This window comes from Camelus bactrianus, chromosome 33 (assembly GCF_048773025.1).
Source record: "Camelus bactrianus isolate YW-2024 breed Bactrian camel chromosome 33, ASM4877302v1, whole genome shotgun sequence".
NCBI classification, from domain to species: domain Eukaryota; kingdom Metazoa; phylum Chordata; class Mammalia; order Artiodactyla; family Camelidae; genus Camelus; species Camelus bactrianus.
In genome coordinates, this window is record NC_133571.1 from 7,318,647 (window position 1) to 7,895,362 (window position 576,716).

Below are 576,716 nucleotides of genomic sequence, written 5' to 3' on the forward strand. Positions count from 1 at the left end.
CCTAACACAAAGGAGGAAAAGGGTTTTTGTTTTGTTTCGTTTTTGTTTGGGTTATTTGTTAACTAGGAATAGATTTTTTAAAAGTCTCTCAATCTCTGGGCGATTTCAGAGTTGTGAACGCAGCTGTGTGCCATGGAAGGTTATCAGACACCCTCTGTCAGCAAGACAGGGTGAGCTGGAAGGCAGGCTGGGGTTGCCCGCACTTTTCCTGGCTTCCTTGAAGTTCTTAAACATCCTAAGAGTTCACAGCAGTATTTGTCAATGAGTCTCACTTCTTTGCAGTGGGGCTAAGCCTTGGTGCTCTGCTCAAGGCTGTAGCCTGGAAGAGCCCGCTCCCTGGGAAGGCAGGAGGAGGAAAGGCCAGGGCAGGAACCCGGATGGCGATCAGGTGAGAACGTTTGCTTTCACGGTCACGGCTGAGCAGCTGTGGGGGCTGCTCTTGAAAGTAGCCATTGTCCGTAGCTGGGTGCCCTTTGATGGGTCACCAAACTTTCCTGTCCTGGTTTTCTCTTATATTAAAGTTGGCCACAATGTACTCATATCAAATCATCCGTTGTAAACCTTAAACTTACACTATGTCAATATATCTCAATAAAGTTGGGAAAAGATAAAGGCACTGAAGACTACATATTTCAGAAGAATTTCTAAGATAAGATGACAGGATTTCCCTGTGAGAGAAGACAGATAGGATAATAAACATTCCACAATTCCATAGAGATGATCCTTTCTTTGTTCCTCCTTCCCTGACAATGGGAAATCACAAAGCCTTTCACCTCACACCCAAGGTTATTGTACAAGCACAGACTTCAAGGAAATGCATAAAGATAAGATAAAAGTCCCTAGGAAGGAGGTAAGAGTGTATCCCACTGCTCAGAGCTCTTCCACACCCTTGTTCCTCGCATTTCTCTCTGCCTTGAATTCCTTGGCTCTCCTGCTACCGTGTCTGTCTCTGGAGTATTTCCATTATTTGTCCTGATTTAGGTATGGGAAAGCAGTTTTTCTCTTGGTTCAGCTGGGACTGGGTTGGAATTTGGAGGGGGGCAGAGAACTGAAGGAAAAGAAAGCAAACATGAGAGCAGAGAAATGGATAGGTTTACAAAACCCAGATTTTTTTTTTTTTTTAATCCTAATCTCCCAAGGTAGAGCCTGGTTAGATTGGCCTGGTTTGTGGAGTTTATCCAGATCCAGTTCTTTTTCCTGGCCTCCGCACTGTCTGGCCTGATAGGGTGGAGGCTAGACTGAGCTCCTCGGATTTCTGGTCCAACGTTACTTTGGAACAAATTATCTCTGGGGAAAACTCAGGAAGAATTTTTGGTTCCTTCTGGAGCTGGCTTTTGCGTCTGCTCTCTGGGATCAGTCCTCTGATTGTTAGCTCCAGCCTGGGGCTCAACTGACTATCCTTCACACAGCCCCCAGACTTTTCCAGCCCAGCTTTGTTTCTCTACCTTCTTAAATAGAAAAGCATTTCGCAGGGGAGGGTATAGCTCAGTGGTAGAGTGTGTGCCTAGCATGCATAAGGTCCTGGGTTTAACCCCCAGTGCCTCCATTAAACAAATATAAAAGAAAATAAATACCTAATTACCTCCTCCTACCAAAAAAATTTCCCTCCCTAATTTGCAAGGATTCTGCCCCTAATCTTCAGGTATTTGAACTCAGCACTGGCATTTCAGTTCACCTTGATGGCTCTGGCCCTTAGAAATCCTTCTTTTGCTCTAATCCCTTCCTTTCTGCTTGGTTTGTCTCAAGTGGGTAGTTAGGATGCATTCGGATGCGGTTTAGCACAATTTCTTCATTTTATTCTAAATCAATATCTGAGCTTATCTCATGTAGTTTGGGTGGCCACTGTTCCCTAGAGCTTTGTCCCCCTCAGATGATGAGAAGCAGACCCCTTCTCTATTCCTGCTTGAACATGCACAACCTCTTCTGGACAATTCAATTTCCTATTTGAGGATGGCCTTCAGTTTTCAGCTCAGTTGCCAAGCAGAGAGAATGACATATTCTGAGCCCAAACACTTTGCGATTGTTACCATTTCTACCAATTTCTACCAGATTCTTTAAGACTCTTAAAAACTCAAAAATTAACCCCCCAACCTCCAATATTTTGTCCTGCATTCAATTTGCAATGACATCGGAGACAGCCAGCAGTGCCATACATGGTCTCAAAGCTACCAAAAACTTTCTTCACCGTCTTGGGCGGTATGACAACACTCCATTTTTGTTTCCTTTATATGGCCAAGGAGAACTCCCTCAGTGTTCCTGCAGGTAATTCACAGATCAGCGAACTCATCTTTCACGGACCTCCCTGCTTCGTGGGAGCGCCTTTTCTTGTTCTGATCCTTTAGTTGTACCATTTAAAAACAAGCACGCACACACACACACACACACACACACACACACACACACACACACACACACACACACATACAGTCTTGCTCACCAGCAAGGAAAGAAGGATGTTTTACTCCAGTTCCCAGTTTTTCTACCTCCAAGCTTCATATCTGCAAAGGTTTAAAACCCCCAAACAAACAGTTCTGGAGCCCTCACTATAGTTTTTACACCAAACAACTGAGTTTCTAGAGGGTGGACTACAAGGAGGTCAAGCACTTAAGCTCTGGAGGCTGGCTATTGAACTTGAATGCTAGCTTTGCTGTTTACTAGCTAGTTAACTATTGGCAAGTAACTCATCCACTTTGTCCCTTAGTTTCCCCATCTGGAATATGGGGAGAAATAGTACCAACTACTTTTATGGCTATTGTGACAGTTAATTAATACCTTTAAAGCACAGAGTAGGGGTCCTGGTACATTGTAAGTCCTCGGGAAATTTCAGCCACCGTTATTATTACCACTGTACAGATCTCCTGAATAGATACAATTTTAAAAAGCAATGGCGGGTGTAATGGTCTTAGCAGTAGGATTGGAGCTAAAATGTAGAGGTTATTTAATGGTAACTCCAATGCTCCAATGAACTTAATGGACTGTGAAAAGGGATTCTTACTTGAAGTGCTGAGTGTGATTCTGTTGCAGGGTACAGGAACCGCCCAACATCCCCGCCACCTTTTGTATTTGTGTTAGCATTCACCTGTCCAGGAAAGTACCCGCCAAAGTTATTTCTGTTTATGACTAGTTTTCCAATTCAACAAGCTCACTTTGAATTCAGATTCCATCTAACGTGGGGTTGGCCTAGTCTATGCTTAGTGTCAACTGGGCATGCATGTTGTGGACTATATCATCATCCAGGACCCTGATTAAAATGTGGATGTGAGAGATTCCAAGAATATCTGTTGCAAAAGACCTAATAACCAGTCTTATGGGATAGATCAGGTGGCACCCTCTTCCAAAACATATCCTAAAACATCCGTCATCAGAGCTAAAACTCAGATGAGAAGTTTCACTTTGCTTAGCATGAGTAGATGCTAAAGCAGTAGCATTAATAACACTGCTGAGCATGTTCCAATACAAATGTACCAACCAAAAGGTGAAAGACAGGCACTTATCAGCGCAGAATCGGTGTGATTTCTCATTATAACAGTGACTGTAAATATGCAAACGTATATGGAGTCAGGCTTCCCAATGGAAAAGAACAAATATGCATGTGAGAATTTCTTTGAATCATTTACCCATCACTTCCTTCTCCACTTTTCCCCTTCAAAAACACACGCTCTTTCCCAGAGCATCCGCACAGAACTTTTGGTTACAAAGGTTATAGCTTTTTCTCCCTCCGAAACCACCTTATCCACCACTGTCCCAAGGAAGGGTATTCAACTGATCTAAAAGGACTTTTTTTTTCTTTCGATTTTTATTTCTCTTTTTTCTTCTTTCCTTCCTTTTAATACACCTATGGATTTTAGGGTGAAAATATTCAATCTTTCACCATTAAGTATCATATTAGCTGTAGGTAACTCTAAATATTGGAGGTTTTCTAAATTTCTTCCTGTTGTTGACTTGTAATTTGATTACATTTAGGTCAGAGAACATAGTTTGTATGATTTTAATCATTTTTAACCTATTGCAACTTGCCTTAGACCCTCGCAAATGGTCTCTACTAGAGAATGCTCCCTGTGTGTTTGAAAAAAACATGTATTCTGCTGTTTGAGAGCAGAGAGGTCTCCATGTATCAGTAAGACCAAGTGAACAGTTGGTGATTCTGTTCTTGTCTTCTGTCTACTAATTTTTTGTCTACTTGCTCTATCAATTACTTTGAAAAGAGTATTGAAATCTCCAACTACAATTGTTGAATTGCCTATCTCTTCTTTTGATTCTGTCAGTTTTTGCTTCATGTATTTTGAGGTTGTCTTAATGTGTTACACATTTTTAACTGTTAAATCTTCTTGGTGTATTGAGCCTTTTACCATTACAAAATGTCCCTCTTGGTCTGAGAAATATTTCTCTGAATTACATAGATACATACCTATGCAGTCCAGCTACCATATAGTTTCTGTTTGCATTGTGTACATTTTTCCATATTTTATTTTTCCTTTGGAGCTTTTGAATCTACAGCGTGTCACAAAGACACATAGACAAAGAAAATGTTATTCATTTTTTTCTTTAATTTTCAAGATTTTCTCTGTGTAGGTGTGGATATCTTTGTGTTCATCTTACTTAGGATTATTTGAGCTTCTTGGATCTATAACTATATTTTGTCATCAAATTTGAGTTTTTGGCCACTATTTCTTCAGATAGATTTTTCTGTATTTTCTATCTTTCCTCTCTTTCTGGGATTCCTATTATATGTTTGATGCTATCCCAAAGGTCTTTAAGACTCTGTTCCACTGTTGAGTCCACTTAGTAATTAAAAAAAAATTTTTTTAGTGTGGTATTTTTCAACTTTAGCATCTCATTTTTAAAAATAGTTTTTGTTTTTCCATTGGTATCCTTTGTTTGCTGAATAATTGTCATAATATTTTTCTTTAATTATTTGAACTTATTTGTAATAGTTTCTTTGAAGTCTTTTTGTGATAAATCCAACATCTGGGCTCACTAAGAGTTCCTATTGATTACTTTTTTCTCCCATGTGTGGGTCACACTTTCCTGTTTCTTTGTGTATCTCATATTTTTTTGTAGAAAATTGCACATTTTAGCTAGTATGTGGTAGCAAATATGGATTTTGAGGGATTTTTATTTACTTATTTATTTTTGGCAGCTCTCCTGGACTTGAGTTGCAGATTTTGTCTAACCCACAGTCTGCAGCTTTTGATATATCTGCTGAAATTCTAAGTGCAATTCTTATTCCTTCAGCCTAACCTCTTAGGGTTTACTTTTGTATCTGCATGGCCTAGAGATTTGGACAAAATTTGTTTTTAAACACCCCAAGCCTATAAGAGTTCCACACTCGGTTGATCCATTTATGTGATGATTGGGTAGCACATTCAAAGCTTGGCCAGTTGTCAAGTGTCCCTTGGCTTTTTTTTTTTTTTCTTTTCTGTTTGATGTTCTTTTTTTTTTATTTTTTTTTATTGAGTTATAGTCAGTTTACAATGTTGTGTCAATTTCCACTGTAGAGCACAATTTTTCAGTCATAAATGAACATACATATATTCATTGTCACATTCTTTTTCACCATGAGCTACCACAAGATCTTGTATATGTTTCCCTCTGCTGTACAGTATAAACTTGTTTACCTATTCTATATATACCTGTCAGTATCTACAAATTTCGAACTCCCAGTCTATTCCTTCCCACCCTCCTCCCTCCTGGCAACCACAAGTTTGTATTCTATGTCTATGAGTCTGTTTCTGTTTTATATTTAAGTTCATTTGTCTTCTTCCTTTTTTTTATTTTTCAGATTCCACACATGAGTGATCTCATATGGTATTTTTCTTTCTCTTTCTGGCTTACTTCACTTAGAATGACATCCTCCAGGAGCATCCATGTTGCTGCAAATGATGTTATGTTGTCATTTTTATGGCTGAATAGTATTCCATTGTATAAATATACCACATCTTCTTTATCCAGTCATCTGTTGATGGACATTTAGGCTGTTTCCATGTCTTGGCTATTGTAAATAATGCTGCTATGAATGTAGGGGTGCAGGTATCTTTTTGAAGTAGGGTTCCTTCTGGATATATGCCCAGGAGCGGGATTCCTGGGTCATATGGTAAGTCTACTTGTAGTCTTTTGAGGAATCTCCATACTGTTTTCCACAGCAGCTGCACCAAACTGCATTCCCACCAGCAGTGTAGGAGGGTTCTCTCTTCTCCACAGCCTCTCCAGCATTTGTCATTTGTCCTTTGGCTTTTGCTTTCTACTGAGTTCTCTTGGATCTCCTTGGTGTGTATGTAAAATTCCCCAGTCATCCAGGGATGTGTGAAGAATTTATTTAGCATATATGTGATGAGTAGCTTTTCAGCGATGTCACATTCAAATGCAGAAAGAAGTAGAAACCATAGAGATGGAAGGCATTGACAGAATTATAAAGAAGTATGTTTGGGAGAATAGAAGTTGTAAAAAATTACCTGTCAGATATAACTGGAAAGGGGGCTACCATGAGGTCACTTAATCAAATGGAATTGAGATGGTTTGTGTATGTCTCTTAAAAGATAAGCTTAGCTTATCATATTAGGACCTAGGGGTCCTACACCTAAAGTTCAAGTTTTTAATGTGGTATAAGTTGCCCTTTAAGATCTGGCCTGGTGTCTTCTTATCAGCCTCATTATTCACTTCCCATTCATTTTCATTTCTCCTTGCATCCCACACATCATTTCATATGCCTCAGCTATTTCCCACCACACATCTCTACTTGTCCAATCATGTAAGACCCAGAGAAAATGTTATAAATTTGTGATGCAATTTCTGATTTCTGAAAGCCAACTATACTCCTCCCTTGTGCATTACAAACAAGAGAAAAGGAAAAGATGTTCAATAAATGATGGAGGAGTTTTGGCTAGCTCTGGTACGGCTTATATCCCCATCTCCCTTCACACAGCAAAATAAATATTTGATAGACCAAAGATGACTTATTTTTCCTTTGAGGGGCAATTTAATGTGTTTTTTTTTTTAATTTTTAAAACTTTTATACAATGTTTAAATGTTACTTTCCATTTACAGTTGTTCCAAGATATTGGCTATATTCCCCATTTTGTACAATACTTCCTTGAGCTTACCTTATACTCAACAGTCTGTACCTCCCACACCCCTACTTATAATGCCCCCACGATGGTAACCACTAGTTTGTTCTCTATATATGTGAGTCAGCATCACTAGTTTGTTCCAGTTTTTAGATTCCACACATAAATGAGATCATACAGTATTTGTTTTTCACTGTCTAATTTATGCCCTCCAAGTCCATCCATGTTGCTGCAAATGGCAAAATTTTTTTCATTTTTTTATGGCTGAGTTGTATTCCTGTTTGTGTGTGTGTGTGTGTGTGTGTACTTTATCCATTCATCTGTTGATGGATATCTGGGTGGCTTCCATATCTTGGCTAGTGTAAATAATGCTGCTATGAACATTGGGGTGCATGTATCTTTCTGAATTAGTGTTTTCGTTTTTTCAGATAGATACCTAGGAGTGGAATGGCTGAATCATATGGTAGTTCTATTTTTAGTTTTTTGAGAAACCTCCGTACTGTTCTCTACAGTGGCTGCACCAACTTACATTCCTAACAACAGTGTACAAGGATCCCCTTTTCTCCATATCCTTGCTGACATTTTTATTTGTGTTCTTTTTGAGAATAGCCATTCTGACAGATGTGAGGTGATATCTCTTTGTGGTTTTGATTTGCATTTCCCTGGTGATTAACCTTGTTGAGCTTCTTTTTGTGTGCCTGTTGGCCATCTGCATTTCCTCTTTGGAAAAATGTTTATTTAGTTTTTCTGCCAGTGTTTTAATCCGGCTGTTTGTTTTTGTTTTTGTTTGTTTTTTTGATGTTGAGTTGTATGAGTTGTTTATATATGTTGGATATTAATCCCTTGTCAGTCACAGCATTTGCAAATATTTTCTCCCATTCAGTAACTTAACTTTTCATGTTGTAGATGGTTTCCTTTGCTGTGTAAAAGCCTTGAAGTTTAATTAGGTCCCAATTGTTTATTTTTGCATTTATTTCTTTTACTTTAGTAGATGGACCCCCAAAATATTGCTGCAACATATGTCAAAGTGTGTTCTGCCTATGTTTTTTTCTAGAAGTTTTACAGTATCCAATCTTACATTTAGGTCTTTGATCCATTTTTGATTTATTTTTGTATATGGTGCTAGAGAATGTTCTAATTTCAGTCTTTTACAGGTACCTGTCCAGTTTTCCCAGCACCACTTATTGAATAGACTGTCTTTTCCCCATTGTATATTCTTGACTCCTTTGTCATAGATTAATTGACCACAGATGTATGGGTGTATTTCTGGACTCTCTATCATGTTCTGCTGACCCATGTGTCTGTTTTGTGCCAGTACCATACTGTTTTGATTACTGTAGCTTTGTAGTATAGTCTGAAGTCAGGGAACATGATTCCTTCAGTTCTTTTCTTATTTCTCAAGATTGTTTTGGCTATTCGAGGTCTTTTGTGTTTCCACACAAACTTTAAAATTATGTGTTCTAGTTCTGTGAAAAATACCACAAGTATTTTGATAGGGATTGCATTGAATCTGTAGATTGCCTTTGGTAGTATGGTCATTTTAACAACATTGATCTTCCAATCCAAGAACAAAGAACATCTTTCCATCTGTTTGTGTCATGTTCAATTTCTTTCATCAGTGTCTTATAGTTTCCCAAGTACAGGTCTTTTGCCTCCTTATGTAGGTATATTCCTAAATATTTTATTCTTTTTGATGCAGTGGTAAATAGGATTGTTTCCTTAATTTCTTTTTATTATATTTCATTGTTAGTATATATAAATGCAACAGATTTCTGTATATTGATTTTATATCCTGTAACTGTCAGATTCATTGACGAGCTCTTGTAGTTTTCTGATGTCATCTTCAGGATTTTCTATGTGTAGTACCATGTCATCTGCAAACAGTGAGAGTTTACTTCTTTTCCAGTTTGGATTCCTTTTATTTCATTTTCTTCTCTGATTGCTGTGGCTAGGACTTTCCAAACTATGATGAATAATGTGGTGAGAGAGGGTATCCTTGTATTGTTCCTGACCTTACAGGAAATTCTTTCAGCTTTCCACTGTTGAGTATGATGTTAGCTGTGGCCTTGTCAAATGTGGCCTTTATTATATTGAGGTATGTTCCTTCTTTGCCCACTTTCTGGAGAGTTTTTATTATAAATGGATGTTGACTTTTTTCAAAAGATTTTTTTTGCATGTACTGAGTTGGTCATATAGCTTTTATTCTTCAATCTGTTAAGGTGGTGTATCACATTGATTGGTTTATGAATATTGAGTGATCCTTGCATCCCTGGGATAAATCCTACTTGATCATGGTGTATGATCCTTTCAATGTATTGTTGAATTGGGTTTGCTAGTATTTTGCTGAGAATTTTTGCATGTATGTTCATTAGTGATATAGACCTGTAATTTTCATTTTTTGTGATATCTTTGTCTGGTTTTAGTATCAGGGTGATGCTGGTCTCACAGAATGAGTTTAGATGTGCTCCTTCTTCTGAAATTTTTTGGAATAGTTTCAGAAGGATAGGTGTTAAGATCAGGAGCAAGATAAGCATGCCCATTCTTGCCACTTTTATTCAACATAGTATTAGAAGTCCTAGCCATAGCAATCAGACAATAAAATGAAGTAAAAGGAATCCAAATTAGAAAGAAAGATGTAGAACTGTTACTGTTTGCAGATGACGTGATGTTATACATAGAAAATCTTAAAGATACCACCAAAAAACTAGCAGAACTCATCAATCAATCTGGTAAAGTTGCAGGATGCAAAATTGATATACAGAAATCTATTGCGTTTCTGTGCACTAACATAAACTGTCAGAATAAGAAATTAGGAAAACCATTCCATTCACAATCTTATCAAAAAAAGAATATAATACCTAGGAATAAATCTAACTAAGGAGGTAAAAGACTTAACACAAGAAAACTGTAAGACACTGATGAAAGAAATTGAAAATAACACAAACAAATGGAAAAATACACTATGCTCATGGATTGGAAAAATTAATATTGTTAAAATGACCATAATACACAAGACAAACTATAGAATCAATGCAATCTCTATCAAAATATCAATGGCATTTTTCACAGGACTGTTAACAAATAATTCTAACAATTCTAACAAATAATTTTGTATGGAAAAGACTCCAAATAGCCAAACCATCTTAAGAAAGAACAAAACAGGAGGTATCATGCTCCCTGACCTCCAACTATACTGCAAATCTATGGTAATCAGAAGAGTATGGTACTGGCACAAAATAGACACATAGATCAATGGAACAGAATAGAGAGCCCAGAAATGAACCTACACTTATATGGGCAGTTAATCTATGACAAAAGAGGCAAGAATATACAATGGGGAAAAGACAGCCTAGTGGTGTTGGGAAAACTGGACAGCTACATGTAAAAGAATCAAACAGGACTACTTTCTCATTCCATATGCAAAAATAAACTCCAAATGAATTAAGGACATAGCTGAAGACTTGAAACCATAAAACTTCTAGAAGAAAGCATTGGCAGTATGCTTTTTGACATCAATTTTAGCAATACTTTTTTGGATATGTTTTTTCAGGCAAGGGAAACAAGAGCAAAAATAAGCAAATAGGTCTACATCAAACTAAGACGCTTTTGCACATCCACCATCCACAGTTAGGTTGCACAAAAATCTAACAGCCTGTGAGTAAACAGGAGGTCTGGTCCTTATGAGATCGGTCATATGTGGAATCTAAAAAAACAAAACAGAACAAAACAAAAGATAAATACAAAACAGAAATAGACTCATAGACATAGAATACAAACTTGTGGTTGCCAAGGGGGCAGAGGGGTAGGAAGGGACAGACTGGGATTTCAAAATGTAGAATAGATAAACAAGATTATACTGTATAGCACAGGGAAATATATACAAGATCTTGTGGTAGCTCACAGGGAAAAAAAATGTGACAATGAATATACATATGTTCATGTATAACTGAAAAATTGTGCTCTACACTGGAATTTGACACAATGTTGTAAAATGACTATAACTCAATAAAAAATGTTTAAAAAAATAAAAAGAAAGCTCTGGGTTCTCTCTTTAAAGGAAGCCATGTTGTGGTGAGGAAATTGCTATGTATGCTTTCATCTGCAAATAACAGGAAAACCACCTACAGTTGCTGGAAATACAGAGGTTCATTTTTCTCACTTATCAAGAAGTTAAAGGTTGGTCCTGGTTCTCTGATTCAGAGACATCAGGGTTGATGCATCCATGATTCTCTTGACTTTTCTCTCATGGTTAGAAGATGGCACTGCAGATCCAGCCATCAATTCTGCATTCAAGAGAGAAAGAATGGGGTAGAGGGAAAAAGGCAACACTATTCTCATCTGTTTTATTTTATTTTATTTTTCAGGAAAGCAGAATCTTTCTCCGAATCCCCTCTCTCTTGATCAGCAGGCTCCAGTTTTGTCCCATGGCCCAGACCTGGGTCCTTTGGCCATCTCTAGATGCAAGGAAAAATGGAAAAGCAAGTATTCTGCTTTTTCAGGTTGCGTAGTGGAAGGTATAAATGGACATGAGGTTTGGGGATGGCTCTTTTAGGAGCCATTTAACATGATCTTCCACAACCCCACATTCTTTCCTACTGAGTAGGAAGCGAGGCAGAGTTAATTTCTCAAGCGCAATATGCTGGCACTTGTGCCATGGCAGTTTATTACATAAACGTGATGTCCAGACACAGCAGACAGGAGCCACTGTACTCCACGAGGTCACAGAAAAGAAAGAGCACAGCATATTGTGCTCCAGAAATGGGGGGAAAAAGTGGCCAGAGGACAGTGAGTGTTGAAAGAGTTAAGAGTGAAAGGGGGAAGAGTCACAGAGACGTTGACACAGAGCAGCATGCAGAAGACAGCAGCCTGAGGACCCACGTCGGGAGCAGAAAGGGAAGAAATGCAGATGCTGTAGCCAGGGCATCACATTTGAGAACATGCAGAAGAGCATCCTCTGTGCAATGCCTACACCTGGTTGGAAGAGATTAAGGAAGTCTGAGGGTGGAGTCAAGTTGATACTGTGTATCACTGTCATTTTGATCTTACCATACACCTGGACTGGTGTGGGAAACCAATCTGATGTATCATTAAAGCTGTACTTGACAAATACAGTTCTTTTATAATTTTGAAGAAAAAGATACTTTGACATAAGTAAGAATCATCTGGTAGTTGAGAGATCACTTAAGAGTAAAAACATAGAAGCCAGAGCAATGGAGATAAATTCTCCACTCAATTCTATGTTTCAATTCCCTAAATTTCAATTCTTTTTATGCTATTAATTAAATTAATTTTCTTCATGGGCCCAGATCATTGCAAATCATACCTGTGTGTGTATACATACAACAAAGCTTTCTTTCTTGTTCTCTTTTATTTTACTAATTTATCAATCCAAAAACTACTTACAGAGCACCCATTCTTTCCTTCTACACCTTTCCTACTTCCCGCCCTGCAAACCTTAAGGGAGTCATGATGGGAATTACAGGTGGCGGTTTGGGTTGAGAAGATACAACAGAAAACATATCCAGTCTGGATTGATACGCAGAAACTTCTCTTCTCCCCTCCTCCCTCCAAGAACCCCGTCTCAGGTCCAGGAAGCAGATCTCAGTAATAAGTCAGAAGGATTAATTACATGTCTAGCTCTACCCCTGCCATGCTGGGTAGATCACAAGACTTCTCTCTGTTTCATTGCCTTTTTTTTAACTAAGACAAAACTAGTATTATTCTTTTCTTTTTCCTTCTCCTTTCATCTCTCTTGTCTGACTACCTAACATATTTGTTACACAGATAAATGAGATATTGCCGGTCACATTTCTCTGGGAAAAAGCAAAACCAAACTATACATGAAAATCTTTTCCCTTCAATTGAGCTTTTATGCCTACCACCAATGGGTCCGCTTGGAAGCAAGGATGTGCAACTGTCTTGAGAGTATCAGAGAACTCCGTCATCTGCGTTCTCAGGCTGCCTTTTCTATAGATAGATGGTAACTGAATGCATATTTGCTTTCTTCACTGTCTTCACTGATACCTCAGTCTAAGGCACGTCTATGTATGACATCACATTGTTCTCTGTAATTTTCCTTTTTACTATCATTGCATTCATTTGCATAACCTATGTTTGTAGAGTACTTACACTGCACCCAACACTCATTGTTCTAAGCTTTGGGATACAAGAGTGAATGGGACAAAATTCTATGTGCTCTTAAATCTTGAATCCCTTGGAGAAACACACAATAAACCACACACACACACACACATACACACATACACAATGTCAGGGGGTGATAAAAACTAAAAAGAAAATAAAGCAGGACAAGAGAAAGAGATGGGGAGGCTGTGATGCTTTCATGGGTTAATAGTTTAGTTTAGCAGTCAGGGAGGTCCTCTCTGAAAAAGTTACCATTTGAACAGAGACATGCATGAGTGAAGAAAGAGCCATTGTAATATCCAGGTGAACAACATTCTAGGCAGAGGGACACAAATGCCAAGGTCCCAAAGTGGAACGTACAGGGCAAATGCAAGGAATAGCAAGAAGAGTAAGGGGGAAGGTGAGCAGAGAGGCAGACAAGCATCGGGTGTAGGAAGCCTTGTATGTCATGGCAAAGAATTTACTCTAGGTGTATGGGAAGCCATTGAAGGGATATGAACAAGGAAATGACATGATCCGACCTATGTTTCAAAAAGTTCCCTCTGGCTGCTGTGGGGGAGAATAGAACAAAAGGGTAGAACCAAAAAGGTGAGTTTGGAATCTCAACAGATGATAGAAAATGATGTCTCGAACTAAAATGGTACTGACGAAGGTGGTGAGAGACTGTAAAATTGTGAGGTAACTTGAAAATAAATCCAATGAGATTTTTTGGTCAGTTGAATGAGGGCTATGAAAGAAAGAAAAATTATGGCCAGTTCCAAGATTTTTGTACTCATGAACTGAATGAATAGGGGTTCCATTTAATAAAAGAGTGAACACTCGGGGAGAAGCAGAATTGTGGAGAGTGGAGAAAGGAACTCAGAGTTCAGTTCAGGATGTGTTTAGTTTGAGATGCTATTAGAAATATGAGAGGGGATGTCGAGTAGGCAGATAGATACAGAAGTGTCAAATTCAGAAAAATGGTTGGGCTGCAGATATGAATTTAGGAGTCATATCATGAAATTGGAAATCAATTGAAGAAAAGGAGGGTGTGATCAACTGTATCAAATGCTTCTGAGAAGCTAAGAAAGATTGACTGAGAACTGTCCATTGGATTTAGCCATATGAAGATCAGCAGTGACCTTGACCAGATGGACATTGCTGATCTTGACCAGATCAGTACATTATCGGGATCAAAATCCTTAGAGTTTTGACTAGACAATTATTATATAAAGATCTGTTACATCAATCTCTGCAGCCAAATTGTAAATTTCATGGAAGTAAGGATGCTGTCTCTTTTAGTCACTATTTTATCTCTGTTGTTTGGCCCAGTGCCTGGTGCCTCGTAAACCCTCTGCAAATATTTGTGGAATATTCCATTCTGTTCAGATTATTTCAAAAGAATTTATTGTCAGCAATTCTCTTGAGGTTGTACAGTGTTTGGGGACTTAGCAGCGGTTACAACGGATTGGAAAGGGTCATTTACAAAGTTGTTAAAGGACCAGTCTTTTCTTTTGATAAATATTGACTTTCTAAGTTTACAGTGGTGAATGTGTCTCAAGACTGCATGGTAAGCAGGAAATGCCTGATATTTGGTAACCTGAGGTTTAAAAATACATGCATGTTTTAACTACTAGTTGGTGTATAAAGTAAAAAATTAACTTTGAGAGAAGTCATGAGAAAGAAACAGAATTTCTCCTATGGTTATTATCTTGCAGGAGGAAAGGAACACCCTGCAGTGTTCAGAGGGCTGGACTTCTATCTTTGAGCACATTTTCAGCACTGATTTAGGACAGGTAAGAGCTAAGATTTCCCATTTGTTCATATTAGCTCAGATTATCCCTTTTCCTAAATTCCCAGAAGCAAACTAAATACCATGAAAAACTCAGCAATTTTTTTCTCAGCTCCCCGAGGAACATTCAGTAAATTACTGCTTTAGTGCCTGAAACAGCTCCTTCTATCCCCAAAGCTTTAATGCGGATCCCCATTTGCTCTGAGTTTATGGATTTGGTAGTCTGGCTCAACGAGTCACTACATAGACACAGAAAGCTGGATGTTTCCCCATGACCAGGTGGAATAATAATTAAAATCAGGGCAACCAGATTCAAAGATGATTGAAATACACCCAGGAGGAACTAGAGACCATTTGGAAAGGCTACAAGACTCCCGTCATATAAAATCTACTTTTGACAATGATGGTGGATAAAAATGAGCCTCTTGAAAAAAAAGCATTTTGGAGGAAAACAGAAAGGAAATCGCAATTTCCCAGAATTTCACGTGCTATTAATATACAGTGTGTATTGGTATTAATATACCAAGCAAATGACCAGACCTAGGGAAACGTTAGGGGAAGGGAGAACTCAGTCAGTGAGTGATTGAAGTCTGTAACACATTCAAACTGCGAAATACAGCAATAGCGCTGAACTCCTCCCACTCTTAATTACCACTGAAACTGAAAACGCACTGCAGACTACCGTGTGGTGTGTTGTTCGACTTCCTCTTGCCCTTTGACCAGAAAAGAAAGAGGAGACTCACAGGGTCAGGGCCAAAGGTAGAGAAAGGCTCACTGCTTATTGCTATGATGTTTTTGGACCCACAAGCCTGGTAGCTTTCTCCCTTAAGTACTGAATCTGAAAAATAGTTCTATTTTACATGTTCTGGAGGACAGAATTAATTCTGGCTCTAAGTGCCTGTGAGTATAAGCTTTAGTTATTTAGAGCAGACTAAACCTAGAGGAATATGGGTCCCATTGAAAGCCTATGGCTGAAAGTCATATTCTCAGCCTGCTTCTAACACTGGTGATTCATTAGTTCAGTCCACACGGATCACTGAGCACCTACTATGTGCTACTCTCAGTGCCAAGCCTGAGGTTTTAAACGTACAAATGATAAGCAGAAACAAACGTGTAAACCTATTACGGCAATGGAGTATTAAAGGGCTCCTCCATAAGGAAGGAGGGAGTGGTCGGTCTTGGTGGGCACATACTTGTGAGGCTTCAGAGAGGACTGTTAGGTGGAATCTCAAATGGTAACAGGTGAGCAGCTGTGGAAGGAGGGGGAGGCTGAGCGCAAGGTGCCAGTGGATGGAGGCAGAAAATAGCCTGATGAATTGAGGGACGAAATCAAAAAAGCAGAGAGAGAATTGGAGAGAGTTCCAAGGGCCAGGAGGTAGGGGATGAGGGGGAGAGAAGGGAGAGCAAGACAAAAAATAGCAGGTGGTACTTACTACTGGTAAGCAAGAAGATGTGTCCTCCTCCTTGAAACTTGAACAGACTTTGTGCTTAAGATGGGGATATATTGCCACGTTAAAGTTAGTCAGTCTGCTTCCTGGGAGTCATAAGCCAAAGTTACATTTATACTATCTTGAGACTGTAAAACTAATTCTTTCCCCTTCACGTGTTCTGGCACTGGTTGGGGTTCTTAATTGGTTGAGGTGACCCAACTTCAAGGCATCTGAGCACACGGTGGTCCTGCTGACTTTCAACACTAACCACAGAGTATGTGGGGGTGCCTTTGGGGATCACCTTGCTGCCCCTATTATGCTGCAATGATGCTCTTTCTTTTTATAGTCAGAGTGAATCACCATTCTACGCTTGAACTGTCTTTTCTGTGTGCCAAGAAATGAACAGGTAAGAGTTGCATTTTCCAATTCTTTGGAATCTTTACTGTGTCCCTTGACTGAAGCCTTTCCGCCTTGGATTCTAAACCCAAGGGCCATGGCTCGTTCCAGGAAGGTGGGCAATGAAATGTACCAGTGTAGTGTAACTAGCGTTTTTGTGTCTCAGGGAAGAGTCCATCTGAAAACCAGTCTTGAAAACCTTCTTTAGTCAGCAAGTCACAGGGAGTTCCCCACAAAGCCATGTGTGTGAGCTGGGGGAGAACTGATCTCCTAGCCCCAAAGGCAAGGCAGTGTCCTCTTTCACACCAAGACCACTCACAGCGGAGAATCCCACCCTTGGGGAGCAGTGCCGGGATCTGATGTTAGAACAGCCAAGTGTCAGGGCTTTAAGCTCTCCATCACTTAAACGTTATACAAATGTTCAACTGAAAGTTTTTAGTTCTCTAAATCTTCATTCCATTTGGAAGTTCAAGGTAGGGATTCAACTTTATTCTTTTCCCAAATGACTAACCAGTTGTCCAAAAAACACAATTCTTTTCACCACTTTGTTACATAATCGAAACTCATTTATATCTACTTCTGTACTCCATATTTTGTTTTATTCATCGCCTGTCTATTCCTACAGCAGTGTATCAGAAGTAAATACTGCAGTTTGAATAACTGGCAAAGTCCTCCCCAATATCCTTCCATATTAGGGTCTTCCTGGCTCTTTTGGCATATTTTTAATTCTCTCAAGTTTTAAAATTGTTTTGCCAGGTTCCAAAAGAATGACATTAAAATTTTATTGGGCTATAATAAATTTATATGCTGGTTTTAGGAGAAACGGACGTCTTTACAACATATATCTTTCAAGCCAAGAATACGAGATGCCTCCTTGTTTATGTAGATCTTCTTCCTCATTGGACACTGATTCTTAGTGATAGCAACTAGTTTATTCTCAAGAGGGGTTTTTTTTGTTTTTTTTTAATTACTAATCTTGCTGTGAGAAGCAAGTTCAACAGAATGAAGTCATTTCCTGCTGGGTCACCAAGTACTCTTGACAGTTAGCATAAACTCATTCATGTATTGTTGAAAACAGTGTTGTGATGATTAACTATCCAAGATTCCAGGTTGGAGTTTTTGGGGTTTTTTTGAACTGAATATAGGCGGATGGCCAGTTGAAAAAAAACTGCTTGGAAAATTCAAGACATTCAGAAACCACCAATGTATATTTTTGTTATTTGCCTGTGAAGAATTTCTTTTGTTGAAAGATTGTGTCATTATTCCAGAGCAGGAATGGAGGCTATAATGTTAACTTGGCCACAAATTTGTGGCACCTCTGAGAATTGTTTGCGTAAATGCGCTGGCTCAAAGCCGCATCTACTGGTTCAAAACCTATTCCAATATTGACAAGACAATAAAGAAGAACAGTGCATGCCAAGTTATTTATCAAAGCTTGCCAGAGAAGTCACCATGCCTGCTTTCCTTTTCTGTTGCGTATTCAATACCTAACACAGTGCATTGTGTATAATTGGTGCTTAACTATCTGTTGCAGGAATGAGTGGAGTCTTCAGCAAGGGTTATATGCATGCTTTTAAAGGTAAAAATTTGAAGGGTGTAATTTGCTTCCAGCCTGGCTGACTACCGTGCCCTCTGCTTCCAGGTAGCTCAGACTGCTGACATCTCCTGCCTTTGCCTCCCTGATAACCTTCTCACAGCCTGCTTTTGACACTTGGTCAGCAACTCCCAGTCAACCTTCCAGTCCAGTGCTGGGTGTTCCCAAGAAGCTGGCTTCTGTTTTCCTTCCCATCAGCCTTCTGTCACCAAAGGTCCTTTGTGCCTCCTACCCAGCCAAGTCCCAATACCTTTAACAGCCAGTAACATTTTGCTGCTGGCACCAGAATCAGAGAGTACCACATTATAATTTGAGTGTTGGGATGATACCTTCATGAAAGATTTTTGCCTGGTCTCCATGTCTTGAGGAGTAGGCTAGTGGGCTAGAATGAGTCACTCATAGCCAGAATGAGGCAATGAAAATACTTGAGTTTACGAGTAAGAATGATGTTAAGTCAAAGAGAACACACAGTGAAAGAGAAGCGTGTCTACACAAGTAATCAAAGCCAGGAGAGTCTGTGACTGGCGTTAGGAGCAGGAAAAGTATGTCAAGGGATGGGAGACTAGAGCATATTGAAGGATCTATTCAAGAGAGCTGCAGTCCGAGCTGAGTTTTCCCATACTCTCAGAGACACATGGCACGGGCAGTCTGAATTTATTTAAATTTATTAAAGGATGAAGAAAATATATAAAAGAATGATTGTTAAAGAGGCTATTACATCTAAGTGAGAATTATTAAAAGGCTAGGAGAGTCACAGGGGGAACAGAAAGGCCAGGAATAGATTCCAAAATCATTTCAGAAACAGAGTCAGTGGGAATGAATGGCTATATGGCCAAAAGTTATGAATTCTTGAAGTACTAGTTGAAGTAGGGAGAAAGTGCAAACAGAAAAAATTCAAATGTAAGAATATGGCCCATAAAGATCAATAGACTTTGTAAAAATTCAGAAGGTGCCATCACAACTTCACGGGTCCTTTTAAAATTGGCTATTTAAAATGCATTATCATTTCTGTTTATGAAAATTCTGTAAGACTGACATCCTTTAAAATTATTTCCATTTTAACAATACTGAGAGTGTGACTTACCCAGGTTTACATAGCAGCTTGGAGACACATCTGTAAGGAGAATTTCGGGCTTTTAATCTCCATGGCCTGCTATTGGACCCCTCGCAGTCCCAGGCCAACTCAGACTTACACACACACACACACACACACACACACACACAATCTCCTAAATTTTTAACATGATTTCTGAGACTAAAATTAAAGTGATTTCTCTATTATCAATACTTCTAGATATAAGTAGATAGATAAATAAATGTATAAATAAATATTGTTCAGTGTTTCTGGAACAAGGGAGGCGGCCCCATTTTTACACCTTTTTCAGGAAGTCTAGAGTGACAAGTAAGATCACTGGTACCTCCCTCTCCCCACCTCCTTCTCCCTCCCTTTACCCTTTTCTTCCTTCCTTCTTCCTTTCAGTTTTTTTTTTTTCTAGCAAACATTTGTGGAGTGCTAATGAGTGCCAGCTCATGCTGGACTCTGAGAGATATGGAAATAAAAAGACTGAGTCCCCTAACCTCCGGGGCAGTGGGGGTCAAGCTTGCAAGAGCTGTCTCAGAGAACATTTGAGGGTGCTTGAGGGGAATTTGAGTGCTGAAAAGCCTGCTCTCAGATACTGGGGTGAAAAAGGGTAAAGGTTTTTCCCAATCCTGGCAGGAGCCGCCTGAGATGGGGGAGGGAGGGAAGGGGACGTGCCTTCCCATGGGACACAAGGTCACAGTCATATGAGTACAACAGAGGGTTGTGTGACACAGATAGGCGGCCACTCTGTCCCACCCCCTCCCCAGCACACAGGGGCTGTGAACTTGGAAGAGTCAAGTGGCATTCTTTGGCAGAACAGCTAGGGAGAAAATCTTTCTTTTGGTTGTGGAAAGAGCTGGAACTTTTAGCGAAGCTACATAGATTTCAGTTTTTGCCTCTACCAATTACCAGCTGAGCAATCTTGAGTAAATAATTGCTGTGAGCCCTGGCTTCTCCATCTGTGAACATCCCAGGAGATAACGATGAATGATCCTGTTTCCTGAATTATGTGAATTACTTTTTAATCCTTACAACAGCCCTATGAAATAATTACGCTGATGAGTCCCATAATACAGATGAGGAAACTGAGGCTTAGGGAGGTTGTGCATATTTTCAAAATTTACATACCCAGTAAATGGCAGAGCTGGAATTTGAACTTATGTCGTGACTTAAAATGCTATGTCTCTAACCATTTACGTTCTTCTGCCTCTCTTCCAAAGATCTGTATGAGGAACTAAGTGAAATCAAGTTTTACTGAAATGTTGGTAATTAACTTGACTATGAAATGCCTAACTATTCTGATACTTACAATCTTAGTTTTAGTTAGAGAATAGATTTAAGCCTATGTATTTATACTATTTTTTCAAGCATAATTCCCTTTCTAATTAAAATTTTCCCTTAATTTTCACATTTTTATTTTTTAGTTTGTTTTGTCACATAATTGCCTTTTAAAAAAATTCATTATTTTTACATAATTGCTTCTTTTGTTTTTAATTGAAGTATAGTTTACAATGTTGTGTCAGTTTACATAACTGCTTTTTGAGGAAGGAAAAATCTTTTGAACATTGTAAAAATGGTTAAATAATTAGCATACTCTTATCAGGGTAGTATATACCTTTATTAACTGTGATCAGCCATAAATGGTCATTCTTTTCTTGACTCAGCAGTGACACGGGAAAGGATCGGGTGACTGGGAGCTGGGAACCTGGGTTCTAATCCAAGGTCTGAGTTCACTGGCCTGTGTTTATTTTAGGCCAGCCGCTCTTTTTGGGCTGCTATTGCTTCACATTAAAACAAAGATACTAGATGAGATGACTCGAAAAGTCCTTGTAGCATGAACAGACTGTGATTCCTTGTAATTTTAAAAGAGGATGTAGTTCAGAAGAGCAAAATTAAAATCAATTTCTGTTTTAAGACTCTTGACAGTAATATACGAAGTGGCTCTCAGCAAGTGATAGACGAGAAACAGAAACTGAATTTAAGAAATTTGACTTGATAATTTCTAAGTTCTTTCCAGCTTTGAAATTCTATCATCCAAATCATACTAAGTGACCTCAGAGTACTTTGTAATATTTCAAAGGACTTTCAATTCATTTATCCTTTCTGATTCTCATAGGGACAGTATGGAGTAGTGAGGGGCCTTCTGGGCCAAGCTCTGTCCACTACACCACAGCATTCTCCTGACTCAATAAATATCAACTGTTAAAGAAGACTGCTTAATTCAAACTATATTTTATTCTAGTCAGCTAGATGAGTAATCCCCAGTGATGAACTCCTTTTTTTTGAAAGTCCAAAGTCCTTAGTTCATCAGTTTTTGAGTCATTTGTCAGGTCAACAAGGTTAGGACAGACAATATTTGCAACTTTCCCCAAATTCAAAATCAGAAAAGCTGCAGAGTGAGTTTTGCTTTTTCTTTTCAACTTAAAAAACTCAAGTAGTGGGGAAGGATATAGCTCAAGGAGTGGAGTGCATGCTTAGCGTGAACGAGGTCTTGGGTTCAATCCCCAGTACCTCCTCTAAAAGTAAATAAATAAACCTAATTACCTGCCCCCCCCAAAAAAAAGATTAAAAAAAAGTCAAGTGAATAATATACTAAACTATCTTATCCTAAAAACCATGAGCCTATGAAGATATTTAGCATCTGTGTCTGAGCAGCTTGTCTTTCAATTACAGATACCTGTATGAAACATTTGGTTGTGTTTGTAGAAAAGATTAATTAAGCATGTTTCCACTCTTTCAAAATATTAATATATTCATTATTGTTGAAGTAGCTTGTTACTTTTTATGGCAGTTTTACACACACATAATAAGAAAAAAATTTTATCCACACAGAGGAGTATACAGTGACTATAATCTCCATACCATGTGGTCCAGGCTGCTCTTCAGAAATAAGCTCTGTTAACAGCTACTGTTGCTCCATTATGTCGCAGTTGCCATTTTAATTTAAAATTATATGCTTACAGCTCTATTTCTCAATTTTTCAGCTTTAGAAAGTATCTCCTGACTTCCGCCTAGGAAAGATGAGCAATTTCTTGTGTTTATATATCCTCCAATTTCTTGTGTTTACAGATCCTCGCAAGTTCTTGTGTTTATAGATCCTCACAATTTCTTGTGTTTATAGATCCTCACAATTTCTTGTGTTTATAGATCCTCGCAACTTCCCTGTATCCTTCCACCACCTAATTTGTGTTAGTTATATTATTTATAATATAGTTATGTTATAGTTCTAATTTTTCTAACAATTATATTTTAAATTAGTCTTAGTAACTTTAAATAATATACCTAAATTTCTACTTCTGGATTTCTTTATTAAGACAAACTTAAAAAAAAAGATAGGTTTTCTTTTAAGTATTTGCATTTCTTTTTTTTATGATTTCTTTGTTTTGGGGATACTTAGATTTATTCATTCTTTTTTTTTTTTTTTTTTAATTTAAATGGAGGTACTGGGAATTGAGCATAGAACTTCGTGCATGCTCAGCACGCACTCTACCACTGAGCTATACCCTCCTCTGCTAAGATAGACTTTTTTAAAAATTGAAATATAGTCAGTTACAATGTATCAATTTCTGGTGCACAGCACAATGTCCCAGTCATACATATACATATATATTTGTTTTCATATTCTTTTTCATTAAAGGTTATTATAAGATACTAAATATAGTTCCCTGTACTATATAGAATAAATTTTTTTAAAATCTATTTTTATATATAGTGTAAGATAGACTTTTGACTTCCAGTTATATGAGTGTCCATCTGTCAATACACCTCTCATGTATAGATATATCTGTATCTATATATCTATACGTGCATGATCAAGGTTTAATATATTTACATTTTTCTCTGTAATTATAACTAAAAGTCTTCTGAAGAGTAAAAGAGCCAGTCCGTATAAAGCATTCAGCATGGTGCCAGGAACTTAGGTCCTCTAAAACTACCAGCTCTTATTATCGACTGAGTAGTTGGATGATCCTCCTTTGAGAAGGAAATGTAAACTTATTTATGAAACATTTGCAGCTTAAATGAGATTCTTCTAAGCTGGAAGAACAAATAGATCCTCCCTCCCTCCTTCCTTTACTCCTTTTCTTGATTTCTTCACTTCCTCTGGCTCCTACTCAGAAAGCATTGCTTCTTGTTTTCTTTCATGGGCTGCGATTTGTTAGATTGTTTCTTTGAGGTTTGTTTGTTTTGTCTTGTTTTATTTTGTGTAGGAAGTAAGCTTTTGAATTCTTGAATGTCTAAAAATAGGCAACTGGCTACCTGGCTGTAACAAGTTCCCCTTAGAAGTGCCAGGTCCAGACTGGTTCAAGATTGAACTCCGCAGGGAATGAGATTTATTCCAAGGTTTATTAAATTTCTGGTTGTCACTCCCCCTCCTACTTCTGCTTAGGTCTTTTGCCCCGAAACAGTGGACCAAAGGGCAAAGATCTTAATCATGCAAGACTGGGACTCAAGACCTGGAACTCAGGAATACTTCCAATTTAGTGTTCATTCCCCAAACTAAGGCAGAACGGTGCCCTGTTTCAACAGGAAGTAGTCAGAACAGTCATCACCCCACTCCCTCAAAGATTTGGTGAAAATTGAAACAGGAGGGGGGACTGAAACAGAGCTCCAAAAAAAAAAAAAAAAAAAAAGGAAAAGAAACAGAGTTCTCCTGCTGAGTTTATGATTAACTTCTCCATACAAAACTTTATTCTCTTTCTTGTCATGCCCTGTTCCTCTCATGATTGAAGAGTATCAAAAAAAAGGTGGTGGGGGGGAATGAAACCAAGTAGGACCCTGAGGGGCCCTCCCTGATACATAAGCCTCTCTGTGTCCCCGTTTCTTATTTGTAGAAAAAGGCGTTCGTCTCCTAGGCCTTCCCCAAGTTCCAAAGAGCAGACTCAAGCGGTTACTAATTAGACACGTGAGGATGCAGAAACAAAAGAAAAGCAGTCAAGCAAGAGATGTACTGACAGCTTAAACAGTTCAGCAATAAAACAGTCACAGGGCTCCTCATGTCTCCTCAAGGGGTACACACAACAATCTGATGCTTTAAGTTGTTCTGCAGAAAAGAAGTCAGCCCCCCACCACCCCCCCGCTAACCTGGTGGAGGATGGTGACGGCAAGCTGACCACAAGCACAGACTCCTGACTGGTTGGAACCAGAAGGTTGATGATTCAGATTCCTCGGGAAACATCACTCTGTTACCGCAGCACCAACTAATCAGAAGAACGCCCGTGAGCCGACCACACTTCCTGTGACCTCCACGTCCCCCCCGCCCCATCTCTAATGTTGCTTTTAAAACCTCTTGCCTGAAAGCCGTCAGGGAGTTTCGGTCTTCCAAGCAAGACCTGCCAGTTCCCCTTGCTTGGTGCCCTGCAATACATGCTGTAAAATGGTCTTTTTTAGCCCTCACATTTGATGGACAGTTTGGCCAGCTTTCGAAGTCTAAGTTTCATTTTATCCCCTTAGAACTTTGAAGACATTTTGCCAATAGAATGCAAGATTCACAAGGGTAGGATTTTGGTCTGTTTGATTCTCTGACATATTCCAAGGACCTAAAATAGTGTCTAGCACACAGTATACACTCAATAAACATATTTGTTTCATTAGTGACTTGTCTTCTGATACTAGTATCGCTGAAAAGAAGTTGCATGATAGTCAGATTGTCATTCTTTTTAACTACTCCCCTCTTTGAAAGCTTTTAGGGTTTTCTTTCTGTTCTTCAGAGTTCTAAAATTTCACCAAGGTGTCTAGATGTGCTTTTGTTTGCTTGTTTTTCCTGCTCTGTAATTGATGGGCTTTGTTAATCCAAAAACTCTTTAGTGTAGATTTATTTCATTATTTTCTTGACTATTTCTTTTTCTCCATAGTCCCTCTACCATCTAGAATCACATTTAGAAAAATATTAGATTTCGTAGTACTAAATTCCACGTGTCTTAATTTTTTTCTCGTATTCTTTGTTATTTTACTTCCTATCTCCCAGGTAACCAACTTGATCTTTTTGTATGGCTATATTATTATTTAGCAATTCCACTGAAATTTTTATCTGTAGTTTCCAAGAACTCTTTCAGGTTCTCTGACTGTTACTTTTCATCACAAACTGTAATTGTCCTATGCATGCAATAGATTATAAATTCCTCTGATGACGCTAATTAGCATTTTATTGCTTTTATTGGAATTGTTTTAAATATTAATTTTCTTAAGTGGCTAATGTAGGTGTTAGCAATATGATTGATATGTGTGTAGGTGTAGATTAGGTTTTGAAAAATTCTCTTTAACTGCTTGGATTATCTTTTTTCCTTCAGCCTCCGTTATTTGTTTTTCCAAGGCTTTCCTTTAACATTGTTTTTTCTTACAAGTTTGATGTTCCCTGTTGTCCATTTATAGGAGTGAACGAAACAAACACCTTAATTTAGTGTAGGTAGCTTGTGGGTTTCCTTTTTAATTGTTTAGACTTGTTTTTCCAAGAAGCTTCTTCTCTTGAATAGAATGACAGCAGTTTTAGTGTTAGTAGGTGGGGTCTGTGGACAGGAAGGCTTCTCTGTAGGGTTTCCTGTGGGCAGAGAGCAGGCAAGCAGGCCGGGGAACCAGAGGTTTCCAGATGGAGCGGGGGAGGTGCATTTTAAGTCTGATTTAAGTACAGTGAACTCTGAGTTTGTTGTCAAAATCCAGAATTCCTTCATTGTCATGATCTTGTATACCTGAGGCCACAAAATCCTCACCAGGAACCCTCTCTGGCTGAGAGCTTGCTTTCTAGAGGGCAGTGGGGCTGGCTTTTAGCTTGAGGGCAGAAGTCTCAGCTGCCAGGCTCTGTTTGCCCAGGTCAGAGGAAAGGGGCCCGGCTGTCCCTAGGCACTGAGCCTGGGTTTTTAATGAGGCCACTTAGGATTGTCCCACGCCCATCGCTGTATTGTTGACTGTGAGCTCCCCTCTGGGGCCCCCTTAGGAAAACACATGCTCATTTCTTGTGCCCTGGCCTGCAGTGTCTGATACACTTTCTCTCAGTCCACCCATCTGTCTTCTGCCTTTCAGAAATTTCTCAGAACTTCTGGTCTGCTGATGGCACACTTTCTTGTTTCCTATTCCAGTTATTATCTCCTCTTTAAAGAATTTTTTTCTGTCACCCCGATGGCCATATGGGAGGTCGCAGAGGTAAATGCATGTGCTTCCTCTACCATTGTGTGTGTGTGTGTGTGTGTGTGTGTGTGTGTGTGTGTATTAATATGCATTTGAAAAGCAAATACAATAGCACATCTAGTTAATTCTTTTGAGGAAGATGGAGTCCAGTAAATTAACAGACTACGATCTCTGAATTCCTTCGTTGGTTCAAATGTTTTGCTCAGTGTATGCTTATTAAAAACCTTAATGTGGAACAACATGTCAGAAATTACAGTTATAAAGTCTGAAAATTAAAAAAAAAATAAAGTGGTATTTTAGAATTATTTTACAGAATTCTTTGTACACCAAAATGAGTATTTGGCCATTGTTGCTTTTCCAGTCCCCTCACCTCTGGCTTTAGACTTGAGTACCCCACCTCCACCGTAAGTCTGAAGCACTGCTTGCCAAGGCATTGTTTTAAGGACATTTCTGTAATAAGTGCTGTTCAACTCTTCTGTCCTCTGGCTTATCCACGTTATTTGGATTCTCCTGATTCAGATTGCTATCCTCAGAAATTTCTTAAGTGTTTGGGTTTCTTAAGGTTAGGACAAAATATTAAGACTAAGACAATCAAAAAACTCTTTATTAGAAAAAGCAGAATCCATATCTGAACAGAGCAATGTGCTTAACAGTAATAAATCTGGCAAACCTAGGCTCTACCATGCACTAACCCTGTACCCCGGGCAAATGATTTAAACTTTCTAAGCGCCACTTTTCTGAACTTGAAAATGACCATAATAAAAGTACTTACCTCAGAAGTTTTGGGAATTAAGATAATATACATAAATCCCTTAGCACAGTCCCTGACTTATTAGATGCCTACAATCATTATTAACATCCACAAATAATTCACATCTCTGTTACAGGGCAGTTCTGGAATAAACATCCAATTTCTTCTTGTTAAGATATTGCTAAAATGTAAGGAAACATTTCTTACTTTCCTGTTCCATCTTTAGGCATTTTTTTGGTAGCAAAATAAATATAACATAAAATTTACCATTTCAGTCATTTTTGAGTGTACAGTTCAGTAGCCATTGCCACCATCCATCTCCAGAACTCTTTTTATCTTTAAAAATGGAAGCTCTGTACCTATTAAATAATCATTCCTCATTTCCCATTCCCTTCATCCCTTGGCAACCAGCGTTCTGCATTCTGTCTCTATGACTTTGACTACTCCAGACACTGCAAATAAGTAGAATCATACAATATTTGTCCTTTTGGGACTAGCTTATTTCACTTAGTATAATGTCCTCAAGTTTCAGTGTAGCATGTGTTAGAATTTCATTCCTTTTAAAGACTGAATAATATTCCATTATTTGTATACACATTTTGTTTACCTGTTCGTCTGTCGATGGACACAGGTTGCTTTTTGGCTGTTGTGAGTAATGATGCTATGAACACGGGTGTACAAATCTCTTTTCAAATCTCTGCTGTCATTCCTCTTGGGTATAAACCCAGAAGTGAAAGCGTTGGGTCATATGGCCCCTGACTTTTTAATTCTTACTCTTCTCCTTTGGGGTACCATGCCAGTTTGCATTCCTGTATTGGAGGAGTTTATCAGTCAGTCACATACCAGATTTCTTTTCTTCTCTGTTTCATAGATAAAAATGCTGGTACCTCTTTTCAAAGAGGGGAGATGGGGTCCTTCTCCTCAGCTGGCACAGAGTCAACCTGTGCTGTTTCACCAGGATGACTCACCTGGCAGATCCACTCACCGGTTCCACAGGCTCCTCCGAGGACCAGGAGTCATTCTGAAGCCCTGTTCATTTATTTTTTCAGTTTTCAGTTTTATTAGGTAGAACTGTTACAATTTGACTGCACATATACAACATATTGCATGTAAATACGTATACAGAATATACTGCACATATCTTTTAAAATTTACATATATGTACTGTTCATTGTTACTGAGAATGTTTAGAGCTTTAGCTTTTTAAACTTACATAGTTATCAAAGGGATAAAGCCAACCACAAAATAAGAATTAATTCAAAAACATGCATACATCCCACTATTAACAGCAACATTCTTTATAATTGCCAAGATATGGGAGCATCCTAAGTGCACATCAACAGATGAATGGATAAAGAAGAGGCAGCATATATACGTAATGGACTTCAACTCAGCCATTTGTGGCCCTGAACCACTGTTTATTTGAGAGGGGAGCATCCTTTCAGCAAGCCACCAGAAACACTTCCACAAGGACTACCCTCAACTACTCTAGGAGTAAGGAAGTAACTAGGAGGCCTTCTACCTCTCCCTGAAAACTCACTGCCATTTAACAGTGCTTTCAACGGTATCCGGGTACCGGAAATGCACCAGATGTGTGCTAGGCAACAGGGGTGCAAGGGTTCGTGAGGGTTGGCCTCTCTGTTTAGCGGGGAGCTTGTAAGTCTTCCTCCATATCCCCTCAGAATAGAGTATAACCAGACTGTCTCACCCAAGGATGTTAAAAAATTTGTCAAAGAGTATTTTCATGTGCTTTGACAATGGTGGATCTTGGTATAGCAGGTTCTGTAATTGGACATGTTATAGCCCCTGTAAGGAAAAGAACACAAAGTTACAGATTCAAAATGAGATATAACGTTTTAGAAAGGATCAGAGCAAATGAAGGGGGCTCTCCTGAAACATAAAAACATAAGCTTTATTAACTTCACAGTAAGTCTGCTTCTGGATTTGAGTTATATTAAGAAGATCCTTTATCCTCGCCGTCTCTCCTTTAATAGTCCTACAATGTGCCTAAAGTTTCTGCCATGATTCTCATTCCACAGTTAAGAAATGAAAGAGTTTAGTGATATTGGAAATGTTTGGGTACCAGATAACACTTAAGCCTATCAGGCTTGGAGGATAAACAAGGTTTTTGTTTTTTTAAATGTTCATTGCAGAAAATTTGGAAAGGCACAAAGAGAAAAACAGATTCATCTATTAATTTTTCTACTGCCCAAGGATAATCATTCCCATCATTTTGGTATCTTCCCAGTCTATTTTATATTTCCTCAAATTTGTAACCTGCTCTTAAATTGATGATGATGATGATGATGATGGTGATGATGTTGCACAACAATACTCAGTAACATTTCCAAGTCATGCATTTCATCAATATATACTTAAACATTTAAAGAAATTTTTTCTTAAGAAAAGGAAAAATAAGACTTCCAAACACTATTGTTGAACTGATCCTCAAAGCTAGACAGATGGCTAGTACCAAAAAAAAAAAAAAGGCAGCTGCTGCCACCTAGAGGAAAATGCTAAAAAAGTACTGAAATGAGATTTTAAGATGATGTTTATTAAGCTGAGATTTCAAGGGGGCCAATTCTGTTGCTGTTTTTCTTCCTTTTGCCAATTTGGCTTTTCTCTCCTTTTAAAAAATTATTTATTTGAATAGGCAATAGCTTTACTAGCTTAACATTTTAAGTAACGAAATGGTGGACAGTGAAAAGTAGGTATTTTCCCATTCCCGCTGGCCTGACCATAGTTCCCGTCCATAGAAGTAGTCACTGTTGGCAATTCTTTGTGTATCGTTCTAGAAATTGTACATACATAAGATTCAGTGTCTGTGCATGTGAACATATGGATTCATATATTTAGTCCACTCCCCAAAGTAGTAGTGTATTGAACTCACTTCTCTCCACTTTGTTTCATTTTCATTATCTGGTTATTCATGTCAGCATATATTGTTTAGCTTTTTTTAGAGCTTGCATTGTTCTCCATTTGACCATGATCTCTTTCACCAGCCTTCAGCTGACAGATATTTAAATTGTCTCTGTTTTTCCTATTTCTTGTCTGGTGATGTAGTGAGGTTCTTTGTACATAAATCCTTGTACATGTGTCAAAAATATGTATAGGTTATAATCCTGGAAAGGAAATTATTGAGGCTTTTGATTTCTTATCCAGCTCTCTCTCCCCTTCCCTTCCTCCCCTTTTCCCAATATAATTATATCAGAATGTCTAGTTAAGTCGAAAGTCAGTGTTTACATAACTGACTGTCAAGTATTATTCACCACTGAACCAAGTAGTGTATTTCAATCATATCTTCTTGCTTAACCTTCTGCTTTTCCTGGCATTAACACTTGCTAATCACCCCTGGCCAAATTGCTTAGTTTTCTACATCCCATCACTATATTTTGACTTGGCAGACTTTTAGTAATAATTTTTGCCCAAGTTCTCAAACACATTAAATAATCTATCAGTTCTGTTTTTCTCCTTAAATGTCTCCCTTCCACACTTGCACAGGCCTCTGTTCTAGGGATGGTTGCTTGCCAGGTGCGATAAACATCTATCATCTGAGGACTTCCCCTCTGCCACTCTCCTGGGTGCATCCTCTGTTTTTTTCTGGTTCTAATGTCCTCCTCTGTCTTGTTTACTCCACATTGTGTTGTATTACTCTCTTTGGTAGTTTCCTCCTAAATGATGCAAGGTAGGCAGATTATTCAAGACTTGCATGTCTGAAAATGTCTGAAATGCCTTCTTTTCCCCTTACTTTTGGTGGGAGTTTGGCTGGATATAAAGTTTTCAGTTATGAGAAGTTTTATCTCAGAATTTTGAGGGTGTTGCCCTATTGTCTTCTAATAGTCTGTGTTGCTGTTTTAAAGGCTGAAGCCAGGCAGATTGCTGATCCAGGTACAAGGGGTAGCCTGTTTTTTCATTCAGGAAGCTTTTAGGATCTTTATTCCGGTGTTCTGAAATTTTAGCATGATGTGCCTTAGAGAGTGTGGCAGGGCCAAAAAGTATGCCTGCCTTCTACTGTGCAGAGGGCTTGTGAGAAAGCCCTTGCCTGGCCCTGTGGGACATCCCCCAGCCCCCTTGCCTCCAGGAAGAACCTTGTGATCCAGTTCTCTCCAACAGAAGGAATGTGGGTAGAAAGGATCACATGGTGGTGAGATCAGAGGAACTGACTGAGGTCAGGGAGGAGAGAAACACGGATACACCTCACTCTTGGCTGACCATTATGGAGCAAGTGTGGGGAGGGGGACCCAATGTCGCTTCTTACTTCCACTCAGCCTCCAGTTTCAGCCCCACTCCCCACTCCTGCCCCTGCGCGGTGCTTGGCGACCCTGTGCTGTCCTCTCTGGGAGAAATCACTCGATTATTTCTTTCACAACCTTTTCTCCAGGCTCCTATGTTTGCAATTTTCTCTACTCTGATAAGTAAATTGGCTCTCATTCATTCATTTTTTCCACCTTCTAAAAATTCATCAAAATTCTTTCCTGCTGTTCTCTTTGTCTTGATGAGTTACATCATTTTCTCTCCTTTAACTATAGCTTTGGTGCTGTTTGGGTGGATCCACAAGTGTTATTAGTTTCCTAGGGCTGCTAAGCCAATTACCATGAAATTGGTGACTAAAAACAACAAAAATATATTCTCTCACATTTCTGGAGGCCAGAAATCTGAAAATGGTTTCACTGGACTGAAATCAAGGTGAGTGAGGGAGGGCAGGGCCGCGTTGCCCTGTAGACTCTGGGGGAGAATCTGCCCCTGGCTCGTCCAGCTTTTGGTGGCTGCAAGCATTCCCTGGCTCATGGCTGCGTCACTCTGATCTGCACCCCTGCAGTCACACTGCGTTCCCTTGTGTCTGTGACACATCTCCCTATATCTCTCTCCAGTGAAGACGCTTGTTGTTGCATTTAGGGCCCACTCAGACAATTTAGGGTAATCCCTTTATTCCATGGGGCTTAACTTAATCACATCTGCAAAGTCTTTGTCATTTACAGTAACATTCATAGGTTCTGGGGATTAGGATGGGGACATATCTTTGGGAGCCATTATTTATCCTACCACAGGGAGGGAAGATAAAAGCATATGATCAGTCTATTGTTTTTAATGGAGATCCTTTCCATGTTTTCTTCTAGTACTTTTATTTCTATTTTGGGGGGCATGGGGGGAGGTAATTAGCTTTCTTTCTTTCTTTCTTTCTTTCTTTCTTTCTTTCTTTCTTTCTTTCTTTCTGTACTGGGGATCAAACCCAGGATGCCATGCATGCTGAGCTTGCACTCTGCCACTGAGCTATATACCCTCCCCACCCTCTTCTAGTACTTTTAGATTTTCTTTTATACATTTAGATCTTTGATCCAGTTGGAATTTGTTTCAAAATGGAGCGGCTCTATTATCCCAAACAGTAATTATTAAATGTTTATTCTTTCCGTTTTAGAGAGAAAACAAAGGTAGCTCACTCTTAAGAGGAATAAAAAATTAAAACGCTAACATTTATTTTACTGGAATCAGTTCAAGAGCATAAAAAAAAGAAAGCTAAAAAATAGATATAATTTTGGAGAAATTACCTCTGCTCACTTTGGATTCTGGAGAATGTGAGTGACGTGCGCCCACCCCCTAGGCATGGAGAACAGAAAGCCCCCTTCTGCAGTATCATTCCTCAGCTGATGGGAACACCCCAGCCTCAGGCAGCAGGATGGAATATTACAGGCATTAGCATTACTCCTACAGACTAACAGTGGGAGAATGGTGTGGGGCGGGGATGGATGTCCTCAGCTTCCTTCTGGCTTTTCAGCTTCACAAAGAACAACACACTTTGAGGCCTGCAAAGCCTGTCACTGCAGAGCATGTAGCTGGTGGTAAGAAGACAGAGCAAGCCTGGTCCCCAGTCAGACTTCCCAGGGACCACAGGCCTGGCTGTGCCCCCACCTAACCTGAACAAGTACAAAATATTCAAGCTTCACCCCATTTCAGACACACCCTGGGGCAAATAGCCCGTTGCCTCCTCTGGGCTTTCTGTGCAGGCTGCGAAGAAAGATTTTTCGATCTTGGCCTTCTTTTCACTTATTTAAGGACAATTTAGAGTAGACCAGGAATAATTGTTTTCTTGTTAAGCACTATAATTTAGCTCCTTTCTGGACTTTGTGTGTGTGAGTCACTTTTTGCGGCCGTGCCAGGAGATGCAAATAAAAGAATATTATTTCTGAAAACTTGAGATTTCAAGCTGAGTCTTTCATTTCTATTGGCTTGTTAGTTTTTGTCTTCATTGTGACATTCATTTCATTGAAGAATGACAGAATCTGAATCATGTTTTTGTTACAAGTGCTAATGCAACAAGCTCCTTCTCAGCTTCACATTATGTCTTTTGTATATGGGTCATTAGCTGTTGGCTTTCTTCTTCTCCACGTCCTCTTTCTCACTTACACATCTATTTCTGGGGTCCTAGATCTGTCTCTATGGGTGATATAAATTTTTGTGTGCGTTTTACATATATATATTTCTTTTACTTTTCTTACCTCTCAGTAACCCTCTTTATCAAAGTTTGACTATTTTATACTTGTCCAACACCTGATCTTCCTCCTTGTAATAGTACAAAAACTCCATCTAATTCTGTATCTTTCTTTTCAATGTGCTCAGTGAGTGAAGAAAGGAGGTAGTGAGTTGGAAGGGAGAATGAGCTGTGGACAAAGAAAGAAGAAAAGAAGAGGGAGGTATATAATAAGAGCTGGTGGCTCTTAAAGAAGATCTTGGGAAGAAATTTGAACCCAATATCAGAAAGCACATTTAATTTTGAACTGTATGGAATGCCTGGCACATGAACAAATGTCAGAACAGTAATAAAAAGTTAGGACCAGCAGGAATAAAAAGTTTCCTCACATCTCCTATTTTTAACCTTGGCTTTTTGTGAAAATCTTAGCAGAAAGCACAATTGCCTGGTTTACAAACTACTTATCTGTTTGTAAAAGTTGTTAAGGTGGGAGCAGAGATTTTAGAATCAAAAAGACTTGGTTTTAATTTTCAGCTTTGGTATGTGATCTTGGTCAAATTACGTAAAAGCTTTAGCTTTTTCGTAGTAACTTCATCTCCGGAGTGATAAAGGAGAAAATGTATGTAAAAACCTTAGTGCAGTGCTTGGCACTTTAACTGACCCAGAATGTCGATTAATTCATCTTGCAAATATTTATAATATGTTTGCTGTGTCTGCCGGGTCCTAAGGATGCTGTGGGGAATGGAACAGATAAGATCCCTGCCCTTACAGAGCTTACACTCTAGTGGAAAAGGCAGATAATAAACATGTAAGCAAATAAATAAAATGATTTATTTATTTATGTGGCCGGGAGCAGCAGAGAGGACCTATGTTAGCTGAGGAAGTCACAGAGGCTTCACCACAGCCTGAAAGATGAGAATGAGCCAGTGGACCCAAGTGTCGTTTCAGGCAGAAGACTCTGGATCCCTGGCTTAGAGACTGGGCTCCACTCGCTGTCAGAGGCCATCAGGGCAAGGTCCCCCCTAGCCTTCTTGTGGCCTTTCTATAGCCCTGCTCTGAGAATAGGCTTTGACTGGGCCTATGACTTTCCATCCTCATCGAGCTCCTTATCCAACTGAAATTCAGTGGTCAAACATTATAACCATCTCCTTAAACATACTCTAAACTGCCTGGTCCATCTCGTGGAACTTTACTCTCTTGGCGCAACCTAACCTTGTTAAATCCAGCTGTCCACCCTCCACTGCATCTGCACCCACTGAGTGTAGCCAAAGAGCAGCGTGCAACCTCATTGACTCATCTCATTTCACATTCCTGGAGGTCCTTGTGCAGCCTAGCCAATCATATGAGATTTCCTGGGACCTTCTCTTCTCCACTCTTGATGAAGAGAGGGGATGGCGCATATGATCCCTGCCCTCCCTCACCAGGCGGATAAGAGAGGGGCAGCCCTGGGAGTCCCAGCTCACTGAGTCCTGGGCCCCTTCCTGCCACTCTCTCTCCACCAACACCATGTCATCCCACTCCCCAAAGCCCAGCTCCCTTCTCTCTAGAAATGTATCCTTATTCAGTTAAACCCACAAATCCTGTTCAAAGAATCAAGGGGGCAGGTGACTCTTGGTAACTGACAGGAGCTTACATCAGAGGAGTAGCGGTACATAAGGTCATTTTAAATCAGTTGTCGCATTAATCTTGGGGTAATCATCAACTTCTGTCTCTGAGGTTTGCTATGATGATGATGCGTGGCGACCGTCTTAGACGTGGTAGAGTATTAGCGCATCCATGAACTCTAATCCAATATTTGTAATTCAGTCAATTTTATGAACATCACAATGGTCAAATTTTTCAGAAATTTTATGAGTCTGGTTATTAATTCGTCAATTAATTAGAATCGCAAGCCTTCTTTTTACACGTCTTTTGCTTTCTCTGCCTCTAGTGCATGCGTGTTCACCATAAAACCACACCCTTACGGCTTTAATTAGAATATAAAGGCTAGTTTTATAATTTTAAAATAACTATTAATCTTTTACTTCTAATCCAAAGAGTATCACAAATCCACCTCCATCCCATCTTGGTTCCTAAAGTTCAAAGTTTTGCACACTTGCAAAAACAAACCCTTGGTGTTCAAATTAAAATCAGACCGGTTTTCTTCCCATTTCACGTTGCTTTTCTCTGCTGTATAATCTATGAGTTCATCGTGGGGTTCATCACCTCCCCTCACTCCAGGTGACTAGAGACACAGCCCTGGCTGCTTGCCGAATGGGCTCTCAGGGGCTGGAATCCACAGTGGATTCCCAATTCAAATCCCCTCTTTGTGAGATTTCACAATCTGTCTAAGACTGTTTCCTTCCTACTCTGGCTCCATCTACTGGACAAAAATGACCGAAGCTGCCTACGTTTCTCCATTATGGCTTTGTTCACAATCTTCATATTAAGCAGAACTCTAATACATCTTCCCTTAACATTGTACGTGAATTTGACTCTGTCAAGTTCTATTCCTGGACAGAAGGAGTTTAAGTGGTTTTTGATCATACCTGCTGGACACATTTTCTTCCTTGGAGGAAAGTTGCAGTGTTCTTAAGAGCAACTAATGACTTTGGTTAGTGGGGGCTTATGGAAGCTAGAATCTTCCATTCATTTTCACTGATCCTCAGGTACTGCTTTCAATGTGCAAAAGTTCCCTTTCTGGAAGATCTTCCATTGATCATTGTCACCTCTACTAGAACCACAGGGACTGACCTGGGTCTTGGGTTCTGAGGGAACATGTTGCTTATACAGATTTCCAGTCACTTCGCCCTCCTTATCTCAGGGAAATCTGGTCTACCAGGTTATCTACGTATTTCTAACACCACTTGGAACCGCATTTCTGGCTGTTTCACTTTACTTGTACTCTCAAGTCCAAGGATAAATATCTTTAGTTCATTAATTCTTTCAACTAATATTTATTGAATATCTACTATGGTCAAAACATTGATTTACTTAAACTCAACTATTTACTATACTCTTATTGGGAGTGTATTAAAGTTGCTACCCTCCTGAAGAGTATATTCTAGGAGGTGGGGGGAGGGTGAGCATGAAGGCAGACAATATAAGTAAGTAAACATAAAGACTGTCAGATGACCAGTAAGTGCTATAAAAAACAATAAAGCAAGGGAAGGAGATGAGGGGTGAGGGGTAGGCGGTTGTTATTTTATGATTTGCCAAGGCCTCACTAAAAATATAACATTTGAAAAGACACCCAAAGAAAGTGAGGGAGTGAGGCATGTGGTTTTCAGGGGGAAAAGCATTTCAGATAGAAGAAACAGCAAGTATAAGGCCCTGAGGTAGAAAGCCTGAAACAGGAAATAAGATCAGATGGGAGCAGATCGTGGGGGATCTTGTAAGCCATTGTAAAGCTCTTACTTCTGCATGGAATGAAATGGGAAGCCATCTGAGTATTTTGAGCAGAGGTATGACATGATCTGACTTAAATTTTTAATAAAATTGGTGTTGAAAAGAAACTACAAGGATAGCAAATGCAGAAGCAGAGGAATAAGCTACGGGGATATTGCCACAGTCCAGGCAAGAAGTGATGGTGGCTCGCTACCAGGGAGGTAGCAGCTGAAGCATAAGAAGTAGGCTAATTTTAACAGATCCTAAGGATAGAGCTGACAAATTTGCTGACGGATTGATTACATGGGGGATGGAAGAGTGATGGCTGTGAGGTTTTTAGCCTAAGAAAACCAGAGGAGAGAGTTTCCATTAGTTGAGTCAGAGAAGACAATGGGAAGAGAACATTTTTCTCGTGGAGGATGATTCAGAAATCAGTTATCTCATTTAGCATATGTTAATTTGAGAGCCCTTTTAGACAGTCAAGTAAAGATGTCAGGTAGGTAGTTGGAAAATCAGATTTGGAATTCAGGCTACTGGCCTGAGCTGAAGATACAAATGTATACTTCAGCAGCATATAGGTGTAGAGATGTATTTTTACAGCCAAGAGTCTCCATAAGATCCCCCAGCAGAAGGAGGGCAAATAAAAAGTTTGAGGACTGATCCCAAGGGTGCTCCAATATTTAGAGTTGGGGACATGAGGACAAACCAGTAAAGAAGACTGAGAGGGAGTAGAACCAAGAAATGTATCTTTAACAGCCACATGTAAATCAATGAACTTAAAACACCCCCTCACAGCACACACAAAAATAAACTCAAAATGGTTTAAAAACTTAAGAATAAGACATGACACCATAAAACTCCTAAAAGAGAACATAGGTAAACATTCTCTGACATAAATCATAGCAATGTCTTCTTAGGTCAGTCTCCCAAGGCAAAAGAAATAAAAGAAAAAATGAACAAATGGAACCTAATCAAAGATAAGTTTTTGCTCAGCAAAGGAAACCAGAAACAAACAAAAAGATAACCTACAGAATGGGAGAAAATATTTGCCAATGATGCAACCGACAAGGGCTTAATTTCCAAAATATATAAACAGCTCATACAGCTCAATATCAAACAAACAAACAAACAAACAACCCAATCAAAAAATGGGCAGAAAGATCTAAATAGACATTTCTTCAAAGAAGACATGCAGATGGCCAACAGGCACATGAAAAGATGCTCAACATTGCTAATTATCAGGGGAATGCAAATTGAAACCATAGTGAGACATCACCTCATTCCTGACAGAATAACCATCATCAAAACATCTGTAAGTAATAAATGCTGGAGAGGGTGTGGAGAAAAAGGAATCTTCCTACATTGTTGGTGGGAATGTAGTTTGGTGCAGCCACTATGGAAAACAGTATGGAGGTTCCTTAAAGAACTAAAAACAGACTTACCATGTGATCCAGCAATCCTACTCCTGGGCATGTATCTGGAGAGAACTCTAATTTGAAGAGACACATGCACCTCAATGTTCATAGCAGCACTATTTACAATACTCAAGACATGGAAGCAACTTAAATGTCCATTGACAGATGATTGCATAAAGAAGATGTGACACACAAACACACACACACACACACACACACACAATGGAATACTACTCTACCATAAAGAAGAATGAAATAATGCCATTTGCAGAAACATGGATGGACCTAGAGATTATCATACTAAGTGAAGTAAGTCAGAGAAAGAATATTATATGATATCACTTATATGTGAAATCTAAAAAATGATACAAATGAGCTATTTACAAAATAGAAACAGACTCACAGACATAGAAAACAAACTTATGGTTACCAAAGGGGAAGGGGGTGAATAAATTAGGAGTTTGGGAGTAACAGACACAAACTACTGCAGATAAAGTGGATAAGGAATAAGGATTTACTGTACAGCACAGGGAACTATATTCAATAACTTGTAACAACCTATAATGGAAAAGAATCTGAAAAAGAATATATAAGTATAGCTGAATCACTTTGCTATACACCAGCTAATACAACACTGTAAATCGACTATACGTCAATTAAAAAAAAAATGTGTCCTTAAAGATGAGGGGAAGAAGCATTTGTAGAGGGAAAGAATAGTTGGCATGACAAATGCCACTGATGGATCAAAAAGAGGACTGAAAATTGACCATGACATTCACCATGTGGAAATCATTGATGACCTTGACTCAGGCGATCTCAGGGAAGTGATGAAGTGGAAGGCTGACTTTAATGGTTTAAAAACAGAATGGGAGGAGACAAATGGAACATAGAATACACATAACTCTCCTGAGGAGTTTTTCTGTAAAGAGGGACAGAGAAATAAAACAGTAGCTGGAAAGGGATGTGTTTTTAAACCAAATCCATAGAGGTATTTTACATACAATAAAATGCTTAAAATTTAAGTATATTTTTCTGTGAGTTTTGACAAATGTCTACAAACTAGTAACCACCATGGCAATCAGCGTACAGGACACTTGCTTCATCCTAGAAAGCATCCTCACACTTCTTGCTATCAGCACTTCCTCATCCTCAAACCCAGGCAACCACTGATCGCGTTTCCATTACTATAGATTCTGCCAGTTCTGGACTTAATATCATGGCATCATACGATATGAAATTGTTACTGAAGGCAGGTTCGTGTACCTGCCACACCATGAAGTCAAAAAAACATTGAAATTTGGAGCAGAGAAAGGTTTATTGCAGATCCGAGCAAGGAGGACAGGGTGGCTCATGTCCAAGAAAATCCCAAACTCCCTGAAGGGTTTCAGCAAAACATATTTAAAGGCCAGTTAAAGGACGGGGCTGTTGCAGGGTGCGTGATCAGCTCAGGCACAATTCTCTGGTTGATGTTGCGGTAACCAGGTCAACACCATCAACCTCCAGGTGCCAGAAGGTCTGGAGGCTACACGCTTTCGATCATCAAGTAGTTCATTTCTTCCCTTTGGTGGTGGCTTTTAGCATCAGAAAAACCCAGAACATATACATGAGATACTATTATCTGGGTACTTCAGAGAGGAGCTACAGCAGAGGATATGGGTGGGGGTGTCCTGATCCTGGAAGGCCTCACAGGTCCTGCTTGGTTACACAATCTTTTGAATCTTGAGACTCATCCTTACTGCTGTGTTTATTAGCAGATTATTCCTTTTTTATTGCTGACTTATATTCTATGGTTGGACATACATGATTTGGTTATCTACTTGCTGATGGGACACTGAAGTTGTTTATAAATTATATAAATATATGTATTTATAATGTATATATGAGTATAGTAGACACAGAGGCAAATAAAAGATTTTTAACCATGTGTGGTGATGGATGTTAACTAATTTAGTGATAATTTTGCAAAATATCTGGTAGCGAGCCTCTGACAGCGAGTGGAGCCCAGTCCTTAAGCCAACTATAGAATCATGTTATATACCTGAATGTTAATTTCTTCACATTTTTGTAATACAAAGATATTTTATTGAATTCTGCATGACCACTTTAAGATGATTTGTGAACATGTAAACATTTATGTATACTATATCATTATATGTAAGTAATATACACCATTTATATGTGGATAATCCATTATATCATTTATGTATAAATAATTTTTATATAATTATATTTACATGTATTATATATATTTAATTTTGTCTGGATTAACTTGGTCTTTTTATGTGAGGAAAATCTTTTCTAAACTACCACTTAGATGTCAAGGAATATAATGTTAGCACACACAAAATAATTAGTATTTATTTATACTCTGTGGTAATAGATAATAGATACTATGATGAAAATGAATTAAAATCTGATTGCATACAAGAAATGTTTTTGCTTTTCTTTCATCCAAATATATCAGGCCATTCTCCTTTCTTTTGTGTACAAAGGCTCATGTTGACTGAGCAAGCCAAAGTAGAAGAACTACTCGAATGAGTTAAAGGAAAACCAAGTGCATTGAATCTCTGGATTATATAGCCATGGAAGGGATATGAGATCTTTAAGTGAGAAAAGTAGATTGAGTTCTTGACTCACCACTTGTAAACTATGTGTCCTTGGGCAAGATACTCAAACATTCCCCTGAATTCCAGTTTTTCATTGTAAAATAAAAGCAGTAACAGCGATAATGTAATAGGGAAGAACACATCTGACTCCATGTTAGATCTGTTCCTTTAGCTCTGTTTAACCCTGTGCTCTGTTTCCTGTGCTTAGTCATGCCGGTTCTGCACCTTTTGTGAAAGAATTTTTCCTAGAGCCAGAGACAGACAGGGGAGCCTAAGGCCCTGACCTTTCAGGGTATAACAGTTTTCCATTCATATAGAGATAAAGAGTTGCAGAACAGAGAATAACATTTGTCTTGTTGGAGGTTTACGGAAATATCATGACATGACCTATGTGGACAGCTGCAAGAACAAAGGACTCCTACACCAAGAAGTTTGCAACAACCAGCAACATCCACTCCCCTTTTCTATAAAAGGAGCCTGAATTCTGACTCGGGGAAGATGGATCTCCAGGCCATTAGTCTGCCATCTTCTCGGTCTGCTGGCTTTCCAGATGAAGTCATTATTCTTTGCCCCAACACCTCCTCTCCTGATTTATCGACCTGTTGGGCAGCAAGCAGAATGAGTATGGGCTTGGTAACAATAACATGCACAAGTTAGGTGCCAAGCTGGTCCTGCATGTTCATCACCTTCTTTAGTCTTCACATCAACCTTCTGAGGTGGGAACTGTTATTTTCAACCTACAGATGATGAACCTGAGGCTTGAGAAATTAGGTAATTTGTCCAAGATCTCACAGTAAAGAAGGGATGAGGTAAGGATTCAGTCTGACTCCAGAGCCCACAATGTGAACTATTACACTATATACCTTACCACAGTAATATAATGTGATAATCAGAGTAGCTAATGTAAGTGATAATGCTTAAATTGCTTTACACATGTTATTTTCACCTCATTAGAGCGGGTATCGTTAATCAAGAGAGGGCCTCAAGATATAAAGAAATGAACATTGAGATTGTTGGTCCTGGGTCCTGGAATTCGAGTCCTGAGAGCTCCATAGATTAGCTGAGTGATTGTAGCAAGTCACCTTCAATTTTATTAATCTATAAAAATGATTAAGTATCATTTAGATCCTTCTAGCTAAAAGATTATGTCATTTTGCTGTTTTATTGACCTTCTGGATGTAGCCATCTCTCCTCTGCTGGCTCGATGGTTTCCTGCAGGAGACTTCGTTGCATTCTCCTTCCTTGTTCCCACCTCCTGAATGCCTTGAGTTCATATACAAGATTATGAAAAAGCACTGCATGCTTAGAAATACCTGTGAACAATTGAATGACACATCTTTTTTCCTTTTGAAAGTTTTGCTTATTCTGTTTTGTCTTGAGGTGATGTATTTACACTGTCCAAAAGTCAAAATGAGTCGTACACTGAGGAGTCTTGTTCCCTGCCCTGCCCCATCTACTGTATTTTCCTTTGCCCCCATTTATTTCTTCCTTAGACTCCTTCTAAAGGATCATCTATGCAAGTTCAAGCAATAGGAATATAAATATTTTTATCTTTTCCCCTTTCTTAACACACAAAAAATGGTGCATTATATTCCCTGTTATAAAATTTGCCTCTTTCATTTAACAATATACTTTGCAAATTACCTTGTAACTGGGCCAAACCCTATGGGGCTTTCTCGGGACAGACTCCTCCCCATGTCCTCTGCTGTGGCTCCTCTCTGAAATACCTAGATAATAGCATCTCCTGAGTTGTTTTTCAGATGCTAAAACTCCCACCAAATGGAGGAATTTAACTACCTGATGATCATGAGCCCTTAGACCTACTGGCACCTAAGGACTAATAATGTTGACCACTAATAATGTCAACCAACCAGAGAATTGTGTATGAGCTGATTACCATACCCTGCAAGCCCCCTCCCTCATCTGGCCTCTAAAAATGCTTTGCTGAAACCCTTCACAGAGTTCAGGGCTTTAGGGCACAAGCCACCCATTCTCCTCGTATTGGCACCTTTATAATAAATGCTGCACTTTCCTTCACCACAACTGTGTCAGGAGATTGGCTTTCCTGCACAGGGGCCAGCAGACCCAAGTTTGATTCGGTAACCTTACACCAGTCCACACAAAGAACTTCCTTCACCTTATTATTTTTTTTCCAGCTGTGCATTATTCAGTTGTGGGGCAATGCCATAGTTTGTTTAACTAATCTTCTAACGAAGGACACTTGAAGAGCATTTCTAATGTTTTGCTATCACAGACGATGCCGCAAGTGAGTAACGTGGTACACAAATCACTTCATATTACACACGGCTGTGTCTGTGGGACAGATTCCCACAAGAGAGATTCCTGGGTTTAAGAGTAAATGAATTTATAATTTTTATAACTATTATAGTTTTAAGACTATTACAGTTACATAACTAAGTTGTATAGAGGTTGGATCATATACACCAACTAGGACTATATCGGAGTGCCTGCTTCCAGTCATGCTTCACCAGTTATGCTGTCAAATGCTGGATTTTTAAGTAATCTGATAAGGAAAATGGGAATATGGAGTGATTTTCATTTGCATGAATATGTAGCTTTTGGAAAAAGAGTTGGGAAGTTGAAATATCCATCAAAATTCAAGGTAAGTTTTGGTACAAGTGGATTCCTCAAAGCAGACCCCAAGTCTGAAGCTTTGCAGCAGACTGATACACAACAACTCACTCTGGAACAAAACAAAAGTATTTTTCTGTAACTCAAAGACTTATGTTAAGCAAGTTCAAGGAAGTTTGGCAATTGCTCTGTAGTTACTCAATCTTAATCCAGAAAGAGCAAATGCTGCATTCCTGGAAACTGGCCTTGAGCTCCCTCTCAGCCCTGTTAACTGAATTTTATTTATAGTTGGGTTCTAGTTGTGCCCACATATTAATAACCCCAAATTAATAACTGCGTATTAATAAACTCCAAAGGCAAAATGATACACAGACAATGTCTTCAACAGATATTGTAGAGCAAAAATGGTACAAACAAGATGGAAACTGGAGGAAATCCCTTCTGATATTGAGTCAGTCTCTCTCTTTCTCTCTCTCTCACATACACACACACACACACACACACACACACACACACACCAGCAGAAGCATTTCTTTCAGAATTAAAGAAATGGAACACTGTTGGTGGGAATGTAAATTGGTGCAGCCACTATGGAGAACAGTATGGAGATTCCTTTAAAAATTAAACATTGATTTACCACATGATCCAGCAATCCCATTTCTGGGCATATACCCTGGAGAAAAATATAATTCAAAAAGACACATGCACCCCAATGTTCATAGCAGCTCTATTTACAATTGCCAAGACATGTAAACAAACCAAATGTCCATCAACAGATGACTGGATAAAGAAGCTGTGATATATATATATCTCTCAAGTTGTACATTTGAAATATATATATGAATATATGTATATGGTTGTGATATGTAAGTGTGACACACACACACACATACACGCACAATGGAATACTACTCTGCCATAAAGAAGAATGAAATAATGCCATTTGCAGAAACACGGATGGACCTGGAGATCATCATTCGAAGTGAAGCAAGCCAGAAAGAGAAAGAAAAATGCTGTATGACATTACTTATATGTGAAATCTGAAAAAAGGGACGCAAATGAACTTACCTACGAAATAGAAACAGACTCAGAGACATAGAGAACAAACTTATGGTTACCAGAGGGTAAAGAGGGTAGGAAGAGATAAATTGGGAATTCGAAAATTGCACCTCTTGGGGAGTGATGGCAATGTTAACTCTCTTGATTGTGGTGGTGGTTTCAGTGGTGTAGACATCTATCAAAATTCATCAAATTGTACATTTGAAATATGTGTAGTTTTCTGTAGAGGAATCATACCACAATAAAGGTGTTAGAAAAAACAAAGAAATGGAAATGTGTAGATTCTGTTCTAGTTTTCCTCTCAGCTCCAAGGGTGAATAAATCCACTTTTTGTAAGGATGTAATATAAAATATGTCATGTTTCTATTATGTGTGTATGTTATAAAAACTACTATATTGAAGGCCATCTAGTATCATTTCCTTTGGTAACACTTCACATTTAATTTAAATATAAACTGTGCCTCAGTTTATTCATCAATAGAATGGCAGTAATGCTGATAGCCACCTCATAGGGTTTTTGTGAAGATTTAAAAAGCCCAAAAATGTAAAGTGAGTGCTTGGCCCAGAGTAAGCATTCAATAAATGTTAGCTATTATCATATGTATTCCTTTGTTAGTAAGAAATTTCATGGAACTACCGAGTCTTTGGACATGGTATCCATGGAAGGCACACATTACTTCCATATATTCAGGAAAGTCTTCAAGCCTTAATTAATGCACAGTGGTCAAAATCAGCACAGAAAGTATGAGTGGTGGTGGAAAAGAGTCCTCTAATGGTTAGTGTTAATGCTAAGCTTGTTTGATATTTAAACCCAAGTGTGGGAGGCAAAATAATGGTGCACACACACGTCCATGCCCTAGTCCTTGGACCCTATGAAAATGTTCACTTGCAGGGCAACAGAATTTTTGCAGATGTTATGAGGAGTAGGAACCTTGAGAATGATTATCCTGTATTATCCAGATGGGCCTAAATAAATCGCATGAGTTCTTAAAAGTGAGGACTTTTCCTGTTGTGGTCAAAGAGAGAGATGTTGATGGAAAAAGCGTCAGAGAGATGTGAATGAGGACTCACCAGCAGACCAGTTGTTGTGGGCTCTGAAAAGGAAAGTGGGCCAAGGAATGCAGGTGGCCCCTAAAACCAGGAAAAGGCAAGGAAGCAGGTTTTCTACTTAAGCATCCAGAAGGGAATGAGGGCCTGCCCACTCCTTGATTTTAGCTCAATTTGGATCCATCCTATACAGCCGTGAGGTAATCAATTTGTTACAGCAGCAAAATGAACTGATAAACTGTTGACTGAAGAAAACCACGCAATATGAGAGCTGTGAGTTTCAGTGTTATTGGGGGACCTAATGAGGACTACAGTTGGGGAGACGGCCTCTCAGGTAGCTCTGAGGAGCTGCTCTGGAGAGGCTGGGGGTGAGGAGCTCAGGAGATCCGTGATTTTGGAGAAGGGGGATGTGCAATCAAGCACATCTTGGTACAAGTTTACTGTTAGTCATGAGGAACAGACACCTCAGTTAATGATTTTAGTGCTTTTCTAAGTATGGGAAAACACAAGAATCTGGGTTCATGAAACTTCTAAAAATATCTAACCATCTAAGGGGTCTGTTCTGTCAATTTTCCTGGAGCATGGAGAGCCTGATCCCCAATCTTCACCCTGAATTCTTTCCAGGGTGTGTTGCAGATCAGTGAGTGCAGTGGCTAATAACTCAATTTCTGTAGAGCTGGGTGGTGAGCGACATTCCTTAGCTGGCAACACCAACGTAGCAACCTTTTGCAAGGACATAGAACTTAAGTCCATTTATTACATGCTTTGTACTAAAAGAATTCAAATGAAACATCATGAACCTACAAATCATATGAAAACTATACATTCCACCGGCTTGAACCATAGATGAATTAGGCACACAAAATGCTGCTTTGCTGTGCTGCAGCATTCTAGATGGCTTAGCTCAGGCCTGAGGATGAAGAAGGCTTCTGAGGTTTCAACAAGAGCATCAAATCATTGGTCCTTCAGGACAACGCTGAATCTGTCTCTTCTGGGAGACTCCCACCTAGAGGTATAAGGGCACTGGGTGATTTTATGATGTTTGGTGAAACTGGATCTTTTGGAAATTCTTTGGGCAAGAAATAGTTCGGCCCAAATTTCAGAAATTTTCAAGTATAGCATACATCACATTACTAAAATTGTAGCGTGGAAGGAATTCCAACAACTTTATCTGATAAAACTAAATGAAAATAGGTGGATATTTTGCAGTTCACCATTTTTTTTTATTAATAGACTTTATTTATTTTAGAGCAGTGTCAGGTTCACAGCAGAACTGAGCATATCTACAGAGAGTTGCACACAGTCCTCCCCACCCACACATATATACTCCCCTACCCTCAACATCCCCCATCAGTGCGGCGTATTTGGTACAATCGATGAACCAACATGGGCACATTATTATCAACCAAAGTCCATAGCTTACAGTAGGGCTCACTCTTGATGTTGTACATTCTATGGGTTTTGACAAATACATCATGACATGTAGCCACCACTATAGTATCCTACAGAATACTTTCATTGCCCTAAAAATCCCTTGTGCTCCATGTATTCATTCCTTCTGCCCTCCCTCTCCCCAAGCCCCTGGAAACCACAATCTTTTTATTGTTTCTGTAGCTCTGCCTTTTCCAGAATGTCATTTGGTTGGAAATGTACAGTTTGTAGCCTTTTCAGACTGGCTTCTTTCATTTAGTAGTATGTCTTTTAAGTTTCTTCCATGTCTTTCATGGCTTGATAGCTCATTTCTTTCTTTTTTTTTTCACTGCCCATGTAGTTTTAACTTACATATGTGTACTCTTCATTGTTTCTAAGAACGTTTAGAGATTTAGCTTTTTAAACATACATAGTTATCAAAGGACTATAACCACCACAAAATAAGAATTAATTCAAAAAGATATATACACCCTGCTATTGCAGTTGCCAAGACATGGAAGCATCCCAAGTGCATATCAATAGTTGAATAGATAATGAAGATGTAGCATATATATATGTAATGGAATACAACTCACCCGTAAGAAAGAAGGGTATTTTGCCATTTGTAGCCCTTCATTCACTTCAAAAACCAGAATTTTATAACTGGCATAAACATTTCCATTACATCAAAAACATCAAAATACCTAGAAATAAACTTAACCAAGGAGGTTATTTATACTCTGAAAACTGAAATGACACAAAGAAATGGAAAGATTTCTTGTACTCTTGGATTGAAAGAATAAACACTATCAAAATGGCCATACTACCCAAAGCAATCCACAGATCCAATTCAATCTTCATCAGAGTACTCACAACATTCCACGACGGAACTAGAACAAACAATTCCAAAATTTATAAGGCACCACAAACACAAAAAAGACCTAAAAAAGATTGCTTTGGCTGTTTGGGGTCTCTTGTAGTTCACTTTTTTCAATAGCAATCATAGAAATAAAGACGGACTAAAGTATGTTACTGACTTGCAGTGCAATATGGTCCAGAAAAAATACACTAATGTTGAAATATCAGAATTTTATAAATATCTCAGGGGCAATTAAGTTATATGTAAATCCATCTGGAAAGTTTCTGTCTTCTGAAGTACTTATATTGTAGAACCAAGATAAGTAAATAACTCTTATTCTAACTTATTTCAATGGCACTGTGGTCTCCATGACATCTTTTTTTTTGAGATTTACTGATACTTTATGACCCAGTACGTTGTCAATTTTATGTGTTCTCTTTGAATTTGTTGGAAAATTGGATTAGTCAACAAAGTACAGTTGACTGCCCATGTCAGATTTACTATATTCTTACTGAATGTTTGATCTATTAGTTACTAAGAGAGGCATGTTAAAAAAATCTCACAATATGTTGCATATTTGCTCATTCCCATGAAGCTCTGTCTTATATAATAGTGTATACATATATAATCACATATATAGGCTATGTTGTTAGATACTTGTAAGTTTAGAATCATAAGATATTGCAGGCTAATTTAAATGTTTAGCATTATAGAGTGGCCTCATTTATCCTTTATAATGTATTTTTCCCCTGAAAGTCTATTTAATCAAATAGCGACACAGCAAATCAACTTTCTTTGCATTGTATTTGCATATGATTTCTTTTTCTGTCCTTTTTGTCTTTAACCTTTTTGTCTTTATAATTTTGATGTGTCTCTTCTAAATGTGGTGAAGTCAGAATTTTTCCTTCCTATATGAAAGTCTGCCTTCTCATAGGTCAATTTAACTCATTTACTTGTGATATACTAGGACTTATTTTCAAGATTTCATTGTATCCTTTTAAAATACATGCTTTTTAAACGCATTCTTCCCTCCTTTTATTTTTTCTTTGGGAGCTTACATGGCGTATTTGTCAGGATAGAGGCTAAACTATAATAATAACAAGGAAACTTTAAAGTAAGTAACTTAAAGTGCATAAATGGTAGCTTCTCAGCACTAATGAATTTATCTACAAAACAGAAACAGACTCACAGACATAGTAAATAATCTTATGGTTACCGAGGTGGGGAAAAGGGATGGGAAGGGATAAATTGGGAGTTGGAGAAGTGCAAATACTAACTACTATATATAAAATAGTTAAAAAACAAGTTTCTTCTGTACAGCATGAGGAAATATATTCAATATCTTGTAGTAGCCTATAATGAAAAAGAATATGAAAATGAACATATGTATGTATATATATGACGTAAACATTATGCTGTATAGCAGAAGTCGACATGTTGTAAGTGACTATACTTCATTTAAAAAAATTAATATGCAGATCAAGAAGACTGTAATAAAGATGGAAAATAAAAACAAAACAGTATCTGTGAATTGCACGAAAGTGCAATATAAATGAATGAATGAATGAATGAATGAATAAGCAAATGCTAACTCCTCACTCATGGAACATTTCAGAAGTGGGCCAGGATGGGGATGGGGTGAGGGGAGACCACAATAACACAGGTAGGCAACTCTGCTACATGAGGTCCTTTAGGAATTGGCCCTGCCATTGTGCTCTCTGAATTCTTAACTTTCCTTTATTTTTGCATCTCACGTGACCACTCTGGTTGTTGTCATTTTCTAGCCAGTGGGAGAGGAAAACAGAGAAGGCTTCCTTATAAAAAGATTATCTGGTTGCACACATCACTCCCACTTGTGTACAACCAGCCAAAACTGTAATAGGGACACGCCCAGCTGAAAAAGAAGCTGAGAAATGTGGCCTCTGGCTGCCAAGTCATGTGCTTAGCTAAGATCCAGGGTACTCTGTTACTAAAAAGAAGGAAGGGAAAAAGGATTCTGCCAATAACACTTTGATCTTATTACTTCTCTCCTGATTTATATGATATATTGGTCCAGCAGTATAGTTCTATCTTGCTTTTATCTTTATTCTCTGATAAGATCAATAATAATGTTATAATCAAGTGTTATTTAGAGTTATCCACACAGTTGCCAGTTTTTTTGCTTATCATCTCTTCTTGGTTTTAGTCCTTCCTTTTGGGCTCCATTTCAGTATTCTCGAAGAATGCTGTTAATTGTCCGCTGTTGCAGAACAAACTGCTCTAAAGTATAATGAAGTGAAACAACATTTATTGTCTCACAGCTTCTGGCTGTCAGAATTTGGTGCGGCTTTGTTAGGCCCTCTGCTTCGGGGTCGCTCCCAGGCTGTGATCAAGGTGTCACTTGGGGTTGTGGTCCTCTCAAGGCTCAACTGAGGGAGTATCTGTTTCTCACCTCCCTCAAATGGTGGTTGAGAGGGTTCAGTTCTTTGTGAGTGGACATCTGGACTAAGCTCTTGGTTGCCTGCTGACTGTTTGCCCAAAGCCACCCTCTGTTCCTTCCCCTGTGAGCCTCTCCAACATGCCCGCTTCTTCATCAAAGCACGTCAGCCAGGAGGGCAATAGAGGAGGAAAGCTGGCAAGACAGAAATCCCAGCCTTTTATAACCTAATCGTAGAAGTGACATCCCATCACTTTTGCTGTATTTGTTAGAAGTAAATTGCTAGGTCCAGCCCACACTCAAGAGGAGGGGATTACACCAAGGCATGAATTCCAACAGGTGGCGATTATTGGAGGCCATATCAGAAGCTGCCTACCACAAATGTTCTCCTTAAAAGTTCTTTTAGTGAGAGTCTGAGGGCAATAGTGCTATCAATTCTTGTCCGTTTAAAAATGTCTTTATTTCAGCCTCATCTATCTCCTCTGAGACTTCGAATAGAAGTATGTCAGACCACTCAGTATTGTAACACGGGTCAGTGATGCCTGGTACGTTTTTCCCCCTAGCCTTTCTTATCTTTGGATGTCATTTTGGAAAGTTTCTATTGCTATGTCTTCAGGCTAGCCGATCTTTGCTTCTGCAATACTACTGATTTCTAACCTTTGTACATTTAGACATTTCAAAATATGCTTCCAAATGGCTCATCATCAAAGGGTAAACAGCGTGGAAACTTGAAAATCTTTAAACTCAACGATAAAGAAAATATTTTGTCTCACGCTCTGGATGCAGCCAAACATACAATTTAGGAAGATTTAAACACTTAGAGAAATTTAAATACTTCTTTTAAGAAACAAAATTGAAAATTAAATAGATAAACGAGTTTATACTGTATAGCACAGGGAACTATATCTGATATGTTGTAGTAGCTTACGGTGAAAAAGAATATGAAAACGAATATATGTACATTCATGTATGACTGAAGAATTGTGCCATACACCAGAAATTGACACGTTGTAAACTGACTATACTTTATTAAAGAAAAGAAAAATTAATGAGCTAAATATCAAAATCAGGAAGTTAGAAAAAGAACAAATAAGTAAATCTAAAGAACTTAGAATGAAGAAAATTACAAAGATGAATGAATAAATAAATTAGAAAACAAAGATACAACAAAAGATCAACGTCCAAAGCTGTTAATTTGAAAAGATGAATAAAGTAAAGTTTTGAAAAGATTATTCAGAGAAAAAAGGGAGAAGACTCAGAAAATAGATATGAAATATAAAAATAATATAGCTATAGATATATCAGAAATTTTTTAAAAAGATAAGTAAATACTAGGAAGATTTTTATGCCAATAAGTATTGCAAATTAGGTAACATACACAATTTGCTAGGAAATTATAACTTTCTAAACCAGCTTTTGGTTTTGGGGGGTGGTAATTAGATCTATCTATTTATTTATTTTAACGGAGGTACTGGGGATGGAACCCAGGACCTCCTGCATGCTAAGCACGCACTACCACTGAGCATACCCTCCCCCCTAAACCAGCTTTTGAATAGAGAACATGAATAAACTTGCAAGTGTGACAGATAAGTAAAGGGAGGTAATCAAGCATTTATCCCACTTTTCCTATACAGCTCTATTTCAGGATATCTGAAGAGGAAATGAGTGCCAGTCTGTCTTTATAGAAGTAGCCTAGGTAATCAAAGAAGAATGATTGGTAGAATTGGAACACCAGCATTTTGCATCCCCAAGTGAACTGTCCTCAGGGTCACAAAAAAGACAACCAACAATTAACATTCAAGGGATGTGTTTAGAAGTATCTAAAAAGTAAACTTAACAAAGAAATGGGACCCGAAAAAAGAGCAAGCCAGTTGCTGTTCTTATTTGCACATAATGATTTAATTGTAAGCAATGACAGAGGAATTTATAGTGTGTAAGGTTCACAAAAGTTGTGTGTGTCAGAGAATGGTTCTTGCAAAGACTGACCTGAGTCCTGGAGGCTGGCTACAAGTTAGCCAGGCGCAGGCAGAGGAGTACACAACATAATGCAGGGGAGAAAGGTAAGAGGCAGGACCAATGGGAGGTGGAAAAGGGCTTGATCAGCATTGAGGGTCCAGCTGAGCACGTTGTTTTATTCTACTACTGGTGATAGAGTATACTTTCAATGGTGATGGAACATTCAAGAATTTCACTGAAAAAGTGAAAATAATGGAAACCTCATTTAAAATGGAGTTGGGGAGCCCTGAATGGGGAGCTCTCACACATCACCACTCATTGCCCTTTGCAGATCCCAGCAGGAAGAAGCATACGTTGAGCTCCCTAACAGGAAGCAGCTTAGTTTACACACCCCAGTAAGAGGAAAGATTTTCTCCTCTCCCAGCAACAGCCCAGCCAATGAGAAACCACTACACTCAGCCAATGAGAAGCTGCCACTACAATGAAATCTCATTCTCCTCTAATGAACTTTTGCTCTAAACAACCCCTCTTAACTTACTCCTCTTCTCTGTAAAAGCAAGCCCCTTTTCTTTGTTCTCTGACCTTGCCTGTGTTTGCCATAGCTTTCTTGAATTGCAATTTCTGTAAAGTTTCTGAATAAACTCACTTTGCTGGTTATTTTATCTCTAAATTTGACAACAGTAATATGATCAGATCAATATTTTAATAAGATTAGCCTACTGGCAGTATGGAGGATACGTTAGAGCAAGATAAGCTTGCAGGCAGGAAAACCAATAAAGACAAATACAGCAATTTATTTAAATATCAGTTATACCTTTAAATTTAGGAAACTCACCAATATCATCAGCCTTATTAATGAATCACCTGGGGGTGGAGTGAGTAATTTCTTGGAGTGAAATATGCTTAGATTTAATTTCATACTCCTTTTTAAAAATTTAGAGAATGATAATTTCTGACCTTATTCCTAAATTCTACAGGTTGTGTAGAATCTTAGCACCTACTACCGAATATAGAGTTGAAAACCATATGTAATATAAATATATATTTACAATATAACATATATAATATAATATATAATATAATATAATATAATAATAAAGTTTTATGAAAAACATGTGTAAATATATAATAAAAATAATAAAGTGGTCATTTCTTGTGCTTATGCCCTGGACTTGGGACCAGGAATTCAAATTTTGGATTTACAACTCAACAGCAGTATAATTCTAAGTCACAACCACTGTGTACCTCGGTGTCTTCACTGTAAAATAAAAGGGCACCGATTATTTTGTTCACTGCTCTCTCTCCAGCACTAGCATAGTGATTTGCACACTGCTAACATCAATAAATGTTTATTCATTAAAGGCATATTTACTCTACAGAGTTGCTGTGCTAGTGAAATGAGATAAAAATCGTGAACATTGCCAGAACAAATAATCCCAAAATTTATATGGGACCACAAAAGACCCAGAATTGCCAAAACAATCCTGAGGAAAAATGACAAAGGTAGAGGCATAACCGTTCCAGACTTCAGAGAATACTACAAAGTTACAGTAATTAAAATAGCATGGTATTGGCATAAAAACCGACATATAGATCAATGGAGCAGAAGAGAGAGTCCAGAAATAAACCTACACACCTACTTCATTTAATCTATGACAAAGGAGGCAAGAATATACAATGCAGAGAAGACAGTCTTTTCAACAAGTGGTGGCTGGGAAAACAGGACACCTACATGTAAATCAGTGAAGTTAGAACACTTCCTCACAACATACACAAAAATAAACATGAAATGGCTTAAAGACTTAAATATAAAACATGGTACCATAAAATCCCTAGAACAGAACATAAGCAAAACATTTTCTGATATAAATCGTAGCAGTATATTCTTAGATCAGTCTCCCCAGGCAAAGGAAATCAAAGTAAAAATAAACAAATAGAAGCTAATCAAACTTAAAAGCTTTTGCTCTGCAAAGGAAACAATCAAAATGAAAAGATAACCTACTGAATGGGAGAAAATATTTCCAAATGATGCAACTGACAAAATATACAAACAGCTCATATAATTCAATATCAAAAAAAAAAAAAAAACAACAAAAAACAAAAACAAAACCCAGTTAAAGAACGAGCAGAATACTTAAATAGACATTTCTCCAAAGAAGACATACGGAGGGCCAAAAAGCACATAAAAAGATGTTCAACATTGCTAATAGTCAGAGAAATGCAAATCAAAACCACAGTGAGATAACAGCTCACTCCTAACAGAATAGCTATCATCAAAAAGCCTACAAATAATAAATGCTGGAGAGGGTGTGGAGAAAAGGGGACCCTCCTACACTGTTGGTGGGAGTGTAAATTGGAGCAGCCACTATGGAAAACAGTATGGAGGTTCCTTAAAAAACTAAAAATAGAGTTACCATGTGATTCTGCAATCCCACTCCTAGGCACATATCTGGAACACCCTTATTCAAAAATATACATGGACCCCAATGTTCATAGCAGCATTATTTACAATAGTCAAGACATGGAAGCCACCCAAGTGCCCATTAACAGACAACTGGTTTAAGAAGATGTGGTATATATATATACATTGGAATATTACTCAATCATAAAAAAGAAGAAAATAATGCCATTTGCAGCAAGATGGATGGACATAGAGATGATCATATTTAGTGATGTAGATCAGACAGAGAAAGATAAATACTGTGTATCACTTATATATAGAATCTAAAAAGTAATACCAATGAATCTATATGCAAAACAGAAACAGACTCACAGACATAGAAAACAAACTTATGGTTATCAAAGGGGAAAGGGGGAGGGAGCTAAATTAAGAGTATGGGATTGACAGATCCAAACTGCCATACATAAAATAGATAAGCAACAAGGATTTACTGTATAGCACAGGGAACTGTATCAAATATCTTATAATTACCCATAATAGAAAATAGTCTGAAAAATATATATAACTGAATCATTTTGCTGTACACCTGAAACTAACACAATATTGTAAACCAACTAACTATACTTCAATTTTAAAAAATTGTGAAAGCTCCTAATACAGTTTTTAACAAAGATACTATGAAATGGCTGCTTTGTGCCAGGCACCATGCCAGGTGCTGCGAATATGCAGATGAATAAGACAGCGTTCCCACTCTTGAGAGCATCAGGAGTGGGAGCTACACAAGTACTTGTAATAGAGCATGTGGTACCTTGAAGCTCCGTAGGTGCTCAATAAACATTGAATCTGAATTTTTACAACACTTTACAGTTTACAAAGTACTTTCATGAACATTATCCTATTCGAAACGATGGGTACCGAATGTTTTACAAGAATAAACAAAGGTCTTAGGCATTCCACAGAGGGAGGAGTAGGCATGACGTCATGGGAAAGATAGAATTTGAGATGGATTTCAGAATACAGGTGGATTTTGACAGAAGTGTAAGATGGAAGAGTGGGAGTTTTATAAGACAGAAGAATACTTAAGCAAAAGCTTGTCACAGTTACTTCATATTGCTTTTTTACCCGTGTTCATAAATTATATGTTTATAAATTCCTTCTGGAATACTGCTGAATACTGATATCTGTAATTTTTGGAATCTACCCTAACTGGCCTTTGAAAATCTGGAGAACATTTTCCCCCCATCTTTAATCTTCATGAATTCTGATGATGACTAATGGAAATTACATGAGAGTATTCATTTATTCACACTTACTGAAACCCTGATATGCTCAAGGCCCTGTCCCTGGCAGTGTGGGGGCTACTAAGGTGAACTGTGTATACAACCACCCCACGAGTCGGAAAGCTGTAAGTGCCAGAACAGAGCTGAAGCTAGATTTGCACTAGGAGGGCCAAGAGGAGAGCAATCATCTGCAGGTCCACCCCCCTTCCCCCACCCTCTGCCCCCACCTCTTCCTACAAGTTATTCATCTGACTTTGGAGATTTGATTTTTTTTTTCTTTTAAATTAACTGTTCTTTTACAACCTCCTCTTTCAGATTACTTGCAGGGTTTGTTGTGACCTTTCCAACTTGAACACTTTTCTCTTTATGGGAAGATTGAGGCAATTTCAGAGCCAAATGACTACCATCTGTCTACCCTTAGGTTCAATACCTACCATACACTGCCCTGAGGGAGTTGACTCAGGTCTCTATTGTTCTGAATATTCTTTAAAGTAGCTTTTATCATGTTAGCATATTGCAATCAGCCACTTAACTTTAGCCTTTAAAGAATAACCTTAGGCAGGAAGGCCCAAGAAGAGTTACGGTTCTTTGTGACGCACTATACTTTGTCTAACCCTCAGGATGGCCCTGAAGGATGGAACATTTTATCCCTGTAGAAGTGTTACGGAAATTCTGAGCCTCTACGAGAGTAATTTATCCAAGGCCTCAGAGCTCAAAAGTGGTAGACCTTGGATTTTAGCATCGCTGTTTATGACCTCAAAGCCCACGCTTTTCCCACCACAACATATTAACCACGATAAAGTGTACTTTTAAATTCATCTTTCTGATTTTGTAAAAGTCTTTAAGAAAAATCTTGGTTCATCAAAGTTCAGGCTTACGGATTTCAGGTACTCACTCAACGAGCATTTATTTGCCATGCAAAGACTAGAATCATTCCTGCTTTTTCTAGGATCCCTTGTTTATTCATTACTGTGATCATTTATAACTTTATAGTCACAGTTATTCTTCTGTATATTGGCATTCTGAAATTTCTTAAGTTTCCTACTGTCCTTGTTTGACAATGGCTAGAATTCCCTTTCATCAAAGATGACAATCACCTACGTAGTTTTTTTTTTTCTTTTTCCTAATGGGCAGGAGGAGGAGGGAAGTGCAGAACAAAAGTAAGTGGTTTCACTGTGTCTTCCCGTCAGACGTTCAGCTCTCTTTTATATATTTATTTATTTGTTTTCAGCTATCTTAAGATTTATTATTCCTGCATGGCAATCCCAGACGCAAACAAAGCACCAAGGTTAACACAAGACCTGGTCAGTAGTTAAAACGAAGCGCAGAGCCCCGCCCCTAGAAAGCCCCGCCCCCAAGGCGGGGAGCCGGCGGGGAGTGGGCGGGTCGGGGCGGGTCGGGGCGGGGCGGGGCCACACGCCGGGCGCTCCGGGTTTATAGGTCACCCGGAAAGCGAGCGGGCTCTCAGCGGCGCTCGGAGCAGGCCCTCGCCGGGATCCCTTCACGCGCCCCTTGCCGCGTTCCCAGGCGTCAGGCTCCCGTGCAGCGTCCGCCGGCCCGCCCTCGCCGAGCCTCCCTCTCGCAGCGGCCTGCGTCGCCTCCCGTAGTTACTTACCCGACAGGCTATGGCCGCCCGGCTCCTGCGCGCCGCCTCCGCCGCCCTCGGCGACGCGGCCGGCCGGTGGGTGCTCCTCGCCGGGCCCCGCGCGGCAGCCGGCGGCCTCCGGGAGAGCCGGGTGCCGGGCCGGGGCGCCGAGCCGGGCCTGGGCAGCGGCGCGGCGGCGACGCGGACCCTGAGCGTGTCGGCGCGCGCTCGGAGCAGGTAAGGCGTGGGCGGGTGGGCCCCTCGGTGGGGCGGCCGGGGTCCCTCAGCGCGCGCTCTCGTGCGGGCGGCTCTGGCTTGGCACTGCCCGCCTCACGCCCCGCCTTCGCCGTGGACCCCGCTGGGCGCTTGGAGCGGTCGCTGTCCCCCTCCGTAACGCGACGAAGTTGCCTTTCAGACCCACCGACGCCTGTCGGGGAACGGGCACCGGGACCCCCGCTCTCCCGTCCCAGCGCGTCCTGTGCCCTCGGGAAAGCCGGGCGCTCCGCTGCCGCTGCTTCTCCGCGTGATTTGGCGCGGGTCTAACCTTTGCTCTGCCCGAAACCCGGGGTGACCTTCGTAAGATGCGCCCGGTTCATGTCCCTGCCGGCAGTTTCATATCGGGCCTTCCTCCTGCTCTGTTAGGACGTTCTGTCCCCAGGTCTTTGTCCACTTAGGTTTACTGATTTATTTTTTAAACAGAGGTACTGGGAATGGAACCCAGGACCTTGTGCATGCTGAGCATGCACTTACCACTGGGCTATACTTTCTTCTCCCCGCACTTTGTCCATTTAGAATCCACCCGCTCTGTCCCCCGAACTTCCCAGCGTGCTCTCTTCTGCTTGGCGTCGGACTGGCAAGGCAAGCTTTTGAGCTGGGCTTTGCCACTTATTGTCCAATTTGCCATGTTTGTAAGTGAAGGATAGCAATCGTGTCAGTCTCACAGGGTTATTTGAAAAACAAATAAGAAAAAACAGGTACTGCAGGTAGTCTTGTGAGTGGCTGATAGCGAGGGCTCAGATGCCACCTGTTAGCATCAGCAGCTTCCTAGGCCCGCGGTGTGGAGTGTTTTGCAATAAATGTTGAAAGAGGTGTGAAAAAATTTCCCCGAAATCTGTTGCAGTTTTATATTCTTGAGCATGTTTGTTTTTCAAAGACATAATCCCCTTAGATATAATAGAGATATAGTTGACTCATAATTTAAGAGCACGGCAGCGCGGTGGAGCCTTACTGTTCTCTGACCTCTTGCTGTCGTGTAGCAGGAACTGCAGGGAGAGAGTGTTGGATTTATTTTCTTATTTGATTTCTTTTTGGGGGAGAGGGAGATGGGGGGGTAATTATGTTTATTTAATTTTAGAGGCGATACTGGGGATTGAACTCAGGACCTGAGCATACACTCCACCACTTGAGCAATACTCTCTCCTCTTACCTGGTTTCTTCTTGATGAGGTTTCTGAGAATAGGAATGCTCATCTTCTCCCCCTTAATCCCATAAATGGAGTAGGTGCTCAATAAATTTTTGTTGCATGAACTGTGAGGGAGATAGTGGGGAATGCAAGCCGGGTTTATTTTACTCCCGTTTTCTCTACGCTTTTCCTGTCTTTGACCTCCCTCTACTTGGATGCCTTGTTTTCTTCACTGGATGCTTTCTTGAAAAATTGGGTATAAATTGGGATAGATACTGAGAATCTTTGTGCAACTGCTATTTAAAGGAACATGAAAGCTCTTGTAAATGGGAATTATCTGCCCCAAATTTAGTGTTTGATGTAATATAGCAAGTTGTCTTAAAGGGCAGCACATCTGTTCCCTCATAAACCTGCTCTCCTTGTCATGGGTACAGTTTCTGTTGATGGCCTGTGCTTCCTGTCACAGACTTTGGAGCTACAACGAGATTTTCCAGCTCTTATTAATCTGAGACTTAATGCTGTCCAGTATGGTCACCACTGACCACAGGTAGCCGTTTAAGTTTAAGATAATTAAAGTTAAGTAAAATTAAAGCATCGGTTTCCCAGTCCCATGGGCCACATTTCAAGTACAGGATCCCCTTATGTGGCTAGTGGCTGCTGTCTGGGACATCACAGCCACAGAACATCTCAGTTATTGTGTAAAGTTCAGTAAAGTCAGACAGAGCCGTCTGGAAGCTGTAGTTCTGACTTTGAAGTTTGTTTAGATAAGCTTTCAGTAATTGAGAGTCGAAAAACTCCTTTGACTCCAAAATACCCTGACAGTGCTTTATATTTGGTAGTGATTTAGGTGGCAAAGGACTTTCACATACATTATTTCTTGACTCTGAAGACAATCCTAGGTGGGGTAGATAAATGAGAAGAGGAATTTTATATTAAGTAGCAGACAACTCTAGAACTAGAAGTCATGTGGTTTTTGTCTTCTAAACAGTGTAATAGTTGATAATTCTTTAGCCTGTAGGGTCATGTGTGAGAGTTAAGGTGTCTGTGGAAGTGGGTAGCCAAGACGGGGCCCTTTTCTTGGACCAGTTGCCCAGGGCCACCCCACACAGTGAGAGGGTGGGCACCAGCAGCTATCACTCCTCTCGCCATTAGAAGTCTGTTAAGAGCTTTACCAGGGCAGCCCCTGACAGCTTTGTCAAAAGAGCTGCTGGGGCTGAGCAGAATACAAGACAGTGCATAGTGGGTAACAACTGAAGAAAATAGTTGTGGTGCTGGCTGATTGATTGAAGGTGATAGAGGATTTGGAAGGATCATATTTATTTCCCAGTGCATGAAATCCTGTCCTTCTTGGGAGCAGCTAAAAGCTTTTTGTCAGTTCTTAGAACTGGGGAAGAAAAATCTACAAAACTCAACAACACCAATTAAAAATTTTTTTCTCTTCTTTTTAAAAAACTTTTTTTCTTTTACCAACACCAGTTGTTAATAGTGAATGGATTGAGTTACCTGGGTAAAGTACATGTGTATAATGCTTTAGGGAACAAAAGGTTTCTGCAAACTTTCTCTCCTTTAATTCTCTCAGCAGCTTGGTCAGGTCACTGTTTTCCCCATTGTACCCATATGTGTACCTGGGGTCATTTAACATTTGCATGTGTCAGAACCAGGGCTAGAATCTAAATCTTCTCTTTTTTTTTTTTTTTTAAAGTTTTTTTGGTAGGGGGGAGGTGATTAGATTTTTTAATGGAGGTACTGGGGATTGAACCCAGGACCTCATGCATGCTAGCATGTGCTCCACCACTGAGCTATACCCCCCAACATCTTCTGACTCTTAAGTCGTATATTCCGTACTTTCTCAGCTGCAAAATTACTTTTTCTCTCTCATTTCCGTTTCCTCTTCTGTAAACCTGTTACTGCTCTTAGTCTGCAGTTTTTTCTGGGGCTGTGCACCTGTAATGTGTAGCAGCCGCTCAGGCTCCTTAGTAACAAAAGGACTGGGGCTTTAAATAAGTTATTTGTTGAGCCCTACTCTGTGTTAGGAGTTTTGCGTAGGTTGTCAGAACTATAGATACATGTTACCCTGATTTAACAGAAGAGGAGTCTAATGTAAGGGTTGGAATTCCTTTGCCAGAGCCTAGCTGTCGAGTGTTCCAGAAGAGTAACAGCCCCCACACCTCCGGCCTTCAGTGGTGTGTCTAGCCACGGGGTTCCTTCCTCCTGTTGTACTTGTAGCGTTAGCTACCAGACGTTTTTTGATGTCAAATCTCTAGATTTCTGCGGCGCTCAGACCTGTATTTCCATCTGGCCTCTGGACATTTGCACTTGTTTTTTATCATTAAATTAAACAGGTCTAAACTTGAACTCATTTCCAGTCTTCCCCAAAGCTCCTTCTCCTCCTTCACTAACCCTGGGTTAAACTGTACTCTCTAATTGCCCGAGCTGGAAATTTCTACGTTATTTCTTCCACCTTGTAGAGCTGGTCACCAAAACTTTTAAATTCTGCCTCCTGCATGTCTCTTGAATCAGTGTCTCCTACATCCTTGCTTAGTTTATGCCCTTTTAACAACCTCCAACATGGTCTCCCCGTCTCCAGAGTATCTTCATTTCTAGCTGTTCTTCCCTGCAAAAATGTTAGTTGCCTCTTTGAAAATCATGAGTAATGTTTGGGAATACTTGCTTTAAAAGCATTTTTTGCTGTGAAAAATAGTTGGAGAGCACAGGCTGTTTTGAGGGACATTCTCTCCACCCCCCCATCTTTCTCACACACACACACACTTCTGATCAAAATTTTTAATTAATAGAATCCCTTTTTTCAGCATTGAATTATCAGGGAGAACATTATCTGATAGGGGCTTCAGCTGCCATGTTTGTGAAATGAGATGATTGGACTTGATAATTTGCAAGATATTTATGGCTCTGAAATTACGTAATTTCAGGTTTTACATACATGAAGCATAGTTTTCTTTGATTACCATCTATTGGCAGTAGTGACAATTGCAAATAATTCTTTTAGGCTGAAGTATATCTTTTCAATTGTGAGGTAAACATGAAAATGATCAGTAGTGGAGGATAAGGAATCTAGTTGAAAATATGATTTCTTTTGCCAGAGTTTGGACTGATGTTTGTGAGAAGGGTGGGAAATTTAAGCTAGTCAGCTGACTGATAACTAGTAACTAACTGATAGGTTCCCTGTAATGAAACACGTAAGGAGGCATTATATTTATCTTCCCACAGATTCAAACAACAGCAACAAAAAAAACCCTTTTGTAGTCCCTTTGTTTTTGAGTACACAGCATGGACCAAGATAAGATGTTCAAATACTCAGAAAACCATCAGACTGCTGCCTCTCAGTGACCATACTCATCAGACACTTGCATAACAGGTGCCTTATCAGTGTAGCAGAATGATTTCTTTTTAAAGTTCTCCACAACCGGGGTCTAGTCTTTTAGGGACACATTCATAGAGATGCACCACAGGTGACCTTGATAGGGATGAGTGTTAATGATTGCTAAACATGTTCATATAACCGCGACCTGATGGTGACCACTGGGGCAGCACATACCACAGGTGGCCTTGATGGGACGTACTTACTATTTCCTCTGAGGTGCCAGAGCTCCCCTCCTGATAGGTGTGCAGATAGATAGGCCTCTGATTTGTGGTGTCTCCTTCTCCAGTAAATTTTGGAAAGAAAGGAAAACACTATGGAAGAGGATATTTGTGTGCATAGACACACACACAACATAGTTCTCTGACTTTACCGGTTCTTTTTTTAATTTAATTTTTTTTTTTATTGAATTATAGTCAGTTTACAATGTTGTGTCAATTTCCAGTGTAGAGCACAACTTTTCAGTTATACATGAACATACATATATTCATTGTCGCATTCTTTTTCACTGTGAGCTACCACCAGATCTTGTATATATTTCCCTGTGCTATACAGTATAATCTTGTTTATCTATTCTGCATATGCCTGTCAGTATCTACAAATTTCGAACTCCCAGTCTGTCCCTCCCCACTCCCTTCCCCGACCAGCAACCACAAGTTTGTATTCTATGTCTATGAGTCTGTTTCTATTTTGTATTTATGTTCTTTTTTTTTTTTTAGATTCTACATCTGAGAGATCTCATATGGTATTTTTCTTTTTCTTTCTGGCTTACTTCACTTAGAATGACATTCTCCAGGGATATCCATGTTGCTGCAAATGGTGTTGTCTTTTTTTTTTTTTTTTATGTTGTCATTTTTTAATGGCAGTATTCCATTGTGTAAATATACCACATCGTCTGTATCCAGTCATCTGTCGATGGACGTTTAGGCTGTTTCCATGTCTTGGCTATTGTAAATAGTGCTGCTATGAACATTGGTGTGCAGGTGTCTTTTTGAAGTAGGGTTCCTTCTGGATATATGCCCAGGAGCGGGATTACTGGTGACTCTACCAGTTCTTAAAACAATTAAAGTACGTTTTGAAATTACTGAAAATAATAAAGGACTGCTTCCTTTTCCAGCTCAGAAGATAAAGTAACAGTCCACTTTATAAACCGCGACGGTGAAACATTAACAACCAAAGGAAAAGTTGGTGACTCTCTACTGGATGTTGTGGTTGAAAATAATCTGGATATTGATGGTTTTGGTGAGTTTGGAACATTCCTTAAAACTTATAAGTGGAACTATCAAATAAATACGTTTCAACTTTTTTTTTTGAAGAATTTTAACCCATATAGCTTGCTAAGTAAAATATTAAAATTAGGATGTGTTAGTGTTATAGTCTCACTTACAGAGAGTAAGAGTGATACTATGTTTCTATCCTTGGAACATTTAATTAGCTGTGTGCCCAAAATTCCCTTGCCTCATTACTTTATTGATTATGTTTGTGTTGCAAAGCTGGGAGTAGCAGGTGGAGTTGAAAGATAACAGGTTAGTGATAATAAATGTCTTATCACAGTGGAGTAGTTAAATAGTTTTAACTTAAGCCTTTTTTTAAAAAAATTTTTATTTTGAAATAATCTTAGACTTACAGAAAAGTTACTAAAATACTGTAGAGAGTTCCTGAAAATCTTCACTCAGTTTCCCCTACTTGTAACAGTTTTTATAACTATAGTACAATAATTAAAACCCAGAAATTAACATTGATTCAACGACTTAAAAACTACAGATTTATAGAATTTTTCTAGCTTTCCTGCTCGTGTCTCTGTTTTGGGATTCAATCCAGGATCCCGCATTGCAGATAGTTACCATATCTTCTTAGTCTCCTTCAGTCTGTGACATTTCCTCAGTCCAGTTTTTCATGGCTTCGATACTTTTGAAAAGTGCTGATAAGTTATTCTGTAAAATGTTCCTCAGTTTGAGTTTGACTGGTTGGTGTTGTTTTTTTTTTTTTTCAGTTTTTGCATATGCGTTTTTTTGTTTTAAGGGAATTTTATTTTGCTTACTACTTTTATTTCATTTTTATTAAGTTATAGTTGACATACTGTATTAGTTTCAGGTGTACAACATAATGGTTTGATATTTCTGTATATTGCAAAGTGATCACCGTGGTAATCACCACGGTTAGCACCATGGTTAGCAGCCATCACCATAAGTAGTCTTAAATGTCATCTCACCTTCGTACCAGGGTAGTTAGTCTACCTCTTACTAGAGAAGGAAGTGTTTTGTTTAGGAAGTTTTCTCTTCTAGGCTTCTCACCATATTCCTTAATCACTCACACAAAGCCTATCTTAGAGCCCAGAGGTACTTTGTATATCAGTTGCCAGTTTTGCTCAAGCACTCTCTCTGTCTAGAATGGTGATTCTCAAAGATGGTTCCATCAGTGTCACTTGGGAAATGCACACTCTCAGGCCCCGTTCCAGACCTACTGAATCCGGAAGTCTGGAGTAGGGCCCAGAAATGTGTGTTTTAACAAGCCTCCATGCTATTTCGATGCCCGTTGGAGTCTGAGAACCACTGGTCTGCAGTGAGGTCCACGGAGCGTAGCTGTCTGTGCTTCTTCCAAGGCGCGGTTCACGGTGCACTTTGAAGGACTGTTTGAGGTCAGAACTATGTCTCCTCCTCCGTTTTCCTATGATATAATAAATATTCTTCTCTATGTTAATGCTCATCTCAGTTTTCCTTTTTAAAGAGAAAATCCCTCTCCTCTGTTAGATTGTGAGATTTTGGAAGGCTCTTATCACTCAGGTAACCTCACAGAGCAGACTTTGTCCAGAGCTGGCGCTCAGTAATATTTGCTGAATTTCTGAATCTAATGTCAGTTTCAGGGATAACTAACACAGCTGCCATCTGAGTGCAGGCTTCATCCCAGCATATGTTACCTGTTACTGTAACAACTCTAAGAGGTAGATTTTTTTTCTTTTAACTTCTATTTTATAGATGAAGAAACTAAGGTCGGAGAAGTTAATGTTCCTTTGGTCATACATATAGCAAATGAGAAGGTTAACATTAAAACCTAAGTCTCACTCCTCAGCCTCTGCTTTTTCCTTTATGCTATATTCTCTAAGAAGCGTCTTTCCTTTGTGGACGCTTGTTACAGAAATTAGGTGATGAAATAGTCAATACAGTTTTAGTTTAAGAGTTTTTTTAGTCTAACGTAGTGCTCACCTGAGTGATAACCCAGAGAGTTTCAGAATCTCTGAAGAATTTTAAAATGAAGATACTTTTAAAAATTCAGACATCTGTGTTACGTCCTTGATGGTTCAGGGAGTGAGGGAAGTTGTGCAGGTATCCTTTTAAGAAGCTCCATGTGATTCAGATCCATGCTGTGTTAAGAATGACTAGGGAAAAGAACCCATTGATAATTTATATATAATGTGTATTCTGTAAAATTTATATGTAATTGATCTCCCTCATGAGTTCATATTCATAAAGCAACACTTTTAACTAAGCTTCGTTTCTCTGAGTTACTCTCTCACAGATGAAAAGTAATACATTGCACAGTAGTTGAGAATAGACTCTGGAATCAGACAAATTATGGTTCATAACCCAGCATTGAGGGTTATGAGGCCTGGAGCCAGTGACTTTGCCTCTGTATGCCTCAATTTTCTCTTCTATAAAATAGGACAGTAATAGTTCTAACCTCATAAGGTTGTTAAAGATTAAACGGGGTATTGGAAGTGAAGTGCTTAGCACAATGGCCGTGCTGGGAAGAACAGTAGGATTTGTGGCATTTTAACTTGGCCTACTCTCCTCCTCCTCCCCCCAGTTCAGCAGCAGCCTTGAAAACCAGCAGCCTTGTGGCCACTGGAGGGACAGACTGGGTTAGAGTTCCTCGGGAAGTCGCATCTCCAGAATGTCATCACTTGTCTTGCAGCTTCCCAGAAAAGCTGCATTCCAGGGAGTTGTTAGTGGATCCGCCTCAGAGGTTGCTCTGTCTGGAGGCTCTACCCCCAGGACTTGTGTCTGAAATAATTACCTGCAGTTGTTTAACACTGTGCTGCCTGAGGCTGTGACACTGCTTGGGGCAAACAAGAGCCTGGCCAAAGATCTGGGGAACGAGGTGTCCCTAGTGTGCTTTGAAATACTTCGGGACCTTGAAGGCCATGCACACGTGTAGGACTGTGCTTGTACCCTGAAAAGACCTGACAGGGCCGGGTCTCTCATCTCTGTCTGACTTTGAGGTCTCATGCAGGTGAAGGCCAAGACTGCTTGAGCATGAAGGTGTGCCTAATCACACACTGAGTTCCTCTGCAAGCAGTAGAAGACTTATGGTTCAGAGTACTGAAGGAAACCTCTGTCCTTTCATCTCACTGACCACTAAGCTCACTGAGCAGAGACATTGGTGGCCACACACTGCAGGGAATACAGACTTAAGAGAATCAGTCTGGGAAAGTCACTAGAGAAATAACAGCAACCAAAAGCCAGTAACGACAAACCCAGGGGAGAGGGTGGTGATCCTGATTTCCAGAGTTGCCATACTGTATTACTCAAAATGTCCACTTTGCAATAAAAAAATTCAAGACACCCAGAGAAACAGGAAAGTATGGCCCATACTCAGGAAAAAAAAAAAGCAGTCAATAGAAACTGTCTCCAGGGAGGCCCAGGTGTTAGACTTACTGGACAAAGATGTTAAGTCAGCTATTGCAAAAGTCGCGAGAACTGGAGGAGAGTAGGTGGAGATGTTCTTTGGCCTCTGTGCATCAGTGCAGTGGACTCTGTCACCACTCTGAGTGACGACACATGAAAAAAATACTGAACGTTGTTCCTGCCCTTGTGAAGGCTGATCTTGGTGTTCTGGGAAGGCCAGCATGGAGGCTGTGATCTGCTTGACCTGGTTCTATAGTTTTCTCCACAGATTCAATCTCAGTTTTAGGAAAAGACACGTATAGTAGGCTCTTCACTGCAGAGATGCTGGTAATATCAAACGTTTGAAAAGCCAATGCCCGTCAATGGAGGACTGATAGAGTCGTACAATGCGGTTCTGTATGGCTGTGTTAAAAAAAAAAAAAAAAGGAAAAAAGTATCTGGAAGGCATCTTAAAAACAACCATCAGTGGTTACCTGTTGGTAGGAGGTGGGCAGGAGGGAGACCTCCGTTATAAAACTTTCCATCCTTTTTGATTTTTGAACAATGTGAAGGCATTACCCATTTGTAAATGTATTTAAGAAAAAAATTGAAGGAGACAACCTGCATGTCTAACAAATAGGAATTGTTTATCTGTGATGCGTTTTTAAGTTGCAGTATGCATCCCTTACAAAAATCATGTTCACAATGGATTTGTAATAACTTAAGTGGATACCTATAAGTGAAGAACACAGTGTATTTACTTTTAGTTCCTTTCAATTTTTTAGAAAGAATTGAAAAAATATTAGATGTTTGATTTTGATTGTTTCTTCTTGATCTGATTGTGAGTTTTTCATCTTTGTGTTGCTTTTCTCTATATTTTAACTTTGTATAGTGACTTACAACCTTAATACCCTGTGACTTTGAGTAAGTTACTGACCTTCCCTGTGCTTTCATTATCCTCAGATGAAGATAATAATAGTACTTACCTCACTGAGCTTTTATAGGAGTTAAATTACATCTTCAGAACAGTGTCTGACACTAGGAAGCGCTTTAAGTATTTGCATTAGTCTGTTTTATTGTATAAAAATAATTTGCACAGTGATACCACTTTGCACCCATTAGGATGGCTATTGTCCAAAAAAATGGAAAATCACAGATGTTGGCAAGGAGGAGGAGAAACTGGAGCCCTGGGTCATTGCTGCTGGGAATGTAAAATGGTGCAGCTGCTGTGGACACCAGTAAGGCGGTTCCTCCAGAAGTTAAATGTAGATTTGCCATGTGATCCAGCAGTTCCTCTCCTGGGTTTTTACCCAAAGAACTGAAAGCAGGGACTCGGGCAGATACTTGTGTACCCGTGTTCACAGCAGCATTGTCCATAGTAGCCAGAAGGGAGACACAACTCAAGTGTCTATCAGTAGTTGAATGGAAAAGCCCAATAGAGTGTACACACACAATGGAATTTTATTTAGCCATAAAGAGGAATGAAATTCTGACACGTGCTGCGATGTGGATGAATGCTGGAAATGTTATGAAAGTGAAATACACCAAAGGACAGACACTGTTTGCTTCCAGTTACGTGAGGTTCCTAGAAGAGGCAAATTCATAGAAACGGAGAGTAGAAAAGAAGTTACCAGGGATTGGAAGGAGGGAAGAATGGGGAGTTAGTGTTTAAGGGGTACACGGTGTCTGTTTGGGATGATAAATTTCCGGAAATAGATAGTGGTGATGGTTACACAACATTATGAATGTACTTAATGCCACTGAATTGTACACTTAAAAATAGCTGAAGTAGTAGGTTTTATATTATGTATATTTTACTACAATAAAAAGATTAGGATAAAACTATAAATATGGAAAGTAGCATTGTTATCTGATTAAAAATCAGCACATTTATTATAGAAAATTTTGGAAAATTTAAAAAGCATGTAACATAAAAATCATCCATTCTAGTCTGCATAACCACTAATAACATTTCTGTGCTTTTTAAAGCCTATATTGTGGTTACATTTTATGCAAACATGAATTACATTAAATAAGGGCAATATAAAAATGTCAAAGTTTATTATGTACAACTTTTGAAATTGTGTGAAGCTATGCACAGTTTTAAAATGTGAGGAGATTCGCTTAGTTTTAAAGCTGACGGTTGTGAATTATGAACTGTGTTTGCACTAACGCCATATAGTGGAGTTGCTTTAGCTGATAAATAGATTAATATTCCCTGATCTTTGACAGGAGCAGGTGAACCATGTTGTTTGTGTGCATTGAAACTTGTGATTCCTACGCTGCTGAAAAAATTTACATCTTAATATCCCACAACAGCGTCAAATAAACTTTTAAGTGATGGTGTAGTGCTGAAATGCAGCCCCAGGTCAGTCACTTTGGAGTGCAGGTTATAGATGACATAGCCCTCTGCAGGGAGTTACACAGCCACCCCGACCCTCGGTGCTGTTAATTCAGGAGTGGCTAGTGTTCAGGCACAAGCGCTTAGAAAATACAGTTTTAAAAAAGAGGAATATTTTTAAGTTCACAAAAGTTTCTTGGGCAAAGGTGTTAAAAACTAAGACTGGTGACATGGTTGGAGGCGCAGCGCTGAGGAGTGGTCTTCAGTCCGCAGGGGCTGACGCTTGGCTGTGCCGGGCTGCTGGGCACGTGAATGTGATCCACGCCTCGGCCCTGCCCCCGTTTGCATTTATTTCTATGAGAAGGTGTTTCAACTTGAGCTCTGCCCAAGCCTGAAGCTGGAGAGTGCCTTTTATTCTCCCTCCTTGCCTGTTCTCTACCTCGTTCCATCAGCAGCCTCGGTTGGTTAGCGTGTCTCCGGTGTGTCCTAGTGTCTCCGTCCTGCAGTCACTACCTGGGGCTGCCGCACTACTGTGTGCCTGGCCCTGCCCTGCTCTGCTGCTGCTCTTGAGCCCAGCAGCTGGGTGACTCTTGATTAAAAACCACGGATAAACTTCCCCTTTCATTTGGAATAAAATCTGCATTCCTTACCGAGCCTGAAAGGCTCTGCATTATCTGGCCCCATCTGCCCCTCCCCTCCCCCCATCGTTCATTGTTCTTTCTCGCACTTTGGCCCCACTGGCGTTTTATCAAGAGCTGAACTCATCCAGAGTTTCTGGCTTTGAGACTTTGTACACACTTTGCATTTTTTTCTGCCAGGGACACTTCCCTCGCTCCATCCTGACAATCTTGCGCGTGATGCTTGTCATCCGTGTCGTCTCGGTGTGCGTTCCTTCCTTAGCAGGGCTTTTCCCGACCACCCAGCCCAAACTAGGATTCCTGTCATTGCCCTGAACCTGTTACTCTCTGTCACAGCATCCTGTTCGTTCCTTTCAATGCGTTCGTCAGTCTTACTAATGGTAGATTTCTTTGTTTACTTGTGCATCTTTCTCCCAAGGCCTTGTGATGAAGAATGAAACCATTCTTGTTTTATTCCTCATTGTGTGTGAAGTAAAGGAATGAATGGATAAATGAATAAAAAGGGACAGTTTTAAATTTTGGAGGCAACAAATGTATAAACATTCCTATTTCCAGCTTTTAGAATTAATATGGATCATTTGGATGATCTTTAGGGTGTATTATAGTATTCTGTCGCTAGGGGGCAGTTACACCTCTCTAATCCAGTTTACCTAACATCTCAGGCTTACTTTGTTTTTTTCCCTAAACACTACCTATTCTCTTCATGTGGTTGTTCTGAGGGCAGTTACTTATGTTGGGTGATCCTGATAATGGTTGTAAAATCTCTATTTATTCCTGTCATGTTTATTGACTCCCTACTAATACAATGAATATCTCACTCTGCTGGATCAAGCTTTACTCTAGAAAATTACCTTTTATATTTGTATGTAGTTTCTTATTTTTAATATATAATATTCCCACACAGCTGTGGTCTGGAGTTTTGTTTGGGAAAGGGGTTAGGCAGTCTGTCTTGTAAGCATCATTATAGACCTACAGATTATCTTAGTATAAGTTACACGCATGTGCATGCGTGCACACGCATGGAACAGTTTCTTCCTGATGGAAAACTCTCAAATTATGTGGCAAGAAAGGAGCAATAGTCTGCAGAAGGCTTACTTTCTCTGGAAATTAATTAATTAATACTTTCTAAGCATTTGTGCAAAAGCTTAGTATTAGTCTTGCTTATGAAAAAATACCTCAGTCCAGAAGAGTTTTTTTCATCAACCTTGAAATAAGCCAGTAACCTTGCCTTCCTTATTCTTAATGTAATTTTAAAGTATACAAATTTGAAATCTTGCAGATTAACAGGATTAAGGTTCTTAATCTAGCAAAATCAGAAGTACAGTAAAACCAAAACTTATCAAGAATCCCATAATTTCAAGGTGGCAGGCTGTGTGAATTATAAATTTTATATTCGTTTCATTACCTTTCACAATTGTAAACAAATACCTGTCAGCCTTTGTCAGTATCGTGTGAGCCGTGCTGTTTAGAGACGTCTGATGTCTATGTGATTTGTTGACTGTAGTGCAGGTATTTTAAACTGTGGTTATAATTTAATATCATTTTAAAAGCCTATAACAGTTTCAGCCAAGCATTCATTAAGTGCTAATGCTGAAAAATACATCTGAAACTGAGTAATTTTGGAAGAGACGTTAAATGTGACAATGCTACAAAGAAAGCCAAAAACCTGTCATAAGTTGTATTACTATTAATTTAGGAGAAAGAACACTGAATTATTAGTCAGAATGCCAGCAAAATTAGGGCAGCACTAAACTGTACGTACCTGTAAGTTCATGCAATTGTGTAACTAGGCAAGGATGAAGGGGGAAATGCTGGCACTGGGGGCTAGTATCAGTGTGGCTGTAATGTTTCCCCAGGTCGGTCAGGTTGTCATCTGTGCTCAGGTTTGGCATATTTTTGATTATTTGACAGGTAAATAATCTTATAACTACAAATAAAGGTAATAATAATGTCAAAAGTTTTAACTTCAAATGTTTGTCCTACCTAAGTATATGTTACAACAAAAATATGTTTATAGATTTATGAGCTATAGGAACCCATCTTCCTACTTTACATTTTGTCTCATTGAGAAAATAACTCCTGAATTAAGAGATTTCAACAATTTTTAAAATCTTTGAGAGTGCATTCCTGTGTGTATGTGCACATATACACAGATACACATATGTATACATGTATACACATTTGCCCCATTCATTTACTCTTTCATAACCAACCACTTATAAAAACACTGAAAGCTGTTAGTGGTCAGTGTTGCTTTGGGGCTGTGTATAAGCATAAGTCATATAACTTCTGCATTTTCAATCCCCATCTCCTACTAGCAGATATAATCTGCTATTATATCAGTGTACCCATATTTTGATTAGCTATCAGTTTTGGATCAAAGGTCCTGTATTGTTGTTGCTTTTGTGTCCTTTTTCCTTTTTTTAAGTTGCCTCCCCCTGCTTGTGTTGTGTCGCTGTGTATGTGATAAGCCTAAAGACCAGCAAACACTCCTCATTTTGGGGATAGGTTTTGTTCACCAAATCCATTTTCTGGTCAGCCACTTGTCATTTGGAATTTGTTTCACCAAGGAATACTTGGTGGCTAAATTTTCAGCTCTACCACAGAATCTATTTCTTCAAAACTTAATCACCATTTATAGCCTGATTTCTATGGAAAATGCATTGCAGCTTCTCCCTTCTGGTACCAGATCAAGAACTCCTTAACTCCTGGGCCACCCTGCTGCCCACACACACACCCCACATGCACTGTAGGGTGTGACTCCAGAGGCAGGGCAGGCACAGGGAAATTTGTTTTGAGTGATGAACCTGTTCAGTATCCTGATTGTGGTGGTGGTTATGCAGACCTGCACATGTGTTAGGATTCATAGACTTGTATATCAAAAGGACCAAAGTCAGATAGATGCTTTATAATTGGGGGCTTCCTCTAACTACAAGACCAGGAAACTAATAAGTTGGAGGAAATAGCCATCATGAAATCATGAGAGGAGAGGAAAAAACAGAAAAGGAGTCACTTTTTCTTAAAGCTTTCTTTTTCAGTTTTAGACTCTTTTAAAATCTTTTTTCCTCCTAAATACTTTTCCAGAGACATGTCTTCACTATGTTCTAAAATTCTTCTCTTTTGTATAGACCATACAGTTTAAACGTAAAACAATGCAAAACAAAACAAAACAACAACCTCCCCAAATTGATCAGATTGTCTTCTTATTTTGGAGTTTTGCATGATTGTTTCTTTTTGCAAGTGCTCCCCATAGGATCTTGTAAATCTTTGCTGCAGACTTTTTTCTGTAATGATACTTGTACCACAGTATGACCATATGCTTCTGTGGTTCAGTGATAGCCCTCTTATACAGGCTGAGTTGATGTTATTCTGAGTCTGAAAGTCTCTATTATATGTGAGTTTCTTCATAGTACAAAGAATAAGAAAAGCATACCTGTTGACAACCTGTGGCAGAAAAAGTTTGAAAGGAACTGTTAAAAAACAAGGGATCGTGGTTGTGGTGCATTTATGTAAAGAATAAATATGAGACTAGAATGTATAGGAGGAATTTGCATGTAGGAACCAAAAGTTAATTTTCTGTACATATTCAACATTTGTCAAATGTTTATTAGGATGCTCTCTTCAGCTCTGAGCTTGGCAACTTAAGCAAGATGTGGAAACAGTTGGCAAGGTTCCTGGGAGGAGGAATGGAAAGTATTAGAGACTGACAATAAAGCCTGTAAGGGAGGTTAAAAGAATTGAAATTTCCCAGGGAAGAGAGAGTGTAAGCACGTGAGGGACTGGAACACTGATGCTAACTCTTCATTTAGACTGACCAGGTGGTACAAAAAGGGATGTCCTGAATTTTCTGGAGGGCTTTATTGGCATGTGAACTTTTCTCTTCACTCCAAGACGATTGAGGCCATATCGCACCCATCTCTTCTTCCCGGGGCTTTTCTGACATCGCTCTTTTCTGGTTCTCGCTCTGCCATTCAGGACATTTGTATTTTGACTCCTTTCCTAGGAGGAGGGGGTCTCTCCTTGGCTCTCAGCTTCGTATCCTTTTCCCCTCTTTTCCCCTCCCCGTTGGTGAAATCTCATGGCTTATTGCTTCTGTCTTGTTCATCTCAAATCCATCCTTTACACAAGGCCACCAGCAAGATCCATCCAGAATAAGCCTGCCATGTCACCTTCCTACTCAGTTCTTTAGCAGCTGCCTGTAACTTCAGCAGCGCCCACTGTCTCTCCAGGGGCTGGATCTGGGCGAGGAGGGGTAGTGTGACGGTGCTCATAACCTCCCGCCAGTGTCGTCTCTGCCAACCCACCCACAGTGGGTGTGTGAGTTACCTGCCCAGTGTGTCAGGAAACAGGGAATATGGTTTTAGGACAGCTTCAGGCTCCTGAGGAGAGACCCTCCATGCCTGATCCACTTTCTGCCTCTGTGGCTCCCAGGAGCCTCATGCTGCCCTGGACTGAGTTTTGTTTTTCTTGCTTCTTCTGTTACACATGGCCTGTAGTTCGTAGGATGTGTTCTTTCAATAACAAAAATCCGAAGGAAAGTATAAGCTTTTTAAATTGGGAAGATTGCTGGAATATTTTATAAGGAGGTTTTACTTACATTTTAAGACAAAAGAAGCTGGATTTCCTGAATATTGTCCCACAGGACCTCCAGAGGGATTTGCCGTTTTAGTCTTGAGTGTGTCTGGATTGGGTATTGATGAGATAAAAATAGAGAACAAGGTTAGGACGTATTTACTGAATACTGGTGAACAAATCCATTAAGAACTCTAATGCTTCTTTGTGGAATCATAAAATATTAGGGCCAATAGGCCCACAGGGAGCATCTGTCTCAACCTCTGCTCTCACTGTGCAGATGAGAAGAAAACAGGCCCTGGACGCGGCAGCCAGTGTGGTGGATCCATCTGAGCCCCAATGCCTGGTCTCAGGGTTGCACTACACCAGCTCTCCTTCTGCTGCAGGGATTTTCAAACTGTCTGTCTATCTGTCTGTCTGTCTGTCTATCTGCCTATCTATTTATCTGTCTATCGACCAGTTGATCTATTGATCTATCTTTTTTTAAAGCAGAGGAAGCCCACTTCCTTTTAAGTAAGATATATCCATTTACCTTTTTGTGTGAAATGCTTCAAATTTACACAAAAATAGAAAAGTAAGCTGCTTGTTCAAATAACTAGTTGGTACGGGTATATATTTCTATATTATGTAAATGTACCATATATGCATTATATGTTTATATACTTAATATTCAAGTAAGGTGACTTAAGACTATTGAGTGGCAGAAATTAGTTGTCTTCAACGTCGGGAAACTTAGCTGAGGTCACGACTCATCTCTAACTAGTTGTATGACCTTAGTATATTCTTTTAACTTCTTAGGTTTAATTCTTTTTAAAAAATTATTTTTTATTTTTTAAATTAACTTTTATTTTTTATATTTATTTTTTGGGGGAGGTAATTAGGCTTATTTATTTTTACTTTTTAATGGAGGTACTGGGGATTGAACCCAGGACCTTGTGCATGCTAGGTATATGCTCTACCACTGAGCTATACCCTCCCCTCTCTTAGGTTTAATTCTTACTCTCATGTTTAAAAAAAGTTGAATTACTCTGAAGTTTTATTATACCTCCCAGATAATAATAATTACCAACACTTAAATAGTGCTTACTATCTACCAGTCACAGTCATAAGTAAGTTTGTTAAGTACACCCTGGTAGGTAGTTCTTGCAACTATCATATGAGGTTGTCTAGTTACTGTTGAAGAAACTGAGGCATGGAGGGTAAAGTAGCCCAAAGGAGGTGCCATAGGTAAAGGGTAGAGCTGGGATTGAAGCAGGAAACCTTGCTCCAGAGTCCGTGCTTATGACCCCTGTATGTCACTCTGTGGTCCCACTCGTTCATCCTGTTACTGATTTGAATGAGACTTAATAAAAATGAATGTATAAGGAAGCTTCTTTTTTCTTTCTTAATCTTTTTAGAATAGTAAAATACGAATAATAAATGTTTAAGAAAGAGCAACTCTTGTTAAAATGATAAATTCATTCAGAGGGAAATTAAGAAGGTTATTGTCAATATTGACTGTAGTTCTGTTACATATTTTAAGTGGTATTTATTGACCAAGAGAATCTAAATCAAACTGAAGTTATTCCTAGGACTCTCTCATCTCTACAATTGTATAATGGCTTTAAAAATTATTAAAAAACAAACCAGAATAACTTCTTTTGATAGAATATAATCAGAACATGATTCTGGATGATTCTGTTGTGTCAGATTTTCTTCTGGATGCCATATTTTAAGAAAAGCTCAACCAGACTGAGGGAAGGGATTTAGAACTGTGTTATTAAAGAGGTATGCCCAGCCTGGAGAAGGAAGAACATTCTCAAATATATACAAATTTATTGTTTAGAAAGACTCACTAAATAAACAGTCAAACTCATAGAAACAGAGTAGAGAGTGGTTGCTGGCGGATTAGGGAGGTTGGGGCAATAGGGAGGGTTGTAAAAGGGCACAGAATTTCAGCTATAAGATGATTAAGGTCTGAGGGTCTAATGTAAATCATGGGGACTATAGTTGATAGCACTGTATTGCTAAGAGAATGGAATGTAAATGTTCTCACCAAAAATACCTACATACCTACATACATACATACATACATAAATGTATGCATGTTACATGTGTTAATTAGAAAAGTATCAAATCATCATGAAGGGTGCTTTAAATATCTTACAATTTTATATGTCAGTCATACCTCTAAAAAGCTGGAAAGAAAAAAAGGATTTGACTCCATGGGATAGAGTAGGTAGACTGTTACAGAGGAACAGACTTGAACTCAGTAGAAGCTGCACGTGAACTTAACCTCTGGGAAGGGGTGTTGCAGAACAGAGTAAGGTGTAGTTTGGTTGGACTAGATGACTTTTCAGTTCCCTCTTCACAGTACCCAGCATGTGACATGCGCTCAATAAGTTAATGGTTCAACTGATGACTTTTATTTTTTTTAAATTTTTTTGTTTTGTTTTGTTTTTTAACATTTTTTTTATTGAGTTCTGGTCATTTTATAATGTTGTGTCAAATTCCAGTGTAGAGCACAATTTTTCAGTTATACATGAACGTATATATATTCATTGTCAAATTTTTTTTCGCTGTGAGCTACCATAAGATCTTGTATATAGTTCCCTGTGCTATACAGTATAATCTTGTTTATCTATTCTACATTTTGAAATCACAGTCTGTCCTTTCCTACCCTCTGCCCCCTTGGCAACCACAAGTTTGTATTCTGTGTCTATGAGTCTGTTTCTGTTTTGTATTTGTACTTTTTTTTTTTTTTTCAGATTTCACATATGACTGATCTCATATGGTATTTTTCTTTCTCTTTCTGGCTTACTTCACTTAGAATGACATTCTCCAGGAACATCCATGTTGCTGCAATTGGCGTTATGTTGTCGGTTTTTGTGGCTGAATAGTATTCCATTGTATAAATATACCACTTCTTCTTTATCCAGTCTTCTGTTGATGGACATTTAAGCTGTTTCCATGTCTTGGCTATTGTAAATAGTGCTGCTATGAACACTGGTGTGCAGGTGTCATTTTGAAGTAAGTTTCCTTCTGGATATATGCCCAGGAGTGGGATTCCTGGTTCATATGGTAAGTCTATTCCTAGTCTTCTGAGGAATCTCCATACTGTTTTTCACAGTGGCTGCACCAAGCTGCATTCCCACCAGCAGTGTAGGAGGGTTCCCTTTTCTCCACAGCCTCTCCAGCATTTGTCATTTGTGGACTTTTGAATGATGGCCATTCTGACTGGTGTGAGATGATACCTCATTGTAGTTTTGATTTGCATTTCTTTGATAATTAATGATACTGAGCATTTTTTCATGTGCCCATTGATCATTTGTATGCCTTCCTTGGAGAATTGCTTGTTTAGGTCTTTTGCCCATTTTTGGATTGGGTTGTTTGTTTCTTTCTTATTAAGTTGTATGAGCTGCTTATATTTTCTAGAGATCAAGCCTTTATCGATTTCATTTGCAAAAATCTTCTCCCATTCCGTAGGTTGTCTTTTTGTTTTACTTACGGTTTCCTTTGCTGTGCAGAAGCTTGTAAGTTTCATTAGTTTCCATTTGTTTATTCTTTCTTTTATTTCTATTGCTTGGGTATAGACTGTTCTAGAAGAACATTTTTGAGATGTATGTTAGATAATGTTTTGCCTATATTTTCTTCTAGGAGGTTTGTTGTATCTTATCTTATGTTTAAGTCTTTGATCCATTTTGAGTTTATTTTTGTGTGTGATGTAAGGGAGTGTTCTAGCTTCATTGATTTATACGCTGCTGTCCAGTTTTCCCAACACCATTTGCTGAAGAGACTGTCTTTATTCCGTTGTATATTCTTGCCTCCTTTGTCGAAGATTAGTTGACCAGAAGTTTGTGGGTTCATTTCTGGGCTCTCTATTCTGTTCCATTGGTCCATATGTCTGTTTTTGTACCAATACCATGCTGTTTTGATTACTGTAGCTCTATAGTATTGTCTGAAGTCTGGGAGAGTTATTCCTCCAGCCTCTTTCTTTTTCTTCAGTAATGTTTCGGCAATTCTAGGTCTTTTGTGGTTCCATATAAATTTTATTATGATTTGTTCTAATTTTGTGAAATATGTCCTGGGTAATTTGATAGGGATTGCATTAAATCTGTAGATTGCCTTGGGCAGTATGACCATTTTAACAATATTGATTTTTCCAATCCAGGAGCATGGGATATCTTTCCATTTTTTAAAGTCTTCTTTAATTTCCTTCATCAGTTTTATAGTTCTCTGTGTATAAGTCTTTCACCTCCTTGGTTAGATTTATTCCTAGGTATTTTATTACTTTGGGTGCTATTTTAAAGGGGATTGTTTCTTTACTTTCTTTTTCTGTTAATTCATCATTAGTGTAAAGAAATGCAACTGATTTTTGAACGTTAATCTTGTAACCTGCTACCTTGCTGAATTCTTGGATTATTTCTAGTAGTTTTTGTGTGGACACCTTTTAGGGTTTTCTATATATATGTATATATATATAAAAATATGTCATCTGCATATAGTGACACTTTTACCTCTTCTTTTCCAGTTTGGATCCCTTTTATTTCTCTCTCTTGCCTGATTGCTGTGGCTAGGACTTACAAGACTGTTGAATAGGAGTGGTGATAGTGGGCATCCTTGTCTTGTCCCAGATTTTAGTGGGAAGCTTTTGAGTTTTTCACCATTGAGTACTATGCTGGCTGTAGGTTTATCATATATAGCTTTTATTATGTTGAGATATGGTCCCTCTGTACCCACTTTGGTGAGAGTTTTTATCATAAATGGGTGTTGAATTTTATCAAATGCTTTTTCTGCATCTATTGAGATGATCATGTGGTTTTTGCCCTTTCTCTTGTTGATGTGATACATTACATTAATTGATTCGCTTATGTTGAAGCACCCTTGTGTCCCTGGGATGAACCCTACTTGATCATGATGTATAATCTTTTTTATGTGCTGTTGGATTCATTTGCTAATATTTTGGTAAGGATTTTTGCATCTGTGTTCATCAGTGATGTTGGTCTGTAATTCTCTTTTTTGGTGGTGTCTTTACCTGGTTTTGGTATCAGGGTGATGGTGGCTTCATAGAATGAATTTGGGAGTATTCCCTCCTTTTCAATCTTCTGGAAGAGTTTGAGAAGGACAATTATTCTTTGTATGTTTGGTAGAATTACCTGGTGAAGCCATCTGGTCCTGGACTTTTATTTGTAGGGAGGTTTTTTATTGCTAATTCGATTTCATTTCTAGTGATCGGTTTGTTCAAGTGGTCAGTTTCTTCTTGGTTCAGTCTTGGTGGACTGTATGTTTCCAGAAACTTGCCCATCTCCTCTAGGTTATCCATTTTGGTTCCATATAGTTTTTCATAATATTCTCATATGATATTCTGTATTTCAATGTTATTTGTTGTAATTTCTCCATTTTCCTTTCTTATTTTGCTTATTTGTGCTCTTTTTTATTCTTCGTAAGTTTGGCCAGAGGTTTGTTGATTTTATGTACTCTTTCAAAAAACCAGCATTTGGTCTGATTAATTTTTCTATTTTTTTTTTAATCTCTATATTATTTATTTCCTCCCTGATCTTTATTATTTCTTTTCTTCTTTTGACTTTTGGACTTTTTGCTCTTCTTTTTCTAGCTCTTTTAGCTGGTGGGTTAGATTGTTTATTTGAGATTGTTACTCTGAACTGATGACATTTAGAAATGTGGAGCAGGAGAAATATTCTTCTCTCTTTATTTTAAACCAGTGTGACTCTTAAAGTGACTTATTTGATTCTGTCCTGATTACAAGGAGAGGTTGAGAAGAAATATTTAACTTTATTTAGATGTTTGGTTGCTTTCTAATTCCTCTTATATATCATGAGGCTTCATAGATCGTATTGAGTTCTCCAGGAGAAGATAAGTAACTAGCATAGCTGCTGTATAAATTATTACTGTATATGTTTTAAATGCATTCATTTTTATGTGTATGCATGTCTCAGTTTATTAACTTGTAAGCTCTTTGATAGTAGGCTTTATTATTTTTGTGTCTCCCCTCACAGCACCTAGCCCACAATCTTTTTACAATAATATTTAAAGTGATTTCAAACTGTGTGTATGTGTGTGTGTGTGTGTCCTTAATTCTCATTATTATTCAGAAAGAGTTCTGTCATTTATGTATGCTAATGTTGACTTTTAAATTTAGAAATTATGTAACGTAATTGAAACCGGCCTTGCATTGTGTCCGCTGTGGAGGGGAATGTGCTTAGTGTTTCGCTTTTGCAGGTGCGTGTGAGGGAACCTTAGCTTGCTCGACCTGTCACCTCATCTTTGAACAGCACATATTTGAGAAGTTAGAAGCAATCAGTGATGAGGAGAATGACATGCTTGATCTGGCATATGGACTAACAGACAGGTAAGATTTTAGGGCCACTTTGCCGTAATAATAATCTGGGAGGATAAAAGTTGTCTGAGTTCAGGTCTATCTGTGACCAGGACCATGTGGATAATAGTGTTATCCCAGTGTGGATGGATAGTAGTTACAAGTTTTAAATATCAAATATGTGACATTTCTCTATGTATTCTACAGTTTAACTCGTATGCAACTTTCCTTTTAACAAAAGTTGAAAAAAATTAATTGAAAGTAGTAGAAGTATAAGTTTTAGATCCTAATAATCTACTTTAGTCTATTTTTATCCCAAGAATCAATATTTATCACAGTTTAATGAGTTAGGTTTAAATTGAATGTTTTTTATGGTATTCTTGGAAGACAGATTTGATAATTGAAAGGAATTATAATGGAAAGTTTTACCTACTTGGAAGAACAGAATTTTCAAAAACAAACAGGTAATAGTACTTATGTTAGAATGAATAGCTCTATTTCTGCATGTACGTTAGAGTAAATTAATCAGAGGTTATTCTTATTAATTAATAGGTAGTCTTAAAAGTGGTAAGATTGATAGTAGCAAGTGGTATCAAGTGATAACTTATTTTTTTTAAAACTTATCTAGTCCTTTGGTTGGCGTTAGGGAAGATAGCTAGTTGATTTACTGTCTCAAGGGATAAGATAATTCGAGCTTACTTAATTAAGGTTATCTTTGGTGTTTAACTGTAATTTGATGACCTTAATGAAAAATAATTTTTTAAATTAAAAATACTAGTAATAATAATAGCTTTATTTCATGTGTATTATGGGACCACAATTTTGTTAGAACCTGAACATAAACTATCTCATCTAAGCGTCACAAAAGTTGTAAGATCCTTGGTATTTATTGTGTCTGTCATCTGCCTGTCTCCCCTTACATCTTCAGGTGTCACATTCTCTATCAACACTTCCTTTTTCTCTAAATGATTATGCACAGAATACACTCAATGGTTGTGTTAATTTGGTTCTGAGAATTGTTTCTCTCTTAATGGAAGGGGTAAATCACAGCTAACTGTTTGCCCTTTTATTCAGATGAAATTTTTAGATGCATGTAACAGATAATATTCTAAGTGGAAAGAAAGAAAAATGAGAAGGAAGGGAGAGATACATTTAGGAAAGATACTTGAATGTGAGAAGATAGAAAAGACCTATTGTAAATGTAGACTAGCCAAGAATTTTGATAATAAAATTCAGAATCTTAGAATGAGACAGTGGAAAGCAGGAAATAGCTTTTATGGTGTTTTATAGCTGGTGTTCTTAAGGAGAGACAATTTTAATAGAAATGCTTTGTGCAGAAAGAGTATGATGCTTTTCACAGGTAGGATTTAGAAAACACTGACATACTTGGGAGTGGACATAATTTTGTTCAAAAATAGTAACTGCATGTAAACTTCTATTTCTAGGGTACCTTATACTTCCAGAGAAAGAAACAAGAAAACTCAGTCTTTAGTTCATAGGTTTATTTTATTTTATCTATTTATTTAATTTTTTAAAGTTTTAAACTTTTTTTATTGAGTTATAGTCATTTTACAATGTTGTGTCAAATTCCAGTGCAGAGCACAATTTTTCAGTTATACATGAACATATGTATATTCATTGTCACATTTTTTTTCGCTGTGAGCTACCACAAGATCTTGTATATATTTCCCTGTGCTATACATTATAATCTTGTTCATAGGTTTATTTTAAAATTATGTGCTGTGTATTAAGTGTCTTTTAATTTTTGAGATAGAAGAGCATCCTTTTAATATTTGCTGTAGGGTGTCCTTAACCTTGACTGTTGGTGGCCTGATGATACGCGGGCTCATCTGGCACTTACCGTGCTGGTTACTTGTCTCCTTTTCCCATTAGGGCAAGGGCTATGTCATATTTCCTCATAGTATCTCCAGTGTCTGACTTACAGAGGGTGTCACCAGCTCTTTTTGGAGTGAATGGTTAATAGATTCAGGAACTATCTGTGAGTCTACTTTTGATGGCTGTCATTGCTTCCTGCCATCAGAGTTTCCATGGGTAATCTTCACAGAGGCCTCAGTTTTCACATCTGTGAAATAAGGATACTAATAGCACCTACTTCCTAGGGTGGTTGTGTCGAGTCAGTGAATAAATACACGTGAAGCTCCTTGAATAGTGCCTGGTGAAGAAAGCATTTACTAAATGGCTGTAGTTGGCCTTCCAACTATAGTATCAGTTTAAATGCTGGGTACTTGCTATGTGCCTAGGAACTTAACAAAGTTGACTTCTAACATGCAGGGTTAGGCAGTGTTATCACCATTTTATAGAACAAGACAGTTCTCAGAGACTCACTCAAGGCCACACAGCTGGAAAATGACAGAGCCTTGGTTTAAATTGTTACACTGGATCCCAAAGCCCTTTTTTTTTTTTTTTTTTTTTTCACTGTTTTAAGCTGCTTCTCTGCATTGAAAACCAAACCTTAGAAGTAAAGTTAACACAACACCTAGTGTATTTCTTCCGTCAGGTATGTGCGGCAGTGGTGACTGGAGAAAATGTCTTCAGGGTTTGCACAGGTGTGAGATTTTGTGAACTAGTAGTGAAATCAAGGAAGACTTGCTGTCCCCTCAAGATGTGAGACCCTTTCTACACCTGTAGATCTTCAGGCTGGAGGCCTTCCATGCGGAAGGCGGGCCGTGAAACAGCCACGGCACCACTGCCTCATCTGGGTCACAAAACCAGCAAGGACTCCCAGTGCCCCACCTCCCTGTGTCCCCACACACTTGTGGTTCCTCGGTTACTACCCTGACTAGTCTGCCCTGTGTCATTGCTAGCTGTTTCCAGCCCACTTCCCTTACTAAATCAGAAGTCCCCTGAAGACTAGCATTGCCTTTGTGTGAACTCCAGGACATGCCCTAGGGCTCACCACAGCCCTAATGAATTCATCTGAACTGGCTTGCCTCGTTTTCCCTCTTGCAGACAGAGCTTAATGCATAATTGAGTGTTGTCAAGGCTGTTTCTGGTTCAACGAATAGGAATTACTGGAGGAAGAGGGTGTTTTCTGTCAGCAGTCAGTATTCCCCTCACTCAGAAACCTCCCCGCAGCCCCTCGTCGCTCACCAGTTAGAACCGGGACCCCTTCTCTGCGTTCAGAGCTGTCGCGGCCGGGCCGCCTTCCCAGCGCGTCACGCTCCTGTCCTCGTCCGGCCTGCACAGCACCCGGCTGCACACCCGTGCTGCCTCACATGTGCCTTGGATCCCTGCTACCTTTGCCTCAGATGCCTTTCTCCCTTGTCTTTTATTAAATGTTAAATCCTACCTGTCCTTCAAAGCCCTTTCTAAACTCTGTTTCCCCTGGCCAGAGTAAGTGCTTCCTCCTCAGCCCTTCTAGCTTCCTCTCTCTGCCATTTGTCACAATCTCACACATTAATTATCTGCAAATATGTCTCAGCTCTTCTATTTGACTGAAAGTTCACTCCTTAGTACTGATGTTAGCGACTGATCCTCGCCGCAGGCCTGTGAGGAACCCGCTTGTTATCCACCCTTGGGACGAGATTAGGAAACGGATGTTTGACAGGCTTGAGAAAGTTGCCTGGGAACACACCATGTTCAGTGCTGAGTTCTGGACCCCTGGTCTGTTTGCCTCTGGCCCCCATGCTGCCTCCTTGTAGCATTCCCGGTGCCCAGCGTGTAAGAGGTGTTCAGTAAGGATTGGAATGAGTTGCTGTTCTTTGCCTAGGCACTGATGTGTGGTACTGTGCCTTTGAATGCTCAGTAAGTGCTTGAAGAATATGTTGATGAAACTGAGACCTGCAGATCACAGTCCATCAAATTTAAAGCAATTTGATTATAATATTAATACAGTATTTTTACGTGCCACTCAGAAAAAGCACTGCTGATTAAAATATGGTGCAGTTATCACTTAAAATTTTATGCATATTGGAAGAGCTATTTATATTTAGAGCTATTAAGACATAGATTTGTACATCACTGTTAAAAGAAGAAAATATAAATAAAATTAGTCATAATTCTGAAAAAAAAGAAAAGAAAATGAAATTATATTTATTTTTACAATGAGTTATTTGCTTTCCTAATACCAAATTTATGCTGTGTTTCTGCACTCTTAATTTTTGTTTTGTAATCTTCTCGGACTTATTTTGACTGGTAATGAAATTCAACACTTGTAGTGTTAACATACTTCCTATAACTCAGCTGAAGGGACACCTATATAAATATTGTAGCCAAGCTTGCAGCTCTGATGTGACTGCCACCTCACAGTGGCAGTCATTCTAAGATGCATTTATTTTCAGAGATGCCAAAAATGTTGGAAAAATAAATGCATCTGGTAATTGATGGACTTATGTCTGTATGTTTATTCCACGTTTCTTATTTTAAAGGCTTTAGAAAGTCTAACTTTCCTTTATAGTCTGTGTGGTTTTAATTATCTGGGAATTGACCATTCTCTAGGTGTTGCTAAAACCTCAGTTCTCTCTCCACTGTGTCTTGCCTTCTCATTATTTCATTGCCTGTTGGTCCTGTCATCAAAGAGCAGAAGTTCTGATAAAACCATTAGTAGGTGATAGAAACTAAAGATTAAAATGAAGCTTTGGCACATCTCACTTTTCATTTTTCACAGTTATGTTCTGTTACCCTCTAGATGAAAGGGTTAGGTATGTCTTTTTCGACTAAATGGAAATATAAAAGGTAAATAAATCCCTAATTGCTTAGGGGTAAGAAAATGTCCTACTAACTTCATTGTTTTGTGAATAATATATACTTAACACTAAATCCTATCTCCTCCCTTTTTTATGAAGATCCCGGTTGGGCTGCCAGATCTGTTTGACAAAGTCCATGGACAACATGACTGTTAGAGTGCCGGAGGCCGTGGCCGATGCCAGAGAGTCCATTGATATGGGCAAGAACTCCTCCACGCTAGAATAAGTAGGACTATTTTCACAAAATTTTACCTATTTTTATAATTATTATTTCTTAATGTAATTAAGTGAGAACATGGGTGAATGAGTTTATTATTATGACTAGATGTACTGCTTTAATTCACTGTGGGTAACTGTTGGATTTTGTAGTTCTGAAAGTAAGCGGTCTTTATTTTGAATAAATTATAAAAGCAAATCAAATATTAGAAAGTAGTTAATATGATAAAACCTTACATATTTTACCTGTGTTTGGTCAGCAGTGTTAGCAAATGTTTTCACATAAATCTTATACCTATTTACTTATAACATAGGTTAAAAAAATTTTATTATCTCTATTAAATGTGGTGGAGGCAGAGATCTGAAACCGTCTGTCTAGGGCCACACAACAAATTAGAAGACCTGTTCTAGAGCCGTATCTTGTTACTGCAAGTTACGTGTTCAAATTGAAACTGGAGAAATTAGGAATACCCTCCTTATAGCAGTACTTAACTGTGACTGTGTATGGACAGTTTAATCATTCAGTAAGCTACATAATTTCAGAGACGGTTAAGACCTTATAAATAAATATTTAAAATTTTGATTCAGTGAAAAGTCCAAGGCTGAACACAGGTGATAGAGCACTGTCAAAGAAATTTGGTTTACTTCTGGCCCCAACTGGAGGAGTAAACTAAAACTGAGGTGTATTTTTTTTTATCCCAATCAGAATGGTCTGTCTTTGTAACCTTTTAGAAATAATACTGATTTATAAATCTCTGCCTGTAACCGAAGGGACATCTTACAGCTTAGGTTTTCTCTGTCCTGAGCTGCTGCACTGCACAGCCTGGGGTGCTGTCCCCTTGGCAAGGACAGAGCCACAGTGTGCGGTGAGCACAGCGGGGCAGGGCCCAGGGTTGGGGGAGGGCTGGAGCGCCGCGGATCCATGAGCACGGCAAACCTTTGTACTTTATCTTCACTGTGAATAAACTGTTCAGTGATAATAAAGGGGTACAAAGTATGCTCTTGGAAGTGTAATAAAATATCAAGTAGTTTGGACTATTGGTGGGGAAGGGCAGAGCTAATTAGTAAAAAGTGAATTATAAGGCGCTCGTTAGCCTCAGGTGCACCTGTGCAGCTTGAATGTTTACACAAATATTTGTCAAGGATGGTATTTGACCTACAATATTTTGTCATGTCCATTGAGGATACAGAGATGAACAAGATTAGGAGCTCACCTTTTATTAGGAAAAGATAAAATACATGTATGCTTCAACTGAACTAAATGCCAAGTAGGATACTTTTATTAAACTAATTATCATGTAAAAGTGATGAAGGAAGAACTCAGGGCGTCGTCTGATGTTCGTCTGACACTCAATAACTATCGAGTGCTTTCCATGTGGAGCGCAGTCTACTTTTAAAGCACTTCAAAACAATGTGTTCTCTTAATTAGACTCCATATCCCCTTGTATTCTTGCGTGGATTTCCTAAATTCTCCTTTCCAGAGCACTTAAATGATGACATTCAGCCCAAGCCCTCTGAAATTTAGTCTAATTATGTCAGATTTTAAGAGAGAGCTTCATATTAATGAAATTTAATTGTATTACTTAAATAAAACCTACAAAACTTATTAATTAATGATACATCCTATAATTGATTTATATAAATGTTATTTTTTCAGTTTGAAAAAAATCCTTTCATATTTAGTGAGTGTGTATTCGAGATAACAGCATTAGTTATCTCTTGCTGCAAAACACATTACCCCCAAACTTAGTGGCTTGAAACAATGTTTCATTGTCTCAGTTTCTGTGGGTCAGGAACTCAGAGTGCAGAGCAGGGATGCTCATCTCTGCTTCACGATGCCTCTGGTCTGAGCTAGAAGACTTAAAAGGCCAGGTGCTGGCATAATCTGAAGACTTGGGATTCCCTCATGTGTCTGGTAAATTGATGCTGGCGTCAGCTGAGGGTCCAGCAGTGGCTGTTGACTGAAACACCCACATATGGCCCTTCGGGTGTCCTGGGCTTCCTCACAGCATAGGGTTGGGTTCTGAGAAGCCAGTGCCCTGAGAGAGACAGCATGTCAGCATGCCAGGCAGAAGCTGTGTCTTTTTAATGACCTTGTCATTTAAGTCACACAGTGTCACTTCTGCCTGGTTTTTTGGTTTTGTTTTGGTTTTTTTTTTTTTTTTTTCATTAGAACTGAGACACTGGTCTGGCTCATCATTTGAAGGGAGAGATGTCAAAGAATTTGCAGACATGTTTTAAAGCCATCACAGTAACCATTATTTTCAGATTAACTTACTGGCACGTTATTGCCTGTGAAAATTGGCCTTTTAACTAACAGTGTTCTAAACTTTTTAAGAAGGACTAGATTTTACTCTTGTGCTTTGAAAGATTCTCATGTCTTTATTATGATGGTTCATTTGTTTTATTCCGTAACTCTGAACAGTTTTCTTCTTGATAGTTGATTTCAATTAGAGGGAAGAGAGGCAGGCTTCCTCTCAATGCTGTGTAATTTCAGTTTACATTTCTCTGTCATTCTGCCACCAAGAAAGGCATCTCCCCTTGGCATAGTGCTCTAAATAATCTTTGGTTATGTGCTGATATGTAATATCGTATTTGGTCTTCACAGGTGAAACCAACCTGTAATTATGTAAGTAATTCAGAACTGCTGAATTCACTTTTACAATGAACCATTCTAAAAATTTTCAAGATCTTTTAAAAGTAACTATTTAAATATATGGTGATCCATGTGGTTTTTATAATGGTCATTCAGCATTTATTAGAACAATTACATTTCACTTGGAAAAATGTTTTCTAAGGGAAACTTAGTTCATCATGTGTTTTTGCATCTTTTCTTTTTCTTCCTTTTTACGACTACCTGAAATTTTGTGGTAAATCACATTTTAGATCACAATTTCTTAGATGGCTTTCATATTTATAGGCTAACATCATTCTATAAGTAAAAAATAGAAATAATTGTATGTACATTTCTAAAAATAGTCTGAAACTTTAGTCTTAAAGTATAAACCATTCAAGGACATCACAACATTACATATGAACTCTGTTTCCTATTTGAGAAATATTTAAGAACAGAAGCATGATCTTGGTTAAGCAACAACAGGACTCCTTTAGTATGTCAACATGTCACATGATACCAGGTTAATTTTATCAGATTATTGTCTATTTAAAAGTTTCTAGCAACTGATAAATTAGAAAACAAGCTGGCAGGAGGAAGGCATGATCACTTGCAGACACAAATAAATGTGGCAATAATAGAACAGAAACAGGACGTTGAAAGATAATTTAAATCGACCAGAAGCAACTTAAGAGAAATTTATGGGAAAGATCTCTACAGTGAGAGGCACTCCTTCTGCAAAAACTGTTAGTAATAAATCGCCTAATCAATGTCTTATTCCTCTTTCCTTTTGACTTCCATTTGCTTATCTTAGTATCTCGATGTGTTGTTTGTCATGTAACTTTTAGGCTTGATTTGGTAGTGATTTATATAATTAAGCAGAGCCACTGTGCCTCTCTGGCTCCCGTTGCCTGCCAGCCACTGCTGAAGCCGTTAAATCCCCGGCTTGACGGCACAGTCTTTGTTGCTCCCTCATCTTTGTCCTGGCCTGCCTCTCAGACTGTCCTTCACAGCAGCTCCTGCGTGTGGCACTTAACTACATTTTTCTCCTGATAGATTAAGCTTTTAGGAGGAAGGACTGGGTTGTGTTCACCTTTGTAACTGCAGTTTCTATTGTAGTAGTCAGCCCACAGTAGGCGTAAAATACATTGTTGAATTAATCAAAACTTGGTCTGATAAGGAATATGCTTCTAGCATTTTGCTCTTTGGCAAAAGAGCAGTAGCAGTCACCTGTTCCTGATGAGATTAGTGAGCTCAAGACAGGCCTGTATTCTGTGCCTGCATCCCAACTCCGGCTTTTATTTTTAACTGAAGTGCAGTCAGTTACAGTGTGTCAGTCTCTGGTGTTCAGCACAATGTCCCAGTGATGCATATACACACATAGATTCGTTTTCATACTTTTTTTCCATTAAAGGTTATCACAAGGTACCGAACATAGTTCCCTGTGCTGTACAGCTCCACCTTAACAGGAGTCAGGATACAGAGGGGTGTTTCCTTGGGAGATCAGATAATCTTCACTATATTTAAAAGGATTGTGTTCAACTTATGTTTTTATTTTTTTAATGTTTTATTGAAGTATAATTGGTGTACAATATTATGTAATTTATAGATGTACAGTACAGTAATTCAAAATTTTAAAGGTTATACTCCATTCATAGTTATAAAATATTGCTCATATCCCTTGTGTTGTGTAATATATCCCTGTAGCTTATTTTATACATAATAGTTTGTACCTCTTAATTCCCTGCTGCTATACGGTCCCTTCCCCCTTCTCTCTCCCCACCAGTAATCACTAGTTTGTTCTCTGTATCTGTGAGTTTCTTTTTTGTTATATTCACTAGTTTGCAGTATTTTTTAGAGTCCACACATAAGTGTTATCATAACAGTATTTGTCTTTCACTGACTTATTTCACTTAATACCTTCCAAGTCTATCTGTGTTGTTGCAAATGGCAAAATTTGGCATAAATCATAGCAATATTTTTTTGATGTTTCATAAAGCAAAGGAAATAAAAGCAAAAATAAACAAATGGGACTTAATTAAACTTAAAAGTTTTTGCACAGCAAAGGAAACCATTGACAAAATAAGACAACCTGAATGGGAGAAAATTGCAAATGATATGACCATTAAGGGGTCAGTATCCAACATATATAAATAGCTCATATAATTCAACATCAGGGAACCAAACAGTCCAATTAAGAATGAGCAGAAGACCTGAATAGACATTTTTCCAAAGAGGACATGCAGATGGCCAGTGGGCAATGAAAAGATGCTCAAACATGCTAATCATCAGGGAAATGTCAAAACCATGAAGAGAGATCACCTCATACTTGTCACAATGTCTGTCATCAGAAAGAACACAAATAACGAATGTCGGCGAGGAGGTGGAGAAAAGGGAACCCTTGTAAACTGGTGCAGCCACTGTGTAAAACTATTTGAAGATTCCTCAAAAAACGAGAAAAGGGAACTCTCTTACACTGGTGGTGTGAATGCAGAACCAGAAAACAGTATGGAGATTCCTCAAAATCCTGAAAATAAAACTCCTATATGACCCAGTAATTCCACTCCTGGGTATATATCCAAAGACCAGAAACATAAATTTGAAAAGATAACACACCCCAATGTTCATAGCAGCATTACTTAAAATAGCCAAGATACAGAAGCAACCTAAGTGTCCATTGAAAGATGAATGGATAAAGATGTGTATATAAACAATGAAATACTACTCAGTCATAAGAGAGAATGGAGTTTTGTCACCTTTTTTTTTAAACTTACCTTAGCTGAAAAAGTTTTTGAATGAGCTGAATGCAGGTGCTTCTGCTAGCCTTAGATCTTGTAGGTCATTGATTCTTGACATCTGAGTGCTGAAGACCGATAAGTGGTACATGAGCTCCATCCCCTTGAATCACGTGACACTATTAGGACCACACTTGCTAACGGGTGCTGCTTCACCTTGGACGTGTCTAGCATCCTGTGTTTCTGACAGCCCTCAACAAGTTCCCATCAGCACTAGCTTCCCATTGGTCCTGAAGACGACTCTTCAGGGCAGTGGAAAGGGGATGGGGAGTTCACAGAATCGTTTCCCAAAGTAAGTCAAAGACAGGTATTGAGAAACACTCTTAGTAGTTTTGTTTTAATGTTCTTCTTTAATTGACTCTTCGTTTTGTAACTGAAGTCTGAAGTCTGAGAGAGCCTTCAAGAGACAGCAAAGTAAGCTCTCTCCCATAATGGGGGAAAAGTCTGGGATTTATCATTTGAAGACTTGGGTACTGTTGAAAAAATTATCTGAAACTTGGAAATAAAGCAAAAAGATTACTGAAGCTCTCTTCAGAATAGGGCTTAGAGGATTGTCTGACGGGGCCACCTAGGGATCATCTGAAATTTAGGGCAGGGGAGTGGGCAGACTGTGTCCTGTGGGTCAAATCAAGCCCAGCACCTGTTTCATGTAAATGACGTCTTAGGGCAACACAGCCATGCTCGTTACTTACTGCTTCTGGCTGCTTTCCCACTGCAGCAGCAGGGCAGAGTAGTTGTGACGGGGATCAAATGGCCTGTTACGCCTGAAGTACTTGCTCTCTGGTCCTGTACAGAAAAGGCTTGCTCAGCCCCGCTCCAGCAGAGGTGACTCTGACTTGGTACTTACTGTTGCTCAGGACCCAGCCCCTCTAGAGTTAGATGTTGAATAACTTGGAAAAGATGCATACGTTGCCAAGGATTTGGTAGAAAATATAACTCCAAGAGTTAAAGTTTCCTTGCCTTGTAAGGCATGATCCAGTTTTGTATCTGTTTCTGCAGTCGTACTACAGCATTCTTTGCCTCTTCTGTGTGTGTGTGTGTTTGTGTGTCAGTTTCTCATGTCTTTCTTTGAACCAGCTTTGTCATTCTGCTGGTCCCCTGGCTAATGAGTTAAATTGTCAACACGTGCTCACTATATATTTGCATGAGAGTGCTTGCTTTATAATTTATGGAAAATTACACAGTGACTGAGGCCTGGCTGGGCCTCCTTGTCAGGGTTCCATGATGAGATAGTCGCTTAACTCTGCTGAGGCTCTGGTTGCATATCTGGTGAGTGGAGATAATTTTACCATACCTCAGCCAAACTCCTCTCTCATCCATAGAGTAATAGCCACTGGACAGAGTTTAGTAATTATTTAAATTAAAAGATGACGTGTATGAACACTTTTGTTAACTGCAAACCACTATGTGATTGTTGGTGGCTGCTTGTTGACAAGGTTTAAATCTTAGGTATGAAAGCATAGGTAGAATTCCTGTTACGTATGAATTACAAACTGAGATTTGGGGGGGGTAGTCAGGTTTATTTATTTATTCATTTTTAATGGAGCTAATGGGGATTGAACCCATGACCTTAGCAGGCTGAGCAGGCAGTCTACCACTGAGCTATACCCTCCCACCTCAGAATAGTTATTTTTAAAAGCAAATGTGTAAAGAGATTAATCTTAAGCCTAACTACCCATCTGATGAATGCACTGAAAATGGAAATGTTTTATTATATTTTCTGAAAATGGAAATGCTTTATTCTATTTTATGTTAGAGATGTTCTGTTGATAACCACATATATTCAGTCCTTAAGAAGTAGTTACAAGCTGAAATTTTCTAAGCTGTAATAACTACAAAAGGAAGCAAATAAAAGAAGACAGCTGTGTTACATGGACTGGCAATCACCCTGCCTTTTTAATTGAAAGAAAGAATAAGGAGCAACTTCCAGTAAGGGTAAAAGAAGAGAAGGACCTGTTGCTGAAAATGGAAGCATACAACTTGTTTACTTTTTAGAGCAACATGAGTTCTTTCAAACCACACAGTTCCTTGTAATACTCAGATACAAACTGCTGTGTGGATAATAGCTTACTCCCCACCCACTAAATTCAGACATACATAGAGTTTTAATACAGTTTTTCAATCAAGTTCAAAATTTTTTTACACATTTCTTGACAGCCCAATTGATTTTTTAAAGTATGATCACTGGATGGAGCTTGCATGATAGATAAGCCATTCCTTGATAATAAGCTGAAGCACGTTGGGGAAAGTTTTGTGCTTCCGCTGTGAGAGTAACGTAGTGGGCTGCGGCTGGCTGCTCAGTTGTGAGCCGAAGGGGGTCCCGTACAACCACGTGACCCCGCCAGTCCGATTCTCATGGATACAGTAATTTCAAGTTGACGAGATCAGATTTGAAGACCACAGCTCCACAACTCCTGTGATTTTTTTTTTTTTTTTAAAGTTCAGTCCCTTTTACTCATTGTTCTATTCCAAATTCCTCCAAGGGAGTATCTGGCACATATAGGTGGTCAGTAAATATTGGCTGAATTTATTGAATGATGCTATTTTGAAAAGACCTACATCCTTTGCCCACCAGTGTGCTCTGAAAGATGTCTGGGGTAAAATAACAGAGGCTTGAGAGGAGAAAATCTCCAGTTAGTCTTTGGATTAAATGAGTATGATTATGTTAAATGAGTCCACTGAAGCAAACAAAAGAAAAGCAAAAAGTTTACATACCATTAACAGCTTTGGAGGTTAAAGTCTTGGGTTATATCTCTTATCAGGATGATGAGGAGTCAAACTTGCAAGTGTTTTAAAATCTTTATTTCTTTTGCCAGATAGTTGAACTCCTAGAGGGACACAATGATTGTTTCTTTTAAGAACGGTGCCAGAATCTACTAAGCTGAAAGTGAAGTGTTCATATACCCAGCAGGGGAGTGGGCATACTTTGACCTGACACCCTGTGCCTGGCCATCACACCCTTAAGGGTATGGAGGCTTCTTTTATTGGGAGGATGAAGAGAGCGTAGCATCAGGAAGCTGACTTCTGTGGCTTTTTCTTTCTCCACCACGGACTAAAACATTCCTCTAACCATTGCACCAGCTCTCAGCCAGCCTGGCGGTTACGTTTGTGTGTGATCCTGTGCAGTCTTGGAACTCTTCCACAGCCCCAGTGAGAACCCATCTTGTGTGGGTGAGAGCCTTGTCTTGATGTGGTTAACATGCATACCTCAAAGTACCCATCATCAAGCCCAGAGTTCATGCCGAGCAGTGGGATAGTAGAACATCACACGACATTAGATTGTGAAACCACCTGTTGGCACTCACGCTCCATTATTGCACAACTTTTTTATGCCACAAGTCCAATTTTGTGGACTGACTATAGCCTTCCAAACCAAAAGTTGTTTGGAGAGAGAGCAAAAGAAAAACTAAACAGGAAATAAGAAACCAGCAGTCATCACCTAATGCAACTGTGCAGAAAAATATTTAAGTGTTTTCAAAATGTTTGTAGATATCAAAGAGCCAAACCATCTGGGTGAAGCATTCCCATACTCTCTATTTTTTTGCAGGAGCATTCATTTTGAGCTGGAAAAAGCTCACCACTGCCCAAGTTAACATACTTTGCACTCAACACCTCATCCCAAACTCCCAAGCATGTTAAATTCTAATTAATAATAAAACTTAGAAGTGCATGGCTATTCTATTAATGCTTTTCTTTTAAACGTGTGACCATGAAGCTTGAGAAGGAGAGGAATCCCTCCTTGTCCCACTCACACTTCTTGCCAAGATACTAATTCCATTCTAGCTCTTTCCCCTAACCCACCCCCCCATTCCCCCTCCACCCCACTCCTTCCACCCCTCCCCCTCCCCCCTCCATGTCTTCTTTTTTTTTAAACTCCGCTCCTTCAAGCCTTCTGATCTGATTCTTTGGGGTCACTCTGCCTACCCCCACTCCTCACCTGACCTTGTCTCTTTCCTCCCCTTTGCGTGGTACCTGTTATGTCCCCCTTCACCATCCATGTCTAACCTAGTACCAGCCCCAAGTAGTTGGCAGGAGGGAGCAATTGATACTTTCACAGGGGGGTGAAGGGGTAATTAGGTTTACGTTTTTACTTATTTATTTCAATGGAGGTACTGGGGATTGAACCCAGGACCCCATGAATGCTAGGCATGCACTCAGCCACTGAGCTCTACCTTCCCTGCAGGACTTGTTAGTCTTAAAAGAAATTTTCAGTTTGATCACCCGATAAACCCAGACTGCAGGTGAGGGGCTATGATTTTGACGAAGGTGGAGACACCTAAGAATGTCTAGGCTCAGTTTCTGAAGACGCAGAAGTCACCCAAGCAGGGACCAGCACTTGGGGCCATGGCCATCCACAGGGGGAGGACAGGAGGGTGGCAGCAGCTGCGATGTCCCTCCAGCCACTTGGTGCCAGTAGGAGGGCAGGCCAGTATTTGCAGATTTTTTTTTTCCTAAGAGCAGGTGGGGCCCATATTTTTATGTGAAATCTCTTGACTGTTGTATGTTTGCAAGGATCTAAGTTGTGTTAGGGTTAGCTTTTGTTTTTAATATTATGTGAGATGAATAAAACAGCCATAAGCAGATAAAGTGGGCTGCCACCCTACAGCCTCTGGTCTAGAGAACCCCCTGAGAAGCGGGTCAGTTGAATCCTAGTTACTAGGACTTCCGTTATACTCAGAAGGCTCTGAAATGTCAACACGGGTCTCTTAGTCAATCTGATTTTCAAGGAGCCTCAAAATTAATTCACTTGCTACAGGTTCTCTAGTCCTAGGAGGCTGAAGCAAGCCTGTAGGTTGACCACGGACTGCAGTGGATCACCTGGCCTCTCTAGGCAATTCTGCCTGATTCTAAGATGCCCTCTAGGCCACAGGGGTTTCTGAACAGTCCTTATCCTCTCCTGTCTCCATGTGGAAAGGGCCAGGTGTGTCATCCAAGATCCCACCAAGTCTTGTTTTAATAGGCCTAAGAAAACTTGAACAAGCCTGGAGTAAAACTATGCTCTATTAGGATAATCGGTCTGAAAATTAACTGTCATTCCACCATCCACAAGTGAAGTCTGTGCTCCTGCAAACAGCATGTAAGAGACTCTGAGTCTCCTATCTTAGGCTCTAGAAACACAAAACCCTGTTGGTTCCCTGGATACATCATACAGTTTCATAATTCTGCATTTAGACTGATCCCTGGAGCACCCTCCTGCCCTTCTCGGCTTGGCGAACCCTTGATCCTCTTCTAGACGTCTCGGGAAGTCTTCTCTGAATTCCCCCTTTCTGGGTCGCCCACAATATGCTCTCATCTGAGCATCTCCCATGTTAGACTGTACTGAGATGGGCTGTTGTGGGTATCTTCCACTGAGCTGCATCCTGCCTGTGGTGCTGCCCAGAGCACAGTGCTTGACGCACACCGGTCAGTCAGTAGATGCTTGTGCTAAAATGTTGGAGAGCAGAGGGTGGGTGCCTTCCTGCTACGGGGACAAGCCATGTGAGCACTAAACACAAACCCCCAAACCAAAAGGGCTAAATATCCCAAGCCAGACAAGAAGTCAAAGTGTGAATAAAGAGGTACCAGTAACAGTATTGGACCCTGGTTTGGGCATGTTTTTTGGCTTGCCTTTGAAATGTGTTACATAGTTACGGTTAAGGTGTTTTTTCCCTGTCTTTCTCATATTTTGGAAGGGCAGAGATGTCTGATCTAATAAGGTGTGTGACCTTGGAAGAGGAAGGAAGGGAGGGAGAAAGGAAGATCATATCCATTTATTCATTTAGCAAATATTTACTGAGCGTCTATGAGGTGCTGGAAATTCAACAAGGATAAAAACCAAACCAAACCAAACCCCACAAATTCCTGTCCTCACAGCTTACTTCCCAGGGTGAGGGTGAGGATAGAAATAAAAATATAGGATATTTCTTATGATGATAACTGCTTTGGAGAATAACAGAGCAGAGAGAAAGGCATTGAGGTGGGGAGAGTGAGGAGCTGCGTTTTAAGTGATGTGGTCTCGGGTGGACGGGGAGCCCGGGGGTGGGGCAGCAGTGGCTGGAGGTGGGGGCCAGGACGGGGGTTAAAAGGTCAGTGAGTGAAGGGCTTTCAGATGGAGCCACCCCCACCCCCACCCACCCAGGAGGCCACAGCAGGGACTCACCTTTATTCCTGGGGGATGGAAGCCACTGGAGGGCTTCAGTTTAGGGAAAAGCAGATGTGATGCTCTGACTGATGTATGCCCGCCTTTCTGTGCTGGGCGTTCACATACGTTACCCCATTGAATCTTGTAAAGGACCCCGCAAGGTGTGTGGCATCAACATCATTTTTGCAGGTGAGAACTTGTATGACTTTTTCCAAAGTCACACATGCAGGAAGTGGGGGAGCCAGGGAGGCTTAACCTCTGTACGAGCCCTGGCTTCGTCTTCCTTAAGACGGGAATGACACCTGTCAACCCTACGCAGTTACTGTGAAAATCAAACACCACTATATATAAAGGGCCCAGCAAAGTGCTTCAGGAACACAACACATGTCAATTAGTTTCCTTCTTTGTCCCAAGGTCACACTCACAATTAAGAACAAGGTCAACAGCAGCTAGGAGGCCTCCACAATCAGCCTAAATTGGACACATCCATGTGCTTCTGAGATCTTAGTTTCCTTGTCTCTCCTTTCCCCCTCCTGTCTCGGGGTTCAGTTCCCTTGTCTTCCTAAGGTGATTTCCAGTTAGAAAGCTCTTTATTGGTTCTCCATTGTCTTGGGGGAGTATTACACCCTCTTGACCACCAGTGGAGGCTGGTGCAGGCAGTGGGAGCTCCATCCGCCCCCACGGATTGTTTGGGAGATGTGACGATAGGATGGGCAGGTTAAATGCCAACGTCGTGGTCAAGTTTGATTGGGTCAGCGGTCTTGCCAGAGGGCTGTGCCTGAATGCCCCAAGGAGGATCTTAGAGTTTCTGAAAATGAATGCAAAATACAAAATGTCACTGCTCCTCAAGCGGTGCTGGAGTGATTCTGCCTCTTGTATGTCATCCTTATTACTTTATAATTACCTTCTGACCTTTACTGACTCTGACAGTTGTGAGTCTTTAAAAAAAGATGCAAGAATATTGCCATTATGCAGTTGCCTGGAAACAGGGCCCAAAATACATCTGGCTTTAATAGAAGAGCTAAAATGAGTTTTCAGTTTTTGGCTTTGTCTCTCTTTTCTCTCTTCTCTCCTCCCCTCAACCCCATCCCCCCCCCCTTTTTTATTGTATCAACCATGAATTGCAAGAGAATTTCAAACTAATCCTTTCTGAACTGTCTGAAGCCAAGATGCTTAATGTGGAGAGCGTTTTTCCATCCTGAGAAGCTGTAACAACACTAACTGGGAATTAGGAAACCCAAAGCCGGGGTCACTTACGCCCAGCATGTGTAGAATCTGGATTGTCAAGTCACTCGCCACTCTCTCTGAGGAGGCTTTGGCCAGCTGTCCTTGAGAAAGCCAGAAGGACGAGATGTCAGTTGTCTCTCCATCAAGGCATGTCCTAGTACAGTTTGCCAAAGGGCTACAAACATCATTTTCTGACCCATAAAAATGTCTCTTCACCACTCCAACCCCTCTTCCAGGATTCATCCTCTCTCCCATCTACCCTTTTTATGACGGCAATAGCCAGTCAGTCCATAGCTCGTGCCCATTGCAAACACAAGAACTCACAACCTAAGAAAAAGAGAAGAAGAAAGAGTGGAAACAAGAAACAGAATATATTCCATTGCTACTGTGCCCGCTGTTTGGTGTCTGCCTATGGGAATACACTGGTCTGCAAAGGTCACACACAGCCTTGCTAGGTCATGAGGGCCCGAGGTCTGCAGGCCGGGCCAGCGTGCCAAGCCCTGCTTCTCCTGTGACACATGGGGAGGTTCAGGGACACGGACTTCTGCAAGGGGAGGGACGAGGATGCCTTTAGTTAAGAACTGGTCTCTAATTAGCTCCTATTGCCCAACATCACTCCCAGGCTGTTTCCAAACCTTCCTGGTCATAACCACTGGAGGGCTTGTTTAAAGGACTCATTTGAAGCTTCACTTCTGAAGATTCTGATGCACCAGGGTGATTCTTATCAGGCAAGTTTGGGAAACACAGGGGTCAACAGGGTGGCGTCTAGGCACCTTGGAGCGGCAGACAAGGCCTTCTGTGAACTGGCTGCAGAGTCTACCATCTCTTGTGCACACTTGTGGCTCCAGCCATCCCACCCACGTGTACCACCCCGTGCCACAGCACCTGCCCGCACTTACTACGGTTTACCTGCCGCTACCCCATGTTCTGCTTTCTTTAGTTCACCTCTCCCTCATGCTCCTCGTTTTGAATCAAGAGACTTGACTGGTTTCATATACCTGTGTGCTCCATCCCACACTTCTGCAAGAGGACCTGGCACCTGGTGGGCACTCGACAACTCCGTCCGTTAACCTCTGTTTGCAACACTAGACTGTGAGCTCCTGGGAGCCAGGCCTTCATCTCTGCTACCCTAGCACCTCGTTCAGTGCCAGTCGCTCGAATGTTAATTGAATGGATCATTGAGAAACCTGACTTTATAACCAGGCGTGGGTCCACTCAGGACTCTTAGTGGAGGAGGGGTGAAGCAAATGTAACTTTTAAGGGGGAGAAAGGAGCCAAGTGGTGGGAAACCATGGAAACCTGAAGAAAGGTAGAGAAAAGAGAGACACAGAGGACAGTGGCTCAGAGCCCGGGCTTTGGAATGCGATATGTGTGGTTTACAGACCTTGCCCCACCGCCTCCTGGATTTGTGCCCTCAGGCAAGTTGCCTAACTTCTTGGAGCTTCACCGTCTCATGTACAAAGTGGGGGTAATCACTTCTGTTTGTTGAGCACTATGTGCTGAGCGCTTTGCATCTATTCACTTGCATGAGCCAAACAACATCCAGTAAGAAGAATATTACTCCCATATACCCATCACCCAGCTTCAGCAAGTATCAGCTCTCAGTGACTGCTGTCCAGCTGTGACCTCAGCCCCTCCAACTCCCACCCTCCATCCTTCTGTCAACTGAAATAAAAGCACATAGTGTGAGAGCTGTGAGTTTCAGTGTTGTTGGGGGACTTACTGAGGACCACAGCTGGGGAGACAGCCTCTCAGATAGCTCTGAGAGGCTGCTCCGGAGAGGCTAGGGGTGAGGAGGTCAGGAGAAGGGGTATGTGCAATCAAGCACATCTTGGTACAAGTTTACTGTTAGTCACAAGGAACAGATACCTCAGTGTTTTTAATGCTTTTCTAAGTATGGGAAGATGCAAGAATCCGGGTCCATGAAATTTCTCCTGAAAATACCCGACTATCTGAGGGCCTGTTCTGCCAGATTTCCCAGAGCACGGAGAGCCTGATCCCTAATCTTCACCCCGAATTCTTTGCAGGGTGTGTTGCAGGTCAGTGAGTGCAGTGGCTAATGACTCAATTCCTGTAGAGCTGGGTGGTGAGCGACTTTCCTTAGCTGACACCCCTCCCGCCCACCCTCACACCCTAGTTATTTCCAAGCTGGCCCCAGAAAGAATATCGATATGTTTCATACTGCTTTGATAGCTTCACCACGCCAGGAGTTACTCTAATCTAAGTAAACACACTCAGTTCTGGATAGGAAACACAGTTGGACGGCTTGCCTGTTCTTGCCATTCTTGTCTTTCAGCTTCTGAACCTCCCTTCTCAGCCCACTGATGAGCCGATATGGCTCAGGCTGCAGGTGGCCCTGGAGTTCGAGAATGAATGAGGCTTAGCGCCCCGCTTGCCCAGGGAGAAGGTGGCTGATGGAGAGCACAATGGGAAACGATCTCTCTGGGCTCAGCTGTATGAAGATGGCAGATGACTGGTCCAGGCCACAGCCAAGCCAGGCTGTCCCTGTATAATAGGCCTCCAGTCCCGAAACCCCAGCCAGGTGGCACACTGCCACCATTGCTAGGAAGACACTAGGGTTCTCTTCTGGGGATGGTTCCGAGGCCACCGAGGCCTCATTAGAACCAGTGTCCTTCAACAGCAATGAGATTTAGCAGCTGGACCAGCAGAACAGCAAAAAGAAAAGGTGCTTTTGACTAAATTGTCACTTGGTCCTATCACATCAGGCTGTCATTTTGGCCAATTTTTTAAAGTTCTTCGTGCCCCAAATCTGAAAATTCTAAAATCCCTGAGCTCTTTGGTGAGCAGAAAACTGTCCTGAGTATTTTTTCTTCTTTCAGACCTAGATGTCTCTGCCATTTTGAGACCAATGTGCTGTTTAAAATTTCCTCCTCTTCTGTTTCTCCCAGCGCTTACTTTGCTACTTAAGCAATTAGCTCTAAGTTGACTGGTTCACCACTGCTCCAGAAGGAAAAAAAACCAAGTAATCCTTGTGTAAAAGGACATATGATCAAGCTGCCACCTCCTAATTCTCTCTAAAGGTTAATATCATCAGTTCCTCTCGAATGAGACTCCAACCTGATGAGACTCCAACCTGATGGAATCCCCTAATGTATTCTCTGTGATCTAAGGTGAGCCTGGAGCCAGAGAGAGAACTTTGTATATTTACTTATTTTTGGTAGTGCTACCAATATTCCTACTGCAATGTAATTTCTGAGGGAGGCAGTATTATGTGATCAGATAACAACCACCCCAAGTCCTTCCACTGGGGCAGAGCTCCTCTTTCCTCCTAATAATGAGCTGGAGATTGTCAGCGGTGGGGAGGCAAGTATCACACTGCTTTCTATTTGTTGCAGGAAAATTTTGATGTCAGCCGCTGGCTTGCAGGGGAAACTGGTAGGTCTCTGGGAGGAAAGCCTGCTTATCTGGGCTCTGCCTAAGGGCTAGCAGAGGTGTCTACACCTCCATGTCTGCAATTCAAAGCACAGCAAACAAGTAGGTGATGCGGGCCTCACTGGGGGGATTACTGAAATTCCTGTTCCGAGACGTCATTTAATCAACCTGCAGAAGGGCTGCCTCCACCGTCTCTGGTCCTCGTTCTCTGCGTGGTGTCTGTGAGCCCACTTTCAATTGCTATTTCAGGAAAACCTAAGACAAAAAGGTGGCTCTACTGACTCCCTCCAGCACCTGATGCCTGAAAGCTCGACTCACCCTGACCCACATCTTGTCTGGACACTGTTTTCTCTACCGCGTTAAGAAGCATGGCTACATTCACTGACGTGTGACAGTAGCTGCCTTACCAGACAAGACCACAAACCTCAGTGACAATACAAACAGGCTTATTTCTCATTTACAGGGGTTCCAGTGTGGGTCTGGCTGCCCCCTCTATCCCGAAGCAGGGCCATCTGGAACACAGGGGCCCAAGGTCTCTGCGGCAAGGGAAGAGAAAGATGAGGAAGGTGCCTGGCTCACAGCCCATTGGCCAGAATTAGCCACGTGACCCCAACCCAACTTGCAGGGAGGCTGGGAAATGTAGGCTGGGGAATGTGAGATACCTGGTGGGCACTGATTTTCTCTGTCACATTCGCTGCCATGATTCCATGATTTTCTGTATTTTCCAGCAAGTCGCTGACAAAAATGTTGAATAAATCAAAGTCAGTACAAAAGCCCGGCATGAAGTGCCTTCCTTCGCATGTTTTGGCTCAGTGAGAGCCATTCTTCACACTCCAAATATTCAGCTCCCCTGTGGGGTTCAGGGTAGGCTCTGTGTCCCGGCAGGGGGACTTTCAGGGAACTCCAGGGCCCTAGTCCTAAAGGAATGTTACTCTGCACAAGGCTTACGCCAAGAAGGATGCTTTTCCTTTGCAAGAAACCAAGATCATTCCTAGAAGGAAGAGACTAGGAAAGTAAGTTCAAACAGTTCTCTTTTGGGTGGCTGAAGCTCATACGCTCAAACTCCTCTGTTGGAGTAGGATTCCAAGTCCCAGCTGGAAGGTGATGCGTTTTGTCATCCTGTTGCTCAGTTCCTAATGAACACAAAGAAGGCAGTAGCTAGAGAAAAATGTTGCAGGCAGCAAAGGAACTACTGAACAATAAAATAGAATCCTTGTTCAACTTTTACCCTGGCAGATCCAGAGACCGTGAGATGGAGACTAGCCGCATGATAAGAGTACAGACAGGGAAAAATTGAGCACAGGTCAGAAGTCAACAGTCTTCTGCAGCTTGGGAAACACATAGAGATGGGTGAACCTTCAACAGGGTGCATCAGCTTTGCGTGGGTGGTAAGCGAGAAGTCGAGTGAGAGAAACACACTCCAAGGGCACACTGGAATCTTAAGAGAGGACGGTGAGGGGCAGGTAGGATTTTCTTATTTATTAATTTGTCAGAAGAGAACTTAAATCGAAGAAGGAAAGACAAATGAGGGGGAGAAAGAATGGAAAGAAGGAAGAGCGAGAAAGGAAGAAAGACTTCCTTAACTGATAGTTCGCAGCCTTCCAAACCTAAGTAGGACTATAAGATGGCTGGGTGCACACGCATAGTTACTCGCTGGGAAAGCAAGTTGGGATCCAATGCTACAGACGTCATATCATGTGCCGTAGAGATGAAGAGATTTTCTGGAGTGCTGTGGTTGGACTTTTATCACTGGAAGGGGGGACCAAATCCAAGGTGCCATGATGAGGGGGCTTCTTTTTCCTTCAAGGAGTTTTCAGTCTATGACCTAGGTGTCACCAGAAGCCCTTCTGGCTCCTAACATCTAGGTAATATCTTCCCATAACATATTAACATAACACAATAACATCAGTTTTACTGCTTGTGGAGGCCCACTGCCAAATTTCTATCAATTCTTTGGGACTAAGAAGTCCCACAGCCCTACGCTCTTGGCTTCACACAGGCTGCTTTGGCCTTTACCATGTTGATCAAACCATGAAACTTCACCCTTTCAACAGTTTTCAAACACATACATGCACCCCACACAGCATTTATGAGCATATATTTATCACTTTGTGACTTTACTGAAGTTAGAACACAGCAGTTAACATTTAAAAAATCCCTTTTAGGATAAATTGGGAGTTCAAGATTTGCAGATGCTGACTGGTACATATAAAATAGATAAACAACTTTATACTGTATAGCACAGGGAGCTATATTTGATATCTTGTAGTAGCTTACAGTGAAAAAGAATATGAAAACAAATATATGTATATTCATGTATGATGGAAACATTGTGCTATACACCAGAAATTGATGCAACATTATAAACTGACTATACTTCAATTAAAAAAAAAGGCCAAAACAAATCCCTTTTATGGAGATGTTTACCAATTTTGTCAGTGGAAGACTCAATAGTGTTAAAATGCTGACTCTCCCTAAATTGATCTGTGGATTCAACACATTGCCAGTTAGATTCCAGGAGGCTTTTATGTAGAAATTGACAAGTTGATTCTAACATGTGTATAGAAATACAGAGGACTTAGAATAGCCAAAACAATGTGAAGAGGAAAAGTTTGAGAACTTACGTTACCTAGTTTAAGACGTATTATAAATCTGTAGTAATCAAAATGATGTGATATTAGATAGATACATACAGATCAATGGAGCAGAATAGAGGGTTCAGAGATAGACTCACACATATATGTTCAATTGACTTTGACAAAGTTACAAAAGCAATTCAGTGGAAGAATGATAGCTCTTCAACAAATGGTGCTGGAGAGATAGATGTCCATAAGCAAAAATATGATCTGTGATCCATTTGGAGCAAGTATGGATCACAGATCTAAATGTATGACCTAGAAATATAAAACTGCTAGAAGAAAAGATAGGAAAATATCTTTGTCACCTTGAGTTAGGCAAAGATTTTTTAGCTATGACACCAAAAGCATGATCCAGAAAAGAAAAAGAATGGATCCATTGGACTTCATTAAAATTAAGAACGTCTGCTTCAAAAGACACTTTTAATAGAATGAAAGGTCAAGCCACAGACTGGAAGAAAACATTTGCAAATCACATACCTGATAAAGGATTTGTATCCAAAACACAAATAACTCTCAAAACTCAGTAAAACAACTCAATAAGAAAAATGGGGTCATAATTTTAATGGACATTTCATAAAGGAAGATATGTGGATGGAAAATAAGCACATGGAGTGATGCTCAACATCGTTTGCCATCAGAGAAATGTGAATTACAATCACAGTGAGATACGACTACACATCTTTAGAATGTTTAAAATTAAAAAAGACTGATGACGCTAAGCATTGCTGAGGATGTAGAGGAACTGAAATTATCATACACTGCTGGTACAACCACTTTGGAAAACAATTTCTTAAGAAGTTAAACATAAATCTAAAATATGATCCAGCCATTTCCCTCCTGGTAGAATGAAAACATGTTTATGCAAAAACTTGGATGGGAATGTTCAGAGCAGCCTTATCTGTCATAGCCCTGGACTGGAAACAATCCAAAGGCCCACTAACAGGTGAATGGATAAACAAAGTTTGATATATCCATATAATAGAGTACTTCTTAGAAATAAAAGAGAATAAACTATTGATATACATGAAAATATCAATGAATCTTAAAATATTACACTGAGTTAAAAACACTAGACTGTAAAAGAGTACATACTGTATGATTTCATTTATATAAAGTTCTACAAAATGCAAGTTAATCTATAAAGACTGAAAGAAGATCATTGGTTACTGGGGTGGGCAGGGGGATGGGGCATGGGGGAACTCTAGGTGTGATGGATGTGTTCACTGTCTTGATCGTGGTGATGGTTTCAAGTTATCAAATTGTATACTTTAAATGTGTACAGTTTACATCAATTACACTGCAATAAAGCTGTTGTTAAAAAAAATGTAAACATTCCTGTTCTCCAAAGTCCTATGTCAGGCTTCCCTGCCATGAGGAGTTCCTCTCCTGGCCCTTTCCCACATCATCCTTTGACCCTCTCTGCTTCCTTCATCTTTCCTCCCTGCCCACCGTCTCATGCTTCAACAACAAATTTCTTTCCTCATCTTATGTTGAACAATGTACCTCGTCCCTCTGCACTCTGTGAACTTTTGACTCTAGCTCAAACCTTGACCCTTACTGTCCATCTCATGGTGGTTCAGTCCCCAAGTTCCAGAGCCAAAGTGGATTCAGAAGCCCTGCTCTCTCCTTCTAGCCCAGAGCTTCAGCAAGTTACTCACCTCTTCTCGGCCCAAGTCTCCTAATCTATAAAATGGCTGTGAAACCAACAGTATTCTTTCAAGATTTGCTGTGAGGGTCAAATGAGTTAATAAATACAGCACATTGAGAATGTGCTGGCATGTCACCATTTAATACATGTTAACTGTTGTTATTTCTTCTAGGACTTAAAAGCATTTGTTTAAGATTAGATCACTCTTTCTTAAGGAGTTTGATTAAAAATGGGCAGAGGAGCTGAACAGACATTCTTCCAAAGAAGCCATACAGATGGCCAATAGGTACCAGAAAAGGTGCTCAACATCACTAATCCTCAGGGAAATGCAAATCAAAAAGGTGCTCAGCATCACTGATCAGATCAGGAAAAGCACAATGAGCTATCACCTCACACCTGTTAGAATGGCTATTATCAAAAAGACAAGAAATGACAAGTGTTGGCGAGGATGTGGAGAGGGAAGCCTCATACACGTTGGTGGGAATGTAAATTGGTGCATCTACTCTGGGAAGCAGTGTGGAGATTTCTCAAAAAAAAAAAAAAATAGAACTACCATATTATCCAGAATTTCCACTTCTGGGCATTTATTTGAAAACAAAAACAAAAACAAAAACACTAACTCAAAAAGATGAATGCACCCCTCATATTTGTTGCAGGATTATTACAATAGCCAAGCTATTGGAAACAACCTGTGTGTCCATCAGTGGGCGAGTGGTTAAAGACTGTTGTATATATACACAATGGAATGCTATTTAGCCATAAAAAGAATAACATCTTGCCATTTGTGGTAACATGGATGGACCTTGAGGGCATTCTGCTAAGAGAAATAATTCAGACAGAGAAAGACAAATACCATACGATCTCACTTATATGTGGAATTTTAAAACAAACAAACAAAACCCCAAGCTGACAGATACAGAGAACAGATTGGTAGTTGCCAGAGGGAGGGGATGGGAAGTAGAGAAATGTGTGAATGGAGTCAAAGGAACAAACAGACTCCTAGCTATAAAATAAATAAGTCACGGGAATGTAATGTACAGCATAGTGACTACAGGTAATAATACTGGAATGCGCATTTCAAAGTTGCTGAGAGAGTAAATCTTAAAATTTCTCTTAAAAATTTTTTGTAACTATGTCTAGGGATGGATGTTAACCAGACTTGTTGGGGTAATCATTCTGCAGTGTATACAGATGTCAAATCAGTATGTTATACACACCTGAAACTGATAGGTTATATGCCAATTATACCTCAAAAAAATTTTTTTAATTAAAAAAGAGGAATTATGACAATAGAAAAAGAGTTAAGTAAAATATGGCAATGGAATATTATAAGAATGTGAAAAATGGTTCCTCTTACAAATCTATAATTTGGGGGAAATGCTTGTTAAATGAAAATAAAGCAAGCTTCATCGTCATGTACACAGTGTCATCTCAATCATGCTCAAAAGCCCAAATGAAAATTATGCACAAGGTAAAGAATGGAGGGAATTATATCAAACAATTGAGTGTTATTGTTCATAATGGAAAAAAATTTTTTTTTCCACAGAATCCTCTAATTACTAGTGCATACCTCTGCAGGGGCTCTGAGGCCAGTCTGCTCTTTTATTAACGACCTCTTATTTAGCCAAGCCCTTGCAGGAAGCAGCACAGTGCAACCCAGGGTGGAGGGACATGTTGGAAAGGGAGGGGAGAGGATAAAAGCAGAGATGTGTGAAAGAGGAAGAGGACACTCTAGGGAAGGTGGGAAATGCCAAGGGGATGTTTGCTTTCCCATTGCACCTGGAGCCGGACGGGTTCACTCGCATGCCCACCCTCCCGTGGGCACGGCCAGCGAGCCTATGGCTGAAGATCACTCTAGCACCATCCTCTGCGGCGACCCCTAATGTGGAGAGCTGGTGATGCCACGGTGGCCATGCACATGTTTCTCTTTGGCTCCGGGTCTTGCCTGTCAGAAATGACACATTCATGTTGATAACTACAGAGACCAGGATTTAATTATTCATTTTCTGCACAAATCGTTTCCTGGTTTTCCATCCCCAGCAGAAAGTCAGCTTTGGTCACGCTGACAGAATTCTGAGCCTTGTGTATGCTTTAGTTATATGTATTTAGTTGCAGGGAGAAGACAACATTTTTCTTTTGTCCTTTCCTAATCTTCTCTTAATTTTGATTTCTGTGGGGAGTAGTCTGTTTTCCTGATCACATGAGCCTGTGAGGTGAGGCAAGGCAAGGAGTTATCTCAGGTCTTGGGCGCTGGTTGGTCAGCCAAGACTTTGTGGCCTGGAGCAGTTGGTAATTTTAGCTGGACATCTCTCTTCCTCATACTGATTAGGCCCCCAGCACTGTGGACGGAGCCCATAGGCCACAGGGACATGAGTTTTTCCAGGGACTCTGGGTGTCAGACTTTCGTTTGCTACCTGCGCCTCCAAGCTGGGGAACTGGAGACAGTCCTAATGCCTGTGGACCCCTTTTTACTTTTTCTCAAGAAATCAAGAAAATGGATCTACTATAATACAGTGGCAGAGCAGGAAGTGGGGCCTTATTCCTCAAGTGAGCCAAATGATGAAAAAACATTTGGACCATTTCCATGGGGCAGCCTGGCTGTAAACCATCCAAAGAACCCTGGCGGCCAGACTGCCATGTGCCTACCTTGTCTGTCCAGGGGAGGCTTGGGGCCAGCTAGAGGGAGAAGGTCCAGGCTAGGAGAGAGTGTTCCTGGTCACCATTCTGCTACCACACCAAGGAGAATTCAGCACCGAGGGCAATCTGCAGCTACAGGTTTTTAAAACAAAATTACTTTAATTTTCATGTAAGTTAATTATTATTACTATTAAGACATGAAATTACTATTAAAACACAAAAGCTCATTCATTGTTGAGTTAGAAAATACAGAAATAAAGATGAAATCATTACCCTTAATATTTTGATGTATTTTAAAAAATAATATTTCATTGTCATTTTTTACATCACATACAAGGTATACAATTTTTGTTTCCTGCCTTTATTACTTTATATAACATGACTATTTTGCTGTAGTGTTGAGGATACTTTGCAGTCATCTATTTTTTTTTTAACTGATCTTTTTTTGTTTTTTGGGGGAGGTAATTAGGTTTACTTACTTATTTATTTTTAAATAGAGGGCCTGGGGATTGAACCCAGGACCTTGTACATGCTAAGTATGCACTCTGCAACTGAGCCATATCCTCCCTCTGCAATTATCTGTCTTAATGTTTGCTTAATATTCTTTCCTACTATAGCTTCTTTAGCCGTTCTTTGATGGGTGGATATTTAGAGTATTTCCTATTTTTTCAGTGTTATAACCAGTACAGCAATAAACACCTTTGTTGATAAAACTTTTTTTATATTTCAGATTATTTGCCTAGTATAGAGCACCCAAAGAGGAGTCTATGAGTAAAGATAATAAAAATGGCTACCGTTTATTAAGCACTTACTCTATACCAGGCACTTTTTTCTTTTTGCATTCTCTTTTATTGAAGTATAGCCAGTTCACAATGTTGTGTCAATTCTGGTGTACAGCACAATGCTTCAGTCACACATATAAATACATATATTCATTTTCATATTCTTTTTCATTACAACATATTGAGCATAGTTCCTTGTGCTGTACAGTAACAAGTGCTTTATATTCATTATATGATTTAATTATCATAATCCCAATAGATTTATATTATTATTTATATTTTACAGATACAGGAAGGCTCAGACAGTCACGCAGATATTAAGTGGCAAAATTGGGATTAAAATGCTGTTGGGTCTAACTGTGAAATACATCTGTGATGGTTAATTTTATGTGTCAAATGGGCTGGGCCAGAGTGCTCAGATATTTGGTCAAACATGATTCTGGATGTTTCTGTGAAGGTATTTTTGTATGGGATTTAAACTTATTTATTATATTTATTTATTTATTTATTTAAACATTATTTTCATTGAGTTATAGTCATTTTACGATGTTGTGTCAAATTCCAGTGTAGAGCACAATTTTTCAGTTATACATGAACATATATATATATATTCATTGCCACATTTTCTTTCACTGTGAGCTACCACAAGATCTTGTATATATTTCCCTGTGCTATACAGTATAATTTTGTTTGTCTATTCTACATATGCCTGTCAGTATCTACAAATTTTGAACTCCCAGTCTATCCCTTCCCACCACCCTCCCCCTTGGCAACCACAAGTTTGTATTCTATGTCTATGAGTCTGTTTCTGTTTTGTGTTTATGTTATTTTTGGTTTTTTAGATTCCACATATGAGCAATCTCATATGGTATTTTTTTCTTTCTCTTTCTGGCTTACTTTACTTAGAATGACATTCTCTAGGAACATCCATGTTGCTGCAAATGGCATTATGTTGTCAGTTTTTGTGGCTGAATAGTATTCCATCATATAAGTATACCACAGCTTCTTTATCCAGTCATCTGTTGATGGACATTTAGGCTGTTTCCATGTCTTGGCTATTGTAACTAGTGCTGCTATGAACATTGGGGTGCAGGTGTCTTTCTGAAGTAGGGTTCCTTCTGGACATATGCCCAGGAGCGGGATTCCTGGGTCATATGGTAAGTCTATTCCTAGTCTATTGAGGAATCTCCATACTGTTTTCCACAGTGGCTGCACCAAACTGCATTCCCACCAGCAGTGTAGGAGGGTTCCCTTTTCTCCGCAGCCTCTCCAGCATTTGTCACTTGTGAACTTTTGAATGATGGCCATTCTGAATGGTGTGAGGTGATACCTCATTGTAGTTTTGATTTGCATTTCTCTGATAATTAGTGATATTAAATTTGAATTGGAGGACTTGAGTAAAGCAAGAATGCCCTTCATGATGTAGGTGGCCCTCACCCAATCAGTTGAAGGGAGTGGGGGAGACTGACCCTCCACCAAGCAAGAGGGAATTTTGCAGTGGATGAGTTTAGACTTGAACTGCAACCCCTGGCTTTTTCCTGGGCCTCCAACTTAATGACCTTTGAGCTTGAACTACAGCATTGACTCTCTTCTGTGTCTCCAGTCTGTGTCTCTAGCTCACCCTGTAGATTTTGGACTGTCAGTCCCCATAACTGCATGAGCCAAGTCCTTAAAATACATCTCTTTCTCTCTATATATACACATTGTATCAATTGTGTTTCTCTGGAAAATCCTGACTAATAGAACTTTCTCTCACTAGGATATTTTCAAAGTTTTTGATAGCTATTTTCAAATTGCTTCTCAAAAGGCTTAACAATGAATATCGCTCCCAGCAGTGGGTGAGCGGACATTCAGCAGAGAGGAGAAAGGCACCGTGTCCGCCTCACCCACATCATTCAGCATTCGGCTTTCAAAAATCCTATTTATATTCTCTGTGGAAAAGGACATTTCAGTGTTGCTTGAATTTACATTTCTTTTTCTAACTAAAGAAGTTGAGCGTTTCTTTACCTTTTTTTTTTAGCAGATAAATATGCACATATACTTCTTTCTATCTTTCTTTTTTAAGAATTGAGTTTTTTACATTTACGTTTCTGGAATATGTGTCAGTGCGTAAGGCAGGATGAGGAACTGACCTGATTTCTCCCCAAATGGCTCATAGACGGCCCAGTATCCTTTATGGTCTAAACCCCTGGGCTGTGGTTTCCTCATCTACCAAATGAGAGTGTTGGATTAGAAGTGATTCTCAACTCTTACCACACATTAGAATCACCTGGGGTACTTTTTAAAAACATAGTTGCTTGGGTTTCCCTCCATAGTTTTTGGTTCAGTTGGTATGGAGTGGGAACTGGGATTTTTTTTTTTTTTCTCTCTCTCTTTCTCGGGTCTTTTACATTTTAATGTGCCCCCAGGCTTGGGAATGACTGAGATACCTGACCACTGAGATCATTCCACCTGTTTACTCCAAACTTGAGGAGAAACCATTGGTGACAGCTGTGAGCCACGATTCTCCAGGTTAAAACCCCCACCCAGCTGTGTGGCTGGGGGGCCGTGGGTCAGGGGATTCCCTTCCCCTCTTCCCTGCTCCTTGGGGCACCTCCTGAAGCTTCCTGGTCCATGAGGATGCCAGCCCAGCTCTGCTCCCCATGAGGACTTCAAAGTGGAGAACTCAGTGATTCTCTGCCAGACTTGGATCTCTACAGAAACTTTGCCAACAAGAAATCTAGTAGCAGAGCAAGGCGGTGCATGTGTCCTGTAAGGAAAACCCAGCTCTGGCTGACTTTGCTGGCTGACTGTTGGCCTGCTGCCTGTCTTTACCCAACCTCGTAATCCACGCATTGTCCCTGGTCCTGCATTCCTGCCAACCACCACACTTCACTCAGCTCAACTGGGACACCATCTTGGAAAGTTGTTCTCAAGCCTGGCTGCATGTTAAATCCCCTGGGGTGCTTTTAAAAATGCTGATGGCTTGGTCCTACCCTCAGCGATTCTCAATTCATGAGTCTGGATGGGATAAAAATATCGTATCATTATCCTATTTCCCCAGGTGACTATGTGTGGTCAGATTTGTGATCCATTGCCTGGTAGATGATGGTTGGATTCAAGCTGCATTTAGAGAGAGAAATACTGTTACAAAAGAAAATCCTAGTCAAATTAATTTTTTTTTTCAGAGAGGTGGGCAACCAAAGGGAAAAGAAAATGAAATTGATGGCCCAGTATGGGAAACCACATTCAATGGCCAGGACTATTTTAATGTGAACTCAAGCAGGAAGCACAGTGGGGTGTGAACTTCATTATAGCTCCAAAGACACTGGCAGGATGGAGGAAGGAGAGCCTGGACAAGCTCGCAAGGCAACCAGGGGGCCAAGGGCTTGGAAAACCCAGAAAGAATCCCGGCTAGGATTGGAACTCAGGGAGGCACAGTGGAGGGAGAGGCTGGAGGCAAGTCAATGACCCAGTCGGTGTTTGGGCACTTGTGGATCAGGTTACAACACCCAGAGTGAGTCAGAGAAGAGCATGGTGTGGTGGCTCCATCTGTGGGAGAAGTGGAGTTGAGAACAGGGGCTGCTGCAAGAGCCTTCATTCCTGGGGAACTTACTCTTCTGTTCCTCTTCTGGAACGTAAGTGCTTTGAGGGCAGACGCACAGATGTTGTCAGCCCCTCTATCTCAGCACAAACCACAAAAACTGGTGCATAAAAATAGGTTCTCTGGTGCTGGTCTGTTTTAGCGCATCCTAAGTCTGCTGACTGCAAGGCTCCCATCCCCTCCTGACAGTGAGGAACATCTGCTCTGCTCTGGGATCCAGCCGGCAGGTCCAGGCTGCCAGGTAGAGCCTGTTGACCGATATCTACATGTCGGTCTGGGAGCAGGGTCTGCAAGTGGGGAGTGGCAGGATGATTTCTGCCAGGTTCCCACTACCCCTAATCCTTGGGGTGGGCAGACCGCCCACCTCACTCCTCACTTCCCCCAGCCCCTTACCGTCTGCCAGTGACGGAGGACCCTGAAGAGAGTTCCTGAAAAGGAAATGCCTGGGGCTACCTGTTTTGACTTTCTGGGGAAAGAGTCAGTAAGTCTTCAAAAGGGGCGGGTTTTTCCTCCAAACACACATGAAAAGCTTTCCCAGCGCCTGGGTAACAGTTGGCAGTTTAGCCAAACACTTTCAAGGACTGCTTTTCCGACTTGGAAGAGGATGTCCTCAACTTTAGAAAAGCTGGAATGAGCTATTGCCAAGGCAACCAATAGAACCCATAATATTTGGCCTCACCCACTTCCAGCAGCCTCCAGTCAGCTGGAGGGGTCAGCGGCAGGAGGGAGCAAGCCCTTCTAAGTGGCTGATCCCTGCTTCCCTCCAGCCCCTTCCCTGATTCTCTTCAGGTAAATGCAGTTTATTACATCTGACAGCAGACTCTGCAGCAGTGGTATACACAGGCCATGTCATCTTTCATCTCACAGTCTGAGGCTGCTCCCTTATTCAATCCACGTCCTGATTCAGAGAAATGGAGTTTTAAAACAGGCTTTCAGGGAAGTTCAGAGAAATCAATCTTTCCCGTCGGCTTTTCCTGGATTAAGGCAACAGCCTCTTAAAACCTGCCTCTCTGCTTCCATTTTCACTCTCCTACAGGCCAGGCTCTTCACAGCTCAGCCAGAGTAATCCTTTAAACGATAATCATGTCATGTCACTCCCCGGCTTAATTTCCATTAGTGGGTTGAAAAATCTTGATCAGAATAAAATCCAAGCTCCTTCTGAGGGAGGCCCAGGGCCCAATGACACTGGGCATCACTGGCCCCCAGCCCTGGCCCGCAGTCCCTCACCTCACTCCCTCAGACTAGCCCACTCCTGCATTCTTCTCTGTTCCCAGTTACTTCATGAACAAAATCCAGCGTTAATAGATATGCTCAAGTCTGTAAGATGGGGCTAAAATCTGGTCTTACTATTAGATCATCAGGTCCTGGAAAAGATGGCAAAAATATGGGGGGAGAAAATGGGAGGCTTGGGGGAGAGACTCTAGAAACTGTTTACACAAAAGATGAGAGTGGAGTTCACGAAGTAATATTATTCTAAGATTTATTCATTACATGTGAAATGCTATAATGTTATGTGATAAGAATTCCTAGAACAACCACTTAAATATATATACATAAAAGAAAGAACTAGAGATAAAAAACCAAGGGGAAATAAAATGGAATACTAAAAATTATTATATCACTAAATCACTATATTCATTAAAAAAAAAAAGACAAAAGAGGAAAAAGCAAAAGATGGGAAAGAGAAAAACAAAAAGCAAGATGGTAGTTACAAACTGAACCATGTTGATAACTACAATAAATGTATAGTTTCCTAGTGCTGCTGTAATGAATTACCACAAATTAGGTGATTTACAGCAACAGAAATTTTTGTTTCTGTGGAATCTAAAGAAAAAAAAAAAGAAGACACTAATAAACTTATCTACAAAACAGAAACAGACTCACAGATATAGTAAACAAACTTATGGTTACTGGGGGGAAAAGGGGTGTGAAGGGATAAACTGGGAGTTCAGGATTTGCAAATATTAACTACTATATATAAAATAGATGAAAAAAACCTATTTCTTCTGTAGAGCACAGGGAGCTATATTTAATATCTTGGAGTAACCTATAATGAAAACGAATACAAAAATGAATATATGCTTATGTATATGTATGCCTGAAACAGTATACTGTACACTGGAAATTGACACATTGTAACTGACTATACTTCAATTAAAAAAAAAAACAAGACAGAAATCTATTCTCTTACAGTTCAGGTGGCCAGAGATACAAAATCAAGGGGCCAGGCAACATTGGTGTCTTGCAGGGCTTCTGAGGGAGAATCTGCTCCCTGCCTCTCCCCTCGCTTCTGGGGATTGCTAGCAATCCTTTGTTTCTTGTCTTGTACCTACATCGCTACATCATGTGTCTTTGTCTTCACATGGCCTTCGTCTCTCTGTGTCCTGTTCTTTTCTTATAAGGACACTAGTCATTGGATTTAGGCTCTCTCCTAATTCAGAATGACCTTGGCAAATTACCATCCCCAAAGACCCAATTTCCGGATGATGTCACATTCTGAGGTTCTGGGTAGACACAAATTTGGGGGTGACACTATAATATTACAAATAGTGAGTCATTGAATATTAATAAATTAAATACTCTGATTAAAAGGCAGAGATTATCTAGATTTTTTAAAAAGCAAGACTCTACTAGTATATGCTGTTTATAAGAGATGTATTTTTTCCCAGCTTTATTGAAATATAATTGACATACAGCGCTGCATGAGCATAAGATGTGTAGCAAAATGATCTGGCCTACAGATACTGTGAAATGATTGCAACAAAAAATTTAGTTAACATTCATCATCTCATACAGATCCAAAAAAAACAAAAAACAAAAACAAAATAGAGAGTGAGAAAGATTTTTTTTGCTTGTGATGAGAACTCAGAATTTACTCTCAACAATTTTCAAATATACCAGACAGCAGTGTTAACAGTAGTTATCATGGTGTACATTACATTCCCAGTACTTATTTACCTCATAACTGGAAGTTTGTGCCTTTCGACAACCTTCATTGAATTTCAGGCCCTACCCGCCGCACCCACACTCTGCTAACAACAAATCTGAGCTCTTTTTCTATGAGTCTGGTTTCCCTTTCTCTCTCTTTTTCTTTTTCTACTTATAAGTGAGATCATATATTTGTCTTTTTCTCGCTGACTTATTTCACTTAGCATAAGGCCCTTAGGGGCCAACCATGTTGTCAAAAATGGCAAAATTTCCTTCCTTTTTTATGGCGGAATAATATTCCATTGTATAGAAAACCACAACTTCTTTATCCATTCATCCATTAATAGACAACTTAGGTTGCTTCCATGTTTTAGCTGCTGTAGATAATCCTGCTATGAACATGCGGGTACAGATATCTCCCCAACACAGTGGGGTATTTTTTAGTATTTTTTTTAAATTGAGGTAGAGTTGATGTACAATAATTATAAGTTTCAGGTGTACAATATAATAATAATTCATAAATTTTAAGTATTATATTCCATTTATAGTTATTATAAAAAATTGGCTATATTCCCTGTGCTGTGCTAAACATCCCTGCAGCTTATTGATTTTATATGTAGTACTTTGTGTCTCCTAATCTCCTGGCCCTATTTTGTCCCTCCCCCTTTGTCTCCCCCCTGGCAACCACTAGTTTGTTTTCTTTATTTGTGAGTCTGTTTCCTTTTTGTTGTATTCAATTGTTTGCTTTATTTTTTGGATTCTACATGTAAGTGATGTCACACAATATGTCTTTCGCTGTCTGACTCATTTCACTTAGCATAATACCCTCTAAGTCTATCCATGTTGTTGCAAGTGGCAAAATTTCATTTTTTTTGTCTGAGTAGTATTCCTACACACACACACACACACACACACACACACACACACACACCCCTTTATTCATCATCTGTTGGTCAACACTTAAGTTGCTTCCGTATCTTTGCTATTGTAAATAATGCTGCTGTGAACATTGGGGTGCATGTATCTTTTCAAATTACAGTTTTCATTTTTTTCAGATAATTACCCAGAAGTGGAGTTGCTCAATCATATGGTAGTTCTATTTTTAGTTTTTTGAGAAACCTCCCTACTGTTTTCCACAGTGACTGCACCAATTTGCATTTCCACTGACAGTATACAAGGGTTCCACATCCTCTCCAGTGTTTGTTACTTGTGGTCTTTTTCTTAAGAGGCATTCTGAGAGGTGTGAGGTGATATCTCACTGTGGTTTTAATTGCATTTCTCTGGTGATTAACGAAGCTGAGCATCTTTTCATGCATGTTTTGATTATCTGTATGACCTTTTTGGGAAAAATGTTTATTCAGGTCTTCTGCCCATTTTTTAATCAGGTTATTATTTTTTGTTGCTTTGATTTTCTTCAGATATAGTCCCAAAAGTAGAATTGTTGGATCATATGGTAATTCTATTTTTAGAAAAACCTTCATACTGTTTTTTCCTTAGTGGCTGCACCAATTTACAATCTCACTAACAGTGTACAAGGGTTCCCTTTAGATATAAACTTTAAACAAAAGACAGATAGGTTAAAAGTAAGAGAGTGGAAAAAATGTCTACAGTGAAAATTGGTGTGACTATAATAATTAAAAAAAGCAGACTTCAAAATAAGGAATATACCTAGAGATAAAAAGGGACATTCCATAATGATAAAAGGGTCATCAAGAAGACATAAAAATACTAAAAGGGTATGCATCTACCAAAATAATACAAAAATAGATGAAATTGGAGAAAATAGACAAGACCATAATTATACTTCACGATTTCTTAGCAAATTATAGAAGTACATTTGAAAAATCAGTAATTATATGGACAACTTGAAAACCAGTATCAATCAACTTGTCCTAAGTGTCATTGACAGAACACTACACTCAACAACAGAAAAATACAAATTATTTTCAAGTGCACATGAAACATTTACCAAAATAAACCACTAAAGAAGTCTCTTGTTAATATGAATTTTGTGATGACTAATAAGATTTAACAGTTATTCATAATACCTTTGACTGTATTCTCTGGAAAATTATATTTTTGTGTCCTTTTCCAAGATTTTTTACTGGGCTCAAACTGCAGTAGCTTTTTGACTTTGAGCACATCACTTTGTCTGTCTGAACCTTCTTTTTATGTAATTTTTGATCATTCATTCATTCCTGCATCTGGCTAATAATCATTGAGTATCAATATTTGTCAAGCACTGTCTAGAAACACAACAGTGAGGAAAATGTAAAATTCTTTTTCTCCTGGAGCTGACATTCTGATAAGAGGAATAACTATCTGACAATGTGATGTCATATATATATAACATATATGAAGGCAGTTTTACACTATAGAGCAAAAACATGAGTGGTTATAATTGTTATTATTTTGCATTTTCAACAAGGGTGTGATTAGTAGGACACTAAAATGTTCTCTATGTCTCTACATAGCAAACCCCATGTCCCTGCCTTGGACTTTATATGACCGATTTCTTTGGGCTCAATAATTTTATCTAAGAAGAATGACAAAGAAAATTCAGTAAACTTCCTAGTTTACCAAGTGAACCAGCCACCTAACAAAGAACAGACGGTCCTAAGTATTGGTCAAGGTTAATTTTTGTGTCATGAGAAGGGACAAAAAAGGGCAAGAGCATGGGGAACTCCCAGAGAGGACCAAGCTGAGAACTGAAGTTAACACCAAGCTCCCATCCTGGGAACTGAACGGAGAAGAGAAAAAGAAACAGGCATCTTTTTTTTTTTTTTTTTTTTAAATTGAAGTATATAGTCAGTTACAATGTGTCAGTTTCTGGTGTGCAGCATAATGTCCCCATCTTACATACCCATATGTGTATTTGTTTTCATATTCTTTTTCATTGAAGGTTATTGCAAGATATTGAATATAGTTCCCTGTGCTATACAGAAAAAAACTTTTTAAAAATCCATTTTTATATACAGCAGTTAGTATTTGCAAATCTTGAACTCCTAAATTTATCCCTTCCCATCGCCTTTTCCCCCAGTAACCATAAGACTGTTTACTATGTCTGGGAGTCTGTTTCTGTTTTGTAGATGAATTCATTAGTGTCGTCTTTTTTCTATTTTTAGATTCCACATATAAGCGATATCATTCCAGGTGGAGACAGGCATCTTTATCCTCCAAAACCAAAGCCTCCACTGAAGTCTCCAATGAGACTGCAAGCTTGAAGAGGGTGGGGAACAAGATGGAAGCAGGGATATCACTGTATTCCCAATACCGGCCACAGTGCCTGGCATAGAGTCACTCAATAAATACCTGAGGCATGAGGTAAAACCTCCATTCCAGGTATTATATTTCAGATTTAGCAGAAATCCCTATGAGGGGACATGAGACAGGATTTTTTTTTTTTTTTTAAATCAGACTAAAGAAAACTGCTTATCTGAACCACATAATCAGTCTTTCTGGAAAATCACAGAATCTACAAACTATCTTTAAAAGGTCATTCTTTTTCAGGGTCAAGCATTTGAAAAGGAAATAAATTCCCAGAGACCCAGTCACATCAGAGATAGAATTGAGTTTAAGGAAGGATGTCAGAGGGTTATATAGTTTTGTTTTTTGTTGTTAGTTTAATTCATTTAGGTTCCACTCACCATTATAAATACATGCATCAAGAGCACTCAGTAAGAGAGAACTCAAGTTTTTGTTTTCCTCGCTTTACTGAGAAAAGTTGCTATTCAAAAGTTGCCAGCACTCAGTAAGAGAGAACTCAAGTTTTTGTTTTCCTCACTTTACTGAGAAAAGTTGCTATTCAAAAGTTGCCAGCTGCTTCTCTGTATCGGTAGAGATAAGTCATCTTGGAAAGGACAACTTGAACACTCCCTCCACCCTTTTTTTTTTTTTTTTTTTTTTGAGGTTTTTTGAGGTTGATGAAGCATTTCATTTTATTTTATTAATTTGTTTTAATTGAAGTACATTTCATTTAAAAAGTTCTTTTCAGGTGCACAGCAAAATGTTTCAGTTATATTGAACACTCCCTTTATTCAGTTACAAATTGTAACGAATAAAGGGCAAACTTTTCTTGTTTAGTTGACGAAGGCTATCCCTGAAGGATCTCTAGGGAGTGAGCGGACAAATTTGCATCAGAGCCAACGAGCCCTCTGGGAGGAAACAATTTGAAAGTCTCACCCTCCTCTTTTTCACATAACAGCTTTATTGAGATCTACTTCACATATCATAGCCTTCATGCTCTTAAAGTATAAAACTCAGTGGCCTTTTGTATATTTACAGAGTTGTGTGATGACCACCATCATCTCCTTTTAGATTATTTTCAGCACCCCACAAAGAAGCTCCTGCCCTCTGGCAGTCACTCCTCACTCGCCCGGTCCCAGCACCAGGCAGCCACTAATCTATTGTCTGTCTCTATAGACTTTGCCTATTCCAAACATTTCATATAAACAGAATCACACAAAATATGGCCTTTTGTTTTGTAGTTTTTTCATTTAGTATGTTTTTAAAGTTCATCCATGTTGTAGCAGTATTTCATTTCTTTTTGTTTTTTTGCTTTTTTTTTTTAAACATTTTATTGAGTTATAGTCAATATATACAAGATCTTGTGGTAGCTCACAGTGAAAAAAAATGTGACAATGAATATACACATGTTCATGTATAACTGAAAAATTGTGCTCTACACTGGAATTTGACACAACGTTGTAAAATGACTATAACTCATTTCTTTTTTTAAAACAATAATTTCTTTGCTTTTATTCATAGTTTTATCAACTGAAGATAATAGAAACTAAGTTTCCTAATCAACATTGTTTTATTTTGCCTTTTAAGTAAATTTAAAAAATTGTGGTGAAATATACAGAACATGCAGTTTTTAACCATTTTAACCATTTTAAGTTCAGTGGCATTAAGAACGCTCACATTATAACACAAACCATCACCACTGTCCACTTCCAGAACTTGTTCATGATCCCATGCTGAAACTCTGTACCCACTTACTGTATTTAACTATTCTGGGTACTTCGTATAAGTGGGATCATACACTATCTGTCCTTTTGTGTTTGCCTTATTTAATTTAGCGTAATGCCTTCAAGATTCATCCATGTTGCAGCATAGATCAGAATTTCCTTCCTTTTTAAGGCTAGATAAACTTGCCTTCCATAAATATACCATATTCTGTTTATCCATTCATCCATTGGTGGGCATTTGGATTGCCTCCACCTTTTGGCTATTGTGAACAGTGTTGTTATGAACATTGGTGAACACTGGTGTATGAGTATCTGTTTGAGTCCCTGCTTTCTGTTCTTTTGGGTATTTATCTACAAGTGGAATTGCTGGATCATATGGCAATTTTATGCTTTTTTTTTTTTTTTGAAGAACAACCATACTGTTTTCCACAACTTCTATATATACCATTTTACATTTTCACTAGCAATGCACCAGGGTTCCAGTTCCTCCATGTCCTAACCAACACTTGTTATTTCCTGATTTTTTGATATATAGCCATCCAAATGGGTATGAAGTGGTATCTTATTGTAATTTTGATTTGCATTCACCCAGTGACTATTGATGTTGAGTGTATTTTCATGTGTTTATCAGCCATTTGTATATCTTCTTTGGAAAAATGTCTGTTTAAGTCCTTTGCCCATTTTTGAATGAGTTGGATTTTTTTTGTTGTTGAATTGTAGAATTTCTTTATATATTCTGGATAGTAATCCCTTATCAGAAATATGATTTGCAAATATTTTCTCACATTCTGCGTTTCCTTTTTGCTTTGTTGATAGTGTCCTTTGATGCACAAAAGTTTTTGATTTTGATAAAATCCAGTTTGTTAATTTTTTCTTTGGTTACATACGCCTTTGGTGTCATATCCAGGAAATCATTGCCAAATCCAATGTCATGAAGATTTTCCTCTGTTTTCTTCTAGGGGTTTTATAATTTTAGCTCTTACTTTTGGTCTTTGATCTATTTTGAATTAATTTTTATATATGGTATTAGGCACTGGTCTGTTGGAGAAGAAAATGTTTTCCTCTACCCTTCTAGGTTTTCAGCTCATCTAATCAGATTGACCTAAGGGATTAATAGGAGGGGGAAAAAAACTAATTGTGCATGTATGGGGGTCCCACAAGGACAATGAGATGCAAAGAAAGTTGGGCAGTTGACTTACACACTCCTCTGAGCAAAGGAATGGGGTAGGGGCCTGGGGCTTCACTGGGGGGGAGGGTCATTCACAGGATGATAAGATGAACAGATGTGTAGGAGTCAGGTGTTTGTTCTGCCATGCAGATATTTCATTCAGCTAAAAAGTTGCTTATCTTTATGGGCCAGGCTCCCATCTAAATTCTTTAAGGTAATTAAGAGAGGGGTAAAAGTTTTTCTTGCATCTGCTGGGTCTTGATTGCCTTCAGCTCAAAATAGTCTATGTGCCAAAGTGACATTTGGGGGAGGCTCATTCTGAACCCCTTCAGGTCTAACTTTATTATTTTGAGTATGGATATCCAGTTTTTTCCATTGCTATTTGTTGAAAGGCTGTCCTTTTTTCATTTCATGATCTTGGCACTCCTGTTAAAAATAATTTGACCATATATGTGAGGGTTTATTTCTGGGCTCTTAGTTCTATTCCATTGGTCTATATGTCTTTTCTTATATCAGTGCCACACTGTTTTGTTTACTATAGCTTTGTAGTAAAATTTGAAATCAGGAAGTGTGAGTCCTTCAACTTTGTTCTTCTTTTTCAAGATTATTTTGGCTCTTTGAGGTCCCCTGAGATTCCATACAAGTTTTAGGATGCAGTTTTCTATTTCCACACACACACACACACACACACACACACACACACAAAAGTAATTTAACTAGGGATTGCACTGAATTGTAGGTCACTTTGGATTGTGTTGACTCTTAATATTAAGACTTTAAATCTGTGAACATGAGATATCTTTTCAATTATTTAAGTCTTCTATAATTTCTTTCAGCAATATTTTGTAGTTTTCAGTATTTGAGTTTTTCACTTCTTTGGTTGTGTGAATTCTTCAGTATTTTCTTCTTTTTAATGTTATTGTAAATTGGATTTTTCCTAATTTTCTTTCCAGATTGTTCATTATTCATGGATAGAACTATGATTGACCTTTGAGTGTTGATTTTTTATCTTGTAACTTTGTTGAATTTGTTTATTAGTAACAACAGGTTTTTTTTGTGTGTGTGGAATCTTTAGGGTTTTATACATATAAGGTCATGTCATCTGCGAAAAGATAATTTTATTCTTCTTTTTCAATATGGATATCTTTTATTTCTCTTTCTTGTGTAATTTCTCTACCTAGAACTTCCAAAACTCTGATAAATAGATCTGGGGGAAACAGGCATCCTTTTCTCATTCCTGATCTTAGAGGGAAAACTTTCAATCTTTCATTATTATATTGAAGGTGTTTCCTTCTATTCCTAGTTTGCTGAGTGTTTAATCATAAAAATATGTTGAATTTTGTCAAATGCTTTTGCTGTATGATTGAGATGATCATGTGATTTCCCCCTTTAAATCTGTTAATGTAGTGTATTATAATCAATTGATTTTTGTATGTTGTAACTATCCTTGCATTTCAGGAATAAATCCCATTTGTCATGGTGTATAATCCTTTTAGTATGCTGTTGAATTCAGTTTGCTAGTATTTTCTTTTTTTTTCTTTTTTTTGAGGATCTTTGCATCAATATTGATAGAGATATTGGTCTATAGTTTTCTTTTATTGTAATATCTTTATCTGGCTTGGTATCAGGGCAATGATGGCCTCATTGAATGAGTAAGGGCGTATTCTCTTCTCTTCAATTTTTGGTAAAAACCTGAAATGGATTGGTGTTAATTCTTGTTCAAGTGTTTGGTAGAGTTCACTAGTGAAGCAATCTGGCCCAGGCTTTTCTGTGTTGAGATATTTTTGATATTAATTAAATTTCCTTACTAGTTATAAGTTTATTAGATTTTTCTATTTCTTCATAATTCAGCATAGAGCACAGCCAGGTGTGTTTATTCTTTGCTATTTGTTGAGTGGATGAATAAACAAAGATGTTGTATGTTAGGGATGGAGGCAGGCTAAAGGGCTAAGTCTGGAGGCTGAGGCACTGCCTACAGAAGGAGAAACAGTAATAATAATGATAATGGTGACCATTTATCGAGTCTTTACTCGTGTTGTGTTATACACATTGCATGCATTAATTCATTTAATCCTCATGAAGAGCTGTGAGGTGGATGTTATATTTCCCTGCTGAGGAAACTGAAGCTCAGAAAGGGCACCTAGCTTGCCCATGGTTACACAGCCAGCAAGACACAAGGACTTGCAGACAGCGTTTCCAGCCTCTTGTAGTAGGAAGGTGCAAGCAACGGATTTTTCCTTCTATCACAGCTGTGCTCAGGGTCAGTCACTGCCTTAGGCACTGTGTACTGAAGTTCAAAGCATAAAAAACCTGACTGTCCTTGAAAGTGTAAAAGATGGGAAGGATCTGGTGGCTGATCGAGGAACAAGATATGACCATGAGGCAGCAGTAGCACACAGTCTTTATTTGGCTGATGCTTTAACACATTTGCATGTAGGGGAGCTCCCTTACGATAGGAGACCCTCCAGGCTACAGTGTGGGGACCTCCACTCAGACAAGGAGAAGAGAAAGGGGACTTCCAGGGGAGAGGGGGTCAGAGAAGGGGTTTACATGTCTAGGTGATGTCACTCAAGTGGAGCCTCTGGGTCAGAGAACTTGGAAGGGTGTTGACGGCTTGGGGTCTTTTTAGCCACAGGGTCCATCTTATCTGTGGCTAGTTAATGTTGGGCAAGTGTCATAGGTTATGCAAAGCAGACAGGCTCTAAATCTGGTTATTTGGGGTTGAGGATTAACAGACACCCTCACTATATATAAAATAGATAAACAACAAAGACCTACTGTACAGCACAAGGAAGTATATTCAATTTCTTATAAATAACATTCAATGGGAAAGACTATGAAAAGAAAAAAAATATATGTATGTATATGTATAACTGAATCACTTTGCTGTACACCTGGAACTAACCCTATATATCAACTACAGTTCAGTTAAAAAAAAAAAAAGAATCTACATATTTGGGCTATGTTTAAGACAATTGGAAGGGTACAAATTTGAGTTCGGTGTTATCAGGATTTTGAGTTAATGGGTCCTAGCCTTCTTTGCAGATGTAAACAACCCAGGAACCAATATACAAAGGCCATGTTTTGGCTCATTAGTATAACCCTCAGGGAGTTCTTAAGCCCTAAGAGAGAATCAGACCAACATTACAGGCCCCTAGAAGCCCATCCAGAGCTGCAGCAGCCCTGTTACACAGGGCGCTTCAGGAAAGGAAATGATTCACTTAAGATGACCACTAAACATGTAGAAATTAAATAAACATTCTAAATAGAAATGTCAATAAATTTAAGCAACAAATTTTAATCAGAGCCCCCTGAATAAAAAGTAAATAAACAAATAATGATATTACTTAGAAGACTTTTTTTTTTTCCCTCTCAGTGCATTTGCTTGATGAGACTTTAGAAAGTCCAGGCGCCTCTCTAGAGTTGACCAGCGCCATGTATGTGCAAAAGTGGGCCTGAGCTTGGGGAGCATCGGAGGGGACTCATAATCATAGCAGCTGACAGTCACTCACCCTTACTCTGTGCCAGACTCTGCTTTTCAGAGTGTGGTCTGTGGATCAGTGCTGATCCATGATCTGTTTGTTAATGGTCTATGACAATGAGTCTAGAAGTGGAGAATAAGCACTTAGATCTAACATTGCTCCAGCTTCCAAGCATTGTTCTAGCATTTCATCTTCCTTGCATTTTATAAAAGCACCCGCCCAAGTCTGAAAAAAGAAACAACCAGAAACAAAAACAGGTTGTTTACATCAGATAGTTTGAGAAGCACTGTTTTGCAACATTGTTATTTCTGAAGGACTGATGAGGAAACAGGCTCAGAGGGATGAACTATTGCCCCAGTTTATACACTTGGCAAGAAGGTGCTGGGATTTGAATTCAGGTGAATGAACTTCTGGTCTGCGGTCTCGAGGACCATGCTGTGAGCCCTGAGATGCTGTACCTCCCCCCATCGCGATCATGTGGCTGCAGCGACTCTGAGCGGAGTCCTTCCATTTAATGGCTCCAAAGCCCTTTCTAGAACTTGAGCTGAACTGTCACCAGGCAGGAGGTAGGCAGGGAGCTGCTGGTGGGGTCTGGCCACTGGGGTTGGGAAGGCGAGGGCAGAGGTATTTGGGTTATTCATCACTTGAGGCCAGGAAGCCAGGGGTTCCAGCCGCAGAAACGAGGGCTTCAGCACTTTGCACTAATTACTGCGGTTTCACAGCTGTGATCAATTCACATTTCCTCACTTTCTGCTCAAGCCTGGTCTACAGGGACCGATGTGAAGAGGTGTAAAAATAAGTTCTGTTTCCAGCCAGATTAATGACGGGCTCTGCCAAGGCCGCCGTGCGCCTGCCTGGCCTGCAAGATGGATTGGCTCAGGCCCCCCCAGGGCCAGCTGCAGGAAGGCCACGCTGGCCGGCACAGGGCTGCCTGAGGGGGCACAACTGAAGCCAAGAGGCGGCCACCCTGTCCAGAGCCTGGTTGTGACTTGGTCTGCAGCCCCCACTTGAAGGCCCTTCCTCCCTTTCCCCACCCACCCAGCTCAGTGATGTGCTGGGAAGATGCAAATGAGACAAGTCTGTAAAACACCCAGGACAGGAAGCAGGAGGTTGGTGATGCCCAGCCAAGGTAGCTGTTACTATTGTTAGTGGTATTATTAGCGCTGCTTACTTTTATTACTAATTTTTGTAAACACCTCTCTCCTCCTACTAAACGTTGAGCTCTTTGGGAGTGGGGACTGTTCCTAATTTCCTTTTATCCCTGGGACCTCGCCTGGTGCCGGGCACACCATAGATGCTCTGTAAATGCTTGTTGACTGAATACACCAGTTGATTAAATCAACTCCAGTTCCCATTATTTCCTCCTCCTAACGCCTTCATTTCACTTGTTGCTGGCTTTCTTCCCCCATCATATCCATGTCCTATAAATAACTCACTCATCCCCAGGCGGGCTTGCCCCACTATTCCTGGGAACCTGGCCTCCAGTCCCTTTGTTAAGCAAAACAGCTTTCAGTCAGGGATGCCCCTACCCTTTCTGTTCATTCACATGCATCGATTCAGTCCATCGTGAGTGTGTTTGGATCAGGCACTGAGTTAACAGCTGGAGGACACAGTCCCTGCCTTCATGTTGTGTTCTGATTTGGGTGAGCACACAGCAGGGCCCCGATCCCAGGCTTGAGGGGCTGGGGAAGAGGTCCCAGAGCGGGGAGGGTGGCTTGGCGGAGGGGCTGTGGGATGAACTGGAGGAGGGGAGAGGGGGGCTGGGGAGGTGAGCAGGAGCCAGACAACAAAGGCCTTGTGAGTCCCAGCAGGAAATTCAAACTTTATCCTGGAACCGGTGAGGAAAGTCGGGTGGGGTGGGGGCGACACACTCGAGAAAGAGTCTGGAGGCTGACTCTACTGGATTTGCAGGGTAGACAGCTCACATTCACTGCAGAGTGGGGGATGGGCTGGAAGAGAGAAAGTCTGGGGGACAGAGATAGAGGTTAGATTTTGGTAGATTGGGTTTGCTTCTACGAACAGCCTGAAAATCCAGCACCCTCTTGGTTGCCACAGCCAGAATCCTGACAGGCTTTTTTTTTTTTTTTTAACTGAACAAACAGCTGCACAAACTCTGATCTAATCCACAAACTACTTAAATAAATTATGTGTGTCAATACTCCAAAGGCAGGCAATATGACACAATGTATTTCATAAGGTGGTGAGTGAGGGGGCTGTGGGCGTCACCCACTGCATGTGTGTGTGTGTGTGTGTGTGTGTGTGTGTGTGTGTGTGTTGGGGCAGAGCCCAAGTCAGTGTGCAGTCCTTGCATGAATGATTTTCAAGCTGCTCACTGAATTATGAAGTCCAGAAATGACACTTCTGAGAAACAGCTATGGAGATTGGCTCACTCCGCCTCAAGTCAAGAAGTCGCAGGTGGTGGGGCAGAGGGGAGGCCGGGGGCTACTTACAGCCTCCTGTGTGTAAAGAGACAGATTTGCCGGTGACAGAGGTAAACCAGGTTTCCTATTCCTGCTGACAACAGGGGATCAATACACTTAAAATTCAATTGTTGGAATGAAATATTTTGGCTGAAACAAAGTTTTCCTGGGAATTTGTGAGGTCTCCTTTTGGGGTGTCCTGGAGGAGAGGACAGGGAGTGGCTTCCTGAGAGCAGGAGTCCCTGCCCCTGCTGGGAAGGCAACTCAGAGCCTGAAAGTGGCCAGAACGATCCAGGTTGTCCTGCAACAACCAGAATGGTCCAGAATGACCCAGAGCTTGCAGGGAAGCCGCTGCCATGGCCAGACAAAGGATAGGGGCGGATGGGGGGGTGACACCTCGAGACAAAGGTTTGGGTCATCCCAGAATGGGCTGAAGTGCACTGAGCACCAGCTGCGTGCCGGGCACCAGCTGAGGTATCTGCCCTGCCTGGTTTTACTGATGCCTCCGAGCAACGTCTTGTGATCAAACTACGAATAACCCCAGTTTACAGAGGAGCAAACTGAGGCTGAGATAAGCTAAGTAGCTATTCTATGTCCCCAGGGTAAGTCCGTTCTGGGGTTCTGTAGCCTTCAGCCTCAGTCTGCTTCTTCCTTCTGGGGAAACACGTGGATGGGGGAAGGGGACAGGGCGGACTGGACTCTCTCCAGCAGCAGCTCTGGGACAAGATGGCCTAGATGTCAGGGGCCGTCCTGGCTCCTGTCCTGGTTCCCGAGCCACTATCCAGCACCCATCTAATGAATTTCCTTTGGGCTGATGTTAGCCAGGATTCTGTCCCTTGTAGCCGGTGAGCGCTGGCTGACAAAATTGCAGGTTGGCCAGCAGAAGCACCCGGGTTTGGATCCAGGCGACCTGACTCCGAAGCCTCTTGATGGCTCCAGACTGTGCCGGGGGCAGAGCTGCCTCTGTGCTCCCCTCATGTGGAAGGAAGAGACCCTGCAAGAGCCCAGGAGAGTCACTGGGAGTTGCCCAAGAGCCACGGCTGCTCTGCCCATCAGTGCGTATTGACAGCTAAGATTCCAAGTTTCCAAGTTACGTGCTCGCCTTCCCGCTTACATCTTCGGAGTGTTTATATCTTATGAGTGAAGCACAGGGGTGGTGACCTCGGTCCCATCTCCTAATGGCTATGCCCCTGCTCAGGCCAAGAGTTCAGCCCTTAGAGTGGTCCCTGGAAGCCACAGCCAGAGCCCACCTTACCCTCAGCACTTTGCTGGGACTTGCCTTCCCCACAGAGTCCATTGGCTTCTTTGCTCCCTCCCTCTGGCTCCTAAGCTGTGGTGTGATGCCATGCACGGTCAGCAGCTTCCTGCCTGCCCTCTTTCCTGGAAGGAAGGCTTAGTTCCGAGGTGAAGGAACGTGGTGTTTCAGGAAGCCCGTGGGAGACAGAGAGTGGTTGGGGCTGCACTTGAACTTGCCTGTGAGATGTTGGTCTCACTCTGCTGCCTCCATGCAATGGTTTTCCACTTGTGTCAGCGTCTCTGGTTCCCCTAAAGATTGTCCTGCCCAGTTGGCCAGATCTGCTCACAGGCAAGCCGATTTGGTCAGGAAAATGCCAGTTTGATCATTTTCTAGCCTGGTGTGTTTCCTTTGCCCAACCTGAGTTTCTTCCGTCTGGCTCTGAATTTTTTCCTATTTTTCCTGGCTTGTTGCACGGCTCACTGGCCCATCTCTTGGGCATGAGGCTTCCTCGAGTCCAGCATACTGTGTCCTGGGAAGCCAGCAGGGAGGCCTGAGGTAGAAAATGGGACTTTTTAAAAAAAAAAACAAAACCATTTACTTCAAGAGCAAGCAGGCTCTTGAATTTGTGATTCAGCGAACTCATCCAGCAATGTGGAAGAGATTAGCTCTCCATTACTCCAAACTTGAAAAGCAAAATAAATACTAATGGACCGAAGCAATCAGTTCATTAATCTTACGATGCCGTTTCTTTTCTTTGATACCCTGTATAATTGATTACATTCTATTTACTTTTATTTCATTTTTGAATAAGTGATATATGCACATGGTTTACGAATCTGTAAGTATAAAAACTTTGTGTAGTGATAAATTTCCCTCCCAACTTTGTTCCTCATCTGCCCTGCCCCACACAGTCACAAATTTTAATGTTTTAAAATGACTAAAGTCTATCTTTCAGACTTATGTTTGTTCTCTCTTAGGCTTAGTTTTAACTTAATTTTATCTGACAGATTTAAAAAAGACTCTGTTTTCTCACATTATCTGCTGAGATGATCAGTGCTTTGAAAATAAAGAAAGTTACATAACAGAGAGCCTGCAATCTTTGAAATACTTGTCTCGGGTGTTTTTACAAAGCAGAGTCTCCACTGATTTCAGATGACCTGATAGGAAGTTTTGTGTCTCGAAATCCCAGAAAGATGCATTGAGTGTCCACTTGAATCTTAAGGAACACAGATCAATGGCCGATACCATGGAAAAGTTATCCGCAGTGGCGCTCACATGGTAGAAGCCCTAAGGAGAATCTCTGGCCAGTCATGCCCTTTGTCCACTCAGGGTTTCAAACTGTCAGCAGCAGCATGTGACCAGAGAGATGTCAGGGGCGACTGTCTCCTTGGGAAATGCCTTCAGTTGGGATCAACAAATATGTCCTTCGCATCATCACTTACCACGTGCTGCCCAGGTCAGTGAAGGGCAGAAAATGGCTGAAAGGTAGTTCGAAAGTTGGATGTTTTGGCTGGAAGTGGGTGTGGAGAGGAGGAGAGAGAAAGAGAGAGGATGGGAGAGAGAAAGAACAGCAGGAAGCAGAGACTTTCCACGCTGGCAACACAGGAGAAGCAGCTAGGGAACCTTGAAAAGCTCTCGGTCCCCAAGTCTCACATCCTAGAATCCTGATTTAGGTGATTTGGAGTGGAGTCCAGGTATGACTATGTTTTTAGAGCTTCTCTAGATGATTCTACTGGGTCGCCAGATGACAAGCCACTATGCTGAGGTCATCAGAGTCCAAAATATTTACCTTGAGTGGCACCGACATACAAAGGCAGGTTATTCCAACTTGTGTGGTGTGGGTTTCATAGACATCAACTTGCTTTGCTACCAGAGAGTAAAGTGAACAGTAAAAATGCTTTTTCCCCTCATGGATCTAGATAAAGTCATCTGCTATTTATTTGACTTTGAGTGTGTACCCCAGAGCCAAGGACAAAACTAAAAGACGCAGCACAGGACTCAGCTCCCTTGCAGTTTGGCATAACGTGGATAGTCTGAACCTTCATGGTTTGGTGTCTTGCTCTTCTCCTCTGGGTTTCCCTCCCTGCCCTTCTCTGTAAGATGGTCGTTACCTTCTTTTCTTCCTACCTGTAAAGAAATCTGTTCGGAGCTCCCTGCACCTCAGGGAGAACCTTCCAAACTGGTCCCTGCTCTTGGAGAATCAGCGTGCATGGCTCCGAGAAGATGAATAAAGGGTGTAACTTTATTTCATCCAGTGTTTCCCAAGCTTATTTGACTTCAGATCACTGTTTTGTGTTCATGGGAGAGAAATGAGATGCTCCAAAGACCGAAGCTCACATCTTTTTTTTTTTTTTCTTTGAAGTGCAGTCAGTTACAATGTGTCAATTTCTGATGTACAGCACAATGTCCCAGACATGCATATACATACATATGTTTGTTTTAATATCCTTTTCCATTAAAGGTTATTACAAGATATTGAATATAGTTTCCTGTGCTATACAGACGAAACTTTTTAAAATCTGTTTTTATGTATATATTGGCTAACATTTGCAAATCTCCAACTCCCAAATTTATCCTTTCCCACCCGCTTTCCCCCAGTAATCATAAGATTGTTTACTATGTCTGTGAGTCTGTTTCTGTTTTGTAGATGAGTTCATTAGTGCCCTCTTCTTTTCTTTTTTTCAGATTGCACATATGAGTGATATCATATGGTATTTTTCTTTTTCTTTCTGGCTTACTTCACTTAGAGTGATGATATATAGGTCCATCCATGTTGCTGCAAATGGCATTATTTTTATTCTTTTTTATGGCTAAGTAGTATTCCATTGTATAAATATACTACAGCTTCTTTAGCCAGTCACGTCGATGGACATTTATGTCACTTCCATGTCTTGGCGATTGTATACGATGCTGCTATGAACTTTGGGGTCCAAGCTTACATTCTGAATGAAGCACTTACTAGCGTGTTAGCTGGTTTCTAAGATGGCCCTCAAGGACTGTCACTTGTGATGTTTATGCCCCTGTCTGGTCCCCTTCTATGTTGAATCAGGGCTGACCTGTGTGGCCAGTGTAACACTGTATAAGTGATGGTGCATGATTTTCAAAGTTAGCTAACAAAGGCAGTTGTGGCTTCTGCCTTGTCTTCTGGGTTCACTCACTCTGGGGGAAGGCAGCCACCGGGATGTGAGGGCACTCAAGCAGCTCTGGGATGAGGTCGGTCTACATGGGAGGGGAAGTGAGGACTCCCATCAACGGCCAGATCTTCCCTGATTGATGTCTTGACTGCAACCTCATGAGAGATTCTGAGCCAGAAGTGCCATCTAAGCTGCTCACATATTCCTGACTCACAAAGATTGTGAGAGATGGTAAATGTCTATTGTTGTTCTAAGCCATGATGTTTCGGAATAATTTGTTATTCAGCGATAGATAACCAACATAATGAGAGATTTTACCTTTGGGTCTCAGTTTCCTCACCTGTAAAGTGGGTACTACAGTACCTTTCTCATGAAGTTATTGTGCCAAATTTTAAAGGAGAAAATACCATTCACTGGTGGGGACCCTCCAAAGTTTAATAGGTATTTCCTCCTGTTAGGTGGCAGAAAACTGACGTGGGGTGAGTGGACGGGGCTTGGAGAGTTCCACACCAGTTTCTAGGCATTAAAGACCTTATTGTCCACATGAGTCCCACAACCATTCCAACTCACTGGGAACTGTGGCAGATTGGGGTTTGTGGGTAAGAATAGTGAGAATGAAGAGAAAAAATGCCAGGTTAGAGTTCTGGATCCAGGGACCCACACATGGACCACCACCTGGCCTCCACCCATCTTCTGAACTCCAGGCCTGGAAAGCCAACCACCAATTGGACAGCTCCATAACCAATTCATCGCAGGCTCTTCTAAACTTTCTCCTCCTCTGGTGTTTCCTATTTCGGTGAATTAATGAGCCGTTAACCACCCAGTCCCTGAGCCAGAAACTCGAGGGTTACCCTGTACCCAGCTCTAAACCTCAGTCACCCACCATGTCCTGTACATTCTCATGTTAAATATCTCTTCTTAGTCGGTCCCTCTTTTCTATCCCCACTGCTCCTGCCTTGGTTCTGAGGATCCTCCTCTCTTTCCTAAGCTACCAGGAGCTTCCCCAGAGTTTCTCTGCATACACTCCCCTAATGAGCTTTGGAAAATGCAAATCTCTCCGGGCTAAAATTCCTCAATGACTCCTGATCCCATAAGACTGAGTCATAGATCCATACCATTGCACACAGGGACCTGGCGATGGGCCCCTGCCGCCTTCTGTGGCTTCACCTTTGACCTGCACCCAGCTCACATCCTTCAATTCAGCCATGATGAACTCCACGCTATTCTACTGTGAGGTTTCATGCCTGCCCAGGGCCCTTCTCCCACCATCCTCCCTGCCTAGGAAGTTCTTTCTTACTCACTGTTCCACCCACCCTACAAACACCCCCTCAAAAGCACCTTGAAGTCTTCAAAGAAAGTCTTGAAAGGTCTTTTAAGATGCAGTGCAAGCACCAGAGGCTTGTCGAAGCCTTTCCCGACCACCCCCCGTCCTCTCTGGGTTGGATGAGTGTCTCCATGGTGGGTGTTCCCCATTTCAGCAGTAACTGGCTGAGTGGGGGCGGGTGTAGGGGGATGGAGTTTGAGTCTGTTAGGCAATGGTATGAAAAATTTGCTCAGCGGAAACCGTCAGTGGGAGGGAGGGTGATCCAGGATTAACTCTATTTTGGATTTGGCACCAGTACTTTGGCCCCCGGCCTACGTGAAACTAGAGGGAGCCTGGAGGGGGTGAGGCCGCTGGCTGGGAGAACTCTGTCTGTGAGACAGCAAAGGCTGACAGACACCCGCTCTGGCCCCTCCAACCCTCCATGCTCTGGCTTTGGGGTTTGTGGAAATTTCAATGTGAATGTGGGAGAAGGGAGTATGGAGGCAGCAGAGAGAAAAGGAGGAAGAAGACAGATTCTTGAGCAATGCAACCAGCGGCTGGGAGCAGGCAGCCCTCAGAGGGGAGTGCAGGGACAGGACTCTGGGTGGGAAAGGGGTGGGAGAGCATCACCCCATTTAAAGACCCTTTTCCAGGCTACTGGACATTCAGGTTTGCCCCTCCTTGCACCACCGGTCAGAATCCTATGTCCAGGTTGCCTTGAAAAAGCAAAGGTGTGCCTGGAGCACATTCACCTCCTGACTCCAGTCACTTATCCGAGACACTCTGACCACAGAGGCCCCTTTCTCCACAGCGGACACACTTATCTTGCAAACGAGAGAAAATTGGACATCAGAAAAGGAACCTGCCGCGTGTGCTCTCTGCTGGCTTGGAGAGGGTCCAGCGCAGGCATTGGCTGGGAGGCCCTGGCTCCGTTCTGCTGGGATGCGCTCGTGCGCTGATGGAGGTGCCTGCCCGAACACCGTGGTTTTATTTAACCAATTCAAAAAGAAGTTAACTTCTCCCGAAGAGTTTCATGTAATTGGAAACATGCATCCTGGCAAGGAGGGATGGAGAAATTCTTGGTACGGCTCCAGCCTAAAGGGCAATCTATCAACGGCAGGGTCCTGACAACGGCTGGTGCACTGCAGCCTGGCGGGTCTGCAGGGAGATGCAGCCTAGTCTCAGCCCGCCCGGAGGCAGCGCGGGAGCAGGGCTGCAGCTCCTCACAGAAAGGCAGAAGAGAGAGCTCCATAAAGGAAAAAGGGAGGATGGAAAATATGGAATTGTTTTCCCTACAGTGATGGCAAACTTTTCCAACGAGAAATGTGGCTCAGACTGGTGACAGGTCAATATCATGCTGTGGTACGTGGGTGACAAGGATGTTTGTTGTCCATATCATGTGGCATAGGAGAAAGCAGTGGGGTTCTCTGCTACTTGTTAATGAGTCTCTCTAAGCCTACTTCCTCAGAGATAATTGAGGCACTGGTGCTGTCCCTGGGTTAAAAAAATGACTTAACACAACATGCCTAGTGCAATTACTGGCATTCCAGAGTAATGATAACCTTGCAAGTTGATGACTTGACTCCCTCCCACTAGTTGTAAGATCTCATCAGCCAGCTAATGGGGGGAGAGGAGACACCACTGGACCAAGCCGGAAGGTCCCTGGGCCACGTTGGTGCCCTGGGGCTCTGCGCTGCTCACACACTTTCCAGGCCTCTGGGCTCCCTCCTGAGGGCTCTGTGATGCTTCTGCTGGGCTGGGCTCTCTGCTGCTCCTGGCCTCACTCTCAGGGCTCCGGCTCAGCCTCCCCCGGATCCTGACGGCCACACCTCTGTTCTCTGTGCTTCTCACCTGACACTAACCAGGCTGCTCTGACCTCCCAAAGCTGCAGGGGTCTTCACTCACCCCTTCTCCAGCTGCTCCCTTCCCCCAATTTCAAGAAGTTTCCAGGAACCATTATAGGGACCAACTTCCTAAGGAAATAGAAAGTTCTCCTGAGGCAGCCTGCCCTTTCCGGCCTGACGACATTCCTGGATTGGAGAGAAAGAGTGAAGTCCTAATCTTTGGGATGCCCAGGCCTGGGTTTGAATTCTGCTCACTTATGGGCCAGCTGTGTGACTTTGGGCAAGTCATGTCTCTGGACTTTGGTTTCTTCAATTGTAAAATAAGAGTGAAAACAACCTCATGGTGATAGTGCGAAGATTTAATTAGGATCCAGCACTGGGGAGATGTTCAGTAAGTGTACTCCAGGAAGCCTGGGTGAACAGCAGCATGGCGGGTGGGAGTGGGGTCCTCATGGCAACACGCGGTCCAGGATGAGCTGTGGGAGAGGATGGAGAGGTGTGCCGTGCTCTGAGCCTGTCTCCCCTCCAGCTTCTTCCCAGGCCCTGCTCTGGCCATGGCACCTGTGTGGATGGAGGGACAGGGGCCTCTGCAGCTGCCACAGCCTTTCCCTCTCTGAGCTGGAGCCAGGCTGGCTGTTTCCTCAGAGCCCTGGCGCTCCTGCCCACGTGGCAGCGACCTCCCGGGTAACAGCAGATCCTCCAGCCCCGGCAGCCCACCATGAAAGGGGCTGTGACGGGGCTTTTATCACTTGGCTGAGGCCCTGGGGCTGTGGTGCCCCTGGTGTCTAAGTTAGATATTGGGACCCTGGTTCTGACACAGGGACACAAAGCTTGGAAACCAGGCCCGGGAAAACCAGCAGTCAGATAAAGTTGAGATGCAGGGATTGGGTCCAGAAGAACGTGAACTAAGAGAAAGGGGAAAGGGCCCGTGTGTATAAGGCCCCCTTGCTCCTGGCACTGCACGAGCATTTTATACATATTTGCATCTCATTTATGTTTCTACACCAATTCTATAAAGTAAGCACTCTCACCAGTCCCATTTTAAAGATGAAGTTAAGGCTGAGAACTTACGTGACTTGCTCAAGGTCACCCAACTCTAATTCCTAGGGTCAAGATTTGAATCTAGGTCCTTCACAGCTTAAGCACGAACCCACTAGGCCATATGGGGTGTCAATTCTCTCAATAGCCTTGCAACGTGTGGGCATCACCCTCTTCTTACTCTTGTGAGAACTAAGACCCAGACTTACCCAGGGATTCCCAGCAGGACTTTGAAGCCAGGTCCGGCTCATGCCGGAGCCTGAGTGAGAGCAGTACCCTCATCCTTCTCCCGGGTTCCCTCAGGACAGGGCACGCACAAGTGGAATTTTGTGGTCCCTGATTACTGAAGACTTTGAATCATTTTCAATAATACTGACCACTTCTGTCCACTTAGTAAAATAAATTTAACATCAAGAGGAAGCCTAGAATTTATGAGGGATTTGTTTAATCTGGTACCTTATTACAAGAGCCATTTCAACTCACTGAAAGTATGTAAAGTATTTTGCATTTAAGCAAATAAAAGTCTTATGAGTCCACTGATAATTATGCAACCTCAAATTTATGGTTCCTAGGTTTCATTAGATGAAATGTGAAGTATAACAACAAACTTGTAAGATTATGACACATTGAAAGAGGAATGTGAAATGTTTATTAAAGCAACAGGCATTGTTGAAAGCGCTTGGGGAATCTTAATACTTGAGGATGAGAATGAAGAATTTTGAGCAAACACCAGCATTACTTTCTCCTCTGTTGCCATATTCATTAACATCTGTCACAAAAGGTCAAGAGACCCAGACAATTTGCATAAAAATATAATTAACAACCAGAAGAAGGTGAGTCGGGGAACCAGGCCCAGGGGAGGTACGAAATACCTTTAGAACGTCCAGAAGTCTCCCTCTTCATTTGTGTGGGCCAGGAGCTCAGAGTCAGTCTGGGGCTATTTCTCAGGTCAACGTTAGAATATGCCTCTATGAAGGCCCTGAAAAGGTGAGTTTTCACCAATGTCCCCCTCTGAAGGTGGTGGTGAATGAAGTCTTTTACAAATCCATATGTTGCCATCACTGTGACCCCTCATCTCAAAAATCATACAATTTTGGACCTTTTCTTCAGCGAATATTATCTTTTAATAGGTACATTTTAGTGAAACTGGGGCCCACCTAGACTAGTCTTTGGAAGGCAGGTGATGGGATTACTTGGAGCAGCGCCCCTTAGCTCTTCAAGTCACTCCTGCTGTTTGAGTTTTCCCCACTGAGGTCCATCTGGCAGGGCCCAGAGATCAGCCCCACCACTCACTCCCCATCCTTGAGCTGTGCCCTGTCCAAGTGCCTGCCCTGCACGATCAGAACCCATGATTGTGTTTTATGCCACTAAGTTTGGGTGGTTTGTTAAGGAGCCACAGATAACCAGAACACGGTAAAGTCTCCTCAGTTTTCAATGCAACAGCTAATTCAAGATTTTAAGACAACAGTCATGCAACCCTGCCGCTCAATGCAGCTGCCCAATCTGTCCCCTAGGACGCCAGTGTGAGCCTTCAGCTTGGAGAAATTATAAATGGTGGGCAGTCGATGACAAATGGGACTGCAAGAGAACCAGCAGGGAATGCAGACAGGTCTTGCAGAGAGGTGGCAGGCCCAGTGGGGTACCCAGAATTACAACAGGTTTTTAAAGAGTGATGTTAAATAAATGAGGGCTCTCACTGGGAGGCTGGAGAACACTGACCATTCTGCAATACACTGGGTCTCAGGCATCAGATACTTAGGCCCTCAGGAATCCATGCCAGCAAACCACTAATAGCTGTTTTTTACTCCACAAATACCAAATATTTGTTCCCTGCAGGGAACTTCAGTCTGGAGGGTCTCATTTGTGTCTCCTTTGCCAGGGAGTAGCCAACTGCTCAGTTTTCCCAGGTTTAGTTGTGCAAAAGCGCTGTGTTGGACAAGATAGGGACCAGTGTCCTAAGGACACTGAGTCATTGCAGTAGAATCTGTGTCAACAAAGCTGCATGGACTCAGGGAGGCATTTGTCACACATTCCTGCCTGGGCAGGCCTGGTTCATCTTATGGTTAGCTTGTTTCCAGTCACCCTTAGGATTGTGAAATCCGTTTACAGAAGATCGCACATCAGCTACAGTTAACAAAGTGTGAGGGCCATTCCTAAAGAGCTAAGTCTTGGAACAAGGAGAGAGCTGCTCATTCAGCCTCTTTTGTTTTATAGGCTGAGAGATCCAGACCCACGGTGGAGAAGGAGCTGCCCCAAGGCCGCACAGCCAGTTGCTGAGCAATTGGCCCCGGAGCTTAGCTGGCCCGACTTTTGTTGTGCAGCCAGCTCATTCTTCTGTGCCTTCACCAGCTTGATGTGTGACTTCATCTTAAAGGTCTTCAGAGAAGACTTTGTAGCCTTCTTCAAGATTTCAATAACATGTGAAGATAGCAGAGTTTTCTAAGAAGCCTGATTTTTTCTAAACCACTCTTTCATATTTCACTATCTGTACAGGACTGTTGTGGAAATATTTTATGTTGCCTTCCCAGCTCTGACGGCCACTGCTGATGCGGTGGGCTTATGTGGCTATATTTGTTCCATAAGACCTAGCTTTCTACTCCCCTCCAATTCATAACTTATTGGACCCAGGAGAGCTAGTCCATCAACTGGGCGGAAACCAATGCTTCTCTCCCTCAAAACTTGTTGCTTGAGTTGGAAACCATGGATTGGTAGTAAGGAGCATCTGATTGGAAAGGCCATACAGAATAATAGCCATTATTTTCTGCCACATGCCAACTGCAGGGCAAGCAGTAAGATCTGCAGACGTGCACTGAAAAGTGATGGTGGCAAAGGGGGATGGAAACCCGCAGAAAGAAGTGGAGGCAGGGATCTTGGGGGCCAGCGGGGGTGAAGGAGAGCACAGTTGTCTGGGGCCCTGGGGCTCCCAGTGCCAATTCTGTACCCAGGGGTCCAGATGGCCCCACTCTGCTTGACCCAGCTCTTTCTCACAGCCAGCTGACCCATCCCACATTGTACCTTCCCTGAGTAGGCTCACAACCTAACAGTGGAGATAAATTATGTAATTGAATACCTGTAGATCCTAATTTGGCAAGTCTGGAAAGGAACTGAATGGTGTATTTTAAGACTCCTCTTCCCAATTCTGAAGACCAGCCAAGATCAAAAACGTTGCCCTCTACACAGTGGAATACTACTCACCCATAAAAAAGAACGAAATAACACCATTTGCAGCAACATGGATGTCCCTGGAGAATGTCATTCTAAGTGAAGCAAGCCAGAAAGAGAAAGAAAAATACCATATGATATCACTTCTATGTGGAATCTAAAAAACTGACACAAATGAACTTATTTACAAAACAGAAAAAGACTCAGACATAAAGAACAAACTTATGGTTAGCAGGGTGGGAAGGGAGTGGGAAGGGATAAATTAGGAGTTCTGGATTTGCAGCTACTAACTACTATATATAAAATAGATAACAAGTTTCTACCATATAGCACATGGAACTTTATTCAATATCCTGTAATAAGCTATAATGAAAAAGAATATGAAAAGGAATATATGTATGTATATGTATGACCAAAATATTATGCTGTATACCAGAAATGGACACAACATTATAAACCAACTAAACTTCAATTAAAACAGCAATAACAGATGTTAATACACATCCCACAGCCCCCCCTCAATTGCCCTGAGGAACAAAGTCCTGGCCTCTTGTAAGCCCAACTTCGATACACTTACCTCTCCACCAGTCCTGCCTCAGAATTTATGGTTTTGAAACTCAGATACTATCACTGAAAAAACTTTCCCCTTTCAGAGAGAGACTGTCTCTGACACCCAGCAGCATGGAGTCCCCTCAGGAGTGTCCTCTGGGGGAGTCTCTATCCCTTGCCACCAGCTGCATGTGCCCCTCCCCCTCCCCTCCTCCCACCATTAAGTGTGGTTTCTCCCCCTGCCCCAACCCCTCCCCCTCCCATTTACAACTGAGCCTTTCTGTGCCCCAGGACCACCTCTGTTAGTTAACAAGAGTTTTTCTTGAGAAGCTGGGGCAAAACAGAAGACATTCTAGCCTAAAGGGGGAAGAAGTAATGATCTGATTTTTCACACTCTGGACTTTCCTTGTGTCCTAAAGGGCTTGTGTTTCCTTGTGTTTCTCAGGGGCTACCCCAGGTCCTCCCCTGCCGCTTGCCCTGTGTTTCCTGCATCAAGCTGATTCCCAAAGAAGTTCCACCCACTCCTTCTGGAATCCTTGTTCTTTCCCACAGGGAGGACCCCACTCCCCACCTCTCCACATGTCTCCCCCCATCTGAGTCATTTAGGCTGGAAGAGCATCCTGCTGTCACAGGACAGAGGAGTCTGTTGACAGGACTGTGCCTGGCAGTGGGGCAGGGGAGACTGGTGTTCCTGGATGCATCCCTCACGTCTAATTTTTTTTGAAGCTGCAGGCTCACTTTTATTTTTTTTGAGCCTCATAGTTAATGAAAACACCTGTCTTTTCAGGGAAGCTGTTTAGTACCATCTTAAGCCAAAATGAGAAAGAACATATTTCCTTAATTAGCAAGACACCTTCTAATTCCTCAGAGCCCTGAGCACCTGTTAGGGTGTGAAAGCATTCAGCATGTGGCTTCTGTCCTAGCCCCAGGTGGCTCCTTTAACAACACAGAAGCTATCGTATCCTCTCGGGTTGCTCTGTGACACCGGGAGGGTGTCCCACTCACACTTTTTAAAAAAAATTTTTTTTGGGGGGTTAATTAGGTTTATTTATTCATTTATTTATTTTTAATGGGGATTGAACTCAGGACAGCATGCATGCTAAGCACGCACTCTACCACTGAGCTAAAGCTGCCCCTGCCCCCGCTCTCACTTCTGATTCCTGGGTTATCCCACCTTTCCAAACGTGCTTCTTGCAGCAGCTTCCCTCCATCCTGCCTCTGTTCTAGCTGTCCCTGCTACCTTGGATACTCTTGCTCTTGTAACTTTCTACCATGCGGACTCCTGTCTCTTCTCCTGGACAGAACTAAGCGTTTTATTTCCCATACAGAACCCTGCTAGGTCACTTAGTAAAAGAAAATTCTAATGTGTGATCTAGCACCGCCCCATGGAGCATTCCCTGCTGTTCCCCCTCCTCCATGAGTTTCCCCTCTGCTCCCGTAGACTCCACAACCACCTCCATGGTGCACGGATTAGAGGCAAGTTCAAGGGCTTGATGATGGAGGGGCCATGCCTTAGCAGAAGCTTAGAGCGGAAAGAATGGCAATGATACTGGGGAGACCACAGCATGATTCTAGGTGGCCCAGAGGAGCACATGGGAAGGGATAGAGCGACGGAGAGGCAGAGGAAGATGGATGGCATCAGAGCAGAGGGGGAGGGGCCGCAGCCTGGGAAGGAGAATGCTGTCCTCTAGGGACAGAGCTGGGCTCTGACACAGGGACACCTTGGAGGGAAGGGAAGATCTGAAGAGGGTGCCACGTGGGTGTCTTTGGTTCTATAGATCCGTGAGTTGCAAATGTTTTTGAACCGGCACTCATAACAAGAAAAACACTTTACAACCCAGCAAACACACATCAAACTCTCCCTTAAAACAATTTTCACAAAACGTGCTTATGAAGCATGGATATGTTCCTTTCTAATCTGCTCCACTCCACGTGACTCCAACTGCACTCCATCCCATTGTCTTCCATTAAAAAACTGCTGACTAGGCTCTCTGAGTTGATCGTACAACCCACTAACACGCCACAAGTCACCATTCGTGTGTGTGTACCTATGGTCTATTCCAGTATTTTTTGTTTTTCTGAAACAGGCAAAGGCACAGAAAAATAAAAGACTGTACTCTTCATCTAGACTCACCAGCTGTTAACCTTCCACTACATTAGCGCACAGTGTGTCAATGTAACACACAGATATATGTGCACATATGCACATCGTCAATTGCCATTAATCCTAGTAGTCGTGGTCTACAACGTGGCAGTGAAGCCTGAATTAGCAAATGCTGAATAATTGTTTCTAAGGGAAATAAACAGTTCGGTTCCTGTGAGCCTCTGGGCACATCTTTATTACCCTTGTTTTAGGCATGTTGCTGTGTAAAGATACCATATTTACTCAGTGTAGTTGATTTATTGACACTGAACTCACAGCCAACAGCACTGTAATTTATGCCTGAACACAGCTTATCTAACCCATGTATTTCTCTGTAAAGCACATCACAGCCTTGCTGCACTCGGGAGCACCGGACAGCACTTCAGCTCTAAGCTTGAGGCCATTTTAAAAAGCAAAATCTACCCCCACCCCCCAAAAAAGGTGAAAACCGTGGCACTAAACAGCCCTTGAGGGGGACACTTGTTTACAGCCTGAAACACGTGTGACAAGGAGGCAGAACATCGCCTTGTTCAGGAACGTGTGCACTGGGTGATCCCAGTCCTCCCCTGCCCTGCACACAGCTGTAGGTGGCCACAAAGTCACCGTAAGAATCGATTTTGAGCTTAAAAATAAATTTTAGCAAGTAGGCAAATTTGCAAGTATGGAATCTGTGAATAATGAGGATGGACTGTATATATGTTTGAAAGTTGTCGACATGATATCGCTTTACCCTTGAATGCACTTTTTCAGAGTAAGGACACCCCCGCACAGAACTCCCCTACCATTTAACCACCCAGGAAAACTAACCTTCACCCAGTAATACCATCTAATAGTCCAACTTTGCCAAGGTTCCTCAAGAATTTTAAGAGCAATTTTTGGGAGGACCAGGATCCAATCAAGGTTCATCCACACGTGGCATTTAGTTCTGTCTCTTTAGTCTCCTTTAATCTGAAACAATCTCCTACCTTTTTTTTTTTTTTTTTAATGACATTGACACTTTTGCAGAGTCCAAGCCAATTATCTCTTGGGAATGTTCCACATTCTAGATTTGTCTGATTGCTTCCTCGTGATGTGAGCTGGTGAAACCTTTTTGCAGGATTACCACCGAGGGGATTTGGGTATTTCTTTTGCTTCCCAGAAGAGGGCTCATGACGTCAGCTTCTCCCTCCACTGATGAGGCTGACTTGGATTCCTTGGTGAAGGTGATGACCCATGATTTGGAAAGCACAGCTCTAGGTAAGGTAAGTAGCCCTGTCCGCTGCCAGAGAGGGGAGACAGAGGGCCCGGGGAGGGGAGACAGGGTGGGGGTTACTGCTGGGGTGAATGGGACAGGGAGGCCTGGGGCTGAGTCCCAGCTCTGAAGAGCCACAGCCTCTCCCTGAGGGCAGAGCCCTGCACTGTCAGGGAGACTTTCGCTTGCCAAGATCGTGAAGAAACAGTGTCTGTGCCTGGGGGCTGAGTTTTAATTTCCAGCGAAATTGAGACAAAGTTCCTTTAGGCTGGATATAATTTATTTTTAAGCTTTGGGCTTGAAGTTGGAGCATGCTAAATACTTAGGAAATTGTTATGGATAGTAACAAAAGACAGAATAGCTGACACTTGACATAGTGTTTTTCCTATGCCAGGGTCACTGGATGATTTAATATTTAATATGATTGTGGTCAAACCAAGTCTGGAGCGGAGCAAGCTTGAAGCATTTCTAGCACCGCGGCCAAGTGGCCGGGAGCCCAAAGTGATATAACCGTGGTTTACTCACCAGCCTTGAGAGTCACCTCTGGGGCTGGTTGAACTCTGCTTGGTATTTCCCAGCAGTGATCTGTAATGCATTTGGGAAGCCTGTTTGAATCATCCAATTAGATCATGTTTTCCAAGGGGCCTGGATGCAGGAATGTGGCCCACGGCTCTGGCAGAGTTGAGCAGAGCCCCCTTCCCTCTACAAGGCGGCATCCACTCTCATTTGAATGTGGTTCATTTTGAAATCTCACAACAGCCCCATGCAGAATCTGGGGGCCGATGTTACTACTCCAGTTTGCAGATGAGGAAACTGAGGATCACAGAGGTTAAGTGACTTGGGAAAAGTCACAAAAATCCTTGAATGGCTGCCATGAACCCAGGCCTTAACTTCCTACTGTGTTTCTGGGTGTTGAGCAGGAGTGAGAGGTCATTACCTGCTTGGGAGATCCCCTCCGCGAGCTGGCGTCAGCCTGTGGTCTGTGCTGGACTCCAGCAGGCCTTGTCTGGTCAGGGAGGGGGGCTGTGTGATCCGGTCAGAGGGCATCCACTAACGGTCTCTAACGACTTTCCACAGGGTCAGGAGGGCTCGCTCCAGGGGTCCCAGGAAGTTATTTAACCTTCCTCAGGATAAGTCTTCTCATCTGGGAAATGTGGCTTAAGACTGGACCTAGCTCTGGGCTCTATTATTGATGAAGATTGAGTCATTAAATGTAGAGTGCTTGCAAGATATCGAATATAGTTTCCTGTGCCATACAGAAGAAATTTGTTGTTTATCTGTTTTATATATACTACTTAATATTTGCAGATCCTGAACTCCCAATTCATCCCTTCCCACCTCCATTCCCCCTAGTAATCATAAGATTGTTTACTATGTCTGTGAGTCTGTTTCTGTTTTGTAGTTAAGTTCATTAGTGTCGTCTTTCTTTTTTTGATCTCTTATAATGAAAAAGATGAAAATGAATATATGTATGTATATGTATGACTGAAACATTATGCTGTGCACCAGAAATTGACACATTGTAACTGATTATACTTCAATAAATGAAAGGACAGAGCTTACATCTTTATTGAGCACTCTATTGTTGTGAATCATTATTGTGTAATGTGTTTAGTAAACACTCAGTAAGTAGCCATCGTGGAGGTGCTGGGACATTTTCACGAACCGTGGTTGTTATTTGAGGATGGTGTCATTGAACAGTCCTTGGAGAGGTTGAACACGCTTCCCCAAGGATAGAAGCCCGCGATTGGTACTTGTACATCTGTGATATGCTCCATGAGATAGTTTTCCATCTTGGCATCAATGTGCATTGAGGTAAGTGCTGGACAGACAGTGGTAAGAGACTTATCCCTTGCCTTCAGGGCACCTGCAATCTAGCTGGGGTGACAGGTGGGGAAGGAGTGCAAAATCCCATGCATAAAAGCTAAAAATCATCCATCTGTCCTTTTCACATTTCTATTTCCCATTTCATTCTACAAAAGATTTGCAGAAAACACACACCATGATAAAAACAAGCAGACACCTGCACAGAGGATTAGGAGGGTGTAGGAAGCCAAAAAGTTGAGAATGGGAATAGGGAACTCAAACTCCAAATATGTTGGAAGGACGTAACTGGTTGCTGCTATGGTTGTGCCATCAATTTGTCTCCCAGTTATTTTTACGGTTATCTTCACTGAAGTGGAGACAATCTACCATGTGTTCAGGGGAATGAAATCTTTTTCTTGTTCTCAGTTCAAAAAGGACTTGATCCCATGAGACCTCCCCCAGTTTCCGGGAAAGGCAGCAGCCTGGTGCTTCCAAATGCTGGCTTCTAAATCAGACAGGCCAGAGGTCAAGTCCATCACTCAACAACTGTGTGACCTTGGGCAGGTGACTGAGTCTCTCTGAGCCTTACTTCCCTCATCTGTAAAATGGGATAAGCATGGTGTTCATCCTCAAAGGGCTGCAAGATGGATTAAATAAGATGGTGTGCATCGGGTTTAACAAGGTTCAGGACATGAGAGTAGCAGTAGCTACTACTGAAGTCTGGTGAATGGGGTGGGTGTTGGCATTCACTTAGCTTCTGTGCGCAGAGACCCTGGGGAGAGTCAATGCCGAGGGCCTGTGCCCAGGACGGGGCCTGCTAGCCCTGGATGAGGAGCCTCACAGTCTCCCCTGCAGACTGGCAAGCTGCTTTCCCCATCTTCCAAGGTCTAGGCAAGGGGGAGGTCTTGGCCAAACTGCTTGGACCGCATGGCCCCAGCTGGAAAGCAGAGATGTAGCAAGCTGCAGAGACTCACCTGATGTCCCAGTGGCCATCCCTTTGCACTGACAGATGATTAATTGCATAGGAGAGCAAGTCTGCCTCCCTCTCCTTGGCTGAGATTCCTCCCTATCCCTCAGGCCCCTTAGAGCAGACAGTAACTCATCTTAAACCTGCGGTCTGCCCGGGCCTGATTTGCATCACAAAGTCTGTATGCTCCAGATATGAGTTGAACACATCTCTCCTTAGAGGTGTGGTCAGGGGAGGCAGGGGCAAGCAGGAGGCAGTGCGCTGCTTCTGTCTGAGAGCAAGAGCCCATGAATTGGAGGTGAGAGTGTATATTTGTGTGTGAGGGAGGCTAGGGTTAGAGTAGAACCATTTCATTTTGTTTTCACTTTGAGAATCATACAAATCGTCTCTGGAATCCTCTGACAGCTGGTGGACTTTGATTCAGCAAGCGAAGAATTATATCCTCCAGTTGTGAGTAAAATTACAAATATCTTCAAGATGTTTAGTGCTCTGGGAAAGGGTAGCCAACTCCTGTTGGCTCTGTGGGCTGCTTCCTGTCCACGGCAGAACACAGCCCCTCTCTCTTTTAAAAGGGAAGATGGGGAGCAGGGAGAAGATGTGGGAAGAAGGCACCCACAATGGGGAGACCAGAGAAGAGTACGATTTAGGGACACATTCTGAGCCATATATGGGGAGACAGGAAGGGGAAGGCAGAGTGAAGCACCATCGTCCCCTCTCAGGTTCTGCAGGTGAAATCTACAAAATTCGAGTCTGGGGAGCGGCTGTGTGCCCACCAGCACTCAGTAGCGTGGACCCTACTTGACAAAGCCGCCTTCATCTCAGCAGCAAATACTTACCAAGTCCCTCCATGTGGGAAACAGAGAGCCTAGAATTTGTAGAGCAAGACAATAGAGGATCCCCAAGGATCATTTATTTGACAAAGATTCATTTAAAGAAGGACGCAACGATATATGTTAATACTGAACAATGCTTTCAATTTCTGTTATTTGAAAAACCAATGCAGTCAAGGCACGTGGCACCCAAGCCCGCAGAGCACCCCTTTGCACCGCTGCTGAGGACTCACCATGTTATTTCTGGGCTATCTGCGGTCTGACTGTTGAGGGCTAGTGTCCCCTTCCAGCCCAGGAACAACACGCGGGCAAAGACTGGATTTGGTTTGTCTGGCATTACAGTGGCCTCGCCTCTCTTCAAGGCTTTTCCAGCCTTGGTGACTAGTAGCGTTTAGTACAGTTTGCCAAAGGAGTGAGCTGAAGATAACTGGTCTCTGTTGATGCGGTCAAGCGAAAGCAAAGATGAAGTACAAGTGAGCAGTTCCCAGACATTGTGACTGACTTTGTGGCCCCACCCAGCTGGATTCTACCTCTGGCCTCTTGGCATCCTTTTGGGCAGAGACAAGAGGGGGTCATGAACACACATTTGATGATGATGTCGATCCAGCAAGTGTTTACTGAACGAGACCACGGGCCCGACACTGTGCTGGGCTGTTGGGGCAGGGAGAGGAGAAGCATATTAAAACGAACGCTCCCTGTTCTCGGACGGTGAGCTTGGAAGCTGGGTCTAGCAGCCCGATAAGTGCCTGGTGTGTATTTGATCCTCACAGCAGTTTTGAAGTCCATTTGTTCAGTATTTTCAAAAAGCTCTGATCCTCTTGGTTCAACCAAGTGTATTGGAAAAGGGGTTGAAGGCAAAACGTTGCGTTTGGAAAGTCAAGCAAAGGGAAATGCGGGGGACGGTGCCTTCAGGTCCTCCATGTTTCAATATTCTCCTCCATAAGGAGGTAGAAACTGACTTTTATTAACAGAACAAATATAAACAAAGATGCCAGTCCTGTACACGCTAGCCTTCTGCCCTCTCGGGGAGCAGAGTGAAGACGAGTCAGTTTTATTTTGGGTTAAGCTCACTACTTTTCTGTCACCTTAGTGTTTAACAGCACCTCATGTGTGAGCTGTGTTTTTCCCCTGGGGGCCTTTATGCCAGCGACACTGCTGGTTTTATTTTTGATGAGAAAGGCGGTACATTGGATAATAGTTCTAATTCTCCATTCCCTGGTCATAGGATTAGACACCCACACTCACTGCCCCGCAGCTGCTTGGCCTCTGGCTGCGGGCAGCTCCTCCCTCCCCATCCATGTTGAGCTTGGCCACCTGACGGGACACAGCAAAGGCTTGAAATGCATTTGTGTCCTTTGCCTTGGTCTTGTTTCCTTACCTGAAAATCAGGTACCAATTCATTTCTGAGGAATAAAGTGATGTTTGCAAGTAACCTACCACAGTGCCTGCCCCGTAACTCTTGGGAAGATGCAGTTTTTATCATTATTTTTGTTATTTGTAGGCCTGGGTTCATTCAGAGAGCAGCATCTGGCATGGTTTTTTCCTCAAAACCTTTGCCACCAGCCCTGGGGAACACCCAGCCCTGGGACCCCTGGGTGATGCCTGATCTGTTGGAAGCCTCTTCCCACGATGAGCCCCTTTCCTGGTCTGTTCTTGGAATTCTCAGCTCTTCTGACCTGCTTGCTTCAAGTCTTGAGCAAGGCTTTACACTTGAAAAAAAAAAAAAAATAAAAGGTGTATCGGTGTGGTTTTGAATGGAATGTCTTGTAATGTCTCTTAAGACCAACTGGTCTATCGTATCATTTAAGACAACTGCTGTTTTAATGATTTTCTGTCTGAATGGCATGTCCATTCATTTAAGTGGAGGTGTTAAAATCCCCTGTTATTATTATATTATTGTCAATTCTTCCTTTATGTCTGTTAGTATTTGCTTTTATATTTATTTAGATGCTACTGTTTTGGGTGCATATGTTGAGGGATGTAATACTTTTTTTTCTTGTATTGATCCCTTCTTTGTCTTTTGTTATAACCTTTGTTTTAAAGTTTATTTTGTCTGATAGGAATACTGCTTTCCCTGCTTTCTTGTTTCTGTTAGCATGAAATACCTTTTCCATCCTCTCCCTTTCAGTCTGTGTGTGTCTGTAGCTTTGAAGTGAGTCTCTTTTAGGAAGCATAGTGATGACTCGTTTTTTTTTTTTTATCCAAACAGCCACCCTTGTCTTTTGATCAAGAGCATTTAGTTCATTGAAATTATTGATAGAGATGAACCTGTTGCCATTTCATTGTTTGTTTCCCAGTTGGTTTTGTAGTTCTCCTATGTTCATTTCTTCTTTCTGTTCCTTTCCTTGTGGTTTGATGATTTCCCTTAGCAGAATGTTTGTGTTCCTTTCTTCCTAGTTTTTATGTTTTATTGTAGATTTTTTGTTTTGTGGTTACCATGGGTTTCATATATGTTGACTTATAATTATATCTACTTGTTTTAAACAAGATAGTCATTTAAGTTCAAACATACGCTAAATGAGCTACATTTTTAACTGCCCTCCCCCACATTTGTTTTTGATGTTATAGTTTACATCTTCATGCTTATCTTTTATCTGTTTATTATAGTTATAGTTGCTTTTGCCATTTTTTGTCTTTAAACTATGTACTGGCTCATTTAAGCAGTTGATCCTCAGTCCTTACTACGTATTTGCCTTTCTTAGTGGGCTTTTCCTTTTCCTGTAGATTCTCATTTCTTTTCTAAATTTTTAATATACTTTTCCACCAACCCCTCCCCAAAACCCCCACAAAAACCAACCAACACACTTATGTGACTGCAGATAATTTCTTTTGTCAGGACACAGACCTTATTTCCCCCCAAAGTTAACATACTAAGTTCAGGAATTAGATCTAAAAGTAAAGGATGCTGCTGCTGCTAATATTGTCATTAGCCTGTGCAGTTTGATAATTGGCTTTTTCACTGTTGAGATTATGTGGGTGCCTCCATTTCTGCTTCTGAGAGGCCCAGGCAGTTGGGGACCCCTGACAGGGAACTCCTGCTCATCAGTGTCTTTGAGAAAACCTATGCAGAGGGCATTTTTTTTTTCTTCAAAGCACAGTTCTCCTTTTTAGAAGGAGCAAAAAAGGCAGGCAGAGAATCTCTTTATAAAGTAATCTGTTTATTTTGATGGGAATGATCTGTTTCCAAACTTGGGACACTTGGAAAACACTCTCATTACATTCTCACTGAGCCAGCAGCTTAGGAGTCCTCAGACCCAGAAGTGTTGACCTGGGCCGGCCCTGTTATAGCTCATCACCAAGCCACCTGCTCCCGAATCTGCCCCCCCCACCAGCTGTGCAGCCCCGGGAGATGCCGTCTCTCCTGGGCTCAGCCTGATGGCACAGGGGTCTTTGTTATCCTCCAAGCATCAGTCTAAGAAAGTCAGCGGTCTTGTTTTTCATCTCCTGAGTTTATGTAGGAGTGGAAAAACTTCAGACAAAATATTCAAATCTAGGTTCTATCCTGGCCCCGAGATGGGTCCTCCTGGCTTACGGGGGCATGTGACCTGCCTGAATAAGTAACCTTAGACTAAGGTTGGAGGCAGGAAGAATGGTCCTCAACTGGCTACAGTATCACTAAACAACGAGTCCAGCAAACAGAGGGATGGTAAGGGAACTGGTGTGATCCTCCAGGCTTCAAAACAGGAGGGGTCTCTGTTCTCTGTGCGAGTCTGAGGAGGAGATTTGGGAGGTGGGGGCAGGTAGCAGAGATAAGAAGCCAGCAGCTGGGTGTCATGTTACAAAGTTGAAAGGAAGTAGAGAAACCACGAACAGGCAGAAGAAAGATCAGAGAAAGCTATTATTATGCAACATGCCCATTGCAGACAGACAGGCGGCCCCTGCCCTTCATCTTTCTTAACCTCAGATTCTGAGAAAGCCTTTGTTACAGCCTGGTCAGTCACACACAGGCACATGCTGGGGTGATGTCAAGGTCTCTGCCAACCCCACTCTGGACAAGAGGGTATCTAAACTTGGGAAACCCCTGAGACCTTCTCAGGTTAGCCCCATCCTAGTTGTCAGTTTCCCAGTCTTAGCTTCCTTCTGTTGCCCCCAACTCCAAACCAAACCCCTCTGAGGGCAGTGGGAAAGCGGAGCTGCCTCCAGCATGGCAAACAGCAACATGTTTGGGGCCCCAATTTGCCCACATACTTGGCAGGCATTCATGCTGACTTGAGCTGAGGGAAGTGAAAAACTCACTCATCAAAGACTTGTTTTTTCCACATGACACCAGCCCAACCACTGGTTGATCTAGTGTGACAGGGCGCGGAGAGCTGCCTTGACTGAAATCAGCTCCTCTGACTTTGTCCGTCACCTGTGGCCTGTGTTGGACGCCAGGTCGGGGATAGGTAGAGCCTTAGGTCAGAGCATCCCTCAGACCCAGCCCGGCTGAGAAGGGCTCTGTTTGCTTGTCCCCCTCTTACAGCTCCAATTGCTGCTCTGTCCGCTGCCACAGCTCTGAGTTCGTGTGTGGCATCAGCAGGTGTCCCTGTTGGAAGGCGCATGGAGGGGAGGGCATTTTCTTAGAGTTATTTAGCTGAGACACAATAACTTAGTAAGGCTTGGATGGGTCCTCATGTACACGCCTTGTGTCTGCTTTATTATGGAAGAAGTATTATCATGCCTATTTTAAGAAAGGGTGAAAAAAAGAGGCTGGAGTCAGAGTGAGGTTCTGAAGGTACCCACCACATAGGGTATTGTGAACATTAAATGAAATAAAACAATGCACTGATCACCAGTGCACAGAGGCAACAGTAAGTGCCCAGTGGTTGTTTACTGCTCCCCTTCTTCTCTGCAGCCTAATTTTCCCAAGTTGTTTTAAAGTCCTCAAGGACAGAAACAATCTATCCTTTTTTACCTTGTATCCTAGGGTCTAGAATAGTACCTGGCAATAAAAATTACACTGTCTGACTAGCATTTATATCATTTGTAACACTTCTATCTCCTTCTGGCCATATTCTTTCCCTTTTCTCAATTTTCTTTTAACTCCTTGTGATTCAGTTTCTTGCTTGGATTAGCTCATCTCCGGCTTTCCTCCCCCTCTATTCATCTGCTGTGCCTTCAAACAGTAAGCTTCTCTGTGTTCATGTATTTTGAAGATTCTCTGCTTCTTAGTCATCTCATTCTTGGGGCAAAGATAGAATGTTTCTTTTCCTTCTGAAAATTTTAGGCAGTAATAATCACCATCCCTGTGACCTGGGAAAGATGGGGTATTTCTTTAAAATATCTATTTTACTTGCTCAAAGTAATGGGCCTGCCTCACAAGTATAGGTTTTTAGCTAATTTATTCACTCCTCACAGCAGATCAAGAGGCTGTGAGGAGTTCTAAATTGAATTCCAAGTTGCTGTAATCTAAAAATCAAACCTAGATAAAACAACTATCATTTAAATCTCAACATCTCCCAAACCTGCATCTCACGTTGTCATATATTATCAAACTCCAGAAAACATTTACTTTGCCTTAACAAATTAAAATAGGTTAGAGAAGCACTTTGAACTATCTACCTACGTACGTACGTGCTCTCTGGCACTGCACAATGAGCACACATGCTGTACAAATTAAATAACAATATATATCTAATACCATCCTGTGTATATTTTTTGGAGGATTTGGAAGCAAAACTTTCCAAATCACACCCCAGAGCCTTCTGCCAATTCTATCACACACCTGACATCATGCAAAACGGAAGCTTAAGGAGTTTACTTAAAACAAAACAAAACAAAACAAAACAAAACAAAACAAAACAAAACATGAAGGACTTATACCCATAAGTGGCTCAGAGATAAGAGAGATTCATGATTGGTGTAGAAAACCCAGAACTCAAGAGTACTCTTCCTTTAAGCAGGAAAGTTAGCTTATGAGATATCCTCATAACCAGAACAGATGATTTTTTTAAAAAGTCAACATTTTACCCAACTTTATGGTTCAATTTTTTTTCTTTGTATTGAAATAAACACTTTCCAAAGACTTCCTCTCAAGTGATTAAAACATGACCAGGGATGAAAAGATCAGTTAAACATTTACTACCATAAGTTGGACTAAGATACATAATAGTCTCAGTTACCTTTCAACAGACAAAATATGCTACTGGTTCAAGGATACATTAGACGCTTTCAATTCAATATCACACCATGAAAAGCAGAAAAATACAATGTGAGATAGTTTATTCAATCCAATGGTTTCACAGTAGATTGAGATTCTTCTTTAAAAGCAAACAAATACATTATTTGTTTAACATTAAGGAGAAATCAACATCAGTATATGTGTACATTGCCCAAATTTAATCAGTGACATTTCTGACAGTGGGTTGTAGGCCTTTACTGCTCAAAGCAAATCAGTTTTTTTTTCTGGACTAAGGTAGTATATATATTTTTGAATCTCTTTGAAATGGTGCTTAGACTCACACAGAGTGAACTCCGTGAACTTTGAGGGGGCAAAAATGCAGCAGTCACAAGAAACCAGTAATACTGCTTAAGTTTACATGACCTTAGAAATACTGATGTCTTGTAGAATCTGGATCCAGACATCCTGGGATGCCTGGATGTGTCTGGAATCAAGTGGACACTCTGGTCAGAATGGTTCAAATTTAGATAAGAAAATCTTATACAATCAAACCGAGTTTTTTTGGTTTTTTTTTTTTTTTTTTTTGCTATAAGAATGTAGACTATATGTGCATCTGATTCTAGGAGAACCGTGAGAATGTAATACCTAAGAAAATGAAGACTTTGTGTCTAAAGCATGACTTGTTTGGTAAATGATAAGATTAGAAAAATATCTTTTTCTGGAAAGACTGACCATGGCCTATGACGAAAAGTTCAAAGTTCCAATTCATCATTAATTACATTTTATGAAATCCTCAATGTTAAGCAGAAATTGAGTTCATTAGCTAAAACAATTGCACAAAGGGCAGTATTACTCTGGAGGGATTGTTAACTTTTGAAAAATGGTGTTTCATTTAATACATTGCATGGACTTCATACATATCTATTATCAGTGCCTTGAAAAATCAAACAACTTTAAAATTTAGCAGCGGTTTCTGCAAATACAAAAATACACATTTCTTACATAACATATGTAGTAAAATTTGTCAAGATATATTATACAAACTCAAAAGCATCTTAGATAAAGCATCAGTCTGATATATTATAGATTGACAAGAGTGTAATAAAATGACATGTAGTCTGTCTTCAAATCATACAATATAATACTTTACAGCAATATTAAGTATTCACATTAAGTATGTAAGGAGTATCTAAGGGAACACAGAGTAGAAATGGTTATTAAAGAACTCGAGTGTCTATTCTTTTCTCTGCTTCAAACTGGGCGTATGATTTTTCTCTCGCCACTACAAAAGAAAAAAAAATGGCTAGAACTATTATTTTGTTAAGTAGAGAAGCAGTTTGCTTCTGGAAAAGACACTCCAAGCCATAGAGCTTCATTCACATATTGCAGTTCTGACAGTAGTGTGCCCGCAGGGTGAGGGGAATCCCTGCTGCTCTCATATATCGTATCACGTGAGATGCATATGGACACTTAGATTAGTCTAAATATAGGAGTGGTTGGTGATAAGGTAAAATCTACTTCACATCTGTGACTGAGATGGCCAGTGTCATAAAGGAGCTCTTTGGACAGAATTCTAAAGGTTTATTATACTGCTAAGGACAAAAAGGGCCATGTCCCCAAGAGGTAGGTAGCACCTATGGCTAATACTGAAAGGACTTCTAGCTTACAGAAAAAATATTTTTTTTTTACAATGAAAAAATGCAATCGTTAGGACAACAGGGAAAGCATATTTGGCATGAAAGTTTCTGGGTGGCTAAGAAAAGTGATTTGGAATGCAAGTTTGTGGGAGAAAGGGCCATCGGAATTTGAATTAAAGAGGTCAAATGGGTTCTAAGCAATTTCTAATAAGTAAGTGTTTAAAATGAAGGAAGGTGCGCAGCCATTCCTGCTTGTCCCTTCGTACTGTCTGGCAAGGCCTAATAATCCATGGAGGTAATCCAGGAGAGGTGTAACCTTTGAGAGAGAGGGGCTGGCAGGTTGTAAAGAGTCACAGAACAGAAGAGCCACCACAGTGGCTGTCGGGCCTTCTTTCAGACAGTCCTCGACGCTGGATTTTCTGACCTCCAGAAGTTTTTACATCTTTTTGTCCCAAGATGATTCACAGTGTATACCCCACTGGAATAAACCAATGGGGTATACACCACCGTGTATGCCCCGCTGGAATAAACCAATGGGGTATACACCACCGTGTATGCCCCGCTGGAATAAACCAATGGGGTATACACCACCGTGTATGCCCCGCTGGAATAAACCAGTGGGGTACGTACGGTGGTGCATACCCCACTGGAATAAACCAGTGGGGTACGCACGGTGGTGCGTACCCCACTGGAATAAACCAGTGGGGTACGCACGATGGTGCGTACCCCACTGGAATAAACCAGTGGGGTATACACCGTGAATCATTTTGGGACAAAATGATGTAAAAACTTCTGGAGGTGAGAAAATCCAGCGTCAAGGAGTATCTGAAAGAAGGCCAGACAGCCACTGTGGTGGCTCTTCTGTTTTGTGACTCTTTACAACCTGCCAGCTCTCAAAACTGCTCTCTCGGCTGTTAAATGGCCATCAGAAAAGGGAGGATTTATCAGCAATTTTTTTTCTGGCTGATTAATCCAAGAGGCAAGGCTGCAGAAAAACATTTCAGCAAAGAGGAGTCCTGCTTTGATCACCTGTTGGCAACAGTGACCGTGTAACAAAGGAAGGACTGTTGCAGACTCTTCCTCCTCACTAAGAACAGCCAATGCTGCCAGGAGGGCACCTCCTAGGAGGAAAAAGTACATTTCTGGAGAATGTTCCTGGCTCAGGCACCTCTGGAAAGAACACTGAAATGAGCACCCATTTCCTTCTTTCTCCCCACAGCTGTGTCCGGGGGCCTCTGCAGAGCAGTGAAACGCTCATGGAAAAACGAACTGACCAACAAAAACTATGATGTCATGGTACTCGTGGCTCGAATCCCTCGAGTTTCTTCCACACTAGCTGCCTTAATGGGCTGGTACCTGGAATGATTCTGTGAGGACACGTGATTGACTATGAGATGTCTCAGAACTGGCCACTCGCTTGGTTTCGGGGAAAAGTCTGACGTGATTTCCTTCTTAATGCTTTGATTGGTGGCATTTTTCTTGCTACTTATTACAAACATTTCATGGAATGTGGATGGTTTCTTTGCAGACTTCCCCCTCTGTCCACAGTTTTCATTCTTCACTTTTGATATCCTGGCCTTCTTAGCATCATCAAAGGCATGTTTCCTCTAGAGAAGATGATGCTTCTTTAGCCCTCTGCTGGGATCTCTTAAAATGCATGACAGGATCAATCCATGCTCCAAAAAGGAAAAGCCTCCCAGTTAGATGATAAAATCTTTTAGCCTTGACTTTTTGCCAAATAGTCTCAACAAAGAGGATTCTTTTGTTGTTCTAAGTATCAGCAGAGATAACCCCGATGCTACCTGTCTCGGTTATTCTATACACAGGGGTCATAGTAATTATTATCTTTATGTTATTAGTAGCCCGGTTTCTGTCCTTGCAGATATTAGATTCTGATTGTGGTTAAATGTCTTTGGTTACATGCGTGTCCTCAGCATCAGAAACCACTGTTGGCCCTGAGTCTGGGCTGGACACGTCATCCACTGGCAAAGAGCTGGGTGAGAATCCTTCTAGAGGCAGAGTACCAGGAGAGCACTGCCCATCCTTCTCTCCTTCCTCAGGCGACTTCATACAAAGCTCAAGTCCGTCTTCCGCCAGGCTGGATGGAGAGCTACCATCCTTCTCTGAGTCCTGGCTGGGGTAAGAACTACAGGACTGGGCTGTTTGCACAGCTCCAAGCCCTTCGGCTGCCCTTTGGGGAATGTCTGTCTGTCTCTCTTGCAGTGCGCTGGCTTCTGGAATGCCAGGAGTGCGTGGACGTGGCTCCGTGGGTCCTTTTAGAGAACCTGTTTTATTGTTTTCTGGTCTTGGTGCCTTTGCCTTCTTTTTGAGAGACCAATTTTTCAAACTGGCTATACCATTTCTCAACCATGTGCTGGGGTGAAGACTTACAGAACGCATTTGTGAATGCCCCTCTAGGCTGTCCTTTTTTGTATGAGCCTGGTGGCTGCTGGCCTGCCCTGATGAGGGACCGGGAATTCCAGAAATGAGGCTGGAACTGCTAAAGTCAGAAGAAAGCTCTTCCTGTTTTCCTTGAGCTTGAAAAGTGCAATCTATTGGAGAGGATGTTTCAGTGGGTGTAAACACCGATTGTTCAGAAATCTGAGAAAATGCGCTGTCTTGGGAGCTTACTGGCGAGCCAGATGGGGACGTGTCCGGGGAGGACAAGCTGGAACAGCTACTCCTCGGGCAAATGTTTAATCTTGGAGGGAAGACCTTCTCAGTGTTCTGGTTTGCGGCACCACTCTTGCCAACCTCGATCCCCATGACCAAGCTCTGATTGATAAGCTTTTGCCCCTCCATCTGCAAAGACTTGTGCTGCTTGAGATAATCCTCCTCTCTGTGCAAGAGACTGGTGTCACAGCTCGTGTTGTGCTGCTTCTTTTTTGAATAAAGTCCCCTGAGATAGGTCAGTTTGCAGCGTCGGTCATCAGTGCTGGGCTCTGAGCAGCGCCGCTGCCTCCTTGAGCCCTTGAGGGGCTCTGCTGTGCATGGTGGGGAGTACCCAGCCGTGTCCACAGTGAAGGGCTGGTTCCTGGGACGATCATGTGAAGACAGGTGGCTGTGAGAAATGGTCACTGGCTTGGATTTAGGAAAAAGCTTTACATGATTTCCTTCACTATCACACCAGCTTTTCTTCTTATCATTTTTATCAGTGGCATTTTTCTTGACATCAGTGTCTGTGACTAAACTTGTTTTAAAACCTGTCTTACCCTCTTCCTGGAGGGGTGGATTCTGACTCAGATGGTTCTCATCTTTTTTCAGGAGAATCGCATCACAGCTCGACTTGCGTATCCTTTTCGGATAAAACGCCCTGAGAAAGGAAAGCTTTGAGCCCAGGTAGCCGATGCTGGGCTCCGAGCAGCGCCGCTGTTGCCTTGGGGTTTTTGGAGCATCTTCCATAGCTGCGGACAGGTGGCTGGGGGTGCTCATGCCAGAGGGGGCACTGGCCTGGTCCTGCAGCGAGGCCTTTCTGTACACTGCCGCCACGGTCACCGGCTCGGGCTCACCGGGCTGTTCCACCTGAACGTCCTCATCTTCAGGATGGTCTAAGTCAAAGTCACTCAGGGTTAAAATGCTTTCCACCTCAGGCTGCTCGAGGTCATAGTCACTGAGGGTTAACATGGAGTCCATGCTTCTGCTGCCCAGACTGAGTTTCTTTACCAAGTCACTGCACGGAGCATCGACTTCTTCGTTCAGCTCATTTTCCAGGCTGTCATAGGAGGAGTCATTCAGCTGGAAGAAAGAGTTATCTGTCGAAAAAAATCAAACCATGATTAACATTTGCACTTGCCTCAAATACACGCTGCCTTAAAAAAAAAAACAAAAAAACTAAACAACTATGCTGTTCAGTTTAATTCTGTTTTCATGCAGATTTTTTAAATTCCTACTCTCAAGAAAGAAAGCATAATCTTTCTAGTTGTTAGTGCAGAAACTAAAAGTAAATTCTTGGGGTATACTAGATTTACCTCAGTCCCTGAAGAAATAGCCTTTCTTTAAGTAAGATTTCCTCAAAGCAATGAAGACATGTCATAATACCAGGTAATGGTAAAAAAATATGAAGAAATTAATGCAGATACACTCAGGTTCTGAATAAGACTGTCTTTTAAATGGATTAGCTGGTGGATACACCTAATTAACTCTATTAGTCTCAGAGAAACCATTTACCAACCTTATCAATTTCCCTTTGACAAAGTTCTTTAATATCTATTACTTTGTTTATTCTTTACAGCAATCATACCAGTTAGATGTTATGGTTTCCCACAATTACAGGAGAAGATACTAATGTTATGGTGGCACAGAATAATTGTTCAAAGATAACCAAGAATTGGTGGTACAGGCATTCATATTTTGGAAGGCTGAATGTCTTCAAGCCCCACACACCCTGCCCCGCCCCATGAAGCTAGCTGTTTTCTCAAGTGTTTTGCAGGGTGCTGGATTTCTGAGAGGTGTCAGGGACCTCGGAGAGGAAGATGAGGAGGAACCAGACCAGGCCTGCTTCTGGGTCTCCTACTCCAGTTTCAACCACAGCAGTTCTGTTATATTGTAAGATATTGTAACAATATGTTGTAACAATATTGTTATATTGTAAGTCTGTTAATTGTTCTATTGTATATCCTTGTAAGGTTTTATTTAAAAAAAAAAAAGTTAAAATTCTGCCACTAACAACTTCTTGGAGTTTGGGAACCTTGTCTTATACACTAGATAACCCGACCACAGTGTTAACACAGCCTGACCTACGAGCAGGCCTTCTAAGGAAGGGGCAGAAGCCCTCAGCCCCTGACTCAGGTGAGAGGCCCCTTCACCCGAGTTGCTCTGGGCTGCAGGGTAACCGGTGCCCTCGCTGACCTTCACATGTGTGTCTATTTCTCACACACAAAAACAACCCCATTATTCACAATACCTGAGACTTTCTCTTTCGTATCACATGTCACTGAAACCTCTTCCAAAAGGGAAGTGATTTCTTCTCCAAATATTATACAGCAATTTTCAATCAGAAATTGTATAAGCAGAGAAACCTGCACAAAAAAGGAACAAAAATGAAGGGCTACTTTTCACATAGTGCACCTATAAATCACACTTCATATACGAATCCTGGTTCAAACCCCCCCCCCCCAAAAAAGCGAAAGAATCCTGAGAAAATTTCAAAGTTCATGTCTGCTTGGAAACTAAACAGAACCATTTCCCCTAAAAAAACAAGAGTAGTTTGAGTATAGAAATCAATTTTAACCAGTGGCTTAAAGTTATTATTTGTGGCCTTGGTTTAATGCTAACATTTTGATACTAATGTTCCTGTCTTTAAAATTAGGGTAATTTAAATATTCTCTGTACAGGGCATTTGGGATGAAGAAATATACTTTCTTATTAAAATTCATGAAGCATCGTTAGATAAAGACTTATAAAATATGTTTCTTATGTAAAAGGCAGGTGTCATAAGTGTGGGAGGTGGGCATCCTCTGTGGATTTACTGTGAAGGAGAGAGACGGCTGGAGAGAAAAGCGTACATGTTCCCTGACCAGCCTCTTCCTATGCATTTCCCTCCCTGAGGAGACAGAACTGGAGATGCTTGGAGAAGAGCTCACTGGGGAGCGCTGTGCCTCCACTGAGATATACTGGAACCTTTCCATAGTCTTCTTGCCCCAGTAGCTGAGGCAAAGGAGCAGGCAGAACTTTGGGAGGAAGAGGAATCAGTGCCCCATCCTTGTACTAACCACCAGGTACTGCAGGAGTGTGATTTCAAGTACGTACTGAGTGAGCGAGGTACCATCCCCACCTCCATTGTGTTAGATGAGGAAACTGTGGATCAGTGTAACTAATTCTGCCCTAGACTGTACATCTGGCAAGTGGGGAGGGTTGAGATTTCCACCTGCGCCTGTTCAATTTCAAAGTCTTTTGTTTCTTTTTAAAATCTTATCAACTGCTCTTCCCCCTCTATGGTTTCAGTCAGTCACAGCTGTTTTGCCTCCTTAAAGGGAAAACAGAAGTAACCCAATTACTATCACTTTCTTTGCTTAAGAAATCACCTTTCTGCAGTCTACCAGGAGAGGACGGAACAGTCGATTAACTCAGACTTATAAGAAGATGTACTTAAGGACATGTCTTTCAGAATTAATACCCCAAACTTTAGGTTCAAAACGGGGACTCAGTCCCCCAGGGCAGAAAAATGAAAAACTTCATTACCTTGTTTGTAAATTCACTTTCTAGTTCGGGGCTGGAGGAAGCAGGAGGCCAAAGGATGCTTGGAGCGATGCACACTGCTAAGTTAAATGAATTCATCTGATTCGATGACGCGTGTTTTTCAATCTTGTGCAATAACCCAAAAAGATACTTTAGCAGAACAACATTCGCTCTTGGGAGCCGGTCTAATAGCCTAAAGACAGACAAAGGTGCTCTTTAAGCAAGACATTTCATGGAAAACTTGTAGACAGGGCAACCTTTCTTCGCTTTTCATGGGGAACCACGCGAAGCAGAAACACAGTTCAGGTATGCAGGAGTGTCAGCTCATACAGTACGTGCAAAGCGAGGACTGTCTTACAGAGGGGAGAGAGTAAGACTCAGGGGGATTATTCATTTATTTTGTATATTCTGTCTCTGGGTGAGAACCTTTCAAGCCTCAGCCACAAAGACACCCAGTTCCATCCTGAGAGCTTACACTCTGCTCTACCAGCTTCTAAGGTCAATTCTGTCCCATGTCTCTTTATCTCAGTGGTCCCACTTTCACACGTCAGTCAAACTTATAACAGTATATTTCCTACTGTTCCTATTTTGTACTTGATAAGAGATTTTTAAATTATCATTCACCATCATTTACTACCATCCAGGAAATATATATATATATATATATATATATATATATACACACACACACACATATATATATATATATGTATATACATATATACATATATATGTGTATATACATATATACATATATATGTGTGTGTGTGTACATATATATATATTCATGGTTGTTGCTTTTTTCCAACAAGAACCTGTAACTGAGACGGGAGGGAAGGGGGCAGGATACAGCCATGAAAGGAATGACACAGCAGTTAGCACCAAGGTGGAGGAAAAGTCAACTCCTGATGGACCTTGAGGACCAGGATGGATGGAGAGCTGACCTCCAGCGGACCCTGAGCTCCCTCACACACACTGTAATGTACTAGCACCGCAAACGGCACACCCACAGGTGCCATGACAGCTCTGAGGCTGATCATGAAAGTCAAGGAGAAGGCAGTGGCCCAATTCCTGGGGATCCCCGCCCCTTCCTCAAAGCAGTTGGAGTAATCCTCTCACTTGTTAACGTATAAAAACTCGCAACACCGCGCCTCGTGGACTCTCTTGCTCCCTCACCTTCCCAGATGCCTGGCACTCTGTCTATGGACTGTGTGTCTACTTCTCCTTTAAACTAAACACCCAACCCTGCTCCCCTCTGCCCTTCTCCTGCATTCTGAGATGGCCTGCACTCTGTCTACAGAGTGTACATCTCTCTAAACAAATCTACTTTTACTCAACTAGGGCTCGCTCTTGAATTCTTTCCTGCGTGAAGCCAACAACCCTCACTTGGCGGGGCGCATCCCAGGGACTCAAGTGAGACCTGGGACACAGCCCTCCTCTCGTGCCCCGTTTTCCTGTATCACAACCTGGGGAAGAAAATCAGGTAATCTGACTCTTGTTGCATAAATACCAGAGAGGTGCTTCTTCAGCACCACAGACTGACAATGAGTATGGTTTTCTAGGGACAAATTATGACAGATTACAATGGGCCAAAAGATTACTGAATGTATTCAGTGGAGATTAAGGCCTTGCCTAGTGTGCTCTTTTGGGGTGTCAGATTCTGAGGGGGCCCTGAGCCTTTGAGTTATTTTACACCTCTGTAAACTATAGAATATTGACAGCAATACACATAATACTTGTCCATAGACCTGAAAATTCTCTCTGGTGAAGAGACACGTGATTTACTTGCACTGCCTCATGCCCCAGCAGAAAAAGCCAGTTTTGGTTTTTATATCTATTTATAAGTTCATTTCAGCATTTCTGATTCAACTATTATAACTTGTGGTAGTTAACCATCTTCTCTGAACCGGCGGCAGTAACGTCTTAGTACTTCTCTTTATTAATTCATGTTTTAAATAAAATTTCTTTTATGTGTGCATATTTATATGAGAGCCATAATTCTGGCCTTTTAAAAATCATCCTTTAATAGCTTCTAGAATATAAAGTTTTAGACAATGAGCAACAACATACAGAATCTCAGGTTCCCTGTCTCTGAACGGTTCCCACCAAGCTGTCACGAAAGCAGAGACAGCATTTTGTTCATGGCTCTGAGTCTGGTGTCTTCAACACTTACACCATCAGTAGCTGCGTGTAGATAATGATTTACATTTGAAAGTTGCTCAAGATAACACAGCACTAAACAAGCGTTTGCAATTAAATGATACTGGGATTCTTGGGTTTCACAGAAATGCAAGCATTGCTTTTCATTAATGGACACTTCTCTCCTATTCTCTTATGATGTGGGATTTTATACTCAGGAATGGGGGTGCTGGGTTCTGCCGGCCACTTCCCTTTCCATGAGGACAGACAATGCAATCTCTGTGATCAGGCTGAGGCTTTGCAACTCCCTTTTCCCTTGACACTTTTCAATTAATTGACTGTCTCTCTGGACTGTCCTTACGTCCCCTCCTCCACATACCCCTGTCACGGCACTGACTGTGCCGCACTGGAATTCTAGGTTTTATCTGTCTATTTCTACTAGACTGTGAGCTCCTTGAGGGGAAGGAATTTTCTGTATGAATTCGGCTCCTAAATGAAGTGTATAAGGAATCATCTGGTTAGTTATATATTTACCAAAATTAAGGTCATAAATTGTAGATTGGGTCTACAGTAGTAGCTATTAGTCTGATGGGTTTCAGTGCCTATCAGATTAGAATATACAGAAGGTGTACAATGGTTGAGTATTCCATATTAATAAGATTAGGAAAAAAACCAATAATAACAACAACAGTTGCTAGCATAAGTCTATTTTTAAACTGGCCCCTATGGATATGACTTTGATAGTTATTATTACATTAACAGACAAGCTTATAAAATAAGTTTTTTTAAAAAGTATTTTTGAGAAATGACCAAATTGGAATAATTACCTTTGAACTGCATTTATTTTTTCCTCATCACTTCCTTTGTCCATTACACAGACCCAATGATTATAGAGATCTGATGATAATAAGCTTCCCGGAATGTGCCGTAGAAAATCCTTACATAGAGGGAAAAAAAATTTAAATTGTTATTCTAATAATTTGTATTGGAGAAATTAGAAAGAAGACACTTTATTGGAAAGTTCAGTCCTCCCTTCTTTGGAACACACAGAGCTCTGCGCCAGCCCTCCAGTGATGTGCACACCGAGAAAAATATGCTTTGATTTTTTTTCTAACAAAAAACCAGAGGGAAATTGGGGTCTGGAGTACAGTGGGAAAGATAAAGGACAACCTGTTTGGGCTGAAACCTCCTGTTTGTATACATCTTAGCAAACTAGTATAACATGGCAGGGTCTGGCAAACCATCCTAATCTTTTTTTTTTCTCTCTCTCTCTCAAATCACTAGTTAAAAGGAATGCACGAAGGTATCTGTGAGATTCATAATGTGGTAGTCAGTCATCCAGTCATTCTACACATATTTACTCATCTGTGCCAGGCACTGTTTGAGGTGCCAGGAACAGGGTAGTAAATAACACAAAGTCCCTGGTAATTTAGAACTTTAGATTCCAGCGGCATTGGTGACTAATTCCATCCAGAGGTGTCTGGAGTGTCTCCCTGTATTCTTCATAGGAGGGGAAATGGCATTCCAGGCTATGGCTGGCTCTGGGAGCCTGGGGCAGCACCCTCATCCCTAATGTATATTAAATAACATGTCCCTGGTACATTATGCTTCTCGGCCTTCGAGACTCCTGCTGAGAGCACTTGTGGGGCTGGGTGTGGGTGAAACCAGACTATGACACAAGTAGGATCTGACCAAGGGGGGTTGTTGTTTGACATTTGTTTATAAAAAAGCTTAAAAGTAAACACACTTTGGTCCTGGTCCTATGTTCCTTTCCTTTCTAGGCCAACACTCTCTGTTGCTTTTGGCACGGTCCTAACAAGCCAAGCTTGCGAAGTCTGATCTCCACCTTAGGAAACTTCAGGCAGAGAAAACCCAATTCTATGTCTAAGTGCTGGACCCATGGCTGACCACCCTCTTGCAAGTTCCTGCTTACAACACGGAGACAGGTGTGCAATGGAGTAATTTTAATTCTTGCTGGAAAATCAAATAGCAGCCTTACATATGTGCCTTACCAAAGGCGACACACAACTTGTGACAGAAAACATGTCGTGTTTCTGTGACTAACATGGAAGCCTTGGGCCTCGGTGCTGCAGTCAGCTGATTAGGTGAGCATGTCTCCCACGAGCCTACGAGCTCCTTCAGGGCAGGACCAGACCAGACCCTTGCCTTTCACTGCATACACTCAACGCCAAGCACAGTCGCAGACGTAGCAGGGGTCATTACTGAAATGTTGCTGTATGTCCTATGGCCAAATATTAGTGAGGGACAAGGGAAGGCCAGCTAACTATAGCTGAGGCTCTCAAATAATTTAAAAGCCTCTTCGTGGTCATGTTACCTATTATCAGACAATTTTTTGGAGTGGTTAGTAAGCAGGAAAGTGACTGATTTAAAGTCTTTCTCTGTTCTATTGTATTTTCCAGGAGAGATGTACCTGGATACTCGTGATTCAGATGTGTCATCACAAAAGTTACCTTTTTTGGGGGGGAAAGCTATCGAATTTTCATAATTCCTAACTAATTTTAGTGCTGCACCTACTTGACAAGTCAGATTCAGAAGAGCCGAAATCAGTTATTTCAAAGTGGGGCAGTGACAATAGCTCTCTTTTTAAACCTCAGTGGAAAACATATTTATGATCTGTCTTGAAGAAAAACATCATTAAATCTTAAAACCTACACTTGAAAGATAAGTCGTAACATCGCAATGAACCCTCCACAGCTGGAATAACAAGTTACGAAATAACAACCATCACAGCTGAGAAGGATGTGAAAGCTGGTTCTGAATTACAATTGCCAGCACCCAGTGCTCGACTCAAAGTCTCCTCCCCTCCAAAGGCAGAGCCCCGGCCATCAGCAGAGCTCCCAGATTAATCTGAGATGAGATTCCTACAGGATTAAAAAACGAACTTTTCCTCAAAGGTCTGATGGGTCAAAGTTATGCTTTCTCAAGCAATTTTATTCCAATTATAGTTCAGAGTGAAGCTTATATTTAAGCAAAACCAGCCTAAGTGAAAAATTAAGGGAAAACTTAAGTACCACTCCCAAATAGTCTCAAAAACAAGAAACAAAACTAAAGCTCAATAACTTTTGGCAAAAAGTATTTCCTTTCCTGCAACCACTTGGAAAAAAATTGAGAGTAAAGCACAGTTCCATGATCACAAAGCTTTAATTAGTTGGAACCCATCTAACCAGACTTTCCAATCATTTGAATTATTTTTTGCCCTTTGCTTATTCTTGTACAATTACTTTCTCTGCAATGTGAAATGCAGCTTAACTCTTTTACATCCAAACTTCTTTGTTAACAGCCTCAACAATTTAGTTCAAAATTTTGAGGAGTATGGTGCTGTGAAGAATAGCAGAATTAGGAAAATCTTCTAAAACATAGCCTTTAACTTCTTAAATTAAGAGATGGGAGAAAGCCTAATTATATGATAAAAAAAAAAAAGCAAAGAAAAATCCACCATGCATACACATCCCTGACATGGGTCTCGCTCAGCTAGCGCACCACACATATCTCTACTGAGCTCCACGACTGAAAGGCAAGTGCAAACCCTGTGTAAAACAGACAAGATGCTCCCCGCTTCCGCTCTCCAGCTCTTCTGAGTGATACTTTATTGTCAAAGTCTGTGGCAGGGATTGTTTTAAGAGCAGACATGGCCCTTTTACCGAGAGACATCTGACTGTTCCTAAATTCATAAAGCACGGTTCTGTAAGCAATTGCCTGGGAGTAGGGACACGTAAGAGCCTTCTTCACCAAGTTTTCCGGAATTTGGGTTTTATGCTCCAGGCCCTGGGATGCAGGCTGGGGCCCTGTCCCTACCCCTGGCGCGGGCGCACACCAAGCCTGCTGAGAGACGGCAGCCTGACACTGGGCTGCAGAAGCCATTGCTGTGGTCAAGAGTGCTGCTGAAAGCTCGTTTTGACTTTAGGTTTTGCAAAGACGTGAGGCATTTTCAAGAATGTGGGGAGGAAAACACTTTAGAAGAAGTCTAACTCAACTATGGATGTGAGTTAAGTGACCATGGGGCTGGGTTCCAGGTTTTTTTTTTTCCCCATAAGTAAACCTATTTGCCATAGACATCTTTGCCACAAGAATTTCTGCTACAAATACTTTTACCACATAGCTAATTGGCTGTGAGACTCTAACTATGATGCTTCTTCGCAGATGGGGATAGCGTTATAATGAGGGACCCCAGCTGTCTTCCCCCAGAGCTCCACTGTGGGGGGGGCGAAGGGCGTGCGTTCCCCACCTTTAAGACAGAGGCTATCACGAAAGCCGATTCATAGTCTAGGTATACTTCAACTCCGGAATTCAGTTTCTCTCTCAGCTCTCTGCAGGATTTCATGTTGGCCGACTGTCTGAAGATCCCTCTTGTGAGGGGTCCTTTCTTATTAAGGAAGAAAAGCATATCCTACGGGGAAACAAAGGAAACAAAAATCAAAATGGCACTTGACGCAGAAGGAGCCGGAGAACACACCGCTGCCCTCCCCGGCTGCCAGGGGCCGGGGCTGCCTGGCGGGAGGCACTGAAGGGCTGGGGCTGGACAGGCTGCCAGAGGATTAAAGTCACTTTGTGTGTGTGTGTGTGTGTGTATGTGTGTGTGTGTGTCTCTAAATCTATTTTCTCCCATTTGTTCTTGCTACATTTCAACACTTGCTTTCATGTGACTGTCCTTTTTCAGCGATCCAATAGTCACTTCAAGGTACCTGTTACCTCGTCTCCCTCCTGTCTCACTATTCTTTGCCCACTGTTCTCTAACACGAAATCTTGTCCCCAGACATGGAAATGTTCTTGCCTAACTCATCCTCCACTTGCTTGTCTTGCTTTTCATGCGACTTTACACTTCATCCTACTTCCTGTATTGACTTCTTTTAAAATCAGCCTCCAAAATCATCGCCTCCAGGAAGCTTTCTCTGTCCCATTCCATTCCAATCAGTCTTTCATTTTGCTTCCTTTCCAGCTGCACATCCTATGCTTGCAGAGGAGGAACAAGTGGGTGTCGGAGACATGCAACCCACAGGACCTGAGACCTAGTTACAGCTCAGGCTTGCTGTGTGTGACTTTCAGTAAACTTGAGGGGTTTTTTTGGGGGTGGGGAGTGGGGCTTTAATTTGTAAAGTAGGAATGATGGAGATGGTGATGGTGATGATGACGATGGTGACAACTACCCTCTAAATCTGTTGTGAAAGACAAGCGATAAAGTGACTAGACTAGCGTCTGGTGCTCACAGACACACAGCAGAGCATGAAGTGCCAGGCATCCGGGACGGTGCCTGAAGGGTACTGGACACTCAAAAAATGCTGCTTGACAGGGTTCATTTACTACCTTCACTGAAGACCATACACACTCAGTGGCTTTCACCTGATCTGTTGTACATAAAAAGGTAACTAAATGCCAGAGGATGTATCTTCATGCCTAAACACTTAGAATACTAATAAAAAGTATCAGGTTTAGTTCCTGCTGCTAAGGTGACTAAAAGAGTCATGTTCTGAACAACACAGGGTTCAAGAAAGGATGTGAGAGGAACGTGGGGATAAAGTGCGATCTCTGTTCACGGAGCAGACAGACTCTAGTTGATCTGAGCAGGTTCACGCTGCTCCTTCCTGCCGCCAGCAGACGAGACCATCTCTCCCCATCACATCTGCCTTATGATGCTGCAATAGTTTAGTCAAGATTTGTATTCTTTGAAGTAATAGTAAAGGTTCTTAGCCAAAGCCATGAGTGTCCACAAATTTTCCATTTGGGGTATATTTTCCCTCCGGAGCTCACCTTTCCTGTTAAGTGTTACAGACCAAAACAAGACTTACCAAGATAGGTTTGGGTAGATTGTCGTTCTCACAGATTTCTGGCAAAGACACTCCGAAGAGCAGTCCCGGCATCGGAGTCGTTGGTGACACGGGCTGGTTGTCCAGGTGGGTGCTCGAGCCCCGCCAGAAGGCCCAGTTAATGATAGATCTTCTTCTTTTAAACGTCTTCTGACCTGAATCAAGGAAGAAGTGAGATTATTAGCAAAACTAATTTAATTCACTTAATCTTATTTCTATAGTTTCCATTTTATAGTATGCTCAGCACCACGGCTCAGCAATTTATAAGGTAAGGAAACATTAAACGCTTGGGTTATTCTCCCCCCCCCAATTTTGGGGACGTCACTGATCTATGTGCTTGAATTCTGGTACCAAATTTCCAAAGGTGAAAGAAGGGCTCCCCCTTTACTGAACTTACAGCACAAAGCATTTCATACCAACACACAGGCCATTTTAAAGAGGAGACTAAGTGAACAAAAAAGCTGAAGATCAAATTAGACCACAACTCAATAATGAGAAAAAGAAAGGAAGAAGGAGGAGGAAAAGGAGAGAGAAGGAGAGGGGAAAGGGGAGAAGGAAGAGGAGGAGGAGGAGGAAAAGGGGAGGGAGGAGACCTGGGGGAAGGGGAGGAGGCGTCGCTATGAAGGTGCTCTCTGAGAACAAGAACGCTCTGCTACCTGATGCCCCACTCTGCTGTCGAGCACAGAGGCAGGAAGCTAATGCTCTGCGTTCCACCCTTTCTCTCCAACTGCAGACTTTTCATGTATCTTTTTGGTTTCTGACTTTAAAAAGTATGTTTAAGGCAGCATGGATGGATGAAAACATGAGTGAGACTCGCCCTTGCCACGGTAAAGTTTATAACCTTACGGGGGGACAAGACTGGTGATGGGTGGGTGGGGGGGAGCAAATATATTAATAAATAAAACGTCCTAAGGGAGGAACAAGGCACCAGAGGCGTTCAGAAGAACCATGAAGCACATCTGCGTCCCCGTCAGGAGAGAGGGAGCGGTCCTGCAGGCACCTGCATTGGATGGGAATTTTGAATCAACACGATTTCAACAGGTAGAGGATCCAGCATCATCCCTCATGTCTAGTAAGTAATCAATAAATCATTCTCGAACAGTAATTGAACTGAGCAGACATTTAGGTGGAAAAAGACAGCAGAAAGAAAAGAGGCAGGAGAAAGGTCAGCAGTGAATCACGGTTTTGTGAGATCATAGTTCTAAAACAGTTCTGATGTCATCGGCATCTAATTTTAAGACAAAAAATGGATGGATCTGCACAGGACCTGATACCTAAAAAGACAGCTCTTTAGGGTCCTTTTTGACCTTTCTGCCACCTACACCCCCTGGCCTAAACAAATACACACAGGTAACAGCTATAAACTCCAGGCAACACTTAAAGATACAAGAGCCGACCTGAAGACGCTAAAGAGTGACCAAAGGAAGGCACAGAGTGGAGGTAACAGTTTTACACCTGGGAAGAAGGGAATGGCGTGGCGCTGGGTGAGTTTCCCCTTTTTACAGCTTCTTCCATGAGCACAGGCCCCAGGGTGGCAGGGGTGACTAAAATTTGGAGAGAAACCTGTTCTCTTGCTGGTTTGAAAAAACTAGAGAGAATGGAGATGGAGGTGACCACAGCAGCTGGAGGGTGAAGGGGGAACCCCAGGAAGGAGCAGACAGACTAGTGGGAGCCCCAACCCAAATAATGGGCATGAATTCTGCCCAAGCCTCTGGCTGACCCCCGAAGCCTGCGTTGCGTGGGGCAGATGCGAAACAGCTCTTGAGGGGAATGGGCCCCCAGGTGGCGCCCACATAGAGTCTGACTACATTTTTCACCAGGGACAGTGCATGAAACTGGTCATCACGCTCTGGGCTGTGAGGCCCTGACAGCCAACCATGCTGCCAGAGATGGTGCTTTACCCCTCAGCTCTCTCTGACCACGGGGCACGAAGGGGACGATCTCAGGGGCCGGGGCACCGAGGAGATGATTCCGGGGGGGGACACCTAGGAGAACATTCGGGGGGGGACACGAAGGAGATGATTCCGGGGGTGGGGGGGGGCATGGTCGGCAGTGCCCGGTGCTCATTTCAATCAAGTGTTTCATACTGTTTATTTCCTCAGCATAACCAACATAAACCAAATACTGAAAAAGCCACGTCATGGGAAGATAATCAAATAGGAAACATTTTACTGAACAGCATCTAGACCATCATCCACCCATGGCTTCCTCAGGATACAGGAAGTGCATCATAAATGCTCATACACCCAGGTGTAGAGGTCTTTGTTTCAGGAGTCAGGAGCCCAGCTAGACTCCCGCTTCAGACATTTATTTGTGCAAGTTACTTATCCTGCTTCTTCATTTTAAAATGAGAACACCACCTACAGCTCACAGCCTCACTGAATTAAGTAGGATAATGTTTGAAAAGTGTTACTTTGCCTGGGGCATAGGCCCACAGCAGCCTTGAACAGAGCTGCCAAGACACTAATCTCCTCCCCAGAAAGAGGACCTCCTCCCCACATCCATTCTCCACTTGTTTAACAGCCTTCGGGAAGTGTGCGGACAGGAAGGAATACCAGATTCTGGTTAACTAAAGCACTTTCTTCCTGTCCTGACATCCCCAACTCGCACCATCTTAAAGAACAGGAAAGGAAGCTGAACCCATTCTTAAATACAGGACAGGGTTCCTGGGTGCCAGCAATGCTAATCTGTGCAAATGTTTGTTGAGTATGTATGTTTACAAATGATGAGTAGTTGTACTCAGTCCAGTTTCCTCACATTTAATCTGGTTTCATTATTTCTAAAACTATCGGATTTATTTGATTTTTTTTTTAGCTTTCATACACTTCTTAGGAAGAATGCTCTATCATAAAGTTATATGCCCAGCTATCCTATGAGTGCAGACAGAGGATAAAGCAGAAATTGAGTCCTGAACTTTATTATAAATACTTTCAGCTGCAGCCATGTCTTTTACTACGTACAACACTCAATTTTAGAGCTCACGTTCCCTCTGGGACTGAGAGAAAAAAAATCTCATTAAAGTTTACTTTCTTGCAGAGCTTTAATGCACAGCTCTTACTTTCCAAATGTCAAAGACTGATGAAAAGACATGCAATTGCTATAAAAACTGTAAGGGAGATGTAAATGCAGGGCCGGTGGGATTCAGGAAAGCCTAGCATCCCAGACAGCCCCGACAAGGTCCAAGCTGGCGTTTCTCCATGCTTCAGTTAGGGAGCTGAATATTAAAAAGTATAATTCTCAGAAGTCTGTCCTCATAGATTGTTAAAGAATAATCACAACAAAAAACCCTTTAATGAGAGATTTTAGCAAGATGGTGACATAGGAAGATCCTGAACTCACCTCCTCCCACGCACACACCATATCTACAGCTACCTATGCGACAGTTTTCTCTGGAAGAAAACCTAAAAACTGGCAGAGAGACTGTCACATTGGGCAAATGAGAGGGAAGTGGCTAGAAAAGGCTGAGACAATCTCACCATAAACCCCACCCCTGGTGCAACAACCTACAGTTGTGAGGGAACTTAAAATCTCCTCAAAACCCGGACCTTCTCCAGAAGGAGTGAAAGGTTTGTACCCCACATAGGTCACCCCAACTTTTAAGGTCTGGCACCTGAGAGACAAGCCCCTAAAACATCTCGCTTTGAAGGCCAAGAGAGCTCACGCTCAGGAGATCTGTGGTCCGTGGTGGACTGGGGAACAGTTCTTAGAGCACTTGTGTGCACGCTACCCACCCCAGGGCTCAGGGCAGAAGCAGTTCTTTCCAAATCACTGACTTTATGTTAAAGAGACATTTCCTAATTTTAAGGCACTGGTCTGAGGGGCAGGGCCGCTGGGATACCCCCCGGAATATACAATGGAAAAAGGACAGTCTCTTCAAAAGTGATGTGGGTTCATTTCTGGGCTCTCTATTCTGTTCCACTGATCCAGATGTCTGTTCTTGTACCAATACCATGCTGTTTTGATTACTGTAGCTCTGGAGTATTGTCTGAAGTCTGGGAGGGTTATTCCTCCAGCCTCCTTCTTTTTCTTCAGTAATGCTTTGACAATTCTAGGTCTTTTGTGATTCTGTATAAATTTTATTATGATTTGTTCTAGTGGAAAAATTGGACAGCAGTAAGTGAAAAATGAAGCTGGACCACACCATAACACAAAAATTAATTGAAAATGGATCAGATGTGACTATAAGACCTGCAATCATAAAACTCCTAGAAGGAAACATGGGGGTAAATTACTTGACACTGGTCTTAGCAATAAGTTTTTTTTTTTTTTGCATTTGACACCAAAAATGAAAAGCAGCAAAAGAAAAAAATGAAGGAGTACATCAAACTAAAAAGCTTCTGCACAGCAAAGGAACCCATCAACAAAATGAAAAATCAACCTACTTCAGTAAGTTGACGGGAGAAAGTATTTGCAAATCACATATCTGATAAGGGGTTAACGTCTAAAATGTATAAAGAACTCATATAACTCAATAGCAAAAACAAAACAAAACAAAACAAAACAAAAAACCAATTAAAAATAGGCAGAGGATTTGAAGTGACTTTTTCCAAGAAACATATAAAGATGGCAACCAGGCACATGAAAAGATGCTCAACATCACTAATTCTCAGGGAAATGCAAATCAAAACCACAATGAGATAGAAACTCACACCTGTTAGAATGGCTATTATCAGCAGGACACAAATGACAAGTGTTGGTGAGGATGTGGAGAAAGGGGACCCTCACGCACTGTTGGTGGGAATGCAACTTGGGGCAGCCGCTATGGGAAACAGCATGGGGGCTTCTCCAAAAAGTAAAAATAGTGCAGCCATATGACACAGCAATTCCACTGCTGGGTATTTATCAAAAGAAAACAAAAACACTACTTTGACATTTAATGACATTTAGTGATCAAGTAATGTCAAGCTACTTTCACACTTTTCTCACCGTCTAAAGTCAAAACAAGAAGCAAGATCTCCATTCCCATAAAAAAAACTGCAGCAGTTGTATTTTCTGAGCTCAAACTACACGTCTAGCAGTATTTACCTGCCTCAATGTAAGTGCAAAGGATATTTCTACATTTGAAAATCCTTTAACCTGTGCAAAGAGGAATTTCATGTTTCAAAAGCCTTTCACTTCTACCTAACTTTCAAGTGGAAGTGATTACTATGCAATGAAACGACATGCCAAAAGGCAAATATCAAAAGAAGAATCTAACAAAATTCTACAAATGTCTCTGAAGAGAGAAACATGCTCCATTAAAATTGTACACTTGTAGCATGGTATCTCAGTATTTGGCAGTACCTACTTGTGTGAAAAGGTATTTTCAAAGATGATGAAATACATAAAACCTAATTATGTATCAGAACACTTTCCAATCAATGGTGACAATTGGAATACTAACTTTGCACTTCAATTAAGCGAAATGTTATTCCCCCCAAACAATCCAATTCCTCTCATTAGTAGATCTGTACTACACAAAATTGTACTCTATTACCATGTGTCGAATGTCCTCGATAAAAAAATTTGTTAAAATTTGCTTTTCCTCTTGTTATTTAAGTACCTGTGTAATACCGTCAATTCTGTCTCTTGATCTGCGAATTTTACTATCTGGCCCTTTACAGAAAAAGTCTATTGAGCCCTGGTCTAAGTCAGTGGTTTCCAAAGCAGTTGTTCATCAAAATCTTGGGTATTAAAAAAATACAAAACTGGTTCGCTTGTTAAATTTTCAGTTTCACAGGTAGGTTGCCACCATGGGTCTGTAGTCACTCCATTCCCTTAGCGTGAATCATCTTACAGCTGCAACCAATATCATCCTAACTTCCAACAGAGAGAAACAGAGGACTAACACACAGAGGATGCCTACAGTCTAATTAAGCAAGCTGTTGACAAAGTTGGGTAAAACTCTTAGGATTCTTGACCCCTGATTGTTTTGGTCAAGTCAGTTAAAATAAATTTATTTTACTGACAAGGGACCCAGAGAAATCATTTTGAACAACATGGGTATAAAGATAGAAGAGTAAAACACCATTTTCCTCAGCTTAGTTATAAAGGCGACATTCCCTTTGTGTCTTCAATGAGTACCAGCAACAGACCTGTCAATAAAATAATTCATTCAACAAATATTTATTGAGTTCAATTTATATATGCAGACACTGTTTCAGGTGCTGAAAACATAGCAGTGAACAAAACAGACTCAACTCTTTGCCTTCATGGAGCTCATGTTTCAGGGGATGGAAAACTGTAATATCTCCATAACACCCCAAAGATGTGAGTAAACAGCCTTAGAGTTCAAAAACTCACTTTAACTCTGTGGGAGAGAGAAGGACTGGTGCAAATGCAGGGTCAGTTTTTATCGCTGGTGTTGGCAGGATGAAGGAGTCCTGACCAGTGATTTCAATAAAGTATAAAGTTTGAGGCTAGGTCATCAACCGAAAGAGACAGGGCTGGACATGCATGTGTGTGGAGATGAGCATAAAACAGTGGCCACTGTCCATGGGGTATCCCAGTTTGTTCAGGTTTACAGAAGCAGCTCCAAACATTCAGCATCAATTTTCGGCTTTCCCCCCGCCCCCAACTCACACTTTTTGATATGATACATATGCTTTTATTTCTATACAATCTTACTTTCAGACTGAGGGTTTAAAGCTCAAACACGGGTTAGGGTAATTAATGATGGTCCTCCTATGTTGAACACCACTTTTTATCACTCTGGAGTCTTTATTATGGGGAGGGTAACAGATGGCTATGTTCCCAGGGAATTCAGATTAGCTTAGCAGGCTAAGGAGAGATTTCTGTGGAAGTTACCTTCATCTTCACATAATTATCAGTACCAGGATCCAGGTAGGGCACCAGTGTCTCCTGACACCCATCATTGACGGCCTTCTTTTAATAATGTGATCATTTAGGGGGAACACACAATGCAATGCATTACAGTACAAAGAAGGCATTGAAGCACCTGCCGCACTGCCTGGTGCCTTTGACTCTGCAGTGGGCATAAGGTTAAAGGGGGAAGGACAGTGAAGAAAGAAAGAACAGACTGTACCACAACCAGCCGCTGATTACCCATCAGTCACTCCTACCACTGATTTATTAACCCATCTTCTAAAGCTCCATCTTTCCTTTCAAAACACAGAAAACTCAAAAGAAAAAAAATACCTCATCTGGCTGGAAGTTTGGGTCTTTGCCTGTATAAAGGCAAAGAACTTTGAAAACTTTGTTTTCAGGAATGAAAAGTTTTGCTAAAAAAAGGCTCTCATGAAAGAGGGAGAAAACTCACCACCCAGTTGTTGGGCCACAGCCACCTGGCTGGGCTTCAAGATGAAGTGGCACTGCATCTCTTGGGGCAGCTGTTCCATGAAGAAGGGCTCTTGGAGGTTGGAAGTTGTGGGGGAGTCCTTTGACTCCTGCATCAGGAATGCCATGTCTCGGAGGTGACTCATTGTAATCCCGTAGGGGAATTCATGTCCTACACAGAGAAAAATCTAAATGTAGACTTCAGGCTGACTGGCACTGTGTCAGTATGAGCATGTGTGCTACAGACTGGAATGTCCTGCAATTTGCTCCTGGGACTTTTGGTATAAAGAATCCTTTTGTTGACTGAGCGATCGCCATGCACACTCTTACAGTTGGAGACCACTGTGTAATGCAGGTGGCCCCACCAAAGTAGTTTTTTTTGGGGGTGGGTAGAGAGGAGAAACAAAGGGAAAAAAGTCTTTAAAGAATATCTTGTTTGGGAATGCACAGCTTAGTTTGTGAGTTGCATCATGTTGACTTTTCCTATGATCACATCTGAGAATACCGAAAGGCATTCTAGTTTCTCCTTTGACACTTCCTACCTCTGTAAATCTTCAGCAAATCCCTGACCTCTCTCAGCCTTAAATCCATGATTTAAAATATTTATCCTACCCATCACACACTATTATAAGGATCAAATAAGTAAAATTCAGTGGTTAATAGTATTTAAATACAAAGGGCAAATAACTATATATTTCAAAGATCACTATTATTACTATTATTCAGTACAAGATATCTGCCTGAAAGAAGACATTTTATACTCTTTATTAGTTATACACAATTGAGTTACTCAAGGGTTGGCTTGTCTGACTTACGCTTCCCTCCCACCACGCCACTCTGAGGCCGTTATTCACAGGCAATAGTTAGAAGGAAGACTGCAGGGTATGAGAGACACAAAAACAAGATTCAAAGAGGAATTTCCAAACTAGAAAAACTAAACCCTGGACACCTGACTGCAATATCAGTTTTTGCTCTTTAGTACGCTGAGTAATTTCATTTTCTCAATTCTTAAGTACCATTGTGCTGTAGATTTGTTTACTTTTTAAGTACAGAGAGTAAGGTCTCTTCCATTCCAGACTTATCACTGAATCTAATTCAGTGAACTTTTCCTTTTCATCTGGCATAGGCATACAGTGTCAATGTTTCATTGATATTAAGTACTATAGCAACTTTCAGGGACTAAGGCAGAAAAATAAAAAAGACTTCTATGACAGCAATAAAACAAAATTGATTTACCAAAATAGCCAGTAGCTAATCCACAACTGAAATTTGCAAGGTGCAGTAAAATATATAATGGAGAATTGCTGCTAAGTAACAACCATGTCCCATATCCTATGGTTTTTTTGTTTTTTTTTTTTTTTAAAGTGAGAGTTAGAAATGAAGCTTCATGTTGTTTTAAGCCTGAAAGTTACTATCTACATAATTTTAATTAAATTAATGTATTTTATTAAAACAACTATTTTAAGTACTTATTTGACTTTTCATCACAGCTTTAATTGTTGCTCATTGACTTTTACACAAATGACAACATTAAGAAATAAACAGGAAATGCAGGGAATTTTGTCCTCAGCTATGTGCATGATGGCTTGCTTTAAAGCTTGAGAATATACATTTCATAGAAAAGTTTGGATTTAGATTATTCAGATCACTTGAAACCTGAATTACACTGTAGTGATCTCACAGGTAAATGAAAGGATTACATGAGATAACTCATGTGATATGCTTTGCATAATTCTAGGCAGATAGCAAGCATTTAAAAATTATTATCAGAAATTGTCATATCATCAATGTCATCATCTCAAGATTTGCTCCAGATGCCGTCCCTTATTTTAATTGCCCTATTTCCATTAACTATACTGAAGGACTTCACTGATCAAGAAATTTTTTTTACCTAAGTGATTTAAATAAGGTGAGATGTGACCTATTTACCAGTAATTCCTCAAAACAGATGCTGGGAAATTTGGCTGGAGAAACAGCAAAGTAGTTAGTTGGTAAGGTAGTACTTATTGCTAAATAAGTCAATAAAGATTTTTAGGAATCTAAATGGTTTAATTTCATTTTCTTTTTTGATGCCTAGCAAAGATCTGGGTACAGGGCAGGTGTTAAATACTCACTGATAGGTTAAGAGGCATTACTGGATCATAGAAGGTTTTCTATAGAGGCAAATGGTAGGAAAAGGAAAGGAGATTCAAGAACTAAATATGAAAAATAAATATACAGGGAAAACGGAATTCCAGCACATCTTGCTTTCTCTTAGAAAGAAAGTTTTAAAAGGTTTGACAAAACAGTTCTGTTTGCAAAGTGAAAAAAAAAAAAAAGGAAAATTAACATTTCGCTTCCCCTCTACACCACTAGTTGCTTGAATGAAGAGCTATCATTTATCTGCACATAGGACATACTTGATATATGTATTTATTAAATGAATATTACACGGGATTTATTATTTAATAGTATTTAAATTTAGGACCATATGACCAATTCTCTGAGACATTTACAACTATAATTAAAACACAATCCATCTTATATTTTCACAGAAACTTACCAATAAGTTGGTATGGTGCCTCCTCTCTGCCCGAATACACCCATAAGCGGTATTCTCTCTCAGAGCCCTTGGAGATAAAAGAATTAACAATCATTCTCTCACATTTGGTAACTGAACAAAGACATATATTTTGGCAAATCTATGTTTTGCAAAAACATAGGGCCAATATAAATACTTTCATGGTTCATGGGGGTGATATGGTTTTTGAAGGTGGCAATGCTGATTCCTACAACCCATCTCTCCTCTAGCCCCTAACAGAGGATTCAGAAATCTTGCCCTTTTCCCCTAGTGATGACGAGGGATCCATGAACTTCAGTGGAATCAGGCTCTCAGTATTATAAATAGGGTAGCCCACAGAATGTGAAATCACATACATGCCCTTTTGTAAAGCAAAAAGACAAAAAAACAAACAAACAAAAAAACCCCCAAACCCTTCCTGGTTTACTAAAAGATCAATCTATCTTACTTAGAGTCCTGACTTCTGTTAGGTCTCTGCACTATTAGCAAATACTAGAATTAATCTCCAATGTGCCCCTGCAAAGACAACCTTGTTACCCAGAAAACCACAACACTGCTGTGTCTGTGATGAAAAAGTAAAATCTCAAAGGCTGATTATTAACTCAGCTGCTTCTGAGTGGAAAGAAAAGACTGACCAAGGGGCTTTGAGGAGACAGGTAGTTGGCACAGTGTACACTGGCTTTATTTTGGGCAAGTCCAGTCCTGGGGACAGAAAGGACAAGAATTCTGTCTAGAGAATAGGCCCAGTTATGGGAAACAATGAAACCGTTCACTGGCAGAATTACAACCCAGTAATACTAAAAATCCCATTTGAAAGAAATAATACCAAATTATACAGACTTTGCTGTATCCTCTAGAAGAGGATAAAGCAAAAATGTTTAAAATGAAGCCAGAACAGAATGGCAATATTTAATATTCTTGCCTTCATCTTCTGATTAAAAATCATGACCCTGACCTTATAATGAAGGGAACTGGCTAGGAGATTATCCTGCCAAGTCTCCTCCCCTACTTTGTCACTTCCTTTTCTATTCTCTAGTCAAACATTTTTATTGCAAACAGGAAGAGCAATCTAGTAAAAATCCTTTCTTTTCATGTAGTGTACCGTACACATTAATAATTCCTTAGAGCAGTATAACCAGAGAGACTCAATTCCTAATTATACACTGAATAGAAATACTTCTGGTGTGATGAGACTGATCACTTATCCAAAAGAAAAGCATAAATAAGAAAATGAATCATGTCATTAATTAACCTCCCTTCCTTCCCCTCAAACTACTCACTCTCTTCCAATGTATAACTCTATAGGCTTAGAAATCAATGCAGAGGGGTCTGCTTTACTCAGCGCATATATACTTAATTGTATCTTAAATATATTACTAAGTTGAATTAAAATAAATCAGATATCTTATTCTAAATTTTGGTTCTTTCTTAAGGGCTTAATGATAGCAATGTGTACAAGCAAATCAAAATACTTAAGACTATGACATATCTTAAATACATGTCATGTCACATCATAGTAACACCATGTCTTCATATTTATAGAGAATCTCATGCAAGAAATGGTATTGTCCAAGTGTTTCCTTTAGCATCCATCCTTTTGAAAGGCATTCCCTTTAATACGAGGACCCACTGTGTGGTGTTGATACACCGGTAAGGAGGAGATGGGACTCTCCAATGCTCTTTCCCTACCTCATCCACAAACATTCCAATCTTCTCCGCTAATAAAATTTTTAAAAACTCACCATTGAACATGAAAAGCAATAAGTGGAAGCTAAAAGCTGAACAGGGAAAGTGTGGTGTGCATACTAAAGATCTTTAAATCCATGATCTAATTCAAAGCTTATTTTTTAATTTACCAGTTCATCAGAGGTATCATCCTTCTCATCCTCTGAACCTGTAGCCAGTGAATGTGGTTTCTAGCTATATATTCTTTTTTTTTATTAAAAGTATTTATTCTTAGCATAGGGAACATAATTTTAAGATTGCATATATTTGTTTTACAAAGAATATTTATATCCAAGACTGTGAAAGTGGAATCAAAAGTGCAGAAAGGATCAAAAGAAAAAAAAAGGTGATAAAGAGAATTCAGAAACAACTTAGTTCCATTTAAGTTGCAGTGGGTTTTAAAATAAGGCAGTGATAAGTCCACAAAAACTTTCTGGGAGGAGAACAAAACTTCCATATCCTTGCAAAGATTAAGGCAGTCAAAGGAGTCTGAAGAACATCTGGATCAATGACCAAGTGTGCCTGCTTTCCTGGATTTACATTGTATTTCAGTGTAGAAACACAACCAGTGTTGGTGATAAAGTTACATTAGATACTCCATGATAACTCTGGTGGGAGGAAAGTCTCTGTTTTGTAAAATACAGATGGAGTCAGAAGACTCAGGAAAAATTTTGGTCAATAAGTGGTGAAGACTCTAGAAAAAAATCATTCACCCAAGATAAAGAAGAAAACCAGGATTCTGTCATCCTAAGGAGGTCATCAGTCTGCTGCTGCTCAGGCGGTAAATAAAAGAGAGATGAAACTGCATCCAAACACCTAATTTTGAGCTCTGTTGAGGCATTCTTTGCTTGATATCCCATTCTCATGAGCAAGCGTTCAAAGCGAGTTCCTGTTTTCTGTAAAACCTGTTTTCCTTCAACATTGGATCCCAGAATTCCAATCGTGTCCACTGCTACACCAGTCATGGTGGGGTCCTGACTTTATATCATTTCAAAGACTTTTTCCACAAAAAAGGATAATGTTCACAGACCTGTTGAGGGCTATCTATCCATGATAGCCAGGTTTCCAAAAAAGTTCACTAATCCTGGCAAATAGAAGCTAGTGAAAGGGTCTGTATCGGCCCCCACAATTATGTTAGAAATCTGATCAATTACTCCTTCCTGAGCAAGGTACTGTCGTCCATGATGAGTACATGCCAGTGATGTCACCATCTCTATACAGGTGGCTCTGACCAGCACATCCTCACCAGTCAGTTCCTTAAGGAGCTGGGTTACCAAGCCACTAGTGGTACAGTTGTTTAAAGATTCTGGGGACACAGAAGAAATCTCCACAATTAGCTCATACACCCTGTATCGAACAATGTCATTTGTTTTCATTACACTTTTCAAATCATCCAGCAGATTACTTTCAAAGAAAGCCTCCAGGCCAGCTCTGGTCAGTGACATTCTTGACAGGGATTTAATGGCCACTTTAGCTACAGATAGAGTCTCTCCACCAATACAACAAACGATTTGTTTTAGCAATTCAGCATTATTTAGAATCTCAGTAACAGCATCAGAATTTTCAACAATTCTTCCAACCTGGGACAGAGTAAGGAGTTTTACAGAATCACTGGGATGAGTCAGTCCCCTCTGCAGGTCACTCCTGAAGTTCCGGGCCACGTGAACTGGCTCCAAAGCTTGGAGCAACCTCTCCAGGATGGATACACACAAAGCAGTCTGTTCCCAGGGGTTCTCGCTGAGCAGGCGGAAAAGCGGGCCTAGGCGCAGTTCCGCCGCTTGCTCGCGGAGCTCGCTGAGCGGCACCGACTGCAGCGCTGGCTGCAGAGCGCGAAGCTCCTCCAGCGGCGCTTCCAGCCGCGAGACCTCCCTCAGCAGCGGCAGCGCCTGCGCTGCCATCATGTCCCCTCCCGCCGGGGCTCGCCTGTCTGCCCGCCCTGCTCGCGGCTCCCGGCGCGCTTCTGTGAGCATCGCGAGTAGCTATATATTCTTTATGTAAAAATCCTAGAGTAAATCCTTCAGAATTCAGCATCCTAAGACTGAATTGAATTTTGGGATAATAAAGAGAATAATAGATACCAAAGAAGAACTAAGAGAGGAAACAGGGAAAGAATAGTCATACAATGACAAGAGGGGAATGGGGAAGGAGGTTGAAATTTTCTTATTAAGAATCTTATACAAAAAAAAAAATCCCCTAACTGTACAAGAATAGAGCATATAAAACACCATATAAAAAATAAACTCAAAATGGATTAAGACCTAAATGTGAGACCAGATACCATAAACTCCTAGAAGAGAACATAGGCAGAACACTCTTTGACATAAATCACAGCAATATTTTTTTGATCCATCTCCTAAAATGAAGGAAATAAAAGCAAAAATGAACAAATGGGACCAATTAAATTTAAAAGCTTTTGTGCAGTAAAGGAAAACATTGAGAAAACAAAAAATCAACCTACAGAATAGGAGAAGATATTTGCAAATGATATGATTGACAAGGGGTTAAATCAAAATATGTAAACAGCTCATACAACATAGTATCAAAAAAACAAAAACAAAAATAAAAACAAACAGTCCAATCCAACAATGGGCAGAAGACCTGAAAAGACATATTTCCAAAGAAGACATACAGATGGCTAGCTAATAGGCAGATGTAAAGATGTTCAGCATTACTAATTATTAGAGAAATGCAAATAAAAACAATAATGAGAAATTACCTAATACTTGTCAGAATGGCTATGATCAAAAAGTCAACATTGTGAAATGACTATAACTCAATAAAAAATATTTTTAAAAAAAGTCTATGAATAACAAATGTTCTTGAGGTGTGGAGGAAAGGGAATACTTGCACACTGTTGGTGGGGATGTAAATTAGTGCAGCCACTGTGGAAAACAGTTTAGCGGTTCCTCAAAAAACTAATATGATCCAGCAGTTCCACTCCTGGGATATATAGATATCCAAAGAAAACAAAAACACTAATTTTAAAAGATACATGCACCCCAATGTTCATAGCAGCATTACTTATGGTAGAAAGGTATTGAAGCAATCCAAGTGTCTATCAACAGATAAAATGAATAGAGTACGTGGGGGGTGTGTGTGTGTGTGTGTGAATAATGAGATATTATTCAGCCATAAAATAAGAATGAAAGCTTTGCTATTTGCGACAACATGGATAGACCTGGGGGATATTATGCCTATGAAATAAGTCAGAGAGAGAAAGACAAAACTGTACAATATCACTTATATGTGGAAATTTAGAAAATAAAACAAACATATGGGTCTAACAAAATAGAAACACAGGTACAGAGACAAACTAATGTTGCTAATGAGGAGATGGGCAGGGAGAAGGGCAAGACAGGTGAAGGCAATCAAGAGGTGCAAATACTGGGCATAAAATGAGCAAGACACATGGGTGCAGCGTACAGCACAGGGAGTGCGGCCAGTATTTTATAGTAACACCAAATGGGATATAATCCGCAAAAACATCAAATCATCATATTTTATACCTGAAACTAATATAATGTTGTAAGTCAACTATAGCTCAATTTACAACAAACAAAACCCTCAAAAAGAATAAAAAAAATCTACTGTCCCTATTTTCTACATTTTTGGGGACAAAACAGGACTTTAGTATCTCTAGTAATCAGCTGTCTTATGATGGAAGGGATAATATTTACATGAATCTAAAGTATCAAAGTTTGTTTTTAATTAAGAATGTCTAGCAGAGTAACTTACAGTTATCCCTAGCATTGGTAGGGCCGCGTTGATAACGTCATTTGTAGTATCTGTATTTGTTACTGTTACAGTTTTAGACTGTAGGAAAAAAAAAACAAATAAAAAACACAGCTATAAATACAGAATTTTAAAACAGGTGCACAAATAATTATCATCAAATGGTTATCTACAGGCAAATCTTAATTTAAAGTGTTTAAAGAGTAGAGCACATGGCCTAAGTAGAACACAAACCCTTGATTATAATTTATTTTCATTCTATTATATATGATGCCTTTTAATACAGCATCTCTTTCTCTTAAAATAAAGAATATGTGGCTCACAGAATATAAGACCTTAAGCCAGACAGAAAAAGGATAAAATATTTCAGAGAGATTACATGAATCACCCTCCCAACCAAAAGAAAAAAAAATCAGTGAGGCTGATCATCCAGCCCATGACTATTTCCATAATGCAGCATGTTAGTAAAGAAGGGACTGAGCTGGATTAATTCCTATTTCTTCTTGTGTACCATTTTCAGTGTGGGTTTTTATTTCTTTGCATGGTAAAAAGTCAGTTTACGTAAAATCAGAATTAGAACTGGTTACAAAAGACATTTCACATTTAGACTTAAAAAGCCCCACTGTTTATTGAGCACTTTCTCTATGTCAGGCACTGCGGCTACCGGGATCTTCATTTCTGAAATCTGGAGCGGCCTTAAAATCAATGAGTCTAGCGAAGAGACTGAACATTTCAGAAAGCTCAGTCCTGTTACCAGCTTTGCCATTAAACAGGGTATCTGTAACAGCTCTGTGCTAAACCACAGTGAGAAATGACTATTTAAAAATCCAGTTCACAACAAAGAGAATAAGATTCTGAAATATCTATAGAGTTCACTGAATTCCAAGGCATTATTTAAATATAAGACAATGCTATGCTATAAAAAATAAGTATTTACTATAGGTAGGTTCTACATGTTACAATGATCAGATAAATCAGCAATTAGGGCTGTGTCCCCGACAGGGCTTAAATGGCACAGATAAGGCAGCATAAATGGAAACAAAATGATGTATAAATATGAAGCTAAGTGAAAGCCACTAATAACTCATCACTCATCCCTCTGTTATAGAGCATTTCTTCTCTATGAGCCAATTACTTGACATGACAAATTGCTTAAATTTGTTAACTGATTTCAAATTGTGTTCCTTGCAGCTCCACGGTTGGTGCAGAAGTGTCTCAGAACCCAGCAGGGAGGGCTCAGTGTTCATCTTGTACCAGAATGTCAGAGATGTTTTTGCAAACTTGAGATAGACTCTCATGAAAGGCTTCTGCTTTTTTACTTTAAAGTCTGAACAACCTCTCCATTTCATATAAAGAAACACTCAATATAAAATATTTTGTAAAGTGAAGCATCTATCCTGTAATACTAATAATCACCCGCAATCTATCTGGTTTCTAAGATGATGATTTTTCTTAATATTAGAGACATCTGCTCAAAACAGTAATTATAGGATGTGTATTTTTCCCTGCATGCCTCTCTGGTAGACAAAACAAATGAATTTTAGCAGACAAGTTTTCTTTGGCTAGTACACAAAATAAAGAGACAAAACTGAAAATGTGGCTGTTTTTCCCATATTAGCAGAAGTCACTAGCAGGTGGCACATAACTGAAGGCCAAGGATAAAGAACACTCTCGTACATGTACTCCTGTTTGGGGGAATCACTCTTTCTGGCAGCAGGGCTCCCCGAAAGGAGACTATTGCCATGAAACAACTTCAGAGAGCAAAGGACAGTGTGTTGCATCATTGTGGACTTCACCAGGGTCTAGTGATAGAACAGAGCACCCAACCCGACCACAAACAATATGATATAAAAATAAAGCTAAGTGAGGTCCACTAGTAACTCAACCACTCAAATTTTTATGGTGTGAGACTGCAGAGACCTTCTGTAGCAAAGTAAGGGGGAGAAAAATCACCACAATTTTCCTGCTGGCTTTCGTTCAGTAGTTATGGCAGCTGGTTACATTCAGGATTTTCATGGAAAAATACCTTGAAAAAATTTTTTAAACACTTGCAGTGTATGGAAAGTGTGTACTTGAGAAAGAACTGGTTTTAGAAGAGAAGGTGAAAGAAGAGAAAAATTTGAGTATTTCCCTCAAGCAGTGACATCTGGCACTCGTTATCAGACCTTTGCATAACTTTTGCCCAAAATGTATCTGTTTTGTACTACATATTTGTCCACACACAAAACTACCCTGTGTGATCTGGAGCTCCTGTGATGTGTGACAATCCACAGTATTACAGAAATATTCATGTTTCCGTTTTGCTCACATCATGGCACATTGATATAACATCATGGCACTTTGCTGTATTTCAGTCATCACATTCCACATAATGACTAGGGCTAAATAGACTTTTTTCTTGACCAATATGATAATAACTGTGAGGAAGAAACATGCTGATCCATAAAAATACCATCTCTCCCAGCTCATCCATTTATTAATAACCCGAGGGATTCAATCCCTAAAAACTCAAAGAATGGAGAACTTTCCAAAACCACTCTCTCCTTATCTCTGACAAGTTGGAAAAAAGTTGCATAATACTAATAGGAAATATCTCCTTATGGAAATGGCTTTACTACAAGCCTCTGCAGCGGCTTTTGGAAGGACCCAGAGAAGCACGGATGCCAGAGGAAGGCAAGAGACACCTGACAGGCAATATCCTTTCCAAGTGTCAATGTTCAACACTGTAGTTAACAAGGATTTCTCTTGTTTCATTTTCTCTAGGGTTGCTTTTCACTTATACAAAGATATACATACACCCAGGAAAATGCACTTCCCCACATTATATTTCTAAATGCCTACCTTCCATAGAATGCACACAGTCTGTCTGTCTTTCTGTCTACCTGCCTGTCTCTCTTTTCATCCATGGCATTCTGCCTTATGTAGGGACCTGGAACTTAATTTTTTCTGGCTTAGAAACACTTACATAGGCACAATTCCCAATGTCCTTGGCGATGACTTTGAGCGGAATGCTCTTCGGGTAGTCCTTTTCTTTCTCTAGATTGATGTATCTAATCAAATGCAACAACAACCCAAAACAACACTGAGTCAGATGGATTTTGCTAACAGCTTATTTTTAAATCAATCTATTTTTGCTAATATTTTTCAATATAATTATATGCTATTTTTTAAAAGACAGGTGGAAAGACTCAGCAAAGTCAGATTACATTATGGGTTGGAAGATCACTTTAAAAATTCTCAGGACATTAGGCATGGGCACAAAAAAGAACAGAGAAGATCCATTCCAAGCGAGGCTTGAGAAGCAGAGTCAGGTTAAGGCACCTCTGGGTGATGTTTTATCGTCAAAGCCTCCCTGCCTTCCCTGGACAGGCCCAGAACCTGGCTCATCGGCGCAGGAGCATTTATAACACTTTATTAGACCAAACCAAAGCAGTGGCCTTTCCCTTCTCACTGAGCTCTCCAGGGGAGTGTGCATCTTGGTTATCTCCAGTGCTTGGAAAGGGGGAGCAGGGAGGAAGGGGGAAGGTCCACGGGAATCAGAGATGGACCTAAATTGACCATTTTAGTCTGTATGCTCAGAGGTAGGGGTAATAATTGAATTCTGAGGTGCTCAGCAGAAAACCCTCCATGTGTGGAAACTTAATACATGCTTTGAGGAAACTGTTAGCTGCAAGTGACAGGTTGGAGACAAAGAAAGAGATGGGAGAGATTACTAACTAAATTCTGTCTAATATGATCCAGACCTCAATGTTCTCCTTCCTAGAAAGTAAGAAATACATGTAATGAGAGAACATTAATTGCAGCACATAGCTTGGCATACAGTCTAAACCTCAGATTATTCTGAGGACAAATGAACAATTTCCACTAAGAGGAAGGGGAATAGTTTGGGGCACATCCCTGCAGAGAAGAATTTAATCATTTAACTACACCTGAAAGATTAAAAATAAGTATACTGAAAAAATACCTCTGAAAGAGATAGAACCATCTGCCCGTTTGTTCTGGGGAACTGCAATGAAAGAAAATGGGAGAGAACAATTAAACCGTGTAGAATACTTATCCTAACAAATTAAGAGCATCAATCCAGACAAAATATCAACAGCCCATTGTTGCTGATGGGGGTGCACGGTACTGCTGCAACCCTGGGCAAACCTGTGCTCTGGAGAACCCAGAAGTGAAAATCCCTGTTAGGAAAAACTACACAGTCAGGTTTTAGTTTCTTGGAAGGATCCAAGAAAGATCAACTTTCTTTCTTTATGGCTCTCTTACAAGTAATATCCTTATAGTGGAGAAAGTACTTGATTTGGAATTCCAACACCTGGCTTCAAAAATATATGCAAGACATATTTTCATGGGCGAATCACTTATTATCTCTAAGCTTTGGTTTCCACATCTGTAAAACTGGGCTAATTATCTCAAGAGTGTTTTTGTAGCTTTAAGTGCCATGCAAACAGAAAATATGCTTAATTTGAGATTAAAGAGATTAAGGAGAAATTTGGCATACTGATGGCAATATCTTGGCTCAGAAACCAGTTTGTTGTCAGGAAAGGAAACATTTATTTCTCTATACATATGGCAGAACTATAATTCAGTTATTTAGTTCATAGAAAATTTATTCTTAATTACTGTAATCCTCTGATTAAGATCAACTTATTTACAACTAAATTACTACTGATTAATAATTTTTCTGGAGTCACTGCTGCATTTAATTCTTAAAGTTAAAAATAATTTAAAGTTTATTTCTACATAGTCTTGTTACTCAGTAGCTTTTAAAATCATATTTCTAATCTTCGAGAAGTTGGAAACCTCAGTTACTTTCTTGCTCCAGGAAAATACACTTAACAGATAGTTGTAACTGGTTTCTAACTCTGTTGTTTAACAATTTTCTCCATGAGCAATCTCCCAGGATTGGTCATCAGAAAGTTCATTACATCTCTTTGCCACTGACCAATTTTCATCTTTCATAGTCCCTTACAATCTTTGACGCCTTCTCCTTTCCTGAACAGGAGATTTTCTAGGTTCATTTATGTCAAATACTGCATTTATTTGGCAAAAAAATCTATGTTGAAAAAATTAGGTAAGTTTTTCTTTAGACTTGTACCTTTTTCAAAGCAATTAAATAAAACTGTCCCTTTAAACAATCAGTATTGTAAACTTTTAACTTGTTATTGATATATAAGATACACAGAGAGAACTTGTACAATGCTTAATTGTACAGCTTGAAGAATTTTCACAAATTGAACACACCCCGTTTGACAGGCTCCCAGATTAAGAAACAGAAAACCACCTTGGAAGATTTCTTTGTGTTCCTTTTCAGGCACTAGTTCCTACTATCCTGACTTCTAATAAAACACAATAGTTTTGTTTATTTGGGCACTTTATATAAATATAACCATATAGCATGCAATATTTTATACCTGACTTCTTTTATTTAACATTGTGTTTGTGAGACTTATCCATTTTACTGCACGTGGTTTTAGCTCATTCATCCTCAGTGCTGCTTCGTGTTCCATTGTTTGAATACATAGCATACTTTACTTTAAAATAAACAAATTATGAACAAACAAATTAATTCACTCAGATTACTTTGGTAATCTTCTTGCATTTTCCCCTAGCTCTTGCTCTAAGCAAGAATTCAGGGCTTCTCCTTCCCTAGTAATTCCTAATCTCAGGCATTTTTGTAGAACTAAAAACAGAAGTACTCCCAAATCAAGGTTATTTCAGTGTTTCATAAACACCTAAGATAAGAGCCAGGAGAGAAGCCAGCAGTGTATCTTAGAGAAAGAAAAAGGGGAAGATAGTTTGGGAAGATCCCCTCAAATTTGGGAGGTGATTAAGAGTTAGCTGGAAACCACATGTCATTCAGTTGAGATACCTAAGGAAACAGAAGACCCTAGAGGAAATGGTTATAAGGAGCAGGTGCAGAGGCTTCTTCCTAAGCACCAAGGCATTAAAAAAATCTTTGTTTTCTCTATTCCTCAGATTGGACAATTTCTATCAATGTACCTTCAAATTGACTGACTCATTTCTCTTTCATTTCCATTCTGCAACTAAGGCCACAGGGGGGATTTTTTTTTTTTAAATTTAAGATATTACAGCTTTAGATCTAGATTATTCATTTGGATTTTACAAATATTTCCTATTTCTCTGCTTCAATTTCCCATCTTTTCATTCATTTTAATTGGCTTCTCCCTTTACCCACTGAGCATAGTCATAAGAGCTGCTTGAAAGTTCTTTTATGGTAATTCCAACATATGAGTTATCTGAGGACTGGCTTTTATTATCTTTTCCTTTCTAGGTTTTTCCTACGTTAAGAAATTTTAGATTGCATTCTGGACATTAGGAATGCTTTGTTTTGGAGACTCTGAGCTATGTTATATTTGCTAAATACTGTTGATGCTTTTGTTTTAACAGACAACTAACTTTATTAGACTCAAGCTGAAAACTTTATCTCACCTGTGTTGAGCAGCACCTTGGTTCGATTTTTTTAGCCTTAGCTCCAGACTGCTTTAAGTCTGTTCCATGCATGTGCGGTTCAGCCTTCAGCCAGAGGCTGGGGCACAGTCTAAACAAAAATTCTGGAGCTTCTCTTCTCTGATACTCCCCTTTCTGAGATTTCCTCCTTCACGTTCCTATGGTGGTGGCTGACCCAGACTCTGTACTTCGGTTTGAGCCCAGAAAGACTGTGGCTTTTTGTCGGTTTGGTTTTCCTGCACCACCATGTGACTGCAGCCTGCCCTCAAGCTAATGCCTTAAAAACAGGAAACTCACCCAGAGTTGCTGCCTCATTCCAAGGTTCATTTCTTCTCCAAAATGTGCCAATTTTTGCTCACTTTTCAGGACCCTTAGGTGGTTTGTTGCTGTTTGTATTTTGCTTAGAGTTTACAACTGTTATCTGTAGAGTGGTCAGTCTGTTGAGACCTCACTCTGCCAAACCAGAGTCTGAACTCTTCAACACTACTTTTTTTTTAAACAAAAGTAATCTTTTAATTTGGAAATAATTTAAAATTTTCAGAAACACTGCAAAGATAGTACAGAAAGTCTCTGTATACCTCATGCCTAGCTTTCGTTTCCTCTACAGGAATCCTGACTGTTCAGATTTCACCATTTTCCCATTAATGTCCTTTTTCTGTTCTAGGATCCACTCCAGGATACCACATTGCATTTAGTTACCATGTCTCCTTAGTGACTGTTTCTATGTCTTTTCCTGTTTTTGTTGTTGTTGACCTTGACAGTTTTGAGGCTTACTGGTTAGGTAACCCTACAGAATATCCCTCAATTTAAGCTTCTCTGATTCAGCTCTCATGATTAGACTGAGGTTTTGGGGAGAGATGCTACAGGAGTGAATTGCTCTTCAAGGGGCAGATATTCACACAACATCACTAGTAATGTTAACTTAACCATTTGGTTAAACTGCTGTACTTTTCCAGGAATTATAATGTATTGTATAACTTGTTTCTACATTTTCCATTCTTCTTAAGAAAAGTTTCATGAAAAAACTCCTTGATTAAAGATGCCATGTAGTCCCAGCCCTCACTTGAAATCGCTTCCTTTCAGCTGTAAACTCCAAGGAGATTAAACAATAGGAAATGATAATATCTAGAGAAATCTGTCATGGAAAAGAAGATATGCTGAGAATGATAAAAACACATGCTTTCTTCCAAATAAGTTCTTAAAATCTTTTGGTGGGCCAGTTGTGCATAACAGAATTTCATGGCATGCTCTTCCTTTATCAAACAATTAATAGCTTAAAAATTTTTAGTTCTCTAGCTTTAAGATAATGTCTGAGGGGTTTGATGGTAGTGAGGAGAGAAGCAGCAGAAAGGAAAACATTGTGTGCATGAGATGAAAACCAGCTCTTTCAAGCTTTCAACATTACACTGCACTTGAGGATGCAGTTGTTCAAAATCACAAGTTAGAGTCCTGGTCGGCTCACCTTGATGTGAAAAGTGCCAACTTAGCATGTTCAGAATGAGAGCACAAAGATTCTCTGTTCATACATTCTCTGACTCCATCCCCACCAAGGAGTGAGTCTTAGGAAACTGACTTTCACTCCTTGTATCATGTATTTGCTTTTGATTGTCACATCTCTATAGGCGCTAAATCAGAACATGATTTACAATTCAGGAACCACATTATTTCATGACACTAAATTCATTTCTATAGTTAATTTTTTTTTTTTTTAGAAAATTTGGGAGTATAAACCAGTTATTCAAACTTAATTGGAGTATTTTATGAAATTTTTTTCAGTAAAGGTCTGCTTCAGTGGTTTGAAAAGCCAAGTTGAAAGCTCAATATATAAAGCAATACCTGACCACGAGGGAAGGGATGTTGGAGAGGGGGTCCTAGAGCTCTGACACCCCCTTCCTCTTCCACAGTGCTTGAGATGTTTCGGTAGCCCCTTTAGAAATCACCACTCAAACCAAGATAATGATTCCAAGAGTTCTCAGTATTTACCAATGTATTTCACATATTTTAATAAAAAGCTCTTTGGGAAAAAATATAAGGCATACGGGAGCCTTCAGTAGGGTGTGTCAAAAGATGAGTCACTGGCTTCAGAACAGATCAATCAGAAGAAAATATTTCCTTTAAAAACTCAGAAGAACAAAACTGGAACAAAATTTGATTACTTTTTTTTCCTCCACCCTGGACATTCCATAGCTGACGGGATTTCACAGCAGCCGGCCCATGGACCGGCCACGGCACTCACCTGAAAGAGACCGCAAAGTTGATGGTGGGCCAGCCCAGGATAAAGGATTCCATGGCGCTGGTGCTGCCTTCTTCCACTTCATCCATGTGGCTTGCTACCCACATGTCACTTAATTTTATTGTTTTTTTAATCTTAAGATTGTTGTTGTATCTAGAAAGATAAAAACCAGACAGGGACTTCTTGTAATTTGGCTTGTTAAATTTTATGACAACTTCTGCACTTGTGATAAGAGGACAGTTCTCACTAATCACGGGCAAAGAATGTCTTATTCGCTGTTTTTATCTTCGGTGCCTACCACGGTAAATGGTAACATGGTTGGCTACCTTGGCCCAAAAGGGCCTTTGAGACGTTTGGTGTATTAGTCCTAATGTCTGCATTTATGACAGCAAATAGTCATACACTTGTGACTTTATTCTTCTATATTGAGCATTGCATTTGGATCAAACCCCCTAATTTTAAACTTGCTGCTGTTACAAAAAATTAATTCATTTACTATTTACAACTTGCTTACTTCCAAAAATATTTTAGTGGTTGAACAAAAGAGTTAAAAAAATTATTCAAAAAATGTTTATAAAATTTTCACCCTTAAGAGCAATAGATACACTAAAAAATATAACCTGGAATTAATTACAGAAATTTATAATGCATTTCCAACTGGGCAGCTATATGATTTTCTAGTCTTTAGAAACAAAGATTATTTTAAATTTCCTTTCTTAAGATTTTGTCCATACCATTTCCCCATATATTTTTACTAAAATTGAAAAACTGTAGCCTAAAAATAGACTCTAAATTAAACTAAAAGAAAAAAATACCAAGAAGTTGTTGATACAATTAATATTTATCCCTGGAGACCCAGAAGTTGATCTTCTTTAAGATGGCAATGAAATTGCTTTCGGACAATTTCTACCTAATCCTCCTTAGAACCTTGGTATTGAAACCGTTATATCTCTTGGCATAGTTCACAGATTTAATGCTCGTAATGAACCCGAGACTTAAATGGAAGGCATTGGGAAGGATAAAAAGAACATTCTGGAAACCTGGGTACTTCCTATCATTCAGAGCCATTTGTGGAAACACCAGAAGCTAAAGCAAAATCCCAGATACTTCACAGGAAAGTAACCCTAAAACTCCTCATGGAATATTTAAAAGCTAAAATTCTTCAGCAGGATTTATAAAATGAAAGGGGATTTTGCAGGAACTATATACACGAAGGACAGTCTAGATTCAAAGCCTCATCTACGCTTCCTGTAGGGCACACCACTTAAGTGTAACAGTAAAGTGCTTTGTGGCACAATGGCTTCATTCTACATGAGTGGACTCTCGGTTTCTTACAGCCCTCCTACTGGTTTTCAAAGGGACTTGTCTTGTTGGTATTGGCTAGGGTGCCCAATATATGGTTCAAACTGCTCACTCCCCAGGTAAGATCTGCAAGCCCATGAGATCCCCGTCCTCTTCTGTGTCCCCTCCAAGGGGTGGAGGCCCCAACCTGATTGCTTCTCCTCCCTTTCTACCTGACTCCTTGCAGATCTTTCTTTGCAGCCTTGGTTGTAGAAAAGTCTTTCTGCCAGTCTCCAGCTTTTTAGTGAGAATTGCTTCACATGTAGCTGTACTTTTGACATGTTCCCAGGGGTAGATGAGCTCACGGTCCTCCTACTCCACTGTCTGGATCTCCTCCCCACCCATGTCTTATCTATGACACTGCGTAACTTAAGTGTGAGGATGTGGATAGTAGAAAAGAGTGTTTACTATTCTTTAGTGACTAAAAATCTCTTTGATGAGATTGGATTTGCTAAATGACTCTTACCTTTTATGATGTTTCATAAACAATGAGAATGGGGGATGGAGCAAGTTGCAACCACTGTTTTCTAGGCTGGATGTTAACTGCATTGGCATTTAGTGTTGTGTGAAAAGTGAATTCTTTTGGTTAACTCTACAGTATATTCCAAATATGTCGGTATCCTTCATGTAACTGCCATTTCCCCAGTTAAGGCCCTCACTATCTCTTATCAGGTCTAGGCCAATAACCTCCTGTCAAGTCTCCCTGCTTCTACTCTTGCCAACCCTCTAATCCATTATCTGTCATAGCCAGAACAATATTTTAAAACTATGAACTAATTAAAACCCTTTGGAATAAAATCCAAACTCCCATCATAGCCTTTGTGGTACCCGGGCCCCAAGATGGTCCCCAATGACACCTGTTTCCTGATATTCATACCCTTGTGTAGTTCCCTCCCAACTGCACCAAGGGTGGTCTCTGTGGCCAGCAGCAGACGCTGGAAATGATGGTACGCCACTGCCGAAACAGGTTATAAGGCTGCAGCTTCTGTTTTGGGGGGTCTTTCCCTTATGTACTCTCTGCCTCACCTTCTTGGATCTTTCACTTTGAGGAGACCTACCTGGAGAAGACCTACAGCCCTGGGCCAACAGCCGCTGAGGACCCGAGGCCTGCCAGCCCCCACGAGTGAGACGGGAAGGGGATTCTCTAGCTCCATTTAAGCTCTGACCTGACTATAACCACAGTCAACAGTTTGACTGCAACCTCATGAGAGCCTTTGAGCCAGAACCACCAGCTAAGCCACGCTCAGATTCTTGACTCAGAGAAAATGTACAAAGACATTCATACTCATTAGCTGTTGTGTTTTGGGATAATTTGTTATATGATAATAGACAATTAAAACAGCCCCCAAAGGTCCTGATAAGCTGATCCTTGCCTATTTCCCCTGCTTATCATGCTCCAGTGACAGGCTTTCTTTTAACTCTTCCAAAGGGCAAAGCTTTCCCCACCACCTTTGTACTTGCTGTCTCCTCTGCCCATCTTCCTAATATCTTAATGGTTGGTTGCTTTTTATCCTTCACTGATTTTTTTTTCCCTTGACTAAACCTACCTAACATATATCCCAGATTTCACTTCAACTAGCACCCTATTTTCTTCTCAACACTAAGTACAATTTGTAATGTCTGCCCCCACACATTAGAATGAAAGTATCAAGGAAGCAGAGACTGAGAGAGACTCTTCTGACCCCAAGAAATCACTTCGGATACTGGGCAGCTGATTCCTCCTGCCATGCAGACCTGCAGAGCTGTGGACTAGGCCTCCAGTAAATGGGATACTGGCCAGTCGGCTCTCACTGCTCTGTGTTATTGCAGCAAATTGTGCTGGACCTGAACCCAGGCTACCACACTGACACTACACACTCAGTCCAGAGTGCTGGGCGACTGGAAGTAGGCAGAGTGAATGTTTCACAAGCCAGTTGGACAGCATCTTGATTATGGAGTAACAGTGACAGGTGTAATGTAAAATGGTTGGCCAATCAGGCTGAGTTCTACATCATGTGTTCGAAGCACAGTATTCGTTTCCACCTCTGCACAACGACTCAGAGAAAGGAGTCCTTGTTGATGTGTAAGAATTTAGAGGCCCACAGTGTATAAAAGGAAAGGGAAAGGACATTCGGGCAATCGAGGCTTACCTCAGTGTCTTGGGAGAAAATGTCTGGAGTCCAAACTGTTAACGCTTAGGATTCTAAAAAGTGTTTAAAAGAATAAACTGCTAAAAGTAACAATGAAGACAATGTCTACACATAAAAATACAAAAGCAGGGATCATGTCCATCACAGTCTTCTTTGCATCCCATATTTATAGAGAACATGGCACAGAGTGGGGTCTAAATGAACACCTGTTGAATGAATAAATAATTGAAACACTCTGTTCAAAACCAAACCAAACCAAACGTAAAACTCACTTCAGATATTAGTTATGGTAACAGAGTCCAGACAGTCTCATAGTAAGCAAAGAACAGAAAGGTTGCCTTTGTCAGTGGAAATGCAATTTTATAACAATAACCAGGGGAGAGTGTATAGAGTATACTCACTTGACTTTGGCCACAACAAACATGTCATTGAAAAGAAAAAGATGCCGCTCCTGCCTGTGCAGGCCTCTTCTGATGTCTACCCGTTCGTCAATTAGCAGGGTCCTACTGGAGCACATGGATAACAGAAATGTACATGTGTCCACGGTAGCAGACGGGCCTTCCCTGCAGCAGATCAAACGCCACAGATCTTTGGTCAGGTGATCAAATATAGACTTTCTACAAAATTTCTACAAAAACCACAGCTTTCTACTAGTCTTTTTATGACCTGTGTTTTCATTTTTCTTGGGTAAACACCTCATGGTAAAATTGTTGGGGCACAAAGTAGGTGTATGTTTAATCTTATAAAAAACTACCAGATAATTTTCTAAAGTGGTTGTATCAATTTACATATTCAACAAGGCTGCTGGAGAATTTTAGTTGCTTCCCAACCTTGCAAACTTCTTTTTGCTGTGGTTAGCAGAGACCAAAGGTTAATTAAGTTATTTTAAAAATGTTCTGCATTTAAAAGCAATCCCAAAGGATTTTAATACATAACAACTCATTTCCCACCTTACAATAATAGTTTTAAATAAGTAGATTTGATGGCAGTGTCTGGGGAGAATCCACAATGAAGTTAAAATCTTTTTTTTTCCAGTGTGGATTTATCAATGTACATGTTTTACAGTCTGTCATTTTTAAAGATCTACATATAATAAGCATGGCAAGAGATGCCTCATGATTTTAGCAATCTAAGTATTGATCAAAAAAAAAAAAAAAACAAAAAACAAAAACTCCTACACTTAGCACTCCACAGTAAAAATAGACATCTCAGCTCTCGCATAATTTTAAAAGAAAAACATCTTTTACAGAAGGAAACAAAAACACAAATAACCTTTGTATTTTTTAAAATGACAATCTTTTTTTTAACATTTTTTATTGATTTATAATCATTTTACAATGTTGTGTCAAATTCCAGTGTTCAGCACAATTTTTCAGTCATACATGGACATATACACACTCATTTAAAATGACAATCTTAATCAGCGTTTCCTACTTAAAAATGTATTTCTCAATCATGTGACTCTTAAGTGTTTATTTTTATTGAGTGCAATGCAGATATATGTGTTTTATTTTAGTCTCTTGGATATGGAAATAGGGAGGAGGGTAAGAGTACAACCTTCTATTTAGCCTCTCAATACAGCCTGATTACGATTTACAACTTATACTTAAGAGCGCTCTGAAACAAGCTAACAAGTACAAGGGGAGTCTAAGAGTCAGCCTGCTGCCTGCTTCTTATGTATTAACATTCCATCTTCAAATACATTTGTGAAGCCATTTCTGAAAGGCAAAAAGCTGTTTTAGGACCTTAATCATTTTTCACTAAAACTAGATGACAGCCTTCATGAAGCTGGGCCACACTACTATCCCGATATTTATCCCTGAAGCTCACTGTAACAGTGAGTACACAGTCAGGTACAGTTTTAGAGGCAGTGTTGCTTCATCTTAAATCACGAAAGAAAATAAACTAAAATTCAGAATGCTTCCTGGAAATGTCTGCGTTTATAAGGGGGAATCAACTAATGGCTACTGATGGCTGGGTAGTACCAGGCCCCAGTACTAGGTAGGGTCCTGATAACCTCAAAGCCTAACATGTGGTCCCTGCTCATTACAAACACCATCTATTTCACAAAAAATTTCTCTCAGTTGAATTCTTGATCAACATCTCTTACATACCTAACACTTACATCCTACCTTGAACCTCTTAAAAGTATTCTCACTTAAAATACACTGAGTGTGTGATCACCATATAATAAATTAGTTGTTCGTAATAGTGATCAGTGTTGCCTTTGCTGGGTGGCTGCCATGTGCCAGGCACTGGAGATAGATGTGGTTTCTAGCCTCAGGGAGTTAGCAATGTGACAAGGGAATCAGACCAGTAAACATCATGATACACCAGAGAGGTAAGTGACATAAAAGAAATGCAGGGCACTGTGGGCACAGAGAAAAGCCAAAATAGGAGGCCCTCTCTGAGACTCAATTGGTTAGGAAAGTTTCTTGGAGGAACCAAAGTCTTAAATGATGGAAGGACAACGAAGGCCGAAAGGGCATTCTATGGAAAAATAAGAGCGTGTCAAAGACAGGAGGGTGTGCATCAGTAACCCTGGGAAGTTAACAGATGCTGGAGTGACAAAGGTCTGAAGAGGAGGAGCAGCAGACGAGGAATGGGCTGTGTATTACAGGTGTTTTCCCCACCACCTTCAGACTCCATCTGAAAGCACTGCAGGATTTTAAGCAGGACACTGTGGTTTACAATATGTTGAAGAGAATAAATGAGGGCAAGCTTAGAGGAAGGGAGACCTTTAGGAATTTGTTGCAGTAATCTCAGGAAAGAAATGTCATGGACCTGAGTTGGCAGTGAGAAAAGGATAGAGGATATAGGAAAAAAAAACATATTCAAGAGATATTAAAAATATAGATCCTTAAAATTTGCAAACTGACTAGTTGGGGGTGGGGTAAATGGAGATCGACTTGGCTGAGAAAAGGAATACAATAGACTTACTGCCCAGTCTTTATTTATTTACTTATTTTTAATTTATTTTTCATCCAACAAATGCCTTCTGAGCATCTGTGTGTGTTGGCTAGGCACCATGTTAAACAAGTTAGACTTACCCTCTACTCTTACGCAACTGCTGAGTCTGATTCTGCCACAAAGCACCTACCTGACATCACGTCACTGTTGCTCAGCTCACTCTGTAACAGAGGCTGAGAACCACAGCCCACAGTCATGTTTTATTTGGCCTACATTCTGATTGCCTGGTTCACCACATTCCCTCACTTGCAAATTCTTTACTCTGTATTCTACACCTCCCAGGGACCTGATTTGTGGGAACAAGCGGGATTCTCAGTCCTCCTGACCTGTCTCAATTTTAGGCAGAGTCTACGCACCTGGGCCTCTGAGGTAGGGTCTTCTCATAGTCCTGCCCTTCCTCAATCCCCATGGCAGCCTAATTCTGCCTTGAATTCGTGATAGCTCTTTGGGGAAAAAAAAAAGTTTCTAGCTTCTCCCTCAATGGCAGCAGACCTCTGATTTGTATTGGTGCAGAATCCTGAGACCAAGAGGTTTTTCTGCCTTTCCCACATGGGTAGATGGTCCAGAAGCAGTGGATATTTGCCTGTGTCCTACAGGCGAAGGAGAAACCCAACTCCAACAGGCAGGTAGGCCTTGCTTCTGCCCCTTCCCAGGGAGCAACGGGACTCCACCTGAGCCCTGAGGGTGAGAGGGTTTGCTGTCTCTCCCTTGGTGGTTTAAGGCTTCTGCTTAGTACAAAAAAAGGTCCTTAGGAAGAAGGCAGTGTTTCATGCCTATTTCCCAGAGGCAACCAATCAATGTTTGCATACCTGTGACACTAAGGTGGGCTCTTTTCTGCCTCCTGACTACCTCGACTCTTTCTTGTGCAAAAACTAGTGGCGGCCCATGAAAGAGCCTACCGGTGAATGTTCACTCCCTTCGTCTCCTGGGGCTTTCAGTTACTTTAAATTGATACTTTAGAACACACTTGGCCTTTAAGAAATGCATTAAACTTTTTGTGGATTTCTTCTTACCCACTTTGACGATGGTCAACATCTTCATCTTATGCTATTTCAAAAATGAAGTAATTTGTGAGTCCTATCTCTTTTTAGAGGGTCTTGTCACTCTTTGGAATTTAGTTCACTTGGTTGTCTTACAAACTCAGCTCACTAAAGGGTACAAGAAAAGTTACACTTTTGAAGATTATGTGGCTTTTACTCATTGTTATAATGGCAATGATGGTCTCTTGAGGATTTATTTTATTAAAGAAAGCAGCAGTTATTAGTCATGTAGTGTTTTTCAACCTTTGGTCCTTGAAGATGTAAATTAAATCTTCCTTCTTTGTATTAAGTCCTTTACAGTTCTAAATTTCTAAGATTCTGAGATTATCAAAGATGGGAAATAAATATAAATTTAGGCTGGAGCTATAAGAGAAAAGAATAAAAAACTAAATTTGGCTGTGAGGTAGTCACTGGCCTTTGAGAGAGACAGACAAGACAAAATTAAGTTACAATGTGTGGTGAGAGAGATATAACAGCCTAAGTGAAAAAACATGAGAATTTAGTGTGAGGAATCAGGGGAGCCTGGAAAAGGAAGACAGGAAAATCTGCCCAGGAGGCATATCACAAACCATAAACTTAACTAAGCCTTGACGTAGTTCTCCAAGTGAAGAAGCAGAAAGGGAGTATATTTAAGACAAAGAGAGGTAAATAAACCATAGAAGTGTTTAGGGATGACGATGTGGCAGGGGGTTGGGGGAGTGACAGGGGATGGCAATGAAGTGCATAAACTTTGGCACAAATAGACCTAGGTTTGAAACCCGGTCAGCACTTCCTTAAGACAATAGTCTGAAGGCTCTCAATAACAGTAACAATTATTCCTCTGCTTCCTTTACATGTCCTTTTTCTGGGTTCTGAAGGAAAGCCAATCATGGAATTCTAAAGCTCCCTTGATAAATCTCTCAAGCTGTACAAGGGAAGGGAGTAACTAGCCTAAAACAGTTAAGAATGACTTAGGGCAGCCTGCTGACCCCATGGAGAGGGGTGAGGAAAAGTGAATAAACATCACCAATGAGGCAGTGCTTTCCCAGTGCCGAAATTAAAGATAAAACTGAGTCATAACTGCAGTGAGCAAATTAGGCTATAGTTGGAATGAAGAAGTTAAATGGATGTACCAATCTCCAAGTACAAAAATAAATTACTTTGACCCTGTGAAAGCTCACTAGGATGTGGAGAGACTTAATATAATCTTCTACAGTTTCCTCTCAGAATCATACCATAGGAAAAAGAGCATACTACACCAGGAACAAATGTATCTGATCATTTTGAAAGCACATGAAAAGTTGTTTGAAAAAGAATAAAGTGATATGTGGGTCTGCGGAAGTCTTTTGCTCAACAAAGCAATGAATTCCGCTTGGTAAAAATTTACCAATTTTGCCACCATACAAAGCAGCTGTTATCTCTTTCCTTTGAATCTGAATTTTACAACTTTGGAAAATGTTCCCTGCGCGGAAAGAAGGGCTCCTGTAGGATGCTCACCATCTTCGTGTATTAAATTTCTACTTTGTGTTCTGCTCATCACATACCTTGAATCATCTATCAGTTTCTCAATTAAAACCTCAGAACACATTGTCCAGAACTGTAGGAATAGGCCTTATGCACAGCCAACTAGCATGTAATGCAAGGCAGCACAATGACTAGTGTTTGGCACAGGTGTTTTTTTCTAACATAACATGTCAGTATAGTTCATTGCAATTTTGAAACGGTCTTAAAAGATTTTTTTAAATTCCTTTAAAATTCAAAAGGAATTTTAAATTCTCTGTACCAAGAAATTGTACCTAGGTACAAAAGGTTTATAGAATTCCAAAAGGAAAGTCTAGTGACATCTCTTTTAAATTGACTTTTCCTTTAAATTGTGTCAAAAGGTTACAGAACTATCTTAGAGACTCATCATGAAAGGGGCCTTTGTGAGGTCATTCAGCTCATTTCAGGGATGGTATCTGCCAGGTTCACAATCTATTGCAGGTAGAAGCAGTGTTTCACTGTGCTGTGAAAGCAGGTCTGAACATAATCCTCAGTAAACCATTTGAGAGTATAAATGTACTCCTTGCATTTCAAAGTATGGTTAAGTTATCATCCACTTTAGACTAATTAGATGTTAGATGCTAGACAAAGAAACAGTAAATGGAATAATGAAGAATCTGTAGAACACAATGTGGGACAGCCTGAGTAGGACAACGTTAGCCAGTGTGTGTGTAGCCACGCACAAGAGGACTGAACTGGCCAGGAGGAAGAAGTCAGTTAGCAAATGGCTGCTTTCCTCCTTCCCCAATGCCTTCTGCTGTGGTCCTCTCATCCAAGCATCCTTACCCCAAACCAGCCAATTTGATAACCCTGACTCACAGCTCTGGCACATATGAGTCCCCTGGAGTCTGCTCATCTCAAGTGGCCAAGCAAACCAGGTCAATCCTCCATGTCTCAGGCCCTAACTTCCCAGAATTATTCCAGGCACACTTTCAACTTCTGCCTAGGGAGACCTTAAGAATTGTCAGGGTCTACCGAGAATAAATTTCAAATATTCTGAACTAATCTCACTTCAGGTGTGACCTAGAAATATAACTGTTTTGCTAAAATGAATTTTAATGTTAGAGTCGAGCTGGCTTCCAGACTGCATCTTTCATCTTTTTAAATTTTGCATCTACCATGGTCCTGAAAGTGTCTCTATTCCAGGATAATTGTACTTCAATGCTGCTGCTACTATGACTACTACTAATAGCCTTCAGACTGGCACTTTATTCCAGCACTGATTACGTGCTAGAAGCTACATTAAGAGCTTTACATACAGAAGAGCCATTCAGTTTTTCTTACAGCCTTATAAAGTAGGTTTTATTACTACCCCTGGCTTAAAAACATGCCCAAGATCACACAATCACAGTACTGGGATTCAAAACTGGCCATTTGGCTCCAGAATCCATTATCTTAGACATTGTATCATCCTCCTTGTCTTTATGCAATGCAAAGAACATTCCATCAAAATCAGAGACCTGGGTTTTCATTCCCCTCTCTAATGCTATAACCAACTGTGTGACCCAGGGCAAGTCATCCTCGAGTCATGACTCAGCTTCCACTACATACTGAGCCAGGCTCGAAGTGTTTCCAGTCATACGATGCTGTGATGATAAAGTAGTGGATTTTCCTTAACAAACTTGACTTTGCCGGAGAATTCAAGAGATTTAAACCTTGCAAATGAAATATACCCAAGGGAAGGAAAAAGGCAACTAATAATAACTATGTAAATTTCTAAGCATTTTCACTTATTTTCTCATTTCATATTCTATGACGCAAGCATTAGATTCATATTTTACAGAGGAAAACATTGAGACTCAGAGATTAGGTAATTTACCTAAAGTGACACAGAAAATCAGGATGGAGAGCCAGCATTTGGACGCAGCCGAAGCCCAAGCCCTTTCTGCTGTGCCACAGTGCTTCCTTGGCACTGCCTTTCCTCGCAGCAGCAGAAAGCAGAGGTGAAAGGTAATATATGTAAAGTACTTATTACGATGTCTTGCAAACAGCACACACACAATAAATGAGTTTGGATGGTGAGGATGGATAGGTGAATACCAAAGTCAAAGTGCTAACAGACTGTAATGTAAAACCAAACTGGTACATTTTGGTGTAACTTTTACAAGGTGGGCTGAATACCATATCAAAACAGGTGACTTTCTGGAAGAAAAGTTTGTGTGACTTGAGTTTATCCCTACGTACACAACGAAGTACAACAAGAACGCCAATATATGTGGCATTTCCAGACCAATACATGCGTTCCTGTGGTATTTTGCTGCATGAAATAACTTCTTAACAGAAACTCAGAATCATTTTGTTAAAACGAATCTACATTTTTCCCTAGGCAGAATTTCACAAATAACACCAACAAACAAGGAAAGTCTCTTGTGTATTGGCTACTCAAAGGAGGGCAGAAAAGTCAAAAACTACTGTGCTAACTTACTAAATTCCTATTTTAATTTGGAAATGGAGTCACTTGCTCATTCACTAATTCATCCAACAAATAATGATTGAATACCAGGTACCTACAAGCCACTAATTACTAAGTAACACCTTAACTAGGGGACAAAAGTAGAAATAGTAATGTTCTACCACAAAGCCAAAATCAAATACGGGTTTAATTCAAGAAATAGAAAATGCTATGATGACTCTATTTATTTCAAGAAATATGCAATGCTAATAAGTAAAACACTTCAATTTCTTTGCGCTCTGTCCCCACACTGTATACAAATCTTTTACAGGTTAGTTCCCATGATATTACCTGTAAACAGACAGTAAAGTTTCTTTTTATTTTATTTTTAATTTTTTTGTTATTCAGTGTTTATTAAGTAGATTCAGTCTTATATATGATATACAGATTCAAAAGAAAAAGGATTCCACATACTTATGAAATCAGTGCATTTAGCAAGTAATACCATAGAGATAACAGCTCGATTAACAGCTCATTGGTCTTTTTGTTAAGTGAGGGGAGAGGGAGTTGGCCTGTGCTAGTCATTCCACAAACAAAACAGAATTTAGTTGCATCACATAGAGAAGACACATTCTAAGAATTAAAATATTAAGCCACATTTACTGGAAAAACTCACTATATAGAACACAAATAATTTTTATAGAGCATTGAGGAGGAAGTCCTCATCTGCTTAGAAGAGCCACGTTAAGTTGCATAGGTGCATATCTGTAAAAATATAATTTAGAGGTGAAGCCATTGATTAAGTAATAAAGAGTCACCTTTAAAAGTTGGTGCCATCCTGTTTGCCTTAAGTGCCATATGCTTACTGTCTGGAGCCCCCTGCCCCTCCTCAGAAGTGATGCCTCATGAACGAGCTGCCTCCAGGGGGCCCTGGAAAGTCTTAAAGGCTCATCTCAGGTTAGGGGATTTGCACTCTTCCCAAACATGTCTTAAATTATGCCAGAGGATTGGCAACCTCTTGGGTTGTCCTTACATCCTAGGTGGCTGGACCCTGAAGGTCCCATGAGTCAATGTGACCTTCCCACTCCCAGGCTGCTGGGAAAGAGCGCCCTCCAGCCCCAGCTCTGCAGCCAAGTCCTGCTTTCACTTTTCACGAGTCCATGCAGTCACCCACTTGTGGCCCACAGGAAGTCTCCGTTCTGAGCCTTGCTCCCAAATGGACCACATGACAGAGGCGTGTGGGCCATCTGCTGCACGCAGATTTTTCTGAACTTATCAAAGTGCTTTTCAGCAAATCTGAGTTCTGTGTGGTGTAGATTTTTTGTTTTTGTTTTTAGGTGGAAACAGGTAAAAAGTGAGAGGTTTGGTTTTGTGGCTTTGCTAAGCAGAAGAGCTTAGTGAGGTGCACCTTCCTCCTCAAGGGCGAGTCTTGCAGGACACACAGGGACCGGGGCATCTGTACATGAAAAACAGTACATTTTCACTAAGTCCAAAATTAGGAGCAAAAATACAAAGGTTCACACTGGTCTTAGGTAGATACAGGCAAAAAAGGACTGAGCTGTTTAGCTCATAACAGAAACAAAGTTACTAAAGCACCACTAAATTATATAAAAATCAGACCATGGTCGGATTGAAACTGGTATTCTGGTGAAATACTTTACTATCTTGTAAAAAGTTTTACAAAAAATTACAAGTTAAAAGTTTCAACCCTCTGAGTTCAAAGCAGTATTCTGAAAATGAACTGGTAGTTAATCCTGTAACCACCCCTGGAGTTGTAAGTGGCCCTTGGGTATAGGGATGGCTGGGTTCCACCTGTTTGCAATCCTCTAAAACCCTTCTAGCCCCCTGCCTGCCCTCCTCCCCCTCCACACTGTCCTTGGGTATAAACTGTCTGAGTGGTGACGGTAAGATGAATCTTAGATGGGGTCACCCTTACTGGTCTACCAGATGATCCACCACTACTAAGACCAGGGTCCCATTTCTCCTCTGTTCCGACCCTTCTCGTGGGATTCACCCCCTGTGAAGACTTGGGAATTGCTGTATTCTTCTCTTGCATTACCTTTTAAACCTAGGATCCCACATGATTAATTTGTGCCCTGAGGCCCTCCATAAGAACTTTAAATGGCTGTGGGGCAGGGCTCTGGACACTCCCTTTGGGAGAAGGCAGTCCCCTAGGGCAACCAGGGATGGCAGCAAGCTAGGTTCAGCAGAACCAGCTCTTTGGTGCTCTCCAAGTCAGGAGAAGAGGGACAGGGTTGAATCTGCATCTCTTAAAACAAAAGCAAAACTGAACAACTTCCCTGACCAAACTAGGTAATGGAATCCTGTTTCCACACCGTGACTTGCTCCTGATTCTGCCACCACCAGGGCTTCACATGCAGCTTCACTAGGAAGAAGCCCCCCTCCCCAAGGGGTGGGGCTGACGGGATGGGATCCACCCTCCTGGAGAGGCTCTGGGAGCCCCCGTGGACCTTCACCACTAGCATTCACTTCCTTTCTCTTGGAAACACACCGAACCTACACCCTTACCGCGGTGCTAAGGCCGGGTGAAGGTGGTCACTTAGGACAAGCTTGACTCAGAAAAACGCGACTTCAAACTGTAGCTTATGGTGATCTTCAGGTCTAATCCCTTGTGGGGGTGGGTGGCAGGAGCCCCTTCCCCAGTCTTTCTTACTACTGTCTGTTAGAAAAGCAAACCGTTTGTGCCTGGCCTGGGTACTGCCTCCAGGAGGAGAAATGACTTGTTAAGCATTTGGTATCCAGAATTCTAAGGCGATGATTGTCTCTGCCAGCTTTCAACATTAAGATTTTCACAAAGTGCCTGGGGTAACACTTTGCAAAAGATCTATTGATTACTTTGTAGTATTGTTCACACACAAAAATAAACATTTACACAAATTCAAACATCTGGGAGTAGTACTGATCAGGTGGGGGCCGGACACGTGGACGGCAGGGGTGGGGAGAGGCCTCGGGCATTGGAGCTTGTGCTGTGCTAAGGGTGGGTCTTGGGGTCCTGGCCCCGGCTGGAGGCCTGGGGACTGGTCAGATGGAAGGCAGAGGTGGTGTGGCGGGGTGGGGTGGGTCTTTGAGAGAGAAAAGACCACCCTCCACCTCTAGTGCCTGGAAGCAAGCAGGGGGCAGGGCACCCCACCCTTCAGAGCTTCTGGATCCGAGGCGGTGAGGCGTCCACCCTGGAGGCCACCTCCTCCCCGCCCCTCCTGAGGGCGGTCTGCCTCAGTGCCAGGAGGCAGCTGGCCGCAGAAAAGCTGGCTTGGGAAGAGGTGCCTGCTTTGCGGTCAAGTGGCTCTCAAGCTAAGGGCCGCCTGGCTCCCCTGGGACCTCTCTGCTCTGAGGGAGGACAGGCAACAGAGGGCGTCTGCCAGCTCTGGGCAGGGGCGGGCAGCAGAGGGCTGCTGTCATGGCTACGGAGCGTTGCATGGAGAGGCCCCGTGGGCCTTGTGAGGTCTGGGCAAGTCCCTGGTTTTAGCAGCACTGGTAGGTATTGCACTGAGCAAGAGGAAGTGCCCACTGGGGGGGGGAGGAAACCAGGCCAGCCTTTCCTTTTTGCCCTTTTTCACACTCCAGGGTTTATGGGTTTCTTCCAGGACTGGCCCCTTCAGAAGGGCTGGTCCTAGGAGAACCCCCGTGGCTTCTCCACTTCTGCTAACGATCCCTTTACTCCAACCACAGTGGGAGGGGACCAGGAGCTGCAGTCCACTGGGAGCTCACAGCTGCCTTTCCTGCTCCATGCTTGCCTGACAGCCAGGGCTCACCCTGGAAGAAACGGGCCCTTCCCGGCAGGTGTCCGAGGGGCCTGGACATGGCTCCCTGGGGACAAGGCAAGGGCAAGGGCCCTGCTGACCGGCTGCCATCTCCCAGCACTCTGTCCTGTCAAACGCCGAGGCCAGGGGAGGGCAAGTTGCTGCTCACGAGGGCCAAGGTCCTCTCTGGGCTCCAGCTCCTGGCCTCCCACCTGGACTTACCTCCCAGGAGACACACAGTGTGAGGGAGCTGGGAGACAGCCGCTCACAACAGGCTCAGGACACATCCTGGAGAAAGCCCACACTGGAGTGTGAGGTGGAATACAGGTGACCATGTGACTGGGGCGTCTGGAATGGGGGTGGGGGAGCCATTTGTCTTTGCTCTGCAGTGGGTGTGGGTGAGGCCCTCCTGCCTGGCAGTGCTGGGCATTCAGAGGGACAGCCAGCCCGGTGCCCCCCCAGCCCCCCGCCCTGCCGGCCCCCAGCCCGTGCCAGTGTAGTGAACGGAATGTTAGGTCACAGGGACACATCCTTCTGATCAGACACAGACTGGCAATGTATACAAACACAAAAGAATCCATCTTCAGAAAAATAAATTACTAAGGGGAGAGGAAGAAAGGGTCCACTTTGTTTTTCTCTATAAATATTCAATTCTGCTCACCTAAGACTTGAAAGGTAATTATCTGGGGGTGGGATTCTAACATCAGGGTCCACGAAGATGATTCTAAATAGAGCTGCGGCCCCAACACCTTGTTGGGGGAGCCCCAGCCCTTCCAAAGCTGCCCCGTTGGCCTCTTCCAAGCAGGTCAGAGTCCCATGTGGTGAGACTCCAAAAAACAGTGTCCTTGTGCCCAGAGTCTCAGGCGCTTGGAGTGTGGCTAGAAACAGCTCTTCTGGATCCACTTCTTTCAAAACACAAAAGGTACCAACTGGTGAGGCGGGAAGCCGGTCCGGGGCTGGGAGGGCCTCCTTCCCTAGGGTAGTGCACTCCAGGTGCCGCAGGGTCAGTTCTGCTGTAAAATGAGGTTTTCCAGTTCATCTGCCGAGCTCAGCAGAAAGGCAGCAGACTCCCGGTAGCCAGCGATGAGCTGCCGCACAGCACTGATCTCCGTGGGGCTGAGCTGGGCGGTGGGCATGGCCCGGCTGGTGCTGTTGCTGGAAGGTGGGCATGGGCGTGGTGGAGGTGGTGGAGGCCCCGCCTTTCATGCTGAGGTCTGTGGGCCCGTTACTGTGATTTCCCGTTTGGAGGGAGGCAGGTTGCTGCCCAAGGCCCCATAACTGCAGTAACTGTAGTTGAGGCCACCGTTCATGTAGACAGGGTCCTGGGAGTAGGAGGAGGCTGCCAGTGAGTAGGTGGAGTGGATGATGGCTGCGGAGTCCCAGGAGTGCTGCTTGTCCAGGGCTATGGGCTAGTCCTAAAAGGACTGGTAGATCTCCAGGTGCAACCTTTTGGCTGCTTTTCTTGTCTCGCTGTCACAGGCAGCTGCCAGGATGTTTTCTGCCATGGCCGAGGTCAGGTGGGGTGGGGTGGGGTGGGTCTGGTCATCTCCATGTCGTTCTTCTTCATGCGCTGGCAGGAGTTGAGGTACGTGCGGATGCGCTGGCGGGCCCGCTCCTGGAACTCAGGGAACTGCCGGCTGCATGACTCGATGATGGCCTGGATCTTCTCCTTGAGCTGCTTGGAGATGGGAACCATGCAGTCCAAGTTCTCGTCCACGAAGAGACGCACGAACATACTGAAGGCCTTGAGGCACTCTGGGCCCATGCCTTCAGAGTCATTCATTTTGTCATTGTCCTCATGGTCATCGTGGTCATCATCGTCATCTGAGGTGGGGGCCCGGCCCACTGTCAGGTCCTCAGGGCAGCCACTGACTTCGGTTTTGATGGAGTCGTAGCTCCCCGAGCTGTACGGTGGGGACTCGGGGGCCGTCTTCACCCCGGACTTGACGCGGCTCGGCAGTCCATCGGCACCCACATGGACTCCCGCGCCCACAGTATTCTTTTAAGAAAGGATTCTTCTGTAGTTTGCGGGGGTGGTTCTCCGCCCAAAGTGTATCAGAATTAACTACGAAGAGTTTTTAAACAAATATGCAGATGTCTGGGTCTCACTGCAGAGAATGGACTTAGAAAAGTTTGGAAACCTCCAGACTAGATGTCCTTTAAGGTCTTCTCCAATCCTACTAGATTACGCTACTTACAAATACTTGTGCACCTTCAACACCCAAGATACCTTTTTTTTTGTACAAATATTAACCACCCGATACTACATAGAGTAAAAGCATTATTCCTGTAGGTGAAAGTCCTGTTCTCTGGCACTATGTACTCATCTTACTGACCTAGAGAAACTCATAGGAAATAAGCTGAAGACTGAGACATATACAATTTCAACTTAAAACCTTTTCCTGTGGTTATTTTGACACAAAACCCATCATATTTCACTATCTGTGAGGCAGGAATTTGGGGAACCAGCTCCAATGTGAGCACCGATTATTGCAGAGGTGATGGGGAGGCTGGAGTGGGGGGGATCATGGTTGCAATTTTGTCATATTGGTTCTCTTAACTCAAAACCACCCCACTAAGTCACATGTTGGCTTCTTCCCTAACCCGGCACTTCACCTCTCTTAGTCACTTTCAACTCTGTTAGGCCCAATGTCCCTTTGTTATGTATGTGTCTACGCTTATCCATTCATTTCAATTCCTCCTTTTCTTTCCTGAGACAAAATTCACAGCTACTTAACAGAATTTCAAAAGTGTCTGAATATATGTACGTGCATGTGTAACCGAAGCTCTGTGCTGTACACCAGAAAATGACACAACATTGTAAACTGACTATACCTCAATTTAAAAAAATACGAACAGGTGTCAATAAAATAGCCTAACAGTAACATAAAGGAAAATGCAAGGAATTAATTATGTATATCATTATGTTTATGTTTCACATAAAGAATAGGCCTTATTAAATTACCTCAGAACAGAAGTCCTACTTTCAGTTAGTTAACAGAGAATCCTGGTCTTGATTAAAAACAAACCTCACACATTTAGCAAAACAATGCAGCACATGCCGAATGTGAGGCACAGAGCTCCGCACTTACTTGGTACTCAGCCGTTTCTGCAGGGCTTTATCCAGGATGAGAGATGGGGCACTCCTTCTCCTTTCTGCTAGTGTTTTCATTTTCTGTTGAGGGGGGAAAAAATCACAATGAAGACCACGTGACTATAAAGCAAGTAAATGCCAGTTTTCAATACCAGTTCGCAATCTTACCATGGACATAAAATAATAACATCTAAACCAGGAGAGCTAAGTGCCAAAAAGCGGTACAAGCATTAAGTCTTTTTCAGGGAGCTTAAATGTTGACCAGCATATTTGGGAAAGAGCATCCCGACCATTAGCATCAACTGCGGCCTCACGGCTTACGGCCCTACGCCGAGGACAGGACCAGACTGTCTCATTTCCTCTCCGGAATCTCATCGGAGTGATTCTGCTAGCTCTGCTTCACAGGCAGGGTGGGCCCCAAAGTGGGCTTCAAGGGAAAACAGAATTCAAAGAGATCAAGAAAAGGGAGAAAGGACGTAGTTAAAGCCAAAGATGGAGACTAGATTCATACACACTTAATAGACTTTTAAATTTAAATGTTTACACATTTGCGAATCTATTCTTCCAAATAGATATTTACCTGTAACTTAAAAAAAGTAACGCTTTTTTCTTTTCTAAGTGGTATATAAATATAGGATTAATTGGATAATTCAGATACCCTGTGCTTCAGAGGACCTAAAATTTGTGATAAATGCGGTTTTATTCAACTTGAATTATCCAGATAATTACTCCCTAAATTTTTAATGTTACATATCTAACACCTCTAGACAGAGTCTGAGGGCCTGCCACTGGAGTTGGATGTATAAAATTTACAATATAGTCACAAACAGCTGTGAGTGAAGTTCAGGCTGGGTCACGGAAGCTTTCTTCCTGTTCCACCCTCTCTCCTTATCCTGGTGAGGTCTCACCCACCCACCACCTGAGGGCCTAGGCCAGCCATGCCTGGGACTGGATACTGCTCTTAAAACACACACACACACACACACAAGACCAACTGGCTCAGTAGTAGGATCTCCTTACATGATTTATAAGGGAACTGCTTCTTACCTAGTAAAATAAAACCTAGATCCTAAGGAAGAGAGGAAGAACCATCCAGTGAGAAGGGGATACTGGACTTCCTCGGCCCATTTCGTTGCCTCCAGATTTACCGTGCCCCGGGGATCTCACACAAGTTACTGTTGTCACCAGTGCCATGGTCTCAGTGTTACTCTTTCCCCCATTTGTCTTTTGGCTCATGTGTAGAAACTAAATGCCCAAACCTTCTTCGTACAGCTCAGATAGCAACTGAAACAATTATATAAAACATTAATAACAGGCAGGAAACATACGGGTGAGAAATGCAGAACACCATACTCAATCAGGACTTATTAACCATGAATTCGTTTCAGGGCAGGTTAGATTGTGTAATTTTTTTTTTTTTTTTACATGATACATATTTGGTGCCTCCCTTCTGAAGGGAAAGCCCGCAGTTTTTGTCAGATTCCCAGGAGAATCTGTAATCCCTTTCAAGCCCAGTGATCCTGATAAACTGTTTTATATATTACAGCTTATAAGCCCCACTGCACTGCTTCCATTAGTCACATCTCTAGGGAATGTACCACTCAGGGATCTGATACCCTGTGGCCACTCTGGGTGCAGAGGTTGCAGGATCCAGGGAAATATGGGAGACTAGTATTTGTACTGCAAGGTCCAGCAGCCTGTCTCCACATAAAGGGTCTCAACTTTGGAAGATCAGGTTGATTTTACTAAAAAAGGTGGCAGTTCGTTCATATGCAGATTTTCTGCAGGATTCTGTTCCACCTTCAGGTCTGGGTTTGATTCCTGCTCCTTATCCTGACTCCCTTTACTCAGGATCTATTTACCAGGCTTTGAACTTTGAAATGTGCCCAATCCTTTAAGCTTGCCCTGGGCCTCCTGCCCACTGTCTGTTCTAATCATGAGGGTCTGCCTAGCTACCTGAGCACGGGCCACAATCCCGGGCCTATCTCAGTAGTCTTAACTTCTGCTGCTCTAACCCTCTGACACTGTCAGCAGATCCAAGCTCCTAAACTAGGTCTTCATCAATATGTGATTTCTAATTCTGAGCTCCTTGACTTTCAGGTTTATAAAGATTTTGGAAAAGGTTCAAAAGATTACCATCAAAATGATTTCAAATGAGAGAAGTTAAAATGACCTGAAATTCTTCACTTAGAAACAGTAATCATATACAAATTAATGCAGAGTTATAATACAGAGGATAGAAAGCATCTTTCAAAGAAAATAAGGCAAAAAGAAATGTGGCCAAACTGTAGACTGAGAATCCAGGTTGATCTTGGGTAGTGGCTCTCAGAGAAGTTCACAAAAGCTGTGAACAAAATTATGCACATTAACTTCAAGGGCTTCAGAAACCCCTAACATGGATTCTTCAGGGATCTGTGGATCCCAAGAATTGAAACCTTCTGCTATAAGGAAAACTTTCTGAGAGTAATGGTTGTTAAGCATGAGAATAGATAAATCAAAGAAGGGTGGCAAATTTTCTTCTGTAAAGATGCTTTTAAGACAGGCGTTTCCATGGAGACCTAGTGCAGAGGACCATTTGTGTATATATACACACAGGGATTAGACGGTTTTCTTAGGTATAAAATTGTCAGATGTGTGAGGAGTCAAATGTGGAGTATGCCTACCTCATCTAGTGGACTCACACTCAAGAGAATGCCATCAAACTACGGGGAGAATATTGTTCTTATTTAAGGTCCTATTGTTGGTAGAGACGTACTCTACTGCCATGTTACCAATGAGATGAGCAAATCAAGGCAATCCAGACACTTCCCTGGGCCCCCCGCTCCTTATCTAGAAATTGAGAAAATTTGGACCACATAGTCCCTCAGGTTCCTTCTGCTTCTGACATCATCATGTCACGTGCCCACCAAATGCAAGAAAATAAACATTATGTACATCATGAATTTAAAAGACACAGGATTCAGTTCTCCTGCAAGTAATAAAAGAGTCTTAACAGCTGCCAATATGACAAGGACTTTATAAGTAGATTTAGGTATTAATTCATTCAAAATATGCATCTCTTTCTTTTGCTCAAAAGTGTAGCAAAACAAAGAGCCATTGGTGACTTCAGAAAAAATTTTCACTTTTCTATCTATCTAAGAATCTGTTCCTCTGCACTGAATACTGGGATTTTCTTTTTGTTTATAACAACTGTGTGAAACACAATACACAGAGCCTGAAGGAGACTACTGATTCCCTTATAAATGTATAATAGTACAAACTTGTCAGGACAGGTTGAGGCTGTGCTTACACCCAGCACTAACAAGTTTCCCAGTTGTTCAGAGACGAGGAAAACTATGACTCTGTGCCTCACAGGACACAGAAGATAGATTGAAAACAGGGTATGTGTTCTTTGTAAGCTCAAAAGTCACAAGCCTGAGTGTGGCTTTTCAGAATGCCCAAGTGCTTGATGCTTCTACTGAGATGACCTCATAAAGATTAGATGACATTCTGAAACTAAGTATATTTAAAAAGGTAACCTTTTTTTTCTAAATTGATAAACTACACATTAGGCAAAAAAAAAAAATCAACTGCATTAATTTTTTGGAAATGATTTTCTTGATATTGTACCACTTACCTGGGCTTAAGCAGCCCCCCCCAAAACTAAAGAAGATCCTTACATGAGCTAAAAAAGCAAACAAATATGAAGCAGATTTACTTACCTTTCTGCTCACAAATGGGAAAGATAGCAGGAGCTTGGAAGAAGTTGTAATAGGGAATAAATAGTGATTAAATTTTAAAAACTGACATCTTTGTACTAATAGCCATTTGTTAGGAAAGTGCAGCACAAATTCTAGAGAGAAGTTGGATCTTCGGTTTTCTAAGCTGTCTCCTCTGTGGCTATATGCAGTATTAAAGGCAAGAGTAAATGAATAGAGGCCATAACTGAAGATGTGAACCAAAGGACTAGAATTCATTTTTCTTTTATGTTTCACTAATAACATAAATCTGTAGCAACATTACCAGCTAATCTGCAAGGTGCTTTCTGTGTCAACTCTTCTTTAATCGGTTGAATGAATTAAATGTTGAATTCCCTGTGTTCCTGGCTTGCCTCACTGATACGCCTCAGTTACAGCATTTCATATTGTATCAGTCATCTTTCTGCTCCTTTCTGGAGGGCAGAGATTATATCCTCTTTTCAAACTTTCTCCTGTCCTTCAACAATTACTTACTGAAACTCACTCTGTAGCAGGCCTATTTTTGCATCCCTAAAGCCTAGTACAATGCCTGGTACAAACAATATGCTCAATAAATGAAGGTTTTATGTGAGTTTTAAAATTCACTCATTCTCCACATCTATACCACTGTCTCCAAACACATATACGCAGAAACACAAATAAACCTATAAGGGAATCTCCTGGTACGCGGTCGCTAAAAAAATGTAAATGCCTGCTATGAAGCTGGACGGCAAGAGTCACCCTTATTCTCTGCAAACAGCCTCTTTTGACACAGTGCTGACATTTACATGACCAGTGAGCTGCACAGTAAACACCTGTCTGATGCTAAAATTTAACTACTTGCCAACAAATGGCGCTGGGACAACTGGGTATCCACATGCAAAAGAATGAAGCTGGACTCCTGTCTCATGCCATCTACAAAAATTAACTCAAAATGGATCCAAGACCCAAAAGTAATAGCCAAAACTATAAAAAATTTAGAAGAAAACATAGACATAAGTATGTGTGACCATGGATTAGGCAATGGTTTCTTAGCTATGACACCAAAAACACAAACAACAAAAGAAAAACAGATAAATTGGACATCATCAAGATGAAGACTCCTTTGCTTCAAAGGACACTATTAAGAAAGTGGAAAGAAAGCCCACAGAATGGGAGGACATTTTTGCAAGTCATGTATCTGACATGGGATTTATATCTAGAATACTTAAAAAATGGTTACAATTCAATAATGACAAATAAATCAGTTTTAAAATAGGCAAATAGACAGTTCTTCCAAGGAGGTATACAAATGGCCAGTAAGGACATGAAAAGGTACTCACCATCACTAGCCATCAGGGACACGTAAATCTAAACTATGAAATACCAGTTTGTACTACACATCAGGATGGGCAAACAAAAAAGACAAATAACCAGTGCTGGGGTGAGGATGTGGATAAACTGAACTCTTACTCACTGGCCGGTGGGGATGTAAAATGGTGCTGTCACTTTGGAAAACAGTTTGGAAGTTCTGCAAATGGCTAAACACAGAGTGACCATATGGTCTCACAACTTCTCTTAGGTACGTAACCAAGAAAAATGAAAACTTACATCCACAAAGAAACATGCACGTGAAGTTTACAGCAGCATTATTCTTAATGGTCAAAAAGTGGAAACAACCCCAATGTCCATCGACTGATGAATGTATAAACAAAATGTGGTACATCCATAAAATAGAGTATTATTTGCCAATAAAAGAAAAGAAGTAATGTACGTGTAACAATATGGATGAATCTTGAAAACATTATTGCTAATTAAAATAAATCAGACTCAAAGGACAACATACTATATGATGCCATTTAAATAAAAGATCCAGAACGGACAAATCTGTAGAAACTTAAAGTAGATGAGTGCTTGCCTGGGGCTTGGCGAGGATCAGGGAATTGGGATGTTACGGCTAAGGGGACAGCAGAGTTTCTTCTGTGGTAATGAAAATGTTCTAAAATTGCCTGTAGTGATGGGTGCACGATTCTATGAATACACAAAAAGCCACTGAATTAGATACTTGAAGTGGATAAATTGTATGACATGGAAATTATATTGCAACAAAGCTGTTAAGATGAAAAAACAAAAACAACAACAAAAAACTAACTACCGAGCTACTGATACACTGGGCTCCATCCCAGCAAACTGGTTCATAGCCAGAAGCTGTAATTTTCCTTATTCATCTAACAGTCATCTGAAGTATAATACATGAAAATGGAAATTACTTATTTGCTTTCTGTCCAACATGTTTTTGTACAAAATGTTTGAGTGGCTCCCCGAGAGCTCAGAAAGATGCCCATCTGCCTCCACGCCTCCCTACTCCTCCAGGGCCGCACTCAGCATTTCCAGCTGCAAATTCTTAACAGCTGTGCATTAAATCAATGAACTGATGCAACCTATATCTGTGAGTTTAAGGTGGTAACACAGGTGTGCCTATGGACGTTGTAAACAGGTAACTGAAGAACAAAGTTTTGTTTTGTTTTCAACAACTTGGAAAACACTGTTTACATAAAAAACCTGTATGTAGTCTCTCACTTTATGTGGACCAGGAGATACAATACTATTTTTAGAAGCTCTAAATCTCTCTGAATCTGGTCATTCTTAATTTTCACAGAGACTTAAAGGGGGAAAAGCCTATCAAAAGAGAGAAACAGGATGAAAGTTAAGTCAGATGAACTGCAGTTTTTCATACTTTGTTTTGTTCCAGTGACTTTATGAAGGAAAAAAATTCAAGCCTTTCAGTTGAATTTAAGTCAGATGTGCTGAAGTCACTTTCAAACATTTAAAATTAGTACAGCATTGAAATAAGGGCTTCGAGGAAAGCTTTTAAGAGCTCTAAAGTTTCAAGGATATAAAAAAAAGCTTAATCAAATTTACAAATTATCTTAACTCAAATCTATTAATACTTTGTAGCTAATCTGTACAATTTGTTGAACAATAAACTATTTCTTTCTTGACTATTAGTTTCTCGACTTCCCTATGTGCCTACATTTATTTTGAAGACACACCTCAAAGACAGTGGCCCTACAAGGGCACAAGAAAATTATTTCTACCCCTGCCCCTTGCTGCCAGGCCCTGTTGTCACAACAAGGCTCTGAGCACCAGGCGAGCTGAGGCTCCCATCGCTGTCTGTCTGGACTGTGACGGGTATGATTTTCTATTCACTCATAATCATCCCATCCAGAATCAGTCTGAGCATTTAATTAAAACGTCATCACAGCACAGACTACTGCAAATGGTTATATTTTCTTTTCTGAGGTTAAGGAACAAATGTTTTTACTCTTGGCTATCTTTCCTCTTTCTTTGTTATTTATTTATTTTTTAATTGGGTTATAGTCAGTTTACAATGTTGTGTCAGATTTAGATATGCTGGAACCTAGAAAATGCCCATTAATAGGTGAATGGATAAGCAAACTGTGGTTTATCCACATGATGGAATACTACTCAGCAATGAAATGAGCTACTGATTCACATAAAAACATGGAAGGATCTCAAGATAATTGAAGAAGTTAGACCAAAAAGAGAATACATAGTATAATTCCATTTAGATAAGATTCTTAAAAATGCAAATTAACCTATAGTGATAGGAAGCAGACCAGTGGCTGCCTAGGAATGAGGAGGGAACAAAGGGACTAGAAAAGGGCACGAGGAAACTTGGGGAATGTACGATCATTGTCCTGGTCATGGTCTCATAGCTGTATACACATGTCAAAACTTACTGATTTATACACTTTAAATATGTGCAGTTTATTGTATGCCAGTTATACCCCCAGAAGCTCTTAAAAAATGTTTAGTTTCTCAGTTGTACCAGCCACATTTCAAGTGCTCAACAGCCACATGGAGCTCGTGGCTATCAAATTGGACACTGCAGATAAAGAGCAGTCCTGTCACCCCAGAAAGCTCTAGTCAACCGTGATGCTCAATGACCGGGGTCGGCAAACTGTGTACCAGGAGTTCACTGCAGGTTTTTCTAAATAAAGTTTTATTGGAAAACAGCTATGCTCATTCATTTACACATTGTCTATGGCTGCTTTAGCACTACAATGGCATAGAGGGCAGCTGCAATGGAGACGTTATGGTCTACAAACCTGAATTATTCAGTACCTGGCCCTCTCAGAAAAGGATTGCTGACCCTGCCCTAAGTCACAAAGTCTGAATACAGGGGCGTATCTGTCCCTGTTCGCTGCTGTACACAATCCAGCTAATATTTAATGAATACGTTAAATGCAGCATCCTAGGCACTGAGGAGGCTGCCTTGAACACTATAACGTCCCTCTTCTCGTGGTTTTCACAATTTGGTGAGCGGTTCAGGTAACACAACAAACAAATAAATAAGAACATATCAGGCAAGAATGAATGCTAAGATGAAAATAAAACAGAAGGCATAGAGCATGACTGAGGAGCAACTCCTACTTAGGCAGTCAGGACGGGTCTCGGGGAGGACGCAAGATCTGAACAATACGGAAGTGTCCACACGGCAAAGACCTGTGGCAGAAGCCCAGGGCACAGCAACACCAAGGCCTCGGGACACAATGAATCTGATGACGTGATGTGTGAAAAAGAAGGCCCATGTGGCTGGAGCATCCACAAACAAGGCAGAGAAGGCAGGTGAGGTGGGTGAAGTAAAGGGGGGCCAAGAAGAGGAGTCTGAATTTTATCCTAAATATGACAGAAAGCCACTACAAGATTTTAAGCAGGTGAGCAACAGCATCAATTTACATTTTTTAAAGATCACTCTGGTGCTTCTAAATGGAGACTGGGTCAGGGAAGAGCAAGAAAAAAGGTGTCAGGCAAGTTAAGGGCTTTCTGCAAAGGTACAAGAGAGATGGTGGTGGTTTGGACTACAGTGACAACAGTGGAGATGAAGTGGAGAAATTCAAGACATGTTTTGATGTGATAGTCAGCTGGCCTTTCTGATGGTTGCTATAGAGTGAGGAAATGCCAGGAGCTGAAAATGAATCCTAGATTTTTGGCTTGAACCACTGGGGCATAGTACTATGAATTACAGCAGATGTGCACGTTAAGTACAAACAATAAGAGCTAACACCTATTGAGTGCTTATTATATGTCAATATTCACTCAGTTTCACATTCGATTTTTCCCCAAAATCTTGAGGCGTTAGGTACTATTGTTATTTTCATTTTACACATAGGAAACTGAAAGGTTCAGTAGGTCAGTAGGCTAGGACAGATACAATGTAGAATTGAACCTAGGTCATCACACTCCAAATTTCATCACAGTGTACAAAGCCGCGTCCTTGGCAACCACATTCAAGGCACTGGTAACACCACTGAATTCACAGACTCTCAGGATGACTAGCTTGAAAGACCCTACTGCTTTACTGCTTAGCGTGTTCCTTTAAGGCCTATTATTTAAGAGCATCTTATTTTCATAGAGTAAAAGATGTATTTGTCCACTGTGTATACTTTTCAAAGCACTTGCTCCAGCATTATCTCTTTGATTCCCATTTTACAGATGAGGAAACAAACATGTTAAGTGATTTTTCTCAAGATTACTGAGACAGTGATAGAGCTAGAACTAAAAGCCAAGTGAACTCATCCCATGCAGTGGTCTGGCCAATAAACCTATCTTTAAAAATTCTGACCATTCAGTAAGAAATACATTTTACATCCCTACCCAAAATACATATACATATGTGAAACAGAGAAAAAGAAGTTACACAAAACAGTCTTTACCCTTACTACCCTGCTAATATTTTCTTTTCTATTTCATTTTTAAATGTTGATTATAACTGGTGATTTAAACAACATTGATCCAAGTCCTAGTAATTAACACTACAACCACATAGTAGACTTTTTAGAAATAAATCCCATGACTTAGTCAGACAACCAAGCACTAGAATGGTGGGGTGAAATCTAAAAAAGATCAGTCTGTTTAGTATTTGGGATACATGAAGATTGTGGTCCATGAGTGTAAATGGCAGTGTTCTCTGAGCTATGCTTTTGTAAATAATCTTTTATTAGTATTACTTCCTATTGCTCTGGGGGTCTGAAATCAAATAGACATGCCTACTAATATTTGAACAGGCAGAGACGCACTTTTCTGGAAAAAAAATGTTAAAAGCAAAATGAAACAGTTCTTCAACCTTACTCCTGCTCTATAGGCAGTAAAATGCTGTCAAAAGACCAGACTGGCAACATCCATTTACTTTTTTTTTAAAAAGGAAAAGACTGGATTGGTAATGAGACAACCCATTATGTTTTATAATGAAGGACAGCATTTTAGGACAATGGCTTAAGATGCAAAGCAACCTATCATTTATTGGACAAGTACTATTGATACATGAGCAAGCTCCTCTAATGCGTTCTCCCCTCACCAGTACGCCTAATTACCATTAGTAAAAAAGGAAGAGATCTGTTTACGAATAGAAATATTTGATTTTTCCCAATTCCTTAAGTTTACAAGAATAAAAATGCTTTAAAATGCTAATTACTGAACATTCAAGTACCTTCCCAAATATAGCTCTAACCTAGTGAGTCCCTCCTCCCCTCCATCCCTGCATCTCTGAAGCGGACAAGCAAGAAGGACAAACCTCAGCCTCAACACATCAAAGGCTGAGCCTGCACTACAGCGATACCGAGTTCACCGACACCTAGATGACTTGCTGACATGGTGATGGTCCTTGGGAGCTCACACACACTTCTGAACTCGGCGCAAGGACGCACGGATCTCACCGCTCTGCCACTGACCTGGAGCCCACCTGGATCCTGGTCAGAGGAATCATGAAAGGCTCTAAGATTCTGACATCAGGGAGCCTCCACGGTCCCTTAGGGCTCCAAAGATATAAATACAATGCCTCAAGACATTTCTTAAGGAAGAGTTAGGTTATCCCTTGAATCCCAGTTTGGTTCCACAGAAGCTGGAAGGGTACCACCAGGACACAGAGTAAAAATGACCAAATAGCAGAAGGTCTTGGGGGAGGGGAGGAGCGAGAGCAGGCAAGGCTAGAAACACCCAAATCAATCACTCGGAGAGAAAGCCAAGCGGCAGAGGCCACCGCTCGTGGCCACGTGCACTTGCGGAGGGAACGGTTCCAAGGAAACCTGACCCGATCGGAATGGACACGCCGCACGGCGGCTGTGTTGATCGGCATGGTACGCTGCAAGTTGTGGCCCGCATCCCTCCTCCCAGCTTTCACAGGGACCAAGCGCGCTGTCCGCACGCTCACACTACACCCGGCCCCTCCCCAGCCCGGCCGAGCCCCGGAGCCGGGACCGAGCGCAGGGCCAAGGCCCTTCACCGCGGACCTCACGACCCCCCGCTGCAGCCCACCGGCCCCACCCAGCACGGTCCCAGGCTCCTCCGTGGCGCTGACCGTTAGCATCCCCAGCACACCTAGGAGGCTGCCCACCGCCTCGAAGACCCTGAGTCCTTCCCGGAGCGCAGTGCGGGGCGCGGACCCCCTCCCCGACCCCCTCAAATCCCGCGGAGCGGCCGCGCCGCGGGGTCCAGGTTGGGCCCCGCGGGCGCCGCAGCGCGGCCGCCTACCTTACTACGCGCGGTAGCCGCGCCCGGCCAGACGCGGCCGGCCTGAACGACATCGGAGCTGACCCGGTCAAGAAGCGGTGAGTGCCCGGGGGACTTCGGGCGGGGCGCCGAGATCCGGCGCCAGGAGGTGACGGGGAAAGGCATTGCCCGGCTCCCGGCCCTCACCCCCGCCGGGGGCGGGAGCGGGGCCGCCGGGGTCGCGGTGGATGGGCTGCCGCGGGGTCCTGTGTGGAGCGAGTATAAGACTAGACGCGAAGGGGCCAGGAGGTGCTGGGGGCGCCGCCGGGCGTGAGGGCGGGTAAGGCGGGAATGGCCTGGAACAAACGGTTCCGAACGCGAGCTTGGAACGTTGGAGGCGGCGGGCGCAGAGGGCTCGCGCCGGGAATGGGGCCGCCGCCGCGGCGGCGGCGGCGGCGGCGGCGGCGGCGGCGGGCGCGGGGTTCTGCTCTGGGTCCTTACCTTAGTGCTGCAGCCGCCCGCGATCAGAGACACTCCTGTCAGGGAAGAGGAACGCCCCGGCTGCCCCCTTAGTGTCTCCTGTTGGGGGGACATCGCTTCCATGAAGAAGACTTTCAGCAAGTTCCAGTCCAAGGGGAGGCTACGCAGTCCTGTCCGCGGGAGGGCTGCCGGATAGCCGAGGAAGCGCAGCGCCGAGGCGGCCGCAGCGATCAGGAGGTGCGCGGAGCTCCGGGTGCGGGCCGCGCACCTCCGATCGGGGCCATGCACCGCAGCCCGCCTTCCTCAGCGCGGCTGCAGGCGATTGCGGCGGCGGCCGGACGGCCGAGGCGGCCGCAGCGCTCAGGAGGCGCGCGGAGCTCCGGGTGCGGGCCGCGCACCTCCGATCGGGGCCATGCACCGCAGCCCGCCTTCCTCAGCGCGGCTGCAGGCGATTGCGGCGGCGGCCGGACGGCCGAGGCGGCCGCAGCGCTCAGGAGGCGCGCGGAGCTCCGGGTGCGGGCCGCGCACCTCCGATCGGGGCCATGCACCGCAGCCCGCCTTCCTCAGCGCGGCTGCAGGCGATTGCGGCGGCGGCCGGACGGCCGAGGACGCGCAGCGCCAAGGCGGCCGCCGCGCTCAGGAGGCGCGCGGAGCTCCGGGTGCGGGCCGCGCACCTCCGATCGGGGCCATGCACCGCAGCCCGCCTTCCTCAGCGCGGCTGCAGGCGATTGCAGCGGCGGCCGTACGGCCGAGGACGCGCAGCGCCGAGGCAGCCGCCGCGCTCAGGAGGCTCGCGGAGCTCAGGGTGCGGGCTGCGCACCTCCCGTCGGGGCCATGCACCGCAGCCCGCCTTCCGCAGCGCGGCTGCAGGCGATTGCGGCGGCGGCCGCCCCGCCTCGGGTCCGCCCCTCCGAGCCGGGCGCCCCGCGCCGGGCCCGCCCCCGGCCGCCCTCCTCCGGCCGCGGCCCTCCCCGCGGCGGCCCGGCCTGCCGCGTGCCTTTCCAGATATAAATTAGGACACCGGCCACCGACTGATCTTCTCAGTCTGCGATGCCAAGTGGGTCCAGTCCGAAGGGACTCACCGGCCGGTGTCACTAACCGGGCCTCTAGCGCGCGGGTGCGCGTCTCTCCCGCCGCCCAGCCCACTCGCGCCCGACCCCATCCCTTCCCGCGCTGCGCCCGCGGGAAAGGCGCCGCGGCAGCCCGTGCATCGGCGCGGCCGTGGCGACCTCAGACCGAACGGAGGAGCGCAGGTGATGCCTGTCAGGCTTTCTCCGTGCCGCAGAGGGGTCCCCCGCCACCCGCCCCGCCCGGGAGGCCCGGGACGGAGTCGCGCGTCGCAGAGGGGTTTGGAAGCACCGGCTGACCTCCTGTGCAGTCCCGCACGTTAGCCTCCCCGGGGGACCCGCGCCGGCTTCTGCAGCCGCAGGGTCGGGCAGCAGCCCCTGCGCAATTTGCACCGGCGGTTTCCGCTGTCTGCGGGCTGCAGAGACCTGGGCATTCCAAACGTGCAAGCGCGATTAAGGAAAACGCAGGCAGAGAGAGGACTCCGAAATTTGGCTTTGCTGTTGAGAAGGCTACAATATGTGGAAGTGTTTATCAGATATGTGCGCTGACAGCATAACTTCCTGTCAGCTCAAATAGTGGCAAATTTTTTAAAGGCCAAAGAATAATCAGAGGGAGGGGATTTGGAGCGGACCCGGGCTGAGTTGAGCGTTGCTGCACTTTGCAGGACTGGCTGACTGGTGCAGATGGTTCGGTAGGTGGCATTCTTCCCTTGGAGTCAAGACTACAGAAAGGGCGGATTAGTGATGAAGGACGCCACTCTATGATACTGGCTTGTTGAAGGGGTTTGTTTGTTTTTCTGATAAGAAAAAACAGATCGAGGTTCCTGCCGGGTTGGACTGTTATCAGGACAGGTTGTGGAAGAACAAGGTTCTGGCCCTCCTGTTCCAAACAGGAGTTGCTGTCCAAAACACACCCACACGTACACACACCCACCCACCACCACCACACCAAACCCCGGAATTGTTTATTGTGGAAGTAATGGGGGGAAAATGTTCCAGCCCGTTTTAAGCCTTGTCCATATCATGTGGTTTAAAGTAGGCTTACACAGGCTTTATAAATCATGCACGCACACACATATAATTATATGTCATGCTAATAGATATGTATGTGCATATATGTGTGTATGTGTGTATGTATGTGTATATCTATATATACACACATATATACAGACAGTTTTTCAGGGTGATTCTCTTTCTGCTGCTTAGACCGGTGTCCTGAGATAAGACTTTGCACCCATCCTAGAGTTTATCATGAATTTCACACTTCATACTGCAGAGGGCTTTTCCAGTTCCTTTCATTGTTGAAATTGTGCTATGATGATTCCTACCATGAATGTATGATTTCAGTTTTTTTTTACTCTGCTTCATTTTTAAATTTCAATAATTCTTAATCTCCTTTTAATATTTCATGTGATTTACTTACTCCATTTAAATTTTATTATTGTTGTCTTCCAGAGGGCAGGAACCTTTGTTGTTGTTCCTCCCGAGTGCCTTAGAGCAGTGTCTGGCACAACAAATATTTGTTTAATTAAATGAATGAATGAGACACAAAAAAGATATGAGATAGATCCAGAACGGCCCAGCTAGAGTTGGTAATTTCACTCGTACTATCAGGTATTTCTTTTTGAGATAAATACCTCATGCTCCCAATTGAAGTGTTATTTATACTGCATGTATGGAAAACTCACATTTACTTCTTAATTTGTAAGTGCTTTTATTTCAAAATTTGTTAGTTTTGATTTGCATAGAATGGTATCTGTTGTGAATAATACTATAAAAACTGTTGACATCATAGGCATATGTCCTTTAGATTCAATCAGATCTGGTTCAAATTTGGCTCTATCACATTTTGGCTGTGTGACCTCAGAAAGCTGCTTAGCTTCTCTGTGCCTCATTTTCACATTTAACGTGAGTAGAATGATGCCCACATCTCTGGTGATAGTCAAAGTTAAATGAGATAATGTATGTAAGGTATATCTAACACACAGCAGGCCCTCAATAGATGCCAGTACCCTTTCTACCACTTTCCCTAAAAAATAACCATATTTTTACCATGGAATCCTTCATAGTATGGCCCCTACCTCTTTTTTCAGCCTAAGCTCCTAACATCCTCCATTTTTTCCCTCCTCCTTTCCCGAATTCCTGTGTCTTCCAGTTCATGAGCTCCCACTCTTAGAGCTGGGATTCTGTTCTTTAAGGAAGTAGCCTCTTTTGAGATTCCAACCAAGGATAAGAAAGCAAGCCCCACGTCTGACCTTGATAATTGAGTAAAGTCAAATCTCTCCTACGTCAAGAGTTAACTTTGTGGAAACATGGATTAGGTAGTCAAATGCTGTGCTAAGCATTTTACGCACTATTAAAATATTCAAAACAACTCTAATGGCTTGTAGTTTTATGCCCACTATGCAAAGGCCTTGTACTCAGAGATACTAAGCTATTTGTCAGAAATTATATGGCTACTGAGTCCAAGAGCCAGGATCAAACCCAGGACACCATAGCCTATGTCCTTAACCCCTGCACTTGATGGTATTGTCTTATTTTAGTTCCTTATGAGTGCATAAATTGTGCTGCATCCATTTCATGTGAGATAAAACTTGTTATGATCCCTTCTGCTCTGTCCACATAAGCTTGCTTGCTGGTCAGAGGCTCAGCTTAATCATTTTAAAAAAATGTATTTTACAAAGCAACTTGATATTTTAATAAGAAACAGCAAAAAGGACGAGGAATGTCTGTTTTCCATCGAAGTTTAGGTTGCTCTGTTGAGCCAGACCTAATTAATTAACTAATTATCATTTATTGTCTACCACATGCCTCATGCTCGTGCCCATTCTTCAAGGGTAAGCGCAATGTTTGACACTTCTCTCCCCAACAAGTCACTTTGGGTTTTTAAAAACTTCTTCCTCTTTGTTTTTTTTTTTAGGCATTTCAATTGACTGCATTTTTTTTTTTTTTTTTAGCTCTGCCTACATGTTTATGTTATAATCCTCTCCAGAGATCTCTGGAAACTTGCTCTTTTAATTATACTCCTATTTCCCTGCTAGATCTGCTGCACAGTTGATTACTGTCTGTGCTGATGTGGCAGAGTTATTAGGGAGCTCAGTCTGTGAGTAGATTCGGTGAGCTGTGCAAGATTGCTCAGCTAATAAGTGGTGGAACAGCACTCTAGTCCAGTTGTTACTCTCAAAACTGTGTGACTTAAATTCTTTCCCTTAAATCCTATTTGAATTATCAATGAAAATCACCTGTTGCATATTTGTAGTATACAATAACAGAAAACGGTACTGGTAATTAAAGAGACATATGGCTTATTTTTTTTAATAGTGCTTGTGTCAAATAAGAAGTTAGAGATAAACATTCTGAAAGAAGTTTTACTTTAAAACATAGTTTCCAAAGCATGTCATATGCAACACTAGTTTCTTAAGATGCTTTTAGAAAAAGAAGGGTTCCACAGTCGAGGGTTCCATGGGAAATACTGCTGATGTCCTAGTGTACATTATGAAATGTGTATATTAAATCTTTGAAATATTCTGCAGTTAAAAAAAAAACCCTCCTTAATCTCTGATTAACCTTTTCTTCTGCCTCTATATAGTTAACATGTTAATATAGTTTTATAAGAACATTACTGGGTATGTAATAAGACAAGAAAAGGATATAAGAGGTAGGTAGGAAGGAAGGAAGGAAGGAAGACATAAAACTTTCTTTTTTGGCAAATGGCATGATCATCTATGTGGAACATCGAAAGAATCAATGAAATAACCCCTTGACCTAATAGGTGACATAGCAAGGTTATAGGATACCAGGTTAATATAAAAAAATCAATGGCTTTCCTATATACCAGTAATGACCAAGTGAAATTTGAAATTAAATACACAATAACATTTACATTAGCACCCCCAAATGAAATACTTAGGCATAAATCTAGCAAAAGTTCCACTTGCAGAATGGAATTTAAGATGAATTTTGCCCTATATTCCTAAATATTAATAGTGGAGAGTTTGATAAAAGTTAACTTGTTAGAATGTTTAATAAGAATAATTACAAGAAGGAAAGTTACATTTGGAAACTAAAGGAAAGGGGAAAAGAGAATGACCATTTCACGAATGCCTACTTTGGGCTTGGCACTGAACGGAGTCCTTTATATATTATCTCAGTCTTTACAATAAAGCTATCAAAGAGGCACTGTTTTTCTTCCTGTTTTAAAAAATGAGGAGTCTGAGGTCCTACAACATACAGTCACTTGCTAGGATTGTGTGAGCCAGGAACATAACCCAGCTAGTATGACTTCAAAGTCTTTTATATTCATTTAATTCTCGTAATATTTTTGTGGATGATTTTTCCCCCTCAGATAAGAAAACTAAAGTATAAAAGCAGAAATAATTTTCCCAACACATGGTAGGGCTGGGATTTAATTCAGGCCTATATGATTGCATCAATCATGGGCTTTTCAATGTACCAACCTTTAATATTGTGGGTGTGTGTGTGTGTGCGCGTGTACGTACACGCATGCTTAGGTTTAATAATTAACTTGATTTGTTCTGTCCATTCTTCTCACCTATTCACCTTGTCTTGACATGCGATACAGAGAAATATAGCATTATTGATTCCTAAGACTTTCACTTAATCCAGTTTTATGATCTAGTAGACATACCGTAGGCAATTCTCATTCAAGATCAGAACTGAACTTTATGGCAGCAGAGCTTATGGTTCTAGATGTGCTTCAGAAACCAAAGAAGCGGGGGAAGCGCAGACAGTGGTGAGATTCTTGCAATAGAACTAAACACTGTTGTTCTACTTAATCCCATTATAATTTTTCCTATGGAAAACAAAGCAAACCTAATAAGCTCTGGTTTCACTGCCTGTTGAGATACTTCTTATTCTTTGTTCTGTTGTGTTTTTGAGGAAAAAAATGTATTTATTTAATATTTAGAATGGAAGGTTTCTAGTTACTGTAAGGTGGCCAGATCGGGAGGCATTTTACAGTATGATTCTATGAAGAAATAGCCAAATGCTCGTATTTGTGAATTAGAAAACAGAAAACTTTGGAGGAGCGATTACTTTGCAGTGGGTTATGTGGAAATAAGAATATTTGATATGTGTACAGTAGTATGTAGTACAGACAGGTTGCTTCAGGGATGAGCAAATCAATGACTATAGGTTTTATTTTTTAAATGAGACCAATACATCAGCTACTAATACTATATGCTCTGATTTTATTTTACTGTGTTATGAACCCACATTCTAAGGTAATGGGCCATGGAAAGAAACTCTCACCATGCTTTGAACTGTGTCTTTAGTTTCTTGGCAGGAATGGTATATGCTGTAAGAATTATAGAGTCATAGACGAAAAAATATCATGGGTGCACCTTTGAAATTTTAGAAACACAAGACATTTTTTTTTAAAGTTCTTCAAGTAAGATAGTAAATTTTAGATTATCCAGTAGTGGATCCAAAGTGTAGAGAATCCCAAACCACAGAGAATGTGTTCATTTTGCTTGCTAATGCTAGTGGAGGTTTTTTGTTTGTTTGTTTGCTATTGTTGTTCATTGTGCCATATTTAAATTAAAGTTAAAATTGATCCAATTTCCTAGAATAGTAAATGTTGACTATTTGTTGATTCAGGGAGGCAACTGCTCTAGGATTATAGCTTTGCAAATAGATCTGTCTTTGGGTAAGGAACACTTAAATAGCAATGAACCTTGAATCTGTTGGCTTCATTCCTCTCATAGCTAGGTTGGAATTACAAAACCATTTTATGAAGTGGCCATTTGAAGAGAGATTTTATAGTTGAAGTATGAATCCTAAAAACTGTTTTATTCCAAAACAATCAAGAAGAAAAACTGCAGTGTTTGTTGAATAATGTAAATAGCTACACAAGTCGTATTTATTGTCATCTTCAGTTTAGCACAGATGTGAATTTCCTGAACCTGAGCTCTAGGGTGGGTGCCTCAGGTTAATTCTGCAGTCTCTCGACTCTCTAATCTTGTGGCAGTTACTGGCCATGTTCCTGAGATGAGAGGATGGAGCGGGTGGTGAGGGGGGAGAGAAATGACCCATCCATTCGTCTTTCCCAAACCACACCAAAAGGCCTTACAAAACCAGAGTGTATGCAAATAACAGTGAAACAATAGGAAATCACTCTCCTGTAAATTACACTTGAGGAGACTTTTCTATGTGAGCTGATCATTAAGGTATGGAAGGTTGTCTCCACAGGTCCAGTGATAAAATACACTGATGTTAAATTACTGAGTGACACCATAGCTCAAAGAACAGAAAAGGAAGAGGAGAATGATGAGAAAAGAAAATACTTATGTCGACATACAGAAATGCTTTGGCAATCATCGAGTGATGGAAAGAAATAAAGTATACATGTATGTTTAATGGGGTTTTTAGCAAATTGAATTTTGCAGAAATGTGCTTAAGCACGTAGCATTGCTTAAGGGCTAGCCCCATCAGGTCAAGGCGATCAGACAGCCTTTTGTTTGCACACTGTATGTGGCAGGAAGAGGAGAGAAATACACATTCATTTTCCAAGGAACATACAATGTCTGCATTACAGCAGTAATACATCTTCTTTTAAGTCTTTTGCTTAGGAAGACACATTAGGCACCATTGAATACAAGGATAAGATGAGAAAATAATGCTTTCTAGAAAGAAAACACTAAGTAAAGATAGCTTCAGTTTATCACACACTGTGTTGCTGCAGGCATACGGTTGCTCTGCAGGGGGACATGAAGAGGGGACAAGATACAATTACAGCTGATACTGCATTTTTATGTTACCATGAGAAGAACAGCAGTGGGGCTTAGCTTAACTGAATACTAACACTATTTCCGAATGCTAATGAAATACATGTAGAGAAATTGGGGGATTCAGAATGTAAGTATTTTATTGGCTAATGGCTTACACATCTATTTTGTGTCTTTTTACACAGACACAGAATTGGAGACAAGCGTCCCCCCACCTACACAGTCACACTCCATTAACTGTCATAGTCAACTTGCTGACCTTCAAGCGTCCAAATCATGTTTAGGAAAGAGCCCAAGAAAGGGGAAGGAAGGAAAGGAGAGGAGGGGAGGCAGGGAGGGAAGGAGGAAGAGGAGGAAGGGAAGGGAAGGGACAGGAAGCAGAAAGAAAAGAAGTTGTATACAAATAAGCATTAGTTTGCCAAACCTCTAAGAAGTATGTGAAGGACTAACCTATGATTGGAAGGTAGAAAAAGATTAGGCCTAACTGCATTAGTTAGACATAGCCTGTGGTGCCCTTTTCTCCAGGAAACAAGGGAACCCTCCTACATTGTTGGTAGGAATGTAGTTTGGCACAGCCATTGTGGAGAACAGTATGGAGATCCCTCAAAAGACTAAAAATAGACTTAGCCATATGATCCAGCAATCCCACTTCTGGGCATATATCCAGAGGGAACTTTAATTCAAAAGGATACATGCACCCCAATGTTCACAGCAGCACTATATACAATAGCCAAGACATGGAAACAATCTCAATGTCCATTGATAGATAACTGGATAAAGAAGTGGTATATTCATGCAATGGAATACTACTCAGCCACAAAAATAATAAAATAATGTCATTTTCAGCAACATGGATGGACCTGGAGGTTGTCATTCTAAGTGAAGTAAGCTAGAAAGAGAAAAGTACCATATGATATCACTTATATGTGGAATCTAAAAAAAAAAAAAAAAGACAAACAAACTTATTTACAAAACAGAAACAGACTTATAGATGTAGAAAACAAACTTATGGTTACCGTGGCAGGGGGGAAGGGATAAATTAGGAGTTTGAGATTTGTAGATACTAATATGTACATAATAGATAAACAAGTTCATACTGTGTAGCACAGGGAACTATATTCAAAATCTTGTAGTAACTTACGGTGAAAAAAATATGAAAACAAATATGTGTATGATCATGTATGACAGAAGCATTATCCTGTATACCAGAAATTGCCACAACATTGTAAGCTGAGTATACTTCGATAAAAATGTATATAAACAACAAAAAAAAAGCTCAATTCTTTCTGCTGATAAACATGGTGCCTTTACCTTTTATTACATCTTATTTAATTTTCTAAGAACATTTTAATAATTTTTATTCAACATGTCTATATTTTCTTAAACTTCTCTCTAAGCATTTCATGTTTTTGTAATTTTTAAATGGTATAATTTTAATTTTTAAAAATTGATTGTTGCTAGTATACAGAAATGGAATTAATTTGTGTGTTTTGACCTTATATACTGTGGCCTTGCTAAACCTGCTTATGGGATCTGGTAGATAGTTTGTAGATTTCTCTGATTGTCTATATAGTCAATAATTTTAATTAAATTAAAACAGTTATATCCCTTTCTTTCCAACATTTATACCTTTTCTTTATTTTTTTTACTGGCTGTTTTACTGGCTAGGATCTCCAAAATAATATTGAATAAAAGTGATGAGAGCAAACATTCTTTACTTCCCTCTGGTCAGGAAAGGGTTCAATATTTCACCATTTAGTATAATGTTATTTGCAGTTTTTTGGTGGATGCCTCTTATCAGATTGAGATAATTACTTTCTGTTTCTAGTTTTATTTAATAAGAGTTTTATTTTTGAATTATAAATAGATATTGAACTTTCTCAAACACTTTAAAAAAATCTTTTGAGATGACTGCATAATTTTCTCCTTTATTGTTTTGTTATATTTTTTCAATTAAAATTTGTTTTTGTTTTACTTTTGGTGGGGAGGGGTAATTAGGTTTGTTTTATTCATTTTTCATGGACATACTGGGGACTGAACCCAGGACCTCATGCATTCTAAGCAGCTCACTCTACCACTGACCTATATGTTTCCCCACTTTATTCTTTAATGTGGTGAATTACAGTTACTAGTTCTACCAGTAGTGAATTAGTCTCGTTTTCCTAGAATAAATCCCACTTTATCATGATTTATTATCTTACATACTACTAGATTTGGTTTTTATTGAAATTTAATATTTACGTCCATTATGATTATAGATAACAAACCACAGTAATATCATCAATACTTGTGATATATTCACTGGGAAAACTGAGATGTTTTCATATTTCATTACAGTTAAAGTAGAAATCTTGAATGTTGTTTATACTCACTACTGCATTAATGTTACAGATATTATAGACTGCTGTATCAGATTACTCAATGAGTTAAAAAGGACTTTTTATTAAATGTCAGAAGTCTGTTTTCTTATGTTTGATGACTGCATTTCTACACAGCTTATTTCTTTGACAATGCTTCGTATTTCACGTCATACATTTAAGAACATCATCCTGTGGTGGGATCCCTAGGCTTGATCAGATTACTGAAAGTGTTCATGGCACCAAACTTTAAGAGTCTCTGGACTAGAGCTGCACATTTCAGAGTCTTTATCTTAAAACATATGGGACTGGATGGGATCACCTAGAGAGTGTAGACAGAGAGGATTAGAGAATGGAGGACAGAGCCCCATATTTCTTCAACATTTAAAATTTGATGGAAGAAGGGAATCCTATCAGGTAGAGGAGAAAAACTAAGCACCTGTGGCATGAAAAATGCTTAGAAAAAGATATTCAGAGACCACATCAAATGCTACTGAGAGGTCACAGAAAATGAAGATGGAGAATTGGGTACTGACTAGGTTAGGTCACTGATGAGTGGCAGGAACAAAAGCACAATTAGAAGAGGTTGAGAAATGGCCCTGAGGCAGGTAAGAAGAGACAGGAGCACAGATAATTCTTTTGAGTAGTTTTGTTGCGAAGGAAAGCTGAGAAACAGTGGAGCTAGAGAAATGTAGAATGAAGGGAGTCCAGTTTGTTTGTATTTTCTTAAGATGGGCGACCTCAATTAAGGCATGTTTGCATGTCAGTGAGAATGATCCATTAGAAACAGAGACATTTATGCAGAAGGGAAAAGGATGAAGGTGTAAGGAAGTTGGCAGAAGGATCATTAGGAAATGAGGTGGTTCTTTTTTCTACTGCATTTATATTTTTCTATGAAATATGAGGTGAGAAGTATGAAATCCTTAGGTGTGAGGAGGAAAAATTAGAGATTTGAAGAGAGAAGAGAAGATTTGAAATAGACACCTGAGGGAGTAGAAGGGTGTATTTCTTAAGGAAATATAACAGGATAGTTTTCAGGATAAGTGGTTTAATTATCGGGTCTTCTGACACTTTCTAAGTAACTCTTATTAGGTATAATGACTGTCCTCAGCTACTCTTGTCAAGATAAATATTATAAATTAGTTTTATTGGCAAAACACAGTCCTGGAACCCTTTGTAGTCTTCCTCTTGTTAAGGATTGTGTGACTGTTTTGGGGGAAACACAGGGGCAGGATTGTCCCACAATGGATGGTAAATAGCCCTATTCTAATCCTGCAAAGTCAGAATCTGTAGGCATGAGCTTTGTCCTCCAGATTATTTAAAAATACTAGAAATGTTTAAATGCTTAACACTAGTTTTGTTTCACAAAATCTCTCTAAACCGAACTCCATCATGCCCTCTTCGCACCACCTCCCCACTTACTGGTTACCTAACCTTTTGGCCGAAGTTCCCATTCATATCTGGCTATTTAACATCAGCCAGTTTCAGTGTGTGCACCATCACTCCCATGTGATGGGCTGAAATATCATGAACACTGGCTTTGGACAGTTCTAAAGTAACAAGAAAGTGAGAGAAATATCTGACTACTGAGCCAATTTTATTAAAATGCATCTTGCTTGGTAGGAGTGATGGGAAAGGAAATAGTAGAAAAGCACATGATGACTTAATAATGTTCTGGGAAAAGAAGTCAGTCTTTGTGGCAGCAGTTCTTCTAGAGAATGGCTGATTAAGGCTTTGGTTGTTTTGCCTAAATTTCATTTTTGGAAAATGAAATTGACCTAACAGCTGTGGCTTATTGTAGCTTGCAGAGGTATCTACTTTACCAGCATGCCTGTTATCTTAGGACCCCATAGGCTTCCATGCTTGGCTCATCCTTATGAAATGCAGTCTCCCGGTGACAAGGAAGCTTGAGTTTAATGTTGTGAGTGAGTGAGTTTCCAAAGATCTATCACAGGCCTCAAATCATTAAGGCATGACCTAAGCTTAATAGAAGCTGGTGGGATGAGTCTGGGGAGTCATCTCTCAGTTTTCTGAAATGGGCCAATGTGTGTTTAGATGTTATTTCTAGAGGACACAATTCTGTATCACAATCAGAATATTAGGATTGAAATATCCTGAACTTTTCACCTGCTTTTGGGTTTTTGGTTTCCCTGATGAGTAAAAAATTTTAACTGTGGAATGCTGGGATATGTGGAACAGAAAAGTTGCCAGTTGTTTTATTTTGTCAGTTAAGAATAGTAAACTGAACCAAACTAGCACTCTCCACTCCTTAAATATTCATCTACTATCATCTTCTCCTTACTTTCTCATAGAAAACAATTTAACACAAAAGGGTATAATAACATTGTCTCAGAATAGTTTCCCAAGAAAGAATGCTTGGAAAATGTATGTCCTAGTACCATGCCTGCCACACCCTCACACACTTGGCAACAATGAATCTAATCCAGCCATGCAGATAATATTATGCAAGCTCCTGTCCCAAAGGCCAAAGAGTTTATGTGTAAAAAAATTTAAAGACAGAGAACACACTATTTCTATGCATACCTCTGAAGATTATATTAGATCTTTTAGTAGCCATTTCACATTGTTCTTTATGATTATGTGATGAGCACTACTGAATGCCTGGGATATAAAGTTACAAGACAGTATCTACCCTCAAAGAGTCCACAATCTCGTGTGAGAAATACATCCATAGGTAATTAAAGTGCATGTGGTAGGAGCAATTATAGAGCTCAGCATATTCGGAGTTCACTAGGGACTGGGGTGTGGGATGCCTAGGTCAGTAAGGTTTTCCAGGTGTCACTTTTTAAGCCAGGGTAAGTGTGGACAGGAGCAAGCTTTTTGGATATAAAGAACACCATGTGCAAATAATAATCAACACTATTTATGGAGCTTACTATGGGCCAAGCACTTCATATGCACTCTCTCAACTTCTGCTTATAACAATCCCAAGAGGTAGACGTTAAACGCTTATAACTTACCAAAACTCAGAGAGCTAAAGTAATTGCTCACAGAGCCACTCAGCTAGGAAGGGGTAAGAGTCTGGGTGGAAAAGTAAACCAATTTGACTTGTCCAAAGTCCATGTTTTTAGTAGCTACATTATATGGTCTAAGCGCTGTGTGTTAAGGTTTTATGGAGTTTATGAAACCCCTAAAGCTGTTAATTTAAATTTCTCCTTCCTGTAGGGGTAGTTGGTCCTCAATCTGAAAAGCAGAACTCTGCACTAATCACCAGCAAATGCATTTTGTTCATAGAGGTCCAGGTAAATAGTATTAGAGTAGATGGTCCAGCATTTTATTAGCTTCCCACACAGTGGAAATGAAACTTCAAAGTCGTGTATTTGCCTTGTCTTCAACATTGAGTATAGTTTTCTTCCCTTTCAGTTTTTAACAAAATTATGGTAGAAGTCACATAATGTAAAATTTATCAGCTTACCCATTTTAAGTGTATAGTTCAGTGTTATTAAGCATTTATATCACTGTGCAGCCATTACCACTATCCATCTCCAGAACACTTCTCAATTTGCAAAACTGAGAAACTATTAAGCAATAACTCCCCTTTCCTTCCTCCTCCAGCCCCGGTATAGTTTTCAAGTAACAAATTATTTCTAAAAATAAGCCAACCAAAAAAACTAGTGTAAAGGTGACATAATCAAATATTAAACAGTTTTACGCTTGCCTTGTGGACAGCTGACTATGTTATTTTGTTATATTGGGATTTGGGGACTGGATTCTAACTGTGTCACTTCACATATTTGCTCTCTCTTCCAAATGCAACCCACCTACACATTATCATGGGTGGTGGCGATGGTGGTGGTAGTGGTGGTGGTGTGTGTGTTTTTTGGTCATCCATATTTTGGTAAAAAACACTGAAGAAATGCCCCAGGGACTACTGCTCCCTCACTATACTGAGGTCCTTTGCCATGAGAATCTTGCCAGCTTGAGGTCCTCAGAAAAGCCAACGCTCACAAGCTGGGTTTGGGAGGGGTACCTCCAGGATCGCTGGCCCCTGCAGGCAGGAAGAAGCATCAGCTAGCTTGAAGGCAGGGTGGCTGTTTTGTTCTCTTCATGTCCCCGGAGGCACTTTGCACACTGCCTGGCGTATACTAGATGTTCAGAAGTGTGCTTGTTAAATCAAAATGAATTAAATACCAACTAGGGACCATAGTAGTTCTTTGGAAAAGCATGATAACTTTCTCAGATTTGTCTTGTGACTATTTCCTTGTAGTGACAATACCCCCAAATGCTTAAAACAGGAAGGTTTGTGTACTGGTTCTTAGAAATAGCAAGAGAAGAGGTGACTACTGCATTTCACTCTGTCGTCAGTCTGGAGTGAAGAACAGTTTCAAGGAGAAGTGAGTGGGGTTTGAGTTTAAATATGTAGACCAAGAAAGTGAAACACACAGAAAACTAGTCAGATTAGAGAAGTTGCTCTCAGAGTTTATTCTTGAACTGTTCTTATTCATATCACAACAAGGGGGCAGGGCTAAGGGCCGAGCTGGAGAGCCAGCCACTGGAAGACCCCTCTGTGTAAGATGGCGACCCTTTAATCAACCCCCTTTGACTAGGATTGTTTAAAGGTTACCTGTGGGCCTCCTTAATCTTATCCCAAAAGTTATAAGAGACTTTATAAAATAGCTCACTATTTTTCACATTCATCATGTTTTTGACACTATGGTCACATCTTCCTTTTAAAAAATTTAATAGGTATGTTTAGAAATTCTTACCCAGCAATTATAGTGTTTATGTGGTTGGTTGTTATTATTCCTGGTAGTTATAAAGTCCCAGCAACACTTTAAATTAGTGAATACTGAATCACTAGTCCTAAGAGAAACACAAGATGAAGTTCCTGAGAACCTCTTATCATGGCATTTTAATCTACTGACTACTAAAATACGTAACCTTGTTTTATGTGTGTTTCTGTTTAAAGACATTGTGTTTCATATAAACTGTTGATTCATTGACATTGAACTCAACGCCAAAGCCCTATAACTCATACCTGAACAAAGCTTATCTAACACATGTGTTTTCTCCATAAGGCACATTACAGCTGTCTCATCCTTAGGACACCAGACAGCACTTTACCACCACACTTGGAGGCTTGTTTTAGGTAACAAAAAAATCACCACCAAAAAGTATTAAAATGCAAAAACACTGACACTACATAGATGGTGAAAAGGACACTTGTTCAGAGCAAGGGAGCTGAAACAACAAGGCAAAGTGTTACCTAGTTTGACCTCGGTTGGAAGCGAGCACGTTGTGCAATTCAAAGTTTTCCCTCCTCTGCGCATGTCCACAAATGGCTGCAAAAGCACCCTGAGTATTGCTTTTGGCATTACAAACATATTTTAGTGAGGAGGTGAATTCACAGATATGGAATCTGCAAACAATGAGGATCAACTGTGTTTTTCTCAAGTACACACGGAGCATTTACAAATACTGACCACACTTTAGGCAAAAAATACCTCCTCAACTATCAAAGGATCAGTGTCATACAGATTGTATTATGCGTCTACAGTGCAAAGTACAAACTAGCCTTTGTCCTCCACCCAAAAAGCTTAGAAAATACTTTGAGCTGAATAATAATAAAAATAATATAATTAAAAGTGTGTGGGATATAGTTAAAAGGTGGGCATAGAGAATTTTATAGCTTTAAATACTTTCATTAAAAACAGAATGAAATTGGATTGAGCTAAGGGTAAAACATTTTAGAAAAGGAACAGCAGAACTAAAGAAAGCAAAAGTAATAAGATAATAAAAGCAGAAACTAGAAAAACAGAGCATAAATATATAATAATTTAGATCAACATAGCCAAAAATTAATAAGCCCATCTCTGCTGAAACTAATCTTAGAAAAAAAGCTAAAACACACAAAATCTTAGGAAAGAAGAGCAGTTATAATACAGTATAACAGACTTAGTTGGAGAATAATATGTTTATATTTTGGCCATAAAATTTAAACATATACAAAATGAACATATTCGTCAGGGAGAAATAGAAAACCTAAACAGTCCTATATTTTAAAAAATCCCATCAGTAATCAACAACCTTCCTCGAATGAAAACATCTTATCAGGTGATTTTATAGGTGAGTTCTACAAAACTCTAAAGAACAAATCATTGCATCTTATTCAAAGTCTTCAAGATAGTAGAAAAAAGAGAAAAAATTCTCAGCTCATTTTATGGTATTTAATAGCGTTGATACCAAATTCGGACAAAGAGAGTAAATTAAAAACAAATAAAATGCCAATCCACTTTATTTCCCCTTTAGAAAACTAGAATGCTACTTGCCTTTACTTATTATGTCTTCTAAAACCCCTACTCTGCTTCTCTTTAGAACTCACTGGTATGGGTATAGTGATTTTGCTTGCAAGATTTCTGAGTTCCCTGGCTTTAATTCACTGAGGAACTTGAACTCACAGGGAGCAGGTGGATGACTTCTCACAGTTTCAGTATCTACCTCAGGCATTTTATTCTATCTTTTTTCAACATGGAGATAATTTTCCTTGAAAAGGCCGAAATAAAATAGAAGTTGAGTTCTATTTTCTCTTTGTTATCCATTAACATTACACTATTCTTATTAACATTAGATACCCTAAATGCCTAAAACTATTATTGTTATTATTAATAATAACCCATAACTTAATAAATTGAGAAAAGAGTGACCACATACTTGTCCTGAAATAGTAATTGCAATTTAGCAAAGGAATATCCTGGATAAAACTTGAACTATAACCAAATAGGACAGAAGGTTTCATTCATTTATTCAACAACTATTGATCATCTGTCATATATCAGGAATTATGCTAGGCATCATGGACAAAGAGTTTGGTGTTGACCTGGAGAAGCTCACAATTTAGGAGGTGGGAAGGGGTGGGATGGGGAACTAGAGAGGTATGATAATTAGGTAGTTTAATACTAGAAAAGAGCGTGATGATTGTCAAGAGTCAGAATGAATCATGAAAAAGGATTTTTCCTTTTTTTGATAGGGTTATTGCACTAGTAGACCAGGGCCTATATCTTGATTTTAGCAAAACACCTTAGTTTCTTATTACCTAACATGGTACCTCAGTAAAATATTCTGGTGAGCGAAACTGAAAAACATGGTTTGAATGATAACACAGTAGATAAAATTTACTGTTGGTTGCATATCAAAAGGGTGATTTATAACTCAGTACTACTGCGAAGGGAAGTCTTTCATGGCACCATGGGGCTCTGTCCACGACTGTCCTCTTCAGTAAACCTGATAAAGATGTGGAAAGCACACTCATCAAATCTACAGATGACAGAAACCTGGGAGAGAGAACTAGGGCAGGGATGACACAGATAAAGCATTCCTACAAAGTCAAAATGACAGGCTTAAAGCAAATGAGATGTAATACAGAAAAAAATATATGAGTATAGAAATTTTTGATTGCATGGTACAGGGAGGAGAAGGCTTGAATAAGCAATACTTCCTATGACAATATCTAGAAGTTTTGGTTGACCTCAAGCTCAATTTTAGCCAATAGTTTGATATGACTAGTAAAAAGTTAATGTATTCTGTGCTACCCTAGTAAAAGCATAATATGAAGATATGCTTATGCATACTGCTAATTTAGCAAATACCAAACTCTATTAAAATTATTTGTTTAGTGTTCCTCCCACTAGATTGTGAAATCCTTGAATGTAGGGGCTGTTTATTTACATATTCCCAAGATTTAGCTCAGTTCTTGAAATACAGTGAATGGTCATGAAATAATTGTTGAATGACTAATGAATAATAATTTTGTGTAGAGGCTGCCGTAAGCACTTTGATGTAATTAATGCATTTAATCCTCTTAATACACCCATTGAGGAGAGTACAATTATTATTTCCATCTTCTAGATGAGGAAACTGAGGCTTCAATATGTGGTTTATGAAGTGATTGGCACAGAAAAGCAAAATACACAGAAACATTCAAAATCTTTGTATAGAAATAGTTTCAGACCTCTCTCTTCAAGACTTTAAAAATACAAGTAACTTGTCCAAGGTCACACACCTGTAAGTGGCAGAGCTAAGAGTGGAACCCCTGAAGTCCAGCTCATAAGCTTAGGTTCTTACTCACTTTGCTTTACTCTGCTCTTTTCATAATAATATGCTATTGGACTGCATGGCTTGGGGCATAATAAGGTTCAACGGTTAATGGAGACACTTTTCCTTCCCTCTTCACTTCCTTCTTTCCTCCCTCCCCTTCTGTCATTCCTCCTTCCTTATCCTTTTATCAAAAAATGATTTAAACTGGCTTATAAAAATAAATGTAACAAAATGAAAAAAAGTTCCAGCTAAGAGGAGCTAAGGATAGGTACATGAGGTGGAGTCATTGTAAGGTTAGTACACAAAACACGTAGACTGAGGTCCTATTTCCATGAAATTCTTTGTGACTGCCTAACTCCGTTATTTGTAGCTCCCTCCTCTCATCTCCTGTTGCATTTCTTGTCTACATGATGCACCTGGAACTTTATCATAGACTTCTTAAAACGTTATGGGTGTAGTCTATGTTCCATATCTGCAGTTCTACATCCCTGGATTCAACCAACCGTGGATGGAAAATTACAGATACAAAGTGCTGATTGTACTATATCATTTTATATAAGGCACTTAAGCATCTTGCAGATTTTGGTATCTGTTGAGGGGGGGGTCCTGGAACCAATTCCTGCAGATACTGAGGGATGACTGTATAACTTTTATCCCTGCAAGAAGACTGTATATGTCTTGAGGTAGGGACCTTGTCATATTAGCCTTCAAATTCTTTTCACCTCTAGTATAATGCTAGAATCATAGTAGTTTCTGTGCAAACACCTGTTGAATTGAAAGGACTTTGAGTTATTTGGAGTTAATCCACATCTCCTTCTAAACTCTCAAATCTTCATTTCTTTTTTTTATTATTATTTATTTATTTATTTTAACATTTTTTATTGATTTATAATCATTTTACAATGTTGTGTCAAATTCCAGTGCAGAGCACAATTTTTCAGTTACACATGAACATGTATATATTCATTGTCACATTTTTTTCTCTGTGAGCTATCATAAGGTCTTGTATATATTTCCCTGTGCTATACAGTATAATCTTGTTTATCTATTCTATAATTTTGAAATCCCAGTCTATCTCTTCCCACCCCCACCCCCTTGGCAACCACAAGTTTATATTCTGAGTCTGTTTCTGTTTTGTATTTATGCTTTGTTTGTTTGTTTTTTTAGATTCCACATATGAGTGATCTCATATGGTATTTTTCTTTCTCTTTCTGGCTTACTTCACTTAGAATGACATTCTCCAGGAGCATCCATGTTGCTGCAAATGGCGTTACGTTGTTGGTTTTTATGGCTGAGTAGTATTCCATTGTATAAATATACCACATCTTCTTTATCTAGCTACATGTTGATGGACATTTAGGCTGTTTCCATGTCTTGGCTATTGTAAATAATGCTGCTATGAACATTGGGGTGCAGGTGTCATCATGAATTAGGGTTCCTTCTGGATATATGCCCAGGAGTGGGATTCCTGGGTCATATGGTAAGTCTATTCCTAGTCTTCAAATCTTCATTTCTTCTCTTTCTCTTTCTGACTTCCTGGGCCTCCAGGCAAAATTAACAATTCTTCTTCAGTGTTCCTGCAAAGAACAATTTTCTTTATATTTCTACTCTAATACATTGACCTACTATTTATATGTCTGTTTTCCCTTATAGGTTGTGAATTATTTGTGAACATAATTTGTTTATGCTCATATTCCACTATGAGGTCAATTCCTGGCAAATACTGGGCTTCAGTAGAAACATACGATTGCTGATCATTATCATAAAGATGTTAGGAGAAAAAAATTTACGTGACAAAACTTTACATCTTGGAAGAGTTTAATGAGGGGAAAATTGTTAAAATTACTTGCTGTGATGAGATTTTGGGATTTGTGTCTTTTGCTTTTCTATGCTCCCTTCCAATGAATAGCCTAGTAAATAAGAGTCTAGAACCTTATTGTCTGGGTTCAGATGCAACCAGTACTACCGCAGAGCTGTATAACCATGAGCAAGGTGTTTATTTCTCTGTGTCCTTGACTCGTGGTAAAGCTGGGTTACTAAAAATGCCTCCCTCACAGGGCCATAGTATGAATTAACTAAATACATATGACAGAAATAATTTAGAATGGTTCTTGGCACATGGAAAGTACTATAAGGTGTTTGATATTATTATGACCCCTGTTTTTGAAAGATTGAATTTCTTGTATTGCAAAGTCTTGAATGCCAGATACTACTCAAACATCAACTTCTCTTTCAGAAGAACTGGAAACACTCCAGGACTCACTTTTAGCCAGGGTGCTCTACACTTCCTGGAGTGATGCTGGCCCCAGAAGCAATGCTCATAGAAGATAATGAAGTACCACATGATTTCAAAGTCAAGAATGTCTAACCCCTAGAAACACCCAAAGGAACTTGGTTTAGATTTATCCTATGCTTGAGGGCATAATTAGTATGAGGCAGGCAAAAGTCCAACTAATGGGTGGCCCAGGCAATGGAGAGGAGATCCTGGGGTGGCAAGGATGGCCCCACAGCTGTGACATTCCTGACAGCTGGACACAGGAGCTGGCTCCAGGACATGGATCCAAGTTTACAAATTCCTTAAGTTAAAAGTGATGGAACAGAGGCAACTGAAGCCGTGTTCCATTTTTATTCTTATAACAGCAACTTAATTCGGCAAAATCTTTTGAAGTTTACAAATACTCTTTCCAATATAAAATCTCAGTAATTTGCCTGTGAAAGATCAAGGGCAGATATAGTCTTTAAAAATGCATAAAATCAAAATAAGTATTAAGAGGATGATGCAAATTCACTTACCACCCCCAAAGTCATTTCCCATCTTTCTTGTCTTAGCCATGGATACAGTTTTTCTTAGAGACAACATCCTGGATCTAGAAATGGAGAAACAAATTAGGGAAAGTGGAGCTACTGAAAGGGTCATCTCAGCTAGGTAAGAAGAACTCATGGCACCAGAAGCATGGCTCCAATGTTTGGATTTGACTCTACACCCTCAGCCTGTACAGAAAGTCATGGCAGACACAACTCCTCCAGTGCCATGGTTTGCTGCTTCAACCCCATCCCAAGCTCAGATTAGAATCCACTCCAGAGTCCCCGTTGCCCAAGCTGCCCAGCACTGCCTACTGCCCAGTCCACATACTCCCAGTAGGAAGTGGTAGCTGAGGGGCAAATTGGACAACAAGTTCAATTCAACTCAACTTACTTGAATTAAATTCGGCTAAACATGTATTTATTGACTGCTTTGTAATATAAGTTACATAAATGTGCTAATTCATATAAGTGAGCTATGTTCAGGATCGGGGATGTGAAGAAATCGGTATAAGGTATTATTTCTGCCTTCAAAGAGCTCGCAGTTCAATGCGTTGGGCTTACATATGAGTGTTAAGGGCCAAACTGTAAGGTGCCTTATAAGAGACATAAATAAAATGGGCTATGTGGGCACAGAGGAAAGTGATGCCTTCTGATGGGGCAAGACAAGTGTCCTGGGATGCAGTATCTCATTTAATCCTCTGAGCACATCAACAGGAAGTAAGTGAGGGAGCTTATACTTGAACTCAGGTCTTCCAAAGCTAAAGCTGGTGTTCTGTTCCACACATCTTGCTGTTGGTCCTAATCTGACTGGGGATCTGTAAATTTCCATTGTAGGGCCCCTGAAACCCCACCTGTTCTATGGGAAAGCAGTGCCTTGTCTTTTGATGGGTCTGGACCTACCCTGATATGACTTGCAGTGCGAATTAGATTATCAGTGGACTTGTGCAGCTGGATTACAATAAAGGCCATACTAGGGATGTGTAAATCCTTAATTGGGATACACTAAGAAAGAGGCCCCAAATCTCAGAAATCAGTCCAGGGATAGGTGCTGCTCCCTGCTCTCACATAATGCTCCTGTATCTGCAACCCCTGGTGCAGCCCCCTGCGGCATGGCCACCCGGGAAGTGGTTTTCTCAGGGAGAACAAATGAATGCTGCTGCCCTGGGTGCCTGCTGCACACCCGTCATCCTGAAGACTCTTTATGTGCGGGACTTACCTCAGGAAGCTAATGCTTCTAAGTGATGTCTAGGCAGGCGGCCAATTGTTTTTTGCTTATCATTAGTATGTGCTTCTGATTTGGTTCCTATGGTTCCAGGACACTCCAGAATTGGCTTTCACTCAAATCAAAGGTCCCATCTTTTAGCCACAGTGAATGCTGCCCTCTGACCCAGCATTCCAAGCTGGTCCTATCCAAGCAGGGACCCATAACTTTATGGTGTAGTCTTCAAGGGCCGGGGGTTGGGTAAGGATGCCCTATTAAAAAAAAATGTTTTAGGATATACTTTTATAATTAAGTGAAATGCCACCTCCTGAAAGGAAAACGGGATATTCATTCCTAACAGGAGCTCGGGACCCACTTCCAGCGAGGGCCATTTTCCTCAAACGGTGAGCCCATCCCCTCCAAGGGGAAAATTAGTTTTCTTTGCACTGTGCCTCCAAAGTTATCAGAATTCAACAGAATTACTCTCCTTCATCACGCCACAGTGGAGGATCCCAAACATCTTTGTTGGTCTCGACTTTGTCTACCATAACCCAAGGCAGAATCACCACCAGCCTGTGAAATTACTTCCCACACTGTAGCAGGATGACCTTCAGAATGGCCAGCCTTCAGAAAAGTGCCTGGGGAAGTCTTAGCCCATCCTTCTGATCAGATGCCTTGCTGCCTCTGCCTTTGATAAATTAAGCATTCAGAGAGCACCGGCTCAGATGTTGTGAGCTTTCAAACAGGCATAAGCTTTACACATCCACAGTCGGCTACCCCTCCACTCATGCTACTCAGACAGGGGTTGAAGATTGTTGGTAGGGCTGATATGTATTCCCTGTCCCCTTTCAAATATGCCCTTGGCTTTTTTTTTTTTTTTTTTGAACTAGTTTAATCTGCATACAAGTGTTAGGGCAGGTGAGGGACCCACTTAGAATTCTTGATCTCAGGCCCTACCACTCACTTTTTGCTAACCATAAATAATGCTGTTTTTCATCCTACATATTATTTTGATTCATTCCTGTTTGCTGTGGCTTCATTTTGTTCTTTCTGGGACGGATTACAGAGAATTCTTTTACTCTGGGTCTTTAAAATAGGAACCCTTTATTCTGCTCCCCTAAAACCCAGGCAGCAGGCTGCTCTGGCAGTCCCCCAGAGCAAATAATGACTCGGTATTTCAATATTCATTCTGAGCACTGTCTATTCCCCTGGGCGGCCAGGCACATGGCCCTCTGGAAATCAAACAGCAATCCAACCCAGTCTGAGCTGGTCGAAGTTAAGACATATGTCAGAGAACACGGGCTTGTTTTCTTTTCTGCGAGGATAAATCTGACTACACCGCTGTCACGCTGACTGTAGCCTTTCCTCGAGGACAGTAGGTATTGTTGGCCATATTCAGGAAGGGATCTGACTTAGGGATCCAATTAGCCATTGGCTTGCTTGACAGCCAAACTGTTCTCCGGAGCCAGAGTCACAGTAAGGACACCTAATGAGGAAAGAATAGGTAACAATTCTAATTTGCCTGCAGCCTGATCTCACTTGGGGAAAGTTTGATTTAGTGCTTGTGTGGGTGGACATGTGCAAATTTGCAGAAGAACTCGCATTAACTGTTTATTTAGTTGTCCTTTTGGAATTTAGCTTGCAGCCTGCCAGCCAGTCACTGGCCAACATTTAGAGAAAGTGGGGAGTAAGGAAAGTTTATTTTAGACAACCCTACTGCCTCTTTCTGCTCCTTCTCTCCACATCTGTGGCATCCCCTCCCCCCAGATGCCCGGAGCTATTATATTCACTCTCTCTCTCTCTCAAAATTTGTTCTGGAAAGAATCTGAATAACTCATTTGTTCTAAGTTCTGAGACATCATCCCAGTGGGACAATAATGTCTTTTTTATTCAGCAGTATTATATGATGAGGCATTCTACATAAATAAAATTTCCAGATAAATGACAATTATACTGTTAAGCACCAATTATAAATTAATTGGCTTGGATAGATGCATTTAAAATGTTGTGTTGCACTATCTTCCTATGCTGAGGATATTAAAAAATAATTGACCAATTGTGTCGCATTTTACACATTACAAAGCGCTTTCATTCACATTTTCTCATTGATTTCGACATTTTTAAAGGGAAGATACTGGGTTCCTGTTTCGACTATAGGAATCATTTTTTCAAGTACAAGCTGCCACACTGTAATTCATACTGCGCTGTAATGCAGTGATATCTTTCGTGCCCACTCACGAGTGTAAGTCATTTGTCCTTCCCCAGAGTCCTTGTTTGTTTGTGATGCTTTCTGGGTCTTTGTACCTGCCACCTCTGTAGAGTCAGCTCCTGTTCCTCATCTCTGGAGAACAATCCTGCAGTTTGGACCGTCCAACCTGGTTTACTATTCCTCCTTCAACTAGCTGCTTCTAACCTTCCGTGGGTTGTGAAACCAGATGAATTAGCTTATTAAAATGATGTCTTAAAATAAGGCCAAATAAGCTATCCATTTATTTCAGCTTGGCATTCAGAGTGATTTTATTTCCAAGGCATAAAGCTTTAAAATTCTCTCTGACCACATTTTCTCAGACCATGACCCTATTCTGCTTTAATATGCTTCCCTACCCAGACTGGACCTCATGGTGAGCCAAGCTTATGATTCTTTAATTAGGATCCCCCCAGTTTCTTCACTTCTGAGGAAGCCTGACCATCAGGTTCCTCTGATCCTGCCCCTGCTGAACATTCCTAGGGAAGTTCAGAAATCCATGTTGAATAACACATTATAATTTTAAAACTTTTGTAAAAGTAATACATTATTTATAGAAATGTAGAAGTTGAATTGTGAAATGGTGTCTTCCCCAGTAAAGGAAATGTCACTAAAAACCTATGTTTTGATTGGCAGTTTGGTGTGGTTCCCTTCAGTCCTTTCCTCTGTGTGCACATGCATGTATGTTTGTGTGCATTTAGATAATACTTTTAATTTTACATTCTTCCTTTTTCACTTATTTTTATATCAGTGGCGTGTTCCCTTGTCATTGTGTAGTTTTTATACTCATTATATCTAATGAGTGCATAATATTTTGTCAAGTAGTTATGAATATTTTCAATGTTAATCATGTCTCTATTATTAGATATTTAGCTTCATTATTATGGTTTGTGATATTGTAAATAGCCCTGCAAAAAAAAAAAAAAAACCCTTTTATATTTACATGCTTTCTCTAATTAGGATTATTTCCTAATTAACTCCTAGAGTTAGAATTACTGAATCAAATGGCAAGAACATTTAAAAAACTTGAAGTCTCTAGAATCTCAAATCTTTCCTTCACTTAAATTTTTATCTTTTCCTATTTAATATGCCCACCAATTGAACATTTATCTTGTGTCTACTTTGTGTCAGGCACTAGAGAGGCCAAGATGAATAAAACATGGTCCCCACCCTCAAGGGCTCCTCAGTTCAAAGTTATCCTGTGATTGGTGCCACGATGAAGTATGACTTGGTGATGACACAGAGGACAGAATGACTAACTTGACAGAGGAGACCAGATGTTTGGATTAAATTTTAAAGAATGAGCAGGAATTCACCCACCTGGCAAAGGCACAGATCCTGGAGAAGCACATTGTGCCCAGAAAACTATAAGCACATTTGAGCACAATGGCCAATCAAATAGGAACAGCTCATACAATGTATTGCAAACTAGGTATCGAGTACTTGCTAAATGTTTTGTAGACATCATCTCCATCAAGCTTCACAACAGCCTGTGAGGTAGGTATAATTAGTCCCACTTTACAGATGAAGATTGCTTAGTTACTGAATACTGATAAGCAGCAGAATGTGTATTTGAACCCAGGTCCACCTTGACTGCATAGCTGGTGCCCCTAATCATGATATTTTACTACCAGGTGGATGCAGAGTAGGGGAGTATTATAGGAGCTAAGGTATGGCGGGACCAGCTCATGGAGTTCTTTGTAATTCCTGCTAGAAAGTATGGCTTTTTAAAAAATTGAAGTATAGTCAGTTACAGTGTGTCAGATTTCTGGTGTACAGCACAATGTCCCAGTCAAGCATATATGTACGTATATTTGTTTTCATATTCTTTTTCATTAAAGGTTATTACAAGATACTGAATATAGTCCCCTGTGCTATACAGAAGAAATTTGTTTTTTAATCTACTTTTATATATAGTGGTTATCATTTGCAAATCTCAAATTCCCAAATTTATCCCTTCCCACCCCCTTTCCCTCAGTAACCATAAGATTGTTTACTTTGTCTGTGAGTCTGTGCCCATCACATGCCTGAGACTAGCACCACCCTCTCCTTGTAACCATTTCGACTTCTGTGATCATATTGATGGCAACGTCTTCATTTTATTTACTTGCCTGGGCATGAATGCTTAATGTCATCTTTGTTTCCTCCCCTCATTCCCCCTGACGTCTTCCTTCAAATCCCCATCTAATAGTAGTCTTCCTTATGTTCCCTTTCCTACTTAATATTGTACTGAGGAGGCAGCTTGACCACATTTTGCCGTGTAATGCAGTTACTTATGCTCTTGTTGTATGCTTCTTAGCTAGCAAGTCTTTTAAAAGGCAGAAGCTAATTTTTAGACTTCTTGGTATTCCTTAGAGCATCTAGTAATATTATATATAGTAAATGGTTTATCTTTATTCATTGAACTTAATTGAGTGAAAGCCTGAGGGAGCTCTCTTATGATTAAATTGTATGGACTTTATATTTTGGTGTCTTAAAGGCTTCCTTTGAACTAATTTCAAGTTCTTGGCTAGGGCTTGCATAATTGAGATCGTCGGATAAATAACTTCAAAATAAGAGTCTGAAAGCAGAAGCTGAATAATGGTCCCCAAAGATGTCCGTGCTCTAATCCCCAGAGCCTAGGAATATGTTATCTCACATGGCAAAAGAGACTTTACAGATGCGCTGCTCATCATCTTGAGATGTGGAGATTATCCTGGATTTTCCAGTTGGAGTGTGTCCAGTGTAATTGCAAGGGTCCTAGAAGAAGAAGCAGGAGGGTCAAAATCAGAGAAGGAGATACAACAACAAAGCAGCAGCTGGAGTAATATGCAGCCAGAAGCCAAGGAATGCAGGGTCTTCTAGGAGCCACAAAACACAAAGAAATGGATTCCAGAAGAAACACAGCCTGGCTGACACCTTGATTTTAGCACACTGAGACTAATTTTGGACTTTTGACCTCTAGAACTGTAAGGTAATAAAGGTGGGTACTTTTAAGCCTCTAAGTTTTGATAATTTGTTACAGTATTCTGTTCAGTAAAGGGATCTTGCTGGAATGTACATTTTAATATTAGACAAAGCCAAGGAATCAATTCTTGGTTGTGGAATTTCAAGTGTATCTGTAAGCTGGTTGGAGGAAGTAGACCTTGGTCAATACATTGACAGGTTATAAGACAAGAAAGTACTAGAAGGACTTGGATGGAACCTGTTCACGTGTGCACATGGTATTCTGATCAGGAAATGGCTTATCTTAACCCCAGGAGTCAAATTAGCCTTCCGAGAATGAGAAATCAGAGAGCTAGAAGCGTCCCAGAAAGTATCCTTCTATTAGAGATGAAGAGACTGGAGATGAAAATGTGAAGTTGCCTTTGGCACCATTACCTCATGGCTGCGCTGGGACCAGAATCCATACCGCTTTGGTTCTCACTCAGTGTTCTTTCCTCTCTACTTCACTTTCATCACCCATGTATTCAAGCTACTGTTGAAAAATGTCACACCTCATTCTTTAACAAGACTTTGGCTGATGTGATCATGTACATTAATCATCTCTTGCTGTGTAACAAGTTACCCCCAAACCTAGTGACTTAAAACACATTGATGATTTCTCTCAGTTTCTGTCAATCAGGAGCTCAGAGGCTTCTTGACTGATTATTTCTGGCTCACGGGTCTCTCAGGTTGTAGCCAAGATGTTGGCTGGACTTACAATCATCTGGTGGCTGAATGGGGCTGGAGTAACCACTTCCAAGGTTGAAGCTGGTGCTGGCTGTTGGTGTGAGGCCTCTGTTCTCTCCATGTGGGTCTCTCCATAGGGCTGCTTAAGTATCCTAATCACATGGTGGCAGGTTTCTCCCAAACCATGAAAAATAAGAAACAGGTAGAATCCCTCCTTTATACGATCTAGACTTAGAACTCACATAGAGTCACTTCCATTGTGTTTGATTTATTAGAAGTGATTCACTAAATCTGGCACACATGCAAGGAGGGGAGGACTAGATTCAACCTTTTGAAGAAAGAATGTTAAAGAATTTTTGGACATATTTGAAAACCATCATTTCATATCTTCAAAACATAATAAGCAGAGAAATTTCTAAAAAGCACATAGTTGGCATTTTATATTGCCTAATGTATTTTATATACAATCTCTCAATTGAGCTTCATCAGTGCTTTGCCAAGTAGATATTACTATTCTTACCCCCATTTTTAAAGAAGGAAAGTGAGGTTTAGAGACCTTAAGAGACTTGCCAAATCTAATTTCTCTGACTCCAAACCTAGTGCTCTGTATTATCCTCCAGTGTTACTTTCTGTTTTCCAACCTCATTATCCTTATGGAACAAACACAAGAATATGAAATATGTTCCCTTTTTCCTACACACTTCTGTGGCTCCTTAAGAAGAAACATATATTAAAATGAAATGTTTTCTGTGAACAGATCAGCAAGCATTTTGACCTTCAATCCATTTCCCACCATCACCTCATCTTGTTCTCCTGCCCTGCAATGAATGGATGCTCCAGTGAGATGGCCAAGCAGTCTTGAGATGGCTGTCAACTACTGGGCTGCCTAAGACAAAGAGCATGACTCTTAACAAGGCACACAGGCTTTCTTCCCTCAAAGCACAGATATGCCCCAGGAGGAATAGATGTCATTTTACTTGTATTGTTTGTTTTCTGAAAGGGAGGTAATTAGGTTTGTTCATTGATTTCCGCTTGGAGGAGGTACTGGGTATTGAACCCGGGACCTCCTGGATGCTGAGTATGTGCTCTAACACTTGAGCTATACCCTTCTCTCTAGGTGTTGTCATTTTAATTCACATGGTTACCTGCCTCTCCTTAAAGTCCAGTGACTCTATCAAAGGTAAAGAAAGGAAAACCAATGTGTATTGATCCTCTGATACGTCCCAGATACGACGCTAGTTCCTTTATATACTGGCGAGCTCCTTGAGGGTGAGACTTACTCATCTTTGTCTCTTTCTTCTCTTCTCCCAAATTCTAAACAGTGGAGTTACCTAGGGCTTGATTTTTTGCATTTCTTTCCTTCTCCATCTGTACTAACTTTTGGTGAGCTCATGGTTTTAAATGCCGTCTATATTCTGCTGGTTCCCATATTTATGTCACGGGCCAAGATCTCTCCCCAGAACTCCACACTCACATATCCAGACACCTACCAGACATCTCTACTTGGTGTCTTAATCCCACCCTGTACAAAACTGAACTTTTGACTTCCTTTCCCTTGAAATCTTTTTCTTGCCAATCATAATGAATGATGCTAATGTTCATCCAATTGCTCATATCAAAAATCTTGGGAGTCCCTTCTGACTTTTATGGAGTCCTCTTGTACCCACATCCAATACATCAGAAAATTATATTAATTTTATCTTAAAATTTTATCTACTACCTCCCCTATCACTACCTCCCAGTCCTAGTCATCATTCTCTCTCCTAGCCTGTCTTAACTTTTCCTTCTTCCATTCTCATCTGCCATCCTCACGTATATCCTCTTAGCAATAGTCAGTTATGCTTTGAAAATATAAATCCATATCTTGTTATTCCCCTGGTCAATATTCTCTGGTAGATTCCCAGGACACTCAGAACTTCTTCCCAATGCCCCCAAGGCTCAACACAGTCTGGCCTTTTTACAACTCCTCACCCCCTCTATGGGAATGCTCTTCCCCCAGGTAGCCACTTGGCTTGCCCCGTTACATCATTCCAGCTTCTGCTTAAATGTCACGGCCTGGGAGAGGCCTTCCCTAAGCACTCTGTTTAGAATAGTCCTACTCTCTACCTGCCTCCCCATCAGTCTCTGTCCCCTTATTCTGCTCTGTTTTTCCTTATAGCACTAATTAATTGTGCTTCAGGCACATTATGCATCTATAAGGTTCTGTGTTTTTGCTTATGTCTTGCAGTAGAACATAAGCTGGAGCTTCATTTTATTCACGAGGCTGATAGTAGGTGCTCAGTAAACATATTCAGAATGAGTGAAAGAGTAAATGGATGAATGAATAAATCTTCGCATCCTCAGTGTCTAATTCCAAATCTGTAACATAAAAGCTGCTCTGTAATGTTTACTTGAATTATTTCAGTTAATTCTCCTAACTTCAAATGTAAATAATTTCCTCACTTTACAGAGACATTATGTAATTTGCCTAAGGGCACTCAGCTAAGCAGAAACTTTATTTCCGGCCTCTGAACTTTAGCGCCTCTGTCATTTCCATTTCCCCCTGAGGTTTCCATTTCCCTATGCTGCCTCCAAAGTCTTGGGATGGCTCAGATGACAATGAAAAGGCTCCTCTATGTTGTGTTCATATGAGAATGCTAGGGAGAAGGCAGGTGTATGGGATTTGGGTCTCCATAGTAACCCAAAGAAACCCCTGGCAAATTCCGAGTGCCAGGTCTTCTCATGGGTGAGGGAAATAGCATTCTTGTCACTTTCCTCCTCAAAGAGCTGTTCCAGAGTGCATCCTTAGAGTCTTTCCTGGGCAATCAATGGAACACCCCAAAGTAGTGATCTAAGGCCAAATCTAGAAGTCTTCAGAGCCCACATCCCACTGCAGTTCTCCTCAGATCTCAGGGGAGGAGACGATGGAGAGACAGGGTATGTATTAAATGACACTTTGCATATTTAGGAAGCTGCGGGTGGGAACGACTGTGGTCCTTCATATTCGTAGGAAACATTAATGAGCCAAGTCAATTACTTTTCCAAAGGTCTTCAAGTCAATAAGCCTTGCAAATAAGGCTGTTTAGTGTAACCATCATGTGCTTTGCACCTTTTGCTTCCAAGACTGCCCAGCCTAACGGGCTGTGTTCTCCTTGAAGCCACTGCCAGTTACTCCAGCTCAGAGTAATCACTTTCTCACTTGCTGTTCAATTTTGTCCTTCAATTACAGAGTTCTTTGAAACTGTTCTTGACTCTTTAATGGAGGTGTAGCTTGGCTCCTTAACAGGAATACCAACTCCATGAGGGCAGGGACCACAGCGTATATTCCTCTGTTGTCCTCACAAAGCTCTTTCCTTCCCCCATCCCATTCACCATAAGCAACATACCAGCTCATCTCCATGGAGATTCCTGAAATGACCTAGGCCAAAGTAGAGAGTAGTTTAGGAGGCTTCCTGCCCCTACTGCCCTACATCCCATCTCAATCAAGTTTTATATTCTAGAATTCATTGTGCTACATTGACCCATCGACATCAACCCATTGACCCCCGGATATGCCTGGAGGGGACTCTGGACACTTGCCCACCTGGCCATACTCTTCCTTGAAGTCCTCCTCCATCAGAAAAATTAAGTATATGCTTTGATTTCTTGTCCAACAGTCCACTTGACTACTGAGCAAGGGCTGAATCCCCTTCCTGAAATCTAGTTTTGATGGCCTGTGGAATCCATGCCAGGCTGGACTCTGATCTACACCTCACCCAGCTTCTGAATGCAAGTCTGTGTTGACTTGAGCCATGTTGCCCCTTTCCAGTTGAGTGTGATATTAGTTCTACCCAGACCCCCTCAGCACTGGGTCCATCCACTGGTTTGTTCTGGAATATCCTGTAGTTCTGGACACTGGCACTGAGACAGCCAGCTCCAAGGGTCAGGGGCCTGTTGCCTCAGTCCTGACTCCAGCGTCTCACTTTTTTCACTGACTCACGTGACTGAGCGTCTTGCTTGCCTTGCAGCTGAGCTCACCAGCATTACAACGGTGGCAGAGTGGGTACGCGATCGTACTAAGAAGAAAGGACAAGCATTTCTCTCTTAAATCTTCTCACATAGCAAGAAACATTGGTAACAGAGGTTGATGACACCAGCCTTGCTTCACGGAAGAGAAACTAGAGCTTTTCTTAGAAGAAAAAGGAGAATGCCTGAACAATCGGGAGCTGCCAAGTTCACCCACATTCCCAAACCTGTCAATGCCTCTGACTGCAGGCCCTCAGAGTTGACCAAGACGCCTTCCACCTCCATAGCCTTCCTGAGTGTTAACAGTGAAAATCAGACTACTATGGTCTGTGTCCGCTTAGTCTCTTTCCTCAGAACTCTGCCGTTCAAGCCCTTTCTGGGGGTGTTAAGGGATGACCATTCTCTCATATAAAAAGGACAGCTTGAAAAGTTCACATTTTTTATACAGAGATGGTACTCCTGACCCTAAGAGAAGGACATGCACTTAGAGTCACTTTGCCATGAACGGAGAGAAGTCAGCTCTCAACCCCATACGTTGTCTCACCCAGCAGTCTGGGGGTGTGGGAAAAGCTCAGAATCTGTTGTTAAAAAAGACTATGGCTTAAGGTCCAGTTCTCTTACTGACACTGTAACTCTGACAAGTCTTTTAACCTCGTCCAGCCTTTTCTCTATCTCTTAGGGCTGTGCGTGAAGATAAATGACGCAGTGCATGTTAAAGATGCAGACTCACACATGTAGAGAACAAAGTAGTCGTTACCAGCAGGGAGGGAGGAGGAACGGTATGGTGTGGAGGTAAGGGTTATAAACTGCTGGATGTAAGACCAGCTCAGAGATGTATTGTACAACATGAGGAATGTGGCCAATATTTTGTAATAACTGTAAATGGAAAGCAGGCTTTAAAAATCGTATAAAAATAAAAAAAAATTTTAAGTTAAAAAAACCTATAAAAATATAAATTTTCTTACTATATTTTAGATATCTATAAGGTAACAACAATAACCAAGATGAATAAGATAGTTAGATGTGTAATAAAGTGGAGTTTTTATTTTATACAAAGCTATCTGGCTTGTCTGGGCCTTATAAGCATAACTTTGTAAGGAAGAAAACTACCTCAGTGTGGTTTTTTCTCTGGAAGTAATTCCTAAGACAAGGATTCAAATGCAGATACTCTGTTTGGGAGGTGATTCCATGAAGCACCAGCAGGTGGAAAGGAATTGATAAAGGAATAGGGAAGGCAGTGAGGAAGGGGTGTGTTACCATACCAGCCACCAAAGTGGGGGACAGGAGCTTATTCCCATGGGGAAATGCCAGGAAATGGTGGCACAGGCGACAACCTGGACTTGCGGTTGGCATTTGAAGTGGGGGTTGTGGGGACAGACTTGCAGGACTAAGCCCTTAAGCTGTGGGGCTCAATGCTCTCTCCTGGCAGATGGTGCGAGAATTGAGTTGACTTGTAGGACACACAACTGGTGCCCGAGAATTGCTTGGTGGTGTGGGAACCATTTCCCCTCAATGGATGAATTAGAAGTCATATTTTTATATCCATTATTTAATTAATTATACCTGAGTTTCATAATCACTTTCTGAGTTATTTATGGGCAAATGCTACTGTTATAAGCCAAATTCTACAGATGAGAAGCCTGGCACTAAGTTATGGGGTAGAATGACTTCTTTAAAAGGCAGGAAATAAAGAATTAATTTTTCCGATCTGAAATGCATGTCATAGAAAACTTAATAATGATAAAAACTAATAGGTGGTTATTGAAAAACTAGTATAGTCAACAATGCCTGGAAATTAGAAGCAAAATTCTTTTTTGTTTAGTAAAGAGTCTTTAATATAAACTTTTAAAAGGTTGTACATGCATTAATTGTTCTTAAATTGTTTTTGTAAAATTTTTGCCATGTTTCCAGCATTTTTATGGAAGCTTAAGAGGAAAAAGTTACTCTGTGAAATTTTTCTCTCACTAAGGCAAATAAATAAATAGAGATGAAACTCTGTGCATGCCTCTGAAACCCTGATAAGGGTTCCTTTGTGATGTTCACCAATATAGAAAAATCTATTTAAATTTTCTCACTTCCCCTTTCCATTCAAACTCGATCCAATTAGCCTTGGCTCCCACCTCCTCCTTCCCCAATTATAACACCAAACGGAATGTTTGTACTGAAGGGACAAGTCTGTGCAGTGACTCAGAGGAAACAAGCATTTATAAACCCTGTTTCCCTGAAGCCTCAGCACAAACATGGCTGTGGCCCAATTCCAGATGGAATGGGGCAAAGCTCAGTCATGTGGCCCTAGTGAAGTGGATTGTTGGAGGGGGCCTAGCCAGAAACAAGACCTGGGCTGCCGGAGGCCTTGAGGCAACACCACACCTTGGGGATGTTTCATCTCCAAGAGTCAAAACAGAAATGACTGAAATGAAATCAGGTAAAGAAATGTTTGGGCTTTGCTGGGATGGAGTTTTCTCTTTGAATTTGCAGTGTAGCTGGGCCTAGCTGCAGCCTCCTTGCTGGTAAAGCTCTTTTGTTACCTGTGTCCATGGAGCTGTCTTCTTTATGTAATATTTTGCCTGAGGGCCTAGGCTGCCCACATCTGCCTGGAATTCAAAGGGTTACAAAGACAGCTTGGTTTTAGCTCTGGAGTCAATCGGAGCTAGTTTTGAATCCCAATTCACTACTATACTTTCACTTGACAGATATTTACCAAAGACTTATTTTGTGCCAAGCATGGTTCTAAGTGCTGAGAACAAGTGGGTCAGCAGGATGGACAGGCCCCTGCTCCCAGGTCTTCCATTCTAATGAGAGGAGATGGGGGCGAGAAAAGCAAAAAGTCAGAGAGATTATTTCATAGCTATGGCAGTAATGCCATGAAAGTGAATCGGGAAGCTGGACTGGGTGACCACGGAAGGCTACACAAAATGGTGAGGAGGAGGCCGCTATGAAGAAGTGGCATTTAAGCTGAGAACTGATCGACAAGAAGAAAGCAGGAGGACAGGAGCCCTCCCAGCACAGGCGTGCAAGGTGCTGGGACAGGAATAAACTTGGCCCATTTGAGGAGCAGCAAGACAGCCCGTGTGGCTAGAGCACTGTGAGTGAGGGAAGAGGAGGAAGAGGTGAGATTGGAGAATATGGCAGATGAAGGATGACCACCCAGACTGTGAGATGCACCCCCTGCATAGAGAACTGGATCTGTTTCTCCTCCCCTTGAATCTGGGCTGGACTCTGACTGTTTTGAACTCCAGAGTGTGGCCGAAGTGATGCTGGGCAAGTTCTGAGCTAGACTTTAGGATGACTGACACTCCATCTTAGATCTTCTGTGGCCCTAAACTGACATGTAAGAAGGCTGACCACCTCCTAGACAGATCACGTGGAGAGGCTCTAAGAATACAGGGAAAGGATGGGGCCCAGCAGAACCCAACCTCCAGCTGTTGTCTCTGCCAAGGTGCCAGACAAATGAGGGAAAGCATCTCAGGTCAGCTTAGCTGCCAGCTCAGTGCCACTGAGTGACTCCAGTCAATGCCTCATGAGACGGAAGAACCATCTGGCTGAGCCTTGCCCAAGGTCCTGACATACAAAATCGTGAGATAGGATTCAATGGTGGTTGTTTTAAACCACTACATTTGGGGATATTTTGTATCTCAGCAAATGATATCCAGAACAGAGAGACAGGCTGGAGCCAGGTGACTCTGACCTTGACCCAGGATAAGGAGTTTGACTTGAGATGAAAGAGGTACCATGGGGGGGTTTAAGCAAGAGCTGTAGGGGCTACATTTTAAACTTGGCTATTTGGTCCTGGTTTCCTAGCTCTTTGCTTTGTACAAGCAAACTGAACTCTGCCTTGGTTTCTTTAACTGTAAGGTGAGAATAATAATAGTACCTACATCATAGGGTTGTTTGAGGATTAAATAAAGTGAAATTATTAACAATAGTGCCCAGCACCTGGTTAAGGGTTCAACGACTAGTATCTACAATTATTACCATTTTTCTGGCTCAGCTTCAGAACTGAGGAGACTCCAGCCACACTCACATTCCTCTGAACCAGTTCAGGAAGCCCTCAGGAGAGTTCTGTATATATATTCACATTCCAGTTGGTACCTCTCATATCCACCAGAAATGGCAGCAATCCTCCTATTTTGCCTCCTCACCTCCTCTGATGTTGGTCCCATGGATCCTTTGAAACAGCAAGCCTAACTGGATAGTGGTCTCTGCCTTTGCAGTCCTCTGCTGTGGCTGATCTGTCCCCTCCAGCACGGAAGGTACCAGGCTGCTGTCTCTTTGGCTGTCAGTAGGTAGATGCATGTCATCATCATGCTCAAGTGGGTAAACAGCCTCCCTCCCTCCCCCTCAGAGAAGAAACTGCCAAAAGAGTGACTCTTTGACCTCCTGGATTCCTACAGAGCTTTCAGTGATGTTATGTTATGTTACATTACATTATGTTACGTTACATTACATTACATTACGTTATGTAATGTATGTTATGTTATGTTATGTTATGTTATGTTACGCATTTCAGTAATACCTATTGTTTAGTCCACCCATAAATTGACTGTGACTGAGCTCCCCTGCTGACCCTCCATTAAACTCTCTACTTGGCATCTACTGCCCTTCCCCTCACCCAGCCTCTGCTTCCCTAGTTTCTCTATCAGATCAATTTTTCTCAAACCTGAGTTGGAAAACTTCAGTGCAATTCTTCAGACATGCCCCATTTAAAAAAAAAATGTTCTCGATTAAATGACTTCTCCCATCCATCTCTGCATTTCAGAGATTCTCAGTGTATATCTGCTTATTTAGACTCTGAGACACACTCTAGCAAGAAACATTGTTTCACTTGGCTTAATCCAGTATTTCACAAACTTATCAAATCATGGAACTGTTTTGAGTTTTTCCTATGAAGCAATGTTTGAGAGATGCTACATTTAGTTCTTTCCTCACCTCCAGGTACTGTAAGCTCTCTTTAACTTAGTTTTTACCCTGCCTCTTTCAATTATAATAAATGTTATAGTAGTACCAGAATTTTTTGTTCTTCTGGGTGTTTGTTTTGTTGCATAGTGAAAATAGACTGCCTGGGTTTGAGTCCTGAATCCATTACTTACTAGCTGCATAACTTTGGACAAATGACTTATATGTAAAATGAAGACAATGGTAGTATTTTCCTCAGTAGGGTTGCTGTGCTTATTAAATGATCTCATGCGTAGAACGTGAGGTGTATATTTTCTGCTCACAAATGTTAGCTGCTATTGCTATATTTATATTACATTATATGATATTATTACTACATACCACTACTATTATTATTTTTAAGGAGTCAGTTGTTAGGGTCTATAAATCTTTCTTTTATGTAAAGATTTGTCCAGCTTTATCTGAAGTGAGTCATCCTGTTCTCTTTTGAATCAGCACTGCTCTACAATGTTTGACTTTAGGACAGGTGTAAACAGGTCATGCATCTTTGAGATCAGTATGAGAAATGTGTTAACTAAATGCATTTTTTTTCTCCAATTCCTGTGTAACACTTTATGACAAATACATTTGCTAACTTACTAGTGCTAATGCCGAAATAGGAAAATCCCATGTTGATAGTTAAAAATTTAGCTGTAGGTGTTTGGTATATTTCAGCATTTCACATCAAATAAGCAGACTCACAGATACAGAAACAAGCTAGCGGTCACCAGTGTGGGGGAGGGGCGATAGATGGTGGGGACACAGGAGCTACAAACTATCGAGTATATGATAGGCTCAGGGATGTATTGTACAACACAGGAATACAGCCAACGTTTTGTAATAACTCTAAATGAAAAGTAACCTTTAAAAATTATATAGAGAAATATCCCCCTGAAAAAAAAGTTATTGGAGAGGTGTAAGCCAACCTTTTACTCCAAGTACATAAGAATTTTCTAGTTCACCAGTACTTACTATGTTTAGGAGAGCCACACATGGTGCAGTAGGAATCCGCATTAATCCCATTTTCTAAATGAGGCTTTCAAGGCACAGGGAAATTTTCTTTTCATGTTTCTGCCGTTGGAAGCAAAAAGACACAGGCTAATTACCAGGCTGGAAGAAATTGTGATGAGGACAGAGACTGGAGACACAGTTGGCAGTCACTAGTAAGCTTCTTTCGTGTGGGCGGTCAGAGCCAGCCTCACAAAGGGAGCAGCAGCCCTCGGATTGCAGACTCCAGGGGGTGGGTACAAACAGGATTTTTTTGGACTTCGTAAGGAAAAGTTAAGGCCAGCATTTTCTCTTTGAAACAGGGAAGACTGGGATTGAATTGAATAGAGATAAACTACAATTTACCATCAATTACAGCTTAGTGATAAAAGAGAAACGTTACATAGGTTGCCTCGATCTTGCGCTGTATGGCAGTCTTTCTTAAGTGATACATATATTCTGAATCAAGAAAAGCAGGTTGGATGCTCTGCTCGGCTTCCCATGCCTTGCCTTGCAGGCAGCTGCCCCAGTAGGAAGGATTCTGTCTACAAGAAAATATTCTATAAGGCTCTCCTTGGAAACTTGAACTGATGCTAATGGTGACTGTACTTAGTACAGTCATTTAATAAAAAGCTTTATTGACTTTGAAGTCTCCTGATTTAGAAGCAATAAACTTTCAGGCTTATTTAATTAGTAATGTAATTATGGAAGTGATTTTAGAACGTAAAGCACAAGCACGCCTTACAGAACTGTTACTATTATTATCTTTTTTTTGGCTGGCTTTCTGGCTTGCCTTTTCCCCATCCTTGAATGGAACATGATGTTCTTATGACTGGGAAGAGCGAAAGTCCTAACAGAAACATTTAACACCCAGAGGGCAGGGCTGTGCCCATCTTGTTCTCACTGTGTCTCTGAGGCTGATATCACTTGCCTGGTATTGGCGAGTCTCAGGGAACATTTGCAGGATGAATGAATGGAAGAGTGAGTAAATGAAGTGTCTTCTTCTTGGATTATCCAAGCCAACTATTTGGAGTTCAAATTACTGGATACTTTTTCAGTCCTCCACTCTGTGCTGGCACTGAAGATTGCTTTTTAGAAAGTCAAAAATCAGTTCTGAGTCAATTCTAGAATCCAACATATGATGCAAATATGAAAAGATGTCGTCTTTCCTAGCCATTGCAATCTTTTTAAAGACAATTTCATATGTTGCCAAAAGCAAGAAGGCAAGTATCTCTTAAATGCGATGCAGACAAATTGCCTACTGCTATTTAATGAAAAGGAAACAAAATTGATCTTACTTTGTACTTTTATACAAATAAAAATATTTTTAAACCCTCAGGCCAGAAAACTTTCCTAGAGTAATATTGGATAACCACTTGGCTTTTTTTTTTTTCTTTGCAAAAATATCAATGCCAACTCTCCGATATGTGGGTTTTACCCTCTTTTGTGCAAAATCAAAGCATATAATAATTGTTAGCATCTATCATATACATATAGCCCTTGTTTTGCTGGAGGTCTTCTCAAAAACTTGTACTCTGAGATATATCTCAAAGTGAATAAAAATAAAGTTACAAAAATATTTCTATTGGCAATATATTTTTTTCCTGCTGTTTCACTGAACCAAAAGAGTGACAAAGATTCACTGGGAATGCATTTGTTAGTAATTTACACATACAGTACTTGGAATATTTTTCCTACAAATGACTTTATATTGGGGATAAAATCTTCCTACGGCTTCTAATTCAAACCATGTGTTCTGGATTTAATGTTACGATTTACTCTCAACTTTCTTGCTTAGAGGACATGGACTAGATCAAAGATCTAATAATAATGCAGTGTAATTATGAAAAGAACCAAAACCAAGAGAAAGATGCTGTCATAAACTTCAGTATCTGCGAAATTGGCATTAGGTTTATTGCTCTGGGTATCTATGAATTCAGTTTAAAAAGTTCTTGATGAGAAAGAAAGAATCTTTAAAACCCTGAACAAAACTTTGTTTCTGTTTTTTCTGTTCTGGCAATTACTGGCATCCAGAGCACTAGTCACACATCAGCTTTTGAGATTAAGTCTTGCTCTCTCATTCTTGGGTGGGGTATGTGTGTGTGTGTTCTTACCAAATTAAAATAATTATTGCTTCACAAAATACAAAACACAGGATTTATGGGAAAATGGCAAAGTTTGTGGGAAAACATACTGGCTACCATGTACCAATAATCTTGTTAATTTAAAGCAATTTTCTATGCAGATATTTGTCTATTCCCACCCTTTCATGTGGAAAGCACACATGAGCCATCCTTCAAAATATGCCAGCAACTCATTTACCGAATCCCCATTGCCGTGGACTCTCAGATATCCTGGCACTCAAAGAACTCATGGTCTATTTGGGATAAGTGGACTTACAAGGGAGAATGCTGGTGAATCCAGGAGGCTCCTTGTTACAGCACTTCTGTTGTGTGTCACAGTTCTCCAGCATCCATTAGAACAACAACACTTGTGCACCCCTCACAGTTCAAGTTTTCGGTTCTCTTATAGCCAATTGGCTGCAAAGTAATAATATTTATCTGCTTAAAAATGGTCTGATAGAATGAAAAATGGCTTAACTTGGAGTCAGAAGACATGAGTCAACGATCCTTTCTTCCATTTAAACTAGCTATGTGATGCTGGGCAAATCCCTAATATGTGTCGGTCTTAGTTTCTTCATCTGTGAAATGAAGAGATTAGAAAGGCTGACCTCTAAGCTGCTTCCAGCTGTATCATTCTAGGATTCATTTGGTCATTTATTCAACAAGAAAGCCTTATACTTCTTAATGGTTACAAGAAGACTAATGTCATACCATTAAGACACCTCTACCATTGACGAGCTATGTGAAACTAAACAAATTACTTAAGCTCTCTCTTGGTTTACTCACTTGTAAGGTAGGGACAATAATTACTACTGTACAAGATTTTTAAAAGACGATTAATGGGGAAGACCTTTGTGAATTTCAATGTAATGTACAAATATCCTTGGACCTCTGCTACTCAAACATAAAATGCTACTTGGTGATATGAACAATCTGAAATTATCAAGAATGACATAATTCTCAGTATTCTTCCTGTACCAGGAAGATTATTTTTCATGGTCAATTATTATATAAATTTTGATAGATATGTAATATATATAACATATACATAAATTTTAAAGCATAATAATAAAAATAAACGTCTACAAATCCACCATCTATCCTAAGTGCTAGAACATTCTCAACATAATTCATAATGGGAACAGCCTTGTATGTTTTTCTCTGATTCAACCCTCTGCTTTCTCATTAGAGTTTGTGTTTTTAACTTTCAAAAATCGCTTTACCACGTATGTATGCCTGCCCTGAACAAAATGTTCATTTTTGCTTGTTTATTGGTTTTATAAAAATGACATCATACTGTGTGTAGTGTGAAACTTCCTGCTTTACCCATTTAATATTATATTTTTATTATTAAAATTAAAAATTTAATTATTAGTATTACTAGCTTACAACATTAATCACAATGTTATATATTAATTACATATTTAAATATTAATATATCTCATAATTTATATGATAGTTACATGATTTATGGGTAATATATTTTATATTTGCATATAATTATATTCATATATAATTGCATGTAAATTATAATATAAAATTATATACTAATTATGATATAAATATTGTAGCTTAGGGATAGATCACTCATTTTTGCTACTGTATAGTATTTCATTCTCTGAATATGCTACACAGTATCTATTTTCATGAAAACAAACATTAAAACCATAAAATCAAAGCAGACATGAGCAGCCTTTTATTCTCCTGGTGCACATGAGTAAGAATTTGTCCCTCTTATATACACGCCTAATTTTTCTCCTTGGTATTCATCACTGTTTAGCATTATGCACACACACAGAAACACACACACAAACCCCTGGATAATTATTTGTATCCACAACTGGAAAATGAGATTCTATTTTATCAATGCCATACCCCAGTTCCTAGAAAAGAGCATATAGCAAGGACTCAAAATATTTGTTGAATGAATGAATTAATGGATTAATAAGTGAATAGGGTTTTGTTGCTTGTTTGTTAATAAGTTATCCTGTCTGGATTTCCTACCGATGCAGAAATTGGCATGAATATTGGACAGACACTATTCTGGGTTCTGATCCCAAATCTGCCAATAACTTTGGGCAAGTTTTTCAACCTTCCTAATTCTGAGTATCAACAATTAGAAAGGAAGTAATACTTTCTGGGTATTTTAAAAATGTTTTATAAACCCTGAATTTATAAATATATGCTAGTTGTCATTCTTTTTGAAAAAAAATCCCACATACTTTTATGGAGATTCCAAAAAAAAAAAAAATGAGCACAAGATACATTTATTTGTTTTGTATCAAGAATTTCTGCAGTTGGGTAGAGATTCAGAAAGAAAATACCAGACTGGGGAAAGAGAGAACTCAGTTCCAGGGACCTAATCCGATGCACTTTCTACATTGGATGTGCTGCATCAAGCTTTAGCTGCAAAATCAAGCTATTTTTAACCTAAAGAAAGCATAAAAAAATTCACTTTTAAAGTAGGGCAACCAAGATAGTGCATTACTCTTTTCAATCATCCTACCTAAGTGAAATATTCATCTTTCATGTCAAAATAAGAATCGATATATATAGTCAGGCACTAAGAAGGGATGGAGTTTTCTGAGGGCAAGTCCTTAAAAGGTCCTGGATGTTAAGTGCCTGCAGCAGAAATATCCATCTACATTGAATTAAGGTTCTATATCCAGAGAAATGAGATTTCCATTTTTTTTTTTCTTGTCTTGATCTCAGACAGGCAAAGGCAGAGGTGATGACGTCTAGGGGAGGCTTTTCAATCTCCTGGGTCCAGAGTGGCATCATGGAAAAGGTCCCAGGATGTGGAGTTGGCTCAACCCTGTGCTGTCCAAAGTTAATAGTGGGGGCCTCTGTTTCACCGTCTGTAAAATGGGGTTGATAGCAATATGATCCCACTTTGCAGGTTGTAAGAATTAAGTATGATCGTGTGTGAGTGAAAGTTGTTTGTAAAGTATGATATTGTTGTTATAAGATCTGAGTTCTGAGATTGTGTCAGGAGACTGAAACTGAAGGCAAAGGTGTATATTTGTGCTATGAGTACCAGACAAAAATGTGAAGGATCAGTTTCAATTTCCCTGCTTCCTGTTGGAGGCAAACAGCTTTTACTAGGCATTTCTTTGTCCTTCCTAACCTTGTCTTTCTCACGGATGTCCAGTGCTTGTGCTTAGCCACGGCTGAGGGTCTCCTGCACCCAGACCTGGAACCAGATACCCCTGTGTCCTGCATGTCCATCCTGTGTTCCCTTCCCGCCAGTACTGGCTCTGTCCTCTCCTTCCTAAAATAATACCAAAGAGGTCTAGCAGAGTGGGAAACCAAAAGATTATTTGGCTTCCTGTTCACTCAGAGCCCCAAGTCCTGAGTTTTGCTGTGATCTCTGGATGGGGTTTGTATGGTCACAGAGAGCCACTGACAAGCCTGAGGAAGAAAAAGTCCAGTGGGAAGCGTTAACTTTTCTGCAACTTGCCCAAAAGTGTTTTGACATTTTTTATATATACCAGGAACCTCTGGAAAAAACACAGGCCTCTCTCAACCTTTGACAAAGTCTGGGTGACACAGTTAATATGAGATCATTGTTAATAAATACTTATGGGGTAGTGTTTATGGTTTTAATTCCGTGTTTCGTAGCCACAGTGAGAATTTCAGTGGATTGGTTAGGAGAAGAAACTTAGTAAATCCCTTAAGGGAAAAAAAGTATTAAAAAATTTATTTTTAAATTAAACATGGATAAGTGCATGGACTGGAGGTGGAACCGAAAACCAGCTCTTACAATTACAATTACAATTACAATTACGGCTCTTTGGTCTCAGCTTCTCTCCACATTCTTCTCCATTCTCTTCTCTGTTCTTTGCAGGTCAAATCCTGTAGGAGCTTAGCTTGGCGGGTTTAGCTAACCATTACTACCCCAGGTGAGGCTCTGTGAATTAATCCACCTAGTGAGTTACTGGTCCAGCCCACCTACCCTTGAGTCAACTAGCAGCCAGTACTTTGCAGAGAACAGCCTGGCTCTTCCTCTCTTGGCAGCACTGAGGGTCTGCAGGTTTCCAGGAGAAGAGGAATGACTAACAGATTCTGAACACTTAAGTGTCAAGGTGTTATGAGCATGAGGGAGGGAGATTGCTTTGAGCAGATCGATGTCTTAGCTTGAGAACACCTCTCCAAGTCTCACAGCTCATCCTCCCACCTCTACACAAACAAAATTATTCCTTTAGATAAGACACAACTCTCTCTCTCAAATATATAATTCAATTTCTCAAGATTCAAAAAAGGGATAGGGGAAAAGTTCTGGTTCTGGGGGTGGGGTGGGAAGGCTCTTTTATAAGCACAAAGCATCTCAAAGGAGTTCACCTAAGACTGTTAGAATTTAAAGCCAGTGTTGAATTTCATTTCCTGTTTCAAATCCCAGATCTCATTCTGCCACTTACCAGCTGTGAGACCTTGAGTTATTTCATCTGTATAATGGGCATAATGCTAGTATCTACCTCCATGATTTATGAAGATTAGATGAGATAACACATGTAAAGTGCTTAACCCAGCTCCTGGCCCACAGCAAGCGCTTAATATGCTTTAGTGGATTTTTAATGTTATTTCTTGACTATTAATTTTCCAAACATACCATTTAATCAACATTTTCTGAAAGCTTACTTTGTGTGAGATATTTCATTAAAGTACTTGAGGCACCCCAAAAATAATTTATAATTCTCAAAATTAAAGTTTTAGTTATCTAATTTACACAGCTAATTTTTTTTTAATTGAAATTTTTCCCCACAAATGCAGAATCTTACAGTATCAGTGAGTTTTGGTGCTGTTGTAAGCTATAGGCTAAGGAAATTTTTTAAAAAGTTCATGATGGTGAATCTGTGTAACTTAGGTGGAATTACTTGAAAATAATTTTCTAAACAATGGTAAAAGTTCATGGTATTTAAATAGACTGGGAAATTATGCCAAAAGAGACATTGTCAAGTTTCAGGAAGCATACACTGCTTAAACGTTTTGAATCTGTTTAATTTTTATGTGACATTTCTTCTCAAAACAAACAGATTTTTTTTCCCTTGAATGAAAAATTCTATGCTAACTCACATCCTCCCCCAAACACTCCTTGCCCTGCAATGACTTATCAGTGTGTGCACAGGATGGGGGAAAAAAAGCTAAGGAAGTAGTTTTCAGCTTTGTGTTTCCAAAGGGTTATTATAAATAACAGCCAGTATGTTTGAACAATGGTGTTTTCTAGTTAATTTTTTGCTTACCTGAGAATTAACTTGAATACCTTTTTTATTTTGATCTATGTTAAAATTCACTATAAGATGGTGAACTTAAATGAATCTTGAGATAATTCGAATCATGAGCAAGAATGTCAATTCTCATGCAGGCATGAAGAAATACTTACTGACTGTACTAAACTGTGGACGTACACAGGACAGGGGAATGGGCGGGAGATGCGTTAATTCCAGGACAGGCTCTAGGAGCTTTCAAACACTTTTACAGCAACCCACAGTCAAGAATACATTTTGTACTACAGCCCATTACCAATAAACACGCATATCCACGTAAATAGTTGAAAGAAAAATTTTGCAGAACAATACTTACCAGCTGTAATGCATTCTGATTGTTTTTATCCTGTTCTATTCTAGTTCCTTTTTAAGAAAGAATGCTGTCTGTGACCTGCTAAATTGATTTCATGACCTATCAATGGACTGTGACCTATAGTTTGAAAAATCCTGTTTTGAAAAACAAATGTCTTATATCACCGTGTTTTGCTGTCGTTTGCATAATTCACTGAAATATAGAATTCAGAAAAAAAGTTTTTCTAGTTATTTTCTTTAACTTTAGAAAAATTAAGTCAAATTTTCTAGTTAACCCTTATTTTTAAAATTTGGATTCAATAAATTAGATTTTGGTTCCTATTACTTAAACAATAGCCTATCTCTGAAGCCCTAACCTTTAAAAATTTGCTAAATTGGACTTAGCAAAGTCTCCACACATGAGAGAATTAAATAGTTTAGTGAAGATATTTGAAAAATAAATTCTCAGTTAAAGATTACAGCAAAATTGTAACTTTGATGTGCCTGGCATGAAATTAAGATTTTAAAATAATATAGGAAAGGCCACCTCATCAAGCCGATGAGTAACTTGCACATATTCTGTGGAACGGGCTTTCTTCTCTGGCTTATTCATTTTTGCTTTTTACTGACATCAGGAATTATTCCTGTCGTATCCTAGGATGTTTCCTTGCCGTGGGGTATGCAGTGTACACATTCTTTAAAACAATGTCTTACCACAAAGAAACAGTATGTCAGATCCCTCAGATCTGGAGAACTTAAAACCTCACATTAAGATAAAAACACAAAACAAAACAAAAAAGATAAAAATGGCTTCTTCACTGTCTCAGGCTCTTTGATTAAGAGCTCAATTTGCCGTGGGTGGGGATGAAGATGGCAGGGGAACAGAGGTGGTGTTTAAAAGCAATGCTGTGGGTAGTGGTCAAATTCAGGAGTGTTCTATCACATAGGCAAACTCCCTGGTATTTATTGAGTGCCTACTAGATTTTTAGCCAGCCCCACAGTTCTTTTTTTTTTTTCTTTTTCTTTTTTTTTTTTTTGTAGTCAATTTACAATGTTGTGTCAATTTTTGGTGTACAGCATAATAGTTCAGTCATGCATATACATACATATTTTCATTTTCATATTCTTCTTCATTATAGGTTACTACAAGATATTGAATATAATTCCCTGTGCTATACAGTATAAACTTGTTGTTTATCTATTTTGTTTATAGTAGTTAGTATCTGCAAATCTCCAACTCCCAATTTATCCCTTCCTCCCACTACCCACCCTGGTAACCATAAGTTTGTTTTCTATGTCTTTGAGTCTGTTTCTGTTTTGTAAATAAGTTCATTTGTCTTTTGTTTTCAGTCTTTTCCAGTCTTTCAGTCTTCTGTCAGATATCATATGGTATTTTTCTTTCTCTTTCTGGCTTACTTCACTTAGAATGATGATCTCCAGGTCCATCCATGTTGCTGTAAATGGAATTATTTTATTCCTTTTTATGGCTGAGTAGTATTCCATTGTATAAATATAACACAGTTTCTGTGTCCAGTTATCTGTCAGTGGACATTTGAGTTGTTTCCATGTCTTGGCTATTGTAAATAGTGCTTCTATGAAAACATTGGGTGTGTATGTATTTTCAAATTACAGTTCTCTCTGGATATATGCCCAGGAGTGGGGTTGCTGGTTCATATACCCATGCTTCTTAAATGATTAAATATCAGGCTGTCCTGTTAGCATTGCAAAACCTCAAATTTCTTTTCCTGTGGCTGCCACATGGTTCTTTATATAGCCCAAGAAGCTGTGTTGTGCAACCAGATCCAGACACTCCAGGCACAGCGTGTTTCTGGTGCCAGAGGAAGTGGTGGGGCAGAGCCGAAGGCTTGTGGGAAGCAAATACTCAGTCCATATTCATTTCCAGGCCTGACTCAAAAGGGCTGTGTGATTTAAGGAATTACCCCACCCGTGCTTCCCTATTCCCAGAGAGCAAAACCACAAGGTCATGTGGGCTGATGTGTTTGCCCCTGTCTGGTGTCTGGACTGTTGTTACTGTCACCCTGAATCCCAGGGTGCTAGTGGCTTCCCTGTGGGCTGCAACAGTGGAGGGAGGGGTCTGTAGCTCTGGGACAGGAGTGGGCTGATTTCTGTTCAAATTTCAGCTGTGCTGTGCTGACTCTATCTGGCCACACTGCTGAGTCCTTCCAAGCACATGTTTCCTTCTGTATAAACTGGAGACAACAGTGCCACCAAGTAAGTCTGTTGAGAAGATCAAAGAAAAAATTTTAAAAAGCTAAAATTAGGGGTTGGGGATTAACAGACACACACGACTATATGTAAAATAGATAAACAACAAGGACCTGCTGTATAGAACAGGGAGCTATATTCAATTTCTTGTAATAGCATATAATGGAAAAGAATCTGAAAAGAAAACATTTATATGTATGTATGTGTATAACTGAGTCACCTTGCTGTACACCTGAAACTAACATTGTAAATCAACTACATTTCAATAAAAAAATTTTTTAAAAAAGAACTCAACTATCAAATGCTTATTATGTACCAGACACTGTTCTGAGCACTTTTTATGTCTTACATACGAACTAATTATTTTTACGTTGAACGTATAAACTCAGTGGATTCTCATGGTAACCCAGGGGTAAGAGTTATCATCATTTCCATTTTCCAGATGAGACTGAGGCTGATTTGTACAAGAAGACAAGAAGGGGGCACAGCGGGGATTTGAAAACAGCCAGCCTGAGTCTAAAACTCATTCTCATAACACGAAGTATTCACGTTGGATTTTAGGAACATAAAAGTTGTTTAAAAATGGTTCTGCTGCATCCAAAATTCATTCAATGAATTAACAAGCTTTCCTTGGTGCCAGGTGGATGTGAAGCCCTGTGTTAGTTGCTACAGGAAAGCGAAAATAAGACATTGTTGTCACATGTAATAGGGAAGAAAAATTCGCTGGCTTCCCTATAATGGGGAGTTTACTGAGACTGCTGTGGGAACTGCGTGCCTGGACAGGGACTGGGAGGTCGTGATGTTGGCTGCTGATTGGCTGAGCATGAGACAGAATGAGGGGAGAGGTCAAAGATGCTGCTAGGATGTCAAGCCCAGCCCGGGAGATCAAGAGAATAGTGGTCCCATCAACAGCATGGGGGGATACAGAGGAGCTGGGATGGGGTGGGAGGTGGTACTGGTCACCATGAGCTTCCCTATAGATACCCCAAATTATGTCATACAGAGAGTGTTAGCTATCAAACTGAACACACAATGCACATGTTTTTTCCTTAATAACTTATTCCACTGATGTTTAATGAGCGTATGTCTTATGTCACGGGCTCTTAGGCAGGCTCTGAGATCCTTCTTATCCCAGAGGTCACATTTATTGTGAATTTGGAGGGGAAAAGCTTTAAATCTGTTAAATCCTTAAATCTTTTAGGTGTTATCTTCTTCTCTCTGTTTTACTTACTGACTTCTGTCTTTACTGACTCCTAATATGAGTAGTACTTGGGGCAGGAGTCTAAATGGAGGTCTAGTTACTAAAAAAATGCCTTACTTTTTAAGTTATAAATCAGGATAACAAACTATTAAATTAAAGATGCTCCATCTTCCTACTTTAACAAAAATACCCGCTAAGTACTTGGAAGGACAAGGCTGAGTTCACAGCTGTTAGTCAGCCTGGGTTCCGCCCTAGAATGTGGCAGTTTGGACAAAGAGCACTGGTCTGTGGCTTATCTGCCTCCCTGCCTCAGGCCACTCAGTAAGGGACCTCAGGAGCAGGTGTGGGACGTCTTGCCCACGTGTTTAAGCTTTGTGCACCTGCCACACATTAGTAGTCACTGCTTGTCCATCCTTGAGCCTAGCCCAGTCTGGTCTCAGGAGGGCTGATCCAGCAAAGAGACTGCAGTTGGTCCCAGAAGGAGAACTGAGGTCATCTGTGTAGATAATTCCAGAGGCATAATCCAGAAGTGGGGACCCAGGCTCTGGGTGGACAGGACCTCTTGCTCTGTGGACGTTTTTGCCTGGGGGAGAGGAGCGAACGGAGGAGGTCAGAATGCAGCCTGTACATGTGGAGCCAAGGGCAGCACCCCACTCGCCTTGTGTCCAGGAGCACTGCTGACTGACTGGCGTCTTGTTATTTGTGTCTTTGTATTTCTCCAGTGAACAGCACATATATTTTCCTACCAGATCAGCATGATCCCTGATCTACCCTTGGATACCTGTCATAAACCGAAGTTTTCAAATATTTATTTTTGTAGACCTTGCCCCCAAAAAATAATAATAAGAAAAGGCAAAAATGCATTCAGGACTCTGATCTTAATGAGGGCAGCCACTAAAAAAGTTGACAGGCATTTAACAATCAGACCAAACCAAGGCAGATGCTGCTCACTGTGCTGGAAATTCTGCAGATGTTGTCTTTTTAGCTAAACCCAGGGAAGCCCCTAATTTGCATTATTGCAATTTTTAGTTTTACTGCAATTTATTTCTCTCATAATTTCTCCTAATACTTAATTTCCTGTATCTGTCATTTGTTCTCATTTTTTTAAGAGCTGCATCACAGCACCTTATCGTTTGCTGTCGATCTCAGTCTGAAAGTCAGAAAATACCAAATTAAAAAATAATAATGCTACCAATGAGGACGGTGCTAATTCAACTCAGTTCAAAACTATGTACCTCACCCTTTATTCCAGGCACCATGTTTACCCCTAGAAAGATCTCAGTGAGTAGGACCTGGTTACTACCCTTAAAGAGCTCCAGGCTGGTTGAGACAGACATATAAGCACCACCATTATTATAAAATACAATAAATGTCACTACAGGGCCGTGTGAGGAGAGAGGACTGCCAGGTTTTGACACTCAGACCTAAGGGGGCCTGAGAAGATTTCCCAAGGAGCTGGCACTTCACCTGGGTCTTAAAGATGAGTAAGAGTTTGTTAGATAAGTGAGATGACTATTATTATCCATTTTCCTTTTGAATTATTTATTTTTTCTACTTATACACAACTCATGAGATGTCTGGATTTTCTATGCCATTGCTCACAGAATTTAGATTTTTCTTTTTTTTCTTATTATGGGACACAGTTTTGTGTATAAGTCTCAGTGCTGTCATCTCTAAAATGAGAATTTATACTACCTACTTAATAGAATTGTTTTGAGGATTCGAATAAACAGTGCATCTGAATGTTTAGCACCATGCCTGGCTTTAAGTTAGCATTGAGTTTGGCTGCATGTCAAAGAATTCAAACTCTCATGGCTTAACCAAGTGGGGTTTCTTTTCCTGGGTGTGTTCTAAGGGAGGCAGCACTGGGCAGATGTAGAGACTGTAGGATGGTGCCAGTGTCCCAGGTCCCTGGAACTTTCTGCTCTGCCTTTCTTAGCACATGGTTTTCTCTTTTACGCTTGTTAAGTCATGAACGCAAGGTGGCCGTTCTATCTCCAGCCTCACGTCCATTTCAGGAAGAGGAAAGAAGGAAGTAGGAAGGAAAGGGTGACACCTTCATCAGGAAGGCAGAAACTCACCCAGAAATCTCTCTTAGACCTCTCTTCGTGTGTCATAGGCGAGAACCGTTCTCGTGGTCTCCTCTGACTGTAAGAGACTCTAAGAGGGCAGATGCTTCAGTTGAGCATTTTGGCATCATAAGCAAGACTGGGGTGCTCACAGTAAAGAGAAGGAGCACAGATATTGTGGAAGCAACCAGCAGCCTCTGCGACGGGCAGCACACAATAGACACTCAACAGTTGGTAGTCCCATGGAGAAGACACTCAGTAAATGTTCTGCTGGCTTGAATCTTCTCCATACTGCCATTCTGGCCCAAGTTACCATCATCCCTTGCTACAGGGGGAGCCTTCTAATTGATCTCTCTGCTTCATTCTTGCCTCTCTATAATCTATTTCTTACCAGGAGTCAAAGTGATCTTTTGAGAATGTAAGTTGACATAGCTAAAACTATGAAACTCCTAGAAGAAAACATAAGGCAAACCTCATGACTTTGGATTTGGCAATGATTTATTGAATATAATACCAAAAAATAGAAGGCAAAAGGAAAAAAAAAGATAAATTAAACTACATAAAATTAAAAACTGTACATCAAAGGATATAATCAACAGAGTGAAAAGGCAATTACAAAATGGGAGAAAATATTTGCAAATTATATGTCTGATAAAGGGTTCATATCCAGAATATACAAAGAACACCTGATACTCAACAACAACAACAACAACAAAAATGGCCCAAACAAAAAAATGGGCAAAGGATTTGAATAGACATTTCTCCAAAGATGATATACAGATGATCAACAAGCACATAAAAAGATGCTCGATTTCACTAATCACTAGGGAAATGCAAATAAAAACCACAGTGAGATACTGCCTTACATCCCTTAGGATGGGTGTGAAAAAACAGAAAATAGCAAGTGTTGGTAAGAATGTGAAGAAGCTGGAACCCTTATGCACTGTTTGTGGAAATGTAAAATGGTGCAACCATTGTGAAAAACAGTATGTCAGACCTCAAAAAATTAAAAATAGAAATACCTATGATTTCAGAATTGAAATACATACTCAAAATAATTTTATTTTATTTTATTTTATTTTTGTGATTTTTGTACATTACTCTTCTTTTTTATGAAGTATAGTCAGTTTACAATGTTGTGTTAATTTCTGGTGTACAGCATATTGATTCAGTTATACATATATCTGTATATTCCTTTTCATATTCTTTTTCATCATAGGCTATTACAAGACATTGAATATAGTTCCTTGTGCTATATAGTAGGACCTTGTTGTTTATCTATTTTATATATAGTGGTTAGTATCTGCAAATCCCAAACTCCCGATTTATCTCTCCACCCACCCTTTCCCCTTTGGTAACCATAAATTTGTTTTCTATGTCTGTGAGTCTGCTTCTGTTTTGTAAATAAGTTCATTTGTGTCATTTTTTCAGATTCCACATGAGTGATATCATATGGTATTTTTCTTTCTTTTTTTCTGTCTTATTTCACTTAGTATATGATCTCCAGGTCAATCCATGTTGCTGCAAGTGGCATTATTTTATTCTTTTTTATGGCTGAGTATATTCCACTGTATATATTGTCCAGTCATCTGTTGATGGACATTTAAGTTGCTTCCATGTTTTGGCTGTTGTATATTGTGCTGCTATGAACATTAGCGTGCATGCATCTTTTCAAATTAGAGTTCCCTCCAGATACATGCCCAGGAGTGGGATTGCTGGATCATAGGGTAAGTCTATTTTCAGTTTTTTAAGGAATCTCCAAACTGTTTTCCACAATGGCTGCACCAAACTACATTCCCACCAGCAGTGTAGAAGCATTCCCTTTTTGACACACCCTCTCCAGCATTTATTGTTTGTAGACTTTTTCAATGATGGCCATTCTGACTGGTGTGAGGTTTTGATTTGAAACCAAGGTTTTGACGAGATATCCATACACTCATGTTCATAGCAGCATTATTCACAATAGCTAAAAGGTGGAAGAAACTCAAATGTCCACAGATGGATGACTATATAAACAAAATGGATGAATATATAAACAAAATATAAATACATAGAATGGAATATTATTCAGCCTTAAAAAAGAAAAATTCTTACACATGCTACAACATGGATGTAACTTGAGAACATTATAAGTGAAATAAGTCAGTCACAAAATGATAAATGCTGTATGATTCTACTTATATGAGTTTTTTCTTAAGTAGTCAAATTCACAGAGACAGGAGAGTGGTAGTTGCCAGGGGCTAGGGGAAGGGGAAATGAGGAATTGTTGTTTAATGAATACAAAGTTTAGTTTTGCAAGATAAAAATGTTCTTGGAGCTTGGTTGCACAACAATGTGAATTATACACTTAAAAATTGTTAAGATGGCAAATTTTATGTTCTGGGTGTTTTACCATAATAAAAAAAAAATAAGCAGATCATATTATTCTTGTGTACCATCTTCTGGTAGCTTTTCATTGCACCAGAATAAAATTCAGATGATCTCTACAACCTATAGTTTGTCGATGGCTTGTCGATGGTTTGTTGATGGCTGACCTCCCTGACCTCCTGTGATATAGCAATCTCCTTGTTCATTATGTTCCAACGTCACTGATCTCATGTATTACACCTGCTAAACTCATTCCTGCTGTAAGGCTTTTGCTCTGTTTTTCTCTTTGCTTGGAACATTCTTCTCTAATTTCACACAGTTGGCTCTTTCTTATCATTCAGATCTAACCTCAAATATTTCCTCTTCGAAGAGATCCTTCCCTGACCTTGTGTACCCTGTGCCCTCTGCCACCCCTTAGTCACCATCTATCACATTGCCTAGTCTAATTTCAGAGCCCTTTTCACTATGTGAAATTCTCTAATTTGTTTATTACCTGTCTCCTTCAGCAGAATCCATGCTGAATGAGAGCAGAGACTTTGTTTGGTTTGCTACTGTATTCTCAAGGCTGACCCATATACACACTTAATAAATATCAGTTAAACAAATAGTTGGGTTCAGCGAATATTTATTGGGTTCTCGTTATGTTCCAGGCAATGTACTAGGCACCAAGCATAGACAAACATGTGATCAACTTCATAATGATCAAGCTGTCGGCTATAGCTTTTTCCAAGACTGGGTCTTAAGTGCCACCACCTATGGAGAACTTGCCTTAGAGGGAGAGCAGAGTTGAGTGACAGAGGGAGGCCCTGATGACTCAGTTAAGTGCTGTATCAAGCTTCATGTGAGGTTAGTGTAGGTGAAGCCCGTAGGTTCCCTTGCATGTTTAAACCAGTTTGAGCTTGGTTTCTGTCCCTTGCAAACCAGAGTCCTGGCCCATCAATACATCAGAGAGTAGCAAGGAGCCATGGACTCTTCATACACTGTTGATGGATCACATGTTCACGTGTAAGAAGACAGAGGCAATTTTATTTTCCAGTTCCTTCTAGGAAGGACACAGCATTTATTTGAGAGGAAAAGAACTGAGACAGCTGGGTAGAAGTGAATCTTCTCCACATGTGAAAGGGAAAAATCTCCTTATTAACCTAGTGAGAGAAGAAGGAGGAAGAAGAAAGGAGGGAAGAGATGATGTTGGAGGCACAAGATGCAAACTCAATCTCATAATCCTCAAATCATTAGTAAAGTTATTAAACTTACAAAATGCTTAGGTGCAGGTGGATTTGTGTGTTGGGGTTGGGGGAAGGGGCAGACGTGGGATGTGGTCCAGGGGTTGGGATTTGTGCCTGAAAGGACATGCTATGGAATTGAGGCAGTAGAATGGAGAGACAGAGAATGTCCCAGAAATTACAGAAAATGTGGGGAGGTGGGGTGAGCCAGACTCTCCCCAAGCTGTGGATTTGGGCTCAGATCATGTTGGCCCAGATCTTCCAGAAGCAAGGGGTTCAAGATGATATCAGGTCTTTGCACATGTATTTTCTTCTACTAAAGCAAATATATTCTCGGTATACTAAATTTCATTCGTGTGTCAATATGAATGAATAGTTATATATATACACACATTATAGCCTTTGACTTTATATATAATTTTTAACTTAAACTTTACACAAGACTTTTCTTCTAAAGCCTTTCAGGCTGTTTTTAAAATTTCAATGTATTTTATACATCTCAACCTATTTTAGTGGCTCCATCCTCATGTTCTATAATTGTCACAGGGTTGTTATGATTATACCCACTTCCAATGCTTTCCCAGGAAATTGTTTTCCTCCTAAAAATATGGACCAGTGCCAGAACCTGATACAGATATCTGAGCCAATGGTCAGTGTCAACTCCAGAAAGAAATGTTATGAATTTCTAACATATTGTATAATCCAACCTTTCTGAAATGACTTATGCTGTTTTAAAAGAAAGAAGTAATCACAGTGCATTCTGTGCTCCGTGGCTTGTCACCACTGTGGATCAGAAGACAGACACTGGCCAGATCTTGGACACCAGACTGAGTCACACAGGACTTGGGTACAGGGTTGCTGTGCTCCATGGGAAGTGGCTCAAAGACCGCGGGCTGGAGGACAACAGTACCTAAGGATACTGGTCATAGCAGTCTTACAGCCTTATTATTCAGTCCTTTAGCATTAACTGGGTGCTACAGAGCATAAAAAGATGGAGGAAATATATTTTCCATGGAGGTGATAGAAAGCAGTTAAAGACACAGGCTTTCGTTCAGTCCTACTTTCCTCCACTGTAAGCCTTTTTCCTCTTTAAGCCTCAGTTTCTTCATCTATAAAACTGTGGTACAGTCATCCCTCGGTATCTGCAGGGGGTTGCAGAAGCCCACACAGATATCAAGATACGAGGATGCTCAAATTTGTTGTCTAAAATGGTATAGTGCCACCTGCCTTTCGTATCTGCAGGCATTGCATCTGCAGATTCAATCAATCACGGATGGAAATTTCAAAATTTCAGTTGCTTGAATCCATGCATGCAAAACTTGCAGAAACAGAGGGTCGGCTGTTAATACCTACCCTATAGAGTTGTTGTGAGGATTAAATGCCGATAAAGCATTTAGAACGGGGTTAGTATAAGGGGCCCCTCGATAAGAAAAGCTGTTACATGCTAGTATTGTTATCATCAGTACATCAGTGATACTATTCGTTGGTGTGAAAAGGCAAATATATGGAAATAATGAGAGGTTACAGTAAAAACAAAGAAGACGTAGCAGAGTCACTTGTACAAAATCTACCTGCATCGTGCAGATGATTCTAGGTGAATGTTTTGCTTTTTATCTCATTGCTAAAGCTACAGTGATTCAACTGTCTAGTAGGTAAAAGGAAAATTATTTGAAAAATCAAATTCTCACACTTACTTAGCTAAGCTCTAAGAAACTGCCATGATATTGATATGCTAACATAACGACACATCATAATTTTACACACCACCGTCCTCCACTCCTCACCTGCTCTCTCCCCCTGTTTTATTCTCTCTGCCTCATGGGAGGCGGTATATGTTGTGTTGATAGTATGGGCTTTAGGAAGATCACTGTTGAAATACAGGCAAACACTAAACTTCTGGATCCCTTTCCTCATTAAAAATGGGATAATCTAACTCACAGTGTTGTAGGAATTTAGTTAAAAAAAAAGTCCTGAGCAAAGGGTCTACTACTGTGTGCAAAGTTGTTAGTAAATGGTTGCTTCTTTAATTATTGAAAATGTTTGCTTCATGCTAATGAATGACAGCATTCCAGCTTTTCAGATGGCTTACTGAATAATGTACTCAAACATCTTGGAAGTATTGCTATTATCAAGACGCAGTTTATAAACAGTACAAATGTGCAAAAATTGGTTAGATTAGCATTTCTCAAAACATGGTTCAGGGATTGCTGAGGGTCTCAAAGACTCTTTTTAGGAGGGTCCCCAGGACACTTTCATGGGATCTAGAAGATCAAATTCTCATCTTAATTATATAGCATCATTTGTCCTTTGTGCTTTCATACTTACATGACCTTTTCAAGAGGTTATATATCGCTAGAGATTAAACGGAGAAGCAGATATGGGAAATTAGCTGTTTTCTTTTAAGACAAACTTCAGAAACATTGGCAAAAATGTAAAATAATGTCACTCTTCCCACTAAATTTTTGGAAATAGTTTTTTTTTGTAAAAAATATTATTTATGTTAACATGTGATTGGTTTATTATTGATTTTTTAATAAATTAATAAAATATTTGAGAATTTCTCAGTTAATTTCTGATATGCAAATTTGTAACTTGTATTATGCTCTAATGGTATCAAGTATTTTTTTTCTTTTTTTATTGAAGTATAATGAGTTACAATGTGTCAGTTTCTGGTGTATAGCACAATGTACCAGCCATGCATATACATACATGTATTTGTTTTCATATTCTATTTCATTAAAGATTATTATAAAATATTGAATATAGTTCCCTGTGCTATACAGAAGACACTTTTAAAATCTTTTTGTATATAGTAGCTAATATTTACAAATCTCAAACTCCCAAATTTATCCCTTTCCACTGCCTTTTCCCAGTAATCATAAGATTGTTTACTGTGTCTGTGAGTCTATTTCTGTTTTGTAGATGAGTGCATAGTGTCCTTTTTTTTCTTTTTCTTTTTCTTTTTAGATTCCACATACGAGTGATATCATATGGTATTTTTCTTTCTCTTTCTGGTCTACTTCATTTAGAATGATGACCTCTAGGTCCATCCATGTTGCTGCAAATGGAATTATTTTATTCTTTTTATGGCTGAGTAATATTCCATTATATAAATATACCACAACTTCTTTATCCAGTCATCTTTGGATGGACATTAGTTTGCTGCCATGTCTTGACTATTGTATTTACTGCTGCTATGAACATTGGGATGCATGTGCCTTTTTGAATTAGAGTTTCCTCTGGGGAAGTGGGATTGCTGGGTCATATGGTAAGTCTATTTTTAGTTTTTTGGGGGAATCTCCATACTGTTTTCCATAATGGCTGCACCAGACTACATCCCACCAGCAGTGTAGAAGTGTTCCCTTTTCTCCACATCCTCTCCAGCATTTATTGTTTGTGGACTTTTGAATGATGGCCATTCTGACTGGTGTGTTTTGAGTTGCATTTCTCTGATAATTAGTGATATTGACCATTTTTTCACATGCCTATTGGCCATTTGTATGTCTTCATTGGAGAATTGCTTATTTAGGTTTTCTGCCCATTTTTGGATTGGCTTGTTTGTGTTTTATTTTTTGTTGTTGTTATTGAATTGTATGAGCTGTTTATATGTATATTCTGGAAATTAAGCCTTTGTCAGTCATATCATTTGCAAATATTGTCTCCCATTCCATAGGTTGTCATTTTGTTTTGCTTATGGTTTCCTTTGCTGTGTAAAAACTTTTAAGTTTAATTAGGTCTCATTTGTTTATTTTTGCTTTTATTTTTATTGCCTGGTAGACTGCCCTAGGAGAACATTGCTAAGATTTATGTCAGAGAATGTTTTGCCTATGTTTTCTCTCTAGGATGTTTATCACGTCTTGTCTTATATTTAATCTTTAAGATATTTTGAGTTTTTGTGTGTGTGTGGTATGAGGGAGTGTTCTAACTTCATTGATTTACATGCTGCTATCCAGTTTTCCCAACACCACTTGCTGAAGAGACTGTCTTTTCTCCATTGTATATTCTTGCCTCCTTTGTCAAAGATAAACTGATCAAAAGTTTGTGGGTTTACTTCTGAGCTCTCTATTCTGTTCCATTGATCCATATGTCTATTTTTATGCCAATACCATACTGTTTTAATTACTGTAGCTCTGTAGTATTGTCTGAAATCTGGGGGTTATTCCTCCAGCTTCATTCTTTTTCTTCAATATTACTTTGGCAGTTCTGTGTCTTTTGTGATTCCATATAAATCTTAGGATGTTTTGCTCTAGTTCTGTGAAAAATGTCCTGGATGATTTGATAGGGATCACATTGCCTTGGCCAGTATGGCTGTTTTAATTATATTGATTCTTCCAATCCAAGAGCATAGACTATTTTTCCATTTCTTTAGGTCATATTTAATTTTCTTAATCAGTGTTTTGTAGTTCTCCATGTATAAGCCTTTCACCTCCTTGGTCAGATTTATTCCTAAGTATTTTATTATTTTGAATGCAATTTTAAAAGGACTGTATCTTTATTTTCTTTTCTTGCTAATTCATTGTTGGCGTAAAGAAATGCAACTGATTTTTTTATGTTAATCTCATATCCTGCTACCTTGCCAAATTCTTTTATCAGCTCTAGTAGGTTTTGTGTGGCGCTTTTAGGATTTTCTATGTATAGTATCATGTCATCTGCATATAACGACAGTTTTACCTCTTCTCTTCCAATTTGGATCCTTTTTTTTCTTTTTTTTTTTTTGCCTGATTGCTGTGGCTAGGACTTCCAAGACTATGTTGAATAGGAGTGGTGAAAGAGTGCATCCTTCCTTGTCTTATTCCAGATTTTAGTGGGAAGGCTTTTGGTTTCATGGCATTATAGTCAGAAAAGATGCTTGAAATAATTTCTATCTTCTTAAATTGTTGAGGCTTCTCTTGTGCCTGAGCACATGATCTATCCTAGAAAATGTTCCATGTGCACTTGAAAAGAATGTATATTCTATTCTAGGGGGATGTAATGTTCTGAAAATATCAACCAAGTCTAATTGTCCTATTGTATCATTTAGCTTCTCTGTTGCCTTATTAATTTTCTGTCTGGAAGATCTGTCCAGTGATATTAATGAGGTGTTAACGTCTCCTATTATGACTGTATTCCCATCAATTTCTCCCCTTATATCTGTTAGTATTTGCTTTATGTATTTGGGTGCTCCTATATTGGGTGCATATATGTTAATGAGTATAATATCCTCATCTTGTATTGCTCCTTTAATCATTATATAGTTTCCTTCTTTATTTTTCTTTATAGTCTTTGTTTTAAAGTCTATTTTGTCTGAAGTCAGTATTGCTACTCCTGCTTTCTTGTCATTTCCATTTGCATGGAATATCTTTTTCAATCCTCTCACTTTCAATCTTGTGTGTCCTTCTCCCTAAAGTGGGTCTCTTGTATGCAGCATATTATAGATTCTTGTTTTATTATCCAGTCTGCCACTCTGTGTCTTTTGATTGGAGCATCTAATCCACTGACATTTATGGTAATTATTGGTAGATGTGTGTTTATTGCCATTTTGAACTTAGTTTTCCAGTTGATTTGGTATTTCCTCTTTGTTCCTTTCTTTTTCTTTTTGCAGTTTGATAATTTTCCTTTGTATTAGCTTGATTTCTTTTTAGTTTTTGTGACTCTATTGTAAGCTTTTGGCTTGTGGTTACCATGGCTTTTATGTATATTAACCCATTACTATATCTGTTCATTTTAAACTGATAGTGATACAAGCTCAAATACATCCTATAAAGAACAACAACAAAAGCCAAAAAAGTCTATATTTCCTTGCTACCCTCTCCCACCCTTAATGATTTTGATGTCCTATTTTACATCTTCATGTTTATTCTGTTATAACTCACTGTAGTTATCTCCTTTCCACATATGGCTTTCTTCTTTCTGTAGCATCCTGCTTCTTTTCTATTTCAAGCAGAACTTTCAATATTTCTTTTAGCACATAGGTTTAGTGTTGCTACATTCTTTCAGTTTTTACTTGTCTGTGAAGTACTTTCTCTCTCCTTCTATTCTAAAGGAGAGCCTTGCTGGATAAAATATCCTAGGTTGCATCTTTTTCTCATTTAGGACTTTGAATATATCTTGCCAGTCCCTTCTGGCCTGCAGTGTTTGTGTAGAGAAGTCAGCTTAAAGCCTTATGGGTATTCCCTTACACTAACTCTTTGTTTTCCTCTTGCTGCATTTAGAATCATTTCTTTATCTTTACCTTTGATTATATTGATTATAATATGTCTTGGTGTGAGTCTGTTTGGGTTCTTCCTGTTTGGGACCCTCCATGCTTCCTGTACTTGGATATATAATTCCTTCTTTAGGAAAACTTCTTTGGGAAGTTTTCAGTTATGATTTCTTCAAATACCTTTTCAGTCCCCTTTGCTCTTTCTTCTCCTTCTGGGACCCCTATTATGTGTAGGTTGTCACACTTGATTTTATTCCATAGGTCCCTTTTATTTTTTTCATTGGTTTTTATTTGTTTTTCTCTCAGCTGTTCTGATTGGGTGCCTTCTGTTATCCTGTCTTCTAGGTTATTTATTCATTTCTCTGCATTATCTAACCTGCTTTTTACAGCCATTAGCTCAGCTTTTATCTTAGCAAATGAGTTTTCCTATTTTAATTGGCTCCTCTTATAGTTTCAATTTCCTTTTTGATGTATTCTCTGTCTCTATTCACAGTCTCTATTATTTCCTTCAGTACTTTGATCACTCCTTTTTTGAAATCATGATCTAATTGACTATCAAAATCTATTTCATTGATCATTCTTTCAGGGAATTTCTCTTCTTTAAATTGAGAGTGGTTCCTCTGCTTCTTCACTTTACTTATATCTCTCTGGCTCTATGGATTATGGAGTATCAGTTATCTGTGTGGTCCTAAAGGAGTTTTGTTTATTTGTTTGTTTAAGTGGATGTGGAAATAAAACTAAAAAAAAATTTAAAAGAATTGAAAACAGACTATAGTCAATAACAGAAGAAAGCAAAGAAAATTTTAAAAAGGATTAAGAAAAATAAAAACAATAAAAAATTTTTAAAAATTATGGATGTAATTGTGTTAAGGATCTCAAGATGAGATCATCCTGGATTACCTGAGTGGGCTCTAAATCCAGTGACAAGTGTCCTCATAAGAGACAGAAGAGGAGAACAACACATAAAGAGGAGGAGACATATAGCCAAAGATGCCAATAGCCACCTGAAGCTGGAAGAGGTGAGGAAGAACTTCCCCCCAAGCCTCCAGAGGGACTGAGGTCCTGCTCACACCTTGATTTTGATCTTCTGGTCTTCAGAACTTGAGATCATAAATTTCCATTGTTTTGAGCCACCAGGTTTATGGTAGTTTGTAGCTGTTGGAAACGTATACACAGGGTAAACAATGTTTGCAAAAATCCTGTAGAAAAATCCTCTATATGTTGATTGCTGAGGCTAGGTGTGTTGAGAACCATTTGGACCATGAAAAGTGACAGTGTGACATCGTAAGGGCTCCAGAAACTTAAGACCATTACTGCTTCTCTCAGTCTTTTGGACAAACAAGAGAAAGAAATCAACTCTTCTTCTCTCAGAGTGGAAGAATAGCAAAATAGTACAAAGGCTGTGGGGAATAGAGAATATATCAAACCCCACCGCCAGAGGTGTTTGGAGAAATGACAGTCCTTTCATTCAATAAAGGTGGCTTTACAAGCCATACTTTGAATATGTTTAGTTGTAAAATAAATAGGCTTCAGACCTAAATGGCCCTGCTGAAAAGAGCTGGAACTGCTGAGGAATGCCTGGGGTGAGGGGCCAAAAAGAAACTGTCCTTAAGGAATCCATGGAAGAAAGCTGCAGAAAACTCAGGGAAGTGATATTCAAGGGCAGGAAGTGTTAAAATAGTGCCTCAGAAGAGCTGGAGCCAGGTGGACTTGGCAATTCATCATTTGTGTGGGAAAAAATATTCCCAAACACATTCCATGTGAACGTCTTTATGAAGGAGTTTTGTGGCTTGGAATCACTGTTTCTGTGCACTAGTTCTTATTTCCTATGGAAAGCTAGAAAACTGTCCATCATTTACACCTCCTCAGTCTTCCTCTCACAAACCAAAGATAATGCCTAAGGGAATTAATTTTATTTCCCCCTACAATAATTTATCTTTAGAAAACCTCTGCTTTTTTTTTTTTTTTTGACTGAATAACAACACTCTGTAACCAATTTTCTGCATCAGCCCAAGCCTCTTCTATTAAGACTTCTCTTGGTGGGGAGGGTATAGCTCTGTGGTAGTGTGTGCTTAGCATGCAAGAGGTCCTGGATTCAATCCCCAGTGCCCCTATTAAAAAAGTAAAAAAATAAACCTAATTACCTCACCCCCAATAAATAAATAAAAATAAAATAGTTGGACAAAATTTTTTTAATTAAAAACAAAAGGCTTCTCTGTGTCGATTGATTCATGAACAGAAGCCTTTACCCTCTTCCTTTCCTTCTCTTCAAAATCCCTGTCTTCTGACTTCATAATCACAGTATCATTTTTTTTATTTAAACACACTGAACAAAATTTACAACTTCTAGGGGATGTTGGGAGTGGGGTCAGTTAAGTCTCCTCCCCTTGTAGGGGACTAGACCAGGTGAAGTCCCAGAGATCAAGACTGGCTTTACGTACAGTGGTCACCCAGGAGTGGTCACCCAGTCAATATGAAGACTGACAGCCAGAAACACCATCTTGAGCATCTTATCTGAAAGATTAGAGCAGAGCAAGGGTTCAGGGGCAAAGCGAAGGCCTGGGAAGGCTGGGAGCTTGAAGCAAGTTGGGAGTGGGGCACCCAGGACTCATTTTATTTGGTGGTAGCCGTGTGGTACTGGTAGGTCAGCTCAACTTAAATGAGCAAAGTCGGGCCAAATAAGAACAGATGTAGGCAGTTGTTCTGTCCTGCCTGTGTCCGAGCCCACCCAGTGAGAAATGGTGTTCTCTTTAAACTCACTGGAGCACCTACTGTATTAAAGATTGATTAAATAACATTAATTAATTAACTTTTAAACCTTAAACAATAAGTGATGCCTGGTTTGGGGGCTAAGATAATCGAATTGGTTTTAATTGATTATTAATAATCCATATGATAAAATTCAGTTAAGGACATCTAACTAATCAGAACCACTCAAGTCACACCATTTACTTTCCATGTTAGATCATAGGTGCCTATTGATTGTAATTGTTACAACAGTATCCTTTAAAATTCTTCTCATTTCACTTTTTACATTGACCCCTTTTAAATTTTGACATATCTAAGTAATGGTCAGTGAGTCTTAGCTGATTTTAGAAAAGAGCAAAATCTCTCTCAAACCCCTGGACAAAACTGCTTCGTGTAATACTAAAGGATTCCTTTATTACTACTGCTGTTACCTTCGCTGTATGTTCTGACCAGGATTTCTGAGTACCTTTGAAATATGGTCACCTCTGACATGTCAGAAAAATCAAGAGTCAAGAGACATCTTGTCTACCTAGCCTAATTCCCACTAGGTTCTCATGAAGATGCTGTGCATGACTGGATCCAGTTGAGGGTGAATAATCTGAACTGCTGGTGAGGCCAGGAATTAATAGATCAAGCAGCAAAGAGAAAGCAGTTAAGCAAAACGTTGTGTGACACACAGCAGAGAGAAGGTGAGTGGCAGCTGGAGTGCAGTGGAACACCGCACCGTTACTGCTGGGCACTGTTAAGCAGATGGCAGCTAAAAATACGTAGCAAGTGTTAGATCAGATTGACTTCTGTGCCCTGAATTACACTACAAGGCACAAACGAAAGACAAACACAGGACCCCGTTCCAGGGTAGGGGTGAGTGGATAACACTTGGAATTACAGAACTATCTTGGGAAAAGAAATTTCATGAAAGAGAAACCTTCTGGAGCTGAGTCATATTTGGGAGGATTTCACAAAGAGCCATCTACAGCAAAAAGCTTCCACACATTTCTCCAGGTTTTGTATGCCAGGGGTCCCAATGCCTTTCATTTGCGTTTGGTCCCAAGTCTCAAGAAATCTGTTTAATAGCAGACCCATTACTTGGGGGAAGGCACCCTCATAGCACCCCTTAAAACACTGGCAGGGGGAGTGGCTCCTTTGTGTGCAGTGGAGATTGTGTGGAATTCCAACATTCTTTAAAAAAATTCAATAAGCATCATCGGACACTCACTACACACCACACCCTGGTCCCGGCACTGGGGGTGGAACTGTGAGTAAGACATGGTCTCCACCTTGGAGGAACTTGCAGACTGGAGCAGGAGACAGACCGAACCGGCTGACAGGGAGATTTACCTACCTTAAAAGGAGGCGCAGCGTGGATAATAAGAAAGCAGATCCTTCAGCTGTACTCCTGGCTTTGTATCCTGGCATTTTCATTTCTTGATGTGAGTTATTTAACTTCTTTGGACCAGAGTCTCCTCACCTGTGATTTGAGTATAACAATAATGATTCATAAGCTGGTGAAGAAGATGCATGAGTTAATACATGTAAAGCCCCCTGGATGCATAGGGAGCATGTAAGGGTGAGTCTGATGGAGAGAACCCAACATTATGGAAATACACAGAAGTGAGTATTTGTCATGCGGGAGTCAGAGAGGGCTTCCTCTCAGAAAGTGACATCTCGGTGGAGAGCCAAGGGGAGTAGTGCTGAGTGGGTGGGGGTGGGGGCATTTGGAGCCTGAGGAAAGAGGAGGACGCGTGCAGAGACTGAAGCAGGAATGGCTGGCACACATCCCTGCCGATAATTTACTGTGCTCGTACCGCGTGCTTCATTTGGCAAGAAAAACAGGTTCACAAGTTTGCTGCCTTCACCAGATGACATATTATCGTTTCTCCAACACCTCCTCTGTGAATTCGTCCCTGACAGATTGCGTTAGCTGCCTCCTTGCTGTGTTCCACACCCTTTAATGATGCTAGTCACGTGACACCCTCATTTGTTTCCTTGTCTATCTCCCCAACAAGGCTATCAGCCCAGCTCCTTACAAACATCCTGGCATTCTCAGCATCTAGAACAAGTCTGGTTTGTAATCTCATCAGGGAAAACATACTGAATAAATGATACAGCTTTGTAACAGAACAGGGACTCACTTCAGGGTTCCGCTTTTTCTAATTTTGTAGTCCTTCACCAGAACCCAAGCTCCATTTACCCGTTTCTAAATATTCTATCTTTTTCACATAGAACATTTCATCATTGCATTATTCCAGGGGCAAAGCTGTGGTCATGATTTTTCCCTCTGAAATTAAGCAGCAAGTATTTTGCGGCTATGAGATAAACGTTATGAAAGTAAAGCAATTAACAGGATATATTTAATACCAACAAGTCTCAAAACACTGGGAAGCTCGGAATTCATGAGGAGACCCTCCCTCACGGTATGGCCACAGGGCAAAATTCTGCCTCACACTGAGGCCCCCTGCCTGGCTCTGAGCCATGCTGTGGGATCCTCCTCTCATCATTCCATAGGTTGCCTTGGTTAATTCCCATTCATGCATTTTCCAAAAGTCTGGGCAAGGGGTCTATGGGCAACTCACTCATGAACTTTTTCTGGGGCCTTCTCTTGGCTGGAGGTTGGGAATTTAGACATGCATAGCACTGCTGGCCAAGGGACATTTTTCCCTCGCTCAGAATCATTCAGCACCTTTACACAGCTCCCCGAGAGAACATCTGAAGTCTAGGGACATCCCGCATGCATAACTGCAAGTCCTTTTCCACATGATAAATACCAGGTCTTGTGGAATGGGAGGGAGGCGCATATTTGGCTTGGTAACTTATTGTGCACGCACGATGACTGAGACCAGAAGAGACCCTCTAAGGTCTTTGAATGGCGGGGGCAGGGGGTTGGAGTCAGGAAAGTTTAATTGTTGTTGCACACGTGGATATGCCTAAGATCTGGTCCCAAAGGCCATGCATGGCCCTAGAGGATGCTTTGAGCTCCATGGAATGTACCAGAATTATGGATTCATTTATTTATTCAGCAAAAAGTCTGGCACGGACTAGGCACTCTGTGCCAGGCACTGAGGAGACAGCATGCATGAGACAGATAAGGGCTGTCTTCCTAGGGTTTACAGTATTGAGGGGAGAGACAAACAATGAATACATATGGAGATAAACAAGATCCTTCCAGATACTGACTACTGCTCTGAGGCACGCCGTGCAGGGAAGTAATGTAGAAGATATTGGGCCAGGGTAGCACCTAGCTGGGGTGGTCAGGAAACACTTCTCTGCGGAGGTGACACTTCAGTAGAGATGGAAGGTGGAGGAGGATCCAGCCATATGGAGACCTGGGCAGGAGGGGACGTTCCAGGCAGAAGTCAGTGACAGAACAGGGACCAGCTCCATGGTTTCCCGATTCCTGCAGGACTCACTGGTCACACCATAAAAATTCTCCACTTGACCTTTCCCAGAGGACGTAGGACCTCTGTGTGACAACTCAGATGGCATCACACACACACGGCATTCTGATGCTCCTTTGTCCTTTCAGTGGGGTGTCAGAGTAAATAGTCTGAGACACGATGGCCGCCTTGTTGGGGGATAGAAAAGAAGGCTTTGTCACTGGAGCAGAGCAGACAAGAGGGAGAGTGGTTTGGTGTGGTTGTTACTGTTGGAACATAACAACATAATAAAAATTGCTATTACCATCACTAGGCTGATTCCTCCAAATGCATTATTTTATTTGTCACAACAGCACTGGTAAAGTAAGTACTATTATGCCTCCTTTTGTAGATGAGGACACCGAAGCTTAACAGGGTTAACGAATCGACCCAAGGTCACACAGCTACCAAGTATTTGGGTCAAGTCCATACATGTGTCACCTCCTGAATCCAGACTAACACATTATGTGGAGCTCTGCTTTTAGAGGGACTGCACGTGGGCACCAAAGCTCGAACCCTTGGACATCCAGAACCTGGATGGACAAGTGCAAACCGTGTGAGGTCTGGCAGCTTTGTCTTCCCTGTGGCTCTTTCTAGAAAAGGAAGAAGGAGCAATCTCTGATTTTTCCAGAGTGTCTTTCTGTTGCCCATGGAAGTTAAATAAGTGTCTCCAAAGACCTGCTGTAACAAGCTAAGAAGCAGAACATAGGGAGCGAAAATGGTAATACAAGGAAGACGCTACTGAAAGGGTCCTAGAAACAGACAGTGAGGGTCTTGACTTTCCATTTTCATTCAGAGTTTCTGGAGGCTCTTTTCCTCTTTTGGGACTTTCCCTGGAGATAATCATTTCAGCCCTGATGCATCAGAGTGAGTCAGGGTGGACAATACTTCCAGACCTTTGACTTAGTTTCACTGGCAGCATCATATTCTCCACTATCTCTGAACTCTGTCAGGAATGGTTATGCTGACATCAACTAAGGAACACTTCATTCACCCAGGAAACAATACTCAGAACAGGAAATTCTCTAGTACATATATGATTCTGCATAGTGAAATTCATGGAATATGACTTAGCTAAAAGCCATGGGCAGATTGGAAAGAATCACCACCTGATCCTTGAAAGAGATGGCTACCCTCTATCTCATTTAGTCATTCATTCTCAAAGATTATGTAGGATCTTATCTCTAGAGCCACGGTTCTCCTCGACCTCCAATCCTTCCTTTCATTTAGCTTCAATTAGAAGACCCCATTCTAGTCTCCAAAACTGCATACCAAGGTCTAACCTCGTAGCAGAAGGCTCTGGAGGGCTCTGGAGGGGCCCAGAGCAAGAAGACTCCAAGAAGCCGCCTTGATAAAGCTGGATAATTATTCAGCCATATTAAACCTCTGATCAAAGGAAAGGATTTTAGGCAACCAAAATGCTTACCAAACTCTGCCCTTGACTTAGGAGGATACAGGCATTCTGCGGGTGGCCCTCTTTCCCCTGGTGCTTTTGCCTGCAACAAAGAGGAAAGTGAACTTCAGAGAGCTTGGGCTCGTGTGGAAGAACTTTATTAGGAGGAAACGCCATAGAATGTGCCTCTGCTCTTCCTCTGTTTATCATCACTAATCATTGCGTTTTAATTAGAGATCCTGCTTGTATAACATGCCAGAGCTACAGAGTGCTAAAACACAGAGATGAAACATAAAGTCCTTTAAGAGGCATATTTAAGGTTTAACTTAAAGGCGTCTAATTCTAGAGCAAATTTAAATTTTTATTGAGGTGTAATTGATGTATAACTTTATAAACATTATATTACTTTCAGGGGTACAGCATGATGACTTGCTACTTTTATATATTCAAAATGATCACCACAGTGAGTCTAGTTAACATCTATCCCCATACATACTTAAAATTGTTATTTTAATTCAAGATAGACATCATTTTTTATACAATTAAATTTATTCACCTGGTACATTTTTTCTACCTTCAAACATTGATGGATTTGAAGTGATTTTTCTTGTCTTATTTATACATCACATTTTACCTATTTCCCCTAGAATAGCTGAAATGTAACAGAAAATTCTCAAAAGAATAGAAAGCCTACTAATGAGTTCCCATGCTAGAGGAAACATGCTTTCTAATACTGAAGCTGGGTACACAATCTGAAGGTAGGTTACATTTACATTGAAGTAAATTCATCTTTAGTTTTTATAGTTTTCATGCTCCTCTGTACTGTGGGATGATTACTGAATCTGTTTCATGGGTGAAAACTCAGAGGCCTGGTGGATTATGTAATTTGCCCAAGCTCTCACAGCCAATAAGTAGTGGAGCCAGGATTTCAAAGGAGGCAGTCTGGCTCCAGAACCTGAGCTGATAGCCACTGAATTAAGTGACTTATCAATGTCAAGCTTCCTCTTTCTGCTCTACCACCAAAATATTTGAAACTGTGCCTCTCCCAGGATATCTGGTGTGTACTGCCACACTACTGAAGTGCTCACTTTAAGATATCTGTTTTAAATTGGCTATTTTCTCTTTATTTTGTTTTAAAAATGTATACTACAAAAGTAGTTCACACTGTATACAAAATTCAAATGAAAGTGTGTTAAAAATAAAAAGCAAAAAGCCATAGCTGGATTTTCAAAAGACTCTCATTTTACAGGTGATGAATTTGCTTGAATATTTCTGTCTGCTCATTTATTCCCAGTGATTAACTGATCACTATTTATTCCCCTTCAGCTGCTGCTTCTCACCTGCCCGCATCATGATTTCTCACTGTCTGCTTTCTGCAGACAGTCCAAGATTCCTGGCTAATCCTGAGGCTAAACATGGTCTCTTTCTCACCCGTATCTTGAAAGTTCCTGAAAACTGAGGACCACGTGTGTGTTCTCTACACTTGTGCATGTTTCCTCACCACGTTCTAAGACAAAAACCAACCTGAGGGGCACAATCAGTGAGAATGCATCCAAGGAGCATCAGCCATGTCTAAGTAGAGGGAATTTGCTCAAGTTCTGATGAGTTAGCTGGAAATTCTTGGCATTTTAGAACTGGAAGACATCTCATAGACAATCTAATCCAAACTATTATTTTACAGATGAGAAAAGGGAGACTCAAAGAAGTACAGAGGATGGAAAATATTCTTTGGCATCACACAGATAAAAGTTTGAATCCTGGCTCTGCATGCAGCTTGGGGGCTGTGCCACCTTGTCAATTTCCCTGACCTTTCTGAACATCAGTTTCCTTCTCCATAAAACGTCAGGGATAATTACACTTTACTCCACTGCCACTGCCACTGCCACTGCCATCATGCTTTCTAATCTAAACCACTCTAATCCCTTGCCTGGTTTCTGAGTAGACTCCTGACTTTTACTCCTTATAGTTTGTTCTACATTCAACACCTAAGTGAACTTTCATAAGACATAGATCATGTCACACTTAGTTCTTCAAAGACTTTTCATTGGTTTCAGAATAAAATCCTACAAAGACTTATGTGAGCTGACCCTTGCCTTTCCTGGATTCACGTCTCTTCCTGGCTCCCTTCCAGCCATACAGGAGTCCTTTCTCTTCCTGGAACATGAAAAATTGATTCTGGCTTGAGGGCTTTGCATTATCTACTCCTGTGTCTGGGGTGCTGTCTGCCTGGTTCTTAACTGGATAGCTCCAACTCATTTTTCAGGTCCAAATAAGTCTCTACCCATGGTCACTCTCCAGGACAATCTTACATATTAACCATTATATATCACATAGCCCTTTAAAATCTTTTATAAAATCATTTATCATTATGTGCAATTATCTAGCTTTTTAAAAATATGTTTACCTTAAAATATCTGTATCTCTTCCCAAAATACAAAATTTTTGTGGACAAAACCTTTATTTTATGAACAGCATCTGACACACAGGAACAGTTCTCAAATGTGAACATTTTTATTTGTAACATTAAAGGGCATATCGTCATTTGATGCGAAATTGTGGAGGCCACTACTTATTCCCATGGGATTTCCTTTGGGCTATCAGTCAAACTTCAGGCTTTTTCTGTCTCTGTGGGGCTGGGCAGGCCAGAGTAGGGGTAGGGAGGGGTCAATGCTGGGCTAAGATTAGAAGATAGAGGAAAGTGGGCTGAAAGAATTCTGGTGGGCATAGCCAGGCCAAGGGTATTAATGTTAGTAATGGTGATGTAATGCCATTTGAGTATGAATTTTGGTTAAATCTCCCCCAACCTGGTTTCTCTTACTTCTGACCATACCCCAGGGAGTTAGGAGTTAAACACACAGAATCTAGGCCAGGGAATGCTTTATATTACTAGTGGGGCTTTCAGTTACTAGGTGATTTTGACTTTGACCAGAAGGAGGCCCAAGCATGTGCTTCAGACCACTTTTAGACCCTGAAACTCTGTCACCAAACCAGCCATAATGTGTTTCAAAAGGTAAAGATTCAAAGGACAGATCCTCAAATAGCATGTTCACAGACGACAAGAGCTTTTGAACTCTGCTTGACCCTCTGCAGTCCCCCCCTTCTAGTGCACTGGTGAACAGTCTCAAGGCCTTGCCCAGCCTGAGGTCCTCCTGCTTAAAGAAGGTCTGAGAAGGTCATCAGTGGAAGCAGGGGAGAGCTGCTCAGCCCAGGGCAAAGGCTGGCAATCCAGGTCCGTAGGTTGACAGCAGGAAGTTGCCCAATTAGCAAGAGGCAAACTAGCACAATACCTTCAGGTTTTATAGTGATCCTTAAGGGCTGGACACTTCTTTTCCCCCCACTTTTATGTTTATTGAAGTATAATCGGCTTGTAACATTGTACACATTTAAGGTGTACAACATAATGATTTGATGTATGTGTGTGGTGAAGTGATTACCATAATCTAATTAACATCCATCAACTCATACAGTTACAAGTTTTTTTTTCCCCCTCGTAAGGAAAAATTTTAAGATCTACTCTCTTAGCTGCTTTCAAATCTGCAGTACAGTATTACTAACTATAGTACCTTATATTCCAGGCCTTACTTATCTTATAACTAGAAGTTTGTACCTTTTGACCACCTTCTCATTTTGCCCACCCACCAACCCCCACCTCTGGCAACCACTAATATGTTCTCTGTATGTATGACTTCCGTGTTTTGTTTTGTTTTTTAAGATTCCAGATATAAGTGAGATCATATGGTATTTGTCTTTCTCTGTCTGATTTATTTCACTAAGCATATTGCCCTCAAGGTCCATCCATGTTGTCACAAATGGCAGTATTTCCTTCTTTGTAGTAGCTGAATAGTATCCCATTTTACATAATATACATTTTCTTTACCTACTCGTCCATTGATGGACACTTAGGTTGTTTCCATGTCTTGACGATTGTAAATAATACTGCAAAGAATATGGAGGTGCAGATATCTTGTTGGGATAGTAATTTTGTTTCCTTCTGATACATACCCGGAAGTGAAATTGCTGGATCAGATGGTAGCTCTAACTTTTTGAGGAACTTCCATACTGTTTTCCATAATGGACATACAAGTTTACGTTTCAACCAGCCGTGCACAAGGGTTCCCTTTGCTTCACATCATTACCAGCATTTGTTATTTCTTATCTTTTTGATGACAAGTTCATCTCACTAATCTTAATAACTAAATCTGTTTCCTTATCCTCTTTATGGTCAGTAAAGAGGACGTAAGCTTAACCTCAGAGCTTATTCTGGGTCTTGCATTTGTTATTTCTGATTAGCAGCTCAGAGGGCAAAGGCTTCTCTCCTTCCTCCTACTCTGCTTTGCTTTATCCTGAATGTCCCCACCTTATTCAATTACATGCATTCTGGGGACAGAGTGAGAGAAGGGACATTTAGTTGTGGAGCACGAGTTACCATATTGTAGTTTCAAGTACAGATGGGTCAATACTACCAATTGTGCAGCCTCCAAGGGTGCTGTCTGTAGGATTTAGGTCTCAGATCCTTAGATCTCCCTACATCCAATAGGATCATGATTAAGCAGGGCACTTGGAACTGAGACTGTCAGAACTGGGGTGATGATGGGGTGGTAGCAGGCAGGGTAGAAGACAGGGGGTGCAGGGACAAGCCCGGCCTTTGGTAATGAGAAGGAAAAGAAGGCTCTGGGCACCCTCTTGAGTTTCATGACTTATCTCTCTGCTCCCTTCTTTCTGTTCTTTCGGGGGCAGACTCCTCCCATGGCCAGTCTGTGATACTTCTCTAATTGGATGAAGAAAGCCATCTCAAAGCCTTCTCTTCTCTGATCCCCTCAGGTTTGGCCAGAGTGTTTCCACCACCATTACTCAAGAGAGTGTCCTTTTGACACTGGATCTTGCCTCCCACGGCCCTTTTACCCTCTTTGAGCTTCCTTTCCCAAATCCTACTGGAAAACTATCAGCAGGTCCATCTCAAGCTTTGCTTTGACCTCTTGGGAAAAGCTCATTTGAATCTCCAGTTCCCACTCTGACTTTCTCTATGCCAGAAGAGACTTCATTTGGAATAAAATCACACAGAACTACTACAATCGAGTCCCTTCCTAACTCTCTCCTCTAATATCCCAGGACATGTGGACTTGCTATTTTCTGTGCCTGGAGAGCTCTTGTTCATACTCCTCACAGGGGAGGCTACTCAAAGTTTGCCTTCTCATAAGCTGAGAGCCTGTGCAAGTCATTGAAATGAAGCAGACCCACAGAATCACTTACAGTGATTGTAATGGAACTCAATAAAAACAAATGCACACACACAGGGTCCGATGGCAACAATGAGGATGGAGCACTCAGCAGTAACTGGGACCAGAGAAGGGAAGGCGGTTAGAGGAGAACTCACCCACGGCCTCCTTTTTAAGTGGAACCCAGACCAGGTGGAGAAGGGGAGGCATGGAGGCATGCCAGCCTGGCTGAAGGGGAGAGGACGGTCAGCAGGTGACTTCTGCTGTAATCCTCGCAGGGCCACCTTTTGCCTTGGGCCCCATGGTTTGTGAAGACATGTCAGTACCCTCTCACTGGGGTATCCTGAGCTCTGAATTGTGGTGGATTCTCTGTTCTCTCCACTGGTATTCCAAAATATGGCTACACCACAGTTTATTTATCCAGTTTATGGATGTAGCATTTTAGTTGCTCCCAGTGCCACTGAGAACTGTGAGTCTCATTCCTTCAGCGGCTTAGTTGTTGCAAGAGGGCAACATATGCTAATAGATTAGCAAAAACATCTAGAGAATGTAAAATAATTTAGACTGTTAACCTCTACTCCTCACACATGCACAGAATGCCCCAGCCTTTGGAAGGCCCCAAGGTGAGGAACAATGGACAGGAATTCTGTCGATCATATTATGCTAGTAAGAAGCTTATTTCTGTTTCTCTATTGATAAAAGTGAGTTCTTAACAGGAGTTATAATGACAGCTAGCACTTTCTGAACACTAAGTACTGTGTACTCACGTGTTTTTAACCCTGGTTAAAAAAGTGTAACACCCCCATTGCCTGGGAAGCCCACCGTTGATCCTGCCCCTTTCCAGTTATATCTTCTTGTCTCTTACTCACAGGTACCACCTTCCTGACTTTTATGTTTACCATATTCTTTTTTTCCCTTTATTGACTAACCACAAATATTTGTGTCTGAAAACAATTTTGTATGGTTTCTTTTTAGTTTATGTAAATGGAATTATTCCACATCATGTGAATTTTTCTAGAAATTTTTAGACATATTTCTCAGATTCCATCTTATTGATGCAATCTTTATTTTTAGTACTGTATGGTATTCCAATGTATGACTGTACCACAGTTTATTTGCTCAATCTGCTGTTGATTAACTTTTGAGTTGTTCCCAGTTCAATGAACAATAGTGCTTTAAATATGCTTGTACCTAGTTTTGAATGCTCACAGACAAAAGTTTCTCTAGTGTATATAGTCAGGACTAGAATTAGTAGACAGAACATAAGCACATATCCAACTTTGCCAGGTGATTTCCAAACAGAAATTCAAAGAGGTTGTACCAGTTTACTCTCCCACCAATAGCAATATGAGAGTCCGCATTGCTCTACAGCCTCACTTGACATTGTTCAGTTTATTTTTTATCCTAATGCATTTGTAATGATGTCCTTTTATTTTTGTCGTCGTGTGCATTCATCTGATTGCTAGCAGCATTGAGCATCTTTTCAATCACTTATCAGATATTTAAACTTCTCTTTTATTAAGTGCTTGTTCAAGTCTAGTGCCCATTTCTCTATTGGGTGTTTGCCCCTGTCTTACTGGTCTGAAGGGTTTCTTTTTATATATCTTGAATATGAATACATTGCTTATTATATGTGTTGCAAATATCTTCTCTCAGTTTGTAGCTTTACTTTTTAGTCTCTTTGTGGTGTCTTTTAAAGAAAGATGTTCTTAATTTTAAAGTTGTTAAATGTTCTAATCTTATCCTGTTAGTGCTTTTATATCTTATTTAAGAAATCCTTCAAATCTGAGGTCATAAAAATATTTCCCTGTATTATCTTCTCAAAAGTTTACAGTTTTGTTTCTTGTGGGTATAGCTTTAATCCACTTGAGGTTGGTTTTTGTGGATGGTTGGAAGTGAGAGTCAGATTTCACCTTTCCCCTGTAGGGACCCAATTGTTCCAGTACTTTTCTTTGAAAAGTTGAAAAGTCCATCCTGTCCTCGCTGCTTTGAGCTCTGTCATAGGTTAAGTGGACGTCTATGTGTGGGTCTGTTTTCTGGGACCTTGATTGTGTTCCATCCATCCTTGTCTATCTCTGCACCAATGCAACACTGTCTTAATTACTGTAGCTTTATAATACATCTTGATACCGAGCATGACAAGTTCCTCTCCTTTTGTTTATCTTTGAGTGACTTGCCTTTCATGACCTTTTGAAATGATCAAGTTCTATTTAAACTGTTTCAGAAGAACCGATATATTTTTGATTATTGACTTTTGTAATTTGTAATCCTTGAATTTGATCTGTCTGTTACCCCAAAAGGTAAAGATCCCAGTTCTTGTTTTAACCAATAAATAAGATTTATAGACAGGAGGCAGAAAGCATCGTGTAGCAAAAAGATTTTAAAATATTTACTTAAAAAAAGAAAAAGTGCACCTCCAAAAATGGGAGGTGGGCGGATTCAAGGGAAAAATGGTGATTTTTGTCTCCCCTTTCTCTTATCCCCTTGCTTAGAGGTGGTCTTTTGGTTGATTGACAGCGCTTGTCCTGGAAGGCTTAGTCATGTCTGGCCTCTTTTGTGCATGTCCTTACCCACTGTGTCCACATAAAACCCATGGGTGGGGGTGGGGGGTGCTAAACCTCAGTGTTAATTATAATACAGTGAACACTGGGTCACGTGGGGTTAAGTCCTTTTCTGCTACCACACAGTCATGGCTTCGGGTTCTAACTGGTTTTTTTGCTGGCACTCATTTAGAAGAAATAAAGTCCCTTTATGCTGGGGGCATAATGTCATCTTCTGGACCTTCATCCCCCTCTTCTATCCATCTGGTGTCCCTACTTATCTAACCCCCTAACATGTCCATTTACTTGAGGATTCTTCCGTGTCTGCAATGGATAGGATAGGCCAGATTACGCTGTGGTTACTGATAACCTCAAAAGCTCAGTGGCTCAACACAAATTTTATTTCCCGTCTATACAGCACGTCCACTGTGGGTCAGCTGGAGCTCTGCTCCATGTCGTCCTCGCTCAGCAGCCCAGGCAGATGGAGCTCCTCTGTCTGGACCATTTCTGGTTGCAGGGTCAGTGAGGAAGAGCAATAGCTGAGTAGCTGCCATGTATTAGGACTGATTTTAAGTCCAGTAGATTTTTTTTAAAAAATCTACTGGATAATTACAAAACAGTTACTGAGATAATTACAAAACAGTTACTGATAGCAGCTTTGTTTATGGAGGACCCACTGTGTGTCTGGAATAGCACCAAGTATGATGCAGGCATTATCTTATTTGTCTCTGCAGCATACTAACTTATGTGCAGTTTGTAGATGTGGAGATTAAGGATAAGTGACTTGTCCAGGGCTACAAACCACCGAGTACCAGAACCAGGAATCAGCACAGGCCTGTTTGGCTGTCCAAACCTCCACTGTGTTATGTTGCTTCCGCTCCATCTCAGCTCACACACTACACTGCAAATAATGGAGGTTCCGATTCCGTGGACGGCTTGAATTTAATTCTTAACCTCATGAAGATTTGGACAGAATGTCTTAATGTACAGCTAATTGCTTTTTGTTTCTTTTAAGGCTTAACTTTGAACTTAGTTTCAACCAGGACTTAAAAATGGAGGCACTAGAAGGAGGCAGGACTGGCTATTTCGAGAACCAGACAGGTCATGAAGAATACCAACCTATCTGGCAGACTCGGGAGAAATTTCTATAGCAGTTAGCAAACAATCGAAGCCTTCCTGATTTGTGTTACTGCTGGGCGTCTTCTTTCATTCTTCACTCGGTTTCACTCTCAAAACATTTTTTTTTCTCTAATACATTATAGACATTCTACTACAGATGTTTGGGTGTGACAGGAAATGTGGGTAGAGGGGAGAGTTTGAGGAATGCTAGATACAGGCTTCAGTTAGTTTGAAAGTCAGGTCAGTTATTAATTGACAACTCTGGATGTGAGGAGTTGTTTTAAAAAGAAACAATTAGAAACAATTGGTACCCGCATAGCCCATGTGCCCCTTTTCCTTCAAACATTTATGGAATTGAAATTGGATTTGGAGTTCTCTGTCTCCACCATATTTGTTATTATGTAGGCTTTATCTACTAAATCTGATCATCAGGGAGGGAACTAATGATTCTGAATGCTGTTCCCCCTCATTCCAAGAAGCTGGAGTACATGGATCCTAGTAGGAGATGATTTATTAGCTTCACTCTCAAAAGAGGCCTCTGGAGACAAACTCCCCACTCACCTCAGGATGAACCCTTCTAATTTGTGGTGAGGATCACAAATGGAGACTCAGTCATCTTATCATCCCTGAAATCCCTCAGCTGCTTTCCATGAGAAGTGGTCATTGTGGAGATCATGAGATGGGGCAGTGGTAGGGCTAAGCTGGGAGGGACTGTAGGAAGTAAATAGGAATATAACTCTTCCATACCTGGAATAGGACAGTGTGGTGTGTATTCTCTGAATGTTGGTGGGAACCATGAGATCTGTAAAATTCCTGAATACTCTTTTTTTTGCCAGATCAGTGCCTATATTCTCTATATTCTTCCATAATCCCAAATCATAGATGCGTGTGTGTGTGTGTGTGTGTGTGTGTGTGTGTGTGTGTGTAGAGGAGATGGGGATGGGGAGGGAGAACACAAGGTCCTATGACAATAAATGAATGGATTTGAAGATCATTTCAACCAACCAAGGTATCTTTAATTCACCTTTGTAGTACATAGTTTTTCATACAAATGTTTATTAGAGATGATCCAAGACAAAAGGTCAAGAAGATTGATGCCTTTAAAATGTCTCTCTGTAAATCCTTCTCCTCAGAAGAGTCATTGGATATTTGGTGAACTTCGTTGGTCAAAGATTAGGCATCTCCTATGGGTGGCAGCATGGATCTGGGTAGCCCTGGGCTCACAGACATCTGAAAGGATGTCAGTGTCATTTTCTTGTAACTCCAAGGTGGAAGTTGTCCTTGAAGATGTTCTGCTCTAAGGGCAAGTCAAACAGGCATGTTCATGACACAAAACAGTATTAGCAATGGCATCGTCTCCCTCATCTCTCCATTCTGGGCTCTGTGTGTGTGTGTGTGTGTGTATATGTGTGTGTGTGTGTGTGTGCGTGTGTGTAAGTAGTGAAATATTTTAAAGGATTTATTAGCAAAGGGAAAGTACACCTGCAAGAACAGAAGGCAGGCTGATCCAAGGGTGGGTAGCAATGGTCTCTGTCCCTTCCTCTTATACCTTCACTTAGAGGTGGTCTTTTAATTGATTGACAGCTCTTGCCCCTGGAGTGTTAAGTCATGCTCGTCCCCTTTTGCACATGTCCTTACTCATCATGCACTCAGAAAAATCCATGGTGGGGCAGCAGGTGGCTAACTTATATGTAACATTAAAGGTAATCCTTTTCTGAGGTCCCTTGGCCTTCTATTTACCCTTTTAAAACCCTCTAATCTGTTCAAAGTAGTTCAGTTGTGCATCACTTTGGTGAGTGAGAATTTGTGTGAGATAACTCTAGAGAGCTAAATTGGGTCTGAATCTTAGAAGGCTTTCAGTGGACTGCGTGAAAGTCATTGTAGTTTCTAGAGAAAGGGGAAGTTGGTCATAGTGCACCCTAGGAAGCTTAATTTGGCACAGACCCAAGAGAAAACTGGAGATAGAGAGCCCAGATAGGATACTATTATAATAATCTAAGAAAAAGATACAAAAGGGCTTAAATTGGAGCAATGGGAAGAAAAGAATAAACATGGGAAATATTAAGAAACAGAACAGGCAGAATCCAGAGGTGTGGAATGATCATAGCAGACCTAGCATTTACTTTCCTCTTTATTTCTTCCCAACGAATTCCCAGTTTTGTCCAGGAATGCACCTCTCCCCCACATGGTTCTGGGCTTCAGGGGAAAAGAAACTGAGTCCACCCCAAGCACCAGTGAATGGATCCCAGTTAGCCTGTAACCCAATCCTGTCCATCCCACTCCCTTTGGCAGGGATTGGCTTAGACGTGGACATGAATCCAGTTCTAGCCAGAGTGATGTGAAGTAAGCTGTCCTGGCACTTTGGAAAATGTTTCATTTACTCTTAAGAAGGCAATACGGTTAGATGTAGCGTCTGAATCTGCGGGTAGCACACTTGGTACCAGGCAAAGCATAGAAGATGGAAAAGCCAATGGGATTTAGAGAAGTGAGGGTGGAGTCACCTGTCTCTGAAATTCTTGTTATGGGAGATAGCACATTTCCTAATTGCTGAAGCTAATTAGAGTCAGAATTTTCTATGACTGGAAGCTGAAGCCATCCTGATGTAGTAAGAGAGAGGAGAAGTTTACGGTGACTAAGTTTTCTGCCTGGGGAACTAGGAGAGTGGTGATTCTCTCCTGTGGTAGAACAGGATTGGACTTTAGACTCTGGCAGATCTGGGCACAAATTCCAGTTCCACCATTATTACATGACTCTGGAGAAACTGATTAACTTCTCTTGGTGTGTTTTTTTTTTTTCAGAAGTATAACAATCATAAATATCCTGATAGGTTGATAACGCATTTGAAGTGCTCATCACCAGTAGGCACTCTAAGTTTGGTTTCCTGTTTCTCTGATTCCGTGTCTGTCACATGGTTCCAGAAAAGTGGGTCTTTCCTAAACCTAACCTCAGCCTGTGGTCATGGACCAGCCCTTAGCACAATGCCTGCACAAAACAAGTGGTTGATAAAAATTGAAAAATGTACCAAAAGTTAGGGAGCACAGTAGGATTAAGGGCATAGGTTTTTTTAAAATTAACTTTTATGGAAGTATAGTCAGTTACAATGTGTCAATTTCTGGTGTACAGCATACTGTTTCAGTCATACATATACATACATATATTCCTTTTCATATTCTTTTTCACTATAGGTTACTACAAGATATTAAATATAGTTCCCTGTGCTCTACGTAGAAACTTGTTTATTTTATATATAGTTCTTTTTTTAATTAAAATATAGTATAGTCTGTTTACAAGTTTTTTTTAAGGTCATAGTTTTGTGTCGGGAAGGGGTCGGTGGGCTAGCCTAGGAGTGAGGCTGAGCCAACTTTTGTAAATGCTTGGTTTAACAGCCTGATGGAATATCAGATGGGATTATCAGCAGGCAGTTTTTAATGGGAAAAATTGAGTCAAACACCTGCTTGACCACAGCACCATATCTGAGTGGTTTTAATATTAATTTTGGTCATAAGAGTACTAAACTTCACATTTTTTAGTTAGTACAATAAAAGATTAAGAGAGTTAGGATTTGAGTACTGTCTAATAACTTCTAGATTTGTCAACTTAATGAGAAGCAAACATTTAACCGTTTTAACAACTGGTTAAAAAAAAAAAAGCCATTTAATGTCCTTGTTAAATTGGATGGGTGGCTTTGGCATCACACAGAACCAACTTTAGTCACCTTTGTTCCCACAGAAGCCCAATTACCAGCGTTTGTGTAACACGTGGCAGGTAGAGATCTGGGTACCAGAAGAGAGACTGACCATGTGGCAATAAACAGGGGGACCTGTGTGAGGGACCTCAGATTCGTGTTTGTGGTTACAGCCCTCATTTTCAGGCTTCTCATGGTCTCTCTCAGTGCCCAGAGAAGCCACAGTAGATTATACACCCAGTACAACTGCAGTAAATATAAATTGACCTCATTTGCTCATTGCTTGGGTGGAGAATTTCTGGACAGAGAAGGACAGACTGAATAGTAAAACAAATTAAATGACAATTTTTGAATGCTGTAATCATATTTCCTGGTTACAAGGGCTTGGGTAATTTCTCTGCCAAGTGAATAATTCTTATTTGAAAAACACAGATGCATGTTGGCAGGTTCTGTGCTATCCCAAACACACTGTTAGAAACTCAAATAGAGTTATTTAAATTACCGGATAAAAGCATGAGTTCTCACCCAGCTCAGCTGTCATAAATGCTCATGAGATCAGAGTGCTTGGCCCAAGCCTGGGATCGCAATTATTTTGGATGCAGGTGAGAGGAGAGTTATGGGAGTAAAAATATGGGAAGCTGGGGCAGAAGCTGTCAGGTCTCCACATCTCCTGGCTCCTCATTTCTTTAGTAATAAGAAGAGATGTTGGATAACTTGCTTCTGCCATGGAATAGGTTCTGCGAGTCTTCACCAAACCATGGCAAGCACTCAGGCAAGCCTCTCACTGCAGGGACCAAAACCCTCCTGCTTTCACTGTGAACTGTAGCTATCATTTATCAAGTGTTTGCTAAGTGAAAATCACTGGGATTTACACAGATTATCTCATCTAATCCTGAAAAAGCCCTAGAAGGAAAGGCTGGTTATCACCACGCTGCAAATGAGGAAACAAAGGTGGAGAGACATTAAGTACTTCACCCAGCATGACATGGCTAGTTAAGTAGCAGAACGGAGACCTGAACCTCAACCCAGGTTTCTTAGATTCCAAAGCCAACATTCTTAACCCCGGACTACGTGTGCTAAGCCTACTGCCCAGTGAGTGTGGAGTGTTGTAAAACTGAGGCTGCCAATAACTCCAGGGCCTTTGGGAAGTTTGAAGTGCTGGTAGACAGATATTTGGAATGTGGCCATGTGGCTTCCTGAGTGATGGGGCTGTAGTCACAGGGTCAGCTTAATAAAAAGATTGCCTTTCATCCTTCACAAAGGGATAATGAAATAATACGGACTATGAAAACTCATCACCTGCTTGGCAAAAATCCCTGCAGAGTTAGCCAGAGGAAACCTTAAGTGATTTGGAGTTTGAGAAGGTTCATAAGACAATTTGCAACCAGTGCTGGCTAACCCTCTGAAGAGCCCCATTTGTTCTTAAGACCCCATGTATTTTCCTGTGCAACACCTATTGTCAGGCACAGTGTTGAATTCTATTCCTACCTAGACCACAAGAGAGAATATTTGGTTCTCCCTTTCTGGCAATGAATAGTTTCCTCTTGCTTATTCTCAAAATATAAGAAGAGACTTTACAGGGACATTTTATCATCCTAGGTGGGAGCCTTTTGCCTTATACTCTCAAGAAAAGGAGATTCTATCATTTTATTTGGTCATCTATGCTGTGGTCAACAAAGAGTCTTCCTGAGTTCCAACCTAAGTTTGTTTTCCTCAGTTTTAAGCTTTCTCCTTCTTGTTCTTCTTGCATTTTTTTTTTTTTGAGGCGGGGGGAATGGCTCCATGGAAAAGGGGTGGCTGGAAAAGATGGAGCTGCTTTATGGATATACTGAGTCCTGACTCAAGCTCAGCTCTATAGCAGTTGACAGCTGCTCTGCTTATTAAAAAGGGTATACTCCTTGTATGTCTATTTTTATATCCTCAAAGCACTAGGAAGCCTTTGTTGGAAGGGAGGTGATCTTTCTCAAGAGACAGCAACTTGGAAAATAATAGAGGCTTTCAAGTATTTCAGGTGCCTAGAAATTGCTCTTTTAGAAATAACCTTTTGCTTTCAAAACAGTTAATTGAATAGCGTTTACATTCATAACACTACAAGAAATCATCCAACCCCAAGTGCAGTTGTGACAGCTGGAAAGTATTTTTCAGTCATCTTCATGCATCAGACCCTCTGGAACCTTCGTTGCCCCCTCTCTCTCTCCCTGTAAGCCTATAAAATACATTTTCTTCTGCTGACACTGCAGCATAAACTTTCCATAGCAACATATTCCCACACCACCTGTTAATAATGCCAAGAGTAATGTATTTAGCTCCCTGCATACTGTGCCAAAATGTTTACACAATTCAGCTTATTTCAGACTTTAAAGCCCAGGCATAAATCCTAAACTAGCTGTGTCCCTTCTGAACACTCAGGGAGTTGGCTGCAACATTTTTGTGGGTAGAACTGGGCAGGTTTTTCCCAAATATATTTTAATAAAAGTAGGGTATTCTTTTGTGGCTACTTTCCCATTTTGGGGTCCCCCAAAATGAACTGTTTTGCAGAATGTGATCAAGTGTAAATGTATCTTTTCAGTTAAATATCAACTTTATTGGCAATGCCTTAAAACCAGAACTACAACTTCTAAGCTAAAAATTTGTTATAAATTCTGAAGATGACTTTTATAGTTAACCATCTGGATTTCTAATAATAGGAACTAACCTTTATTTGTATTTCATTGCTTATAATTTTAGTTTATATTCATTACTATTCTTATAAAATTCTGTACTGTCCAGATAGAAACCTATATTTTACTGCTGACAAACCTAAGACTTATACTTGTAAGTGATCTGTCTGTTGTCACAAAGCTAGTAGGTGATAGTGCTGGGAAGTGCTTCTGAAGCCAGAACTCTTTCCACTACACCAAAACTTCTGAAGATGGTCTTCTAGGAACATCACATGAGGAGATATTAACAGGTGTGTCTCATAAAGATGGCTCTGTGATTGCTACCTTTGGTAATTTGATAGTCTATTCCAGAAATTCACATTATACAAGCATACTAAAGGCTCTGAGAAGTCCTGCAATAAAGAAACGTGCTTAGTTCTGTACAACCCAGTCATTTCCAAGCTTACCTGAGCCTGGTGCACTTTTCCCTTAGCACATCTATTAACACTCATGCTCTGTGAAACACAGGTGTACAGAGTACAGAGACACTGTACTCTGCCAGGCTGTTTCCCAGCCATCGATGAATGCCCCAAGGGCCAGCACTCCTGTCCTCTTCACTCAGGTTCCAACTGCCTCTGAAGTGCCTTTCAAAGAAGACATATATGAAGCTATCTTATCTCCTCTCAGCCATTCTTTACTTGTTCTTGCAGGCCTTCTCCCTTTTGGTAATACTTTAATCTGACTTCCTAAAAAGGCTCGTTCCTCTGCCATTCTGCATATTTTGAAACAAATAACAAAGAAGGCACGAATTGATCAAAGCTCAAATGGTTTATTCATATTTCCATCTGTAAACTGCAAGGCCCCACATGGGGACAAAGCCAGATGAATTGGTCAGTTCCTTCAGGAAGCATTTGATATCATGTACACATGGTCTAAATCTAAAATGATGTCACTCCTGGGTAAACAGCCCAGTGAATCAGTAATTCCCAAGAGTGTGAATAAAAGCTTTTTCATGAAAGGCTATTGTCCACTACACACCCAGCACTTAAAAATGAAAAAAAAAAAAAAAAGACAACAAAAAACAAAAACACACACAAAACCTTGCTTATGGTCAACCTAAGTATTTGAAAACTCCTTATGTTCTAATTGGAATGTTCAGTTTTCTTCCAAATCCTTAACATTGTGTAGATATAGCCAGGAATTTTGAATCATTGTTCCTTTCTGTTCTACAATTCCTCCAGTTCATATTGTACTAATCTGGTGCTTTATTTTATGTAGACAATCTTATTATTGTTAGTTGGCTCCATGCCAGGGACCTTTAGCTATAAAAGTTAATTATCTTTTTATTGGACAATTAGTGGAATGGAAATTAGGCAAAACCAAGAAGGAATAGCCATGTTCTTCCTGAAAAAGCTTTGAAGCTAAAATTGCAGATTACTATTTTAGTCTTCTTGGCCTTCTTCACTATTATCCACCAAAAGCTGTAATGTTTCTTTTTCAAGACAACCCACCACAAGATTCAAAAGTGAAGACTCTAGAACCACAGTCTAAAGTAAGCAGCATAGAAAAAATCATCGGAAATTATAAACCCTATGTGACAAGAGCAATTAAAAACATCCAGGGGAGAAATGACCTGGCAAAGTAAGATATCAATGAACTTGGATCCAGAATCACAGACGAGAATGTCAAAAACTTGCAACTAAGGATCAAGTAAGAAATTAAATATAAAGTTGCTCCTCTGGATTGGATTTTTTCCAGGTCAGCAACTACCTAGTCATTAAGAAGAACCAGAGTCTGAGAGTCCCTGATTGCCTGTGACAGGCTTCTGCTCCCCAGATGGAGTTAGCACCCTGTCTTTGCCAACAGCACTGAGTCCACCCCCTCTTTGGGGTGAGGACACCAGCTCTGAAGAGCAGGAGCAGAATCTGGTCGCATCTGGTTGTGTTCCTGGTCAGCTTGCATTTTCGACCTCAGAGTGAAGGGATATGATTTAAATGTGGACATTTCTTAAAGTTCAGTTACTCCAGAGGGTTTGTAAAAGGCCAAATGTTGCAGAGCAATGATGATTTTCTTCTACCGAGAACAAAATGAAACATTGTCTTTCAGCTGGATTACAGAAAAAAGTGATCCACATCGAATAATGTGCTATCAGCATAACTACGTGCTACGATAATCACCATGATCAGCTCACCATCAGGGTTGTAATGATTCCAGGGTAATGATGAGGTTGGGCCATGCTCACCGTCCTCTTTGGGCTGATCAGAGCCATCATCCTTGTGATTAAGGGCATTGTTGAGTTTGCTTTCGTTGGACAGACCTACATTTGCCCTCTCTATGGACAGAACAGCATCTGTGAATACAATTTTCCTTTAAATGGGAGGTTTATCTTACTTTTTGATGCACAACTTGCAGAAGTCTGCTGTCACAGAATCCCAGACCCAGCAAGGTCCTTGAGGGTCATGGAGGCTGCGTGTACATGCTGCACACAAACAGGGTCAGGATGGTCACATCTGGCCATTGCAGCTCATTTGTACAGCTGGGATCCAGAAACATCAGTTTCACCATGCATGCTGTGCCAAGCCCCCTACAGAGTCCTGGCCCCGAGGACATGCAAACGGCTCCATCCACAGCACTGGATTCTACACACACAGGCTGCTCATGGAGGGACCAGGTGACGCTGTGTGTTATGATTTGGGAGGAATCAGCACTTGTGCCTGCAGAATCTCCCCATCTGCTGGCACTTTGCCTGAATTTCCAACCATTAGAATCACTCCTTTGGCTTAAGGCAGTGGTTTCCCACCCCCTCCTTTTTTTTTCCTTTAGTACAAAGAACCCTTTTTAACATCAAAATATTTTTATAGATTTCCCACATACTCATTATATTTTTAGTTTCTGATGACTGAAAAAAGATACAAAACACAAACTACTAAAATCTCAGTGGTGCTTTTTACATGGATTCATATTTAATACATTACAATAACATCTTAAAATATTTGAAAAAGATTCACTCATATGTCTATGAGTTGTATTATTTATTAAGTTTAGAGATAATGCTTTGTAAACATGTGAGTTCATGCATCCCTAGGTCGATATTTTTGTTCCCAACTCTCCCATTCTATGTACTCCATGCTTTAGCACCAAGATTTATGGCCCATTGAGTGGGATCACTGAGTTGACCAGCATTTTATAAACTTGTGTTTGCTGGAACGTTGTGTCATAGGGTCCAAAATAAGTGTGTGAAGAAAAAAAAGTGTTTGGAAAAATGTTGAGTTACACAAAGTCAAATAATTCTCCTTACTGCAGGCCTTCTCAGAGCCTTAACTGCTGACATGCATTTTGAATCACTAAGAAGAAGGTTGAGATTCCAGAATTTACTAAAATTATTGAACTATGGACCCTTTTTCTAGGCATATCTATAGACATATCTGGGAACAGTGTTCTGAAGGACACTACTCTGAGTTAAAACAATGTCTCTAGAAGATCTCTGTGGAATATAAACATACACATGGGCAAGGAAGACTAGCTAAGCCTTTTGCCTGCTGGAGGATTATTACCAAGATCAGCTCCTAAGAGAAGTTGTTCAGTTGCCAAAGGGAAGGTCTTGAAGGAAGAGCTTCCCAGACATCTCTTCTCTAAGGAGCCTGAAACATATGAAAGCAGGGCTCCTTGTCTCCAGTGACTCTCAGGCTATATTATTTTCTCATTTAATTCCCTCCATCTCTTCCAATAAGACCTCAGAGGCTCAGAGAGCAAATGGCTCAGAGGCCATCAGAAAACCCAGCAGGGAATGGAGGTATTTTGGTACCAAAGGGATAAATGTTCTCTAGACATCATATAAAAATATTGTGTATAGAATTTCTGTCTTTAGGCTGGATACAGGTTTTGCTTTTCTTTTGCATTGCATTCAAGATAACTTCCATGACAGAGTGATGAGACCTTGCTCCATTACAGCACGTGCGTCATGGGTAGATGTGGGCTGGCTAGAGGCCATCTTCTGTGACTTCTTCGTTCGCCTTCTAGTGTTCCTAAGCCTGAACTCCCCTCTGATTATCCACCTCCTCCCCCACCCCTGACATATGCTGAACCCCACATTATACGTATTAGAGCTCCATACCCTTTGCACTTAAGATCTGGACTCCTGTTGAAATTCTGACCTTCCTGGAAAAGGTGAAAATTTAGATGTGTTAGTCCTTAGCAACCTTTGTGTGACACTGGAAACAGGGTTGATGGGTTAGGAGGAGTGTGTAGAAAGTGAAGGCATTTGGGCTCCAGTGGGACAGGCCCACTGGAGCTGGAGCCACCTAAAAAGTTATCTCTTGTTAGAGACCCAAGGGACCCCTGAGGAAGCTCACTTTGCCCCTGTTAAGTGGCAAGTTAAACAGCCACATCTCTGCAGTAAGACAAAGGGCAGACCATCTGTGCTTGCAGACACAGCTAAACAAATGTGAGGGAGAATGTGAGAGCAATTACTTAGATATTTAAAAGCCTCAAGCAATTCTTCCTCAATCAAGTGAATATGTCAAGTTAGAGTGGGTTTAGACTTGAGGTTACGAGCAGAATGGTTTCAATTTGTCATTCTTCCTTCATGCATAGACGTGGCTAATGAGCACAACCTCTGCCACTCACTTATCTCAGCGGAGACATAATTTTGTTTTATAGTCCTTTCACACGACTTCATGTTGATCAGTTAATAATTTACCAAGAACCTCTAGCCAAATAGTAAAACAAATGTGCACCATAACACATCACGGTATCTTTCTTTTGAACCATTCAGAGGGACAGGCATAAAGTCAAATCACAAAACATCTGTGCTACTTCATCATCTTATTATAATGTGATTTTAACTTTCCATGCAATTAGGATGAAAATCATCCCAATTAAAAGGTTTGAACCAATGTGGTGCTCCTATTAAGGTGTTAAAACATTCATTCTGTCAAACAGGGAAAAAATAAAAACAGATTCCCTTGGAGGTTTTCTCCATTAAACTAGTTTCCTAATTACTACATGCTCTTTAAGTAGCTTTGACTTCAATTCTTATCTCGAATGATGCAGTTCAATTAGCCTGCAAAAAATTTTCGGTCTCTGGTGACAAATCTCAACAATAACTCCAATCTGTATCAGAGGACACAGACACCTATTAAAATATTCTTGATAGCCCCCGCTTTTCCCTTTTTTCCCCTTAGATCCCAAACTCAATTCCATCTGCTCTCTAAATAAGAACTATTATATAATCAACCGTAATTTATTAAGCACCTGCTAGATACGAGGCAAATTAATGTTATTTTATCTAGTTCTTTTAATAACAGTCCAGTGACATAGGTATTATCCACATTTTACAGACAAGAAAATGAGATTGAGAAGTAATGAGAAAGTTTTCCATTTACTTTAATCACTGTCTGAAGTGAGATTTTTTTAAACTGAAATATAGTTGATTTAAAATGTTGTGTTAAGTTTCTACTGTACAACATAGTGTTTCAGTTATACACACATATACATACACATATATATTCTTTTTCATATTTTTCCCTTATAAATTATTACAAGCTATTGAATATAGTTCCCTGTGCTATACAGTAGGACCTTGTCATTTATCTATTCTGTATACAGTAATTTATATCTGTTAATCCCAAACTCCCAATTTATCCTTCTCCCCTCCTTTCCCCTTTGGTAACCATAAATTTGTTTTCTATGTCTGAGTCTGTTCCTGTTTTATAAACAAGTTCATTTGTGTCATTTTTTTTTTTTTTGGATTCCACATATAAGTGATATCATACAGTATTTGTCTTTCTCTGTCTGAGTTACTTAGTATGATCATCTCTAGGTCCATCTTACATGAGATTTAAACCCAGCTCTTTATCACCAAAGTTTGTCTTCTAATCTCAGGGCCCATCCTAATCTTTGTTGGCTCTTTAAAAAAAAATCGTTCAACATAATTGTCCTTTTCTTTAATTAATTAAGCAACAAATATATGGTTAAAGTACAATTGTTATTACTTTATATTATGATTAAAAATATACATAAAACTAGAAGAAATAGTAATAGTATAAGGGATCCCCATAAACACGCAGTGGTATATGATATATACATCTCACTCTCTCTCTACTTAATTTTTAGAAGTAAATAAGGTCAGGTTCCAGCCATCATATCATGCCATCCATGAATATTTCCTTATGATCTCTATCTAACACAGCCACCATGCCATTATCTTTCCAAATAAAGGTATTATCTCTCACAGAGTCTGTACAAGCCATGGTCCTGGTAGGAAACAGATGGTATATTCAAAAGAGGTCACTGAATCGATGTTAATAAAGAGACTATTTACAAACATGTGGCCAGGGTTAAAGGAAATCAGCCAGGGGTGCAGCACCTGAAGGCCAGCAACAAGGAAAAGCTGCAATCACCTGCAGGCCTGAAGGAACAAGGGGAGGACACCCTGGAACTTGGAGAGAAAGCCTGATGGAAGGGAGGGAGATGGGGAAGGGACATCTAATCACTCTCCCTTCACCCTTGGAGCACCTCTTGGTGCTGCCCGTTGGCCAGACCCAGTCTGAATTCAGAGGAAAAATGATCTCAGATAATTAATACAGGGATTAGCAAATTTTGTTTTTCTGTAAAGGGCCAGAAAGGTAATATTTCTGGCTGCATGGGCCACGTATAGTCTTTGTTCCATATTGTTATTTTTTTCTGTATAACCCTTTATTCGCCAGCTTTGTGGAGGTATAATTTACAAATAAAATTGTCAGATGTTTAAAGTGTACAATGTAATGATTTGATTTACATATATGTTACTAGTGGATTTCCTCCATTGAATTAATTAACACATCCATCACCTCACATATTTACCTTTTGTGTGTGTCTGTGTGTGTGTGTGTGTGTGAGAATATTTAAATTCTATTGTCTTTAGCACATGTCAAGTATATAAAATTGTGTTATCAGCCTTAGTCACCATGTCATGCATTAGATCCTTGGACCTCAGACATCATGTAACTGAAAGTTTGTACCCTTTTACCAACCCCTCCGTATTTCCTTCAACCCCCAGCTTCTGGTAACCACTCCTCTACTGTCTGTTTCTATGAGTTCAAATTTTTTTAAGATTCCACGTATGAAACCATACAATATTTGTCTTTCTACGTTTGGCTTATTTCACTGAGCCTTCCAGGTTCATCCATGTGGTCACAAAGGACAGGATTTCCTTCTTTTGGTTAAGGCTGAATAGTATTCCACTGTACATACACCACATTTTATTTATCCATTCATCCACTGTTGGACACCTAGGTTGTTTCCATTCCTTGGCTATTGTGACTAATGCTGCAATAAACATGGACGTTTCAGATATCTCTTCAAAATAATGGTTTTATTTCCTTTGACTATACCCCTAGAAGAGGAACAGCTTGATTATATGGCAGTTCTATATTTAATTTTTTGAGGAAATTTTATACTCATTTCCTTGGTGGCTGTGCCAATTTGCATTGCCAACAATGTTGTACAATGTACACTTGCAGACTGTTATAGTCTCAACAACATTCAAGGGTTCCTTTTCTCCACATTCTCACTAGCATTCATTATCTCATCTTTTTGATAATAGCCACTCTAACAGGTGTGAGGTAACACCTCACTGTGCCATTGATTTGCATTTCCCTGTTGGTTGGTGATGGTGAGCACCTTTTCATATACCTGTTGGCCATTTGTGTGTCTTCTTTGGAGATATGTCTACTCAAGTCCTTGGCCCACTTTTTAATTGGGTTATTTATATTTATTTATTTATCTATTGCTATTGAGTTTTGTGCATTCCTTATATATTTTGGATATTGATGTCTTATCAGATATATAGTTTGCAAGCATTTTCTCCCATTCCATAGGTTGCCTTTTCATTTTGTTGATGATTTCCTTTTCTGTGCAGAAGCTTTTTGGTTTGGTGTAGCCCCACTTGTTCTTTTTTTGCTTTTAGTGTCAAATCCAAAAAATCATCACCAAGGTCAATGTCAAGGAATTTACCTTTGTGTTTTTTTCTGGGAATTTTATGATTTCAGGTCTTAAATTTAAGTTTTAATCCATTTTAAGGAAAATTTAATATAAAGTGTAAGGTCAGGGTCCAGTTTCATTCTTTTGCATGTTACTGTCCAGTTCTCACAATAGGATTTATGAAAGAGACTGTCTTTTCCCTGTTGTATATTGTAGACTCCTTTGTCATAAATTAATCAACAAAATATGCATAAGTTTATTTCTGGGCTCTCTAATCTATTCTATTCTATTTCACTATTTCTCTATTCTATTTCACTCATCTATGTTTCTGTTTTTATGCCAACATCACACTATTTTGATTACTACAGCTTTATAATATAGTTTGAAATCATGAAGTGTGGTGCCCCCAATTTTGTTCTTTCTCAAGATTGCTTTGACTATTCAAGGTATTTTTTGGTTCCATAGAAATTTTAGGATTGTCTTTTCTATTTCTGTTAAAAATACTGTGGGATATTTGAAAAAGATTGCATTGAATCTGTAGATTGCTTTGGGTAATATGTACATTTTAACAATTGTTATTTTTCCAATACATGAATCCAGACTATCTTTCCATTTATTTGTTTCTTCAGTCTTTTTCAGCAATGTTTTATAGTTTTCAGCATACAGATCTTTCATCTCCTTCATTAAATGTATTTCTAAGTATTTTTTATTGTTTTTGAGGCTATTGTAAATGAGATGATTTCCCCAATTTCTCTTTCTGATAGTTTGTTGTTAGTGTATAGAAATGCAACTGATTTTGTGTGTTGATTTTATATTATTCAACTTTACTGAATTCATTTTTTAGATTTAACAGTTTTTTTGTATGTAGGTGTTACGGTTTTCTATATATAATATAATGTCATTTGCACAGAGACAATTTTACTTCTCCTTTTCAGTTTAGATGCTTTTATTTCTTTTTCTTGCCTGATTGTTATGGTCAGGCCTTCCAGCACTATGTAGAATAAAAGTGAGAATGGCTACCTTGTCTTGTTCCTGATCTTGGAGGAAAAGCTTTCTGCTTTTTACTACAGAGTATGGTGATAGCTGTGGTCTTGTCATATATGGCAATCTTTAGTAGTGATTAATGAACTTTATTAAAAAATTACTTTGAAATTTTAAAGTAAATATTTGTATTTATTTAAAATTTATAGGAAAATTCACAAGTTTAAAATAAAAAACACACATATAGTATATCAAATCATTGCAAACATTCTTTGTGCTCCTTACATTATTCTATATTAGCCAAATGGGAAGTTTTTAATGTTAGCTTCTGGGTCTTTGTGTGTGCGTGTGTGCGTGTGTGTGTGTGTGTGTGTGTGTGTGTGTGTGTGTGTGTATTAAAACAGTGGAAAATTTATTCTCTCACAGTTTCTAAGGCCAGAAGTCAACATGTGAGCACTGCTGCACTGTCTCCAGAGGCTCTAGGGTAGAGTCTGTTCCTTGCCTTTTCCAGTTTCTGGTGGTTGTTGGCATTCCTAGTCCCTGTATTTACATGGCTTCCTCCTCTTCTCCATGTGTTTCTTTTCCATGTGTCTTCTGGACACTTGTCCTTGGATTTGGCATCCACCCAGATCATCATGTGACCTTTAACTTAATTACATCTGCAAAGACCCTTTTTCCAAATAATATCAGATTCCCAGGTTCTGGGGATTAGGATGTAGACATATGCTTTTAAGGGCTACCATTCAAATGTACCATTCTACCCACTTCAAATGTCTTTTTGTGATTTATTTTGTGATGATTTATCTATTAATAGAAAAAACAGTGTTTTGGGGGCCTGATTTTTACATGTATTACAAACTGTAATATTGCAAATATAGGAGCACTGATTGACATTTTGCTTTATATAAACATCGCACATAGTGAAAGTTTACTAGTGACCTAAGAATCATAAAATTATCAAATCAATGGTAATAAAGAACCGCAACCTAAGGAAAAAAACATGATAGTTTAACTAGTACAATTATTTGGTTTTTCACCACTCTTTGGCTCCATGCTTGTATTTGTTTGGGGATGGATGAAGGAAGTAGGATCAAAGTTTTAAAAATAAAAGAATGAATCAAAGGGTTTTACTCCCATTTACTAACAGAAACTTGAATCAGCTTGTTACATCTTCGAAGATTCACTTTGACTGCCTGTTGTAAATTTCCTATCCCAATGATGTCCCATCACTTTTCTATAATAGAATGGCTTATCCATTCTGTAATAGCACAAAAGACTTGGAAGGTACAGAGGCAACAGATGCATTTTTTCCATATCTTTTGGAACAGAAAAAGTAGAGACAATGTTAAAAATTTTTGTTTGAAATCCTTATGCCTCTATTTCAAAAAATCACCAGATCCAAGAGAGAAAACTCTTGATTGTATTGTAAGCATTCAGACCAAGAGGCACTTTGTGCTTTCCAAAAGTTGCATTTCACCCATCAGTATCATCACAGTGACTACAATGTTGCTCCTGTGCCCTTTTGACAGCTTTCTTCCTTCCTGGCAGAACAATACATCTCAGGCTCATCTTATACATTTCTGGCCCTACCTCTGAAACCCAACAGTTTCTCCCAGCAACTCTTGTTACTTTGAAGGTGGGAAATGCTATTTAAAGACCACAACATAACTTGTGGTTGCCAAGGGGGGCAGAGGGTGGGAAGGGATAGACAGGATTTCAAAAGTGTAGAATAGATAAACAAGATTATACCATATAGCACAGGGAAATATACACAAGATCTTATGGTAGCTCACAGAGAAAAAAAGTGACAATGAATATATATATGTTCATGTATAATGAGAAAAAAAAGTGACAATGAATATATATATGTTCATGTATAATGAGAAAAAAAAGTGACAATGAATATATATATGTTCATGTATAACTGAAAAATTGTGCTCTACACTTGAATTTGACACAACATTGTAAAATGATTATAAATCAATAAAAAATGTTATTAAAAAGGAAAAGACCACAGCACGGGTACTAGAGATATTCACTCTCGTGGGTTGTCATTGTTTTCTAGGCTTTATTTCCCTTAAAAGTAAAGTGCCTGTTTTTAAAATTTTTTCATGATACTGAGTGAACTTATATTTCAGTTGGGCAGGTACAGTCTGGATTTATGTCTATTCACCCAGCACAATTAGTAATGGTGTCCTTTAAAAGTAGCCCAGTTTGAATAAGTTATATGATCATCCTACTTATAGGTGACTTGGTCTGTTTTTAGTGGGAGCACAATGGATGTTAGGATGTTTCCTCTATCTTTAAAGTCCTTTAGATTCACTAAAATGTGCCTTGGTGATGTCTGGATCAATTTTCTCAAATTTTCAATATGTAGGCTTCTTTTATTTCAGGAAAACTATCCTGATTTATAGTTTGTAGGAACTGTTCTGTGCCATGGCTTTGGATTTTTCTTTGGGGACTCTAACCATATGTATTGATTTTCTCTGCTAATATTCTGTATCTATTATTTTCTTTTTTATGTTCTTATTTTTCTTTCTTTCTTTGATTTCTTCATTTTCTCCCTTCTGACCTCTAGTTCTCTGATTGTCTCTCTCTCTGGTGCCTGGTCTCATGTTTCTTTTAGTTTAATCTTCATTCTGAAGTGAGGTTTTCTTCTTTCCTTCAACAACTTTTTCCTGAACCCTGACAGAACTTTCTCGACTCCTTCCAGCTTTCACTCATCTGCCCTCTGAGATTATCTACTTCTGGGTTATGCTAAGTTTTCATAGCTCATGTACTGTTCTCATTTTTATCTTAGCTCTTTTGTAATATTAAGCTATAGTTTTCATCAGCTTTGTGGGTTTTTTTTTAATGCCTTCAATAATAATTTTTTTGGTCATACAATGTCCTTATATGGGGTTTCAATTCCATCCTTTTCATCTTCTCATGTTAATTTGTGATGCTCCCTCTTATTTTTTCAGAAGGAGATGACTGTGGAGTCAGGTCAGGATGGCGGTCCTCACAGAGGAAAGTTTCTAAGCCTTCCTCCTCTGCTGTCACCTTGAAATATTGAAAAGTACAGCCTGTCAGTTCAACAGTCAGGCTCGTTCCCTCTGGACTCTCTTCAAAGTCGAATCTTTTCTCCATTTTCCACCGTTGTTTTTACAGTGTTCATTCATTTCTATTTTCTATAACCATAGCACGTTCTTCCCCCCTCAAAGTTAAGTCTCTCATTCCAGAGGGAAGATCTGGTTGGATATTTCTGAGGTTCTTGTTCTGTAGGCTGCCTGGGACCTTCTGACTTTCTCCTGGGTGCCTGGTATGTCTTGTTTGACTCATCTGCTGATTGGAGTCTGAGCAACTTTCCTCCAGTTTTACCAAATTTATTTTTTTTTTCCAGGTTTGCTTGCATAGGATTCCCCTCAGACTGTGGTCATCTCCTTTTGGGAATGAGCATTTGATGCCATTTCTGTGTTTCAAGTCTCTTAAGACCACTGGCACTCTTTCCTACCCTTTCCACAGCCCCCACAAGTCATAATCCCACCTGTGGTCTGAGCAGGTTCTGCTCTTCGTGGCGGTCTGGCCTTGCCATGTATACCCCGGGGCTCAGCAGAATTCCTTGTCATCTCATTTTGTTGAAGATGAGGACTTTTTTATTTTTAAATCTGACTATTCTTGGTTATCTGCCCATTTTTGGTTTGTTTCATCAGACAATTTAGGGATATTTAAATAGAATACTGCCATAATGATTTTGTGCTGCCTGGAAATTTGAGGTCACTCTGAAAAACTGACCTGACATAGTTAAGTTTGGAAGCATAGAAAATAAGACAGGACCTCACAGAATTCAGCCCGGGCCACATGGGGAAAAAACTCAGCCTGAATCAGGAGTTGGATTTCCACACCTGGAATGGTTATCCACAGTGGTCACTAAGGCTTCGGGCCAGGTGGCAAGGAGGGCACAGTTTGTCTCTGTCCCTCCTCCAGCCTCGCTCACCACTGTGTCTGGGCCGGTGGGCACCAGGCCTGCATCTTCTGAGCCCTGCTGTTGTGGGCGTTTATGGGGCAGACCCTCGGGGCTGCAGGACATGCATGTAGCCTAAACAATAAGATGTTAGCCTGTGCTGTTTTTGGGAACTTGGAGTCAGCTGTGTCTAGTTTGAGCTGAGCTGGTTAAGACCAGAGAGGGCCACCAGGCCTCAACTGGACATGAGCAAATGTCCATGCTAGGTGACCCTTACAAGGCACAGTGGCCTGTAGCTTAGTCTTTTAGTACCTCGTAACTTATGAAAAGTACCACCCCAGCTTTCAGTCTGCTGTCCGTGAACAGGCTCATATTTTGAATTGTACAGGGCTGTTTCCAAAGGTGGCAAATTCCACTGCTTCAATTTGTCAGGGGAAATTAGTTATTTCCATTAGTAAAAATTAAGTTTGGCTTAAGAGAATAAAATGGAAATAATGGTACCTTCTGTAAATGGGCCCCTGAAAACCTAATGTGTATCAAAATGCTCCCAGGCATTCATTCATTCATCCATTCATTCACTTCTTCACTTGTTCATTCATTGGACAAATATTATATTGAGTGTTTACTATGTGCCAGGAATATAGTGGGGTGCAAATATGTACTGTCCTTGCTCTCGTGGTGCTTACTGTCTAGAGGTAAGGGCCAATTTTAAGTCACTTTGTTACTGAATCAGGTTCGTCTTACCTGACACACAGCAAGCTGAAACACTGAGATGTGAAAGTTTGCAAAGAGAGGGTTCATTTGCAAGGGACCCAAGCCAGGAGGAAAGAAGCAGCCTCAAATCGACCTCTCTGAGGCCAGGGGCTGGAGTTACCGAGGGAATAAAGCATAAAGAAGCAGGGTGGTCTGGGGCTTGGGGACCACAGGGAAAGGTGCTTGGGAAAATGTGTGATGATTGTGGCTCCGAGTGCAGACACTTGCACATTCCCAGTTGAGGGCTGGTGGTCCTATCCAGTCTTAACCAGCTCAGCTTGAACCAGACACAGCTGACACCAAGTGCCCAGAAAATGACTCGGACAAACATATTGTTTTGGCTACGTGCCTCTTGGAGGACGCGTGAGTCTTCAAACAGCCTTGACTAGTGAAGGCAGATGAAATGGACTTTCATTTCATTTCATTAGGAGAAGCTTAGTGCCATGCGAGTAACAGCAGAAGGGTGAGCATGTGCCTTCCTGGAGGAGTTTCATTTAAGTGGATGAAGAACATGCAGAAGTCAGCAAGAAGGAAAGGGTGAGTGTCCCAGCCAGAAGTGGGCTGGAAAGGAAGGAGGGAGGGGCGCATTTGAGATAGTGAGTGAGGAGCAGAGTGGCTGGAGTTTGTAGCGGAGAGGAGAGTGGACCAACATGAGCTGTAATGATGGGCAGGAGGACATCATATACAGACCTGTAGGTTGATTTAACAGCAGAACTCTCCACTCCATTCAGTGTGGTCACTTGGAGTGGCTGCTGACTGAGCCAGGTGGAAATAATGCTGAAACAGCAGGCAATGTTCATTAGTTCATATTAGTAAAAAGAAACAGATGCTGCTGGAACATGCATGCAATGTAAATATCTTTTTGTGTTATATATGTGGTGCTTCTGCAATATACAAGGAAGAGTTTACAAACATGCACTCTGCAAAACTGCCTTTCTAACGTTCAGTGGCTATTCAGAGCAACAACACAGAAAATAATCCTTTAAAAATGCACACATATGGTAACCTACAAGGAAAAAGAATATAAAAAAGAATGCATATATGTATAACTGAATCACTATGCTGTACACCAGAAACTAACACAATATTATAAATCAACTACACGTCAATAAAAAATGCACTCGTATTTTTCAGTATTCCAAAACTCAGGCTTCCATTGCTCAATCGTAGGGAACTGTGATTTCCATTTTTTTAAATTATGATTTTGTCTTTTATATTTGTTCAAAGATTCCCTATATTACTCATGAAATTCATTTTTCAAATATGAACACTATAATGGTAATATTTAACTGTTACTTTCAGAGAAAAAATGCAATGTTTCTCATTCCCCAAAGTTTTGAGTTCCAGGATGTTGTAGTGGTGGTGGAGAAGGTGCTGAGGACTGGGATTATGGTGGCAGTTGTCCCAGTTGTAGGCCCTGGGACCATGGAGGGAGAAAGCAGCCAGGTGGCAGGAGGCATTGGGAGAGTGTGGTGGCCTCACCAGGCAGCCGCTGAGGTGCAGAGCCTGAGGCCCTGGGGGAGCCCTGGTCTCTAGCTGATGCAACGCTGAGGTTACTCCTTTGATTATCTGGCTCCCCACAGGATGGACGTGACACCAGAGCAGGTTAGGAGACTTTCAGGTCTATAGTGAATTCACTTCCACGTGGGTGTGGGTGGAATGAATGACACCTGAGTGGCAGCTGGGGCCAACACGCAGCAAACCCAGGCTGCCTAGGAAGCTGGCTTCCGTGGTCCGTCTCTGCCTTCCAGGGACTGGGTGAACTGCCACTGCTCTCCCTTCTGTCCTACCTTTCTCTCAAAAAGTATCTAATGACCTCCTCCTAGGTGCCCCATTCTGCTAGGTATTGGACCAACAACAGTTCATTAAATCATTTGACAGTTATTGGTTGAGTATCAGTTCTGTGCCAGGCAATGTTCTGCTCACTGGTAAACAAGACAGACAAGGATTCTGCACTCACAGAGTTAGCCTTCTGATGGGGAGGACTGAAAATAAGCTCATCCACAATGTGTATTTGAGAGAAACTTAGAAAATGCTAAGCAGAGAATTTAAAGTCAGGTGATGTAATAGTAACACGGTGGCTGCTTTGGTTTGGGTGGTGGGGAAGGCTTGCTGGAGAGGGGATCTGTGTACTCAGATCTGAATGGCAAGAAGAGTGAGTCCCATGAAGATCAGGGAGAGGAGACTCACACAGAGGAACAGCGAGCACACAGGCTCCATATCAGGAATGATTTTGGCTTGTTCCATGAAAAGGGAAGTCCTTGTAGCTGGAACATAGTGACGGGGAACACAGTACAAGCATGGTTGGAGAGGTGGAGAGACACATTTGGGTCTTCATAGGCAAAGATGCTTGATTTTTCTAGGTGTATTGGAAAACCATTGGTGATTTCTTTTTCAAAATTATCTGTCTTCCCTACCTTTATCTATCTACATCTACCTATCTATTTATATCTATCTGTCTATCTGTCTACCTATATATATCTATAATCTATCGATCTATTATCTATCTGTCTATCTATCCATCTATCTATTATTTCCTTAGGAAACTTACTGCTTTATTTTCTGCTGCACACATATGTTTCTATAGATACTGTTTTGCGCCTTGTTTACTTCACTTAACAATATGCCTGGCAATCTAAGGTACTGGGGCTTTTTAAACAGGGAAATAGACATAATATGATTCACGTTTAAAAAATATGACTCTGGCAGCATGGTATGTGTCTTAGTTTGCTGCTGTAACAAAATACTACAGACTGGGTGACTTAAACAAAATGCATTCCTCTCTCACAGTTCCGGAGATTGGGAAGCTTGAGTGCAAGGTCCTGGCAGTTTCAGTGTCTGGTGAGGGCCTGCTTCTTGGTTTATACACAGCCTTCTTCTCTCTGAGCCCTTGTATGGGGGAAGGGGCAGGGGAGCTCTCTGGGATCGCTAGCATAAGGGCACTAAGCCCCTTCACAAGGGCCCTGCCTCATGACCTAATCACGCCTCAAAGACCATCACACTGAGGATTAGGTTTCAATGTGTGACTTTTGGGGAGGGACACACATTCAGTCCATTGCAGTGTGGGAATAGGATTATGGACTGTGGGGAGTGGAGAATGAGTGAGGTAGGACCCTGTCCTCAGGAGCTCACAGTCTTTCTCTTCTCAGCACACCGATTCTTGCTGCCAGTATAACTACTTGTGCACTTGTGATCAGCCTCCCACACCGACTTGTGAGGTGCCTGGGGGCCAGACCAGGATCTGTCTTGTTCATCTGTGTGTCTCAAGTACCTAACAAGGTGTCTGACACTGTAGTAGGTTTCCAATAAACGTTTGTTGGATGGATGGATGAACGAGGCTAGGTAATTCTGTAAAGAAACCACCTTACCCCGAATAACATGATGTTCTTCCCATGATTAGTCACTGTTTGTGATGAAATGCCTGGTGTGCAATATCTTAGAGAGACACCTTCACATGACGACAGAATGAAGACTAACGATTTGAGACTTTTGGATCCTCTCTTTGGTACGATGGACAGCAATCAGAGTAGGGAAGGGCCCAGAAACAAATTCATATAAAATGACTAAGAAGGCTAGGGATGTTGATGCTGGGGAAGAGAAGACCTCAGGGGAACATGGCAGCTGCCTTCAAACATGGACGGAACTGTCACGTGTAAGAAAGAGTGTGTTTGTTTTACATTGCTCCAGGGAAAGAGGCAGGTGCACGAGACATCTGTCTCAAAGAAACACAATTTTTCTACAGCTACCCCAGTAATAGTATAGGTTTCCTAGGGGAGTAATGAGCACAGGTCCCCAGAGATATTCAAACAGAAATTAGATAATAATTTGTCGGGAATGCTACAGAAGTGACTCATGGATTTTATATACCGATAACAATCACTACCATTTATTTGGCACTTACCCGGAGCCAGACACTCTGCCAAGGGCTTTTATAAACGTTATCTCATTTAATTTTCATAACAACTCTCTGTGGTAGGAATCATCTATTTTTAGATGGGGAACCTCAGGCCTAGAGAAGTTAAGTAATCTTTGCAAGGGTGTCCAATTAGGAAGTGGAGCAGCCAGGAATGGATCTAGGTCTCTGTGACTCCAAATCCTTTGTCCTTCACCATATGGGACTCAGGCCTGCTCAGGAGATTCCTAAAGCATGGCCTTTTTTTCAGTATTTCCCAGGGTTAGTATTTCATTGCACTCCATCACCAAGGAGAAATGGGAATCAAAGCCAGGGACATTTACTGGCCATTGTTGTTGGGTGTTCAAGGTTAGATGTAATGAGAAGAGTCTTTCTGTTTCTTCTGTGAAGCCAAATGAAGATAGAGTTCTGAGACAGCTCCTCCTTAGAGAAGCTCCCATCACTTCTCTCTCTCTTTGGCTTCCTCTAGTCCTACGAGAGAGGTCCCTAGGTTGGCATCCTCCAGCCCTGCCTGAGAATGCCAGAACTGAATGTATTTCCTTTAGGGCAGGAGAGACAACTGGTCGACAGCAGGATTCAGATAGCCCTGAGCCCCTAGTCCTAATCATCCTGATCTTATTCCAGCACCCTCAACACATCCTGCGCTCTCTGACAGTTGAGTTTCTTCCCATTCCAAGAGTTTAATATCCTTATACCCGAGGTATAAGATGGCTTCAGCAAGGAAAGGAAAATGACAGTATGATGGACAGCATGTTTATCCCTCAGAATCTGTGTGTGAAGCCTTAACCTCCAATGTGACAGTATTTGGAGATGTGGCCTTTAGAGGGTACTTAGGTTTAGATGAGGTCATGAGGATGGAGCCCCCATGATGGGATCGGTGTCCTTGGAAGAAGAAGGGACTAGAGCTCTTCCTCTTTCTCTCTCTCCAACGTGAGGACACAGAAAGAAGGCGCTGCCTGCAAGCCAGGACGAGGACTCGCACCAGACACTGCATCTTAGACTTAGTCTGCAGAACTGTGAGAAATAAGTCTGTGGTTTAAGCCACCGAATCTGTCATGGTTTATTACAGCAACCTGAACTAAGACAGACAGGAAGTGGGTTTTGTTTCGTTTTGTTTGTATTTGTGAAAGGGAATTATTGAATGAAAGGGCTTTTCCTGTTTTGTTTTTTTTGGCCTTTGTGGAGGGGAATGTCGTGTTTATGATCTCCACAAAGCCAGGGAGACATATTTGGATTTCTGATGGAGCAACAGTCTGGAATGCCTGTCTAATAGTCACACGTGATTGACAGCGTGATGAAATCAGCATGGCACCCCCTCCCTTCCCCATGCTTTCCAGAGCCGTGCGTGGGCAGTGCTGTTCCCGGAGCAGCACTGGTGGAAATCCCAGTAGCACTGGCCTAAGACTTCACTTATGAGTACCAGAATGGATAATCCCTGTAGCCGGTGGAAACCAGACAGCAAGTTTCCCTCAGTCTAGAGAGATAGACTGGCCAGTGTATAGCATTAAAAATACCACCCAGGAGTACTTCAGGTGTGAGATATATATGCATTTGTACATATGTGTTCTTACTGAAGTGTAGTCAGTTTACAATGTTGTGTCAATTTCTGGTGTACAGCATAACGCTTCAGTCATACATGAATATACATATGTTCATTTTCATATTCTTTTTCACTATAAGTTCCTACAAGGAAAAAAGAACATTTGGAAAGTGGAGGACAAATGATTGCTCTGTGGAAGAGATCAGAAAAAAAGAAAATAAAGCCAATTTTTATTGAGTGGCTATTCAGTATCAGGCATTTTACATAATGAGACAACATAATTTCTCACAACAACCCCTGTAAGGATGTTATTCTTTTCTCAGCCAAAGGGTAATGAGCACCCACTATGTGCTGGGCTTCCACTGAGGACACAGTTGTGAACAAAGCCCACAAAAATCCCTGCTCTCCAAATGCGTGTCTTCTTGAGGACATACTAATAAAACTAGTGTATATTGAATAACTGTGTGCCAGGCTCTATTTGATGTGCTTTGCAAGCATTACAGATCTTCCAAGACTTACAGTAGGGTTTTGTCCCAATAAACCTATCCTAAGTTGAAGATATGTTAAGTCAGAAATGCATTTAAAGAAGACAAATGAACTTAAATATAAAACAGAAACAGACTCAAAGACATAGAATACAAACTTGTGGCTGCCAGGGGGGAGGGGGTTGGGAAGGGACAGACTGGGAGTTCGAGATTGGTAGATACTGACAGGTATATATATATAATAGATAAACAAGTTTATACTGTACAGCAGAGGGAAATATATACAAGATCTTGTGGTAGCTCATGGTGAAAAAGAATATGAAAATGAATATATATATATATTCATGTATGACTGAAAAATTGTGCTATACACCAGAAATTGACACAACATTGTAAAATGACTATAGCTCAATAAAAAAAAAAAAAGAAATGCATTTAATACACCTAACATACCAAACATCATCACTTAGCCTAGCCTACCTTCAACATGCTCAGAACACTTTTACATTAGCCTAAAGCTGGGCAAAATCATCTACCGCAAAGCCTATTTTATGATGAAGCGTTAACTGGCTCATGTAATTTATTGAATAATGTGCTTAAAGTGAAAAACAGAATGGTTGTGTGGGTCCAGAGTGGTTCTAAGTGTATTGGTTTTTTCCTCTTGTGATGGTGTGGCTAACAGGGAGCTGGCTCGCTGGTGCCACCCAGCATCATGAGAGTGTATCACCTCATGCATAGCCTACCCCCGGAATAGATCAACATTAAAAGCCCCGAAGTACAGTTTCTACTGAAAGCATATTACTTTTGCCCTGTCATAAAGTCAAAAAGTCATAAGTCGAACCATCGTAAGCTGAGGGCCATCTGCATGAGGGAGGGAGTATTGCCAGCCCCCAGTCTGCATCTGAGAAAATGGCGGCACAGACAGGAGAACTAACTTTCTCCAGCCACATAGCTAGTCAGTGGCAGAGTTTGTGTTCTGATCCCACCCAAAGGGTCTGGCCCAGAGCGCACGCTTATAACCTCAATGTCTCTATGACGTGAATATGATCCAGATGACGAGGGTGAAGCTCATGTAGCCAGTGGTTTGCCAACGTGGGACTTGAACCCAGGTCCATCTGAATTTAAAGCCCAGGCTCTTTCATCAGGCTACTACTGATAGTGGTAGAAATATTGAGTCACTGAAACTGGATCAGGTTGAGTTGAAATTCATTTCTATTTATATCAGTAGCACTCTTCTCCCGACTTAAGGAACAACACACAATTTTAGGAAGATCTATTCTATATTAAAATGTTTTAAACCTGCATATTGTTGTAATATTTCCTGACTTTTTCCTCCCTTCCTCCCTCCCTTCCCTCCTTCCTTCTAACAAATATGTCAGGAGCACCTTCCAATTATCCTGGGCATTGCTAAGTGCTACATTCATAATGCAGATTAAAGTTGTTGTTAAATTCTTCAGTTATCAAGGGTTGAGGAGGCAGAAGATAAAAAGGTTTTCACTATTCAGTGATTTGGTCAACATGTATTCAGTAAGATGGAAAAACTTTCTGGGACGTTCAGAAAGGACGATTCTGTTTTCTCCAATGGCAGTTATTTTTAAACTGACAATCGTTACTTCTCTCTTTCTTTTTCTATCTCTTGGATGCTTTAGAATGTGCGCAAGTCAGCAAAATTTGGATTGCTTTTCTTTTCTATTCTCAGAGAGGTTTTCTCCAAGAGGGCAGGGCCTGGCGTTCCGGGGCTGGGGTGTCCGAGTTACAGATGTTTCTTCAGCTGGCCCTGTCACCGTGAGCAGAGGGCTTGACCGGAATAAAGTGTCGACTGTGTTTCAGCTCTTATCATATTTCCCATGCTCGAGTGGACTAATAAACCGAGAGAGTCTTTCAACCAGCATGGTGGGCGAATTGTGAAAACAAGGACATGTGAGAGGAAGAAAAGGAGAAGGTTTCTACTCCGTGAACCTGCATTTACTGAGAGCTGAGGCCTCCTAGACCAGGAAACAGGTCTGCTGGGGCATCGACAATCCTGTAGAGGAGAAAAACCCAGAACATATCATGTCACAGAAAGTCACCAGGAAGGCTCGGTCAGGATAGTCCCCAGTCGATCTCCTAACACTTTTGGGAAGATCTGGAATCAGATGGGGATTTTTATCACAAAGTTGCATTGACAAGTTTGATCATTACAGAACAACAATTACAGAACAACAACCACCTGCCAGCTGTTCTATATGACTTCCCAGCCCTGTGAGGATTTATCCCCGTGCTCAGGAGGGTGGCAGATCTGGAAAGTCCTCCTCTCACGTCTGTCCCTGAGGAAGGCCTTTCTGAGGCTGTGAAATCGATCTCTCTGTCTGGAAACCCACAGGCCTCTCAGAGCTGGCCTTTTGCCTTAACTGCTTGCTGCAAGTCCCACTGCCTGCCCCCAGATCCCACAGATCATGCCCAGAATAGACGTCAGTCACCAGCAAGGGGTGTGCAAAAATGGAGTTTTATTTGATAACAACACGTATGTTCCTTGACCCTGAGAGCAAAGAATTTATGTAATGATATTTGTGTGTTTTCAGTCTGGTCGAGTGCTTTTATTCTGTCTAATTAGGCTATTGTTCCCTCGGTCACTGCTTTGGTTCCCAAAGGCCACGTAGCTCTTCCTTCTCAATCACTGTTCAGGTCAAAGCTCTCTCTGTCTGAACTGTCTCTCTCCTTCCACGTTCTAGGCACAAAAGCCAATTCACAGCTGCAGTAAAGCTGGGCAAAGTGGGTCCCCTCCTAGGGCTGATCAGGACTGGGTGACAGTTTGAATGTGGAACCTCACGGGGGTGGGTAGAAGTGACACCTAGGCTTGGATCCCAGATGGCCTGGGGAATGGTCTTTCCATCAGTAAACACGAAAGGCAGACAGCAGACACGTGTAAGAGGATGAGGTGGTTCATGAGACAGAAACCTGTGATGCATGAAGTTTGGGACCTGGTGAGTTTAAACTATGGACCAGACATCCTGGTAAGGCTGCAGGTCTGAGGTTTAGAAATGGGTCAGAAATACAGATTTGGGGTTTATCTGAAGAGAGTTAATGGTGGATGTTATTGGATTTGGGCATCTTTTGAGAGGAGATTTTGGAGAGAAGAGTGGCCAGTGAAATTTGGAGTAGCCCCCATGTGGGGATGTAAGAAGAATTGCAAAGGCTGAGGATGAGCCAGGGTTGTAAGGTCGCCAAAGACAAGGGAGAGGAGAATTCCAGAATGTTCAGAACAGCTGGAAAAGTGGACACTGTGTGATGAATTAAACGGAGGAACAAAGAAGGTACTAAGAAATCCACCGAAAAGAACAACCGCAAGAAAGAAGGTCTAAAACCACCTTTGGGACACGAGATGTCCCTACCCAAACCCCATACATGTCACAAACAAAATGACCCTGAAATGTGGCCTTGCAGAAGGAAATAAAGAGTAACACAAACTCACAGACGTGTCAACAAGTCCTGGTGTGATGGTCCACATGCCGGGGGCGCAGCAGTGAAGCACGTCGCGGTCAGGAGAGCCACCGTTCAGACGGGACAAGGGAGATGATCACCTAGTTACATTGATATTTATGCAGATCCCAAGGCCAAAATGGCACAGGGAGTGTTTAGAGAGGATCAAAGCATGCCAAAGCACAGAGATGCGGCTGCTGAGGGAGTGTCTGCAGGAGGCCTGCTTACAAGCAATGATGACACTGGTTTCCCAAGGTGAGTCACAGATCCCGTACACAGGGAAATGCTATAGGGGGCAGGGAGGAGGGTTTCGGTGCTATGGATTTTTACTTCCAGTTTTAGTTGATTGAAAATTAGGACTTGAAATTTTCATGTCTTAATGTATAGAGGGAGAAGGTGAGGCAATTATCAGTCTGGGTTTAACTCTCACCAGCAAAGCACACGCTGGTGGGCGAGGCTCCCTTCGGCAATGACCTCTGCCCCATCTCAGCCCACACAGCTTAAGCATCCCAGGGCCTCTCTTCCTAGCTCTGGGGTGAGCCAGCTAGAGCTGATCTTGGGTGAGGTGTTTGCTGGAGTGATCTGTCAGGAACACTGCTTCCCACAAACATTGCTCTCTGTGGATCACCACCAGGAGGGACCCTGTCTGGGAACAAATCCAACTGAGGGCAGCAGAGCTGAGAGATGGAGACACCTTTCTGATTGTGTCCTTGAACGTTCTGATCAAGCCTTCACTTCATGAAACATCATGGACCTGAAATTTCTCATTTAAATGAGCTGATAACATCTCCCCCTCTTCCCACTCAAGGTCAGTTTGAATGGCTGTTCCTGTCATTTGTAACTGAATGAGACCTAACCCATCTGGCTTTTTACCTTGTCTTCCTAATTTTCATTTTCTGGCTACAAGGTTGCCAGTGTTTTCTTTCTAAACCATAAATGGAACAATATCACTGCCTTATTTCAACAGATCTGCAGGCTTCTCAGCAAGTACAAGTAAAGTGCAGACTTCCTTGGGTGTTAGATAAAATCTGTTATTATCTGGTTTCAGACGACTCACCTCTTGCCACTTCCTTCCCCTTCAATGACCCTGCACTCTTTCACTTTGAAAAGTTCTCTTTGGTTCTTTTCCAGACTCATCTGTTTCAGCATGCTGTTGTGAGCTTTCATTTTAAAGGCTTGTTTTAGCCTCTGGTTTGTAATTTTGGATTATGAGCATCTTCAGCAGGAGTGTTTTCCTCTTTGCAAGTCTCATGGATGCCAGGTTGTGGATGCTTCCTGCAGAATCGGTGGGTGCTAGCCTCTCCCAGTGTTTTGTGGAGTTCATCAGCCTGGGACCAGATTTTGTGTTAACCTCTTTGCTGAGGGTTCTTGCACAATGGAGATAATGGTAAGTTTGTGCTGCGTCGTTTCAGTGCAGCACAGAGTTGAGGTTCTTACTCTCAGGGATAATTCTCTTCTGCCCATATACTGTTTGGGATGGGCAGAAGGTTTCCTTTTTCTTCCCTAGGCTGGGTGGGTAGTTTTATTTAGTTCCTTTTCACAGTCAGGCAGCCCTTTGATACTCTTGTTTTGGGGGGTTTCTGTTCATGTGTCCTCCTCTCTTGGGTGAGTCCATCTCATGGTTTGTGTTCCTTCATTGGCATTTAAGCCCTAAACTTCAGGGTCTAGAGCCAGTGAACTCATGTGATACCCCAGGCTATAGCAACATCAGAGCTTCTTAATTCTTCATCTCTGAGCTTCTTTATTTATGACACATAGAATTCCCTTTCTTTCTTTTTCTTTTTAAAGCATTGCTCTTTTATTTATTTATTGGCATCTGTATTTTTAATGTTTCCATTTGTTTGTAGCTGGAGGAGTGTTACCTCGTGTCAACATCTTGTACCATATTCTACATCTTTAGCCAGCTCATGTTTCTCAACAGTTTTCCTAATGTGCTATTTGTAGCATCTATTCTTTGTTCCACAAATACGGTTTCAGTGTGTTCTCTGTGCCAGGCACTGTTCTAGGTACTTGGAATACAGTAAGGAAAAAACTTAGGAAAGGATTCCTGAGCTCATTAAACAGTAATGACAACTTCAGAGAGAAGGAAACAGAAATATGATGAGTGAGAGCTACATGGATTGACCTGAATGGATCTCAGGAACATACAATTGTATAAAAAAGTAAGCTTCAAAATAACATGTACAGTGCAATATCCATTTTGTAAGGTTAAAGGCATGTGGCCCAGTATGATTTATGGCTACATCATAGCCAGTGAACTAAAATTATGCAGAGGGAGGAGAACCATCATATTCAGAAAGTGGTTGCTTCTAGAAGAAAGGGAAGGAGAGGATTGGACCCAGTAAAGACAACACAGGAAGCATCATTGGCTTCCCTAAAGTTAAGATTTAATCAAACTGGGTTGTGGTTACACATACGGTTATTATAGTATGCTCTGCATTTTCTGTGTGATTGAAATCATTCATCATAAGTTAAACATGCTGAATGGCTTTTAAATGAGACTTAAAAAGAAATAATAGTAATAATAAATGAATGGTATAATGTGTTGGAAGATGGAAGTTATATGGAAGAAAGAAGAGAAAAAGGAGAGTAGGTTAAGGTGTATCAGGAGGGTTGGGGGTGGGGGACAGGTGGAGGTATTAAGTTGGATGCACAGGGTAGTATCTTTGAGAAGGCACTTTTGAAGTGATTGAGAGAAGATTTTAGTGAAGAATTGAAAAAGATGACCTCTCTAAGATATTATTTGTTTTGTTGGAACCAAGATGATAGTCCTAGGAGAATCTGCATGAGTGTGTTATACCAGGAGAACTGGCAGGATGTGATGCTGCAGAAATGGGACAGTCTAGATAGAATGTATGGCAGGTGAGTGGTGGACGTTGCCACCTTCAGTGAGAAGAGAGTCAAGTTCTAGGGGAAAGATAATGAGGTCTCAAGTTCTTTAGGGGAAGCAAAGTTTATCCTGGAAGTTAGGTCAAAAGGAGACTCATCTCTGTGTTCTTCATGTAAGGAACAACATGTTATGTGTGGGGGCATATCTTCAATCATATTTTTCCAATCAAATAGGTTTTTTATGAATTATCCTTCATGGAATCTGAAAATACAATAGAGAGCAGGCCCTGCCCCCTACACTCTCCAGCTGTCTAGGTAAAGCCAATGGTCATATGTGATCCGCACAGGAGCACCCCTGGATCACCTGGCCCTGGTGGCCAAGAGGCTGGTGTCCTTGAGTTTCATGGGACTATAACAATCAGAAAGACAGTCCTTGGCTGGCCACCACCTCCATGGTACTGCACAGACAGCCAACTGAAATACAGCCCCAGTACTCCTGTGAAAAATCCTAATATTTACTTAGCCTGGAACTTTACTTTGAGGGACAAGCTTTAGGTTTCCCACATATCTAGAAGCTAAGGAGGAGCTTCCAGGGAATGAAAGCAGGGAGGCACCATCCTTGCACACCCCCTTGCACTCACTACAGCTTGACAGGACTGGTCAGAAAGGAGCTGTTACACTCATTAAGGGCCTCAATTTATGCAACTGTCACCCAGGGGACACCTCCAGATCTCCTGGTCAGGAGCCCAGCATGGACTATGATTGCAGACCTAAAAAGCCGTATATACTTGCATTCTTTAAAAGCTGTTGCCTGAGGGTCTAGTTTCCAATCAGCCTGAAACTAGGTGCTAAATGAGATTCTTCCCCTTGGAACACTGACAGGTCTCAACACAGCCTCAGCAACAGGGCCGTATCAAGAATAAATTAGATCTGAGAGACAGCCAAGATCTAAGGCAGGGATGAAGAGTAAAAATCGTCACCTGCATGAGGCCATTCCTTCAAGACTGGGATGCATTTTCCTAATACATAGAAACAAACACAAAGAACCAAGCAGATGAGGAAACAGATAAATATCTTCCAAATGAAAGAACAAGACAAAATCTCAGACAAAGACCTTAACAACACAGAGGTAAGATATCTACCTGATAAAGAATTAAAAGTATGGTCATAAAGAAGCTTATAAAACTAGAGAGAAGAATGAATGAACACGAGAACTTCAACAGAGTTGGAAAATATAAGAAAGAACCAATCAGGGTTGAATAATACGATAACTGAAATGAAAAATACACTAGAGGGAATCAACAGTAGATTAGAAGATACAGAATAACAGATCAGAGGTCTGGAAGACAAGGTAGTGGAAATCACACAATCAGAATAACAAAAGGAAATAAATTAAATCACAGTAGTTTAAGGGACTTCTTGGACAATACAAGTATACTAACATTTGAATTACAGAGGTCCCCAAAATAGAGAAAGGGACAAAAAATTATATGAAGAAATAATGCTTGAAAACTTTCCTAACATGGGGAAGACAACATACAATCAGGTCCAGAAACTACAGAGAATTTCAAAGAAGATGAATCCAAAAAGACCCACATCAAGACACATTACATTAGAATGTCAAAAATTTTAAATAAAAAGAGAATTTTAAAAGCAGCAAGAGAAAAACAACTGGTTACATATAAGGGAACCCTCAAAAGACTATCGGCAGGTTTTTCAGCAGAAACTTTGTAGGCCAGGAGGGTGGTGTGATATATTCAAAGTGCTGAAAGTTAAAAAAAAAAAAAAAAAAAAAAAAACAAAACCTTACAACCAAGAATTCTCTGTCTGGCAAGGTTATCAATCAGAACTGAAGATGAATGAAACGAAGAGCTGGTTCTTTGAAAAGATAAGCATAATTGATAGACCTTTAGCCAGACTCAGCAAGAAAAAAGAGGGCCCAAATAAATAAAATGATAAATGAAAAAGGAGAAGTTACAATCAACGCCAAAGAAATGCAATCATGAGAAGTCACTATAAACAATTATATGCCGGCAAATTGGACAAACTATAATAAATGGATAAATTCCTAGAAACACACAATCTTCCAAGAGTGAATCATGAAGAAATAGAAAATCTCAATAGGTGGATTACTAGTAATGAAATTGAATCATTAATTTAAAAAACTCCCAACAAAATAAGTTAAGGACCAAATAGCATCACAGTTGGAATTCTACCAAACGTGTAAGGAAGAGTCAACAACTACCCCTCTGAAATAATTCTAAAAAAATTAAAGAGAAAGAAATGCTTCCAAACTCATTTTACCAGGCCAGCATTATCCTGATTCCAAAACCAGACAAATACACTCAAAAAAGAGAAAACCACAGGCCAGTATCTCTAATGAACACAGATATCTTCAATAAAATATTAGCAAACTTAATTCAACTATACATTAAAAGGATATACACCATGATAAGGTGAATTTATTCCAGGAAGGCAAGAATGGTTCAGTGCCTGCAAAATCAATCAACACGGCACTCTACAATAATGAAAGGATAGTAATCATATGATCATCTCAATAGATGCAGAAAAAATCATTTGACACAATTCAACATGCATTTATATTAAAAACCCTCAAAGTTTGAGAGCAGCAGGAGAGAAATAACCAGTTACATGTAAGCAACCCCCCAGAAGACTGTCAGTGGAGTTTTCAGCAGAAACATTAGAATCCATATATGACATGCCCACAGTTAACATCATACTCAACAGTGAGAAGCTGAAAGCTTTTCTTGCAAGATCAGGAAGTGGAAAAGGATGCCCACTCTCATCACTTTTATTCAACATAATACTGAAAGTCCTAGCTACTGAAATCTGGCAAGCAAAAAAAAAGGCATTCAAATTGAAAAAGAAGTAAAACTGTCATTATTTGCACGTGTGATACTATATATAGAAATCCCTAAAGGTCACCAAAAATGATTAGAACTAATAAGTGAATTCAGTATTCATATCTATGTGAATATTATTCAGCCCTAAAAAGTGAAATTTTTTGACTTTCAACAACATGGATGGACCTAGAGGGAATTATACTAAGTGAAATAAGTCAGAGAAAGACAATTACCTAATTATTTCACTTATATATGGAATTTAAAAACCAAAACAATGAACAAACAGAACGGAAGCCGACTTATAGATACAGAAAACGAACTAGTGGTTGCTGAAGGGGAGCGTGTTGGGTGGTTGGGTGAAGTAGGTGAAAGGAATTAGGAGTTACAAACTTTGAACTATAAAATAAATAGGTCGTGAATGTAATTTACAGCATAGGGAATATAATCAATGACATTTTAATAACTGAGTGGTGGCAGATGGTAACCAAATCTATCGTGGTAACCATTTAAAAATACGTATAAATATTGAATCACTATGATGTACACCTGAAACTAATATGCTATTGTATATCAGTTATTCTTCAATTGAAAAAAAAAAAAAAAGAAGCACTGTTGGTACTCAGAACAGCACTGGCGTGCTTAGTAGGAATAAAAGCTTTTGGAAACGCCCACAGACCTTTTTCACAAGTCTACTACATGCTTATTCACTGTATTTTTCCAGGGTGGTAGGAATTACATGACAGTAGATGAAACAAATGGACCCTCAGTACCCCGGGTACTTACCCCCGACTCTTTAATCAAAACACACTTAAGCCCCTCAATTCACGAACAAGTATTTTTCAGAACTACTGTGTACCAGGTTCTGGAGACTCAGGGCTCAGAGATTTAGGCATGAAGAAGAAAGGCCAAGTTTAGCTGCTGCAGCAATTGCCAGCTAATTGAGGGAGAGGAGCAGGAAACAGTGATGCACACCATGTAATTTCAGATGGAGATGAGCACTGCGAAGAAAGCTGAGCAGGGTGATGTAACCTAGCTACCCAGGGGCTTGGGATTACAGTGATCAGAAACATTTCCAGAGCTGTCACCGCAGCCAGTCTTCACACCTCTCTGTGACATGGAAAGGGCGTGTGTTATAATTCCCACTTGAGCTCCAGGAAGGCTGAGTGACTGCAAGAAAGTCTTAACAGCTAGTGACCGAGGGAGCCAGGATTTGGGTCTGGTTGTCTGACTCCAAACCAGGATGTTTTCTAGCATGTCATTCAGGAAATAGAAATGGTTGTGCAAATTATGGTGTGTCTGTCCCATGGAATACCATGTCATCATGACAGATGATAATTATGGAGACCAGAGATTATAACGCTAGGGAACAATGTAAAATGCAAAATTATGTGTATATCATGTAAAAATAAGAATGCCTGTGTTTACCAGGACAGGAAAGTGACACACAGAAATGAGCACAGTTTTTGTATTAGGGCTGTTTCCTTTCCTGGTTTCCTCAATTTTAATTAAAATAAGTTTGTACCCCAAATAAAGACACTGAATAAAAATTGTTTTGACGATTCAATGATAGCATATAGTAAATAGTAGTTTCTATAAAGAATTCATATATATATTTTTTTTTCACCATAAAATTTTCAGGAGTAACAAAAACATCTGTTGAAAATGAAGTTCACAGTAGGCAAAGGGCCAATTAATTGAGTCTCAAAAATGGGGGTTTATGAGAGGCCAGCTCCTAGTGGAGAAATAAGCTGGGTCAGAAGGGGAACTCGCAAGGGCTATATTCCACCTTACAAACAGATAAATACAAATGGAAGAACCTGTCTGTGCACAGAATGTCTGTCCCTTGAGGGATACACAGAGGCTATTCATCACTCTGGGTCCAGAGAACAAAAGACTCACCGGCTAGTCTCTCACTGGCCTCACTAGGAAAACTCTGGGTGCACCATGCAGTTAAAGCTCTAATGGGACACAAACAGATGGCGCATACACGTGTCATCCGAGGAGCCCTGAATACAAGGACAATTGTCAAATGTGGAACAGGGAGTGGGGAAGACACCAGACAGAGTGGCTAGTGCGGTAGCCCAGGGCTAGTCACAGACGGATGCTGTCATGCCCCCCAGGCTGACGTGCCAGGACCTTGAGGAGAGGGCTGCCCTACAGGAGATGCGACCTTTGCCATTCCCAGGAGGGGACTAGGGGATTAAATTTCTTCCCTTCCCACCCCTCCCAGTTTGCACTCTCTTACCTGTGTTCTCCGACGGCAAAAATCAGCAGGAAGCAAGAGGGCAAAGGGCCTCCTTGGTGAAGTCCTTGCTGGTCAGCCTTCCGGGGCACGGAGAAGGATGGACGGTGGGTTTAGAGGGGCAATGGGAAGATACCCAGTGCATGAGGAAGTGAGGGGGTTCACCTTGGCCCCTCCCTTCTTTACAAACTCCCCTCCCACCTCTGCCCCCACTTCCTACCACCAGGACTCAGTGTGGTGCAGAGGGAAAGCCAGGGCAGCAAGAGTCCCAAGTCCAGTGTTTACAGATGCAAAGTCCGAGTCCCTTGTGATGGAAGGACCCGGCTTCTCTGAGTCCGTGGTCTTTGTGTGCTGGTAAATTGCACGGGCTCTGGAGTCAGACTATGTGAGTTCAGATCTTGCCTCTGCAACTTATGTGATTCTGTGCCTCTTTTTTCTCCCCTTTCACTTGTCATCCAGTTCCACTTAAGAACAAAATGTTTGAAGAGTACTCTGCAAGTGTTAGCACTTTCTGTCTGTACATGGGGATTATTGCACCCAGTTCTCAGTGCTGTTAGGAGAATTAAACAAAATAAAACATACAAAACATACAAAGCTAAGATCATGAAGCACCATATGACACCGGCAATGCCACAGGCTTCCACTTCTCATTCCCTTCCTCCCTCGCTCCTTCCTTCTTTCATGTCCATTGAGCAAATAATGCTGGAGCCAGCCACTGTCCTGGGCACTGAGGAGACAGTGAAGAACGAGCAAATAAGGTCCTTGTGACCCTGGAACTCACATACAATGGGGGCTTTCAAATGATAAGCAAACGACCAATTCAATGAGCCAGGGAATGTCAAGTGGTCACGGGCGCCATGAAATAAACAGAACAGGCAACGGGGTTACAGAGGGAGAGTGGGCATTTGGGGAAGGGAAGTGCTTAGTGTGGTCAGGAAGGTTTGCCTGGAGCGGGGATTTGAGCGGAGATGTCAGTGCAGGAAAGAGTCTGGCATGGGAAGAAGAAGGCAGGTTGTAGTGGGAGGATCTAGGCTGAGGGAACAGAAGTACAAAGTTTCTAAGACAGGAGTGAGCTTGGTGTATTCAAGGCACTGAGAGAAGGCCAGAGTGTTTGGAGCCTAGCAGGGGATGAAGCGGGAGAGGGGTTAGGTGTTACCATTGTAACATGATAAGAAGAGATATGTCAGTCTCTGAACCCATTTCTTAATCTTGCTTAGACACTACCAACGTGAGCATGAGGATTAAGGGGGTACAGGAAGGCCTCCAGCACTGTTCCAAGAAGAGAGGGCTGAGATAATAAGGGAAATGCTTCCCAAGAGGGTGCCCTGGAGCAAAGACTTGAAAAGGAGAAGATGACACACACAGAAAGCTGGGGGTGGGATGTTTGCCACAGGAGGCGAGGAGCACGTGGACACGGAGGAGGAAATGCGTAGAAAGTTTTTGCAGGACAGAAATAATCTGGTCATTAGCACAGAGGGTAGGTGCTTGGAGTTGAACCAGGGAGCAGATCTGCCGGACTAAGGATGGAATCCAGGACCCCCCTCCACCGAGTCTGCCAGTGTACCTGCCTGTGGTGTAGTGGCCACCAGGTTCAGCTGAGATCTTAGACTCTGGGACAGAGTCCAATTGCGTGCCCATGGGATCTCTTAACTTCTCTTGCACCCTCAGTTGACCCTCAGAATGCAACAGTCACCATTCAGAAAAGGATAAATCATCATCACACTTCCAAACAGCAAATGAGGCTATTAGCTAATCCTGCTTGGTGGAGAGAGCCCTGGAATTTGAACCTAGTTCAGCCCCCTTTATTTAGCTTTTTGAACTTTTGCAAACCACTTAACTTCTCTAAGTCACACTTTCCTCGTTTGTAAAATGGAGACAACATTACCTACTCCCCAGGACTGTTGGAAGAATTCAGTGTCATCATGTATAAAAAGCTCTATTTCCATTCCCTCTGCCTCCACCCTTCTGTGGCCGTTTACTGTCTATAAGTAGATTCTGGAGCTTTTTGGACATCCTGTGATTGTCAGTCGAAGAGGCAGCACCAGGGAAGCTTTCTCAGGAGCAGGTTTCCTCTGGATGAAACCTGGCCAGCAAAATAAGCTGCTCTGTCCAGGATCCTTCCTGCCAGGTCAGAGATGCAAAAGCAACGTGCTTATTCTCCAAGGCAACAGCACATGCTTATGTCAACAGAAGGAAGAGGGTCAGACATTTTAAAATAGAAAACAAAGTCAAAAAGCTCAATCTGGCCAGTGAATACTGACCTCTCACAAACACTTAAACCCTCCCTCCAAGTGAAGAACTGGCCCATTTTCATAAACTCTGTTTCAGATGTGGTTTCTTCTGTCTGGGTAGCTGAGTGCCCCCCAAGAACCCACAGAACGATGGAATCCGTGATCTTCGTGGAACAAATAGTCCATGCATTTAGATGAAATATTTTTAGACTGTTAGTCTCAATTTGAATATTTGAGTGGATTCCTTGCTGCACAGAATGTTTCATTCCAACTCCGGCTCAGTGGGTCGCTAAGGTGAAAGCGTTCATGATTAATTCTGTTCATAAACATGCTGGAAAAAAAAAAAAAAAGAAAAAGGAAAAAAAAAAAAGGCACTGGTGTATATCAGCATTTTAAATGCTGTGATTTCGATTCAATTTAATTATTTCCACCCCATGGCTTTATGTTGAAGGGCTTCAAAATCAGGAGTTGCTGCTCATAAATGTAATGAGTTCAGAAACAAAGGGCTCCCAAGTGGAGGTAACATGAGAAGAGACGGAGGAACTGGAGAGGCATCCAGTGGTCCAGAGACTGCCAATCTGCTAAACTCTTCCTCAAAGCTGCCATCTCTTTACTATGAAAAATAGGACAGGTAATCTCCAAGACCTTCTCTAGCACCAAAAAAGCTCATGCTCTACAGTTGTGATAACAACACTCAGAGATCATCACTCTTGCCCTGTATTCACAGTCTGGCAGAGTTCTGGAGTGCTAGAAGGAGAAGGTGACTTGGTGTGTTCTCTACTTTTGGCTGTGACCTTGGGGGGCAGAATGAACCTCCCTGAGCAGTGCCTTCCCACCTGTACCACAGGAATCAATGGTGCATCCTCCAGCTACCTCTCAGAACTGTTGTGAGGACCGAAAATAGCACAGGGAACTACACTCCGCATCTTGTGATGACATATAATGGAAAAGAATCTGAAAAGAAAAAATATATCTGTATGTATATGTATAATGAATCACTGCTGTACACCTGAAACTAACATTGTAAATCCACTACACTTCAGTATTTTTTTTAAAAAAAGAAAGTAATGCAAAACAGCTAAGCTAAGAACAGTCCAGAGAGATAGGGATGTTGAAAGTCTCCAGATGCAAGTGTGAAGTTAGGGCTAGGGTGGAGGTGAGTTCACAAGGATGTGAGGCAGAATAGCAAATGCCGCTCTCCCTGCTGAGGCTCCCAAGTCTGACCCACCATGTCCAGCATCACCCAGCATGAGCACCTGGCTCGGCCCAGAGCAGAGCAGACTCAGTCCTGCATGGCTGGACACAGTGAAGGCAGCAGGCATGGGGGCCCAAGGGAAGACTGCATGGCCAGACCATTCCAGCATCCTGACAGCCACACAGAGCAGCAGATTCCAGGCTGCTCCCTCTTGAGGATGTGAGTTGTCCGTATGGTCTACAACTATCTGGGACCCCTGCAGTCTGTCCTCGGGGCCAGTTACCTGATTTGTTAGATTTCAACGTCAACTTCATAATCTTCTTTGCCTCCAGGTGTATCCAGGTGAGATCAGGTTTTTTACCTAGGGGTAAAAATCTCAAATGATCAAGGAGAAATGTGAAGGATGTTTGCCAAGAGAAATGTGTACTCACTCTTTTCCAGCCCTTCCCCATCTTTTCTTCCAGTTAAGAAGAGTTCTCTGTTAGGGATGTTAGTCTTTTGTGATTTAATGTGGAGGTACTGTGTTTCCTTTGGACGAGCTACATGATTAGGCATATTCTTATAAGCAGGAGTAAGAGTCTCCCCTACTTCTTATACTCTTGGGTCGGGACCACTGGGACTCTAGTTTAGCTGCAGAGTATTCCCCAGGGCAGCACTGAGACCCTCCTGTCCTTCCTCTCAGGGAAACTCTCCATCTCTGCTTACTCTGGAGTTTGGGGTGTTGTTTTTCCTTGTGGGAGGTGATGAGTCCCTTGCCCTCTCTGGACTGTCTCTCTACCCAACAAGTGAGCACTTTCCTGAATCAAAGTCTCATCTGTCATCAGCGTGGAGACTGGGTGGCGGGAATCAAAAAGCAGATTGACATCTAATTGACGTCTAGAGTCATTATCATCGGAGCAGACACTGTTGGTTGCCTTACTCAGGCTGCGTGTTTCTTCTTTGCAGGCAGAGCCCTGACGGTGTCCTGATATCCACCCTCCTCAGGATAGCCATGTGCCCAGAGAAGAGGGTCTTATCTCCAGCTCAGGGGTAACTCCTGAGTAGGGAAAGCTGGTTTCGGTGTTCCATCCTTCTTGCCTGTGATTGGTTATTATGGCATATAACCCAGTCCTGCCAATAAGATCAGGGGTCAGGGGTACCTCTGGGAAAGGTTTTCCTTGTCCTTCTGTTGGACTTTGTAATGTCTGCATGTGCTGTCTAGAATTGCAGCAGCTATCCTGTGACCATCAAGAGAACTGACCCAAGGGCAAAGCTGATATACTACAGGTGGAAAGCTGAAACAACCTTGGGTCCTTAGAGATGCGATCAAGGCCCTGAAATGCCCAACCCTGAAGCCACACTATGTTGGGATTTCCTGATTTTTAAAGCTAGGCAAGTGAGAGTTCTCTTTCATTTGCAGCCAAAGGAACTGGATCTATGCAGAAATTGACACCAAGAGAGGTTGTACACAACAAGTGGGAAATAGTGGAATATGGGATCAGTTACCTGGCCTGGCTGTGGCCAAAGGCAGTGTACCAGGTGTAGTAGGTGGTGGGACTTGAGTAGATCATGGCTCAAAGTGGCAAAGGAGTTAAATTATCAGCTGTGGTCACCTTATATGGAATGTTCACTGAAGACAAGGTTTGAGACAACTAAGTTGCAACTACCATACAACTTTATAGAAAGCCCAAAGAAGTCACATTCTATAGACCAGGATGATTGCTTATGTTTGAGCTGGACAACTTTCAGGGGAAGAATGTCCAGTTCAAATTTGTAATTCAGGTACAGGCTGAAAATCATGAATTATCTAAGTCTAATTACCTACAGTTGAAAGACTAGAACCAAACACCAAACTGGATCCCATAGATTGCTGAATTACAAAGTAATTTTGATCTCACTGCTTTACTAGATCTCATGTGAAAGTGAGGGCCTGCATTAGCAAGAAGTGAGCTCTCAGCAAAATAGGGACCTACAGGAAGAGTTGTATGATGTATTAGTTTGGGTTCTCCAGAGAAATACAGATATAAAGATGGATAGATGATAGATAGATAGATAGATAGATAGATAGATAGATAGATAGATAGAAATGGAGAGAGACAGAGAGAGAAATAGAGAGAGACAGAGACAGAGAAAGCAAGTGATTAGTTTATTATAAGGAATTGGCTCCCATGATTACAGAGGCTGAGAAGTCCTAAGGTCTGCAATCAGCAAGCTGAAGGCCCAGGAGAGCCCGTGGTGTAAGGGCTAGTCTGACTGAGGCAGGAAAACACCAAAGTCTCAGCTCAAAGACAGGCAGAGAGTGTGACTTCTCCCATACTGAGCCTTTTTGTTCTACTTAGGCCTTCAATGGATTAGATGAGGCCCACCCATAGTAGGTAGGGCAATCTGCTTTACTCAGTCTAGGAATTCAAATATTAATGTCCAGAAAAACAGCCACAGACACAACACAGAATAATGACTGACCAAATATCGGGGCACCTTCTGGCCCAGTCAAGTTGACACATAAAGTTAACCATCACAGATGATTCAGAGTCCTTTAAGTCCTCGACTTTTCCTGAACCTTCCTTGCGCTGCAAAGAAGCCCTTTCTCCCTCTCTGATGAAGCTGTTTTTTTCTCTGATACAGTCTTTGCAATGACCTAACAAGGAGCCAAGTCTCCTCTTTCCCAGTTGCACCAATGTATCCAGCCCCTGCCAGGCTCTGTGTCTATAGTCATATCCCAGGATATGTACGTGGGCCAATCACAAAGGTAAACCCGGGGAGGAGATTATTTCCACACCAAGTGGAATTGTAAGAAATTTACTCATTATTTCAACAAAATCTAGTCAAGATCGGTGGGAAGGAATTCTAAAAATACAAGATGAAGGACAGAGGAACATCATTCTACATGAGATTGGATTTGTTAATATGCATGAACCAACCAGAGATTCTGAATTCAGTATATTGGCTCAGTGTATTCTACCTATTTGCATAGCGGCATAAGAACTAGACACAACAGTGGGCCACGCTAAGTGAAAGGAAGTTGCCAGAAGTTCCTTGCTATAATGGTGAAGAAGAAGGAATTCAGAGACTTGGGGAGATAGTAATGTTAGAATGGATTTATCCAGAAAGGTTCACAAACTCACACCCTCAGTACCTGTCTCCTGAGAGAACCCAGAAACACTCCTTTCACCAGGGGATTCTACGTTGATTAGGGGTGAACATGCTTCTTGTCAAAGCAGTGTAATAACTGTTCTCTGCAGGCAAGGGGTGCTGGCTTCTATTTTCCTTGTAACGTGTGAAGTGAAGTTATACACTGAAACTTAAGTAGGGAGAAACACAGCAAGCAGTTTAGAGAGATTACAGAGGGATGTAGTCACTGTGGGAAAAGAGGAAGAGCTGATTAGAAATACATAGAATATTAGAATTGTTAGAAATAATATACCAACACTGGGAGCCTGGTTGATGTTGAAAAGATATGTTAGTGACACCAATCCACTTGATTTTGTGTGTGCACGTGTGTGTGTGTGTGTGTGTGCGCGCGCTTTCCTCATAGTACAGCAACCTAGTTACAGGAAGTGAGAAGGAGAGTAGTCATATTTATTTGTGACTGAGACTTTTCTAAATAAGAAAGTGACAAGGGAGTACCTACGAGTCAGGGGAACCCACCTTGCACTTTAAGATAAAGGTTATTTAAGAAATAAACTTACATTGTGAAATGCATACCTTTGTTTAAAACTATAAAGGAAAGCAAGAAAGTGATTACAATGAGTTAAGATAATAGTTATGTTCCGGGGGCAGAGAGACCAAGTAGGAAGGAAGAAGCAGGGTGATGCTGACCTGAACAGGGCTTCACAAGACTATTCATTTGCTAAACTGGACTATTTCATGCACTTTCCAGTAAATTATACTCCCCCATTAAACCTTTTTTGGAGGCACACACACAAACACATGCATGCACACATGCACACACACATACATACACCTCTGTTCCTAGGAGAAGAAATCCTCGGTGTTATTTTCCTGCAGAAGGCACTGTATACTGTAATGAACATCAAACACTCATCAGTATCACCTTCATATAAAGCATAGTGTTCTTCCTCAAGGCTACTTCTGACACCAGTTCTGCTGGTTGCACACAAAAGCATACTCTAGTGGATTGTCTGGTTTAAGTTAAGATTAAATCTCACAGAACCTAGAGAGAGGGGGTTGCCAGATTAATTCTTCAGAGGAACTCTCTTACATGAGCTTTTGAAAGGTTTCCTGACAGCGCGTGCAGGACGACCTCTCCCGATCAGTTTCTGGGGTGGACCTGTTTTCAGGTACTCAGCAGGAGAGAGGATCAGTCCCCTCTTGTGAAAACTGAGGCATCCTAATAGAACATCTGCCAGAACAGAAGGCCATTTTCAGTTCTGGTTGAAGAGAGCTGAGAAAGTACATGCAACCAAGGCCAAGATTTCATTCAGATAGTAATTTTGAGTCTGCTGCAATTCATATAAAAATGAAACATTGAGACCTCTCAATTCTCTACCATAAAACGTGGCTAAGGTTATTGGAGCCTAGACAAAAACACCCATAGAAAGTCTAGCCTAGGTCAGTTTAGCTTCCCGGGATGCTCTTCAAGACAAAGCAAAGGAAACTTCCATCTAAGGACATCAGTGCAGCTAGTAGCTCTGGGGTTGGGTCTGTAGGCATCTTTGTAAATGATGACTTTGGTTTGATCTAAATCCTCTCTTAATGGTGACAATCAAAGATGATGGTAAAAGATGATAAAGCCATTTCAGCATCTAAGACAGCTATTAAGTTTCTGTATCTTCTTGAAGGTACATGTGCACCCCCCCCAAATCAAATGCTTAATGGACAAATTAAAAAGAAGGTGGAACCACAGCATATCTTTCTTTTCTCCCCACTCCACCAACATTCAGTTATTAAGCACACTTAATTTTTTTTGATGGGAGTAGGGAATACATGATGGAAATTAAAGTTCTTCTTTTCTCAAGTACTGTCCTATAATTGCAGGGCAATTTGTAATTGCAAAGCTCTTCGTCAAAGCCCCATGATGTGGATGTCTGACTTCAGATCTGCAGGTTGCTTAAGCTGTGCTCCAGAAACCAACCACCCTAATCCTCAATGTCTTAAAACAGCATCGTTAGTTTACTGCTTATAGTCTACAACCATCTCAGACAACCAGTGCAAATAGGTTATCATAGACACTCAGGACTAGGCCAACAGGGACTCCATCCCAGCACCTTTTTTCATGATAACAGAGGTGAGAAAAGACCTGAGCATAGCTATCATGTACGCTCACCTTTTGTTGGTCAAAGCAAGTCATAAGGGTAAGTTTGATGTTATTGCCGTGGGGAATTATAAACATCTCCCAGACGGGCCAGAAAATGTATGTGAAAAACCATGTCCTCCTCCATGGCATCTTACAGGTAAGGAACCTGAAGCTCAGAGAGACTAAGACACTGGTCCATGGTCACCGGGGTAACGAGAAGGAAGGCTGTGTCTTTTGCATTGGGTATCACGGACTCTCACATACCTGACCTGTATTTGTTGACTTCTCCCTCCCTTCTGGAGAATGCAGGCATGCTTCCTGGTTCTTGAGTATCACTATATCTTGTGGCTTATCAAACCCTTTAATTTCAAAGTTAAAATCTTGTATTTTCTTAGACTCTCTGGGGCATACAGCGTTCATGTGGGTATTTGGCTTCATGGAGACTAGACATGTGACTCCAGTTACATAACCGAGTAGGCAACTGTCTAGTCTAATTTCAGAGAGCTCAAAAGGCTTCACTCCCCCACCCTGCTCCTTGATGCCTGAAGCTCCCCTAATAGCTACTATTATTAATAGCTCCCCTGAACTGGGGTGTTTATGTGTCAGGAATTGTGCTAAGTGCTTTACTTTTACAATCTCACTTAATCCTACAAAGTGAGGAAAAGTAATGCCCCATTGAATGGACCAGAAGCTCCCAGTTCTTTAACTTTCTCAGAGTGGTACAATGAGTGAGGGATTAAACACTGCCAAACCTGTGCTTTTGATGTCTGTGATTATTGCTTCTGCAAACAGGGACAAGACCTTACATCCCACAATCATGTAGACTTAAAATTAGATGCCGCTGGGAGACAGGCAAGGCCTTGGTCCAGTACAAAGGAAGCTCCTTGGAGGACAGTCCAGTTTTAAAAGGGGGAAGATTGAAGGAAGGCTGAGGGAGGAATGCTATCCAGTAGGAGCAGGAAAGAAGTTCCCTGTAATAATTTCCTAACAAAGTAACAAAGGACCACAAACTGTGCAGCTTCCACAGCAGAAGTGCATTGTCTCAGCTCTGGAGGTTGGAAGTGTGAGATCAAAGTGTCGGCAGCGTTGGAGGGCTGAGAGGTGGAATCTGCTCCCACCAGCCTCAGTCGTTAGTTCCTTGGCTTGCAGGCGGTGTTCTCATTGTGCCTCTTCATGCTGTCTCCCTTCTATGCATGTCTGTGTCCAATTGTCCCCTTTTTGTAAGGGCACCAGTCTTATTGGATTAGGGACCCCCCTGCTCTAGCTTGGCCTCATGAACGAATCCCGTCCACAACAACCTTATTTTTACAAATAAGGTCAGACTCTGAGTTACTCCATTAGGGCTTCAGTATTTGAAGGCAACACAATTCAACCCCTAATAGTCCCCAGTGAGGGACCCTCACCCCTCTACAGATTTTCCTCCACGAGTTGCATCATGCTAAACCCACTGTAAGCTGAACATATTGTCAGTCAAGAATGCACTTAATGTACCTAAGCTATCAAACAGCATAGTTAAGCCTCACCTACTGTACATGTGCTCAGGACACTTACATTCGCCTGTGGTGGGGCAGAATCATCTAACACAAAGCCTATTTTATAATGAAGCATTGACTATCTCATGTAATTTGTGGAATATGTACTAAAACTGAGAACCAATAGCTGTAAGTGTATCAGTCGTGTCCCTCTCGTGATGGTGTGGCTAACTGGGAGCCATGGTCTGGAAAAAGATCAAAATTCAAAGCGCAGATTCTACTGAATGCGCACTGCTTCCCCACTACAGTAAAGGGGAAAAATCTAAGTCAAATCACTGTAGGTCAGGGGGTTTTATCAGTGGAAGAGGTCGCTGCTGCTAGAGCTTCTCCGGTGGCTGCCTGGAAGAGCAGGTGACCTGTCCACTGAAATAAAATGCACAACCTACAAGTTGAGAATTAAGTTTTATTTGGCGAACATTTCTGAGGACTTAAGCCCAGGGTGATAGCCTCCCAGATTGCTCTGAGAGACTGCTTCAAAGTGGCAAGGCAGAAGCCAGGATATATGAATTTCTGCAACAAAGACCAGGTAGTTGGAACATCAAAAGATTACTGTTAATTAAAGAAAACCAGGCATCTCAAGTTAAGGAATTAACTTTTTTCTATGCATGGGAAGGTACAGAGGTCTGGGGTCACTGAAATCACTCCTTTGATAGGCCCCTCGCTATCCAGGGCCAGTAGCTGGTTCTTTCACATCCTGAGTTCCCTCAGGGTTCACCACTGGGGGTGGTGGCAGAGGCTGGGCTTGGCTGCCTGCTTGTCTGCATCCTAAGTTCCCTCCACTCACTGTCGGGGGTGGCGGTAGAGGCTGATGACTTGATGGCCACAACATTCTTTGTTTATTGATATGGCTTGCAGTATTTTTTACTCACAGAGCCAACCCAGGAAAATGAGGGGTTGCTGATGCCCGGAGGGGTAGATTCTGACCAGGGAGAGGCCTGGAATTAGAGACCCCTCTTGATTTTGAGGACTTGGAAGCAACCAACACAAGCCACTGAAGAACCACATGGTTCTGAAAATCAGGCAAGCGTGTGCATCTGGAGAATAAAACAGAATCACACAAACTTCCCAAAGTGCCCCGTTCTACCCACTGGGCCCTGCCTCCCTCTCCTGCTCCCCCAGGGCTTACCCTCTTGCAGGAGCCGCAGTTCATAAACTTTTGCCTCAGGCTCTGTTTCTGTAGGAGCCTAGGATCAGTAGTCTGCACTGCAGGGAAAAAGGCATTTTTTTCTAGAATGTTGTCCTATTTTTTATAGCTATTTTGTGCCATTTTAAAATTGGCCCTCCCCTCTTAGCCATGGTCTCTCATTCCCCCAAATAATTGCTTTTACGTTTTATTTCAGATAATTCACTGAGTGGGAAATCAAAGATACGATAGTTAGGCAGCACATTAGTATTCACGGAGGGCTTTTTTGTGCTTCTCATTACAGAATATATTTTCTTGCTGAGAATCTCCCATCCTGCTCCCCAAAGGTGGCATTATTTTGAAGCTATGGTGAGTAGAGATAAAGAACTGAGAAAAAATTTTCCTGAGCTGGATTGTGCACCTCCGCGTCCTTCCTGGCCTTCGTCTCTCAGATGCCTTCCAAATACATAAGACACTGAAGGACAGATCACTTAAAGAGTGCAGCTGACCTCGTTGGGCTCAGAGGGTCTCATAGACAGTGGCACGTGCCGAAGCAGTTTCAGCTGCTCCCTCTGAAGGTTCTTGGTCAAAGTGTCATGAGTGTGACTTGCACGTACCTGCCATGCCCAGGCATGTGGGGCCAGATGCAACCCCTCTGGCTGGTGTGGTTTCTGATGGATGGGCGGGTGGTATGGGGGGCTTAAACCCCATAAATAAGGAGTGACCGCCAACAACCATTTCATCTCTGGGCCGCAGGTTCTTCATCCTGCTCAGATGGGCAGGAGGAGTGTGGATGGCCTTTAAGGCATTTCCAGGACTAACATTCTGCAATTCTTGATTCGTATCAACTATGAATACAGTTAAAACACTGGCCCATTGAGGGAGGCTAAGAGGCCATTCTTATTTTATGTGTAACTCGATCTCCAGCTCTCATCTTTTCGAAAATAGATTTGTTCAGACCAGCAGGGAGATTCTTATTGTCTAACTTGGTAGAAGCAGCTTGTTTAGCCAGAGGGGGCCCTCTTTCTGGGGATGAGGTGTCTCCCAGTTAATAAAGACTGCAGAGCTGGCTGCTTGGACTTGTAACAAATGAGAGTCATGGCCAGACCTCGGAAGATCTGTAATGTGAGAAGGAGTCCGTTCCAACCCAGGGAGCTTTGCCAGGAGAGCACTGGCGCTGAAAGAATAGACTTCAGCACTGGGGAGCATCTGGGTGCTTGGCCCCCCGGGCAGCCAGGAGCATGGCACCGGATGTGGACAGGAAGGTTACATCTCTACCTGGACACTCCCAGAAGCCTTCTGAGGATGGAAAGGGTAGGGGGTGAGGTGGCTCTCTGAAACACTGCACCGCCTTTTTGAAAAAGCAATCAATTGTTAACATTGAATTAAGCTTAAATCTCTCTGGACACTTATTTAACTTTCTCTTCTCTGCTTGCCATCCGATGAAGCCTGTTAATGGTGACACGATTAGCTACAGACCAACAAAGAAACTGCATCTTTTATTCAGTGCATCGAGTTATGCTGTAAATTTTGTGAGCTCTAAACCAGAGGAAACCAACCATATATAAATGAGATAAAGACAAGAGATGGTCCACAAGAAGCAGAGATGAATAGCTTTGATTCTGTCCCTATTAGAGCCTCCCGTGCCCCAAGGCACCGATGAAGGACAAAATTTTAAAATCGCTGGTATTAAGGGATTTGTTGACACATGGCCCCTGGTGTCAATCCCAGCTCTCCTACTTACTAGCTTCATGGCCACAGGCATGTGACCTCTCCTCTCTGGCAGGATTATCGTGAGGCTTATAGGAAAGAATGAATGTATTTAAAGCACAAGCAGAGGGCTGCACACACAGGAGTGCTACATAAATAAGGCGGAGTGACAGCATCGCATCAGGAACTACGGGAAATGCCACGGTTGGTGCTTCCACAAATTACATTTTATTCACCTTGGGAGTCTCACCAGTGCCTCGCTGGTGTAACCAAAGAGCTAAAACTATGGGAAAATCTGTTTATTCTCCATCAAAAATCTCAGCATTTTGTCCTCAAAAAGAGGTTTTTGTTTCAAAAAGAAAAATGAATCCCCACTATGCCAAATTTGCAACCAGCAAATATTCCTGTAGCCTAAGCAAATGACAAGGTCTGAAAATAGTTTCCCTGCCATTTCATGTTGTGCTTTGTCACTCTGCAGTAGTGGATGAAATGAAAATCTTGAACATCACCCTTGAACTCTAATTTCCACCTTGGCAGAATGGTTCTCACGCCTTCATGACAAATTTTCTTGAGAGATTCCCAGGCCACCAGTAAAACATTCTCGCTGCTCAGGCAGGATGGAGATACAGTTGCATTTCCAAGTAATTCACTGATACTCAGGCCTCGGTAGTCAGAACCCAGGGATATCGTAGGAGTCTTGGTCTGGTTCTTCTAATCACAAGTGGCCTTATTGGAACAAGGTCCCTTCTTCTCGTATATAAAATGCATTGTAATTTCAAGGCTTTTGTGACTTTTTCAGTATCACAGGCAACATTTAAGAAAGGAAACTATAAATTGGAGAGATTTGTTAACTTTTATCACATGGGTCATATTGATAGTCTACGACATAGCCATCAGCAGTGCTCAGCTCCTAGCTACTGCTAGCTAACATCTGTAATGAATTTTCCACTGAGTTCCTATATCCCAGTGGCTTTTCCATCATGTGCAGTTCGGGCATAATTATTTAAGATGAGGATCAACTCAGCAACCCTCCCTGCACCTGCCTGGACCTCCCTTTCTTTAAGACAAGGGCAAGCGGAGGGGGTTATCTCTTTGGAGGGAGAGAGGGCTCTGTCCTGCCTGCCATCCTCAGCACTGCTCTTTGCAGATGGCCGGGGGACATGTGTTCTGATGCTGTACCTAATGCCTTCATTTAATCTAGTTTATGTATTGAAAGCGAAGGTGGACAGAGCACGTTTTGTCCGTCACTCTATTTGCCAGCATAGTCCCAAACCCAGAATAGGTATCAAAAAATAAATGCCAAATGAATCAATTAAAAAGTCCAAAATGTATACAGTGTTTTAAATTGCCATTAGTCACTACACTAGGCTGAACCAGCCTCATACTTTCTCTCTTTTTTTTTAATTAAAAACATTTTTATTGAATATACTTTCTTTCTTAAATAGGCTGCTGCTTCCTCCTGTGTGCTTATTCTCAGCATCACAAGCACAGATTTTGGATTTGTTCACCAACCCTCAGAGGAGACAAGACCTGCTCCAGGTGCATCTCTGTCATAGCATCTTGTGGCTAGATTGAAACTCTGTGTTTGATTTCGTTACCAGTCCATAATTGCTCACTTAAAAATAATCTGTTTTCTTTTTCAGAAGAGCACCTTGCAAAATATTTCACTGTTTTTCTCATGATGGACAATTTTCCCAATAACAACAACAACAACCAAAAAAGCCAAATCTTATCTCTTATCCATGCCACCGTCCTCCACCTGGCCATCTCACCTGGCGAGGGATGGGCTGGGACAGTGTGCTGATGCTGGGCAATCAGCCAGGACAGGACACTTCGTGAAGATTGAGTAAGCAGTTCTCTTAGGAAAGTCGACTTAAAAAATGATAAAAACACGGTTGGTGCCATAATTAATAAATTGATTATTTCTTCAGAAAATCATGGGGAGAGTGTCCAAGAGAGACAACAAGAGACAGAGTAAACTTTTTTATTTACTGACTTATTAGAGAAGACATGCTTTTGGGATTGTGTTAGTAGATTTTTTTGCAGGCTTCCTTTTACACTTAGCTTCTTCTATCCCTCAATTTTCCTTTTCTTTCTTTCTTTCTTTCTTTTTTTTTTTTTTTTTCTTTTTGTGAAGTAACGAATGAAGTTGGAGATGGATGTACTGGGATCTCCTGCTCCATTGACTTTCCAGGGAAAATCAGAGAGAATGAGAACCAGGCAGAGCTGCAGACCAGGAGGAAGCTTTACTGAACTCAGGATGTGCATGACCTTGTGGGAGGAGGCAATGGGAGGTCTCTGGCTCAGATCAAAGGAATCAGCTTTGATATGTGTTTTAAAAAGTGAATTCTCTTGTGGAGAGGACACAGTCAGAGTTGGTTGGCTAAGAACAAGGATGGCCTTATTTGGGCAGATGGAAAGAACAAGTCTACAAATGTGGAGCTGGTTCTGATGTGCTTGGACTCAGAGATCTTATCAGGTGATCTTGTCTTTGCTTTTGTGAATTTCTAGCCTCTTACAACAAATATCATCAACCTGGTAGCACTAGAAAAATCTCTAGAGGGACTGGGACTCTTTGACATCTTCACACGAAGACTTTGCTTAGTTCTCTGTATTTCTACCCAGTGCTCAACGTCAAAGTATGGAAATTGTAAGAATCTTGACTTGAATTATATAATTATACTTAGATCATAAAAGGAGACTGTAAAATGCCTCTAGGATAAAGAATACATAGGATTTCGCTGGGTGGCAAGTAGATAGTCCAAAAACCAAAGGAGACAGAATTCTAAGTGACGGTGCATTTGAAACAGCACCTGACCATAGATTCTTGGTCTTGTGGCCACCCCTAATTGTAGCTGCTTTTTCCTCTTCCTATACATGTTGACTTTCCCCATTTGGCTATCAGATTCTCAAGGACGAGGACCATGCCTGAAACTATCATGTATGTGTCTGTAAACTTTTGTAGTTGGGCCCCCTGGCTAGACTCAGCTCCAAAGGGATTTTGTCTTGTTTGTGACTGCATCCCCAGGGCCAGCTGTATAGCTATGCTCAGTAAGTATTTTCAAATGAATAAACTGGTGCATTTATGTCTTCTGCTATAGCAGAGTGCCTGGAATAGAGTAGACCTTTGGTAAAGGTTAAACTGAACTCGGGGATGGTTCTCACTCCTTTGCATGACCTGTCTCTAGTTTGTGAACCAGAGAATGAAGCTAACTGATGAAAGGACAAAGGCTCAGGTGTCTGCACCAAGCAGATGAAACTGAAGTTTCTCCAAGGTTTTCACGCTGTCAATTAAAAAAAAAAAATGTACCTTGACATCGTCAGAGCCGCTTTTCATTTTATTCATCAAATTTATGTTGGCTATGCCCACTGACTGCTTTTAAATCAATTTCCTTCTCCACACAGATGGCTCTTTCTGTTATGTAATCAGGAGTCAGGAAGCCACAATCCACACAAATTACTTCTCTCTGCTCTTCAGAAAGAAACCATATTCATCACAACAAGACGACCACCAGGTCAGTTCTATGCTTCTCTCTTATCTTTGGAATAGATAATATGGAGCAATAGCAACGCAGGCATTTTTGGAGGCTGGTGGATTTCCCACTAAATCCTCCACTGAGAAGAGGTAGCGTTTGGATGCTATTTCCAGTGATATCCCATTATGTCCAGGTATTTGTTCAAAGTCTGGTTCAACACATGATAAGAAAAAGAAAATATAAAAAAAAATCTATGAGATTTTAAAGTAACCTTTATCACTTTATATCTGATTATTTCACTGTATCTCCAATTTGAAAGGACAGGTTGAAAAATTACAGTAATCGGAGAGAATTAGAGCATTAAATTTGTTTGAAAGTCTCCCAAACTGCTATTTATCTAAAGCCTAAAGCCAGGCTTTTACTGAAAGGGGCTTTTATTAATAGCCCGAAATAAGCATCTGTTGAGGGCCTTAATGAGGAAACAATAAGTGAGAAGCCTTGCATATCAAAATATAATGTTGTCCTCATTTATTTTTCTGGAAAGAAAAGGAAAATAATGCGAATGTATTGATCAAAGAGACAGCTGTCTGCTAGTTAAACGTCTTAGCTCTTCAGAGAAAGAAACCTATATTTCAGAGTTTGAAATATAAGCTGTGATAAAAGGTAACTTTTTTCCTCAACTGACACAAACCTTTTGGATTTCAGAAATAAAAAAAATTATTTTAAAAGTTTTCTCATAAAATTATCAACATCTCTTTTATTGTATCTTTCAAGGGACTCCTCAGAGCCACGTGATCCCCGTGGAGTTTGGCTCATTGCAGAGCAAGGTCTCTCACGAATCCCCCAAGGCTTCAAGCTCCAAGGGCTGGGGGCTGAGTGTGTCTCACTTATCACTGTAGTCCCAGCACAAGGTGGAACACGTAGCACAAAGCAGGTACAAATGGCCGAATGAATGATTTTTCATATCTTTGTTCATGCTCTTTTCACTGCCTGGAATAACCTCTTTTACTTTCCTGCCAGCCCCAAATGTGCCATTTCCTAGTTCAGTGCATGTGTCTTCTGCAAAGTCTTCCTGGGTGACAAGTTCTACCCACTCCCACTGAATCCTTACTGTTAATTCATAGAGAAGTCACTCTCTCCAAGTATTTTAGACCTTGATTCTAACCTCGTTTCCTAATTACTTTTTCTGAACCTACTTGCAAGTTCTCTGAAGACTGAGAACATGTATTATCTTTCTATCTCTGTAGGACCTAGCACAGTGCTACACACTTAAAATGTGTATCATGACCAGTTCGTGCCTTGCAATGAAATTGACAGCAAGTCTTCAGACAAAATGTACCAGCAGTGAAACCTGGTAATAAATGGGGCCATGATCTCTTTAACACAATCCTCTTTCTCATCCTGGCCCGCAAATCACTGCTTCCTCACTACTTAGTCTTCTAAATCCTGAGATCCCAATGTTTTAGTAATATTTTTACTGTTCACTTACTCTCAGCTCTATCACCTTACTCGTGAGGTGGGTGAGCCAACTTAACTGTCCAGACATCTGCCAGGTAGGCCGAAGATTCTAGTGGAAGATTGTACTGAAGTTACAAAATAACAAGAACTTAACTTTAAACACCCAATAAGGTAATCAATCTCTGAAAACAGAGTGCCATTCATAGGAAAGCGAATTTTTCTGTAAATGCAAAATTTTCTTCTCTTTATAATTTTAGTAGTTTGCTGTCAAATAATCTTACTTAAATCTTGCGTTCAAGGCCTTTGTTATATTTGGCTAAACAATGCTTTATCCAGTTGGCAGCCCAATTTAGCAGAAGGATTATCTGATAAAACTTATTTAATGTGTTTAGCATTGAGCCTCTTATAACTTCTCAGACAATACTTGGAGCTGTTAATACCTTCTAAAATTTGTTGTACCTAGAGAAATGTTAAGGGGAACACAGAAAGTAAAGCAGTAATGTAGTTTTTAATCAATATCAATCAATAATCAATTGAAGTAAAAGGGAAATTTTTTACTCAATAGAAAGTTGATTTGGTTTTATTAGCTTTTCTTGTTTAAAAAACAACAAGGACTTGCTTTTTTTTCACTTTTCACGTAGAAAGTGAAATTTTGTGTGTAAATGCAAATGTCTGAATATATGTGAGAAAGCAGAATGATTCTAATCCTTCCCTGAACTTTAAGTCTGAAGAAGAGAAAATCTGACTGAGCTTAGGGACCTGGAAAAATGAGTAGGCTGATTTTAGATGGCAATTCTGGGGCCTGTCATAGCCTGGTTTCTCCCCAAAGCAAAGCCTGACAGATGCTTATATGCAGGTGGCTGACTTAGAAAGGGGTCCCAGGGAGGAGGAGGGAGAAAAAGAAGCAAAACAGGGAAGGAGGGAAGTCAGTAGAAAGATGGATATTGAATTGGCTGCCATTATGCTCAATCCAGTGGGACATTCCAAGGAAAATACAATCACCCAGGAAATGAAATGGGATAGCAACTGCCCATTAACTTCTGTCCCATGGGTCTCCACACTTCTAGGGAAGCTCTGGGGAAGATAGCAAGGATGGGAGGATGCAGGGAAGGTGCTTTCAGTTGGAACCTGCACAAAGCTGCTTGAAGCCTGACCGGAAGTGGTTACCACATCAGGGCTGGAGGAAGAAGAGGGGCTGAGAAAATCCAAAGCTGTGACAAGGACAACTCTACTTGGAACATTCCCTAGTCACTAACACTCCCGGGTGGGAAGGCACAGGGACACCTGGCCTCTGACATACTGACAGCCCTCAATCAGGTATAGCCCAGACACAGAGCCTTTTCAATTTGTAAATAAATTCAGTTTGTTATAACAAGTCTTTTTCCCCCAAAAACTGAGGCATCAACCCAGCTTATGGAGGAGATGACTCAGTATTGCTTACTAAGAAGCCTGAATCCCATGCAACTTGGACAGTTTGTTATCACATCTCCTTGGAAACCACTACAGTGTCTGAGTGTCAGAACACCCAGGCACCCAGCATATCTCAGAGACAGGTGCTAACAAGGATGACATAGGACAGAAATCAAAGGCTGCCTTCCAAGCGGCAATATGTGTACTTGGCCCACTAAAAGTTTTGGTATTTGTTGATTTTCCCCACTAAATTGCCTATTTGATTATGTCTTCCATCTACTCAAAATCAATTTTTAAAAAATCCATCCAGTCTTTAGGCTCTAGACAATCCCATAACACATTTATAATCAATAATATTTAAAGTAAAATAAATCCACCTTCCAGGCCAGTAAAACTAGGAAAAATGATCATTGTCAAATAGTATTTAGGGTTCATTATTCTCAATCACTCAGAATTAGCCAAGTGAGCTCCAAGTGCAGATTATTAAAATTTTATGACCAGGCATTTCCTTTATCACTTTTCAACCCCCAAATTTAGAACAATCATACTTTGAAACAAAATGTGAGAATCATTAGTCAAAACCATTCCCAACCAGTGGGACACTGCCCTTTCCCCATTGTGTGTTTTTGGCACCCTTGTCAAAGATCAGTTGACTGTAGATGTGTGGATTTATTTCTAGGTTTTCTACTGGTCTTTATGACTGTTTTTATGTCAGTACCATATTCTTTTGATTACTGTAGCTTTGTATAGTGTATTTTGAAATCAGGAAATGTGATTCCTCCAGCTTTGTTCTTCTTGATCAAGATTCTTTAACTATTTGGGGTCTTTTGTGATTCCATATAAATTTTAGGGGGTTTTTTTTCTGAAAAAAAGGTCATTAAAAATTTGATATAAATTTCATTGTATCTGTAGATCATTCTGGGTGGTATGGACATTTTCACAATATTAATTCTTTTTTTTTCATTTTTCGGTTTTATTAGGTAGAATTGTTACAATTTCATTGCACATATACAATGTATTGCATATAAATACATATACACAATATACTGCGCATATTTTTTAAACTTACGTATATACACTGTTCATTGTTTTTAAGAACATTTAGAGCTTTAGCTTTTTAAACTTACATAGTTATCAAAGGAATAAAGCCAACCACAAAAAAATAGTTAATTCAAAAAGATACATACACCCCACCACTAACAGCAACATCATTTATAATTGCCAAGATATGGAAGCATCATAAGTGCACATCAATAGGTGAATATATAAAGAAGATGCAGCATATATATGTAATAGAATACAACCCACCCATAAGAAGGAAGGATATTTTGCCATTTGCAGCCCTTCATTCACTTTTTTTTTTCCACTTCAAAAACCAGAGTTTTATAACTGGCATAAACATTTCCATTACATCAAAGAAGAACAAAATACCTAGAAATACACAACCAAGGAGGTTACCTATACTCTGAAAATTATAAAATATTGATGAAGGAAAATGAAGCTGTTACAAAGAAATGGGAAGATACCTTGTGCTCTTGGATTGAAAGTAATTCTTGCAGTTATGGACACAAGATGTTTTTCCATTTATCTGTGTCTTCTTTAATTTCCTTCAATGTTTTACAGTTTTCAATGTACAAGCCTTTCGCCTCTTTGGTAAAATTTATTCCTAAGTATTTTATTCTTTTTATTGCTTTTGTGGATGGAATTGTTTTCTTAATTTTCTTCTCAACTATTTCATTGTTCATGTATGGATATGCAGCTGACTTTTGTATGTTGATTTTATATTCTGAAACTTTACTGAATATGTTTATTAGTTCTCAGAGTTTTTTGGTGGAGTCTTTAGGAGACTTCATAAATAATATCATGTTATCAGCAAATAGAGATGATTTTACCTCATTCCAACTTGGATGCATTTAATTAATTTTTCTTGTCTAATTGCTCTGTCTAGGACTTGCAGTAGTACCTTGAATTGAATTGACGAAAGTGGGCATCCTTGCTGCATGTGTGAAAGTGATGACGGTGAGGGGGAGGCGTGCTTCTACTCCAGGTGGTGTACAGGCATGGACTTCGAGCAGCGTTGTTAGCTGGACTCAGCATCAGAGGTCCTCAATGGCAAAAGCTAGTGGTGTCCCTGGTGATGTCAAGGGTTTCTCCTGCTTTCCTTTCCACTGGAGGTGGTAGGGGATTTCTGAGGCAATTCCTCTTGGTACCAAGCTGTGTCAGGTTGGAGGATGAAGTGAAACAGGTAAAATGCTTTCTGCACTTTTCTATGTGGTCATCTTCGATTTTTAAGCTCCATGGAGTTGCTGCAGCTTCTTAATTATAAGCTGGAGCTCTCCCAGAACAATTTCATTGGTGGATAATTATTAAATTGTTTTCGTAGGGAGAACCAAGGCTGGTACCTCCTAACCTGTCATCTCTGACATCACTCCACATGCATTTAAAAATAACTTTATTACATTCATCAAAAAACAATCTAGCTGGACTTTTGATTGGTATTGCATTAAATTTATATTCAATTTTTAGATTAATTTTGGCAAGAATTGACCTTTTTTTTTTATAAAACTACATCATCCCATCCAAGAGAATGAACAGTCTCTCCATTTAATCATTTTTTCAATCCTTTAACAAATAGAGAAGTTTTAGATATTCCTTGCTAAGGATTCTATATTTTATAACATTTATCTGATTCTGAGTGTATTTGGAGCTGTATTTTGCTGCTGTAGAGAAATGCTATTGATCTTTTGTGAGTTGACCTTATATCCAGAAACCTTGTTGATCTCTTTAACTAATTAGGGGTCAGGTTTTAGAGGTGGAATTTCATTTCCGCTGGCTTCGTTTAAGCTTGGTTCTACTTGCCTTTGTGGTGGGAATGTTTTATAATCCAGGCATTTTGTTTTTCCTTGTAAGGTATACATTGTTGCAACTAAGACTTGTCTCTGCAAATGTAAAACTCCAGAGGTCTGACTGGAGGGTATCTGGGCAAATGGATTACAGTTTCTTTATGTCCAAGGAATATACAAATACTTGTGTGTAAAACCAAAAGTCACCCACTGGCCCAGAGGTAATACTCAGAGAACCAATGATAATAATCCTTACAAACCACCAAAGTCCCTTACTTTCTCTAGGTTTGACCTTCCTTGCTTCCTCATTTCTAAAACTTTCAAGGCCACAACTTGAAGCAAAAGAAGCCAAGTTGACAGTGGGCCAGAATCAGTGTGACTACTCTGGAAACCAAGATGGAAACACTCTCTCCTCCTTCTATTCCCAGGATGTCAAAGGAAGAAAACTGGAGCAGGGCATGCAAACCCTGGGAGGAAATGGGAGCTTCCTCTTCAAAAACTTTGTCAAGCATTCCTTGAACCACTGAGTTGTAAATGATGTCGATACAGGCAGAGTGAAGGGAAAAGTTAAAGAGGACACAGAAGTGTTAATCGATTTGCTCAATTTAACAGGATAGGGGAAATCTGAGCTATCATCTTGGAATTTGATCTATATTGAGAGCTAGTCTAGGGGAGGTTGTGTTCCTTTTCTATTTCCCTAGTAAGTTTTTTAACCTACATTATCTAGACTTTTTTTTTTTCATTTCTTTGCTTCATTTTGCTTGTACAAGGAGTCCTTGAGTTGATTTAAAAGAAAAAAAAAACTGAAAGATGTATAAAGCTATTATTTTCCTGCACTGCTTTAAAGGGCCACCATTAGTAAGCACATTCCGAACGTTTGGATACAAGCCCTACACTCACTGCTTCCAGTAACAATTTGTTTCAGATAGTTTTGCTAATAGAGTGTGTTTTGTGGTAGGTGCTCTGACACCTTGGAAGGCAATTTCTAAACTCTTCTGGAAACTATTTGGTAAAAGAGGAACAGTCATGAGGAAGGATTACCAAGGGGAATTTTGGAAGCTGGCCACCCAATTAGGCAACTTTTCTTCTCCAAGGACCTGAAACTTGTGCTCGTAGTTTCAGGATTTATATGGACACAGCCCTTGAACTCTGACATTTTTAAAAGAAATGAGACTGTACCAGAAATCTGGGCTCAGTCACACCCACATTGGTCCCCTTGGAAAGCAAAAGTGCTCTTAGGAAAAGACAAAGGACCCACCCCTAATCACACTGCCAGTCACTTCTCATAAGGAAAGTTTGCAATTGGTTAGGAAAACAACGTTGCTCTAAATTTAGCAGATGAAGGAGGACATGGGAGAGGAAGAGGATTAAGAAGATTGGAGGTGAGAGTGGAGAGAAGAGAAGGAGGCTTCTGACTCTTACCAGGGAGGGTAAGATAGATATTGCTAAAAAGAAAATCGTGTTAATGTAGAGTCCACAGCAAAAGGACTCAGACAGTGGAGCAACTGGCAGATAACCAGGAGAGACAGACAATGGCTATTTTAAATCACATCTGGCATTGCCCTTAGCCATGCGAAAAGAACAGAGGCTTTAGGATAAGAAAGAGTTGAGTTCAAATTCTTAATGCACTTCTTTCCACTTGAGTGACTGTTACTTATCCTCTTTGGACCTCGGTTTCCTCATCTGTAACATGTGAGGTTAAAACCTTGTAGTCCTGTTAGCAGCATTCAAAATAATGTTGTCATTTTTTTTTAAATCCTTGCACATTAGAGCTCCTACAGTGTGGTACCCTGGTTGAGGACAAGCCCTTGGTCATTCTTAATGGATGTACTAAAGCCAAACTGCTGTGTTCTTATTTAACCTGTCTTGATGGACACCAGGGGGTAAGACCATGCCCCTGCAGGAAGGGGCAGAGCTTTCCCTGTGGGGAATTAGCATCACCACTGCCATCTTTTCTTGGATGAGGTTGAAGCCAATCCTGGGATGGGGACAGGAAACCAAGACTGTGGAAGTAGGCGCAGAGAGCAAGGGGGCACTTCCTCTGTGGAGGTGGGAGGCCTATCCTGGTTGGCCTTGGGCTTTTCCTCAGGAGACATGTTGTAGGGCATCCTCCCTGGAGAGAAGAAAATGACCCCTACCAGACAGCGGTCATCTGAGAGTGAGTCAGAAAGAGCCCCATCAGGGCCTCCTGATCCTACGACTCCAAACAACAGTCTGTTTTGTCTTTTCCTTCTGCCATCCCTGGCTTTAAGCGGAGCTTTAAAAGAACACTTGCAGTCTGTTCTCCACTATCCCTCCACGTGAATGAGCCCAACGAAGGAGGCAGGGCTTCAGGGGAGAGTAACTGAGGCCAGAGAGAAGCCAGTCTCCAGGAGCAGGAGGAGAGCAGATAGATGCATAGGAGGTGAAGGGGCCACATTCCAGAGCCTGAGCTGCAGATGACAAACAGGGAGGATTGTCACAAGACACGTTTTCCTGCTCCAGGCCACCCAGGGACTTGAAGTAGCCAAGTAGGGTGGGACATTTAAAAGGAAGTATAAACTTTTTGTAATGAATACATCATCCACTTATTATTACTAGCATCAGTTAGAATCAAGATGTCAGTTAATTGTCTTCTAGCAAAAGATTTTTTTAAAAGCATTTTACCATTACGGGCTGTTGATGTGAGTAACTTCCGGTCATGGTGGTCAGCCTCTCATAATGACCATAAAAGAGCACCCATCAGCCTCAACGTGTTCCAGGAAATGGCCGGCTGAAGACACTGGCTATTTTTCCAATGCACCCTTTGTGCCAACACTGAACCACCATTCCTTTTTTGAAATGTCTCCAAACTGTTCTCTTGCCCCTTTGCAGCTGACCAAGGACAACTGAAGGCCTAAGAAATCTCCCTCCCTTTCAGATCCCACCTTAGTGGAAAACCTGGCAATCAGAATCTTGTCCCAGTATTCTTTTTCTTCTACAAAACTTACTCTCTTTTCTAACACCTTTGAACTCCTGCCGAAATGAAAGTGATGGCAGATGGGTTCCCTTGCTGCAAGTTTATGAATGAACAGCCTGTGTTAATTTCATCTTGGATTGAGTTTGTCTTTGCAGATGGGAAGTCATACAAAAAAAAAAAAAATGGCCTTTACCAAGTGAGAAATTTGGAGAAAACCCTGGGGAAGTAAAGGGTTTCCATTTTGTAGTTTTCTGGTTCAGAGGGAGTATAGTGGAAGAGGAAAAGGAGAAGGGAGTAGGGGCGCTTATGAAAATGAGGTCGGGAATCAAGGGATGTCTCCTGCCTTTTCCCTCTCCTTCCTGACACGTCTGTACAAGCCTTTATGGGAGACTCAAGGGGGCCTCATGTAGGTAAACAGGCAAGAGGGTCCCTTCATGGTTTGAAGGCTGGAGAGGTAGAAAGTGTTTAGGGAGAAGAATGTCTCTTGTCTTCATGGGTATAGCAAATGCAAACCAGGCTTAATATAATTTTTTGAAATTAAATATGCCCTAGATTATCACATTAAATCAAACCAAATGAATAAATATTAGACATCTACCACATTCCAGGTCCAAAATATAATTGATAAGAAACACTGTGTAATGGGACTTTCATTCAATTAAAGCAATGCTAGCTTCCCCTAAAGTTCTTACCAAAGAATCCAGATTCTAAGTGTGGCGTTTTCACAGACCCTAGTGAACAGCACAGGAGGATAGGATGTGGGATCCTAACATGCAATTTGAGCTTGGGCTGAGTGTTTCCTCCAAAGTGGCTGAGTGTCTTTATTACCTGGAAACATTCAGTCCACCAAGACTGAACCAAGAAGAAACTGACTACTTGAACAAACTGATCACTAGAAATGAAATCAAATTAGCAATAAAAACCCTCCCTACAAATAAAAGTCCAGGACCAGACGGCTTCACCAGGGAATTCTACCAAACATACAAAGAAGAACTCTACCAATCCTTCTCAAAATCTTCCAGAAGATTGAAAAGGAGGGAATACTCCCAAACTCATTCTATGAAGCCACCATCACCCTGATACCAAAACCAGGCACAGACACTACCAAAAAAGAGAATTATAGGCCAATATCATTGATGAACATACATGCAAAAATCCTCACCAAAATATTAGCAAATAGAATCCAACAGCACATAAGAAAGATTATACATCATGACCAAGTGGGGTTCATCCCAGGGACACAAGGGTGGTTCAACATACGCAAATCAATGTAATACATCACAACAAGAGAAAGAACAAAAACCACATGATCATATCAATCGATGCAGAAAAAGCATTTGATAAAATTCAACACTCATTTATGATAAAAACTCTCACCAAAGTGGGTATAGAAGGAACATATCTCAACATAATAAAAGCTATATATGACAAACCTACAGCCAGCATAGTACTCAATGCTGAAAAACTCAAAAGCTTCCCACTGAAATCTGGGACAAGACAAGGATGCCCACTATCACCACTCCTATTCAGCATAGTCCTGGAAATCCTAGCCACAGCAATTAGACAAGAGAGAGAAATAAAAGGGATCCAAATTGGAAAAGAAGAGGTAAAAGTGTCACTATATGCTGACAACATGTTACTATATATTTAGGAGAAGTTTTGAGTTCATTTTCTGCACTAGCATTGGGCCCTTGTTAACTTCATCTTACTTTAGGAGGACATCATACACCATTCCTTGGGCAGCTAAATTGTGCCCAGGCCTCAGGAAAGTGGAGGTACAAGTGAGTTTGTGTTGAGACTAATGCCCAAACCCTGATGGCTTGTAGCCTGGATGCAGCCTGCAGGCTCCCCACCTCCTCCCTCCTCCAGTCTTCCTGTCATTCCCGAGTTCTCAGGGGTGTGGTCCAGCTGCCATCTCTGATACCCTTTGGGGGAACACACTTTCTCAGAAATACCCTCCTTTGTTGCTCACGGCCCTGGACTGTCAGGCAGCAAAGCTGCCCTCAGGTTACTGACTCAGGGAGCATGGGGGCCTGGGAGGAGAGCTGACTTCTCAGCCCTGAGGTACTCACTTCCCTTGGAACCCTCCTGCCTTAGTCCAGAGACCCACAACCTCTCAGAAGGCAGATCGCTCACCTTTAGTCTGGAATGCCTCCTCCATCGGACTTACAGCCAATCCCTCAGGACCCAGAGATCCAAAAGAACAGAAACCCTGTCACAACCAATCACTCCTTTTCTCTTTCTCTCATCCTCTCCCTCATGAAATCCCTCTCCTCTTTCTTCAGCAACGAACAAAGCCCCAGGCATGTCTCGATCCAGAGAGGTCACACTGGGTCCCAGCTTAAACAGTCACAATGGATCCCAGCTTGATCTTGCCGGGGACACGAGATGCTCTTAATTTGAACTGAGCCCCTGAACTGCAGTTTGGAGAAGATAGATGGTCCAAATCCCCTACCTGACTCTGACCAGCCTATAGACGTAGGACTGATGTGAGGGTGATGCACAGATCTGTGAGGGTAACAGGTGGATCCTTCAGCTCTATGAGGGCCACGGGTGGGTGGGTGGGGGCTTCCAAATTGCTGCCTGGGGCTTTGCATGGGGAGATGTGTGGGTGAAGATAACACCTTCTTTAGGACTGAGGCGCCCCTCTAAACTCCTGACCTCTGTCCAGAAAGCCTTCCCTGATGTTGCTACCTGGGTGTAACCTCTATTTCAACTTACCATAGCTTGACCTGCATCTCAAACAGCTCACACCTTATTCTGCTTTAGGATTTCTTGTGAACAGCACCTCTGTGTCTTCCATTTTAGAGCAGAAGTCTGTTCCCTAAGGTCAGTGCTTTGCTCACAGCAGATGTTAAACAGTATTTCTTCCTTTAAATTAAATTCCGTTCAATTGGCTTGTGCACATCTGTGGTCACCTCTTCCTGGAACACGATGGGAGGGATCAAGCTCATTCCATAGAGGGACATCCATCCCTCCAGCCCTGCATCCCCACAGTGCCCTGGCTGTGGATGCAGCAAACACCAGTATCAACTTGCCTTCACCCTCTGGACTTGGTCTCTAAGTTCCTCTGGACACAAACTAGAGCTCACTCTCCTGTTCCACTATGTTCTTGGAGATGCCTTTAACCTCCCAGTACAGCCCTTGGCTGTCCTTTCAAGTCCTTTGTGCCAGAGGCCCTGCCCTCCACCCTGCTCTCCCCAGAGGGACGGATCACCTCCCCAGGAGCTTTCTGAAGGGGAAAAAAAAGGCCACCTGGCTTTCTGATCGAAAGCTGAGAAATGCCCAAAGACGTCAACAGAGGCTCTCAGTTTGGCAAACACATTTATTTTCTTTTTAGAATCACAGTACTCAGTTTGGTGAGACAGGAGGCTTCATGTGCTGCCTGTGGGAGGGTAAGTTGTTCCATCACTCACCTAGGGAAGGCAATTTGGTGAAGTGTCATGCACCTTTAAAATGTGTGCATCCTTTAATCCAGCAATTTTACTTACAGCAAGTTTCCTGCAGTTTACAGAAAAAAAGAAAAAAAAAAAGGAAGAAATTTAAAAAGGCATTTAACCTCATGAGTAATAAAGAAAATGAAAATCAAAACATCAAGAGGTTTTTTACCCACCAGCTTGGTAAAAATGTGAAAGCCTGATCAGGTGGTACACATGTGGGAATGCGGCCACTATGACTTCCTGGTGGTTTGTGGGCGGGCCCAGTGTCAACAGGAACTCCCCCAGTCTATAATCATGCATGTTCATTTATGGGGAATGACTTACAGATTATGGTATATACATGTTATGGAACTGATATGACTATTTTAAAAATAATTAGATCTATATGTTTTCCCCTGGAAAGTTGCTTGAGATTTATTAAGGAAAAACAAGTTCAGAGAAACACATATGGTAAGACTCCATTTTTATTTTTAAAAAATCAATTATTTATTCATTTTTTTCAACAAATGATTTTTAAGGCCTTGCTGGCTCTGCATTTAGGCACTGGAGATATATAATGGTGAAAAATGCAAGATTTCTGCCTTTCTATTTTCACAAAGAAAACACACAGAAAGGAAATACACCTCAAGAAATCATAGGAGGGTGGGAAAAGAGATTATAGATTTTTTTTTAACTTTCATGTATTGCTTGAATTGTCTCAATAACCTATATGAATTTTATCATGAAATAAAAATTTTTATACGCACACACAAAAAATTATCCTAATGAAACAATCAGAAAGGCACCTGGGGGTTTACATACAAGGAGGCGTTGTCATGCAGTGGTTGTGAGTTTGGCTTTGACAAACCCAGATGTGGCCCTGCCTCTACCGCTGACCAGCCGTGTGAGCCTGAATGGGTTGTTGGACTTTCCTGTCTCAGTGTCTTTCTCAACAGAATGGAAATCATGTACTACTCAGCTTGAAAGGTGATTGTGAGGATTAAATGAGACAATGTATGTAAAGCATTTAGCAAGTGTCTGGCATATAGAAAGTGCTTCACAAATGGTAGCCATCAAAACCGTAAGGATTATTTACACCTGTGACAACGTAAATGCCCAACAATTGCTAAATAAATAATGGAAGAAATCATGGGCATTCTTACAATGGAGTATTATGAAGTCATTTAAATCACAGTTTCAAAGAACTTTTTATTCAATGAAAAATACACTTTTGTAGTGAGCACAAACCTATATGTTCACCGTAATTCTCATTTTGATAATACATGTGTCTCTATGAAAAAGCACTGGGGGGAAATGTTTAGAATAGTAACAAGTTTGCTGAAGCTTTTGTAACCTCCCCTTACTGTTTTCCAAGTGATGAGCAGTAAACTCTCTTAAAGGGAGACGGGCTGATGTGTTCGCCTCTAAACTTAGAAGATGGCGAAGGACAGGCTGTTCAATTTCCATCCTCCTTCATTTGATTGAGGAAGAGACTCCCAGGGATGGCAGGAATTAGGGCACCATTAGACAGGGAAGCAAGGCCGACTGAGTCTCGGAAAACAGAGGCCAGCCTAGGCCAGAGGGGTGGTGGGCAGGGAGGACTCTGAGGATTTTACGTGAGAAAGTGGAGATTCTGATTTAAGAATTGGAATTTTTAGAGCTGGAAGGGAATCTGGAGATTATCTAATTCCTTGCTTCTCAAAGTGTGGTCTGTGGCTCACTCAGGCACCTGTGAGATGCAACATCTCTGCTCTTACTCCAAATCAACCAAATTGGAATCTGCATTTTAACAAGATTCCCTTTTTCACATTGTAGCTCGAGAAACAAAAGCCATTCCTGTGATTTTTAAGGTGAGGAACCTGAGAATTTTAAGAGATGAAAGAGATGTTCAAAGTCACCTGAAGATTTTAGAGGCCGAGACAAAATCAGAAACAAGTCTCTTGCCCCCCATTCCATGTTTTCTCATCATATCTTGCTGCCCCTCCCTGTGTCATCCTGCGAGTCACCCTCAGTGGTGCACATTATCCCATTCCCCGCCTCCCAAGTCTTTTCTTGTCTAGTAGTTATGAGAGGTATGGTGTCTTGTTTATCAGGTCTGTCTTGCACTGAAACAAATTATTCTCGGGTGAGTTCGAAGGCAGTGTCAATTGCCAGCATATTGAAAGGGTCTAGCTCCTTGGAAGCTTTTTAAATGGCCACGGAGACTGGTCTTTAGTTCCTTATAAATTTGCTGTCACCAGATCCAAGTGAAATCATGGTCCGAAGGACAAGGGAGAGGCTTCGAATTCCTGACCACAGACTTAGACACAAACATCCTCCCCGCCCGGCTCTTGCCTTTGTTCTCTGTGTCCTACCTCGGTTCTGCCCCCATTCTCTGTCACTGTCATCAAAGGTTTAATTATGCTCCTGGATTCTGATCACAGATTTATTAAATGTTTAAGTATATGCCTCCTTGGATGATGGTTTCCCAGTAATGAAGTGCATTTGGAAGGAGACTCTCAGGTCAAGCACGGGTGTAATTGGGACGAGCCTGACAGCAGCCATTTCATCTCTGACAGGGTTAATCACTGCTTTGGTTTTTCAAGCTCCAGACTTGCTGGACTGTGCCTGCCAAGATCAGCTAGGGTGCCCCAAATTAATTTCAAAGACATACGGCAGTCTGGAGTTCACTAAGTTATCAGCTCACAATATTAAAAAAAATTCAATTTTATTTCCTCTCAAATTATGAACCAAAATATAAATTACCTTGAAATAACTAGAAAATAATGTGCCATTGTATTAGAAGAATAAAATCGCTGGAGATTGCTGCATTTACAAGCCAAGGCAACTCTTAGAGAGAATGAACATTTTTGAAGACAATGTACAGGTCATGTTGGAGGAATTGCTGAGTATTGAGTTAACCCTATTCAATAAAGATTTAATAGGTACCTTTTCCACATATGACACCATTTTAGATGTTGTGGAGGTTGGGTGGAGGGTCCTACTGTGCAAACCAACTACAGCCACAGTTAGTCCTCTTCTCGGTCCCCTGTGGTTTCTGGGCTCTTCAGTTACCACTGAGGCTGGGACTCGTAGACCTTGCTGTATTTCGTGCTATACCACAGACCCAACCCCTTCCTCTTTCACTGACGCCTTCCCTGTTCCCACAGCCTGTTCAGAACCTGTCCACACCTCTTTCTCGGAAAGTGAGGTCAGTGAGGCAGGTCACCTGCCTCAGTGGTCATCACGGATTGAATTGTAGTGAACATGTGGTGCACACCAGGCCAATCAGATTCTGTTTTCTGTTCTCTAAACTCTGAGAGTTTAGAACTGGAATCTAGAGACCCCGTGAGATGCTTAAACTGAGAAATGTCATACAGCTGAGGTGGGGGGTCGTGTATGAGCCAAGTGCTTGCCAAAGCAGAGAGGGTCAAATGCATGGAGAGGGCAAAGATGTAGCAGATGTGTTAACAAAGTGAGTGGGAGAGAGAGAGGGAGAGAAAGTCCTTTCCCTTCCCACTGGCTCTTCTGTTCCTGGTTTCCCTCCCTTACGAGAACTGATTGGACTTTCTGACCTTGGATTCTATTAAGACACCTCTGCCTTCTTCTAATAAGTTCCTCTGTCTGAGCCAACTTGAGTGACGGTGATTTTTTTTTTAACTTGCAAACAAGTGATTCCTAACTGAGACCGTGGCCAGGAGTGGTAGCAAGGGAAAGTAGTCTTCCCCACCAAATTTATGCTAAAAGGGCCCTGGAATAGCTATCTCACCAGGGGATGGCATAGCCCACTGTCCTCCAGCGTAGAAAGAGACATAAATTGTGTGGTTTATTAACACGGAAATGTTATGTGAAGATGAGTGATTTTCTGTTTTCAATAAATGAAATTCTTGAAATAGTAAAAACAGCAAAATGTTCCATTGAATGAATCTTTTTGAGGCTGCTGCTCTGGTGGGAATGGGGCCGCCAGAAGAATCAGGGCTCCCAGCCTGGTGTCATGGGTAGAGTGTGGACATGGAATCAGAGATGGCTGGCATGGGTTCTGCCACATCCCAGTTGGATCTGAAAAGTCATTTGCTCTTCTGCAAACTAAAGACAATAAGGTTATTCAGGGGATTCAATGGAATAATGTCTGTAATGTCTCACATCATACCTGGCAGGTGATAAGCACAAGACAGGGTCAGTTCCCTTGGTGTCTCCTCCCCTTGGCCCTCGCTGCTCCTCCACTACGATTTAGGAATCAGCTTCCTTTCATCCCCATCTTCTCTAAGGTTGAAGCTGCCCCACCCTCCTCCTGGGGCCATGGAGCGAGGTACAGAGAGAAGCCCACAAGACACCACAGAGGCATCCCAGCCAGAGAGAAAGATCCCAGGGGAAGGTGACAGAGGGATGGGGAGAGGGAGGAGGGCTGCACCTGTAATAAAAATCCAAGTACATGTTGCCAAAATTAAAAGACATCAAACAAACAAGTGTTAAAACCAAGCACTGAGCTCTTGTGCTACTCCAAAGACCAACCCCACCGAATGACTTCAATGCAGGGCATTTGGAGACACAGCCATCGACAATCTCAGGTGGTCAGTCATTAGCTCACGGCTGTTCCCTCAGCAGTTTTCTAAGCTGACAGCTACAGGCACTTATAATTTTGTGTTGATTAAATATGGCCATAGGTTGGAATTACATAAATTTAAATTTACATAGTATAAAGATCGACACCTGAAGAGCTTACAAACTAGAATGAGTGTCTAAAAAGATACACACATGTGCACTTGAAGGATAATAAAGGGAAGCAATTTTTAAAAAATTAGGCCATGAATAAAATTGCTGGTTCACATTAAACAGTTAAGAAGTTCTTAGAACCACTGGTCTCTGTGTAGTACAGATGAGGTTTTTTGTTTTTTTTTTAATTTCAAGAATTTACATCCTAAAAAGAATAGGAAGATTTCCAGAAGGCCTGATGCAGGCTGGGCTTGTCCAGGTAGGAGGTAGGAATACATAAGCACCCTTTATCACACTCACATGCCCTGCTGGGTTGAGCCGTCCTTAACAATACAGTTACTGACTCACATTGATTCTTCTATTAGTGCCCACAGCAGTTCTGTGTCCCTACTATTTACCAAGCACTGGGAACACAACCAGCAAGATGCCATGAGGCTGCTTGGCCAGGGGAGCTCTCAGGCTAGTGAGGAAGACGAACACAAGGACAGATAAACTGCACTGAAATTTTGAGTTATGATAAAATGTAACTATGCTTCGAGGGAACCTCTAAAGCAGAGCTGTTCAGTCTCCGTGGTGAGTTGGAAGTCTTCATAAAGTTGGCAGGAGAGCTAACCATATCATTCCACATGCCTGGAATGACATACATGTGTGCATGTGAAAAGGTCTGTGCGTATGTGTAATACATACCTATATGTACACACACACAACACACACATGATACGTGAGGAGGATGTCCTTTCCCCACTCCTAGTGTGTGTATTAATGCATATGAGAAACAGAGTCCTTTGGGGGAGAAATGAAAATAAAAACCTCAAGTGTATTTGCAGCTGGGGTTCAGAGGCAGATGGTCTGGAAAATCACACAGTTGCGTGGGTGGATTTTCCCGGCAGCTAACTTTTGGAGCAATAACAGGGTCCTGGAGAGAGGAGTCACCAGGAAAGGAGTCAGTCATGCCCAGTCTGACTCTGACAACCCCGAGGGTCAGGGGCTAGTGAGTGGCGGTTCCAGGTGGCTGCCTGGAAATGTGTCCCTGTCTGGTTATTCTGGAGACATTGGGCACACAGAGAAAAAGAGACGTGTGTGGACAGAACAAGCTATCCTACTAAATTCTTAACATTTTGAGGCTCAAGTGACCAGGCTTTGAAGCCCTCTTAATTTTTTTGTCACAGAGGGAGAGAGCTTTCTAATTCCCATTTCACATAAAATACAGACACACACAAGTGTGTCTAGAACTGAGCTGTTCTAGAACCACAAGGTGAAAACATTGAGGTCCAGGAGAGATCAACCAAACCTTTCACTCTAGGGCTCCCTGAAAATACAGGAGCCCCTCCTGCATCCAAATAAAGCTGCTCTTATGCAGTCATCTGGTAAGTATGCCTCAAGTCCTATTGTGTGACAGTGACTCTCAGTGTTTAAAACACATCTGCTGTGATTGCATGAAGAAGTGATTGGAATACTACTTAGCCATAACAAAGAATAAAATAATGCCATTTGCAGCAACATGGGTGGGCCTGGAGATTGTCATACTAAGTGAAGTAAGCCAGAAAGAGGAAGAAAAATTCCATATTCTATCACTTATGTGTGGAATGTAAAAGTGACATGAATTTATTTACAAAACAGAAACAGACTTACAGATGTAGAGAACAAATTTATGATTACCAGAGGGGAAACAGGGGGTGGGAAGGGATAGTTTGAGAGTGCAAGATTTGCAGCTACTGACCACTATATATAAAATAAATGGCAGGGTCCTACTGTAGTGCACAGGGAGCTATATTCAGTTTCTTGTAATGAGCCGTAAAAGACAAGAATCCAAAAAAATGTATTTATGTGTATGTATAACTGATTCAATTTGGCCAATATGCACCTTTTCAGGCTGGTTTCTATATTTTTCTGTCATGAACCCATTGCTCTTTGAGCACTCCCTTGCTCTCCGGTGCAAGATTTCACAGACTCCCACGTCACCTCGTGCTTTCACTTCCCCAGCCCTTGAATGAGTCTTTTTTTTTTTTTTTTAAATAAATGAGCTCTGAGTCCTTTTAGTGGAACATGATATTTAAAATCCAAGATCCAGGGGCTAGGTATGCTCATTGCAATGGACAAGAAAGCACTTTTAAGCAATGGAACTTTACTCAAAAGCCCTGATAGTAAAACATAAAGAAATGTGGCTTTTGGTTTGGAAGTGCCATCCCTAGGAATCCAGCAGAGAAGGAAGATACAGCAGGAACAACTTTTGCTTCTTAAATTGTAATCTTTTTAAACTTTTATTCAGGAAAGGTATCAATGTCCCATAATCTGAAAATGAGGGCTCCACTGCTGTGCTCCAGGGATCAGAGAAGCTTTGCTTTCATCTGAAATAGAAAACATTTGTCATCATCAAAATCGAAGAATGCCAACTTGGCAGAAGAGAGATTTCCATTAAGGGGTTTCTGAATCTGGACAATTCTGAATTTGAAAAAGTCAGTGACATCAACCATTGGCTTTTCCATTTGCTTTAATATTGGTTTTTCTTCCTTTTGCCAAGGGAGGTATTGGAGTTTAGAGACACAGAAAAAGAGCTTAATATTGATTTTTATTACACAAATAATTTTTTTTCATCAAGATACAGAAGGAAATATATTGTAACAGTGAATAGAATCTTGCTCTTTTCCTGGTAGCTGGGTCTGTAAATATGTGAAGTTATACCCTGATCTCCTGTGATGAGAAACAGGGCATGAGTACCCCCATTGTATGAATTGACTTTTGTTGTTTTTGTTGTTTTGTGGTTTTGGGGCAAAGTAATTAGGTTTATTTATTTCTTTTTAATGGAGGTACTGGGGATTGAACTCAGGACCTTGTGCATGCTAGGCACACATTCTACCACTGAGCTACACCCTCCCACCTGAATGGATTTTTATTAGAGGCAATTAATCTATGAGACTATGATGGAGAAAGAGAAGGACAGGAGAGTAGAGAGTAGAGAAGTGGCTCCCTCTGTGCATCACCGATCCTTTGCAGTGACATTCTAGAAATCTCCCAGAGTCCTCTCTTGGGAGAACTTGTCACTATTGCTGTTTGAAATATATGGGGTTGTCTTCTCTAGAAGGACAGGAAGGTTAGACATTGGCTAAGCTGATGATTGGTAAAGAAACGGCAGTCACCCATGTTGACCAGGATGCGGGTATAGGGGGCGTTTGGTCATTTTTGTAGCTGGACACTGTTTATGTTTTGTCTGTGTTCAGACGTGGTTAGGGAGTGGTCTTGTTTTGTCTGGATCCCTCCTGGTCACAGATGCTGATATTCTGTGAAATGATTTACATTCATCAAGAGAAGGCCAAGGCCCAGCCGTAAGTGTCAGGTACAGTGGGATATTAGGGGTTCCATGCTCACATCTGACCCGACCTGGCACATGCAGGACCCACTGGTTCTACTGGTTCACGGTTCTACAGCCCACTAGGTGGGGAAGGAGGTGAATGCCCATGGATGCTTCATACTTCTCTCTCTTTCTGCTTCTTTGTGTATAGATCAAGTATAATTGCTCCTTATTTTTCAAATTTATCTGTCCTCAGTTCAAGAGAGAGCCAGAAATTAACTAGGATCTCAGAATTCTAACTCTAAACTCTCTGGAGAGATAACCTGATTTCCCTGTGTAGGTCAGGTGATTGTGCCTTTCCAATAACTTTTGACCAGGAGGGAAAGATCATGCAAGAGAAATATTTTCCCCAGGCCCACTGTGTAAAGGAGACCAGTCCTCGGAGAAGGAAGTCATGCTCTGGATATTGCCTAGGACAGGGACAATTTACCCAGGCTCCCCATCAGGAACCTCAACCACAGGGCAGAATAATAACAAAGCTCATGCCTTGCATGATTTCAGTGCTTTACAGAAGCAAGTCATTTCCATCATTATTTTTAACGCTTCCAACCATCCTGTGAGATGGGTATTGTTTATTTCCACTTAGAAGGGAGGAAGGTGAAGGTCAGAGGAATTTCGAGATCTAGAACTGCAGCCAGTTCACCTAGAATTGTGACTAGAACCCAGACTTTGTGATTCTCAGGACAGCTCTCCCTCCATCATGAGAGTGAGACTATCTTCCCAGACACTGGAGGTGGATGAGGGATCAGCAGGAATTTGCTCAAGGTGGGATGACAAGTAAAAGATGAAGCCAGGTTTCAACCTCCGCTAACTTGGAGCCCAGTGTGGGAGTGATGCCAGCCTAGCAGACTGAGAGGCTTGGGGAAATCAGCCAGGGAACAGAACTGCTTCTCCTCCGGAAGGGGAGAGAGGTGGTGGAAAAGGGAAGAAAGAGATGTGAGACTTAATTCATGAGACTTTTCAGATTCGTGGAGGGTTTTGATAAAGCACAGGACCCCACAATGAGGACAGAGAAACTGTCAAATAAACTCACTTGGAAACCAGGGGGCTGGCGGGTAGGAATGGTGAGTGAGGAAGAGCACAGGATGGTGGTGTCACGTGGACTGTGCAATCTCTTCTCCTACCATCGTGTCTTTTACACAGAGATTAAAGTGACGATATTATTTAGCAGGGGTAGAGGGAATAATGGAAGTATGGCTGAAATTCCCTCCACCTCTGTGATCTATGATTTTAATAAGCGCCATGATGCCGGGAGACCCTATAAAATTGTCTTTGGAGCTGCACTCTCTCCAGTTCCCAGGGGTGGCAGCAATTCTGCATTGAACTATTTTGCATTTTATAGATTTGATTCTTTCTTACTTAGTGAGCCTATTCTTAGAGAAAATGCCTAATAACTCAGTGTGTTCTACAGAGCTTGGTGCTACCGTCATTGGCATGTAGATGTCACGGTGGCTCACAGTGTCCTTGACAAGTCTTTAACCAGATCCAGGCTTTGACTTGGGCCTGTGGAGGATTTTTGTTTTTGTTTTTGTTTTTCTTGGGGATGTGGGTGATTAGGTTTATTTATTTAGTTAGTTATCTTAATGGAGATACTTGGGAATGAACCCAGGACCTCATGCATGCTAAGCATGCATTCTGACCACTGAGCTATACACTCCCCCACTACATGGAAGGTTTTTAACCACCCTGGATCATCTCCCCAGGGGTGTTCAGAGGAATGGCCAACCAGTTAGGTGATCTGTAGGTTTATAGCAGGTGGAATTCAAAAGGGCATCAAAGTTTTTGAGGAAGTTTAGACAAGAAGGTAAGGACCGCCAGTGAGATGGACAATATTAGCATGCTCAGGGCATTTTCTTTTTTCTCTTCATGCTTCCATTTAAAAGAGAAGGAGAAGCAATTTGTTATTTTTTGGCTTCTCACTCTGGGAGCTGGAGCCGATTTTAAAGGATTAGTAAATTAATCGGTTCAGTTCTGGTCTTTGTTGCAGGGCACAGATGTTCCCTCGCTGCAGGGAGAGAGGGGAGAGCTTCTGGCTTGCCTGGTGGGAGGGACTCAGGAAGGGGAGTGTTCCAGTCCTGAGGCAAAACCCCACAGCCCCCTCTGTTGCTTGGAAATGTTGGGGGAGTGTTTCTGACCCCTAGTGTGTTGCTGCGGAGGGCAGATTAGCACACACCAGAGAGTCTGTGGTCTGGGTTTCTGTGCCTGTAACACAACACGTGGTTAATCCACGAAGGACATCTCCACCCAGTGATCCCCCTTCCCACCCATGGTGCTCTCGTGCAAAATACTAAGGCCTGTTACATTTGTCACCGTCACCCCACCGTCACCCTTCAGCATCTCCCAGGGGCCCACTGCCACCATGGGACCTCCCAAGCCCAGCCCTCCCAGCCCCGCTCACATCCACAGCCCAGCACTGCTGCCCGCCTGCCATCTCCCCCCAGTTCCAGTCATCCTCTGGGAGCCCCTCCCACCCCGCAGTGGGCTCCGGAGGGCAGGAAGGGAGGTCCTGTCCTGGCTGCTCAGTTGTGGTCCCATCTCACTCCTCTGACCTGGAGTCAGACCCCCGAGTGTTTCTTCCACAGAGACCTGCGCTGTGTTCCCTTTTCTGCTGTGACCCCCATGGTCTGAACACCCCACAAATCCACGGGCTTGGTCCGCATGTCAGAGGTCAAGGCTAAGTTTCCGTGGTGTGAGGAAAGCCCACGCCCTCGCACTCCTGTGTAACCCTCTGGCTCCCATGCTGTGGATCACTGCCATCCCAGGCAGCAAGAAGATCTTGAATCCCACCAAGCTCCTATCTGGACGTCGGCACAACTTCTCTCTCCACTGGCTGGAAACTGACAAACCTGATGACTTTGCTGCAGGTCTCCTGGCCTGGCCCTCTCCCTGGTGCCTTTTGCCACCTCTGACTGACCCAGGACTTAGGGCCCGGCCCTGGAGAGGGGCGGGACCTCAGGCAAGCACCTACACTCACATTCATTCAGTTGCCTTTATTTCTGGAATCCTTTTCCACAGCCCTCAGAAGAGCTGCTTCCTGCATAGAGCTGCAGTGTTCCTCTGCAAGGCATTTAAAATGCGATGTCTTTATCCTCTCATCTCATTTCTTGTCTCATGATTACAGTGTTACAGATGGAGGTCATCTTTTTCTCCATCCCAAGTTGGCTATAGAAGCAATATTTGCTTCATTAATTTTTCTTTTAGTACATGAACTAAAACAGATCTGTTTCCATCAACATTTCAGGTGTTAGGTTTCTGCAGACTTACAATGAGCAGATGTGCTGCAGCCTATAAAAAGAACAGGCTCGGAGGAACAGGTCCTTAGTCTCCTGCCACAGCCATGGAATTGATCCTGAAATCGTGAAAGGAGAACCTAAGGCTTTCAGACTCAGCCAAGAAGACGACGACCTCGCCTGGTTCTGTCTAGTGGCCCTGAAGATAATTCAGATCGTGCGTATTTCGTTTTACCAACTAAAGGACATGAAGGGTGAGGGTTGAATTGTGGAGGTTCCTCTGAAGGCATCAAAGAGAGGACTGAGGCTCTGATTCCTTCCACTGCCCCCACCTTGGGAAAGGTTTCTACACCAGAACTGTAGGATCACATCCTGGTGGCTCATTACTTTGTCACACCCCAAATGCTTCCAAGATGATCAGGTATACGACGTATCAGCTAAGTGCCAAATTTAGGCGGGAGTAGAGGGCAGACATTATCTTAACTGTCAGGCTAAGGAAATCTCCGGCAGATCTACTTCAGTGTGGGGGGCTCTGCTTTTCCCCATCTCGTCGGCATCCATGCTTCGGTAGTTCTAACCGAACAACCTTTAAATCTGCTATGAGATTGTTTCCAAATGTGGGAGGTGCTCTCTATTTTTTTTTAATGCAAATCCTGTTTTTTCTATATTCTAGGGAGCTACTCCCTCCTCTTTAGCTAGAATCCACCAGTGTTGATCATTGGTTTGAAAGGATGAAAACCCTCCAGTATAAAGCCGGAGTCTCTGTGGGCAAAGATGGTCCCAGTGGAGCAGGACTGAGCCTGAGTGTCACACTTTTTGTTGGCACAGCGGTCCTGGAGACTGGACTCAGAGCTCGGACCTTGAAAAAGCCACAGTAAATATCCAGTGAGCTACAGTTGAGGAAGGACTGTTGGAGAAGTGAGGCAGTAAATTCTACTCTAAGGCATACGAGACATATTTTTCTTGGTTGGGAGAATTTATGAGGACTGTGGGGGTGGGGCAGTGTAGGAGGAGAGGGGGTGAGGAGTGAAGGACTGAGCTCATGATTTGTTATGACACTTATTTTCAGGACTTGAATCGACTCCAGAGTGTTTTCTGCCCACTCCAGCATTTTAAAATATGTATGTAATAAAAATCACCAGCCCTGCTCCTGTTATGAAAACAAAATACAACTTCGCAAATTCCTCAGCCCTGGTTAATATTTCCAGATTTGATTAGTTTTTGACTTTTCATTGTTCTCTTTTTGAGTAATTGCTGCAAAGATTATCCACCTCAACATTTTCCTTCACAGGGCAAGATACAATTTTGCAAAAATCTGGGAAGGTGGGTTGATGGACAAAGGAGGGACTGAGTACTAACCCCACCCAGTAGACCAGGCAGAGACCCTCGCACTAACACGATGCCAAACTGCTAACCCCTGGAGTCCTGCTTCCAGACATTGGCTTGGGAGGGCTAGTTGACTTTAACATGGCATGATCCAATAGTTAGCCATGAAACTCTATAGACAAAATAAGGGTTACCCATCACTCTGGAGTCCTTGAAAAAAATATCCTTATGTTGTCTGGAAAACATCAACCTTGGTCAGAACCTGAATGAATAGCTCAATGTTTCCCACGTGTGTTCAGGAGAATCCATGCCCCACAAGATGTCTTGAAGCAAAGGGTTTCTATACCACGAGGGTGAGAAATGCTGGAAGTGATAACACTTCTGGGAGACTTTCTGTGTGGAAGAACATATCAAAGGCTCTAAGATGCCCTGCAAAAAAAAAAAAAAAAAAAAAAAAAGTTGGTCCAATTTTATTTAACCCAGTATCTTCCAAAACAGTTTGGCCCTAACTCTTAGTCACCATCTCCTGCCATTCTGCAACAAGCCAGTCTGCTCCGGCCACACCTAACCATGGATCGTTCCATGAAGAAATTCTCATCTCAGGCTTCACTGTTCATGGTACTTCCCTGCTTGGCAGGATGCTCCCCTCCCGCTCCTCTCACCCCTGGCCCCTTGCTAATTCCCACTATTTCTGTAAGATCCAGTGTGAGGGTCACCCTCTCTGGGAAGTCTTCCCTTATCCCTGGTCTGATTGAAATCCTCTTTTGGGGGGGCTCCCAGAGCATACTCTGCATTTGTCTCCCAGGACACAAGACACTCTATTATAATTATGTGTCTGTGATTATATATTTTCCACTGAAGCTTCTTGAGGGCAAGGGACATATCTTATTCCTCTTTGTTTTCTCAGAGTCTAGCACAGTGTTGGGGTCAAAGCACACAGCAATGGAGTGCCTGAATGACAATTAATGAGATAATACGTGTGAAGCCACGGAGCTCCCCCTCCCCCGTGCCTCTTCCCCTTGGAAAGGCAGGGATGTGCCAGACACCTGGGGATGCGCCATCTTTCCAAAGCGCTCCCTCAGCACTTCTTCTCTCCCTGCGCTGTGGAAGCATTTATGGCAGAAGCCTGCATGAGAAGGTTCATATCATCTCTTGTTGCCTAAAGCTCCTGGGATCAGAAACTCTGTCTATTGACCAACTGACCAACCACATCAGAACTGACATTTTTAAATGAGATCATTACGTGATTGGCATGTTAATTCAATATTGAGAAGTCTTGCTCTGAGGCATCGCAGGCCCGGAGAAGTCATTATGAGACAGGGTCCACCTCCAAACACTTCGATAGGAGGACCATGCTGGTCCTTAGAAAGAAACATCTAAGAAAATAGGCCAAGTGAACCTGAAGGCAGTAAAACTAGTTACCCTGCATTGTTTTTATTCTCCCAGGCATTGTTCTAGGTGCTCTGACACATACCAACTAAGTTAATTATCCTGTCACCTACCTAAAGGTAAAAACAATTGAACAGGTAGGGAAATAACTCAGTTTTGAGCCTGACCCATTTTTTCTAAAGCCTTGAATTTGAAATATAGATCCACAGAAAGTTGCAAAGATAGTACAGAGAGGTCCTCCATCCAGCATCCCCCAGTGGTAGCATTTTACATAAATTTAAAATAGGAGAAAGCTCTGTGAACGTCCAAACCACAGTGATATCCTGTCAAGGATGAGTGTGTTTGAAGGAAGGAGGTGACTCATGAGTGGGAGTGATTTGAGGTAAGTCCTTTAACCTAATAATAGCCACCAGCCAGCACTTATCAAGTACCTACTGTGTGCTGGGAACTTCACAGCTCACTTGATCCTCACAGTGACCACAAGGTAGACACTATTCATGTACCCACTCTATGGATGAGATCACTGAGGCCCAGAGAAGTTAAGTAGTTTTTCCCAACAAATAAGTGGTTTATGACCTAAGACACATCACTGTCTAAAGTTGTTCCTAGTACCTGCCATCCACCAATCACATCACATTGTTTTTATTTGTAATTGTTCTGTTTAAAATGATGCTGTTTATCATTTGCTTTATCAGTCCCTCCCGTCCCTTCCATTCCAACTTCACTCCACTCCAGAATGTAGATTCAGTGATGGCAGAAATCTTGTCTGTCTTATTCACTGCTGTGGCACCCCTAGATTGAAGCTACATGTACAGTAGGCTCCCTGGAAAGATTTAAATGAAAAGTTAACTGGTGGAGTCTGGGTTGCTCCAAGGTCCTTCTCCACTGTTTGCCACTCTGCAAAATGGGGGTAATGAACCCCAGCTCTCATGGCCGTGATAGTGTCCATTAATGCCCCCATGCCTTCCCTGGCACATTGACGTTACCCTCTTAGTGGTGCTCATTGCTGTTGTCCCCTCTTATTTGGATATGTGCTCCATCTGGCAATGCAGATTTCATGTGAAGCAATACTGGCAATGACCGAGTCTGTCTTAAATAGGTCATTCTGAAAGGAATTTTCCTAAGAGATGAAAGCATGGCATTTCTATCAAGCTCTGGGAATACCCAGAATTCTACAAACTTACTAGGATTCAGGCCAAGTGTGGGGTCTGGTCTGGGTCTTGGTGTTAGGGACCTGCCTGTTCTCAGCACACAGAGTGCAAATGGGGCCTTGGGGGCGGGGCAGCTGTAGCCAAGAGGACTCATTTACCATCCACCAGTCTTCTCTGTGACCAGAGGCAGTGGCCTTACCTGGAGCCCCCTCCCCCTAGCCTGTTCTTCCTCAGCCCACAGGCATGTTTGTCCCCAACAGTTGGTTTCTCTATGCCAGATTCCAAGGTTGTCAGGATTGAGTCCTGCTTATGTCCCTAAGACACCAACTCAACCCACTTTTTAAAAAAAGATTTCTATTTTGCCAACATTCTTTCTTCACCCTGCACTCAACTGAACTTGACAGAATTTTCTGACTAAGGGGGGAATTATCTTTGCTAACTTTGGCTTAAAGCTGGCTCTCTGCAAACTGGACCCTCCAGGATGCGTTTTAACTCTTCGAGGCCACCGGAGACCTTCTCGTGTTCAGTAGCTCTACTGCTTAACCAGACAATGCCAGACCACCCAAGCCATAGCCGTACCTCCACTCCCAGGGCAGCCCAGAAGTCTCCAGAAAGGGGGAGGAGAGGAAGCTCTCAGGGTAAGGGAGACAAGAGTGTGCATGCACTATCTAGTTATGAGTTTGGGCAATTAAGACATGACACTGTAGTTACTAAAGATGTAGCCTCCAACTTGGAAGAACACAAGTCTACTTGATGGTTGTTTTGAGAACAACCAAACCAACAAACAAGGCAGTGTCAGTGTAGGTCCCACAAATCCAGACATGAAAGAGGGGGGTCGGAGTGAACCCGAATGATTGAGGAAGGCTTCATGGAGGGGGTGGATCTTAGGAGAAGCATTAGAGGCTGAAAGGACTTGAGATAAATTAAGAGGAGTGAGGACAGTTCAGATGGGAAGGTCATCCATAAGCAAAGGCTCTAAGATTGAAGGGTTGGGGTGGTGAAGGAGGAGGTGCAAAACAGAATGTGTAATTGGGGGGGGTGGGAAGACTTGACCAAATAGTGATGAGAAATTGGGCTGGACAAGGACACAGCTGTTTGGCATGGGACTCAATAACATTTACTTAACCTAGTTGGTTGCCCCTTGAAAGAGAGATGGAATGTTCTGCATTCTGAAATCTTAGATATTCAGGTCACAAGGGAGGGATTTTGAAACTACACTTAGGTTCAAGGAAGGAAGAACATTCTCTTTTGCTGGGTATTCTTTTGCCTGTCCCTTAAATATTGGTGTCTCCCAGGAATCTGTCTTTGACTTCTCTTTCTGAACCCCCCCCCAAGTGGTTGCAACTACTCTCATGCCTTCAACCACCATCCGTATGCTGCATCTCCCAATTCTATCTCTCTCGCCTTGGTCTTTCTCTTGAGCTCCAGGCTCTAAACCCATGTTTGCTAATCAGCTCAAATATCTCTTAAACTGAATGTTTTCCTCCTGCCAAGACCTCCTTTTCTTCCACATTTCCTGCCTCTCTTAAAACCTCCTTCCTTCCTAAAAGCATGAATTGAATACTTGTGATGCACCGGGTACCATGTGAAATGTCCTTTTGCCTTTGGGGATCTCATAGTATAGTGAAAAATGTAGATGAATCCAATAATTTATTGTCATTTATTTATAAACTATCTATAAAAACTATTTATGGAACACTAGAATAAATAAAAGTAGATAAACAGTTCTTGAGGAATCCATAAAAAGACTTCTACCTAGGATGAGAGGCTCAAGGAAGTATTCCTTAATTAGATGAAATCTGAGTTGAGTCTTAAGTCTTGAGAAATTAATTAGACAAAGAAGGGGAGACAGGAGAAACAGATAGGACACAAAGGAGAGAGAGTGAGCAAGAAATGCCTGAAACGGGTGACCGTGATAATAAAAGCAACAGCTAACATTTATTTAAGCCTCACCATGTGCAGTTATCCTGCTAAGCAACTTCCATGTTTGTCTACTTGTTTGTTGGTTTTTGATCCACATGATAGTCTCAAAAATAGGTAGTAGTAACTTACCCAACTTACAGTTGATGAAGTTGAGGTCCAGATGAACCAACTTACCCTTGAATGTTTGTGAATAAGCATTTGAGCTGGAAACTTAAGCTTCTCTGACTCTAGAGCCTAGAAAATGGAGAGGTGCAGGACAGACAGGGAGCAGAAGCATGATTCCAAAGGGTCTTACATGCCTCAGGAAATAGTTTGGGTTTTATCTCAAAAGAAATGAGGCACCTTTCCAGGCTTCTCAACAGAAAAGTTACCTGAGGCAGATCTCCATTTAGCAATGGAGACTTGGGGAGAGGAGTTGAGGGTGAATTTGGGAGCAGAGGCAAGCCTGGAAGCCAATGGATTTGTTAGGGTTGTTGTCACCATTAGGTGAGCTTTTTGAAGTCCTAGAGAAAGAAGGAAAACAGATGGACCTTGTCACCATTTGGATGTGGGGATAGAGGGTTTGTTTAAAGAAGTGCTCAGGATTTGAAAAACAACTTCGTTTTTCATTAAGCACCATTCATTTGATCATCTAGTCAACACATAGTATTGACTATCTGCCTTGTACCATGGACCACTCTAGGTCCTGGGGATAAAATTGATCCACAAGATATAGTCTGTGGTCTCAAGGAGCCCACACTATAAAGATGGAGACAAATAAAAAGCATCATGGATGATAACTGTGAGAAATAAGTACATGCATCTTATCTAGGCTTGGGGAGGGTGAGCCACAGGAGGGCTCCCCAGAGGAGGAGATGCCCTAATGGCTTTCTTGACCTGTGGACTCCCATCTCCAACTATCAACTAGGTCACCTATGCTGGCTGTCCCCCAGACATTTCTAACTCAGTGCCCAAAATTAAAATTGAACGCATGCTCTCACTTCCAACGTACGTTCCTCTTTTTATTTGCCATGTTTCATGTCCCAAGCAACATATCCATTCAATAAATACATCCTTTGAGTATCCAGAAACTGACAGATGTTGTTTCAGGCATAAAGCCTTAGGGAATTCTTAAAACAAGTTAATGTTTTCACTTTGGTTTAAATGAGAAACCAAGGCCATGAGCATTTAAACAATGGATTCAGAGACAACATGGCAAGACCTCATCAAGCAACATGAAGTAAGAACACCAGCTTTTGCATTCTTGCATTCTGTAGCACTTGTGTAAACTGTTACCCTCTTTGGGACCAAACGCATGAAGGTTTTACCTTGTGAGAAAGCAGAAACAGCACACGCCTGCTGCCAGGGCAAAGTCTTCTGAGGACAGAGTGACATGATTCCAAATAAAAGAAACAGGCTGGGGGGGGGTCAGACAGGCCCTATATCGTGGCTGCCATTCACTCTGGCTGGACGGCCTACAAGAAGAACAGCTTGTAATGTTCTCCTGATAAAGACTGAGAAATTTAATGGAACGTTTCTACTGAGCACAGTTTGGAACGTTTCACACAGCTCTGCCATCCTCCAGGGCGCTCGATCTTTGTGGAAAGGCACAACTTCCAGCTGACACTGAGAGCGTAACCAAAGAGGGGAAAAATTAGTGGTACAGCTGCTTCTTGGGGTAATGAGAAGGCCCGGAGAGAGGTGTTTCCCACAGACCTGGCCACTGCACCTGGTACCTAACGCGCTCTCTGTAAATCCTCACTGCACGAATGAGTGAGGTGCTGATGGAGGCTGCAGGATTGGCCAGCCTTCCATTTCTTCCTTCCTTTCTTTCTTTTTATTAACATTTTTTTTTTGAGTTATAATTATTTTACAATGTTGTGTCAAATTCCAGTGAAGAGCACAATTTTTCAGTGATAAACGAACATATATGTATTCATAGTCACATTTTTTTTCTGTGTGAGCTACCATAAGATCTTGTATATATTTCCCTGTGCTATACAGTATAATCTTGTTTATCTATTCTACAATTTCAAAAAAAAATTTCAAGGTTTTTTTAATTTCAACTTTGATTTCATCATTGACCCTTTGGTTTTTTTAAGCATGTTGTTTAATCTCGATGTTTTCCTTTTTTTCTCATTTATTTCTCTGTAGTTGATTGCTAGTTTCATGGCATTGTAGTCAGTAAAGATGCTTGAGATAATTTCTATCTTCTTAAAATTGTTGAGGCTTCTTTTGTGCCCAAGTACACGATCAATCATAGAAAATGTTCCATGTGCACTTGAAAAGAATGTATATCCTATTTTTGGGGGCTGTAATGCTCTGAAAATAACCACCAAATCTAATTTTTCTATTGTATTATTTAATTTCTCTGTTGCCTTATTTATTTTCTGTCTGGAAGTTCTATCTAGTGATGTTAATGCGGTGTTAAAATCTCCAACTATGATTGTATTCCAATCAATATCCCCATTTATGTTTGTTAGTAATTGCTTTATGTATTAAGGTGCTCCTATGTTGGGTGCATATATATTAATGAATGTAATATCCTCCTCTTGTATTACTCCTTTAATCATTATAAAATGTCCTTCTTTATCTTTCTTTATGGCCTTTGTTTTAAAGTCTATTTTGTCTGAAATCAGTATGGCTACACCTGCTTTTTTGGCTTTTCCATTTACATGGAATATCCTTTTCCATCCTTTCACTCTCAATCTATATGTGTCCTTCTCCCTAAAGTGTGTCTCTTATATGCAGCATATTGAAGGTTCTTGCTTTATTATCCAGTCTGCCATTCTATGTCTTTTGACTGGAGCATTTAGTCCATTAACATTTACAGTAATTAATGATAGATGTTTGTTTATTGCCATTTTGAACTTACTTTTGCAGTTGATTTAATATTTCCTCTTTGTTCCTTTCTTTTTCCTTTTGTGGTTTGGTAATTTTCCTTTGTATTATCTTGGATTTTATTTAGTTTTTGTGATTCCCTTGAGTTTTTGGCTTGTGGTTACCCTTTTTTGTAAGTCTGTTAGCCCATTACTATATCTCGAACCCATCCTACTGAAAACAAAAAAAATTAAAAAAGAAAGGAAAAAAAAACTCTGTATTTTCTTGCTTCCCTCTCCCACTCTTAATGTTTTAGATGTCTTCTTTTACAATTTTGTGTTTATTCTATTTGTAATTCATGAGTTTCTTCTTTCTTTTTTCCTTTTCTCCTACCAGATTTTTGGTGTCTTTGTCTTTTGAAGAGGGCGATGTTCTGTCAGAGTTCTGCAGGTGCTCTGGTTGGCTGAGTGGGTCTGTGGATGTGAGTCTTGGTGTATTTGTGGGAGAGGGTGAGCTACGAGCATCCTTTTACTCTGCCACCTTGGCCTCATTCCTTCCTTCCTTCCTTTCTTCTTTCTTTCTTTCTTTATTCATAATTGTTCATTGAAGTATAGTTGACTTACAATGATAGTTTCAGGGGTACAGCAAAGTGATTCAGTTATACATATACATGCATTTTTTTCTTTCCAGATTCTTTTCCACTATGTTATTACAAGGAATTGAATATAGTTCCCTGTGCTATACAGTAGGACACTGTTGTTTTTCTATTTTATGTGTAGTAATGTGTATCTGTTAATCCTCAACCCCTAATTTATCCCTCCCCTGCCCTTTCCTCTTTGGCAACTGTAGTTTGTTTTCTATGTCCATGAGTCTGTTTTTGGTTTGTAAATAGAATTTGTATCATTTTTTTTTTAGATTCCACATGTAAGCGATGTCATTTGATATTTGTCTTTGTCTGACTTATTTCACTCAATATGGTAACCTCCAGGTCCATCCATGTTGCTGCAAATGGCCTTATTTCATTCTTTTTTGTGGCGGAGTAATATTCCACTGTATATATACCACAGCTTCTTTATCCAGTCATCTGTTGCCCATCAGCCTTTCAATAAGGTGGTTTCAATTACGCATCTCTTTATTTGGCTCACAGGTATTTAAAATGCCAAAAGATCCTTGGGGAGGAGAAAGAACAGAGGCTGACAAGTCAGAATTGGCCCCGTTTGATTCTGAGATTAATGTGCTGGGGAACTTTTGCCAGATATGCAGTCCATGTGGCACCACAAGAGGGCTGAGCAGCTACAGATCTTCACAGAGGATTCTCATCCTTCATCTAAACTTTGAAGCTCATATTTCCAGCATCATGGTAGAGGAATGAGGTGACAGGAAGGTAATTTCCAAGCATAAGATCCCATACAGATGTCTCCAAACAGCTCTCCCCAAGCCCCAACCCAACTGCCTGTAATGTATTATTATTATTTTTGCAGGGGTAGTGGAGGTACTGGGGATTGAACCCAGGACCTTGTGTATGCTAATCATGTGCTCTACCCCCATCCCCCACAATGTATAACTGAAAGCTCAGACTGAATTAAAACAAGAAACTCATTTTTACATCTACTGAGTGCTGTGATCTCTGTCAGACTCATCTAACCATTGCATTCAGCCTGACTGGAAATGTCTATTGCACTTCTGACCCTGAAACATTTTCCTATTTCTTTTCATTCTTTGGTTGAGTCTGTAGCCAAAAGTCGGAGCACAGACTTGCCCTGAGAAAGTGAATCCTTGATTCTAAAGCTCATTCTGAAAGAGAAAGCATTTTCCTCTCCTGAGAGATCTTGTTCTCACAAGTTAGATAATTTAGATAAACCTCTGGGGTTTGGAAAAGTTTGGAGGACACTCTGCCGTCCAAGGCCATTGGACAAACTGAACTGTTTAACCTTGTAACGTTTGCACAGTTCTCACCACAAGCCTGGTCAGAAAGTGGGAGCTTAACTTGCAGATGAAAAGGTTCTGGCTTGTGGGCCCAAAGCCAAGCCAGCCTGTTGTGTTTTGGGAGGAGGCAGCTGGAGGTGGTGGTGAGAACAGTCTGGGAGGCACGAGCAGACCCGGAGAACATTGCATTTGGGAAGATACACATGCTGACAGGAAGGTCACCATGAAAGTTCACAAATGAAACAGATGGGGGAAAACATAACCACCTAAATCTCATGAACATGTCTGAGGCCACTGATAATTTCACTGCTGCAGGGACCCCTGTGTCTAGGGACTGTCTCAGTACAGAGTGTGGCTAGAATGAGGTGGCCTGTGTGGTCATTGGGATGGAGTGGACAGCCGGCCATTTCCTCCTGGCCCATCTCACTGACCTCTGCTGGACCCTAGGCCAGCTTTCTCCAAGAGGCTCTTTGCCCCTGTTGGTCCACAAGCAGCCCTGGACAGAGGAGAAGAGTCCAGCCGTGCCCTTGACTGCCTGGTCCTCAGGAGGGATCCAGGCTCACACACAGGCTGGATTCAGCAGATGTGTTCCTGCTTTTCCTCTCCTGCCAAGTGACTTTGATTTCTTTCTCCTTAATTTGGTTGCTATTACTTATCTGATCCTACATTTGATCTGATTGAAGTTTGATGGAACATTTAACTCCTAAGATTGCATTTTAGGATACAGAATATATTCATAATATATTTTTTAAATGTTGATACAGTTTTCACGAATATATCAATTCCACATCCTGGGACTCGACAGAATTCGATAGCATCACTACTGTATTTTGACTGAAAAAAGAGACTGACTGTTCCTTAAACCATCATTGAAGTTTGACATGACCACATGGAGACTTCTACAACTATGAAGACTTCCCCATGTTAGGAGTTGTTATTAGAAATCTGTCAAAGTAATGCAATATTTACTTCAATAAATTTTGTTTGGTTTTTAAAATCACACACGCACACACCTCTGAACAACAGTAACAACCTCCCAAGCTAAACTCTGCAGAGTTTTGTGAGATTTATCTGAACTTCATAGGTCACTTTAGGGGATTTGGCATTTTATAACCATTTGTTTTTTGTTTTGTAATCTCTTTTTCACCTTTGATATTTCATTTGGGACATTCCTTATCATTGACATGTTTCTAAATTTTATGCACTCAAATAAAAATATTCCCTTTATGTTAACATTCCCTTTTGTTAACTAACAAAAAATTGTTAGTTTTCACTCAGTGTTTCTAGTTGTTTTGCATCACCCAGTGTTTTGGGATACAAAGTGTCACATTTTATCAGAAATAGGAGTTAGCTATTTGAGTTTTTTAAAAAGCTCTGTCTATTGAATACTTTATTAAATAAAAATTGATTCTACAAAAATGTTTAAAAGAAGCAGGTGAGGTCCTGTTTCTCCACACCCTCTCCAGCATTTATCATTTGTGGACTTTCTAACGATGGCCATTCTGACCCTCCAACACTGTTGGTGGGAATGCAGTTTGGTGCAGCCATTGTGGAAAATAGTGTAGAGATTCCTCAAAAAACTAAAAATAGACCTATCATATGATCCAGCAATCCCACTCCTGAGTGTATATCTGGAAGGAACTCTAATTTGAAAAGATACATGCAACCCAATGTTCACAGAAGCACTATAAACAATAGCCACGATATGGAAACAACCTAAATGTCCATTGACAGATGACTGGATAAAGAAGCTGTGGCATACAATAGAATACTATTCACCATAAAAAAGAATAAAATAATGCCATTGCAGCAACATGGTTGGATCTGGAGATCATCATTCTAAGTGAAGTAAGCCAGAAAGAGAAAGAAAAATACCATATGATGTCACTCATATGTGAAATCTAAAAGAAGAAAAAGAGGAAAGGAAAGAAAAGAAGACACTAATGAACTTAACTACAAAACAGAAACAGACTCACAGACATAGTAAACAATCACATGGTTACCAAGGTGGGGAAAGAGGGTGGGAAGGGATAAATTGGGAGTTTGATATTTGCAGATACTAACAACTATACATAAAATAAATAAACAAGTTTATACTGTAGAGCACAGGGAACTATATTCAATATCTTGTAGTAATCTCTAATGAAAAAGAATATGAAAATGAATATATATGTATATGTATGACTTAAACATGTTTTACACCAGAAATTGACACATTGTTACTGACTATACTTCAATTAAAAAAATACACAACAAAAAAACAAAGAAGCAGGAGAAGCAGGTTGACGAGAGAGAGCAGGAACAAAATCATGCAAGTGTGACCAGTGAACAGCCAAGTATGTGTGGGAACTACAGACACCCCTCCCCCCATTATTAGAGCAGAAAGGAGGAGGAGGGGAGGGAGCTGGAGAGGGGAGCATTGCACAAGTGCTTGTAGGTCATGCTAATTGAATCTGATTCTTGGTGAGATTGGGTTCTATTTAAAGGACTGAAGAAGATGTGAGTTTCAGGAAGAGGAGGAGGGGAGGGAACTGGAGAGGAGAGCATTGCACAAGTGCTTGTAGGGCATGCTAATTGAATCTGATTCTTGGTGAGATTGGGTTCTATTTAAAGGACTGAAGAAGATGTGAGTTTCAGGAAGAGTGTTCTTTCTTTCTTCTGCTAACTGGGAGGGGGCCAGCCTGGAGGACAGGAGACCCATTAGGAGTGCAGTGCCGTAACCCAGATGAGAGAGAATCGTCTCCAGCTAGAGCATAGGCACAGAGGCAAGTACAGAGGATGGGATGGAGTCCAGAAACATTTAGCAGGTAAAGAAAAAGTGTCTATGAACATTTAACTGGGAGAATCAATGGAACCCAGGAAAGAGTCAGAAATGTTCCCCAGCTTCTCCCCACCAGTAATTAGACACATGAGGTGCCTCAGAAGTTGGGAGTCCCTGAGGTTGAGTGGCAAGGGTTGAGAGGAGATGGATGAGATATGTTTTGAACATGTTTCACATCGTAAGGTTAATTTTAGACACTTTAAGTTTACCTTGCAGACCTCAAAGGACTTCTTTCTGTCTCCTGCTTGTGACTCTGGCCTGGCGTCTCAACCCTGAATACTGTTTTCTTACAGGGCTATTCATTGGTGGCTGCAGTTTCTTAGTGTGTTGTGCCCTGTGTTGCTAATTGTTTGCAATGATGCCCTCCTTGCTTTGCGGTTCTCTTTGGGCCCCCATGGAAACCCCACGAGCACAGATGGGGAGACACTGTTGTCAAGGGGGCTGCCCAGGGAGTTCTGAGCTGATGCTTTTGAGAGAAATTTGGGAAGAAAGAGAATGTGTCCAGCTATTGTGCTGGGAGACTGGTGGGATCCCTGCTTATTCATGTGAAAATCATGCCTTTGTTTTTTCAATAAACATAGGTCAAGAGCCCGCTTAGTACTGGGGGCTGGGAATTCAGCCCCTGCTTTCTTGTGGTCTCACAGGTTAGTAAGAATAAGAGACCAACAAGTTTACTGGGAAAAACAAGCTCCCCTCCCCTTTCTCTGGGGTTTGTGCTAGATAGCATTATGGTACATCCTACACCAGCAGCCTTCTTTGTGTATAGATTCAATAATAAGTGTGCTGTGCCTGAGAATTTGACCTGACCCAAGATAAACAAAACAAAACTTTAGTTTTATTTGGGGTTTTTTGTTGTTGATTTTTGGGAGGAGGTAATTGGGTTTATTTACTTACTTGTTTTAATAGAGGTACTGAGGATTGAACCCAGGACCCCATGAATGCTCAGCAAGTACTCTATCAATTGAGCTATACCCTCCCCAACAAAAACTTTAATTTTAATGTTTTGATTTCTTCCCGGTGCTTCCGCAGCTAAAGGTGGTTGACTGGGGTGGGGGGTAACATGGCCAGGTAGGACTGTGTAAAGGGTTGGGAGACCTTGGGGGTTTCACGGATGGTTTTCAAAAGGATGAGGACCTTTGTTACCACTCCTCAGAATGCTCTCTCCAGGGGGACTGAGGGTGGGAGGAGGGTCTTCCCATGATGTTTCGCTTTCCTAGACTTTGTTCTCACAATTCCCAAATATGTCAGTGTGTGTGAGTATGTGTGGCTGGTGTCAGTGTGCACACGTTCTCTCTGGAGATATCCACAGAGACTCAGAATGCTTCAGGGAGGGCGGGAGGGGGTCTCCTCCCATCGAGGTCATGGTGAGACCGCCAAGGGGTCTCTGCCGAGGACTTGTCCGTTGGAGCACATATTCCCTACGTCCACACCCCTCCCCCCAGTTTCCAGAGGTTTTACCAGACAAATACCTCAGACCATGAGACACACATGGCTCACCATTACTTTGTCCTGTGGATGGCCCCAGGGGTAAAGGAGAGGAGAGATTCTCCTTTCCAAGCTGAGCCAAACTGAATACATCCAGGAAAAAAAGCAGCAGTGTCACAACAAGCTTCTTCTGCACATCTGGCAGCATCCCCCGAGAGCTAGGTCTAAACTGTCATCGAAGCCATGACGGAACCCACTGCTCCTGCCTCCTGAACCATCGGACAAACCCCCCGCTGTTCCAGGGGAAGCCTCTTTTGTGACAATTTTCTGCTCCAAAGGATCCCCCACCCCTAGTAATAACCACCACAAAAATTCACTTTTAGGGGAAGTAAGGGAGGAAGAATGAAAGGGAAAGTTGGTCATGATCAAAGATTATAGAGGATGTGAATCTGGGAGACAGTGCTGACCTAACACAGACTCCTGATGGGAAGCACTTGCCTGGAAATCTGCTGCCTTCCCAGGAAGACTGGGTGGGGTGGGCTGCCTGCATCTCTGAGACCGAGCATCCACTGTAGAGGTTAGCGAGCCAGCTGGGTGACCTTAGGCTAGTAATGGAACCTCACCAAGCCTCGATTTCCTCACTGGTAAAATGTGAATAATAAAATTACCTACTTCATAGGGTTCTTAAGAAGATGGATGCCATGAACCAATGCTGCTAAGTGCTTGGAAAGAATAGTGCCTGGCACTCAGAGTACTGAAAGGGTGTTTGTTCAAAAGTGAGCTGAAGTCCCTCTCAAGAAAAGCCTTGTGCTATAGGAGAGGGTAGCTGAGTTGGATATTGGGGCCCCTCAGACGTGACTATGGCCAGGGCAGGCATCAGGCAGTGGGTGATGAGGAGGAGGTTGAGTGTCAAAGAAAAGATCTGCGTGCTCCTGCTGCAAAGCATGACGGAGGGAAGGGGAGAGAGGGCTGCACAGCTTGTTACTCAGTTGGTAAGACTGAGAACAGAAGATGTTAAGCAGCCCCAGGCAGGTACCTTCCTCTAGTTCCCAGATCACCTCCTGGTCCCTGGGGGACACCTGGAGCAAGCTCGAGCCACTGCTTTCCCTCCAGAGGAAGGAAGTTCTATTCAGTTTCAGTCCCATAAATATTCCTCTGGTTTTGTAGCCACTTTCCTTGCCAACCAGATAAGTGCCAATAGATACTTGCCGAACGTCCCTGCTGTGGGAATCCTGGTTAATTGCTGTTTGTTATTTCTCTTTGGTATAGAAGCTGTTGCTCAGATGAAATAATTTTGGGAAGTGTCTTCCTCTTTCCACCTGTTCTGCAGAGCCCTATCGTCTGCCTTTCTCCCACTCTCTTTCTTCCATCAGCAGGGATGGCCATCACGGGCATCCTTTGGCAGCTCCCTCCTCTTGCTTCCCTGACCAGGTCATGAAGACAATTGTGCTTGTCTTTGCTGAGTTCATGAAGTAGCCTCAGTGACCTTGTTCAGCCACAGCCAATCACATTCCCTACACTGTTCTCCTTGAATCCTTTTGCCTCCCTCTTCAGCATCACATCCTATATCCAGATCTATTTATAATTTACCTTTTTACAATTTAGCAGTGACCATTATTGATATCCACTGAAACCTTAAAGGGCTGAACCCACGACAACTATATTGAAACAAAAACAGCTCTCTTTCCCTGCCTGGACATGTGGAAGAGAGTAGGTGGTCTGTAAACTGCTGATCAAATGACTGATGGGATCATAACCACTCATTTTCCAACACTTATCGACGAGTGGGATTATTTTGGTACCCAGACTCCATCTGTTCCAGAAGTTAAAAATAAAATGAGAATTCAATTAAAAGTATGCACACAGTCCACCCAGAGTTGTGCCAGATCTTATGATAATATCCTACTTTCCAGCCTATCAGAAACTGAAGTGTGTATATGCCAATTAAAAAAAAAAACACCTTAGAATGTCAAATTGCTTTAATTAAGTAACAGATACATCAGTGTATATGCAAAATAGCAAAGACTTTTTAAAGGAGCTGGTCTTGCCTTTAAGCTTCCTGGCCTTATTTTTCTGTAGAAGGAAGATCTCCGAAGGATGTAAGGAACTTAGCCACCTAGTACCTTCTGCTCTGCTGGTCTCCTTCGAGGACAAAGGTCAGTGAGTCAGGGCTCAGGGCCACCCTGATTTCTATCTGTAGTACTCATTCCAGGTTTCAGTAAACCAGGTCTCATCACCGAGCTGATTCTAGAATTTGACTTATTTTTGTCTGGACAGAAACCTTTAAGGGGTGTATACTGCAGCTCAGTGGTCCCCTAATAATTACAGTTTTGCTGAGGTTCAGAGGAAACCTTTTCCTTAGTTAGATGGGAAGATTTTACATGCCTCCACTAAATGGTTTTCCACATATATTTAGATCTGTTCAGAGCCTGTGACTAAAGGAGTCCACTGAATTAGCTGATCCATTCATCTCGATACTGTGTCACTTCTCATTTTTAAGATCCAGATTCTAAGAATTGATGATATACACGAGATGATGATAGCTTCTAATGGTAGGGCTTATGGCTTTTCAGTTAGCAGGCCTGGGACAGAATAATCACAAACAAGTCCATCCCTGGAAGTGCCCGCAAAAGCAGGTAACTACCCAAGAGACACCTGCCAGAATGTCTGTGATCAGAAAGGTAAGAAATAGCAAGTGTTGGTGAGGATGTGAAGGAAAGGGAACACTAGTGCACTGTAGGTGGAAATGTAAACTGGCACAGCCACCATGGAAAACAGTATGGAGGTTCCTCAAAAATTTAAAAATTGAGCTACTCACTATATAATATATATATTGCTTCAAAGTTCTAGGTCTTTATATAATATATATATATTCCAGCAATTCCAATTCTGGGTATATATTTGAAGAAAACAAAATCACTATCTTAAAGTAATACTTTCAATCCCATGTTCATTGCAGCATTATTGACAATAATCAATATATGGAATCAACCTCAGTGTCCATCTATGGAGGAATGAATAAAAAAGAACTGTTTTACACACATATACACACACACACACACACACACAAGCACACACACAGGAATAATTCAGCCACAAAACTGAAGGAAATCCTTCCATTTCTGATAACATGGATGAACCTTGACATGACTATGTTAAGTGAAATAAATCAAAGACAAGTGTGATATGACCTCACTTATATACAGAATCTAAAAAAAAGAACTCATAGAAACAGAGAGCAGATTGGTGGTTGCTGGAGGAAGGATTGTGGGGTGAGTAACACGGCTAAATGTGGTCAAAAGGTGCAAACTTCCAGTTATAAGATAAATAAGTCCTGGGGATTGACATACAGCATGCTAACTATATATACCAATACTATATTGTATATTTGAAAGTTGCTAGCTGAGTAGATATTATCATAAGAAAGTTTTTATCACAAGGAAAAAAATAGTAACTATGTGGGATAATGGATGTTAACTAAACTTATTGTGTTAATAATTTCACAATCTATGCCTGATATGCCATATATTATTTTTTGTTTTTTTAAACATGTTTTTATTGAGTTATAGTCATTTTACAATGTTGTGTGAAATTCCAGCATAGAGCACAATTTTTCAGTTATACATGAACATACATATATACATTGTCACATTTTTTTCACTGTCATTCTGAGTGAAGTAAGCCAGAAAGAGAAAGAGAAAGAAAAATTTGGTATGAGATCGCTTATATGTGGAATCTAAAAAACATGTATATATGTCAAACCTTTATGATGTATGCCTTAAACTACTACATGTTATGTGTCAATTACATCAGGAAAACTTGGAGAAGAAATAACAGGTACCGAAACAACTAACTGCTCTCCAATAGTCATTCTCCCTTTGTTCTTCTTAGTAAGAGAAACTTCAGTGTTTTAGCTTCAGGGGGCAATGGCTGCCCATCTAGAGACTACATTTCCCAGCCTCCCTTGCACTTGGGAGTGATGTCAGAGTAAGCTCAGATCAAAGGAAAGTGAGAGGAAGCCATTCCTGCAGTTTCTGGGCTGAGCCCTTAAACAGAAACTTCTAGTTAGCTATGATAGTTATTATTATCTCTACTTCTGGCAGAAAAATGTACCCCTCTTGACCCCCAGGTTGAGTGTATATACATATACTATCAAATCATTTATTTCACTCTGCTCTAAGAACCTTCTATATCGCACTGGCTCACTGTGGAATTCACTGAGTTCTTTGTGCTATTTGCCTCCGCAACACTGAGTAGCAGGCCACATTAGAGGCTTCCCATAAATGTCTGCTAAATCAGTGAAGGAACTAAGGGGTACCCTGTACAACGTTAGGTTTCTCATGTCGACTAGGGCAAACTTACAAGATGCTGCAAGAATCACAGAAAGCATCTCATTTGGTTTTGCTAGTAACTCAAAATAGTTGATAGCAATTGGATGCATTTCAGAAATACATCCCACCCACCCTATACGCATCGAGAATGGGCACCCACACCTTCGTGTTTCCACTATCCACAAAATGTTCAAATAGCCAGCCAACAATGACTACCTTTTATTTTCAGTACATATGCTTTTAGTGTATTACTGCATTATTTGGCCAATGTTAAATGTCAGTTTCAGAGAATTTGGAAGCTACTTTATAGGAAATTCAGCTTTAATAAGAGGTTAATCAAATATGTCCTCTTAAGTAAAGTTGGTTGGTTTGTGATTGAAGGAGGGACCTTGCCTTATGGAATTGTCATGACAATAAAGTAACATTTTGGAGTAAGAAAAAAAACCCCAACAGTTCTGTGGTAAAATGTTTATAGTTTGGCTGAACATTCACTTGGATGATATAAAGACGAAGGAAAAATTTCCTTCCTTCCCTTTTCCCTTCCAGCTGGTATATTATTTTCTAAAAATTCTTGTATCTTCCAAGTGGAGTGCATCTGCTGATACAAACTGGACTGCCACATCTGATGTAGATTAAGTCACTGGCATCTCTCTTTCACACCTTAATAAAAAACAGGCAAATCTGATTCAAGTCAGACAGGAAAGCAAAGTCCCTACTCTCTTTTATTCCACAGCACTGAAGTGCACAGTTTTTAGACCTAGAACTTTGAAGCAATCCTCACAGAAATGAACATTTCATGCCTATAGCTGTTAGGCAATTTGAAGTGTAGGCGTTAAATTGGTCATTGTTATTCACCAACAAAGCAAATTAGACTACTCAACACCCTGCACAGAGCCTTCAATATAGAAGGTGATAAATCTGCATGAGCCAGTGAACAGCGTTATAGAATAAGTATTATTTTAGGGCCGCAAGGATCCACTGTAACCATCTAGTATATGGGGGGCACTGAGCATAGAAAGATCCCAAATCAGCAACCAGAGATGGGCACCAGAACTCGAACCCAAGGCTCCTAAGCCCAGGCTGCTTCTACCACATAATTCTCTTTAACAAATACCAGGGACTGTTGCTTGAACCTAGCAGCATCAGAAATAATAACAAGAAGCCAGCTAAATGCCTCGGAAGATGAAAACTGTCATGGAAACTGGTCATCTGACTTGTTTCATTTAGGGATACCTTACCCAGGGAGGGGAGAAGGCGGCCATCTGGAGTCGCACACGTTTTGCATTTAACAGGAATGAATCGTGCCGGCCAACCAGAGGGGTCTGCTTAGGTCAGTTCAGTTTTCCTTTGCTTTTTAATGGAATGCCATAAATTCTAGGTGTTTGTATATGAGAGAAACACTCACATCGTGTCTCACGAAATTTTACTTCCACAATGAGTTTGTATAACCTAGGGGGAAAAAGTAGTCATACGGATTGAAAGCTGCCAAAAGAGAAGAGAAATTGAGTGTAGGCTGAAGTTTCCCAGGATCCAGATCTCAAGATACTCACAAAGGGGGAGGAGGCAGTGCTGTCCAGAGCTATATACGTGGTGCCACACTAAGAGGTGACACAGGGACAGGGACAGAGGCATAGGTGTGTCTGAGGATAGACAGACATACTTACAAGTGTCAGAAATAGCACTGAAAAAAAAACTCCCTTGAAAAACAATTTACTCATAAATGATGAAAGAAGGATTTAATAACACTAATCATAATAATAGTAACTACAAATAAAAGCTTTAATATGGCTCATAGGTGCCCACCCATCTCTATATAATTGGTTCATTTGCTGTGCTCTTTGCTCCAGCCAACTTCCTTTGAATGCTTTGATGATGTCCTGACTCTAGGCATTTGCACATGTCCCTTCTTCTGCAGGGAACATGGTTTTCTATCTCCTACTCCTTTCACCTGACAACTTCCTATTTACGCCTCAGGTCTCAGGATGAGACAACAGTTCCTCAGGGGAACTTTCCCTGATTCCCTGAGAATATTTGAGATCCTCCTATTTTATGTTCTCATGGCAGCTTTTAGAGTTTCTTTATGTAACAATTATGGTAATTTTAACGCTCATTCAATGTATCTTCTATGAGATTCTCAATCCATGAGGCCATGTCTGTATTTCCGGCTCCCAGCACAGTGCCTGGTACCAAGGTAAATAAATACTTGTTGAATCAATGACTATCAAACAAAATAACATCTCGGTGGTATCTTCTGGTGAGTAAATATGTTCAGTTCATAGGGAAGTGTGATCAAATTTAGTAGCTCCATGAAATTATCAGAAATTACTTTCATCAAATTCTCATTGATCTCAGGGTAATCCAGAGCTTTGGAGGTTAAAATCTCTGGATAACCTTATAACCCTGTTTATATTTATTTTATATATAATCATTCTAGCTCCCTTTTTCACCTCAAGACTATTTTCTCGCCAATTTTTTAAAATAAACTGGTAGAAAGCAGACCTAATTTACTCTTTTTTTTTTTTTTTGTATCCTCTCTGTTCATTCATTGATCCATTGGTTTATTCATTGATTCCTATGTTCACTCACATGTTCTGTTATTAGAGGTGTGGAAGGTCTCTGATCGTCCCTGCCACCCTCTAGTGTAGATAAGAATGATGATGGAAGAATTCAAAGTGTAAGGAACACTATGGAAGTAAGAAATCTGTGACAGTCACATGCCATATAATCAACTTAATGACTAAAAGTCTGATGGCTTGGATGACACTATACTTTGTATCCTCCAAGTGTCTCCCACATGACCCTTCCAAGGCTGGTCCAAAGCAAAGGCTTCTCACTATATATAAAAATAGATTTTAAAAAATGTTTCTTCTGTATAGCACATGGAACTATGTTCCATATCGTGTAATAACCTTTAATGAAAAAGAATATGAAAACAAATATGTGTGTGTGTGTGTGTGTGTGTGTGTACGCATGACTGGAACATTGTGCTGTACACCAGAAATTGACACATTGTAACTGACTGCACTTCAGTTAAAAAAACAAACAAAGCAAAGGTTTCTCATTCTGGGACCTTGCCACGTGGAAGGGATTGTGTCCCCTGAGGTCCATCAGGTCATACAGCAATCCCACAGCTAGGCTGGCCCCGTCCAGGATGGGATCTCCATAACCTTAGAGAGTGAAGGAGGATGTATATGTGTACAAAACCACAGAAGCCAATAAGTTAATCATCATCGTCTTAAGGAAAGTTGGATTTTTGTGTGTCCGCGACCACTTGAAACCTTGCCTTATGGAATTGTCATGACAATAAAATTATAAAACTATACTTTATTGTGTGTCTCTGCTTTCTAAACTATCACTAACATGATTACACTTTCTCAATTTTTATTTTAATTAGGGAAGAGTGAGACGTCCTCACAGAAGCCCTGTAGTGAATGCCTCGTCCAGCTCAAAGCTCTTCAGTGAGAGCCAAGGGAGGGAGAGGGAGGTGCCCATAAGAGCAGGTGGTTCCCAACAGACATGTCTATGTGCCTCATGGTACCCAACAGCACCAATTGTTTGTTTGGTGGATATTGTTTCAGAAGACAGGATTAGTGGATGAGGACAATATGGGGTTCAGTAGACAGGATTAGCGGATGAGGACATTATGGGGTATGTTACCTAGTAAAGCACAGAGCATGTTTTCTAGCCAAGCAAACTTTTCTTCAAGAGATATTTATTCTCTCCCCTAAAATCTAGACTCCTTTGGCTAATACACAGTTTCTTTTAAGTAAATGCTCCTCCCTCCTAGCTTCTAAAGACCACAGACTCCTAAGGATGAGAGGAGGTTTCTATACTAACCTAATCCACAATGTTGGTTTTAGTCAGTGCTACGTTTCTACCAGTTCGCACAGATAAGAATCCCCCTGCTTGTGCGTACCCTGTCTGTTGACAAGGACGAACCATGTCTGATATCTAAGAATGGCTTGTAACCTTTTTTGAGTTTTAACTTCATGGGAGAGTATCACTTAACCTGTATTATTAAATCTCACAAGGGCTAGTGAGGGAGGTAGAGAAAAGTCAGGCAAGGGAAGGCTAAAGAGAGGGACTTTTGGAGCCTTCTGGGCAAGTTAATCGTCACATTTAATGTACGAAGAAAGCTGGACAGAATCCATACTCTTCCACCTTCAAGCTGACAGTTTTGTGGGGCTAGTGCTGTATGTGTGTGTGTCCAGTGCGATGTGATTTGTAAACTCTTCTGCCAGCAGGCTGCTCAATAAGAAAGCCAAATGAATCACTCTTTGGCATGGATTTTTAGCTTTCCTATGTCTCATACCTTTTGGAAAAACAACAAAAGCATGTCACTGAATTGTGCTTAGCTTTTAACAGTGGGCTAACATGTCACTTCTGTGTTAACCCAGATCAATTAGCTATTACATAGGAAATTAATTTAATGACAACAAAGCCATCAACGTCACTAATACAGCAGAAAGAATAACCTCTTGTCTGCCTTAGGCAGTCAGCTAAGGTTACATGGAGAAGAAATACAGGTGAGATGATTTCCATATTTTAGGTGCTATGATTGATTGACTACACAGGGACCCCTATTCTCTATCCACTTCCCATATCCACACTTTACATAGTATGATGTCACAAACAGCTCCCATTAAGAGACAGAATCTATTTGCCTACTCCTTGAATATGGCCCAGCCAGGTGGCTTGTTTTAGCCAACACAAGTAAAACTGCCATTTTTGAGTCTACGTTTCAAGTGGTCTTGTACACATCTCTCCCTCTCTCGGTCTCCTGCTGTGGTATAAGAACAATCTGGGTAAAGCTGTTGGAGAATGAGAGATCAAATGAGGCCAACCTAGACCAGCCAGCCTCGAGCTAACCTGTCATCTGACCACAGGCTCATAAGAGTCCAGCTGAGATGACAGATTTGCATGTAAATGCCCTTCCAATGCATATGCTCATGAGAAGTAACACATATTTAATTAACGTATACCATCGAAGTTTTGTGGGGTTTTGTTACACAGCCATTATTAGAGCAAGAGATAACTAATGTGGTTCAATATATGTAGGAAGAGCACTTATTTTTAATTACTGATCACCCTTTTCACTTAATGTATGAGTTGTTTCTTTCTTCAAATAAATGTACAGATACATAATTAAATTAATTATGTACCCAGCAATATAAAGTTATGCAGATGGCTAAAATCTAATTTACAAAGTGTCTGAGTGATTGCTATAAAGCTACATAGATATCTAGTAGGCACCAAACCAAGAGCTTCTGGTTGTAATTTCAGGGCTTTGGGAAGACTGCACTTGAAAGAAAAGGTGGTGATGATCATGCTGGAGGAGGAGGAGGAACGAGAGAAGAAGAAACATTAGAATACTGGTGATAAAAAGGGTGTGGTAGTGATGATGATGATGATTTTTAATAGTTATTGAATATTTATATTTCAAATACTGTTAAGAGTTTTGTATGCAATGCAGTTTAATCCTAATAGTATTCCTATGAAATGGTTATAATTTTTATCTTCATTTTATAGATGAGAAAACAAACTCAGAGTGGTGAAGATATCTGCCTAAGATCACACAGGTGGTAAAGGGCAGAGCTGGTATTGAAACTTCCATATGTCTGATTCCACACATTCTTAAATCTGTGCTGTAATGCTTTCTCTATATAAGTATGTATCAAAGACACATACAATAGGCCAAGAAGAAAAGTTAAAGAAACCAAAAATAATGCTAAGGAGATACAATCAACAAATCATAACCAGGATGTGGTTGTTTAGTTCCATTCCTCCCATTAAAAAAATAGAATCTACTTCCCTACCCTCTGTGTGTGACTTAGTTTTGCCCAATGGGACATTAACAATGGTAACATACGGGCTTGTGCAATGGGGCTTTCCTGCTTGTTGCCCTTAGAATCCTTTGACAATCTTGCAAATATGTCTGGGATGAGAGAGCATGTATAGAGAGGCCCCAGTCATCCTAGCTGTCCCAGGGAGAAAATCTTAATCCAGCCAGACACAGCTGACCTGTCTGTTGAGTGGCAGGCCATGAGTAAACCCATTTGCAACCAGCCAAACCTGGCCTAAACAAGAAGACTGTCCAGGTGACCACAGTCTACAGAATTGTGAGATGAACAAATGGCTGTTTTGTCAAGACACTGTATTTTAGGATGGTTTGTTCCCCAGCAATAGCTAACCAATAGAGAGGGCAATGATGCAGCACCATTAGCCACGTCAATCTTCAGGGATTGGTGCTTTAAGATCCAGAGATGATCATATGATAATTAGAGAGTTAGAGTTATATATATAACTGAATTACTATGCTGTATACCAGAAACTAACACAACATTACAAATCAACTATATTTCAATTAAAAATAAAAAAAAATAAAAGATCCAGAGAAGAGGGGAGCTTCAGCAGTATAGTTCCCGTGTGGTACACTTGGCAAATGACGCTGGAGACAGTTTATGAGGCCCCTGTTTTCCTAGCTCCCCAATAGTAGGATTTGTTGTATTGCTATGTTTTTCACAGTCGGATAAACCTGCATATGAATATTTAATGCTCTGGCTGCACTTCCCTCCTGTGAACTCTAATCAAGTCACAACATCGGCTTATCATTTCCTCTCCCTTGTTTGCCCCAGGGAGCTGTTTGGGGCCAAATGGATGATTATTTCATCACCTCTACCCTGGGTCTATAGAATATTATGCATATATCCAAATCATCTTAGGCTGCATTTCAGAAAGCTTTTCCAGAAATTGTTCACTTTCCATCATAACTGTTGATGGTCCTGATAGGATGTCATAATCGAAATTATCTATACAGGAGTCCATCTGTCCCAATCAAGTGTAAATTCTGTAAAATCAGAGACTATACCTCATTTATCCTTGAGATTTCCATGCTCAGTGCAAAGCCTCACATGTAAGTTCTCAGCATGCTGTATGAATGAATGAATGAATGAATGGACCAATCAATGAGCCATGCCCTTCGGACAGGTCCAGGGTCATACTGATTCACTGATGGGACCACGATGTAATAGTGTGGGATTTTTTTTGGAGCAACAGATTTCTGCATTTGGAGAGCCTATGAAACATCAAGGGTTTCCTTTGGCTTACAGGATTTTGCCTTCTGGCTCACTTTGATTTGCAGAATTGTAATTTACATATAATAAAATCTAAGGTAGAACTTGACTTCACTATTTCTACAAAAATAAAGATTAAAGAGAAAGAGAAAATACTTTGAGAGAAACATCTGAGGATTTCTGGGCATAGATAAAGGAAAATTGGTGGTTGTGATGAGTCTTGGTGTAGATGTTACTGTCTCCATGAAGCCAATACTTGCCACCTCACTGAAAACAGCAATTATCCACATCAACTCCAAGCAGTTCAAATCCTACTTATTCTGCCCTATTTTTAAAAAAGCGCTTATTGCCTTTAAATATACCATAATAATGCTTAGCAGATAGTAGGAGTTTAAAAAATACTTGTTCTAGAAATGGATATATCCATAGCTATTGTGGCAGGCAGAATTCTAAGATGATCTCCAAGCATCTCACTTTCTGATATGTACATACAGTGTAATCACCTCCAACTGAGTGTGGATAAGACCTGTGAATATAATGAGATATCGTCCCCCTTTATCCCCAGAGATTCTGATCTAATTGGTCCGTGATGGTTCCATGCATAAACATTTTCTTAAAGCTCCTTGGGGTGGTCTAAAATGCATCCAAGTAGAGAATCTACGACTTAGGACACTTACATTTTGTCCCTCCTTTGGTCTTTATAAGAAATCAAGCCTGCTAGACACACCATAATTATGGTAGATTTACTGCAAGTTTGTGGAGGTCAGAAGGAGGGGATTTCATTGAGAAATGGAAGGGTGTTCACCATCTCATCTCTTCTTTTCCTTTCAAAGCTGCCCTTTCCCACTCCACTGCTTCCCCAAAGCTCAGGCTCCTGCCACGGAACCTTTGCTGTATGGTGAAGTTCTCCCAAAAGAATAACCCAGCTAGCCAGCCCCACCCCACCTCCAGATCATTATGTTGCAGGGTGCAGTCACATCAGGCTTTCTGAGGCTCCTGGGTCATGCCTCTGTCTTGGTACATTTGGCAGTCATTCCCTCTGTCCACAGCCTCTGAGCCTTCCATCTCTCTCCCTTACTCCCACCATTTAACCAATATTTTACCCACACTGAGACCCCTCCATTTTCTCCCAGTCCATCAGCTCCCACAAGGAATTAATTGACACCGTCTACAGAGTGATTGATTTTTTCAGCAACATTCTCACTGGGACCTGCAGGTCCTTCATCCTCTTGTCTTCTTGTGGCACCAGCCAACAAACTAATGATCCTAGTATTTCTAGTGAAATTCAAACAGCATGGACTGGAGGAACTCCAAAGGTCTAGTTGCTAAACTCTACTAGACATTTGCTAATATTGCACTATTATTAATTAATATCAAGTGGGATTGATGGATCATATGGTAAGTCTATTTTCACTCTTAGGCATATATCTGGAGAAAACTCTAATTCAAAAAGATACATGCACCCCAATGTTTATAGCAGCACTATTTACAATAGCCAAGACATGGAAACAACCTAAATGTCCATCAACAGATGAATGGATAAAGATGTGGTATATATACACACAATGGAGTATTACTCAGCCATAAAAAAGAATAAAATATTGTCATTTGTAGCAACATGGATGGACCTAGAGATTATCAAATTAGGTGGAGTAAGTCAGACAGAGAAAGAAAAATATCATATGATCTCTTTTATATGTGGAATCTTAAAAAAAGATACAAAATTTATTTACAAACCAGAAATAGACTCACGGACATAGAAAACAAACCGTGTTACCAGGGGAGAAAGGTTGTAGGGGGAAGGGATAGATCAAGAGTTTGGGATTAACAGATATACATTACTATATATAAGATAGATAAACAACAAGGACCAACTGTATAGCACAGGGGACTAGCTTTCTCTTGGGGGTATAGGACTGTATCAAAATTCAGAGCAAGAATATGGATACCTTTTTCTAGAACCTGAGTGTATTCTGTCTCCTTGTGATTCTCAAGACATTATCATCACCATCATCATATTTAATACACCCCCTCCCATATGCATATCCAAATACCCTCTTTGTTTGCTTCGTCTCAGGAATTTAGTCACCAGACAATCCAATTTTACAAGATTATCACATTTCTCAAGAAGTTCACCAAGTGTTCTAAAGCTTCCTGCTGGAGCAACATAAGCTTGGTCTTTGGGCCTTTTAGCTCATTTGGTCACTACTTAAAACCACAAATGAGTCTTGCTGAGATTCCTCTAAGCCAGACAAGGTCAAGATGCCACAGAGCTCAAGGGTAATTTTGCTGTATCATAGTGGTGTGTGTCCCTGGTGAGTAATAATCCTTCTGAACTCTGATATGCAGCTCTGACTCAGAAGCAAGAGCTCTGATCCAGGGGTAGGAGTGAGTGAGATGTGGGGGCTTATTTTTCATAAACATTCCTTACTCTTTGTACATCTGATAAGTTGTTCATTGCGTGTTCAGACTGTCTGATGTCTCATTTCTGCTTTTCCTTCCCACGTGAGCCCTTGATCCCTTCCCAGTCCACCAGGCAATCAGCCCTTCTGAAGCCCACAGCTTCCCAGACTAGAAATCATAGTTTTAAAACTTTTTAGTGAAACACAGATGCCTTCCTTTAAGGAAGCTCCTTTGGGAGCATTAAATCACCTCAAATTTTACTTCGTTTCTCTACGTGATGAAGCATGCATTGCTTCTTTACACATTTCATTTCTAAACTTAACATCCTCAGTGTTCGTACTATAATTTACCTTTACAAATAGGAAACTAAGGCTGAAAAGTCTCACTCCCAAGGCTACAAAGCTAAGTGATAAATAAGGAATGGAGCGTGGAATCCAAACTTAGTTTTATAGAACAGAAACCCTTGGCATTCTTGCTGGAGAGAATGTGGAGAAAAGAGAACCCACGTACATTGTTGGTGTGAATGTAAATTGGTGCAGCCACTATGGAAAATAGTACAGAGGTTCTTTAAAAATATTAAAAATAGAACTACCGTATGATCCAGCACTCCAACTCTTGGGCATATATCTAGAAAAGATGAAAACTCTAACTTGAAAAGATCCATGCACCCTAATAAAAGTATACTATGTATAATTTCTAAAGTTTTTGTATTTTTCTGGCCAAAGGGTAAAGACTGTTAGTTAAGGATAATTTTTAAGTAAATAAAATTTACAACTTGAAAATATGTAGAAAAAGAACTAACTGAAAAAAAGCTCAAGACAAATGAAATTAGAACAAGCTAAAAATAAACAAAGCAGGATGAACATAAGCACAAAATAAGATGATAGAGATAAATCCATATATCTCAGTAACCACAGTCAATGTAAAGAAACACTTGTTGAAAAAACAAGAATGTCAGTTTGAAATTTTAAAAAATCAGGCACATTATGTTTATAAGAAGCATGCTTAAAATATGAGGACACAGGCTGCAAGCACAACAGAATAATTTGCACCAAAGAGTCATGAATCAAAAGAAACCACCATGGCTAAATTGGCATCAGAAAAAAGTAGATTCTAAGGCAAAAGTAACTACAAGAGATGAAGAAAAGTGATGACCTAATAATAAATGGAACAATTTACCAGAAAGGTACAGTAATTATAGACATATGCATTTAGCAACATGGCCTAAAAATGTATACAACAAAAACGTTATGAAGCTTGATTGCTTAGAATATGAACTGAGGTACATATGCCATTTACCTGGGTCTCAGAAATCTTTTATCCTCAGCTGAAATTTTTATTGCAATAGCAGTTGGTATTAAGTCAATAACACCCTGACCAAACAGAATAAGTTCAAAATGTATTCACACATCAGTTAAAACAATTGGCCTCAGGCAGCAAGAACTACCACAAAGAAGTTCTCATTTGACCCAGCCTTGTTACCAGCCTCTGTCTCCTCACTTTCTTGCCCACAGCTGAGGCTCCTGCAGGTCCAGCCCCACCCACACTTAGAGCAAATTAGACTTAAGGCAGAAACTGGGGCATATCTCTGGTTGATCAGCTGTCTGTTGCCTTATCATTGTTATTTCATCATTGTTATTCTTGCTAATAGTAAATTTCACTTCTCCATTTCTCTTTCATTCAAACCCTTGCCTTGCTTTTTACCAGCCTCCCTCCCAAGACCTTAATATTGGTCCCTGTATCATACTTTTACTAATGAACTACTAGACTTCTGAGCAGCCACTGACCTCAGGTCAGTGTGCTCCACCTGTCAGGTGAGACAGCCCATTATTACTTCAGCTTCTCTATTGCCTGATCAGTGGACAGTTAGAATCACTCCCTTAGGAAAATGCTTGTTAGACAGACAGAGCTATCTCTGCCAGCATTGCAGGAGGGTCAGATTCCCTGGCTTCTGCCCTGTTCCTGTGGGTGGGGGTCTCGTGTCAGATGCCTGCTTGGTACCTGAGTGTACCTGCTGTTCCCCATGCCTGAGACCTGTAGCACTAGTCCTTCATCCCAGTTCCAGATTATCACTGATCATCATTGATGCTCTGATTTATAACTTTGCCTCCACTACATCTATTGTCTGATCTACTACTCAGTGGAAAGTCATTCAAATCCTTTTAATTCCTACCACTTATGGAATGTCTACCTCATTCCAAGCTTGACCTAGATGCCACTGGAGATAACAAGATGAATAAAATCTCTCCCACGCCAAGATCCTAGAATAGGAGAGACGTAAGTCCAGTACACAGAAAAAAAATTTAGTGACCCCAAATTTAGACATATGCTACCTAAATAGCACATACATGTTTGCTTTCCTCATGTTACTTTGTATGAGATTCCAGTTATACTGGGATAGACATTCTAATGTGCTTACTTCTTGCCTGGGAGAGCCACTGTGACAACTCCTTCCTCAAAAATGCATGAAATAAGGCAGAGATGGTTCCCACCCTAAGAGAGAGGTGCTGTTACCAGTAGGAAAGGAGTATCTGTGGACACTCTTAGCAGACGTCAATTATAAAAAAAAAAAAATCAGCCTGGAAGATGTTGATTGGGTGCTCACATATTGTATCTAGATCAAAAGGTCTCAAGAACAAAATAACTGAAAGCAGAATTATCCCAGAAAACATATGCAAGTTTTACCTTTGATTGCATTCGGAGGTGGAGTATAAGGTCCATGAGTGAGGTAAGGACAAAGCAAGGGGAGGCTTAATGGAGGAAGGGCTGGCATTTCAAAGAAGGAACCAGGACAAGCATTAAGAAGGAATTAACATTTAACATGGGATGAGTAAGTTTCCCTAAAGGAGGAGGAGAGGACTCCAGGCAGGAAGCAGCACTGGCAAAAGTGTAAAGACGAAAAGCAAGGGAGGGTTTTAGGAAGGTTAAAATCAGGCTTTTAAAAAAATTGGAGTAGATGCTTTAATAAGATTAATAGGTATACACTACCAGAAAGTTAGTTTGAGGTGGCTATGAAGGAACAAGGTGAGGAATGAACTCCCTCAGTCAATTAAAAGGTCAGAATGGCTATTATCAAAAAGTCTCCAAATAACAAACGCTAGAGAGGGTTTGGAGAAAAGAGAACCCACATGCACGCTTGGTGATAATGTAAATTGGTGCAGCTACTATGGAAAACTGTATGGAGATTGCTTCAAAAACTAAAAACAGAACTAGCATATGATTCAGCAATTCCACTCATGGGTATATGCCCAGAAAAAATAAAAACTCTAATTCAAAAAGATACAAGCACCTCAATGTTCACAACAGCACTATTTACAATAGCCAAGACATGGAAGCAGCTCAAGTGCCCATCAACAGATGATTGGCTTGAGAATATGTGGTATACATATCCAATGGAATATTCCTCAGCCATAAAATGAATGAAATATTACAATTTTCAGCAACATGAGTAGATCTAGAGAATATTAGGCTTAGTGAAATAAGTCACTTAGAAAAACATATACTGTATGAAATCACTTATATATGGAATCTAAAAAAAAATACTACAAATGAATCTGTATACAGAATGGAAAGAGACTCACAGACATAGAAAGCAAATTTATAGTTACCAAAGTGGGGGAAAGGGACAAATTAGGAGCAGGGGATTAACATACAAACTACCATATATGAAATAGCTAAGCAACAAGGACTTACTGTATAGCACAAGAAATTATACCTAATATCTTGTAATGACTTATAACAGAATATAACCTGCAAAAAGACTGAGTCACTATGCTGTACCCCTGAAACTAACACGACATTATAAATCAACTATACTTCAAAAAAAAAGGGTAATGAAATCTTGATCTCTGGTGACAGGAGTGAGCAGCAGAGGGATTGACTGGCAGAGGGAGAAAAGGGAAGAATATTGCAGAGGTTGGATCAGCAGTCTTTAGAAATGGACTGGGATATGGCAAGTGACCACCAAAAGGTCAAAACCGATCCTGAAATTTCAGAGCCACGGGCAAGAGAAAGGCAGGCATGGATCTGTTGAGCCAATGATAAAGGTTGACCAAGAGGAGGAGAACTCAGTTTTGAAGTTACCTGCCTGGAACTTGTGCTTGGCAATAGTTGTGATGTGGATGAGATCACTGAGAGACAGAGAACTGAGAGTGAGAGACAGAGACAAAGACAGAGAGAGAGAGGAAGAGAGTATTGAAGAAGAAAAGAGAGAAGAGGGCCAAAGAGAAACTGTAGTTGAAGACCTACATTCAGAGGGTGTGAAGGTAAACAGCCAGTGAAAGAGGTAGGAGAAAAGTAGAGGGAATGACTATCGGGAAGCACAGAGAAGAGAGGATGGCAAAGGAGGCTGGGTTAATGATGTCAAATGGTTGATGTAGAAGAGCCATTGGATGATACCTTCAGGACGTTGTTGGTGATTCCAGGGAAGTTTTGGAGGCAGAAACTAAATTGCAGTGGTCAGGGAAGGATGGACAGAGAGGATGTGGAAGGTGCATGAGTCGGGAATCACCAAGTTTGACAATGAAGGGAAAGAAAGGGTCAAGCTATACTTTGAGTAAAAAACAAAGTGGAGAGAATTTCTTCACATTGAGGAGAAACAGCTTGTCATAGGTTTAGAGTGAAACCCAGAAAAGATGGAGAGACTTAAGGATGGAATCCACAGTGGGGCAAGAGAGGAAATCAAGGCCATTGTTTGAGGATTTAGCCCAAGCTGAGAGTTGGGGTGGAGTGCAGGTGGAGTTAAGGGAGAGAGACTCAGAATGGCTGAATGTTATCCAGCTTTGGATCTCAGTAGGTTGAAGGTGAAACCTTCTGTTGAGAGTAAGGCTGATGGGTCTGGGGTTCAAGAAAAATAGAAGTGATTTGAAACAACTGCTGGGTTATCTATTACAATAGCAACTGCCTGAATGGTGGAAAATATTACTCACTTAATTCTTAACTCCTGGAACCCTCTGATTTTGTGACCAAAATCATTGATACGCTCATCAACTTGACAGTCTACAAGCCAGAGTGGTCAGGGGTCTGCAGAATCCTGTTCCTTCCTGTGCTGGAATGGTACTATTGGCCCCAAGCATTCCAGTCTAATTTGTAGCATAGATGTAAAATGTTTATTTTTTCACTTAAAATAACTTTTTAATCCATACCATGTAAAAACGATAAAATAATGGTTAAAATCCCAAAAGGGTTTGCAAGTCATGCCTTAGAATGAATTAGTTTGTTTTATTGGTCAGGTTATCACTACACAGCAAGTTTCCCAGTTGAGGCTTGATAACATCAAGGGCTGGTGATGGTATCTGAGGGGCGAAGAGAGCAGTGCTCATGTCATTGCTGGTTCCTATGGCCAGGTCTCTGAGCACTCAGGACTTAGTGGACATGAGACAAGAGTCTTTGTGACTCGATCACCCAAACATTTATCCCACATAGAACCCCTAGAGCTGCCACAATATTTTTGATCCATATTCATATAATTTCATATTGTTTTTACACTCTTAGTCATACATTGTTTAATCTGTAAGGAATTCTGCTATTAAAAAATGAGAAGTTGAAGGAAAACATAAAAATGAGGATAATTCTGCCAATTTGCCTCCAGATGCTCCCACTAGATCCACAGACAGCATTCAGAGTTCTCATTTCACACATCAGATGTCTCCAGCAGTTTAACAAAGTTTAAAATGTAAAATATAGGCGTGATTACATACAGCTTGACTTTTCATCTATTGAGAATAAAGCTTATCCATGGCTACAGTGTGCTATTTGTGGAGAAGTGCTTGTATATCAAAGCCTTAAACCTTCTTCATCTTATAATTTAGAAACAAAGCCTAAAAATTACATATATCCATATATATAAATATTTATCTGTTGATTTTTTAAGCTCAAAAGAAAAGTTTCAAACATCAAGTTACAAAAGCAATTATTGATCCTAGAACTTAGACCCAGACTCCAATCCATTTTAACATATTTTTGGCCCTAAAGTCAAATATTATGTAAAAATCACATTAAAATTTATTTGCAAAATCAAACAATACATCACAAGAGAAGAACACTACACCTGTGTCCCTCATGGACGTAAACATACACATACACACAAAATTATTTGTCGGTAGTAATTCTTTTTTATACAGAATTAAGTTAAAAAAAAATCAGTGTATATCACTTGATAAATGAAAATATTGTTGAAATGTTCTAATTAAAATAATTATTTGATGATTAAATATATTGTAATAATACTTTCTTATAATGAAATATTTCAGGAATACAAAAAAGTAGATAATAATGTAATGAATACCCATATTCTCAGCACAAAGTTAAGAATTTATAGCATAGATGTAAAATGTTTATTTTTTCACTTAAAATAACTTTTTAATCCATACCATGTAAAAACGATAAAATAATGGTTAAAATCCCAAAAGGGCTTGCAAGATCTTACTATAAAAGGAGCTAATAAGTCAGAAAACCTTGGGAAATGCTCCCTGACAGCATTGGCCAAAGTCATAAAGTCCTTTTTAACTGTGGCTAGAGTGACAACACATTTCTTGCCAGACCTACTCATTTATATTCACCCAAGAAGCTCAACAGAAAGCAAAGAGTAAATGAGGCTTGGATATTGTTTTTAATACTTAAGTGCAGAGCAAACAGCCTCCCAAGTTCCGTCCAGCATTCTGCATCAATCAGTTTGTATTGTCAGTACAGAGCCGGGAGCCGGGAGCCGGGAGCTGGGGAAGAGGCAGCAGAAAGCCATCACTCTGTGCTAGACCCCATATTAGACACATTGTGTACTTCAGTTGATTTAATTCTTGTTGCCATCACTTGACGTAGGCATTATTGTGGTTGCCATTTTGCCCATGAGGAAACCAAGTGGAAAAGAGGTTATGGGACTTGCCCAAAGCCAGCAGCGCTGGAGCCACCACTCAAACTTATGTGGGTCTATGTTTAAAGCCCATGGGGTATATTTTCTGCATCACTGGCTAGTGAACTTCAAAGTTTAGAACAAACAGCAGCACATGATAAAACACCATAAGTGAAAGCATACGGTATTCACTGCATCAAGATAAATAAAGTACATCTTATTTACCCTTCTGAAGGCAAGTCAAATGCAAGCAGAAATTCCTAGAATTTTCAGAAGTCTCCCGTCTCGTTCTTCCCCAAGTAAATCTGGGGGTTCTGGACCTCAGAAGCTGCTGAGCTCCTCTGTCCCAGAGGCAGAGGGAAGCCTCAACCACCGAGGCAGCTAGTTTTCACATGTATCGCGAGGACACCAGACCCTGATTGCTAGGTTTGCTGATGACCAAACCCTAGCATGCTTCTGAAATAACTTGCCCATTTGATAATTTTTCTTGGGAGTCCAGTACACTTCCATCTTCATCCCTGTTCTTGTCTTCCTCGTGCCTCTCCTATGGAAGTCCTCCACTCTCGTTTAACATTAACTTGAACCAAAACCAAATTTAAAGTATATGGCTTTGTCACTTTAGGAAGAGGAAAAGAGGGAGGAGGAAGGAGGAGAGAAGAGAGGCAGAGGAGGAACAGAAGGAAGAGAGGGAGGAAGAGAAGGCTACCCCCTCTTTGAGCTTCATTTTGCTGACCTGTTAAATGAAGGTATGGGACCAAGTCAGTTCTTAATCTTTTTAGAGTCTTAAAACGTATTAAGAAAGCTATGGTCCCCCTTTTAAGGGACATGCACACACATACAATATACTTGGCCACAGTTCCAAGGAGTTCATGGACTAGACCTCTATGATTCCTTCCAACTCTCTGTGAGCACGCCTACCATAAATTAAAGTCAAGCCTCTTTTATTGCCATCAAATTCTGCTTCTAATTCAAGAGGGTGGTGGAAAAATAACAATGTTGGTAGTTGTTTGGCTAACAACCTACAGATGAAAATCCAAATTGTGTCAAGTGGAACTAAGGATATCATGATTATTCCAAATATTCTGATATACCGCAGGTAAACCTTAACTCCTCAGACACCAGCACTCCACAGGGTAGAAGTCTGACAACATGTTAAGCTGCTGCAGCTGTTTTTGGCCTGATTCCATTTTCCCATCCCACCCCCAACTCCCTATCCCCACACCAAAATTTCAGAGAAATTGCTGGGAAGTTCTTTGTCCTAAAGAAAAAGGCTGAATGGCAAGATGAAATGGGCGATGAAATTTTCCGGTGTTTTTCCTATTCTATTTTCTATTCCATTCTTTTATTGTCTGAATGATAATCACAGAGGAAGTTCCCTTGGCAGTGCGGCGTTTCCATGGTGATCGGAGAGGTCAAGATGAACAAACCCGGGTGCTGGGAACCTTCTGCTGCAGGGTAGATGCGAGGGAAGGGCTGGCAGTCAAAGTGTCACCAGGGGACCCGTTTTCACAGCCTCCTCCTTTGAATGGCCACAGAGCCTGACTTGTGCCTCTCTGAATGGACAAGCCAGGGATGTCTAGAAAGTAATAATAGCTCCGTCACTTCCCCCAAAGCAGAAAAGTGCTGTGCCCTTCCTCTCAAAGGCCAGGAACGGATGCTTCTCACTAACAACAATCCGCAGATTGTTGGAATATGTATGTGCTCTTTGTATTGACACCAGAAGCTCAGTGATGCCAAGTTTTAGAATCCAAATGTACTTTAGAAAAGCAATTTGATCTTTGGGAACAGGAGATCCTAAATAAGTTTTGACCGTGTCAGGGCAGGCTAAAATATGAATTAATTAAAAGAAGGGTAGAAAGCATACAGTTTAAATTAAATGTCAGATGACCCAAATAATTCCCCTTCAAACATAACTCAGTTATTTTGCCTGAAACCAAATGACCTGATTTTGCTCTTTTTGGATTCTCCTCAATATTCAAGCCTTAATATCATGAAATTTGTACAGCTTTTTTTTCAGGTCAGAACTAAAGAGGAAAAATGATAGAATCAAGGTAAGCTCTAAGGGTATTAAAGTACTTGATGCAAAATCTGTGATTTCTTTGAGAAGAGACAGAGGATTCTATGTATGATGAAAGATGTGAATACTCTTAGGTTCCCAGATACGGGGTGGAACGGACTTTTGTACCTTACAGGGTTGTGGCAAAAAGGATTGAGAAATGAGGCCCCATTTTAAGTAGTATCCAAGGATACTTAGAAGTTCTTCAACTAAAAAGACTTAAGCATTCTTTACATGCATTGCCTCTCATGACCATCCATAGGCCAGTGTCTCTCAAATCTCAATCGGAGCTCCATATCCATACACCCAGGTACCTATTCGATTTTCTGTTTGAATGTCCATCAGACACACAAAGCTCAACAGGAACAAAACTGAACTCCTCGTCTTCATTCCTTCATCTCCTCCCTCTCTCTATCTCGGTGCCGTCTCTCAGTAAATAGCCAGTCCTCACTAGCCCAGCCAGAAATCTGGGCATCATCCAGCCACCCCTTTCTCCCTCCCCTGAACAATGACAGAGTCTTGTCTGTATTCCTCCCAAATCCATTCCTGCCTTTCTGTTGCCGTTTTCACTCTCCTTGTTGAGGCTTCCATCACTTCTGATGATTATCTCATCCTCCTGCACTGGGCTTCCTGCCTCCAACCTGCTCACATCCACCAATCCATTCTCCCCTCTACGGTCAGAGGAATCTTCCTGAGATTCAAATATGATTATGATCACTCCTCTGCTGAAAAGCAGTTAGTGACTTTCCAGTGCCTTCAGGATAATCCCAAGTTCTGCTCTGAGTATTACATGACTTGGTAGGATCTGGCCCCTTCCTACTCTCCAGCTTCGCCTGTAAGTACCCCACCTTCTCATCTGCTCCCCATCTCCCAACCTCCTTCTCTCTGCACACATTGTGTATAGAAATTTCAGCCAGGGTGAACTACCTGGTTCCCTGAATGCAATTATTTCTCTTGATGCTGGGTCTTTGCCTAGAACTCTGCTCACTCTTCCCGCTCCCTGGCCAGTCGTTTTGTTGGGCTAAGTCCTGCTTATGCTTTAGATGTCAACTTAGTTGTAATGTCTTCAAGGATGTGTTTCTTGCTTTCCACATTTACCCTGCATGGTCTCACCACACCTGTGCTTCCTCCATCAAACCACTGTCACACTATAATTATTCTCATATTGGATTATTATAAATGTTTATTTATCTTTTTGTATCTTTATCTTAGATGTAAGCTCCATGAGGGCAGGGACTGTCTGTGTTGATCAGTATATCTGTAGTAGCCCACACCGTGCTCAAAAATATTTTCAGAATGTTCTTAAAGAATCTCCATCTATAAAGAAGCAACTGAAGGAATATGGAAATCTAGATTATGTAAACCCTGAAATCCTCATGCTTTTTTGACTAGCTGTGAAGTCCCAGGTACTTCCTAATACATTTGTAGTATTTAGAATTGAGCATGATAAATGTTCTTCTTTTCTTACATTCTATGACTATAACTTACACTCACCTACCAAAGATTCCCACCAGAATTATATTGGAAGAACATTTTGGCAGTATCTCTTTTCTAAGAAAATTCCTGTGGATTAAAATTTGGCTCATGTAGGAACTAAGAAACCAGCCCATCCAAAAAAACGTGGGTGGAGTACATTTTCCCAAACATTTTTGGCATTTTTTTCCCAAGACAGGGAATAATTTGGATGGAAGGGAAGATTAAAGATTATCTCCTTTGGAAATAACATATAGAGAAGGAGGAGTTTGCAAGTTGTCTAAATATTTTTACCATGATGTCTTTGGCCACTCGGAAATCTCTGTAATTTCTAGCAAATGGAAAATGTTTTTGTGCAATTAGTGTTTGAGATGACTTGAGCAGTTATCTGGCCCTTTCTGGCAATTTCAGTCACTTTTTAAAACTTAGCATTGATTATAACACCTTTCCTTGCAAAAACCTCTGCTGGTTGCTCCAATGGCTACAGAAATGAAACTCACCCTCATTAGTGTGGCTCACAAGACCCTATGTTACATGACCCTTTTGAGAGTTCCTCTTTCCTGAGCCCCTCCACATGTCTTATGCTCCAGCCACACTGTATAACTTGCCATTCTCCAAACACACCCTGCCCTGCTAAGCTTCCACATTTTTGCCTTTCTCTGACTTGCACCTGGAGTCCCTTCTTCCTTAACCATCTTGGCCTAATGCAATTTTATTCATCCTTCCACACTCAGCATTCCAGCGTTTTTCACGCTGGACTAGCTAATGGGGATTCAACCGTGTAGGGCTCTAACTATCAAGCCAAGGCAGTGAAACATTATCCCAAAGCAGTGAGATTGTGGGATTCTGGGTGCATGGATGGTGCACACAAAGTTGTGGTTAGTGAGGAAGTTATAACAAACCAACAGTACCAGAGACCAGGAAATGTTGATATTCACATAATTGTATATCCAGTTATAAGGAAAAGCCGTCACTTCCAAGTTTCTTGGACATCTTCCCTGTATGTATTCCAAGTTTCCTGGAGATGGATCCCAGATATTCCCATTCTTTCTTCCTAGTCTGATATTTACTACTCTTAACATGATGTTCTGCTTGCCACACTGCTGGCCAGCTGTCCATTTCTATTGGATACACCAATGTGGACAAATAGAAGTGTCCCTTCTATCATCATCAGGCCCTTCTTGTGTCAACATTGATTTCTCAGGTCACCACATTTATGATATCTGCCAGGAGTTCCCTATCAGCCATCTGCAAACCATCTTCCTGTTGAAAACAAAAATCAAAAGGATGGTATGTTGACTCAATGCCATGGCAAATTTTAAAAAAATCAAGCCATCTTTCTAGTTTGTCTGTGTCAGCCTAGAGTTTCTGTAATTGGCAAAACAGGAGAGCTGAAAGTTAAAAATAAAATGACCTGAAAAAGTTCAGCTTAAACTTGAAAACCACTTGTGTTTGTAGTCATTGACATTATACTGTAAGAAACGGAAGCCAGGGATTTCCGATTGACAACAAAATCAAAAACTATTTGCTGAGAAGGACATGAAATGGCTTACCTGTGTTTTAAATGGATACAAAAGATCCAATGCTTTGCAAAAGAAAAATTAAAACTTTTCAATGAAGAGAACTGTTTTCAAGAGACTCGAGTTGCTTTAGAATTCAAATAAATGTCTCCAAAAATAAATTCATCCTCAATAGAGGTATTTCACTCCTGCCATGTGGTTTGTAATTACTTCAGAATTTCCCATTGTTCTTCCTGGCTTGTCTTCTCTTTTCACATATCAGAGCCATCTGTCCTTAGAGCAAAGATGTTTATCTTCTCATACAAGTGCTGAGAACTTTCTTCTTGTCGCTTTCCTTTGATTACCTCCACCTGGGGAAGAAATTATTTACTTCTTTGTTAGTTTCCTTGGGCTGTTAAACACAACTCTTTTAAAAGTTAAGAAAAAAATAAATAAAAACAAGGCTCAACTCTACAAGTTACTGGCTTCCCCAAAGAGTGGGTGGTTCAATTGAATCTAGTTGGGTTTTTATGACCTGGTTTGTGTATGTGGACCCTACATGAGAAGGCTTCCTAAAATTATGATTTTTTTCAAGTGGTTTACAATTTAAACAGTGTTCATCACCACTCCTCCCTAGTTTCCACAAAGATTAGCAGGTGTTCCTGTATATTTAGTTTTTGATTTTTGAATAACTTGATTTGCATTTTGTTTTCATTTTAAATGTTATAATTGCATGTTGTTTTTATGATTGCAAGCCACCCCAACAGTATCAGTAAGTCATAGATGCGCTTGGAACCAACATCTCACTCAGCAACTTCCTAGAAGATTTCTAAATGGAGACCTCGGCTCTCTGCAGGGACATGTAGGTGGCAGCCCGAGGGTTTACAGATGGATGCTACAAGACTTCCTCCTTCTTGGTTTCTGACCCTGCTGGGGCTTGCTTGAGACTTCCCCTGGTTAAAAACCAACTTCCTGCAAGCATTCAAAGGAGATTTTGATAGGTTAACACCCACCGCTGGAAGGAAGAAGGCAAGAGAGAAGGAGGTCAGGGCAGAAAGAAGGCTTGTCTTTGAGAACTTGGTTTGACAGTTGGCAGGGAGCTTCCTGCTGCTGGGGGAGTCACGACCTGGTCTCTGCTTTGCGTTAGGGAGTCAAGGCCAAGGTTTGTAAAACAAAGCCACACACAATATTCTAATGCCAAATGGACAGAATCTCTGGCCTATTGCAGATGAAATTGTTACTAATTTCTTTGGAGAAAGGGTTACAGCCCTTGAGCTCTCTGTGGCTAAGCAAACGCAGCTGTCTGATGGTGCACACCTTCTTGCTCTAAGGCACGGCTAGGAGCAGGCCACCTCCCTTTGCAAAGTCCTCTAAAGCCGCCACCCTTCTTGAACAAAGTCTAAAAATCTCCAGCCTCCCTTTGAAAGCTTTCCCCAGTTTCTTTCTATGTACTTTTCCAAACTCAAGTCACGATATTCCAAATGTGCCAGACCTTTGCTCAAGCAGTAACCTCTGCCTGGACTGCACTTCCCTCCCTGCAGAGAACCTTCAGCAGAAGGTCTACATTTCCTTCAAGTTCCAGCTCGATGCCAGGGTTTCGCCTCTTGTAATTAGGCTTTTCCTCTCACTCTGACCTCTTATAGCATTTCTAATATCATCATTTCCAGGGACTATTCAATTTCAGACCTTTATATCAAATACATCTGGGATTTTCTTCCACCTCTGTGGCTTACTGTGATGTTAAGCAAGATACTAATCTTTCCCAAACCTCCATTTTCTCCTCTTATAAATGGGAATTATTCTAAAATAGGGGAGTTGTGCAGATTAAATTTTTAAAAATCAGGAAGAAAGTTGTTAGAATAGTGCCTAGCACCACATACAAGTTTGCAATTATATTTTATGTCTCTCCATAGACTATGCTGTTAGCGCCATATCCTACTGGACGTGCCTTCTCAAAAGCACAGTTATTTCTGCCTTGGGTAGGTGCTTAATAACTTTTTATTGAATTGAGGTATTTGCTGAGCAGATTTGCAGTAGGAAGCCAGGAAGATCACATCATACAATGCAATTGGGTTAAGCCTCTGTGCAGAGGCCCCTCCTAAATTTGGTTTGGTTCAAGGCCATGACGGTAGACCTCAGGGCAGAGTTCCTGAGCAAAGCAGCCCTCTTTCTTCTTCGCTTGTCCAGAAAGCAGGCAAACACCAGCTTGCTTACTCTTACAACCAAGACAAAACCAAAATCCAAATATGCCCCCTAAAGATAATCATACTATTTTTTTCCCCTAAAAGCTGAATAGGAAAAACAATGTAGAGGTGATCTTTAGAGGTGGTTCTCAAACTTTTGGTATCAGGATCTCTTTACATCCCTAAAATTATGGTTTACCTCCAGCAACTTTTGTTTATGTAGGTTATATGGAGCTATGTTTTATTACATTATAAATTAAGGCAGAAAAATATTTAAAGATCTATTAACATTAAAAAAAATAAACATATAACATGTTCAGAAAATAACTACATTTTCTGAAACTGCCCAACAAACTAGTGAGAAAAGTAGCTTTCTTTTTTCCATTTTCGCAACTCTCTTTAATGTTTGGTTTCATAGAAAAGAGTTGAATTCCTGTATCTGGTTCTGTATTCAGTTGCTTGTGATATGTTAATGTGAAAAAATTGGCCTCATACAAATATGTGGTGGGAAACAGGAGGGCTCAACAAGGGGTAGCTCCTTAAAGGTTAGTTGCAGTGTGGAATCTGAACCACATCCATGAATTTTCCTTACCTTGTGATGTTAATATCCATTGCTCAGTCTTGCATTAAATAGGTCTGTCACCATTCATGATATTTTGACATCATGCATTGATCATTTTCAAAATATTGGTTCATTGAGTTAGACTTTCAAAACAATAATACATTTTATCATACAATATAAAATTTTATATCATTGCCAACCTCATCAGAAAAGTCTTTAAATATTGGGAAGCTGTCAAGCTTGTGGTGGGAGATATGAGTTTCTAATTTTTGCTGGAAAGTTAAAACTTTTAACACTGGCAAGGCATGCTGCCAGTTGTTTTCCTTAAAAGGATAAGTTCATTTTGAAAAAATACACAAGTCTGAATAATGATAGTTTGTCTGTCAGTCATTCTTCCAAATCAAAATGGTATTTCATGAAAAAGACACCTGTTTTGCTCGTTTCACAAATAATTACACAAGTACTTTATCTTGGGACAAATATACTCTGCTATGCGTCAGAATTCCTTTCTGTACACTTCCCATTTCACAACACAGAATAATACAAAGATGAGTAAACAAGGGTTAAATGATTTTAATAATTTATTAAAAATAGTTATTTTATAATGCATTATTTTATTAATCACAATTTTATTCTAAAATAATTGATTATTTTTTAATAATTTATTAATTATTTACAAATTAATAATTTTTACTGCTCCATCAAGGTCATTCTTAAGTCAAAGTTGCATTTTCTTTTTACTGTGGCTGTCTGGCAAAGAAGAACCCATGACTCTAGTACACTGCTGATGGTGTTGGCAGATTCAAGGGCCAGGAACTAGGTAATGCAGTCCTAATTGAAAAGATATTTTAAAGACACATTTGTAATTAAAGAGAAATTTCTTCCTACTACACAGACCTCCCTCCAACACCACCTTTTCTTTTGAGTTTCTTCCTAAAAGGACATGCCCTGTCCCTTTAAGACAGGATTGAGACAAGGGTGACGGTTTCAGTTGTTACCTACAGAGTACTTCTGCTGGGCCCATGCCTCTGATACTTCCCTTTACATTTGGCTGAAAGGAACAAGAGCTGGGAATCAGAATGCACACATCATCCCAAAGTGAGATCATTAAAACTTTTAAATAAATTCCAGAAGTTTGAGTCTGTCAGTGTTAATGTTTTAATCAAAACACCAAAAACAACTACATTACCATGTTTAACTTACTAATTCAATGAATACAATCTCCTTTTGCCTTTTTATTAATTTCTTATTTGCAACATGTATTTTATCAAGTGACATTAGGCTTATCAGAGCCAGTGATAAAATGTGATCTTGTGAAAAGGCTGAGAACAGTGAGAAATCAAAGTTCACTCTGTTCAAAAAGGACAAAGACCCTCAGAGGGTGGCTTTCCTGGGCAGTACTGTAGCCTTTGACTTTTGGCAACTCACCATCAATGCTCATGGGACCCAGGGTCATAGAACTTATCAGCACACTGGAAAAGTAATGCAGCTTTCCCAGTGGGCTAGGATTGGACAGATTCCAAAGTCATGCTTACTTGAAACATTGGAAGGCCTCCTGAAGAAATCTTATGCAATGAAATGGCGAATGAATAATCCAAATAAATTCATCCTGACCCACATTTTATCCTAAGCATACAGAATTTATCTATTCTAGAGAAGCCTAGGTCATCAGAATTAATCATTTTGTTCTACATTAAAAAGAGACATGTAAATGACTAATTGGAAGCAGTACATTTTCTATCTATGTAGGCCAAATAATATTCTTCATATCTTTTACCCTTGAGAAGCAAAAACAGTCCTGAGTCTACCCTTTAGAGTGGAAGTATCTGTGAATCAGGAGACGTGGGTTCTTTTCTTGGCTTTAAAGCTGGGTGTGTCCTGGGGCAGGTTGCCCTTTCCTTTAGAGTGGGGAGTGATCATCAGATTTTTTGTTTCCCTTAATTCACAGATATATCTCACATAGCAGTCTCATTGCCATGCATCTTAAAGAATCAGTGTTCACCTGGGTAGAGTGGACTATCTTTAAGCTCTAGGTAAATAAAAATGTCTTGAACACACCCTACCTGCTTCCAACTTCAATAGCTGTGTAAACTCACGGGAGACTCAGGCTCTCGTGGAACCTCTGTCTCTTAGGCTCTTTGTTACCTTACATGCTGATACTGTCCCTCATGCTGCCAACTGATGGGAACCTTTGCTTTACATACTTAAATACACACACACCCTATATCTAAATTCCTATTACATATTTGAATGTTTTGTAAAAGTTAGCAAAGATTTAAAAAAAGGTGCCAGGGACAGATCAGAGCCCAGAAATTACAGACATTGTGTTGCTTTCTCTCTTAAAGAGAACTGGGTTAGAATTCTGGCCTTTTACTTATTAGCTGTATAATCTTGGACAATTTGCTTAATCTCTCTGAGCCTTCATCTCTCACTTAAAAGACATTACCTCCGTTGTAGTATTGTTCCAAGAATAAATGACATAGTACATGTACAGTTCAAGTTTCTGAAAGACACCTAGCCTTCCAAGGTCACCCTCTAAAAATAGATATGAATAAAAACAATATTGGGTCTTCCACACCTGGGAATATGGAATAGATTTAATATCCCTCTCACTAAGTATAACCAAAAGCCCTGGATGTTATGTGTAGAACAAGCCTAAGAAGACTTGGAAAGATAAAGAAAAGAAGGCTGATCAGCTGGGGGTCTTGGGATATGAAGGAAGACACAGGGGTGAGTTCTCTGAGCTTTCTCTTTCCCTCCTGTATTCCAGATTTGCAGTTGAAGAAACTGGAAACTTGGAGATGGCAACAGACAAAGACAACCATCCCCAATATATGCTTGATTCTTGTAGCCAAAAGTCCAGGAAGAAGGCAGCTGAGCAAGACAGAAAACTTTTAGACAGTAACTGTTCTACTGCAGCGAATCATCACCTCCACAAATGGTGGAAAAGGATGAATAGGAAGGTTAGACTTCCACCTTTGCAAGGCTGTAATGAGATGCCCCCAAAGCATCTCCAGGGTGATACCAGAAAAGTCCAAGTGAGAAGCCAGAGCTTTCATCATTATCCAACAGTCCTGAGGCCACCTGCACCACAGGGTTAGTGGAGAACACACAGGGAATTGGAACTCCCACCCATCAGCAATGAGGTGGTGCTCTCCTTCTTTTGCTGGAGCAGTGTCAGAAGGTTTAAGTAAGATTCATAGTCTCATGGCGTAATATGAAAATTGTCCAGGCTTTAATCAAATATCACTTATACCATGAACCAAGAATGTCTCAAACTAATGAGAAAAGAAAATCAATAAATGTTAACACTGAGATGACAGAGATTTTGTAATTATGTGACAAAGAGTTTAAAGCGGCTATTATAAAAATGACTATGTGAGCAATTCTGAACACACTTGGAAAATGTGAAAAAAGTAGGAATCCCCAGCAAATAAGCTGAAAGTCTCCACAAGGTAATAGAATATATTAAGAAGATCCAAATGGAAAATACAATAACTGTAGTAAAATGTTCAATGCATGCATTCAACATTAGAATGGAGGAGACAGAGAATGGAAATCAGTGACTTAGAATACAAATAGTAGAAATTATCTAATCTGAACAACAGAAAGAATATAGCCCGGAGAAGAAAAAAAAAGTTAACAGAGCTATGGGACTATAACAAAAGATCTAACACTCACATGTAACTGGGGTCCCAGAAAAGAGGAGAAAGAGGGTATGGCTGAAAAAAGTGCTCAAAGAAGTGGTGGCCGAAGTCTTCACAAATTTGTTGAGATATAAATGTACAAATTCAAGATGCTGAGCAACCCAAACAGGATAAACCTAAATGAATCTATACCAAGATACATAATTAAACTCCTAAAAACTAAAGACAGAAAGAAAAATCTCAAAAGCACCCAGAAAAGAACAAAACCTTCCCTGTATAGGAAAGACAATTTAAATGTCAGTGGATTTCTCATCAGAAACCAGGGAGTCCAGAAGAAAATGACACAATAGTTTTTTCAATTGCTGAACAAAAAGCCTGTCAACCCAGAATTTAATGATAACCAAAAACATCCTTAAAGATGTCAATTCTCCCTAAATTAAGATGTATGTGATTAATCCAATTCCCTCCAAAATCCAAGCAAGACTTTTACATAGATAGACAATATTATTCTAAAATGTATATGGAAAGGAAAAGGAACTAGAATAGCTAAAACAATGTTTTAGAAAAATGCAATGTACCCGACTTTAAGACTTAATACTACAGCAATAAAGATTGCAGCATTATGGGAGAGATAGACAAGTAGATTAAGGAACAAAAAAGAAATCTCAGAAAAATAGACCCACGCAAATATGTCTGTTATTTTTGACCAAGACATAAAAGCAAATTCCATGGAGGGAATAGCTTTTCAATAAATATTACTGGAGCAAGTGGACATTAGTAATGCAAACAAAGAGGCAGACTTATATTTAGGGCTCATATTTTATACAAAATATGACCCAAAATTCATCATTGAGTTAAATTTAAAATGTAAAATTATAAAACTTTTAGGGAAAAATATGGAGAAAGTCTTCAGGGTATAGGGCTAGGCAATGATTTCTTTGACTGGATACCAGAAGGATAACCCATTAAAAAAAAAGTGATAAACTGAAGTTCATCAAAATTAAAACATTTACTCTGTGAAAGACCATGTTAAGAAGATGAAAAGGCAAGCTAGAATGAGAGAAAACTTACAAAGCACATCACTGACAAAGGACTAGTACCCAGAATATATAAAGAATACTCAAAACTGAACAGTGAAAAAGAAATGATACAATTAGATAATGGGCAAAAGACATTTCACTGAAGAGTGTGCACAAATGGCTGACAAGCACATGAAAAGATGTTCAACATTACTAGCCTTCGGGGAAACGCAAATTAAAACCACAGACAGATATCACCGAATACCATCAAAACAGTTGACATTAAAAAAAAAATTAATAATGACAAGCACCAAATCTGAAGGGATTGCAAAGAAACTGAATCACTCATGGATTTCTGGTGGGACTGTAAAATGATATGGAGACCCTGAAAAACAGTTTGTCAGTTTCTTTAAAAACTAAACATGGAACTATTATACAACCCAGAAGTTTACTCCTAGGAATTTATTACAGAGAAAATAAGATGTATGTCCACACAAAAACCCGTCCATAAATGTTTGTAGTAACTTTATTTGTAATAGCCAAAAAAAGTGGAAACAACCCAGATGTCTTTTAATGGGTGAATAATAGAATATAAACTGGTATATCCACACTATAGAATACTACTCAGCAATAAAAAAAGAATGAATTATTGATACATGAAACAGCCTGCATGAATCTCCAGGGAATTATGTTGAGTGAAAAAAGACATTTTTCAAAAGGTTACATACTGTAGTATTCCATACATATAACATTCTTGAAATGACAAAATTATAATAATGTAGAAAAATTAGTGTTTTCCAGGCACTGAGTAGGGAATGGGGGCAGAAGGGAAGTGGATGTGGCTTCAAAGGGGCAACTTGAGGGTTTTTTGTATACTGGGTGGTTTTCTGGATGCAAAAAATGTCTTTGCTTTTACTTTAGGTAAATCCATGTTTTTTATAGCTTCTGCCTTTGGCATCTTTCTTAGAAAAATATGCACACACCAAGACAATATAGTAAAAAATTATTTTATTCTATCACTTTCATGGTTTCATTTCCCACTTTTAAGTCAATGTTTCTGTAAATTGGAGAAGGAGATATGCCTCATTTTGATTTTTTTCCCCAAATATAGAATCAACTCTCTGAACACTATTAAATAAGCTATCCTTTACTCACTGATTTGATATCATCTTGATCATTCAAAATATTAATTTACTTGTAGTAGTTATATCTAACCTTTTAAATCTGTGCCTTTTATTTACCTCTTTATTTTTATCCTGGGTCTAAGAATCACCATAATAAAACATTTAAGGCCCAGAAAATGTTCACAGTAGTAATTCGCAGTCACCCACTTTTGCTATGTATGACCTCACCAGTTGGGTAACCTTTGGCAAATAAAGTTCTCTAAACTTCAGTTTCTCTATCTGTAAAATAGAAGTAAAATGCAATTCTCAGTATTACATGTAGAATGCCAGATCCTCCCATTTCAAAAACCTTTTAATACAGGATTTTGTATGAAGTTCTGTTTGCTTGGATTAGCCCTTTTGTGCACCAGAATCTTATTTATAACAGTCTTTAAAAAAAAACAGTTTTTTAATTTTGAGAGAGTTTTTTTTTTAATTGAAGAATAGTTAATATACAATATTATATTAGCTTCAGGTAAACAGCATAGTGTTCAGTGCTTTTACAGATTATACTGTACTAAATTATTGCAAGATAATGGCTATGATTCCCTGTGCTACACAATATATATTCTTGTTGCTTATCTGTTTTATATACAGGATTTCATATATTGTATCTTTTAATCCCATCCCGCATCTTGCCCCTCCTTCCTCCTTCTCCCCGCTAGTAATCACTAGCTTGTTTTCTATATCTGTGAGTCTGTTTCTGTTTTGCTATGTACATCCATTTGATTTATCTTGTAGATTCCACATATAGTAATAATATACAGTGCTTGTGTTTCTCTGTCTGACTTAAGTCACTCAGCATAGTATTCTCTAAGTCAATCCATGTTGTGGACAATGGTAGAATTTTATTCTTTTTAATGGCTGCATAACATTCTAATATATATTAATACATTCTTAATATATATTCTTTATTCATTCATCTGTTGGTAGACACTTGGGTTACTTACATATCTTGGCTATTGGAATAGTGCTGCTATGAACATTGGGGTGTGTATATCTTTTTAAATTAGTGTTCTCATTTTTTCCAGATACATACCCAGGAGTGGAGTTGCTGAATCACATGATAGTTCTATTTTTAGATTTTTGAGGATGCTCCGTACTGCTTTCCATAGTGGCTGCATCAATTTACATCTCACCAACAGTGCACAAGGGGTCCCTTTTCTCCACATTCTTGCCAACTTTAGTTATTTGCAGGCTTTTTGATGATAGCCATTCTGACAGCTGTGAGGTGATATCTCATTGTGGTTTTGATTTGCATTTCACTAATAATTAGTGATGTTAAACATCTTTTCATGTACCTGTTAGCCATCTGTATGTCTTCTTTGGAAAAAATGTCTATTTATATCCACCCATTTTTGATTGGGCTGTTTCTATGATGTTGTAGGAACTGTTCATGTATTTTGGATATTAACTGCTATCTGTCAAATCATTTGCAAATACTTTCTCCTATTCCATAGGTGGTCTTTTCATTTTGATGATGGTTTTCCTTTGCTGTGCAAATGCTTTAAGTTTAATTAGGTCTTATTTGTTTATTTTTGCTTTTTATACAGATCCAAAAAATTTATTGCTATGATTTTTGTCAGAGAGTTCTTTGCCTATGATCTGTTCTAGGAGTTTTATAGTTTCAGGTCTTACATGTAGGTCTTTAACCCATTTTGAGTTTATTTTTTATGTGGTGTGAGAGAATGTTCTAGTCTCATTCTTTGGCACATTGCTGTCCAGTTATCCAACACCACTTGTTAAAGAGACTGTCTTTTCTCCATTGTACATTCTTGCCTCTTTTCTTGTAGATTAATTGACCATAGGTGCATGGATTTATTTGGGGGCTCTCTATTCTATTCCATTAACTTATGTGTCTGTTTTTGTGCCAATACCATGCTGTTTTGATTACTGTAGCTTTGTGGTATTGTCTGAAGTCTAGGAGAGTGATACTTCCAGCTTTCTTCTTTTCTCTCAAGATTGCTTTGGCAGTTTGGGGTCTCTTGTGGTTACATGTGAATTTTAGGATTATTTGTTCTAGTTCTGTGAAAAATGTCATGGGTATTTCGATAAGGATGTCATTAAATATGTAGATTGCTATGGGTAGTATGGCCATTGTAACAATATGAATTCTTCCAATCCACGAGCACAGGATATCTTTCTGTTTCTTTGTAACATCTTCAATTTCATTCATCAATGTTCTATAGTTTTCAGAGTATAGTTCTTTCACCTCCTTGTTTAATTTTTTCCCCTAGGTATTTTATTCTTTTTCATGGGCTTTTAAATAGGATTATTCTTTACCTTCTTTCTGATAGATCATTATTAACATATGCAAAAACAACAGATGTCTGTATATTAATTTTTATCCTACAATTTTGCTGAATTCATTTATTAGTTCTAACAGTTTTTTGGCGAAGACTTCAAGATTTCCTACATAGAGAGTATCATGTCATCTGCAAATGGTGACAGTTTTATTTCTTCCCTTCCAGTTTGGATGCCTTTTCTTTTCTTGTCTGACTGCTGTGACCAGGATTTCCAACACTATTTTAAATAGAAGTGGAGAGAGTGGGAATCCTTGTCTTGTTTATAAATTTAGAGGAAATTCTTTCAACTTTTCTCCATTGAGTATGATGTTAGCCATGAGTTTGTCATAAATGGCCTTAATTATGTTGAGATATGTTGCCTCTGTATCCTCTTTGATGAGAGTTTTTATCATGAAAGGATGTTGGATTTTTGTCAAATGCTTTTTCTGTGTGTATTGGGGTGACGATGTGATTTTTATCCTTCCTTGTGTTAATGTGGTGTATCACATCAAATGTGTATCACATTGATTTGTGAATATTGAACCATCCTTATGTCCCTGGAATAAGTCCAACTTGATCATGGTGTGCGATCCTTTTTATATATTGCCCTCAAGATGCAGACTTGTGTGCAAGTCTCCTTTGTCCCTCACAGCTGATCAGCCCCCCAAGCCTCTGCTGCCCCCACTCAGTTGTGGAGCCACATCACAGGGCAGGGGAGCCACTTGGTCTCCTGACGTGTATTGTGGGGGGTAAGCTGTGGAGAAGCGGCCTCTGTCAGAGTTCTGGAATGTTTCTGATGTGCTGCTTGAGTAAGTGCCAACAATGGCCACCACCACCCAACCCAGGCTCTGCCCTGGGACTGGGTAGTCTCTGTGTCTCATGGTCTAGTCTTCCCCCTGGTTGTGGCTGCCCCAGATCCAGCCATGCTGTGACATGAAGTGAGCAAGACTGGAGCATTCGCTTGGCTGGGGCTGGGGGCACACAGAGGTGGTCATGACAAACCTGGCATCTGCCAGAGCAGACTCCTCCCTGCCCCTCCTCGGGGGAGGGCCAGCACACGCACGCTCCCCACAAGTGAAGTCCAGGTTTCCCACAGCCCTCCTGGTACTCCTAGTTGTCCTCCAGCCAGCTAAGGGGCTCATCCACCCTGCACAGGACCCCAGAGCTGGGGCCCTCAATCTGTGGCTCTCACTGCTCACTCTCCAGGGTGGGTGTCTGCCCACGTAACCTCCGTTTTCCTCTGAGTCCCCTCCCAGGGGCACAGATCCTGACCGCATTGCTCTCATCCCCTTCCTACCTGACTAAGTGTGTATCTTTCTTACAGCCTTGGTTGTACAGGAGTCCCTCTGCCAGTTTCCAGTTAGTTTTCAGTGAGAATCACTCCACATCTCAATGTGTTTTTTAATCCCTTTGTTGGGAAGAGGTGAGCACCAAGTCCCTTGCTCTGCCATCGTGATTGATCTTGAGATAGTTTTAGAGGATAGAAGAGGCACAAAAATAGTACACAGACCTCCCATGTATCCTCCACTCGGCTCCTTACATTAGCATCTCATGTACATTATCAAAACTAAGTACTTGGTGTCAATACAATGCTGATAACTTAACTGGACTTTATTACGATTTCCTGAGTTTTCTGCATTAAGATCCATTTCTAGTTCCAAGGTCTAAGCCAGGATCTCACACTGAATTGGTTTTCCTGTCTCTTTGGTGTTCTCCAATCTGTGACAGTCCCTCTGCCTCTTCTACTCCTGACTGACACCTTTGATGAGTGCTGCTCAGTTACTTTAATAACAGTCGTTTTCCTTCAAAATAAAGGTATTTTCTTTTAAACCAGTAGCATGTCATTGTTTTCCATTTTCTCAGCGTGTGACTGGCTCTCACACAGAACTAAAAGCACCACTGGATACTGATTTTTCTTACTGGAGGAGATGGGATCCCAAGGTCCTGACTCTTATTATTTGTGCTCTTTGGTTCCTAAATGTCAAAAAATTAAAAGAATTAAAAGCTGAAAGCCTCAAGTTGTCTCCTAAAATTAAATAAGAAGAAGGGAAATGAGATAACCCTCTGCTCCTTTTCCTCCACACAGCTAGAAAGGGTTAGCTTAGCTTAGGGCCATGAAAGTCAGAGTAAAACCTCTACGTTTTCCTTAATTTCACACATTATGCATTATTCCTGTTAGCACATATGCTTTCAATCATCCCCTGTCTTAAGAACAGTGCAAACGTGGGTGCTAAGAGAATTGAATATGCCGAACATACTTGACATCGCAATGCCCTTGAAAGAGCTATCTGCTAAATCCAGATATATATGTACATCTCAGCAGTTCTATTTTATTAAACTCACAACATTTCCACCCAATTTGAGCTCACTGTGATAGCACACGTCGTGATGGATTTGGGTGGTGGTTTCCTTTCCAGCTGGCTCTGAGAATGTCGTATTAAGCCAGACCACGATCAGATGCCAAGTCCAAGATTAGCTTTCTCCTTCCACTTGGGTCTCTTGTTCTTTGAGCATATCTGTGCGATGCTGGATACAACCATGTAGGGATGGGGTGAGAATAAGACCTGTTAGAAGAAATGTGACAATGGCTGTGAAAATCCATTTTAAGAGCAGCAGCTCTTGTTATGTTAAATGTTAGCTATGAATCTCCTGCTAAAGGCTGTGTTTCTATAATAGTGATTGAAAACTCGTGGCCCCTGAGCCAAATGTGGCTCACAGATGTGTTTTATTTGGCTAGTTCAATGTTATGAAAGCATCTGAATTTGTGGCCAACATTTACATATTAAGAGATTCTGCACTCAAAAAAAAAATTGGGTTTCTGGAATCTCATGAAAAACTTGATGTGACCACATTGGGCCTACTTTTCCACATGCCAACAATTGGCTGGGGCTTAATAGCAGCTGGCCTTTGGAGATGGGGTATGTACCATCTGGTTAGCATAATCTCTACCCAGCACATTTCTCCTGTTTATGTAACTTGCCTTATCTCTGTGGGTGTCTGGATTTTCAGAACTAGTTTATAATCAAGGATAAAGAGAACTTCAATTATTTAAGCTTCTGGTTCAACCAAGGTGAGAAAAACCATGATGAGAAAAGAGGACCCGTGTCTGGGTTCCTTCAGAAGTAGATCTTGAGATGATCATGTGGTCTTTGTCTTTTCTTTTCTTGATATGATGTGTTGCACTGATTGATTTACATCTTGAACCATTTTTGTGCCTCTGGGATGAGTCCAACTTGATCATAGTGTATGATCTATTTTATGTGTTGTTGGATTCAGTTTGCTAATATTTTATTGAGAACTTTTGCATTTATATTCATCAAGGATATTGGCCTATAATTTTCTTTTTTGGTAGTGTCTTTGTCTGGTTTTGGTATCAGGGTGATGGTGACTTCACAGAATGAGTTTGGGAATGTTCCTTCCTCTTCAGTCTTTTGGAAGAGTTTGAGAAGGATTCATATAAGTTCTTCTTTCTTTGTTTGGTAGAATTCCCTAATGAAAACATCTGGTCCTGGACTTTTGCTTGCAGGGAATTTTTAAATTACAGATTCTATTTCACTTCTAGTGATTGGTCTGTTCAAATGATCTATTTCTTCTTGATTCAGTTTTATGGACTGTATGTTTCTAGAAACTTGTCCATTTCTTCTAGGTTGTCCAATTTATTGGTGTACAATTGTTCACAGTATTCTCTTATGGTTTTTGTATTTCTGTGGTATTAGTTGTTACTTCTCCTCTTTAAATTCTTATTTTATTGGGTTCCCTCTCTTTTCTTCCTGGTGAGCCTGGCCAGACATTTTGCAATTTTGTTTACTCTTTCAGAAAACCAGCTCTTGTTTTGATTGATTTTTTTTTCTATTTTTTCAGTCTCTGTTTTGTTTATTTCCTCCCTGATATTTATCATTTCTTTCCTTCTGCTGACTTTAGGTTTTGTTTGTTCTTTTTCAAATTCTTATAAGTGGTAGGTTAGGTTGTTTATTTGAGATTTTTCTTATTTTTTGAGGAAGGCCTGTGTTGCTATGAACTTCCCTCCGAGGACTGGTTTTCCTGCATCCCATAGATTTTGTGTACTGATTAGCATAAGGAATTATATTCAATATTTTGAAACAACCTATTATGGTAAAGAATATATATGTATATATGAATCAATATGCTGTACACCAGAAACTAATAACACAACATTGTGAATCAATTATACTTTAAAAAAAAAAAAAAGAAGTAAACCTTGAGGTAAGGACTTAAGTGTGAGTAATTTATTTGGGAGGTGGTCCCAGGAAACTGGCAGTAGAGTGGGGAAGTGAGTTGAAGAAAAGGCAACCAATAAATAATTCATTATCCATTAAGTAACTGATGTGGTAAAAAGCTTAATCCTTTGTGTCTCTGGAAGTTACCCACCCCAACCGAGAGACCAGAGAGCAGCTGTTCCCACCAGTTATTGGTTGATGGTTGCCTCCAGAAGCAGTGAATCCTCAGAGCTTCCCAATTTTCCATTGCTATGGGCAGATCATGTTTTGAGATCAGAGAAAACCCTCAGGCAAATAGAGAGAGACAGATGTCAAAAATTGGAAATTAGTGCTACAGGCACTGAAATGTAAGGTCCAAGAGGATACATGCAGGGTGGCTGCAGCAGCAGCCACGCCATGCTTCTGAGGCTAACTAGAAGTGATGGGTACAGTGATGATTTTGTCTCACAGGACAGATGGGACACTTGGTATTTGCTGACCAGCAACACAAAGTTTCTCTTCCTCTTGGGAACCAATCATCTTTTGAATGTACTCCAAATGTTCCCCAAATTGGCCTTTACTTTCTGTTAGGTCAAAATTTGGCTCAATCAAATGACCCAAAGCAAGAGAGTTCTAAGGATAGAGTGTCTTTTGAAGTCTACGTGGACTTGCCCCCTTATTCTTGTTTATATTTTTTATTCCAAATCAGGACACGTAAGCACTTTCCATAGTTAGCCCATGGTCAGAATCCAGATGTGAATAAACCACATTCATGGTTTGACTGCTAACAATGGTGAGTTATATGAGAATTAGATGTGACTCAAACATGAGTCCTGTGCATGTGAATGCTTTAGTTATATTGATGTTTCTTTTGGTGAGAATCCTCCCAGTGTTCAAGCACCATGGTGTGTTTACAGTGCCTTTGAACTAGAACAGCACAAAATTATAAATTATGTAATTATTTACATGGAGTTTCAATCACTAGTTGATCTAATCCTGCTGGAATGACACAGCTGGTGGCTCTCAGTGACCCTGTGGAAACTGACCATAATCTCCTAAAGGGCAGGGACAACACTGTCAGCACTTGAGCAGAATCCGCCTTCTCACAGAAGATGCTTGCTGAGTCCTATGACTCATTCTTTGTTGATTAACAGATACTAAGTGCTTGACAACTCTATATTCTCTCCATCTTTTTAGTCCTTTCTTCCTCCCTCGCTCCCTCCCTCCTTTTCTACTCGCCATCTTTCTTTCCCTCCCTATTGGTCTCAGTTCATGAATTAGAAGTGGGGTGGGGGCTGATAAGAGGACATTCTAGAGATGATGAGATGTCTAAATGGGTAAAGTGGGATGGGGAGGAGCTAATTCCTTGAATATTCTGTGTCTAAGAAGGTATTTTGTTAAGTCCAGCATGTATTTCTGAGTCAAGAAATACAGTCTTAACAGTGACAAGTGAGGTTAGACCTCATTCTACTTTAAGCCCTGAGTAACCGTAATGTTGAGTATTAACTCTCTGCTTTGAAAGTTTTTGCCAAATTGATTTTCTCTTTGGGGAATCCTTCCCAATGTGATTTTAGTGGATTTAAACTAGAAAGTACAGAAAATTATTTATAGACATAATAATAAGATTTAGATCAGTTACTCAGAAGGAACCCTAAAAAGTCAATCTACATTGATGACATTGTTGATTATTATTTTGGATAATGACTTAAGAAGAGTGTGTACATTTAGAAAGGGACCACACAGAACAGCTAAAGCAGTGATTCTCAAGTGGGTGCAGAAGACAAGACTGCCACTGTGTGAGTGGGGGTGGTGAGAGAACATTTCAGAATCGCCAAGACAACCTTTTCAAACTACAATTCTCCCTCCAACCTGCTGCATGATTCAGGGAGTGCTGGCTTGCTCTAAGAACCTCTAGAATAAGGGTGCTGTACACATATAAGAAAAGGGTGCTTCCTGGGTAAGCTCTTCTTTCTGTATAGCCCAATGTGAAGGGGTCTCCTTTTGATAAAGCTGCTCGGGATATATTGGGAAAGCCTTCCCAATGGGAGTGTCACTCATTGCCCAGGAAGGTATAAAGCTGGTAGCCTCTGTGAAGGGAAGGCTCCCCATTATGCACACCACGCTGGTTGTGACTCTGAGGTTCATAGAAAGTTCTTCTCCCATCCCCACCAGGGGTGGTCAGTCCCAGTGTAGATCAAAGAAGGGCTATCCCTAAGAACCACGACCAAAGCCATCATTTCCACTGACTACCATTATGATTCTAGTGTTCCCAGTTAAAGTCATTACCCGAGGAGATCACTGAGCTGCATAGGTCCCTATTACAATGACAACATGTTCCTTGCAAAGCAATGCAGAATTACCACTGAAACTGTATTTTATAGCATGCATACTTCTTAAGACTGCTCATTTATTGAATGTTACACATGCACATGACAACAAATTGTCAAAATTACCATAGAATGTTGATATTCTTATTTCCTTTTACAGATGAGGAAAATGAGACTCTGGTGATGTTAAGAAATTGGCTCAAGATGTCATAAAGCTGTGAAGTGCCAGGGGCAGCACTTCAGTGCATTGGAATGGATTACCTCAGACAGGGAGGAAGGAACACCCCGAAAAGGGATGGGGCCAGCTCTAGCATATGGGAGTCTTTGGGATGACAATCTAGATGGAGGTGGTGTTAATTCAGGGAATTTGCTTTGAAGCTGTATTTCCATAGCAAGCTCACATGTTAAAAAACCTACTTGGAGTGACTTGGAAAGGAGAATTGATGGAGTTTATGGAGGAGTTGAAGATCCCCAAATATACCCCTTGGAGCCACCACTTAGAGGTTCATCCAAGAAGCATTTTGTAAGATGCTATCATGTGCCAGCTGTAGGATGGGCACAGAGGTATAACGATAAGTAGCATTGGGAGGAATGTCACGTAGAAGGGATATGAAACCCAACACTAGAAAAAAGAATCAAAACTAATGAGCAGCTGTCATAGGAGGACCCCCTGCAAAGAATCACTTTTTAGCCATCAGATCTACTTAAATATGGTACCGGCTACCTCAGAGTCCTTCTGTCATTCAGATTTTCAGACGGAGGTGGGACTCCTCAAGACATTGTAGAGAGAATCTTTTATAACTGAGGCTTTGGATCAGGATCTTTGAAATTTCCTTCTAACTCAAAGAGTTGTGTATGTGTGTGTCTGAGAGAGAGAGAGAGAGAGAGGACACAGATGCATAATTTTGGAGTAGAGAAGAGATTGTAAGATTGGAAGTTTCTGGTGTATCAGGTGCCATCTGAAGCTGGGTCTGGATGTGTCATTGCAGTAGAAGACTCAGGCTAGTGTGGAGAGGAAAAAAGGTTATGACCCAGAATAATTCTTAAAAAAAAAAAAAAAAAAAAAAAAAAGGAAAGACCAGAAAGACCATGAACAAGGGAGATGGAGAGTAGGGGTTTGGCTCTGGGACCAGACAGACCTGGGTTCCAATCTCAAGTTCTATCCTCTAGCAGGATGTGCTGAGTCACATGACGGCCATTTTAGAGCCTCAGTTTTCTCATTCCTTCCCTACGTGGTCACTGAGAGGGTTAAATGATACAAATATGTATATAAAGCCCCTAAACATAGTTTCAGGGCTGTGAGTTCTTCAATAAATGTTTATGATTGTCAGATTCCTACCATAAACTATCATTTCCCTTGGGGCCAATCTTCTCCTTGACTTACCTTGGCTGGATTGCTTCTACAGATAAAATGTCACCAGGGAGCTGAAGGTCTTTTAAACTTGGGCAAATCACTTTGCATCTATAAACTCGATGTTCCCCCTTACCAATGACAAGACTGTATTAGATGTGTCTAGAATTCCCCCTCAACCCCACTCCCCTGTGTTCTGTTTTCATTATCACTGTCCATCACACCTCACTCTCACTAGACCCTGGCTCCCTGCTCTCTGCACACTTGCAGCAGTGGGAGCACACACACGTGCACACACACACATGTGCGCACACACACATACACCAGCATTATTCCTTCTGCTACTCTGTTTCTAGATAAATCCCATATCTCTGGTGGAGTCATGTTTTTCTCTGAAGTAAGTGAGGCATAGAATTCCTCTTGGATGGAAGCCAAGTGTCTCTCTGTCCTGGAGAGGGAAGCAATATCTCTCACTGAGGAGACCTGGGAAAGACTGCGGGCCAGACCCGGCCTTCCTCTGGGGTGCCCAAGGGGCCCAGGAGAACGAAGGAGCATATTGCAAGGTATGAGGTCATTTGAAAAGCCAGCTCCAAAATATCCCACATTCACAATAGAAGCAAACCCTACTGCTGCTCTGATGGTTCTTATCTAAATGATTATTGTTATCTCTGAGGACTAAAGATTACACTTCTTTCACAACTTTTAAAATTCAGACCGGCCCCCAGCACACTGCTTGTAAAAAACCTAAACACTCCCCAGGCTTCCTGGTGAGTGTGTGTGTGACTCTGTGTGTGTGTGTGTGTGTCTGTTTGTTCAGAGAATACATGAATCCCTGCTGTGATCGGACAACAGTCAGGAAATCTAGAGTTAACTTTCACATGTCGGCATTCATAGGGGAAACTGGGCTGTGGTCTCAGCATCCCTGGGCTGCTGTCAGTCTGCCTCTGGATTTCAGTATGCCTCCGTGTCTGTTTCGTATTTACTCTGCCCCACATCTGACACCACACGAGACCTGCCGCGGTTTTGCTGTTAAAGGATGGTTAATATCTGAAGAGGGTGGGTGCCCTTACCAAGCACCCCCAAGGGAGACATGGGGCTGGAAAGATAAAGATCAGTTTCATGGAGAAAGCCACGCAGGCACAAACACCAGAAATGGATATTTAAACCCCCAGCTCCTAAGGGAGCCCACACTTTCACATTAGCTGGCCTTGTCTGTTTCCTGTCAGCAGCAAACATATGTTCTCCATGCAACCAGCAAAAGCCCGTCTCAAGCAGTTGCTATTTCTGTAGGAAGTGGAAGGGGAGTAGAGAGGGAAGAGAAATGTTGCCTGGCAGTCCCGTGTGGGGCTAAAAAAAGTTGCCCATAGAAAGCGATGGGTTCTCATTTGCATGAATGATACCACAAAGGCCAAGGGTGTCTCTCGGAGCTGACGCATCTCTCCCTCTGCCCTTGGTGTCCTGCTTAGATGCTGGGTGGGCTCTGGGAGAAGAGAGACGGTTTGAATCTCAGATTTGCAACATAAGACGGTGTGACCATGAGAACATAACTGACTTCCATTTTCCAGTTTCGAGGCTTCCACTCTGACCACGGAATACCCTGCCTCCATCAATACTTCAACTCCATCCACACTTTGACCCCCATGAGGACCAGCAGTCCATTGATCTACAAGTGTTTCACAGTCCATCACCCCTTTCATGGCCTCTTGTCACTCATTATCCATCTTAAAATTCCATGGGTGTTTACTAATCATTCCCTTGTGTATGTCCCTCATTTCCTCATCCCTTGCCCTCTTCTCACTTTGGCATGCTCGTTTGGCTAAACCACAAAAGTAGTTTTATCCATCTCTTTTTATACTCCTCCCCTGCATCTATCCAGTTGGATATGGTTGGAGAAAAACACTTAATCTTACTGATTAACCTCATTAAATGTATGATTACCTTCTTCACCTGAACCCTTCGTGCTGCCCGACAGCCATCCCATACTTCCCGGTCCGTTCACGGCCTACTTTCCTAACCATCTCATGCTTTTCCTACTCTCTCAGACCTCCTCCACCATCTTTTCTCTGTTAACTGGTTTCTACTTTCCTGAGAAGAATGAAGCAATCAGAAGAAAAAACCCATCCCAAACTCCCACATCCACCTGTCTTTCTATATCTCATTTCTGTTCCTGTGGATAAAATCACTCTATTCTCAGCTAAGCAAATCCCAGCATGCTGTTATCCCACTAAAACCCCCTCTTTTGGCCTCCCACTTGCCTCTATAGCTATAATCCCCGTTTCTCTTAACCTTTACACAAAACGCCTTAAAACAGTGGTCTCTATCACAGTCACTGTCTCCAAATAATTTTTTTCTGTTGTTTCTGGAACAATCAGGGTTTTGCTCCAATGGAAGCACTTGTCCTTATGTGTATTAATTTTTTTGCTCCAATGGAAGGTTTTGCTCCAATCAGGGTTTTGCTCCAATGGAAGCACTTGTCCTTATGTGTATTAATTTTCAATGAACTATAGTTGGTTTGCAAAGTTATGTTAATTTCTGAGGTGCAGCATGCAGATTCAGTTGTACAACTCTATATATTCCTTTTCATATTCTTTTTCATAATAGGCTCTTACAAGGGATTGAATATAGTTCCCTTTGCTAAACGGTAGGACCTTGTTGTTCATTTATTTTATATATAGTAGTTAGTATCTGCAAATCCCAAACTCCCAATTTATTCCTCCCTATCCCTTCTCCCCTCTGGTAACCATGTTTGTTTTCTATGTCTATGAGTCTGTCTCTGTTTTGTAAATAAGTTCATTTGTGTCCTTGTTTTCAAATTCCACATATAAGTGATTATCACATGGTATTTTTCTTTCTCTTTCTGGCTTACTTCACTTAGTATGACAATCTCTAAGTCCATCCAGGTTGCTGCAAATGGCATTATTTTATTATTTTTTATGACTGATTAGTATTCCATTGTACAAATATACCACAACTTCTTTATCCAGTCATCTGTCATGGGCATTTAGGTTACTTCCATGTCTTGGCTGTTGTAAATAGAAGCACTCTTTTTAAGACCACCAGTAACTCCCATGTTGGTGAATGCAATGGCAGGTCCTCAATAGCTATTTATAGAGAAATGAATGAAACATTCTAAATTTCATTTTCTTAATAAGCAAAGTGAGATAATAAAATACACTTATGAGGTATTGCTATGGGAATTAGTCAACATACTATAAAGCAAGTGATTTAACAGAGCAAGTGCAAAGTCATATATTGAGCAGAGGTATAGCTACATTTTGAAAGGAAATATTTACCTGCAAAGCCTGTGAAACGTCCCTCCATGCTGAACCTAAAAGGAAAATTGTCAATCATGTAAGGTAACTACCCCTGGCCATGATGGAAAGCTTTCTTCCAGTTCCTATGAAGAGGAGGAATTTCATTTTCCCAACTTGGATATTAAATATTTCTCTTAACTGATATACTAAAAGATGAGAATTGTATTGTTTGTTAATGAGATGGTGGGACTTCTTTCCAGAGAGGACAAAGGTTAGGATGTGGGGAAAAGAGACATCAGTGTATTGAGTTTGTTCATGAACTATATTCCAGAATATGCAGAACATGTGTGGAACATTTGAGAATAAGAGAAAACTGAGAGAGAGTGCAGAATATACATTTCTAACATCTTTGAGGGCAGTTTGGCAATGTGTATTTTAAAAGTTTGAAACAAACATGTCTTTTGATCTACTCACTCCATTGCTAGGAACTTATCCTAAAGAATAACAATGAGTGTGCACAGATTAATTATAAGGCAGTTTCCCACAACACAAGTCCATAGTAGAGTAAAATAAATAAATAGAAAGTCTAAATGTCCTCTGAAAAGGAATTGGTTAAATAAATTATTCTGTATAATGGCATTCAATACCACCATTAAAAAAATTTGCTACAGATTGCATTTCTTGATGTTGAAATAGGTTCACAATATATTGTTAAGAAATCAGGTTATAAAACAATATGTAGAGAATACATTTTTGTAAATTGATAGGGCAGAGTTTTGAAAGAATATGACACCAAATATTAATAGTTGTAGGCTGACAAGTGACTTTCATTTTCTTCTTTTTGCTTATTCATGTTTTATAATTTTTCTACATGTATGCACTATTTACATAATAAAAATTAAACACATAAAGCAAAGTTATTCCACCAGTTAGTGCAGAATCCATCGGCATGTTCCCACTTTCTCTTGGCCCCAATGACCATATACAAAGAAGATCTGAAAATGGCGATACACAACTTTTAATGAACAACGTGCAGCAGGAGGAGACTGATTAGAGATATTTAGGAAGTATGTCCCTCCGTTCATTCATCAAATATTTATAAGTCTGAACCATGTCCTGGGCACTGTATGATTAGCCAGCCAAGAATGAGACTACTGTGTGCCCCTGGCTCCAGGTAGGTTTTCATCCACTGGAGAAAACAGACATTAGGTAAGTAAATTATGTAAGTATGAGGATTGTCTCTTCCCCTGACCTCTCTCCAGTTCAAGTGACCTAAGGAATTCTAAACTTCATAGGCTTATTATTGGGGAAAGAAAATTCGAGTGATATATGAAAGTAGAGGCAGCAAGCCTTTGAAGATGGGGACAGGGGTAGCTTGAGATAAACAAAAGTTAAAAAAATAAAGTGTACCCAACATTGTGAAATTCTTACGGTTAGCAAAGTCTTTCATCTGCATTATCTGCATGGAGTCTCTGAACACTGCTGTAAGTTCTGTGTTGGTCAGGCCCACCCTCTAAATGAGGAAACAAAGATCTCGTTTATAAGGTGGTTTTTAAGAGACCTCTCCATAGTCACTCAGCCAGTAACTGGCAGGGCTGGGATCCGAACCAGTCCCTCCAGAGTCACTGTGCCTTGCTTCCCAATGTGCTTCCGGGCATGAGAGCTGAGGGTCGCAAGAGGAGAGAAGAGAGAGGTAGGTGTGGATGAGGAAGTAAGAAATAAGGTCTGTGAAAATGATTATATGTATATATACGTATGACTGAAACATTATGCTGTACACCAGAAACTGACACATTGTAACTGACTATAATTCAATTTTTTTAAAGTTTTTTTTTTTTTTAGAAAAAAAAAGTAAGGTGATAAGTCAGCATCTCTCTAGTGTTGTTTTAAGACAGGTTCTGAGGCGACCTGCCTACCGCACGTGTCTAAGACAAAACCAGCCAAAAGTGAAAATCCGTCCTGCTGAGGGGTTTAAAAAATAATTTCAAGCTGGGAATTGCATTTTCTCTCTTCATCTCCTTAAATTCAGAATTCAACTCCCCACAGTGGCCTTGACTTAAAAAAAAGAAAAGATTCCAGCATCACAATCCCATACACAGGGAGTCGGAAGTCCCTCTGCATCCATGCTGAGAAAAGCCGATGGAAATGGCATGTCTTGGCAAACAAGACAGGAGACGGCACATCTCTCGGGCATCTGGACCCATTTTCATCACTCATTATTATTAAAGAAGAAATAGGTTTGTGTTCATGTGCAGACAGTGGATTGTACTAATCACTGAGGCAAGATATCCAGACACTGGGAGACTTTATCACTACTTTCCTGGGAAATAGGAAATTTCCTATTCTATTTTCCTTTTCCAAATCTAAAAGCCAGCAAGACAAAGACAATGACTACTAAGAAATTTTCTAAGCTCTGTTTCTGCCCAGGGAGCTACAAACCTCATCAGAAGAAGCTAGTAAATTAAAAGAAAGCATTGGTTTTGGAGTCACTCAGACCTGGGTTTAAGTCCTCCATCTCCCCGTTCACAAGCAGTATGACTTTGGCAAGTTATTTCTCTTCCCTGAGCTTCCATGCACCCTGAGGTTTGATTTACACACTTCCTAGGTTTTACTGTGAGGGTCAAACCGAAGAGGCTATGAAATCAACAGCAGCTTGAATGTATGTGCTCAATCAATTACATTTCCTTTAATCAAAGTCCTTATAATTCAATAAGAAATGAAAGACCTTGGTTAGGACCAACAGACCCAGCTGTCAGACCAAGAGACATTCCGACCAGAAACAACATGAAGCAGAAGCCAGTGAAGATGGGAAGGAGCAGGAGTTGGGTGGCACCTGGGTTTGCTGCGGTTCTCCTGCTGCTGCCCCAGGAGGCGAGGCCTGAGGAGGAGCCAGGGCAGGCGGAGATTCTGACTCACGGCTGGCCACGTGCCAGCTCCCGCAGAGAATGTTGACAGAGTAAACTGGTCAAGGAGACGGGCCAGAGGATGCCGCTGTCTCCTGGGGCCTGCCAGAAGCATGTCCTGGAATCCTGGCAGACGGAGGGGCCCAGAATGCCTAGCGGGAGCCTGTTGCCAAGGATGTGAAAACCAGAAGCAAAACAAAGAGGCAGTCTGGGGATGGGCGGCTGTGGGGTGGAGAAAACGCTGCTTTTACCCTCACAGATGAACCCTCCAAGGTTCCTGAGGATGAGCTGTTCTGTTCAGAAACCACCTCCCCTTTCGCCATGTCCAGACCCGTGACGCTAACACAGATATTATCAAACATCCCTGTGATCAGCTGGGGCTGGGGGTGCGGGAACAGGTGGAGGGGCCTGTTCTCTATGTACACGAAGTTAGCTCCCTGGAGAGCTGGACTTCGTAGCCTGGCTTCACACAAATGGTTCCCTTGAGCTGTGGCTTAATGTTTATCTCAAGGCTATTTTTGAGAGTCTAAGAAATAGCCCCAGAAAGTCTGCTTCCCTATATGGCTCATTATGTCATTCAATATTCTTTAAAAAATAAAATAAAATCACTTTCATTTGGCAAATTCCTTTTACAGTTGACAGGCACAGTCAGAAGGGCCAAGATTTTCTGATTAAGGAGACCTTGATCGGAATCGTGGCCTTTCCATACACTAGTGACACTCTGATGAACGGGGTAGCTTTCTTTCTTAAATGGAGAGAGTAGCACTGCAGGGAGGGGTGTTAGAGGAATTGCAGGTACTGTTTATTGGATGTTTACAATGCGCAAAGCACCCTGCCAGAGCCTTATAAGCATCTCAATTCTCACAACAAATGCATGGTGAGGGCTCACCATCCTCCCCAGCTCCCAGACAAAGGATTGCAGGTGCCAAGGTGGGAGGTAAGTTACCTGGTGTCTCCCAGCGAGTGGGGGCAAAAGCAGTGCACAGGAAGGCTCTTAGCAGTTATTCAGTGGATGCTGAGCAAATGTTAACTGCCTTGTCCTGCTTCCCTTAAAGACCTGAAATGTTCCCTTTTTAATGATGGAAAAACTGGGTTCTAGTCTTCTATGTTCTTCCCTCTTAGGCTCATGAGCAATTCAATGTAATGTTCAAAAACAGTAACTCTGATTCACGAGGATTTAATCCCCTCCCAACTTGTTCACTTGTTCATGGTTTTGAATTTTCTATTTTAAAAGCTTTATTATAGGTGTGTTTGTTGTAAGCCAATTTACATACTTTTGGAAACAGGTTAAAATCCAGAGTCCTTAGGTGGGTAATGAGCTGCAGGTGACCACAGCCCTGATTATAAAATTGGTTATTTTTAAAAATTCAAACATATTAGAATTCCTGAATCCAAATAAGGGTTGCCCTTTCAAAAGGGAAACCCCCAGAGGCTGAAGGCATAATTCAGTGATAAATAATTCAAACCATTAAAATGACTCCTCTTTGGGAATTGCCTTTCATATCTGTGGCATAATTTCTGCATCCTTAGAACGATGGCAAATTCATGTTGGGAATGAGAGGTTTGGTTTTTAGAAACGTAAAAGTCATTCAGAAAAAAACTCTTGACAAAGATGAGTGATTAAACTGGGAAAGGTGGACTTTGGTCCAAAGCCAGATGACCATTTAAAATGTTACAAATAGTCTTTCTTTTGGGGCTTTTGAATTGACTACAAAGACCTGTGTCCAATTTCAACCAGAGGACAGACACTTCAGAAGAATTTGCCTAGAAAGCCACTGAAAAGGAGATGGTCACTTGCAAAGGTTGGGACCACGCTTTTGGCAGGAATGATGATTTGGAGATGGGAGGGTCCCAGTGAGGGAGGCCAGGACAGATCACACGACAGCCATTGGAAGATGGGCTTAGTGTGGCCACAGGACATTTGAATTAGGCTTCTTAGAAACAAAGGAGCATGCAGAGGATGATGCTAAAAGTCATCGGACCCTGCTTCTTTGTTTAGTGCAGATCGGATTGCTATGGAGAGAAACAGCAGGAACTTTCATTTAAAGGACCAAGCTTGAGTGAAGAGTATTTTAGAGGAAGAAGGCTCAACCTAGAGCCAGCAAGCGCAGAGACAAGGAAGAAGACTCTCAGGTGGGGCACCGGCACCTGAGCTAAGTGTCAGAGCATCTTCACATGTCAGAACTCTGAGATACTCAGCTTATCACACCCAGAGCCAGTTGAGCAGTAATTTTCATTGTTTAAAGGACTTTTTCATTCCTATTTCAATGAATCCTTATAACACCCTTGTGAAGTGGGTAGGGTAGGTAAAGTTATAAAACCCATCTGATGGTAAGAAGGATGAGACTTAGATAAATTACTTAACTAATTGCCCAAAGTCACTCAACTTAATAGTAACTAACTGTTTATGGAAACTTGATCTGCTGTCCTCAACTTCTGAATTTAACCCTTTACTTTTCTATTCTCTTTAGCAATGAAGACATAATTTCTGAGTACTTTTCTACAAAGAAGTGATCACAGTGACTTTAGCAGTTTTGATAAACATCTCAGAAATCTTATCTTAAAATAGCTTCCATTAGGGAAGCCTCCCTCTGCCTGACATCTTGTGTCTGAAAACGCAGGGCTAAGAAACCATGTGCACCTTGTTACAATGTTGAATTGCCCATCACCTTCTTTCTCTTGAATGAAGCAGAAAGGCTACAAATAACACTCCTGGTGATTATAAGCGGTGCCTCCTTTTCACAGATACTCACCATCTTCAGTGAGCAGCCAGCTGTTCTTCCTAAAACGTACCCCATGGAAGGGACCCCAGGAGTCGCACCTGTCAGCCCCATCTAGCTAGTTACCTGCAAGGTGCAGATAGGCAGGTCCTGCTCAAACTCACCTGACGCCCTCACTGCCCATCTCTCTGCAGACCAAAGAGGAGCACCGCAATATTTGAGCTCTGGCAGCCTTGAAACCCAAAGCAAGTCATTTTACTCCTAAACCTGAGTTTTAGCCAAATCCCTGAAAGAAATGCAAGGAAAGGCTAAAGTGTCTATTCCTCCAGAAAGAGATTTCTCATTCATTTCTTTGGCTTCAGCATTGCTGTGATATCTTCAAGAATGGTGGTATTTTGGAAGAACTTGAAGTGGATGAAGGAAAGAAAAAGGGGAAAGATGAAAGAGGGGAAGAGGATGGAAAAAGACAGGTGGGAAAGGAAAGGAAAGAGGAAGGAAGGAGAGAAGGAGAGGGAGTCCGGATGGAAACTTGAGTCCTGCACCCCACTGGCTTGACCATGTCCAGCTTGGTCAGGTCCTCAGTCCCTGTTCTGGACTTTCTGGTGAAGCAAAGAAGTGAGAGCTTTCAGCGGTGATGTCAGCTCCTGCCTGCTCTCCTGTTTCCAGCTCCCAACAATTTTAATGAAGAACAGTTCTAAAAATACGTGATTTGTATTCATAAATGCAGCCAAGGAACGGAGAAAAAAGAAGATGGAGAGTTGATTCTACCCAGAGGCATTTTCACCCGTAATTCTTGGCTTTCTTTCTCTCTAAGAGCTGCGCCCACCTCAGGAGATTTCATCTGTACAAAACTTAAATCAAAACAAACAAAACAAAACAAAACAAAAACAAACAAACAAAAAAACCCCCACCTACTTGGCCTTGTGGAATCTCACTCCCAGTTGAGCTTTGTCTCCTGGGGCCATGCTGACTGAGGAGATGGTGGGGGTCATAATTCTCCCAGGGACCAGCATGTCTTCTCTGTAGCTCCTGCCAACCTGCCCCCACGACTGTGCTGACACTGTCACCTATACTACATCCCGGGAGACACTTTCCATGGCTTGTGTAGGTTTTTGCCTCGTATGTTCATTTTGCGATTATTTCTTGATTGTTTTCCAGGTGTCAGGCCCAGTGCATTATTTCCCATCCCTTCCTGCCCAACAGCACCATGGGAGAAAGCAGAAGTCTACAGCTGTGCATGCAGACTCCCAGTGGCTCATTTAGAACCTTCTGGACTTCTTCCCAGGCACCTGTGAAGGGCAGCAGAACTCTCAAAACCACCAGAAGCAAACTCTACATTGGCTCCTAATTACTGACACACAAAGGCAAGACTCCTTTGTCTGGCTTTCAAGACTGGCATTGCTCGGCTGCACCAGCCTAGCTTCTCCCTTGGTGAGCAAGTTGGCCAATCTCTTCTCAACCTTCTGAACCTTCCTCTCATGTTGGGGTCACTGCCAGCCCACATGGTGCCTTTGTACAAATTAGAAGCAAGTATCCCTTCCTGAAGAGACTTTCTTTCCATTTGATAGAAGATTGTTCAGAACATCCTTAATCTTTTAGAGCAAGACATTGAGCCCTTATCTTCCAGAAGAGTGTCATAATAATATATAAAGTATGTCCTCTGCACTGTGAATACACTTCTTTTGATCCATTGTCTTTGTGCATGCATGACTGTGTGCAGAGTCCTGTGGGTTATCCTCTCAGCTGAGTGGCTCTATTTCCCACTCCTTCTATACAATTTCCCAGATACACATCATAAGTCCCCCACAACTGTTTCCCTAGCCGCTCATGCATCCATTCCAGTTACTACTAGGCACTGGGAATACAGCAGTAAACAAGGTGGGTGAGGTCGCTGCTCTCATAGGGAGAGACTGTACACGAGTAAACAAACCATTATAAAAGGGCAATAAGGAAAATGAGAGTCATGAGCCAGCAAGTAACATGGGGACTTCTTAGGATTGTATCCCTCTGAAGAGCTGATGTTCAAATGATGAGAGGTCAGTCGTGCAAGGATCTGGGGAGAAAGACTGCAGTTATAAGGAAGAGCAAGGGTAAAGGCTACAAGGCAGGACTGTATTTGGCTTGTTCGGATGCCAGGAAGGATGACCACTCTGGGGAGAGTGGTAAGAGCTGTGGAAACAATCAAAGGGTGGATGAGCTTTCGTAGCTGTGCTAAGGAGTCTGGATTTTATTCTAGGATTTTAAACAGAATTTTAAAAAACCGAGTTATATAATCTGATGTAACTGCTTTAGATATCTTTCTGTGGAAAATGAGTCAGAGGAGCTAGAATGGATCAGGAAAACTAGTTGGGTGTTGGGAACTTAGTCCATCTGGCATCTAAGGATTCCTTCTGATTCCAGCCTTCCATGATTTGGCCTCTCCAAGGGTCCCTACCATGCCTAGGGTTCTGTGTTCTATTTTAAGCAGAAAAGGGATTTCTTTTAGATTTTTGGTAATTGCCAGAATTTCAAAAGAGGCTGGACATGCAGCCTTGAGACCAGGCTTCCAGGAGGACTGCTCAGAGCCAGACAGCAGGATCAGCCTGAAAGGCCACTGCAGCAGCTGCTCTGCTGAACTCTGAATGCTGGAACTCGACAGTGAGGTCACTCCTGCTCAGGACAGCCACTCAGTGTCCCCACATCCTGCACTCCCCCAGTAGGAGCCCAGCGGCTGGAGGTGGGGACCTAAATTGGAGCTGGCAGTTTCTTCCCAAGGTTTTACAAGGCTCGGGGGCCAGAGGTGGGAGGTTAGCCAGAGTCTGTATAAAAAAGCAGAAGTCCATATACCATGAAGATCAAGGCTGGCGGCCAAGACCAAATGAGCCAGAGGCATGGAACTAGTCTGCAATCATATCCCTAAGGGGTCGGGCTGAGAAGATGGGATCAAACTGACAGAAGGCTGGGAACCTGAGGGAGAAGAAACAATGTACTCTTTTGCATGCAATTTGTATTTGCATGCAATGTATATTCAGTTGCATAATGATTAATGATTAATACCTGTCTCCCCTATTAGACAGTGAGCACCATAAAGGTAAGAGTTGTGCTGTATTCATTTACTCACCGCAAAATGACTTCAGAATGCAGCACTGCACTCTTGGTGTCCAATCAGTCAATGTAAATGACAGCCACATAAAGAGAGTTTCTGTGATTTCTCCAACATATGATTGCTTTTCTATTATTTTCCACATTGTAAGAAGCTACCTGACAAAAGTCCTCTTAAAATTTAGTGTCAGCTGATGTTTTATTCCTTGTTCTTGGTGCTGGTCTCACGGGAGTTTTTGCTCGTACAAATTTGTTGAGTTGTATACTGATGATTTGAACCCATGAACCAGCAGACCCTAAGGATACTGTGTTGCACGAGGATGCTGTTGGAGTCCCTGGCACACCCCAGTGGAGAATCACGGAACCGCAGAGTTCTGGAGCAGGGCCATCCTTCCGTGTCAGAGAGCTAGCAGATTCTGCCAGGCCACGAGGCCCTAGTGCGTTTGGGGCCATTCATCATGATCTGGGTTTGATCAGATTCGCAATGTCATAAGGTTGAGTGAACACAGTAGTAGTGCATCACACGATGGGAATGATAAAGTCAGGGTTAGGCCTGGGCATCTTCCTGTGTCCTCACAGGAAGGTCCCTATGACCAACTGACCAAGGGGGAAACATATTGGGTCTGATTTGTACATGAGTGAGCTTCTTATGTTGGTGAGATTCCCCAAGTGGACTGCTGGTGCACTGAGGGGTGACTTTCATGGGCAGTAGCAAAGGGAAATCCTATCAATGGGTAGATTTCAAGCAGTAAAGTTGGTCATTTACTTTGTGTGGAGGGAGAAATGGGTTGAAGTTGAGATGAACATGGTGAATGACTTCTTTAGTTGATTAGAGTCCGGAAGGAGTGAGATTGAAAGATAGGAGGCTTGTGAATGGACCCATGGGAATGAGCACAAAGCACGTAGATCTTTGTGGTTGCCTCACCTTAATGTCCACCAGAGAGGAGGTGCTCAAAAATCAGATGCTTATTCTCTGAATATCAGCCACCCCAGTGATTGAAAAATTTATGAGTGGAGGCTATGCCTGACAACACAGACTCCCTCTTACCAAGGCTGATCCGGCTACTGCCATGCTGAGTGCCCAAACTGCCAGCAGCCAAGACTACCCCCACCCTCCACAATCATCCCGTGATGAAACCAGCCACTGGCGGCAGGTTGATTGTATCATAGCACTTTGACCCTGGAGGGGCATTCGTTCATCCATATGGAACTGATCATACTACTCTGGGTGCAGGTTCACACTGCTCCCCTCAACATCTCTGCTAGCACCACACCCAGGGAATTAATAGGTTGTCTGATTTACCAGTGTGGGATCTTGTACAACACTGCTTCAGACCAAGGGACCATATTTTTAGCAAATGTTGTAACAGTGGGTGCCTGATTGCAGAATACTCTGGTTTTACCACAAACCCTCATCACCTGAATTCAGCATGACCTGGAATCATGGCTTACATGAGGCACTGACTCCAGGATAAATCCTTGCAGGGTTTGGATGCTACCCCTTAAGATGCAATATATATATATATATTGAACCACCAGTTGACATATGGTGCCGGGTACCCGACAGCTTGAATGTACAATGCATATGGTCTGAAATCAAGGAGTGAATATAAGATTGGCCCCCCTTCATCGTTACTCCCAGAGACCCACATAGGGTGATTGCTTCCCACACCCACACACTTGAATTCTCTGAGTTGAAGTGGAGGTGGGAAGGATCCCAAGTTATGACTTCCAACTGCTTTCTTCGGATTCCTCATGCTGGTGGACCATTGGGAAAAGGAAATAGTATTTGTGAGGATAATCAACCATGATTCCCCCGATAAGCTAGGGTTCTGCTTTGCAATGGGGAAGGGAACTCAAGAGGCAGAGGTTCTTTATGGCAAATCCACGACCAGTGGTCCATGCCCAGTGATAGTGGTAAATAGATAAGTGTAGCACCCCAAAGTCAAAAGTGGCAAGGTAGCTTAAGGACTTAGACATTGTGGGGATAAAGGTCTGAGTTGTCCCACCTGGTAACCAAACTCCACCAACTGAAGTGCTTAGTGAGGGTGAAGATGGGCATCGAAGGAACTACTACACCCAGCATTGGAACCTGTTGTGCTGGTGGGGAATGCACTCCACTCACACATGCGGTATTTTAGAGACTGTGACTAGCCGCCAACAGATGCGGCTCAACGGGAAGGCATAAAAGATCTGAATGGCGACTGGTGTAAAGCATAGACTTTGATCGGTGGCCATTTGTTCACTATCTTAACCTGCTCTTGGCCTCTTTACCTTTGATTCTAGACACAAGTGTGACAGTCGGTTCCAGGCAGGCTGTGACCCACTTTGCACGGGCAATGCCTCCCCTCAGATGCATACCATGGGCTTCATTAAAGGATGCTGGAGGAAACACTATTGGCTCCTTTCATGCACAACCCATAAACTGTTGTGAGGAAACACAACAGGGGAGTTAACAACTCAAGAGGCAACACTTGACAAATGAGAGTAGTAGCTACTGGATAATTTATATAGGATACACTGTGTATACTCCTCAAAAGACCCAGCAGATCAGGTACCACAGTAATAACTAATTTGTTTGCATTCATATCCCAGCTTCTCTGTTTGCTCTCCCTAGTCTCTCACTCCTGTTCCCTAGGATTCAATAAGATAAGCCAAAAATAAAACATCTGAACACAAGCTCTTGTTTCAGACACTGATCTCTAGGACAAACCCAAGCTAAACACTCCATAGCCACATTCTGGATTGGAATTGACTCTCCTAAAGGTTTGACCTCCAGTGGCCACATAGTCCTTACTCCCTTAATTCAAATTTTCCTCAGCCTCATCAGGATTTCCCGTCTTGGTATGTCTCCACTTTCTCCCACTTTGTTTCCTGTCCAACACAGACCCATAGCCCATCAGTCTTTGATCATCTATTCATGCTTTCCTTTGAAACTCTCACCTCTGGATCTTTCCTTCAAGTATGCTTACATTGAAAAATCTCAGCGAAAAGACACATGTTGTATTTGCTGCCTCGTATCTATTAACCTTTCCCCAAATGACGGTTCCCCAACTGTCACCTGGGGAGCCACCCCTGCCACCACTTGGTCCATGATGCCACAAGTAGAACATTTTACCAGGACTCCAGCCAATTAGTGCACTTCATTCACTCTGGTCCCAGTGATAGATTCAGGAATAGGTACAGGACTCAAGCCTATCAGACCCAATCAGAGTGGATGCCAGGGCTTTTGTCTGAGAGATCAGGAATAATGAGGAGTTTCTGCTGGAGTTAGGGTGGGGTCTGTTTTAGAAGGGAGATAACCCAGAGGAAGCAGAGCTGAGAAACATCCAATCCTATTGACACCATCTGATCCCCTGTCGCAAATTTTATTGCAGACAGTCTGACGTTTGTATTTTCAGTTCTTTAGCTGCTGCATCTACTGTTTAAGCCAGGTTGGCTTGGGTTTCCTGACATTTGTGATCATATTAATTAATTCTCCTGAAACATTCTTGCCACTTTACTTCTCTGCTTCCAATAGACTTAAAGAATATCTTGCTCTAAATACATAAGCTCCAGTACTCCTCTCAGCACCACCTCACAATCATTCTCTGTAATGCAGTCACTTTTCTCTCCTCTTCTGTAAATGACTGCATCCAACTCTCACTACTTTTCTTAAGCATCCATCTCATTCTCTCCTCTTTATATTCAGCAAACGACTTACCTGCTGACTCATTAACCAAATCAAACTTTTCTTTATTTTTCCAGTCCTTACACTTATAATAATTACCAGTAATTAGTAACAACTATAGTGGTACTTTATAAATGTTACTGAAAGGAGAATCTCTTTCTCCCTCGTATCTTAGAATCTCTGTGAACTTTGTTTATTTTATAACCCAAGACTTGTACAACATCTGGTATTTTGCTAATGCTCAGTAAATATTTATAGAATGGATGAATAATTCTTTCTTTCATCTAAATATAATCCACTTAGATTTACACGTGGATATATATATATCATATGTGTACTTATATATACACACACACATATAAACATATACATGCATGCTTTTCTTTAAACTGTCTCAATAATTTTCACATATAGATATGAAATGCGTATGAAAGAATTTGTCTGTTTTTTTAAGCTTCCTAATTATACTGACCACAAACAGATTCTTCTTAATAGAGGTCCTCCCCATCTTTATCCCTTTTCTGATGCATCCTGATTTTCAGCTTGAGAACACATGCTAGAGGCTACCCACATGTCAAAATAAGGCTAAATACCACAGTAAATAATCAATAATCCAAAGTGCACTAATTCTTCGAACCTCGAAGAGCACCAATTAAGGGAGCAGCTGCTTGGAACTCTACAGGATCACAGGATTCACCCACTCCAATTCCACTGAAGATGGAGAAACCAATACTTTGGCAAGTTAAGTGACATTCTCAGGGTTGCTGGAACTAGTACGCCAAGTTCCGCTCCAGGGGTTTTCCCATGATATCACTACTTCCTTCATGATGGTCCAACATCCAGGGTGGGTCTTCCGGGCGTAGACAGTTTGCTTACTCCTCCCCTTAGTTATTTGTCTGCTCAGGCCCTACGTCCATCAGGAGATGGAGGACTCAGAAAAATGATGTTTTCTGTGATCCTGTCCATAAAAGTTCTTCATTGTGCTTAACTCAGTTCAGCAGAACTGTTTTCAGTTATTAAGCTGTTTTAAGTTTTAAATCAAGATAGCAATTAGAAGGACTATTGATGAAGAACTTAACTGATTAATGAAGTTAATTCCTCCTGCCCATTTCAATGGGTACCAGAGACTCCCAACTCTAAATGACAAATCAAAAAAAAAAAAAAAAAAGTTTGGGCAGGCGACCTTGGCTGGCACCAGTGCCCCTTCAAAGCAGCTCCTGTTCTGAGGGGACCAGCCCTGCGCATCAGAAGCTGGACCTCTCAGCCAGCAGGGCCAGGAGCCAGCCCCACCCACCAGGGCATCCACAGAACTTGCAGCCTGGCCTCATAGCCCCCCAGCCAGGGGGCCAACCCCAGCAACCAGTGCACCTGCAGCAATCATGGCTAAACCACAGCAGAAGGGCACATGCATCCCACACAGGTGACATCTCTCAAGAGCCTGACTCTGGTGACCAGGAAGATTATACCACAATGCTGCTCAAATGAAAAGATGCTCGACTTCAGTAATCGTCAGGGAAATGTAAACCAAAATCACAATGAGATATCAACCCACACCCGTCAGAATGGCTATTGTCAAAAAGACAACAAGTAAGTATGTGAAGGATACTTACTGTGAAGGTGAGGATGTGAAGAAAAGGGCACTGATGGTGATGTTGGTAGGAATGTAAATTGGTGTAACCACTATGGAACACAGTATGGAGGTTTCTCAAAAAATTCAAAATAGATCTACCAACAATTCAGCAATTCTTTTTCTGGGTATTTATCCAAAGAAAATAAAAACACTAAATTAGAAAGATGTATGCACTTCTATGTTCATTATAGCATTATTTTCAATAGACAGTATATGAAAGCAACCTAAGTGCCCACCAGCAGATGAATAGGTAAAGATGTGGTACATATATGCAATGGAGTATTACTTGGCCATAAAAAATAATAAAATCTTGCAGTTTATGACAACACAGATGGACCTAGAGGGTATTAGTGAAATAAGTGAGACAAAGACAATTACTGTATGATTTCACTTATATGTGGAAGCTAAAAAACAAAATGAAAAACAAACAAATAAAACAGAAAGAGACTCATAGATACAGAGAACAAACTGACGGTTGCCAAAAGCAAGGGAGTGGAGGAGTGGGTAAAATATGTAAAAGAGATTAAGACACAAACGTCCAATTATAAAATAAATAAGTCATGAGGATGTAATGTACAGCAGAGGGGAATACAGTCAATTATACTGCAGTAACATTGTATTGGGACAGTTGGTTACTAGACTTATCGTGATGGTCAGTTCATAATGTATATATATGTTGAATCACTCTGTTGTTCACCTGAAGCTAATATAATATTGTATGTCAAGTACACTTCAAAAAAAAAAAAATGTTTGCTTCATTCAGTGGCCCAGTTTATGCAGTGAGGTTCTACCAATCTGGAATACCTATATACTTAGGAACCTGATCTTCCTCAGCCTAAACTTTCTAAAAACCAGAGAAGCCTTGGGGATCAAAATGTTCATCTCTTCATGTTATAATGAGAAAAATACACATTGGGACTGAACACAATTTTTTTTTTAAACTGACATAGAAAAAGGAGAAAAAACAAGAAATATGCAAACACAATTTGGTGAAACCATCTCCAAGCATATAACCTTAGAAGCAACTTTCAGTTTAACAGGACTCATTAAGTGCCAGCAACATGCCTGGGGTGGTGCCAGGGCCCAAGACTAGAAAGATGACTAAGCTGGGACCTCTGCTCTCAGTAAGCTCCTCCAGTCAGCAGAAGGGAGGAATTGTTCACCACCTGAATCCAAGAGAGCTCCCAGGCCCTTCTCCTTGCCAAACGATTTGAAAAATGAATGCCTGCAAACAAAGTCAAACCATTTTAGGGGCAGGATTTAGTCAAGGAGAGGCACCCGTCCATTAATCTTGCCCCTAAAATGAGGCACAGAACTCAGGAGGTACAGGCTCTCTCCTCCTCTGATGCATCGTCTGTGTTCCCTCAACCCACAGCAACAGGCTGTCTTAGGGTATGTTCACTCTCAATCTTTAAGAAAGCTGAGCCCTTGAGATTATTTCCACACAGCTCCAGGAAGGCACAAGCTGGTGTTCTGGCTGGTATGTGCACACCCCCGCCCTTTCCCCTGTTTCCTTTCTGCCCTGGACCACAGCGGTGATGACTTCCATTGCTGTCAATGACAAAAGGGTGGCTATGCTGATGGTTATGTCATCCCTGTCAGGGCCTCTGCCTTGGCCACCAGCTCTGCAAGGCTGGTCTCTGTGCCAAAGGCCCTGATGCTCCATCCCTGACCATACAAGATGCTATTGCTGATGCCAGAAGAGAGATCTGATTCTCATCAACCTCCCCACTGTGTCAGCTAACTGTCCCCTCCCCACAACACACTCACACCACATCAGGGACACTAATGTCAGCGATTAGGGTGCTGACTCCTATTTCTGCTGGCACTGATCGCTGACACCCTGGGCTCTCAGTAGCCCATGGAGATTTTAGCAAACCAACTTTTTAAGTTGTTGTTGACTTTTGATTGCAGCTCCCTAAGCCTAGGCCTTAGATATAAACCCATAACTGTTGGGCCCAGGGACAACTGAGCAACAAAACTTGAATTTAGAACTGCTCTTCCCTCTCTGACTTGCCAAGCGTGTCCTTGAGCTAAGCCCTTGCTGCTTGGTTCTCGTTTTCCTTAGAGCGAGTTCTGCCTCCCATGTAAACAGACCTTGGGCAGGCCCATCCTGCCAGTCCTCCCAGCATATCTAGATGAAGTGCAAAAAGTACAGGAGAAAACCTAGATTTGAACGAATGACCAAAAAATCAAAACATGGGTCCAGAAAAAGAAACGCCCTGTTAACACCCCTTGTATGCAATGGTCTAACTCAGTGATTCTCAGCTGGTGAGCTGCTGCAGAAGAAAATAAATTAGAAAAGGGACTAATGAGAATCCTGTTTTTTCTTCCAGCCATTTGTTTCTTGTGATTGAGAGCTTTATCCCATAATCACAGCTCTTAGTGACTGCCAGTGACTGACAATTTATTATTGCACAACTTCTTAGAATTCACTCTCTCATGATTGCAAACAGTCAATATTTACACAGAATCAAAGTTTTCAGTGTTGCTTAGGGGCTCATTTAAACTTAATAACTGAGCTTCCTGACAGCACCACAAGCTCAAGTATCCAGAGCTACTTCCTCCTGCCTGTTCTCTTAGGTAGATATTTTCAGGAGGGACAAACCCTTGTGTGATGTACAAAACCTTAAGAGTTCTGGGATTCTTCCAAGATGCTTACCTACAATGCTTATGCAAATACTGCATTCTCTCCTTCCTAGGAAAACTGGTTTCCCCTGAAGATTTCCCAAAAGCTATATTTCTTTCTTTGGGGGAGCTTATGGAAACCATCTTCACTTTTCTCTGGTCAAGCTGTCTGTTTCTAATTGTTTTTCTTACTCTTGGCTTTGAACTTCACATGCTTTCAGACAATGCGCTCCTTAAATATGTTCTTTCCCGCAGAGTGTAGTGTTGCTAATGCAAACCATGACCAGCCCCTTGGGCCAGGGTTTATCTGCACTGGAATGTCTTGATCAGAGATTGCAGATCTTATATCCTGTTTGTGTGACTATGGATATTATTTGATTTGATTCTATTAGATCAAGTTCACAGTAGACTGTCTTCTCTTTCTGCACTACACTGATTTTATTATGCTTTTTAATGTGCCAGTGGTTCTCAACACCACCACACATAAACTTTCCTCTGAGGACAACCCTTTAGTAATTTTTCCATAAGATTGCACGTGGACTGTCTTGTATATCCTCCATTCAGCTTTCTCCTGATCACAATTGCCGCCCCAGTTGGAGACATTCAAATCAAGAGGACAAACAGAAGGGGGGAAAGCACAAAACTAGGAATTAAGAATCTTATATAAATATTGTTTATGAGAAAGAGTGTAGGGTAAATTCACTTTTCAAAAAAATTATTCAAACGTATTATGTGTGAGGACTCATGACGTTTTATATTTCAATCATTCAATTACTCTGTGTCTTTCAACAGGTTCTTAATTTCTCTGGGTTTCAGCTTCCTTCTGTGTAAAATCTGTCTGCCCTACTATCTCTTAGGAGTTAGAGTCGTAAGAGATGTTTGAATGAAATAATTTCAAAATGTATACAACAGCACTCACTTGTAATTTGATAATATTGTCGTTAGAATGCTAGAAATAAAAATGCTAGAAGAAATTTTTTTCTCTCTAAATGATTCCCCCTTAATTCTCAGGGTTGACCTTCTGATAAATAGAATAGACAGTTCCTGTGGGGTGAAATTCTAAGAGACTTGGAAAACATCTTTGACTCAAAAGATGTCTTTGCCACCTGCTCACTGATATTTGAAATACAATCAATCACCAAGGACACATTTGTCAGAGATGAAGCTGGCAAAGAGAAACTTCTGAAAGAGAGAAACTGATATGGATTTAAAATGATGGTGTAAGTTAAAAACTGGCTTTGGAAGCAGTGTGGGATGTTAGGGAATGGGCTGATCCTTGCTTGGTGTACCAGTCTTCTAAAGGATAAGTTTCCTGGCTTTTTCTGGAAAGTGTATCACCTCTTGATCCATCAGTTCATTATTAAAATGGCAGGAAAAGGTAGTAAAACAGCAGTTACCCACAATGATCACGGTTGATCATTGGCCACAGTGAGTACTGCCACTCCAGTTCAGGGGACCACTGGTTGAGCCTGTAGGTCCACAAGCTGGGCAGGGGTATTCAAAGCCCTCTTAGCAAGATCATTCTGAATCACAGAATGTCAGAAATAGGAAGTCACTTCAGAGACTCTAATCAAGGGCTCAGTAATGTAAATATCCACAGCGGTTAGATGGGTAACATGAATACGTGAGTCAGGTGGTATGAAACAACAGGGAGTGGTAGGGTCTTGGCAAAATAAAGAGAGAATGTATGTGCCTCATAAGCATTTCAGTTCAGATCTAATTCAAAGTCGTGTGGCTCAAACCAGCTACGTCCCCAGAGTGATCATATTTGGCCCCCAGGCTGCCGGTCAGTGACTCCTGACCCCACTCCTTTGTTATAAAGGTGGATACAGCTGCAGGCACGTGAGCACAGAAGGCACAGATCACAATGGCTCGACTTGACTGTTAAACTTCACACTCCTCCCCCTTCCAGTGAAGCCCAGTTGTTCCTGGGATGGAATGCAACTTTGTATCTACAATCAGCAGGTCTGCATTTTCCCTTTCTCTCCTGCTCTGCCTCCTCTTGGACTGCTGATCTCAACATGTTGAAGAAACGTCACTCTGACTAATACTGATGGGGCCTTTGTGTAAACACCAATGTCTGTTCCAATGTGCCACCCCAGTGCCATCAGTGCCACCATTCCCCAGGCCACAGAGAAGGGAGAATCCTTCTCTGTCCAATTCAGTGCCACATTTTGGCACCTGGAGCCCAAAGCCATGCAGGGTGCACCCAGAATAGCAGAAAGACTCTTGTGAAAACAGCCCCGTGGTTTCTTTTCTCTGTGTGCATCTCCCATGCTCAACACTAAGACAAATACACAAACACCATCCATCTCTGTCAGAAAGAGCCACAGGACAGGCACAGTGCAAACAGTGCCAAGAAACATTTTTCCCCACCCTCGCCACTACCAAATAAACAAAAGCAAAGCTGCAAAGACATTGCTTTGACTAAAACATACACAGGAGTTTACATTAACTAAAAGAATTCTCTGTTTAAAGCCTCAGCATTAAGAAAACTGTCAAGTAAGTGCAGTGAGTCAGGACTTGGTTTATAACGTGCAGCTAAAGGGCCTATTTAATTGTTGCTGTTAGGGCAAAAAAAAAAAAAAAAACCCACCAAAAGGCTTATCCAAGAAGTATTGAGTCTATTCTTCAGCAAGACAGACAACTTCTGACGGCTTTCATCTTCTACCCATAATACGTTAAAAAAAAAACTCAGGGCTGAGTCTCCATCAGTGTATTTTGCCACATATACCCATGAGGATTTTGAGACTTCAGATGTGTCTGCAAATGATAACACCAAGAGAGTGAGAAGACAGCCCACAGAATGAGAGAAAATATCTGTAAATCATGTATCTGATAAAGGACTTCTGTCTAGATCATATCAAGAACTCTTACAACTCACAGATAAAAAGATAACTAACCCAATTTAAAAATGGACAAAACATGCAAATAGATATGATTCCAATGAAGACAGCCAAATGGCCAATAAGCATGTGAAAACATGCTCAATGTCATTAGTGGTCAGGGAAAATTAAATATTAACCACAGTGAGATACCACTTCATCCCCACTAGGACGGCTATAATCAAAAAGACAGCAGCAAGCATCATGAAGATGTGGGGAAATTGGTGCTCTCTTATACTGCTGGTGGGAATGGCATGTGGTGCAGCCACTTTCGCAGACTATTTGGCAGATCTTCAAAATGTTAAACACAGAGTCACCATATGATCCAGTGATTTTGCACCTGGGTATTTTCTCAAGAGGAATGAGAACTTATGCCACCCAAAAACACATGTATGAATATTCACAGAAGCATTTTTCATAATAGCTGAAAAGTGAAAACAACCCAAATGCCCATCACTTAACGAATGGATAAATAAAATGAGATACAGCCATATGATGGAATATTACTCAGCAATGAAAAGGAATGAAGTACTGATACAACATGGAAGAACCCTGAAAACAGTATACTAAGTGATAGAAGCCCCTCACAACAGATCACGTATTGTATGACACTACTGATATGATATATATAAACTAGGCAAATCCATAGACACAGAAAGGTCAGTAGGTGTCTAGGGCTTGGCGAAGGTCTGTGGGGAAGGAAAGAGAGTGACTATGAATGAGTCAGGATATCTTTTTGGGGTGATGGTTATACAATTCTTGCAAATATGCTGCAAGCCACTGAGTTGTAGGCTTAAAATAAGTGAATTGTATGGCATGTGAATTATATCTCAAAAAGCTGTTTAAAAATATATATATGTACATATTTTTACATAGAGTGTGACATGTGAGTAATTCAAAGCCACAGAGGACTTAGTAGCATAACCAAACTGGCTCCCCCCAAGTCTCAACTGTAAATCAGTAGTAAATTTGGTATAGATGTGGACATGGATATGGAGACAGATGCAAAAATAAACACAGACTTCTAAAGTGTTTAAGTTATTATTATTACCTTCTATATTGGGATAGTTTGGCTCACAAAAAGTTGCAGAAATAGTGAAAAGATTTCCCATATACCCTTCTCCCAGCTCCCTCCTATGATATCTTGTATAACCGCATACGTTACAGACACAAGTTTTTAAATCTCCTGGTGCTCTTCTTCTGTACTTTGTGACACACTTCTTTGTGGTTGAGAGTCTCCCATCTTGTTTTGTCCCTGCCTTGAAGTTTGCCAAAACAGGACAAAACCTCCTTCACCACCAATACCACAAACTAAACACTGCTTGGAATTCCTGGGTTTGCCTCCAATGCCCATAAAAGGTAAGCATGGCCACCATCTGCCCAGCCTTCTTGGACATGTCCCTCAGGAAGACACAGCCCTGTGGCCAGATGCACCACGGGCTGCAGACGCAGCCTTAGGCTGCGGGGCCCACAATGACACCCGAGCTGTGCTCACCAGCCTTAAGAAGTAGTAGGAGAGAGAGCATGTGTGAGTGAGGGTGTGAAAAGCTGCACTTGAACATTCATCCCAAGGGTAGGAAGTGAGAAATGAGGCTGATGAAATGTCAACTGAGGAAGGAGTAAGTCGATCGTAATGGATGGGCCATGACAGCCGAATGAGATGTTGGGAGTGAACAGGGACAGAAGGCAATCCTCAGATGGCTGGATGCAAATGTGAGAAGAATGAAAAAGCATTGGCTCAGTGCCAAAGGTAACATCCAACCAATTCCAACTGCAAAGCAAAATGCATAAAATACAGGGAAGCACTGAATCAGGCAAGTTGATCTGAGTAGAAGAAGACAAAATACAAGTGGATTCTTCAAAATGGATTTTCAGCGTTCTCTTGCCAAGCTCTTCTGGGACCATCAACTCTTAGATGCTTTCGAAGTTCAGCTAAAACTCTGGCAACCAAGGGTAGCGGCTAAACCAGGCTTTACAGCTCTGTCTATCCCCACATCATCTCGAGCTGGTTACTCTGCTGCTGTGAAATGCCTGCTCATCTGTAAAATGGGTACACTAGCACCTCCCTCACGAAGTGGTCGTGAAGACGTATGAGAAGGAGCATAAAGGACACACAGCATAACACGAGCTGGGAAATGTGCCCAATAAATTGTGGCCGGAATTAATATATGACCACTGCTTGCCAGTGAAGAACCAAATCCAGGCATGGCCTTGGAAGATCTCAGGTCCTCCAGGTGAGGATGCCCAGTACCGCCCATGAGCTCACCCTGATTGCTCTCCCACTGTGTCGCTGAGACAGGAGCAGGTTAAGGTTTTGAAGCTTTCAAATCTTTACTGGTCTGTCATTCATTTCTGGACTATAAAGGGCAGTTAAAAGAGCCTTAAAGGCATTGCAAGGATATTCTCAATGACTGTCTAAATGAGGACCGCTGGGAACCAGAAAGAGCAGAGAGCCTTCCCTCTCATCCACCCCATCCCCCTTGGAGGCAGCCTCTAGAAGAGGGCTGGGACTGTTTATATAGAATGCTGCCAAGATGACACTTTAAGTGGCCACGGGAGAGAGATTCCTGCAAATCACTGTGGGAAGGGCCGAGATTTCAACTCCAAACCAGAGAATGGAAAGACTATGAGGCTTAACTTTTAGTCATGTGGTCCCATATCCATCTCTGCTGTTGCCTCATTTCTGTGTTCCCTTTACAAACAAACAGGCAAACAAACTATTCAATTCCATTTATGTGAAGAATCCAGAAGACGTAAATCTATAGAGACAGAAGTAGATTGGTGTTTGCTCCGGGGACCAGGGGGAGTGGGAAATAAGGATAAATAGCTTAATGGGTGTGGGGTTTTATTCTGAGGGGATGGAAATATTTTTGAACTAGCTAGAAGTGGTGTTTGCACAGTATTGTGAATGTACCAAGTGCCATTGAATTGCTCACTCTAAAATAGTTAATTTTATACAAATTTCACCTCAGTAAATTATTTTTTTTAATTTCCTGAAATTCTAATTTCTGTTCTAATTGTTCATCTCTCACTTTCTCTGGAGCTCAGGCAAATCAGGCTTCCACCTCCACCACTCCACCCAAAATGCTATTGTTTTGATCATCATGACCTCCGGGATACTAAATCCCATGGTCACTTATAGCCACATGTAGCTGCATGGGAAGCTGAGAAGTGTGGATTCGAGGCAGCCACATCTCCACTAAACTCAGCCTTTCTATTACTAAAAAAGAAGTGGAAAGTGGATAATAAAGGATAACTAGCCGTCTCTGCTAGTCTCTTTAAGGGTAAACCATTTAAACACTAGAAATGAAATGTGTAGCCTCCAAGTTGGGGAAGAAGTGGACTTAAAAGAAAAAAAATTAGATTACCTCAATAGAAGATGAAGAAGAAAAAAAGAAGCACTTTGATAAATAGAAAACACAAAGTAAGAGAGCAGAAATAATGAAACTATATAAATAATTATACTAACTATGAATGAATAAACACAACCATTAAAACACAGAGATTCTTTCAAGTAATTGGTGAATTTCATCTCAGTTATCAAATTTGCGGGCAAAAAGTTGTTCATAATGTCCCCTTACTATCATTTTAATGTCCATGGGATCAATAGTGATGATCCTTATTTTGTGTCTAATTAGTATTTAGTGCTTCTCTCCTCCTTTCTTATTTAACTCAGCTAGAAACTTATCAATTTTATTATGTTTTCAAAGAAATAGTGTTCGGTTTATTGACTTATGTTCTCATTTTGTTAGTTTCTGCTCTGATTTTTATTATTTCTCTTCTTCTGCCTACTTTCGATTTAATTTGTCCTTTTCCTTGTTTCCTAAAATGAAAAGTTAGTTGTTGTTTTGAGACTTTCCTCTCTTCTGATACACATATTCAGTGCTACCCATTTCCCTCTACATCCTGCTTTTCCTGCATCCTACAAACTTTGAAAAGTTGCATTTTCATTTAGTTCTATGTATTTTCTAACTTGTCCAAGATTTCTTTCTTTGACTCATGTATTATTTAGATGTGTGTTGTCTAATCTCTGGTATTTTGGAGTTTGCCAGCTATTTTTTGGTTATTGATGTATAGTTTAATTTTACCATGATCTGAAAGCATACTTTGTGATTTTCATTCTTTTAAATTTGTTAAGGTGTGTTTTTGTGGCTCAGATTTTGGTCTGTCTAGGTGAATGTTTCAGATGAACTTAAGAAGAATGTGTTTTCTACTGTTGTTGAATGAACTAATCTATAAATGCCAATTAGATCCAGTTGATTGATGGTGCTATTCATTTCAATTATATCCTTATTGATTTTATGACTTCTGTATATGTCATTTACTGATAGAGGGGTGTTGATGTCTTCAACTGTATATTTGTCTATTTTTCTTTGCAGTTCTATCAGTTTTTACCTCAAGCATGTTGATATCATGTTAGGTGTACACATTAAAGATTGTTATGTCTTCTTGGAAAACTTATCCCTTTGTGATTTTGCAATACTGATTCTATGATTCTACAATACTCTACTCTTGAGTAGGACCAGGAAGTACCATTCCAGGTGCACAATCCAAAGCTGCTCATATAGATCATTTGAAGGGAACACAGACTTATAAATAAAGCCTCACAAAGGAATTTACTGATCTTTTTCTGAAGAATCAATAGTATTCAGAACATTTTCTCTGCTAGTGCAATTAAACCAGAAACATTAAAAGTGATTCTAAGAAAAAACATTCCACAGAGGGAGAAAAACAAACAAATCACACAGCTTTTCTCACCATTCTCAGGGAATGTCTTCAAGTCACTTTTCATCCACAAGAAGAGTCATTTTAACAATTTAAATATCCATTCCTGAGTCATAGTCATATTGCCCAGTTTTAGATGATCCCCCTTCTCTAGCTCCAGCCTGCTTCAGCCAGGAAATTCCCAGAGGAGCAGGGGATGGATGCTTTTTCTCTCGTTTCTCATCTTGCCCTCCCTCTGTCTCTGCCTCCCTCTCAGGTTGCCTCTGAGCCTGCAGAGTTGGGGGTTGGATGGAAGGGCTGCAGGTGGAGAGATAAGGGGCAGGAAACCTCTTGCCTGCACAGACCTAACCCGAAGATGGTGCCCTGGGGCATGGCAGATGCCCTGCTAACAACTCCTCCCTTAGGGTGATATGTGGCTTTCTCAGAGACAATCCGAACTGGGTCCTTGGGTTGCAACTAACATGACAAGGAACCTGAGGCTCCCAGCAGGTCAGTAACTGACTCTTCTCAGCCAGACATTATAATTCTTCCTTCCTGGGCTTCAGGTGGTCCAGTAATGGCTCACCCCTACTGGAGTTACATGGCTGACCTCTTGGATGAGACTCACAGGGCTCAGGGTCTATCCTCCATGATATGAGTCAAACCTGGTCCTTGAGAAGTATGCACTCATCCTCACTCTACCGAGAGTGGGAGATCTCCTGGTGCAGCCCTTCCTCTCAAGTTAGTTGCCTCAGTCTGATCTTGCCACAGTTTCACCCTAGATTTTATGCTCCCCAACTCTAACAGGGCTATTTCAAGGTAACTGAGCTCTTTCTTCGGGGCACTCTGTCTCTGGATTAAGAAAAGACCGAGCAGAGTCACTACCCTTCTCAACTCTGAGAGGTAGGCTAGGGACAAGGAGGTAAAACACACGGCTCTCTGACATCTCTCCACACAGACATCTTCTATTGTCTTGGCCTCTAACTTGAGCCCTCTAAAAGAGGTTGGGCTAAGGGTACCCAAATGAGCTTTGTGCCACTCTCTTTGAAAGTCTTGCATAGGTGGTCTAAACATTGTTTTGGAGTCTGGGGTAGCTGGTCTTTTGTTCTGGGCCTTTGAAGCTAGAAAAAGGCCATTGTAACAATCTGTTACATGATCAACATTGTCATTAAGCAATGGGACAAATATATCCAGAAGAGTAACTTGACCTTAATGAGTCTCCACTTCTAGAAACATACATCATATATCTGCATAATATTCTCAGGTTTACTCACCTTAACCCCATGGCTTTGGTGTCATGGATGCCAGGAAGTTGTGGCAGCGAGGAAGGGAGATCATTTGGAGGTAAGAGAAGACCCAGTCTTTTCAGCTTTCTCAGACTGAAGCATTCTTCAAAATTTTAACAATCAGTTAGCATTATGAATTTACAAACTGCTTTCTTCTTCTTTCCTTTTTTAATTCATATCATGGTGACCACTGTGAGTCTGGGGCCTCTGTCATTACCCCACTTTCTTTTTACAGAGTAGTATATTGAAGCTCAGAAAACTGAATTCTTGCTTAAGGTTAGGCCACTGGTTTACAGCACAGAAGAAATTGAACTCTTGCCTTCTCTCCAGGACTGTCCTCTAGACTGTCTGCATGTGAGGCCCACACAGTTTTAGCTTCTTCTTACCAACAAGCTGAGATGAAGTAGATTTTCAAAAGGCAACATTTCAAAAAAGCAGGCTAAACAATCCAGCTAGTAAGCACCATCATTCAAATTAAGAAGTTCCACTCGGTAATTACATATATATTTGGAACCGTAGATTGCAGAGTCTCTTAGAGAGATGGTTTTGCAGGAATGCCCTTGTCATGTTTAGTGTTCTAGCTCTGAGGATGGAGATGAATCTCAGAAAATATTGATCTAATAAGGAAGAAACACTGAAGAAAAGGCTCAAGACAGGGAGTGCTCCAAGTTGGGTTGGACAAAGGTTTTGAGTAGTTTATAATTCATCACGTGAATTTTCAAAACAAATAATATTTCCCTGAATTTCATGGCCCCCAAATCTTGTGATTGCTTATGGCAGTGTCCCTGCTGGCTGTAACAGTTTGGAAGAAACAAGTAACTTCTCCAAAGACTGAGAGAGGGAGTGCAGGGTGGTATCAACAATGCGACATGAGGCTACTTGGTTCCCAGATGCGTCCCCAGTAAATGAATTTTCTTGGAGGACCCATCCACACAGCGTGCCAGGCAGGCTTCAGGACTATCACTGCTGGCCTATTCAGCATGGATGCTTTGTTGACTGCCACCACCCTAATTCTGGAGAGTGACAACCAGGAATTCTTAGCTGAAACAACAGAGAATCTAGCTACTTTATCTTGATTGCACTATTCATGTTTTATTAGTGGAAAAAATCAAATTTTTGGATATCTAATTTAATTCCAATTAGAGGAAGGGAAGTCTGTGAATATATGTGGGAAACAATTTTTTTTTTTTAAGTTTTAGCTGCCTAGAAACCAATTCACTTTTAAAACACCTCCAAGTAAAAATAAATTAGGGAGCAGTTTGATCACACAGGTATTCAGGGAGCTGATTCAGGCCCAACACACATGAGCTAAAAAAATTTTTTTTTTGACTAAACTGCTCAGGAAAGGGAGTTTCAAGTGTGCAGCATCACAGAAGCAGCACTGAGACTGAGCAGCTGGGGTGAAGCCAAGGTCCAGGAGCCTTTCTCTCTGGACCTCAGTTGTCCCACCTGCAAAAGAGGGCAAACACGCAAATCCAAAAGCACAGAAATCAATCAACGATTTCATAAGGTCTAGTCAAACGGTTACAGTTATGACTGTAAGATCTCTGTCCATGAAATCCCTTGCAGTGAATTGAGAGAGAGAAAGGAAAAGCTGTGTGTGTCTTGTCACAGGCATAGGCATAGTGGGGACTAGCTCTTGAGGAAGCTGCCTGGACATGAAGCTGGGCCCAGCCACTTGCTGGACATGTGACACGGTCAGGGAGACCACTGGCCCTCCTCTGGGCCTCAGCTCTGTCACCTGTGAAACTGCACAGGGTGGTTGTAAACACGAAATGAATTTGCATATATCAGGTGTGAGATTGGAGCTTGGCACATAATAAGTATTCAGCAGGTTATTACCTGCATTTATTCTTTTTCATACACACAGAAGAACACAGATTTAACCTGAGGAGACATTCAAGGTGGGGCAGAAGGAAGGATCAGGCAAACAGTGTTATGTAGATTATGAAAGGGAATTCTGCTTTTATCGAAGTATTTAGATTAGCAATAATCAGTATTTGACGCCCTTTGATGTACAGACACTGTGCTGGGCGCCTAATGGTCTCTGATGGTCTCAACAGTTCTTCCAGGTGGACAGTAAAAAATTCCTACTCTGCTCATTGGCAGGTGAGGGAAACAAAGTTAGAGTAAGTGGTCCAGATCCGTGTGGTGACAGAACCCCAATTCCAACCCAAGCCTGTCTCAGCTTCAAGGATGAGAGGTTACTGTTGCAGAGAAATCTGTGGCTCTTCTCTGCACATCTGGGCTGGGCGGGCCTTCTGCTGGCTGCTTTCCCACACTCCATGCCTCCAGATCGCACGGCTCTGCCCACTGTGCTTCACCACCTTCACTTATTTAGAGTTGAGCCAAGCCTTCTACTTTATGCCACACGGTGCTCACCAGCAACGGGGAGGTGGGACACATCTGAAATTTTTTCAGAGTAGGCGTTGAGATGACATTGCTGACAACACTCGGATATATTTATTTCCAGCCATGCCAACTGGCACTTGTGCACCTTGGTGTGAATAATGAGCCTCATTCAAGCTGGAAGGATGACTCATCGCCTGTCAGTGCTAACTAGTGAGGCTTGCTGACTGCAGCCTGAAGCGCCTGGAGACGGTCCAGGGACCCTCACTCATTGGTGCCAGAGGGGGTGCTCACCCTCCCCTCCCAGCATGAATCTGTCTCAAGGCTTAGAATCCCCAGCGCCACTTCCAACCACCACCTTTCCTGCAGTGAGAAGGCAAGGCAAGGAGAGATGAACGCATGGCCTAATTACCCTAACTAATGGCCTGTCACAGCAGGAGAAGCCGTGAAATCTCTACCTAGGGGTGGGTGCCCAGGCTTGCATATTTCTTTTTAATTGTAACATCTCAGAAAGTTACAAGAAGTTGGAATTGGCCTTGCCGTGACACTTAGGAATCCCAAATTACGTGTATTTTGTTTATTTTGGGTGAGTCTTCCTATTAGGCATGCTCCTCAGCAGGGCTGACCATTTGTGGTCATCACACATCTCGTGTTTGCTTGGCTGCAGTAAGAAGTCATCTGTTGCAATCACTGGTCATTTGTATCTGTTAAGAAGATTCACAGGGAGAGGCTATTAGGGCAGAAAACAAGTTTCAGAGATGAGGCTGCAGGGCTCAGCTCGGCAATCAACCTGCTTGTACATTTCTGTGTCTCCCTTTACTTCTCTGGCCCTCCTTTTTCAACGTGGTGTTTTAAATTCTGGCTAAAATAGGTGACTTCTAAGGATTTTAATATGATCTAATCTATCTTCTGACTCTAGAAACATCCATGCCTGAGCCTCGCCAAGGGAAGCCATTCGGTTTAAAATCGTGCAGAGAGAAAAGTCTCCTAGCCTCTCGTGGGGAGGCGTTCCTGGAGTTGACAAGTTTTCTCATAAGCAAGGTGCTTTCTTAAACACTCTTCTTGGGACCCCTCTGACAGCGTTATCTGTGGTTGTCACAAAAACTAAGCCTATTTATTATCATAAACCTGCCCGTCTCTTCCTCTCCTGTTTGCGCTGCTGGGACTGTGAAATCAGGAAACCAGGGGCAGAGGAATTGCCCTAACCCTGTCTGGTTACCTGACCCTTGCAGATGGGAGAAAAAAGGGAGGGAGACTCCTTTCCCCATCTCTCCTCCCAGGCTAACCCCCACCTGTGCTGCAGGGGCATCAGGAAAAAATGAACAAGATCAAAGACTTTGGAGGCAAATAGATGAAGGTTCAGCTCCCAGTACTGCACTTGCTACTTGTGTGATATTACGTGAATCCTCTCTCCGAGTTCTGTATTCTTATCAATGGAATAAGGATAAACACACCTGGCTTGCAGGGTTGTTTAAAATAACTGAGAAAAACACCAATAAAAAGCTTATGATGACTCAGAAAATTCCAAGAACTATCAGAACTGAAATTGAAGCTCCCGGATTACCAACCAGGTCCTCTTTCCTCATTTGAAGGTGGGGTCAACCTCTTCCTTCTAATCAGGGTCCCCCACCCCTTGTCTTCACTTCCTGCTCACAGGGGGTGCTGTCCAGACTCCCAGACAATGCCCATCTGAGGATTCCAAGCCTGGTTTTGAACAGCACTGACAGCCAATCCTTAACACAGGCAGGAGATTCTGGGGCAGGCAGCCTGTCAGCAGTTTGAAAACCTAGGAAGTCAGTGGAGATGGAAGACTGCGGAGCGCCCTGGGTGGTGGAGAGGAAAGTGCTCCTGTTCCTGATGCCGACACAAAGACCTGCAGAGGCCTTCCTGACTCCGGGAGGAAGGGGTGCTGTCTCACCTGGAGACCAGTCAACACTCGTTGGCCACCTCCAGTCCCTAAACAGCGGAAACTGACAGCCCTCAAATGTGTTTCACTCACAAAACCCACACAGTGGTTTTGAAAATTTGTGTCAGTTGCCAAGATTTAAAACTTCTGAGAGTAGACATCAAAATTCTGGTTTACAGCTTCTTTTCTCTTTTTAATCTCAATATTTCTACATAGCAGCAGTTGACCAGAGTGGAACTGATGCTGTCTTTTTAGGCTAGAAGCTCTGTCTCTAACCTTCACTCTTCCCTGTTGTTATAATAATACACCTTTTTCTTTTTTCACATTTTTTAATTGAGTTATAGTCATTTTACAATGTTGTGTCAAATTCCAGTGTAGAGCACGATTTGTCAGTTATACATGAACATACATATATTCATTGTCACATATTTTTTGCTATGAGCTACCACAAGATCTTGTATATATTTTCCTGTGCTATACAGTATAATCTTGTTTATCTATTCTGCATATGCCTGTCAGTATCTCCAAATTTTGAACTCCCAGTCTGTCCCTTCCCACCCTCCTCCCCCTTGGCAATCACAGGTTTGTATTCTGTGTCTATGGGTCTGTTTCTGTTTGGAACACACCTTCTTAATGTGTTACTCAGTGGCTTTTCCATGTACCTGAGTTGCAACCTGATTCCTTTAACAAATTTTGTGCCAGGTGCTGTGCTGGACACTAGATGTCCAAGAACACACAAGTGAGCTATGCAGACAACAGCAGTAAAACCTAGGCTATTAGCAATAGAACAAAAGGCTATGGGAATCTAGAGGTGGGAGATGCTAATTGCCTAACAATAATAACACCTATCAGTTGTTGAGTGCTGACTACATGTGAAGCATTCTGCATGCCTAAGGAATCTGGGACGGTTTCTCAGAAAGATTTCCCTTCAAGAATAAGAAAACTGTCAGCTAGAGAAAGATATTCCAGACAGAATTGCACATACAAAGGCTTGCGAGCCAGCCAAGCGTGTTCAGTGAACAAATGAAAACTATGATGTGCTTGCAGCCTGAGTTGCCTGTGTGACTGAGACAAGAGAAAGGGCTGTAAACTTAGTCTGGGACTAGAGGGGACCTGAACTCTAGCTTGTGACCACTGTGGAGGCATTCAATGGCCGGCTCCTCCATGGCCCTTCCTGAGAGCAGGCTTAAGGTGAGGTAATGGATCAAGGATCCTGAAAAAGAGGAGGGGAAAGGGATGGAGCCACTGCTCTGTCTGGACCTTTGGGAAAGGATGCTGGTGTGAATTAGCCTAGGCTGGTCCCCACCACCCCTTACCCGACTCTCCTATAGAATATGCTCAGGGAATTCAGACTTGCATGTATATTAGTCCAAGTCCAACCTGATAAGGAAGGTAAAGCTGGTGCCAAACATACTGACAATGCGTTTGAAACCTAGTGTGATTCATTTCCTTCCCTCTTGAGTGGATCATACTCCTCCCCCATCAGAACAGATGTTTGAGTCTTTGTAAATGTCTGTGAACATACATCTCTCCACTCAAAGCCATGCTTAAAATACCTTTCATAAATATGTGCTTTCATCTTGCTCCTGTAGCATTTTCTCTATTTTTTGTTAAATCCTTCTTTGGGAATCACTTCTTTTTTGGCAACACCTATCCGCACTAATATGCAAAGGGGTCACGGGACAGTTCTGGGGCCACTTTGCCATGCAGATTACTTAGGAGAAGCAACACGAGAGCCCTTTGGGAAATTCTCGCATGGAACTAAATCAGAAAGTAATATCCTGTTTTGTCTGCATGCTGCACTAGTCCTTGTGTGTCCTGTAGAGGAGTCCTGGAGTTTCTCCCCACTGGCTGAAAGACAAACAAACCACTGGCTCCCCGCCCTACCCTAGAGCTGTTAGGGAATTACATTGAAACAAAGTATCTTCAAAACTGAACCAAAGAGATGGAAAAGGAGCTGTTAAGATCTCACTAGCTGCTAACTTCAATTCTTGGGGAAGAAATTTTGATTTTTGCAGGAAGGACAAGCATTTATATCAAGAGTAGTTGACTCTCAAACTTTTCATTTAAGAGGGTCCCCTTTTTAACTTCTAGTACTTTCAAGAACTCTCCAGAATAGTCATTGTCAATAGCAAGCAGCTGAGAAAAAATATAATAACAAAAGTCAACTAATAGTTCAGCAAGAGTATTTAAAGGAATTTTAATTGTTAATTATAGCAGTATGTTTATCTGCCCACTGAAAATGACAGCACACATATATGTGCAGCACCTCTCTCCAGTTCTGTCTAAAGTGTCGTCAGCAATTACTCGGAAAGCATTTTGATCACAGGGGCCTTTGCAAGAATTTTCTTTCCCACACTCTATCCCCAACAGGAGTCCTCCACTCAGATTGGAAATCGCCATGACTCAGAAGAAACAGCAAGGGTGCAGTGTTTTGTGTTTCTTTTAGGTTTGCTTTTTGTTTTGTCAAAGAACAGAATGCACTGTGGTATCTGTAGAAAACTATTGGGCTTTGGTGAAAGTCCTGTCACTCTGTGCTCTCTGCCTTCCTCCTGTTTGAATTATTCACAATCCCCTCCTCCCTTTTAACATCTCTCCTGCCATTTATTTCATCATCAGATAATCTTATTTTAGGGTCTGTGGTTCTGTACTTAATACCTGATATGAGTACCTAACATGAGCTCCTCTGGGAGCTAATATTCCAGGAAGGACCAGAGTTACCTGGATTTAACACAAGAAGAAACATAGTAATGAGGCTGGAAAGGGAGTCTCAGGTCAATAAGATCCCAACATTCCATAAAGAATTTAGCAAATGAACTCATTTACAAAGCAGAAGCAGACTCACGGACGTAAAAAATGAACTTGTAGTTACCAGTGGAGAAAGACGGGGGTGGAGGGATAAATTGGGAATTTGAATTAGGGTTCCTCCTGGATATATGCCCAGGAGTGGGGTTGCTGGATCATATGGTAAGTCTATTCCTAGTCTTTTGAGGAATCTCCATGCTGTTTTCCACAATGGCTGCACCAAACTGCATTCCCACCAACAGTATGGTTAGAGCTTACCCTACGGTTCACAAATCTGGTCTTCTCTTATGACCAGCTGAACACACGTTTTAATATGACCCCTGTTTTGATGGAACATAAGGTCCAGCACCCTCAAAAGTAAAGTCCAGTAGAAAGGAGAGTAAACTGCTCTTGGAAATTTATATCCTTTGGGTCTGTCTCTCCCGCTTGAAAGTGGAACATCTAGCCAGGCTTCCTTCCCCCATGTTGGTATCTAGGCAGGTATCCCATGTTAGGAATTGATTCACGGGGGCAATTAAAGAGGGGAATGTCCTGCTTTTCCCACCCCTTCAGTAAACCCATATAATGTCCCCTGAAGTTACATCCCACCCAGGGGCCTTTCCTGGGGTGGAGGGGATCACTCCATCCACCAGCAGCACTCAGATACACCTGTCCCTCAGGGAGGCATCCTTGTCATCTTTGCTACCGGTTTCTGAAAGAGGGACGGAGAACCTGTAGACCTAATTTCATCTTCCAATAAGACTTCTTTTAAAATCGAAGGAAAAAAAGTTTCTGACTATTTTTCTGGAGTCATTTGGAAGTCTTCATTTTTTTTTTTCCAGTTTCACTGCTTTTGTTTAAGTGATTGCACATTTGTTCAAATGGAAACTTGAAAGAATGATAAACCTTAAGGTAGTATTTTCATGAGTGGGGATTATTTATAAATTAGGAGCTTATGAATAAATTGTTCTCATTTTATTATACTCCTTAGGCACTATTGAGTATTGTATTTTAGTTAATAAGCAGTAAGAATTTTTCATGGGCAGGTCAGCAACTTGATACATTTAAAATTTTGAAGATTATTTCTGTTTGCCAAGAACTCTGTTTACTACAGTTATGAGAAAATGTGAAAGTAGCTCGACATTTACATAGATAAACTGTCATTGATTTTAAATAAGCAAATATTAATTCTGTCCTTTGGCTTACAGTAGCTGGAGTGGAGGGCAGGGATGTAGACATATGTTTCCTTCATGTCTTCAGCATATGAAACTTTTATGTAGGCAGTAGGCCTTCAAAAACTGTCTATTAAGTGAGAAAAATTAATGGATTGATTGATGAATTTTGTTATGTAGCTCTTGTTTTTATTATCTCTCTTTATCTAATTTCATGTTTGTCATAAAACAATTTTCTGATTTACCAGGCCAACTGTTCTAAGCTACAGCACTTAGCACTTCGCTGGTGGATTCATGAACAAGGCCAATGTCTTCCTTCTGAGATTCCCAGTCTTAAAGTTTGCTACGGAGTATATTTGGTGGCTGACACTATGAATCTGTTGTCAGGCTGCTGGGTATAACTCCAGTGGTAATGATTACGAGAGCTAGTATTTAACAAATGCTCGTGCCAGACACCGTAAACCAGACACTATGCTAACCACCTTAAATGTATTATTTTAGTTAATTTTCTGCAAACTCTGGAAGATAGGTGCTCTTGTTTTTTCCTCCTCAATCTTAAGAGACAAAGACGTTCCATTACTGGCCAGCAAATGAATAAACCATTGAGTTTGTCTCTCTTTCTCTCTCTCTCTGTCTCTCTGACTCCACAGTTTCAGTTCCTGTTCATTTCACTAAACCCACTTCAGTAACAGGGGAAAACACAGGTTCATAGGACATCGTGTCCTGCACATGTGAAGTATGGGGTATATAGGCCCACCTCCCAAAGACCTAAACTTTCTGTGTATTTAATAGCACTTATGGCCTTTGGCCAAGCCATTTGTTCTCTTTCTTGAGCTCCATGTAATGAATGTAATCTTGCCCTGTAAACCTGAGTGATCCATTAACTCAGACTCTCAGTCCTTCTATATGGATCTCCAACTTGTCTAACCCTAAGAGCTCTATCTTCTAAAAGAATGACCAGACCCCATTACCAAGGGTATCTTCTAGCCTAAAGCCATTATTGATTAATTCTGCAAAATATTCCAGACATTTGAACCAAGATTCTGTAGAAAAACAATGAATCAACGCTGTATCTCTGAAGGGCATCATAAATTTTAATGTGGTGAGATTCAATATTACATTCTTGCTTGATCCCGTACCAAGTAAGAAGTTCCAGATGAATTTCCAGGTGTCATCTAAGGAAAGCCTTGAGAAAACTTTCTGTAGTCCCCCCCTCCCCAGCATTATGAGCTTTTTTACGTGTCGTAGACAGTGTTGATCAAACTTAACTGTTATTATGCAGCTCTATTTTCATCATTGATTAATTACGTCTCTGGATGTGTTAAGTTCTAGAATTCAGGCAGAGACTCAGTTAACTTTGAATAAAGAAGTGAGAAATCTAGGTGACGTCTGTTGTGTTCAGATTTCTCTAGCCAATTTTTCTTTGCTAAGGGCCAACTACCAGCAATCAAGAAGTCTACAGTTTCATAGGCTGTCCTTTTCCAGAATGTAATTAATCCTGGTCTAGAAATGTCCTGCTTAGGACATTTTAAAAAAGAGAGACGGAAAAAAAAAAAAAAAAAACCACTGGAATCTTAGCAAAGCAGAACAATTTGTTTGTAATAGTTGAGAAACGATTGGCACAAAACAACAGGAATTAAATACTGGAGTGAAATGTTTTGGAAATCCACAGAAACCTCAGCTCTTCTGAAAGGGCTAAGATTAAATCTTGCAGATCAAATGAATCTCTCTAGAAATCCTTGAGCTGAAGAGAGAGTTACGATTCATGTTAAAATAGCATAAAATGAGCACTGTCATTTCTGCCTAGATTAATTCTTTCTTAAATGCATTGTGGTATAAGGCCCAGGAAACTGCCTGCCCAGACAGTATCCACCTACAGCTGTAGCCTGAGGCTGGATTTCTGGGTACAGTTATTTGCTCTGTTTCCCAGTACTGGAGGGAGGCAGGACTTCAAATGAAACAGAGGCTGCCCAGCGGTGCAGAGCCCCATGGTGGGGAGTCCGTCGTGAAGGCACTGGAGAAAGAGCGGATGCCCTGCTAGAGAGCTGATTACCCCAGCTTGTTTCACAGATTCTGCCAGAAGACTCCAGCCATCTTTCCATTTCTCTCCTTCCTTGCTGAAATCCTTTTACTTTTAGGGCTCATCCCCTAGAGAAAGAGACATGATGCTCAAAATTAACAAACATGGGGAAAATTACAAACATTCTAGAAATTGTATAAAGTGCCTTTAAAAAAAAAAAACAACTTCCATTTTGAAAGTAACCTCTTTCAGACCATTTTAAATGCTAGTCTGTAGTTATGAAGCACAGCTACAGGCATTAAGCACACAGTGATGGGAAGACAGTTCTTGGGGGTCTGTGGCATGTCTGCACATCCTACAAGCAGAGGCATTGACTATCCTTTGTTCTGGATGATCTTTTAAAGGGTATGAGTATAGCAAACAGCCTTGGAAAAATGTCTCCCTCCAGAGAAAAGAGCAAGCATGCTGACTGCTCATTTAAAAAGATACTGTTCATTTAAAAATATGTATTTCGTGTTACTACCTATGGTAACAGATGTTAACTAGTTTTAGTTTGAGGATCATTTTGCAATATATACAACTATCAAATAATTATGTTGAACACCTGAAACTAATAAAATGTTTATGTCAATTATCCTCAATTTAAAAAAAAATCCTCTGAGAGACTCCTTGAGAAAAACTCTTCAGAAGAAACATTGTAGCTGCATGTGACCCCAGTGCAGTGCCAGGGTGAAAGACTGATAACACAAGGAGATGGGGCTTTCTTCTAAGCCTGCATTTTGCAAATTTTAGTAATTTGCATGCTGCATCTTTAAAACATTTACATTATTGAAAAGGAAAAAAAAAGATATGAATTCCCTTAGCTCCAGATTCCTCCCCACTAATGAAACCTGCTGCATGCACTGGTATCCATTTGGTCCCATCTGCTTCACCCCCATGGGACCTGAGCAGAGAACTGATGCAGATGTGCATACGCTCAAGCCACTAGCTGTGCCGTTCTAACCCAGGAGTCCCAGGTCTGGGACTAGCATCCCTGAAACTGTCAGACTAACTCATAAGGATGAAATCTCAGATTGTTCACAGTTCTTGTTAACAGCACAGTGGCTAGTCCACAGAAGTTTGCTGAGTAAACGTTGATTTCCTCACTTCGGTCGCCCACCTGCAACTCCGTCAGGGCCTGCCGTTTCGAGGGCCCACGTCCTAGGCAGCCTTTCAACGTGGTTCTTTTCTCTCCTTCCCAGTTTGCAGGCTGGTCCTTTTGGATCATCTGCTTAAGGAAGGCCTCTGCTTCTTTGATCCCCCAAGTCCCCTCCACTCTGTAAGATCCTTGCCCTCCTGTAGGTTCCTCAGGCTTCACCTATTAGAAGTCCTGTCTTTCTATTTAGTACCTTCCATATCTGGTCCCTGAACACTCTATCTTCTAGTCTTCAGACTCTCCACCCTCCTTGTGGCCTGTTCCTCGGCCCACCGCTCCAGGAGGGAACATTTCATTTCACCACTCCACCAGAGCCCTCTGTGCCGTGAGGTCAGCATCCCTGCCTGAGACACAGGTGGTTCTCCCCAGGCCACTGAACACCATCCCTTCCACCCCCTCTTCCCTTGTCTTTTATATCATTGTAGTAGTGTGTCTTTCCCATTAGCCTGTAAGCAATTTGGAGAGCAGCATATCATATTCCTTCTTACGAGACCCCTTACAGACTAGTGCTTTCACATATACTAGACAGTCACTAATTAAAATGAAATTTAATTTTACATAGAGAGGTAGTGCAGGCATGTGAAATCATTAATACCATCTACCTTCACAAGGGAAAGAGGCGGGCCATTTTGTCACAGAGGCCATTCCTCTCCCTCGGCCATCCCTCCTTGCCATCACCGTAGCTGTTTTTGGAAACCCTGCTGCATGTGCTACTTTGGTAAGAGCTGGGAAAGACGGCTTCATGACGGAGGTGCTATTCTGAAGACAGCCTAGAGGCAGGAGTGGCGTCACCCAGTGAGGGGGCCTTGAGGACCCGAGTGATACTGGAAAAAGTGCACTGGTCACTGCAGAAAAGGAGTTGATCAGGATCATCTTGGCACTTCCAGTGAAGAGCATTAAGACATAACACACGTGGGTGTGCAGACAGCAGGGCAAAATCTGAACCAGGAAGGCTTAAGGGCCATGTTCAATTTCTAGAGGACAGGGATCAGAGGGACATAGTGACTGCAGAAAAAGAAGGTCTTATTTAGTCTAGCTTCTAGAATGTTTTTCTAGGGGGCTGCCCTTGAGGAAGGCAGAAAAATGATCCTGGAGCAGGAAGGTCTCTTAGCCAACCCTAGTGCCCTCTGCTCGGCTACCATCCTTTCCCCACAAGCTGCCTTCAAAACGCAAGTGTCGCCAGGCCTGGAGCCCAAAGCTGCTACTCCGCACTGTCTAAGGGAGTTTCAGTGCAGGAGGGAAGAAATAAGGCCTCGGGAGAAGAGCTGGCCCTTTCACTGCCCCACCTCCTGCACGTGGAAATGAAGGCGCAGGGCACACACAGCATCTTCATTTTATTTTCTGATGTGCCTGGCACAAATGCCAGAGACAGCTACAAGTCATTGCTCTCCAAGCTCCAGTGAACTAGAACATCTTCATTTAAGTCATGCATAGCCTGGAAGGCTTTTTCTAAAGGAGAGAAAGATGACTTTATGTGGTGGTTGCTAGGCAGCCAGGCTCGGAGGGAGCTCAGGCACACACGTGCAGCTTTGCAGAATCTCAGCAGGAAGCCACGCTGGCCTCTTGAAAAAAGCTCTCCTTATGCAACCCTTCCATCTTCTACTGCATCCAAAAATGTAAGCATCTCTCCTTTGTTTGTTTTTAATTACCCACCATGCCCACACCCCATTAACCCATGATAAACCAGGAGATGATTTGTGCTACCCAAGCTCCTGCCTCACCAAGGGCCTGAGACAGCCTAATCTTCGGTCAGAACGCCAGAGAAAGTACTGCAAAAAATGAGATTTTAAAGCTTTTCATTTATTGCTTTACAAGTATGTGGAGAAGTTTTGGAAAATGAAGAGAAGTATGAGGCAATTAATTAAAAAATATAATAATTTCACCACTCAAAACAATCAATGGGATATTTCTTTCTGTAGAAAGAATTGTGATCACTGCATACTCAGGATTTAACACAAAGCTTAAGAAGCAGTAGACGTACTTAGTAAAAATTTTACTGAGTAGATGAGCATTTTGCACTTTATGTCAGTTTTTCAATGAATATTGCATATTTTCACATCATTAAATATGTTTTAATGTTTGATTAATACTTCATCACCTACAGGTATTTTAAATCAATTCTCTATTTTTATCTAGTCTACTAATATCAAGTATTTAATTCTTTCCTAATTTTCAGCTAGTTTAAACAATCCTGTTTGGGAGAGCTCTTACATAATTCTTCACCCATTTTTCAGATTTCTTTAGGATAGAGTCCTAAAAGCAGTTATTTGACCAAAAGATATGAATTCCAGTGCATTTCTTAATAGATATTATCAAAGTGTTTTTGCAAACATTGGTAATAATTTATATTTGCATCTTAGGTTATGGTAATTCTTGTCTCACTGCACCTTAATTAGCACAGAATATTGTCATTTTTGTTGACGTTTTATTTTATAAAAATGCAATTTGTTGTTGGAAATTAACATCTTTGATTTTATATGATTTTTCAATATTTAGTGGTCATTTACATTTATTCCTTTGTGAACTGTGAATTAATGGCCTTTTACTGATTTTTTTCCTGCTCAGGAGAGGACTACACAAAGGCCTAGACACCAGGAGGCAGGGGTCATGGGCCCACTTTTAAGACTGTCACAACCAGCTTAAAATGACTTTGAGATTTTAGTCTCACCTGGCTAGCGGCCATAAAAGTACTGAAATTTTAAAAGCCAAGAGGAAGGAGTTCTCCTTAGAGAGTTGTCCAGGCACTTTGTGCTCCCATTCCACCAGCCCTGTGGAAGGGCAGAGACAGAAAGGTTTTCTCACCTTTAACCACGTGCGAGTGAAGGTTCCATGAACACCACTCAGAGGGTTTGACGTGTGTCCCCTGAAGTTTGGGGAGCACAAGTTACGAGAGGCTGAGCCTAGATGCTGCTTGAGGACACAGAGGAGGGGACCACCCTCAGCTGGACCACACTACCTCCTACTCGGGAAGGACAGTGAATCTTACCAATCAGATGGAGGCCACTGGAAGGTGTACTGGCTCTTGCCCAAGCTGACGGCTTGGAGAGGTGTTGTGGCAGCCATGGGATAGGGTGGGCTGTGAGATGCCCAGGGGCTGAGGGAAACATCACAAGTGGCTTGCAGAGGAAAACCACAGTGCATATAAGAACTTACCATCTGAGAGCTCCCCATGAAATGAACCATCAGCAGCATAGACAAAGAATCAGCACATCTGATGGCGTCATCACTGGTAATCGTCCCTGTGCCAGCCAGCGAGACCTTCCCTGTCCCTCATCTCTCCTCCATCCTCTCATCAGCACTGAAGAGCCAGAACGTAAAGAGAAGAGGAGTAAGATCCTTAACAGTCAAGAAGCCTGTGGCCTTCTTTGCTCCTATTACTAGCTTTCTGGTCCTCGTGGAGAGAGAAGATATAATGTTAAATGAAATTTAGAGTTTTAATTTAATAAAACACTAGACATTTCAATCACTACACTGAGAATATCCTTATCTTTCAGGTAGCCACAATGCATTTTTAAAAGTCTGCATGTAACTGGAAACTCATAAAGGCTTCTCACGTTTTCATCCCAGGGATGAGAAAGCGTCCACAGAGCCAGGGGGCAAGAGTCAACGGTGAGGAAGGACAAGGTGGCTTTCCACCGAGACTCTGTCAAGTTGAACTCAGTCAAATAGCTAGCAGAAGAAAGACCCCAGTCATGTCTCTCCTTTTTTAAAAAAAAAAAAAAAGTTCTTAGCTCCTCTAATCTGTTTCTTAGTCTAGACTAACTTTAAATTTCTTAGAAAATTCCTGAATAGAACTTTTATTGGAGCAGTCTTAGACCTTCAGTTTGGAGAGAATTTACTTCTCTACAAGGCACATGTCACCATCTGGAATATGGTACCTCTCCTTTTATTCAATTATTTTTGGAGCCCAGTACAGTTTAATAATAGTCATGCTCATTATATTCTATACAGTTTATTGTTGGCTTTAATCCTATGAATTTTACAGTTGGTTTTAATTGATGTTTTTATGGCTGCTACTGTGAATGCAACTTTTTTCTTTCATGTCTTAAAATTGGCTATTGAGTTTTAAATTAAATATAGAATTTGTGTATTTAAATTGTAAACAGCCACCCTACTAATTTTTTTTTTAATTTTAAGAATGATTTAGTTGATTATCTTCCCATTTCACAGATTATATTCCCATTTCAACTATCTGCAAAAAAATTGTATGTATGTCTCCTTATGTTATAGCTTTTCTTTCTGATTTGTGTTTTACTGCATTGTCAAGAAAGAAAGAAAGAAAGAAAGAAAGAAAGAAAGAAAGAAAGAAAGAAAGAAAGAAAAGAAAGAGGGAAAGAGAGAAAAGAAAGAAAGAAAGAAAGAAAGAAAGAAAGAAAGAAAGAAAGAAAGAAAGAAAGAAAGAGAGAGAAAGAAAGAGAAAGGAAAGGAAAGAGAGGAAGGAAGGAAGGAAGGAAGGAAGGAAGGAAGGAAGGAAGGAAGGAAGGAAGGAAGGAAGGAAGGAAGGAAGGAAGGAAAAACAAAAACATTATCAATGGTGATCTGGATCAGGTAGGTCTTGTTCTTTATTTTAACTGGAATTTTTTCTAGCGTTTCAGTCTTCAGAATGATGTTGACTATCGTCTTTAGAGAGATGACCTTTGCACATTAAGGAAATAAAATGTTATTCCTAGTTTTAAAAAAATTAGGTCAAGAATGAGCATCACTTTTTTTTGTTAAAGGCCTTCAGTTAAAGATATTTAAAGGCTTCCAAGGAAAGACATTTTAACACCCCAAATAGTAGCTCTTTCCATTGTTTCAACACTTTTGTTTATGCATAATTTAAACTTTATGTTGTAAATTCAGCCTATATGTGTATGTTTTGCCTGAAATAAAGATATAAATTGTCAGCTCACATAGATTTTTAAGACCCATACAGAACTAATAAATGGGCCAATAGGACTCCTAATCACTACCATTGTATATAAGTTCAATTTTCAGAATAGGAAACATGATAGTTTTTTTTTAATTACATAATCATAACAGAAGCCAACATTTTCAGCATTTGTGAACATTCAGGGAAAAATAAGTCACTAGCAGGAGCCAATATATGTTCACTGAAAATGACACTTGTCAAATTAGCCAACCTAATATCTTTTTTAAAGTTATTAAATAAGAGGTAATCAATAGACAGAGTGAGCCTGAATTTCATGAATTCATTTATTTAGTTAAGCCTCTCTGGGTGTTCTTCTAGGTAAGATGGTGAAAGATGGATTGTAGGGTAAATGTGTAGCTATTTGAATTCAGAGTCTGAATAATGGTCTGTGCTCCTAGGATGAATTATCAGGAGAGATCCTTAATCCTTCCTATTAAATATTTTTATTAATTATTCAGTTAAAGGTATAAGAGGTATGCATACCAAACTATAAAATGTCACAAAGCTGCAAAAGAGAAAAAATCAAATGGAAAAAAAAATCAAAATTTTAAATGAACTTGATAGCTTGAAACATAGGTAGAAATCTAAAAAAATTATTTAAATCTTAGAAAAATGAGTGAAGTCTTATGTAAATCTATCACACAGTATAGGAGAATGAGGCAAATAGGTTAGCAGCTGTTTATATCAACACCATCAACAACCAACATTCTCTAAATGCCTTCAGATATGAGGCTTCTGGTCAATACTGAGTGGCCGGATATGGCATCACAGGTTGGTTCCTGGGAAGCAGACAAAGTGAAGATCAGAGGACAGGATGTGTACCAGCAGCAGTGCTGGAGTCAACACCTGGGGAAGGAACAGGCAACGGGGAAAGTGAGCTGAGGTGGGCCCAGGAACTGCCTTGACCAAACTCACGGGGAGCATCAGAACTAGAATGGCTCTTCAGAAGGGCACTGAGTTGGGCCAAGATGGCCCAGCCTTTACACTCTCACATTAATCAGTCACTGGATGATGGGGCCTCCCAGGGAAAAGGGCATGACCTTGGACCAGGCTGCTCTCTGCAGCTGAGGCAGTCCCTGAAGGGGCTGACAGCTGAAGGCTTTCCGCAGACAGCACTGCCAGCAGCTGGGTCAACAAATCCTTCAGGGAGGGGGTTTCTGGGCTGCGTATCACAGTGTCCACCACAGTGGGAAACCCCCGGGCCTGCTCCAAGCCCATAGAAATGCTGGGGAGAATGTATTTTTTTTAATGTTTTTAATACATAGTTAAGCATAAAAAAGCAAGGAAGGGTGCCAAAAGTGAAGAAGGAACTGACAGGCAAAGCATTAGAACCAGATAGATGCCCTAGGGAAAAAAGGGTTTTAAGCTCAGGGAGGAGGAAATGAAGGATTTGGGCTCCATTCCCAGTCATCCACCACAAACAAGAGCTGTGAACTCATGTCTTGGGGTGTGTGGCCCAAATCTGCACTAGCCTCAAGATGAAAGAACCCTAAAGTGAGGTATTAACATGAGAGTTGATCTAAAAGTCATTCTATGCACAGAGCTTCAATGGAAGCACATCCAGAAACACCCAGCTACATCCCTCCTTGGCGTACCAGAGGCCCTTGGGCCAGCAGTGTCAGCAAGACAGTGCACATGCCCGCTGAGGACAACCTAGGTAAGAATGTTCAAATGCCAGGATCTACAAACTTGGAGCATCCTGAAAGAGACTTGGGTGAAGATGTTTAAATCGAGAAATAAAGGAAGGGACAAAATCCAAAAAGAAAACTGGAGAAAATAGCAAATAGAAATTCTAAAAATTAAAAATACAGACATTGAAATTAAAAAGAAAAAAAAAAGTTCAATGACAGCCCACTCAACAACACACAGTTAAGAGGAAAAAGGACTATATTAGAAAACTGATATGCAAAAACAATTGGATGGATGACAGCAAGGTAAGAAATGCAAAGTATGAAACTGTCTACTATGTTCAAGGAATCTTGTAAGATGCTGTGAACATTTTTTTTATTAAATGTTTATGAAATACCTACTATGTACCAGGTATTATGCTAGAGATGGGAACACAATAATGAACAAGAAAGACATTTATGGTGACTTCGTCAAGGCAGGTGCATACTTTTCTAATCCATGACACTTGCAAACTAAGTGAATGAGTTAAATGATTAAAAAAAACAAGAAGAGCTCTCTGGTTATGCAGTTTTGAGCTACGTCAAGCTGATCAGGAAAAAATCTGTCCCACTATGCTTCTTTCTGGTTAACCATGTCTGGAATAATGTGATCTTTCTGGACACCAAAATTCAAGTTGGATGTTGTCAAATTACAGAGATCCCAGGTTGGAGACAAAAATGTAGATGATCCTAGAACATGTGTCATTGAAGAAATAGTTGAAGGGCTTTCCAGGCAGGGGAGAAGAGAATAAACAGATGCAAAACCCTTAGTACTTTCCAACTGTGAAGTGCTGTGATTCAGTTTAAAGCTTTGGTGGCAGAAATTAAATGTCCCTGTCTTCCCTCTAGTTACATGGCTCAACTGTTGTTCCTAGCTTTTCTTCTAGTTGGTGAGGTCACAAGACTAAATTCTAGCCAATTGCATGGGGCAGGAAGTGCTGTATGCCACTTCTAAGCCTGGACCATAAACAGCCTCCCCATGCATCTTACTTTTCCCCTGCTTTGGACTTGGTGCAGAATGCAGTGACCTTGGAAACCAGTGCTCAAGGTAGAAAAGCCACAAGACAGAGGGAGCCTTGATCCCTGAGTCACTACATGGAGGAAAGCTTCCACCAATTAGGCGTGTTTATTTTGAACTTTACATGATTGACAAGTATGTTTTTATCCTATTTAAACAATTACACATTTTGCTTTTACTTTTTAAAATAATAGTTAATAGCACCTTAACTAATGCAGTTTTTTTTTAAATAAGGATCCCCATCCAATTTTCACTTCCACTTCCTTCTTGATTTATTCTAATGAAATTCTATTTCCCACAATTCTGCCCCCTAGGGAAGGACTCTTGTAAGCAGAAGGCTTTATGCCTACTTTGAATTATTGTTGTCACCGAGGTTGGTGTGTTATCTTGCCACTGGTCCAACTTCTCGCAAGGGGAGGGCATTCCTTACTTATTCTTCTTCTCCAGAAATTAATTTAGATCTCAGGTCCTCAACCAAACTGAGTTACTTAAGGCCTGAGACTCTTTCATGTTCATGTTTGTACCCCCAAGACTGATCACAATGCTAGGCACAGAGCAGGTAATTGTCGATTGAATCAGTAAACAGACAATAGAGGAGAGTTACAAATGTGAAGCTATGCCTCTGGTCTCTTCGGTTCTTAGAAAATCAAACAGAGCAATGTTCAACGAAAAGAACACAGACAACTAAACATGCAAGTTTATAGGAAACTATTTCACTGCAGGTTACACAAATCTATGCACATGTTTGCATATAGGAGACAGATTGATTTCAAATTTGTTATTTCTGTGTGGAAAACAAACAGCTTCTCTTTTTGTTCTTTTTACAAGATCAAGCAAACCTGAATGTGTAGCTATTTTTAAAACACATGCAGGGCTCCCCCAAGCAAATGATCTCTCACTAAATTAGTACATGAGTGATGGTAATGAGATTACTCTGGGAATAGCACAGGTCAAAACATCGTAGTGCTCATGAACACAAAACAAGCAGCCAAGCCTTTCAAGAAATCTTAATCTGCTATTGCACAAATGCATCTGTCCAGCTCAAGGCCAAGTATCTAATAGAGCCCTGATTTTTATGAACAAGAGTAAAAATGTAGATGATGCTCAAGGGCAATGCATTCTTATCTTTCTTGAGGATTGGCCCTAGAATCGGAAATAAGAGAATGAGAAGAAATGGCCTTCCTTGCTATTTTGAAAAACAAAGTGTAAAAGCCAGTGCTTACTACATAAAAAATATCTAACTGTGGTGCACTTTGATTGATGTTCTAAAAACCGAGCTTCATTCCTCCTTTGTCTTCCTTCCCATCTCCTCTTGCAAGTATCACACTGTGCAGTAATACACTTCCACATCTGCCTTCTCCTCCCATACGATCTATGAGGACAGGAGTCACTGTTTACCACATGGGACCTGGAACAAATAAGAGGCTTTAATAAGTGTTAAATGTTTGTCCAATAATCTTGGATTTTCCTAAAAGTTATCAAGATAAGTAGGATGAATTCTCCCCCTGGTTATGACTTGGAAGAACAGAACACAAAATTAATCAATAGCCACACACCCTCTCTTCTGTCTAGAATCTGAGTGCCACAAAACAAAAACACTGTCTTACTCAGGGCAGTATCCCCAGCATGCAGTCAATAAGCATTTGTTGAGTAAATGCACGACCTCTCCTGTGGAATCTTTTGAGAAAATCTTATTTAATAAAGTAGACTTATCATGACGGATCCTTGACATTATCACTTCCCCAGTTCCCTTTGTATGCTTACAACTTGGCTACTGGTGTCCTGCAATGTTTTTGTTTCCAATTGATGCTGTAACAATTACTGCAAATTTAGCAGCTTAAGAAACACCCACTTATTATCTAATAGATCTATGGGTCAGAAGTCCAGGTAGGCTCAGAGCCTCTGCTCTGAGTCTCAAAAGCTGAAACAAATCTGTCAGCCAGGCTGGGCTCTTGTCTGGAGCTCTGGGGGAGAATCCACTTCCAGGCTCTTCTGGTGGTTGGCAGAATTCAGTCCCATGTGGTGGTGGGACTTGGCTGTTAACCAGGGGTCAAACTCAGCTTCTAAAGCCATCCAACATTCCCTGGCTTATGACCACCTTCTCTTCAAAGCCAGTGATGGGAGCTGAGTCCTTTTCACATTTCAAATCTCTTTGATCTCCCCTTCTGTGACATGTCTGCTGCTTCTTTTGCCTCATCTCTGCCTTGCTTCTGCTTTTAAAGATTCATGTGATTGCAGTGGCCTATATGGATGACCCAGAATAATTTCCCTGTCTCAGTCTGTTTGGGTTGCTGGACTGAAACTCCTGTAGACTGGATGACGTGAGCAACAAACATTTATTTCTCACATTTCTGGAGGCTAGGACATTCAAGGTCAAGGCACTGGGAGATTCTGTGTCTGGGGAGGACCTGCTTCCTGGTTCACAGACAGCAGTCTTCTCACTGGGTCCTCACATGGCAGAAGGGGTGAGAAAACTCTCTGGGGTCCCTAGCATAACAGTACTAATCCCATTTGTGAGAGCTTTGCCCTCCTGACCTAATTACTTCCCAAAGGCCTACCTCTTAATGCCATCACACCGGGTACTAGGATTTCAACATATAAATTTGGGGGAACACAAACACCTATTTTAAGATCAACTGATTAGGAACCTTAATTCCATCTGGAAGACCCCTCTATGGCAGTACTTGATTGAATAACTAGGGAACTTGGGGAAACATCTTTAGAACTAGACCTTGGTAGCTTACAGTGAAAAAAAAAAAATGTGACAATGAACATATGTATGTTCATGTATAACTGAAAAATTGTCCTTTACACCGGAATTTGACACAACATTGTAAAATGACTATAACTCAATAAAAAAAAAAAAAGTTATAAAAAAAAAAAAAAAAGAACTAGACCTGACTCAGAGTGAGCAAACAAAAGACAGTGCCTCAATTGGGAGCCGCCTTTATGTCACCTCATCTCGGAAGTGACATCTCATCACTTCTGCCATATTCTAGTTGTTAGAAGCAAGCCAGTAAGCTCAGCTCGCACTCAGGGGAGGGGAATACACAAAGCCTTGAATACTGGTAGGTAGGGATCTTGGGGACCATCGAACTCATTTTGCACGTGTACTGATTACACCATCATCTGCTGGGAACTAGGAACTGTTTTTCATGACTTTCGGTAAGCATTCCATAAATGGTTGAATGGACCATCAGGATCTACCCCAGAAAAGAAAGGCAATTACATTTTATTGTATGATCCAACTGTTAAAAACATGTATATAAATACAATAATGCAAATACTGATCATTAATGTAAGTAAAATTATCATAACCTTATATTGAGAGGAAAAGGTGGTAAAATAAATTTATGTATTTGCTGGGAGAAGAGGGAAGAAAGAAAGCTAAATCCTCATAGTCAGTTGTGAGGAATCAATATAAAATATCCAAAAATGGCAAGTCAAGAAGTAGCCATAAGTCTGTTATTTAGAGACATGAAGGTGACGTGCCAGATAATCGGGTAAAAGAAGTTGAAGCACTTCTGGGAGGGGTGATGTGAGCATGCAGAGACTGCTCAGGGAGGGTGACTGTTTCTTATAACAAACTTGAAAGACTTCTTTGACTCTTTAAACCACATATTCATATAACTTTGATTAAAAGAATGGGAGGGAACACAACAAAAGAGGAGCGAGCAGAATTTTCCAATAGAAAATTGTGAAATCACTTGCATCCAGTGAAAACAATGTAATGCATCTCTAGCTGAGATGAAAAAACTTTGGCCCAAGAAATACTAAACAGGATGCAGACAATGAAGAGAGACTGTATCCAAAGCAGTGGAACAACAGCTCTCTCTCCAGCTGCACACTAAGCCAGCCTGACTCACCCTCGATCCCAGTGACAAGTGGCCAAAAGGTGAACCCAGGATCTGCCCCTCTTTGCAGCCACGCTGGTTTTCTAGTCTGACTGAGCTCCTGCTGGAGGCTTAATTTTCTTTCTCGACATCAGCCCAGCTTCCTGTGTTTGGAAGGAATGTTAATTTTACAGCTTTTGGTTATTGGAGAGACATATCTGTCCCAAGGCCAAGTTCATTTCCACTGCAGGACTTTGCTGTTCTTTTGCAGGAATGTGCTATGGCTGGATCAGCCTCTGGCTGCCTCCTTCTTGTCACTCATGTCTTATTCAAATGGCCTTCTCAAGGCTTTCCCTGACCAAACCAAAGGTGTACACTTCCACAGCCCCTGTCACTGTTTTTCACCCCATCTGGTTTATCCATAAAGTTTGTCAGAATGTGAAATTACCTTGTTCATTTATTTTTGCCTTCTTTGTTTTAGTTTCCATACAATACGTGCCTGCCATTTCTTAGTTATCCAACAAATATTTTTTGAATGGGAAAAATGGATTGGTGAGTGTATTAGTTATTTTTTGCTGTAATGATGCTAAGTAACATATCCTCTTGAAACTCGATGTCCAAGCCCAACATCAAAGAAGTGGGAAAGTATATTCTGTTCACTATTACTGAGAATTGTGACACTCAATTAAGAACATATTTACAGAGAGAAATGTTCATATTGTTTCTGCTGATTACATAGTGTGTCACAGGGTATTAAAACTATATAAAGAATTTGATGTCATCCAACTATTTCATTTTGCACATGACAAAACAGACCCAGAGAAATGAGAGTGAGGGATCACTGCCAAGTTACATGGCAAAAGGCTAGATGCACAATCCTATTAAAAGGGAGTGAAGAATTAGCATCAATAATTCATCTGATCTGAATGAGTGAATGAATCAAGAATGAATTGCACTGACAGAAAAGAGCCAGTAGAAAGAGAGAAACTGAAGATAAAAAGTAAGATCTTGGGGAAGGCAGGGAATGATGAGATCAAATGTGTTGGTGGAAAGTGGGCCTTGGAAAGGAAGGATTCTGCCAAAGGAAGGAAAGAATGGGGGATGAGGGGCAGTGTACAGACATTTTTCTGGCTTGTAATGAAGGAAAAATAAGAGTTGGAAGAGTTCAGGTCTATGAGATAGAGGACAACATTCGATCGACATACTCTACTGTAACATGCCCAGCAATAACACATTCAGTGTTATACATAACATGATACAATGTGATTGGTGATGCATTCCCATACCCCAGAATTCCCTACCAGCCAGCAGTTCCACATCATAGCAATGCACAGGTTGTTACTGTCCACAGAGCACCAAATGGCACTCATCACAAAGTCAGTGAGTGGCAGCATCTTTCCACTGGGATGATCTCAGTTTTCTCAGTGAAGCTGGTGTAGGAGTCATTTGCTGAAAGAGGAGTCATTTGCTGAAAGTGAAGTCAGCAAGAGTTGTATAGGTGGCTTGCGGTAAATGATGAAGGCCTGGAATAACATCTAAGGGAAATGGGGGGGGAAAGTGATCAAAAACATCTAAAGAACTGATTACCAAACAGAGGGCTGGCTGCACTCAGATCAGACCATGGATGGTAGCAGTGTCCACCCACAATGGTTGAATGATTGTCTCTGGCACCCCTCCATTCAACTATTTATGGAATGCTTACTGAAGGCCATGAAAAACAGTTCCTACTTCCCAGCAGATGATAGTCTAATTAATATGTGTGCAAAAATGAGTTAATAACTAGAGAAAGAACTCTTATAATTCAGAACTTTCAACTAAAAATGAAAGCTGGGATGCATGTAAATGTAACCTTTCCATCTCATCTGCCTGTATCAAATGTCACTACCATTTAATTTTCTAATAAATTACACACATACAGTGTTTCAATGCAAAGTTTAATGAAGTCAATAAAATAGGGACATTAAATCAGTAGAATGTAAATTCCATTCCTGCCCTTTACTACCTAATTGAGAGAGAAATGTCATTTACCTTGAGATAATATTTTCACAAAAGCACTTAGAAGGGTTTCAGGTCCAATGTGCCAAAAGGATCATTGCTGACCACTATTATTTATGATATTGACACTAAATTAAAAATACTTATAGAGATAGAAATAGCCATATCACTGCTGCTGATTAAGTATTAAATGTGAGGGTGACAGAATGATAAAAGCGTAAAGAACTTTGCTCCTGTCCAACTACCTCATATACAGATGAGAAACAAAGGCATGAGGAAATGAAAAAATATATATTTTTTCTGAAGGCACACAACAAATTGATGGCCAAACAGAAATAAATCCCAAAGCTCCCGATTCCCACTCTAGGGTCATTCCCCTGCACCAGCTGTTTCTTTACCTGTGCTGGGCAGTCTTAAGATGCAGGAGTCCCAATTCAGGACAAAGAAAGAAAAGAAAGGTATCGAAGGGCTAGTTGTACACAGTAGTACTGTCTGTTTCTCATGCGATCAGAGGACCTAGAGGACTGACAGGCACATAACCTACTGTGGTAAGTGCACAGTCAATGCAGGGCCTTTTGGGGGACCAACAGAAGCAGGGTGTCTGCCACTCAAACATGCTTTCTGCAAGCAGGTTGTACATCAGCCAAAAATCTGAATGAATGTGGTTACTTGGAGGGAGCCCAAAGTGTCATTTGCTTTATTTTGAAAACTTCACAAAGTCACTATGCTTACTCAGCCACAGGACAGCCAAGGTGCCAGAAAGAATATTACTCTTCATCCCCATCTTCACTGACCAAGATGCAGACCAATGACAGAACACTCATGGGCTCTTTAACTATATGATTTCCATCCTCTATAAGTCTCCCGTCTTAGTCTATTCTTGCTGCTATAATAAAATATCACCAATTTGAGTAGCTTAGAAACAATAGGAACACGTTTCCCATAATTCTAGAGGCTGGAAAGGACAGGATCACGGCACAGCAGATCTGTTGTTTGGTAACGGCCCACCTTCTGGTTCATAGACAGCACCATGCTGTGCCCTCGCATGGAAGCAGGGTAGCAAACAAGTTTTCTGGGATCTGTTTTACAAAGGCACCAATTGCATTCATGAGTTTCAGCCTCATGACCCAGCTGCTTCTCAAAGGTACATTGGGCATTAGGGCTTCAATACGTGAATTTTGAGAGAACATAAACATGCAAACCATAGCACCTCCCCAGAGACACTGTCCTCTGTAATATTACATTTTTGACATTTGCCTTAACCCCTGATGTCTCCTCCACATGTCTAGTATTCCCTGTTACGATTTTTAGGGAATTGCAGAGGCAGCAGTATCTCAAGCATTTCAAGACAATCTACAGAAAAAAGTCTTGTCAATGTTGGACAGGGTCAAACCATCCTTGGACATTGTTTTGTATTAACTTCATTTTAAAAAGGGCATGGAAAATTCAGCATGTGAACTGAGGTGTCTGAAAAGTGGGATATAGTAGGAATAACAGAGGAAATTCCAAATGCTTAGCCTGAAAAGAACATACAAAAAAGAGACTTTAGGGTTATTCAGTTTTAAAATAATAGTGACTCTGTATTTGTAAAAATTATAGATGGATAGACAGATCAATGATTGTCATTTTTTAAAAAGTCAACTAATACAGAAACGCACAAAGAAAAATATTTAAAATAAATCTAAAATTTCACTCCATAAAACAGCCATCATTATTATTAGATGACTTTATTCCAGATATTTTCTATGTGCCCACAGAAAGGGGAAAATAAGTATAGGGCAACATAGATAAACATATTTTACCCAAAAAAAGGATCATACTTTGTAGATGATCTTGAAAAATAAATATAATAAATTTTTTCTTGATTTTAAAAGGATTAAAAAGAAACTGAAGTAAATTTGAATAACTAAATGTCTGAGATAGTACCAAAAATAATTTCTTTAAAAATATGAAAACATTAAGGGATGGAGTCATTAGAGGTCTTTTTAATTTAATTTTAGACAATATTTATTAGCTCTCTGATAGAGATAAGGAAATGACTATATTATACTTCCTTTCTCTCTTTTCCCTCCCCCTACCTCAAATTTTCCTTGGTTGTTATATTATTTTCCCGTGATGCTGTAACAAATTACCACACATGTGGTGCCTTAAACAACAGCAATTTATTTTCTTAATGTTCTGGAAGCTGAGTCCAAAATCTATGTCACTGGGCTAAAACCAAAGCCTGCAGGGCCATGCTTTCTCTGGAGGCTCTAGGAAAGCATCCTCACCTTGCTTCTTCCTGCTTCTGGTGGCTTCCAGCACTCCTTGGCTTGTGGCTGCATCATTCCAATCTCTACCTCTGTGGTCACATGGCCTTCTCCTCTTCTGTCATGTGTGTCAAATCTCCCTCTATCTCTATCTTACAAGAATACATCTGATTGCACTCAGGGATCACCACGGTAATGCACCACAATTTCCTCATCTTAACTTAGTCCCATCTACAACGTTCTATGCCATTTAAGGTAATATTGATGGGGATTAGGACATGGCTGACATTGGGGCATTATTCAGCCTAACACAATTCTATCATTATTGTTCCACTATGTGATGGTTTATAGTATTTGCATTCTCTTCTACACTTGGGATTCTCACAATTACTTAGTCTTAGTTCCATATTTAAGTAGACTTGATGCCCACTCCCAGTCCTTTTATCTTAGTTTCTCCTTTTCTGAATTCTTCGTTTTGTTTCATCTCTTAGTTGGCAGTCATTATTGTTATTGTTATTCTCAAATTCATTGATTTTCTTCCCTTGTATCTAACACATCTTTTCTCTTTGGTTGTTTCAATTTGCTCTGTTATTTTTTTCCAATTTCTGCAACTGTCAATCTTTAGCTCATTTGTTTTCATCTATGTGGTTTTGTGATAGAAATAAAAGCAAACATAAACAAACTAATTGAACTTACAAGCTTTTGCACAGCAAAGGAAACCATAAGCAAAACAAAATGACAAACTACAGATTGGCAGAAAATATTTGCAAATGATAAACATTTTTAGAGCTATACATTTCACTCTCTGTACTACTGTAGCAGGGTGCACAAATTTAACATGTAGTGTTTTCATCTGCACAGTTTTTAAGTATTTTGCAAATTTTCATATGACTTTTCTCTTTCACCAAAGTTATTTATTAATGCATTTACATTTTGCTTGAACTAGCAGTTTCTGAAAGGAGAATGTCTAAATGTGTTACTAATAAGTATAGTTTTATCCATTTCCCCCCATGATTCTTCTGTGGCTTTTGTTTTAGCCTATCTTGTAAGATACATATGTTTCTAATTAGTTTCTGAATCTATTGTTCTTTTATACTTCAATTTTAACCTATGTTTTCGCCTTGAATTCTACTTTTAATATGAAAATTGCTATCACAACTTGGTCTAGCTTATATTTCTCCATACATGTATTTTAACATTATCTTTCTTTTTCAGTTTTAAATGTACCTCTTCTAAAGGTCTACTTATGGGACATACTTTTTAAACGTATCTCTGAATGTCTGACGATGGTTCAGTAAGATTAGCTCAGCTCATTTGCATTTATTATTATTTTTGTATTAGACTGTATCTCCACCACCTTTTTCTTTCCAATTTACCATACTTTTATCATGCTTTTTTTCTCTTTTCCTGCCCTCCAAAAAATAGATTGGATACTCTTCTTCTTAACTGAAGGTTACATGTTGTATTTTTATTACTTGATGCTCATGCCCAACTTACTAAGACCAAAAGTTATATTCATATTTATCTTCCAATTTCTTAATTATTAATGTCAATATCCACTTCAATAAAAGAAGTATTTCACGTCCCTTTGGTCTTAACACTTTTCTCCTAACTACGTTCTTAATCAACCATTGCTTTATTTTAGATCATTATGAATATACTTTTTTTTCAGTCCTTCCTTTTGGAATAGCAGTGGTCTTTACTAAGTTACTAACTGCCTTAGTCAGTTCAGGCTGTGAAAGCAAATTACCAAAGATGAGTGATTTGAACAAACATTTATTTCTTACAACCCCAGAGACCAGAAGTAAGAGATCATGGACAAGTTCTGGTGAGGAGCCTCTTCTGGGATGCGGACGATCTCCTTCTCCTTGTATCCTCACATAAAGGAAAGGGAAAGGAAGCACTCTCTCTTGTGATTGTTATAAGGACATATGTTATATGAACAAGGACCATTCATGAGGGGTTCACGCCCATAACCACATCTGCTCCTAATTACCTCCCTAAGGCCCCACTGCCTAACACCACCATACTGGAGGGGTGAGATTTTAACATGAATTTTGGGGTGACACAAACATCCAATCCATAATGCTTATTCTTTTATCCCATATTTTCTTTTGGATTTATAGGATCTGTGTTTAGTAAACCTGAGTTCATACATGCTTAAGGATATCTTTATTACATCCTACACTTAATGGTTTGTCTGGATATAAAATTTACTACGTAAAACACATAAAATTACTCCATTGTCTTGCATACGCTCTGCATTCATTGGCTCCTTACACAAACTATGAGCTGGTGGTTATTCTCACCATGGACAGCTCAGGAATCTGATGAGTAGAGATAAAGTGACTGGCTCAGGTCATGGAGATGCTGACGACCCACTCAGATCCACAGGCCTCCAAGGCTATCTTCCTAACCATTCAGCTGCCAGCCCAGTAGGTTTTATTTTTTTCCTCCAGTTCAAAGCATCCCAGCAAATGTGATTGAAAAGGAAAATATCTGGTCACCTGGGGACAGACTCCATGAAAATGTATTTATAATTCAGGAAGAGGAGGCGGGGGCGGGCATTCTCTCCTAACCATGGTAAACAATCTGTTCAGTCCCCAAAGCATGGAGTCTGATTTTCTTTTTATCTGGCTTTTATGTTCAAGGGAATATAAATGTCAGGAATTGAGCCTTCCCTCTGGATGGTAGAGTAATAAATAACGTTGATATCATTTTGCACAGATGCTGTGACTAAATTGAGACCAGGAAAGATGCAGACTACTATAGCAACAAACTGATGATGAATCTATTTTTAAGAGCAACTGTTAAGTTAGAAAGAATTTTCAAGTTTTTTCTTTTTAAGTAGAAGGAAATAATTTGGGCACCAATTCTAAGAAATTCAAAGAAAGGAGATTCAGAACTAGAGTAAATGAGCAATCCACTCAGCCCAGAAAGAGGTGAGATCATCATTTTCCAGTTTTAAATAAAACCCTGAATGTTTTAAGGCATAAAGGAGAGCTTTATACCTTGAAAGACTTAACATTTAACTGGAAATAGAAGAAAACATTTCTGAAATAATAAAAACTTTATACTCTAAATAAAATATAAAATTAAAAATAGTATCACTTATCTGTCTTTAGGGAAATTCATACTTAAAACTAAGATATGAATATTTACCTTAAATTGATTCCGTTTTATTAAGTTAGCAAATATTTTGAACCATTTCAACATAGTAAGACCACTCCTGAGCATCTATTCTAAAGTAAAGGATACAAAAATTTCAACAACAAATGTTCGATAAAGCATTATTTTGTAATAGGAATACATTAGAAATGAAACCATAATAAAGGAAACTAATAATTTACTGAGTAACAATTATTTGTCAGGCATTATCTGAGTACTTTACCTATGTTACATTTAACAGTAATAATCTAGATATTCTTTTCCTAATAAGGAAATGAGCTCAAAGAGATTAAGTTACCTGTGAAAGATTAAACACATGGTAAATAAAAAAGCAAAGAATAACCTACGTGACAGTGAACAGAATAACAGTTAATTAATTATGTACATCAATTTAATGTTTTTCATACAGGCATTAAAACTAATAGTTATGAAAACCATGGAGCAAAATGGAAAATGCATAGGATTTAAAATTTAGTTAGATATACACACACATATATAATTGCCTCTATGCTATAATTAAATACGTAAAATTATATTTGCAAATGGGGAATGAATAAAACATGAGGACAGTTGATACTTGTGAGGGTGCTGGTGGTGTAAATGATTCCGTAATTTTAAAATTTCCAGTGTTCATTCATTCATTCAAGAAATACTTATTGAATGCCCACATCAATGAGCAAAATACAGTCCCTGCCCTCATGAAGATTACATTTTAGTAAGGGAGACAAAAATAAATATATTACATGAAATCAATTAGTGACAAATAATATGAAGAAAATAAAGAGAGGTGTGCAGATTGAAAGTGACAGTGTGCACCTTTAGAAACAGTGGTAAGGAAGACCTCCTTGGTGAGATAACATTTGCACAATAAAGAGGGAGTAAGCTACATGGATATATGGATAAACACTACATTCAGGGGAAATGGCATGTGCAATGTCCCTGAGGTTGAAATTGGATGCCACACAGACATTTAAAAAATGTGGGGGAAGTTCATGTAGTGATGTTAAGCAGAAATAGTATGAGGGGAAAAGGCTACAAAATTATGGCTATAATCTAACAATTACATTTAAAAGCACATCAAAAAGAAATTAAAGTAAAAAGTACAATAACATGTTGATGGTGATCTTGGTACAAATGTAGTTTTCAAGAGCAAAGCCTCCAAAACCAGACTGCCTGGGTTCAAATATCAGTTTTGTGACCTCCGGGAATTCATATGGCTTTTCTGGGCCTTATCTGTAAAGTGGGGATAATAATAATAGTAGTACCATAAGTGCTATAGTGTTGTTGAGAGGTGTGGTAGGGAGAATCATATGCCCATAATGTCCATGTTCTAATCTCTGGGAGCTGTGTGTTACCTTACATAGCCAAGGGGGATTAAGTTGCAAATGGAACCAAGGTTGCTAATCCGCTGACCTTAAAATAAGGAGATTATGGAGGGTTATCTCGTTGGGCCCAAGACAAACATGAAGGAGTCACACAATGGCTTCCCTGATGCCAAGACAGCTTGCAGAGCTCACTGTGGTGGATTCACTTGTTTTCTCAGAGTTCTTTCTAACTGACTAACCTGTTTTACTCCCTGCTACTGCCATTGTTTAACCTGCTTGAATGATTACGTGCTCAGGAACCCCAACCCTATGATTTGCACCCTATCCTAAATAACTTGTATCCAAAACCCAGAAGCTATTCTCCAGAAAACAGGTCATGGAATGGTAACATCAAAGGAACAGCCAGATTCTCCAAGAGCCCCGGTGACACTGGAGGGATCAGACCCAATTACACTAAGGCTGTGGGCGAGAACCTACTTAATGGACCATCAGAAGTTCCCGTGACACAAGATAAACTTTTGTAAAAGACTCTGTTATTTGTTATCACTGATATGCTCTGTCCTGCTTGCCTACATAATCACCAAGCCCCAAGCCCAGGATGGATTCACAGTTTCCAAGGAACAAGCCGGCTGTGACTCCCCTTTGCCACGCAAAGCAATAAAGAGGCTCTCTTCTTTGTTCCCAAAACTCTGCCTCCGAGTTTGAATTCACTTTTAAGGGAACAGAGGCTGGTTTTTCAGCAACAATCACAAGGGTCCTTAAAAGGGGAAGATGGAGGGAGAAGAAGGGAGTCAGAGAAAGAGATGGGATAACATTACCAGTGTCAGAAGGATGTTGCTGGCTTTAGAGATGAAGGAAGCGGCCATGAGCCAAGGAATGTGGGCAGCTTCCTGCAGCCGGAAAAGAAAAGGAAACATTCTTTCCTAGAGCCTCCGAAAAAAAAATCCCTGCTGACACATTGACTTTATCTCAATGCAGTTATACTGGAATTTTGAACTACAGAACTGTAAAATAAATTTGCATTGTCTTAATGGACTAGATTTGTAGTTATTTGTTACAGCAACAATAGAAGTTAATACAAGAGGATTGAGTGACTTTTCATGAGTAAAATGTTTAGAACAATACCTCTTGTATGGTGAACATTCGATAAGCTGTTATAATACTTGAATGGTGTCTTCTACCACATTTCCCAGTAAGCAATAAATGTGGATTGATTAGAGATTTACCTTAAAAATAAGTAGGAAAAGACCACTTGAAAGGAGAAAGTGTTATTATCAGCATTACTAATTAACACAAGAAAAAGATTTTAATTGCAGGAGGAACAAAATTAATTCAAATATAAAATAAGAATAAGGAAACAGGAAAAAAATGATCCCTAAATTTAAAAGGTCTTTTATTTGATACGTTCTTCCCTTGCTAACAAAATACTGACAAGTGGCTGGGGCTGGAGTAGATTAAAAGAAGTTTCATTTTGGATGTGTGATTTATAGACTATGAAGAAAACCATGAATCCATCTAGAATCCAGATGTAGGTCAGTAATCTAAGCCATGGAGTCCAGTAAGTTCCTTTACAGACAAGGATCATAAAAGCTTGGAATTTCACTCCTAGTAAAAGCCTCTAGGAATTTGTGAATTTCATTTTCATTCCAAAAGGAAAGCGAGAAATCAAATTGTAGCAAGTCAACCAAGAGCACCTCCTCCCTTAATTCTTGGCTCATTCAGGTCTCCAGGGCACTCAGAAATTTCAATTCCATCCAAACACTTAGCAAGCATCTCCCATATGGATGGTCAGACCCTGTGTTAAGTAGTATTGAACTTAAGATACAGACAGACCATAATCTATAATTTTTAGAGTTGAAAAAATACAGCCTTATTATTTTTTAAAGTTGGAACATTTACTGTTCATATTCAATTTTTTATTCAAAAATATTTATTGACTGTCCTTCTGAATATCTTTAGATACCATGAAATACTTTTGAATAGACTACATGGTTGTTCAAATAATTTGTTAAACAGGAATAGGAAACTTTGTAGCTTTTCTACTTTACTATTTTGAAATTCTTTTCAGATACCTCATCATTTAAATGTTTGGCCAAAAAGTCAGGATATTTATAATTCCATAAGGATTATCTAACAAGATGTGTGTCAGATGTTAGATTTTAATACAATACTTTTTCTTCTTTCATTTACTTTTTAAATTCTTGTTAAAATAATGCATCAAAAAGCAGGTACCTGCCCCATCAATCTTCTTTCCCAATTCCAATTCCCCAGCAACATCTACTTTCAGTATTTTTTACTGGTCATTACGGTGTTTACTTTCATATTTAAAATAGCTTATTTATATAGCTCTCGTAATTTTTGTAAATTTGAATGATATCTATTGATTCCTATCAGGTAAGATGAGATTTTTAACCCTCATAGCCACTTCCCTCATCCTCTCAACACAAATATATAATCTTTTTTTCCCCTATTCTTCTAAAATAGCTATGTCACCCTTTTCACTTCAATCAACATTTATTAACATTTTATGGCTATGTAAAAATAATGCAGTGTAGATCCATATAGTATATTGTAGTTTTACTTTCTGCTTTCTGTAACATTTTCCTTCCTGGAATTACTCATTTAGTCCAATTGTTTCATTTGCTATGTAACTGTCCTAAATTCATTTCTCCACTCAGACGGAGCTGGATTCCAGTATGTCAGGAAACCTGTCAGATTTCCTTTTTTTTATTGTTGATCCTTGCAAACATCACTGCCAGAGCCCTCTGTCCTGCTCCGAACTGGACTCCAAAGGTCCACCACACATCAATGGTCCTAAGACTTCTTCTGGGTCATCCTAGGAACTGCCTTCACCCTGTTCCTATGCAAGAAACCTTGTTTCCAGGACACGTTGCCTTCTTCTCTCTTGGACAATGTCTTATCTTTAGGGAAGCACATTCTTCAGGAGCTTCCTGAAGAGGGTGCTTGAGGCTTAAGATTTTTAAGAACTTTCAGGTTCAAAAATGTCTTTCTTCCCCCTTTATGCTTGGTTGTTAGTTCAGCTGGATATAGAATTCCGTTTCATTGTCTTTAGCAATTGTTTTCAGAAATCTAACCTTAGTTTGATTTCCAGCCATTTGTATGTAACATATTTCCCTCCTCTCTGGAGACTTTCAGAATTCTCTTTCTATCTCTAGTTCTAAAATTTTTATGATGACATGCCTTGTTTTGGTTTTAGTTTTTGTTTTTAGCCACCCATTTCACTGGCCAGTCATTTGGCCCTTTCACTGAAACTTAATTCTTAGAGTCTGGTAAATATTCTTAGAATAGGTCTTTAATAAAATTTTTCTTTTTTTGTCTGGTCTCTCTTTTTGGAGTTTCTATTACTCATATCTTTTGGAACTCCTCAACTGATCCTCTAATTTTCTTGTCTTTGCTCATCACTATATGGAGATATATTTTGAAATATTTTCTCAACTTATTTTCAAGGCTTTCCAGTGAATTTTTAATTTCTGCTATCACATTTTAATATCCAAGATCCTTCTTTTTAAAGCAATCAATTCTTTTTCATGGATACATTTTCTTCTCTGATATTGATAATATTAAAAGACTCACTTCTTTTCTATTTATTCAGTTCATTGTTGAGTCTTTCCTCAAGTATCTGTTGATTTGTGGGTGTCCTATTAGAAATTAAATGCCTCAGTGTGGAATTTGTTGACTAGTGGGCTTCAATGGGAGATGATCTAGGGACACAATTGTCTTTTTAACAATTTGCAAAAGTAGTCTCTGTCGTGCTTCACTCTTGGGCAAGTTATATTTGCCAAATAAAAATCTTCCAGTCCTGTAGTTTAGGATTAGGGAGCTGGCTACACAGTTCATTACTGGTATTTGGGAATCTGAATGGGGCTGGATGTTGGTGGTCTCACTTCCAGTATGCAGATCTCCAACTAAGATCCTGTTTTCAGGAAAGTAACTCTGTGATACCCTCAATTGTGTATAGCCTCTCCAATTTGGAGCCTGTGTGATTCATCCTCTCTAAACAGTAAACCTCATTCCACTGTCTGGAATAGGGAGGGGCAGTTGTCCTGAGGAGGAACAGATGGGATCCTAACTGCTCACATAAATAAAGACTTTCAACCAATCCGTCTGTTTTTAGCCCTGCCCTGCAGTTCCTGGAATCCAGGCACCTGTGATCCCAAATCCCTGAGCATCTCTCAAGTTCTGTCGGATGAGTCAGTTTGCTTTTTACTGGCTCTCTACACCACAGGCTTGTATTCAGATTTTTCAAGTCAGTTATTTCTAGTTCCTCCAAATCCCTGCTTCCAATTTTTTCTGAAACAAATTGTCTGATGAAAATTCATGTCTTTATGTCCCTGCAAGTGTATGCCTTGGTAAAACTCCCTTTTATTGTCATTCTAGTGAGCCTTGGGGGAGAAGTGGAGGTAAATACATGTGTTTCTGCTGCCATGTTTATCTGGAATAATCTCTCTTATTTTGTAATAGAATTCAATGTTCTTTTTGATTTTCAGGATTTTACCTTGAGATTTTGTAAACATGAAGCAGTTTCTTAAAGAACTATATGTGACCACAAGCAGAGGCATTCTTAAATACCTGCCTTCTTAATTTTTTAATATGTAATGTTTAAAAGCACAGAAAGAAGAAATTGACAGACCTGGAATAAAATCATGTCTCGGTCACTTACTGTGTCATCTTAGGCAAGTTATCTGAATCCTCTAGATTCTAGCTTCATTTTCTATAGGATGGTACTCCTAACTGCATCTATTTCATAGTAAAGGCTAAATGGGGTAATTTCTACGTGGCATTAATTGCAAAGGTCACAGAGAGGGTTCACTGTTCACAGATGGTATTGTAGGCCATGCTAGGAGTTCAGGTTTTATCCTAAGGCCAAAAAATAATTTTAAAGCAGGATGGAATAATGATCACATTCTTTTGGAAAGATTACTCTAGGTTGGGGCATGGAGAAAAGATGTAAGGAGCGAGACCCCAGGAAGGGTTTAGGAAATTGCGTTAGTATCTCATTCTCAAGGGAGAAACTGGAACCAAGGTAATAAAATCAGCAGTATAAAAGGGTGAATGACAGAGACATTAAGAGATAAATTTGACAGAACGTGATGACCCTTTAAATACTAGGGAAAAGAGGAATCAAGGGTGCCTCTCAGTCTCAAGCCTGGGAAACTGGACAGATAGTGTGGAAACAAGATGGCAGGCAGGTTGAAAGGAAGGTTTCCCTGTTAAAAGCATCATGTTTTAGGGGCCTCAGAGACATTTAAGGGACCATTACCACTAGGTAGTTGGATATTTAGGCCTATAGATCAAAAGAAAGACCTAGAATAGGACGCTCCAATTATATTAAAAAAAAAATCTTTTCAAGGAATAAAGGGGCTGAAAGCCACATACTCTTTGTGAAGTACCATGAAAGAATAAAAAACTACGCTTACCCATAAGAAGGAGTTTTTTTTAAAAATTAAATAGATACATGCTTATATGATGTTAAACAAGTCATATCAGACACAGAGACATACATGTGAGAAAAGTTTACTATTCCACCATTAGTTTCATTTTTTTCATGAAATCTGGGGAAAGTTAAATATTGTTTGATTTTAACAACCACTGCATGAGTTCTTATAAGACCAGTATACTAAAAACATTGGAATGCTAACATAAATGAACTTCCCTTTTATCAAAAAAAAAAGAAACTTCTTTCTAAGGTAAACATGCCTACTGATGTCTCCAAATGGCTAAATATAACATCTTACCTTCTAAGCACCTGAAAAAAAATCATCACTGGGTTCATGTATCTCAATGATCTATATTTAGTAATTCTAAAAGCATCCAACACAACTATTACCTCTAGTTCCAAAATTTTTAAATGAGCAAAGGACCCAAATATGCATTTTTTCCCCAAAGAATACATACAAATAGCCAATAATTACATGACGAAGTGCTCATCACTAATCATTAGGGAAATGCAAGTCAAAGCCACAATGAAATATCACCTCACCCCTGTTAGGATGGCTGTTATCAAAAAGACAAGTGATGACAAATGTTGGCAAGGATGCAGAGAAAAGGGAGCCCCTATACAGTTTTGGTGGGAATGTAAATTGTACAGCTAATACAGAAAATGGCATGATATGGTACCCTCAAAAAATTAAAAATTGAACTACCTTTTTGATCAGAAATCTCAGTCTTGGGTATATATCCCAAGGAATTAAAATCAGGATCTCAAAGACATATCTTCAGACCTATATTCATTGCAGCATTATTCACAATAGCCAACAATAGTTGTATGGAAACAACCTAAATATCCTTTAGCATATGAATATATAAAGAAAATATGGTACGTATTTACAACAGAATATTATTCAACCATAAAGAGAAGGAATTCTTGCCATTTGCAATGACTTGGGTGAGTCTAGAGGCATTATGCTAAGTGAATGAAGGGAGATAGAAAAAGACATATAATGTATATATGACTTATATGTGGAATCTAAAAAAAAAGAAGATTTCATAGAAACAAAGAATAGAATGGTGGTTGCTAGGGGCTGAGAAACGAAGAACTGGGGTGATTCAAGTCAAAGGTATACATTTTCAATTATGAGAAGGATAAGTTATGCGGAGCCAAGGATCAACATGATGACTATAGTTGATAATATGGTATTATGTGCTTGAAAGTCACTGACAGTAGCTCTTAAGCATTCTCACCACATACAAAAAATAAAGACTCAACCATGTGAGGTGTTAGATGTATTAGGCATCTTGATCTTGGTAGTCATTCCACAAGATATATGTATATCAGATCATCACATTGTACACTTTAAATATGTACAATTATATTCCTCACTAAAGTTTAAAAAAAAAGATTATTTCAAAAAGAAAGAGTGCTAAAAGGCTTTTTAGCGGCCCCTCGTTCTTTTTTGCCACTTGTGAAAAGAACCTCTATTAAGGCTATGATTTGAAGGCAACCTAACATCCTATGTACACTAATGGACATAAATTCTTGCCAGTCATTGCAATTTATCAGAAGGTAGTTCCAAAAAATCAACTAAGTCAGGTTGTAGACAGACATGCAAGTAAACTGGGGTACTTGGTCAGTCCCCTCCTCTGCCCTGTATTTCATACAATTGTACTGTTCTGGATGGGCCATGAGATGTGGCCGTACTTCTGTACTGGCCTGGACAAGACCTCCTCTTATAGCTCTTTGGGATTTGCAAAGCAACATGCTTACAACCAAAGCATTTCTACTTTGTTAGTCTTAACCGATTGGGTCCAAGATCACATTACGGCAAGGGCAGCCTCTTAGAGATGCTCTGTTACAGATGGCAACCAACCAACCACAAAATCAGAGCAATATATGCCTTAAAAGTCCACATATCAAATGGAAAAAATTGAATATGAGTAAGATTCTAATCAAGTTGCTAGAAAGAAACTAGCTTAGAGCAATTCTTGGGGTAAAATTTATTTCATTTCAATGGCTCCAGATATGAAAGATTCCTAATTCTTCCTTCTAACTCCAGTAACTAAGAGTCTGCTGTCCTTCTCACCTTATGAAATGCAAACCCACTGAGATGCCTGCTGGTACTTGCAAGTGAACTCATCCCTCTGTGTTTCTTCCCTCTTAGGTCTTAGGACAACATTGTGCAGTGAGAAAGCTCTGGCTTGGAGTCAAGGACCTTGGTAATCACCCACTCTCCCTGTGAACAAGGACAAAAACAAGGTGCATTTTCCCAGAACAAGTCTGTCTTCTCATTTACCACTAGATTGTTTCTAAGTCTGTCTGAATCTATTTGATGAAGGAATCACCTTAGATCTGTTTCCTGTCTGAAGAATGCAGTGTAGTAGGTGGAATTTTGGCTCCCCTCTAAAGATATCTACTTCTGAATCCCTGAAACCTGTGACTATGTTACCTTATTTTGCAAAAGGGGCTTTGCAAAGCTGATTAAGGATCTTGAGATGAGGAGATTATCCTGGGTTAACTGGGTGGGTCAGTGTAATAACAAACATCTTCGTAAGAGGGAGGCAGGAGGGTCAGAGCCAGAGAAGGAGAGAAGTCAACAGAGGCTGAGATTGGAATGATACGGCCATGAGCCAAGGAATGCTGGCAGCTTCTAGAAGCTGGAAAAGACATGGAGCAGTTTTTTTGCTGACCCTCCAGAAGTTGTGCAGTTACCACTGATATCTTAATTTTAGCCTGATGACACCCGTTTTGGACTTCTCACATTGGGAAATGTAAAATAATACACTTGTGTTATTTTAAGTCACTAAATTTGTAGTAATTTGTTACAGCAACAATAGGAAACTAATACTTGCTCTAATCTGGGGAAAGGATGGAAAATATTTTTGTCTGTACAGAAAGTAAGGATCTATAAAAATATGAGGCTCCAGAAAAGCAGTTGATGCTGTTTGGAGAATGGCAGGAATCTGATATTATGATGTAAAACTGGCACGAGGCAGAGGGGAAAAAATTAAGAGATATTTCACACTAACTGCAATTCTGGTTAACAGCCATACTGTTCTATTGCAATGAACTCAAATAACACTTTTTAAAAAATCTACAAGTGTACACTTTCCTTTACATTCAAAAGTGATGAGTGATCAAGAAGAAGGGTATTCTGCTTAAGTGTCACCCCTTGTACACAAACAGGTGCTCTACCAGTAAAGATATTTTTATTCTTTCTTTCTTTTATTCATGCACCCCACAAACATCTACTCAGCACCACTATGTATATTATGCTAGGTACAGAGAAATACAATGATAAAATAATTATGATAATAATAATAATAATATTAATAATATCTTCATGGTCCTTACAAACCAGTGGGGAAGAAACTATCGTTAGAAGGAAAGGGAAAGAGAACATTTTCATGGTTCTACGAAACTCTTTATGTGACAGAGAGAGAAGGGGAAAAAATTACAAAAGTCACTCACAGTCCCACAGCTCAGAAATTATCACAATTAAATTACATTTTGATCTTGGTTGCATCATGGCCAGTCTTTTGTTGTTGGATACATGAATGTGTATACATTGTGTAGAATACATATTATTTCTTCAAGTGTAATACTAATACGTATAGAATCACAGGAGCATGTCATGCGGGGAGGGCAGCTACTATAATGGGGGATCAAAGAAAGCCCCCATAATGACTGCTCTCTACCTATACTTGGGGGTAATGCTTAAGCTGAATTCTGCAGGATGAGTGGATGCTGGTAAGATAAAGGGGTGGAGGGAGGAAGGAATATTCTAAAGTGAATAGTGCAAGCGAAAGCTGTGAAGCAGAAGGAACGTGGTGCCTTACCAAGACACTCATAGAACAGACTGGAGCCCAGGGAGCGGGTATGCAGGAAGAGGTTGGAAAGTACCAGGCAGAGGAGGCCCATGCTATCCAGGGTCACAATTAAGACTTATTCCAGGTCAATGAGAAGCCACCGAAGGCTTCAACTAATGAGGTCCCATGACCAGGTTTATCTTTTTAACACCTGCCGATGCTCACCCAATAGAGACCGTGATGCAGGTATGTTCACTACAAGAAGGCTAAGAAGAAAAATTTGGTGATGAGTATCAAATTCAGGGATTCAGGAAGCTTGTTATCAAGTCTCAACTCCTCTAGCAAATAATAATAATGATTATCATTCTCTAAGAGGTTACTGTGCACCAGGCACTGTTTGAAGTGTCTGACCTATAGTAACTCATTCACTGTCCCAGGAACTCTATGAAGTAGGGATCATTACTATTCCCATTTTAAAGAAAAGAAAACTGAGGCACAGAAAGATTATGTACCTTGCCTCAAATCACTTAGCTGGTAAGTCACAGAGCTGGGAGTTAACGCAGGCAGCCTGTTTTCAGAGTCTGTCCTCTAAACTACCGTGCAATGCTGCCTCTCACCACCTACTACATGTCACAGGGAAGTCACAAACCCAGTGCTTCCCTTGCCAGACAAAGGAATGATGACTCACTGGGCCACCCACATCTGTAAACCGGGGAGGCTGAACTGCATCAATGCTTAGCTCAGGTCCTTCTGGTTCAATACTAGAATTTTGTCAGGAAAACCAAGATTCTCCATCCTGTTCTTTACCCAGTAGGAGTCTTTGGAGCCTGAGAGGAGTAACCACAGTCCTAGGTATGGCTGGACTTAGAACCTAGCTCAGAGTGCCGAAAGATACAGGTAGATGTCTACACCCCATGTGTTTTAATTCTGATTTCAAGGCCTGCTCAATTGTACCCAGTCCACCCCACCCCTTCTCCAGACAAATCACTGCATCCCCATCCTCCAAGACTCCAATCTTCACCTTGATGAAACTGAGGTAAATGATCCTGATTCTTTCTGAGTTGTGTTGTGGGACTATAAGCCACTTCCATGATATCTTTCTCTCTCTTTATGTTTTTTTTTTTTTAATTTCACATTAAAAAAATGTGTTACCTATTGAACCAGAAAAAAAAGCATATATTTTTTTAAAATGTGTTCTTATCAAGCATCTAATTTTTGGCACCCTGCTCAATAGTTAGCTTCCAAAGATTTAATTCAATAATTAATTTTTAAATTTGTCTCAAGTTAACATTTAATTTATAAATGATCCAAACTGAAAACAGGCCAGAGTCTGTATCTTGTAAGGAAGAAGTCAACAAAATTACAGAATGTTAGAGCTGGAAAGATCTCCAACGTCATCCAGTCCACTGATTTTCAGACTGTGCCTCCAGGAATCTTAGAGTTGTGTAGGGAAGCCTTGGGGACAAACAGAAGACTAAGTGGGTATGGATCTAGATCCCCACCTACTTTTTAACCAAAATGTTTCCCTTTTTATCTTCCCTTTTGAATGAAAGGAATGTCTCTTGCTCCGGACTGTATCTGAAGTCCATTTGCTTCTAATCCATCTCAACTCCCATCACTCTAATCCAAACATCATCACCTCTGTACCAGATTATTGTCATAACCTCACTACCCACGCTCCTTGCTTCCACCCTTGCCTCTTTCTACAATTTCACCTTTTACCTCTTCTGCTTCCTGTTCTCAAGTCATATTTGCTTTTTATTTACTCTCTAAACATACCTGTATTAGCCAATATAGGATAGGATATGCTAAGGTAACAAACAACCCCCAAACAGCCATGGTTTAAATCAATTATTATTTCTCACTCATATCAGAGTCTGATATACTCCCCTCCAAGTAGTGACTCAGGAATCCAGGTTCCTTCCATTTTCTGACTCATTGTCTTCAACACATGGCCTTCATGATTGCCATGAAAAAGGAAGGGGTGAAGGGTTGCCCAGCCTCAGAAATGGAACAAAAACCATTGGCCAGAACTCAGTCACAGGACCTCAACCTTGTCAGAAGAAAGGCTGGGAGACATAGTCTTCCAGAATGCCCCGAGAAAGGAAGATGACTTGGCAGTTGGCGAACAATTGCTGAAGACATAACATGATCTCTGTTATGCTAATTCAGGGCAATTGCATTTTTTCATGGCTCATTCTTTCCATAGCCTTTGAATTCTTCTCATCTTCCAAGTTGAAGCTTAGTTTTGATCCCTGAGAAGCCTTCTGCAATCACTTTGACCAAAGTACTCACTACAGCCAAGACTGCTAATTCTTGCTCATTATCCTTTCTCCCCTTTATCTTTGGCAAAGAGAATACCAAGGTTTAGCTGAGTGTGTTGTTGCCCAGCTGAAAAACTAAAATACTCCCCATTCTTCTTTGCAGCAGACTTGGCCATGTGTCTTAAATTTTGGCCAATAAGATGCAAAAAGTGTTATTAAAACTCCTAGAAAGTTTCCCTAAAGAGATGGGTGGGCCTTCTTTACCCCCTTCCTCTTTTCTGTTTCCTGTATTGACAGAGCGTGGATTGATTGGAGCAGCTGTCTTGGGCTATAAGGCAGCCCCTAAGTGGGGTGGAGCATTAGTTGGAATAAACTTATGTCCCTGGTAACTTTGTGGTAAGACCATAGCAGACCTGGACTGCTTATCTCAGGATTTCTTGCCTGAGGGAGAGAAATTAACTTCTATTTTGTTTAAGACACTATTATTATATTTTTGTGTGGTCCAAGCTTTATTAATGTAGAATAGATTACTGCAGTAAGACACTATTATTTTTTATAAACCACAAGTAGTGTACAGTCTCCTTATAATACAGATAAGGAAACTGAGACCTTATGATTATGTGGCTATAAAGATGGAAGGCCAGGACAGAGTTAGTTCTCTGACTTCCAGTCATCATATCAACAGTCTTAACATGAAGATTTTAGGGAAAATAGAACTAAACATACTGAATCACTACTGTGTACAAGGTACCAAAGTGTGAAACATACATGGTCCCTGCCCTTGTCATGATGACAAATGAATAAATGAATAATTATAATACAACATGGTAACTAGTATAATAATAGAGACATGTACAAATGCATGGTAACATAGAAAAATGAGGAAAGGAGGTGATTTAATTCTGCTTTGCACTATCAGGAAGGTAAGAAGTAACATAGGAGTTGGGCCTTGAAGGATGAGTAGGAGTTTTCCAGGTATGAAGATAGAAGGTAGGGATTTAGAGAGGCAGATGAAAACCAGGGTACAGAAACATGAAAGGACATGGTGTGTACAAGAAATGATCAAAGTAGAAAGAGCAAGAAAGTGACAAATAAGCAAAACTATAAATTTAGAAATTCAGGCTCAGGACAAAAGTCTAAAGTTTCATGTATACAAACCCTGGACTAAATTCATAAGTGAGGAAAATTTGTTACCAAAGCAAAAATTGGGTTCACCCACCCACACACAGGATCTACTGTCAATCTACTGACACAGGATCATGGTGAAGGAAAGTGCAAGGTTTTTATCATAAGGCACCATGCAAGGAGTCCAGGAAGGCTAATGCTGAAAAAGCCCAAACTCCCTGATGGGTTTCAGCAAAGCATTTTTAAAGGCAAAGTAAGGGAGGGGTGTCCCAGGGTATGTGATCAACTCATGCACAGTTCTCTGATTGGTTGATGGTGAGGTAAATCAGAAAGGCTATAAGTTCTTACAAATATTTCCCGGTTCCCGCCAGACTCCGGAGGGGATGTGTTAATTTCTTCCATTTGATGGGAGTTTTAGCATCTGTAGAACAACTTGGGAAATGTGCATCAGATACTTTTACCCAGGTTCTTCAGAGAGGAGCTAAAGCAGAGGATATGGGGGAGGTGTCTGTCCCAGGAAGGCTCCATAGGGTCCTGCTCAGTTACAAATTCATACGATAGTGACTGCAATGGATCTTTATTAGTTAGAGAGCTTTTTACCCTTCCTAATAGAAGCCAGACTTCTTTCATTGGGATTTCTTCTTTGATAATACATAGAAAGTCATGGAACCCACTCAGGGCTCCACTCACCCTTGTCCAAGGAGAATTCCAAGCAAAGGGACTCAGATGCTCCCTCATTGGGCCCTGAATCTTGAACAGGAAAACAGAGACCACAAATGGCTGTCACTTCAATCCTAAGCAAATCAGGGTCCTCGCTCTAATGTTCCTACCATAAGACTGTCTTGTGGCCTCTTCAACCCAATCTCAAGCCAACCTGGGCCCCAGGGTGGCTTGGTCCTTATCTTTCTTGTTGTGCATTCTGAGTCACCATTATTCCTCTGATACATTTATTTTGCTTAAGTTAAACAGGATGGTTTCTGTAGCTTGAAGCAAAGCAATCTAAGACATAAAGTATCCCAATATGAATCACCGGTGTCAGAAGGAAATGTCTCTTCCCAACTCCATATTATTCGAAGGTGGAGAATGGGGTGCTAGGAACTAGCACATTGATTTTGGCTCTACCCACCAATCTAGTTTTAGTCAGTAAAAGCTCACTTACTCTTTTCATCTTGTTTCCTATTTGGTTCAGAGTTTAATCAGGGAAGCTGGGGCTATTTACTGGGACCCCTCAAAGACCCTACTATGATTAGGGGACAACACTGTGGGGAGAATATTATCAGTCTCCCTATAAACTGCAGGAAATTGTGCCCAAGTGACAGAACCAAAGCAAGAACTCTCTCTCTCTTTTTTTTTTTTAAAGTCAAGATCCTGTATTCCTTTTTTCCCTAAAGAGGATTGTCTAGCTGGCTTTTTGGTCCCTCTTGTTGCTGTCTGAAAACTTTTCTATTTTACAAGTTCATAGGATTTTGAAATCATTTTCTCTTTGTCAGGGCAGGAAATCCATGCTTCCCATGAAGAGATTTTTAAGCCTGACCTAGATAAAACCAAATGGTCTTTATCTGGATTCCTACATTCCTCTGGATACACAGAGCAGGAGAAAATGCCGAGAAGGAAGTGTGCTTCAGCACAGGGTACAATGGACTTCTGAATCTTCCTTAATTAAAAAGGGATTTGGGGAATTTATTTTTATCAAGATCTGCAGATGACTCAAGGAACACATTTTTTTTGAGATAAATGATCTTGTTACCAAGATTAATAGGAGATATTATTAAGGGTTCCATAAATACTTGGAGAATGACAAAGAATTTAAATGATGCAGGATAGAAAAATTTCCTTTTCCTAAAAAATAAAAAAGTTCAGACTGATGGAATAACTAAAAAGATATCTCAACTATTTCATTCCAATTCTTGCAAAAAATACACAGATAGGCCCTGAGATTGAAAAGGAGAGCAAATTATCAATACTTTCATACACAATCCTGATTTTAATATTAAGAGAAATTCAGATTAGATGAACTGTAAAGCATCTTCCCTGAATCATCTTTCTTGATTCATAGATAAACTCCCAAGAGAAGATGCTAGCAGGTTGTATTCTCAGCCTTTAAAGTATCTTTATTAGTAAGTTTTTGCTATTGTTCAGGGATGATCAAAAGCTTGCCATCTCTGTAAATCATCAAATCATGCATTTCAACACAAGAACTGACGTTATGAATCATCTACTCCACTTGATCTGCACTCGATCAGCAGATAAACTCAAACCTAGAATGAATGGTGAATCAGTCATCCAGGGCCAACCATTCAGTTAGGGGCAAAGATAGTGACCTGCCTCCTACCTACACAAGATACTGAAAGGAGGAATTAGATGTTTTATTTACTGACACTTGGGAAGGAGTTGGGTAAAAAAAATCAATTGTCCTAATAGCAATACCAGAATCTCTTTTGGTGACTGGTGGGGAGAAACTAACTTTATTTGGAGAAATACCTGTCTTAGCTCAGGATGCCATAACAAAAATACCATAGACTGAGTAGTTTATAAACAACAGAAGTTTCTTTCCTTACAGCTCCAGAGGCCAGAAGTCTGCAATTAGGGTGCCAGCATGGTCAGATTCTGGTGAGAGCTCTTTTCCTGGATTGTAGATGGCAGATTTATTGCTACGCCCTCATGTGGCAGAGAGAGAGCTAGTGCTCTTAAAAGGGCACTAATCCCTTCACAAGGGCCCCACCTGCATCACCTCATCTCAGTCTAAATTTCTCCCAAAGATCCCACCTCCAAACACCATCACATTGGGGGTTAGGCTTCAACATATGCACTTGCAGGGGACACATTCAGTCCATAACAATACCTTAAAAAGACACTTGAGAGGAAGCTGAGACTCTAAAGATGTGACATGAAGCATCAAATAGATAAACAAGACTACACTGTATAGCACAGGGAAATATACACAAAATGTTATGATAACTCACAGAGAAAAAAAAATGTGCCAATGAGTGTGTATATGTCCATGAATGACTGAAAAATTGTGCTGAACACTGGAATTTGACACATTGTAAAATGATTATAAATCAATAAAAAATGTTTAAAAAATAAATAAATAAAGCAAAAAAGAAAAAAGAAAGAAAGATGGAAAGAAAATTCAACAACAACAACAACAAAAAACAAAACAAAACAAAACAAAAAAAAACACCAAAGTGGCCGTTGAATTGTTTTAAAAGAGAAAGAACTGTTTCCATAAGTAAGAACAGTAACTTGGTGGTGGTGGTGGTGGTGCCGGTAAAGAGTGTAAGAAAGAAACAGCAGAAACATGTGTGAAGCCAGGAGAGGGAGGCCACCAAGCAGATTTGTGGCAGAGTCACCTTGTGATGAGAACTGATCAGGGGAAGAATCCCCTTGGGGTGGTGGGGTGGGTACTCAGAGGACTTTCAAGGGCGGGATACCTAACATTCAACTTCAAGACTGTTTACATTTGTTTTGGTGATAACTTTTCCTCTGATCCTCCAAGTTCCTGGCTAATTTTATTGCATACACAATATGCCCTATGAAGTGGGTCTTATTGTGGGAATCAAGGAAGGAGCCTAGTTCCATGTCTGTACACCAGGGATGGATATAGAGGCTGATGGAATGGCCCACAAACTAAGGAAGACCCAGCTGTGACCAAGAAATTGTACACTCTCCCCTGTAGATCCACAGAGGACTGCAATCAGTTCTATCTGGCTCTCAAAAACCAGGAGACCCCCAGGGTCTTTAACGTGCACTAAACAGGTTAAAAAAAAAAAAAAAAGTATTGTAGGTACTTACTCAATGCTGGGTTTATTTAGAGACTTCCAAAGCCCATCTTTAGATGCTGCTCTGGGGAGAAAGAATCCCCTCACTGGATATTTTAAGGTTATGTCAAGGATCCCAGCTCCCTGCTAAGCACTTCCCAGTGAGGCAGCCTTTGAATCTGATATATCAGCTGTTCTCTCCTTCTCTCTTAGTCAGCAAGAAAGACTGGGGGTTTCTTTTCTTTTCTTTTTTCATGGTTAACATATACATGAAATGTTTTCTTTTGAGGGTGGGAAAAAGGGAAAACTTTCTTTTCTTTCCCATAAGTGATCCAATAGTCTATTCAAGTATGTTCTAAATGGTTATGCTTCTGAGGCACGAGTGTTCTTCCCCTCCCAACTCTGCTGAAAGATGACTCCAAATGTAATAGAGTGGGCTCCAGAGAAATCAGTTTATTTATTCCAAATATTTCAGCTAACAAGAAAGCAAATTTGAGCTCGCTGTCCTTGGGAGCTTTGCAGCCAAGCTCTCTGACCGTGCTCTTGGCACCGTGCTCTGATCTGTGCCTTCGGACTCTGAGGTCCAATGGGACCCACTCTCTCTCCAGGTTTCTCAATAGTAGAAATCCCACCACTCATGTGGGATGCAGAGGCCTCACTCCTGCTGACGCCTTTATTGTGCTCCCCCGCCAGCCTCTCTAGTCCCCCACCCCTCGCTCCAGCCAGCCCTCCCTCTCTGCAGGACTCCCTCCTGCTCTGTCATCCTTCTGTGTGGCTCCTGGCAAGAGGCTTCCTTTGATGGATTCCACAGACCCCTGACCTCACTTTGAAGTCTCCACAGCTTAATCAAACACACCCACCTCGAGACTCAGCACTGCCCCTTTAGCTGGCTTACTAAACTCATTAAGCACCCCGGGGGAACCGGTTTGCCTCCTGCGTGACAGAATAATAAGTAGGTTGGGGGAAAAGAAGAGAAATGAGTGTTGTATTCTTGGACACACACCACCAAGAAAGCCAACTTCCTCTTGGAAGGAACTGGAGAGAGATGCTGGGCTCGCCACCCTCCTCCAGCTCCCGTAGGAAATGCAGAATTCAGGCTTTGGGGACAGAGAGATGTGAGTCAGACCCGGGTTAGGTCTCAGCTTTGAGATCATAACTTTGTCTGAGTTATGATTGGTAACCACCCTTTAAGACCCTTGCAAGAATTAATTCATTACTTAATTGCACTTACACAGTAATATGGCAAATGTTTAAAAAGTCTGATCTCAATAAAGCTAACTGTTATTATCATTTCCAATGGGCAACCACAGTGAAAAGTGAAGGGTTTACTGTTCGACCCATGAAGACCCACACTTGCATTCCCTCTGAGGTTATTAAGGAGGAGTAAATTTGAGCTTTTAAGGAGAACACTCACTGCATGGTCACATACCATTGATGATAGCGCTTGAGGTCCTCAAGGCAGAGAATATTCATATCAGCAATGATCATTAAACGGCTCCTATCTGTTGCCATTTATCTCGGGCCAGGTATCACACTGAGCAACTGAAGTGTCACAGTACTGCGTTGGTAGGTGTTACACACCCCATTTTACATAAAAGGAAACTGAGACTCTGACAATCTGCATGACTTGTTCAAGGGTCTTGTTATCAGTCAGAGCCCTGACAGGAAACAGCACCTTGGCCTACAAGAGATGATGAAACATCCAGAAACTCACAGAAGTGGAAATCTATTACCACCTGTAGACTTCAAGGAGGATAAAGGGGCTGGTTGGGGCGGGGAGGAGGGGTAGCAATGATGCTATCATACTCCAGGGAGAGCCAGAGCCACAGATGAGGAGCCACCCAGCAGGACCCGTGGCCACAGCAGGGAGGCGGGGAATCACGGGTAACAGGTGCATTGGGTGTCATATGCTATACACCAACTTCTCTCTCCTCTCAACTGCTGATATCCTGCAGATGCCCCCCCTTAGGCTGAACTCCATAGGAAGCCAGAGGGCAAGTGAACCAGGATGAGGTGGTCCACTGTGGTCAGCCTCCCTGGGCACAGGGAAGAGCAGATGAGGGTGAAGAACAGATGGCGGGAGAGAGGTGCCAATGGAAAGTAACTAAGAGTCACTCAGTTTCTCAGAGGGAAACCCAGGACCTCACTCCCCATGCTTGTTCAACACCAAACGGTCTCCACCAACTCGATGAACTTAGTACAGTTCTGTTAAGTAAATAAGTCAGTAAAGGGAAATTACAGGAGACTATAAAAGAGAGATATGGGAACTAGATAAATCTGAGTTGAGTTCAGGGTCCGCAACTGAAACACTTTGTGACCTTGGACAAGGTTACACAGACTTTTCTGGTCTTACCCTTGTCATTTGTGAAACTTGGGGACTGACTGTCCCTCAGGCACATGTCCAGTGTAAGAAGTAAGTGAGATAAAAGGTAGAAAGTGGAGGACTGTCGCATCCACTACAGGAGGGAACTCAGGAGTCAGAGCATTCAGGTTCAAATGCTGGTTGTGCTGCCTTCTGGCTCTGTTATCACAGACAAGTGAGCTAACTTCTCAGTGCCTCAGTTTTCTCCTCTGTGAAATGGGATGATAATAAGAACACATACCTTACAGGGATGCTATGATGATCGAGTGATTTAAACTCCATAAAACAGTTAGTACTGTTACCTGGCACTTAAGGAGGGCTTGGTAAAGGTTGGCTGTTTTTCCAGAAGTGCTCTTAGCACGCTGTCTGTGGCACAGTACATAGGAACCTCGAGTTCACCTTCCAGGCGGGTGACAACAGGATTAGGGAGGTTCATGTTCAAATGTCTTTGGTTTCTCTTCTCCCCAGAGCACTCAGACCCATGTCAAAACTCAGAGGTCTATTATTGCTCCACTATTTCCCATCAGAAGGCCAATACCACTCAGTGTTTCATAAATGTAGTCATTGTTCTGAAGTCCTGGGTGTAGACAGGATTGCAGCACAGGCAACCTGGGCTTCAGCTGTGTGGCTGTCTCCCATCTGCCCTGCCCCCTTTGCTCAGCACCCATCCCCTGTTCTCAGCTCCTTCTGAGGCTTGTGCTCAGCACCAGAGGATGGCAGGTCCACCTGTCACGAGCTGCTGCCTCACCGCAAGCAAGCACCCACTCAGTGAATAGCACTCAGCACAGCCAACAGACATCTACGATGTGCTAGAAACTCTTCTAGGCACTGGAGATACAGCCATGAAAAAGTAGGCGACAATTTCTGCCCTTATGGACCTTACATTCTAGTGGGAGGAGCACACAGTCCACATAACAACTAAGCAAAACATGCAGTAGGTCTGGAGGTGGTAACGAGTTATAGCATGAGGTGGCCTTGCCACTTTAAACGGGGTGATGCAGCAGGTGTCCCCAAACAGGGGACAACCTATGGAATACTTCACAGACTGTGTCATAAAACATGTCTGCTCTGACTAGTGGTTACAGAAAATCTAAGTTTCTGACCAGCTCTGCCCTCAGTTGTTTTCTCTCCAAGGATGCCAGGGGCATGGAGCTGGGAAAGTTTGAGAACCATTATTGCAAGGACTCAAGAGGCTAGAGGGTGACTTGGGGCACTGAATGCTTCTCTGGCCGGCACCCCCAGGCTGAGACACGGAGCCGCTCATGGAGCTCCCAGGGCCAACTGTGGGGATACAAACTCTGAGCTCATATAATTCATCCTTCCTGGGTGCACTTAGGAAGTAAGTGTTAGTTGAATTGAGTTGCTAACATCCAGTATGGACTCCTCCACTGAGGAGAGCTTTGAAATAAGTCATTTCAGAGGCAGTGATTTCCCTCATGGTCAGCCTTAGTTGCGTTTTTTGGTTTGGGGCAGAATAGATCAGAACAGGCAGCAAAGTAGCCACAATTCCACGAGCTTAACACAACAAAGATTTCTTTCTTGCTCCTGCAACATCCACGCTGGGTCAAGGTGACCCTCTGGAACAGCTCTTCTCCACACAGGGACTCAAGGATCCAGGCGACTTCCATCCTGTGGCTCCACCAACTATTCCTCAATGGCACAGGGAAGAGAATGCCTGGAAATGCCATCCTGCTCTTCTGTGTTCCAGCCTGGCACTGATGGGTGTTATTCTCATAGATTCATTGGCCAGATCTAGCGAATGGCCCCATCTTCAGAAAGTGAGGTCATGTGACTAGCTCTCTGCCAGGAAGGAAGAAGAGCTGGATGTGGGGAACACTAGTAAAGTCTACCAGAGTCACCTGTCCCTCCTCCTGGCAACTTGGCAAAGGCTTTCCTCTCCAGACACATAGTACCAACCTAGCAAGTTTTATGCAGAAAAAATGGCTTAGAGCTATTTCCCCTGTAAGGTGTCTGTTAGAGCTGCCTGGACAACTTTCCAGCAAACATCCCAAATAAAAATAACTATAGGGGGCTTGGGGGTATAGCCTAGCAGTGAAGTGCGTGCTTAGCATGTGCAAGGTGCTGGGTTCAATATCCAGTACCTCCATTAAATTAAAAAAAAAAGTAACTATAAGCTTCCTGAAAGTTCTCTTCAAACTCAATGAGATTAATGCTCTTTCTTAAAGAGATAGGACATAAAAATTATTATGAAAACCACACAGCAGTAGCTTGTCAAAAATCATACCAAATCAATACACAACCTCCTCCTAAGATCAAGGAATCACTTAATTAGCCTTCCTTAGGGTTTGTGTTGACCAAATGACTCAGCTCCACAAATCACTCACGATTCCTGATTACTAGTATCTGACAATTACTGGGCTCCCACAATCTCCCACATGTTAAGAAGGCCTTATAGAAGATACAGTCTAAATTCTGTTGATCATGTTCATTTTCCAGCCTTACAAGAACATCCTCACCTCCTACTCATACTTGCTAGTCATAGCACTAAAACTTACACTGTGTTGGTTTTTTTTTTTTTAATTTTATTGTTGTTTTTTAAAGGAGGTAATGGGGATCGAACCCAGGACTCTGTGCATGCTAAGCATGTGCTCTGCCACTGAGATGTACCCTCCCTCCCCCACTGCGGGTTGTTTCTGATGAGCAGAAGGGAGTGGGGTAACTAAGCTAATACAATCATCAAAGTGACAAACACCTGCTCATGATGTCGCAAAGTGGCAATGTGACTGTCTGTGGCACCTGCTCTGTCTAAATTCTTATTATGCACGTAGTCCTACCATAGAAAGTTGTCCACATCCAACACTTCCTCCAACAGCTCCACATTTCTATCCACTCTCAGTAGATGCTCAGTAATTTCTTCAAATTTCTCTAATATGTTACGCCTCAGGAAGGATTCTTGAGCACATAAGGGATTCCCAAAAGGGCTTCTGGAGGGATGTAAATCTAGGGTGGCCAACTCTTCCAGTTTTCCCAGGACTGTCCTGCTATTAGCACTGAAAGCCCTGTGTCCCAGGAAACCTCACAGACCTGGACACGCTGGGTAGTTGGTCACCCTACATAACCCACTGAAATTGTGTGGGAAATTTGGTGCATGTGCAAATGCGTCTTTTCCTACTGAGAGTCCAGGGCTTTATTCTGATCTACAAACAGTCATAAAAAGGTAACAAACCACTGATTACAGATACCCTGGAAGGATAGAGGATTACAAATCTCTAGCATGTCTTCTCTTACACCTCTGTGAACAGACATATTTCTGTTAGTGTTTGGCTTAATCTACAAGCACCATGGCCAGTACAGAGGGATGGTGCAAATATACATCGATACTTCTGTGACGTATATTCATTCATGTATTTCACAAACACATGTTGATACTGGCCTGTGCCCAGGAAATACAGAGGGCACAAGATAGTTCAGTCTATGCTTACAAAAAAAAAAAAAAAAAACAGTAAAGGGATAAATAAAATGTTTTCAGACAGCAATAAATGCCATGAAAACTAAGACGGGGCAGTGTGATACCCAGAAGTTAGAAGAGGCGTATGTTAAAGATGCAGTGAGGAAAGGCCTGTCTAAGTCAGGCGCATCTGTGCTGAAGCCACAGGAGTCATGCAAAGATCTGAGGATTGCTCAGGCCAAAGTGGAGCCAATCCTGAGACCTTGACAGAGGATGAGCTGCAGAAAGGAGGCTGGAGTGACAGGAGTTTGAGCACCCAGGAGGATGATGTCAGATGGACGGAAGGGACAGAGGCCAACCGATGCTGGCAGACCATGTGTTGGAACCTTATTTCAAATTCACTGGGAAGTGACTGGAAGATTTTTAGCAGGGCAGTGACATGATCTGACTTGGATTCTTTTAACGATTCTTCTGGTTACTGTGAGGGAAGGGGATTGTAGGGAACGAGAGTAGCAGCAGGAGGACCAGTTCATCCAGAGGACAGAAGAGAGGGCCCTGGACTCAGATACAAGCAGTAGATCTGGGGAGAGGTGGACGTGTCAGGGATGCATTCTGAAGGGCGTGTCTGTCTCCCCTATGAGGCCGTGAGGTCCTTGCTGGTTGGAAGAATACCTTTTTATATTCACCAACTAGCCCAGGGCTTACCATATGGTTCCTCTTAATAAGTATTTGCAGGGAGATGAATGGGAAAATGACTATAAGAACTAAAGGCGGGGGAGGAGAACAAACGAATGGAACTCAGGGAAATGCAAATCAAAACCACGAGGAGGTATCACCTCACTCCTCTCAGAATGGCTATCATCCAAAAACGCAAATAACAAATGTAGGCAAGGATGTGGAGAAAGGGGAACTCTCGTACACTGTCGGTGGGGATGTAAATTGGTGTAGCCACTGTGGAAAACAATATAGAGGCTTTTTCCTGTGGGCTTTGCTAAGCACAACTGAATAATCCTTTTCATATTTAAATCATACCTACTGCTTAGCACGTAGTAGGGACTCTGTAAATGCTTGTTGAATAGCTGAATGAATCAATTAAAGCTCAAAGAATGTTTATTTTTACAAAGCACATAATTAATTATGCCATTTCAACGAATATGCTGACTAGGCCTTGAATATCTTTTTGAAGTGATTGTGGATAAAACTGTTGAAAGCAGAGTGTCTGGAATTCTCCCTCTGGTTTCAGGCCAGTGCAGCACTTTAATTGCCCTTTTTCTTGCTCCCGCCATCCATCAAGGACAAGTTTTCAGCAGTGCTGCTTCAGGACCAATCACATTGGTCAAGGTCATTAAGGTTTAGTGAATATGTGGTCGCCATTGAGCTCCCAGCTCCTCCGCACCAACGGGGCCCCATCTGCCTGGACCTCACTTCTTGGCAGTTGCTCTTGTCACAGGTACACGTTCTCCATACCCATTTGTTGGCGTGTCACAGACACCCGTATCACTCAGGAATGAGGTGGAAAGCATCTAAACCCCTCCAGCACCCCTGAAATCGACAATGAGGCAGCACAACATGGCACCCCTGAGATGTCAAGATGTTAAGTGACTCTCCATGGCAGTTCCTGGAAGGGAAAGTAAAACTTCTGGGAAACTTTCATAAAATGAGTTTTTGCAGCATTTAGAAAGTAACATATGTTAATTGGAATAAACAGTAAAATACATAAAATACAAATTAAAAGCACCCCTCGGCTTCTCCGCTCCCCCTCAACCCCTCATATCCAATTCAAATGGCCACCAAGATGACCATTACCAACAGGTTGCTATTATCCTTGCATACGGTCCCTGTGCACACATGTGCCTCCTACACAGCCAGACCATACTGTGACATCATTCTAAGTCAGTACAGAGAGAGTGTTTTAGTCTCTTTAATGGATATCACACACAGCACTGTAGGTTAATTCTAGTTTTTTGGATTTGAGGGTATTAAAAACAGCACTTTATGATCATTTTGTGCATATATTTCTGTGCATTTATTTGTAGGATGAGTTTCTAGAAATGGGATTGCTGGGTTACAGGGCAGGCACATTTCAAATGCTGCTTGATATTGCCAATCGCCCCTGCAACATGGCTGTACCAATTTACACCCTTGGAAACTCTTTTAACTGGTCTTTTTTTTTTTTTTTTTTTTACCTTGAAAAACAGAAGTGGAAAAGATGGGGAATGAACATCAGGGACCTTGACTAAGGAAGTAGAATAAAGAAGCAGCAAAATGAAGGCTGGGTGCTGCTGAGCCTGGTGGAAGAGAATTCAGAGAAGGGGCTGCCAGTGAGCAAACACTTCCCTGTAAGTCAGGACCTGAGAAGCCAGTTTCTCCATAACAGATTCTTTCTTTCAAGAAAAGGAAGGAAGGAAGGAAGGAAGGAAGGAAGGAAGGAAGGAAGGAAGGAAGGAAGGGAGGGAGGGAGGGAGGGAGGGAGGGAGGAAGAGCTTAAAGAGAAAACACCTTCTAACCAACCTGTCTGGCTTTGTTCAAGGATCTCTGAGCCTCACTCCAGGAGATGAGAACCTCTTGGCCAAGGGTCTCCTGCAAAAGCCAGCATTACAAAATGTTCAAGCGCTGGCAACTTAATTCTAACACCCCCTTAGAACTCTCAAAAGAAACAAAACCCGGTGCCCTAGATGTTTGAGTCACTGAGGCAAAATGGGGTTAAGGGGACTGACACATAAACGGCTCTTCCTGGCCTTCCCCAGACAGATTAAGAAAAATCTCATGGAACATCTTAACCCTATGCTTGTCAAGCTCTGAAGCAATCCATGGCTCTTTCTCTTCTTGGATTTTCTAAGAGCAGAACAAAAAGATATCTGCTCCCAAGATAAAATCCCATAAGTGCCACCACCTGCTGCCAAGAAAGTTTCGTCTAGAAAAGTAAGAATGAAAATGAAGTCTGTAAAGGAAAAACAAATGCCAGAAACAGGGAGGCTTGGCACTGGTATTTTCTCACAAAGATCACCTTCAATGTGTAGAAAAACCAGCCAGTCCATTAGCATCCCTCTCCCATTTCTAAGATCATAGTCAACCAGCTTTTTCCCTCTTTTGAGGAAAGTGTTTTACTAATCTGTCTCCATGACCCCCAAGTTGTCTGTACCAGCGGGACGAATTGCCTGTCACAATCCTAGAAATGAGAAAATTAGGATATACACATTGATCCTTATTATCCATGGTAGTTCTGTTCTATAGAGACACCACGAACACTAAATTAGAGAATATGGAATCATTGCTCCTCGGGGAAAAGGTAGGTCAGGTTCCTGTGAGACTGTGGTCACAACGCCCTCGTCAACAGATGGATACATATCTCGTTGCGTGTGCGTTCCTGTTTAAAGGCCGTCTATATACAAATACATACTTGATTCAGTAACATTGAACTCACAGCCAACAGCATGACTGCTTCACGACTGAATGGAGCTTATCTGAGACACCTATTTTCTCCATCAGGCACACTGATATGTGCTTAGAAACATTACACTTCAGCACTGCACTTTTCAGCCATTTTAAAAAGTGAAATGCCAGGATTTCAAAATGTAGAATAGATAAACAAGATTATACTATATAGCACAGGGAAATATATATGAGATCTTGTGGTAGCTCACAGTGAAAAAAACTGTGACAATGAATATATGTATGTTCATGTATAACTGAAAAATTGTGCTCTACACTAGAAGTTGACACAACATTGTAAAATGACTATAACTCAATAAAAAATGTTTAAAAAAATAAAAAATTTATTTTAAAAAGTGAAATGAACCACAAAAGCACAAAAATACAAAAATAATAATAATAACAGTGGTACTGACTACACCAAGGACATTCGTTTTCAGTATGAGCTGAAATAAGAAGACAGAGGTTGCCTTGTTCCCCCTCAGCTGGGAACACACCTGCAGGTAACTCAAACAGCTCTGCCCTTGTCTGTGAGTGACGATGAAAGTGTCACAAATGCTGATTTTAAGGTTACAAATAAATGTTAAAGTGGCCAGGTCTGATCTCCCCACCAGGCATCTGCCCCCTTGTCCTACCCAGCCACTCTGGGTTGGCACAGTTTGGTTTGGTCGAACCCAACAGACAGAGCCCCTCTAGTGAAGACCCAAACCAGGCACTGAGCAGAGGCTGGAGCAGGGCTTGCAGAGAGCCCTACCTCCCCAGCAGCTTGTCATCTGCTGGGGGAGGAACAGGCCCACAAATAAGGAGGGTTTAACCCCCAGTTTGGTAAAAGGCATTGAGATGGTAGACTAAGATGTATCGGTACTTCCGACAGTTTTCCTTCAGATTCTTTACTCTTCATTAAACCCTCTTATATCACAGCACAAAATAATAGTTCTTTCAGAGGAGACACCAGGAATGGGATTGTCAGGCTGAGCAAATAAAAACACAGGAAAACCAGTTAGATTTGAATTTCGGATAAGCAACAAATGATTTTCTAGTATAAGTATGTCCCACATTTATACTAAATATTTTATGCTTATATATTAGTGTAAGTATGTCCAGTGCCATGAGCAGAGACTGGGAGGTGGGCGATGCATGTATGCCAGGGGCAAGGAAGAGTTTCCCTTCCTCTCTCCACTAATTCCCACCTGAAAGTCACTTAGATTTTGCTGAACTTGGGTTTCTTTATCTTTTACTTGGGGATGATTACTGCTTTCTCAGTTGGCAACTGGTGTTGCCAAAATACAACCTCCCATACCCCACTTACCAAAATGAGACTTGAGGACAGAGTTTCAGATGAAGTAGAAAGGGCAGCTTTATTTCTTTGCCAGGCAAAGGAGGTCACAGTGGACTACTGCCTCTAAGACCGTGAGCCTGCTGGGGGGAGGAGGCAGGGGGTTTTATAGCAAAAGTTCAAGGGTTTAAGGGGAAGAGCTAGTTTCCATAGAGATTATATACAGGGTAACAAATTGTTGCAAAATTTTCCTTATTTTTCAGATGCAGTGGTCCCCTTCCCCCTGCTGGTTATGAAGTTCACATCCAGCTTTGGGACTCTTTTAATGTTCTTGCACCTAAAACAAAGGATGCATAGGAAAGGGGTCTGTGGAAAAGAGGTCTAGAGAAAACCTTGTGTACTTTAAAGTCAGGTTGATAAATGCATTTAGCCTTTTAAGCAGGCTGACACCTGGAACCTCCTGCTGCTGCCTGAGGACTACAGCTGGAACAACAGAATATAAGGAAACCACAAAGGGCCAAAAGCAACTGCAGATATGCACAGTTGGGTTGAGTTATGAACAACAAGATGCACAAAATACCCAACTGATGTTTCTGAAGTGTCGGGGTTAAGAGGAGGGCACTGGGGTCTGAAGCAGGGCACTGGAGGCAAGAGCAAGGCACTGAGCATGATCCCTGCACACAGCACCATGAGGGGGTTGGGTGGACCATCCAAACCTCCCTCTTTTCCAACCCAACCCTGCTCAGCAAGAGCATGAGAAACACCCTTTAAACCATTATACAGTTAATCAGTTACAGACACCATTACAGATATCAGATGGTCACTGATGACAATACGGTCCTGCTCGGTTACACTGAGATGACTAAATGAGACTATGTAAGGCTCCTGGGCAGTGCCCCCAAGTAAGAGGCATGGTCATTGCTGCTATTTTTCAAGTCTGAGGCTACAGGCAGAACCAGTACTTCTGTGACCATCAGAAGATTCAGATATTTCATTTCAATTGTTTTGTTTTGTTTTGTTTTTGTTTTTGTTTTGTTCTCAAAGCTATTGGGGCCTATTGCTTTTTTTTTTTTCCAACGTAAGAGAAAATAGCTTGTGTCTTTTCTAATTTCCTTAAGGCTGAGTCTCACCATGGAAAGTAAAAATGTCAATGCATACCTGCTTGTGCCACATCTCACCTAACATCTGGATGTTTAGAAACTTCTAGATGCCAATTTGTCACATTTTACAATGGACGCTTGTTGATTTTGTATTATGGCTGTGAAACCCTATTTACGTTATTTTGTACCTTTACTAGCATTCCTAAAGTGACTTTCCACACATTTGATTTATTTCTTGCTTACTCCCTTTTCAGGACCAAGCAGCAAAGGGTTTAAACGATGAAGAACTAATCAAGAATCAGGGCCACTTACTCCTTAACTTCTTTCAAACAGAACCGTTGCTTTGTACTGATTTTCTTATTTAATTTTTATAACTTGAGAAGTCAGCAGTAACAGCAAAGTTCTTAAATAATAACTGGAATTCATTCATTCATTCATTCAACAAATATTTATACATTGTGTGACTGCAGTGGGTCAGTCACTGTTCTAGGCACAGAAGAAACAATATTGAACAAAAAGTAGATGGAAATCCCTGATCTCTTGGAGCTCACAGTCAAGGGGGATGGGCTACAGATAGATAAATAAACATAACAATTAATCTTGTTTGGATTTTCCCAATACATGACAGATCTCTGTCAGAAAAGGAGCTTGGAGCTGAAGAGATAAATGGAATAAACTAAGACTAGGAGGCTAGGCCCACCTACAGGTGTCCTCCAGCAGAATGGTATAGATTACATATGGCCCCTAGAATTAGGCAGCTATCAAAATAGGCAGCAGTGCTGAGTGAGCTGATGTGGGCTGACAGAGGAACGCAGGCAGAGTAGAGGCAGGGCTAGGAGGTGTGATGTTCAGAGCAGCTCTACAGCCCCTGCAAGCCAGGCCAGAGCAGAGCTGGGATCCTGTCTTGGATCCCATGGGGTGGAGGAGAGGTCACCTAGGGATCAAGACAGAGCTCAGGCCGTTCAGTGGACTAGGAGACTAGCAGCCTGACCATGGGAGCCAGGCATTCATTTATTCCATCGGTATTTATTAAGCACTCAACTATGTATCATGTCCTGTTCTAAGTACCGGGGATACAGCAGTGAGTAAGACACAAAACTCTCCTATGGAGTTTGCACTAAGAGGTAAATGATAAACACTATATATATATATATATATATATATATATATATATATATATATATATATATAAAAGGCAGGGAAGAAAGTTATGGAACACTGGAAAGATGTTTGAAATATTAGAGTGGTCAGGGTAGGCCTTACTGAGAGGATGACAGCTGTGACCTGCAAGAGGTCAAGGAGGAAGGTACATGACTAAGTGAGGGAGAAGGACTGCAGGCAGAGGAACCAGCATGTACAAAGGTCCTGAGGCAGGAGTGTGCCCGAGGAAAGGTGAGGAGATCAGTGTGGCCAGAGGGAGAGTAGTAGTTGCTGAGACCAGAGAGGCAGTGGGTGAATGGGTGTGTGAGGTAGAGTGAAACGAAGGAGATACATCAGTCATTGAGTGAATTTTGCTTTTACTGTCGATGAGATGGGAAGCCCACTGGAGGGTTCTGAGCAGAGAACCACCATGATCTTAGACTGAAGAAAGCTCACTCAGGTTGCTGGGCAGGAAGCAGGCTATAGAGAAGCCAGGGCAGTTTCTAAATTCCAGACATTATTTGGGTAGTATAGGGCGTGATGCTGAATCAGCTTACCAGAAACCGCCCCCAGGTTTCTTACATTCCTTTGTCGAAGAACAAGATTGATGAGAGAGCCAGGGGCAAGGCAGCAGGTGCTGCAGGGGGACAAAGCGACCCTGGCTGTGGGAGAAGCAGGTCCAGAAGGCAGGAGTCACAGAGGCCAGTGGCTCGCAAGCCCAGTTTCACACACATCAGCTTAGGGAGCTTTTAAAAAGTATGATGGAAGACCCGTTTAATTGTTCCCGGGTGGAGAAGTTTCACGAAGCCCCCAGGTGATTCCCAATGTGCAACCAGGGCTCAGAAACACTGCTGGGCCCACTGCACCCTGACACCACAAAACAGTGGGTGGTCACAATCCATTCACCACACATTTCTCAGGTATTTATCATGCCCAGCTGGGAGCCACACGATCCAGCACACAGGAAGGCTCAGGAGATGACAACTTTTACTGGTATTGATGACAGTGATGGGGTGGAGGGCTTTAGCTTAGGGAGTGAGCTGATCAGATCTGTGCTTCAGAAATTATCTGACAGGGTAGGTAAAATCACCATGGCTGCAAGGAGAACCCAGCGAAGGGGAGAATAGTTAGAGCAACGGTTCTGTCTTGAGCGCACATCGGATCACCTGGAGGACTTGGTAAGCCAGAGTTGCTGGGCTCCACCCCTGGAATTTCTGATTCAGGATGTCTGGAGAGGGGTCTGAGAATCTGCATGTCTAACAAGTTCCCAAGTGATGCTGGTGGTGTGAAGACCACACTTTGAGACTCACACTGCGTTATCCTTGGCTGCAGCAAATGGTCAGACGAGAGGCAAGGAAGGCCTGACCCAGGTGAGAAGTAATGGAGCCAAGAAAACTAGCTGAGAGGTGCCATGCAGGGCAGTTCAAGGAGAATGTTGCAGTCGATTGGCTGAAGAGATGGTGGGGGGCGGGAGATTCAGAGGAGGAAGAAGTGTGCAGGATGCTGAGGTCAAGATGTGGGAAGCATCCCCTTTTACAGGCACTTATTTTCGTTCTTCTGTTAAAAGCAAAAGAGGTTCTTTGTTTTCTCTGCACCGATTTTTGCTTTCTTCTCCCCCTTACTGAATAATACAATACATTTTACTGCCTTATTTGTTTTATCAAGTAAAAGAATGCCTGCCAATATCTATTAAGGTAATATTATAGCTCAATTCCAGAACATCTTGTAGTGGTTATTTCTAGCATGTTCTGGAATCTGTACTCAGGGTACTCAGTTCCTTCACCAACCCACATTCGAAACTGAATTGCCGGTGCACGAGCTTATCAAGGTTATTGTGCCTGCAGAATAATTTATAGCAGATGCCAACCAGGGGGTCCATCCTCCGATAGTGCAATTATTTCAGTAATCTGTAAACTAAAAGGCTGATGATAGAGTAATAAATGCTGTGAAAAGTGTCTCTATTTTTTGACTGAACTTTCTGATGGATAAAACAATACAAACAATACAAAATGTTTTCCTCATGAAGGGATATGACATTGAAAGACCCATGCCTGTCATTTTAAAAGCTGGGATAGTGTTAAGGAGCTGTTTCGTAGATTTAATAGTCTATAATTCAGAGAAATGATAGCGATGAGGTATCCTTTTTATCATCTGGCTAGAGATCACGCATGATGTTCGGACCCTCTGCATTACATCACCTATTTATAAAATGCATATTCCCCGGCCTGACCTCAGATTTTCTGAATATCTTGGCAGGGTCCTCAGAATCTGCATTTAAAATCGGGACCACAGGTTTAAGAAGGAGAATCTATTTGGGGTCTAAATGGCAGGCAATCTATGCTAGAAGTTAGAGCAGAGAAGCTTTACAAGATGAGGTTTTGTATGCATCTTATTCTCTATGCAATTAGTGTTCATAATCATCGATTTTAGAGCAGGAAACAGAGGTTCCCCCAGCCCAGCACTGGAAGCTTGTGAGTAACACATCAGAAGAAGCTCTGGATAGAACTCAGGTCTGCCCTCTCTTCAGTCAGTGCTATTATTACCAACAGTGACAATCTGATTTACCTACTTAGTCATTTACTTTTGTGGCTGTGCTGTACCAAAGATTTTGTGGTCACCATCCAATTCACCTTGCTTTCCAGCAAATTACATATACATTTGTTAGCTAAAAATACAATTGAAACCAATTGAATGGGGATCATGAGACCATTATGATTCCTTCTTCTACATAGTATTGGGCTACCTATGTACCTTACCTGGCTGCAGTCTACATTTTCCTGATGCCCCTGGTGAAAGTTTGCTGTAATTTGTTTTTTCACTTTTTGTTCAGCTTTATTGAGACATAGTTGACTTACAATAAACTGTGCATATTTAAAGTATGCAATTTGATGACTGGTGACATGAACCCCCATGAAACCACTATCATAATCAAGAACATATCTCTGTGAGCTACCATAAGATCTTGTATATATTTCCCTGTGCTATACAGTATAATCTTGTTTATCTATTCTACATTTTGAAATCCCAGTCTATCCCTTCCCACTCCCCTCCCCTTTGGCAACCACAAATTTGTATTCTATGTCTATAAGTCTGTTTCTGTTTTGTATTTATATTTTGTTTTGTTTTGTTTTGTTTTTTAGATTCCACATATGAGCGATCTAATATGGTATTCTTTTTCTCCTTCTGGCTTACTTCACTTAGAATGACATTCTCCAGGAGTATCCATGTTGCTGCAAATGGCGTTATGTTGTCAGTTTTGATGGCTGAATAGTATTCCATTGTATAAATATACCACTTCTTCTTTATCCAGTCATCTGTTGAAGGACATTTAGGCTGTTTCCATGTCTTGGCTATTGTAAATAGTGCTGCTATGAACACTGGGGTGCAGGTGTCTTTTTGAAGTAAGTTTCCTTCTGGCTATATGCCCAGGAGTGGGATTCCTGGGTCATATGGTAAGTCTATTCCTAGTCTTTTGAGGAATCTCCATACTGTTTTCCACAGTGGCTGCACCAAACTGCATTTCCACCAGCAGTGTAGGAGGGTTCCTTTTTCTCCACAGCCTCTCCAGCATTTGTCATTTGTGGACTTTTGAATGATGGCCATTCTGGCTGGTGTGAGGTGATACTTCATTGTAGCTTTGTGACAATGAATATATATTTTTTCATGTATAACTGAAAAATTGTGCTCTACACTGGAATTTGACACAACACTGTAAAATGATTATAAATCAATAAAAATGTTTTTTTTAAGAACATACCTATCAGCCTGAAAGTTTCCTTGTGTTGCTTTGTAATTTCTCCCTCCCCTCCCTGCCCACCCCTGTCACTAGAAACCATTGAATTGTTTTGTTACAATAGATTTATTCATATTTTCTAGAGTTTCAAGTAAAAGGAATAATAAAGTACACATCCTTTTTCTTCTGGCCCTTTCATTCAGCAATTTTGAGATTCATTCATGTTGTTGCATATATCAATGGTTCTTTCCTTTTTCCTGCCAAGTAGATACACCATCATTTATCCATCCATATAAACATATGTTTATCCATTTACTTATTGATGGGTGTCAGGGTTGTGTCCAGTTTCCAGCTATTAGAAACACGCCTGCTATGAACATCTGCACACAAGTCTTAAGTGTACATACTTCCAATTATCTTGGGTAAATATCTAGGAGTGAAAGGGCAGGATCATATAGTGAGTGTGAGTTTAACATTTTAAGAAGCTGCCAAACTCTTTCCCACAAGGGTTTTAATCATTCTACACTTCCACCAGCAGTGTCTGAGTTTCCGTGATTCCACATCCTTATCAACACTGAACATGGTCAGTTTTTCTCATCTTAGGCATTCTAATATGTGTTCGCGGTATCTCCCCATACTTTTAATATGCATTTTCTAATAACCAGAGCTTAAGACTGGCAAGTGTTATTCTGGTTTTCAAAGAGAAGGAACAAATGGAATCTGGACATGAGAAGACAGAAAAGTCAATACCAGTTCCCGTCAAAATTCCAGAACAAATAATTTATCAACTACTTGATTAATAAATATTTAGAAAAGGCTTGCAGTGTGACGAGCTGCCCACCTAGGCCCTCTGTCAACAACTCACACTGAGCAAAGATCATTAATGTTTTGCTAGGGCATTGCTAGGTCAGCAGATAAGACAGAGACAATGGGAGTTACAAATACTGAATACAGTCACCAAAGCGTGGCAGTTGCTTTTTACTCTGGGACATACTTGTGTGCTCCTGGGCTTCCAAATGACGAGCACCGCCCCGTCCTCCTCGGTGTCCAGCCTCCTGTGTCTCTTCGTTCTGCTGCCACAGTAGGGTCTCTTCATTGGCTGTTGGGTTAAATCCAGGCCCTCCAACAGCCTCATGTTGGATGACACTAATTTCTGTTTCAGGGTATACTTTTCCATTCACAGTGGCCCTCTTCCAATCTTCTACATGTTTTCCCATTTAATCTAGTTGTCAGCTCAGGATAGTTTATGAAAACTCACTTGGACATTGCTTGCCCATAAATTTTTATAATTTTCTAACTGGATAGTTTAACCACAATGGCCTGTTATATATGCTTATTCATTACATGAACTATTGAATGTTCAGTTTGGGGGCAATCTTGTTATCCTGGTCGAAAGGTCTTTATCTGCTGATGAGGAATGATTATCTTTATCCCTTTAATGCCATGGATATTAAATTTGATTCAATTTTAGTCTTATTTTCAGTTTTACGTCTGCCTCTTAATCCTACAGCAGTTCTGAATTTAAGCAGGTCTTAATCTACATAGAATCTCTTATTATTAAAATTGAATAGCTTCCCAAACCTGCTTCAATTGTCAACAGGAAGCAATTTAAAGGGAATTTTCCTAAGTGGGCAGAGGAAAAAAATAATTTCTTTATAGATAAGGGATGTCATGGGTTTTTCCACAAAATGCTCCCAAGATGCTTCCAGAAATCAAAGGGCAGTGAGCCTTGCTACATAGACCTAATATATGAAGGAGAAAAGAAGATTTTAGCAGGGTTAAAATGAGTAAATTTTTATCTTCTCACCTGAGAAGGAAAACTAGAAAAATTTCTCCCAACTCTCTCTTCTAAATCAGGAAACCCCTTCCACAATAGCAGGCTTTAGTAAAGAATATGTGAGGTCACTGAGCCTGAGATGATTTTTAAAAGAATCTCTAAGAGTTAAAAAATAAAGCCTTTATGCAGGTATAGACATTAGACCAGTTTGGAGACTATCTATGCAGCAGCTGGGAATGTAAGAAAATTGCATTTTTCACACTTTCCATGAAGATTATTTCCCTTAGGTTATTAACACATTACCAAAAAATGTTCTAAAAATACTTAAGAAGCAAATTTGCAGCACCTGAAAAACAAGATCACATCCAAGTCAGTCAGTCGAGAAGTATTCCTATTGTCTATTCCCAGCCTGGGAAGAAGTAAGTTTTGGGGGGGGGGGGCTTGTTTGTTTGTGAATGTTCTATAATTTGAAGTTACTACTGCTGAAGTTACAGCAGCATTTCTCAAAATACAGTTTCAGTATCATAATCACCTGAGGAGCTTGTGTAGACTCCAGACCTCCCAAATTTCTGGGGTTGGAGTCTGGGAATATACATTTTTACCAAGCATCCAGATAGTTCAAGTAATTCATGTGCTCACTGAAATTTGGAAACCACTGTTTTAAAGCTTTAAAAAGAATGCAATATAGGTCAAGTCTGGTGCTAACAGATGGGATTATTACAGATACAAGAGTAAATTGAATTTTTTAAAATTTTGGAATCAAGTTTTGGTTTGTAAAGAATGCTACTCTGCTGCCTTAAGCCTATTTATACCTGGAGAATTCCCTAGAGATGATTGGAGGTTTTATTGAGCTGAACTTCCAGTATGTACTATATAAAACCCACCACATTTAGTTTCCTGCATATGAATGGCTATATTATGATTTGTCCCTACACGTTGGTGCTTTGTGAGCAAACCTTTGATGGAGTCATGGAACTAATTCATCTTTCACCTTCCCTGAAAACCTTCTGCAAAAATATGCCTAGTATACTGCCTGACATATGATAAGCACTCAGTAAATATTTGCTTAACAGGGAAATAAATGAATGAATAAATGTTTTTTTCATCTGATCTTTTTCACCTCTCCCTGCCCTTAAAACCTTCTGTGTATCTTACCACAGAAATTGATACTCTCATCCACTCAGATTTCTAAGCTAAAAACTGGAGAGTAATTCATGAAGCCACCTTCTCATTCACATAGGATTGGTCACTAAGTCCCTTCATATTTGTACCATGTTGAATTTTCTCACTTCCCTAGTATCTCCAAGTTTGGATTATGTGAGATGTTATACGTTAGTAAAAGGAATAATAAATCAAAAGTTATAAGGTTAATGAGCATGTGTGTGCCTAATAATATTTTCTATAAATATATAAGCCATTGTTATACGGAGTTAAAAGCAATAATTGTAGGTTTTTGTATAACCCTTTCAGAATGTTAAATCACTTAAAAACAAGCAAAAGATTACAGGAGATTTGAATAATATGATTGATAAGCCAATAGATGTGTAGAAATTGATACCAGAGATGAATATTATTTTTGAGCAAATATGGAATATCTTTAAGACTTTTTATGTATAAATTCCAAAAAATTAACATCATATAGACTATATTTTCTGTTCATTGCAATAATGAGAATGCAGCAACAGGATTTTTTTTTAATTCTCATATGCCTGATAATGAAGTAACATAATACTAAGTAACCCTTGGGTTGAAGAAGAATACACACCCAAAGGAACAAAAAAGGAAACAGTAAAAATAAAAGGGAGAAGTAAGTGAAAGATAGAACAAAATAACAGTAGAGATTAACTGTGCCTGAAGCTGGTTATATGAAAAAATGTGCAACATAAACCATTGGTAAGAGTGGGAGTTTGAAGGAGGGATGTGGAGAGGGAGAGAGAACATGCTAGTGCAGAAATAAGTCAGTACAGAATGAAAAGTAATAACTTTGAAGAATATATGTAATAACTTATAACTTTCATTCATACTATATGTAGTATATGTGTTACAAATATATTTCTACTATATATCATATTTGTGTATGATAATGGAACTAGTGTATAGAAATAGACATGTACACTTGTATGAAATATACATCACATTTTGTGTATATATTATATGTAGTATTTTGTATAATATTGTGTATGTCATATACTCTTCTCTAATTTATAAATGTATATAGTATTATTGCAAAAGTACACAATGTAACAAATTATTGCATGATGAAAAGGAGAATAATAATAGCTAAAAAGAAAATAAAACAACAATATGCACACAGTAACTAATTCTAATTTGATAACATAGATAAAAAGGAAAATATAAAGTGTCACAATTTGTTCAAAAAAGTTAAAAACTGGAATAAACAAATAGTAATTTAAAAAGTGAAATGGTAATAATATCCACCATTATAATATAATAATATCCATTTTTAGTGCAACAAAAGCTTCAATTGCAGATAATTGTACAGCTTAGTTCAATCACATAGTCAAAGAACGTATCTTCATTTCTATGTCATTATAAAATGTAGGAAAAAATGAAACACTGTTTTACTCATTTTATTAGACTAGTATAATCTTGATTCCCAGGTAGGAACAATTCATAGAAAGAAAATTATAGGGCAATTCAAGAACATTGGTACAAGATGCCAAATAAAAATATTTGCTAAGCAAATCCAAGAGTGTATTAAAAATACTACATTATGATTAAATAGGATTTAGTCCAGAAACAGGTTAATTCTACATCAGAATTCACCACACTGATGAACTAAAGGAGAAAAATCATATGATTATCTCAACTTATGCAGAAAATGAATTTGATAAAATGTAATAACTATAATTTTTAGAGCACTTCTCAGAAAACTAAGAATAAAAGGGAATTTTCTTAACTTAATAATGATGTGCCAGAAACCTAAGCAAACATCATTCTTAGCAAAAGAATTTTAAATCTTTCCATTAAGATCAGAAAAAAGACCAGGATGCTTATCATTACCATGTATGGTTTTCAAAGTCCTGGTTAGTTAACCATGAGACAATAAAAAAAAAAGCTAAGAGACATAAAGATTGTAAAGAATACCTAAAACTCCCATTATATGCAGGTAATACAATCAAATACCCAGAAAAACCAACAGAATCAAGAAATCAATAGCAGTAATGTGAGAGGTCAGCTTTACTGTCACATCAGCTTATACAATTCAACAGACTTTCTCTACCAGTAATAATCAATTAGAAAATAGTATATCATTTATAAGTACAATAAAACCTATAGAATATTTAAGGCATCATCTAACAAAATATACAGGACCTTTACAGGAAAAAGAAGTTCTAGAATTAATTATTACAAAGATGTAAATGAAACAAAAACACCATGTTCCTTGAGGACTGATGTGTTGCAGTAAAGATTTCAATTTTCCCCAAAATTAATTTCTAAATTTAATGCAATTCCCATCTAAATTACAGTAAGATTTTTGGGCAACCTGACTTTCTAAAACTTTTAGGGACGAGCATAGTTGTATAAATAAAGTCAACTGTGAAAAGGAAGGACAAAAAGGGGGAAAGGAGGTTCAACTCATTAGACATTATGTCATCCTGCAAAACCAGGGCAATAAGCAAGATGGTAGAAGCCCAAGGATAGACAAAGTGTGCAACAGGAATAGAACACAGGAACAGATCCACGGAGCACTGTTGGCCGATCATGGCGGCCCCACAAACCCGCAGGAAAAAGATAAATAGTTAAATAAGTGTTAACAGAAAAACTGGCTGATGATATGGAGCAAAATAAAACTGTATCCCTCTGGCTGATGTGGGTGAGGAGCGTCCAAAGGCACAATCTTCCAGTTATAAAATAAGTAAGTCATGGGGACGTAACGTACAACATGGTGACTGTACATCACTAATAATACTGCATTGTATATTTGAAAGTTGCTAAGAGAGTAGATTTTTAAAGTTCTCACCATAAGAAAAACAATTTTGTATCTAGCAAGTTAACAAGACTTATTTTGGTGATTATTTTGCAATGTACATATACAAATATTGAATCATTATGTTGTCTACCTGAAACTAATATAATGCGATATGTCAATTATACAAGTTAAAAAATTCCAAGAGAGAATTGTATCCCTTCCTTGCACAATATTCAGATTGTATGATTCCAGTTTTATGCGGAAGGATAAAACTATAAGCCAAAAAAACCCCAAAAAACACTTGTTGTGACCTAATAGTATAGAAAGTCTTACAAAACAAAATTCCAAATTTGAAGTCATGAGATGAAAAAGTTTTTGAATTTTGCTTCAACAAAATTAACTGTTAAGGTGTTCAGTCCTAAGTCAAAAGCACTTGAAAACCTCACTTATACTGCATATTTATAATAACAACTGAATCATTAAGTAATGACTAAGATGTACTTCTACGGGATCAAGTACAATGTGTGTCTTGCTCTTCTTAACTTGAAGACCTCTCCCAGTGCCTGGCACATAGTAGGTGCTTAATAGATATTTACTGAATAAATACGTGCTATTTTAGTTCCCGTTCTACATGGTAAGACAAGGACATATGTAATCTGTCTTAGAAATATTTTTATAAGAATATCTTTAAATGTTTAAGGTCCAGTAGTTTAAAAGATAATATTCAATTATTGATAAAATGTACTTTATGCAGAATACCTCATTTCCTAATTATTGTAGCTAAATAAGGAACTACTCCATCGTTACTATCACTTAGTATGTTTTGTGGTACATGGGTCAGTTTTCAGTCAGCTTGAGGGATGGGATTTATACCCATAGTTAAAGTGAGTTAAAGTTTGCAAATACAGTTTCATAAGCGATTACTGAAATAAATTTCTGAAGTCCAATTATATTATATAATCTGAGTTCTTAATTTCTGTTAATATGACAGGCAAGAATAAAAGATAGAAATAAGACGATTGAATTATGTCTTGATCTCAATCCTTGTGATTTCACCAGCTCCTAAGACAGTTCTGTCTTCTTCATGACAAAAAAGAAAAACATAATATTCTTACAATTAAATTAACACAAACAAATATTGGACTCGGAAACAGTTTGGAAGGTTTCTAATTTATTGCTTGTGCTTTTTTTGTTTTTGCTGTCACAGAGAGTGGTCCCAAGCCCTTGGCAGGCTGTGCTTTTGGTGGTGGTGTAGGGACCGGGCAGCCATCTGTCAATCCAGAGAGAAGCAAGAGTCACAGACGAGGTCTTCACAGAGCAAAGCAGATTTCAACCCCTGAAACGAATTTTCATTTATTCAAAGAGGAAGAAATGGAATTGGATAAATAACCCCCAAATATTGCTATAGTAAGACTAATTCAAACTCATTTAGTCATGCCCTAATCATGCACATTCTTTTCGGTTCTTATCCCTTTGACTGTTCTGAGGGTGATTTTTCACAACTGGTGCTCGCTGATTTCAGACTCTGCACATAGTGGCTTTGGTCAGAAGTCAAAGGAAGGCTTTGTGTGTGCACCCTATGGAATAAAACACTTTTCCAGGCATTGTTGTTTAAAAGAAGTTACACTGACTGTGCCCATTCCTCTGTGGCACTGCCTGCCATCTTGTTTCTTAAAATCCCAGAGCAGAGCTGTAACTGGTACCACATGGTCTCCAGTTGAAATTCTTTTTCTGAAAACCATGACCTAATATCCTCCTAGAGCCAAAATGGCTAATTCATCGCTTAAAATACTAATAAAGTATTTTTTGGTTGCAAATAATAGAAATCCAGTTTGAGCTAGATATTGGGCTTATTGTCTCAGAATCCAGGAAAGACTGAGACAAAAGAAGATGAAATATTGGATACACAGTTGGCTTAAGGGACTATTGGAACCAGCAACCCAAATGGTATCCCGTCTGCCCCTTCTCACTACCCCGCATCTGTTTCTTTCTACAGTAAAATTTTATTCTCTCACTAAAGACAGGTCTCTTTCACATCATGGAAAATCTCTCAGATTTTAATTCTTACAACTTCTAACACAAAATAAGGACTGGTACTGTCAGTTCTAGTCAAAAATCTGGGGGGCGGGGGAGGAATGGTACTGGTTCACTTTGGGTGGAATGCCCACTCAGAGGGGTAAGGTCATGAAAGAAAGCAGCTCTTTCAAGAGCCATATAGACTAGGGCACAGAGCAGGAAATACCATGGTTGATCACTTCACAGAGCATCAATAGTGAATATATTGGAATAAAATAAGGTTAATCTAAACTTCTATGAGCTTTCTTGTCTCTGCTTCTGGAATATCACAAAATATTTTTAGTTCAACTCAAGAAAAATCCAAAATATCAATAAAAAGCCATAGAGAAAAGTAATAAATTACTTAAAGACAAAAAGCATTGGTACAGTTTTAGGGTCTGATGGCAAAAGGTTTTCTTCATCAGGATGATATAAAGATTCTAAATTCATATATATACCTACTAATTCGGCATCAAATACATAAAGCAAAAATGGCACATGGAAAAATAGACAAATCCACATACTTAAAAGCATCTTCCCAAAATATGTCAACTTGGTTCAAGCCACCATTGCCAGAGACAAATATTTCACATGAAATTTCTTAAGAGCTCAGGCTTTTGCATGTCAAGACCCAGTCAGTGGGTAGTTCCAGGGAAATCCAGTCTCTGCAATTCAGGGACCAGGTACAGTCAGGCAGCATGTTTAGAGCACTTAATTTTGCATCAGATTTAACCATCACTCACTCTACCACTGGGTAGTGATTGGCTGGTTAAAAAATAATGTGGCAAAGATCTCTGAGAGAAAAAAAAGAATCCAAGCAATTCTATGGCATGAGCCACAGCATATCTTCCGGTGGAAAAGTTGGTCACATAAGCACAAAGGTGGCCTCACATAGCAGACTGAGCTTTCAAAACCAGAAAGAAAGAAAGCTATGTATATTTCTTGAGGTGCTAATAATATTTTTTAAATGTGAATGCCAAAAAAGAGTCACAAAATTTGTGGAGTGTGTTCTTCAATATTTTATTAACACATCAGCACTTTTAACACATGATGACAATGATTGCATGTATGTAAGACAATACGTAAAACTGTAAATGGGTGGGTCTTGGCAAATGTGCAGTCCAAGCTGAATGCCCCGGATCACACATCCCCCAGCCTGGAACAAGCCCCACGGGAGGCTCCAGGACACGCATATGCTTAACTTTGATTTCAGTTCAACAGGTCTAATGCATTGGTCTTGGGAATTAAGCTTACTGGGATCGTATTTTGCTCAGATTAAGATCTGTGCTGCTTTCTTAAAATGTTAAATCCTTAGCCTATCAGATAATTCCCACAAAACTCAAAGCAGAATGATTGCTCAGGGGTAGCTTCTTAATCAGAATACTTTCTTAAACATATCATTTTAACCGATAGTGGAACTTCCCTGGGACTGTATTGACTTTGAATACTCATAATGGTGAACAGAGATAGAACTGGCAGGCAATGAAGGCAGATAGTTAGGAGAGGCCAGATGATCAAAATGCATCCGTTTCTAAAATGTTTCACTGATGGAGAAATCAGCTTTGAGAAAACCTGTCATTTGTCCACATTCCCACAGCTAGTAAGCAGTAGAATCCACATATACTCCTGACTGGTTCCAAAACCCACACCATCTCTGTCACACCTACACTCCTTGACTGTATGTAACCATGGTTACCAAATTCATTTATCTGTTTCATTCTTTGGTTCCTATAATCTTACATTTAATAAATCTTTATGAATACCTACCTAACCATGAATGCATTATAGAATGTAAAAATATTAGGATGTCTAGGCAAACGAAAAATGAGGAGGGGCTGCTTTAGATGGACACTACTCACTGTAAGAAACTAACTGTCCAAAGCAATAGAAACTAAACAAATGGGAGTGTTTGAGACAAGAGAGGAGAGGTCAAGTTGGCCTGGCTCCTAAATATGATGTTTTTACACTGATATAACTTTGTAAATTATTTCATCCCATTTCACTTAGTAGGTAGACAGATGGGTAGGTAGACAGATGACAGATTAGATAGATAGATAGATAGATAGATAGATAGATAGATAGATAATACAAATTGATGATAGATGATGACAAAAGAAGGAGGAGAAAGAAAAAAAAAGCAACCACCCATAACTCAGAGAGAAAAAGAACATGAACTTTGGACCACATTCCTCCTGGCATGACCTCAGTTTTGCTTTTGAAGTATTATCAGAACTCATCACTGCCTTGACTGAGGGTTTGATGCATTCAGCCCAGGTGGTTTTCTGTTAACACCAAGCCACTCCTGCATCACGCCTCTGGGAGCCTCGCTTTAACGTCTGCCTTTATGGGATTTCTTAGAGTGTAATTCTAAGCAGTAGATTGGCCGCTGCCAAAGCTAGGATGCGACAACGGTGAACGGCTGGGGATGCCAGAGCTGTTCTGTGTTTTCTGTTTGCTTTTAATGTTTTATACTTAAGCTTTTCCATGAGTCTGGAACTTCTGAACCATTGGTCTAAGTAAGTGAAGTTGAGTATTCTCTAGGCAGTCAAATGGAATCCATCATCCCCTAACACATAGCACATTCCTTAAGCACATCGGGTGAGGGTAAACAGACGGCAGGACTGTGCACACTAACCCTCTGAAGGGCATTTCTGCCCTTGCCTTCAGAGGACAGAAACCTTGACCAAATACATCAGCTATTCTCTTCATCCTCTAAAGAAGAATATAGATTCAAGAAATAGATCTTTTACATCCCCAGGCTTCTTGATCCTGATTGCTTTTAAACTTAGAATTAAGTGCTCATTAGGCACCTACTATGTTCAAATTACTGGAGAAGAGCTGGAGAAACAAAAATCAATGAGCCCTGGCCTGTCCTGGGGAAGCACTGCTCATTAGCCAACTCTGGGGTGAGATGAGATAGAAAGACGCGTCTGCACACCAAGGATTTTTGCAACACCCCTACCCTTCTAAGCAGGCTTGTTTATTTAACTTTCCAGTATAGCTGCATATTCGAGGTCTGTAGTTCTGTCCAGGCTTAGGTTTCCAGAATTCACATGAATTTTCATAGTTTTAAATTTCTATAAGTCCTCTAAATGTACTGTCTGGTATAAAATGAAAACATTAGACGCATTCAGAAAAGCAACCGGCCATCTCTGAAACACGTAAGGAAAGTGGAATAGCAGAAGGGGAAAACAGCCTTTTTAATGCCTTTTTATTCGGCTCTATCTTGAATACGTGGGAGTGGGAACTAGGGAGTAAATTTGGTTTCTAGAAACAGATGCTTCTCTTACTTGGATACTAGAGTTTGACAACTGCTTTCTAGTGTGTCAAACAATGATATCTAATATCTTTATGAAGCCAACACTTCTGAATAAGTATGTGCCAGGCACCAATGATACGTAGGAAGAAAATACATATGACATGGTTCCTTTTCTTAACTTTGCTTATCACTTCCTCCTACGTGAATCCTGTGGTCCCTGTGGCCTCCTGAGAGTTGGAACTGGCTACTAGAAAAAATATATCTCACCAGATGACATTGCTGGGATGGCAATGCATCTCTACCCTGAGCCCGAGACCAAAATAACAGGATTTCACAGAAATCCGGAAATAATGACCGGCAGGCAGGTAAGGGCATCACACAGCAGTCTGTAATTGAGACCATAGAAAATGTGCAGCCTGCTTCTTAATTTGGAAACCAAAGACAGACTGCAGGCACTTAAAGAGAAAAAAAACCTACACATGGCTAGAAAAGAAAATGATGAACAGAATGTGACTTTGAGGGCTGTGAAAAGGCATGGGGAGTGATGGGTCACATTGTCCTCCCAAGATGTCAGGGCACCCCGGCCTGACTAGTCTAACACATCACCCCTATAAAGCCTAGAGAACAGAGTTGGATCATTCAAGCCCATGAGCACCGGGTGCTTAACATTTAATAAGCTTTCCACCATCCTCAAATAACCCTTGTGAGAGAAACCTGTGGCATAAGGAGTAGTGGAAGAGAGCGGTGGTGGCACACTGTCTATCCTGAATGCTTCAATCAGTTACTTAGCCTCCTCAGTCCTCAGTTTCCTAACCTGTAAAATGGGCATTATTTCATTGTTTGTATTGAATTACATAATGAGTGTTGAGCACCTAGATAATGTATGTAGAGCACATTGACCAATAAATGTTAATTTCCTGGAAAAAAGATTTGAGAAGATTCCTGTAGTACACACCTGAGGGTATATTTGTAAAGATTATGATTATTCTTATAGTAACCAGGGTAGTCTGGCCAACAGTAAGAAGAGAACAGATCTATAAAGCCTTGAGAGTAAATACAGGCATATAAGCTAAGTTTGGGTGATCCAGCAAAAAGAACAGAACATTGTATCAAACTCAGTGCCTCCTAGGAGAGGACTCTATAAATTCCTTGGAAGAAGGGAAACAGTACAAAACCAGGAAGCACTCAATTTATTCATCAAACTCAGAGTGCCTACCCTGTGCCTACACTGAGGGGTGTTCTGATAAGAAGTTGGGAAAGAGAAGGAGTTATGGTCAACAGAAGATACAAGAGACCCCACAATAGAAATCAGTCAAAGGCAGCCACAGGACCACAGATGGACCACACAATATGCTCACCAGAGGAATATATCTCCTCTCCCTCTGAGACCCCAGCAAAATGACTGTCGTAACCTCCCAGGGGAGAAGTGACCCTTGAGTGAGGGGAAGTGGGGCTGGCTGTATAACACTAGCAGATTTGTGCGATGTAACCTTCCCCTTCTGAACGCTTACCAGCTCTAATTCCAGGCCATATGGATGGTACAATATGCTATGGAACTCTGGAGGGGGGAGAGTTTGCTCTCAGAGAAACATATGTCACCTCATTGTAAGAACAACTTAACAGATACACCTTATTGTCATGGGCCTAACCTCAAAAAGCAGTTTGGAATATAATTTAAGTAAAATAAATAAATAAATAAATAAATAAATAAATAAATAAATAAATAAATAAAATAGAAATATATATATATAATGGATAATATTATATCAAGTGCTGGTTTCTGGGTGTAATGCAGTTCTAACCACTGAGGAACAATAAAGGAATTGATTCAAGTCTTTAAAGCACTAAGAAATGTTAAATAATCCAAATCATACCACCTGCCAAAGAAATACATTGCTTTTGAAATGCTGTTGAAATAGGGTAAAAAGCATAAGTGGGATTTTATTGTAAGCTCACAGCTCAGTTCGTTCCCTGCAATGTTGACTCTGAGTCATAACAATGTGTTCCTGTTAGTTCCTGGCTGTGGCTTTACTCCAGCCAGGTCTTTGTGCTGGAGAGGACAACTCCAGTTATCACTATTAATTAAAATCAGCTATATAAAAGGAATTAGAAAGTAAAATACCCTCTGCGTAAAAGATTAAAGGGAAACGGGCCATAGAGAGTAGGTTGCCACTTCCTTAGGAAAATCGTTCTGAACAAGAACTAGGAAGAAAACAAATGTAATCATCACGCCAAATGCAGGCTTTTGAGGAGGAAATTTAGGGGGCCTTATAGAAAGTGTTTCAATACTGTCGACTTTCTTGTAAAAATGTATGCGTGTCTAGACCCTGGACTTCCAATATTTCTTTTATTAAGGCTTGCCAACATATGAATTGACTTTCTTTACCTAGGCTCATAATTTGCTTCCTGTGATTTACCTATACATCAACCAGGTGTGTCAAAGAGTTCAGGCTCCTGGGAAGGTGGTCCTGGCCATGGGAGAACACATGCTTTACATTTCCACAGTCAGTCCCCATGTCCTGGCATGACAGTTGTCCCTGTAAACATACAGCTTGCAGAATGCAGAGTCCCACTGGGGAGTTTCAATGCTCACTCAATTTAAGTATCCACTCACCTGAATGGGTTCCTCCTCTCTGACTCAGCTATGTTGGTGAAAATTCTTTTATTCTATTCCCAGCTGAGTGGAACAGGAAACAGGCTCTTCAACCTCTATCCTATTTCATTCAGGGTGCAACTGCATTCCAGGAATTTTCAAACAGGTGGTCTAATGAAGTGAAGCAGTACAAACAGTAATCCACACACAATGTTAGATTTGGAAAGGAACCCAGTACCCAGATGAACTACCGTTCTGAAAGCTTGGAGAAGTCCAATTTCCTCACTTTGTGGAAGAAAACTGGGGTCCAAAAGAAACAAGGAGGAGACAAAACTTGTGAGCAAACTATATGCAGTGCTTAGGCAACTGCTGTAAACTTCTAGCAGACTCATGTGTGTCTGTCCGTTGAGAGGGAAAGAGAGAGAACTTATATACAGTAACATGCATAGATATCAAATACTTTATTAGTTGGATGAGTTTTAACAGTGTGTACACACATGTAACCTACACTACTATTGGGGTGTGGAATAGTCCCATCACTTTAGAAAGTTCCCTTGGGCTCCTTTGAAGTAAATCCTCCTCAACTCTCTCTCCAGGCATCCACTGATCTGATGTCTATGAGTATCGCTTGTTCATATTTTTTTCTGTTCCAGCATTTTGTATAAATGGAAAAGGATAGTGTGTATATATTTGTGTGTGGTTCTGTCACCCAGCATGTTTTCAATATCCAGCTATCTTGTTGAAACTAACCATCGTTTTTCCTTACAGTTGCTCAGCATGCATCACAATCTATTGGGTTGCTTCCAATTTGGGGCTATTAATACTTGTTTGCAGGTCTTTTGTAGACATCTGTTTTTATTTCTCATTGGTAGACACATAGGAGTGGAACTGCCAGGACATAGGGTAATTATATGCTTAACTTTATGAGAAAATGACAGACTGTTTTACAAGCATTGCACCATTTTACACTCCCTCTTGTTCCATATCCTGGACAACATTTGGTGTCATCAGTCCTTTTATTTCATTAAAGCATATTTGATTTACAATATTAGTTTCAGGTGTTTAACATATTGATTCAATATTTTATAGATTATACTTCATTTAAAGTTATTACAAAACAATGGCTATATTTCCCTGTGCTGCACAATATATCTTTGTTGCTTATCTATTTCATACATAGTAGTTTGTATCTCTTAATCTCATACCCCTATCTTGCCCCTTCCTCCTTCCCTCTCTCCACTGGTAACCACTAGTTCTCTATATCTGTCAGTCTGTTTCTGTTTTGTGATATACATTTGTTTGTTTTATATTTTAGATTCTACATATAAATGATAACAGAGTATTTGTCTTTTCCTATATGACTTACCTCACTAAGCATAATACTCTTTAGATCCATCCATGTTGTTACAAATAGCAGAATTTCCTCCTTTTTTATGGCTCAGTAGTATTCCTATCACTTACATGTGGAATCTAAAAGAAAAGGCACAAATGAACTTATTAACAAAACAGAGACAGACTCACAGACGTAAAACAAACTTATGGTTACCAGGGGGAAAGGAGATAGGGAGGGATAAATTGAGAGTCTGGGATTTGCAGATACACACTACTATATATAAAATAGATAAACAACAAATTTCTACTATATAGCACAGGGAACTATATTCAATACCTTGCAATGGCCTATAATGGAAAAGAATATGAAAAGGAATATATATATACATATGTACATATATATATATATATGTTCCATATGCACTTGAGAATAAATAATGAGTACTCTGTAATTTTTGCATATAGCATTCTATAAAGTTTAATTAGGTCAAGTTGTTTAAATATATATCTTTATGTTCTCTTTTATATTCTGAGTTTTTATCTACTTTTTTGGCCAATTACTGAAAGAGGAGTATTGAAATCTCCAATAATAGTTGTGGATTTGCCTATTTTTCCCTTGAGTTCTGTCACCTTTACCTTCATGTGTTTTGTAATTCTGTTATTAGGTGCATGCATATTTAAGGCTGTTATGTCTTCTTGGTTAATTGGCCTCTTTATAATGATGAAATGCCCCTTTCCTCTAATAATTCACCTTATCTTGAAGTCTACTTCATCCGACGTTAATAGAGCCAAATCAACTTTCTTATGATTAGTGTTTGCATGATAAATTTTTTTCTGTACTTTTGTTTTCAATCCACCAGTGTCTTTATATGTGAATAGCCTATAACTAGGCCTTAATTTTTTCAATCTGACCATCTTTCCTTTTTGATTTGAGTAATTGTTGTATTTGCATATAATGTAATTACTGATATGATAGATTAAATCTATTATCTTGCTGTCTGTTTTTGATATGTGCTCTCTGCTCATTTTTTCTTCTATTCCTGCATTCTTTAACATTAACTAAAAATGCTTAGTGTTCCATTTTACCTCTTCTAATGGATTACTGTGCTTATCTGTTTAGTTGTATCCATGTCTAAAGATTATTCTGGGGTTTATAATCCTTTAACTTAGGCAGACAATGTTCAAATAATACTCTGCCTTGCTGGTACAAGTAAGAAGTTCACATTTTCCTATTCACATGGGCCTCCAGGAGCTCAGGCAACCCTTCAGTATATCAGGTTCCTGGAATGGGCTTAGTAACTCCTTCTAGTTCTTCCTAGAAGCAGGAGCTCCCAAGACAGTGAGCACTTCAGCTTTTGCTGCTGGAACAGAACAGCAGGCAGAGACTGACACATTGCTGAGCCATCTCCAAAGCACAAATGGTTCTTAGGCACGATACATCACATAAACAAAGCGTTACTGTATTCTCCCTGTGGTCAAAACCTGGATTGCAGAAAAGGTTAAGAGTATAATAGATCTGCAGATCTTCAGTCTTATACAAATGTGTCACAACAAAGGGGAAAGGGGAATCATCATTTGCAGAATTAGATCACCCTCTATTGTCTCCAAAGGTTGTATGCCATAGGAAAATGTCACACTCAGAAAGAAGAGACCAGGCAAGGGCTGGTAGAACACAGGCCTCTCCATTTCAGATATTCTCTCCAATGTCCAGGAACAACATAACCCTGGTGTGTGAATTTGTTTTAGTTCTTTGAGCTGCTGCTTCTGCCAAGAAACTCCTTGCTGCCTCTTTGCCCTGCTTGTTGCTCCACTAGCCATTTCCCCATAAAGAATTAAAAGCCCATCATCCAGCAGAAGGGAGGAGCAGATGCTTGAATGTTTATTATTGTTGAACTCTTTCGTGTCCTTCTGAACTGCGGTGCACATGTGTAGAAGAACAGACTCAGGAGATGGATGCTCTAGCTTAAGAAATGTCTCTAACACCAAGGCCTTGGACCTGCCTTTGTAGTAAAGCCTGTTGTTTCTCTTTTATCATCCCCTCTTCCCTCTTCTCATTTCAGTGAGTGTCTTTCTCAGTGGCTGTTCCAGAGCCACTAACGTGATGCAGGACAGACATTACAAAAGATGGAGGGGAAAAAGATGGAGCGGGAAAATGTGATCAAATATAAATCAGATAATCACATAGCCTGACAACAAAGAGTTGACCGGTTTGTACTATGGTTAAATAGCTGTATCTATCCACGCAGGCTGTTATGCCAAAACACCAAAACGACAATAATTTATTTCTCACAGTTATGGAGACTGTAAGTCAGAGATCACGATGCCAGCATGTTCTGGTGAGAGCTTTCTTCCAAGTCACACACTTCTCCTCATGTCCTCACATGGAAAAAGGGTGAGGGAGCTCTCTGGGGCCTCTTTTATAAGGCACTAATCCTATTAATCACTTCCCAAATCTCCCAATACCCCACTTCCCAATGCCACCACCTTGGGCATTAGATTTTCAACATACGAATTTTGGGAGAACACAAAACATTCAGATCACAACAGCAGCAATCACTGAAAACTGGGCGAGTTCACTGTACATACACACATGGGGGTAGGGGTGCAGAAATCAAAAGGGGCAAAAATGCATAGAATTTAGAATCATGTGACTGAGGCCAAGTCTCAGCCTGGTCACTTACCAATTCTGAAAAAGTCTTTTCAAACTCCAAATTGCAATTTCCTCATCAGCAAATCAAGATAGTTATGACACCTGACCCACTCACTTCCCAAGGATATTTTAAGAATGACATGTAGAAAACAGTGGCTACCATATGTCATCATGTCTTTTCACTACTAATTATAAAGGGCTTCTAATGAAGAAGGAGTTTCTCTTATTCACTCATTCAACAACCATCTATTACCCAGTACTGACCTACTATGCACAGACATTCCTGCTTCTCCTTCACAATTGTCCTTTTAGTCTTCCAGATTCCAGGGTGATTTCTTATTTATAAATGAGGATTTTATTGCTTCTATATCTGCTATGTAATTTATGTACATACACTTTTATATAAAAAGATATATACACATATATACATTACACAAACACATACACACACACACACACACACACAATAAAGATCATGTCAACAGTATTGAGAAAGGTGCCAATCAAGCCAAGATAAAAATCAAAATTTTATAAGAATAACAATGACTTACCCAGAAAAATTTTATGCTAAAGTATTGTAGAAAACGAAATCTCATAGTTATTCCTAGCAACTTTATGATCCACGCTCTGAAAAGAAAAAATGTAGTTCTAAAACCTTTATCATCATCATTTCATCAGAGTTTCCAAGTCATTGTAATCCATTCTCTTCCTGATCTTCCACATTCTGAAATATTTTATAGTTTAAGGATTTGGGGTTTTTAGGGTTTTATTTTTATTTTATTTAGTAGTGGTATGATTCTTGTACAATAAACTACATTTTGATGAATTTTGATATATGTATACACCAATGAAACCACCACCGCAATCAAGATAGCTAACATTTCCATCACTCCCACAAAAGGTACAAATTTTAATCCCCATTTGTCCTTCCCACCCCCTTTACACTCTGGTAACCATAAGTTTGTTCTCTATGTCTATGAGTCCACTTCTGTTTTGTATGTAAGTTTATTTGTGTCCTTTAAAAAAAAATTCCACATATAAGCAGTATCATATGGTATCTTTCTCTTTCTGACTTACTTCACTTAGAATGACAATCTCCAGGTCCGCCCATGTTGCTGCAAATGGCATTATTTTATTCTTTTTTATGGCTGAATAGTATTCCATCGTATATGTACACCACATCTTCTTTATCCAGTCATCTGTCAATGGACATTTGAGTTGATTCCGCATCTTGGCTGTTGTAAATAGTTTAAGGATTTTGACCCTACAAATGTTTTATCATGCTACTCATGTCAATTTTCTCCATCACTAGACTCTCTGTTGTACTAAGTCAGTATCTAAACCTAAGAAGACAAAAACAAGAGGCCAGAACCAGAACTTAAGCTCTGAGTTTCTACTCTGCTTTATCTTGAGCTTTACTTTATTTCAATCATTTAAAAGGCTGTGGGAGCCTTGCTGAAAGTACTTTATGAATAAACAGTAAAAAAAAATTTACTGCAAAATAAGAGGATGATTTAATCTCTACACTTTCCTTCCCCCATAATTTAGAAGTTTGAGTAAATAGACAAATTAATTTTAATTTAAAATCAAATAATCATTGCTTTAGCTTGACATATTCATTAGACAACTTCAAGTAAAACTTTTGAGTAAAATACATACTATAAAATTTTTGTTGTTCTTTTATGTTCCTCATCAAAATGTCTAGGGGATAGCTTCCTTCCTTTTAAAGTGCTTTATAGCACCTACTGTTTATATTTTTACTGTTTCTTTTTCTTTGTATGTTAAATAAATGGTAAAGGAGTAAAATAAGTTAAACGGGATTTGCCAAGGCAGATTCATAAAGCATTCATAAAGATCTGACTTTTCAGACCTGGGAGGGATGATGTCAGTTGCCATAAGTCTGCCTTATGTTGGTGGAGTTAAAGGTGAACCTTCTACTCCTGCTTCTTCTTTCTGGCCAGGAGCACATGACTGCACTAATCCACCAGCCACCCCGTATGTACACGTGGCCACACTGCCTGCAGCACCCAACCCTCTTTCCTTGCTACTCTCTCATTCTCCCTGCTGTTGCATATCTATCCTGACTAGATGCATTTGAACCACACAGAGAAGCAGCTTCCCAGCCAGCCTTGAGTCTGATAGCTTGGATAAGTGAGTAGTTCTCCACTTCAGCTGAGCTGAGACTGGATTTGAATGGAAAATTCACCAGTGGTGCTGAAAGAATGTTTTGCTTCTCCAGCACCCAGGATATTCTTTGAATACCTCCAAGAGTACCAGGGAAGACTGGGCTAGTTAAACAGCTGTATGAATGGAACAAGAGAGGGGTCTCCTGCTGACAGTCCTGTAGCGTGACTGTTAGGAGGAGACAGCCAGACACTGCTGTATACGTCCTCCTCCATGCTAACTCAACTCCGAGCACACCTTGTTCCCCAAATCAGCACTCTCTTTGGAAACTTACATCCTTCCAAGGTATAATGTTACTATGTTTCCTCTTCTCTAAAGTGGGGCACAGAGGCATGGCCCCTGAGGGAAAGCATTGTTTTCCCATTTTGCTAAAAACCAATGTTTATTGTTTCTGAGGCAGTCATCACTGCGTCCTCCTTTCATACAAAAGCAAACCACAAAAGTGAGGGAAGGGAAAGGTGGTTATGGATACATCACACTGGCTGAGCAGAACCAGTTGTTTGTTACAAGGATGAACTATATGAGAGGAAAGGGGAGAAAAGGCAAGAATCGTACAGCAAATTCTTTGTTACTAGTTCAAATAAATAACTCTGACAAAATGACTCAATATTCTGACTCTTGAATATATGGGTACTCTAGATACTTTTTTAAAATTTTATTTTAATGGGTTATAGTCAGTTTACAATGTTGTGTCAATTTCCAGTGTAAAGCATATAAATACTTTTAAGCTGACTTTTCAATGGATTGCAAATATACAGAACAAGAAGATAGGTAATGATGTCATGGAAGTGTTCAAAAGAATCACTGGATCGAAATCTAGTGCTTCTTTATTAAGTCATTAGAGATAATATCTCATATTCTATAAATCCCATAGTCTGCTTGTGATTTTGAGCTTTGAACCTGTCACATTAAAATGGCAAAAGAAAGCATATGCCAACAAGGCTTACCCAAGACAACATCGGCACAGGCTACTTCTTCTCTGCATCATCTGTCTGTATCTTGAGCAGATCCTCCTCTGAATTACATCAACCTGACCTGACCTCTCATTATCTACTAAGGAACAAGAAGAAATAACAAAACTATTTTCTGTGATGGTGACCATGATTTGGTTTTTATAATGAGCCCAGAGAAAGCTGACTCTGCTTTGTGTTCAAAAGATGTAAATCTTTTTTAAAAGCTCAAAATTCTTTGAATTGCAAATCTTGTTTTTAAGAATTAACTGTGGTGCAGCATTATTAAAATGCTTCATTTGGAGCATGGTTTCCATCTTGTGTTTCTTTTGAAACCATATCAGAAGTTAAAACAACAACCTAAGCATGGCATTGATTTCATGGGACAACATTGCTCACAGGGACTGTTCACACAGGGAATCAGTGCCCACTTCTGGCCCATAAGACCACACAAATTCCTGGAAAGTCCTCCAGATACAAAGAATTGATTCATAAGTTTTAATGAGAGATACATTTTATGAGATATCTTCACAACACTGTTACATTGGATTTATACTCAGTAGCATCTTCTGTAAAACAGCAAAATTTTTTAAATTTCTAAACACTATGTTTTAGGAAATCCTAGGCAGTTTTTACATGAGAGAATTAGCTTAAGGAGAGAAACTGAAAAAGGTATCACAGTTCAGTTGAGAAGGGAATCCAAAAATAGAGAAATATACAAAGTGTGGATAATGACCAATCTTATATTCTATTAAGAAATCCTATTCACAGAAAACAAATTAAGGCTCACATACAAAAGAAAATTTTCTCTCTTAATCGGAGAATAAGATGTACAATTCATATGCTTTTTCAAATCACCAATAGCAAACATGTCATGGAAAGCTGTCATTTTAATCCCTTTCTTCACCAAACCTTTCATTACAACTGTGAAAAATATACCAAAATGCTTTAATTTTCATCTGACTTGTCCATACTTTTATGCGGTGCTGATAAATAGGTTAAAAGTCAGAGTAGAACTCTCTCTCTCTCACACACACACACATAAAGGGAAATGGAGAATTTCTACAGGTTAGGAAAAGCCTTTAAATAATTGACAGGTCACAGAAACCCTTGAAGAGAATAATGAGAAGCTTTGAGCATAGAAAGCATGAAATATAGGAAAATATTTTTGAAAGATTATGTGAATCCTACCTTTTTTCCACAGAGGCCAAAGTCAGGGAAAGTGGACAAGCATTTTGAACTCCAAGCCCTCCTCCATCTTTCAAGAGTCTAGACTTAGGACATCAAAAGTCAGGGAGATTTTTCATTCCACTTCTTCTGTGTCAGTAAATGATGAAACACCATATTATTTTTGAAAGTCTGCTCAATGTGGACACAGTGTGTAAACCACTAGGGATGTGAAATTAGGTGGTTTATTTTCTAAAAACCCAACAGGTATTTTTACAGGGTCAAATGAAAAATAATCAGCCTTGAAATACACACAAAAAAATAATTTCTGGTTGAAAAATCTCCCTAAACCCTCCTATGTTGTTGCTGGGAATGTAATTTGGTGCAGCCATTATGGAAAACAGTAAGGAGATTCCTCAAAAAATTAAAAATAGACTTACCCTAAGATCCAGCAATTCCACTCCTGGGCATATATCTGGAGGAAATTCTAATTTGAAAAGATACACACATCCTAATGTTCATAGCAGCACAATTTACAGTAGCCAAGACACAGAAGCAACCTAAATGTCCATCAACAGGAGATTGGATAAAGAAGCTGTGGTACATATACACAATGGAATACTACTCAGCCATAAAAATGAAATAGCATCATTTGCAACAACATGGATAGATCTAGAGATTGTTATACTAAATGAAATAAGCCAGAAAGAGAAAGAAAAATGCCATATGATATGATTTATATGTGGAATCTTAAAAAATGACACAAATGAAATTATTTACAGAAAAGAGACAGACTCACAGACAGAAAACAAACAAACTTATGGTTACTAGGGGAAAGGGGTTGGTGAGGGATAAATTGAGAATTCGACATGTGCAGTTTCTAACTACTATATATAAGATAAATAAACAGCAAAGTCCTACTTTATAGCACAGGGAACCATATTCAATACACTGTAATAGCTTATAAAGAAAAAGAATCTGAAAAGGAGAGGGCAGGGTATAGCTCAATTTGTAGAGTGCATGCTTAGCATGCATAAGGTCCTGAGTTCAATCCCAAGTATCTTCTCTAGGAATAAATAAATAAACCTAATTATCTACCCTCATCAAAAAAAAGAATATAAAATGGAATATATATGTGTGTGTGTGTATAACTGAATCACTATGCTGTACACCAGAAGTTAACACAACATTGTAAACTGATTATACTTCAATTTTTAAAAAAAAATTTAATGAAATGTTTTCCCAAACTGCTTGATGAAAAAAAAAAATGACCCAAGGTACTCATTAATAATACAAATTTTCAGGTCCCAGCCCTTCCCTGGGGAATCAGAACCTCAGGATGGGGGCCTGGGGAGCCTCTATCTTTCAAGCAATGTTGATTATTCTTTCCATTAAGGAAGTTTGGGAAACATCGTCTTGAGAACAGCTCTCTGCTCCAGGTAGCTGGGGTGTGGTCAACAGCTCCAGGCCCCTCCAATCCTAGATCTCGTGTCCCCAAGGACATATGTGGGACAGAGACTGGAACCTGAGCTCCAGGCTTTGCTATGGTAGCTTGTTTTTTCAAGCAAGTGTCTGAACCTTCCCAAAGAAGCACATGTATGAACTACCTCAGAGCCCACTGCCCTGTGCTTGGTAGTGGTTTCATGAATAAATCAGCCTCAGAAAGGAATTTCATTAAAAAGCAGAGACAATGGACCATATTAATTTGAAATAAGTTTTGTGCTTTCTAAACTCTAAAGACAAACTCATTAGTGTATAATTATTTTTTAAATCCAGCTTGCATAAATCTATGAGTAGTTGATATGAACTGCAACTGCTAATTCTACAGCAGAAATATTAAGTATTTTCTATACTTACACTTAAATAAACAGATAGGAAGAAAGTAATTTGTTCAAAATTGATTTAGTCTACTAGTGATCTGTGAAGATCTTATGCTCTGTGACTTAATCAATTATATAGAACTGTAAAATAACAAAAGGGAAGAATTTTAAATTCCTGCTTCTATCGGTTGATATTACACATCTTTAAGAAGCCACTAGTATCCAGTGTGTTTTTTTAAATGCTATTTATACACTATAAGGCCATATTAGTTGAATAGATTTACACTACATTGAACAAGCCGCTAGGAAATAAACCACGGATTCAAAGCTACATTGAAGAATGGATTAGAATTAATTTCTCCCTTTAAAATTTCCCTGATATGATTTATGTAGTATTTATTTCCCCCCGAACGGAAAAAAATTCTGAAGTTGTATGATATTGGTACCTCAACAACTTAAAGATAGTCTAGTCCAATCTCATTTTGTAATGAAGGAAGATGGGGCTCAGACAAATTAAATGATCCATGATTACAGAATTAGTTAATTAGGAGGAGGAATTTCTTAGTCTACTGCTTCACTTTGCCTATCAGCAAAAGGAAAGAAATCCTGATGACCACTGTAGGCAGTCCCATTTATGCCTTTAAAATAGAATAAGGAGTTAAAAGTAAGTAGCCTGTATCTTGTATTTATTAATAACAGCCATCACCATGATGAAAGAATGATAAGCACCAATGAAAATTTGTGTTCAAAACTTGGAAACATCCTGGGCCTTTGATCAAAATAATATTTTGTGAGCAATATTATAATTAAATATATTCTAAGGGCACGAGTGTTTAAAAGCCCACAATCACAGGCTCCTGGTTCTCACTTATGGATCCCCTAGGGGTCCACGATTCCAGGTAAAGAACTCCATGTCTAAAGAATATTGGTACACGATCAACCACCAGGAAAGGACTGTGATGTGTGTGAAGGACCTGCTCACAGTGCGTAGGGAAGCTGGAAGTCCCATGAGTCCCTGAGACAAAATCTGGCAAATTGTATATGTCTGGAGTCTCAATGAGCATGTGGAATTAGTAATGAATAGCACATACCCCAAATATCCAGTTGCAATCACTAGTTTACACAGAAACAAGGAGCCTTGTTGGAATAAAAGTTTGGAAGTGTTCAGTCCTGTGGTTCAGACCTCTCAGCTCTTCATGATGGAGCAGAGGTGAAGATACAGTGGAAACCACAGTGAAGAAAGGAGCCAAAAAGAAAATGTGCCCCACAGAGCAGATCAGCAGCAAAGCCTAGCAGGTCACAAGGAGAGGTGGTCTCAGATGGTGGCTGATTCTTCAACCTTTCTGGCCCCAGCTGACCGGACAGCACATGTGACCCATCGAACAAGACCAGCTGGAGCCACAGTGGCACTAAATGGTGCAGAATTCAAAATAAGAGTAGTTCAGGCCCCCAGGAGTAGGTAAGACATCCCTTGGGGATGCGCAGAAATGCTTGAGGGAAGGGTTTTAACACCTGCAAGGGCTCAGATTGAGAGTGTGTGTGTGTCCAAGAGTGTGTACATCTGTGTGTGTGTGTATATATGTACTTGTGCAGATTATCCTCAATCCTCCCTGCTTCAACTTTCTGTCTCTGGTCCAAAATCTTCCTCCTGGTTTCATTCTTGCCTGCATCCTAGTCTGAGACGCTTAAAAGAACAGGCTCAAGAACAGAGTACTGGGCTCTAATCCTGACTCTACCACGTAGGGCTGTGGCTTCAGGCAACCGTGTTAACCTTTCTGTGCCTCAGTATTCGGGTATTAATGTTTGTATGACCCCATTTACACAAACTTGCTCTTAAGACTTTGGAGCATTCAATTACCATATGCAAGGAAAAGTGATCTCTGCTGTGCTACTGATGCAGAAACCATTTTCTCTGGTAGTTAAAACTCCCGTCCCCTTCTCTGCCCATGTCCCATTTCTCTTGGAGACTGGGAGAGTCTGTACCAACAACCCTCCTGAGCCAGCAGCTGGACAGTCACATCCCCCTGTTTTGCCACAGCTGACTGAACCAAGAGTGGACACCTAACCCAAGTGCCAGATTCTCTTCCATGAGTCTGAAACGCAACTCAAAGTCAGGTCAGACTGTGATGTGCACAAAAAGGGATATAAAGCTAGAGTCAGGTCAAGTACGTGCAAAGCAGAAAGAGCCATCTTGTAAAAACAGAGGACAATGATGCAGGCAGAGAGAGGAGCGGAGACGTGGGAACACAGCCTGGGAGGAGGCAATGGAAGAGGAAGGTGGCTGCACCTCTTGCCCTTGGTTCAGGGAGGTCCTTCTGTATCTTTTCAGTGATGTCCACGTGTACTTGAGCTTACCTAAGTGACATTCTAGCTCTTGGCACCTGTCTTAGTTTGTTTGGTCTGCAATAACAAGAATATCATAGCCCGGGCGGCTTAAACAATGAGACCGAGAAGTCCAAGATCAAGGTGTTGGCAAACTCAGTGTCTAGTGAGGGCCCGCTTTCAGGTTCATAGATGACTGTCTTCTCCCTGTGTCCTCATGGATGAAGAGGTGAGGGACCTCTCTCAGGTCTCTTTCATGAGGCCACTAATCCCCTTCATGAGGGCTCCACCCTTATAACCTAATTACCTCCCAAAGGCTCCACCCCCTGATACTATTACATTGGGGATTACAATTTCAACACATACATTTTAGAAGGATACAAGCATTTAGCACCAAACAATCCCAGCTAAAACAACGGCTCCCCACAGGGGTTTAGGGAGGTGAGCACCTCTCCAAGAGTCATCATCACATGCCATGTGGCCGTAGGCAAAACCCAGAAGCCAGACGCCAGATTGTCCCAGCTTCTCCACAGCTGTGGCTGTTGACACAGTATGAGGTTTTGGGGTCCAGATCGTCACAGAGGGAGTAGGTAGAAATGATGTCCTCCACCTCAGGCTGAAAAGGCTGTACTTTCTTTGATGTGACTCTGTGCATCTTCAGACCAAACGATCTATTAAATGCTCCCATCTGTTTTGTATTTTAAAGTTATCTTGTAATTATCTGTTTAAAACTGTGTTATAAATAGCTATGACAAAAAAATTACCACATTTCAGAGAGGTTTCATTTTGAACATGTATTTAGATTTAAGCTAAAAAAAAATTGTCCATAAATGAGAAAAAATATAAAAGCAACCGTGATGACATGTTGTTCCTATTTTGGTTTGCTGGGGTAACATTCACAGGCTGTTACTAGAAATGAGAATTTCTTCAAAGGTAAAACTCAGGTGTCCCCTTTACCATCTCCAGGTGAGTGTAGACACATGCGGGCACATGTGTACTGCGTGGGGGCGTGTGTATGTGTCCATGAGCATGTATGTGTGAGTTTGTATATACGTGTGTGTGTGTGTGCATGCATCCTGCACCTTATAAGTGAGCAATCATGAATCTTCTCTGCTCACAGTTTCATTTTCTGCTTCAAACTCTTCCTCCCACCTGCATCCCTGTTCCAAGATACTTAAAAGAGATCCGGGGCAGAGTGCTGGGTTTTAATCCTGGCTCTACTATCCAGGGCTGTGACTTGAGGCAAATGCTTTAACTTTTCTGTGCTTCAGTTTTCTCATCTGTATAAAAATATTATATATAATACACTAGTTCATAATTTTATAAGATTAAATGGGGAGATATAAAACTTAGAACCACGCTTAGTACAGAACAAACACTCAAAAATTCTCTGTGTTACTGTTAAGAGTCATACCCCTTAGTTATCAGAAGAGTTTCTTCTTTCTCTGAATCCCAGACCCACCCCTCAATTTCAGGTTGAAACTGTTTTGCTTATTGGTGAAACTCTGAAGGGTTGGAGGGGGGGAAATGCTCATTAGATTTGGCAGTTAGGTAAGGAAATTAGAAACATTAGTGTAGTGATTCACAGCTTCGTGATCCTTCTCAAAGTAGGAGGCAGGAGGAGGGTCTGGACTCAAACAGTTGTCAGAGTAGGTTTCAACATTAGAGTGTCGCTGAAGATATTTGATAACAGTGTGTGTATAAACGTGTGGAGAATGTCACAGAGTGACCAGTGCACGGCTAGTGTGATGCCAAGGTCTCCGCCCAGGAGTCCAGTGATCTCAGGGTATAGTCAGTGATTAAATGCATTGGTGTTGACATATGGTCAAACATCCAAATAATGAGGAACTATGGCTACCTCTTAAAAAATAAAAACTCTGGGCATAACACATGGAAAGGAAGTCACTCTGAGAGGAGAAAAACTGGAGTGTCATAGCAAGAAAAGTGTGCGGTTTTTAGTATGAAACAGAGTTACATGCACAAAAGTGAGACCTGGAACTGGAATACACCAAAAACAAGTCAAGTCAAAACCCTTGACAACCGAGCAACTAATAAGGAATTGATGTGCATGTAACCAGTAAAAATGCCCCTGACATCAGTGGGCAAGGGACTTAGTCTCCACATCGTGGTGGCAACGATGGGAAGAAAAACACATCTAGAATCTCCCAAATCAGTGAGAGTAAAAGTCACAGGAGAAGGTCAGTGTTCAGCATGAGACTAGAAAGTAAGTCATAACAGACTGACCGTGATACACCAGATGCAGAAGACCTCTGACCGTCTCCCGTAAACCTGTTAGATGCCCCCTGATGGACTGTGAAATGAGAAACAAGTGCTTATTCTGGAGAGGACTGTGACTCAGAGGCACTAGGAATATACCTGTTTCATCAACTCACCATCAGGCTGCTGTCATCTGGGCACGTGTGTGTCACCTTTATAAATACATACTCATCCATTCAGCCAAATAGAGCTGTAGGTCAGGTTGTGAGTTTGGTGAGGCCACAAGAGATGTCTGGGTTACTTATCTCAGTATCCCAAGGACAGAACCCTATACATAGTCCCTGAACTCAAGAAGCTAAGGATTGTCCCAAAAGAAAAGCGTGTGTGGAAACAAAGAGAATGTTAGAAGGAAGTGGTGGTGGCTGGAATTTTACTGGGAGGTAAAGAATTGGACAGAGCACAGGAAGACAGACCGACATAAAGCACTTTGCGTTGTGCCTGGCACATAGGGAGCACTCTGTAAGTGACCGCTATTCCTAATATTATATAGTCTGCTCATTTTAGGCAATTCCTCCAAAAATAGGGTATCTTGGGGGAAATCCTAAAGTTTTCAGATAGGTTTGTGACCAGCCACAAATCTGGCTTCAGGTACAGCCTCCACCTTCTTAATAGAACATACTGTAGTCTCTTCTGGCAAGCAGGGTGTAAGACAGATGGTTTAGATCAGTTATTTTATTATTCAAAAGTCTGCCCCTCAACAGGAATCCATAGAAGTTTAAACTGAAGATGAGCGGTCGTTCTCAGCCAGAGTCATCCCCATCTTGAAAAATACCTCTTCTCTTCTGTTTTGGTTACTCTTTCCTTTGATGGACAAACAGCTCCAGCTGTTTCAGCCCCTGAAGCACCTCAAAGCTTCCTGGGCAGGCTGTGGACCCCACTCCTCCTACAGAGACTAGGGTATCTGCATTCAGCCCTGAGGGGTAGAGAAGACCCGTGTTTTCCCTCTGATCTTAGGCTTAATTCTTTTTTGTAAACATAAATAGACTGCAGCTCTGTGGACTGCATTCACTCAGCAAGAGGCAACACCCAGCATTTGGGTACTGAGTACAATCTTTAAAAGAAAAAAAAAAAAAAAAAAAACAGAAAATGTACCACCCTAGTAGTTGGATAGACAAATGTTACTGGAGGAACAGAAGAAAGTTCGCTGATAGACCTGAAACTCTTCCCAAATTCACGCTGGCAAACATTCCACAGTATAAACCAAAACACGACTGTCATTTCATTTGATTTGTTTTACCTTTTTTTTCAATGGCCTTCGTTTGTAATGCACAGCCAGTTTGTAATGCAACAAGCAGATTTGACTCTCTCTTTGGTGAAGGGTAGTATGTTTGGAACATCATACATAATAAAGACAGATCTGATGTCACAAAACACCAAGACAAAGTTGCCTTCAAATGAGAAGCCAATTGCCACATTTCTCACGCTATCAAATGTGGTAGGTTCTATTTTGTAGTTATATCATTACAATTTTTTTCACTAATTTGTTACTTAAGGTTGAAAGATTTAAGGTTGAATCATCTACCGTCAATGGGCTTTAAACCTGATAGACAGACCTCGGTTCCCTTTTTCAAGCAGAACCGTCCGTGCTGGCTCAGGAGATGTGCAAGGGCACAAATTCACCTTGTCAGTGATATCCCAGGAGAAAAGTTCATTTTTCTTACCAATAGCAATTCTACAGGGAATAGCTTTCTGACTTAGGTAAAAAATAGCTATTTTCGTCAGTCATCACACTTCCTGTTCAGCATTTATACATAAATAATTTCTACAAAAGGAAAGAATTGGGTAGAAGGAGCTTGGGTATCTTCAACGTTTGCATCCTGGGCACCAGGGTTCCTCCCCTTCAATAACTTTCTCATCCTTTTCTCTTTAGCCAGCTGCTCCCAAGTTCAAACCTGGAGATGGCTGCTCCACCTACAAAATGCATAACCCTATCCTTTAAGTAGAATCACTTATTTTCTCCCATCGTCTTCTTCCACCTAAGCCTGTCCATCATCTTCATGGAGACGTCTCAGTAGGAGGGGCTATTCACCTGCAGTCCTTGACCCCCCCCCTCCCCGAGATGAACTGCAGGGGGCCTGTGAATACCTTTAAATTCTATGCAGATTCTTCTCCTGAGCTGCAGCTCACTGCTAGAGAAAAATTACACATCTGTGCAAATTAGAGCCACCACAATGTGCGGGTGACCCACAGCGCTGCCCAGCCAACCTTTCATTTCTTCTGATTTTTACTAAAACTGTGGTTCAGTTACTTGTTTCTGAAAATTTTTAAGAAGCCAAAAATTTATTCACATCTTTCCAAGATCCTATATTCTTTTTTCTTTCATATATATATGTATATATACATGAAAGAAATATATATATATATACACACATATATATACATATATATAATCTGTAAGTATAAATCCCCAAAACTTCAGCAAAAAAAAAAAAAAATTTGTTTCTACATCTGGCCTTACTTAAGAAGAGTAATGCTTTATTTATGTGAAATGAAGTGTTTCAAATAATTTTACACCTTTAAGTGCCAAAACTATTTTGTTAATAATTTTAACCACTTGTATTGGAATCATTTTTGGAAAGCCATTGCATATTTTGGAAGTTTTTCTCCCCATTCTTAAGACAGTAGACAGAATATGGTTAAGGTTTTCATGTTGACCTGGGGTCAAGATCAAGTAGGCTCCTAATTTCACTCTGTCTTTTAATTCCAAGAGACCTTTGTCCACCTTCGTCTCCAGGAAATATACATAGTAGTCATTGCCTGCATACTTTGGGCTGCTAAAAAATTGGTGAATATGTCTCCAGAAAACTGCTCTTTTTCGTGTTCATTTAAGCCATTTCTTCAGTCAATTTCACTGAGCTTGAGTCACATCTATTCATAAACACACACCTGCCAATACTTTGTTATTTTCACAATGCATCTGATTGATCTGGCTCATATTTCATAATTATCTTCACCAAAATCAGTAGCAGTACATAAGGACTGTTTATCCCAGTAGCAAATGGACTAGAAGGCTGGGGGGTTTGAACTGTTGTGTCTGTTCTAAGCCCACATTCTCCTTACTCTCAGATTGTCAGCCTCCAGCAGCAGCCTTCTTATCCCCCCTTACTAATGTGCTGATTATGACCCATTCGGGGCTAGGAAATCAGGTACCTTATTCTAAAGTAAGGAAGAATGTGTTGTACTGACAGACTAGAGTCTCTTCTGTGAGGGAAGTGTGTAGACGGGTCCATGAGCCATTTTTAAAGCTCTCTGTGTGTATGTCTGTTTCCTGCTCTTCTGCAGGGCCCTGCATAATTGAATGGCCAGAGGCTCCCTCTGGAATGGTGAGCCCTTGTCAGCCTGGGACCACTGATGCAAATCAGAGGTGAGTCCATTCCAGTGGCTCATTTGCAGCATTATAGAATCTGCCCTCCTTTTGATTCCTCCTCTGGACAGACATGGTGGCATTCGATACTAGTCCTTAGGCTTGAAATTTTTCAGATAAAGTTCCAGTACTTGGGATGTTTTTTTAAAAGGACTCCTGACAAACACACAGAAAGCAAAACTTCCATTGTTCCACCATTGCTCCGTGCAAGACTTTATAAGTTGCCAGCATTTATTTAATTCCACTTACTTCCAAACAAAGAAAACGTTTGAAGTGAACATTCTATCCTCTAAGCCAGTGATGAGCATACTAGAGCCTGCAGGCCAAATGCTGGCAATTTTTATAAATAACATTTTAGAAGGAGTCAGCTCATCAGTTTACATATTTTCTATGATGGCTTTCATGCTACAATGGCAGAGTCGAGTGGCTAAGACAGAGACTAATGGCCCAGAAAGCCTTAAAATATTTATAGAAGACGTTAGCTTACCCCTGATTTACACTAACTAGTCGCTCTTACCTAAGCAAGTTACTTCCTCGAAGAAGTGAGTTCCAGCAGTATCTTTCTTTTTCAAAATGCAAACATGGAAAAAATGTAAAATAATCAGACGGATTACTGAGAAACTGCTTAGTGGTTTCTGAGCTGCTTTAATGTATTGGTCAAGTTTTAATGGCTGATACTGTTTCCACTGGACCAAGGCAGTTATTTGCAACAGTGGAGTTTTTATCAGCACCTCACAAGAGTACCAATGATGACATCCTCTAACTGTCACAAAGGTACATAGGAAAGTACACATCTTAATTTTTTCTTAGACATTAAATGACATAAGAGATAGAAGATACCATAAATGATAATTGTGCTAAAAATTTAATGCATAATTGATGTGGTTTTAGACCCACAGTTTGGAAAAATTATAAACCCTGAGAAAGGGCTGGTAATTGATAAACTCTAGAGGTATTAAGACAACCTAAAGTTTATACTTTTTTTTTATTATTCATTCATTTATTTTTAGGGTAGGTACTGAGGATTGAACCCAGGACCTCATGCATGCTAAGCATGTGCTCTACCACTTAAGCTATATCCTCCCCCAAGTTTATACTTTTTAGTAAAACAAAACATAAACATTACAAACATTACATGGACCTACTTACATTTTATCCAGGTGACACCAATACAATATTAAGAAAATACAACTGAAATGTGATATCAGAAAATAGGATTTATACTTCTAATTTACCTGTCATATCTTATGATGCATATCAAGTATTTGCTTGCTAGATATAATTATAATGTTTGAAGGCAAATGATTTGACTCATGTTATCCCAAATCTATGAAATAGCTATTTAAATGCTCCATAAGTCCTAATATACTTATATGTAGGACACATATGTTGAAATCGGCCCACTGAGTGGGATTTCACTAAAACAACTTTATTTTTGTCTCCTCAATGCCCTTTGAAGCTGTTCAGTGAATGAAGCTTTGCCCCTGCTCTAGATAAAAACTTAGCAGGCCTCATGAGTTTTCTGTTCATTTTAAGTCACTTTAAGTAACAAAATACAGTTTCCTTTCAAAAATTAAGCATCCAGTTCAGGACACTAATGAAAGCTTCAATCTCTACTCAGTCCTACACATGAGTGTAAGGTGTTCCTATCTTGCACTCTTGTAGTCTTGTGCCTTGTACCTTGTAATTCATTTGAACCCGTAAAATTAACAACATATTCCATTGAGAGATTAGACCCTCTGGAATGACCAGATCACAGAACTTAAAATCCAGGTGAAATGCATTTTTACCCACAAGCTGGCAAACCAGCTCAGTTCGTACTGAAGTATGTAGCAGTGGGAATCTGACTGGTTCTGAACTGCTCCTCCTTGATAGGGATGAAGTTTTGATTTTATACCCACTTCTCACACAAGGTGCCCCAAATTCCTCGCCCTCTGCTCAGGGGCTTGCAGGGTTCCAGGACTGGGGGACAGCAGGTTGCACACAAGCAGTGGATGGATTGTTGGGTACCAAGGACTATCACTCCATCCCTAATCCTCACTAAGCCTGGGGTTCTCCCCCTCCCCACTCCAAACATTCTGGTCTGTTGTCCATCCTCCTCCTCTTCTCTTTTCCCCAGCTCCAGGTTACCTCACCTTGGGGGATGGAAAACTGCTAAACGTAAGCATGCATCCGGTTTCTCTTGCCGGGTTAGGCCTGGCAGCTCCTTTAAAGTCTTTGTTTCTGTGTGGGCTGGAAAGGGGAAAACAGCCCCAGGGTACCAGTGAGAGAGCAGAGGGGGCAAGATATACTGAACACGTGTCAGAAAACTCAGATTTAATGCTACGCCATATAGCCCCGCCATAAATTCTCTCCAACCAATATCCTTTCCTCTTTGCAAACACTGCTATCCTATTCACCTCCCATGTTGCGATTTTTAAAAGCAAAATGATTTAAAAACAAGAATCAACACTTGGAAAACGTTTAACCAAGACAGACAGTGGAGCTTAACAGGCAGAGCAAATGTCATGGCCAAACAAGAGAATTTTATAAGTTAGGCTAAGCTGAGGTCATAGACAGGGGCAATGAGAAGAGAATCTTCGGCAGAGGTCACAATCAATGGGCAATGGTCAGACAAGGAAAGTCATCAAAGGCCAAGAGAAGCCATGCCTAGTGGGCCACACCAGGCAGGCCCATTTTTGTTGACTTGGCGGTGGAGGTGGGGGACAGGGAGGGGCTACTAAACCGCTGTAGGGATCCATTAGTCCTCAGAGAATGAACTGGAACTCCTAGTGGCTGAATATTTGAACAGAACCAGTCAAAATGAATGTAGAATCTAGAAGAGCCCCCAAGATGTTCCAATATATAAGCCTGCTCAGAGAACTTTTTAATACAATGGAGAAAAGACAATCTCTTCCGTAAGTGGTGCTGGGAAAACTGGACAGCTACATGTCAAACAATGCGATTAGAACATCTCCTCATGCCATATATAAAAAGAAACTCAAAAATGGATTAAAGATCTAAATTTAAGAACTGAAACTGTAAAACTCATAGAAGAGAATGTAGGCAGAGCACTCTTTGACATAAATTGGAGCAATATATTTTTTTAATCTGTCTTCCAAGGCAAAAGAAAAGCAAAACTAAACAAATTGGACCTCATTAAACTCAGAAGCTTTTGCACAACAAAGGAAACCATCAATAAAATGAAATGACAACCTATGGAATAGAAGATATGCAAATGGTATGACTGACAAGGGGTTACTATCCAAAATCCATAAACAGCTCCTACGTCTCAATATCAAAAAAAACCCCAAATAACCCAATCAATAAATGGGCAGAAGACCTAAATAGACATTTTTCCAGAGAAGACATAAAGATGGCTAAAAAGCACATGAAAAAAAATGCTCAGCATCACTAATTAATAGAGAAATGCAAGTGGACATGACTGTTAGCATTCTTGGTGGATTTTGAGTCTACTTTAAGTAGGCTAGCAATAATCCTTCATCTTAATCCCCAACGCTCACCTTGAACTGCATAGAAATCTATTAAAATTTAACACCAAGTGGCTTTTTATGATTTGCTTTTGGTTAAGATATTAGGGTTAGGAAAAACCTGTGTTTTATACCAGAAAACTTTATGACTTCCTGCTACAGAAAACATATCTGCTAATAAAGCCATCTCCAATTTATACTACACACACCTCTTTTAAAGATGGCTGTGTCCCTTTTGGGACAAATCATTTTTAAAAGACTTGTAACGAGTGTATTGCTCTGAGCCAAATAAGTGTGGTATGAACATGGTGTAGTTTTTTCTCTAATCACTGCCTTCAACGAAGCTCAATCAAATCTGACTTTTGCATTCCTTAGTGACATCCTAGGCAGATTTCAAAATTTTTCTGGTTATTTTCTATTGTTAAAACTTAGCCCATACACCAGAAATTAACACAACCTTGTAAACTGACTATATTTCAATTAAAAAAAAAAAAAACTTAGTCCAATTGAGATTTTAATCTCAGACTTGATATGCATATCATACCATCTCCTCCCATTAGCATAGTTCTGACCCAAACCTTTGTGGAGTCCAGAGAGGAAGGCAATAGGGGAAGCTCTGAGCGGCCTTCCCTCTACCTCCCTTTAAGGCTTAGTCTCTCCAGTATGTTGGCAGGAAGGAGGCAGAGAGAGGTGTCTCCTATTTAACTGGCCCCTGTGTTTCCTCTCCCCATTAGTCTCTTTGCTTCTCAAGGTAACATTAACTAGCTATAGACACCCCACAGGTGGTTGCTGTTCAAATATTTGCTCTTCAAAAAGCCCATGTGGGACCTCTTGCTGGGGCTCCCAGGGCCCCTGCTCAGCATACTTCTTGATTCAGGAGCTCTAACTCTGGTTCCAGCCACCCCCTTCCTCCAAGCTTCCACCTGCAGAGGACCATGCCACAGGATCATGGCAACTCATCACCCAGTCCTCTCTCAGTGGGAAGCTCTCTTAAGTGATACAAGCCCAGCTACCTTCTGCTGTGTCCTCTAGACCCACGGGAGACACAAATATCCCCACCAGGGTCACATCTCCCTCAGCCCCACCATGTCCCAGTCTTCCTTCCCCTGCTCGGATGAGATGAGATGTCATCTGCATAAGGTAGCAAGTCACCCAATTGGACATCAAGATGCCTAGCTCCCCTTCCCCAATTTCTTTTTTTTTTTCCCAGATATACAATTGGATGAATTCTGACAGATGTATACACCAATGAAACCATCACCACAGTCAAGACAGCTAACATTTCCATCACTCCCCAAGAGGTACAAATCTTGAATTTCCAATTCATCCCTTCCCACCCCCTTCACCCCTGGTAACCATAAGTTTGTTCTCTATGTCTGTGAGTCGGCTTTGTAGATAAGCCTCCCCATCATGGAGCTGTGGAGGGGCAGTGACATATAACTTACTCCTTGCCCAGGAGGTGGGCAAGAATTCACTTCTCAACACAAACACTGTCCGTCAGTGGCTTTTTTCCCCTCGTCTCCTTCTTTCTCCTTAGTTTCCTTGTATAGATTTGGGGCGGGGTGGGGGGAGGCGGGGAGCGGTGGCTGTTGGTAGAAGGACTGTTCATTACTTCCTAATAAACCTGGAGGAGGTGGCTTCCAGGGCCCCCATGAGCGCTGGTGGCTGTCTCCACCGTGGCAGGTTGTCCCCACCTGTTGTCTTCAGCTGCGGTCTCTAGTGCCCATTCTAGGGTGTCAGGAGAAAAGATCACTTAATATCCTTTAGCAGGTTTCAACAGAAAAATGCACAACTTAATAAAAAAAGACAATATTTTCACCACAGAATCCAAGACACAAATCTGTTTGTCAGGAATGAGTGAGACTGTGTGCCTTTTTTGTGTAGGCACAGAAATCTTCTCCTATTCAAAATGTTCATCTCTCCCAGAAGCCAGTCAAAAAAAGGAAGGACTGTTTCTCTAGCTGAGGAAGCCAATCAGCTGCTTGGTGACAAGGAGTCTTTAGGACCCTCCAGGGCCGCCTCTGTTGCCTGAAGACGACTGTGCTCAAAATCCCTGAGCCCATAAGGGATTCAATTTTATCTCGTCTTCTAACCTCCACTTCACCCCCAACGTGAGTCAATAAGCCACTAACTGGAGGACAAATCTGAAGAACAGGAAATACAGATAATTCAGGAAAACCTAAGCGGTAAAGAGAGTTATTATCAATAGCATATATTGATCTTCAGAGAGCCCCAAGGGGATGCGAGTTGCATTTTATAACCTGATGTTGAGAGTAGAGGGCTGGTATGTCCAGAGGACTCTGCTCTCTCCTTTCACAGCTTGGCATCCCCAGGAGTCACTCAGTGAACTGATGGCTTGGCAGTTCCTCCTGTTTGCCGTGAGAAGAGAGCCGGTTCCCTCCCCTAGGCTGCTGGAATTGACAACACACACTCCAGTGACAATGCCACAGCAGATTCACAACATGCCAACAGAGTGTCCAGCCCTAAGAGCTCCTGGAATCAATATTTTTGAACAACCAAAATGACTTCATAACTGAGGACCCAGAGTGTAAAGAAAAAATGCCAAGTTAGATACATGGTGGTTACAAAGGGAAGAAGTGCCAAGAGCAGACAGCTGGCGGGGAGGCAGCCACCAGTTGGGACACTGGTGTATGGTCTGGAGGCTCTGCCTTCAAGGAGATGGTCAACGGGAAGAAGTTCAAGACCAGAAGAGCAGGCTCACTGTCTTCTACCAGCTTTGTGGTCAGAGGGAGAGCTCTCCCACTTCTGGGAGCAGGAGGCACACCGAGGTTTCTTCTTGGAAAAAAGACTAGAAAAGACATGGACTGACAGTGTCTCTCCAGGGCCGGTGAGATGGCAGATTGACCCCACCGGGGACTGAAGTTTGTTTGGTTTGATCTAGTATCTAACCTGGATAGTCTAATAAGTGATAGCTACACCGCCACAATGTAACCATCCTGAAGCAGGTCACTTTCCTTCTCCCCATTTTATAGATGAAAAAACTGAGGCACGGGGAAGTTGGGTGACTTGCTCACATTTACATAGTTTATAAATGGAGCCAGGTTCAAGTGTGATCCAATAGATCTAGAGTCTGTACACTTAACCACTGGTCTCTGCTGCCTCTCGTGAACAAGAGAGGTGTTCCTACGCCAGGATCACAAAGAAGGATGCCTCTCCTCTGTGTGCAGCTACCTACTCCAGTCAGCAGCAAAGGGCAGGGGGAAAGGGTCAGAGGAATGCTCAGTGAAGTTGGAGAAATGGCCTCCTTCTCCTCAGGCAGCCATGGAAAGAACATTTAGGTTGACTTCCAGGGTCTGGAGGAAGAAAACAGTGCATTCCTTCTACCACATCACTGCAGTTCTCAAGAAATCCTTGCTCTTACCCCAGCTGGCAGTGACCTTTTTGGTGAGTGACTGATAGGTTTGTGGCACCACCTAGCGGCTCAAGCTGAAAATTGTCCCAGAGGATGTCCCTGGAGACTCAGAGGCAAGGAAAGAAGCAGAGAGATCTGTCCAAGGCAGGAAAAGGGAACCAAAAGCAAAAACTACCCACACTCAAAGGCTTTCTGAACCCCCTGTAGCCTGTATCCACACATCATATTAAAATGTCTTTTTTTTTATGCCAGGCTGCTCAAAGATGTACCCAGTGTATCAGGAAAAACCAAAGGCTAGAATCCAGGAGATCTAAACCCCAGACCCCAGTCCTTTTCTCTACAACAGACTGAAAAACTGTGTCTCCTGAAGTCTCTCCCCAGGACTGGGAACCACCCTGTATATCTGTGGACATTACTCAACATCTGCGGAAACTCAATAGAGGAGGACGTGGTCACAAAGAAGCAGGAAAGAGAAAATGGGAAAGAAATGGTTCTTTCTTCTCAATGAAGTTCCCCTGAGCTTATGCAGAAACCTCAGAATAGTGGAGGGAAGGAACGCAGAATGCAGGCTGTCCCCCCACCTTATCTGTGGTTTCAGGAGCTGTCAGTGGATCTCCATCCCGTCCCTTACTTGGCACATGTTAAGGAGAAGCCCAGGAGGACCAGACCAAGCCACAGCGAGGCAGTCCACCTGCGAGGGAAGAGTCAGTCAATTCTATGGGAGAGACAGTGCCCCCAGAGGAACTCTCATCTAGCTGGGACACGTGACAATGAAAAGGTACAGGAACTGGGCACAGCTAAGAGGTGCAGGCTGAGGGAACAAGATGTAAGCACGGCTTCTAGAATTCTGAGCAATGCTCATGCTGTGGGACCAAGTGCAGTCAATTAAGGGTGATCGGTAAGAGGGGTCTGTGATAAGACCCAGCTCAGTCAACCAGGCAGCTGGCTGGGCTCCCCCACCCACCTCTAGAAACCTGGGGAGATGAAAAATTTCCAAGCGCAAACAAGAATGTCACTCGTCATCTGATTCTATAAGAATGAAGCCATGACCTTCAACACATCCTGAAAGGAGTCCAGGGTGGAGCTCAAGAATGAGGCACTCTGTACTGCTGTGGGCACACAACATGGGGACAGTGACAGTAAAGAATTACCAGAGACCAAGGAACGTTTAGGAAAGTTTAACAGGTGCACTGCTCTTGGCAGCAGCGGGCCACACAGGCGAGGGGAGCCTGCGTGAGCATCAGGGAGGGGCGTACAGGGTCTTTTATTTGTGGGGAGGGTGCTGAGTGATCAGGTCATGCACAGGTACCTGATTGGTTGTACGATCTGTCAGGGACCTCTCTGAGCAATAGGCTTTACGACTCTGATAAGGGCAGGGTGTGAGGCCTGTCCACCTAGGGTGTTGTGAGCCGGGCTGTCTCCAGGGTGATGAGGTTTGTTAGGGTAAACACACCTCAAGAGAAGATGTTTTATATCCTGCAGAAATGCAGGTGTGTGGAGGGACCTGCAGTGCGAGTGGGGGTTAAGGTGGCAATAGGTTCCAGGCACACAGAGAGCCCGGGGGTGGGGGTTTTATGACTCCGGAGAGTGCCACCCGGCCCCACATACACCTTGGGAAAAACTGGCAGAGCAGACCTTCAGATAGTTAGATATCTTCAGAAGAAATTATGAACCCAACTTCTCACATCTTCTCATAACTAGAAAAGCACTAAAATCACTGAGATACCTGCTCCTCGTGACCAGCAGCAACCTGCTACCGAGATGTGTGCTTGACTGCACTTACCCCTTCTCCCAAATCATGTACGTACTGACCTCCCCCTACCTCTTCAGGGCAGCTCCCCAGAGCTAGCTGAGAGGTTGTACCCCAGCTATAGTCCTCCATGAGTCCCCCAATAAAACTGAACTTTCAGCTCTCGTGTTGCCTTTTTTTTTTTTCAGTCAACACCAGCATTTGAAGTGGGGTCTGTCCTGAAAGTCCCCATAGGGTCTTATTCAATTACAAAAGGACCAGACAGAGGAGATCTGAACAGACAAAAGTAGATTCAGGAAGCAGCCAAATGGAGTGTCAACCAATGTCAGGGCAAGTGTTTTTCAATCTACACAGACTTGGTCCCAGGTCAGTTTAGGTTAGCATCATGCCAGGTGTGACGGACCCTTGCCCTGTTGGAACCAGGGTTCTGGTACATTTTCTAAGAATGAGCCTCTTGTGTTCCTCTTTTCCCCAGGCTTAATTATATCTACTTCGCAAGCACCCTGGTATCCTGACCAAGGCAGAGAATGGTACCCCTCCTACTTGAGTCTCAAGAATCCCTGCCCATTCAGGCACATTTGGACTGGCCCTGCATCCCACTCCTTCACCTTCTGGGCCATTTATCATGCCCAAAGGTGTGACCACTTATCAGCCCAGAGTTTCCTGCTTTTCTTTCTCTGCCCAGGGACCCCTGGGGTTTACATAATATATGGTTCCCTGCATTGGGCCTGTGTCCCTCTTTTCTGCCCAATTTCTGCCATTTGGTGTGTGCCCCCTTTCTCCGCTCCAAATGCAGGAAATCATCCATCATGTAAACAACAGGGGTCTTTGAGCAAAGCAGGAACCTTGGGACTGATGAGAAATCACACATTTTGGGGTGACAAGTGACCTGGAGGCCAACAAAGAAAGGTGGGAAAAGGAAGGAACCTCTAGTGTCCAAATGTAATCTAACTTTTGCTCATTATGCCCTCATTTCAATAAAATTAGCCTTGCAGATTAGAAACACCCATCATGCACCAAGGCCCTGATACCTCCAGTCCAGACTAAATAAGGACAAAAATCCTTCCTCCCTTCGGGAAGGTAGAGCTTGGATGGAGATCAGGGACTATGACCCCAAATCCTTCCCTCCCCAGTGAATATTCCTCCCATTCATTTTCACACTCTATGTAACCAAGTTGACAAAGAAACTCAGGACAGCTGCTCACCCGAGCCTGCCCACACTCCCCTTGAGAGTGTACCATCCATCCCTTAATAAATCCCCACTTTACTTTCTTGATCTCCATGTCTCATCTCTGAGTTCTTTCTGTGACAAGACAAGAGCCTAATCGCTGGTAACAGACTGAAGGGGGGAGGTTGGAGACAAAGAAACTAATAGTAAACCACTGCCATCGTCAAGGAGGAGAGAGCACAGGCTGGAGTCAAGTTGCAGGGAGAGAGAGGAGCCTGAAAGAAAGCCCACGACGGAGGCAGGACTGACAGGATTTGACAACTGGCGGAACGTTGGAGGTGAAATAGAACACGACTCAGAGTTGTCAAGGTTTAGCTACTGAAAAAGCGATGATCCCGCTGAGATGTGGAAGTCGGCCTTCAGGAGATTGGGCAAGGACGGTGGGGAGAAGGGTTCGGTTTCAAACATGAAGTTTGAATTCCTAGAAGACCCAGATAGAGCTCTCTAGAAGCAGTTCAAAGTGGAAGTCGGAAGCTGAGAAGATAAAGTTACTTCTCGTGTAAGAAATGGATTTAAAGTAGTTCGTAGGGAAAGAAACCCAGAAAGTTAAGAGACCAGAGGACGGCCAACTTGGGCTTAAACAAGAGTGTTGGTGAGACTTTAGAAAATCTGCACATGGTAATAGTACAAAGAAGAATCTCCAGGAAAAAAAGAAAGAAAGAAAGAAAAAGAAAACTTATCTGAAAAGCTGCAAAATCAGAAGTGCTCAGTGTCCATGGAGAAAAAAAGAAAGGATTCTTAACAAGGGGCAACTATGTCAGAGATAACGCAGATGGAAGAAAGCCATCGAATTTGACAGTTAATGTTTAAGTTATAACTTTCAGGATAGCTGAGGAAGCGGAGAATGATTAAAACAAATGTACTAATCAGCAAGTTAGGAAAGTCAGGAAGAGGACACAGGACGTTAGGAAAGGACATAATTCACCAAAGGAAAGTGGAGGTAAAGAATTGATAAAGCAGAAAGTAACAAGTTAGAAAACAGAACTAATGAATAAACGCAAAAAAAAGTTCCTTAAAAACAAATAAACTACCAGCCAAATTAGTTAAGAAAAAGGTAAAGCACCAATCTACATAAAAAGAATGTGAGAAACCAGCCCTACATAAAGAAGAAATGAAAAGAGTCATAATAATCTACTCCATCCGACTCTGCACAAGTAAATTTGAAAATCCAGATTAAAAGGATAATTTTCTATGGATATTCAATTTACCTAAAACATCCCCAGATGATATGATCAAATATTTGAAAAACACAACTCACTCCAAAGCAACCAGAAGCAATAAGAAATTTGGTAACATAGAGAGGTGTCAAATTAATATGTAGAAATCAATTTGGATTATGATTAAAAAAAATCACCTCTAGTCAGTGTAGGAAAGATAAAGTGTTTTAAAAATAGTTTTGCCATCTGGATTCCAATTGGATTCAAGATTTAAGTGTTTTAAAATAAATAATAAAAAATACTAAAGAAAAATATGGGAGAATTCCTTTATAAACCTAGTACAAAAAAGGCCTTTTTCACTCAAAAACTAGAAGAAAAAAAGGCCCTTTTCACTCAAAAACTTGGAGAAAAGATTGATAAATCTTTTTAAATAAAAATAAAAATTCTATGCAAAAAAAAAAAAAAACTATAGAAAGTAAAGCCATTACAGAGTCAAAAGATAATGACAACCTGGGGGAAATTATTTGCAATTCATATCACAGAAAGAACTGATCTCAATTTATAGAATATCCCTAGCTTTTGATAAAATGAGGAATAATCAACCCAATGAAGAAAGGAGACAGGTCACAGAGAAGGAAATAAATATGTAAAAAGATGCTCAATTTCACTCATTGTAAGGGAAATGTACATTAAAACCATGCTGAAATAATATTTATCACATAGATTAGCAAAGATCTATACACTTGACAATGCAATGTATTAGTTTTCTATTGCTACTGTGACAAATCACACAAATTTAAAGGTTTAAGCAACACAAATTAATCTTCTTACAGTTGTATAGGTTAGAGTCCAACATGGGTCTCACTGGGCTAAAATCGAGGTGTCAGCAGGGCTGTCTTCCCTTCTTGAGACTCTAGCACAGAATCCAAGCCTTGCTCTTTTCCAGCTTCTGGAAGAGCTGCCCACATTCCTTGGTTGGTGGTCTTAGTCCTGCATCTGCAAAACCAGCAACTTTGTATCTTTGTTCCACAGTCATACCTTCCTCTAATTGACTCACTCTTGATTCTCTCTTCCACTTTCAAGGACATTTGTGATTACATTGAGTCCACACAGATAATTCAGAAAAATCTCCCCATCTTGAGGTCTTCTGATGAATAACCTGAATTCCTCTTTGTCCTGTAATTTAAACATGGTCACAGGTTCCAGAGATTAGGACTCGGACATCTTGGGGTGGTGAGGGTGAGGGGACCATTCCCCCTACCACACACACTACCAGTGAGGATGTAGGAAACACTCTCAACATTACTGGCAGGAGGGAAATTGGTTACAAGGACACTGTTATTCGACAGTATGTCTCAAGATTTAAAATGCATATAACCTTCCAATGTATATGGATATCAAGTCATTATGTTGCACATCTTGAAGTTATACAATGTAATATGCCAATTCTATTTCAATAAAACTAGGAAAAAAATTAATAAACATTAAAACTTAAATAAATAAATGCACATTACCTTTGATCCAGCAATTCTACTTTGAGGATCTATTCTATTATATACAATTGACTACAGATGACATGTTGGATGTCCAAGATTATCTATGGTAGCAATGTTTGTGTTAGAAGATTGGAAACAACTCAAATATTCATTAGTAGGAAAATGATTCAATTCATGATGGTACGCTCATAAAAAGGAGCACTATATGGAAGGTGGAAGAAAAGTGGCCTCACTTTTGCATAGAAGCTGGGAGCCAGATAAGAATTTATATTTGTATTTACGAGTAAATGAATAAAGAACCACTGGAAAAATACTCAAGAAACTAATGATGATTATAGGGTAGAAGTGATGGGTAAATAGGAAACTTTTCCTTATATACCAACACACACACATTTTTTAAGACTTGGTTGAAACGCTTCCTTCTCTAAGGGCCCTTCCTGTCTTCTGAACACCTTCTCCAGGCAGCTCATAGACATTCTGTGCCAATATTAGAGCACTATACTCTTCTTTGAATTATCTTAATTTGAATAGAATTACTTTTTTCCCACTGAGAAGGAGGAAGAGGAGGAAAAGTAGGAAGAGAAAGAGGAGAGGAAGAAGAGAGGAAGTGTGGGTACAAAAAATAAAGAGGAAGTTGCCACTTTCTGAATCTTTAGGATGAGGAGATTTTTAATGTTTAACCAAAAGAAACATGCCTTTTTAAATGGTTGAGAAACTATTTAAAGTGCACAGTAAGCACTTTGAGGGCAGGGATAATAATCTCCAAATCTCCTTCCTCAGGTTCAATAATTTGTTAGAATCTTTCCTAGAACCCATGGAAACAGTTTACTTGCTCTTATACATTTATTATAAGGGATGCAACTCAGAAACAGTCAAATGGAAGAGATGCACAGGGCAAGGGGTCGGGTGCCACCCTCCCAGCACCTTGATGTGTTCGCCACCCCTTAAGGTCTCTGGACCCTTTAGTTTAGGGCTTTTTATGGAGGCTTCATCATGCAGGCATGAGCAACCTGCAGCCCCTCTCCCTGCCCCAGGAGGATAGGAGTAGAGCTGAAAGTTCCAAACTTTTAGTCATGCTTGGTCTTTCTGGGGACAAGCCCCTATTCTGAAGTTACCCAGGAGCCGCCTCATTAGAACAAAAGACACTCCTATCATCCAGGAAATTCTAAGGGTTTTTGAAGCTCTGTGTCAAGAACCAAGGGCAGAGACCAAATGTATATTGATTATGTCACAATGCCCATTCTTTTCTCCACATAAGAGGCATCTCACATGTTACTAGCACATTTCACCTCTGCCTCCCCATGGAATCCTCTCTTTTCTGCTCATGCACCCTGTAGTGAGGGTGTCCCTGAGCCCCTGTGAACCGTGCAGTGGAGCACAAAATACTGAGTGGCTTTAACTGCTCCCTTCAACCCTCCCTCATAAACAGGACTTGGAAATAAGAAAAGCTTGGAACAAAAGCAGCATATAAGAAATAGAGGGTCCATGTTCCCCACCTTGACCTGACTGCTGTGGGGTCCTTCTCACCTGCCCTCCACACTCTTACATCCACCGTGACTGCCTTATAGAAGATTTTTCAGTGAAGCCCCCAGCCAAGTTGTCAAGAGACATCCAATCCAAACAGCAGGTGCCCAGCCATAGAATGAATAGGGAAGCTGATACAGAAACACTGCATTTGGAAGAATCTGAGGGGTGTTCTGATACAAGATAAAGGGGACAAATACAAATCCTGCCTGCATTGTCTAAATTCCTGTTTATTCTACCTAAACTTACCCTTGTTTTCCCCCCTCCTTCTTAATAGGCTGCTCCAGACCTTCATCAGACCTTATTTTCTGACCCAGCGACCTGCCTGACTGTGCATGTGCTGTGTGTCTGACCCCACGAGCAACGGAAGCAAACACAGGCAAAACCTAATACCAGCCCACATCTTTCCAGCAACAGCCATCCACTCAAATCTGCAGAAGTCTTGTTTCCTTGAGGTAAGAAAGCAACCTTTCTGGGATTTCTTTTTAAATGTATTTAATTCTAGGTAAACAACTCTGGAGTTCTATGCAAATACAGCAGCTGTACGAGAAGGTATTTTAAACCCCAAGGCTGTCACTATTGCAAATCAATTTCAATGCATTTCAGCTCTTCCAATGATGTCTAATCTATGAAAT

At 40.8% G+C, this 576,716-nt stretch overlaps 2 protein-coding genes, 2 long non-coding RNA genes and 2 pseudogenes across 9 annotated transcripts; 3 read left to right on the forward strand and 3 right to left on the reverse strand.

Moving 5' to 3' along the window:
* The first annotated feature begins 11,378 nt into the window (after window positions 1-11,378).
* Window positions 11,379-40,766, forward strand: LOC123612586 (uncharacterized). The gene is made up of 4 exons (XR_012503735.1): window positions 11,379-14,983; window positions 16,756-16,815; window positions 18,340-18,384; window positions 23,868-40,766. It is a non-coding gene; the product is annotated as an uncharacterized LOC123612586 (long non-coding RNA).
* A 16,881-nt stretch (window positions 40,767-57,647) lies between these two features.
* FDX1 (ferredoxin 1) lies at window positions 57,648-145,600 on the forward strand. Of its 5 annotated transcripts, XR_012503777.1 has the most exons (7): window positions 57,648-58,045; window positions 63,707-63,831; window positions 80,964-81,093; window positions 85,866-85,992; window positions 130,956-131,082; window positions 143,896-144,040; window positions 145,108-145,600. XR_012503777.1 is itself a non-coding variant. In XM_074356924.1 (5 exons), the coding sequence occupies exons 1-4, from the start codon at window positions 57,849-57,851 to the stop codon at window positions 85,990-85,992; spliced, it is 579 nt and encodes a 192-aa protein (XP_074213025.1). In that variant the 5' UTR covers window positions 57,648-57,848; the 3' UTR covers window positions 119,475-123,974. The 5 variants fall into 5 exon arrangements, 2 of the variants coding, with proteins under 2 accessions (XP_074213025.1, XP_074213024.1); XR_012503778.1 differs by lacking the exon at window positions 130,956-131,082; XR_012503776.1 differs by lacking the exon at window positions 130,956-131,082 and having other exon boundaries at window positions 57,649-58,045; window positions 139,160-144,040.
* An 8,070-nt stretch (window positions 145,601-153,670) lies between these two features.
* Window positions 153,671-223,901, reverse strand: ARHGAP20 (Rho GTPase activating protein 20). The gene is made up of 15 exons (XM_074356922.1): window positions 223,461-223,901; window positions 211,751-211,833; window positions 197,376-197,537; window positions 193,508-193,657; window positions 188,765-188,806; window positions 187,766-187,850; window positions 184,804-184,881; window positions 179,326-179,392; window positions 176,767-176,955; window positions 169,491-169,663; window positions 167,933-168,094; window positions 164,514-164,623; window positions 161,551-161,740; window positions 160,274-160,388; window positions 153,671-159,122 (listed from the first exon to the last, which is right to left on the reverse strand). Exons 1-15 carry the CDS (start codon window positions 223,560-223,562, stop codon window positions 157,273-157,275), a joined length of 3,558 nt encoding a protein of 1,185 aa, XP_074213023.1. The 5' UTR covers window positions 223,563-223,901; the 3' UTR covers window positions 153,671-157,272.
* Window positions 179,400-184,793, reverse strand: LOC105080063 (26S proteasome non-ATPase regulatory subunit 5 pseudogene; annotated as a pseudogene).
* Window positions 204,355-211,696, reverse strand: LOC141575828 (nucleolar protein 4-like pseudogene; annotated as a pseudogene).
* LOC123612536 (uncharacterized) lies at window positions 222,424-365,835 on the forward strand. Of its 2 annotated transcripts, XR_012503779.1 has the most exons (7): window positions 222,424-223,078; window positions 349,763-349,827; window positions 352,614-352,707; window positions 352,812-353,014; window positions 354,574-354,683; window positions 355,419-355,578; window positions 359,461-365,835. It is a non-coding gene; the product is annotated as an uncharacterized LOC123612536 (long non-coding RNA). The 2 variants fall into 2 exon arrangements; XR_012503780.1 differs by lacking the exon at window positions 349,763-349,827.
* Window positions 365,836-576,716: the final 210,881 nt, after the last annotated feature.

What these genes read in the sequence shown, in the direction of transcription:
- ARHGAP20 (XM_074356922.1), bottom strand. Translation starts at nt 223,562, where the DNA reads ATGGAAGCGATGTCCCCCCAACAGGAGACACTAAGGGGGCAGCCGGGG. An exon ending in TGTGGCCCAACAACTGGGTG is followed by an intron (nt 169,664 to 176,766) that starts GTGAGTTTTCTC and finishes TCCTTGATTCAG; the next exon opens with GTCAGAAGACGTTTAAAAGA. An exon ending in ATCTACCCAAACCTATCTTG is followed by an intron (nt 168,095 to 169,490) that starts GTAAGTCTTGTT and finishes GTTTCCCCGTAG; the next exon opens with GATATGCTTTTCTTCCTTAA.
- FDX1 (XM_074356924.1), top strand. Translation starts at nt 57,849, where the DNA reads ATGGCCGCCCGGCTCCTGCGCGCCGCCTCCGCCGCCCTCGGCGACGCG. An exon ending in TCGGCGCGCGCTCGGAGCAG is followed by an intron (nt 58,046 to 63,706) that starts GTAAGGCGTGGG and finishes TTCCTTTTCCAG; the next exon opens with CTCAGAAGATAAAGTAACAG. An exon ending in GCATATGGACTAACAGACAG is followed by an intron (nt 81,094 to 85,865) that starts GTAAGATTTTAG and finishes TTTTTTATGAAG; the next exon opens with ATCCCGGTTGGGCTGCCAGA.